Raw genomic sequence first — 568832 nt, 5'->3', positions numbered from 1 at the left:
ACCTGTCTTTGGATAATGTGCCTCTACCCACGGCGTGGCCTTGGACAAGTTACCTACCTCTCTGAGCCAGATGAAGATAACTGTTCCTACCCTAGAGCATTGTTGTGATGAGTCACTGACAAGAGCTGAGAGAGGGCTGGCCACAGAGTCAGGGCCCCACTAGGGTAGCTGTGCCTCTCTGCTAATTGCCAGCTGGATTCCCATCACCTGTTGTCAGGAAGGGTACATCTGGAAGCAATGCATCCCAGGTGCCACTGGGAGAGCAAAACTTACAGGAACTCTGGCGATGTGGGGCCTCCTAGAGGTCTAAGAAGGCCTGGGGCCTTTTCCATTTTTCCATTTCCACTTTCAAAAATGAAGAAGTACTTCAATAGGATTATTAAAACCAGGTCATATTTTAAATACTCATACTGAACTAATTGGTGCTTTTATCACACATGCAAAAGGTCCCATATAAGCTAATTTTACTGTACACAAGCTAATAGTGGGAAGGGGTATTGTGTGAAGAACAGCTTTCAAGCCTGACCACATGTCTCTGTGACAATCTGATTGTCCTTATGTAGAGATGACAGCCAAAATCTAAGTATGAGGCACTCCTGAAGTCCCTGCGGTAGACCCAGGGCAGTGGCCATCCATCTACCGGAAGTGATCCCCAGGGCCTCCCAGAGGGCATCCTGTGTTCCCAGAGCCTGTGTTGTAAAGCACAACTTGCAAACTCCCTTTCTAAATTTGGTGAACACCTGTCCTGTGGTTTTGTGCCTTACATGCATTACTTCTGGAACACAGTCAGTGCATTTAAAGAAAAAAAAAAACTTTTTAGAAAGAATTTATTTATTTACCTTAGAGATAGGGAGTGTAAGGAACAGAGGGAGAGGCACAAGCTGACTCCACTCTGAGCATGGAGCCTGACGCCGGGCTGGGTCCCACGATCGGAGATCATGACCTGAGCCAAAATCAAGAGTGGGACGCTTAACTGACTGAGCCACCCAGGAGCCCCTCAATAAGTGTGTTTTTATTTTTTATTTTTTATTTTTTTTAGTAAGTGCAACTTAAAAAAGATCCTGGATATGATGAAAGTCATACGATGGGGTGAGACTTCTGGGCTAGAAGTCCAGAAACCTTGATTCAGACACTGCAGCCTACTGAGCTCCTGTCTCCTCAGTCAGCCCCTGGGCTCTGCAGGCTGGACTTGGGCCAGATGGCCTTGGCACAGATCTCCCTTCTGTGGGAAACAACTGGTAGGATCCAAAGACGCCCTGTGCAGATGGGTAAGCTGAGACCCAGAGGCACAGGCAGGATCCCATGGCAGGGGCTGGGCCGAGCCCACTTCCCTTTCTCCCAGCCCAGCGTCTGGCTTCTACCTGCTGGGAGGGTCTCTCCTCTTAGGGGTACCTGTCATCCCTAGCCTGGACGGCCCTAGCCCTGTCCCCACCCACCCCACCCCCCCTTAGTGACCGACTTGGAAGCCCCCCGACCCCACTGGGCTTGAAGAAGCCACTCAGAGGTCGGAGGAACCCCACTGGCGACCCTCCGGTGTGATCTTGGCCGGTCCCAGAGCCTCTCAGAACGCCATGTAACAGGGCAGAGTGAGAGAATGAAGGCGAAAGTGGAAGGCGACCTTGGAAGATCTTCTGGGGCCTGGGAGGCTGTGGCCGGACCTTCCTCCCAGCCCCGCTGTCCGAGCCAAATTCCAGGCCCAGCTGCTGTCCTTGGGGTAAGGAATCCCGCCCGACGGGATTCCTGCGCCACTCCCCTCTCGGCGAGAGAGGGTGCTGGGCCCGGGGCAGGTGCAGGGCCCGGAGGGGCGGGGCAGGGCCTGAGCCAGGCCTCCATCGACCGCGGGGCCACCCTGCTCCACGAGCCCCCCAGCCCCGCCGGGACGTGGCCGGAGTCGCACCCCAGCGTTGGGTCCGCTGACGGCTGTCCGCGCTCCCTCCCACCGGCTTGACGAAGCTGCCGGTGCAATTAGAGCAAGAGCAACACGGAACCGCCCGGGCCGGGGCGCCAGCGTGGGACCCGGCAACGGTTCCGGGCCCCGGAGCCAGTTCCCACCCGGGCTGCGACCAAGGCCAAGGGCCCGCGAAGCCTCCGCAAAGCCGCGCGCGCCCCTGGAGCTCCTGCCGTGAGCCCCCCACCCTCTCCGGGCCCCTCCACCTCCTTCAGGGCGCGCACGTGGCAGGTGCTCGGTGACTGTTCCCTGAATGAAGCAACTGAAAGATGCGCGAGCCGCGGGCGCCACGTGGCCTGGGTTCTCACCCCGGTTCCATCCTATTTGCAATCAGGTGATTGTTCTCTTGGCGCCTCTGTTCCTTGCCTGTAAAATGGGGACAGCAAGAGCCCCTGCCTCATATGGTTGTTAGAAGGATTAAATGAGTGAATGGTAAAGAGCTGAGGACAGAACCTGGCACGTGGCCAGGGCGTGAAGCCAGAAAGAACCCTGTGTTCACATCTACCTGCCTGACCCCTGCAACCCTGGCCTCTGTGCACTTGAACCCTCGCCTGCACCCTCTTTTATTTTATTTTATTTTTTAAAGATTTTATTTATTTGACAGAGAGAGCACAAGCAGAGGGAGAGAGGAGAGAGAGGGAGAAGCAGGCTCCCCACGGAGCAGGGAGCCCGATGCTGGACTCCATCCCAAGACCCTGGGATTATGACCTGAGCCGAAGGCAGACGGCCCTCGCCTGCACCATCTTTTAAAACACTTTTTAAAAATTGAAGCGTAGGGGCGTCCGGGTGGCTCAGTCGTTAAGCGTCTGCCTTCGGCTCTGGTCAAGATCCCAGGGTTCTGGGATCGAGCCCTGCATGGGGCTCCCTGCTCCAGAGGAAGCCTGCTTCCCCACTCCCCCTGCTTGTGTTCTCTCTCGCTGTCTCTCTGTGTCAAAAAATTTAAAAATCTTAAAAAAATAAAAATTGAAGTGTAGTTGAAATCCAATGTCATGTGAGTTTCGGGTGTAGGACATAGTGACTCAACAATTCTGTACCTTATGCGATGGTCACCACGGTAAGTGTAGTCACCATCTGTCACCATGCAGTGTTATTATAATATCATTAACTATCTTCCCTATGCTGTCCTTTTCCTCCTCGTGACTTATTTATTTTATAACTGGAAGTCTGTGCCTTCTTTCCTTACACGGATGCCAGCCGCCATGCCCTGCTCTCTCTCATCACCGGAGAGACCCACCCTGAAATTTGCCTTGGAGTATCCCACTCTGGGTCTTCCAGCTTCAGCTCTGCGCTTAGAGCTCTCCACCAGAACCCTCCCTGGCTACAGTTTTCTGACTCCTTTCAGCCCTCCACGCATGGCCCTAGCACGATCTGCCCTCCAGCAAGCCCCAGGGTGGATTCCACCCGTCATGAACACACGCCGCTCTTTGGACAGAGACGCTGAGAGTACTCAGTGTATAGTTCAGTAGTGCTAAGTAAATTCACAGTGGGGGCTCCTGGGTGGCTCAGTCGGTTAAGGGTCTGCCTTCAGCTCAGGTCATGATCCCAGGGTTCTGGAATCAAGTCCCGCATGAGGCTTTCTGCTCAGCAGGGAGCCTGCTTCTCCCTCTCTCTCTCCCGCTCCCCTCCCCCTGCTTGTGCTCTCTCTCTCTCTCTCTGTCAAATAAATAACTAAAATCTTAAAGAAAAAGAAATAAACACCGATACAGAACACAGTATCCTGGTCTCTTCCTCCAGAACCTTTCCCCAAATTTCATCTTAAATGCTGCCAGTGATGAGATATTCCCCCTTTCATTGACCACCTTTTCTCAGCTTGGGGTGGGACCCTCTGAGTCCTTCGCTCACACCTCTCAGGATCAGGAGGTTTGGGGGGCAGTTAGCTTCTGTTCTACTTCCTTGGTCCCTCCCACCTTTGCTTGTTCTGGGGAGCTTAAGCCCCATCCTACCAGGCAGAGATCACCGTGGCCACTGGGGGTTTGCTGAATATCTTCCCAATCTCTCTGAGACTGTGCCTTTAGAATAATTTTGTGTCCTGCCTCTTTTTTTAATTTTTCTTAAAATTATACGTGCACCTGGGTGGCTCAGTCGGTTAAGCGTCTGCCTTCGGCTCAGGTCATGGTCCCAGGGTCCTGGGATTAAGCCCTGCTTTGGGCTCCTTGCTCAGCTGGGAGCCTGCTTCTCCCTCTCCCTCTGCCTGCCAGTCCCCCCTGCTCATGTGCTCTCTCTCTCTCTCTCTCTCTCAAATAAATAAATAGAATCTTAAAAAAATAAAATAAAATTATATTGTTGCCTCAGCAACAGTAGATGGATTAATAGATGGACAGAACGGGCGGATGGTTAGAGATAGGATATGACAGCTGTAGTAGAATATTAGTTATGGCATCTAGGTGAAGAGCATGTAGAATTCACTGACCAAGGCTTTCAAATTTTCTGCAGGTTTGAGATTTTTCATAACGAAGTGTGAACATACACATATCTTAAGAACCAGTAATTGCACTCCTGGATATAGGTCCATACTGATAGAAATGACTGCTTATGTCCAGCAACAGGCATGCATGAGCGATACCGCTCGTAATAGCCCCAAAGAGGAAACAATGCAAATGCCCAACAGGAGTAGAATGTATAAACGGACTGTGGTATATTCCCACAATTGAGTACAACAGTGATGAAGAGCACACGCCACGGGGCACCTGGGTGGCTCAGTCGGTTAAGCCTCTGCCTTCGGCTCAGGTCATGGTCCCAGGGTCCTGGGATCGAGCCCCGCATTGGGCTCCTTGCTCCACAGGGAGTCTGCTTCTCCCTCTGCCCTACACCCTGCTCTTGTGCTCTCTCTCAAATAAATAAATAAGATCTTAAAAAAAAAAAAGTCACACGCCATGCTGTGAAGGACTCTCATGGACATAATGTGGAGCACAAAAAGACAAAAGGGGATACACGTATCCCGTTTATATGAAGTACTAGAACAGCAGACTTTGTCAGTGGAGTTAGAAGTCAGGGTAGTGGTTTCCTCTTAGGCAGTATTGTTTGGGAAGGGGCACTTGGGAGCCTTCCGGGGGCCGGAAATGTCCTATGTCTTGAGCTGGGTGGTAGTTACATGGGTGTGTATCATGTCCAAAATAATTGAGTTGTATGTTAAAACTTGTGGACTGGGACACCTGGGTGGCTCAGTGAATTGAGCGTCTGCCTTCAGCTTAGGACATGATCCCAGGATCCTGCGATTGGGTCCTGCATCGGGCTCCTTGCTCAGTGGGCAGCCTACTTCTGTCCCTACTTGTGCTCACTCTCTCTCTCTGATAAATAAATAGATGGATAAAATCTTAAAAAAACAAAACAAAACAGCAACTTGTGGACTTTGTGTAAATTATTCTTCAACTGAAGCATCTATCAGGAACATTTTCCCGAGTCATTTGAAATGTTCTTTGAAGATTCTGGACCCCTGGGAAGGGGAGGAAACTTGGTTTGGAAAGAAAGAGAAGCTGCCGCACAGCCTGGGCTTCCAGGAACAGGCTGCTCTAGGAGCCACTGTGGCCACCACTGATGCCACCAGGGACAGTGTCACTGTGGGATCCTGCAGCCACGGCCACCAGAAAGAGCTCCCAGGGGCCCCTGGTTCTTTATGGAGGAATGCACAGGCCTGAGCCTCGGGGCTGGGGAGTGAGGGGCAAGGCTTCGGGGGCCCCCACAGTGGGAATTCCACACTGCAGAAGGCACATGCAATGTGGGCCAGTGGTTCCTTCCCAAAGAAAAGTCATATGATGCCAACGAAGTTAGTGTTCACTGAGCGCTCCCTAGGTACCAGGCCCCCGTGCCAAGCTGGTCATTGCAAGGAACGTCACACGGCCAATGGGGCCAGTGGTGAGGAGACAGGCATGGGGAGGTTTGGTGATGGGCCCGGGAGCACGCAGTGCGGGGCAGCATGCTACGCCACACAGGGATGACCAATGCGCCTGGCCTCTTTCCAGCCCCCTTGCCCCAGACTATGGCTGCCCTGAATGCAGCGCCCAGAAGCCCAAGAATCCCCCAGGGTCCTCTGCAGCAAAGTCCAGGATCCAGTCCTGCATGAGGTCTGGGAGGCTGGAGGGAAGCAATGGTGGTGATGTAGGCTTTGCTGTGACATTTGGCCAGAGATTTCTGGGGGGGTCTTCCTGTGGCTCACCCCCTCGTGGCACAGGGTCCTGCAATTCCTGCGTGTCCTGATTTCTGAACACCCTGGGTCCGGGGGATTGCCTGCCCTTGGCTCTCCCAGCTCCTGCAGGGGTAAGCCCCCGGTGCCGGGCTTCCACGGCTCTCTGTGCGCCTGGCTGAGCCTGGCTTGCGACAGGACCTCGTAAGAACGATATTAAAGGAAGTGGTTGGGGTCTCTGGCTTTTGAACAGAAAAACTAGGGTTCTAAGCCAGTTCTGTCCGTTCTGTGGGACACAGGGCTCAGTCCCAGGACCCTGAGATCATGACCTGAGCTGAAGTCAGACGCTTAACCACCCGGGCACCCCGGGTCTGTAGTTTTGAGTTGAGTCTTAGTCTCATCTTCCTCTGGGTCCTTATTTAGAACACAGAGTGGTGAGGTCTACCTCACAGTCCTGAGGGGAGAATTCAAGATAACACGTGGCAAATCCAAGCCCAGTGCCTACACTTAGGGGACAACTGACAATTAATTGTTATAATTATCATCCTCCCCACTTAGCAGATGAGAACAGTGAGCTTGAGGAGGTGGCGTCCTTTGCCATGGATAGCACAGCCAGGAGGTGGCAGGGCGTGGGTCCAAACCCAAGAGTGGGCGGACCCGGCTCCTCGTCTCTTGCTGCGCCGCAGGCCCTAAAGAGAGCCTGGTATGGGCCAGGGTCCCAAGGACGGGGCAGCAGGATGAAGGGGGGCCGCCAGTGTGTCTTCACTCTCCCGAGGCTGCCCATACAACTATGCCTGTCTCACCTGGGGCCCTGCCAGCTTGGCTGCGTTACAGGGCAGGGGCCAAAGCCTACTGTTGACAGAAGCTCAGAGAGGGGCAGTGCCCAAAACCAAGCTCCACGGACACTTCCTCCGGAAAGCCTTCCCTGCTGTGCCGGCCACCCTTCCGGGAGGCCTCCTCCGCGTCCCCTGCTCTGCCCTCCCCAGAGCCCCAATGAAGTGCGTCTCCCTGGCAGACCGTGGGCCACCCCTGGGGGCAGGAAGCGGGGATTCCCCGGTGGCCCGTGTGTGCCCAGTGTAGATCATGGCACAGAGCAGGTGCTCAGCAAACAGCCTTCGGAAGAACGAGTGAGGAGATGAGTGAACGTGTGGAAGACCTGACCGCACTGGGGGGCAGAGGGGGCAGCTTGAGAACTGGGCGGCACTAGGCTCAAGCCTTACCTGGGCAGGTAGGCTGGCAGGTGGGGGTGGGGCTGCCCCCCGGGCCCCTTGTCTCCACCGGGCACCCTGCAACCTCCCTGCTGTCTTGTTCCTTCTCGAGGTGCGCCTCAGTCTCATGCCTCCAGCTTTGGTCCCTGTCGGAACATGCTTTCCCTTCTTGCGCCCAGGGAAAGCGGTCAGTCCCGAGGAGACATGTAGGGCCGTGCTTGCTCTGTGCTGGCCCAGCGCACACCCTGGCTGCACAGATGGGCCCCAGCCTGGGGGCTGCGTGGGAACCCCGGAAGCAGCAGTGTCTGTGCCGGCAGGTGGGCTGGGGGCCCAGCCTGGGGACAGCGCGTTCCTTCCTGGCCGGGCCACCACCCTCGCCGGGCGTGAAGGCCATGACAGCGGCAGCTGCCCGCACCCACGTGTCCCTTAGCCACCAGCCCTCCCCATCCCAAACCTCGGGCCGTGTCCCCGGACCCAACTTGGAGCAAGTGCTCTGCTCCCCACTCCCCCCTTTCTCCATTGGGAATCATGGGGCAGGATGAAGCAGTCCTGGGGCTCAGGTGGGGCACAGCCGTTTTGCCTAGCGTGGCCTCCTGGGCTCCCCACTTCACTGGGGGGGGAGGAGAGGGTGGCCCAGGGGCCCCCGTGGCTGGCGGCAACCTGAGGCTTTGGCTTTTCTGGGTGACCTGAACCAGCGGACAAAGGACGAGAGGCTGGGGCGTGTCGAGGGCTTCTTTCTCCGGGGAGGAAGCCCCTTCCGCATCAGCCTGTGCCATGCCCAGACCTTCCTGGGTTGACACTGTCAGGCCCCAAGGACCCCATGGGGCTAGAGGGATCAGTACTGAGCCGAGAGATCAGGTGGCAGTGGGGTCTCTGAGAGGATTCCGGAGGTGACATCTGCCAGAGGTCCGAGGGCTCAGAAGTTGCTGCTCAGGTGAGGGTGGGACCGAGAGAGGGTCCAGGCAGAGGGAGCAGCAAAGACTTCCTAACCCAGGCGAGCCCCAGGGCTACTCACCAGCCTCACCCCTCCTACGTGAAGCCACAGCCCACCAGGGCCTCCCAGGGGTCCCTAGGAACTAGCCCCGTAGGAAAGAGTCCTGGGGACTCCGTGACATTGGTGACACTCCGAGCCTCGGGCTCCTCCCCCTCCCAGGAACAGCAATGGGGATCCCAGGCTGCCAGCCTTCGGTGTTCCCAAAGATGCAAGAGAGACACTCGGAGCCCTCACCCGCTGCTCTCCAGGGCAAGAACGGACTCCCGTCACTGTCTGGGGGGAGGAAGGGCGGACAGGCTGTGCCCCACCCGCGCTGGCCAGGTTCTCTCTCCCCAGCCCTGCTCCCCGGGGCAGCTCCAGGGGCTGGAGGGAGTTGAACATTAACCTCTTTGGTGAGTGGCTCCAGCTAAACAAACATGTGTTATCACAGGTCAGCAACAGCTTCCTCCCTGGCCCGGCCGCCGGGCTGACTTTTTATGTATGTATGTATGTATTTATTTATTTGGAAATCATAAGCAAGTCAAAGTGACTATCAGTGAACAGAAGCCTCTGTTCAAAGATCCTCCAGCAGAACTGCCCCAGTTTTAAGATGAAACAATGTTGCACTTTAAGATGAACTAACTTGCAGGATCCTCACCAAAGACAAAAATATATATATATATATATATATTGCTTCCATCTGCACTTTTCTTGGACTAAAAGCATATGCAGAAAAACTCTACTTTAAAAATGAACGCTGCAGGGCACAGTAACATGGTCAAGTACCTGCTTTTTGTTTTTTTTTCCTTTAGCCATGACCCTAGAGAAGATGATGTCTTGTGCGTGGACTACATCCAGCCACACCTGAGAACGGAATTAGTAAATGTGTCGGGTCCAGGGCAAAGGACCAAAGGGGACGAGCAGGGCGGGCCTCTCAGGGGCGGTGGCTGTGATCAGTTGGTGATGGACGTTCTAGATCCACTGGACGAATTCCAGGCAGGAGACATGTCATCCGACAGCTTGTACCAGCGCCCCCGCCTCCGGCGTTCCTTGCTTCTGCTCCGGGGCTTCCGTGGATGCGGCAGCTAGCGGCTTATTCGCACCCCTTGCTTTCTTCTCTCTCGCTTCGGCCTGTGCCTTTGCTCGTCCCCCTCCGGTGTGGCTGTCCTGGCGCGGAGGTCGCTAAGAAGAGGCGCCAAGGCCCAGGGCAGCACCTGCCTGTGTTGGAATCCGGGCAGGACACCCGCCACGGCAAGCAAGGGGGCTCAGGCTGTCCCTGCTGCCCTCGGTCCCGTCCCCCTCTCTGTCCCTCTGGCCTCCTGGGATGGCTGGGCCAGAGTTGGGGCTGGGAGGAGGGTTGGGGAGCCCAGATGGGGCTGACTGGGCGAAGCCAGAGAAAGAGCACAGCCTGCGGAATTGGGTTCCAGGAGCTGGAAGTGACCGGTAGCGGCCAGCCAGCCACCGTGGGCCACACCGCTGCCCAGGCTCCCTGTTGCTGTTTCATTTAATCCTCAGTGAGGGGGGCACACACTATGATTTCCATTTCACAGAACAGGGAGCCAAGTCTGCCAAATTAGGAAGTGGTGTGGGCTGGACTTGCCCTGAGGGTACCTGACCAGAGCCCTGGCTCCTAACCCAGTGAGTCCCTGTCTCCCTCCCATCCTCACCCAGCCTCCCCAGGGCTACCTGCCCCCTTCCCCGCCGCCCCTTAAATCTTCTGGATTGGCCACACCGATCTTCTCGGCATCCTTCCAGAGCACATCCTGTCCTTCCTTGTCTCCACGACTCCAGCGGTCCGCTGCCTCTCTGCCCCCTGGGCTTATGAACTCCTATTCGTACCAACTCCCCTGGACCCTTCTTCATCTGCCCGCCACGTTGAACCCTGCCTCGATCCCCCAGGAGCAGTGGCACCTCCTCGGGTTCAGTCCCCTCCAGGCATGTGTCACACTGCCTCCCACTCGTGAGGGGAAGAGCTGGGGGGGAGCTGCGCCCTGAGCCCCGGCGCCTTTTGAGTGCCCTGCACCTATCTGGTGCTCAAGGTTAGAAGGTTGTCAAGGGAGCAGACACGACCAGAAAGACCCCTGTGGAAGGAGGAGAGGAATGGGGATGGAGCAGCGTGCCGGCAGTGGCCAGAGGAAGAAAGAACTGGAATCCTTGTACGTCCTCCGTCCTCCGTGTCCCCGTGGAGACCGGTTCCAGGGGCGCAGCAGTTTGAAGTTGGAATGGAAAAGGCTGTGATTGGAGGCTGTTTGAGCAGGTGTTAACTGGAGAGGGCGAAGGGCAGAGGCCCAGCGGAGGCCCGTGAGCTCACAGACGCCAGCTAGCCCACCCTAACTGCTGACGTGGGGACCATCGGGGCCCTAGGTGGGGGTTCACGGCTCTCTCACTTACTCCTCAGCAACGCCAAAGTCAGTGTTGGCCGTAACCCCTGCTTGACAGGTGAGAAAATGGAGACCAGAGAAGAACAGCGTTCCATCAGAGCCAGGGGAGGGCGGCAAGACCCACAGCCCTCTGCCCAGCCCACCGGGGCTGAGCACTTCCTGGAGCGGCTCTGGTCCATGTCCTTTGCTCTCCCTTCTTACGCCAAGAAAAACGAGGTTTTTACTGGCAAGAGGAGGAAATGAATGTCCTTCAGTTTGGTTTGCAGGAGTGGGACCCGGGCAGGGCCTTCTCCAAACTGCCAGCGGCTGGGGGAGAAGTTAACAGGTGCTTCCCATCAGCGTCTGACTCCCCACCCCACCCAGGGGTGTAAGGAAATCACACGCAACGGGGTGGGGAGTTAGATACACAGGAGTGGACTCACTCCCCAGCCTCGTAACTCTAGCTTCCAAAGTGCATCCCCTGAGAGGACAAGTGTCCCAGGGGCCTCCGTGCTGTCATTGGCGGGGGAGGCAAGAAGTCTCCTGGTCACGGAGGGTTCCTCCTGGGAGGTCACTGTCGAGATGGGGTCAGCGGCTCACGCAGCTGGAAGAAACCTTGGACTTGTTCTCGGCGGTCTCCAGGCCTCCTCTTGCTTGACTCACTCAGATAAAGACAAGTCCACGAGGCACCTTGTACACTTTTCAAGCCCCCTGAGTCCGTCTGACTAATGGGGGTAGGTCACCATGCTTACCTGCAGGATAACCTTTGGACAAAGTTCTCCTGGCCCCACATAACTGCATGGGAAGGAGGATCAACGGCCGTGGCTGCCATTTGTCCATCCACAGAACTCCCCAGAATGAACCTGGTGAAGGTGGGGCCTTGTGACACAGGCTGGCCCCAGTGACCCTCGGCCCTGGGACTCTGGCTGGTGCTCTCCGGGCTCCAAACGCACCCAGGACCTTGGAGCTGGGCCTGGCCCCGCTGCTTGCCGGGACCTGTGTCTGCGTGGCCTTGGAGCTGGGCCTGGCCCCGCTGCTTGCCGGGACCTGTGTCTGCGTGGCCTCAGGCAGCCTGACCCATTCACTGAAACAAAATTTCTGAGCATTTACTCACCTCTCCGGGAGGCTCGGCAAGGCTCCCCCACACCTGAGGAAGGTACCTCCCCGTGTTTATCCCCCACGGGCTGCTTCCGGCAAGTGTTGACGTGGTTCCTGGGACTCCCAGGGAACGCTGTCAGCTGTCATCTTTTTTTTAATAAAGATTTTATTTATTTATTTGACAGAGAGAGACACAGCGAGAGAGGGAACACACGCAGGGGGAGTGGGAGAGGGAGAAGCAGGCCTCCCGCCGAGCAGGGAGCCTGATGCGGGGCTCGATCCCAGGACCCCAGGATCACGACCTGAGCCGAAGGCAGACGCTTAACGACTGAGCCACCCAGGTGCCCCTCTTTTTTTTTTTTTTTTTTTTTAATTTTATTTATTTGACAGAGACACAGCGAGAGAGGGAACACAAGCAGGGGGAGCGGCAGAGGGAGAAGCAGGCTTCTCGCCGAGCAGGGATCCCGATGCGGGGCTCGGTCCCAGGACCCCGGGACCATGACCTGAGCCGAAGGCAGACGCTTAACGACCGAGCCACCCAGGCGCCCCTGTCAGTTGTCATCTTGAGTGACCTCAGTTCTGCCCAACGTCTTGGTCTCCCAGAACAAGGACACTCTCGACCAGGCCCCATCAGGGACCTTGCCATCATTTAAATGCAGCCCTTCCGAAGTTCTCGAGGCCGCTCTGACCTCAACCTCTTGTCTACCCACGTGCTTGTCTAAGGCTGGACTGTTCTCTGACCACAGGAGCACCTCCTGGCCTCGGGTGTCTGTACTGTCCCTGGCCAGGGGCCCACTGAGGCCATGGACTCATTCTCTTCCCTAACCTGCACACTCTCCGGGGCTCTCCATTCGAGCCCTCTCCTGCCCCCCCGAGCCCTCCATCCTGCCGTCTTCTGCAGCCCCCCAACCTGGCTGAGAGCCTCACACCTGGGCTGAGAAGTGCCGCCCCCCCCCACCCCCTTGGCTCCAGGCGTGTCTAGAACACCGTCTGGTACCTGGAAGTTGGCTGGTAAAGATTTCTGCAATGCATTATGCCGGTTTCTAGAGTCGGCTTGCTTTTCCTCTCTTGATTTTAAATCTTAGTGCTCCCGAAGCTCTGGGGGCTCTTACGTCCTCCTCGCTCTCAGGTGACTTCTCCTCCTGTTTATAGACAATATAGAAACCCTCATGCTGGAACTGGCCCCCCACAGGCCCACCTCTTTTCCTCTTGTAACCAAGGAAGACGGACCCAGACTAAGACCAGCCCTCCGCCCGCAGACTCTGAATAACTTCCCCACCTTCCCTTTTGGGAACTCATCCCCTGTGGGAGCTCCTCGTCTCACCGCACCGTCTCACCGTACTTGTCCTTCATTAACAACGAATCCCCTCCTTAACCGCACCTCCCCTTCCAGCTGTGATCCTTCTCTCCCTCCCAGCCAGACTTCTCCCCCCCCAACCCCCAGCCCCAGTCTGGCTCCTCCTGGAAGTGCCGCCCCACTGCCCTCTCCCAGGTCTCCCCAGGTCGGGGGTGGGGGGGAGGGCCCAGAGGCTGTCTGTCCTCCTCCCCCAGGTCACTCACCTGCTCCCAGGGCTTTACTCACACCCACACCGAGGCCTCTCACCTCTTGCCTGCCCCCCCCCCCCCGTCCCCACACTAATACAGAACAGGGGTTCAACATATATTAAAGAAATACAACCTCACTCCTGTCACTCAGGATAGTGCTGTTCGGGATCTCAGACTGGCCACCCATCTGCAAATTCCCCGCCGGCCTCCGCCATGGCAGAGCGGACTCAACTGTGGGGGGTACCCCCAAAAGAGGGAAGTCACAATCTACTGAACTTAGCAGAAAAACTCACACATCTGACAAGAAGAAAATAGGATCTGGTAACAGACAGACTTTTCTCTTAAAGAACATCACCCAAGTCATCACAGGAGGCTGCAGGCCGTCTTCGGGCCTCCAGATTGAAAGCTTTCCGGCAGTTTCCATGAACACAGACAATGCCCTGGGAGGAACGAGCGAGCGAGTGGCAGAGGTGCAGTAGGAGGGGGTGGGGACAGCCCTGGCGGGAGGCCTTCTTCCCAATCCTGCCCATCCACACTCCCTGCCCCTTCCCGAGGAATCAAATCCCGCTTTTTCTCTGGGCCTCGTCACTAGCGAATGCAAGCAATGCCCACGCTCTTGACCTCAGGGAGGGAGAAGCTGGAGGCCGCGTCACCCTCGCAGGCACGGGCCGCGCTTGCAGGGGACCCCCGGGGCTACCAGAGTGCCACTGGGCCCTGCGGCAAGCAGGGTGGGCTGCACGCCAGCGACAGAGCCGGCACTCCACTCGAGGGACAGAATCACACCAGGGCTCCGGGCAGCATGCTGCAAGCTAGCTGCACCGGGTGGCGGATGGGAGTAACTCGTTTCAGAGAGAAAACCTGAGACCGGACGCCAGCTGTGTGGCCTTTCCCCACGCTGGGACATCAGCGCTCTCCAGTCTAGCCTGCACCGCCCCGCTGCCTGCCTCGCCGGACGTCCACGGGGACTTCGGGGCGCCGCCGAGAGGCCATCGGGGGCCGCCAGCTCGCCCGGGGCCACTCGGATGCTGCAGGGCTGGGCAAACTCCGGCTCCCTGGCTCCTAAGCCAGGCCCACTTCTCCCCTCAACTAGGTTTTGCTGCAGTAACTGGGAGGACAGAGGACCCACGCCAGCCCCAGAGAGGCCAGTTTCGCCCCATTCAGCGAGGGCAGAAACCCAGTGCTCGGGAGTTGCATACTGTGGGGTTGGAGGGCCGTGTGGTTTGAGAGGAGCCTCTCCGTGAGACAAGGACGGCTTTCCCGTTGTCTTTTCGACAAAAGGAGCGGCCCTGGAAGCCACTGGAGGCCGGGGCGCGGGCCACGCCACCCGCAGATGCTGGAAAGCCTCCGAACCTTCGACTTTACAAATTCTACTTGAAATGAAAGCCTTGTGGAGAAAGGCACCACTTCGATCTCTTCTTCTCAGATACAGCGAACACCGGCCAAATTGTTTTAATTTCCGAATTTATTAAAATGATTAACCTCAATACTCCAAGTGCATGTACAAAATATTTGTAAAAAATGTTTTTAATGAAACGTTAAAGAACTTACCTCAAATGCTGAAAAAGTCCTTTTTTTTTTTCATTCTTTCAGTACAAGGAATACATTGTATCTCAAAGGTATTACAACTCAGCAAAACAATTTAAAACAGTAATTTGAAAAATGATTGAAAATTGAATACTTTACATGTATTTTTATGATCATTTCCTAATTCTTACAATGCCAGAATCTTTACGAATCATTGCATAAGCTCAAGCTCAAAGTTGTATGGAACGCAACCTCTTCCAAGTGGTCACCCGCGTGTGGCTCTCGCCATTCCACACGGTGAAGTTCTACGGTGGAGCCCGAGCAGCTCCGAGGCCCCTACCTGGAAAAACGGAAATCAGGTTTCCCTGGAAGGCGGCAGCCGCGGCTGCCCAGCGCTTGTGCACCCCGACTCCCAAGGCGGGGACGCCCCCGGGCCCCGCTGCTAGGGCCCACGGGGAAGGTCAGTCTCGAAAAGCCGAGGCCGCAATCAAGTTAACACAAACATAAATAAGTTACTAAAATTAAGCTTAAAAATGGAGAAACGTGGGAAATGTGGGATTTTGTGACTTTTTCCTTAAGATGGAGATTCCTGAAATGGCTGTTGTTGGCATTCCGGGAGACGGTTCGAGATTGAGGCTCTGAACCTCTTCGACACGCCCCACGCTAGGCCGGGAGTGAAAAGAGGTGGCCCACCGCTCTCTGCTACTTTCCAGACACCGAGTCTATGCTCGACCTTCCTTAATGGCACGAGTCTCACACTCCTCCGAGGGACAACGTGAGGACTGGACGTGGTCCGCAATGCGCTCCGAGGGCCTCGGGACAGAGCCCGGGGGGGCCGTCCTGCTTCGCGAGGGGGAGAACCACCTGCGGAGCGGGGGGAGGGGGGCCGCCACACCACTACCCGAGGGGCTGACCTGCACGGGACAGACGGGAATGAGGCGACATTAAGACCACACAAGTAACTCCTTGAAGAACGTGAGGAGAAACAAGAACTCTACGTTGCCAACACTTTTATGAATATTCTTAATTTCTACGTGGAACCCCTACTGGCAATCGTTTCATGGGACTCAATTTAAAGGGTGTCCCCAGAACCTGGAAACCGGCAGGAATCACCTGGGAACAACAGTAAGCATCGAGGTTTTCTCCACTGGACTTTTCGTCACGGGCAGATTCCTTTCACTATCTTAAGACATGGGCTACTTTTCGATAGACACTACACGAATCCCCTAAATCGATTTTACTCAGGAACGCTGTGTATCTGAAAGTACATGTACACATTTCCCAGAAAGAGAGACCCACTGGCGTCAAACACCTGCTACAGCTTTATATTCCCAAATTCTTTGTCCAATGATTTGTAAAATAATCCAGAGAAATGAAAGGTTGGTATTGAACATAAAGTAGTAATCAAAAATTTGCTCATTAAGTTACTTAAAATTAATTTCTCTTCTCAAAGTGCTTAAAAAAAAAAACAAATTAAATCTGACTCCTCTTTTCGCTTAACTGATAATATAGTCAAAAAATCTTTGATATTTTCATACATAAACTAACATAAGCCAAGAACTCCCACTGATGCAGTGCTTAAATCTATATATTTTATAATTTCCTATTTTATTGGCATGAATATTTCTAAACTTAAAAACCTTCCTGGTAAGTTCTTTTAATTTCTTATGACAAAAATTTCTCACAACACACAAATATTTACAACATATACATTGTTTTCAGTTCTTTACATTGAATTTCAAAGACAAACATTTTTATAGGTTACCACAGAACAAAAGCTGTGACTCATGTTTTTATTTCATAAACTATTATAAGTTAAAGTGAATAGAGTTTTTAATATTCCTTGTAGCATTTTACAAGTGCAACAGAAACCTTGAAGACCCAAATTAAGAGAGCTGTAGTTCATTAGATAAACGTTGCTTGTTGTCATCACATTGTTCACAGCAAAGTTTTGAAAAAATAAGCACCAATCATTCTTGCAAAGAACAATTTTATCTAAAAGGATTGAAAAGTGTTAAATACAAGGTCTTTAATTTACATGACAAGCAATAAATACGCTGAATTGGAACTCATCCTGCACACTGCTACCCTCGTACATATAATGTACTGGAAAGTTAGCGGTCACGCGTGTAATTGTACTTTTTTTTTTTTTTTTTAAAGAAACCAATTCGACTCCCAACCGATGGTTTGCTCTTTTAAGCAAGGCCACACACAGTACACCTGGGCCAGCAAACAGTGTGAAACCGACAGGACTCCGAGGGGGAGACATCTAGCAAAGGAATCAAAAAGCCAAAGATCATTGCTGGTGATGTTAGCATATACTAGAAAACCTTAATATGCTGCTACTATGATTTGTTTTAAATTATTTTTTAGTCATATATTAAAGAGCCAGTTGATGCTCTTGGTTTAAAAAAAAGAAAGAAAGAGAGAAAGAAAGAAAAAGGAAAAGAAAATTGCGTAGCCACATTATTGTTTTCAACGTCCCGTGTGGAGAGTTGCGATCACTGTACAATTTTGCTTGAGCCTTTATTTTACAACGGGGCTTTCCCTCTAACTCAGAATTGCACGTTAAGAAGGCTATTTAAAAAGTACAATAAAAATGTGCACAAATCAGACTTGGGGAGAGTGCGCTGTACACTTTCTACAGCATGACGCTGCTAAGTGGAGAGAGAAGGGAGGTGCGGCCGCTAGAACGTCTCGGGTGGGGCATAACTGACTGGAATTTGTTTTTACTTCTTTGAAGGAGGTTTCCCAGGCCGGACGGAGCCCGAGAGCTCACGCGTTGAGCCTCAAGGACTGGTCTTCTCTTCTCCGGGAGGAAATGTCAATGTCTATGGAGTCCTTCCCGACGATCAGCCGCAGGCGCTTGGCTGGAGGAAGAGGAATGAAGTCGTCCTCGAAGTCCTCCTCGTAGTCCTCGTCCTCCCCGGCGCCCTCCGAGGACGAGGCCTCGTCCGTGCTCTCCTCCTCGTACTGGCTGTAGTCGTCCACTTCCACGCGCGACTCCAGCAGCGAGAGGGGGTCGCTGCAGCACAGCCCGTTCTCGCGGAGCCCCTCGGCGCACGGCCCCCGGCCCTCCTCGTCCCGCTTCAGCTGGATCTTCAGCTTCGTGGAGCTGCTGCCCGGCCCTGAGTTAAAGCCATTATTGAGCTTTGCTACATACAGATTGTTGTCGTTTTCGTGGTCTTTACTTAACTTGATGCTTATTTTTGAAGCGCTCGTGCCATCGCTCCCCTGGTCGTTTGCCTTGCTGCTGCTGTCGTGGCGCCTACGAAGAGTCAGTTTGGGAATCCCGGAGTTATTCTCCAGGATCAGCTGCGCATCATACCTCGTGATCCGCCGCTTCTTTTTACTTTTCGCAGTTCGGAAGCCGCCCTTCGGCCGGAAGCCCTCGGACGCGCCCGCCGAGCCGCCGGGCGCAGGAGCCCAGTCCGCGTGGCCGCCGGGCGCCGGCTCGGGCTCGGGCTCGGGCTCGGGCTCGGGGGCGCGGCGCTCGGCCGGCTCGCAGCGGGCCGCCAGCACCTCGGGCGCCACGCCGGCCTGTCCCGGGCAGTGGCGCCCGGCGGCGGGCTCCTCGGCCCTCGCCAACGGGTTCGCCGGCTTCCCTTGCCGCGACTTCTTCCTCGACGCGCTGCTGTCGCGCCCCTGACACTTGGCTTCCCGCTTCTGTGCCGCCGCGGGCGCCGGCCGCTCGCCGCTGGCCGGGCAGGCGCCCGTCGAGCCGCTCGCAGGGCCGTCGGACGCGCCGGGCTCCCGCGGGCTGCCACACGGCCCCCGCGGAGCCAGCCTCGCCCGCGCCGACCGCCGGGTGGCGTGGGTGCAGGGCGCGCCGCCCGCCGGCGCCGGGCCTCGCCCGGAGCCCGCCCGGTGCTCCCGCGCCGCGTGCCTGGTTAAGCACCCGCTGGCTGCCGCGGCTTGAACTGGCCCCTCGGGCTCCTTCTCTTTTTCAATGGGTAAGTTTTTATACAGAACTACTTTGGGCTCTTTGAGTACTAAGCTTCCCATCTCGAGTTTTCTCGAAGCACTCTTTTGCTCCAGCCGTTTGCAATGATTTCTTAACTTTATCTTGGAAAGTAAAGGCTTTGCAGGCTTTTTCAGTTTCTTTGGTACCCTGGAATTATTTATATGAGTTAGCTTAGATGAGGTAGAGTTGGAAGAAGCTGGAAGTCTTGACATAGATTGCCTCGTCAGTGTTCTGCTCTTGCTGTTCTTTTTCACACCAACTGAAGATTTTCGGTTAGGAGCTGCAATTAAGGAGAAAAAAAAAGGGGATGAAAACCAGCCTTGGTAACACAGGAGTGCTCAACACAACGATGCCCAACCCTGTCAGCTATGAGAGGTTCGCATTCTACCCGCACGTGCAAGATGGACCCCGTTGGGTCTCGGCCCGCACACGGGCACCCCACACCACCCTCCTGTAACTTCCCAACTGCTGCCTCCGATTTATGGAGCATCTATGCGTTTCCCACAGCAAGGACCTGGACTCCACTCTGAGCTCGTCCGTAATCTACCGCGATACTTGTCCACAGTATTTCTTGTCCCGAATCTCTTACCACATAGAAGATTTGAAGTAAACTTGAGGAAAAATCAGATTTTTCTTTCACAAATTCTTAACATCATCATTCAAAATAGGTTTCTAAAACCCATTACTCATTAACTCAAAGGAAGTATATTACTCGACCAGTAATACAGAACAGAAATATATTAACGAGCTCTAACAGACACTCTATCACAATGACTTCAAACAAGCCAGAGAGACCCAAAGAACCATATATTGTTACTTCCACCAACGAACCGCACTCCACAAAGTTCTTGCTCCCACTCCGTGAGGACCAGCAGACTTCCAAGGGCGGCAGAACTTACTTGGCCCCGTCCCTCCAGGGACCACCTGCTGCCAACAATCAAACTGAGGCGGGAAGAAGCATGCTGCTGGAGTTACACTCTTGGGACAAAGGGGGACCCAACTTCCTCAGGACGAGCATACAGAAAGCCTATGATGACCCCACAGGGAACGGCCAACCTGAGGACCAACAGGACCGCTGACCAGAGTCTCAAAAGGCTTACAGGTGACTCAAGTTTAAGCTGCTTCCACGGTGAGCATGACCTTACCAGGGGCTTTCTGTTGTCTTTATGTTTTTCTCTCCATTGACATTTGGGACCTGTATGTAGAGTGTTTTACAGGAATCCATCTCTCAATTACTCAGTCTTCCCGGCTCCCACCTGAAAACCTCTTCCCCATCAAACTAGCCCTTTCAGTCATTCACTAGGGAAGCTGAGATGACCAAACTGATACTCCCCACTTCTCTCAGAAAACAGGGAGAGTAAAAAGCGACTATGGGTAAACCGAGCACACTGCCCGACAAAGACTGCTGCCGCCGACATGCCCAAGGGCTGCCAGGGCGACTGTTGTTCCTTCTGCATGGCTAAGCAAGTAAGTTACCATTAGTTAGTTTTTACTGAGAGAAGAGCAAGAATGCATTACAAGCATTCCAAAAATATCAAACCACCAAGAATAGAAGGCTCTATACTCAAAAAGGGTGTCTCATAAATGGCTTTGGGGAACCCAAACCAACACAGTTCCCAGGAGTGAGATCCCCTGATCGGACCAAGAATGTGCTTATCCATGGGGGCTACCACCCCAAGGCAGCCACTTATTTTTAGAATAGTAGGAGCCGTGGTTTGGATACCGTTCAATTGGAGAACAACTGATGTAGCATGAATTGGAATTATACAGAACTAGCTGGAAATTATTTTTTTAAATACAAGGCTGCACAGGGCATTCTTTTGTTAAAGGATTTCTTCATGCTCACAAGGCTTCCTACAAGGTACACTGAATAGATGTGCTTGTTGATGTAAATGCACTTGGCTTTCTCAAATGTGGCTGTGAAGTCCTTTGGCTCAGACCAGGCTCCTTGAGGACCAGTCTATGACCAAAATCAGTGGTTCTCAGCCTTACTTTGCCGTTTGCCATCCTGTTCTCATTCTGTACCTGCAACTGCCCCTTCACAACGAAAACATACACACCACATGCTGGACAGCAATCCCGCTGCAATTTGGATCCGGCTTGTCCCTCTAATGAGACGGCCTTTTTCCAATCTTGGAAGACCTTGTCATGAAATCCAGCAGGCACTCTCTAGCCCTTCTCCCTCTTCCTTTCTCTGCATAATGTGACACTGCTAACCATTTTTCTTCCTGAAAACTCCTGTCCCATTGGCTGCCCACAGGGGCACTCTCTCCTGCCCTCCCATCTGCCCCTTCGACTGCGCTCCTCAGGCCTCTGCTGTCCTAGACCCTTTGGAAACTACACATTCTATGGGTGACAGGCACTCCCCCCGCCCCCCCGCATGGCTCTTACCACTGATGCACTGGCAGCTCCCGAGCCACTTCATCTAGCCTCCCTCCTAGATTACAGATCCGAATCACCAAATGCCCGCTGGCATCTAGATCTTCCCCTGAGGATGGACTCCTCATCACAGTCAACGGGCCCAAACTGAACTCACCATCAAGCTTCACGGCTGTCCTCCTCCTACATTCTCCATCCTGCTCAGTACCACCACCATCCACCCAGCTAGCTGCCCAAGCAGACAGCGGGAGGTCATCCCGGCCTTTCCCTAACTGCCTCACCCAGTCGGCCACATGTCCCGTGGAGCCCACTCCTGCGGCGCCCCTGCGGCCATCTACTTCTCTCGCTTCACAGTCCCCTGCCTGAGTCGTGGCAACAACTCGACTCCCCCCCTTCCTTTCCTCACCCCTCCCATTGCTTCCCCAACATCCCGTTCTCTACCCTGTGGCCGGAGTGAATTTCCTAGTGCCACATGTCACTGCTGGGCTTCAAAACTTCCAATAACCTCGTGCCCTGAGAATAAATCCAAACTTTTAAACAGTGGTCATATCCCTCCTTCCCAGCCCCTACTCTAGCCATGCATGACACACTTTCCTTATTCGAGTCCTACGCTCGTCCCCGTTTCTCCATTCGTGAACTCCCTCTGCTCTGAACATGCTTCACTTGCCCAACCTCTTACCCCCTTTAAGACTCTGCTTAGGAAATGCTTCGCTCAGGGAGCCTTTCATGACTTCCTACAAATGACAGGTCTCCTTCCCTCTGTATTTTCAGAGCACCTGAGATTATCCTTACTCCGGCTCATATTTTAAATCCATCAGGTTGAGTCTCACTTTATGGGGATTCTGAATCCACCCCTGCTTCCAATGGATTCCTTGCTAGCCGACTGCAGTGAACGACTGACAAAGCACTTGTGTTTGTGTTCTAAACTCCACAAAATAGACTGTATTCGATGCTATGTGTTCTTTCAACACAGAGATCTCACTTACATATGTTCATGTATTGGTCAGTCTAGTCTTTTGTTTTAAAAACAGTATCTCAAAAAAAGCCCAGCTAAGAGGTATGCTCAAGTCAAAGGTCAGAAAAGACTGAGACAAACTGGGCAAGAGAAATGTGAGGAATGTGACTAAGATGGGAGCCCCATGGGCGCCAAGGGCTCTACTCTCCCAGACTGGTCTACACTGTCCTCTGGGGTTCAGGAGGATAGTGACGGTAGGCTTAAGGAGGAAGACAGGAGCCACGCTGCAGACTAATGGAAGTCTGTCCAGAGACTGAGGATTCTGACTCAGTGGAGACCAGGACACCTGTGGCCACTCTGGCCTCCAGGCTGCTACACCACGGACAACTCTCCTGCCTGGCGGCGTAAACCTAAGACAGTATTTTTAGGTGGAGATACACATTCTTAGCAATTATTATACACTGGTGCTGTGCAAAATGGCCCAATCAGTATGATCTCAATCCTAACATGCATCCTTTGTAGTGCTACTAAATCCATGTGACAACCAAGCGCGTATGGATAAGCGCGCCTAAGATTGTCCACCGGTAAGGGCAAGAGATGGGGGATTTGGACTGAGTGAGATCCGTGGCTCCAGATCCACTGTACTAAGTATGCCACAGAGTCACAGTGTGGGTCTCTGCCCCCGGGGGTACAGGACCCACACGGCACGGCCCTCACTGCCATCTCATGGTGTCCTCCGAATCGCAAGGCAGCCCTGCGTGGGCCTCGAGAATTACAGCAGGTACAAGAACAGCAAAACAACAGCAAAGCTCCCCGCACACTCAGGCTGGGTTCTGTACTGGAAAAGCCCCAGAAATGCACACTATCAACGTGAACCAAGGGAACATGAGGGCCATCCACGGCCTGGCATCTTCAGAGCGTGAAGATCCAGAAAACCCTGAGTAGGACTTTAGAGTTCAGTTCAAGTTTGGCAGGCACAACAAGCATCTTCCATCTGACGTGACCAGCACAGACCGGCAGTGGCTGCCTGCAACAGGGTGTTGGAAAGGACTCCGGAGTAGCCTATAGGCCCAGCAGCAAGGAGTGTTCAGATCCACAGTGAGGTCTGACACAGCTCCCAGTGACAAGTGGGTGACCCAGTTCACTATCTCTAGGATAGGCGCTCCGGAGTTAAGATAAACTTATTCCACCGGCCTTGTCTTCTGGGTCTCACAACAATCTGTGGCATTGGCATGACTCAGACCCCGTATCACAGCACCGACTATGGGGGGGGGGGGGGGGTGGCCCAGCCACTGAGGCACCAGAGGCCTAAAACACCACAATCTTCTCATAACGGCATTATAATTCAGGCTTGTGGACTGAATTTGTGAAAATGATCTCTTGTCTCCTCTTTCCAGATGCTAAAGCCAACAGTCAACTTGGGGCTCCTGAGACACCTTTCAGAAAAGAAATCTGTGCAGAAGAAATAATTTTTCTCCCAACCAGGCAGAAATGTTTCTTTAGAAGAGAACATACAAGCTGTTCAAAGCAAGCAGTCTCTGCCCCCTGAATTCTAAACGCACGGCAGGGTGAGGATGGCAGCTACGCATGGAGAAAGCACCCCGGATCCAGACGCAACCACGTCGCCCCCTCTGGGAGACGCCCGGACAGCCCTGGCTTTGCTATCAGCTGCGATCTCAAGGAGTCTTTCAAACAGGTAGGTTATGGTCCAGACACAGACACCAAAAGAAATCCCATCTGAAAGAATACCTGTGGGGGCCTGCAAGAGCAGTGCTATGAAGGGGACCTCGTCTAGGGCGGTCTCAGAGAGGACGGGTGAGAAGCCTCTCGCTCCTCCAGAGCACAGAGCCGCATCTGTCAACTCTACACACGGCCCTCAAAGTTAGCTCCATCGACCCTCCAAGTCCTCAAAACCATAATCCTGCAGAAAGGTAATTTGAACAAAGTCAGCCCCCTCCCATCAGCCATCACTGGGAAGTGCTGCATGTCTGCTCAGTGATGCTGAGACCACAGCTCAAAGGGATTACTGGTTCGCTCTGAACCTGAGCAATGGCATTTATAGTCTGCGCTGCGTAACTGTGTACTTGTCGGATCCCGGCACTAAGGCGTAAGCTGCCTGAGGCACGGGCCTGAGTCTCATCCATCTTGTCTCTCTCCAACAACTAGCAGGCTTTAAGTATTTGGTTTACTAAGAAATATTCCCTAGATGGTCACACAGTAGTCAGTACACTCTCACAAACTACCTACACATTATGCTCTTTTAGCCTCCATGGTGTACTGAACTCGGTATGTATACAGTAGGAATGGAGTTAATGCCCCCCGTGTCAGAGCCATCCGGTGTGGGCAGCGTGGTGGCCGTGTCCGTGCTCTGTAGTGTTTCATGCACATATTTCTAAACCGGGCTTCACAAGTCTCCAGTTTCACCAAGGAACCAGACTCCGAAAACAAAACGTTGATTATGTTCCATTTATTATTAGAACCAACAGTCAACAGTGAATGACGGGCTAACTGCGCTCTTTCTGCTCACTTGGGACATGAGAGACTGGACAAGGAACACAGCACTGCTCTTCTACTACGGGGCTGCACCTGGCCTCTGACCGTCCAGCAGCAGGTGGATGCAGGAATTCACGGCAGTGACAGTCACCATCATGGGAGAGGCCTTCCCTTCTCTCCAGGGTTTTCTGCAGGGGAGGGGTGCACCGTGCTGGGCTGCAAATGTCTGAAGGTAGGGAGAGGAGCCTCAAACAACCCAACTTCAGAAGGCTCAGCCAAGTACCTACGGCCACCTGGCGTGCTGAAACGGGCGTCCCTAGGGATCACCGAGTCAAAACTTTGAAACTTTATTCCTGTCAGAAACAAGTCAGACTAAAGAGCCTACAGCTTTAGTGGCAATGAGAGGAAACTGGTGTTACCCAGAAGAAACCGGCAGCCATGAGCATGGTCCCAGGACTTCAAAGCTCCACAAACATGACGCGTTTCCTTTTGCCCGGCTAGGCTTGCTTCGCTTTCTTTCCTCTTTATGCTCCATTCTCTCTGTTTCCAGTTTCCATACGGTCTTGCCCCCACGCACAACTCGTATCTTAATGCTGGCTTCTTCTTTTCACCTCTCTTGCTGCTTTCAGTGGTGGCTAATGCACCACGTCACAGTAGGAGCGACCTTCGAAATGCTCCTCTATCACAACTCTGAGTCTGGTAACTGGTGGTTTGGTGAACGGGCTCAGTTCAGTTTGAAAAGGGCAAGCAAGCGGTAAAAAGGTGGAAGCCTTGAGGCCAGAGCTATGAACTGCCCAGGCTGTCATCACGCGTGCTAACGGACTGGCTCGGCGCAGGGACATGTACGTGCCTCTACGCCTCTACCCAGTCCTTCGTCTTCCTGTAGGACCTACCGCCATCACGACAGCCAAACTAATACCTTGAAAATGTTTCTCTCAAACACAGGACGACCCTGGAACACATGATGAAGAATGTAATATCCAGTTACCAGAATTCAAGAAAAGCAGACAGTTCAGTCTAGAGGACAGGACTGAATCTGGAGGCGGGATACAGACTGCTTTTGTGCTCAGATCGTTTCTAGAACCTTGCAGTGCTGCGGAAGCACATGAGTCCCAGAGCTTCTCTCAATATTTAAAAGATCAAAACTACTGAAGTGAAGCATACTTTAGCAAGATAACTGGGTGAAAATACTTAAAAATGATAATAAAAAAAGAAGAGAGATGCTTATCAATCTCCCTTACTTACTTGCATTGTTTTTTTCCTGAGTGGGATCTGCATCAGTGTTAGAGCTGACAGATTGACTGTCTGAGTTTTTGCTGCTGTCACCTAACTTTTTAAGCCTATTTAAGCGTTTATCTGTCTCTCTGAGTCCGTATTTGCTATTGATAACAGGAGCAGGTGCAGGCAGTCCCACTCTGGATTTAAAAGCACCGGTTCCCCGTCTGAAAGAGAAAACAGCACAGGTTAAACAGACAGTGTACTCACTACAAGGTCAGTTGCTGTGGGCTCACGGCCACCTCAGGGGAACAGAGGAGGCACAGTGATGAGGCCTCAATCATCACTGGAAATCTGCCAAGTCTAGGACTCGCAAGAGAATTAAAACTGCATATAAAATTAATGCAAAAAACCCTCTAGATTTTAAATAACAAATTATTGCGACCATTATCAACTGATTATTAACTGCCCATGAGAAACTCCTAGACCCTGAAGAAGTCCACATGTAGGTGGAAATAACTAATTCTTCAATTTCAAAGCTGGTTAGTCAATAGTTAGGTCTACATTATAGCTTTTTTTTTTTTTTTTAAAGATTTCATTTATTTATTTGAGAGAGAGAATGAGAGAGAGAGAGAGAGCATGAGAGGGGAGAGGGTCAGAGGGACAAGCAGACTCCCCACTGAGCAGGGAGCCCGATGTGGGACTCGATCCCGGGACTCCAGGATCATGACCTGAGCCGAAGGCAGTCGCTCAACCGACTGAGCCACCCAGGCGCCCTGGTCTACATTATAGCTTAAATAACCCACCTGTTAATTATATTCCAGCTCTGTTCTACGCAATTTACCTCTACAATGCTGAATATTAAGAACTAAGGAATTAAAAAAAGAAACCAGAGAATTTCCATAAATTCATTACTTAGAACTCGATGTTAGATACAAAACAAATCTGAACTAAAATTCTGTGTAAGGTGGCTACACTACATCAGTGAAAATCTGACTTCTAGAACAATAAAAACTGTTTAATTTCTTTCAAGTTATTAAGATAAACATGAATGACCATAATTAACACAATGTTACTTAATAAAAGGCATTCAAAGACTTGCTTTTTTCACAGGACAAGAATGGTTTGTAGCCTACTCTAATAATTTACATTTTTATAGAAGTTCTTCTGAAGTGAAAGTGCTCGTGAAGAGGCTCTCATCGACCTTATTGAATCTCACTTTGCAGACATTAACTTTATTCAGTGAGTACTGGTGAGTTTCTACTCAGCCCAATTTGAGAGAGTAAGTTACTGAGGGTTAAAAAAAAAAAAAAGGCGCTACATACTACAATAAAAAAATGAGAAATCTCAGGGCGCCTGGTGGCTCAGCCGTTAAGTGTCTGCCTTCGGCTCGGGTCACGATCCCAGGGTCCTGGGATCGAGCCCCGCATCGGGCTTCCTGCTCAGCCGGGAGCCTGCTTCTCTCTCGCTGTGTCTCTGTCAAGTAAATAAATAAAATCTTTAACAAAAAAAAAAAAAAAAAAAAAAGAAATATCTTTGTCCAAAATTGCCTTCACTGACTTGCCTTTTTGTCCTCAGCTTGTTAAGGAAAAGCCGTATAACAGCAGCTTTTGAACACACAGCAAAACTGTAGGCGCCCTCCAGCCTGGGAGCAGTACTGGCCTCCAGAAGAGCCCATGTGATCCCCTCCTTTCAGGATGTGGATGAAGACAAAGTAACTACTCCCCCCACCCCCACCAGTAATCCGAGTGCTCCACTTTTAGCTAAGGGACACCAAAACTTTCAATCTCTCTTCCTACCATCTTACCTCTTAAAGCGAGGGGCCACACACCTAAACCGATGGCCAAACCTATCTCTGGTAAGTAAGGTGAGCATTCCTGCTTCCTTCACCTTTCCAGAACAGACCTGGAATTCCATTTTTATGAACGTTTCTGCAAAAATCACAACAAACCGGGTGCCTGGGTGGCTCAGTCGGTTAAGTGTCTGCCTTCAGCTCAGGTCATGATCCCAGGTCCTGGGATCGAGCCCCACATCGGGCCCCCTGCTCAGTGGGGAGTCTGCTTCTCCTTCTCCCTCTGCTTGTGCTCGCTCTCAAATAAAGAAAATCTTAAAAAAAGAAAAATCACAACAAACTTATTGTGTGGCTGCCTCAGTTCTGGTCTTGGAAAGTGTGTCAGAAATCATGGTAAAACGTCCAGGTTATTGCGACCCAGACAGGCAGGCAGTTCCACTCCAGTCCACACTGACACATGTGCAAAAAGAAAATGCAGAGATGTCAAAGGTGATTTTTTTCTCATAGGAATTAGAGTAATACGGTATTTTCAGATAGTCCATGCCTTTTCCCCATAACCTATAACATTTCTGGTTCACTTCCAGAAAAATGGGCCATATTTAAATTATGCTTAAATACAGGGGCGCCTGGGTGGCTCAGATGGTTAAGCATCTACCTTCGGCTCAGGTCATGATCCCAGGGTCCTGGGATCGAGCCCTGTCCTGGGCTCCTGGCTCAGTGGGGAGCCTGCTTCTGCCTCTCTCCCTGCTCATGCTCTCTCTCTGTGTCTCAAGTGAATAAATAAAATCTTTCAAAAAAAAAAAAAAGTTATGCTTAAATACAAATGATCATGGTGGAATTATTTTTTTCTGGAATTAGAGGTTTTTGTTTTTTTTTAAAGTAAAACTCTACCACTCAACTGCTTCTCTACTTCTCTGATTTTTTTCTTTCTAACTTATGCAAGTAAGACGTGCTCCAGCTTTGCTGCAACAAGCAAAACAATCCTAGGATCTAAGTCCATAAAGCAAAAGTTGCTGGTCAGCCACCCTGCACCCCCAAAACCCCGAGGTGCCTGCCAGTGTGTCATCCTCCACCCCTCTGCCACGGTCTGCACACTGGTCTATGCAGTTGCTTCTTTTTAAAAAAGCAAACAAAACGAAAAACAAAACCAAAATGTATGGTAATACTCAGCAACCAGCTTTATCATTATGCAATAGACAAATAAATCTAAACTGAACATATGTTTTGAAAACTGTACATTTTACACTGAATAAACATTCCCTGATGCATTCAATCATTCCTCACTGTTGGTTAGTGAAACTTGCAGGGATTTTTATTTTTGTTTTTGTTTGCCACCAGGAACACTGCTGGTAATACTGCTCTTGAAAGCAAATCCTTACTAACGATTGCTCGTATTTCCACAGGGGAGATTCTCCCATATGAGACTGACTGCCGGGTAATAGGGTGCACTTATTTTGAATGATTGCCAGACAATTCATGGCCCGACTAACAACGTATGAGTGCCCATTTCTCCACATCCTCACCAGCACTACAGAGTATAACTCTTATATTTTGCCAATTTGATTAGCGACAACAAATACCTGCTTACTGTTTTAACTGCCTTGTTTATGGCCATGATTTTCTGTGCGGCATCCTCCTTACCTTTCTCTTCTGGAGTCTGTCTTTTCCTTATGAGCTTCTAGGAGCTTTTTGTTATTTGGATTATTAACTCTGCCACATGTGTACTGTTTTCCCTTTGGTTCATCAATTGTCTTTGATTTTACTTTTGACCTTTCAAACATTCTCGTATTCACTGTTTTTTACCTTACTTCTTTCAAAACATCTCTACCACCCCAAGGTTAGACAGATATTCTACTAATATTTTTCTAACAATTTTGCATTGTATTTTAAAATTTCAATCTTTAACCCATCTTGAACTTAGCTTGGTTTTCTTCCAGATGCACAGTGAATGATACTAACATCATTCATTAGACAAATCATCATTTCCCTGTATGTGATATCAGATCTCACACACACTCGCCGCTGCTTCAGGCCTCTGTTCGTGTCCTTTTTTCTGTTTGTCCAATTCTGGGCTAATAGCATCAAATGTTGATCGCAACTGCTTCCTAGTTACTTTTGGTATCTGTTAATGCAAATCTCCTCTAACTATACTTGAGAAATTTTTCCTTGGCTATCATCAGACATATTTCTATATAAACTTAAAAATAATCTAATCCTTCATATTTTTTGGTCCTTCATTAGACTTTATTCCTCACATTTTCTACAGTAAGATCCGCAGCACTTACTTATGAACATACTACATTCATGATAGTGATTGTCAGGACGGTTATAGTCAGAAACGTGCATCAAATGCATCCTGGATGCTTCACCCACGATCTCAGTGCCTTTGTAAACCTTCTGCTCACTGATTTCTTCACGGGGCCACCTCTTCTCATCCTGCAGCCCTGGCAGAGCGCATGTGTGCATGTCCCTGCACTGCTCTCACATCTGGCATTGTGCTAGTCTTGTTTACTCGGCATGTACTAGACCTAACTAAGTCAGTTATTCAATTAATAGCTGATGAATAACTGAATGAGTCCCTTTGACTAGTCTTACCCTCTTAGGTGTTCCTAAGAATTTCAAGAATATTTGCAATCAACCTTTAAATCAAAGTGCTCAAATAGTCTGAAAAGAGCCGTGGCTGCTGTTTGGAGTAAGCCTTTCCATTAAAAATGGATCTACTTGTGTATCTATCCATTCCTCACACTAACCCTGTGGAGGAGACAGGATCACCCCCATCTGACCAGTGAGAAACTGAGGCTCACAGAGAACTAATGTGTCTGAGAAACAGGCTGATATATGCAATTCCAGACTGGTAAAAGAGCTGTTTCAGGCTTGGCCCGGAATCCTGAATATGTGGCTGCATTTCTCAGGACAGCCTCTGAAAGCTTATTTAGCATCCTGTTTGCCCCGTTCGTTTGTTCATGCATTCGTTCAGTGACCAAATACTTAATTAATGAAGAACCTACTAGTGCCAGGCGCTGTTCTGGATGCTGGGGATATAGTAGTAGTAAGTGAAAGGATAAAAAAAATCTCTGCCTTCATGGAGCTTACACTCTAATGGGCAAATAACCAGAAACCACAAAATAACCTGATAGCTAACATCTGAGTATTAGCTGTGCACTGTTCTATGTGCTTCACAGGAAATAATAAATTTAATCCTCATAGTGACCCTGTGAGACCGCTTCTAGTGTTATTTCCACTTTATAGATGGGGTAATTAAGGCACAAAAAGCAGCTAAGTCACCCAAGATCACGTAGGTAATAATGAAGTGCAGTCACAGGATTTCAACTCATGCAAGTTCCAGATCTTAGGCACTTAAGTGCTACACTATATGCTTTCCCTAGAAAATGATTTTTGAAGCATTATTCAAGTATAATTAAACTACTTCATGGATTAAAGGTCTTTTTGTGGGCTGTTCTAAGATTTAACCAACATTCAAACCATTTTTTATGTAGAAAATGATAAACTTTTTACACCACCACCCCCAAAAAGGGAGGGGGACAAATATTCAGCACGACCAGAAAGAGGTTTTCTGCCATTCCTTATGGCAAGGACCCCGATGATGGGAGAGAAGCGGCTGGAGTAGTACCATGACTCCGTGCTTCTGCTCTCTCGTGACATGGGACAATACTGCCAGCTACCTGGAAAGAAGGGGAGTGGGGCCTCTGGGGCATTCACTCCCTCCCCCGAGGCTGGCTGGCTACAGGCTGGGTGTTTTCAGAGGGAGAAGGAGCACTACCGGACAGTCCTGCTCATATTTGCAAAAGTAGTATGAAGTGGGCAGAACGAGGGCGCTGGAGTTCAGCTGCCCCGGGTTCAGACACTTCCGTGTCTGTCCTTGCAATGTGGACTTATCACTGGTACTCTCTCTCACAGGATGGCCGCGGGGACTGAGTGAGTCAGGGTTAGTGAAGCGCCCAGCACAGCACAAGGTAAGGAAAACAGACTCCACAAACCCAGGTTTGCTCTGCTGTATGGCCCTATGCCAACGTGCACTGCTTCGTGACAGAAGCCTTCCCGCAGCGCCAGCGAGACAAGCTTGTGAGGCCGCCCTGGTGAGGCCGCCTCTGGGAGCTCTTCTATGCAGAAACCAGTGCAGCGAGTGAGTGGAAACCAGGAGTCCCGCTAAGTCCGATCTGGGGGATTTCTACAAGGACTCCAGAATCCTGACGGGACACAAGAGGTACCTTATTAAGGAAGAGACAGAACTTAGGAATTACGAAAAGTATGGACATCAAAACAGAAGAATTCCTTGGTGAGCATAGCATAACATACAGAGAGGCCGAATCACTATGTTGTACACCTGAAACTAGCGTATTGTGGTGTGTCCACTACACTCAAATAAAAAAATTAAAACAAACAAAACCCATAAAAATTCCAGAAGCCACAGCTTGTTAATACCCAAGACAACTTCAGGGTTTTTACATGATTATCTGTGGTGGTGAATGTCAGTTGCCATTTTTTGGGCAACCCCACTCTGGCGCTGTGTGTGTGTGTGTGTGTGTGTGTGTGTGTGTTCCCATTCTCTCTTTAGGCACATTGGTATTCTGACCAACTCAGAAAACAATAAGCTGGTAGTAAGACTTTAAAGGCTGAGGTGCCAAGGTCCCTAAAGAGCTCTTCATCTTTGGCTGCTGACTCACGCCGCGCCGGGTGCAAGGCTACGGAACACAGAGGACGACCCCTGCGTGCAAATGAGGAGGAAGTGACCTCAGCTCATGCCACAACCACCTTACTCAATACTCTACCTTTCGCAAGTGTAACACTCGCAGAACTCATTATTTTCTCCAAAAAACCCGTCTCCGTAATAACAAGAAATCTCTTCTCCAGGTTCAATGTCTCTCAGGGCCTTCACACACGCCGTATCTCGACCAGTCGACACAAACTGAAATACAATCGACTTATTAAGAAACTCATACATGAGGCAGAAACAAAACACTTGAAATAAAAAAACGTCTCCACTTACCTTGCAGTTAGGTCTGCAATCTGAAAAATGTCCAAAAGATAAAGTCAATTAACTGTAGATAAGATCTGAAACACGAACAATTACAGAAATCTGAAATAAGCTTTCCACATAATTTTACAACTTTTGATAGAAGTTTAGGTCTCGAGTTCAACTACAGGATTATTTATTTAATAAGTTGGTGGGGAAAGATCAAGAGGTTCCATCTCCAACCTCCTGTTAAGGGAGACGAGGTTTGACGGTCTGACAAGGCCATGCTAAGTCTTAGCAGTCCTGCCCGCCACTCGCGCCCGCCCGAGAAGCACAGCTTACCATGGTTTATAAAGGCGGCGGGGCCAAGCCAGAGCTGAGCACAGTTTTTCCTTGTGGAATACATGACACTGAAGTCGTTTTCTCCGTGTCTAAGTAGCATGTTCTCCTCAATTTCTGAAAGTTCGGCAATACAACCCACCAGTAATTCTATTTTGTCATTTCGTTTCCTATTTAAAATATGTCATGTTAAAAATTACTAGTAATTATAAGTAACAAGGCTTCTTTTAATAAAATAAGCCTGTCCAATCAATACCAGGAATTGAGAAAGCCTAGCTGTGTGTCTATCAGCTGAGCCCCTGGGACCTCCACCGGGCTATGTCCTCGCCCTCCCCGGAAGCCCCACAGCCTCGAGCCACGGCTGCCTGCTTAGCTGCCTCTTCGCTACGAGAGGCCAGAAGCTGCGCTAACCTCTGTCTCTGAATCCCCTGCAGCACGCAGTGTCATGTTTTGCAGGCAGGAAGGATGCAAATACCCGCTGCCCTCAATTCAACTTGCTGACAGTGGATGAAGGAGACAGAGACATAATAAAATTTAAAAAAAAAAATAAATAAAAATAAAATAAATAAATAAATAAATAAATAAAAAGGGAGACAGAGACAAGCAGGAGGAAAAAGTCACAGGGACCCAGGAATGGGATGCCACCCTCTAGAGCAGCACCATCCAAGAGAAATGTAATGGAAGCCAAACACGGAATCCTCAGCGTTCTAGCAGCCACATTAAGAAAGTAAAGGAAAAACCAGGCGAAATTACTTCTAGTCATAGGTTTTAACCCAATATACCCCCAATCCTATTCCAGCAGAAATGTTAATGAGGACTGCAGTTTAGCATAGCATCTGGCACATAAACCACACGGACAACACTTCCCAGTTCACACTGAGCCACGAGCGGCTGGTAACCACCGCACTGGACAGCCCAGCCCTAGAAGACAAGACCCCAAAGCTCTACGTCCGCCGACAACACAGGGAGCCAGGGGAGCTGGGGAGCAGGCTCGATATATTCCCATGTACGCTCACAAGCACACATCTATCCCAGAGGCCTGGGTGTGCTGCTCTTTGGCCATCCCATTTTCAGGTACCCGATTCTAACATTTTTGCTATAAAAAATACTGAGGGTATTGAGGGTAGCTTATGAGAGGGGCAACATGTTCCTTCTTCTGAGAGATAAGGTAGGAACAGGCATCAGAGGAAACATATAATCCAATATTCTCTCTCATGAATGGCTTTCATCCCTCCTACCTGGGCTCCACTTCACTACCCTTATTTAAATGGGCACATCTATGTCTGTGTATATATTCAGGCAGGCAACACAGAAGAAAATTTCCACCTGTGAAATTCCTAGGATCATTAAGGCTTCACAGCCCACCTTCCTCTAGGCCAGCAGGAGACGAACTCTCAAAGCCAGGTTCTCCAGCCCTGGCGCCCACACGCTTCCAGCAGCCTCGTCACCGAGCCGCACTCAGACTCAAAGCACGGTGGCTTAGGGACAGATCTGGTTCAACTCCGATTTCTCATTTCACTGTCCTGACCCAGGTCCCTGGGCCAAGTCCCTGGCCCTGCAATGGCTCCTTTAGGGTGAGCCTGGCTTCACTGCTTCCCACAACTCTCTTAGCACTTCCACAGTTATTTACAAGAGAACTTTAACTAAGATGACATGACGGGTTATACTAGTATAATAGTTACCACTCTTTCGTTGCAACGATTTTGGCTCCATTTTGTTCAGATGAGTATCTATTACAAGGCAGTATTTCAAATCCACTGTCAGTTGCAAACATTCGCAAGTAAATAAATACCTAAAACAGAAAAGAAAAAAAAAAAAAGAATATTAACTTTGAATTGTTTATCCAATTAGACTTGCTCAGAATTATAAAAGCAAACCATCACCAACAACATAAAACATTAAAGATCATTAAGTAACAAACTCTGTTGTTACTTTAAAATTTCACATATTTGAGTACCTAGAAGCTTGGCCAAGTTCCTCTAAAAGTTCACAGTAAATTTCACCTTTAGATGACAAAGTTTTCTCTTTGGAAGGTCATACAAACGATCTTATGTATGATTAGAACTTCACATTGCTCAGCTTTATGTAAAATTGATTTAAAGTTTCAAGTTCACTAAAATTTAAGTTTTAGTTTTCTCCACTCTTATCCAAACAGAAAAACAGTATTAATCTTATCAATAAACCTACATGTTCCTTGAATAATTTCTCCTGCATTTTGTTCTTGTTGAGAAAATAATGCCGCGCCCATTCGCCTGAAGTCAAACATTTGAAGGCTTTCTCCAAGTGTTCATCTTTCTTAAAACGTTCAATGACTTCCTTTAGTTCTTCTTGCCTTCCCTTAATAGGCCGAAATCTGAACAAAATCAAAACATTCACTTTAGTTATCTATCATCCCTGGGCCACTGTTGCGAGTTCCTGAGATAAGAGATTAATAAACTAAAAACAGCCAGACTTAACAAAAGATAATCATCAATAATCCTGAGAATTATGCTCAAGTAATAGCGATCACCAGGAACTAGAACTTCTCTTTCTTCAAACTATACTTTGATATTCTTATTTTACTATTACCTCATTGAACTGATAAATGACCAGATGACTCAAACGAAAGCTGTCTGATTCAGGCTCATACTAGCCATATACTTTGGATGGTACAAAAGATCTAGAACAGAATGTGTCTAATTGAGTGTTAGAATGACAAGATTTTTTTTAAAACATGCAGAATTCAAGCCAGAAGAGTGCAAGGCAATGAGCTTCAGAGGGATAAAGCAAACAAAATCATGCCATAAACAACATTCTGTATGTGCACAGTTAGAAAAATCCCAAACCAACTAGTATCCCAAGAGGTCCCGAAATACACCCTGATGTTCTAACACCCATGTCAAATTAATCTTTGATAACTGCATTCAGAGAGCAAAGAGTTTTGCAAAAAGCACAACTCTAGCGGTGATACTGCTAAATTGGTGATTTCAAAGAAAAAACTGTCGGGGTAGAATTCTGAAAGGCTTCTATAATAAAACCAGCCATGCTTTCAGAATACTGTACAATCGTGGTCCAAAAAAGACTTCTGTTTGTAAAGCCCCTTATTCTAAAGCTGTGTTCTCTCAGTAAAATGTGTAACTTGCACCTTAATTTCAAAATTTCTTCTCATGTCAATTTCCTTTGGTTTATTTTCCCAAATAAAGTTCTTTTGTTTTGTTTTTGGAATGTCCAGCAACAAAAAAGGAGCCAGACTGCTACTGAAATAAACTTTGAAGAAAAAACTATTAGTGGCTGAGGAGAAAATATATTTGAACTCCGCATCTTACTCCAACAATTAAAATTGCACGTCTTGCAAACCCTGAACACACTAACATGGAAGTAAGATCTGGCACAAACTCTAGCAAAGGAAGTATCCAAGCAGAATTTTTTTCCAGGTAAGCTATCATAAAGGTCTCCATCACATTTCAGTGAGATTTTAAGCCACAGTATCTCACCACAGATTCTTTATTAGGCGCTGTGGAGGTGTGGAGGAAAATATGAGCAAAGACACAACCACTGCTCTTGAATGGAAAACCCCTTTGGGACTAAGAGACACATACATGCATCCAATGGTTAAGCAAGGCATCGTTATGCTACTGCAAGTTAACAGGGCACAAACCACATGCCACAGCACTTTCAAGTATGGAAACCAACGGAGGTGTGAGGTCTATTTGAGAAGGGGTTTTGGATTTGACAGTGATGTGGGCAGTGAGGAAAGTGGTGATTTCAGCTTTCTAAAGAAAAAGCAGATTATTACCATAGGCAGGAAAGAATCAAAAGGCAGCAGGCAAAGTGAGGGGAAGTCTAAGCAGAGGATCTTAATGAGGGTGGATTCAAAGAGTTGAACAAGGGCTGAGAGAGTCAGCTTGGCCAGCAACATTGGGGGAAAGTACTAGAACAAGGAAGAGGAAAGACGTGAGCCCCTGAGTGGGGGGAATGCTGTTTACTGGACAGGACCCATATCCACTCTAGAAATGCAAGCTGACTCCGCTAGGAACTAACTAGCCAGAGTGTCAATAAGCTGCTCACAACTAGTAAGCAGAACTATGAGAAAGACTTCAGGCACATCCTAGAGAGATCATATGAATAAACGGACAATGCCCTACATTATTTTCCATTTCAATCAATTAGCATACCAGCCCTCACAGGCAGGTGAGTGCAAGTCCTTTAAACAATTCAGAAGGTCTTTAACTAAGCTGTCAGAATACGGTGTCAGAGAACCACCGTTAAAATGATCTAAAAAAACCACCTGCAGAATTGTAGAAACATCCATACTTCCACACAGATAGAACACTAAACTACTTACTTGTAGCCACCACAAGCGACTTTGTCAAGAGTGGGTTTCTTAGAAAACCTAAACCCTCCGTGCCGCAATGCTACACTATGAAGTTCCCTGCACAGGAAGGACAGACAAGACGCCCCAGCAGCTGTCAGCTAAGGCACACCTCCTCTTCGAGCAAGACAGAATGTGAAATGGTGGGAAACAGATAACCCATGCTTTGTGGAGGAAACAGAAAAGCAACAGTTCACTTATAGAATGAATATGAGGACTCATCTATGATGTTAAGTGGCTACAAAGCACAGAAACAGCCAAGCCATCTTTCCAAGTTTAACGTGGAATCGACCAACGTTGACAATGTGTTTTAAAACAACCACATGGCTTGATGCATTAGAAAGCAAGCCAAAGTCAGGGCTAAATTCACCTAAAGCTCTTGAGAACATGTCAGAAAAATAAGCTGCAGACGTGGAATGGATGCTGCCTATTCCTGACAGGCCTTCTGTGTGCTCTCCACTTCCTGAAACACGTTCCTCCCTCTCTGAAAATGCCTGTCAGCTCTCCTTACTTTTGCTTACTCTTTGTTCATGATGCCAAACAATTTATATGCTAAAACCAACACAAAATAACCAACCTGCGATTTAGTAATAGTCTGCCTTTGTTTCTGCTTTCCTGACTTCTACTGCTTCGAACACAAACAAAACCCCCGAAACTGCCCCTTGCTACTACTCACTGGCAAGAACCCCTATTTCACTTAAGATGTAATTTACTGTCAGAACTTACTGTCTCAGTTGGCTGCTATAGGCGTGAAATGACAGTGAGGCAAAGGAAGAAATGGTTCTGGGTGCAGACAGGAAGGGGATGAGACAGTTGTTTTCGATAATCCTACAGAAGTACATCAAAATCACCTGGCTGACAGCTCAAGTCAAATCCCATTATAACAGATACTGCGGGGAGATAAAATTACTTAATAACATAAGATTGTTACAACTAATAGAGCCAGAGCAAAAAGGCACTGAAGACCCTGGAAAACAGTGAAGTGTTTTTCTACTATTGAGGAGAAAAATACCCTTTGTCCTCTCCTTAACCACAATCATTCTAAACCTACCATGCAAACTGTACAAAGCTATCCTCACACCACGGTTCTTAAAGCTAGAAGAATATTTAGGTTATATGAAACAATGCTCCTGTTCCATAAATGAGGAAAACAAGGCCTAATGTAAGGGCTGTTAACGGAGGGACTATTATTACCCGGCCTTGTGCCCAGTTCTACTCTCTCGTGTACAACTCTGAGGGTCCTCTGGTGCTTCATGATCAGAATAGGATTTGACTGAGCACAGCACAGCACAGAGCCCAGCCAGAGACTGCGAAAGGGGTGGACACAAATATACACTTTTGAATTTGGTATCCGGGAAGTGGCAATTAGCGTGGCAGGGGAGGCAAGAGACAGGAATTTGGCATTTCCAAATCAGTATGTCCCTCCTTCCCTCTCTTAATACAAACTTTACAACTTCAAATAAACCAAACATTGTTCTCTTCCCACACCTCTGATCAATGGCTGGTATAAGAAATACAAAAATATGTCACTTAAGTCATTTATTATTAAAAGGGGCAGAAAGAAACATGAATTCACACTCCCACACACCTGTTCCCCACTCTTTCCAGAGACTGACTTCCCAGGTTTTCTTGCTATTTGGTTTTTCTGTTTCCAAACCCAAGGGACCAGTGTGGCAATGAAGGGAAGTTGCGGATTTGTATTAGGTGTACTACTGTGCCCTTCCATTAGCATGTACACCCAAGAGCTGACTGGAGGGAGCGGGAAAGAAGAGGGGGACAGAAAAAAGGGAGCAGGGGAAGGAGAGAGGAAAAGAGAGAAAATGCTCAAATATTTAAGATATAAAATAAGAAGACGGTGAGGCAACATTGTGAACACATTTCCCCCTTTGAAGAAAGTTCAGCTGCACACGGACAGTTGGTAGATGCTGAGGAATCATGCTAGAACCACAGCTCTTCATTCCTTCTGGACCTGAAAGGAGACAATCCCCAGACACATACCTGGCTGAGTCCTGCAATCAGTGCTCAGCTAATCCCAGGGAGTGACTCCTGATCTTTTGATGAATGCTTTCTCTTAAAATTACCCTGTTATGGAGTACAAGTGCTTTTTTAAATACAGCTATTACTATGATCAAACTATTTTAAAAGGTTTGCAAAATGTTCTAAAAATCGTGTTTATGCTGACACCTCCAATTACTTAACACAAAAGAACATCATAAAGATTGAAACAGGTTAGCTGGTATCTTATTATTGTTTGTAATGCACTCTACCTACCTCACAGGGTTGTTGTGAGGAAAACTGTCAGATTTTGAAAAATGCCTTGAGCTCCTCGAAGGAAAGGCGCTATATAAATGCAAAAACAAACAACAACAATAAAAACTATTTGTATAAGTTGTATTTATAACTTCGAAACAGACTCACAATATTAGTTGTCCCACAAGTCCTTAAAACGCTGTGACACTCAAGAGCTTTGTGAAGCTGTGCGCAGACTCAGCATATAAACAAAGGCCAAGATGCCGAAAATCTCTTTCCCACACGACATCCTTTCCCCCTTGATCGCATTAAGTTAGAAGGCCTAAAAATGTCTTTGTTTTCTAATCAAGCGCTTGATTTTAAAGTGACATTTAAAGTGATTTATAAATTTACACCCCATACTGGATATGAAAAATCAAATACATAAATAAGCAAAATTAAAATTAGATGGTTACAACAGGAGAAGGATGAGACAAGCCGAGTATAATTTGGATTAGAAAAAGAGAGAAAAGTTCCAAAAATCCTGTGAGGATTCTTCCCATTTTTTCATCGTGTTATTTCCTGCTCAGCGTCCCCCACTCCCCAGGAGACGGAAACCTCCAAGTCGTGCCGCCTACAACAAGGGGCATCATGGAAGGCGTCCACCCCTGCTTTACACTATCACCTGTCCACGTGCTTTCTAAAAAATTAGAGACATTAAAAAAAAAATCAGAGGCATAACTAGCAACTCTGTTCTCTGGTTAAAAGGAAGAATTTCATTTTCATAATGGACAGAAGTCAACTAAATCGAAATATTCCCCAATAAATTGAAATTACTACTTTTTTTATACCATTTCTAGATAGTCATGCTACAACTCTAACTTGTTTGTTTGTAAATGTAGGGATTTATCAAGATTAAAACATAAGCATTCATAACAGAGCTGGGGAAATTCTTAAGCTGTGAAGTATCTACTGTATCTGAACATGGTTTCTGACGGCACACCGTGAGAAGTAGAGGGAGGGGAAAAGGCATAAAACAGAGAAACTGAAAAAGGACAATCAAATTACAGATGTACAAACATGGGAACGAGGAGATCACTCTTACAAGTGACAGACAGCTTGGACAGTGAAGATCCAAGCTCCAGTCATGTCTTTCATACCCCAAAGAGAAGTCCATAAGCTTAATAATTTAAGAAACAGTCAAAATTATTCTAATGCAGCACCACTGATTTTCCTCATTTCCTATAAAATGCTATCTTTGAGAATGACGTAAGTCAACATTCTGATAAATTCTTGCTCAAAAGATGAAGAATTAGAAGACAGTTTTATTTTCAAGTTCACGAAGATTAAATGAACACGTACGCCTTTCACTAAGATTAACAAGCTTCATTAATAAAACTTCTGTGTATTCCCAAATGGTAGCTTACAAAAGCCTGTTAAAAGACCTTTGAGGGGCGCCTGGGTGGCTCAGTCAGTTAAGCGGCTGCCTTCGGCTTGGGTCATGATCCCAGGGTCCTGGGATTGAGCCCCGTGTCTGGCTCCCTGCTTGGTGGGGACCCTGCTTTTCCCTCTCCCTCTGCCTGCCACTCTGCTTACTTGTGCTCTCTCTCTCTCTGTGAAATAAATAAATAAAATCTTAAAAAAAAAAAAAAAAAAAGACCTTTGAAATGGGAGCGCCTGGGTGGCTCAGTCAGTTAAGCGTCCGACTCAGGTCATGATCTCAGAGTCGTGGGACCGAGCCCCATGTCAGGTACCATGCTCACTGGGGAGTCTACTTGAGGATTCTCTCTCTTCTCCCCCTCTGCCCCCCCACCCTACATGCACGCACTCTCAAATAAATAAATCTTTTTTTTAAAAAAAAAGGCCTTTGAAATGACACCTCTAGTAAAGATGGACAGTGCTCGGGGACACAGCAGCATTGCCTGCTCAGCCACGCGGCCCAAGGTGCTCTAGAAAGGGCAGAGCACAACCATCTCCACCACCTATGGCTGCTCTAGGAACTCCAGGAGTAGAATTACATGTTGTACTGAAAAATACGAACAGATGTTTTCTTCTGAATGTTTAATGTGGTTTAACCAATTTAGGATCCTGCATTTTAATTTAGGGTTATCTGGATACAGTAGTGTCTTGAATTTTAATAATATTTGTGGAGTAACCCTGAAGTTTACATCTTAGGACTGCATGTTTTATTTTTTAAAAGATTTTATTTAGTTAGAGACAGAGCAAGAGCGTGTATGCGAGAGCATGGAAGGGAGGGGGGAGTGGGAGAGACTCTCAAGCAGATTCCGTGCTGAGTGCCGAGACCAAAGCGGGGCTCGATCCCACGACCCTGAGATCACAACCTGAGCTGAAACCAAGAGTCGGACACTCAACTGACTATGCCATGTGGGTGCCCCAGATTGCACATTTTTAAATGAAGCTAGGAAACTACTGATAAGGAACTTTTTATCCACTCATTATATCATAACAAAGCTCAGTAGGCCAGATGGCCTAGGACCTTGCTATTCTAAGTATAGTTGGCAGCTTGTTAGAAATGGAGCATCTCAGGCCCCAGCCCACAGCTACTGAATCAGAACCTACAACTGAACAAGACTCCCCAAGTGACTCACATGAAAACTAATTATGGGAAGCAGTTGTCAAGGAGGACTTTTATTTAAAAATATGACTTATTTCCTATTGCAGGAGCCACTAACAGGTAACTGCTCATCTTTTGGAACAAAGAATGGCTGGGGGAGAGGGGACCGAATACACAGGAATTCTTTCCTAAACCACTGAAAATTTTATTGTAATTCTGATGCAATGCTTCCTAAGATGGCTTACATGCTTCCATATCTCAGTATACAAGGCATAATGAACATGACCTTTCTCCTCTTGCTTGATGACTCCAGGTCATAATTATGGGCCTTTACAGTAATACCCTGAGTATCTCTAAGACTATTATGTGAAAGTGAGTCACATTTCTTAAATATTATCAGGACCTCCTAGGAGAACAGGTGCTAGCCTCACTGGGGAAAGAAGGGAAATGGACTTAATGCAGACCAGATTTTAATTGGATACTAGGGCATCCAGTCCTGCTGACTTTCCAGACAACAGTCATCCACCTGCCTACTTACAAAATTTAGGTATCTATCCTTCTGATGGCAGGGAGCTATTTAAATAAGTTCTCAAGTCCACATCAACTTGTCACTTCATTTTATAGCAAGAAAAGGTCTATGATGACAGAAAATCACATGAAAATACCAAAGGCTCGGGGTGCCTGGGTGGCTCAGTTGGTTAGACAGCTGCCTTAGGCTCAAGTCATGATCCCGGGGTCCTGGGGTTGAGCCCCACATCAGGCTCCCTGCTCAGCAGGGAGTCTGCCTCTCCCTCTCCCCCCTGCTCATTCCCTCTCTCTCTCATTCAAATAAATAAAATCTTAAAAAAAAAAAAAAAAAAGAAAGAAAATACAAAAGGCTAATTTTTATCTGAATTACTTCTTTCTGGATTTAGAATATAATTGATACAAATGAATCACACTGTCTCTTGTTTTAAATTCTAGCAAGGGACCGAATTAAAAGGGGAAAAAATGGCACAAGATTTCCTCTAGTCACCTTTACTCACCAATTCTTCCCTCCCCCCACTATTGGTGACTGACTAGTCACCTGGTGATCAAGTCCCTCTAGGGCTGTCACCGGCCCTGGAGCTACAAACACCAGTGCAAGTGTGAGGGAGGTAGGAGGGATCAGGGCCCTAGAACTGGCTCGACATTCTCAGTCCCTGCTGTTACGCTCTTCCACCAGCCTTGAAAACCCTTTGCCACTCAAGTTAAGAGGTAAAGAAAAGTTGTGAAGTTCTGACTTAGTGTCCGGTGGCAATTATGAAATTATCTAATGGCCTTTTTTGGGGGAAAGATGATGTTTAAGAGAATGTAACAGATTTCAGAAGCAATGTAATACTATTTTATACAGGTGCCTTCTTAGCCCAATGGGCAGCGCTCAGTCTCATATTTTATACAGATGGCATGTGATACTCAATAAAGCACTTACGCATCTCTTATCTGTGTACTGAACAGAAGCACATCTTTAAAAATACTCACTCTTCCCATGATTAGCTGAATCTCAAAGGTTAAACATGATGGCCAAATTCTCTATATACAGTTGCAATTATTTAAAAGAAGAAAAGTCTACAATAAAATCATGAAAACAACCCTGATGTAACCTACTTTGAGCAGAAAAAAAATCATATACATTTTCAAGGTTTCACAAGATTTTTCTTTCAGCTAAGATAATTATCAGTAACATTTAAAATAAAATATGAGATGCTCCTCCAGCTTTATATTTTAATAGAAACAGCCTAAGATAAAATAAGAGCACAGAATTAAAACTGACAAGACCCTTGGAAGCTTTTGTTGCTTTTCTTGGCTCACATATAGAAAATATTCTACAGCAAAGATCTTTCCTTTAATGTCATTTTAAATTCTGACTAAAAGTAAAATTAGCATCTCTTTTCTTAAATTCAACATCATCATCTGCTCCACTTCAGGATAAAGACTTACAATTACCTAGTATTCATTTTGTGTGTTTGAAAACCTAAATAGGGATCAAGAACCAAACTGGTCGCCAGATCATCATTCTCACAGAGTTCCTTGGCAGACATTCCAGAAGATGGTACATATCGACTCTGTCCTTCAAATCCCGAATTACCATTACCTACGAAAAGAAGAAGAAAGAAAAGTAACTCAAATAGAAAACTACTTATATTCTAGTAATTCAGAATTGAAATTACTTGTTTCAATCTGTTTAATTAAGAGCTGAGTACCTTTTGCATAAACAGAAAGCCAAATACAGTAAGTAATGGAGAGTATTTTGGTTAGTAGATGATATCAGGTTTCCCAAGAACAGGGTCTGACTAGGTGAGAGATCTTGGGCTCAAATGCCTTACTAGACCCTTGGAGGAAGATGAGAAACGGGATGAGTGGATGCTCATTACCATAGCAAGACAGCATCAGGAGGCGTTACAGATAGGGGGAGGGGGGAGGAAACAAGTAGAGCACAAGAAACGCTCTGCAGTTAAGTGCCAGAAGGGTGGACCTCAAGGATCAAAAGGAGCCCTGAGGAGATCACTTCACCTGCCTGCTTTGGGGCAGGTGGATGGGAACCATCCCCACCCGGCAGGCAAAGGGTTCAGAAACTCAACTAGAAGAGTTAGGTGGCAGAAGCGGGGAAAGTAGAGAGAATGACAGGCCGATTTCCAGCCTGTATGAAACAAATTCTGAACGAATGGATAAGAACAGGGGAGTGCCGGAGATACCTAACTGAAGTAATTTGGTTTGGTGGGGAAGAAACACAGCGCAGAGAGAGGACAGGAAGGCCACACTCGTCCGGGTGAAGTTTCATCGGTGCTCAGCCATGTAGGTCAGCGATAGTCTTTTAATTATGCAAACAGTATAATCTTAAACCTCTCACAATTAAGGTGTGGAGGAATGAAAGACACAGTGAGAGGTAACCTTCTTTTCTACATTCTTTCAAAAAACAAATGAACACTAAACATCTAAGTCCCTATCAGAAGGTAAGTATATGTTTTGCAATCAAACCATTTGCACGTAGGTATGTAAAAGCTAACCAGGTTGGTATATTTTCTATTTTCTTTATTGAAATGTAATTCACAAACCATAGAATTCACCCATTTAAAGCGTACAGTTTAATGGTTTTTAACGTATTCACAGAACTGTGTAGCCATCACCACAATCAATTCTGGAACATTTTCATCACCCCCAAAACAAACCCCATACCCATGAGCAGTCACTATCGATTTTCCCTTTCCCCAGCCGTTAGCAACCACTAATCTACTCTCTATTTCTATGGATTTGCCTGATCTGGAAATTTTGTATCAATGAAGTCGACAATATGTGATCTTTTGTGATTGGTTTCTTTCAATTAGCATAATGTTTTCAGGGTTCATCCATGTGGTACCATACAGCAGTACTTTATTCCTTATTATGGCCAAATAATATATTCCATTGTATGGATAGATCACATTTTGTTAGTTCATTCATCAGTTGATGGGACACTGGGCTGTTTCCACTTTGGGGCTATTATGAACAATGTTTCTATGAACATTCATGTAAAAGTTTCTGTGTATACCTATGTCTTCCATTCTCTTAAGCCCATATCTAGGAGTGGAAGTGCTAGGTCATATGGTAACTCTATGTTTAACCTTCTGAGAAACTGCCAGGCTGTTTTCCAAAGTGGCTGCACCATTTTACATTCCCACCAGCAGTGTATGATTGTTTCTAAATTCTCCACATCATCACCAACATCTGCTACTATCTGTCCCTTTAATTTGACACATTCTGGCGGCTGTGAAGTGGTAGCTTGTGGTTTTGATTTGCATTTCCCAGATGACTAATGATTTCAAGCATCTTTTCACGTACTGGCCATTTGTGTATCTTGGAGAAATGTCTATTCAGATTCCTTTGCTCATTTTGAATTGGAGTTTGTCTTTTACTGCTGACTTGTAAGAGTTCTTTGTATATTCTAAATACCAGTCCTTTACCAGATACATGATTTGAAAATGGTTTTTCTTTCCCTTCTGGGAGTTTTTTTTCATGGTCTTGATGTTTCCCTTAAAGCACAAAAGTCTGTACCTTTAATGAATTTCAATTTATCTTTTATTTTTCCTTTTGTTCCTTGTGCTTTTAGTGTCCTAAGAAACCACTGCCTAGTCCAAAGTCATGAAAATGTATGCTTATGTTCCCTAGGAATTTTATACTTAAGGTTTTGATCCATTTGAGTTAATTTCTCACACATACTACGAGGTCGGGTCCAACTTCATCCTTTTGCATGTGGATATCCAGTTTTCCAGCATCATTTATTGAAAGACCATTCTTTCCCCAATTAATTTTCTTGGAATGCTTGTCGAAAATCAACTGATTGCAAACATGAGGGTTCATTTCCAGACTCTCGAATCTATTCCATCGATATATGTCTAGCCACATGCCAAAATAACACTGTGGTTTTGTATTAAGTTTTGAAAATGAGGAGTGCATGTGTGCCATCTTTGTTCTTTTTCAAGACTGTTTTGGCTACTCTGGGTCCCCTGAATTTCCATAAGAATTTTAGGACTGGCTTGCCAATTTCTCTGCAAAGGAGCCAATTGAGATTTTGATAGGGACTGTGTTCAATCTGTAGATCATTTGGGGAGTACTGCCATCGTAATATTAAGTCTTCTAATCAATGAACATGGGATGTCTTTCCATTTATTTAGGTCTTTTTAAATTTCTTTCAACAATGACTTGTAGTTTCCAGAGTGTAAGTTTTATACTTTTATTCTTTGCATATTGATCTATCCTGCTGAACTCATTTATCAGTTCCAAGAGCTTTTAAGTGGATTCCTTTTTATATACACAACCATGTCATCTGCAAACAGATTATTTTACTTCTATTTTACTTCTTCCTTTCCAATCTGGATGCCTTTTAGTTAGTTTTCTTGCCTAACTGCTGTGGTTAGAACCTCTAGCACAAGGCTGAATAGAAGTGGTAAGAACAGATATTATTGTCTTGTTCCCGATCTCAAGGGAAAAGCATTTAATCTTTCACCATTAAATAGGACATCAGCTGTGGGTTTTTGTAGACGTCCTTTATCAGGTTGAAGAATTTCCTTCTATTCCTGGTTTGTCGAGTGTTTTTACCCTGTAAGGGTCTTGTTGAATTCTGTCAAATGCTTTTTCTGCATCTACTGGAATGATCCTAGGGTTTTTGTCCTTCATGTTATTGATGTGGTAGTATTACATTAATTTTCAGATATTAAGACAACTTTGCATTCCTGGGATAAATCCCACTTGCTTATGTTATAGAACCCTTCCCACTTCTTGCTGGATTTGCTTAGTATTTTAGTGAAGATTTTGTGTCCATATTTCTTAGAGATATTGGTCTGTAGTTCTTTGGATATTTTTTGCTTGTGATATCTTTGGTTTTGGTGGCATAATAATAGTGGTCTCATTGAATGAGGAAGTGCTCCCTTACCTTCTATTTTTTGGAACAGTGTGTGAAGAATTGGTGTTAATTCTTCTTTAAATATCTGCCAGTATTCACCAACAAAGCCATCCAGGCCTGAGATTTTCTTAGCAGTGTTTTTAAAAAATTACTGATTCAACCTCTTTACTCGTTACAGGTTTATTCAGATGTTGTATTTCTTCTTGAATCAGTTTTGGTAGTTTGTTCTTTCTACGAATTTGTTCATTTAATCTAAGTTATCTAATGTGTTGGTATCCAGGTGTTCACAATATTGAGTTGTAACCTTTTTTTTTTTTACTTCTGTGAGGCAGTAGTAATGTCCCCTCTTTCATTCTTGAGGCTTCTCTTTTTCTTGGTTAGTCTTGGGTAAAGGTTTGCCAATTTTGTTGATTTTTTTTTTTTTTTCAAAGAGTCAACTTTTAGCTTTGCTGATTTTCTGTTGTCCTTCTACTTCTCTATTTGTAAATTTCCACTCTATTATTTCCTTCTGCTTGCTTTGGGTTTAGTTTTCTCTGCTTTTTCTGGTGTTTTAAGGTAAGAAGTTAGGTTACTGATGAAGAGTGATCTTTCTTCTTTTTTAATACAGTTGTTCACAACTATAAATTTTCCTCTAAGCACTGCTTTAGCTGCATCCTGTAAGTTTTAGTATGTTGTATCCTCATTTTCAATCATCTTGAAGTACTTTCTCATTTCTCTTTGGACTTCCTCAACTCATTGGTTATTTAGGAGTGTGTTGTTTAATTTACACATATTTGTGATTTTCTCAAATTTCTGTTATTCACTTCTAATTTTACTCCATTGTAACCAGAGAACATATACACTGTATGATTCCAATCCTTTAACATTTATTGAGGCTTGTTGCACGGCCTAGCCTATGGTCTACCCTGAAGAATGTTCCATGTGCACCTAAGAAGAATATGCGTTCTGTTGTCATTGGGTGGTCCTTTATACAGATGTCCATCAGGAAGAACTAGTTTAGGGTACTCTTTAAGTCTTTCTTCCCCATTGATCTTTTGCATAGTTGTTCAATTCATTATTGAAAGTGGGAAACTGAAGTCTCCAAATTACTGTTGAGTTGTCTATTTCTCCCTTCAGTTTTGTCCATTTCTGTATCACGTACTTTGAGGCTCTGCTGTTAGGTGAAGTCACTGTAGTTACTGAGGATGGAGCACAACTTTGTTTTGCTTCATCGTCGGCTCTCACTTTGTACCATTCTTGTCTAGTGACATTCAATGTGACGCTGTCCATCTTCACACTCGCTGGATTTTCCCAGCCTGTCCTCAGAATCGGTCTACTCTTGGCAAACTGTAGCACATGTAACGATCATTTTCTACATTATTATGTACCTCCAACAATTAAACTAATTAAGACCTTTTGCTCTATCATGCACAAAAGGAGGCCAACAGCCATTTGAAAAAACAAACAAACAAACAAAAACAACCAAAAAAAAGTTGCCTAATTTACTGACCAGAGCCAATACCACCTGCTACGGTCACTAATTTCTCATTTCCTTCAGGTTCCCATCACATGCTCCGGGGTGAGCAGGTGTCCGTGAGGAGGAGAATCTATTCAGTCTTGGGCTCTCTCTCTAACTCCTATCCCAAGCAGGGCTTTCTGCCTAGTTTTTTACCGAAACAGTGACCTGTGCTGATATGGAAATGTTAAGCGCCCTGGGCCCAATAAACTGCATGAACCTCTAAACAGTAGGAAGATAATCAGTTGGAACTGGTGCAATCTATGTGAAACTGCTGCAAGTCCCAGGAAAATCCAACTCTACTCAGGGCAGGGAAACTGCAACATAAACTAAAACTATTCTGTAGGGGGGCTAAATTAACCTCAGGAGAAGCAAGAACTTAGAAAGCTATCCTCCTCAACATGGCCGTACGCGGTTGGATATCTTCATGTAGCTGCCTACTTAGGTTCACACTTACCCTGGGGCACTTTCCTGCTCTCAAAAAAACTACTTCCTGAACTCTTAACAGTAGCCTCCTTCTCACCAAGAGGTAGCAAGGTAAAAAAGTAACTCATTATCACCAGTGCTCCAGTGTCAGGATACACGACTGTTCACCCCGTAAAAATAGGGCAACAATTTGGGAAGCTGCCCTAAATTCCACTTCTCCTGTAGAGATGACTTGATTATTCATGTTGCTAAGTTTTCAAAGAAAGACATACTTACACTCACATCAGATGTAAAAAATATGATTTGAACTTATAGGAAATCCAGTGGCAGCACTTTAATATTTTTTTATAGAACAGATTAAGCACTCAGGTATACATTCTACAAAATATAACTTAGGTCATGGATATAAGGGCATAATTATAGTTATCGTATTAAGCATTAAACTAGAGGTATGCACATCAGATGAGAATAAGAACTGTTATAACTTTGAAAGGGTAAAAAAAAACCCAGTTAACTGTGAGAACATGAACAAGTGTTCTGAAAACAACAGAGACAGAATATATGTTACAAGCCGCAAGGAATTACCGGCCAGATCACAATGAAAAGGACAGTTGCGCTGTGTACATACATCTGCTTGACCTCCTCTCAACTGCGTGTTTGCCAGCCTTCGTGGCCTCCTTCCCCGCGTGCTGCAATTTTGATGGACTCTGCTGATGGTCATTAGACAACTTGCCTCCACTCCGCCTGCCATTCACCACCATGTTCTTGGATTCTCCCAACCACTTCATGCCCACAGACTGCCTGACCCAGGTGCATTGAGTCGCTCTCTTCAGATAGCTCAGAGAATAATCCCAACGTTCTCTCCTGACAGAAACAAAATATAGAAAACAAAACCGGGAGGTAAATACATAAAAGACCATACTACCCGGGCCCTTGAGAAAGATATAAAGTATTAACTCTTTGGTGCTGGGAGCCGTGGAGGAGCAGCAGGGCCACAAGGAGGGAAGAATGGGAGCAGCCAAGGCCCAGCCGCCGCCGTGGGCACCCCACCAAGCACACCAAGTCCGTGCAGAGCAGATCCAAGGTGTGCCACAGCGCTGCTCAAGGTCTCCAAGGACAAGCGCACCCTCAAGCTCATTGAGGAAAAGGTGGGGCCACACATCTGTGCCACGAGGAAAAGACAGGAGCTGAGCGACTCCCTGGCAGCCATGAGGAAGGTGGCAGCCAAGGACCGAACCCCACCCCTCTGTATGTCATAAAGCCTTTTTTTTGGTGGGGGGGAGGTGATTTAGTAACTAACATTTCCACTCTTTAAAGACCACTTGGTGCCCCAAGCCATCCGGTGTCATGCTGAGGTCTCCGGCACCCCCAGACTCTGAGGGGAGCTCACTCTGCCGTGCACAGTGCTTGTGCTGTGCACAGAGACTGGTAAATAGTAAACGCTCCATAAGTACTGACCTTTCAGTTACCAGTAAGATTCACTCTGCACCTTGTTACGTCGGCATTTAGGTACACCTCAACAATCTGCTCAAATGACATGTTTTGGTAACAGCACTTTAACTGTGAGTAAACTACCAGGAAGTTCTCTCTTCCGTTATGAGGAGAGCTTAAGAAAAAGTATCTAAGTTAAGCTTTGTCCACAACAGCTTTGTTTTTTGTTGTTAATTTAAAGTCAACGGTCAAGGTTCTTCAGAGACTGATACTCAAATATCAAAGTATGGCCCATCACGAAATGTCTGCCTTTACAACAGCAATGAAAACTGAGAAATTACATTTACTAATACAGAGCTATCCTTCACCGTCTGAATTTTAATTCGCTGAATTTGGGAACTGAATGATTTGGATACTGAGGGATGCTTGTAATTTATAAGGACCTTTGCAAGTAAGGGTATAACAGGTTACATTTTGCTGGTAATGGAACGAGAATAGGGATGTCCATGGCATCACCTCATTATGGAATTATGCTTTATTATAAATCAGACTAAAAGAGTTTCAGGATAAAAGTGCAAACACACAGAACTTCAGAGCTAAAGGGGCTTTAAGACCCTAGTACAGCTCCTTCGATTTGCAGATGGAACCACCACCACAGAGGCTGAGAGGTCCCATGGCCCAGGCCACACCATTGGGCTGCGGCAGAATGAGGAGAACCCAGCACTGCTGCCTGAGGCTCTCTCACTACCCCATACAAAGGCCAATTTCCCTTATTTTTTAAAAAACAGGGGCGCCTGGGTGGCTCAGTTGGTTAAGCGACTGCCTTCGGCTCAGGTCATGATCCTGGAGTCCCTGGATCGAGTCCCGCATCGGGCTCCCTGCTCGGCAGGGAGTCTGCTTCTCCCTCTGACCTTCCTCCTTCTCATGCTCTCTGTCTCTCATTCTGTCTGTCTCAAATAAATAAATAAAATCTTTAAAAAAAAACAAAAACAAAAAAAACAAAACACAAATGATACATTACTTTGGAGTACTTCTAGAAATGTACACCTGGTCATAACTCTAATGATACCCAACAAAAATACAAAACATTAATTTTTTAAAAATCCTTATTTATTTTAGAGATGCGTGCACATGTGCAAGTCGGGGGAAGGACAAAGGGAGAGAGAGGTTCCAAAGCAGACTCCCTGCTGAGCGCAGAGCCCAACGCGGGGCTCATTCCCACGATCCTGAGATCATGACCTGAGCCAAAACCAAGAGTAGACGCTTAACCGGCTAAGCCACCCAGGCGCCCCGCAACTACTTTCTGTATTGTTTTAAACTGTAAAATACTAAAGATATAACCTGATCTCTTCAAGTCCTCTTCTTTCTCAAGGTGCCTCTGCTGTTAAAGGCAGTGAGTGAAGCCCCCGCCCGCGCAAAGACATGGCAGGAATCACGGCCACTATGGACAGCAACCCCCCTACCACCTGCCCTTCTGCCTTCTGCTTCACGCCCTAGTTCTGCACCTTCAGAGGAAAAGAACAAGAAGGAGAAGGTAAAGTGCTTTTGGTCCTTTAGGAAGTCCATCTCAAGAATGCCCTCCTAGAACACACAGTTTATGGAGCATGACTGAAGAATGTGTTTTCAGGACTCAGGAGTCCTAATACCCTTCAACGGTGAGACATAAAATAGAACCACATGGAACAGAAAAGAGCAATTAAGAGAGAATTAAGAGAGAAAAGAAATAGCAAGTTATCTCTCCACAGAGAATCCTGAATCCCAACCCCGATTCTCACTCAAGAGATAAAAAGCAGAAAACCCAGGATGAAGCCCAGCAACTTGTCCTTAGTAAAGCCCCCCACATGGTTCTGAAGTAAACTCCAGTGTGAGGACTATTGTTCTCAGTTACTTACTCATTCACTTGATCATTTGTTGGGGCAAAGAACAGATGCCAAAATTTTAATCTGAGGATATTATACCTATTGACCCAGTTTTTTCCCTGAGAATTAGGAAAGTTCACCAATAAATCATGTGAGTAGCACACTTCAGCTCAGTTCATGGAACAGAGACTGAGATCCACTCTAACTTATACATAATTTCAACTAAATTGAAGATTAATGATCGATCCAAACTGGAGCAAACTCATAACCTTTAGTCTCATTTATACTGCAGTCAACTGATACTATTTTGTTTGAACTTAAGTACTAAGGTATCACTCTGTCAATAAGAGAAAGTGAAAGCTGAATTTCACTAGTATGAATACACTGCACATGTCTGGATATATTCTAACGGAGGCTCCAATACTCTCCACTTGTCCAGATAACAACGGTTGTCATCGAGACAAAAAACTTTACTTATGTTCACAAATGAATTATTTTGTAAAACCAGTTCTAGTGAAACCATCAGAAATTTGGGAGCTACTTATGAATTTCTAGCTCAAGGGGCGCCTGGGTGGCTCAGGCGGTTAACGGTCTGCCTTCGGCTCGGGTCATGATCCTGGGGTCTTGGGATGGAGCCCCGCGTCGGGCTCCCTGCTCAGCGGGGAGCCTGCTTCTCCCTCTCTCTCTGCCCCTCCTCCTGCTCGTACTCGCTCTCTCAAACAAATAAAATCTTAAAAAAATAATAAATTTCTAGCTCAAAATGAATATACACTCTACTAATTCTCTGGTCATTGATTGTTCTGCCCTCCTGAGTGTGGAATCTGTTCTTGTTGGCATGGTTTTCCTGTAAGACCACAAGCTGAAAGAGTACTTACATATTAAAGGTGGAGATGGAATTGCAAAGGCTAACACAGCTGATACTGCAGTAGACTGTGGAGAAACAGAAGTTGAGGACACTGGGTGGCTAGCAAAGCCTAAAGGTTTCACAGCTCCCACGGAGGTCCCACTCCCAACAGAAGCAAGGTGCCGTCTCTCTGGACTGGGACACAGATGGCTCACACAGAAACACCACCATGGTCTTGGCTTGGCTGACAGTGTCTGAGCTAACTCGCCACTAACTATATTTAGAAGTAAAAATCACCTGCAATTTATCCCAAAATTGGAAGGAAAAAATTTTAAGAAAGGAGTACTGGCCACTCCTTAAATGGCGTAACAACTACAAATCTTTCTCTGTTAGGATTTCCCAATACAGTTGACCCTTGAACAACACGGGTTTGAACGGTGAGCGTCCACTTCTTTGTAGAAAAAAAAAAAATTTTTTTTTTCTTTAAGATCTTATTTGTTTATTTGACAGAGAGAGAGACAGCGAGAGAGGGAACACAAGCAGGCGGAGTGGGAGAGAGAGAAGCAGGCTTCCGGCCGAGCAGGGAGCCCGATGCGGGGCTCGATCCCAGGACCCCGGGATCATGACCTGAGCCTGAGGCAGATGCTTAACGGCTGAGCCATCCAGGTGCTCCGAAATTTTTTTAATACAGTACAGCACTATAGATGTATTTTCTCTTCCTTATGATTTTCTTAATAACATCTTCTGTAGCTTTACATTATTGTAAGAATACAGTGTATAATACATGTAACATACAAAATTTGTGTTAACCATTTATTTTGTCTCAAAGGCTTCTGGTCAACAGTAGGCTAATAGTTAAGTTTCTAAGGAGTCCAAAGTTGTTTGTAGAATTTTGACTGCACGGGGGGGTTCAAGGGTGTGTAAAAATATCAGGAAAATTATTAGACATCTACTATATTCCTGTTCCAGGCCCTGAGGATACAGCAAAAAACAAAAACAGGTTTCTGCCCTCATATGTGCTTATATTCTAATGAAGAAATCTCTAGGAAATAACAAGTTAACACATCCACGCCAGCACCTTGGAGAAAATAAAGCAGTCTGTAAGTGGCAGGGAGTGCTTCAGGTGGTGCAAGGTTGGGGGGGGGATGCCAGGCAGCAATGGGGAGCATGCACCAGCAAAGGGCAAGCACAAAGCTGGGGGAGAAAAGCAGCGGGTGTGCAGAGGACCAGCATGGTGCCTAGTGTGGCTGTGGTGGGGTGAGTGGGGCAGGGGCAGAAGGGAGGTCAGACGGGCCGCTGGCACATGTAACAGAGGGCCTCCAAGCCACTGCTGAGACTTGGGCATGAACTCTCAGGGAGATGGAAAGCAGGAATGACGTGGTTCAAGTTACCATTTTAAAGGCCCACACTTAGCTGCTTGCTACGTGGAGAAAAGCTCACAAATAAATGCTTTAAAAAAAAGCAAATTTAATGCCACTACAAGTAACTGGGGGACATGAGAGAAAACACCAGTTACGAGGCTACTGCAATGAACCGGAGGATACTGGGTGGGGGGCTGGAGCAGCACAGGTGGTGAGAAGTAGCTGGTTTCGAGATCTCTTCTGAAGGTTCGAGGGTAGACAGGATCTGTGAAAGAAAGAGGACTCTAATATGCCTCCGAACTGAAGGACGCTTTTTACAGAGGTGGCAAAGACCACAGGAAGCTCGGGGTTGGGGCACAGGAGTTTGGTTTCGGTCATGTGTGAGATGCCCAGCAGAGACCAAGCAGAGACGCCGAATGGGCCTCGGGATACAAGGGCCTGGAGTACCGGTCAGGCTGGTCAGAGCACTAATGGGACAGGAAATCACCTGGGGGGTGAGTACAGATGAAAGAAGTCTAAGGACAGAGGGGGCAGCCCTCCAGACGAGGGGCTAGCAGCAAAGGACACTGAAAGGGGCAACTAGGGAGGGAGGGAGGAGAAGCAAGAGCAAACAAGGGATCAGTGCTTCAGGAAGGAGTGACCCACTCGGGCACAGGCTGCAGATGCTCACAAGGCAAAGCTCTCTCTCAGGAACTGAGACTCACGGGCAGGATGGGCCACTGACGATCTGAGAGCCCCTCTCAGAAACGACAGAGAACTTCTAAAATGGACGTGAGTCTTGAAACACGGGCTTGTGGGGAAAGAGTCAGATGGCAGAGGGGAACGTAAGGAATAACGAACAGAAAGAGTCCTAAGTTCTAGGTCATTTGTTTCAAATGAGAGGAGAAAATTGCACATGACTGAAGGACACATGTAAATTAAACTCAGAGAATGGGATGATGGGAAGGGGTTAATTTGAGAATAGCACCCCTTCAGGATTTTTCTTTAAAAAAAAAAATTAAGTTTTTTTCTGGGGGACGGAGTCCCACATCAGGCTCCCTGCTCCGTGGAGAGCCTGCTTCTCCCTCTCCCTCTGCCACTCCCCGTGCTTGGGCCCTCTTGCTTGCTCTCTTTCTCAAATAAAATAAATAAAATCTTAAAAAAAAAGTTTTTTAAAAAACAGGGTAGTTTTCTATTGGAGTGAGAAAGACCATCTGAGTGTAACAGGGCGGAGTTCCTGAGAGCACTGTGCAAGGCTCTGCTCCCTCTATTTTTATGGGTGTTCACAAGAATGATGCAAGCGGGCTCTAAGGAAACACAGTTGTGCCAATGCTCCGGGCCAGGCAGCACCAGGCCCCCGAGGCTCACCTGGTCTGAAGTCAACAGGAAAGGGGGATTCACCTCACGGGGCTTCACTGGGCCAACACGTGGGGAAGGAAGCACCTACTTCAGATTCTACTATCAAACATAAATTTTATTTATTTTTTAAAAGATTTTATTTATTCACTTGAGACACAGAGATACAGACAGAGCGCGCATGAGCAGGAAGAGAGGCAGAGGGAGAGGGAGAAGCAGGCTGCCCACCGAGCAGGGAGCCCGATGCGGGGCTCGATCCCAGGACCCCGGGATCAAGACACGAGCTGAAGGCAGACGCTTAACCATCTGAGCCACCCAGGCGCCCCTTAAACATAAGTTTTGAAAAAGGCAGGCAATTCGTGATAATACAAAATGTATTTGAAAACCGCTAAACTAAGAGTTGCACTTAAAGAGGAAACTTTTTAGGGGCGCCTGGCGGGCTCAATCAGTGGAGCATGTGACTCTTGATCTCGGGGTCGTGAGTTAGAGCCCCACATCGGGTACAGAGATTACTTAAAAATAAAAAATCTTAAAAAATAGATGAGGAAACTTGATACCATAATACCACTACGGTAAGAGGCACACAGGCGCACGCCACCCCCACCCGTCCCAAATCACCAACAACATTCCTCGTCTTGGGGGGAACGGGATTAACATTAAAAAAATTCCTGCCCCAAATGTTTACTATTTATAATTAGAAAAAAACCACCAAACAAAAAACCTTCTGACACTTGAAAAATTTTCAAAGGAAAGCACAGAGTTGTTTGGTTCCTGTCAAGTACCCTGTACCGTTCCCAGCAGTGACAGATCCTGGACAAATGTCAATGACCTTCTCTCCTTCCACTGCCCCTTTGTGGACACACGGGGTTATAAACTGTTTAGTGACTTTAGACTTAACTGCTCATGCCCAATTTGAAAACTCTGGTACAATCCTTTCCTACTTAAAGCTTTTGGACATTTCCTGCTGTATGTCTTAAACACAAACCAGGATTTTAAAAACTGTGTCAGAAAAATGAAAACACTGATTCTAAAAGAATCAAGAATTTTCATATAATTCCTGCAATATTACCAAGAATTCTCTAACCAGTTTACATGTTGAACTTATCTCAGTTTACCATGGAGAAGTTATCCAGTGACAAAGAAACAAGTCCCAAGGGGTTGAGAACGTAACACACATTTTTAAAAAGCAGACTCCAGCTTGCTGGAGGACTTTTGGAAAACTTCACCGAGAAAAAGCAGAGCAAACACTTTTCAAGTGATTCAGCTACAATATGCTGAGAAAACAATTCAAAACACCAAATGGTTAACAGTATTATCTCTGGAGAATGAGATCACGAGCAATTTTTTTTTAAAGATTTTATTTATCTGACAGAGACAGCGAGAGAGGGAACACAAGCAGGGGGGAGTGGGAGAGGGAGAAGCAGGCCTCCCGCAGAGCAGGGAGCCTGATGCGGGCTCGATCCCAGGACCCTGGGATCATGACCCGAGCCGAAGGCAGATGCCCAATGACTGAGCCACCCAGGCGCCCCAATTTTTTTGTTACATGGTATATTTTTCACAAGGTTCAACTTTACAAAATGAGCATGTATTACTTTTATAATAAAAATTTAAACATATAAAAAGGAAAATAAAACAGACATCACAAAAATCCTTCATCATTCTTATGCATGTAAGTTAAAGCCAATTTCTAAAACTTTAAATACAGGAATTCAACATCAGGTAAGTCACATGTCACTGAAATACTTCCACACGTTTCTGATGCCTTTGCTTGTGGACTGACTCTGTGATGTTCAAGTGCCACAATCCCAGACTCCCCGGAGCTTTGTATTTAAAATAAGCACAAGGAAGACAAACACAAATAAAGAGCATAAAAATAAAAGAAAGCACTATCCAAAGAGGAGACAAAAAGCAAACACACACACCCCAAAGGAACAAAAGCGCCCACACTGGACCAGGAGTGACCGCACAGGCTAGGGTCAGTGCCAACAATGTCCGATTTCCATTCTAGGCTCACACGCCGGGCCTACATGCAATAGCAAAAACAAAAGTATTTGGAAATCGTTATGAACCACCATTAACAGAACTTACCTTGCCGGTGCCTATGAAGGTCTTGCATGACGCAGCCCTGCCCCCTCTCCCCTCACTCCAGCTACAACTCCAGACACAGCCCAGTTCTCATCCTGCTAGTTTGCTAGGCGCGTTCCCTACACAGGGCCTTTGTACTTGGGATGCTGTCAAGCTGCCCACCAGCCCCCGCCCCCAACCCCAGCCCTCCATCCCATAGACTGCCTTGTTATACGCTTTCTCTTTCATGGCGCTTAGTACAACTGTACTTACTTCTTATGTAATAACTTGGTAATACTTGGCTTCCCCACTGCAGTGCACGCTAGCTAAGGTACACTTTCATATCACTGGAACCTAGCACAAGGCCCAACAGACCAGAGGTCCATCATATCACATCCCCCCTCTAGTCACAAACCTAACTGCTACATGTGAGCCCAACTGGTGATTAGTTCTTTCTCTTAAATCTGAAGTTACAAAAGGCTCTACAATAATAGATCAAGGAAACAAATTAGTCTTTATCAATGGTTATTCCAAATCCATCTGTAATCAATATATATTCAAGGCTTCATGGAATCCTAGAACAATAATTCATACTCTCAGGCCAATATAAGAAGCCCCATGAAGCTATCAGAAGCACCTGTGGTCAATATTCCACATTATAATACAGTAAGACTGTAATACACTTTGACAAGACCGTTACCTGCCAGTTTGTTAGAAGACAACCGTGAATTCATGATCACACCTGTAACCTTACAACCTGCTCCTATGCTCCTATAAATATTGTCAGAATGACGTGTCATTTGAGAAGTTAGATGACTTAAGTATCGTTGCTGCTTCCTTTTCCAGCTTTGGTAGAGTCAAACTCATCAAGCATTTTGCTTCAGCCAATTTAACAGCCTCCCCAAGCGGCCTCAGGTGGCAAAGCCCCAGCCGACCCAGGCAAGAGATGGCACCTGACTCAGAGCGGTTTCCCACAATGCATAGTAAGATATGGCTAGATCAAGATAAAATCCAAGATAAAAGCATGGCCAGAGCCAGCACTATTTATCATGCTGAACTGGTTGTGCTAACTGCTCCAAAGGGCTGAAAAATGGTCCCCAAAGGTATCAGGTTCTAATGTGGAACCCGTGAATATTAGCTTATAAGGAAAAGGGCCTTCGGAGAGGTGATTCAAATTACGGATTTTGAGATGACACAGGTTATCTGAGCAGGCTCTAAATGCTATCGCAAGAGGCCTTACGAGAGCGGCAGAGGGAGCTGACACCACACACCCAAGAGGAGGAGAGGCGAGGACTACAGTGACCCGGCCACCAGCAGAGGAACGCCACGCAGAAGCTGGCAGAGGCAAGGAACGGATTCTCTCCTACGGCCTCCAGGGGGAGCGCTAACACACCGTGACTTTGGCCCATTGAAACAGATGGTGAGCCTCTGGTGGAAATTTGTCACAGCAGCCACAGGCAACTAATACAGACCATGACAAAATAAACCAAAGTGAAAATGCTTTACAGTTACCAGACCCCAAAACACATAAAATTCACAGGAAAAACTCTTAAAGGCCTTTGAAAAGTTGTTTTAAATATACTTTTAAAAAAGGCCATTGTCCCCCTTCAACTGCAAGTGTGAGTCGCGGCTACAGGGAGAGCTGTATGGATTTTGAAGATAAAGCTAGCATGTCAATTACACATTTAATTGCTTTAACCCCAGACAACCAAGACCCTCCACAGAAGTGTTACAATTGAACATTTTTCTGTTAATGTAAAAATTTTACAATAAAAATGAAAACTAAAATTCTTAGCTAGGATTTTTCATTTAGCAGAACATCTGAAACAGCAAAACATACACTACTGGTAAGTCCACAATTAGATATTACAACAACACTTAAGCCTGCTGACCTGCAACTGGGTATGTAATAAACTCCCCCCCGGGCTCCTGAGTGGCTCAGTCGGTTAAGCGACTGCCTTCGGCTCAGGTCATGATCCTGGAGTCCCGGGATCGAGTCCCACATCGGGCTCCCTGCTCAGCAGGGGGTCTGCTTCTCCCTCTGCCCTCTTCCCTCTCGTGCTCTCTGTCTCTCATTCTCTCTCTCTCAAATAAATAAATAAATAAATCTTTAACAAAAAATAAATAAACTCCCCCCCCAATGCCTCAGGACAAGAAAATATTAATTCATGGTTCCTTATTTACCCAGTAATACCCAATATTCATCCAATACGTATCACAACAAAGGATTTGATATGAGAATGATTTGTGTCTTCAATTGTCTTGGTAGGTATTTCCAAAATAAAGGTTTTAGCTGATGTGGTTGTTGGGAGAAATCCTGCAAAAACAAAACAACTTGCTTCCCCATCTCGCCACATCTGATCCATCTGCTTACCTAGTAGTGCCTATAAATAAAATCAAGGATGCTTCCTTTGTTACTCCTCCCTGAGACCCACACAGCATTTTACTTTTCTATGAACAGATGCCACCTAGTGTCAAAAGTCTGTAAGTACGGCCCACAGTTCCTCAGAAGGGGCGAGGTAAGCAGAACAAAGAACAATCCATTCTTACCGGGGCAAAGACCTGGGTGAGGAAAAACTTGCAAAAGCTGATTCTTGGGCCGGGTTTTAAAGGCCAAGACTAAGTCTGTCACCTGACAGACTTTGCAGGAGGCAGCGCACACAGGGTTCAGAATGGTGCTCTGGATGGAGTCCATGCACCTAAGTTCCACTCTGACCCCATTCATTACTCTCTAGCAGTGCAGCTATGGACAAGTCCTTTAACCTCACAAATGCGTCGTAAGTAAAATGAAAATATGGCCTACCTCCTCGGTTTGGCACACGGATCAAACGAGCAGAAATAGCTCATGAAGATCTCCAACTGTCCCCTCTTTTCAAGTAATGAAGGCAGAAACAGAGGGTCAGATACAATGATGCATTATTCACAAAACTTCCCCTCGATTCCTTATCCTACCATAACTCTCCCAAGAAATCACATCACCATTTCCATTAAAAAGAGCACATTATTTTCAAGAAAATAAAAGGACTGGGGTGCTAATTTATGAGAAAGACCCAAGACCAGCTTTGTTTTTCCTACTGCTCCTTAAGAGAAGGAATGTGGCTTCTGGCAACAATGTAGAATTAAAAATCATACCAAACTACATCTCACACATCAACATCCGGGGGGATTACAGATTTTGTTACAGTGGAAGTTAGCCTGTTGTGTTTCTGGTAAGATTTTTTTTTTCTTACTGTAACTCCACTGTTTTTTGTTCTTTGTTTTTTAAGATTTTAAATAATCTCTACACCCAGCGTGGGGCTTGAACTCACAACCCCCAGATCAAGAGTCTCACACTCCACTGACTGCACCAGCCGGGTGCCCCATTATAACTCCACTTTTTTTTTTTTTAAAGATTTTTTATTTATTTATTTGACAGAGAGAGAGACAGTGAGAGAGGGAACACAAGCAGGGGGAGTGGGAGAGGGAGAAGCAGGCTTCCCGCAGAGCAGGGAGCCTGATGCGGGGCTCGATCCCAGGACCCTGGGATCATGACCTGAGCCGAAGGCAGACGCTTAACGACTGAGCCACCCAGGCGCCCCTGTAACTCCACTTTTAAAACAACAATAAATAATAGCTCCTCCATTCATTTGCCGTTTAATTCTCACATCCTGTAAAGTATGTACTTTTTTTTCCCCTTGGTTATACAGACGGAAGGTGGCAGAATTTGCTCACTTGTACTCTAGAAGGGATCCTACTGGTGAAAAAAGCATGTGGCTGGAGGTAGAGAGAAGCTCAAATGCAACAGTAGCAGCGGACAGGGACGGGGGAAGAGGGAGGAAAGCTCCCGTGTTTCAAATAGAAGGCTGGCAAGACTTAGTAACAAATTAGACACAGGTGTGAGGGACAGAAAGGCATTTAAGATGGGTCAGAATTCTCTAGCTGCGGAGACTGCAAGATTGCCATGAACTGAGCTACAGAAGGAACAGGTTTGCAGGAAAGATGAGAAAGATTAAATGTGCTGAATTTGAGGAGGGGGGTCACAACCCAGGTGAAGTTGTCATAAGACATCAGAACTCAGGAGAGAAGTGGGGGCTGTGAAGAGAGCAACACTAACAAAAAGACTTTACAGTTTACCAAGTGTTTCAACATCATCTCAATTCAAAGAATCACAGAACTGCAGAGCAAAGTCTTAGATTAAAACAAACAGGCTCAGGAATCCCTGCCCGCCCAAAGTAATTCACTCCTGACAAGATAATATGCTACCCATACACGAAACCAAAGGAAAAAAAAAATGTTGAGCTTTCTCACGGGCAGTTAGTGGAAGGAAAAGGGGGGAGGGAAGAGAGAAGGAAATACATTGGGCAAGAGGCACGCACAGGGAGAGAGACGGAGGTCCTGCAGACGGGTAAGCGCTGTGAAGTCCAACCCACAGCTAAGGAAACGTCTGCTCAAGACAGGAATAGAGACCTGGGTGCGGCAGGGGCAACCTGGCAGTCCCGGGCACGACAGAGAGACAGCTGAGTTCTTGGGTCCCAGGCACCATTTTCACAATATCGCTCCTGCCAGCATTCCAGAACTGTGCCAGCGCCCTTACGTGCATCCTGCCATTTACCCCCATCACAGCCCTTTAACCATACACTGTACGTTCAACGTATGTTAACACGGAACAAAACATATTCTCTCACGTGTACTTTATATACAGTCAAAGTAGTCAACGTGTACAGTAACATACACCCCCCTTTTACAAATGGGACGCCTGGGTGGCTCAGTCGGTTAAGCGTCTGCCTTCGGCTCAGGTCATGATCCCAGGGTCCTGGGATCGAGTCCCGCATCGGGCTCCCTGCTCCGCGGGGAGCCTGCTTCTCCCTCTGCCTCTCTCTCTCTCTCTGTCTCTCATGAGTAAATAAATAAAAGCTTTAAAAAAAAAACAAAAACAAATGAGAACAAGCCTTAGAGAATTAGAAACAAATTAAGCCGGGGTTGGGTTGAGGGCCTGTACACTCTGGACACTATGAAGAAAGCAATACAATCCTGACACAAACACAATTTTAAACATACTTTGCTCCATATTTGAAGAGTAAGACCCTAGAACAAAAGTGGCATGGTTCCTAATTTCACGGAGCTCAGAGGATAGCGTGGGAAAAGAAACAACCCAGTTAAGTATGAAACTACAAATTCTGGTAAGAGCTTTAAAGGAAACAAATAGGATGTCAGAGAGAATCATGTGGGAACAGACTTTACACTGGGTGACCAGGGAAAAGAAATAAAAAGCACAAATATAGAAAAAATATCACCCCCACTTTTGGGGGGGACGGGTATCAAAAACACTCCTAGCATCTATTTCCATCAAACAAATATTTTCTGACGCAACTGGCTTTGTCTAAATCCTCTTGGACCCTGAGTGAGGTGTTTTTGTTTCTCTTTTGAAGGAGAGAGAGAAGGTTTCCATATGGCCTCTCTAGCCCTAGACTCCACTGGTTCACTGGCTGAAGGATCAAACCCCCCTTTACTCTTCAGTGGGGGGGGGGGGGGGACTCCATCTTCCTAAGAGTAGGTTGGTTTTGTTGCTAAAAATATATATATCCCTCCACATCATGCAACATAGGCATTTCCTTGAAAATAAAAATACTCCTCAGAGATCATTACACTGTATCAGCTACTGCAACCTTGTTCCACAAATCAGACAGATAAAATGAATCATTCTGCAGACCTAGAATCCAACATTTATCAAGAACCTACTGGGAGCCACCGGGCACTGTTCGTGGTGCTGGAATATTGTTGCGTCCACGGGCCACTAGAGGGCGCATGTGAACGTCGAATTTCAGGAAAATCGGGCATGGCTACTAGAGTGGGAGACCTTGCAAGTCCAAAGGGAAGTCTGTGAAAACTGGCTATCTGAAGAACAGGGCAGAAGGGTGCAGAGTGGAAAGCAGGATACCCTTCACTGAAGGGACTTTCTGCCTGAGACCGGAGAGGCAATCCCAGTACCATCAGAGATCTGCTGGGAAGGAGTTCTGATAAAGATGCTCAAGTTAAAAACACAGGTGTTTGTTTCACCTGACACGCCACTGAGGGTTCACCTGCTTGGCAACCCTATGAGGTCGGTGAGACAGGCATTATCACTACACGTGAGATGGCTAAAGCTCAGAAATAAAACTGCTTCCCTGAAATCAAACTGCTACTCACTGGTAAGGCCGGGTCTAAAACCCTAGTGTTCAAACTGAAGTCTGGGTTTTACTCCAATACTCGAGCCACATGTGCATCACCCATAAATGAAAAGACTTATCACTAGGGGATGCTGCCTAGGTCTATTTACTTTTTCTTTAGTGTATTATTACTGATAAAGAAAAAGAGAGACATCTGGTAGAGATGCAACTGACAAATAGGAGCCATACAGAAGTAGGAGCCATCAAGCTTTTGGGCCATTAATATACGCTAGCCTCTCAATTCTAATACCCAACTGATAGTAAGCTATAGCACCAATTCAGAAAAAGGGAGGGAAAACTACATAGGATACATAGACGAAACACGTATATCAATTAGAGAGATGTCAAAATATTAAAATAGCTCTTAGAAGTGAGAAAACAGGGTGGTAATTAAGTGTAAATGATAAAATATAATTTAGACAGAGATTAAAGTTCAGTTGTAGAAGCTGAGGCTTGGACCCATGTCTTACATAAATAATGACAGAGCAGACTGAAACACAGGTATCGATTCTTACTCCAGTGGTCCTTCATCCAGCTCCAGAATTATACGTAATGTAGTCATAATCACAGACAAGCCTAGAAGGCTGTGTGGTTTGAGTCTGTCTCACATAGACATCAGAGAGCCCCAAATCTGGCTGGGAGAGGTGGGAGCCAGAGGCAGTGAGTGACCAAACTGGTCCCAGGAACCCTTTGGCACGATGGATGCAAAACTGTGAAGCAAAACATAATTTCGAGCATCAATGGCTATGGAAATCAGTGACTTCTTTTCTCCTTTTTTGAGAATATTTTAGAATGCAAATGGTTCCTGGTTCCATCACGAGCTCTATAAAGATAATACATCCACTCTGTCTCCAAGCAATATAGGGGTCAAAAGAAAAGGTGTTTTGTTTTGTTTTTTTAAAGCTAACATTAGGCATTAACATGGCTTTACAAAAATAAGGTTGAGTCTTTCCTGTACAGATTCTAGATTCTCTCCATGACATTCCTTTAAAATAGTAAAATCCTGTAATGCAGATAAATTAAGACATGCATGACTAAAATTTAGGAGTATGTCTGTTAAATCAAAATATGTTTGTAAATGACAAGTGCTTTCTTTTATTTGACTAGGACAAAAAGAAACTCAGATCACATTAATAAATACAGGGTTAGATACTGGTCAGGCATGACCTTTCCTCTCAGCCGACACTTCTATATTCTAGGAAACACCAAATTATGGGGGAGAAAAAGGGACTGCAGTAGTAACTAAAGTAAAAACAGATTTGTAGAGGGTTTTTTTTTTGGGGGGGGGGGGATGATGTAGAGTTGGTAAAAAGAATTTAAAGAAAGCTGTTAAACTTTCCCTCATTAAAAATCCTTTGGACAAAGACCCAGGTACTCATTTCCTACTGTTTGCTAGGACCCCTTCCTTATACAGCATGTTCATAGGAACTCAGCCATTAAAATTTCAGGACTTAACTCGTATTTCAAACTTAAGAGCTCCAAATAGAAAGTAGTTTTATGAGTTCAAACTTGGCAGTCTAGCCAAGAAATTACTTTTCAAATCACTGTGTTCTAATGTTTAGAACACCCTAATGATTACAATTTAAAGTGCATTAGCTAGTTTTAATTTTACCTTCTAATAATTTGAGCTTGTGCTTCTTATAGCAATTAAACCCATTTCCTATACCAAGATATGTCAGTAAAATAACTTTTTGCCCCCCAAATAAAAAGTAACTAAAAATCACACTGAAAAATTCAGTTACAGGGCGCATGGGTGGCTCAGTCGGTTAAGCATCTGCCTTCGGCTCAGATCATCATCCCAGGGTCCTGGGATTGAGTCCCGCATCAGTTCCCTCTCTGACTGCCGCTCCCCCTGCTTGTGCTCTTTCTCTGACAAATAAGTAAATAAAATCTTTAAAAAAATTCAGTTACATCCTATATAGAAAACGTCTTTCTATTGCATACAGCTGTATCTGAACTAGAACCCCATGCTCTCTCCCTGCATTTACTTAGTGTATCTATGTAACCAGCTCCACTGGGTCATGGTGGAGCAAGGACATAGGGTCCCTGCATGGAAAACTCAACAATCACAGTGTTCTAGGGCTAACACATAACAGAGGCCTGCAACTCTTGCTCCATGAAGAAGGATTTTGGTGAGTGGAGAAAAAGTAAAGCTAATATATGGTAGGCAAGAGCATAAAATAATGGAATCCCCATGGTTTATCTGAAAGGATTTGCTCTCATAAGCCATGGGAAGGACATTTCTGTGGACGGGGAGCTGTTCAGATGGCATGCATGTCTTTGCAACACAACTGGGCCACTCACGTCCTACACAGAGAAAAATCAGATTCGATCCCAGATTTATATGACCTAAGGGAAAAATGACACATCAACATCCCCACCCACAAAACTCTATGCTCGAACACACAAACAACCTGTGACCACTTCCTTCACATCATATTCTGCTATACCCCCCAACCCTCCTCCACTTCCCCCCAGTATGCACACTGGTATCTGGTTCAAGTACAGAAAGCAGTTCAGTGTCTGAGAAGACAGATGAACATACCGGCAAGAGGACACTTGGAAATGACTTTGAAAGAGTCTGGCTTCAAAGTTCATGGGTACAAAATTGAGCCCTCCTCTTGAAGACTAAGTATCCATAATATTCCTTTCACTCTCAAACTAAGTTGCTTTGTCTTTTGTTTTGTTTTGTTTTTAAGATTTTATTTGACAGAAAGACACACAGTGAGAGAGGGAACACAAGCAGGGGGAGTGGGAGAGGGAGAAGCAGGCTTCCCGCTGAGCAAGGAGCCAGATGCGGGGCTCGATCCCAGGACCCTGGGATCATGACCTGAGCCGAAGGCAGACGCTTAACGACTGAGCCACCCAGGTGCCCCCAAGTTGCTTTGTTTATAACAACGTTTTAAAGTAACATTAGAATGGACATATTTCAAAAAACTAAATACAAGCTATGAAGCTCCATTAACTTGGGAGATTAACAAATTCACTTTCATCAAATGCCTAGTAAGCACCTACTCTGCACCTGCTCCAGGCAGAGGAAATAAATAATAATCCAACAAATTCACAAGAAAGCTGAAGGGATGGGCAAATAACCAAATAGAAAACCAAGTAACAACTGCTCAGGGAACGCAGAGGAAGTGTGCATCCTCCAGAGTGGGCCAGTCTTTGCAGGTAACTTTCTCACTGGACCTTTCTGAAGGATGGGGGGCCGGGGAGGGGGCAGAGAGTGGCTAGGAATGCTGGGCAGAATGTGACCAAAAGGTGCCAGGCATGGGAAGCTCGTTGCACTAGAGCCCGGGAAAAAGAGAGTAGAATGCAGAATGTTTAGAGATTAAAAACTGGAAAATGGGCCGGGAGTTCCCCCACATGCTGGGATTAAAGCGTTTGTGGACTTTACTCTTGGGATATAGGGAGCCCCGACAGGGACGGGGCCACACCTGTGTTTCAAGTTGCCAAACGTTCGGCTACAAAGTAACCTTGTTTCTACAGCAAGTAACTCTTTAGATACGTTTTTCAGTATATGCAAGTTATCGGCAATTATTTCAGGCAAAATGATTTCCCCCACCCTTTTCGAAATACTTGTTTTTACTACTAGTCGCCAAAAGTTACAGCCGTGTTTTCGATATGAAAAACTACAGGAAAAAGTTCCAGCTGGCAAATGCTTCCTCTGACGATCCTACACAGCAGGCTTCCGACCGCATCTCACTACACTTTCATAAAGTTTAAAGTACCTTAAATCTAAAACGGTCCTGATGAAAAGTCACGACCACTGCCCGTGATCAATTCATCTGCCCACTACTCTACGTAAGACCTCCCCGCGAGGATGAATTTCACTTAGCAGGTTTCTAAAAATCATCTTCAAAGAACACACGTCCACCTCCTTAGTAATCCGAGTTTCCCCACTCAACGGGTCGGAAGTGATAGCCCCTGAACGGGGTCGAACGAGCCCAGAGAGAGAGAGAGAATCCATTTCTCCGGTCCAACGTGCTTCTACACCACTCTCGCAAGTTGCATCCCGCCGTCACCACGAAAACACGGTCCTCCCGACCGCCAGGTGGGAGGGACGCCGATACCCATCCCCTCTGGGTGCGCAGAAGGACAACCGCCACTCCGCGAGGACGGCCGGGGACCGAGGGCGCCCGGGGCGAGGAAGGCGAGCCGCGGCCCACGGCCCGCACCGCTGTCAGGAGAGGGACGGGCAGGGCGGGGGACCGGCCCCGGAGGAGACCTGGAACGAGGCTCCAGCCCAAACAAAAACAAGCCCAAGTGGAGCGCGGCAGAGGTAGCAGATTGGGCGAGCCCGATCACGGCTGCCCATTGGAGAAGAGGGAAAACAGAGTCCCCCAATCGCGAGCGGCGGGGCTGCTCCCCTCGTGCGGCCGCGGGCCGCCCCGGCGCTGCCCGGCCCCGCGCCGCCCGGCGGCCGCTACCGCTCCCTTCCGGCGGCGGCGCCCACTGCAGGGCCCGCGCCCCCGCCCGCCGCCGCCGCCGCCGCCCGCCGCCGCCGCCGCCGCGCCCCTCCCTCGGCCGCGGCCCCCCCCGCGCCCCGGCCCCGGCCCGGCCCGGCGCCCCCGCTCCGGCCGGCCCGCCCCCAGCCCGCCGCCGCCGCCGCCGCCGCCCGGCGCCCCCCACGCCCGCGCCGCGCCCGCCCCCCGCTCACCGCCGGGCGCTGCCCGCTCCTCCTCGCGGCGCGGCGCGGCCCCGCGGCCCGGCCGCTGCGCTGGGGGGTCCGCGCTGCCGGGCGGCACTTCCCCGGCCCCCAAGAAAATTAATCACCAAAAAATAATTCCCGAGAAAAATGGAGAGTAAAATCCAAGATGGCGGCGCCGGCCGCAGCACCGCCCGCTCCATCCGCTGTCGGGAAATAAGTCCCAGCCGCGGCCGCAGCCCCCCGCCCCCACCGCGCCGCGCCCCCGCGCCCCCGCGCCCCCGCGCCCGGCCTCACCTCGCCTCTCGCGCGGCCGCGGCGTCCCAAAGGCCGCCTTCGCCGGGGGTCCGCGTCCCGGGCCCTGGCGCCGCGCGCGCCGCCGCCGCTGTCCGGGCACCCTCACCTCATAGCCCCGGAGCCTCGCCTCCCGCGCCGCAGACGCGTCGCCGCCCCCGGTGAGCCGTCCGGACGCCGCCCGGGAACGGTGGAAGGACACGAAAAGGAGTGCCGTCGGCCGGGCGGAGGGACACCACGCCGTCTCGCGCCACCCCTGCCGCCTCTGTTGCTTTTACGGGACTCGCGGGGGGCGGGGGGCGGGGGGCGGGGAGGCGGGGAAACACGGGAAAGAAACGAGTTCCTCGCTGGGTGCTCCCCGCGGCGGAGGGACAAAAAGCGAATTCGGGGAGAGCCGGGGACCCGTCGCCTCGCGCCGCCGCGGCGGAGGGATCCGCGCTGAGGGCGGCAGGGATCCCTCCGCCCCTCGCTGCCCTTTAAATCGCGCTGGAGGCGGCGTCGCCGCGCGCCCCTCGGGCGCCAGCCCGGCTGGGTCTTGGCTTTCGGCGCTGCTGCGCCCGCGGGGCACGGCTGCCGGACGTGGTCGGGGGGGCAGCGCCGGGGACGGGCGGGCTCCCCGCCCCCTGTGTGTGCCGGTGGCGCCGAGGGGGGTGGCCCAACGGAGACAAGGTTCTTTGTTGTGGGAGTGGGTGTCGTTGGAAGCGGATACACCCTGAGAGAGCGTGTGGGCAGCCCGAGCATTCGGCCGCGTAGGTGTGTGCAGGGGGAGCGTGCGCTCACCGGGCCGCTGGCTCCCGGTGTCAGCCGGCCGTCCCTTGAGCACCTACTGTGTGCCTGCCGGGCTTTCCGAGCAACTGGGCGACTTCCGCTTCCCTCCCTCGTTGGGCAGTGCCAGCGCCAGAGATGCAGCCGCACCCCACCCCCACCCCCGCCCAGGACCTGGGCAGGTGCGGAAGATGCTGAGCGTCTAGCACGCTGCAGGTGCTGAGCTGGGGGAAGAGTGCGAAGGGTGCGAAGCACCGCCCCTTGGGTCCCGCAGTCTGATAATGGCTACAAAGTAACAGTAATGAGAGTAATATGTATACAGTCTTCACGGGATGGGGGGCACCGTTCTCTGGGTTTGGGTGCCGTAGCTCATCGACTCTTGACAACCACCCCCAGGAGGTGGGGACCATTGTGGTTCTTCCTTACACGTAGGGAAACAGAGCGATTAGGCGACCCCTGGGACGGCTAGTCAGGGCTTGAACCAGAGCCCTTATCCAGTATTCCCGTGAAAAAAGAAGACCTCCAGAAGTCAAGTTGCCACAGACGTCAGATGCACAGAGACAGTGCCTGAAGGTGTCCCCTTGGGCAGTGGAGACAGGAAGGGTGGGTTGCAGTATGTGAGGAAAAAGGGGTGGCTAGGAAATGTGGGACCAATAAGTGCAAAGTCCTGGGGGGAGGGGGAGGGGGAGCCGGGAAAAGGCTCTGGCCTCTGGAACTGAGGAAAGCCCAGTGTAGCTCCTACAAAGAGGAGGCTGCCTGGGCAGGTGGATAGATGGATTCCAGAAAGAGCCCCGTTTCTGCCTTGGTTTCCCCTGTATCCCCAGGGCCTGGCACAAAATAGGCACACCATAAAGGATAATTCAGTGGAGATTGTGGATGATCACAAGGACTGTGGTCCAACTAACACCAACACACGTGCTTACCTTATTTGCCCTCCTTGACCTTGGGTAGTAGATATGCTTATTATTCCTTCCACATATAGGAAACTAAGGCACGGTGATTTGCCAAGAGCGTGTGTGTGTAACACGCAGACGGGGGTCTAGATCTTCCAAACCAGAGCTCCTCCTGCTGTAGGCACCTGCTTTCCCCACTTCCCCCTCTGGAAGCCAACTCGGGGGGGGGGGGGGGCAGAGTGTGGGCAGAGCCTCACCACCCCTCAAATAAAGCAGACCCAGGCACATAGCTCGGCTTTTACTGGATCAAAATTCACCTTGCCCTGTTCCTCTTGCAGACACAACTAACAAATGATTGCTTTGGTTTTGTTAGTTTCTGATTTATCACTAAACGTTCTTTCCAAGATTTTTATAGTGCTTGGCTCCAAATACTCAAATTACATCCCAGAAACACTGAGATTGCCTTTGCCACCCCCTCCCCCCTGGATGCCCACAGGAGGCATGCACACAAGGGAAACGAGGGAACCCCCCATCTGCCTGCAATGGGCAGCTGCAGCCCTGCGTGGGTTTTGGTGCCCAGGCTTCAAGGCCAACCATGCCTGCACAGCCCTTCATAGCTCCGAGCACCAGTGTCCTCCCCATTCCAAGCTTTCCAGAGGTCACCCCGACACAGATCCCTGGGACTGATACCCAAACCCCGACTCCTATAAAGCCCCCAGACTCCCAAGATGCTGGCACCTCCACTCATTCATGGCCCAGGGCCAGGCCACGTGTTCTGGGCAGTGACTTGCAAGGGAGCAGGCCAGGCCTACAGCCCAGCAGGGGAGACAGATGAGTAGACCCCAAGCACAGCATCCTCTCAGGCTCCCCAGTTCTGGATCTGCCTCTCCTCCAGCCCCTCCCCCCCGCCCGAATTGCTGGCTGCTCTTGCGGCCTCAGCTGAGAGACTCAGGGTGGGCCAGAGCTCTTGGCACAGCTGAGTTGGGGCTCAGGAACTTGATGGAGCCAGGATTGAGGGTGGCTAGGGCTACGCTGGGCAGAGGGCACTGCCCAGAGCCATCCTCCTGGGGGAGCCTGGAAATTTGACTCCCCACAGTGAGCGTGGCCAGCTGGAGGCCTCCTGCTGCCAGCTGGCAGGAGAGGGGTGGATGGGGGACAGGAAGTCCTGTGGCCAGGCACCTGCCCAGCCCCCATGTGACAGGAGCCACTGGCATTTACACTGCGAAACCTCTGGATGCCCCAAAGTGGAAGTGCTAAGCCACAGAGGCAGTAGGGCCCCCACCAGGCCTGGACAGATGGAAAGATATTAACAACTCTAAAGAAAGACTGAGTTGGCGGAAGGGGCCTGGCCAGCCCCGGAAGCTCTAGGAGTGCCAGCCCAGCCTGGAGCTGACCTGGGAGTGGTGCCCTTGGCAGGGCACTGAGCCTCAGCCCTGGAACTGGAACAGGCTCTGTTTCCGTCCTCCCAGTAGGGCCCAGGGGCACTCCACAGAGACTCAGCTTGGTCCCACCAACCCTGCTTCACTCTCTAATTTCCCTTCTTCAAATGCCAAGTTCACCCAGCGACTGGCTGGCAGGGATTTGCTTGGTGGAATCTTGTGCCCACAGGGAGGGCCTGCAGGTCACGCTGACCCCAGAATTCCAGGCTGGGTGGCAGTGGCTTCTTGTAAATTGATATCTGGACTCGTGGACTCTGCACATGTGTCTCACCGGTCCCCCACCCCTGCCCAGAGGACAGGGCTGTTCCGATGAAAGCAGATGTCCAAGACTAATGGGAGAAGGGCAGGGGGCAAAACCAGGACCATTACGGTGACCTGTCTGAGCAGCTGCTTGAGCACCATGAGGCCCCCTGCACCATCCTTGCCTTCACCTGCCCTCACACTGCTCACCTCTCCTTTGATAGATGAGGACACCCAGCCTCTGAAAGGTCAGGTGACCTGCCCAAGGCCGCATAGTCAATAGCAGCAAGACTTTATGGCTACTTTGAACAGGGGTGCAAGTCTGCCCCGGGTTTGAATCCCAGCTCCACGACTTCCCAGCCATGTGAGCTGGGGCCAATGATGTGGCCTGTCTACATACCATCCCTTCAACTGTGAAATGTCCCAGTCCTTGGGTCTGTCCAGAACTCACTCATTATCTTCAAAATCGTTCATCTAGTTAACACCCAAATTCTGATCTCCAGCCTGGCCCCCAACTCTGAACTTCTGACTCCACCACTTAGGTATTTAACAGGCATTTCATATATAGCATGGCTAAAACTGAACACACACACACACACACACACGCTGTCACACACGCACGCACGCACGTTCACATGCACACACCCACCTCTCAGACCTTCCTGTTGCTCAGGTCCAGTAGCTAGCTTTCATTCTCCGTTATCGGCCTTGGTGGCTTTCTCCCCGTAGCACACATCAGTCTGCATTCTGTACCTTTTACTTATTCATCGCGTCTACTGGTTGTCTGTCCCTTCCAGGCTGTAAGCTCCTTGAGGGCAGGAGCCTTTGTCTGCCTTGTTCACGGCTACATCTCCAGCGTCCAGAGTAGTGCCTCGGGTGCTAACGTAACAGGCTCAATACACGAAGGATGATGTTAACCTTCCAAGGGTGCTACTGGGTTAAAGGAGGTGCAAGGGGTTCTCTACCCGCTCTCCTGGCCCTGAGGGCTCAGGCGTGTTCAGCCACGCCCACAAAGCGCACAGACCCCTCCCTGCCCCCCCCATGGCTCAGGCGTGTTCAGCCACGCCCACAAAGCGCACAGACCCCTCCCTGCCCCCCCCATGGCTCAGGCGTGTTCAGCCACGCCCACAAAGCTCACAGACCCCTCCCTGCCTTTCAAGATCAGGGTGCCCTGGGAGCCCGGGGGCAATCAGACAGGTACGGCCTTATGTCCCTGAGGGATGGCGCCCTTTCAGGTCCCCACTATCACCAAAAAGAAGCCCGACTGTGGTGACCCCTGTCCTCACACACGCTTAGAAGTAAACACAGAAAGGACCAATGGCAGCTGAAAAACGCGTTTCCTCAAGGGCAGAAAAAGCTTAATCTTATTATTTTTTAATAATTTCAAATTTACAGGAAGTTTCCAAGTATAATGCAAGGAATTATTTTACCTGAGCTATCTGCCTATAAGTCGCTATCCAGATACTCCATGACTTCAGAGCACATTAGGGTGTATTTCCTTCCAACTGAGATATCCTCCTACAAAACCAGACCCTGGTGATCAAAGTCAAGAAATCACATCCATAGGTTGTTGTCATTGGATCTTCAGATCCCATTCAGATCTTCCCAATGACAATAATAATGTCCTTTATAGCAAGGGAACCCATCCAGAACCTGAGTTCCCTTGGTTTGTCAAGTCTCTTCAGCTTCTTTCTGGAACATTCCTCCCACTTTCTTTGACTTGCATGCCCTTGGCACTCCTGAAGGTTACGGACCAGTTATTTTGTAGTATGTCCTTCAATCGAGGTTTTTCAGATGGTTCCTTATGGTTCGATTAAGGTCAAGGATCTTTGAGGAGAATGTCGCAGGAGCGAGGCTGTGTTCTCATCGCATCCTCTCAGGTGGTGGAGGATTTCAGTTTGCCCCATAACTAATGATGTTCCCTTGGGTCACCTGATGAAGGAATGTCTGCCAAGCTTCTCCACTGGAGAGTCACTTATTTTCCCTTTGTACTAAGTATTCTGTGGAAAGGTACTTTAAGGGGATGCAAACACCGTATTCCTCATCAAACTTGCAATATATTAATATATCTATGTCAGTATGACATGGATTCCTATTTTTTTCAGTTGGTTATAATCTGTTCCTCTCTCTCCCTTTCCTTCCTCCCCCTTTCTTCAAAGATTTTAGTAGCCCCAAACTGGTCACAACACAAATGCCAATCAACAAAAGAATGGATAGACAAAGTGTGGTCAATCCACACAATGAAATCCTACAGAAATAAGAGCAAATGAGTTACAACAGGACGAATTTCAACAACATTACATTGAGGGAATAGAAGCCAGAAATGGTAGGGTCCAGATTGTTTGATTTCAAATATGTGGTGTCCTAGAACAGAAAAAACAAACCTACGGGGATAGAAATCTGAAGAGTCATTTGCCTCTGGGCAGGCGGGAGAAACTTCGGGTGCAATGTGAACATTCTCTATCAGAGGGTGGTCACCTGGGAATGTGGGCTCGGGGAAAACTCTCAAGCCGGGTGTCAGAGTTCTGTACAAATTGCTGCATGTGAATTATACACTCAAAAAGGGCAGGGGGAACTGGGGGGGAAAAAGAGAACTGAACCGGGGGTCTGCTCTGTGAAAACGTCTCCAGTTTTTCCGTGACTTGTCTCCAGGCTGAGTTCCTTTTGCAAAATAGCTTTTCTTTGGGTGTTTCCCAGACCTTGCTTCTGGGAATGACCCAGGTTCAACAGGAGGCTCAGAGTCCAAAGTGCAGGTGAGGGAGCTGAAGATCCTGGCTCCTTCCTCCCTCCCGGGTGCTGTCAGTGCTGGCTGTTGCTGAGTGATAAGTACAGGGGAGGAAAAACCGCTCCTGCTCCGCATAGACTGGATGGAATCTTCTCCCAGCAGGTGAGCGTCCACCCCAGCAGGCCCTCGGGCCGCCTCCCAGCTGCCTCTCCTGGACTGGAAGCCTCCAGCCAATTTTCAGTTGGCCTTGGTTCCCTCTGGCCAGGAGATCTTGTGGCATCAGGGTTTGCCCTATTTCATTACCCTTAATTCCTTTGTCCTACCTCACAGATACACTCTGGGCTATTGGCCTGTTCCCTCATAAATTCCCAGGGGCGGTGTTTCCTGAGTCAAAAGCAGAGATGATTTTCCTCTAGAGCGTTCTGGGTGGCCAGGCAGAGAAGGTAAATAGGGCCGAGGCTCTGGCATTTGGAGTGGAGACCCTGGCTTCAGAGTTGGGGGGGCCCCTGGAGGTTCAGTTCCGGAAGGCCTTAGGGTCGGGGAGGGAGCTAGCTCACGAAGGCGGAAAGAAGGGGTTTTGACTGTCTGCCTGTGAGATCGTTTTTTTTTTTTTAAGTTTTTTTTCTTTAAGTAATCTCTACACCAAGCACGAGGCTCGAACTCACAACCCTGAGATCAAGAGTTGCATGCTTTTGCTCTTTAATCAAAGAGTCGAAGAAATGTGATAAGCCCCCGCCCCCATGAGCCAACTGAAAGGATAAGCAACAAAGAATCAGAATCTTTCTTTGTCCCCTCAGTCCACAAGCACAAAATCTACTCCCCAGCCCTCAGGCGTTCCCCACTGCGGTGCTCAGGCCTTGGCGGGGACCCTCAGGAGACTGGACCCTCGGCAACTGCCGCCCAGACTAGAGCTCAGTTTGGGGATGCAAGTTGGAGGAACCAGCAAGAACTTGCTGGAGAGAAGGAGGGCTCCGGGGGGAAGGCTGGGCGGACATGCTGAGCCATCGGGCAGGTGGCAGGCGAACAAGTGCCCAGGGTGTGGGAGCAGTGCACGCAGTGGCTGTGCAGCCCGGGCGGGCAAAGCTCCCTCCCACACGCCCAGCACCACAGACGGCCGCAGCCGCGCGCTGGTCCAAGCCCCTGGCATTCTGCATCTGAGGCTCTGGAGGCCAAAAGTCCAAAATCAAGGTGTTGACAGGGTGCTCCCTCCGGAAGCTTAGAGGAGATCCTTCCTGCCTCTGCCAGCTGCTGGGGGCTCTGGGCGCTCCCGGGCTCGCCGCTGCATCCCTCCGGACTCTGCCTCTGTCTTCACATGGCCCCTCCTCTGTGTCAAATCCCCCTTACTTTTCTCTTATGACACCTGTCATTGGATGTAGGGCCCACTAAGAGAATCCAGAATGATCTCGTCTGGAGATCCTTAACTTAAAATTACACCTGCAAAGACCCTTTTTCCAAATTAGGTCACATTTGCAGGCTCTGGTGATGAGGACGTGGACACACCTTTTGGTGGGGGACACACCATTCAACATACTCCAGAACTGTTCATTTTGATGCCCACATTGTCCCGGATTGGGCCAATGGAAACCGATTCTCACTGGCTTCTGTCCCATTTTATATGCCTCTGTGGTTCTTTGGGCCTCAGCCCCAGGATCAGTCATTTCTCCAAGGAGCTCTGGTTCCTGTCAGGGCAGCCAAGCTCTGGGTTCTAGGCATGCCCAGGGCCATGGTGGTGCTGCTTCGCCCTGGCCCTCTCAGTGGACCAAGCCAGAGAATGTGTATGTCCACGAGTCTACGTGCACACACATACATAATATGCATACCTTTGTATATGTATATATATTTATGCACACATTTACTAAACCTCTATATTTTTTAAAGATTTTATTTACTTTAGAGAGAGAGAAAGGGAGAGAGAGAGTCTGTGTGTGTAAGCAGAGAGGGAGGGAGAGAGAGAGAGAATCTTGAGCAGACTCCAGGCTGAGCTCAGAGCCCAACATGGGGCTCCATCTCATGACCCTGAGATCATGACCTGAGCAGAAACCAAGAGTTGCGCGCTTAACCAACGAAGCCACCCAGGAGTCTCTACATCTATATTTCCTTTTTAAAATATATTTTATTTATTTATTTGAAAGAGAGAGAGAGAGAGCATGAGTAGGGGGAGGGGCAGAGGGAGAGGGAGAAGCAGACTCCCCTCTGAGCAGGGAGCGTGTCATGGGGCTCGATCCCAGGACCCTGAGAATGTAACCTGAGCAAAGGCAGACACTTAACCAACTGAGCCACCCAGGGGCCCCATCTACATCTATATTTCTATATCTAAATATATATGGGGCATCTGGGTGATGCCTTCGGTTAAGCATCTGACTCTTGATCTCAGCTCAGCTCTTGATCTCAGGGTTATAAGTTCAAGCCCCGTGTTGGGCTCCACTTAAAAAATAATAATCAAAAAAGTAAATAAGTAAGTAAATAAATAAATACGCATAAACACAGATTTCAGCCTAATTCCAATACAGCATTCCTGGTTCCTTTTCATATTTTCCCTTCACCCATTTTAATAACCCGTGACTACCATCTTTGTCTGGGCTGTTACAATACAATACCACAGACTGTGTGGCTTACACAACAGACATTTCTTTCTCAGGATTCCAGAGTCTGGGAAGCCCAAATCAAGGTGCCCGCAGATTGCGTGTCTGGTGAGGACCTGCTTCCTCAGGTTCACAGACATCCTCTTCTCCTTGTGGCCTCACCCTGCAGAAGGGGTGAGGGAACTCTCTGCCATCTTCCTTTATGAGGACACTGATTCCATTCATGAGGGCTCCTCCCTCATGTCCTAATCGCCTCCCCAAAGCCCTGCCCCCCAATACCATCGCACTGGGGATTAGGTTTCTGTACATGAATTGCCGGGGCGGGGAAGAGGGGGGGACCCAAACATTCGGTCTATAGCACTACCATCACTTACTTTGATTGCCCCGGGTTTGGCCAGTGGAGTCCCCTTCAAGCTGGTGCCTGTCCCCTTGGACATGTTCCTGTCATTCTTAGAATACTTCCTTACTTTGTGAAGTCACAAGAAATCCCAGGATCAACTTGTCCTTTCCCTGCGCCCGTTCTGAACCAGTCATTTCTCTAGGAAGGGTCGCTTCCTGTTAGTGGAGAATGGATTTAGAAAGCAAGGTTCTGGTGCCAGATGAGAGCATTTCCAGTGGGGTGCCATTGTTCCTAGGCCGTCTTAGCAGACACGACAGAGAGTATGTGCAGCCTACACAACACACCTATTTCACTTACGACTATTATTGTTTCTGTGCAGTGCATCAGTCAAAAACAAGAGTTCAGTCCTATGTTCATAACTCTTCCCCAGCAGGCAGAGACCTAACTCCCATTAACCTCAATTGATGGACTCATTTCTCAAGTCTAAAATACACAGAAGTTAGCTTCAAAGTGACCAACCCATTCCATCATAAGAAGCCACTCTATTAACAAGCATTCAATATTTGGTTGCAGTTCCTTTTTTTTTTTTAAGGTAAAATGTACATATATTGAAATTCTCAAATCTTAAGGGTACAGTTATGTCCTGACAAATGGATAGAACCATGTAACCCGCAACCTATCAAGATAGAGCATATTCCCATGATCCCCAGAAAGCTCCCTCATGTCTCCAGTGTCTTCTCCCAGAGGCAGCCACAGTGCTGAGTTTTCTCACCATAGATGAGTTTTCCAGTTCTAGAGCTTCACATAATTGAAGCGTGTTTCTGTGATTCATTCAGGTTGTTGGATGTATCAGGCATTTGTTCTTTTTTTTTTTTTAAGTTTATTTATTTAAGTAAACTCTACACCCGTTGCAGGGCTGGAACTCATGACCCTGAAACCAAGAACCAGCCAGGCGCCCCAGGAGTTTGCTCATTTTTATTGCTGAGAAGTAATTCCGTGATATGCATACAATGGATAGATTCCGTGACTTGTCTGCCTCCTCCCCTGTGGTGGACTTTGGGATTGTTTCCAGTTTGGGGTACTATGAATAAAGCTACCAGGAACATTCGTGTACCAGTCTTTCTATGGGAAAATATTTTCATTTCTCTTGGGAGCCGAATGGCCGGGTCAAAGGGTAGGTGTGTGTTTAATCATAAGAAACTGCCGCCCATTTCCCAAAGTGCTGCACCCTTCCCCACCCCTGCCAACGAGCAGGACGGGCTCTATCTGCTCACATCCTCACCAGCGTTCGATACTGTCAGTCTGTTTAAGTTCGGCCATACTAGGGGGTGGGTAATAATATCTCATCGTGGATGTAATTTGCATTTCTCCGATGACTAAGGATGTTGAGCATTTTTTTTTTTTTTTGACGGGCTCATTGTCCATTGTGTATCTTCCTTTGGCAAAGTGTCTGTTCAAATCTTTGGCCAACTTTTTTTTTTTTTTTAAGATTTTATTTATTTATTTGAGAGAGAGAGAATGAGACACAGAGAGCATGAGAGGGAGGAGGGTCAGAGGGAGAAGCAGACTCCCTGCCGAGCAGGGAGCCTGATGCAGGACTCGATCCCGGGTCTCCAGGATCATGACCTGAGCCGAAGGCAGTCGCTTAACCAACTGAGCCACCCAGGCGCCCTGGCCAACTTTTTTAATTGGATTTTTTTGTCTTGTTATTGGTGAGTTATAAACTTTCTTTATTGGGATACAGGATGATATGTGTTTTGTATATATATATGTGTATATGTACACATATATATATAACTAATACATAACCACTTTATTCTAATAAATTTGACAAGTTAGATAAGATGGGCATATTTCTTGAAAGACAAAAAAAAATACTATGAATAACCAAAGAAGAAATATAAAAATCTGAATAGCCCAATACTTATATCTATCAAAGTAATTGAAATCATTATGAAAAACTTTCTCTCTCTCTCTCTCTCTCTCTCTCTCACACACACACACACAAACACACACACACACAGAATCCAGGCCTACATGTCTTCACTGGTCAAGTCTAGTTTTATTTAAGGAAGAAATAATGTAAATCTTACACAAACTCCTTCAGAAAACAGAAGAGAATGGAATACTTTCCAACTCACTCTATAAAGCTAGCTCAGTCCCAGTGCTATAACTGAAAAAGACATTACAAGAAAATAAAATCGCAGCACGACATCTCTCATGACACACATGCAAATATTCTTTTTTTTTTTAAATTAGAAAATGAATGTATTGAGGGCGCCTGGGTGGCTCAGTTGGTTAAGCGACTGACTGCCTTCAGCTCAGGTCATGATCCCGGAGTCCTGGGATCGAGTCCCACATCGGGCTCCCTGCTCAGCGGGGAGTCTGCTTCTCCCTCTGACCCTCTCCCCTTTCATGCTGTTTCTCTGTCTCTCTCTCTCTCAAATAAATAAATAAATAAAATCTTAAAAAAGAAAATGAATGTATTGAAATACAAGACCAAAGAGTTTGAAGAAGCCATAGACAGGAAAATGTGTAACATACTTGGGGGATGGGGCTTCTTTAGTGGAAATAGACCTGCCACCACTGATTCTTGGAACCAGATGACAGAAATTCCACCACCGTGGTCCCCCTCCCCCAGCCCAGTGATGGTGGGAACGGAGGTGAGGACACAGTGAGTATGAGGGTGGGGGACAGTCCTGGCTTCAAACCTCTCAGCCTCGAGTCACTCTTTTGAGAGGCTTTTATGACGTCAGTGTATCAAGAGTTGGTTTCTTTATGCTGCTAAGTAGTAGTCCAGTGTGCGTCTGTTTGTCTGCTTGCCTATCTGTTCTCCTGTCAAGGACATTTGGGTTGTTTCCAGTTTTTCACTACCACGAATAACGCTGCTATAAACATTCGTGGACCGGTTTTGGTGTGAACGGAGTTTTCTTTCCCCTTGGGTAAGCAACCAGAAGTGGCAATGCTGGGCCAAACAGTGTGTTTTATTTTATAAGAAACTGCCATACCACTTTCCAGATGCTGTGCCATGCTGCATCCCAGCAATGTGTGGGATGTCCAGCTCCCCACCTCCTTGTCCACACTTGGTTTGGTCAGTCTTTTTTATTTTAGCCATTCTAATAGGTCTGGAGTAGGGTGTCATGTGGGATTAATGAGGGTGAGCATTTTTTCAGGCTTATTTGCCATGCTTATATCTTCTTTGATGAAGTGTCTGCTCAAACCTTTCACCCATTTTTAAATTAGGTTATTTGTGAGGCACCTGGCTGGGTCAGTCGTCAGAACACGGGACTCAACCTTGGGATCATGAGTTTGAGCCCCATATTGGGGGTAGAGATCACATACATACATACATATTAAAAAAATTAATTGGATTGTTTGTTTTCTTATTGTTTAATTTTTTTTTTTTAGAGAGAGAGGAGGGGAGGGGCAGAGAAAGAGGGAGAAGGAGAATCTTAATCAGGCTCCATGCCCAGCATGGAGCCTGATCTCACAACCCTGAGTCAAAATCAAGAGTCAGATGTTTAACCAACTGAGCTACCCAGGCACCCCTCTTATTGCTTAATTTTGAGAGTTCTTTATATCCTGAATACAAGTCCTTTTTAGATAGGTGATTTGTAAATGTTTTTCCAGTCTATGTCTTTTTTTTTTAAGATTTATTTATTTATTTCAGTGAGAGAGAGAGAGAACGCAGCGGGGAGGGGCAGAGGAAGAGGGAGAGAGAAATTTAAGCAGACTCCCTGCTGAGCACAGAGCTGAGGTGGCGCTCAGTTTCACCAACCTGAGATCACACCTGAGCTGAAACCAAGAGTCAGAAGCTTAACCGACTGAGCCACCCAGGCACCCCCAGTCTGTCTTATATGTCATTCTCTTGAGATATACATGGGGCTTGAACTGAAGACCCTTGATATCAAGAGTGCAGGTAAGGGAAATGCTCAGGCCAGGGAAAGAAACACCTAAAAGGATCCGAGGGAACAATCACAATAGCTTAAACGGGGCCAGGAGTAGATTTCCTGCTCCCATGAGCCAGAGGGGAAACCTTATAGAGCTTTGGGTAAAGTACAGAAGGCTCCTGCCTGTGTAGTGGGGAAAATTAGCCCTTGACTAAATATTGCTCTGATCTTGCCTCCCAAAGCAAGACCAGAAAGAATCAAACTCTGTCTGAGGAACATAACTGTGTCCCAGAACAAAGTTCAAGAATATTTATGTGAGCACAAAATAACATAAAACAAAGTAAAATTATTTTTAAAACTAGTATAAATGGTGTATGGCATCCAAAAAAAAGTTGCCAGGTATGCAAAGAAGCAAGAAACTATGAGCCATAATGAGAAGAAAATTCAGTCAATTGAACTGAACCAGAAATAACACAGGTGATAGAATAAGTAGAGAAAGACATTAAAGTAGTTATTATAACTGTATCCCATATGCTGGAAACTAAAGGAAAGATTAAAAATGTTCAGTAGAGACATGGAAAATATTTGTTAAAATACCCAAAGTAAACTCGCAGATATTAAAACTACAATGTCTGAGACAGAACATACATTAGATAGGATTCACAGCAGATTAGGCATGGCAAAAGCAAAGATTAAGGAACTAACATGTCAAAGGAAGTCCTTTGTGCAGAAGGAAAATGATACCTGAGGGAAACCAGAATGGAATGAAGAGCTTTAGAAATGCTAACCATGCATAAGACATTTTCTTATTATTTAGATCTCATTATGAGGTAACTGACTGTTTTAGTAGTGGGATTTACATAAAAGCAAACTCTATGATAACAATGGCATAAGACTATGAGGGAAGAAATGGAACTTACTCTTGTAAGTTTCTTACAATATACATGAAGAGGTATATAGCACCCGAAGGTAGACTGTGATAAGTTGAAGATATATACTACAAAGCAACCACTAAAATACAAAGCCAAAAAGTTTTAGCTAATAAGCCAACAGAGGAGATAACATGGAATTCTAAAAAATATACAATTAGTAAAAAAGAAGGCAGAAAAAGTGTAAAAAAGGAAAGAAGAGATGGGACAAATAAAATGCAAATAACAAGATGATAGATTTAAACCTAACCATATCCATAATCACATTAAATTTAAACTGTCTAAACGTCCCAATTAAAAGGCAGAGATAGTTAAACTATATTTTAAAAAATACCCTCCTATATACTACCTCCAAGAAATCAACTTTAAATATAAAGGCACAACTAAAAGGCAAAAAGAGAGAGAGAGATACCATGTTAACACCAGTAAAAAGAAATCTGGGGAGGTTATATTAGCATCAAGGCGGTTTTTGGGTGCACCTTGGTGGATCAGCTGGTTAAGCATCTGACTTTGGCTCAGGTCATGATCTCAGGGTCCTGGGATCGAGCCCCTGTGGGGCTCTGTGCTCAGCGGAGAGTCTGCTTGTCCCTCTCCTGCTCCCCCAATTCATTCTCTCTCTCTCTCCCCCCCCTCAAATAAATAAATAAAATCTTTTTTAAAAAGGAGGTTTTAGGGAAAAGAGTATTACTAAGTATCAATAATTTTATTTCATTGTGAAAAGTAGGTCAATTCATTGAGGGGACACAACAACCCTAAATGTTTATGCATCTAATAAGAGAGCTTCAAAATACGTGAAGCAAGAAGTGAGAGAAATATAAGAAGGAATGCACAAATCCACAATTTTAGCTGGAGATTTAATACCTCATTCTCAGTAGTTGATAGAACATGTAGATGGCGGGGTGCCTGGGTGGCTCAGTCGTTAAGCATCTGCCTTTGGCTCAGGTCGTGACACCAGGGTCCTGGGATAGAGTCCCGCATCGGGCTCCCCGCTTGGCGGGAGGCCTGCTTCTCCCTCTCCCACTCCCCCTGCTTGTGTTCCCTCTCTCGCTGTGTCTCTCTCTGTCAAATAAATAAATAAAAATCTTTAAAAAAAAAAAAAAAAAGAACATGTAGACAGAAAATCAATATATATATATATTTTAAAGATTTTATTTATTTATTTGACAGAGAGAGACACAGCGAGAGAGGGAACACGAGCAGGGGGAGTGGGAGAAGGAGAAGCAGGCTTCCCGCGGAGCAGAGAGCCCGATATGGGACTTGATCCCAGGACCCTGGGACCATGACCCGAGCCGAAGGCAGTTGCTTAACGACTGAGCCACACAGGCGCCCGAAAATCAATATATGTTTTAAAGATTTTATTTATTTATTTGACAGAGAAAGACAGCGAGAGAGGGAACATGAGCAGGGGGAGTGGGAGAGGGGGAAGCAGGCTTTCCGCTGAGCAGGGAGCCCGATGCAGGGCTTGATCCCAGGACCCTGCAATCAGGACCTGAGCCAAAGGCAGACACTTAATGACTGAGCCACCCAGGCACCCCAGAAAATCAATATTATCACACAGCTTGACTCATTTATAGAACACATCATCCAATAACAGCAAAATACATTCTTTTCAAGCTCACACGCTAAACCATCTTCTGAGCCATAAAACAAGTCTCAATAAATTTAAAAAGATTCACTTTATACCAAGTATGCTCTCTGATTACAATGGAATTGAATTAGAAATGAATAACAGAAATAGCTTTGGAAATTCTCCAAGTATTTGGAAACTAAACAACACACTTACATGTAATAAATGGATCAAAAACTCAGAACAGAACTTAGAAACTGTTTTTAACTCAATGAAAATGAAACACAACACATCAAAATGTGTACCTGAAGTAGTATCTAGGAGGAAATAAAAAGCACTAAAAATGTATATTAGAAAAGAAGAAAGGTCTCAAAGACTTCAGCTTCCACTTCAAGAAACCAGTTAAAGAAGGGGCGCCTGGGTGGCTCAGTCGTTAAGCGTCTGCCTTCGGCTCAGGTCATGATCCCAGGGTCCTGGGATTGAGCCCCGCATCGGGCTCCCTGCTCCGTGGGAAGCCTGCTTCTCCCTCTCCCACTCCCCCTGCTTGTGTTCCCTCTCTCGTTGTGTCTCTCTGTCAAATAAATAAATAAAATCTTAAAAAAAACAAACAAACAGTAAAAGAAGATTAAATTAATCCCAAAATAAGGAAAAGAGAGGAAATAATGAAGATAAAATGGAAATCAATGAAATAGAGGCCAGAAACAATAGAGAAAACCAACTAATCCAAAAGTGGTTTTATGATATCAATCAGATTTATGAATCTCTAGCTATATTGATCAAAAATAAAGGAGAGAAGATACAAATTACCAATTTCAGGCATAAAGGAGGCAACTCACTATAGAATTCATATATATTAAAAGAGTAGTAAGTAAGAATTGTGAACAACATGCTAAAAATTCAACAACAACTAGATGAAGTGGACAAATTCCTTGGAAGACAAGTTACTAAAGCTCACTCAAGAAGAAATAGACAACCCAAGTAGCCATATATCTATTAGATAAATTTAATTTGCAGTTAAAATTCTTCCCACAAATTAAACTCTAGGCCCAGATGGCTTCACCAGTGAATTCTAACAAACATTTAGGGAAATAAAAAACACCACTTCTATGCAAAATCTTCCAGAAAATTGAAGACATGAAAATATTTCTTTTTTTTTTTTTAAGATTTTATGTATTTATTTATTAGAGAGCGAGCGAGAGAGAAACAGCATGAGAGAGGAGAGGGTCAGAGGGAGAAGCAGGCTCCCCGCTGAGCAGGGAGCCCGATGTGGGACTCGATCCCAGGACTCTGGGATCATGACCTGAGCCGAAGGCAGTCGCTTAACCAACTGAGCCACCCAGGCGCCCCAATGTGAAAATATTTCTTAACTCATTCTTTGAGGCCAGAATTATTCTGATCCTGAAACAAAGATATCACAGGGAAAAACAAACAAACAAACAAACAAACAAGAAAAACCCTGCAGATCTCTATCTTCATGAACATAGAAGCAAACATTCTTAACACATTTTCAGCAAATTCAATCCAATGAAATACTGAAAGGATAACATACCATGACCAAGTTGTGTTACTGTAGGAATGCAAGATTGGTTTAACAATAAGAACTTCAAGAAAGTTAATGTAATTCACCATATTAACAAACCAAATAAGAAAAACTATATTATCATCTCAATAGATGCATAAAGCATTTTATAAAGTCCAACATCCAGGGGCGCCTGGGTGGTTCAGTTGGTTGAGCATCTGCCTTCGGCTTGGGTCATGATCCCGGGGTCCTGGAATTGAGCCCCGAGTTGGGCTCACTCCTCAGCAGGGAGTCTGCTTCTCCCTCTCCCTCTACCCCTCTTTGTGTGCTCTCTCTCTCTCTCTTTTTAAAAGATTTTATTTATTTGACAGAAATAGACACAGTGAGAGAGGGAGCACAAGCAGGGGGAGTGGGAGAGGGAGAAGCAGACTTCCCACGGAGCAGGGACGTCCATAAATATATGTAAACCTCATTTTGACAAAAGTACAAAAGCAAATCAGTGAGGAAAGTATAGTCTTTTTTTTTTTTAAGGGTAGTCTTTTCAATAAATGCAGTTGGAACAGTTGCACATGTGCATGCCAAGAGCAAACTTCAATCCATACTTCTCAACAGATACAAAAATTAACTCAAAATAGATCATAGACCTAAATGTAAAATATAGAAATTTTAGAAAAAAAACAGGAGAAAATCTTTGCAACTGTGGGTTGGGCAGAACTTTCTTAGATACAACATCAAAAACATGATCCATTAATTTATAAATTTGACTTCACCCGGGCACCTGGGTGGCTCAGTTGGTTGAGCATTCAATTCTTGATTTCGGCTCAGGTCTGGATCTCTGGCTTGTGGGATTGAGCTCCAAGTGGGGCTCTGTGCTCAGCGCAGAGTGTGCTTGAGATTCTCTCTCCCTTTTCCTCTGCCCCTAACCTGTCCACACTCTATCTTTAACTCTCTCTAAAATAAATAAATAAATAAATACATTTGACTTCACCAAAATAAAAAAAAATTGTGCTATTCAAAAGACATCATTAGGAGGATGAAAAGATAAGCTATATACTGGGAGGAAATCTTTGCAAATCATATCTGATAAAGGACTTGCATTGAGAGTTTATATATGAGTATATATATACATATATATATGTACATATATATCTCTCAAAGCTCAGTAATTAGAAAATAAGCCAAATTAAAAATAGTCAAAAGATTTGAATAGATAATTCACCAAAGAAGATACATGCATAACCAACAATCACAGGAAAATATGCTTAAAGCATTAGAATTTAGATAAATGCAAATTAAAACCATAATGAGATACCACTCATACCTATTAGAATGGCTTAAATTAAAAAGACTGACAATATCAAATGTTGGTGAGGATATGGAGCAACTAGAACACTCATACACTAATGGTGGGAATTTAAAAAGGTACAAACACGAGCGCCTGTGTGGATCAGTCAGTTAAGTGTCTGCCTTCGGCTCAGGTCATGATCCCAGGGTCCTGGGATTGAGCCCCACATCGGGCTCCCTCCTCAGTAGGGAGTCTGCTTCTCCCTCTCCTTCTGCCCCTCTCCCCCTGCCTCCACTTGTGCTTGCTCTCTCTCTCTCCCTCTCACTCACTCTCTCAAATAATAAGATCTTAAAAAAAAAAATTTAGACACCAACCATATGATCCAGCCACTCCATTCCTAGTTATTTACCTTAGAGAAACAAAAGCAAATGCCTATAAAAAGACTTGTACACAAATATTGATAGAGTTTAATAGCTCCTACTGGGAATAACACAATGTCCACCAATAGGTGAAGGAACAAAGAAATTGTGGTATATTCATACAATGTAATACTACTCATAAATAAAAAGGAATGAAGTGTTGACACACACAACATACTAGTGAAAAAAGCCACACATACTGTACTGTTCCATTTATATAAAGCTTTAGAAAATGCAAACTAATCAATAATTGCAGAAGATAATCAAATGGAAAGATGGATAACATGCATGAACAGATGGGGAATTCCAGCAGAGGGATGGAAACCAAAAGAAGGCATAAAATGGAAACACAAAATTTTTAAAAAGTCTCAGATACGAAGATTTCCTTCAACAGGTTCATCAGAAGACTTGATATGGCCAAGGAATGAATCAGTAAACATGAATATATTTCAATAGAAATTGCCCAGACTGAAATACAAAGTGGAAAAAGAGTGGGAAAAAATTGAACAGAGGAGCATCAAAGAGCTGTGGGATAATAACAAAAAGTTTTAAATAATGTTATTGGAGTCCCAAAAGAAGAGAGAGAGAATGGAGCAGAAAAAATGTTTAAAGAATGTCTCTAAGAATTTTACAAAAGAATTGAAAGGTAACAAACTGTAGATCCAAGAATCTCAGAGAACCCCAAGCCCAATAAACACACACACACACACACACACACGACACATCATACTAAAACTACTGACACGCCAATAGAAGAGAAAATAACACAGCTCTGGAGGGAAAGTACATTGCTTACATAAGAGCATAGATTATACTTATAGCCAAGTTCTCATCAGAAAATAGGCAAGCTGAAAATAGAGTGACGTCTTTAAAATGCTGAGAGAAAAATCTGTCAATCCAGAATTCTCTGTACAGGGAGAATATCTTTTAAAAATGAGGGTGAAATAAAGACTTCTAAAGAAAAACCTAAAATCTGAGAAAGTTCATTGCTTGCAGACCTATGCTACAAAACTTGTAAAGGACGTTCTTTGGGAAGAAATTGGATATAAGAAGGAATATGGTACCAAACAGAAACTTTGGCCAACGTACAAAAATGAACTCTGGAAATGGTGAAGTTGAAGGTAAATACTAAAAGATGCAAACATTTTTTTTCTAATCTCTCTAAAACATAACTATCTAAAGCAAAAATAGTAACAATGTATAATTTTTTAAATATTTATTTATTTATTTTAGAGAGGGAGAGAAGGAAGAGAAGGGGTACAGGGAGAAGGAGAGGGATAGAATCTCCAACAGACTGCCCACTGAGCGTGGAGCCCAATGCAGGGCTTGATCTCCCGACCCTGAGATCATGACCTGAGCCAAAACCAAGAGTCAGACACTTAACCAACTAAGCCACCCAGGTGCCCCAAAAATGTATAATTTATAGCATCATGTGAAAATAAATTCTGTGACAAAAATTTAGCACAAAGGATGAAATGAAGAAACTAGAAGTTTATTGAAAATTGTGATATCATACCAATATGTCCAATACCCATCCAACACCATAGGTTCCATTCTAGATTTCTCCCTTTTACATTTGTACCTTCCTTCTCCAGCTGTGAGAAACATGTTTCTCTAAATCCTTAATCTCTTTACTTAATCAATTCCTTTCAGTGTAACCAGCTCTCCCACTGATGTACCACAATGCCAATGCCTCCCCTCACCATACTCTGACAACTTACGCCAGGATGCACATAGCCACTTGGAAGCTCTTCTCAACCCGCCTGGGCTTTAGAAATCTGCCCTGGTCTTCCCTCCTTCATGAACACTCTCCTACCTTTCTTGGGGTCCAACTCCCTCCACCTGGCCCCTACTGTGTGGGTGTCCTCTTCACCTAGTTAAGGCTCTGACACTCTGCACCAAGATGCCTCCTATGTGGACATCCTCCTCACTCAGGCTCTGAAACCCCGTGCTTAGCTGTTACCCATGTGGACACCTCATGGTCTCTGGTCAAGTTCTTACACCCCACATTGGGCCATACCCTCACATGAGTGCCTTCTTGAAATTGAAGTGCTGTGCTGAGTCATATTGGAGCTTGAGGCAAAAGAATAATTCAGTAATACTGATCCTTTGTTTAATATTTTTGATATTTTGCTCATTATGGATTTTTTTGCACTTATTTTGCTTTTTTTTTTAAAGATTTTATTTATTTATTTGACAGAGACAGAGATAGCGAGAGCAGGAACACAAGCAGCGGGAGTGGGAGAGGGAGAGCAGGCTTCCCGCCGAGGAGGGAGCCCGATATGGGGCTCGATCCCAGGACCCTGGGATCATGACCTGAGCCGAAGGCAGATGCTTAACGACTGAGCCACCCAGGCGCCCCGCATTTATTTTACTTTTTTAAAGTAATACATTAAAATATGATTTATCTTAATTAATGAATTATTGAACACACTCTTAATGTTCTTAGCCAAGGTGAGTGCCTCACTCTCCTTACCCTAGTCCTGGCCCTGCATCTTCACCTCGACCTACATGAATGCCTTCTATTTTCTGTCCTCCCTAATGGCTTTTGGGTTGAATTGTTCAGAATGGGAAGAGAAAGAAAGGGAAACTGGAAGAGACTTCCAACATCTAAGTATTTAGCACATTTTCAGTGCTCGTATTTGTATTCTTGGACTGGACACTGCAAATGTTTGGGGCAAAAGGAATCAGTGAAAATTCTTAAATCAATAGATGTTTCCTTCTTCCTAAAGAACTCCAGACTCAGCTCAAGTACAAATGTTTATCTCTTCTCTAAAGGAAATGTTTACAATTCTTTAGCCATTTTTTGGGATAATATTTAAATATATTTTCTTTCAAAAAAGTAAAACTTTACCTCCTTACTTTTCCCCAAGCTCTGCAAACAATCCTTGTCCCTTGACTTCTCTTATTTAAGAATTCAATGCATCTTTTCCCAGAACTTTCCCCATTCTTTCACATATATGCATATGTTTGTTTATTTAGAAATAACGCAGAAGCAGAATAGAGGATGGACTGAGGTAGTCTCAATGGTCTCAGCCTCCTGGTATTCATGACTTTGTGTAAGCCCCTCCCCTTGAGTGTGGGAAGGACCTGCAACTTGCTTCTTGTAACCAGTAGAATGCAGCAAAGGTAACAGAATATCTGTGATTATAGGTAAGTAATTATATTACATAGGATGACACACAAAATGGTAGAGTAGGAAGCTCTAGGAGTTGATCCCTCCACTGAAGCAATGACGGAGGAGGAAAGAATGAATGGAACCAACCATTCTGGAACTCTGAAACCTGATTGGATACTTACAACAATCAGAGGAATGTTTAATGAAGGGAGAAGCTGCTATTCTTTGGTAAGAGAGAAGTGTGTAGTAACCATCTACCATTCCCTGTTCCTCAGTCTTGCCACAGCTGTGGGGATAGGGACCCATGTTGCTGGAGTGACTGGCTTGTGCCAGGGTGGGCAGTAGGGTCCTTGTTCTTCACATATTTGGGGTTGTATGTTTTGGTTGGTCTGGCAGTGTTTTGAGGGGCCAGTGCAGATGCTTGCCTTCATTTCAGATCTCTCAGCTGCAGCAGCTGAGGGCCCCTGGCAGGATCTGTGGGGAGATTTAAAGAGACAAAAAGAAACAACAACAAAAATAATAATAATAATAATAATAATTATTATTATTATTATTTTTTTTTTTTTTGAGCCAGACAGTTAAAGAAATCTTTGTCAGGTCACTGGCTGACCACAAATTTAATGGAACAGAAACTTCCCTGACCATTCAATACAAGGAATACACACTTTGCAAGAATAGTTTGGAAAAGTCACAAATGGACAGTTCCAACCTTCAACAAGCAAAAACCAGCAATCCCTGAGGAGTGGGAGCATCAGATTTACAGAGTGACTTCATTATGATATTCATAACATCTGGTTCTCAACTAAAATTACAAAACATACAAATAAAATGGAAGGAATGACCCATTCACAGGAAAAAAAACTTGACAGGATACATCCCTGAGGAAGGCTAGACATTGGCATTGCTGGTCAAGAACATGAAATCAATTCTTAAATATGCTCGATGAGCTAAAGGGAACCATGGACGAAGAACTACAAGAAATCAGGAAAATGATGTTTGAAGAAAATGAGAATATCAACTAAAAGATAGAGACACACAAAAAAGAGCTAAATAAAAATTCTGGAGCTGAAAATTATAACCGAAATGAAAAATTCACTAGAGGGGTTCAACATCTGATTTGAGCAGGCAGAAGAAAGGATCAGTAAACTTCAAGATAAGGTGATTGAAATTATACAATCTGATGGGCAGAAAGAAAAAATAATTAAAAAATGAGCAGAACCTAAGGGACCTGTAGGACACTACCATGCATATTGACAAATGCATTACAGGAGTCTGAGGAGGAGAGAGAGAGGAAGGGGCAGAAAAGTATTTGAAGATATAATGGCTGAAAACTTCCCCAATCTGAAAAAAAAAAAAAAAAACCAAACAAACCATGAATATACATATCTAAGAAGCTCAACAAATCTCAAGCAGGATAAACTCAAAGAGATCCATGCTGAGACACATTAGAGTGAAATTGTCAAAATCCAAAGACAGAGGGAATTTTGAAAGTAGCAAGAGTACAGCAACTTATCACATACAAGGAATTCTCAAAAGATAGCTACCCAATTTCTCCTCAGAAACTACAGAGGCCAGAAGGCAGTGAGACGATACATGTGAGGTCCTGAAAGAAAAAAATTCAACCAAGAATTCTATATCCAGCAAAACTCTCCTTCAAGAGTGAAGGAGAAATTAAGATATTTCCAGATAAACCAAAGCTGACAGAGTTTATTACCAGTGGACCTTCCCTACAAGATATGCTAAAGGGAGTCCTTCAGGTTTAATTGAAAGGACAACAGACTGTAACTTAAAGTCATAAAGAACATTGGTAAATGTAACTACATAGGTAAATATAGAAGCCAGTATTATTGTACTTCTGATTTGTAGCCAATCATTTTTTTGTATATGATTTAAAAGATAAGTGCATAACACAATAATTATAAATCTATGTTAATGGGCAATAAAGATGTAATCTGTGGCAAAAACAACATAAAGGGGAAGGGACAGGGATTTACAGGGGCAGAATGTTGAAACAAAGTTGCTATTACTCAAACTAGGTTGCTATGAGGCTAAGAGGTTAATTGTAATCCCCAAAGTAACCACTAAGAAAATAACTAAAAAGTATACAGAGAAGGGGGGGACGCAACTGGGTGGCTCAGTCCGTTAAGTGTCTGACTCGATTTTGGCTCAGGTCATGATCTCGGGGTTGTGAGATCAAGCCCCATCTTGGGCTCTGCATTGGGCATGGAACCTGCTAGGGATTCTCTCTTTCCCTTTCTTTCTGTTCCTCCTCTCTCCCCTACTTGTGTGCTCTCTCTCAAAAATAAAACTAAAAGAAATATATATATACAGAAAAGTAAAAAAGAAGGGAATCGAAATAGCTTTCTACAAAAAAAAATCAACTATAATCAAATACAAAAAGAGGCAGTAATGGAGGAAACTGAAGATCGGAAAAATACAAAACAGAAAATGAATAGCTAAATGGCACAGTAAATCCTGCCTTATCAGTAATTACTTTAAATGTAAATGGCTTAAATTCTCCAATTAAAAGACAGAGATGGGAAGATTGGGCATAAAAACATGATCTATCTATATGCTATCTATAAGAGACTCACTTCAGATACAAAGACATAGAGAAGTCAAAGTAAAAGGATGGAAAAAGATATTCCACTCAAATAGTAACCAAAAGAGAGCTGACTATATTATTTTTCAGACAAAATAGACTTTAGGCCAAAAAGATTATAAGAGATAATAAGGATATTACATATTGAACATATTAATAAAAGATGCAATCCAGCATCTATGGTTATAAACCTATACCTACCTAACAAAGGAGACCTAAAATATATATGAAGCAAAAACTGACAGAACTGAAAGGAGAAATAGACAGTTCTACCATAACAGTTGATTTCAATACCTTACTTTCAATAAGGGATAGAACAATGAAACAGAAGACCAATAAGAAAATGGGGCACTTGGGGCACCTGGCTGGCTCAGTTGGCAGAATGTGTGACTCTTGATCTCGAGGTTGTGAGTTCTAGCCCCATGTTGGGTGTAGAGATTATTTAAATAAATAAAACTTTAAAAAAAAAGAAAGAAAATAGAGGACTTAAACAGTATTATAAATCGCTTGGACCTAGCAGAGATATACAGAACACTACCTAAAAACAGCTGAATACACGTTCTTCTCAAGTACATATGGAACGTTCTCCAGGACAGCTCACCTGTTAGAACACAAAACAAGTCTTAATAAATCATAAGAGCCTGAAATGATACAAAGTATCTTTTCTGATCACAAGGGAAACTGAATTTCAATAACAGAAGGAAAACTGGAAAATTCACAAATATGTGGAATTCAAACAATACACTCTTTTTTTTCTTTTTCAAATTTTTATTCAAATTCTCTTTAGTGGGGCACCTGGGTGGCTCAGTCGTTAAGCATCTGCCTTCAGCTCAGGTCATGATCCCAGGGTCCTGGGATCGAGCCCCGCATTGGGCTCCCTGCTTGGTGGGAAGCCTGCTTCTGTTCTGCCCTTGCTTGTGTTCCCTCTCTCACTGTGTCTCTCTGTCAAATAAATAAATAAAATCTTAAAAAAAAAAAAAATAAAAATAAATTCTCTTTAGTTAACATATAGTGTAATATTGATTTCTGGAGTAGAATTTAGTGACTCATCACTTACATATAACACCCAGTGCTCATCACAACAGGTGCCCTCCTTAATACCCATCACCCATCTAGCCCATTCCCTACCCACCTCCTTCCATCAACCCTCAGTTTGTTCTCTAACATGAAGAGTCTCTTATGGTTTATTTCCCCCTCTCTCTTTTTTTCCCCCTCCCATATGTTCATCTGTTTTGTTTCTTAAATTCCACATATGAGTGAAATCATATGGTATTTTTCTTTCTCTGGCTGACTTATTTTGCTTAGTGTAATACCCTCTAGCTCCATCCATGTTACTGCAAATGCGATGGCTGAGTAATATTCCACCGTATACATACATCATGTCTTCTTTATCCATTCATCAGTTGATGGACACTTAGGCTCTTTCCATAGTCTGGCTATTGTTGATAATGTCGCTATAAACATGGGGGTACATGTACCCCTTCGAATCTGTATTTTTGTATCCTGTATTTTTGTATCCTTGCACAGTCAGTGCAATTGCTGTGTTATAGGGTAGTTCTATTTTTAACTTTTTGAGGAACCTCCATACTGTTCTTCAGAGTGGCTGCACCAGCTTGCATTCCCACCAACAGTGTAGGAGGGTACCCCTTTCTCCCTCACATCCTGTCAACATCTGTTATTTCCTGAGTTGATAATTTTATCCATTCTGACAGGTGTGAGGTGATATCTCATGGTGGTTTTGATTTGCAATTCCCTGATGATGAGTGATGTTGAGCATCTTTTCATGTGTCTGTTAGCCATCTGGAGGTCTCCTTTGGAAAACTATCTATTCATGTCTTCTGCTCATTTGTTAACTGGATTATTTGTTTTTTGGGTGTTAAGTTTGATAAGTTCTTTATAGATTTTGGATACTAACCATTTATCAGATATGTCATTTGCAAATATCTTCTCCCATTCTGTAGGCTGCCTTTTAATTTTGTTGGTTCTTTCCTTCACTGTGCAGAAGCTTTTTATCTCGATGAGATCCTGATAGTTCATCAAACAACACTTAAATAACCAAGGGAAATCAGACGACACCTTGGGATGGATAAAAATGAAGACAGAGCACACCAAAACTCACGGGATGCAGAGAAAGTAACACTAGAGGTATTCATAGCTGTGAATGCCTGTATTAAAATGGAAGAAAGATCTCAAATCAATAACCTAACCATATACCTTAAAGAACTAGAAAAAGAAGAGTAAACCAAGACCAAATTTAGGAGAAGGAAGGAAAATAGTAAGGATTAGAGTAGAGGCAAACATAATGGAAGAGAAAGAACAAAACCAAAAGTAGGTTCTTTGAAAAGCTCTACAGAATTCACAAATCTTTGACTAGATTAACTAAGGCAAAAAAAAGAAAGAAAGAAAGAAAGAAAGAAAGAAAGAAAGAAAGAAAGGAAGAAAGAAAGAAAGAAAGAAAGAAACACTCAAATGACTAAAATCAGTAATGGAAGGACAAATAGGTTCTGCTTATGATTCTACCATAACTGGAGCAGGCATAGTTCATAGAGACAGAGAGTCAGGTAGAGGTTGCCAGGGGTTGGGGGAGGGGAGGGGAGTGGAAGAGTTGTTGCTTAATGCATACAGAGTTTCTGTTTGGGATGATGAAAAAGTTCTGGAAATAGTGGCGATAGTTACACAACACTGTGAATGTGCTTGATGCCACTGAACTTGTACACTCTTAAATGGATAGAATGGTAAATTTTATGTTATGTAAAAGATTTACATTATGTAAAATAAAAGATTTTATGTCTATCTTGCTTGGAGACCCCCTTGCGGGTTTTTTTTTTTTTTTTTTTAGATTTTTTATTTATTTATTTGAGAGAGAGAGAGAATGAGAGAGAGAGAGCACATGAGAGGGGGGAGGGTCAGAGGGAGAAGCAGGCTCCCCGCCGAGCAGGGAGCCCGATGCGGGACTCGATCCAGGGACTCCAGGATCATGACCTGAGCCGAAGGCAGTCGCTTAACCAACTGAGCCATTCAGGAGCCCCCTTGCGGGTTTTGAAGAAGCAGGCTGCCAAGTGGCTAGCTGCCTACGGAGTAAGCAGGGAGGTGTGGGAGGCCTCCAGCCCCCGGCCAGCAAGGAACCCAGGCCTTCAGTCTGGAGACTGACAAGGAACTGAGTGAGTCCTGCCAACACTATGTGAGCGTGCAAGCAGCTCCTTCCCCGGGTGAGCTTCAGATGAGAACGCAGCTCTGGCTGACTCCTTGATTTAAGCTCTGTGAGACCCAGTGCAGAAGCAGAAGACCCAGTGAAGCCATGCCCAATTCCCCACTCACAAAAACTGTGATAATAAATTTGTGTTGTTGGAAACTCCTAAATTTGTGGTGATGTTTTTAGGGAGAAATAGGTAACTGGAAAATGCAAGCAGCATTGTACTGTACTATCAGTAACTTTTCCCTTTTTTGCTCAAAAATATGTCTTGGGAAACTATGAATTCTGTCACAGATCATTCTAGCTCCTTCTTTTAAACTGCTGTCCACATTTTATGGTGCTACTGAAGACCAGAGCATTTGCAATTTTTGCCTTTACAAATAATGTGATCAACGGTGTTCTAATCCATGCCTCCTCTGTGCTTCTGTAGTGCAGGAACCAAGGCGTGGGATTACATCTGTGTTTTAATGCCCCTGGCCATTGCCCTGCAAAGTGCTTGTACCCAGTTGTGCTCTGAAGCAGAGCCCAGGGGCCTCCATTTCTCCCGTAACTTTTGTTTGTGCCTCACCATCCACCATCCGAATGCCCCACTAGCCCGCAACTCCTTGAGGGCAGGAAGCACATCCTTTGAGTTGTTGTGCCCCAGAGCTCAGCCCAGGGCCTGGCACGTGGCACAGAAACTCCCCAAGATGTGGGCATCCTTTCTTCTCTGCCTGTATTCTTTTCTTAACATCTGGGCTGCACCTACAGCCCTCCGGGGACAGCCTCCTGGCCATGGTGGATAGACTATAGGTGACCCTGGGAGTTGAACAATGCAGCTTAAATGGGCCACTGCTGGTGTGAAGATTACAACCAGAGCCCCTTGGGGAAAGCAGACCCCAAGATTTACAAAGGCAGGGGCTCTGCCCAGAGGAGGATGGAGATATGCAGAGAGAAGAAATGGAGAGGAGCAGACAGCACAGCTCCCAAGAGTCCTGGCTCTTCTTCCATCTTTGTGGTAAATCCCCCTCCCTTTGGGAAGGCCCAAGGTTTCTGTTCCTTGCAATCCAAGGTGGCCTAAGACAAAGAGCTGCTCAGGGCTTATGAGATAAAGTGGACTTGTTCTCTGGGGATCTCAAGATGCTGTGCTGGAGATCTCCCAAAGGTTCAGGAGAAAGGCCATGGGTGGGCGTGGGGTCTTCCTCCTTCATGCCTTTCCATTTCCAGGGCCCCAGGACCTACCCTCCTTGGAGTCCCCTTGTGCTTCCTCTCTACTTACCTGGATTCCTTTCTACCTGCTTCCCTCGAGCAGTGCCCTGAACACTGGGTGAATCCACAGTTGGCAAAGTAGAGCCAAGCCCCGGCCTTGTACCCTGCTCACGGGGCCCAGTGAGCTTTATTCACTGAGAATGCCAAACTGCGGAAACCCGGTGCTCCAGTCAATTCGGCAGTGGGAACGTGTGACTTGGAGCCAGATGGCCTGGACTCAGAGCCTGGCTCAGCCCTTACCTTTGTGGCCTTGGGCAAGTCACCTAACCTCCTGCCCTCAGTTTTCCCAACTGGAAATGTGCACAATAATCGTTCCTCCTGTGTTGGCAGTCAGTGAAGCACTGTTCAGTGCTCTAGGATCTCTGTTCTTGAAAACTCCTCTTGCCCGGGTGGCTGGGTGTCTCAGTTGGCTGGGCGTCTGGCTCTTGATTTCAGTTTGGGTCATGATCTCAGGGTCATGAAATCAAGCCCCGAGCTGGGCTCCGTGCTGGGCCCAGAAATGGACCCCCAACTCTATTGTCAACTAATCTTTGACAAAGCAGGAAAGAATATCTAATGGAAAAAAGACAGTGTCTTCAAAAATGGTGTTGGGAAAATTGGACAGCCATATGCAGATGAATGAAACTGGACCATTTTCTTACACCATACACAAAAATAGACTCAGAATGGATGAAAGATCTAAATGTGAGACAGGAATCCATCAAAATCCTAGAGGAGAACACAGGCAGCAACCTCTTCGACCTTGGCTGCAGCAACTTCTTCCTAGACACATCTCCAAAGGCAAGGGAAACAAAGGCAAAAATGAACTATTGGGATTTCATCAAGACAAAAAGCTTTTGCACAGGGGTGCCTGGATGGCTCAGTCGTTAAGCATCTACCTTCTGCTCAGGTCATGATCCCAGGATCCTGGGATCGAGCCCCGCATCGGGCTCCCTGCTCAGCGGGAAGCCTGCTTCTCCCTCTCCCACTCCCCCTGCTTGTGTTCCTTCTCTCGCTGTGTCTTTCTCTGTCAAATAAATAAGTACAATCTTTTTTTTTTTTTTAAGATTTTATTTATTTGACACAGAGAGAGCGACAGTGAGAGAGGGAACACAAGCAGGGGGAGTGGGAGAGGGAGAAGCAGGCCTCCCGCCAAGCGGGGAGCCCGATGCGGGACTCTATCCCAGGACCCTGGGATCATGACCTGAGCCGAAGGCAGACGCTTAACGACTGAGCCACCCAGGCGCCACAATAAATACAAACTTTTAAAGAAAGAAAAAAACTTTTGCACAGCAAAGGAAACAGTCAACAAAACCAAAAGACAACTGACAGAATGGGAGAAGATATTTGCAAATGACATATCAGATAAAGGGCTAGGATCCAAAATCTATAAAGAACTTATCAAACTCAACAAATAATCCAATCAAGAAATGGGAAGAAGACATGAACAGACATTTCTCCAAAGAAGACATCCAAATGGCCAGCAGACACATGAAAAAGTGCTCAACATCACTCAGCATCAGGGAAATACAAATCAAAACCTCAGTGAGATACCACCTCACACCAGTCAGAATGGCTAAAATTAACAAGTCAGGAAACGACAGATGTTGGCGATGATGTGGAGAAAGGGGAACCCTCCTACACTGTTGGTGGGAATGCAAGCTGGTGCAGCCACTCTGGAAAACAGTATGGAGGTTCCTCAAAAAGTTGAAAATAGAGCTACCCTAAGACCCAGCAATTGCTCTACTAGGGATTTACCCCAAAGCTACAAATGTAGTGATCCAAAGGGGCACCTGCACCCTAATGTTATCAGCAGCAATGTCCACAACTGCCAAACTATGGAAAGAGCCCAGATGTCCCTTGACAGATGAGTGGATAAAGAAGATGTGGTGTATATATATACACTGGAATATTACTCAACCATCAAAAAAAATGAAGTCTTGCCATTTGCAATGACATGGATGGAACTAGAGGGTATTATGCTAAGTGAAATAAGTCAATCAGAGAAAGACCATTCATTGTCATATGATTTCACTCATATGTGGAATTTAAGAAACAAAGCAGAGGCACATAGGGGAAGGGAGGGAAAGATAAAACAAGATGAAATTAGAGAAGGAGACAAACCATAGAGACTCTTAATCATAGGAAACAAACTGAGGGTTGCTGAAGGGAAGGGGGTTGGGGGATGGGGTATTTGGGTGATGGGCATTAAGGAGGGCACATGATGTCATGAGCACTGGGTATTGTATGCAACTGATAAATCACTGAAATCTACTTCTGAAACTAGTAATATATTACATGTTAATCAATAGAATTTAAATAAAAAAATTCTCTTTCTCCCTCTGCCCCTCCCCCCTTGCCCCCTCTCCCCTACCCCCCGTTCATGCGTTCTCTCTCTTAAAAAAAATCCTTCTTGGGGATTAAGAGTACACTTATCATGATGAGCACTGAGTAACAGAGTTATTAAATCACTAGATTGTACACCTGAAACTAACGTAACACTGTACGTTAACTGTACTGAAATTTGAAAATATCCTTCCTGGTCCCCTGTCCACCTCCTCCTGCTGCCCTGTCCCTCCCCCCACCCCCACCCCCGCCCCCACGCCTAGCAAAACCTCTCCAGATTGTTGCCGGAGGTCACTGCCCTCTTGCTCACCTGCCTTCCTTCTTCATCCTCCACATGGATTTCCTGAGGCTGCCTCCCCAAGGCCACTTGCCCAAGCAAGCAGCCACCCCCTTGTCCCTGTCTCACCCAGCCCTCGGCAGCATCTGACATGGTTCCGGATCCTTCCTGAAACAGCGCCTTCTCTCAGAACCCAGGACGCCTCACTCTCCTGGTGGAAGAAGACGTGCCGTCTCTCTCCTCTGCTCAGCCTCTCCTGCCCTCCCCTCTCCCCGCAGACCGCCTGCTCTGGCCTCCTGGCTTCGGACACCGTCTCTACTGATGGCTCTTGATGGCTCCCTCCCGGCCTGTAGACTCGTATCCCACCTAACAGACATCTCAGCCTTAGCACCTCCACGGACTGGATTCCCTGCCCACCTCCCCACAACCCCCCAGCAAGAGGCAGCGGAGCCTAGCGGCAGACGCGTGGAAGCTGGGGTCTTAGGGTGCCCCCCACTGCTGGGTGACGCTGGACGATGCTGGCCTCAGTTTCCCCTCCGTGGGCTGGAGGTGATGATGATAACGATACTTCTGTTCATAGGGTTGTCACAATGAATTAATGTGCAAAGTGCTGAGAATAGGGGTGCCCTGCTCCCCATCTGCTGGAAATGACATCACTACCATCCCCACTTCTCAAGCCCCAGACGGAGAGGCCGTCCTGGCTTCTGGTGTGTTTGGGGGGGCGGTGTGGAAAGAAACAGTGGAAGTCTGGGTGACTCATCTTCCAAAACATGTCCCCCCCTTCATGTGCATCTCTCCGTCCAGGAGCACTCCCCGGTCCAAGCCGCGTCACTGTCTCTGCAGCCTGGGACAACGGAGCAGCCTCCCGACGGGCCCCTGTGTGCCGCCCCCAGCCTGCCCTCCGTGTTGCCACCACGGCCACCATTCACTTGAGAGATTTATTATTTATTTATTTATTAAAGACTTTATTTATTTGACAGAGAGACATGGTGAGAGAGGGAACACAAGCAGGGGGAGGGGAGGGGGAGAAGCAGGCTTCCCGCTGAGCAGGGAGCCCGATGTGGGACTTGATCCCAGGACCCTGGGATCATGAACTGAGCCGAAGGCAGACGCTTAACGACTGAGCCACCCAGGCGTCCCCTTCCTTTCCCTTCTTCTTTTAGCTTTTCATCATGGAAATTTCCAGACATGCATAGGAATAGGTAGCAGACCCTGGTGCATCCCACCAACCGTATTCAATAGCAACGACATGCTGTCTTATGGCATCTTTCCCCCCATCACCTTCCCCTCATGCCGAGGCCTGGCTGGATCAGCATGCGACTCTTAATCTCGAGTCGTGAGTTCAAGCCCCACATTCGTTAGGCCTGGAGCCTACTTAAAAAAAAAAAGTGAATCCCAGACAGCACGCCACTTCATCCGTAAAGACTTCAGTGCAACAAAATAATGTGTAAACCCGAAATCAGATGACATTATTCTTCTGCAGAGCACCCTCCTGGGCCTCCACCTCCTCCCTGCTCCTCGCTGGGCTGGCCGTGTCCTCCTGGCCTGGCCCCACTGTTTCTTCCACTCTCCCCTTGCCCTTCTGTTGTCCACACTCACCAACTTCTCCCCGTCCAGGGGCTTTGCGGTCCTTCCTCCTCTGCCTGGATCTCCCATTTCCCAGATTTTTCATGAATGCTTCCCTCTGGCCATGTGCATCGTTAGTCCACATTTGGATTTTTTTCCTACTGCAGTGAGAAGCCACGGAGGGACCCAGGCAGGGGGGCGGGGGGGAGGTAATCGTGATCTAGGTTGTATTTTTAAACCATCATTCTGGCTGCCTTGGAGGATGAGTTGTGGGTGGGGGTGGGGGAGCAGGAGGACTGTAGTCTGAGATAATTAAATGAGATGATAGCTATAAAGCACTCAAAGGCTGGTACACAGTGTGTCCCACAGGAAGAGAGCCCGGTCTAGGAGTATGCAGGGGCGAGAGTTCTTCAGTGTGGGGTTACCAGGAAGGCTTCCCGGTTCCAGGGGAGCGAGGCTGGAGGGATTCCCCTGGGGAGCAGAGCTGGGGTGCTGGGTGCCACCAGGACCAGCATGCAGGGTGAGGGAGGGAGGCTTGGCCGCCAGGGGGAGCCCTTGGACTTCCCTGGCTTGGGGACACAGGGCTGCCCCCAGGGGAAATGGGCTGGCTCCGTGCCTTGGGTGTCCCAGCTGCCTGTGTCCATAAATCCTGTCTTGCCACTTGTGTGGAGGGTGGTCTTGGGCAAGGCACTTGGCCTTCCCACACCTTGGTCTCTTCACTGGAGGGAAGAGAGACCCTTTGGGGGCCAAGCCTCGAACCTGATTTTCCCTGTGCCTTGGCCTTCCATTCAGACTCTCAAACGGGGACGCTGCTGCTCTGGGCACTGAACCAGCCAAAGCCCCTGCCCCCGGAGTAAAACGCTAGGAAGAGAGACTCTGAACCCCCTTTGCTGGGCAGCCTTCCCTGACCTTCCCAGGAGGGTCAGGTGCCTCCTCTGTGTTCCCACCACTTGCCTTCTTCCTTGTGTTCCTCACATCTCCCCCACCACAGTGTGAGCTCCTGTGGGTAAGGCAGCTGGATTCATCTCTGAATCCCCAATTGGTTGGCAAACAGTGGGTGCTCAATAAATACCTGATGAGCCAATGCTGAATGGGTCTTTCGAGCAGGCCAGGAATGGCTGCCTGCTCACTGCAGTCTCGTGGCCTCCAAGGCAGGGGGATAGCCGGGGACTCAAACCCATGGCCCCCCTAGATTTGGACATCCATGGTCTCCACCTCCTGCGAGTTTTCTAGAGCCTGGCTCTCTCCCTCCTGCTCTGCGTGGCCGGGACCCACTAACAGGGTTTGCCTTGGTCCGGAATCCCAGGCAGAGCAGCTTGGCCTTTCTCTTGGGAAGGAATATTAGCCGGGAAAGGTGTGGTCATGTTTGTGTTTTGAGGGGCCCCTGGCTATAGGGTGGAAGATGGCTGGGTTGGGGCTGGCAGTTGGCGGCGGGGGGGGCCTGCTCCTGAGAATGTGGGGAAGGGGCACCTGTCCGGCTCAGTCAGCGGAGCAGGCGACTCCTCGTCTCGGGGTTGTGAGTTTGAGCCCCACGTTGGATATGGAGATTACTTTAAAATCTTAAAAAAAAAAGAGTGTGTGGGGTGGTTGGTGTGACCCCAGGCTGAAGCCCAGTCTCTAGCTCAGGTAAGCAGCAATGCCTTAGGTTTAGGAAGAACGCTAAGGGCCCAACACACTCGGGCCAGTGCTGAACTTGGTCTTGGACGCCATGAGTTTGAGGCACTTGTGACCCCTCCGCGGAGCCAAAATGACTAGATGGTTGGGAATGTTACCCCCCAAGGAGGGAGGGATGGAGACTGCAACCAGTTCTCGGGGGATGAAAGGACAGGAAGTCCCTGGCTGGGGCAGGGGGACAGGGAGGCCCTGACAGCCAAGCCCCTGTTCCTTGTAAGTAGGGGTGCCGGGCAGAGGTCCCCCGTCGTAAGCTGAGGACGAAAGCCATCCCTGTGGGTTGCCCCTCCTCCTACCTCCCTGGAAGGGAACAAAGCACCCAGTTTGTGGGGAGCGCCTCCAAACTCTGGCTCACGCACGAGACTCAACCAGCCAGGGTGTGAAACCTGCCCTTCGCAGGCAGGTAGGTCCCGGCCCAGGTGCCAGGTGGCGGCCGGCAGAGGAAAGGGCATCCTCCAAAGCCCCGATCCTCTATGCTGACGAGCAGAGCCGCTGTCCGGGGACAGTGGCGCAGGGTGGCCGGCCGCTCTGGCCGGGAGCTGGGACAAGCCCTTCCAGCCACAGTCAGCGCCGATACCCGTGATCGCACGCGCGGATGGGCTCAGGTGTGTGGCGGCGTCCCCCAGGAAGGAGAAACAAGAGACACAGGCTGGTTGAGGCCCAGCTGTCAGAGGACACATGGCGTGGCTCTGAGACAGGTAGAGGCCGCAGAGGGGAAAGGGGGCTGCTGGACCGACCACAGATGGACAGGACAGGACAGGCTGCAGAAACCCGGGCAGAGCTGGAAGGCAGGGGACCACAGGGATGCTCTGATTGCCCTGCTCCCCACTCTATTTCTCCATCCTTGGCTCCTACGGGATTTCTGGGTGATTCTAGGTCTCCCCATTCCACAGATGAAGAAGCAGAGTTCCAGAACACGCCACCCTCGCTCCAAGTACACTTGGTCTGGGAACACAGCTTTCCGCGTTGCCCACCAGCTCTCACTGCCTCGGGCAGGTAGGCAGAGCGAAGGCCTCGCTCCCCCTATACTCCAGAGCACGTCTCCCCCTCCTGTGCCTCAGTGGCCCCACCTTTAAGGTGGGGTCTAGTGCTGCTGTGTTGGGGCCGAGGTGGGGGTTAAGTGGGTTCGTGCATTAAGCACAAGGACAGCGGCTGGCGCAGGACGGGCACTTCGTGTCAGCTCTGAGGGCTGGAACCTGGGAACCCGGGGACGTCATCCTGCTCGGGAGACAGAGCCCTGGGTGCACTTAGGCCTGGGGCTCCCCCGGGTTCCAGGGTGACATGGGGCAAGGGTTAGGGACGGTCCTGCCACACTGGCTGATTGGGTTTCCACGAGGCATGAGCTGTGCGGATTCACTGAGAAGTCAGTCCGAGCAGGTCCAGGCTGACCCGGCCACACCGGGCAGCTCACCTGGTTAACGTGTTGGACTCAGCTCTCTCGTGCCTACATCAGGTTCTAAGCTTGCACCACCACACAATTCAGAAAAGGGACATCTGCAGGAAGGCCCCGTCTCCAGGGGGTGTCAGGGATGCCCAGAGCCTGGGGTGCCCTCCCCCGCACCGAGCACGGGGCACGTTCGGGTGTAACAGTGAGGCCCCAGAAAGTGGGGCGGACACAGAAGACCCCAGAACCTGGTGTTACAGTAAATGCTGACGAACATGAAGCCCACCTCGCGCGTCCCAGGAAGCGGCCCCTGGTGGGATGGTGGACAGGACACGGCCTACACTCATGGGGGGACACGGGTCTGAATGGAAGGCGGTCATTGCTTTAATTTGGGTCGGGATCCACACCGGGGCCCTGCCAGCCCCGCTGTAGTGGGATCACTGCCCACTCCATGGACATGATTGTTTACAAAAATAAATATGAAAAAGCAGCAACTCTTGAGTGATCGAGGAATTAATCTGACAGCAAGTAAATGTGTTGAAGCGTCCGGCACACCTCCTAATTGCACCAAAAGGATCTGGAAGCACTTGGTTTGGTCTCAGAGGCAAAATGGGAGGAGGAGTGGGCTCGGCCTCCTCGGCCCGTCACAGTTCTGAGTCTGCGTACATCCCATTGATGAGATAGTCCACCTGTGTGTACTCTTTCTTCCTGTAACTCTCGTAGGCTTGCAGGGCTAACAGAACCAACACTATGATGAAAAGAGTCACCCCGAGCAAGAGCACTGCCAGGAGGAAACCTCTGTTCACCAGAGACGGGCTGAGGGGCTTGGCAGTGACCACCAGGTACTGGCCTTGGCTGCTGAGCGGGCACAAGGCTGTGGGTGGCATCTTCGAGCCCCCGGGACTCCCAGGCGCTGGGGTAGTGGACGCGGCACCAGGAGAGGTTCCAGGCAGCACCTGCTCGGGGGGCCAGGCTGTGCCGGGCCCCGCGGTCCCCCGGGTCGATGGAGCAGGGCTCGGCCGGGTCGTGGGGGACGTGGCCTCCCCCTTGGGGGTCGGGCTGCTGTGGGGCACAGGCGCTGACACTGTGCTGGTAGTCGGCTCCCGGGCCGGGGCCGTGGTGCCGGTCACCGCTATGGTGGCCGCGGGAGCCGTGGAAGCCACAGGTGGGCGGGTGGGCTCTGAGGTGCTGTTGGAGAGGGTGGGCATGGGCCCACTTGCCGTGCCAGCCGCGGGCTGGGCCGCTGATGCCTGGACGGCGGGGGCTTGCGTGGACACGTTAGGTGCTTGTGGACCCGACGGGGGTGTGGGGCTGGCTGTGGGGTTGCCGGGGGCATGCTGGGAAGGGCTGCGGGCACCCGCTGTGGTCCCAGCGGCAGGCTGAGCGCTGGTGGCCAGTGTCGTCAGGGCGGCTGTGCCCGGCAGCAGGCTGCCGCTCAGCACCTGCACGCGAGGGACGCTGACGGTGGCGGAGGACGGGGTCCGCCCCGCCGCCGCCGAAGCAGGTGGCAGGGGTGCCCTGGAGGCGACTGGGTCAGGGGCACCTTCCGTCCCTGCGTCGTCTGTCCTGAGAGTTCTCCCTGCTGTGACCGAAGGAGAGCTGGCGTTGGCCGCCGGGCTCGCTGTGGCCAATGGGACAGGAGAAGGTGTCACTGTGGTCATTGTTTCAGACGTTCCATGAAGGACTCTCGTAACTGTCATCACAGATGCATCTTTCTCGTCCGGATTATCTGTCTTGTTGAGGACTGAGTGCCCTTGAAGTCAGAAAAGGGAGAAAAAGATACCATCACTTCCTGTGCAGGTAGATGATTGAGAGAGTGTCTTAATTTCTGGCCCATTGGCCTGGCCTGGGTGGCCTTTCCCCGCAGCCCAGTGAGAACAAAGGAGGTGATAGGTGAACACCTTTCCCTCTTATCTTCCCCCTGAGCACACGGAGCCTGCTACCCCTCGGAGGGGCACTTGGCACTTTGATGTAAAAACTCCCTCGTTTTCTGAACCCTGAACCCATTGAAGTCTCAAGAGCTTCACTCTTTGATCCAATTCCCACAACCTCAGACAGAGTGAAAGTCTCACCTTAGAGGTGGGATTCACCATTAACAAAACCCATCAAACATGCACCCGGCTTTAGAAACCAGATAAATCATTGCCCAGGTATTCACACCATAAAACAATTCTTGGCTTTCTGCAAGGGTTTGTGGCAGGAATTCCTGGAGATGAGCAGTGCTTGGCATGGAGCAAGAGTGTAACGAAATATCTGATGTGTGAACAGATGAATTCGCCAGTGAAGATCAGGTTTATAGAAGAAATTTTGCAGGGCCAAGTGAATGACCCTCTCAGGAGTCAGAGGCCCAGTCCCTCGGGGGCTTTCTACCCAAGCTGGCCGTGGAAAAGTCTGGCCTGACAACCATCCCCAGCGCAGCACCCGGGCGGCTCTGGGGCCCCCGACTCGCTGGCCTAGGCCTGCACGCGTCCCTTGGCCTCAGGGTGCTTTGAGATCACTGTCGGCCTGACCAGGAGTCACAGAGCTTTCTCACTTACGTGGATCCTTGATTGGCACCAGGCTCTCAGATAAGGACAAGGAGGAAATCCAAACGAGCACAAGGGCTGTCCACATCTTGTGGGTGAGCCAGGAGCAAGGCTGGGCGGTCCCTGAGGCTCCCAGCTGGCCACTCCTCAGGCTGCTAATGATTCCCTGCTGCTTGGCTGAAGGATCTGTGGTCAAGAAAGGTGTCTGGTCAGTAATGCACAGCCTCACCTGGGACATGGGGCATGGCACGGTGCCTACTGTGGAGGGTTCTGGAAGGTCCAGGGTGCAAATCGAGCTGAGCGCTTTGACCAGAGCCTGGCACCCAGGAACAGTGTGATGCGTCTCAACCACGGTGATCTAGTGATCTGTCCCATGCCTGCATTTGATGGGTTTAAAGGACTCCTTGACCCACTTTCACTATGTGTCTCAACCTTTGTAAGTGCCCACTTTCCTACCCAGAGTTCCTAATGTGAAAGAGCAGTAGAGAAAGGGCCAAGATCTGATCCATGCTCCCAGGGCCAAGGTCTCTTGATAACCAAGATCGGCCAAGGTCACATATCAGGCCCAATGTACTTCTGTACACTCCACAACAGCTGACCACACCTTTCACATGGGAGATATCCTTTAGCTAGCCAGCCAGCTATCTCCCATTCATCTATCCATCCATCATGTGTCATCCATTCACCTATCTATTATCCACCCACCCATCCAACATCCATCCATCCATCCATCCATCCACTACCCATCTATCTATCCATCATCCACCCATCCATCCATCCACCCACCCATCCATCCATCACCAACCCATCCATCCATCCATCATCCATTTGTCATCCACCCATCCATCACCCACCCACCCACCCATCCATCCATCACCCACCCATCCATCCATCCACCCACCCATCCATCCATCACCCACCCATCCATCCATCCACTTACCCATCCATCCATCACCCACCCATCCATCCATCCACCCACCCATCCATCAATCACCCACCCATCCGTCCATCAATCACCCACCTATCCATCCATCCACCCACCCACCCATCCATCCATCACCCATCCATCACCCATCCATCCACCCATCATCCATCCATCCATCTATCACCCATCCATCATCCACCCATCCATCCATCACCCATCCATCCACCCATCATCCACCCATCCATCCATCATCCACCCATCCATCCATCCATCATCCACCCATCCATCCATCCATCAATCACCCACGCATCCATCCATCCACTCACCCATCCATCAATCACCCACCCATCCGTCCATCAATCACCCACCTATCCATCCATCCACCCACCCACCCATCCATCCATCACCCATCCATCCACCCATCATCCATCCATCCATCTATCACCCATCCATCCACCCATCCATCATCCACCCATCCATCCATCACCCATCCAATCACCCATCATCCAACCATCCATCCATCATCCACCCATCCATCCATCCATCACCCACCCATCCATCCATCAATCACCCACGCATCCATCCATCCACCTACCCATCCATCAATCACCCACCCACACATCCATCAATCACCCACCCATCCACCCATCATCCACCCATCCATCCATCCATCCATCCATCCAATATTCCCTGAGTGCCTGCTCATGTGCCGGGCAGTACATGTAGAACAAAAAGATAAAAGCCACACAACTCTTTCCTCCAGGGAGCCTGCCATCCAGTAGGAGACACAGAAAAGAGGTCACTGCAAGCTGTTGCAAGCATGGAGCAGAGGTGTGACTCAGTGCCTGGAAGCAGGCAGGGATGACACATGGGAAGGCCTTGATGTGTAAGTTGGAGGCTGGTCCTCTGTGTGGAGGCCCCAAAGGTGGGTGGGGGAGCACAGGGTGCTGTGGGGCTCAGAGGAGGCACTGAATTCTGGTGGGTCGAGGGGTGTGGCCAGGGAAGGCTTCCTGGGAAAGCAACAGGTGGGCCATGTTCTGAAAGATGGATGAAATCCACCTGGGAAGGGGTGGGGGAGGCGGGTGGGAGGGCACAGCAAATGACAGCAGCAGGGCCAGAGGCTGAGGGTCAGTGTGCTGTGACCTGGGATTAGACCAGAGATTGGCGGGGGAGCTGAGGCAGGAAGGTGCTTGGGCAGCAGGGACAGAGGAGGGGCAGGCATGAGAGGAGCCCAGCAAGGAGGCGGCAGGGGTGGCAATGCAGGCAGGAGGAGACAAGGTCACAGGAGGCCGACGGACTGGACCAGGGGGTGCCACTGTGAGAGACAGAGGTAGTTGTGAGGACCTGGTCACCCAGCTGTCTGCAGAAACTTCCAGAAATGCCACAACAGCTGAGCCTCACCAAGAGGAGGACTGGGCGCAGCCAGAGCTGGCTTCCTGAGTGCACAGGGTTCTCCCCTCCCTCACCCTGGGGCCCTCCAGTGTGCTGGCAGGCTGGGGTCCCTCGCTGCAGGGGTACACTGGGGAGCAGAGGGGCCCACTGGCCTCAAGCATCCCATCCCTTCATGCCCTGCTGGTCCTGGGTGTGCCCTGATCCTGTCCTGAGTCCCGCATGGCTACCTACAGGGCCCAGGTCCTCTCCAGACAACGACACAGTCCCATGCAGTCATGACTGGTCCCATGACTAAACAGCTGATCCGGGCACAGGGCACACAGAACACAGGCCTGCTGGGAGTGGAGGGCAGGCAATGAGCCTGGGGCTCCTAAGGGCACCTCCGAAATCAGTCCTGCCTGAAGACACCCAAGGCCTTTGGTCTTTCCACTGGCCCTTACCATGAAGTTCTTTAGTTGCACAGAACGTCATGGAAGACAGCACTCGAGTCATGCTAAGTGAAAACGTCCTGACCGGCTCCTTACCTGACATGGAAGCTACCCACTACCCTCCCTGGCCCTGCAACTAGGCAGGCTCCTGGTGACTGGGGCAGGCTCACTGTCTTTCCATGAGCCCTGAGTCACAAATCAATCACTTTCACACAACTCCATCCCAGCCCTGATCCACATGTCATTCCACAGCTTCCAGAAAGATCCTTGGAACCCACAAAGGTGACCCAGCCTCCACTGCTCAGACCCCACTATCCCAGGATAACCTCCAAACTCATTAACATGGCCAACATGGCCTTCAAAATCTGGCCCTGCTACCTCTGCCCGATGGGCCCAGCCCCACTGGGCACGTGGAATTCCTGCAGGTTCCAACCCAGTACCAGGCTTAGCCACCAGTCTGCCCCAACAAGCACATCCAGCCCTGCTGGGAGCTCCGCCAAGCAGCCCCTGCACGGCAGAAAGGGACATGTAGAGAGTGGCCACACGGTGGTTTTCCATCTCCTGTGATCAGAGGGGACTGTGGGAAAGTGGCCCCATGACTGGAAAGCCCCACAAACACAAACCCTTCTGGAAGTCTGGTGCATTCCTTGATGCTTCTCACCCCTTTGCAAGAGTCCCTAGCTTTATTTTAGTTTCAAGTTACACCTTCCATCCAAAACTGTCCGTAAGGGCTCCTGGGAGCTTAGAGGTCTAGAGGACTCAGCTCAGAAGCTACCGATCTGCATCTGTTTTCTTTCTTTTCTCTTCTTTTTTTTTTTTTTTTTAAGATTTTATTTATTTATTCGACAGAGAGAGAGAGCCAGAGAGCACAAGCAGGAGGAGGGGCGGAGGAAGAGGGAGAAGCAGGCTCCCCACTGAGCAGGGAGCCCCACATGGGGCCCGATCCTAGGACCCCGGGATCATGACCTGAGCCGAAGGCAGACACCCAACCCACTGAGCCACCCAGGAGCCCCTGCATCTGTTTTCTGGACTGTAAAAGTCATTCTTTGTTCTGACAGAAACAAGTGGGGGCAGGGTGGGGAGAGAAGAAACAAACCAATACCATAAGAAGAAAGAACTGAAACTGGAAGGTTTCAGGAACAAAGAACCCACACACCCCACGAGCTGAGGCAATGCAGTTGGGCTCTCAGTAAATAAATGTATTTAAATGGCTCATTCTTTGGCCAGTCACATCTACAGAATGCATTTAAAATGCTACCACTGCTGAGCCCAACGTGCTCCCTACACGGACCTGGGGTCTGCTGGGTGGGATGACGTGACCAGGGCTTCTTGCATGTACCACAGGCCTTAGGCCTTCTGCTGCCCGCCTCACCACAAATCTCTAGGGCAGGGTCAGCAAACTTCTTCTGTAAAGAGCTAGACAGCAAATGTTTTAGATTTTGTGGGCCACACCATCTCTGTCTCAGCTACTTAAGTCAGCTGCTGCAGTGCAAAAGGTGGGCCATTTGTAAATGACGGGTGTGGCTGTGTCCCAATAAAACTTTATTTACAAAAACAGACAGGAGGTGGGACTTGGCCCATGGGCCCTAGTTTGCCAACCCTGCTCTAGCACTGGAATGAACTTCAGAGCGGATAATTCAGCTAAGGGACGGAGGAACTGATTCACTGTGCCCAGTGGATTTCCTCCTTCTCTTTCAGTTCCTCATGCGGAACAGACACGGACTGGACTGTCTCGTTAGTGGTCTGGGGACAGCCTCTAGTCTGTCTCTTCCTGGGAATGCTGCTGCCAGGCGGCTCCTCCTTCACCCCCAGCATCAGTAGGGGGTAAGCATTGCGATATTTCAACATCAGGCCAAGAGAAAACCTCTTGCGGTACCCAGTGTTTGGGTACCCAGAAGAACAGAAAAGGGCCACAGAGGACCACATGCTCCCAGCCCCTGCTGTCCATCCCTGCTCGTGGCCCCACCCTCCCGGGCTACCTGGGAGGGCAGGACCTCTGACGGTGAAGCGCCACAGAACAGGGCCCTCCTGGTTGCGGCAAAGCTTGGGCCCTCTGGCCCTCGGGGCCCTCTCTGGGCTCACTGTCCTGACGCCAAGCAGGTGGCCCTGCCTGCAGGGCCACGGACACTCACCAGACACAGTTGCTCAGGGCGTGCTCTCGAGCTGGGCCGTTGTCCTTGCTGGAGAGCGGCGGGCTTGGCTCCGTGTGCTTGCTGGCTGAGGTCTGGCTTTGCAGGAGGCGAGAGCAGCTTCGAGGAGCACTTGCTGGCCATGGCATGCTCTGCGGCACACGTGGGACACGGGCAGATGCCCCGCTCTGGCAACAGACGCATCTACGGTTTGAAAAAAGAGTAAATATTCCTTAGGAAAAGCATAGGGGGAAAAGACCCGGGCGGCGCGGGGAGGCACTGAAACAGCAGCCTTGAACAGATCATCGTGCTGGGAAGGAGTATTAGAACTTTCAATGTCAAGACTTACGAGGTAGCACTTTCTACTGCTGGAATTTCTTCAAAGGAAGCAAGTGGATGGATGTTTAAAGATGAAGGTCTAAAAAGGTGTTCATCGCGGCGTTATTTATAACAGCAAAACAAGTGGAACGGTTATAGAAGATACGGTCCCAACCACATATAAATACCACGGCAGCCGTTCAGAAATACACTGGCTGGCTCCGTCAGGTGGACTGTGTGCCTCTTGATCTCGGGTTGTGAGTTCAAGCCCCGCATTGGGTGCAGAGATTGCTTAAAAATAAAATCTTGAAAAAATACAGAGCTTTCTATTTATTGACACGGGCCGCATGCATCATTAGATGGAAAAAAGCAGGTCATACAACAGCATACACACCGTGACTCTCTTTTTATTTAAATAGACATTTGTTAAGGGGTCTGGAGAGATTTACACCAGAGCATTAATGATGGTTATGCCTGGGGAATGAATTTACTGGTGATTTTCTACTTCATATACATACATATACACATATGTGCGTGTATATATATATATACACACACATATCTTTTTTTTTTTTTTTTTTGCACAAGCATGTATCGCTTTTGGAAAACATTTCTGAAAGGCTCATGAAAGAAACCAATGTCCGATTTCCTTCAAGTATTTTGAGCTCCGGGGCAGAAAGGCACAGAGTAACCCCACTGGATAGAGTTTCACGTGTAGATTTTAATAATTTACAGAAACTCCATAATTTACATATCAGGAATTGCATTTTTCTAGGAGCCAACCAAAACTTTAGAGGAACCAGGAGGACAGTTGTAATGCAAAGATAGTAACTGGCACAAATGTGATTCTCTCATTGATGAATATTTAATGTAAACTCGGGAGATCATGAAATAGCTCTCACTCCCCATAGGGCCAGATATTAGGAGGTGGTGATGCGTGACGAGTGCCACGGGCCCACAGGTGCACGCACAGCCAACGACACATGCACACACATGCCCACACGCTGCCACATATGGATACATGCATGTGTGCAACACAAAGGTGAGCGCATAGATGGAGCATTTTTCTAAGACTATGTCAAGAAACTCCCCAAGTTTCTCAGGAAACTTCTACTGGACACCGTCACTGCTTATTCACTCCCAGCCGGTGGGGCCAGTGATCACCCCCAGAGATGGAAAGTGGCCACTGTAGAGCCCAGACCGGGCCCTCCCCTTGCTGGGCCATGACCCCACCTCTCTGGAATGGGCCTGCCTCCACTTCCCAAAAGCATATTCTAAATGTCAAGATCCACGTGTGAGGACCTGCACTAATCTTTGTAAGTTGACTCACAATGGACAAACCCTTAACAAGATTTAAAATACTTTGTCTTGCAAAGGCTTTAGGGAGCCTTAAGCGCGGGGCCGGCCAGTTATTCTCATTATTAGGGTGCAGGGAGACTAGGTAGACTGAGGCCTCAGACTACAATAGGTGGAAAGGAAAGAGCCCCCTGGGGCAAGAAGGGAATAAACAGGAAAGAATTAAGTTATTAAGTGGAAGACCCGCAGATGGAAAGACAGGAGTGAGGCTGGTGCTGGGAGTCCCTCTTTTTCAGGGTCAGCTCCCCACAAGTTCAGCTGGGAAGGGGCAGCACCCCTGGACCCAGGTGACCCTTCATCAGAAAGGCACCCCCAGACTGTGGCCCTAGGTGTCAACTTCCTGATCCTTTTCTGGTTCATGATCTCGTGATGCCTTCTAATACCTCCTGTCTCTGAATTCTTATGTTTCCAACCTTGGCTTGATTTTTTCTTTAAAAGATTTCATTTATTTATTTGAGAGAGAGAGAGAGCACAAGCAGGAGGAGCTGCAGAGGGACATGGAGAAGCAGGCTCTCCACTGAGCAGGGAGCCCGACATGGGGCTCAATCCCAGGACCCTGAGATCACGACCTGAGCTGAAGGCAGACGCTTAACTGACTGAGCCACCCAGTTGTCCCTTGGCTTGATTTTTTTCAAAAACTCTTTTAGGAACCTGTTGGTTATATGCTGAGTCCTGTGTGCAGGTTACATGGAATCAGACTCCAAATTGCTGGATTCCTTTTCCTGGCCTAGACAGGTTCCTAAAATCTAATACAAATAATCCTTAGGCTTGGTGAGGGATTGTAAGTGTTACCCCCACATTCCATCACTCTAGTAAGATTTAAATCAGCAGCAACATGGCCTCGGGCCCTACTCCGAGCTGGAGAAGCTTTATAAACCAAGGAGCAGGAAATGCAGAAACAAATACAGGGTAAACCACAGATACCTAATCCCAACACATCATCTGGCTGAACTTTGGCAGCAGAACCCAAGGAACACAGGTTTGTGGTTTTGCGTATATAGACCTTGCCCTGTGGTCTAAAGGACGTGCCTTCCTGGCAGATGGGAACCTGAAATGGATATCGTTTTAATTACACTGTTTGCTTCCAAGTTTCTGTAAGTTTTGATATCACAGCTAAATGCTGATCAAAGGCTAGTTTTTGCTGGCAATGTGGTGTGTAAATCTGGCATTCCCTTGTCCATGAAGCAAGTCCAGCATATAGGTGGAAAATTCGTATTTTAAATACTTTCCTCGCCGATTTCATTGCAATTTTTAGAGACGCTTCCTCTAGGGGGTAAAAATAACTGCACGTCGGTATAGGCAGATTTCTAAGCATGATGTTTATGTCTTATGGCAAACCATGTGGGTGCTGATTCCTCCCGTCAGCCCGATCGCTGACTGCACACAGTAAGCAGCCACGGGGCTCTCACACCCGGGAGGGAGGCAGGCAGATGGAAAGGCACAACCCCTCCCAGATGGAGGGCCTGGGGGGAAGGCCTGGGTCACCCAAGAGGCCAACTCTTTCTTGGAGGGCAGCACTTCTGGGGCCCAGCCTTGCCCCGGGAAAACCTTTCAGTTCCCCGCGCATATGGGAGTGTCCCGACTCTCCCACCCTCCGCTCCCAAACTCAAACAAGCCGGGCCTCTTCCTCGGTTTGGGATCCCCCGAAGCCCTCCCCCTCCCTCCAGCCTCTCGGTCCCCCATCCGTCCCTCCCTCTCTCCTGTCCTCCTCGTCTTGCACCTGCGTCCCGACTGATCTTTTCTCGGTCCCCCTCCTGCCTCTCATGCCCCCATTCAAGCCTCCTCCTGCCCCCACCTCCCTCTTTCGGTCGCAAGCCGGTTCAGGGAGCCGTGACAACAGCTCCCCGGACGGCGGCGCGGGCCCCTTACCCGCGCGCGGCAGGCCTGCGGCGGCCGGGCGGCCGTCGGACGGCGGGGAAGCGCCCGCGGCCCGGCGTGGAGACGTGGCCGGCAGCGGAGCAGCGCACCCGCACCGAGACTGCTCGAGGCAGCCGCCCCAGCTCAGGCCCCGCCCAGGCCGCCCCGGAACTGACGTCACCAGAGGCGGGCCCGGAGGGCGGGGCAGCTCCGGCCGGAGCACGGAGCAGCCCGGCGGTGCCAGGCGCAGCCGGCAGGGAGCCGGAAGCGGGGGGCGTGGCTGCCCCTCAGGCTCCGCCCAGTACGGGGCGGCTCGGGCTCGGGCTCCGTCGCGCTCGTGGCCGGAAGCGGCCAGAAGCGGCTATTTCGGACGGGTGTCCGGCGGAAGTGGTGCCGCTGCGCCTCGGCTGCTGGGCTCTGGGGCCCGACGGCGCGCAGGGCCCGAGCCCTGGGGGTGGCCCGCACTCCTGCGCTCCTCCCTCACACGGTCCAGCCCCGGGGGTCCAGTTAGTAAGGAATCGTGGGGGTGGGGGCCACGGTGCTTTGAGCGCTTACCACGTGCCGAGCCCCGCGCTGGGTTCCGTGGTTTACCCGCCAAGTTCGTTGATTTAATTCTGCGACAGCGCTCTAGGGGCTCTGTGCCTGTTTTACAGATGCAGAAGCTGAGACTCAATGTTTAGTAATTGCAAGACGCGGGATGACAATGGGGCCAAATAGGGCGTCAAGGAAAGTGTATAGGACTTGACTTAGAAGTAGGCTTTGCAAATGACTGGTTGTGTGACTGAATCCCACTCTGTGTAAAACCCTCTCAGGACCCCCAGGTCCAAAGAAAGCCCGTCTGTGAAGGATGATCTCGTGGGAATAAACAAAAGGCTTTATTTTCGGTCTGTTGTGTAACCTGTCTTGAGGTCCTGGACTAAGAAACTGAACCAGACGGTGTGCAAAGACGAGATCACCTCCCTGCTCTGAGCTCCGGGAGCTCCTGAAATGCAGTTTAGAGCTGCCATCTCCAGTTCAACCTCATAGTTTCAGGTCGTGTAGAACTTAGCCTGCAAAAACAAGTTTGCGGAGACCCAGGCCAGTTGGGAGGGTTTGTGCAGACAAGATCCTCTTGCTTTGTGTTTGCTTTGATTTTCCCAACTCGCTCGGATCTAACATGAGAAGTGCAGTATCTATGTTCAGGAGAAAATACACCCAAATAGCCGGTTGTAGTTCTATGCCTGTCTTCCTCAAAAATCAACGTCTGTGACTGTTTTCCTCTTTGGTAAAATCAGGACAATCTTTACTGCTGGGGCTGAAATTACAAAGATAAAGACACAAGCCTCCTTCTCTAAGAGCTCATAGTCTAGGGCAGGGGTCTGCTGGCCCTCTGTCTGCTTTTGTAAATAAAGTTTTATTGGGGTACGTTTATACCCTTTATATATTGTCTAGGCTTTTGCCCTGCAAGGGCAGAGTTGAATAATTGCAGCAAAAACTGTATGACTCACAACACCTGAAATATTTACTGCCTGGTCCTTTACAGAAAATATTTGTGAGCCCCCAGCCTAAGGTGTTACTAGAAAATGGTTTTCAGATAGCAATGCAACTATGTTTCCAAGATGGTCCAGAATACAGGAAAGCTCATTCTCTTGTAGAGGAACCTTGCACCTTTTCAATGGGTTGGGGTCATCTGGAAGCTAGTGTTGAGCACAGCTTTGGGAACTGCCTGGCTGCTTCTGCAGGGTATCATGAAGAGTGGAGCAGGGCTAGTGTGCTGTTGTAGGTGGCTGCGGATGCAGTAGGTTAAGAGAAAGCTTTTGTCTCAGGGTACAGATCATCTCAGGGCTTTCTATGCAAATACAGCAGAGCCCAGTGCTCTTAGTCATTGAACTACATTATTATTTGAATATGGTCCATACTAGATTTCACATGCAAAGAGCTCTGGAGTAACCCTGCCTGGCTTCAAACCCCAGCTCCACTTTTCGGCTGAGTGAGAGTGAGTGAGAGGCTTAGGCTTTCTGTGCCTCAGTTTTATCTTTACTCATGGTAGTTCTGTTCAGCAAGGTCTCCATGAAGACCGACTTAGTGAATTCTGAACCATCACTCCTAGGGAAAAAAACAAGGGCAGTATTTCCCTTCATGCTCAACCCTTCATTGTCATTATTAATCGAAGGTTCCTTTTTACTCTGTAAACAGAAAATTAAGGACATGAAAATTATGAGACTTCGTAGAATAAAGATGGATAATGATGAGGATAGAAATATAATTCTGTATGCATTATTGGGCTGCTGTTCCTGACCTGTCACTTATAGTGCTCAGAAATATTAAGTTTGGCAATCTCCTAGGTATTTACCCAAAGGAAGTGAAAGCATATGGACCCACAAAGACCTGCATGAAAATGTCTACAGCAACTTTATTCACAATTGCCGAAAACTGGAAACACTCAAATGACGATCAGTGGGTGAGAGGATATAAAATTTCGGTACATCTATACAATGGACTACTACTACTCAGCCATGGAAAGCAGAATCACTGATAACAGTCACCAACACTGAAGAATCTCAAAAGCATTATGCTAAGAGAAACCAGACAGAGGAAACTACAGTTAAGGAAGGTCACTGAGAGGACATGACCTCCGGTTGATCTGTGAGCTGGACACGGGCACTCAGAGGCTACTCAGCCTCTCTCCCGTCCTTGGAATGTGGGTTCTGGTTGGCTTTCCCGCTCCCAGAGGCTGTTCCAAGGATGTAGGCTTGAGATGGTTGACGTGGTGTTGAGAACACCTGTGCGGTGTATGGGACTGAACCTTGTTAAGGCCTCTCTCTCTATAAACTTCCAAGATTCGGCAGCTGGTGCAGGGATTCACTCACACTGATGCCACTCAAGACAAACCTCATATGTAAGTTCCCTTCACTTACTCAAACTGCCACCTACCAACCTGGAGTGGCCTTTCTCTTTCTTTGGTCTCTTCCTGCCCTCTGCATTTTGGGGCCAGTTTCAGATTATACACGGGAAGCTCCCAAAGAGGTTACAAACCGACAACTACATACAGTATGATTCCATTTATATGACATTCATGAAAAGACAAAAGTATAGAAACAGAAATCAGTAGTCCCCAGGGGATGGGAGAGGGAACAGGAATTGGCTTAGATTTGCCAAATAAAGTACAGGTTGCCCAGCTAAATTTGCTAAATCTGGCAACTCTAGATTGACTACAAAGGAGTATAAGGGAATTTTGGGGGGTGATGTGGATATTTTATATCTTGATTGTAGTGATGGTTGAACGACTGTATACATTTGTGACAACTCATGAAAATGTGAATTTTACTGAATTAAACTATGCCTCAATACATTTAACTGAAAAACAAAACAAAACAAATGTTCTGCTGTAAAGAAAGGCAAAAATTAAAGGATTGTGATGTTAGTTACATCATGTGTGTAAGTAGAACTGAACACTTAAAATGTACGCATTTTGTTGCATGTAAATTATACCCCAATAAAGTTGTGGTTTTTTAAAGATTTTATTTATTTATTTGACAGAGACAGAGATAGTGAGAGAGGGAACACAAGCAGGGAGAGTGGGAGAGGGAGAAGCAGGCTTCCCGCCGAGCAGAGAGCCAGATGTGGGGCTCAATCCCAGGACCCTGGGATCATGACCCAAGCCGAAGGCAGATGCCCAATGACTGAGCCACCCAGGTGCCCCAATAAAGTTGGTTTTTAAAAAATTACACGAGGGATAAAGAGTGTCATTTCGTGGGCACCTGGGTGGCTCAGTCAGTTAAGCATCTGCCATCAGCTCAGGTCATGATCTCAGAGTCCTGGGGTCGAGCCCTGCATCGGGCTCCCGGCTCAGTGGGGAGTCTGCTTCTCCTTCTCCCTCTGCCCTTTGACCCCACTTGTGCTCTCTCTCTCAAATAAATAAATAAAATCTTAAAAAAGAAAGAAGAATTTCACTTCAAATTGATAAAAAATCCAACACAGTAGGAAGATGTAACACAGGGTTACCTGGGTAGCTCAGTTGGTTGAGTGTCTAACTCGATTTCAGCTCAGGTCTTGCTCTCAGGGTTATGAATTCTGGCCCCACATTGGTCTCCACACTTTAAAAAAAAAAAAGGAAGATGTAACATTTCTAAATATTCTAAATGGGAATACACCCAATAATAAGACCTCAAAATACACAAAGCAAAATTGGCAGAGGAGAAATAGAAAAAACCCCAATGTATGGAGAGATTTGAGTATGTTCCTTTTAGTAATGTATAGAACAAACAGAGAAAACAACAGCAGCAACAACTATAAAGATCATTCAAGACTTGAATGACACAACTGATAAATCCTGGCCTCATGGACATATAAAGATCACTCCACCAATAACTGAAGAGTCAATAGCATTAGTGGATGTCCTGAGGGAAAGGATTAAGAGTATGATTTATCAGGGCACTTGCGTGGCACAGTTGGTTAAGCATCTGACTTTCAGGTCATGATCTCAGGGTTGTGGGATTGAGCCCCGTGTCGGGCTCTACTCTCAGTGTGGAGTCTGCTTGTCCCTCTCCCTCTGCTACCCCCCAACACCCCGCTTGTGCTCTCTATCTTTAAAATAAATAAAGAAATCCTTTTTAAAAAAAATGCTTATCAAATTTGCAGCTAACACTGGATTTTTAACCAGTTGTGTCTTGGCTCACCCTCAACCCTTGGGTTGGCCCCACAGGGCCACCTTGTCCAGGGCTCTGTAGAGGGTGGCAATGCAGAGAAAGTTCTGCTGGCAAACCCTGGGGGCCCCCAGGCAGCAAATACAGATACTCCCCTCCACTACAAAGTTCTCCAGTCTAAGGAGAGGCCATTACCAGCATCTCTTTCAATGCCGCAGAACCTCCTGCTGCCTTCACGGACAAGGGCTGCATGTTGCTGGGGGCGTTCGTATTCCAGAAACCTAAGGAGCATGGCTCAGAGTCCAAGAAATGAAAAACTAAGGTGCAGAGACTTTGAGGTCAAGCAGGGACTCTCATCAGAAATGGCTGATTTAAAAAAAAATTGGTTTTAAATATTTGTCTCCTACTTATGCAAACAGCATATCTTGAATATCCTGATTTCCAAAATTTTGAAGAGATCGTTGTTGAAAATCTTGATCAAGAATTCTGAGTGGTCATTGCAAGCAAGTGTTCAGTATGTATGGCATGGAGGGAGAGGAAATGGCAGGAATCTCTATTACAATTTAGTAAAAAATGGCTAACATGGTTTGATAAAAATTCTCAGTAAACTAGGGATAAGAGAATCTTTACTCAAAATGATAATGATTATTTCAAACTATTATCCCACATCATACTTATTGATTAAAATAAAATAAAACAAACTGGAGCTAGTCCTAGAAAGATCAGAAACAGGATAACCATTCTCAAGCTCGTGTGAACATTGTTCTAGTCAAAGGAATGAGACAAAAACGACAAGGTTTTCTTTTAAAGACAAGCTTTCATTATTTACATGAGATATTATTAACTACCTAAAATGTCTAAGAGAGTCAAAAGTGAATTAAAAGTTATAAGAACAAGTCAATCATCTGTCTGGATACAAAATAAATACATGTCAGTAGATTTCTTGTATACCAACAGTAACCAGCTAAAAACGTTTTAAAAAATATATTTATTTGTTTGTTTAAAGTAGGCTCCACACCCGACGGTGGGGCTTGAACTCACGACCCCAAGATGAAGAGTCACATGCTCTACCCACTGAGCCAGCCAGGCACCCTTAAAAAATTTTTAATGTCGGTTACTCTGGTAATAAAATTATAAAATACCTAGAGATATGTTAGTAGAAACATTCAGGACTTAAGCAGGCTTTCTAATTTGCTTTATATGGAGAATTTAAAAATAAACTTGAATAAATGAAGAGGTACATCATGTTTCTGGACAGGAAATTGAAATCTCATAAAGATGTCAATTTTCCCAAGTTAATCCATAGGTTTAATGCAATTCTAATAAAAAACTCATTTTGTATTCCTTTGGAACTTGCGAAAATAATTCTAACATTTGGGATGCCTAACTGGCTCATTTGGTAGAACATGACTCTAGATATCCGGGTCATGAGTTCAAGCCCCATGTTGGGCGTAGAGCCTACCCAAAAAGGCCCCATGCCTTGAAAAATGTGCATGGAAGTGCTTCTCTTCCTCTGCATCCGGGAAAATGTGCCTCTACTTCTCCTGGGCACTGCCTTCTACCAACCTCCTCCTCCCACCTCCTCCCCCACCCCTCCTTTGATATCATCAAGGGGGACTCCATGGTTTGTGTGCTCTGACTTTCTCTGTCCCCATCACGGTGACCTTCCTAGCTTCTCCACCTCAGTCGGCCATCCCAAGGCCACAGTCGGGACCCTGTCATCATTCATGGGCAGAGGATCCCCACTCTTGAGCCATCCTTCCAGCTGTCCCACCTCGTTACTCCCACTGCACCTGTCCATGAGCCTCATCCTCACCTGCAGCCCCTTCCCCTTTCTGCTTTCTTGCCCTTTGCCCTGCTGTCCTCCAGCTGGGATTCTGCAATCCAACAAGGAAGTCACTCTTTTGCCAACAACTTCACCTTCCTTGTCCTTCAGCGCACCCATATGGCAACACTACGCCACTGGATGAGTCCAGCTCTCTACCTCTTTCATGCCTACACCTGGGTGCTGAAGAAGATCCGTGGTGTGCGGCCTTGGCAGGGCCCTCTGGGCTGCCAGAAATCCCACACTTTCCTGGGAGGCCCTTTGCTTCCACTTCCTTCCACCCTCTTCAAACCTCCTCACTCACTCTCTCCCCCTACACACAGGCGGGCCTGGTCCACAGCCACTCTTTCCTTCTCCCTTTCTATCAAGTTGGAAGAGGAGTTCTCGCCTGTAAAGGATGATCTCCTCACCTGGTCTCCAGTGTTTCCTGTAGAACCCGAGCCTGCCAGCTAACCACTCCCCTTCTCTCCGGTCCACCTCTCCTTCTCTACTGGCGTCTTCCCGTTAACAATGCAACACTTGAGTTCTCATCTAAATTCCTGAGGTGGATGTTTATTCCGTTAACTTTCCACCTTGTCTTTTTTTCTAAGATATGCGCGTGAGACTAAAAACGTCCTGTATGTGCTGCTTTCACTTTACCTCACAGTTTGGGGATATAGTATTCTCATTATTTTTTAGTTCAAAATATTTCTCAATTCCTATCTGAATTATTCCTTGGATCCATTTTTTACTTGAGCGTGTGTTTCTTAATTTCCAAACAAATGGGGATTTTCCGAATTTTTATTTGTTTTTGATTTCTGGATGAATTGCACTGTGGTCAGAGAGTATGTTCTATAGTATTTTAGTCCCTTGAGATTTGTTGAAACTGCTTTATGAGCCAGTATATGGTCACTTGGCACAAATATTCTGAGTGTGCCTGAAAAAAATGTGTGATCTTCAGTGCTCTATATAAATAAATCATAAATAAATCAAGCCGTTCATTATTTATGTTTTTCAAATCTTCTATATCCTTACTGATTTTTTGTGTACGTGTTCTGCCAGTTAGTGAGAGAGAAGGGTTAAAATATCCCGTGGATTGTAGATTTTCCTTTTCTCCTTGCTGTTCTATCAATTTTTGCTTTACTTACTTAAAGGCTGTGTTACCAGGTGCATATCAATTTATTTATTTTTAAGATTTTTATTTATTTATTTATTTATTTGAGAGAGAGAAAGCACGAGCAGGGAGAGGGGCAGAGGGGGAGGGAGGGAGAATCTAAAGCAGACTCCACACTGAGCAGGAGCCAGGCTTGGGGCTAAATCCCAGGACAGCGAGATCGTGACCCAGGAAAGCAGCCTGCTCTAAGACTTGTGGGAAGCCATATTGAGATCTCTAGTAATAATGCAGGTAGTTAAACAATAGCTTCTGTAACAACCAGCCCAGTATGGCCAGGATTTGATTAATAAGTGCCAATTTCCATCATTTTTGTCCCTGCTTCCCACTTAAGGCCAAGCACAAGTCCGCCTACAACTTCCCAGGCCAACAGCCTCCAATCAGGGCACACCTGGAGCCTCCCCACCACCACCCCGCGTAAAACCTCCCCATCTGCCCTGAGTCTCTGCTAAACATAAGTGATGGCGATTGACTCCCTTACTGTAGCAAGCTTGACCCTGGCTTGTTCCATTTGGGTGATCTTCGTTTATTTTCACACTTGCTGTTCATCTCTTTGACTACAACAGAAGCGACCCTCCTCAGGGGCTGCAGAGCCTTCCTGTCCACCACATGGGCACCCTGGCTTGCAGCTGAGAAAAGACAGTGCCCTGCCCCGACACACCTCCTCAGAGGGCCCAGCTTGCTGAGTGCTTTGCGGCCAGGCCCCTTGAACAAAGGCTCCCTTGTCGTCCACTACGTGTGGGCTTTCTGCTGCCCAAGAGACACATTTGCAATTAGGTTCCCTGGAAGTCAGACTCTGAGATGCCAGGATTTGTGTGCGAGAGGTTTATCATGGAGGTTTTCGGGAATAGACCCCCTGTGGGGAAGTGCACATGCAGAACTGGACAGAAGAAACAGCGGGACTGAGATGCAGACAGAGCACAGCCTCAGCTCATGCTACAGGGATCTCTGCAGCGGGGACTAGGGGCCTGAGCCTTTCCCCACCCCCTCCGCCCCACATCAACCAGTCATTGAATGCAGCTGCCCCAGGAAGGGGCCAAGACCTTGGAACAGGCAGCTTCCATTGTCCAAGAGCAAGTTCAGGAGAGGAACTCCACTGGGAGAAGCCAGCCGCCCGCACTCCAAGAGGCCGGGGAATGAGTGCTTCAGTCCCAGGGGAGGAAGGATGTGAGGGGTCTGTCAGGCTGCACTCAGAACCCCAAAACCTACCCTACCAGAAGCCAAAGGAACCTGCACATTTGTATCGGCCGAGAAAACAATGGCAGTCGGTTTGCGGACTTCAGTACCTCAAGGGAGTGAGGTCAAGCCGAACGAGGTTGCTCCCATGGGGTCAGAGCTCACAGAACAGGCTGAGAGAGAATAATGTGCGCCTCAAAGCGGATGCACGTAGGCCGTGGACAGTTTCCCAAAACCAAAAAGACATCATTTCCAACATAATAAATTCAAAATAGGAAATATATATATATAAAAAAGTAGTCACAGGTGAAAACCTTCTGAAAGATCAGATGGAAAAGCTGAGAACAGAAAGCAAAATTATAGTGAAAATGGAAATTAACACGAAAGAGAGCAGAGATCTGCAAGTCAGATCTGGAAGCCCCCTGCCCTGAAGGATGGAACTTCCAGAAGGGAAAGGGGGGGTAGAGATGGAGTAGGGATGGCAGGAGTAACAGAGCTGGCCCCAGCCTCTGAGAGTCTTCCCTGGCCACGGTCCCCTGCAGCCACATCTGAGGTGTATCCTTGGGGACTAGGCCCTCCCTGGGGGATGTCCAGTTTTGGCAGCTCACGTCCTGCCTGTGCAAGCTTGCGGGCCTATGGGTCACTTTTGTTTCTGGGTTTTTTTTGTTTTGTTTTGTTTTTGTTTATTTATAATTTATTTCTGAGTGAGAGAGAGAGTGAGGGAGAGGGAGAGAATCCCAAGCAGACTCCACACTGAGCACGGGGCTGACCAGGGCTGATCTCACGACCCTGAGATCATGACCCAAGCCGAAACCACAGTCATACGCCCAACGGGCTGAGCCACTCAGGTGCCCCAGGTCGCTTTTGTTTTGATGCTCCAGCTGTATGGGGTTTTATTTTATTTTTATTTTTAAGATTTTATTTATTTATTTGACAGAGAGAGAGCACAACAGGGGGAGCAGCAAAGGGAGAGGGAGAAGCAGGCTTCCCGCTGAGCAGGGAGCCCGATTCGGGGCTCGATCCCAGGACCCTGGGATCATGACCTGAGCCAAAGGCAGACGCTTAATGGACTGAGCCACCCAGGAGCCCCTGTATAGGGTTTTAAAGTCTGGTCTCATGACTTCTTTGGCAAAACAGTTCCCTCTAAGCCTTAGAGGCCGACTTTTTTTTTTTTTTTTTAAGATTTTATTTATTTATTTGAGACAGAGAGAATGAGAGAGAGAGAGCACATGAGACGGGGGAGGGTCAGAGGGAGAAGCAGGCTCCTCGCCGAGCAGGGAGCCCGATGCGGGACTCGATCCAGGGACTCCAGGATCATGACCTGAGCCCAAGGCAGTCGCTCAACCAACTGAGCCACCTAGGCGCCCCTAGAGGCTGACTTTTGACCTGTTTGTTTTCGGGCTGGTTTCCTGCACCAGGAACCACAGCCGCAGCGCTGTCCTCAACACCCTCAGCCAGGCCTGCACTTCCTTGTCCTCTGACCGCCCAAGCTGCCCTCCTCACAGAGCCTGGTCTCTGTCCCCGAGCTGAGCATTTGGGGGTCTTTGCACTTACAACTCCTGGTGGCCTTGTTTCATGCTACGAAGTGTCTGGAAGCAATTGGACTTTCTACACCCACAAGGCTCCAAACTTCCGGACTCTTACTATTTTATTCCTTTTGCTTGAGAAAGGTTCCTTTTGCCTGAGCCTATCACTTCCTTCTAACACTTGGCTATCAGTGACGGAACAGCCAGGGTGCACTGTAAGTGTCCTGGTGCCCGCCCTCCCCCGGGGGCACAGGCTCTGTAGGTATGTGGCTGATCTCCCAAGTCATCACGGGCGACCGTTGAACCTAACGCCCGCCTCCGGGTTACACGGGTCTGTCTGGTACCCATTTCCACCCTGCCCACTGCCTGGCTGCTGAGCCAGCACCATATAATTTAGTTTCTCGCTCCCGTTTATTGTTTTAACAGTAGCACCCCACTTCCAGGACCAGTTTGGTATTAGGATGATACTGTCTGCCGTGAGAGTGGGTTACCCTATTGGACTTTAATGTTACAAAGTTCAGAATGCTAATTCATACGCTTTCCGATTCCACGCCGCACGCAGGTAACCTTTGCGAAACCACCACTTGCTGGTTCCAGTGAAGAAACAGAGAGACCAGCCACAGTTACTTGAAAAGGTTGCCAACACACTCTTCTCTCTCCAGCTCTGTGAACGTGTGAGGCCCTGTTTTCTTCATACACTCAACCCAAACAACATTTTGCAATACATTGAACGCAGAAATAGATACGAGAGGCCAGACATTAAAGAGATCTGTGAGCATTTAAAACAATGTTGGGGGGGCGCCTGGGTGGCTCAGTCGGTTAAGCGTCTGCCTTCGGCTCAGGTCATGTTCCCGGGGTCCTGGGATCGAGCCCCGCGTCGGGCTCTCTGCTCAGCGGGGAGCCTGCTTCTCCCTCTCCCACTGCCCCTCCCCCCCGCTTGTATGGACACACACTCTCTCTCTCAAATGAATAAATAAACTCCTTAAAAATAATAAAATAAAATAAAATAAAATTTAAAAAGGTACATTCTCGAGGTGGCGGGTGGCTCAGTCGTTAGGCCTCTGCCTTCGGCTCAGGTCATGTTCCTGGGGTCCTGGGATCGAGTCCCGCATCAGGCTCCCTGCTCGGCGGGAAGCCTGCTTCTCCCTCTCCCACTCCCCCTGCTTGTGTTCCCTCTCTAGCTGGGTCTCTCTCTGTCAAATAAATAAAATCTTTAAAAAATAAAAAAATAAAAAAATAAAAAGGTATATTCTCAACCCAGGAACTTTGCATTGGCTGTTCCTTCTTTCTGGAATGTTCTTCCTCCAGAGGTCCTCTTGACCCCATCCTCTGCTCCTTCTAGTCTTTGCTTCTTAGTCTACCTTCTTGGTGAGATCTTTCCTGACCACCCTCTGTTCTCCTGATCTCCTAACCCTGCTTCACATTTTCTTTTTTTTTTCATAAATTTTCGAACATATTATAAAATTTATGTATTACTTATTATCTGTCTCTCCCCCCTCTAAAGTGTAAGCTCCATGACAGCAGTGGTCTTTTTTTTTGGAACTGAAAGCTCCTAGAACAGTACCTGGCACACAGTAGGTGCCCAGTAAACATGGGATGAATAAATGCCAGCTTGATATGCAGAAGAAACATTCATCCAAGTCCCATGCGCACAGAGCATACAGGAGCTGTAAAGTTGTCTACTACCCTTCGGCTCTGATTTGAGCCTGATCCCTGCATCTTCCCCAACTTCCAGCCCTATATCATGGCTACGTCCCGAACCTGGAGTCTAAGCGAAGCCTGGTCCGGTGACTCATGCATACTGCCACATGAGGCATAACCACAGAGAGACCGAAAGATGCACACACAGGGATGTCAGCTGCAGTATTAGGTCCAACACTGAAGACACAGAGAAGGCTAGATGCCACGCAGAATGCTTAAGTAAGTTGTAGTATATCCATAGCAAAATTATGGAGCAGCTATTAAAAATGATGCCTGGGGAGAACATCTAAGAATATGGGGAAATGCTCAGGACATAATATCAGGTGGGGGAAAAAAAGCAAGATAAAAATTGCATATAAAATGCAATTACTCTTTTGTATCTCATGAATTTCATGTGAATGCATTGCCGGTTTAAATATGTAAAGAACAAAATAAAAGTTGCAGTTAAAAAAAGAATGAAAAGATATGTATAAATGTAGGGGGGGAAAGTTGTTAAATTATCCTTCCTCTCTCTCTCTGTTTTTTTTTTTTTTTTTAGCTGAAATGATTAAACAGCTAGGAAGCCCGAGATAATCAACATTAAAAAAAAAAAAAGATGCACCTTGACCCTGATCTCGGTTTCTAAATACCATTCTTTTAAAGTAGGCTCCATGCCCAGCATGGAGCCCAACGTGGGGCTTGAACTCACTGACCTTGAGATCAAGACCTGAGCCGAGATCAAGAGTCGGACACTTAACCCACTGAGCCACCCAGGCACCCCTAAATACTCTTCTTTGTAAAAGGAACAAGGCTCCCTGGAGAACTGGTTAAGTGGTTGACTCTAGGGCTGGGCAGGGAATAGACCAGATAATCCTGGAGGACCTTGCAGAGCCAACATGTAGGGAAATGCTAATAGTAATTATAATAATAATTATAATTATAATTATAATTATAATTATAATTATAAAGTACCCCTAATGGAGGGTGTTTGTCAAAGGAACACAGGAGCCAACTGAAGGAGTTCCCAATGACCCAAACTGGAGAAATTGGAGCAAGAAAACAAGTAAAATAGTATTAAACTACACCCTAAGTATAAAATAAATATCCATGAGTGATATAAGTAAATGATTTACTAAGTAAATAGGAGTTGGGGAGACAGTTCAATGTCCCACACAGAGGAATCCTAAATAATTTATACAGATGCCCCACCCTCAGGGAGGTGGAACACCACGCCCTTCCTTCCATTTGGGTTGCAACAAGGGGCTTCCTTCCAAAGAGTACAGTATGGAAACGGGGAGAGAGTAACTTGGCAATGGAGAAATCTCACACACACACTTCGGCCAGATGGCCAAGGTCAGCATGAACAGTGGTAAGGCCGTCGTGTTGACGTTCCCTTCACGTGATGTGATGAGAAGGCGCTTTACCTCTGTGGTCTTCCTCCCCCATGCCCCAAACCCCCGCCTAGTCATGAGGAAAAAATTCCAAAGGAGAGACATTCTGCAGAATCGTGACCAATGTTCCTTGAAACTTGCAAGGTGAGCCCAAGCAAGGAAAGTCTGAGAAACTGCTCCGGCCCAAATGAGCCTACGAAGACAAGAGTAAAAATGTGATGTGACATCTCAGGTGGGATCCTGGAACGGAAAAAGAATGTTAGGTAAGAACTGTGGGAATCTGGGAGCTCTACTAGTTAGGCATGTGACTCTTGGCTCAGGTCTTGATCTCAGGGTAGAGAGTAGGGCCCTGCATTGAGCTCCACACTGGGCATGGAGCCTACTTAAAACACACACACACACACATACACACACAACTATGGAAATCTGAATAAAGCATGGACCTCAGACACTAAGAATGTTATTGGTTCATTAATTGTGTATCATGCTAAAGTAAGAGGTTAGTAACACAGGGACCCGGCCGGTGGACTATATATGATCACTCTGTACTGTCTCTGTAACACCCAATCGGAAACCGTTCCAAAAATTAAACGTGTACTTAAAATGCAGTTTGATAAAATAATGAAATAATATGTAGACATATTGGAAAGGAGGGAGTAAAATTCTCTCTCTCTCTTTTTGGTAGCCGATATGATTATAGAGATAGAAAACCCAAGATAGAAACATTTTAAAATAATTAAAATACCGGGGCGCCTAGGTGGTTCAGCTGACTAAGTGTCCGACTCTTGATTTTGGCTCAGGTCACGATCTCAGGGTCGTGAGATGGAGCACTGAGTTGGGCTCCACACCGGGTGTGGAGCCTGCTTAGGATTTTCTCTCTCCCCCACTCCCTCTGCCCCTCCCCGCCCTCCTGGTGTGCGTGTTCTTTCTCTATAAATAAATAAGTAAATAAATAAAAAATGAAAATGAAAAACAAGATGAAACAGGACAGACTTAGTATCCAGATCTTGGTTTCTAAATACCATTATCCCATCAAAGGAGCCAGGGCTCCTGGGAGAACCGAGGATTCTAGCTCTGGGGCAGGGAAAATCAAAGATGGTCCCGGAGCGTCTTATGGGGCCAGACACTAGGGAAGCAGCGGGGCAGGGGTGGGGGGCACATTACAGGGACCAGAGCCAAGCGCAGAGTTCCCATGACCAGCGCTGCAACAGCTGGCCTCACAAAATAAATAAGGGCAGTATGCGACTATGACCCAAAGAATAAAACCAATATCCGTGGGTGCACACTGGTCCACATAACTGAGAAGAAGGAAGAAGTGCAGAATGCTGCCCTGCGGTTTCTCAGGCGCACGAGGCTTCCTCCCGCACACACAGTGGAGGTTACTGCTACTGCGTTACAGACATCGATTTCGATTTAACCAAATGTTTACCATTTGGGTTGCCTCCCTTTCCCCTGAAGAGCATGTTCAAGCAGCATCTCCGCTGAGGGTGTGTTGGCAAACTCCCTTCCTTCTGTCTATCCGAAAAGGGCTCTCTTTGTCCCCGTGCTTGAAGATGGTGTTGCTGGGTCTGGGATGCGCGGTGCAGGTGCTTCTGTCCGAGGTCCTCCCCCGCTGCCCTGGGCCGGGCTGGTCGGCACTGGCCGGTCGGCATTCCCTCCTTCCCTCTGGCCGCCTTTGGGAGCTCTTTCTTTCTGCTGTCCTGCGGTCTCGCTGTTAGGCCAGCTGGTAACCTGCTGCCTGCTCAGTGGCAGGGGACCTGGAGGGCGCTGGGGACAGTGGGGCGGAGGACCGATGGCTTGTCCTGCTTCTGTGTGTTCCTGCCCTCCCCATCATCGTGGAGGCCACCAGCGGGACACCTGGCCACGACAGGCTTCCCCGGGACGCGAGGGTGGATTTCCAGGGACTGCTGCTGGTACCACACCTCGGTGAACTCTCCGGCATCTTCAGCCCTCTTGGGTGAGGGCTGGATCTCTGCCTGGGGATCATCTTTGCTGGGCCCTCTGTCTCAGCCCTTGTATCTGCTGCTCCTATGTTCTTTGCAGTTCTCGTTACCTCTTACTCCCTGATCCCCATCCCTCCCCTCCCCGTTATTTTATTCTTTAGCATAAACTTTCCTTGTTCAATGACTGTGATTTCTGTCTCTTGACTGGACCTGAATATATCCCTATGTTTCTAGGTGTGGATTTCTTTTTCTTTTTTTCTTTTCTTTAAAAAAAAAAAAAAAATCCTGCTTGCGGAGTGCCTGGATGGCTCAGTCGGTTAAGCATCTGCCTCCAGCTCAGGTCATGATCCCGGGGTCCTGGGATCGAGCCCTGTGTCGGGCTCCCTGCTCAGTGGGGAGCTTGCTTCTCCCTCTCCCTCTGCTTCTCCCCCCACTCATGCTCTCTCTTTCACATAAATAAAATCTTTAAAAATGTGGGAAACAATTTCTTAAAAAATAATAAAATAAACAAAAAATCCTGCTTGGGATTCACTGGGTTTTCTGAGTCTGAGGACTTTGGGTCAGTGACCACTTCTCTAAACTTCTGCAAACTCTCAACCATTAGGACACTGAATATTGCCTCTGCCCCTCTATGGTTTTTCCTTCTGCAGCCTGATATTCTGTTAGATCTTCTTGCCCTACCCCCCACCCCGTGTCTCTTCATCTTTTTGAAAAATCTTTGTTGAGATATAATTCACATACCATACAGGTCACCTATTTCAAGTGAAGAATACAATAGTTTTTCGTATGTTCACAGAGTTATGCAACCATCCCTTCAACTGACGCTAGAACATTTCATCACCCTGAGAAGAAACCCCACGGCCATCCGCGGTCACTCTCCATCCTCCCATCCCCCCAGCCCTTGGCAACCTCTAATCTGCTTTCTGTCTCTATGGATTTGCCTCTCCTGGATGTTTGAAATAAACGGAGTCATACAATATGTGGTCTTTGGTGCCTGGCTTCTTTCATTTAGCATAACAGTTTCAAGGTTCCTCCCCGTTGTAGTGTTTATAAGCACTGCGTTCCTTTTTATTGCCAAATAATATTCCCCTGTATTGATAAATCGCATTCTGGACATCGGGACGGTTGGGTTGTTTCTACTTTGGGGCTATCATGGATAATGCCGCTGCGAAATTTCATGTGCACATTTTCATGTGGATTTTTCCCTTCGCTTCTCTTGAGTAGATGCCTGGGAATGTGGTGGTACTAGGTGTAACCCTTAGAAGAGCTTCCAGAGGGTTTCCAGTAGAAACAGCATAGAACACACACACCATTGTACATTCCCACCGGGAATGTGGAGCTAACTTCCTTTTTACCTGCTTGTCTCTCTGGACTTTGCTCTGGGCAATCGCTTCCATCTGTCTCCAGAGCACTCACCGGCCTTAACCAGGCCATTCGGTTCCCAGGTGCAATGACAGTTTTTCTTTCTGAAATCCTTCTTTAGTCCTCTTCTGCAATTTCCCTGAAAAATGTGATGGTTTCTTGCTTCTTTGTCATACTTTCAATAGCCTGTTGTCTTTCTTTTTTTTTTTTTTTTAAGATTTTATTTATTTATTGAGAGAGAGAGAGCACGCAAGCAGGGGGAGGGGCAGAGGGAGAGAGAGAGAACTTCAAGCAGGTTCCACACTCAGCGCAGAGCCCAACGTGGGGCTCGATCTCACAACCCTGAGATCATGACCTGAGCCGAAATCAAGAGTCGGATGCTTAACCAACTGAGCCACCCGGGCGCCCCCAGTTTTATTTCTTTGAACATTTGAAGAAGGCTTTTTTTTAATGGTTCATAACTGAAGTTTCTCTGGAACTTGAGTGTCTGCAGCTTTTACGGCTCTGAACCACAGTTTGCTTTTTCTGCTGACTCTTGCTCATGGTGGTTCATTTCCTGATGTGTTCTGTGAGTTCCACAACTCGATTAGCGGGAAGCCTTTGAGGGCTGTGTCTGAAGTGCATTCCCTCCTGAGTCGCCTTGGCTTTGCCAGGCTCTGTGGAGCTCTACCAACGGGGACCACTTTGGATTACACCCTCAACTTCAAACTCTATGTGGCTTCTTGCTCCAAGCCCCTGGGAGTAGAGCTCCATGCTGAGACATTCTCAGGGAGACGTCTGTCTTCCTTCTTTTTCTGCTCTACTCAGAGCCGAGGCCAACGTAAGGAAGTCTTCTCCCTCTCACCCCCAGAGCCCCCCAATTCTGTTGCTGTTTACTCACTGAGGATGTCTCTTTTCTGGGGGATCTCAGCGTCATGGGGGTTTCTGATCTGACCTTTGCCCTTGCTCAGGCCCAGAGCTTTGCTCCTGTTTGCAATGTGCTGCCCTCCCAGGGCACCCCAGCTCTGAGGTTCTTGGGGACAGAGACACCCCCAGGGCAAAGCCAGCTGCAGCCCTCCATGATTGTGTTTTCATTTAATGCAGAATTTCAAATATACGTAAATATACAAAGAACAATGTGACGACCCCAGTGAACATTTCAATTAGTTCACTGAAGTAATGACGCAGCCAACTTTTAAGCCCGCTTGCCCTCGGTATGGTTTTTTGTTTTTTTTTTTTAAGATTTTATTTATTTGACAGAGAGAGACATAGCGAGAGAGGGAACACAAGCAGGGGGAGTGGGAGAGGGAGAAGCAGGCTTCTCGCGGAGCAGGGAGCCCGATGTGGGGCTCAATCCCAGGACCCTGGGATCATGACCTGAGCCGAAGGCAGACGTGCTTAACTGACTGAGCCACCCAGGCACCCCCTCGGTATGGCTTTGAAGCAAATTCTAGACATTTTGCTGTTCCATCTGAAACTACTTCGGTATGCATCTCCAAACAATGAGAACTCTTTTTTTTTTTTTTAAAGATTTTATTTATTTATTTGAGACAGAGAATGAGAGACAGAGAGCATGAGAGGGAGGAGGGTCAGAGGGAGAAGCAGACTCCCTGCTGAGCAGGGAGCCCGATGCGGGACTCGATCCCGGGACTCCAGGATCATGACCTGAGCCGAAGGCAGTCGCTTAACCAACTGAGCCACCCAGGCGCCCAAGAACTCTTTTTTTTAAAATAAAGATTTATTTATTTATTTATTTATTTGACAGAGAGAGACCCAGTGAGAGAGGGAACACAAGCAGGAGGAGTGGGAGAGGGAGAAGCAGGCTTCCTGCTGAGCCAGGAGCCCGACGTGGGCCTCGATCCCAGGACCCTGGGATCCTGACCTGAGCCAAAGGCAGACAACTAACGATTGAGCCACCCAGGTGCCCCCAAACAATGAGAACTCTTTAAAAAATATGGCCACAACGTCTGTGTTCACACACCAAAAATTTAAAATAATAATCCCCTAGTATCATCAGTGTTTACGTCTCTGCTATAATCAGTGTTCAACTTGCCAGTTGTCTCAAAAATATGAATATGGCTTTCTTTTTATTTTCGGCCCGGAAGATGTCCTCTACTGTCCTGCCAACTCCACCATGCCTTAAAAAAATTTTTTTTTAATTAATATTGTCTCAGTATGTTTATGCACTCTGTACTAAGAGGTGCTATCTGGATATCTAGCCTGTCATTCTGCCAGAAATAGAAGCTTCTGACCACAATTTTGCTGTAAAAATGTCATCTCAGGAGCACCTGCCTGGCTCAGTCAGTTGAGCCTGCGACTCTTTTTTTTTTTTTTTTAAAGATTTTATTTATTTATCTGAGACAGAGAGAATGAGAGAGACAGAGAGCACATGAGAGGGGGGAGGGTCAGAGGGAGAAGCAGGCTCCCCGCCGAGCAGGGAGCCCGATGCCGGCCTCGATCCCGGGACTCCAGAATCATGACCTGAGCCGAAGGCAGTCGCTTAACCAACTGAGCCACCCAGGCGCCCCAAGCCTGTGACTCTTGTAAGTTGGAGCCCCGTGTTGGGTGTAGAGATCACTTAAAAATAAAATCTTTAAAAAAAAAAAGGTCATCTCCACATATATGCCTAGGAAAAAAAGACTAGAGGAAATAAATAGCAGTGCTAACAGCAGTGAGAGCTCTGTCATGAGATTATATATGATTTTTGTTGTCTTCTTTATCCTTTCCTGTCTGCAGTGAGCATGAATGAATTCTATAATTAGAATACAAAATAACTCCCTTTAACCTAATTGAAACCATAAGCACCGCCTCTGAAACTGAGCTCCTCTCTCTTTGACTTTTAGCCTCACTGACACCAGCCTTACTGTAATGATCATAGGGGCTGCCCCAGGCCACTTGCACGTTCTTCAGTCTATTGGGGCTGGCAAAGGATGGGGTGGGGGTCCTGACTGCATCCCCCCACACACACCTGCCCATTGTCTTGCCTTTGGCTGAGGGTCCTGAGCCAGTGGGGAGGGGCAAGGCAGGCCGACAGTGGAGCTCTGCCTAGAGCTTTTCCCAGGAAATCCAGCAAACCTGCCTGGGGCAGACATGCAGGACAACCGGCAAAGTGTTCATCAGCAGCTCCCACCTTGGTTGAGGGGATTTGGGAGGAAATTAACCTCCCTGACCCCGTAGAGGTCACTTGGACAGCCTTCGGTGCAGGTTTGTGCAGGACTTGGAGGGTGCCACCCCCACCCCCACCAATCCCAGCTCCTGGGCTCCTTGGCTGATGTAGGCAGTGGCTCCAGACCAACCTTTCTGAGCCTGTTTTCTCACCACGAAATGGAGACACCAGAGTCTGCCTGCGGGGGTGACACGGATGTTCAGTGGCTGTTATGGATCTCTAGATGTGTAGGTCCCCAGCGTGGGCCAAGGAACAACGTGCCCTGCTTGTGAAAGTCGTGGGCAGACCAGGGAGACTCAGAGCAGCTATGCCCTGAGGGGCACCTACCAAGGTGTTATGAGGTTCCAGCCTGGACGCCCAGGACCCCTCCTCCAGGCACATGCAGGAAGCCCAGCCCCGTCCTTGCCGCTGAATCCCCACTCGGGGGAACTCTGAACCCTGCTGGTGACATTTTATGTGCACTACCTGGTTATCCTTTTCTTTCTTTCTTTCTTTCTTTCTTCCTTCCTTCCTTCCTTCCTTTTTCTTTCTTTCTTTCTTTCTTTCTTTCTTTCTTTCTTTCTTTCTTTCTTTCTTTCTTTCTTTCTTTCTTCCTTTCTTCCTTCCTTCCTTCCTTTTTCTTTCTTTCTTTCTTTCTTTCTTTCTTTCTTTCTTTCTTTCTTTCTTTCTTTTCTTTCTTCCTTCCTCCCTCCCTCCCTCCCTTCCTTCCTTCCTTTCTTCCTTCCTTCCATCCTTCCTTCCTTCCTTTCTTTCTTCCTTCCATCCTTCCTTTCTTTCTTCCTTCCTTCCATCCTTCCTTCCTTCCTTCCTTCCTTCCTTCCTTCCTTTCTTTCTTCCTTCCATCCTTCCTTCCTTCCTTCCTTGCTTTGGATTGCTTCTACCAAACCCCTTTAGTAACTAACGTGAGCCTTAGGTGTTCCGGCAAGAATTTTCCAGGTCTGGCTACCTGGTTATCTTCATCCCCAACACAGCCAAGCCAGCAGCTACTATTCTCCCCCTTAGCACCGACTAGAAAACTGAGGACCCCGGGGGCCGGGGGGTTCAACAACTTGCCCAAGTGGCCATTCCAACAGCGTCCGCTGATCAGGGAGCCTACGTTCTTTCCTCTTATCTTGACAGCATCTGGCGTGTGGCGGTTTCTCTGGGGAGGTCGTCTTTGCAAGAGCGGTTTCTTTCCCCAGCGCCGGGAAGAGCCAGGCCGGGCAGGATGCTGCTGCCCCCTCCTGGCCGCACGGCTCACTGCAGGCCCGAGAACCCGGAGCGCTGGGGGCGCAGAGATGCCTCAGTCAACCCTCACTGGCCTCAGCGGCTTCTCCCCGGAAAGGACGCAGAGCCCCGCGCAGACGGGAAATAACGGAGTCTGCAGTTCCATCCCTTGCTCACTGAGGAACCTCAGTCAAGTCACCTACCTTGCCCCTGGCCTCAGTTTCCCCCGCTGTAAAATGGGCATAAATGAGACCTTCCTTGAAGGGCTGTTAGGAGGCAAGGGGCTCAGTGGGGCTCCCGCAGAGCTCACCCTGCAGCCTCCGGCACAGGGAGAGCATCCAGAAGGCCTGCGGTCCGCGTCCTCCTTGCAGGGAAAAAACAGTGTGGTACAAGTCTGCAGCACTTTGTTGACTGTGAGGCGGGGGCCGCACATCAAAGGCGCCGGGTGCCCTTGTCCACTGCCCGCTGTGATCTTTGGTCAGAGAATTACGGAAAAGCAGGAAGGACGTGCGATCCTGGCCTGGGAGGGGACACTGGCAGAGGCACGTCCCCCGTGGCCAGGCACCCCCAAGCCTCAGGCTCTCAGCCTCCCCTGCTGCACCTGATAAGGGCTGAGGGCCAAGGCCTGGAGAGGTGCAAGCAAGCCCAGGGTCTCACTCGCCAGCTTTGTGAGGGGTCCGTGTCCTTGCTGCCCTGACGCTCCAGCAAGTGTATCTTTCGGCTTGATGCCAGGCCCGGCTATCCTGCTGACCCTCTGAGGCCACTCCCACCAGAGCCTGGGCACGGGGGACGGAGAAGCCTTCATGGGACTAGTAGGGACACAAGACCCCCTGGGCGTGCCCTCAGCCACAAACTGCCCTGAGACCCGCACCCTCCCCCACCTGGTCCAGGCAAAGCCTCCTGTCCTGGGTGCCTTCCATGACCTTCCTTCCCATCCTGGGTCCCAGGGTGTCCACATCCCAGGATTCCACTGGGAGGGAGTGTGTCCTGCAGGAAGGAAGGGGTTGAGACCCATCCCCTGGCTAGGCTCCTGGAGTGCCCTGAGGGGACAACGCACGGTATTCCAGCAGTGCAGAGCCCTCATTAGGGGGATCCCCTGTCTGGATCCTTGCCCCTACAGCCTGCCTATCTCCAGATCCCCTTCCCCTCCCCCCCCAAAAACCAGCTGCGTCTGGCCCCAGACCTGAGTGTCACCATTCCATGCACACACCCTGTCTCCTACCAGGGGCACTGGCCTCTCCATGGCTGCCCGTCCCAGCTGACCCTCGGTGAGGGCATAGTTCACCAGGTTCACCCTCACTGGTGGCTGGCGGGGGCCTCCTGCACACGGAGTTTCTGCAGCACCTACTCACTCCTCACCGCCCTCTGTCCCCATCTGAGCCCCCTCGGCCTCACCCAGTGACCATCATGCCCGCAAAAGGGCAGCAGCTAGACCCAGAGAGCCAGGCGCTGGGAAGACTGTGACCAGCCTGGAGGATCTGGGCCTGGCCAGCAGGGAGGGGATGCATGCCAGCAGGAGAGGATGCTCCAGACCTGGGACCTGGCAGAAACAGGAGCCAAGGGGCACTGGGGAGCCATAGAGGGTTCATGTGTAGGGAGGGCCACGGTCAGATGGGCATTTCAGGGCCATTGGGCTGGTTATGCTGGCGGCCAGACTGCAGTGGAGAGAGCCTGGGGGCCCGAAGCTAGCCATGGAGATGGAGAAAAGTGGCACAGCGGAGGGCCAGGCCAGCAGCAGGGGATTGTGCGTGCAGGAGGGGCTGGGACTGGGAGAGGGGTGTCGCAGAAGGGGGGTGGGAGGTGACTCAAGGAAGCACCGGAGGGAGGCCTGGGGTGGAGGAAGCTGCAGAATCAAGAAGCAAGATACAGCAGGAACGGCCTTTGGGGTTGGCAGTGGGAAGATCACGGCAGGGGCAGGATTGAATGAGCAGGAGGTGACGACAGTGGGCAGCGCGTGTAGGCGGTGGGCTGGAGAGGCTTGGCAGCTGAGGGGACACAGAGGAAAGAATGAAGGGGAATGGTGAGTTTTGGTTGTGCTTTTTTAAGAAGGCAGACCCTCGCTCCAGGTTGCAAGCTGAGCAGGTGGAGCTGGAGGAGGTGGGGTGTCCGGAGCGGTCCTGGCGGGAGGCGAGTTCCTGGGGAAGGAGAGGTGATTGGTGCAAGGAAGGGGATTAGCCTGGCAGGAGGAGCACCCCGGCAGAGCCAGGAGGCCTGGGTTCAAATTTTAGCCTGGCCATTTTCCAGCTGTGTGACTTCGGGCAGGTGTCCTGCCCGTTCTGAGCGGTGGTGTCTCTCTTGAGGGATGGAGATATTGTGGGACTTTTCACCCCAGTTTTGCCTGATATTGAAGACCTCAAACAAAACAGGAAGCGCCATCCTGCCTGGGGCTCCAAGCTCTAGGGGACCCCCCCCCCCCGCACCCTCTCCAGCCTGCCCATCCCCCATCGTGGGCATGCTCCCTGCCCCTACCCCACCTCTGACCCCGAATCCCTGCTGCAAGGCACAGAGTCCAGGCTGTGTGTGCAGCTCCCCCAGACCTACCCTCCCATCTGCTGCTGTCACCTGGGGCAGAGGTCTGGTGAGCTCACCTGACTCTTGTTGCCAGGCTCCAACACAGAACTCCAACCAATCCAAAAAATTCTACGCGGCACTGCCTTCCTGATGTTAGGAGGGTGGGTTTGTCCAGCGGGAGGACAGAACACTCAGTGTTCCATAGTCTGTGGGCTCATTTATAACTTTTTTTTCATTGACTACCTGTAATTTTATTACCTAGATTCTAAATTTGCTAAGGTTTTGCCACATTGCCAAAAATATAAATATTGAGGACAGTTGTGGACAATATGGTGTTTCTCCACTGAATAGTTTGGAAGAGATCTCCTAGGAAAATTCTCCTACAAACACATAGTCTGTCACATCTAAAAAAAAAATGCTCATGGAGGGCCTGGGTGGCTCAGTCGGTCAAGCATCCCACTCTTGGTTTCGGCTCAGGTCCTGATCCCTGCCCTAGGCTCCCCGCTCAGCAGGGAGACTGCTTCTACCTCTCCCTCTCCCTCTGCCCCTTCCCCTGCTCGTGAACCCTCTCTCTCTCTCAAATAAGTAAATAAAAATTTTTAAAAATGCTCATAATTTTTAATATCAAAATTATTTTTTAAGCAGGATATGATCAGCCAGGATATTTCTTTTGTCTCTTTTTATTCAGGAAAATCCCTCTACTTAAAAAACAAACCCGACATCCATGTGTTCAGGAGGGATTTTTAACTTTTCGGTGCAGGCACAGTGCAGGGCCTGCTTTGTACTTTTGTCCTGGGTCCCCCGTGTGCTTGGGGTCAGGGCCTTGCAGAGGGGAGCTTGGTTCCAGCAGCCCTAGGGCAACCCACTCGTTCCCATATGCCTGGGACCTTCCCAGTTTAAGCTCTGAAAGTCCCGAGTTCTGGGAACCCGTCGGTGCCGGGCAAACCGGCTTGGCTGGGCACCTAATTAGCCCACTGCCCAGTCAGGGCATAGAAGAGGAGAAGGCAGTCAGAAGAGAGAGAGGTTCTGAGGTGGGTCCCTTTCATCTCGAGACCTGACAAAAGGGGTTCCAAGGAACCAGGGGGACATATGTCCCTGGAGCTGGGTCTGTGTCTGCTGCTTGCTCCATGCCTGATAAATTAAAGGCCAAGGCCATTGCTATAGCTGCATGGCCAGCCACAGAACTGGGCCAAGTCATGCGTCCAGGGGTCAGATGGCATCCGAGAAATAGCCAAGGTGCCCACAAAGAGCCCAAGAGGGAAAGAATAGACATTTGGAATCCCCAAACCTACAGGCCCCCAGTCAGGCCACAGGGATGCCTGTCTGGCCCCCCACCCCAGCCCTTTCCTGCCCCCATGTCCCTCCCTCCCCCTGCTCCAGCCTGGAGGAGGAGAGCAGAGGCCAGCTGGCCCTCTCCCCCTGTGGCTCCCCTGCCCCCAGCCCCGTCTAGCTGGAGGAAGGGAGAAGAAGTGATTTTTTTTTTTTTTTAAGATTTTATTTATTTATTTGACAGAGAGAGACCCAGCGAGAGAGGGAACATAAGCAGGGGGAGAGGGAGAGGGAGAAGCAGGCTTCCTGTGGAGCAGGGAGCCCGACGCGGGGATCGATCCCAGGACCCCGGGATCATGACCTGAGCCGAAGGCAGACGCTTAACGACTGAGCCACCCAGGCGCCCCAGAAGTAGTGACTTTGAAAAAACTTTAGTTTTGATCGTTAAGCCGGAACTGGAATTGCAGCTGCTAACCAATGCTGTTTTGGGGAGCCGAAGTGACCTAAGGACCTCACTGCCCCTGAGAGTGACCAGGGAGTTGTGGCAGCTGCCTCAGTTTCCCCCTAGGTGCGTGGGCCCAGGTGCTTTCTGCCCTCACTGGTGGAGTCCTCCGTGTTCAACTACGTGCCCGTAGCGTTCCTGGCCCCAGGAAAAAGCCAGGTGCGTGTGAACCACTGTGCGTTTCAAAATAGCTCCTCAAGGTCACGGATGACCAGCCATCTGCTGGGTCCAGTGGACAAGTCTCCATCCCCAGGCTTCTCGTCTCAGCAGCTGCCACACTTGGCCCTGGCCCTCCACTCACTTTCTCCCCGGCTTCTGGGAGCCCCTCTGTCCTGGTCCCCTCACCTCTGAGCTTGGAGGCCCCAACGTGCCGCCTTGGACCTCTTTCTGCCAGGATGCTTCTCCGGGATCGTGGCCTTAACATTGAAGATTCCCACCTTCCTGTGCCCAGCCCAGCCCAGCCCTCCTCCCTGAACCCCAGACTCTCTCATTCTACTCCTCCGCTGGGAAGTAAATAATTGAGCTCGACAAGTTCAAGGCAGGATGCCATTCCCTGAGCCTGGGGTCTCTTGCCTTTCATTCAGCAACACTTACAATCTCAGGCCAGCCTTCCAGGTGCTCAAGCCAAATGCTTTGACAGCATCCTTGATTCTTGCTCTCCATGTCCTCTCTCCCCTCAGAGAGACCCAGAATCCGACCACTTCTCACTCTCTCCACTGCCGCCATCCAAGTCCCCACTATCTTGAACTTGGACCCCTGCAGTGGCCCCTCCACTGGCCTGCTTGGTTCCTCTCCTGCCCTTGCTGCCTATTACCCGCATAGTAGCTGACAGATTCCATGACATGGAAATCAGATCCTATGCTCCCTCTGCTGCTGGCCCTCTGGGGAGCCCCCTCTCACTCAGAGAGGTGAGGGCCTCCAAGACCCTGCAGAGCTGGCCCACTCCTCTCTGACCTTGGCTCTCCCTGCTCGGCTCCTCTGGCCCCTCACGGTGCCTCTGGGCCTTTGCACTGGCCTTCCCCGCTGGCTGCAAGGCTCCCTCCCTCCCTTCTTCCAGTCAACAGATGTTGCCGACAGATGCTGCCTTCTGTACCCCTCGACTCTCTTACCCTGCTTTATTTTTTCCAGAACAGGCATTACCATATGACTCCCTAGAGCACAGGTGGGAAATGTGTGTAAGGGAGCAGATAGCAAATATTTTACGCTTTGCAGGCATATCATCTCTGTTGCAACTCCTCGACCTTGCCCTTATGGTATGAAGACAGCTGGGGGATGGTACCCTGGACAAATCATTACCTCTCTGACCTCAGTTTTCTTCCCTGTAAAGTGGGTTTGAGAAAATTAGGGTCTGTAGTAATCGCCTGTGGCTGTTGTAACAAACCATAGACTGGAGGTCGTAAAACAGCAGAAGTGTATTCTCTCACAGCCTGGAGGCCAGAAGTCCCAGATGCAGGTGTAGGCAGGGCTGCGCTCCCTTCCAAGGCGCTGGGGGAGGATCCTTCCTGCCTCTTCCGCCTTCTGGGGGCTCCGGGCTTGGTCCTGGGCTCGTGGCTGCGTCTCTCCCACCTTTGCCTCTGTGGTCACACGGGTTTCTCCTGCTCTTTCTCCTCCTCTTCTGTCTCAAATTGCCCTCTGTCTTTCTGGTATAAAGACAACTGTCACTGGATTTAGGGTCCACCCGGATAATCCAGGATGCTCTCTTCATTTTATGATCCTAAACTTAATGATACCTGCAAAGACATTTTGTCCAAGTAAGCTAATATTCCCAGGTTGGGGATTGGGAATGCGGATATGTCTTTTTATTTGGGGGGGGGGCACCATTTAACCCCCTACAGGTGTCTTTAAAGTGCCTTAAAAGGAAAACGAAACCAGAACATCAGCTTCTTAATCTGTAGCGAAAAGAAAACGAGGTGGGCCAGACGCTTGTGTGTCTTGGTCAAGAACATGGTCCCCAAGGACACAGCCCACACAGCTGCTGAGCCATCAGGAGGGCTGGAGTTCAGGGCTGTAGAAGGTCAGGGCTGGTGACAACTATCAGAGGGAGCGGGGGAGGTGGGGAGGTGACACTGAGTGGGCCCCAGCACGTCCATCTTCCTGCCCTGTCTGGGGCCCACGTTAATCATGATTCACATTCAGGCAGGGCTTTAAAGTCTAAAGAGCATTTTTCTGAGTCTCCTCTCATTCGAGGTTCACGTCAGCACCGACAGATAAGAAGTCCATCAGATAGCACCAATCCCATTTTATGAATGAGGACACTGAGGCTCAGAGAGGTAAAGGCCAGCTGATTCCGTAGCCACCGTGCCCGCTACCATCTAAGCCTTCCGCTGCCCACCCCCACGCAGCAGTGGCTGCCTTCCCTCGCTTGCCCCTGGCGCAGGTTGCTGGGAGGCGGCCGTGCAAGGGAGAGGCCGGTGGGGCCCAGTGACATTCCCACTGCGCACCTCTACCGAGGAGCCCTTGGGAGGATGCTTGGGGCTCGGAGAGCCCAGGAACACTGGGAACCCAGTGCACACCTCTGAGCACAGAGGCCGGAGGACTCTCGTGCCCAGAATAACTCTCTCCAGAGTCAGCATGTTCCAGGTTGGGAGGGAAACCAAGAAGGCACTTTCCCCCAAGTGTCACAGGGCTGAGATGTCATCCTCCGATGGGCCCTAAATGGACCCCAATTGAGCCCCTGTCCCCGGAAACGATTAGATCCGACAGGTGCCGAGCCCCGTTACCTCATTGGGATGGAACTTGCAACTGAGGGGTGAGTTGAGAGTGAACGCTTCCAAATGGGAGGCCTAAGAAAAGGTCGGTGGTGTGATGAGCCGTGACAGGCAGTCTTGTGGGGAAGTGGGAGCTTAGCACCCTCTCCGGTTGCTTCTTACATGAGGGAGGAGTCTAAAAATTACTTCCCTCGTGATGCCGGAATCCTGCAGAATCAAATAGGGACCGTTCTCATGTGTTCTCTGCAAACAACTTTTCTAAAGTTCTGATAGGAGTCGGGCAACCTAGGATCTTGTTCTGATGCCTCAAGACCTGGGGCTCAGTCCTCTCTTTCTTGGGTGGGGGGAGTCTCTGGAGGCTCCTGAACCTTTGGCATCTCAAGAGGCAGCATAGGAAAGTACGGGGTATGCCCAGAGCCGCAGCCGGCCCGCCATCCCGTGCCCTGCATGGTGTCTTCTGGGTTGACTGAGTTCTCCCGCTCTGAGAATCAAGCTTTCCATCTCTCTCCTGGAGAGCAAAGAATCTCAATGTCTCTCTTTGTGTCCTTTTATTCTGGTTCATTCCCCTTTTAATCATTTGTATAACTGGCTGTAGGGTCTTCAGCCTCTCTCTATTCCTTCTCAGCTCTAGAACCTTGATTCCAACTTTGGACCAGCTGCTGTTGCAGGTGTCCCCTTAGAGGAGCCCCTGCGACTCTTCCCCAGCGCCTTTAGCGAGTCCCGTTAACTTCCCCTAAAGCATACTGAATCCAGTTCCTTCTCGCCATTTGTGAGCCTCCTGGCCCCCGCATCAGTCCAAGCCACCATCTCTCCCAGCTGCCATGAAACCCATATGCTGACCAGTCTCCTGCATCCCCTCTTCTGTCCTGTCCTGTCCCTACTCAGCAGCCAGAGTGCTCTTTTTATGAACATAAGTCAGAGCTTTTCACTTCATTCTGTCATTCAACAAACATTTTTTGAGCACCCACTGTATCCTGGTCTAGACACAGGGGATACACACGGAACAAAACAAACTGAAAATCTCTGTTCTCTGGAGCTGCCATTCTAGTAAAAGTAAGTTAACAGTATGTCAGATGTTGGTCAGAGCCAAGGAGAAAAGTAAAACAAAGAAATGGAGCAGAAAGTACCTGCCGGGGTGGGTGGTGGAAGGGGTGTGGTTTACTATTTTCAAAGGGGGTCAGGGAAGGCCTGGCTGAGGAGCTGAAGATGTGCGGGAATAAATCAGGTGGATAACTGGGGTAAAAGAGTACCAGCAGAGAGAAGAGCTAGTGCAAAGGCCCTGAGGCAGGAGTGTGCCTGGTGTGTTTGAGGACCAGCAAGGAGACCTCTGTGGCTGGAGCAGGGTGAGGAAGAGGAAGGACAGCGCATTAGGAATCGGAGAGATAAAGGGACAGATGTGGCCGGATCAGGCCCTTAGGTGCCATAAGGCCTTTGGCTTCTCTTCTGAGTTGGGAGTCAGCAGATTCTTGAGCAGATGAGAGAATGTGATCTGTCTTGTTTCAACAGGCTCACTCTGGATGCTGGGAGAGGAGGCTGATGAGGGTCACCGCAGGAAGTGGGAGACTCGTCAGGGTGTGGGAGGTGTTGGTAGTGGAGGGGCTACAAGAATTGCATCTGGCCCCAGGAGAGGCAGCCGGACGGGCTACTGGAGCTGTGCATGGGGCCTGCCTGAGGGACAGCCAGGGTTTTTGCTACTTAAACCCCTGTAATGGCTTCCCGTTGCTCTTGTGATAAATTCTTGACACCTTTTCCAGGTCCGGTATGCACTGGCCCTGGCTAGCTTCTCCTAATTCAGCACTGCCCCCTTCCACCCAACCTGCAGCTTCTGCAGCCTTGGCCTTTGGGCTTCCTGCCACGAGTCTAGCATCCAGGCGGGCCCCTGCCCAGGGCCTTCACCCTTGATGCCGTCTCCACCTGAACTGCTCTTCCTGCAGCGCCCCTGTTTCTGAGTTGTGGTTCGAATATCTGCACTCCCTAAATCACAACGTCCCAAGACTTTGCAGCCCAATACCATCCATTTTTCATGGCAGCCCTTGTGGTCTGTTAATGGTGTTTTTGGTTTTGTGTTTTAAATTTTTCTGTCTCTTGTTTTGTTTTATTTTATCATTTTATTTTATTTGTCTCCGTCTCTAGAACATAAGCCGCAGGAGGACAGAGACTTCTGCCTGACCACTAGCTTTGTAAAGCTGTCCCAAACACATGAAGAATGTGCATATTCTCCAGCATGTGGGTGCTCCTGTGAGTTACAGCTAGCTCTCGCAGCCGCTGCGAGGTAGGCACTGCTATACCTATTTTATAAGGGAGGAAAGACTACCCGGGACGTTATATTTAGACCTGCCCAAGGGCACACCTGGTTCTAGGAAGCAGCAGAGCCAGAGTTTGAACTTGGGCCCACCAGTTCCGGAGCCAGTGCTTTGCCCCCTCCCAGGCCTTCTCGTGCCCTGAGGCTTCAGAGCTGAGCTGCCTGCTCAGTTGGGCAGAGCCGGGAGGATGGGGGGAGCTCGGGGCCATGCTGGCTCTATGAACCAAAGGTGAGGTCTGCCATCCTGGAGCAGCTCTCTGCCTCAGACCGCCTGGAAGCATATTTGGAAGAACAGCGTGTCTACTGCTCAGTGCTCGCGTACTGTAATACAGAGGGCATATATTTAGTTTAAAAAAATAACCTCAAGCTCACCCCACTCTCAGCCCCTGCAGCCCCGCCTCTGTCCATCATCCGCTTCTGTCCCTGCCTGGACCGACTCGCCGTCGCCCTTCTCCGCCCTCCGGGGCGCCCTCACCGGGGAGAACAGGTGTCTTGGGGCCGCCCCGAGCGACCGGACCCTGCCAGGGCGGCTGCGGTCTCGGGAAAGGGAAAGCGCACAGACCTGGCTCCGGGCTCCCGGCTTCCGACGCCGTAAGTGCCCCGCGGGGTGCTCTTCCCGCGCCCCGCCCCCCGTGCCTCAGTTTCCCCGTCGGTAACGGCCGGGTCCTTGCGGCTCTACAGGTGACACACCCGCTTCCGGGACTCGATCGGCCCCGGAGGGCCCCCCCCGCGGACTGTCAAGCCCGCGCCGACCCCGCGCCCCCCCGGGGAGCCCCCGGGGAGGCGGGGGCGCGGGGAGGGCGCGGGCCGGCTCCGGGGGGCGCCCGCGGGAGGGCGCGGCGGCGCGGGGGGCGGGGACGCGGCGCGGCTTCCGCTCCCGCGCCTCCTCCCTCCTCCCCCGCCGTCCTGGTCCGCGGCGCCCGAGGGGGAGGCGGCAGGCGCCGGGAGCCGCGCGAGGAGCCGCCGCCGCCGCCGCGCCATGGAGCCCGAGTGAGCGCGCGCGGGCCCGCCCGGCCCCGGACAACATGGAGGCGGCGCCGCCGCGGCTGCTGCTGCTGGCGCTCTGCTGCAGCCTGGCCCCCGCCGCGGGTAGGTGGGCGCGGGCCGCGGGGACAATGGCCCGGCGGCCAAGTGCGCGGCGCGCGGAAGCGCCTTGGCAAGTTGGCGGCGAGTTGGGGCGCGCGCCGCGGGTGCCCGCCGCCCCCCGCCGCCCGGGGGCCGCGCGCGGGCCCTTTGTCTCGCCCCCCGGGCCCCTCCCGGGAAGGCCGGGCCGCGTCGCGCGTCCCGGGCCGGCGAGGGGGGCGCGCGGGCGGCGCCGACCCCGCCAGGTGCGGCGCGGGCGGGTCCTCACCTGCCGCGGCCCGGGGCGCGCTCCGAAGTGCGGCCGCGTGTAGCCGGCCGGGCGAGGCCGCGCCGGGACCGTGTGGACCCCGGGCGGCGGGCCGGCGCAGAGCGGGGACTTTCGGCCCAGAGGCAGGCCGCGCCGCCCTGCGTCGGGGACTCTTCGGCGAGCCCGTTTCCGATGGCCGCGCGGCAAGCCCGAGAACTGATTTGAGTCGCAGAGAAAGTTCTCAGACCGGGCGCCGGGGGGCCTGGCCTGCTGCGCTGCCCTCTGTCCTCCGCGAGGCTGTCGGTTTCCGAGCGGACCGACACCTGCCAGGTGCCCGGGCGACCCGTCGGGCCGCCGGGCCCCCCCAGCCCCCGCCGTGGCCCCGGGCCGGTGTCCACGCGGGGGGTGGCCTCGGGGGGCCGCCGCGCGGGCTGACGTGGTCGCAGAGCACGGCGTGGTCGGGAGGCGCGCCGGTGTTCTCACTCGTGCGCAGCCTTTGGGAGATCGGGGGCCGGGGACCTTTCTCTGCAACTTTTGGTGTGTCCCAAGGGGTGGAGTTGAGGTCGGGAGGACTCAGGAAACCTAAGCGCGTTGTGAAACGCTACACGTGTTCTTTTAATTTGGAGATTGCCGTGTGGTTTTGAAGCAGATCCTTGCTACCTAAATCATTCTCTTCGGATGGGAGTGTTCTGTTTTTCTGGAGTGTGGCCGGCCAAACTGGACAGGGCCACAGAGCCCTGGGCTCCCCGGGAGGCTGTTCTGCTGCTGGTAGCAGATTTCTGGGGGCTGGTGGTGGTGGTGGGTAGCTCAGGTCCCTTTGTCTGGGCCTCTTTAAGGCGAACAGCTGTCTCCCTGAATATTTCCAGTGTGGGACATTGCAGGGAGGTGTCCTGGCCAGGCGCTGTGGTCTCGTTCCCGTGCTGCGGCCCCTTCCTTGAGGTTTGGGGGGCATAGAGCAGATAGTTTCCCCAGGTCCCTTTGCCTCCCAGGCCAAGCCTCCAAGTGTTGGCGGGTTCACCCCAACTTTATCTCCCTTGGGAGCGTGTTTACATTTCTCAGCTATGTCTGATACCAGCAAAACAAGGTGACAACAAAACGATGACAGTATCTGGGTAGTTCAGGCCAAGGCTGCTGCTTTTCTTTCCGGAAATGCCTGGATCACGGAGGCAAAAGGTTTTTTTTGTTTTTTGGGGGGAAGATGTTTGTTTTAAAGGTGGAGTTTCGCAGCGGGCTATGTTGCTTTTCACTTGGTTGCTGTTTCGGATTTCCTGTACCTTTCGGGGTGACGTTGCCGGAGTCGAATGCCTGTCGTTTTGCGGTTCGAGCCCCTAAGGAGAAGGAATCACATCTGTGGAGTTCAGTCGTGGAGGAGGCAAAAATAGAGTTGATTATTTTAACATTAGGAGGCATGTCAGCGGCACTGGCTAATGTGGCAGCCCAGTCCTAAAATGGAAGGAGGAGGAGGACCCCTTCTGCACAACTGCTTTGACTCTTCCTGATACGTTCTGCGCCTGATTTCTGTGTTAGATTTATGCGTTGGTCCGGAGTGGAGCCAGTAAGTTGGTAGCTAATTATTTTTCCTGATTGCTTCCTGTTGCAATTTGAAGCTGTGAGCCCACGGAAATGCCTTTGTTTTAGCGGTCCCGGTGCTGGGAATGGCCTTCCCCAGCTCCACAGGCCCAGGCCTCTCCCCTCTGGTCCCACAGCACTTGCTACAGGACCACCTGTCCAGGACCCTCCCTTCAGCCCTCTACCCCGCCCCCCACCAAGGGTGGTCCCTGCAGATGCCTGCTGCCTGGCCCACTGGAAGGGCCCAGCAGGTGGGTGGCGGAGTTCAAAACTAAATGCTGGGGCGCTTGGGTGGCTCAGTTGGTTAAGCGACTGCCTTCGGCTCAGGTCATGATCCTGGAGTCCCGGGATCGAGTCCCTCATCGGGCTCTCTGCTCGGCAGGGAGTCTGCTTCTCCCTCTGACCCTCCTCCCTCTCATGCTCTCTCTCATTCTCTCTCTCTCAAATAAATAAATAAAATCTTTAAAAAAAAAACACAAAAAAACCCTAAATGCTGTGTGGAGTCCACTGAGAGAGGTCTCCCCCCTCCCCACCCCCAGTTTTCAAAGCAGGGCCCACGTGCTTTTAACCCTCCCTGTTCAAATCCAAGAATTTACCCCGTCAACCCGTATGATCCCACATTTGCTGTGGCGATCCTGTCGCATTTGGAACCCATTTAATTTCAGCTGCACTGTATCACCACTCAGGCATTTAGCAGAATTTGCAAACTGCTTGGGGGGGGGGGTGCAGTCAGGTGAGGAGGACTCAGCATGGCTGCTTGCCCTGCAGCTTGGGCTGAGAATGGGGGCTCTGAGGTCAGACCCGTCTGGGTTTCCATGCTCAGGAGCTGTTCGACTTTGGGTGACTTACTTAGCTTTTTTGCATCCAGTGTCTTCCCCTGATTCCCCCCTACCCCGGGCAGTTCGGTGACATGAAGTGTTGTGTGTGAAACCCTTTGCACCATCCCCGGCCCGGGTGTGGGACCAGGGGTAACCGAAATACAGTGCCTCTTGTGTAATAGGGTCCTTGATCTTTCTGGCCTAGAGGTCCAAACGCTCTGGATTTTTCTTCTGCGTGCGACCTTGGCTATCTAGTCCACTGTCCTGACTCATTTATTCCTACAACACTGGTGGGGGCTCTTGAGGTGATTAGCAGAGGGACAGCCCGAGTACCAGGGGCTAACGTCAGCCTTGGTGCTTGCTGCATGGAGGAGCTTGAGCATGCAAGCCCACCTCGTGTGCCTCAGTTTTCTCTTCTGTAAAACGGGATAATAATACTTCCTATCACTCAGTGAGTTAACACCTGCCTGGCACTCCGTCAGGTCTTGCCATTGCTGCTGTTACTCTTTGGCCCCTGGTGCTTTGTGAAGTGCGGGGACAGAATGGCAGATGAGGCTGTTAGGCCGTTCTGTGTTGATGGGAAGATAGGCAGACAGAAGCCGTTTGGGCAGCTGTGGGAGAGGTGGGCCCCGGGGTCTCTCCCTCACAGTCCCAGAGTCCTGTCCTTGACCACCAGGTGATCTCCTCCACTGAAAGAGGCCAGATCACCATGCAGAGTCTAGATGTGCTCCAGAAGGCAATGGAAGCTTCTGGAAGAATTTAGTCAGGAGTAGGAAATAAGATAGGAAATGCCGGCTGGAGTTGTCAGTCAGGCCTGTCCTAGGTGAGAGGTGTTGAATTGATTTTTTTTTTTTAATCGAGGTGAAAATCACGTAATATAAAATGAACCTTTTGAAAGGATACAATTCGTTGGCATTTAGTACATTCACTATGCTGAGCTGTCACCACCTCAGTCTAGTTACAGACATTTCTGTCTCCCCAATATAAAACCCCACACCCATTAAACAAGAGCTTCCCATTCCCCTGCCACCAGCCCACTTTCGGTCTCAGTGGGGTTGCCTGTTCTGGATGTTTCTATACGCGGAGTCATATGATACGTAGGCCATTTGTGTCTGGCGGCTTCTGTCACTGAGCCTCAGTGTTTTCTAGGTTTGTCCGCGCTGTAGTGTGTGTCCCTGCCCCTTTCCTTTTCGATGCTGAACAGTATCCATCGTATGGTCCGAGTGCATTTGGCTTATCCACTCACCCGTCGATGGACCGACCTTGGTTGGGGCCCTCTCTGCAGGCCTGAGCTGCGGGCCGTGCCGTCTGAGTGGGGTTTGGAACAGTGGACGCTGTTTGAAGCTGGGCCGGGGGTGAGCAGATTTGTCCTTAGATCCGCGTCTCGGTTCAGAGACGCGAGAGCTGGTGGCCGAGGCTGGGGACAAGCGGAGGGCCGGTGCTGGCCTCCGGGAGGAGGGTGCTGGGAGGTGGGCTGCGTGCCGAAGCCCTGGGAGACACTGGACATTTGTGACAGTCACTTAACACGTGCTCAGCACGGGGAGGCTCTGATGGGAGTGAGGGGCTGCGCCCCGGGCTTGCAGGCACCCTTGTTTGGAAAGCAGCGCTATGTCTGCCGCGAGGCAGGCCCCCTGGGGGGCTGTCCTGGGGACAGCGTGGGTCCCAGGGCTGACCTGTTGAGGCAGCTGCAGGTCTGGTCAAGAGCCGACCCCAGGGTCCTGCCTGCTACTCCGTCCTGGTCTCTGCTTTCTCTGGTGAGTGGTTTGCTAGCTCGTGGCCTCAGGTTCCTTGTCTGCAAAAGTGGGATGTGGCGTCTGGCTTGTGGGGTTCAGTGAGCCAGTGTCCGTGAGGAGGGACCAGGAGGCTCTTCCCTCAAGACAGGCCTCAGTGGGAAGGACACCAAGAGGTCCTGCCCTAGATGTCCAGGTTGCCTTTTCAGTGTGCTGGAGGGCACGATCAGAGGCAAGGTTGAGAACACCTTCCCCAGTGGAGGGCCAGGATGCTGAGACCTGTCGGGAGTCTGGGTTTGGCTCTGGCTTGTCCCTGAGAGGTACCTGGTAGCCCTGAACCTGTCTAGAGCTCCAACCAGGAGCAGACCTGGCTACTGACGCTTCCCTGGTAAGGAAGGGTGTCCCGCTCCCCGAAGCCCCGCGGCGCCCTTGTGCACGTCCGTTCTGCCACTCCCGAGCCCTGAGCAGCCCTGACTCCTGGACGCCTCCCAGGCCCGCCTTTGCCCACCTGGCTGGGGACAGTTAACCCACGGGCCCTGCCCACAGCTCACTTGCCGGGGGAGTGCTCCTCTCAGAGTGGCAGCGTGGCCCCGGAACCTCGGGTCCAGATGGAGTCCATGCCCAGAGGCACACGGAAGGAGCCAGCAAGTGGTCCACACACACTGGGCTCCTGACTGCCTCCCTGTGGGGTCTGGGGTGCACTTCCCTTCCATGAACCTGTTTCCTTCTTTTTTTTTTTTTTTTAAGATTTAATTAATTTATTTGAGAGAGAGAATGAGAGAGAGCACAAGCAGGGGGAGTGGCAGACAGAGGGAGAGGCAGAAGGAGAAGCAGGCTCCTCTCTGAGCAGGAAGCCGGACGCGGGGCTTGATCCCAGGACCCTGGGATCATGTCCTGAGCCGAAGGCAGATGCTTAATGACTGAGTCACCCAGGCGTCCCTATTTCCACAATTTTTTTTTTATTGCCTAAAACAGAAACTATGTCTATAGAGCGGTCACACCCCATTCATCGCTCTCTGCAGCCCCGGCAGACCTCTCTCCTACTTTCCTGTGGCTGCAGATCTGCCTGTTCTACCTGCCTCCTCTTCGTGGAATCATGTGGTGTTTGTCCTCTGGTGGATGGCTTATTTCATTTAGCGTAATGTTCTCGGGTTCATCTGAGCTGTAGTGTGTGGCAGAACTCCATTCCCTCTTATGGCTGAATCACAGCTCACTGTATGGAGATAGCTCACGTTTTGTTTGTCCACGCACCTGTCGAGGGACCCCGGGGCTCTTCACCCCTCTGGCTGCTGCTGAGAACATGGGTGTGCGAGCATCTCTCTGAGTCCCTGCTTTCACTTTGGGGAACGTGCCTGGGTGTGGAACTCCTGGACCATATGGTAAGTCTGTGTTTGATTTTTTTTGATGATCCATCAAACTGTGTTGTTCAGCGGCTGCGCTGTTTAAGTGGCCGGCAGCAGCCTGGGAGTTCCAGTTTCTCCACATCCTGCTCAACACTTGTTTGCTTTGCTTTGCCCCCCTTTTTTTTTTTTTGGTGCTGGATGGTTCTAGTCATCCTAGTAGGTATGAAGCTAGTACTGTGTTGTGGTTTTGATCTGCATTTTCCTGGGCCGATGACATCGAGCATCTTTACGTGTACTTGTTGGCCATTTTCTTTTACAAATATGTATAAATATTTAAATGCAAGATGTACATGAATACATATGCACTGCTTAAATATTTACCATGGTTCTTGTTTCCGTGAGGATGAGCATCTTTGTTTATTGTCTGTTTTATTTCTCTCTTCAGAGATGACCAGACCTCTAACACAGATTATAACAAATGTATTACATTGTTTTGAACCCGGCGCTCAGATTTTTTACATAAACCCAATCACTCTCTACCCGATTCTGTAGCCTTTTTTCCTTGCTGTCTTAAACATTTTCTGTGTCTTTACTTTTCAGATCTTCATTCTTTTTAAAAGCTAAGCCGTATGTCACAGTATGGATCTACCATCCTTCATAGCTTTTATCCATTGGAGGAGCATGCACGTTTTTCCAGGCTTTCTTGTTATTATGAGGCATGCTGCAGTGACTGCCTTGTTCATGCATATCTCCTTGCCCAAGAGAATAGCCACTTGTAAGTTTGTAAAGATACTGACAAATTCCGCCAAAGAGGCCCCGCTGGTTTATATTCTACCAAGCATCTGTGAAAGTTGTGCTTTCCCGTGCCCTCAACAGTGCTAGCAATGACCAGATTCCACTTTTCTTAAATCGGTTTGTTTAAAAATTATAACACCTTTTGATTTGCACATCCCTCATGACTGGCTTCTTGGCCATTTGGCCATTTGTATGTATTTTTCTGTAAATTGCCTACTCCTGTCCTGAGCCCATTTTTTTGTCGAGTTGTTTATCTTTTCTTTATTGATTTGTAGGAGCTGTTTATTTGGCACGGACCATAACTCTTTGTTAAATTTGTTCCACATTTTTCTTCTAAACTGTAGTTAGTCTTTCACCCTTATTTCTGGTGGTTTATTATCATAAAGGCAGTAAAAAGTTTCATGTAATCAAAACTATGTCTGTTCCCTTACGGTTTCTGGGTTTTGTGCTTTATTTCTCTCCCTTGAGATTGTAAACACCTCTTCCTTTATCTTCTTCCAGGGCTGTTACTGTTTTGTGTTCTACATTCAGACATTATTTTATCTGATTTTGGGGAGGTATGCAGTATGAGGTAGGGATCTGAACTGTCCCTGATGTGCCCCCCCACCCCTCCACCGTAAGTGGATAGGGAATTTTCCCAACACCATGACGGAACAGCCCATTCTATCCGCATTCATCTAAAATACCACTCACTGTTTCGTGTGCGGTGTTCACAGATGGCGTGGCTGCATATCCTGGCACCTTCTGCTCTGCTCCGTGGACCTGTGGCTGTTTGTCTGTACCAGTATGCTGTTTTAACTTCTGTAGCATCATAGCGTATTTAGAAACTGAGTGTACCACTCCCCCTTCATTGTTGTCTTCAAAAAATTGTGTCCACTGTTCTTGTACCTTTATTGTTTTTTTTTTTTTAAGATTTTATTTATTTATTTGACAGAGACAGTGAGAGAGGGAACACAAGAAGGGGGAGTGGGAGAGGAAGAAGCAGGCTTTCTGCTGAGCAGGGAGCCCAATGTGGGACTCGATCCCAGGACCCTGCGATCATGACCTGAGCCGAAGGCAGACACTTAACGACTGAGCCACCCAGGCGCCCCATTGTACCTTTATTCTTTTGTGATAAACTTCAGAGTCAGCCTATCAGGTTCCATCCTTTGATCTCTTGATCCAGAGACAGTAAATGGCCACATTCAACAGGTGTCAGAGGGCTGGACTTCAGAAGTGGTCTCCGACAAGCAAGCTGGCCTCTGGCTGTGGAAGTGAATTCATCTTCCACCACGAAGGAGCTGGTCTTCGTATTTCTGCTGCTTCTTGCATATGGAGTGCTTTAGAGGGGACATTTGTGCTGGATTGCCCACCGCGCTCCTGTTCTCGGGCTCACACCAGTGTCTGCTCGGGAGCCGAGCTCTAATGCAACTACTTCCAGTGTTAGCCTGAAGGCAGATATAATTACTGCGTAAATTACTGCTCCCCTCCCCTAGTTCATTCCAGAACAAAATGTGAGTAACTTTAATTTCTTACCTGGCTTGCACCCCTTTATTAGCCCAATGGGGAGGTGGTACTTGCCTAGCAGAAGTCTTAGGGAATTGCTCAGTCGGGCATTAAAAGCCGCCCGAGCGCATGGCCCTGGCCAGAACATGTCAGCCAGGTGGTTGGGTGCCTTTCAGACTGTCCACTCGCGATAGCTACCACCCTGGAGTTGGCCCTGAGAGGAGCAGGCCTTCTCCTCCGTGGGAGCCGAAGTGATGCCCGCACTGCAAGATGTGTTTCAGAGTCACATGTGTTCTCTGGTTGCTTTTTTGGGGGAAGGCCATTTCTTTCTCCAGAACATTCTCAGTTCCAAAAAGAGACCGATGGCAATGTGCACCGTCTTCGCACACCCCGACCCCCCCCCCCCCCCCAGGATTCCTCCCACTGAGGCTGGAGCGCGGGGCCAACCCCAACGCCCGTTCTTCCTCTGCTCTGCTCTGCAGGCCGGGTCTCCATTCCCTCCTGCACATTGGAAAGCCCAGGTGCTCCTCCTTTCCTTCCCCCGCCCCCCACTTCTCCGGCACTGAGGCCTCACCTGTCGGCCCCCACAGTACTCACCCTTGGAGTGGGAGACTACACCAGCTTCCAGCAGGTCTCCCGGAATCGCTCCCTGCCCGTTTACCTGTCACTCTGGCCACATTAAGTTTTCCAAAACTAGTTTAATCATCTCCTTCCCCTTCTCAGAAAATGACACGATTTTCCCAGTGTCTGAAGTTGGAACTTTTTGGCCTGGTATTCCGTGCGGCCCCGGGCTGGCTTTAGCCCTCTCCTGTGCTCCCTGTTATGAGTGCTTATCCACACAGATCTGTCTCCGCGTAGTCCTCCCAGCCAGAGAGGGCCTTGGGGACAGAGGCTGCCTTCATGCTTGTGCTTCCACCTGCTGTCTGGCATGCCGTAGATGCTCCGTAGCTGTCTTGAGAATTCCCAAGGCCTCCTCTGTCCAGGGAGCAAATCTTACCCATCCTTACCCACTCTGGCCCCTAGATCTACAGCGTGGTAAGCTCCCACCCCCATCCTGGTATCCAGTGCTGCGTTCCCTGGATTATAGAACACCTGTCCTACATAACAGAAGGCTTGTGGGGCCAAGTGTGGGACCCACTCCACCAATAGAAACCCACATTCCTGAGGTATGGACTCTGAGAGGGCCTGCTACAGATAAAGCTGTTTTACTTCAAGAAACCCAGTGCATCCTGGACACACTTCACCATGGAGTCCCGGGTCCATGAAATACCTACCTGCTGTGGGGGGTGGTTCGTGCTGGCTGTCACCGTGTCACCTGTGTTTGCACAGAGTTCTCCTTTCCCACGGGCCAGCGCCGTATTGGCTCACGAGGGCCACAAGGCTGGATCCCCAGCCCTGCCCGGGAGCAGCCCCGGCACAGAGAACTTGTGTGGGCACCGCCCGCCTGAGAGGAGTGTGGGCCCGGTCATCTCGGTGCCAGCTGTGGCCCCAGCTTTGCCTCTCCCCGCAGAGCAGGTGAGCACCTGGCCTTGCGTGTGTTGAGCAGGACAGCCCTGAAGCATGTCCCCCTTTGCCGCCCCCCCTGACCTGCTGGGCTGGGTACAGAGTGCCACGTCCCCGGGGAGGACGCGGTGTGGGCCATCTGCAGCCCGGGGAGGTCTCTGCCCCTGTTGCCCCCCGGGTGACCTCAGCAGAGGGAGTGGAATGGCCCACTGAGGCTCTCCTCGTTTTCATGTCATCCCCACCTTCTTCCTGGAGGGGTTTGAGCCGCCAGCCATGGAGCGTGCGGGCGATGGCTCAAAATGAAGGAGCAGAACAAAGAGCAGTTTTCATCCATTGGGCTACCGTTTCTTTTTTTAAAAGATTTTATTTATTTATTTGACAGAGACACAGCAAGAGAGGGAACGGGAGAGGGGGAAGCAGGCTTCCCACGGAGCAGGGAGCCCGATGTGGGGCTCGATCCCAGGGCCCTGGGACCATGACCTGAGCTGAAGGCAGATGCTTAACGACTGAGCCACCCAGGTGCCCTGGGCTACCGTTTCTAGTCTCTAAAACATTTTCCCTTTGTTTGGAAAGATGTACCCTTTCAAGGAAAGGGCCTTTATTAAGTATTAACCTTTTCTGCGTATTGATTCGGCCTGCAGGTGGCCCGGGGCAGCTGGCTCGAGCTCTGTAAGGCCCACCAGCAGCACGGGGGCCCGAAGCAGGCTGGGGTTCCCTTTGCCCTCACAGGGGGGGTCTTCATTCAGCGCCTCCGTGGCCCCTTGGGCCATGGACCTGGGCTGGGAGTAACTGATTTGGAGGGTGAAGTAGAATCATTCCAGGATCCAGGCAGGTGTGGCCACGAGGGGGGCGCTGGGCCCCGGCAGCCCCCTTGCTCTGCTCCATCTGGGAGGATCCAGAAAGACCTGTTCAGAAACCCTCCCCCTGCCCCACCACCCTAAAGCATTCCTCCAGCCAGACTCCTGCAGCCCTGTGTGGCCCAGGTCTTGAGACCTCTCTCCAGAGCAGGGCCTTCCCGGGGCCCCACCCCCGTCAGGATGGAATGTGACCGGAGGTGGGACTCCATCACACAAGCCCAGGGATCCCTTTGGGGTACCGCCTGAACGTGGGCCTGCGAGACGGGGTTCCCAGGGTCTCCAGGCGCGTCGTCACTGATCTCTCACCACGGTAAGGGTGTACGGTCTCTCCTGGAGGGCTGGGATCTGGGCACGGGGGAGGTGCGGGGTTTTCCTGAACTTCAGTAGCTGGGTCAGCAGAAGCAGGAGGGGATGTAGAGTTAGGAACGCACTCCCATCCACGGTCAGTGAGGTCCTCACTGTCAAAAGTGACAGGGGACACGTTTGGTTAGTGTCCCCCTTCCGCTCCTTGTGGGTGTGAAGAAGACAGGTGGGCCCCGTTTCTTCTCGCCCACCTGTAGTACCAAAGGTCAGCTGGGTCACCGGTGATTTCTCGGGAAGTTCACCCCACTGTAGCCCACTAAGCATGGTATGTGTTTGCATCCCGCAGCTGCCCCCACTCCGGTGCTGGCCCCCCCAGCAGAGTCACTGTCTTGGGTACCCCCGGACTGAGGACATGCTGCACCCCAGCCTCCTTCCCTGCCGACTCCCCCAGGTTCACTGTGAACGGCTGAGGGGGCTGCTAGAGGAATCCGAGCCCGGAGCCCAGGGGCCTCCTCCACCTGTTCTGGCCCTGCCCACGTTCCTGGCTCCGCTCGCAGCTCTGCGGCCTTGGGCAAGTGAGTTAACTCCTCTGGGCCTCAGTTTCCTCACGTGTCGGGGTAATCGTTGCCCGAGGAGGCAACGAGGCTGCAGAGTGCTTAGCGCGGGGCTGGCTCCCGGTGAGTGCTCAATAATTATTAGCTATTAGGGTTATTATTACAATCATTAATTGTTATTCTCTGGGGAGAGGGCCCTCAGGGGATTCTGGAGTCAGGTTCAACTCCAGCTCAGTGGTGACTTGGCTGAAACCATCTTAGCTCAGAGTCGTCAGAAGCTGGAGTGCTGAGTTGCGTTAATGGCCATATTGAGCCTGATTTCTCTGTACTGAATTTGCTTCCTTGCCGAGATGAAGCCTGGCAGGGGTGGGCTCTGGAAGCCCCGGGCCTGGGGGGAGCAGGGGCACATGTCCATGGGGGGCGGGGATGCTTCCTGGGCCTTTGCTCTGTCAGAGGTGTGGCCAGGGGTGCTTTGGGCTTCGTTCCTTCATCTGGAGGCCTCCCCCGATCGATGTGTAGGGTGTTATCAACACACCCCTTACCTGTCCCTCCTCAGAGGAAATTGTTAGGGAGCCTGCTTTCTTCTCTCCCTCTTGCCCGTCTTCTGACAGCCCCCCGGGCTGGGGCAGGGCGTCCTCTGCGGCGGATCGGCCGCCTGGCTGGCCAGCAGTCGTCTCTGGTCCTCTTGTGTCTGTTGGCCCTCCTGCCCCATCAGTTTCCCACTGAAGGCAGAGGAGGGAGCCCGGGCACCGAGTCTTCCCCCTCAGGTGAGCTCCCTGCTCCATCCAGCTTTCCTGCCCTGGGATGTGGACGGTCAGGGCCTTTGTCCCAGGTGGCCGACGGGGCCCTGTGCCCAGAGAGGCTGCTTTCCAGCCCGTGTGCCAGACCGGCTCTCCCATTGCCACCTCCGTCTCTTCCACAGCCTGCAGGAGGGGCGCAGACCCTGCAGCCCTGAGCTCCCTGAGCTCCCGGCCCTTCCCCTGCACCTGCCCTCTGGCCACGAGCCCAGGTGGGACCTGCCCATCTCTTCCTCAGTCTAGGCTGGCTTTCCTGACTTCCTGTTGCCTCTAGCCCGAGAGTAATTTGAGCCTCTGGCAGGTGCTCCTGTGTGCCTGGCCCAGAACTAGGCCCCTGGGACAGGATGAACACAGGCAGGCAGCGGCTCTGTCCTCATGGCCAGCCCAGGCCAGGCCGGGAATAGAACGCTCTGACCCTCGGTCAGCGGTGACTGCACTTTAGGTGAGGCCGGGAAGGGAGGGCAGCCCTCCACCCCGTGCCACCTGGACCTCGGCTTCGTCTGGTCTCTCCCCCTGGGGAGAGCATGGCGGCCTCTCTGCTTGGCGGGCCATTCTTCTCCTGCTTCGACCTTCACACCAGCCCTGGAGGCAGGGAGGCTGGCCACATCTCCGTGGTCACCGAAGAGCCTCAGAGTGCTGACCTAGGTTTGGAGAGTGAGCCAGTTGAGTGGCAGGCACTCCCTCCCCCGCCCCCGGCACTCACTGCTCAGTGTGCAACAGGAATGTTAGGCCCTGTCACGAGGGAGACGTGTAGCTCCACGCTTAGCGCCCAGTGGTCCCTATGCGGGGGCCCTCGTGGAGTGTGGATTCACACTCCTGGGTTGCTGTGTGGTTCTAATGCTTGGCATGTCCATACCCCCTTCCTACACATGGGAACGTTGAATCTGAGGAGAACCTGGACGCTGTACAGGGTTGTGCTGGGATGATGGTTGGGGGTGGGGCGGCTGGGGTAGGAGCCGCAGAGATGAGCAGGAGGGGCTGCTGACCCACCTGCCTGACCTGGCTCCCCCTCCAAAGCAGCAGTCTTCTGGGATCTGCTGTCTCGCCTGAGAAGGAGCAGGCTGCAGGTGCCCCTCTCTGTTCCGTTTCTTCTCCCTGGGGATGGAAGGATTGTCCTGGAACACAGGACCCGGATATGTGGTCAGGTGGCGGGAGGCCACTGTCCCTAGGGGGCAGAGGCTGAGGGACGGGGCTTCCTCCTTGGCGTGTGGTAGGTTCACCGCAGTGTCTTGGGGGCTGAATGCTGCTCCTTTGTCTCTCTGACCCTTCTGCAGAGAGATCTTGGAGTCATTCAATTGCCCCATTAGGCAGAATGAATGAATTTCAAGTACTTTGGTAAGAACCTGCACTATTTGTTCTCCTGTGTTGCTGAGTAGTGGAGGGTGACTTTGGGCAGGTTACCCAGCCCCCTCGTGCCTCAGTTCCCTGGTCCGCATACCCGCATACCAAAAGAGCTCCCCTAGGGCTTCTCCAAACCCTAATTCCAAACCCTAAAGAAGCCTGAACCCTAATTTTGGGCTTCTCCACATTCTCATGAACCTCCAGACCCGATGCTTAGCTTGTTCCCGGGATAATCAGAGCTGGTCTTCAGTGCTGAGCGTTATAGGCAGCCCCCAGACCTGCATAAGATATTCGGGACCGAGAAGATCCAGCTCTTGAAGGCATGTTAGCGTTCAGAGAGGCTTCAGTGGGGACCAAGAGGCAAGAGGTTAAAGCAGACCACGGTGAGGATGGTTTCTGTCTGTCCGCTTCTCTCTGCCTGGAACAGAGGTGTCGCGAGCCTGAGGTCTTTTGTTTGGCTCCTGGCCGCAGCCTCGAGGCCTCAGCACCCAGCAGCTGCTTTTTTCAGGAACAGTAGATCATTTGAAAGCAGAGCCTCCCAGTTTTGCCCCATAAAAAGGAGATTTTGCAGAGTGATGGTAAATTTGGCACGCCTTTATTATTATTTTTTTTTTTTGCACCACTTAAAGAAAATAAAAGCTGGTACAAAGGTATGTTTGTTTCTGAAATGCGTTTCCTTTCCCAGATGTTCTTTTCTGCCAATTCCAAAATGCATTCTGAGCTCAGTTCTCATTTCCTCTCTGCCGAGCAGAACAATGAGATCTCTGTGACCACACGGGGGAAAGCGCCGTCTTCCTCGCCAGTGGACCTTGGGGGGAGGGCTGCAGTGGTCCCACCTTCTCCCACTTCAGTGGAAACGACCCGTTGGTGCCAGCCCGGTTAGAGACCCCCGCTGACTGTTGCGGGTTTGGCAGCCCGCGTGCCCGTGGTGGGAACTTGCAGGGTGGGGGCTTAGAGGCACCAGGCGGTCTGCACCTTTGTTCCTGAATCTTGAGTTTGCTGTGTGGCCTTGCACTAAATTCTTGTATGTGCATTGCATTTGTGCACCCTGGGGCGTGGGACTATCTGTGCTCCCTGGAGCTGATCTGGCCCCTTCTTTCTTGGATCCAACACTGGTCCCTGGCCAAAGGGCAGGTATCCAGGACACAGTGCAGATGCCAAGTTGGCCGGAGAGCCAGATAGAACTGGGTGGGCATCACCAGAGTCAGCAGGGCCTCAGGCCTTCCTCAGCTGGCTGGCCTGACCCTTTTTCACTTGAGACGGGTGGTACGTGTGCTCCTTGGGAGCTGTGAACCACACACCTGCCCGTGCTCACACATAATACACACATGCGTGCTCCCACGTGCAGTACCCTTAGAACCTTCTCGGTTGATTTCCAAGGACTGTAAAGAGGCCCATAAAAGCTTGCACTTAGGATGGTTTTGATACTGGTCTCCATTAAGAATGTTTTCTACGGGGTGTGCATTTTTAGTTGGGGTGTGCATTTCATGAAATCCTTACTTTTTGGTCAATGCATCCTGCCTTAGAACACCCACGATACAACTATCTAGACTTAATAAAAATAGCTGGTAGTTACTGCACGTTTATAGTGTATCAGGCAGGTTCTAAGGGATGTTCAGCGACTCATTTCATCCTTGCAGCTGCTCTGGGGACTGGGTGCCCGTTATATAGATAAGCAGACTAAGGTTAGGAGAGCCTGCAAAACTTGCTTGGGGTCACGCAGGGACTAAAATTGACAGGCTGAGGCCCCACTGCCTACCCCTTAATTGCTTTTTGAATTATAAAAGTGTTTTCTTTCATCTATAAAGGAAATAGGCTGCAGAGCCCCCAGTGCATTTAAATAAGTGGCTTTCATTATTGGGGGGGGAGGACACCGAGGCCAGAGGGCTCTCCTGGGTGGCCCCACCTTCTGTACGAACCTGAGCTGCCACCTGGTGCCTATTTGCATGGGGCTTCCAGGACACCGGGTGGAAGCTACTGCCTTCCTCCCCCTTGCTGGAATGGGCCAGCGGCGTCAGCCCCCCAGGGCCCCTGAGTTAGTCTCTGCCATGGCCTTGGGCCACTTCCGGGAGTGGGGAGCTGTTGAACCGAAATGGTATGTAATCAGAATGCTATATTTTGTCGAAAATAAGAATGTTAGTAACGGGCTGGTTTCTGGCAAGTCAAACTGGGACTCTGAAATACATATTTTTCCCTGCTCTGCCCTAAACCTTCTAATTAGTGAAAAACGCACATTTGCAAACATCAATCAAATGTCGTATTTCCGGGGCGCCTGGGTGGCTCAGGCATTAAGCGCCTGCCTTCGGCTCAGGTCATGATCCCAGGGTCCTGGGATCGAGCCCCGCATCGGGCTCCCTGCTCCTCAGGGAAGCCTGCTTCTCCCTCTCCCGCTCCCCCTGCTTGTGTTCCCTCTCTCGCTGTGTCTCTCTCTGTCAAATAAATAAATAAAATCTTAAAAAAAAAAATGTCGTATTTCCTATAAACTTGTCCTAGGTATCACTGAGTTGGTAACATTCCATGAGGGCTAAATTAGGGCTTGCAGAGTGCGTGTGTGCATGTGTGTGCGAGAGAGCACAAGGGAGTGGGAGGGACACACTGGGGTGCCTGTTGGTGAGCCCTGGCGCCCGTTTCCTTCCCTAGCAGGCGCTTGGGCCTCTGCTTCCGGCCCCCTCACCTGTCAGCACCTGCTGGGTCACTGCAGCAAAATGGATATATTCACCCAATTCAAACATAGTTGGTAGCGGAAATGGCTTCAGGGAGAAGCACTTTCCCTCACAGGGAAATCTCTGTGGTGTTTGTAACCAGACCCTGACATCCACCACCAATGGGCTCCGTTAAGGGACTCTGTTTTGGACAGGGCGATTTGTTTCTGGTAACCGGCCCTGGTGTGGGCTGGGTCCTCCCTCACTGGCATTGGGACCGGCTCTGGGCCCCCCCGCCATGCGCTTCTCTGGCCGGGTCCACGGACGTGATCTTGGGGTCGCAGTCAGTTGGGGTCATTTCCGGTTCTGTGCTGTGTTGGCGGGTAGGATGCTTTCTTGCCCGTGTGGACCAGTGTCCTGGAGCTTGTCGGGTCATTTGTATCTGGGGTGATTTGTTGCATATCATTTCCCAGTAACCAGATGGAGAAAGCCTCTTTGTTAGGACTGACATCCTCCTGGTCGGAAGACCATGTGGCCCCAGAGAGCCCCCAGCCTTGGACACCAGTCTTCCTGTCCACGAAAAGGGGAGGAGGTGGCTGGGGGGTGGGAAGTGAGTGTGCCGAGCTGGAGATGGCCGGCATTCCAGGATCTGCCTCTGCCCAGTGTCTGTTGATGTGTCCTGTTCAGTTTTGCTTTTGTGTTTCCCGTTTCACTTCACCTTCAGGCCAGTATTTTTTTTTTTTTAAAGATTTTATTTATTTATTTGACAGAGAGAGACAGCAAGAGAGAGAACACAAGCAGGGGGAGTGGGAGAGGGAGAAGCAGGCTTCCCGCGGAGCAGGGAGCCCGATGTGGGGCTTGATCCCAGGACCCTGGGATCATGACCTGAGCCGAAGGCAGACGCTTAACTACTGAGCCACCCAGGTGCCCCTTCAGGCCAGTATTTTTAAAAATGTGTCCCCTAGGTCAAAACTGCACGGTGCTCTTTCATCAGATATACTTGGGAAATCCTGGGTATAGGACATGAACTAGGTTTCCTCACTGCGGGATTTTTCAGAGCCTTTAAAACGGCAATTACATGCTAGACTATGTCCCCCTCTCCCTAGGCTCACTTTACAGGTTGGGGAAAAAGGGTGGTTACTGGTGTGTGAGTTGGGTTGTGCCCAGAGTGACATGGGACATCCCCGGCACTCTTCTTTCCTGTCACCCTCGCTTTGGTGTGGCTTCTTCACACTTGTCACCCCTGGGAAGTCTCACTCTGCTGACTGTATGGAGTCTAGCTTTGTGTCTGAGTCCAAGGTCAGAGTAAGCTCCTACCCACTCCCGTCAAGAGATTCGGTGAGATTTGTCAAGTTTGACATTCTTTGAGATTGCTTGTTGGTTGCTTTTGGGATTTGTCCCCTCAAATAGACTTGGATGAGGAGTGGCATGGTGGGAGGTAGTGGAGGAAATAGCCAGCTTAAGATCAGGGGCTCCACCCCTTGCCCCCCCCCCCCCCCATTGTATGCTGTGTGGCCTCAGATAGCTGCTGGAGGGATTCGTCATCTTCAAAAAAAAAAAAAAAGAGAGAGAGAGAGAAATAGATAAAATTGCTGCTCCATCAGGCCCGGGGGCCGGGGGGGGGGTGTTTTGAGATTGAGTTGGGTTAAGGTAGAGGGTGGTGAGTGCGCAGTAGGCCCACAGCAGATGCCAGTTCCTTCCTCTGCCCATCCCTCTGCAGGTTGGGCTGGGGGCTGGGCGCTGGGGAGCCGGCGTCCCGGCGTCCATTGAGAAGGGGTTTCTGGGATTTGCAAGGTGTGAGGCTTGCTGACCATCTGACAGTTATCCCTGGAACGTGTCCTGGGTTGGGGGTGAGCCTATGCTGGGTGGGAATTAGGGCCACACAGTCACCCCTGGAAGGGGCCCATGTCACTTGGGCCAGGGTTGGGACCCTTAGACTGGCCCCTGGGGGCATTGGGCTACCCCGACTGCTACTCAGGGGTCCCTCTGGAAGGCCCTCGGTGGGTCTGTGCCAGGTCCTGGGCCTTTGCTTGTCTCCCAGGACTTTGCGGAGTAGCAGAGCCCAGGTACAGCCCCCCTCATGCAGGAGGACAGCGGGGACCCCCCCAGCCCATCTCCCTGTTTAATGAAAATCCTCTTTAAGGGCTTCCTCTAAGCTTCTTTGTGCTCTAAGGTGTCTGAAACTTTATTTTCTTTGTATCTTTTGCAACTGATTTCTTCTTTCCTGCCCCACCCCCCAAACCTGCCCCTGTCGTTTCCTGTCTCCCTGCTTCCCTGACCTTTGAAATGTGGTCCCTGCTCAGGAAACTTGCCTGGGCCTCAGGGTTAATTACCCTGTGTGTGTGTGTGTGTGTGTGTGCGCGCACGGGTTAGGAAACCTAGCATGGCAGCTAGGGAACAGCAGAAATGGGGCGACCAAGCTGGAGGAAGAGGGCTGGCTCTGAGCGGCACCATGAGCCCAGGCTGGAGAGCCTGTTGTTGGAGGAGCAGGTGGGGAGACACCAGGAGCCCAGCAGGTGCAAGGCAAGCCTGAGGGCCTGGCACCAACCCGCGTGGCTGGGCTGGGACAGGGGAGGTAGGATGGGAGGTGGTGGCCTTGCTTCTGCAGCCAGTGATGTGCATAGACCTCAGGAAAGCGGCTTGATGAATGTCCACAGCTGCCGTCATAGTCCAGGTCAAGAGTAGAACTTCTAGTGTTCCAGAAGATTCCTCGAGCTGCTTTCTAGCTTTCCCTTGCCCGCCTTGTCCCAGGAGGCACCACTCAAGTTTTGTCTGTTCTGAACTCCCCACCCTTGTGGTTGTAATAAAGCTCTTTCTTTGTATCACAAGCAGCCTTGGTTTGGAAGTAGATAAGCAGTCCTTCGTAATGGGTTATTGTCTTAAGCCAGCCTTGGCTATATCTGCTCTGGATTGGAAGCAAAATAGATTTATTTATTATTTTTGTGCAAACGTCAGCTTTCGTGCAAATGTCAGCATACCTGATCGATGGCTGGGTCATTATTGGGATAGCGCCTGGAACGGGAACGGCGGAAGGAGGGCCCTCTGCCAGAAGCCCCACGTGCCGGGGCCAGCCTCCAAGGCATGCGTCCCCTTGGGCAGCTGGGCCCTGCTCTGCATGGGCCCATGGGTGGCACCGGCCATCCCTGCCCCGAGGAGGTGGGGCGAGCTGGGTGGTCTCACGGAGGACCCCACTTTCACCTGGGCCGGGTGTGGGACCAGGAAGGGCTCGTGGGGGTGGGAATGGCTAGAGGCATGGTGGGTGGTAGGGAATGGGGTCTCCTTGGTCTACTTTGGGGGGAGTGGGGGCCTGCGGGGAGCCTGGTGGGCTGGGACCAGGTAGGAGGTGGGAGAGGCGTTTGGGCAGATCCCTGGCTGAGTGGGTCCAGAGTGAATAGATGGGTGGGGCAGGCTTTGGGGGCTCTGACAGGGCAGGCTTTGGGGGAGCTGGGGGAGCAGAGTCTTCCTGGGGCTTTGGGAGAGGTTATCGAGGGTTCCGCTTGGGCTCAGCCTGTTCAGGCCGACAAGTTTGAGTTTGCTGAGCTTTCCATAAAAGGCAGAACATCTGTTCAGTTAGAGGAAACCCAACATTTATTATTGTTGTAAATGTCAAGTCTCCCCTTTAGAATCTAGTTCAGGAACTGCAGAATGTGTCACGGAGGGGAACCTATCGTAGTTGGGTGGAAGGCCCCAGATGGCGGGTGAAACTCTGTTTTCTGGGATCGTGGTCACCCCGGCGCGAGGGGTTGCACGTGGGGCCTCTGTGCCCCAGGGACAGGGTGCCTCCCTTGCGCTGGGCGCCAGGGCAGAGGCGTGGGGTGGGAAGGTTCCCGGCTTTGAGGAACTGCCCACATAAAAGGGAGTTCGGGCATTTGATATGACCGTCATCGAGAAGTTGCCATGAGAAGCTGCAGTGGGATTTTGCTGAGATCACCGCCCCTGGTAGAGCCACAGACATTTCCTGCCATTTTAACATCCTTGCATTCCATGCTCCGCAGACAAGTGCAGCCTCCTTGTACTTGGAGGTGAGGGACTGAACTTCTCTGAGCACAGAGCTGGGGAGACTTGTTCACTTGCACTTTGGGGGACCGCACCGATTTCTCCTTGATCGCTGTCATTTTAGCCAGATCAGCGCCTCTCATGCATTTCCCCTAGAACTTTCCTGCCCCGGGGGGGGGGCGGGGGGGGAAGAGGCTTGCACAGCTCCTTAAACATGCCCCCACCCCAGCCCGAGTGCCTTTGAGGTATGCTTTATCTTAACATTGAAGAGAATTCTGCAGTTTCTCTCTGTTCAAGTCATGCTCCTTTTTTTTTTTTAAATGATGGTTTGAACTTTATCTGAGGTACCTAGGATTATATCTAAGTAATAATATATAAGACTGTTGGGAAAAAATAATACGATTTTATAGAAGGACCCTAAACAAGATTTAAATAAACGTTCACGGATAGGAAGACACTATCCTAGAGATGTCACTTTCCCCCACATTGATCTGTGGATTTAGCACAACTCCAGTGCCCTTCCTTCCCCAGGGCACAGATGCTGGCCCCTGGCACGTGAGGAAACGGGGTGGTGACGGAGGTGCTGGTGGTGACATGGCCTGGGCACCCGGCCTCCGAGAAGCGGGGAGGGCTGCGGTGAGTGGTGGTGGGCGGCAGAGGCTGGGAGTGGCGGGGAAGTAGTTATATTGAGCAAATAAGTAAATGGATCGATGGTCACAAACGCCGGGTGTCCACTTCGGAGAAGCTGCTGACCAGCCCAGCAAGGGGAAAGATTAGAAAGCACCCCGGGAAGCGTGTAAAGTTGCGAGGACTGCTGTGCACTGCTGGATTTTTACCACGTGCACGCGCGCGTGAACACACACACACACACAGAAGGAGACACAGAAATAGTTCTAGGTGTACGCATATACACACGACTGTCGACTCTCCTTACCTGTAGTCGTGTGTTCTGGAAAGTTGCCGCAGACATGAATCAGTGGAGGCGGGGAAAGGCAGGGTTGGCTTCCCGGGAGCCTCTGGTCACACAGCTGCTGTCTTGTGTTTCCCACGTGCTTTTGTTGAAAGACACCTTATTTCGCGTGCACTGCTGAGTCGTGAGCCCTGAACGCAAGGCCAGCAGGGCTGTGAGTCGCGCCTGAAGGAAGCTCCTCTGGCGCGTGTTGGTCTGTGAGGCGTGCAGGCCACACGGCACTCCAGCCTGGGGACCGTTTTTAACGGTGACCCCCACCGCCGACAAGCACAGAAATATGAACAACACGGCGCTCACGAGGCCACAGAAAGGACACTGGCTTGCGGTGTGAGAGCGGAGACCCGAAGGCAGAGCGTCGCCTCCATCTCTCCTGGTGGGACATGCAGGTTGGGTGACAGTTCTCTCGCCTCTGCATGCGTGTGTCCGGGGACGGTCACAAACGCTCCACCGGTGACCTGGGGGCTGTAAATGAAACTTAGTGGGCCAACTCAGACATGGGGTGTGTATGGATAATGGGGGTGGCGTACGCTCGTGTTTTCAGGCTCTGTCTCCTGACAGCCCTGGAGACAGTGACGTCCCAGTGGCAGCGAGCCCCGCCGGTGGCCAGGGCCGGGCTGCCGAAGCTCACTCTCCCTGGGGAGGAACCAGAGCTTGTCACAGGAGAGGCCAGTGCGGGGCTGAGGGAGGGACAGGGTCACCAGTGCCTGGAGCGTATTATTGGCCAGAAAGTAAAGAAATCCTCGGGGGGCAGCGGGGAGGTGCCAAGAGGACACCGGAGCCAGCACGAAGGGAATCTCGCTGTCCGAATGTAGGGAGGTATGGACATCAGAGTAAACGGGAATATTGGATCGTAACCCGTTTAATGAGCTAGGAATAGGTGAGTCTACACTGGCTCAGATAAATGAATACGTAGCACATTGCACGTTGCTTTAACGACGGCCCAACATTTAAAAACAGAACCCCGAATGCAGGCTACACCTGTAGTTCCAAGTCCTTCTTCTCAGTAGCTTGTGATACCCTGTGACGTTACTACGCCATCCGTTTTGGTCTGTGCTGATGTGTTAAAATACATATCACATAAAATTTACTGTCTTCACCACGGAGAAGCGTCCAGCCCCGTGGCATGGAGTACATTCACGAAGTTGTGCAAGCATCCCCTCCACCCACCTCCCCTCCCACGGTGACGTCGATATGCTCCCGAAGCCAGGCTTTTGCTCCCAGACAGCAGCGCGATAAGCATCCTTGTTTGTCTTTCTGTCCTGCCGGCTACGCTGTACCTTTTTGCCTTTTCGTTTTGAGAACCCTTTAAGATTCCATAAAACATCCCAGCAGAGACTGTGGAACTCTGGGAGCCGGTTGTAAAGTGTGTAGGGGGGTGTAGAGGGCCCGAGACAGCCAGGACGTGCTGAGGAGGAATCAGGAGGGGCTGGCTGTGCCAGGTGTGGGGGCACGCGGTTCTGGTTTGGGGCCGGACAGGTAGACGAGAGCAGGGGGAAGGCAGAAGTGGACCCAGGCATAGCTGGAGGTCTGGCATGAGCAGGAGAGGCGTGGCGGCTCCCGCCCCCGGGGATGGGGTGTGCCGGAGGGTAGTATCCATACCGGGTTTGAGAAACTGCTAGAAGGCATGCGGAGCTCTTAGATGTTGGGTAAGTTGCTTATAAGCCATCCTGAGTAAAATTACCTTGAGTGCATGGATGGATCTTGGTATTGAGCCTGGGCACGCTCGGCATTCACAAAGTCTTATTCGTCCTTCCAGGCTCTGGTCTCCCTTCCTCCAGGAAGCCTGCCAGGTCCAGCCGAAGGTTCATTCTCCTTCAGGCTCCAGAAACCTCCCATCTGTGGCACTGACTGGCCATTTCTGCTTGTTTAGGTTAACTGTGTGTGTGCAGCGTGTGTCCTGCCCAGCTAAATTTTAGGCTCCTTGAATGTGACCCCACGTAGTCTTCCTTCCCTCGAGGGCTGGTGTGGGGCGAAGGGTCACTCCTGGCTGATAAGCCACAGCTTGTGTCCGGGCCTCACTTGCTCTGGTGAGCACTGTAACGCTTGGTGAGTAACAGTAGGGCATGTACTAGAAGCATTGCCTCTTTGGTGCGGAATCAGAGGATTGGGTTACCTTGAGTTGGGTTGTATTTAGTGTAACCATGTGAACGGTGTAAAATGCGGCCTATTGGAATGGAAAGCCAGACATCTGCTATGAATTCTATATATAAATACTGGATATGCTTACATGGGGTAGAGTGGGATGGCTCGGGCTGGATTTTCAGACTCCTGATCCTACTGCAGTGGGGAAATGGATCACGGGTCCTGGCCCCCAAGGGAGGAGGGAGAAGGAGCTGGCTTTTGTCCGACGCTGATTGGCCGAGGGGGGCTGGGAACATCAGACCGCCTGCAGACAGGTGGGAGGACCTGCTCCCGGGCCCCTAACGGGGAGGTATGGAGAACCCGCAGGACTCTTTGGGGTGTCCTGAGGGTCGTGGCAAGAAGGGGCCGTGGAAATCCAGGGCCACAGAGAGGGTAATCTGTGCCTGGTTAAACCAAGGAAGAATGTCCCAGGGGGATTTAGTCTGCTCGGGGCGCGGGGGTGCCTTTTAAGAGTAGATCTCATTTCCTGCCTCTAAAGTTTTGCCCCAAATCTCACGGCGAGAGGCCAGGTCCCGAGAGGCCAGGTCCCCTGGGTCCGAGTCCGGGCACATTCCTTTGGAGCAGAGCTGGCCCAGGGCTGGATGGAGGAAATAATTACTACCCCACCCCGGCTGCTGTCTACTGAACATTTCAGATGCGCTGCTTCTGGGCCGAGCCCTTGGATGAATTGCCCTGGTCAAGCCTCACAGTCTCCAAAGTGGAGGTAACGGCGATCACCCCCATTTCAGACCAGACGTCGTGGTCCGAGAGGGCTGGGTCTGAGCGGTCGCCCCGAGCTGGCTCCGGGGCTCACACCCTGTCTGTTGGCCCTTCTCATATATGGTCCTGAAAAATATATTGGCACAGATAACTTCGTAGCAACATAAATGGAATTCAGGGCGAAAACGTGACAAGTGTATGTACCCGGAGACCCGACAAGGTCATCTTCCCCAGTGTCCTTTTGAGTCTTCGGCGCGTCAGCATTGACTGTCCAAGTACAAATTGGAGTTTAGTTAGGTTGGTGGGTGTGTTTCGACCCAACATGCTATCGTGCACGTTCTCTGATGTCACTGCAACCGCTTTCTTATTACTTTTGTGGATGTGATTTTACACCGGGAGAGCAGTCTGGTTACCCCTGACTTTGGAGAAGTTTTGTTCGTTTTTTGTTACAAATAAGACTGCAGCAAATACTGCGACCAGGATGTTCCCTAGGATGATTTCCTGCCAGGGAGAGGGTTTACATGTTTTCATGGTCCTTAATACCGGTTGCCACTGTGATTTCCGAAAGGGTTTTCCTGGCACCCGTGGCCACGAGGTGACAGCCTGGTTTTTCATGGTGACCTGTGTGGGTTCCGGAGCTGGGAAGTGGCTGGGCCCAGCGGCTCCCACTCCCACTGAGCCCAGAAGTTCAGGCCGTGAGTCAACAAATCCTCCCTGGGTGGAGTGACCTGGGGCAGGTCAAGGTCCCTTTCCCAGAGCTGCAGTTACCTCAGCTGAGACCCCTGACCCGCGGGGGGCTGCGAGATGAGAGGGGCTTGGGCCTGTGGGCACGCTGCCTGGCAGGGAAGGAGTACATAGGACCAGCGTCTGCTCCGCCCACATGGTTCACCCCAGGACCTTTGCATGGGCTATTCCCTCTGCTGGTGACACCTTCCCTTCCACCCTCCCTCACCCCTTCACGTCTGCCTGATTGTCACTTTCTCAGGGGGACTGTCCTGACCATCTTACCTGAAATGACAGCCCCCACTCCCAGACCCCTTACCCTGCTCTGTTTTTCCAAACCATAGCATTGATGTTTCAAGGTACTAACTTGGCCTATCTATTGTATTTATTGCTTATTGTCCGTCTCCCCGTTGCAATATGGGCACGAAGGTGGGTTCCTCGTGTCCCAGAGGGTGCTACACAGCCGTCTGTCCCCACTCTCCTGGCTGGCTCTGTCCTGCTCTCAGTGCAGAGCACCACCCGTCTGTCCTGCTGTCCTGAGAGCTTCCTCGCCTTTCTGCTCTGCTCTCGTCTCTTCCATCTGGCCCTGCTCCCACCACATCCCCATGGCAGGCTGGCTCCTGTCCGTCCTGTCCCCAGCGTCTTTCCAGCCATGTCTCCCAGTGGGAAGGCCCTGTTGGCCAGGGTTGCCTAGGCCCTGAGCAGGCCACCGGGAGAGTGGGTGCTGCCTGTGTCAGCTGGGGAAGCCCCCCTCGCTGTGAGTTCCCGGGGGACTGGGGTGAGGCTGGTGCCTCTGGGGACTCGGGAGTGGAGCGTGCCATGCTTTCTAAACATCCTGGAAGCAGGAACTGCTCCTCCTGGAAAGAGCCTGCCTGCTGGGGCCATGCCTGCCCGGGCTGCAAGGAAGCTTGCCTGCCACCCACCCACCCACCCATCCCTGGCTCTCCAGGGTGGCTCCCCTCCCCAGGAGTCTCACTTTGGGAAAAGCACAAGAAATTGAAAAACACCTCCCCCCCCCCATCTGTGGCCTTTGAAGGGTGCACCTGAACTGCCCAGAGTGTAAACCTTGGTGAAAATGTGGTCTTTCCAGTTTGGGGAGAAAGTACAGAGCAGAGCTAGGATTTTTTGTGCCTGGGGCAGCTTCCAGGAGCTCCTTCCTCCCCCCCCCCCATCTCCCCAGCCCAGGCACCTCAGCTGTAGGGTTGGGTGTTTTGGGTTTCTGGCTGACACCGGGGCTGGCGACTCCCCCCACCCGCCCCCCCACCCCATACCTCCTCCATAGCGCCTCCCCTCCCGGCTAGAGAGCAGCTGATTGGAGACTGCTTGTCTGTGGGGCCGTTCACCTGATGATGCTCACAGCTGGCACGTCTCCCCTGCAGCCCCTCACCTGTCGTCACCAGCCAACACTTGAATACCTGTGGCCACAGGGAGCTTGCTCCCTCCTGAGACAGATGCTAACTTATAGAACGAGAAGTCAGCAGCTTCCCCCTGCTTGCTTTAGCAAGGGGTCGTCTGGCCAGAGCTGGGTCTTCCTTGGTAGGGGGATGTCATGGGGCCTTGGTGACAGCACCGTGTGTGCACCTGTGTGGGTCTGTGTCTGGGGAGAGGATCAGTTTATCAGAGAGCATTGTGGTCCTCAGAAGGTGAAGAACCATAGTGTGGAATTTCGACTCCACGTGCCCGGGCAGGTCATGCCTTGGCTGGATGAGTGGGGACGAGCCAGGGGACCTGGCCGCAGGGAACCTCAGGCGCCTGGGCACCGTAAACCTCGCGGGCAGGACGGGATTCCTGGTAATCATTGCTCTGGGTGGCCAGGAACAGCACGGTGATGATGAATGGGAATGTGCTCCAGGCTTGCCACGTCACCCGGGTGTGCTGTGGGGTCTTTGTTGGCCATGGCTTTGCCCGCCTCTTCACTCTGTCCTCCAGATCCCACATACAACCCTGTTTGCAGTGAAGGCCCTCCTGCCTCTGGTCCTCGTGGATTCTTCCTCCTCGGAAGGTTCTGGACTCTCCGTCGTCCTGAGCATCGTTCCCTTCCCCCACTGCGCTCTATGGCTGGCCGGCACCTAAGTCTCAGATGGCACCAACTGCTGGCCAGGCCGCTGGTGGTGGATGTCCCTCTTTACCCCCTGGAGCCTCTTACTGGGGGTGGGGACCTACACCCTTCTGGACTGTCCCCGTTTTCCTTCCCACCTCCCACAGGGCAGAGGTAATGCACCTTCTTAAAGTTGGGGTGCCGGAGGCTGGGTGGGGCGGGTGAACCGTATGTGTGTAGAGCAGCTGGGTGCTGGCCCTGGGCAGGGCCAGGAGCGTTCTTAGGCAGGTGGAGCCTCGGCATGTTGGGAGCGATTCCCGTAAGAAGCTGGGAAAACGGGAACAGTTCCATTTCTTAATGGTTAAAAACTTTTTAGTGAAGTAAGTATACACAGAAAAGTAATGCATTTTTACAAACCAAATACACCCCTGCAACCAGCACATGAACAGTGGTCCAAAGCGCAGAGGGCTTTGGAGCTCTGTTGAACTTGGCTGCGCAGGCAAGTCTTGTCTTACCCTTCCATGAGGTGGGCGCGTTGTCCTCCACAGCCCAGGCCCGTGCACGGGGTCCCCAGGACGCTTAGAGGGGAGCCCGCACGGCTCTGCGTACGTGTGTGAGCTGCAGAGAGCAGTCGGCCTGTGACGATGAATGTTCTTTACCGTCTGTCTGCATCTGCTTGGGGCAGGGAGGGGTCAGATCCGGGGACAGACGTCCTTTGTGGCCGTCTCCTCCTTGCGGGAGGTCAGGATGCCCAGCTCAGATGTAGCTGCACCACCCCCGTTTGATCTTTACGGGCGACCCTCTCCGCCTCCTGACGTCGTGATGCCTGTGATGGTGGTCCCGACCTCGTGTCCCCGAGTCCTGCAGGGGCATGGCCAAGGTTGGAGCCTGGCACTCATTGTGGCGGCCTGACCTTGGCCGCCGCGGCACAGGGCGCCGTCAAAGGGGTTTGAGCTGGGGCGCCTGGGTGGCTCAGTTGGTTAAGCGACTGCCTTCGGCTCAGGTCATGATCCTGGAGTCCCGGGATCGAGTCCCGCATCAGGCTCCCTGCTCAGCAGGGGGTCTGCTTCTCCCTCTGACCCTCCCCACCTCATGCTTTCTCTCTCTCTCAAATAAATAAATAAAATCTTTAAAAAAAAAAAAAGGGGGTTTGAGCTGAGGGGATGGCATTCCAGAGTGGGAAGCCGAGGCCACAGTCCCAGGAAGGGGCCTGAGCTGGGACAGCAGGTCTGGGAACTGAGGGAATCCTGAGGCTCTGCTGCACCCGGGCTTTGCGGCCCGGCCGCGACTGGGCCCTCACACCCCCTTCTCTTGCATCAGGCTGATGTGACTTCTCTGCAGCTCCTCGAGTTGCCGTGTGGCGTGGCCGTGGCAGGAAGGGTCACCTGGGCCCCGGGGGCGCTGGACGGCAGCCCGCCGTGACTCCAGTGACAGCGGCCCTGTTGGCTCCTTGGAGAGCTCCGCGAGTGGCGGGCTGGCCCGGGCCTGCCGAGGCACCTGCCTGCCCGCACCCGGGGGAGCCGAGGGAAGGAGCGGAGGGGCCGGGGTGCGGCCGGGTGGGGGCCAGGAGTGCGCGGGGCCCGCAGCCCCCTGTGCCGGGCCCCCTCCTCACCTTTCGCTTCCACCCCCGCAGCCTCGCCGCTCCTGCTGTTCGCCAACCGTCGGGACGTGCGGCTGGTGGACGCCGGCGGAGTCAAGCTGGAGTCCACCATCGTGGTCAGCGGCCTGGAGGACGCGGCCGCGGTGGACTTCCAGTTCTCCAAGGGAGCCGTGTACTGGACGGACGTGAGTGAGGAGGCCATCAAGCAGACCTACCTGAACCAGACGGGGGTCGCCGTGCAGAACGTGGTCATCTCCGGCCTGGTGTCACCCGACGGCCTGGCCTGCGACTGGGTTGGCAAAAAGCTGTACTGGACGGACTCGGAGACCAACCGCATTGAGGTTGCCAACCTCAATGGGACGTCCCGGAAGGTCCTCTTCTGGCAGGACCTCGACCAGCCGCGGGCCATTGCCTTGGACCCCGCGCACGGGTAAACCCAGCTGCCTTCCTCCTTGGCGGGGGGTGGGGGGGTCGTGGTTTCCGTCTTGAATTGAGCCCAAGCAGCTTTGTCAGAGAAAACCTGGCCATCTTAAAAGGAGTTCACCTTTCAGGACCTGTTGTTGAGAATTATTTCCCCGTGATAGACTGTAGTTACGTTTCTTTTTGACACCTGCTGCATCCAGGGCACTGGAGGTGAAACACGAGGTATCTCTGTTGTGTGCGTGACGGTGTCCGAGGAGTGTGGTTGCTCCAGCAGGTTGGATCTGTACCTTTCACACCTTTCTAACCGCATTCGCCGAGAACGGTATAGAAGGTGGTCCTTGTCCGGAAGTAGAACTGGCCAGGGGGATTGTTTGGCCTCTTCCGGAAGCCCTCTGCTCTCCTCTGCTCCCCGGTCTGGCCAAGCTCACTGTGACCCATGAAGGCTCAGGGCCCAGCCCTGAGGCCCAGGTGGGATCGTGCGAGTGGCAGTGAAGCTAAGAACATCCTTGGATTTGAAGGCTGGGAGGGCGGGATCATGGGGAGGTACCTGAGTGTCACAGCCCGGCCTGGCCAGGCCCATTCTAGACTTTTCCCAGTGGGAGCTGTTTGCTCAGTCACCCCCCCGCCCTCGGTCCCCTCCTCCCACAGCCTGGGAGGGACACAGCCTTACCTGGGCAGCAGGTGCCTGCCTATCCGCTGGCGGCAGCCGACCCACGGCTGTGTGCGTCCAGTTCTCTGCTGGTTCGGTGGTCAGAGGTGCATGGCTCCCTGACATCTTGAACAGAAACACAGTGGGACCCCTGGGTTCTGGTCCTGATGCCGCCCACTTGCTCTTGTCCCTGCGGTGCCTTCTCTGCCCGGTCAGCCCGCCCCAGGATGGGTGGAGCAGGGGCCGGGAGGTGGAGGCCTGTCCTGCCGAGGCTGGTGTTTGGGGGAGCAGGCTGGGTGAAGGGGTGCTGTGGTGGCCGAGTAACCCACCTTATGGCGTGCTGACTTAGAAAATGCGCCCTTCTGGCTCTGGTCTCCACCACGTGCACACACGAGGTCAGGGATGATCTGGGATTTACGGCCCTGGCGTCTGACTCTCTGGAGTCAGGCTAGACAAGCCTGGTGCTTCCACCACCGGGGGAGCACCCCGGCCCCAGCATCCTGGGGGGCCAAGCCTGACAGTGACTTCCCACCCTTAGGCCCCTCTTGCCCCCCTTCCAAGCAGGCTGAGCGGCCCCGGGCCAGGCTGACCTTCCAGGATGTTCCCCATTTTACACCTCTCCCATACTGCGGGCCGAGTCTCCCTGGCTAAGAGGGGACATTGTCAGTGATGGGAGAGGCTGAGGGGTGCCGCCTCGAGGCCCTTGTGATGCACCGGAGGGAGAACACCATAGTATGGTGTGTCCAACAGGGATATGTGCCACAGAGGAGATTAACGCCAGGCCCGAGGACAGAGGGGGTGAGGCAAGGTAGGTCAGGAGACTAAGAACATCTGTTGGTGACATTTGAGCAGAGCCCTGGAGTAGATGAGAGGGAGAGCCATGTGGCCATCCAGGGGACAAACATTCCAGGCATTGTAAGTGGCCAGTGCAAAGGCCCTGGGGTAGGAGGAGGCTCGGCCTGTTGGAGGGGCTGTAGTGGAGTGAGGGGGAGAGTGGAGGACACAGAGCAAGGGGAAGGGTAGGTCCTATTTAGAGTGGAGGAGTCGCTGGGTCTGACTCATCAGCAAAGGGGTCCCTCTAGCCGTTGGAGTGAGGGTGGACTTTGGGGTGGGAGCGGGGTGCTCATTAGCGGCTATCACCATGATCTGGTGATAGAAGGTGAAGGCTTGGATCAGGAAGCTAGTGGGCCATGAGTGAGAAGTGGCCAGATTTGGGATCTGTTTTGAAGGCAGAATCACACAGGTTTGCTGGTTCTTTGCACGTGGGTTAGAGAGAAAGGCAAGGAGCAAGGGTTGCATACTGCTGCTCTGTGCCTCAGTGACCCCATCTGTACAGGGTGAGACCGTGTCCCGTGTCCTGCAGAAAACACCAAGAACAGTTAGCAGCTTCAGTAAGTCTTAGTTGTTGTTACCTAAAAATGCCCCTCCCTCACCACCCCAAATAGAGTCTCCATGTCCGTGCACAGTGTTCTCTTTTTTCTTCCTCATGACCTCTCGCTGTCTCGGTTGGGAGGTGCTTGTGCTCAGCTGGGAGGTGCTTGGTGCCTGGTTGGGAGCTTGGTGGGGAGGTGCTCGGCACTTGGTAGGGGGTGCTTGGTGCTTGGTAGTAGATAACTTGGTGGGGAAGTGCTTGGTGCTTGGTGGGGAGCAGTCTTCTCCATGTTCATGTCCAGGCTGCCCTTGCCTGCACCATCACTGGGAGCCGGTCAGTCTCTAGCTCTGGCTTTTCTTATTAAATGTTTGAAATCCTTTCTGATCTTGCCTCTGAATTCTCTCCAACACCCCCACCCCCTGGGGCAAAGTTGACTTTGGTGCTGATGCCTTGGGAAGGACTTCTGAGCTGGCCTTTCCCCCACCCTTGCCCCGTGGTGAAGGTTTGAGATGCCCGTTCTGTCCCCTTAGGCACCATGCTGCCCAGGAGGGGAGGACTCTGGGCCAGTACCCAGATGCCACTCTTGCCGAATACAAGTTGGGGCTGAGTCCTGGGGGCAGGACCGCTGTCCTGAGACTGGGGACAGTGGGTCATGCGCTCTGTCCTGGCCACAAGCACGAGGTTGCAGGAGCAGCAATGCCCCTTCCTGGTCCCGTTGGAGTCTCTGCCACGTCCTTGTGCCCTCCTGTGACACGGTCCCCGTGTTAGAGGAGGGGACCCCCGGACCTCATCAGGAAGGAAGATTCTCAGGCCATCTCAGTGTGCACACGACCGGGAGCCCACAACCAGGAGGGCCCGTGGTCCCGAGGCTGGGCTTGGCATTGTTTCAGCAACACAGGTAGAAAAGTGTCAGCATCCAGACAGGGTGGAGGGACGACACCACCCTCCCCAGGGCCAAGGGCCCACGTGGCGGCAGAGCCAGCTCTGGGGAGGACCCTCTGGCCCTGAGTACCTCAAGCCCAGCACCGAGGGGAGGTCCAGGCCTGCACCAGCCCACGAGGGGCTGCAGTGGCTCCTGGGTCCCAAGCTAAAGCCAGGCTGAAACCCAACCCCTTCCTTAAAATGCAAGATGGTCCTCCCCTAAAATAACACTCAGCCACGACTCACGGCCGCAGGCAGCCTCCGCACAAAGACCAGGCGCTGTGCTCTCCTTCGGACGTTGATTTCCCCCCGTGGAATTTGGCCGGGCCCATGGCAGCGTTCACGATTTTGCAAAAGCACATCCACGCCGGCGGGTCTCTGGTAACGGAGTGGCTCGCAGATTCCCCATTTAAGGAAAGCAGCGGGCCTCTGTTATGAAACCCCGGGGGAAGGAATTTGAATTATGCTCCTCGCGGAGGTCCCGAGCCTTCACATTTTCCGGCCTTTCTCGCTGGCTGCCGGGAGCGTTCAGGGAGGTCAGGAGTGGCTTGCCCTGAGATTGATTCTCCTGATATCTTCTCGGCGGGTGGTGGGAAGGCTGGGCCCTTTCCAGGCTGCTGGGGGTGGGGGTGGGGGGGGAACACTGGGAAAAAAGGCGTCTGCAGCAGGCTGGCGGGAGCCCTTGCTGAGGGGGCCCGTGGCACCTGCGAGCCTCGGGCGGCCAGGAAAAGCGCACCAAGGCCCCGGGCCTGCTGGTACAGAGGAGAGTCACATGACGGCCAGGCTCAGGCCCTACTCAGAGAACCACGAGGTGCTCCCAGAGCCGCTGGTATGTGCCTGGGGCAGGGCAGCCTCTGGAGCCTCAGTTTTCCCATCTGTCCAGTGGGAAGAGTGATCCCCGCTCTCCCTGTGTCGGCTGAGTACTCACTAGATGCAGAGGAGGGAGGGCAAGAGAAGCCCCTGGGAGAGGTGTTCCATGTGAGGGGTGCTTTCTTCTCCTCTCTGTCCCCACTGGGGTTGGAGAGCAGGGGAGCTTGGTGACAGGAACCTTGCTGCCACGCGGGGAGGAGGCTGCCTTTTGCACGGCTCAGTGACCTGTCACAGCTCCTCCAGCCATGGCACCAGCTCAGAAATGACACCCCCCTCGGAAGGCTACACAGCCTCGTAAATGGGGGTGGTCCCTCCGGCACACACACCTCCTGTGGCCGCAGGGGGCCCACTGGACGAGGACCCCCAAAAGCAAGGTGGGGCATGTTCTCCCTATGCCTCCAATGAGTGCGCCGGCCCCCGGTTTGCTGAGGGTTTGCTGAGAGGGGAGGAGATCTTACCTGGGATGGAGTAGAGCCCAGAACCGTGGGGGACTTGCTGGGTCAGAGAGAAGTAGCTCGAAGCTAAGAGAGAGTCTATGGGCCTGGGAACTAGGATCCTGAGAAGGGACGGTGCATGGCCTCTCCCCGCTGGATTTGCACTCCCCGCAGTCCTCCCACGGATTTCACAGGTGGGGCCTGGGAGCTCCCTGCCTTCCCGGGTCAGGGTTCCAGGTGGACTTCCATTGGCCGGCGTGGACGAGCTGCCTGTCTTTAAAGCAGTCTCTGAGGCCGAGGGTAATGGGATTTGCTGATTAGCCATGACCCACCCATGCCCACCCGGGGAGGCAGGGAGAGCTTGAAAGACCACACATGGGAGTGCGGCTTCTCAAGGGGAAATTGGACACCGTCCTCCTTGTCGGCAGAGAGACACTGGGCAGACCATAGGTCTGCCACCCTTGTGTCCCATGGCTCATCCACGTCCGACTAGAACCTGAGGGTCCCGTGTCCTCCAGGCTGGTGTGGTTCCTCTCAGCTGTCACTAAGACCCATGCCTGGCTTCGAGGAGCACGCTGGGTTGTCGCCCCACCTGGACAGCTAGATGCGTTCTCTGGGTGCTGGTGGGGTTTGAACCTGTCACCCCAGACTCCTGGTGTCACTGTGTATCATGTCCACCTACTTGGTGGGCCGTCATGTAAGGAAGCCTTTAAGGAGGTGGGGTGGCTTCTCGTGGATGTGAGGGGCCTGCCCCTTACTGGAAGCTGGAGGATGTGGATAAGCAGACCCAAATCACCCACAAACCCACCCATGCAAAACTGCTATTACTATTTCAGGGCACGCCCCACCCGTGTGGGTTTTTTTTTTAATAGATTTTATTTTTTAAGCAGTTTTAGGTTCACAGCAAAATTGAGGGGAAGGTACAGAGATTGCCCATATGCCCGTGAGCAGTCTATGGTTTTGACAAAGATGTAACGTGCGTCCACCAATGTAGTAACTTAACAGAAGAGCTTCACCGTCCCGGAAATCCTCTGCACTCCATCTGATTGTCCCTCCCCTCCGCAACCCCTGGCAGCCCCTCATCTTTTTATTGTATCTGTAGCTCTGCCTTTTCTAGAATGTCCTGTGGTTGGAATCATGTAGTATGTAACCCTTTCAGATTGGCTGTTTCTCTTTGTAATATACATTTAAGATTCCTCCATGACTTTCCATGGCTTAATGGCTCATTTTTTTATCTGCTGAATAACATTCCATCCTACATATTTTTAATTGGCTTTAGCAGTTCATTTATAGCATTTTTGTAGTAGCAAAAAATCATAAACAACTCGAATGTCTGACGTGGAGTCATGTAAATAATTTACGATACCCTATCACCATTAAGAGAATAAGGAGGATTTCTATTAGTAGAAGGAGGGGGTACCCAGAGTATATCGCTAACTGAGGACAAGTTGGAACAGCATATTTTGATTACCCAAGTTTGTTTAAAAATTAGTATGTTCCTAACTGCTTAGGAGACAAATTGGAAATGAGAATAGCCCAGCCCCTAAGCACTGGTTATCTCTAGCGGGCGAGATTTGAGGACGAATTCACTGTCTCTGTCTTACACGTGTGCATTCATGTAGACAGAAAACAAAGACAGAAAGCTCGTGCTCTGCCTCCTCGTTAGGTACATGTACTGGACAGACTGGGGCGAGACACCTCGAATCGAGCGGGCAGGGATGGACGGCAGTACCCGGAAAATCATTGTGGACTCCGACATTTACTGGCCCAATGGGCTGACCATCGACTTGGAGGAGCAGAAGCTCTACTGGGCCGACGCCAAACTCAGCTTCATCCACCGTGCCAACCTGGACGGCTCGTTCCGGTAAGTGCCCACCTGCTTGTGGGCCCCTACCTCTCCCTCTGTTCCCTGGCCATCGCCAAGGCCTTGGCCAGTCCGCTGGGCATCAGCAGGTGACCCTTCTTAACTCAGACCCCGTGGTCTCGTATCTGAAACCCTGGGGGCTGGAGGAGTTCTGGACTTTTCAGCACTTGAAAAATGATAGAGTACACACGGTACGTCTAACTCCACACCGAGCAAGGTCTGGGGCGGGGCGGGGGGGGGGGGCGTCTGCCATCCACTGGGTGAATATGTTGGCAACAAAACACAGAATGTTCATTCTAAGCAGGGTTGGAAGACTATAAATAGCCCCACATCCACACACAGGTTTTGCCACCAAATGAGTAACAGAACTCTTGCCATTTTCAGAGTTGTTTTGGATTTCAGAATTGCAGATAAGGGCTTGTGGACCTGAAGCCCGGGGGTCCGACAGGGTTCTGAAGAGTTCACTGTACCCCCTTCCTCCTGTCACCAAGTACCCATTGTGAGGGCAGGAGCAGGGTTGGTCTTGGGGTTCACTGCATTACCTGATCTTGCCAGAGGGCCTTCCACCTAGTAGTTGCTCAGCAAAATGAGTTAAATGAGTGAACTGTAAAGTGTTTTTTACTTGTTAGGTAATTGCTTTCAGAGTTTTCTGGTCAGCTTAGCTTGACAGCCCCCTACCTCATTACGCTGTAGATGTAGGAACATCCCTTCAGCACACAGGTGTTTGTTTATTTATTTTTATTTATTGACCAAGACTTCCTGCTAACTCTGTGCCGGGTCTTGGGGGTCCTCCTGGGAGGACAGAGCCTGTTCCTGCACAGGGGGGCTCCTGAACCAGGCGGGGAGTATGTGGGTGCTGGTACCATGGGATGCAGTCACGTGGCATGGGGAAGACTCGGCTGGATCTCTGCACACACAAGCAGATGACAACTCCAACAGATTTGAGGATGTTAGCAAGTTTGCCACATTTTACCCAGGCCTGCGCGTTAGTTACCTATTGCTGTGTAACAAAAGACCCCCCAGACTTGGCCATCTAAATCAGCAAACGGGTTTTTTGGCGGGGAAAAGGTATCAGGAATTAGGACTGGGTTAGCTGGCTTAGCTGAGTGTGCCCTGTGGTTATAGTCAAGCTCCTGGTTGGGGCTACCGTCATCCGAAGGCTTGACGGAGGCTGGAGGATCATGCTGATGGCTGTTGGCAGGAGGCTTCAGTTCCTTCTTGACCTCTGCGGACCATGCCCAGCTGATCTGAAACATTCTATCTCATTGTCTCTGTGGGCACAGACTGGCCTGGGGCCTGGATGGAGACTTGGAAAGTGTGGCAGCCTAGGGAGCTGTGGTCCTTGGGGAGCTGAGTGATCCTGGCCATTGTGAAGGGAGTGTTAGAGGCTGGAAAGGCTGCAGGCTGGGGTGCCTGGTGGAGGGATTGTGACAGGACAGCAAGGATGGTGGTGGCATTTAGGATACAATAATGGTGGTGGTAGTGATAATGGTAATGATGGTGTGGTGGTGATGATGATGGTGATGGTGGTGATGATGGTGATGGTGATGATGGTGGTGATGACAGTGATGACGGTGGTGACAGCGATGATGGTGATGGTGGTGATGGTGGGGCTGGGGTGGAGGGGATACGAAGGGTAACAGCTGAGTGGGCTCGGAGTTCTCCTGAGGAGCAGTGTGTATATTTGGGAAGTAGATGGAGGTAGTGGTTGAATAACATTCTAGATGTGCTGCGTAGCACGGAATTATTAACAGAATGGTTAATTCTGTGTTACGTGTGTGTCACCTTATTAAGTTTATTTAAAAAGTGACATCAGGGCGCCTGGGTGGCTCAGTTGGTTAAGCGACTGCCTTCGGCTCAGGTCATGATCCTGGAGTCCCGGGATCGAGTCCCGCATCGGGCTCCCTGCTCAGCAGGGAGTCTGCTTCTCCCTCTGACCTTCCTCCTTCTCATGCTCTCTGTCTCTCATTCTCTCTCTCTCAAATAAATAAATAAAATCTTTAAAAAAAAAAAAAGTGACATCAAGGGGATGCCTGGGTGGCTCAGTTGGTTAAGTGTCTGCCTTTGGCTCAGGTCATGGTCCTGGAGTCCCGGGATCGGGTCCCGTATTGAGCTCCGTGCTCAGCGGGGAGCCTGCTTCTCCTTCTCCCTCTGCCGCTCCCCCTGCTTGTGCTCTCTCTCTCTCTCTCACAAATAAATACATAAAAATCTTAAAAAGTGACATCAAGAAAGCAAAAAGGCAGCGTTGGGTCAGATCAGGGAAGATCAGGGAATGTGGCTTTCAGTTGTTCAGTGACACCTTGTAAGTGTTTCTGTCTCCAAGGTGCAGTGCCAGGGGGCTGGGGATGTGCTGGGTATCAGCCCCCTGCAGCCCTCCCCCGCTCCCACCATGGAGCCTAGAGGCAGGGGAGGGTCATTAAACCAGATAATCACACACGCTACCAGGTGTAAAATTCTGAATCATTACCAGCATCCATAATCTCATTAAAAACAAGTTCTCGTTGGGACGCCTGGGTGGCTCAGTCGTTAAGCGTCTGCCTTCGGCTCAGGTCATGATCCCAGGGTCCTGGGATGGAGCCCCGCATCGGGCTCCCTGCCCAGTGGGAAGCCTGTTTCTCCCTCTCCCACACCCCCTGCTTGTGTTCCCTCTCTCGCTGTCTCTCTCTCTCTCTCTCTCTCTCTGTCAAATAAATAAATAAATCTTTAAAAAACAAACAAACAAAAGTTCTCGTTTGCTGGGCTTTATAAATACATAGAAGAGAGCTGCTTTTTCTTGCATTGATACCAAATTCAATTTACTCTGATCCTATAAATTATTGGCCTTACAGGAATGAACAGGAGGCTTAGAGGCTGGAAAGGCTGCAGGCTGGGGTGCCTGGTGGAGGGATTGTGACAGGACAGCAAGGATGGTGGTGGTTTGTATTAAGTTGCTGAAACATCAGGGCAGAGCAGGCATGCTGGTCACCAGCTCATAGTCATCGGCTGTGGCCTCCCCCTTGCCATTTTTCTTCCTCCTTTTTTTCCTGTGGGACCCCTTGTCACCAGCCACTTTTCTAGAAGCAGGTTGGGAGGGGAGGCCCGTGTCTCTGTGAGGGATGGCGGGAGGCTGGTTGAGTCTGGGAGGTGCCCTGCACACACTGGGACGGTTCCTGGGATGCCTGCCCCACTGTTGTGATGTGTGTTGTGAATGGGTCCACAGTGGCCTTGGAGGGTTCTCAAAGCTGGGAGCACGCAGGGCTGTGGGCAATCTGCTGATGGCTCCTCGCTCTGCCTCCCACCCCTGCAGGCAGAAGGTGGTGGAGGGCAGCCTCACGCACCCCTTTGCCCTGACGCTCTCTGGGGACACTCTGTACTGGACGGACTGGCAGACCCGCTCCATCCACGCCTGTAACAAGAGGACTGGAGAGAAGAGGAAGGAGATCCTCAGCGCGCTCTATTCGCCCATGGATATTCAAGTGCTCAGCTCAGAGCGGCAGCCTTACTGTAAGTGGGGGGCTGGGTAGGGGGTGGCCGGCGTCTTCCCTCAGCCAAAGCCCCCCGTGTGGGGGCACCGACCTCAGAGCAGTGGAGGAGAGGAGGTGCTGGTAGAGGGGAGGGAGATGTATGCAGAGTGCAGGGCTAGGCTGGGGGGCAACTGAGAGAGCTCTCTGCAGAGCTTGGGGAGGGGGCTGCCTCAGGTGGGGCCCCCCACCCCAGCTGTCCTCTCTTCGGAGGTGGCAAAGGGACTCCCAGGGAAGGTTGCTTTGTTTTCAGGGCCAACAGAAGTTACATAGCTATTGATGAACAATCTGCTGTAAGTTGAGGCTCTCAGCCTGGGGTCCCCATGGGGTGGTGGCTGGGGTCCTTGATGGTGAAGAGCTTGAAACACGTGGGCTCAGGGCTCCTGTGACAGGTGGGTAGCAGGGTCCTTGGGGAGCAGGGTGCTGTAGAAGATCGCAGCTTTGACCTTAACACTGGGGGCCCAACGGGGGCAACCTTGTTGGTGCCAAAGGGAAGGTGGGGCTCTCTGGAATTGTTTTCTGGTGAGAACATCATGGTCCTTAAATGCACCCACACTTGGGGCAGCCTTAGGGAGAGGAGAGGCACCACCCCCTATATCTTCTCCCGTTGACGGGGGGTGGTTCAGACTCTCATTCTGGAGTACTGCACCCCAGCCGGCCCTGGGCAGAGTGGAATGCCGCCAGCGTTCAGTTCAGTTGGTGCTGGTTGTGGGCGGGCTTGGGAGGATGAGAACGGTTGCTGTCAGCACCGAGAGTGTCCAGCCGTGGCCACCAAGCATTTGTGCAGATCCCGTGGGGGCCAAGCACACCACCGGGATTAGACAGGCCTCTGCTCCAGGATCCCCCAGTCCGTCCCGCGCGCGCGGGCAGGTCCTGAGATCCTGGCGGGGAGGGTGGCCTTCACAGAGGAGGTGTCGCCTGAGGGGCCCTGAAGACGGCATCTTGCTGTAGAAGGGTGGGGGGAGGGGCAGGGCAGGGAGGATGCCCCCACCAGGAGCGGTGCCTGGCAGGGGGGCGTGGGGTCGAGGGCCCTGTTCTGGAGCCTTCCCTCAGTCTGCCCCGTCTTCCCCAGTCCACACGCGGTGTGCGGAGGACAACGGCGGCTGCTCCCACCTGTGTCTGCTGTCCCCGAGGGAGCCTTTCTACACGTGCGCCTGCCCCACCGGCGTGCAGCTTCACGACAACGGCAAGACGTGCAAGGCAGGTGAGACGGGGGGGCGCCGGCGGGGGGCCGGCCTGGCGGGGGTGCGGGGGCGGCCACCCGCTCAGCGCCTCGTCCTGTCCGCAGCGCAGCTTTCACACGCTCTGGGCTCCACGTCCAGGGCGCTTGGGCAGCCCGGCAGCTGCGACCGGGCTCCGACCTGGGCTCCGCTGCCCGACGGGCACGGTACCGGGCTCGGGACTCGGGTTCTGGTCCGTCGGGCGAGCTTGCAGGGGGCCGCCGGCATGTCGTGCTTGTAGCCGAGATGCTCGCCGTCGCGAACTGCCACGCGAAAGCCCCGCGGACTGGAAGAACGACGTCAGTGGGGAAGGACCCCGTGAATCGGGAGGCGCCCCGCGATCCGGTGCCCGACACTGTGGCTTCGTCTCCTGCTTTTCTGCTTTTTCCGTGTTGATACAGAATTCATGAGTCGTTTTTATCCTTGCGTCCCATTTCCATGGGGTCTTCATGCCCTCATAACCCGCCCCATGGAAATTCAGGTTGCAGGCACATGCTCAGTGGGAGAAAACTTGGGGCACACGGAGTTCAGTTGCTGTCCCTCCCTGCGTGCGGGTGTTCTTCTTTACGTCAGGTGTTCACCCACCTCTTTGTTCTCCTCCCGAATTCTCCACACTTGCTGCTTTGAGGATTTCTAGTATGATGATATTTTAATGAAGTGTCACCCCCTCGTCCGGGGCACTGTCTGAGGCTCTTCCTTGCTAGGTGTCAGGTACAGAGCGTGCTTTCAGAAATGATGCGCATCTAGGATGCGGCCATCTCTGCGGATGCCCAGGGCCCAGCACGGCTGGCTGGCACTGGAGTGGGCACCAGAGTGGCCGGCGAGGGGCTAGTGAGAGACGTCAGAAGCAGCCACCCCTGGGCCATTCGCACTTGGGGGAAGGAAAGGGAGACCAGGGCTTACTTACCTGGGGACCTGGGAGCAGAGCAGAGGGAGTATTACCAGAACTTGAGCACAGGTTTATTTATTTATTTAATTTATTTATTTATTTATTATTATTTTTTAAAGATTTTATTTATTTATTTGAGAGAGAGAATGAGATAGAGAGAGCATGAGAGGGGGGAGGGTCAGAGGGAGAAGCAGACTCCCCGCCAAGCAGGGAGCCCGATGCGGGACTCGATCCCGGGACTCCAGGATCATGACCTGAGCCGAAGGCAGTCGCTTAACCAACTGAGCCACCCAGGCACCCTATTTTTTTTATTTTTAAGATTTTATTTATTAGAACGAGCACATGCTCACGAGAGAGCACAGGTGGTGGAGAGGGAAAAGCAGGCTGCCCATCGAGCAAGGAGCCCGATGTGGGCTCGTACCCAGGACTTTCCAAGCCGAAGGCAGTCGCCTAACCAACAGAGCCACCCAGGGGCCCCATGAACACTGGTCCAAAACAAAATGTGCAGGGGCCCCTGGGTGGCTCAGTCGGTGGAGCGTCCAGCTCTTGGTTTCGGCTCAGGTCATGATCTCAGGGTTGTGGGATTGAGCCCTGTGTCGGGCTCCACCCTCACCATGAAGTCTGCTTGAGATTCTCTCTCTTCCTCGGCCCTCCCCACTTGCACTCTCCCTCTCGCTCCATCTCTCTCTTAAATAAATAAATCTTTAAAAAAGCCAAAAAAACAAAAAGTTCATCCTGGCAAATCTGAAAAATATGGGGTATACTGAGTTCCACATTTCCACAAGCAATGACCACATGTCTGTTAAATGTGCTGGGTGCAGAGAGTAAAGCAGTAAATGACACTGGCCTATTCCCGCCCCCCCTTCTTAGAGCAAATGTGCTAGTGGGGGTGGGGCTGACAGGAAGCAGGCAGGCAGGCACACAAATGAATAAAACCAATTCAGATTTGGGTCAGAGTAAAGAAGGACACAACAGAGGGACTCAGATGGGTGGGGGGAGGGCTGGGATGAAAGGTCAGAGAAGGTCCTTCCCAGGAGGCACCATTCAGGCTGAGACTGGAGGATTAACAGGGAGGAAGGGCAAGGAACAGTGAGAAGAACAGCGTGTACGGTGGCCCTGAGGCAAGAGCTAGGCGGTGTCAGGACTGACTTCACAGGGGTTTGACCTGTGCAATCACTCAGGGCCCCGAGTTCAGAAGAGCCCTGTGCTTGGATTAAGGCTCTGTTGTTGCTGAATTGAAATGCTTAATAATTTTTGGTTAGGGGGCCCTGCATTTTCATTTTGCAGGGGCCCTGCAAATTATGTAGCCAGTTCTGTTTTGTGTATGAGAGAAACTGAAGGGCATCTGGAGGTCGTCTTCATATTTTGGTGGGTCTTTTTCTGCTGGTTTTCCATGTGTGTCTGTGCATTTTACTTGACATTATCGCAGGAGTATTTGCAATTGCAGGAGGTGTATTTGCTTCTAAAACATGAGTTTTAGTGCCTAAAAAGTATTTATCCAATGAACCATCTTTCCCCTGTTGGGCATTTCTGTTTTATTTGTGTTTTTGCTATTTTCGAGTCGTGCTGCCTTGAGAGAGCCAGCTTGGGGCCTGGCCCCAGGTTAGAGGGATCTGAAGCTGGTGTCTCTTGCTGCCATGGATTGGTGATCCCTGGCCGAGCTGTGGTGCTGGATGGGGAGGTGAGGTTGGCTCTGGGAGGAGCACAGGCATGGCTGAATGCCGGCGTGGTTGCCCCTCTGCCCACTTGGGGTGTCTGGAGCCGGGGTGCACGTGGACATTTGGAGAAGGAGTGAGGGGTGGACACCCCCCCCCATGGTGGATCATGCAATAGTCCTGGCCCTTTTGGGGAACTTGTGCAGGCCGCTTTTGTGAAGGGGCCCTGTGAGGCAGGAGCCCCATGCATCAGGGTTCCGAACTGGGGTGTGGGGCCTCCTAGAATCCCAGAGTCGTGGCTCAGTGCCCTGCACAGCTGGAGAAGCCTGGAGTTCCACCAAGGACTTGCCCAGGCTACCCCGGGGTACAAACGGCTGGTGGTCATCCGGGGTGGACGGCATTTGGGGTCTTGTCGCTCTATGCCTCTCTTCCTCCCTTGTGAGCTGGGGCGGTCACAGGCCACCCCCTGCCCGGGGAGGCTGGGGAAGGACACGGCGTACTGATAGGACTCAGAAGCACTGTGCAGGGCACCCGGTGCGTAGTCAGTGCAGAGTATGTGGTAACCACAGCCAGCGTTCACACTGTTGGCGTCTGTCTTCACGTCGGGCCAGAGGGAGTAGGCCAGGTCCTCAGGAGGCCTAAGTTTGCCTCCATCGTCCAAGGGTCCTCCCACCCCCCGGGGAGGGCTGATTTCTTTGGCAGGCGGAGGAACAGGGACTTTCTGGTTCCCTGCATTCTAATAGCCAGAGCCTCTGCGCTCCGGGCACCCTTGTCTGTGGTCGAGCCTCTGGAGGGCATTCTGTTCTTTCTGCAAACATCCACGGGATGGGGGTGGGGGGCAGGGGGCAGAGTAGAGGAGGTGCCGTGGGGTAAGAGGGCTTCCTGGAGGCGGCTGCACAGGGGGGCGGGGGCTGGAAGCTGTGGTGAAGAGCTGTGGGGTGGACCTGGGGGATTAGCAGCATGGCCTGTCCTGTGGGAAGCTGTCTGGCAGGGAGCTGATCCGCAGCTCCTGGCCTTCTTCAGGCAGGACGGCCAGGTTGCAGAGTCCCCTGGGACCCAGTGGTGCAGGGCCACCTTCCCTGGTCTTGTGAGAGCTGTTTCCGTCTCCCAGCTGTAAAGGGCACATTCACAAATAACTCAGTTGGAGAATGCCAAGTGTGAGGAAGAAAATCATTTTTGTTGTCTTTCGGCGCCGCCGGCTCTGGTGGGTGGGGGAATCCATCTGCACAGAGCAGCTCAGGGGACTCAGGCTGAGGCTGCGTCCTGCTTTTGCTCCAGATCCCCTGTAGGGTATGTCACAGGAGAGGGAAGCTCCCAGAAGACACAGAAGGGATGGGCTGGGGCTCTTGCTCTGCTCGAGAGTGTGACCGTTGGGTTTTGTGTTTTTGTAAGAGTGGTTCCCACTCCACGTGCTTCCCACTCATTGGCTGGTTCTGGGGGCTGCATGGGGCTTCTGTAGCTTCCTTCCCTGGAACCACTCGAAGCTGGGGTGGGAAGGGACAGAGTTTCCTCGAAGTTTTGGTTTGAGTTGAGAAGAAATCCAGGAGCTTCTCACAACATTGCAAGGGTTTGCCACCAAGGTGGCTTTCTGGAAATTTGGGGTGGAAATGTGGGGGCTATCTGTCTGTCCATATTTCTTAATCCAGAGGGATCGGGGCACGAGTGAGGAATGGATTCTCTCTTTGAGGGGCTTTCCTTCTGTTTGGGCGACGGACACAGCGAGTCAGAGACGGGGCCGTGAGCGGGGGCCGAGGGCTTGGGACTTCACAGCACGCGACAACTCCACTGGCCGACTGCGTTTTAGGGTGCAGATCTCCTGCCCTCCAGGTTTTATTCCTGACCTCAGAATATCACGTTAAAGGAAAATGTTTGATGAAGACGCCGTGGGTGTTTTCCTTTCCTCGAGTGGCCTTCTGGGCTACCCCGCGTCCACCGGTGGGTATGGTTTTGCCTGCTGGTGGGTGTAAATTACACGCCAAGTGTGGATTTTGACCGCTGACGTTGTCAGGCGGTTGTGCTCGCCGCCTGGAGATAGTAGCTGGCAACGCGAGGGTAAAACGGAGAAAGCAGACACTGAGTCCTGCTCGTTGCCCCTGCCCAGAGTGGAGCTCGGAGGTCCCAGCGTGCGGGAACCCAGTGCAGGGCCCCTCGCTGGCCGGAACTGAGCAGCCCGCGTGGACGCCGCCGGCGCTCAGGAGAGGCTTGCTGGCGGCTGGCGGGAGGATGGGATGCATGGCCAGCACAGGAGGATCTCCTCCGGGCCATGGAATCGGTGAGGTCCCGTGCCCCCAGGGGTGAATACTGAGGCCGCACACTGAGGGTCAGGAGGTCCTGGTCTAGAGGAAAGGCCTTTGGGAGGGAGAAACTGAGTGTCCCAACTTCTACTCTTCTGAAAGGGTAGGCGTCAGAGGTGACATTCCCAGTATCGATTGTGGCTTTGGTCTGTAGTTGAGAGTCTGCCAGAGACTTTTGGGGTGGTAAGGAAATTCATTGTCAGGGAGACCCAGAATTTAGAGCAGTTTCCCATCACGTGATGGCTTTGTTCTGTGATACCGGCACTCACGTCCCGGCTGTGTGATCTTGGGAAAATAACTCAGCCTCTCTGTGTTTTCAGTCACTTCACCTGTAAAAAGAGATGATAGTAGTACCTGATTCTTGGGAGGAAGGCCTCGCTGCCCAACAAGTAGGAGAGTGCTTAAATTTGAACTTGAACTTGGAGCCAGGCGGGCAGTCTGATGCCAGAAGAGCAATTCTTCCCTGAACGTTTGCAATCAGAAGTAGATGAGGCTGGGTGGTGGCGAGAGGAGGCTTGAGGGGGCGTGGGGTGGGTGGGGGAGCCCTCCTCGACACTGCCGGTGGGAAACGGGCGGAAGAGTGAGGTGTGTGTCCTGAGTGCACTGGGCACGTGGCTTGCTTTCCAGGGATGAAGGCCAGCATGGGGCTGGGCGGGATTGGGGTCCGAGGCAGGGGTCTGGATGTGTCAGAATTACTCAGGCCCTGACGTCACATCCAGGTCGCCCAGCCCTAGCAAATCAGAGTCTCTAGGACAAGGGACAGGCGTGGGAGGCAGAGGGCTGAGTCTGCACTTGACATGCGCCCAAGGCAGGCTGATGTGTTGCAGTGGGGGAACCCTCCGCACTGCTGGAAACATCTCAGGACCCGAAGCCACGGCCTCAGGCATGACTTGCGGATTCCTGGGGCTTTCACTCTGAGCGTCTGACCATTTATGCTGTGGAGTTGAATCGGAAGAAATTTTCACGATATGCATGAGTCTTATTTTTCTCTGCTTTTGAGCAAATGAAAGCCAGCCCTGTGCAGGGAGTTGGTGCCTTCCCCCAAGGAAGGGGCTTAGGTGGCAGTGATGCTCAGACCCCCGTGAATGGGGCTGTGACAGCCCAGGGCCTGCAGACTGCCCCCTGGAAGCAGAGGATGACACGGGGCGGGGTGCGGCCTTCTCACCTGTGAAAGGGGGAGAGCAGGATGACTCCGCTCTGTGCAGCTGGGGGGTCAGATGAGAGGCTGCTTCCCACAGTGCCTGTGTGGGGGCTGCACAAACAGGACAGGAGACTCGGACTCCCTTGCCTTGGATCAATACAGTGTCTTGTGTCCCGTGTGTGGGCAGGGTGACACCCACTCGCTGCAGGGTGCAGTGTCTCAGGTCCCCCAGTCCCTCCCGACGTGGCCCCGGTCAGGGTCCTGTAGGCTCTGAGACTAGGAAGGATGTCAGAGCAGGTGGCCCCCTCCTGTGCCGCAGCTCGGCGGGGGGCCGGCGAGGGGGCTTGGTGAGACCCGGGGGGCCTGAGTGACTCCTGTCTCGCGAGCCAGCGGGGGAGGATGCCTGGGCCAGGCTGTGATCCCACGCACCGTGCGTCCGCCAGCACCAGCCTCCCCCGCCCCTCCCCGGCAGCCTGGCCCAAGGAGGCGCCCAGCTGGCTTTGGTTTTCCCCATGTTTTTCCAATTATGTGGGATGGGCTAAAAACAGCAGTAGCGGGGCCTTATTTGGGAGCTCCCACCACCATCCGAGGAAGCCTGGTGCTCCCCTCACTCCAGCTCTTGCGGTGGCTCCTTGTGGAACACGCCCCTGTTGTGACATTCGTCCCCGCGCATTCCTCACCACCGGGGGCTTCTGGGCAGTGTGTGTCCCTGCTCGGGGCCCGAACGACCCGGGCAGGTGGCTCGCTGAGGCTGTGTCCGGGGCAGTGGGGGCTGGGCTGCCACCCCGTTTTGTGCCCTCCGCCATGGTGGGGCTGGCGGGCGGGCGGGCGGGCAGGCGGCGCGGGCTTCATGGTTTACGGGTCCACCTGCTGCACCTCGCCAAGAAGTAGTGTGAACAGATGTTGGCGGGGACAGGAAACAAAAGGACGAGGGGATATGGTGGGCCGAGGTGGCGGGGGCGGGGGGGGGGGGCGGACAGAGGCGTCACTGTCGGGTGTGACGGCCAGACTGACAACTGGGGCGATGTCTCGAAGCCCCTCACGTCCATCCGTCTCTCTGGGCGGATTAGCCGAGGCTCCGGGCCGAGGAATAAGGGGCGCGTTTGTTTCCAGTCTGACTGTCTTGTCACTTATCAGGGAAGTAGGTCAAAGGGAAAAAAGAAAGGAGGCCCTTGTGGCCGAGGCCTACGCCGCCCAGGCCGTGACTGGCGTTGACTCTGGTACCAGAAGGCAGCTGCTGTTCTCAGCCATGGACCATGAATTTGTAATAGCAAGAAAATCAGATTGCACAGTCCCAGGAAATGGTGTCACCAGTCCAAGCACTGACTTTTTTTGGGGGGGGCGGGAATGAAGGTATAACTTGGAGACAGTAAAACGCACAGAGTCTGAGCGTCCGCTGTGATTAGCTTTGACAGTTGGATACATCTGCCTCGCCATCACCCCCGTCCAGATACAGAACATTTCCAGCACCCGGAAAATTCCCGGGTGCCCCCTGCAGCCCCCCTCCCCACCCCACGGGGCAGCCCTGTCCTGACTTCCAACACCATGGGTTAGTTTTGCCTGTTCTAGAGCATCCCAGAAACGGAACCACACAGCATGTGCTCTTTTGTGTCTGAGCCTGAAGACTAACTTCTAAATCTAATAGAAGAGAAGAGGGGAGTGTGCCATATTCTTAGAATGAGAAAACTGTCATCCTGGGGCCGGGCGATGAGATCAGGCGGCACCTCTGGGGTGGCCCAGGTCCGCCAGCGGAGAGCGACGCTGCTGTCACTCCCCGCGCTGGCCCCGTCCCCCACCCCCAGCCTGTCTAGTGTCCCCCTTGCTGGTGGCATGCGAGTCCAGCTCCAGCCCGGCCCCAGAGCTCAGGCGACTTCCTTCGTCTGTGGAGTCAGGTTCTGGGCTTGAGGTCCGGGCCCTGGTGAGGCCCCCAGGCTGCTGGAGAAAGGCCTCACCTGCCCCAGTCCTGCCCTCTGCGTGCCCCTCGTGCCGGCTTGTCTTTAGGGATGGCTGCAGGTCCTCTGTCTTGTTTCCGTGGACTGTGCCCCGGTGTGTCTATCCTCCCCAATTCCCAGGGCGCTGGGGTGAGCTGATTGCCCACGTGTGCTGGGCTTACGCCGGGGCCTCTGACTTGTCCTCAGACCGAGGCCAGGAGGCTCTTTTTCACCCTTGGCCTCCTATTCCAACTAAAATGGATGGTTTGCTCCTTTCCCACCCACCTTTCTGCCTTTGCCTGGAGCGCCCTTCCCTGTGGCTTCTTGCTTCACGTTCCCGCAGGCCTCCATTCAGACAGCCCCGGCCCCTCTGGGAGATGTGTTATGATGTGCTCCCACGTCCACTGCACGGGAGGGATCCTGGCTTCCCGCGGGACCAGCATCAGGCCCAGGAAGAATGCTGGGAAAGTTGATTAAGCACCTTCAAGAGTCTTTGCCCTGGCAAGCGCTGAGGTTTTTTGGTCATCCTGGGGCCTGACTGCACCCTTGTCCCCTCCCTGCCACCCCTGGTTAGGGGGAGAATCAGGGCATTTGAGTTTGGCCTTAGCCCTGCACTATGTGGTTGTGACCTGATGAAATGCAGGATCTTCATGTCTCATTGACCTGGGAGTGAGTATCAAACAAGCTAACGTTTCCTAAAGCGCCTTATGAACTGTAAGGTGCTGGGGCGCCTGGCTGGCTCTGTCGGTTAAACGCCTGACTCTTGACCTCAGTTCAGATCTTGATCTCAGGGTTGTGAGCTCAAGCCCCACGTTGGGTCCCATGCTGGGCGTGGAGCCTACTTTAAAAAAAACAAAACAAAAAAGCCTGTAAGGTGCAGTGCACTTGAGTTAGGTTAAACCACATGGCCCCTCCCCACCAACCTCCTTCCTTGGTTCTGGCCTCGATGCCAGGGTGGGGTGGCCAGTAGTAGTAATAATCCTGCCCTGGGCTGCGGGCAGGCACGCTTCTGAGCGCTGTATCACTGGGGCCTCGTGGGAGCTGGTCAGAGGGGCTGGGGCCAGCCTGCTTTGGAGGTTTGGGCAGTCAGAGCTTGCTCAAGGCCCCAGAGGAAGGGATAGAGGTGGGATTTGGACCCAAGCAGCCTTTCCCGTGTTGCCGGGGCCCCGGGGAGCTTTTACGTGCCGTGGCGTTGGGGGGGAGGGTGGCGTGGCCACCACCACCTCCAGGAGCCATAGGACAGGATGTTATTGGGAGGAAGGATTGCTGTATATGGAACACCTGCAGTATGCCTGGGCTTGGGAAGGCACTGTGTGTGCTTTTTTTGTGTTTTTGTTTTTTTAAAGATTTTATTTATTTATTTGAGAGAGAACGTGAGAGAGCGAGCATGAGCAAGGGTGAGGGGGAGAATCAGACTCCCTGCTGAGCGGGGAGCCCAATGCGGGGCTCGATCCCAGAACCCTGGGATCATGACCTGAGCTGAGGCAGATGCTTGCTTAACCGACTGAGCCACCCCGGTGCCCTCTGTGTGTGTGTGTGTTTAAAGATTTTATTTATTTATTTGACAGAGACACAGAGAGAGAGAGGGAACACAAGCAGGGGGAGTGGGAGAGGGGGAAGCAGGCTTCCTGCTGAGCAGAGAGCCGGATGTTGGGCTCGATCCCAGGACCCTGGGCTGAAGGCAGACGCTTAACGACTGAGCCACTCAGGTGCCCCTGTGTGGTTTTTTTTAAAGAGCTGAGCCACGTGCCCAGAGAGGTGGGACCGGGCCTTTTCCATTATGTGAGTCCCCGACTGTATTATATCGTCCAACCCCATGTTCCTGTGTTTCAGGCAGCCGGGTCGCCCACCTTTTAATTGGTCCAACCAACTGCACTTTGTTCACAAGTCTCTATCTCTCAAGACCCTCTGGCCTGAGTCGTGAGCCTCCAGGCCGTGTCTCTGCTGCTCGTTCAAAGAGAACGTGGCCTGAGGCAGGTCCCCGGGGCATGCTCGGTGCCACCGGGAGGGGGACATGTGCTGGGGCCGTGGCCTTGGGCTCAGAGGCTCACTGACTTTGTCACGGGACCACCCAGCGTTGCTGGGGAGCCTCAGCCCCTCCTGCCTCTTACCTGTGAGGAGACAGAGGTCAAGGTGCTCACCCCCGGCCACTCAGTGAGGAAATGTGGCTGGGGGCCGCGGTTGGGTGTGGCCTTTGGGCTGTACGGCCTGTGTGGTGAGCAGCCCCTGAGGGGCAGAGGGCAGGGCAGGTGGCAGAGGACCACGTGAGGGGCTGACTCCTGGCGATAGGAGAGCAAGGGAATCGCGAGGCAGGCGCCAACCTTGCTGCCCTGGCCGCCCCAGGCCTCAAGGCAGAGGAGTGACTCCCCCATTTTACTGCTGTGCGGATGGAGGCCCGGACCCCGGGGCCAAGGTGACAGCCTCCCACACGCTTGTATGAGGGCCCGGGGTGGGTCGTGCAGACAGACAGCTGCTCGGGCCTCAGGTTTCCAGTGGAGCCAGTGGCTGGCCCGGCCACTTCTGCGGTGGTCCCTGGGCACGGTCTCCTGGGCCAGGGCGCCGGGCTGTGGTCTCAGCGCCTGTCCAACAGCTTACCCCAGGGGGCCGTGGAGAAACTTAATCAATTGCTAAAAAACAAAAGTAAGTTGGCTGCCTACCAGCTGTGAAGCTGTTTATGGCCTTAGAGATGGTAGTGTGGAGGGCGGCCTGCGCTGGGACCCAGCTCTGCCCGCACGAAGCCAGGGGTGGGGGCAGCGAGAGGGGTCGGGCCGAAGGGAGGCCAGAGGCTCTGCTTGATGAAAAGAAGCCGTACAAGGAGCCGCCCTGGGGGCGTGGTGTGAGCCTCTGGGTGGGGATCCGTCCTTTCTTGGAGATGCCTTTGGTTCAGTGGGGACAGTTGTGATGTCCACTCTGCCTGCTGGGAAGGCCAGGCCCTGATGCTGGGTGATGGGGTTGGGGGGGTGCAGGGCTTGGGGCGCTGCCTCTTTCATCTGTGTTGATTTGGTCAGTCCACATCCTGGGATGTTTGGTTTTGCTCATTGTGAAAAATCCTTTCCCGTGTTGGGGTGCAGAGGGGATTAACCATAAGGATCTTCCAGGTCTCCACGCTGGACCACCGGGCAGGGGGCTCTCCTCCTCCTGGGCTGTCTGGAGGCTGTGGATCCTTCTGCCCCATCCCTCCTGTGGTTCTTCCCTCCCACTCGGCTCAGAACCTGGAGGCCAAATAGGTCAACCCCGCATGGCTGCTCTGTTCCCACTGGTGGGACAAGTGAGAAAGCCCGGTCCCCGGAACCTAGGCCCTTCCCCCCACTGCCGGAACCACAAGGCCTCTCCGCATAAGCCGGGGCAAAGTCTTGATGTTTTCTTGTTGAAAAGTAACATTTGTGATCACCCTCGAAAGGAACACATCACCCAAAATAACAGAAAATAAAAGCCACCTGTAACGTTGCCTCTCAGAGGGGACCGCTGCTAACCTTTGGCTGTTTCTTGCTCCTCTGTCCCCTCTGCTTGCGTTCAGCTCTGGGTTTGCACGATGTCTTCATAGCGCGGCTCCGTCGCGCCCTGACCTCCTCCACTGCTCGGCGGGCATTTCCTCCCCCAGCCCTGCTCCAGAGCCCGGCGCTTTCGCGGGCCCTTCGTTTATTTGATGTTCTCGTGTTGTGGGATATTGACGTTGCCTGCAGGCCCTGTCCTGCGGGTTTGGGTTTTGCAGTGATCGCGAGGCCATGGTGATCCTGGGCAGCCAAGAACCCGCATGCATGTCTAGCAGCTGCTTCGGGCTGGGCTCGCCGAGGGGAAATTGCCGGGTCAGAGGGTCCGAGAGCCACACTGCCGTCCAGGAAGCGCATGCTGGGCACCGTCCTCTGGGAGGTGGGGGCCTGCTGCAGCCACGCTGAGCGGCCGGCACTTTCCACCTCCAGCACCTTCCTCACGTTACTCATCTCTCCTGTTTGTTGCTGGGGTCTGGGTGGTTTCCTTCTTGACTTCGATGCCGTCCAGTGAACTTAAAAAACGAACAGACTTTATCTTGTACGGCAGTTTTAGGTTTACAGGAAAATCGAGCAGAGGGTCCTGAGAGTTCTTGGGTATCCGCCCTCCCTCCTGACTCGGTTTCTGCTGTGACTAGGATGGGCCGTCTCATGTTGTGAAAGGCACACACGTGCGTGTCAGCCGAGGGGCCGCAAACCTCGCTCGGCCCCTGGGCCACAAGGCTCGAGGCCTGTTTCTGTGGCCTTGCTGCTCAGAATGGTAGGGATGTTTTTGCACGGTTGAAAAAAGAGACTCACAAGAAGAATGTTTTGTGACGTGGGAAAAGGAGAGGAAATGCGAATTTCGGTGTCCCTGCGTGACGTCTGGCTCGCATCCCCCTGCTTCTGCGCCATCTGCTGCAGCTTTCACACTGGGACGCCGAGCTGGCCGCCAGCGACAGCCGGGGTCGTGGCCCGCAGCGCCTGGCGTGCTGACGGCTGGTCCTTTACAGAAGACGTGTGCAGACCCCCGCTGGAGACCAGAAGGAAGACCGAGAATGGTCCCAAGATAGCCGCTGTGGACGTTTGCGTGTGTTTCCTGCCAGGAAAGGAAGCTTTGGTTCATCTGTGGGAGCAGATTTTGTTCCAGGGAGGCTTTTGTTTGTCTTGTGGCTGGGCTCCTGCTGCATTCACAGCATGCTGTTTGCACGAGGCTTCCTTGTAGGCGGCGGTGGGCTCAGCGCTGTCCCAGTGTCCAGAGTGCGTGGTGTCCGTGGGCCAGCTCCATTCCCGTCCATCCCGGTGGCAGCGATGGCCCGGCGTGCTCTGGAGCCCCCCCACCCCTTGGACCTGCCTCCCCTCCCACGGAACGTCTCCTCTCACCTCTGCTCCCCACCTCTTGTGGGTTGCATCGTGTCCCCCAAAAAGACATGTTGAGTCCCCGGAATGTGAATGTGACCTAACGCGGGAACAGGGTGTTTGCAAGGTGTAACCAAGTTAAGATGAGGTCAGACTGGAGTAGGGTGGGCCCTGAATCCAATGACTAGTGACCTTTATAAGAGAGAGATTGAGACACAGAGATGCAGGGGAGGAGGCTGTATGAAGACAGAGGCAGAGGTTGGAGCGGTGAAACCACAAGCCAAGGAATATCCAGGGATTGCTGGTAACCACCAGAAGCTGAGGGAGGCACGGACGTCTCCCCCAGAGCCTTCAGAGGGAGCTTGGGCCTGCCAGCCCCTGGCGTTTTTCCTTCTGGCCTCCAGAACCGTGAAGGAGTCTGTTTCCGCTGTTATGAGCCTCCCCGTTTGTGCTGATGTGTTACGGCAGCCTTTTCCTGCATCTGGCCGGGTCCGTGTGACCCACAGGACGGCACCCTGGGATGGAAGGCAGCTTGGTCCGGAGGGATGTTGGCAGGGAGGGATGGTGTTGAACTTGACATGCCCGTGACATTGGGCCATCCCTCAGGTCGGCTTTTTTGTTTGGAGAACGCCGGCTGCCAGGAAGGCTGTGCCCTGGCCTGTGGTCGGTGCCCTGCACTTGGCCCCGGGACAGGGGCGCTGCCCTTCTTTCCTGCGCGTGTGCGTGCAGCGAGGAAGGGGGAGGTCAGGAGTCCGCCCGAAGGAGGCTCCGGGGACAGCTGCCCGGCCAGCCAGGGGAAGGTTTCACTTTCCTTGGCAGCACTGTGGGGCAGGCTATTTGTTTAAACAACCCCAAAGAAAACCATTTGGCCAAACTGTTAGTTTCTAAACAATTTACTTCCCTAGTGTTTAAACAAACTCCTACCCAGGATCTGTGTCTGGTCCCAGGGAGGGGGGTGGCCTCTCCTCCTCCTGGCCCCCGCACAGTGCCCTACACCCACCCAGGTGGCCGGAGGCCAGGGCTGCCACTCAGACATTGCTGCTGACAGCCTTGGAGGTCACCTGTGAGTAGCGGCCTCTGGGAGCGAGCAGCTGGGGGTTCTGTCTCCGCAGCTGCACCCCCCTCCCCGCCACCCCCGCCGCCGGCTGGGTCCTGGACAGAGTGCTCCACCCCCTCTGTGCTTCAGGCAACAGGCTGGGCTGTGACTCTCGCCCGCATGTCCCCGTATTCTAGCAAAGCTCAAATAAAAACGTCAAAGGCTCTGCAGCCCAAGGGGTGTCAGACACTCCCCCTTGGACTCCATTATCACCTACAGATTTATCCTGGCGTTTAATTACTGCCTCAGCCACAGAGACTTAATTCTAAGGGATGCTGATGATGGGGTTCCCTGGTGGTGGGCTGTGCTGGAGGCTTTGTATTGACCTGGTTAATGGAAGGCTGGGGCCGGGCCCACTTCGCCCCTGATGGCTCTGTGCCCCTTGGGGACACTCTGCTGGTATCTGGGACATGGTCATAGCCACATGATTCTGAGGTTCTTGGAGCGGGAGGCCAGACTCCCCAGTCTCAGCTGGCCCCCTTAGCAGGCCCACCTGTAACCCCAGCTCTCCTTCCTAGTACCCATTCACTGATGGTCTTCCTCCCTAAAGGGCTCTGCCCTGTGACCCCAGGAGCACCGGGGGTGGGGGATCCTGTGTCTGTTTTGCCCACCCCCACCCCCACCCCCAGTTCCTGGCCCAGGGCCTGGTCTAAAGTAGCTGCCTGCAGAGATAACTGGTGGGGTGACCAATCCAGCTGGGCAGCCCGTCAACATTGGGCTTCCTGTGTGTACCATCTTCCGAGATCCAAGTGTTTGTGGGACCTTGTTTTTCCACTTGCTCCTGTGTGCCCTGGATCGGGGAGCTTAACCTCTCTGTGCGTCAGGTTCCTCATCAGTAAAATGGGGCATAATCATACCTCTGGGATTGGTGTGAGGATCACACTATTTTAGGTGATTGTGTCTGGAGGACCATAGCAACAGGGATGGGTGAAACAGGCTCTAAATATGTTCTGTGGGCACCTGGGTGGCTCAGTCGGTTAGGCGTCCGACTCTTGATTTTGGCTCAGGTCATGATCTCAGAGTCGTGGGATTGAGCCCCGAGTCAGGCTCCGCGCTCAGCAGTGACTCTGCTTGGAATTCTCATTCCCTCTCCCACTGCCCCTCCTCCCGCTCATGCTCTCTCTCCCTCTCTCAAATAAATAAATAAAAAGCTTGAAAAAAAATGTGTTTTGGGACAGAGCGTTGGTTTCCCTGGGGACCAGTGTTTTCTCTGGGGAGGAGGTGCTGATTGAAGTCAAGTGCGGTTTGACACACACCTTTCCGCCTTGCACAGTGAGCAGCCCCAGCCTCCGCTTGGGAGCCCGGCAGCCTCTTTGGACAGTTCTGTAGACGCCCTCTTAGACAGGGCTCTTCCTGGCCGTGCCCTGGGGGGCTTCCCACATCCCTCCATGGTGGCAGATGAAGCCAGAGCCCTTCATGGAGTCTGGTTTATGGTTCCCTTGATGTCAGAGCTAGACAGAAATTCAGACATCATCAGGTTGGGCTGATTCTTCACTATAAATGGGAAGACCAAAGCCCAGAGAGGGTTAGGGACCTGTCCAAAGTCACACGGGGAATCTGCCCTGTGTTCTCCCTGCTTGTCTTAGGATGTCGGCACCTGCTCTGGGTGTGGCTCTGGGGTCTGCAGAGAGCCAAGGCGGCATGTGCCGGAATCCCAATGAACCATTAAGTGTGGAGCCCCTGCAGAGGGGCAGAGTGTGTGTGTGTGTGTGTGTGTGGTCAGCCCATCCACTGGGGTAAGGGTGGCAGGAAAGCTTCCTAGAGGAGGAGGAGGAGGTGTGTGACCTGGGCCTTGAAGGACAGGTCAGATGTCAACAGAACATTTTGGGAATGGAACCCAGAGGAAGACAATTTGTTAAAATTCAGAATTCCCCTCCCCTCCTTCCAAGACACCAAATCAGGACCAAATCTGAATTTGGGTGTCGGAGGTTTCCAAAGTAGTCAGGCACTTGGGGTACCTTGTGAGCGCTGCCTGCCTCGGTTTCCCGGCCCTGGGCTCATAAAGCCATCGCTGGTGTGTGTGCGCCCTCTAGGGGAGGAATTGGATTATGAGCTCTGGGCCTTGGAGCAGGACTGTGAGGATCCGGGTCCCCACCCTTACTCGAAATGCTGGGCAGGGGACCCCAGGTGGACTCTGCAAGGCACTGGGCTCTGAGGGCTCTGCCATGGTGGCAAGAAGTTGGCACCGGGTGCAGGAGAGAGTCTGCTGTTTGAGAGCTGTAGCTTGACCAGGCAGCTGGCTGCAGAGGCTGGGCCTGGGGGCCTGAGTTTGATGGATGTGCCCAGCTGGTTCTGTCCCTGTCCCTGTCCTGCGTTGCTGCATAACTTGAGATGAGTCCTTCCCCATTCTGGGCCTTTCCAGTCAGACCAGGCAATTGGCCCCAAAGTTCCAGAAGCAGTCTCTGGACCTAATCTTGGTTCTGTGGGTCCTTGAGACCAGAAGGGGCCAGAATGAATGAGTGGACAAGGACCCAGCTCTGGGGGAGGGATCACATCCTGGCCCCGGCAGCCTCGAGGCGTCCAGGCCAGGGTTGGGGAGCACATGAGGCTCCATGTGCTATTTGCCTGGAAGTTCTGACAAATCGCAGCAGGGAGGGTCCAGGACAGAGTCAAGGTATTAATACTGCTGGGGTGGCAGAGGAAGACTGGGACACTTGCCCCCTAGGTGCTCACCCTTGTCAGTAAGAAAGCCAGGTGGGAAGGAGTCAGACCATGCAATGATGTGTGCGGCTAGGTGACATGAAGCTGCCTTGGGGGGTGAGCGGGGCAGAGGTAGGGCCTCAGGGAAGAAGTGGCATCTGAGCTGAGCCATGAAGGGTGAGCAAGTAGAAGTGGGGTCCAGTGGGGTTTTGAGAAGTATGTCTTTGACAATGGCAGTCTGGAGCCCAGTGCCTATGTGGGACTTGCATTTGGAACTGGTTTGTGGCTGGGAGAGGGGCTTGCAGGGGGCAAGGGGGACTGAGTGTGAAGCAGCTCTTCCACAGTGGTGGAAGTCAGGTGGCTCTGTGGCTTTCAGCTGGTTGCTTGACCTCTCTGTGCCTATGTGATCTCATCTATAAGATGATGATCCAACTAGTGCTGGCCTCAAAGAGCCCTCACCAGGGTGAGCCAGTGACTGCGTAGGAGGGTCTCAGCCAGTGTTACCTAAAGTCACCGGTTGTCTCGAGGAAGCTCTGACCCCGGGGGCTGGCCGAGCGCCTCCCTGCCATGCCCAGCACAGGCCGGGTCTGCTGTCCTGCTGCAGGCCTCTGACCCCACCGCGTGTACATCCACAGGGGCCGAGGAGGTGCTGCTGCTGGCCCGGCGGACGGACCTGCGGAGGATCTCGCTGGACACGCCGGACTTCACCGACATCGTGCTGCAAGTTGACAACATCCGTCACGCCATCGCCATCGACTACGACCCGCTGGAGGGCTACGTCTACTGGACGGACGACGAGGTGCGGGCCATCCGCAGGGCGTACCTGGACGGGTCAGGGGCACAGACGCTGGTCAACACCGAGATCAATGACCCCGACGGCATTGCGGTCGACTGGGTGGCCCGTAACCTCTATTGGACGGACACGGGCACCGACCGCATCGAGGTGACCCGTCTCAATGGTACCTCCCGCAAGATCCTGGTGTCCGAGGACCTGGACGAGCCCCGGGCCATCGTGCTGCACCCTGTGATGGGGTAAGGCTGGGGGTGGGCGGACCTCCCACCTGGTGGGGGCTGCAAGCCAGACCACCCGGAGGTGAGAGAGACTAGTGGTTCTGGAACTTTCTCCAGCATCAGAATCCCCCAGAGGAGGGCTTGTTAAAACGCGGGTGGCTGGGCCCTCTTCCCAGAGTTTCGATTCAGGAGGTCTGGGTGGGGCCTGAGAACCTGAATTTCTCACAAGCTTCCTGGTGATGCTGCTGCTGGTCCAGGGACCAGACTTTGAGAAGCTCTGACACAGGCTGTCACGTACACGTATACAGGGCCTGGAGAGCTCGGGTGAGTCATTTCTTTCCATGGGCCTCACCCTTCTCACCTGCAAAATGGAATGGTCCACCAGGGTGATTTCTAGACTGATCACGGTACATACTTACTACGTACAGGCCGGGCCTCTTCTAAACGTTACACACGGTGAATCTTTGCCTCCTCCTCTCTCCCCGGGAGGTGGGTGCAGTTGTACAGTAGAGGAAGCTGAAGCCCAGAGAGGTTAAGGGACTTGCCTAAGGTCACACAGCCAGGAGATTGGGATTGGACCCAGCAGTGTGGCTCCCAACTTTCCATTTTAGGATTCTGTGAAAACAGCTTGTCAGTCGACGTAGGAGCCTTTCTGAGAGCCTCCACAGCTCAGCGGAGGGTAGGAGCGCCCTCCCTGGGGGCTCACGACCAACAGCGGGAAACTGGGAGGAGGAAGGAGGAACAGTTGGAGCTCTTGGCAGGTGGAGCCGGGGCTGCAGGGGAAGCCTCCGGCCCTCCATGCAGGGTGTGGGCGGTGTCCTGGAGACAGCCTGGATGGGGAGCTGGGAGGACAGGAGGGAGACCTGGGAGCTGTGCCTCGTGGGGACCAGCAGAGATGCGGCAACAGTGACCGTGGTCACTGCAGGGGCTGCCATCCACGGTGCACCCCTGGGGTGTTAGGTGCTTGTCTCATTTCCCCGCGGCTGAGGCTCGGAACCTGCGGTGACCCATTCGTGGTGCCTGCTGGGAGAGCTGGGCCTCTTGGCCTGTCTGCCCGTGGAGCCTGCGCTTTGCACACGGGAGCCCTTCGGCTGCTTGGAGAAGGTTCCCCTCCACCTCGGCCTCCTCCCTGGCGCTCGGCCCCTCCAGCCCACGGGCCTCTCAGCGGGGCATCTGCCGTCTGCCCACCTGCAGGATGGGAGGGGAGGCCCACCAGCCCCCTTCAAGTCCCAGGACCCCATGTCGTGACGCCCGCACTGTGGGCACCCCCATTTCCCGTGGAGCCCCTGGTCCTGCGTGGGGGGCTTGGTGCTCACCTGTGCAGTGAGCTGGCGATGCCTGAGCACCTCCCGCTGGATGGGGAGGGCGTGGTCCTCAGCCCTGGGGGGTGCAGCAGGGACGAGACAGACAGCGTCAAGGACATGTGCTTCTTCTCCAGCCTCATGTACTGGACAGACTGGGGGGAAAACCCCAAAATCGAGTGCGCCAACCTGGATGGGCAGGAGCGGCACATCCTGGTGAACACGTCCCTCGGTTGGCCCAACGGCTTGGCCCTGGACCTGCAGGAGGGAAAGCTGTACTGGGGAGACGCCAAGACGGACAAAATTGAGGTGAGTCATCCCCACCGGTGGGCGTTGGTTCCTGGAGCTGTTTAATACAGGTTGTGCTGCCTGCCACAGTCCGGCAGGCCTGGAGCCCTGAGTTTTAGGCAGAAGCCGGGCCTGGTCGCCCTGGAGCCCATCACGTGTACCAGGCAGGCATCGGACGGATGCCTATGCTCTGTGTTTTGTTTTTTTTTTAAAGATTTTATTTATTTTTTTAGAGAGAGAACACGTGTGCGGTGCATGTGCGAGCAGGGTGGTGGCAGGAGAGTCAGAGGGAGAGGGAGAGAGAGAATCCCAAGCAGGCTCCACACTGAGCACAGAGCCCGACCTGGGGCTCGATCTCACGATGCTGAGATCATGACCTGAGCCAAAATCAAGTCAGACGCTTAAGCGACTGAGCCACCCAGGCGCCCTTGTGCTATGCTATTTGGACAAAGAGGATCCTTGAAAAAATAGTTTATTATGATACATTTCTGGGCCCTTAAGGAGATGTGTGGCCGAGTAAATGCCGTCATAGGATATATCGTGGTTGTGTAAGATGCTGTCATGGGGAAGCTGGGCGAAGGGCACACGGGAGCTCCTTGAGTGACTTCTTGTGTGTCTTAAACTATTTCAAAATACAAAATCTTTGTTTTTAAATTTATTTGAGAGAGAGGGGAAGAGAGAGCATGCGCAGGGGTGGGGGATGGGGTGGAGGGAGGGGGAGGGGAGAGAGAGAATCCCAAGCAGACTTCCTGCTGAGCACAGAGGCTGATGCGGGGCTTGATCTCATGACCCTGAGATCATGACCTGAGCCAAAATCAAGAGTCGGCCGCTTAATCAACCGAGCCACCCAGGCGTCCCTCAGAATACAAAATCTTAATGAAAAATCCCATGCTAAAGGGAGTTTCTCTGGAGCCTCTGAGCCTGAAGCCAAGACCCTTGTTTCCAGCGGGGTCTGCTGAGGAGGCTTCGTCTCCATGGACCCCACCCACCCCTGGGAGCGGGCTGGGGAGCTGGGGATGTGTGTGTCTAGCTGACACTGCTGGACACGGAACGGGCATGGCTCCAGGTACTCCCACAGCAGGGTGCTGGGGTCGTCGACTGTGGTAAAACACACATGATCTACAATGGCCATTTTTACAATTAAAGTGTGCCTTTCAGCGGCCCCTCATACATTCACAGTGCTGAACCACAGCAACCATCACCACTACCTAGTTCCAGAATATTTTCATCACCCAGGACCCCCTGCCCATTAAGCAGCCAGTCCCGGTCTCCCCTCCCAGCTCCCGGCACCTGCGGATCTCCTGTCTGTCCCTGTGGGGTTGGCTGTTCCGGGACATTCCACGTGACTGCAGTCATGTGGTACGCGGCCTTTCATGCCTGGCTGCTTCGCTCAGCATGATGTTTTCGGGATTCATCCACACGGTGGCACCTGTCTGTTTCATTTTTATGGCAGAGTAACATTGGTTGTATGGATGGACCACACATCATCCACCCGTCTGTTGATGGACATTCGGGTTGTTTCCCCCTTTTGGCTGCTGAGCAACTCTGTGAAGGGCACCGTGTGCAAGTTTGTTTGGGCGCCTGTTGTTCATTCTCTTGGGTACATACCAAGGAGCGGAATTGCTGGGTCATGTAGGAATTTTATGTGTGATTTACTGAGGAACCGTCAGACTGGTCCACGGCCTGCGCTGTTCCGCACGCTCTCGCAAGAGCGTACGTGTGTTCTGCTCTCAGCACAGCCTCAGCCACTGTAGCGTTCTGTGTCCTTTATCATGATTGTAGCCATCCTGGTGGGTGTGCTGTGGTGTCTCCTGGGTTTGATTTGCATTTTCCTGATGATGGGTGATGCTAAGCACCTTTCGTGTGTTTGTCCCACAAGAGTATTTGGAGGTATGTGGCATGGTCCCCATGTGTGGATGAGAAACTGAGGTCCAGGGGGACGGTACCTTGCTCAAGGTCGTGTGGCAAGTGGGTGGTTTTTTGGTTTTCCACCTTTAGAATCAATTCACAGACAAAGCCCTAAGACAGTGTCAGGCTTCCCGACAGAATCTAAATGTTATCCTCTGTGGTAATCGCTAAGTAGAAGGGACAGAAGTTAGGAGGTGGGAGGCTGGGGAGAGGTAGGAGCACAGTTTTAAGGGTAACCAATGGAGGGACTGAAGACAGTCTGTCACGGTAGTGTGAGGGTGAGGGAGGGCCCGGAGTAAGGGAACGCGCACCACAAACCAGGAATGTGCACCGCAAGCATGTAACCTGTTTGGAGCTAATCACCAGAAAGTGTGAAGAGAGGGGCTACAGAATTAGAAGGATTTGGGAATCTTTGATCAAGCAGACTTGGGAAATGTAGGCACGTAGGTGTTCTCCAACTTCATGATCGAGGGTCCCTTTCTTTCTCCACCATGGCTCTGGTGGCACACACTTTGGGAATGCCGACTCCCATCAGAGACTGTCGCAGCCGCCTCCCACACATCGGGGGCTGACTCTGGCTGTGGGTTTTGTGCCGGACACCCCCTCCGCCCCTGCTCCGGGGTGGGGGCTGCTGACGTGCATAGGTGTGGAGACCATCCTCCGTATAAACTCAGCATGTCTTCTCCCCCCGGTGGGAGACGCCCCAGGCGAGTCATAGGTGCCTTCGAGTCGTGCTGGTGTCTCAGGCTCTCGCATTCTTTTCAGTGGGGAATACCCCAGACACAGGGGTGAACATCTTGGAGGTGGTCCGAGTGTGCTAGGGGCCTTGCCTCCACGTTCCTGCTGTGGCCTCTTGACCCTCGCTCGGGGGTCCCGGGTTTGCCGCCAAGCACCTGGTGAGGGCCGGCTATGTTCCAGGTGCCCGGGGCCACCTTGGTACATCTGCCCAACAGCTGTTCCTCTGGTACACCCCTCAGGACCAAGCTTTGGATTGGGCCACCAGCTTAGTGCAGAAGCCCCTGCTGGAGGTCACAGAGGATTCTGAGGGCTTCTGGGGGAACTGCTGAGGGCCAGGGGCTGTGTTTACTTTCCGGTTTCCAGGTGGGAGGGATGGTCAGGGGAGGTATAAACCAGGCTAGGGAAGCAACAGGACATGCTTCTAGCAGTGGTAATGTTTCCCAGAAATTATGCCCGGTGACAACGGAACGGCCAGGCCAGATGCTAAGGAGCCCGAGCGCTGGCCTCGGGCCTGCCTCACGCAGTTGCCTTTGACGGGGAGAACGGATTCCGTGCGGCCTGGTTGTGCGCATGGCCTGGCTCTGAACGCAGAGGGAAGGCGCTGGAAGAAAGGAACTTTAGACGGTGATAAACTGGCTGCCCCTTTGAAGAGGTAATCGGGCTCCTGTGTTCCACCCACCAGGCCCCTGAGAAGGACTTTATAGGGCAGCTGCGGCTAATCCCTTGATGAACTGGGAGGAGAACAAAGGTCTGGAAAGGCTGGACTGATGAAACAGGGATTCATCTGGATGGCATTAGCGACACGTAGATGCGACTTACGGACCAGACTGAGTCGCGGGCAAGTCTGGGCTGCCCTACAGGTGGGCCTCCTGCTGGCCTTGTCTGTGACAGCTGTCCTGGACATCAGGCTCGGACCAGCCCCTGGGGCAGCCCCTCAGCTGGCCAGCTAGCTGCTGTCGTGACAGCTGGGGGTCGCGGGGTGGCTCGCGGTGGGGGTGGGCTCAGGCTGGTCCTTCCAGGCTCACTCTGGGAGGCGCCCCCGACTGCCCCAACACCCGCAGGCTAGAGCCCCGTGGGATGGGTGGGGGCTGAAGTCCATGGACACAGCCCCCAGTTCCCCTCTGTGTCCCCATAGCTGCCTCTGCTGCATTTTCTACCCTCCTGGGCAAGGAATTGCCTGGGACGCCTCCTTACCTGTCTTCCTGGGTCTAGAGCCCTTGGGTTGGAGGCTCCTGCCCCATCAGTACCCTTAGTTCTTGTATCCAGCCCTTCCCATGACCCCAGCTGCGCCCTCAGGACCAGGCCTCCAGCATTCCTACGGCCCACCATTTGCTTGTGCATTTTTCTCCCTCCCTCTCCCTCCCTGCCCTGCTGGGCTCCCCACCCTGAGAGCACCTCCCCTCCTCCTCTGACCTGCTGCGGGTCTTAGGTCTCATGTCACAAGGGTCAGCCAGATTCATAAAAGCAACTAGGACTCCCTTCTCCCTCAGCTGTCTCTAACCAGTGGCTGCCGGGGCCCTGCACTTCTCTCTCTGCTCTGGGCAGACGCCAGGCCCTTTCTGCCTCTGTCCCTGCTGCTTGGCAGACACCAGGCTCGTGACAGCCCAGCATGGGCACCCCCCCCCCCCCCCGGCAGCTCCTTCCGTCCCGAGTACCCTCCAAGCCCACGTGCCCAGCTGCCCCCGGCTCCCCCCTCGGAAGCCCAGAGTTACCTCCTGCCACATGCCATGGTCTCATGCATGCGGACGACTCGCCTTTTGCAAAGTGCTGACATCCCCTTTCCCACCTGATGTCGCCTCTCCCGCTGGAAGCCGCAACCCCTTCGAAACCAGTCGGTGCTCGTGCTCTGGCTCAGCTGCCGGGTCATCGGCGTCATTATCGTCCCCACCTCACTTGTTTGTGCGTGGGCCTTGTCTCCCCAAGCAGACGGGAGCTCTTTCCGGTCCGGCTTGCGTCGGGGTCTCCGTGCTGACGGTGGGTGGGGACTCAGGACACACCGGGTCTGTATTGAGGTGTCCGCTCCCACGCCCCTCCACTGTTCCCTCCCACACTCCCTCTGTGGCTCTCACTTGGCCCTTTCCCACAGTTGCTCAGCGGGTCCCTGAACAGAGCCCTCACGTCCCCCCAGCCCCCTCCATACCCCTCGGTGAGCACCTGTTCATTCCACGGCATCCATGGACACTGCCTCGTGCTGGAAGAGCAGCGAGGGGCAGACCGTGCCCTGATGGGGCGGGTGTTCTAGAGGGGAGATAGACATGGGGGGTAACAGGATAGGTGCAGCGCGTCGGAGGTGGTCGGTGCTCTAGAGGGCCACTGAGGAGAGGGGATGGGGCGCGGGGGTGGGGTGACATCCTGGCTCCCCGGACGGCGCATCGGCTGCTTTTCTAACCGTGTCTGTTCAGAAGCCCCTGCCTTCGCTGACTTATTTGTGCAGCTTCTGTTGCTTTCTGTTCTGGTGCCCTTAGCAGCGCTGACGGGCAAAGCACTTAAATAGTCGGGCACACGCTCCGGACGCGTGTCCGTGGAGGGTGGCTTTAGCCATTACTGAATCGAAGCAGGGACTGGTCTTGCCCCTTTGGAGGCTTGAGTTGCCTTTGTGAAGCTTCGTCCTTGGCTGTTTCCCTCAGCTGCTTGGACTTGAGGATGGAACAAACAGAGGTCTTGCAGGCCAACCCAGGCGCTTCAGCCCGTCTCTGCCACAGGAGGTGTCACCTGCGTGTGGCTCGCCCTGGACTTGCTGCTTCGGATCATCTGGGCTCTCTGAGGCCCCCTGTTCTCCCATCCCGGCCAGGACGGTGATACCTGCCATCCCGGGTCAGCTCTCCACGCACCCAGTGGGGCAGGCTGGCGGGCAGGCTGAGGATAAGTCCCAGAGGTCACACCTATATCTGTCTCCCTGCTCCTGACACGTACTGGGTCGGTGGAGGGGACTTCCGGTCCAACCAGAATAAATACTCAGCACAAGAGAGCTGGTTGCAAGGCCTGGTGGCCGTGTGTCCCTCGGGGAAGAAGTTAGAGCATGGGGCTTCTGGGCAGCTGAGCCATGAGTATGTGCACGCAAGTGTGTGTTTAAGATCTTTTTTTATTACCTGGAACGAAATAACCAGGGCAGTTTTAATTTGGGGGGTTATGTCTGACTGTGATAATTATTCCATCAGAAAACAGAAGTCTTTTCCCTTGAAACGTGTGCTTTCAAAGGGTTGGTCTTGGGCTCCTATCTCTCGTCATGGTGACTTTCTGGGGCCCACCATTTTGTGGGTCCTCCCCGCAGACCCCCATGGGTGCTGCCCCTCAGAGCGCAGCTGGGATCTGCGCGTGTCTGCTCCGCTTGTCCCCCCTCTCTGCTGCCCCCTCCCCTATCCCAGACCCGGGCACGGAGCGCAGAGTTGGCCCAGCGCAGGAGGACGGAAGCCAAAGGTCAGAGAGAGCAAGGCTGGCCCCAGGCACCTTTGGCATCTGGCATGATCATTTTTGACAACTCCTCGGAGAGACGTCCAGTTTCCTTTCCTGAAAATCAAGGGTGCAGGCGCTCAATTCTAGAGCAGGGGTGAGAATCTACAGCCCGTGGGCCTGATTGCCTGTTTGTACCACTTCCAAACAGAGACTGGTTTTTACACTTTTAAATGATAGCGGAAAAAAAATTGAAAGAAAAATAATATTCCATGACGTGTGAAAATGACACCAAATTCAAATTTCAGCGTCTACAAAGTTATTTTTGTTCCTTGCACAAACGATGTTCTGTAGGCGCACAGCCTCGCTCACTCACTCACGCTCTCTGTGGTTGCTCTTGCATTACCAAGACCATATGGCCGCAAAGCTGGAAATGTTTATGATCCTCTGCAGGAAAAGTTTGCCAGCCCCTGACCTGGAAAATCTGTCTCCCATACTCTCCCCTGACTCCCAACATTCTTGGGTTGCAAATTCGATTCCATTATTCCTGAATCCTGTTTGGACGCATTACCCTCGCAGGAGTCCGGTGGACCCGTGCCCTGTGTCTCGTCTCCTTACCCTCGGCTCCTCTCTAGGAAAGCTGGGATGTTGAAATGTGTGTTGCTCCCTGTAGACAGGCCCCACGGGTGCTCCAGGCCTGGGGAAAGGCCCGGTCCAGTAGTTACTTTTATGGATGGGCTGGATTTGCTCACTGTGTGCAGAAAGCTGCCACAGAAAACCACTTTGGGCTCATGTATTTTTCTCAAGTGTTAGAGTCTTGATGGAGAGCCTGCGAGGTGCTTCTTGGGTTCTCTGATTAGTGTGGGAGGTGATCGGGGTGAGGGAGCGGCTTCTGGAGGGGGATGGGATCCTGCGTTCGAGGTCGGGGCGGGAGGGGGCAGAGGCGGAGAGAGAGAGAGAGAGAGAGGAAGGGCTGCCAGCCTTGTTGGCCCCATGTCCTCCGTGGGCTCGTTTTCATTGTTCTTGAGCCAGGAAAAAGGTACTTCCTTGCCTCAGTTCAATAGAATGTGTATTTATTTATGTCTGGAGTTCAGTTATTAAAGAAAACTGAGAAAATATGGAAATACCTAAGGAAGAGGAAAATCTCTTACAGAGGCGGTATTGACATGTTGGTGCATTGAAGCTGAGTCTTTTTTTCTAGATGTGGATGATTTTCTTTGTAGTTTCAATGTAGTGCGTGTGCGGACCCTGGTGCGGCCCCCGTTATCCCGAGCTGAGGAGGGAGCAAGGGTCCCCAGGGCCTCGCTTGAGCCCTGCCCCTGACGGGATGTGTTCCTGGAGATGCTCTTTCTCCTCTCCCAACCTCACCTCCTGGGCCATGAGCCCAGGATGAGACCCCTCCCAGGGGCAAGTTTTGTGCAGAGCGTTCTCTGAGGGCCGGCGCCCAAACCGTTTGGAAGAGTTAGTCCATTACCTGCCATTTACTGCTAACCAGCGGGGCCAGGAGTGGTGCCCAGGGATGAGGACAGAAATCGGTGCAACCCGAGCTCCTTCCTCCAGGTGAGGTTGGCAGCTCCCCAGCTCTCGGTACAAGGGCACCCCCCAACCCCACGTTCTCACCTGGGCAGCGCGTTGGAACGCCCCACGGGGAGCTGCTTCCAGGATCCATACCTGGGCCGCAGCCTCCCACTTCTGCCTGAATTGCCTCAGATTGGGGGTCCCGGCGTTGTTCTGTCTTTGGTTAAGTTGCCTGGATGACGTCAGCTGCTCCCCTCAGTTACAGGTGGAGAAATAGGTCCACGGGGTGCAGGGGCTCCTCCCGGCGACCTCGCTGTTTTGTCCTGTGCTGTCCGACAGCAGACGACCCAAGTCTCTTCTGTTCCGCCTGAATTCGATCTGTCTTCCGTTCTCACCGCCTGCAAAACAGAGGGTTTGTCGCTTTTCTGCGGAGCTGGAAGTGTCATCTGGCTGCAGGAGGTCTGTTGGGACTTGTCATGTCTCTTTCATCCTGGCCTGAGAGCCGGAGAATCTTGATGTTGTGTTTTATCGAGTCTGCCTTTCGACAGAAGCTGCTACAGGATCATCTGTCATCGGAATCGTGGGCGTTTTTATGTCTGACAGCAATTTTCTCCTTTGTGGCTTTTGTGGTTAATGCTTTTAATCAGCACCGATTCTTCAAGAAAAAGCTAGCTTTTGTATCTCAGAGTAAATGGCCTCGTGGGGGGGCGGGGGCGGAAGATGTCTGAGAGTTACGGGCTCAGACTTAGGGCCAGCAGTGCCCTCAGAGTTCATCGGGGCCCGACCAAGCAAGGCATCAGTCCAGAGACCGGTGCGACGTCTTGCCCAGGGCCCACGGCGTCTTAGTAATCCAGCCTCTGGAAACTCAAGTCTGCGTCAGGCGTGTGAGTTGACGCCTGCTGGTGCTGTGTGCTGGCAGATGTTGCTATCAGAGCCCGCCCCTGGTCTGAGACGCACACCTCGGTGCTGCAGGCAGATCAGCCACAGGAAGGGAGAGGACAGCCGTCCGCCTCGCCTGGCCCTTTCAGCACAGTGTCCGCACCCAGGTACGGGGGGCTGCGGGGAGAGCCCTGAGCCAGCCCCACCACTGAAAAGGTCATTCGTCCAGCTCTGCCAGGGAGCCACGGCACCTGGCTTCGTATCACGGCCTCGCGGGGTGCAGACAGAGCTGAGCATCCCAGGCGTTGACCTTGGCTCATTTCCAGCAGCTCAGGCCCGAGGCCGGTTCATACCTGTGTCTGCCATCCTGCAGGTGATCAACGTCGACGGGACAAAGAGGCGGACGCTCCTGGAGGACAAGCTCCCACACATTTTCGGGTTCACGCTGCTGGGGGACTTCATCTACTGGACCGACTGGCAACGGCGCAGCATCGAGCGCGTGCACAAGGTCAAGGCCAGCCGGGACGTCATCATCGACCAGCTGCCCGACCTGATGGGGCTCAAGGCCGTGAACGTGGCCAAGGTTGTCGGTGAGTCTGTTCAGCCTCCAGCCGCCGGCAGGCCAAGCCTGCTGGCGCCAGGAAGAAGCAGGGGGCTCGTGGCTGCCCTTCAGTCCCCGGGCGCGCACACTGGGGAGGGGCCGGACAGGATATGGTGAGATCTGGTGAAGGACAGGTGGGACACTGTGCTGAAAGGGCCAGGCGAGGCAGACGGCTGTCCTCTCCCTTCCTGTGGCTGATCTGCCTGCAGTACCGAGGTGTGGGTCTCAGACCAGGGGCGGGCTCTGATACCAGGCTCTGGCTAAGCGCCTCAGCACCCAGAGCAACCCCATACACTGATGACCGTATTGCCCCATTTGCACTGGGAGGAAGGAAGGACGCACGGCCGCGTTGCTGATGTGGCTGAGCTTGGGACTCACTCCAGGTCTGCCCCCACCTCCTCACTGGGGTGGGCTGTGATCGTTGTCCAGCGTGGCCGGGCTGGACCTTCAAATACATACTTTTTTTTTTTAAGATTTTATTTATTTGTTTGAGAGAGAGACAGCATGAGGGGAGGGAGGGGCAGAGGACGAGGGAGAAGGACAGGCATATCCCCTGCCGAGCACAGAGCCTGATGTGGGGCTTGATCCCAAGACCCCGAGCTGAAGTCAGATCCTTAACTGACTGAGCCACCCAGGCGCCCCAAGCACACACCTTTTATCTGAAAGCCAGGATCTGCAAAAAGCTCACTTAACATGATTTGTCTCTTTATGAAAAGGATTCCAAATGCGGGTCGTTAGGCTACACGGGAGAGAGTAGCGTCCAGGTGTGGTGGGGGCGGGGCTGTGGGCTCCATGTGGGCTGGGGCTCTGTTCCCAGTGGGGGCCTCTGCACCTACTACAGCACCTCACATCGGAGGTGCTCGACAGAACTTTGCTGGATGAATGAATGAATGGATGAATGGGCAGAGAGGATCCAGTGCTTGCCCTCAGGTAGCTCCCGGTCTCTCCGTCTAGTGGCTGAGACACTCCTCCGCGCTACGCCAGGCAGTGGCTAAACCTGGGGTGATGCTAGGGATGCCTGGCTTTAACACACGCGGGAGGTCACTTGAGCTTGGAATTTAGGGGGCAGGTGGGGGCCAGTTTGGCCAGGCAGAGGGGCAGCTGTGCAAAGGCCTGGAGGTGAGGCCATGGGGCGGGGGGGCCTGAGAGCAACTGGGCCTTCTGTGTCCCCGGGATGGGTCTTACCGCCCAGCCACCTGGGTTCCTGACGAAGAGGGATGGGACCGATAAGCTTCGTTTCCCAGTCGCCTTTTAGAACACGCTGAATGTCTACTGTGGATGGTGAGGCCCGTCTGTGAGTGATGGTTTAAGAAAACAAAAAACCCAACAGTTCCTAAAAAAGATGTGTCTGTCAGGTGTGCTTTCAGGTTGAGAAATTGGGTTCATCTCTCTCATCTCAGGACTTCCTGAGAGAGCTGGGGAACAGGGTTCTTTTTTTAGCTGAAATACTTAACACTACATTAAAGTCACTTTTAACAGCGCCTCGGGAGGTAAGGGAGATTAACAGGCTGGCCACCAATAAATGAGCACCCTGAGTACTCTGCTTTAATGCAGAAGAGACCCCCTTGGCGGTCCTGGGCGAGTCTGGGTTTGCGAGGCGTTGGATCCTGGGAGGTGCCACCGGGCGGTCGGTCCCGTCAGCAGGCCTGGAGTCCGGGCCCGGGGTGTGTGTGTGAGACTTGTCCCATCACGGCCCATTCATACAGCCGTGCCACTTCCTGCCTTTGTCACCTTCGCCAGCCTCCCTGAGCTTCACTTTCTGCGACTGGCGAACAGCGGTGGGGACGGCTCCCGCCCCCAGGCTGCTGGGCGGACGGACTGAGTTTCTAGGCACTGGGTCACCCCGGGCGCAGAGCCAGCCATGTTGCCGTTGTTGCCGTCCCTTCCTCGCAGCTGGGGAGGACCTCGGTTTCCGTCCTCCCCACCTGGCGTCCCCGTGTGCTGTGTGGCTGGGGCAGAGCCCCGTGGGACGGTGGAGCCACGCCCACCTGCCCCTGCTGGGCTGCCAGGGTTAGAGCTGCCGTGCTTGCTTCCAGGGACCAACCCGTGTGCGGACAGGAATGGGGGGTGCAGCCACCTGTGCTTCTTCACGCCTCACGCGACCAAGTGCGGCTGCCCCATCGGCCTGGAGCTGCTGAGCGACATGAAGACCTGCATCGTCCCCGAGGCCTTCCTGGTGTTCACCAGCAGGGCCGCCATCCACAGGATCTCCCTGGAGACCAACAACAATGACGTGGCCATCCCGCTGACGGGCGTCAAGGAGGCCTCCGCGCTGGACTTCGATGTGTCCAACAATCACATCTACTGGACGGACGTCAGCCTGAAGGTACGGTCTGCGGGGTGTCCCACGCCCGCAGCTTCGCTGTGGACGCCTCGCCTGTCACGGCGCCACCTCGAAGGCTTTTCTAGTCTATTAAGACTTAGAAGAGCTGTAATATTCAGGGGCGCCCAGGGGGCTCAGTCAGTCAGGCGTCCGACTCAGTCTCAGCTCAGCTCATGATCTCAGGGTCATGAGTTCAAGCCCCGCATTGAACTAAAAAAAAAAAAAAGGAGCCGTAATATTTATGGTAACGTGATCTATGACAATAAAGTATGAGTGACTATTTTAATAAATTATCATGAATGATTATAACCAGCACATCCACCAGACACACGGGTGGGCTTTGTGGGTCTGGGAAGCGTTTTGTTGTAAAATTGACACCGTCTTTGGATTCGCTCCCTCAGCAGTGGCCACCTGCTTAGCAAATGCTGCCTTTGCGCACGATGTGAATATGCAGGAGTACGCAGAAGGGCCTTTTCTTCTCGTAAAGCAGGATTTGGCAAACTGGCTCACAGGCTGGCCTCCTGGTTGTGTAAATGAAGTTTTATTGGAACACGGCGATGCCCATTTGTCTCTGGGTTGTCTGCGCCTGCGCTGCTCGATTGTGTAGTGACATCAGATCTGTGTGGCCCTTGGAGCCTAAATATTTACCATCCGCCCCTGTAGGGGAAAGTTTGCTTGCCCCTGGTCTGAAGTACCTGACGACCGAAGTAGCGTACTCATTTATCTTGTATTCTGCTGATGGTGTTACACATCTCTTGGAGATTTTTCTGATTCGAAGTCATGGGAGCTCACTGGCGAAAGAGGGCAGGAGACAGAAAAGTATAAAGAAGAAAATAAAAATAAAATAAAAATGAAAATCACTTCTATCCCCCCCCACCAGCTGACGTTTCAGGGCAGTTCCCCATGCCCCAGTGTTGCTCATGGTCCCTATCACGTGCTGTAGAGGGTTCTGTATCCTGGTTTTTTTACTTGACATTATGAGAGGTAATTGATTATGCTGTTAGGAACTCTTTCACACAGTTCTTTAGGTGAGTCAAGTAGTCCACTGCACAGATACTCCGTATTTTATGTAACCGTTCGCTTCTTTTTTTTTTTTTTTTTAAAGATTTTATTTATTTATTTGAGAGAGAGAGAATGAGATACAGAGAGCATGAGAGGGAGGAGGGTCAGAGGGAGAAGCAGACTCCCGGCCGAGCAGGGAGCCCGATGCGGGACTCGATCCCGGGACTCCGGGATCATGACCTGAGCCGAAGGCAGTCGCTTAACCAACTGAGCCACCCAGGCGCCCCGGTTCGCTTCTTTTAAATGTTCTAGTGGCTTCCCGTTTCCCCGCTGTAAACGATACCGTGGTCGTGAGCGCTTCTGTGTCGTTTCCATAGCTCCTCACCTTTTGCATTTTTATTAGTCCCTAATAAAACTTCATGACAAAGATTACTGAATGAAAGGACCGATCTGTATGTGATATGCATATAGAAATATAAAAACTTAAATATTATCAAATCTTTTTTTTCCCTAAAAACGTATTTTGCTACATTTCAAGCATTTATTGAAAAACCTTTGTACGTGGGCGATTGGGCACCAGATGTGGTCAGTAGTTGCTCCGGGTGGCCAAGCATCTATCTCATGGTTAGAGGTCTGCAGAAAGGCTGGTTCCTAACCGTGGCCCTTGCCTCCTCCCCATTCCCAGACCATCAGCCGAGCCTTCATGAACGGGAGCTCCGTGGAGCACGTGATCGAGTTTGGCCTCGACTACCCGGAAGGCATGGCCGTCGACTGGGTGGGCAAGAACCTCTATTGGGCAGACACTGGTACCAATAGGATCGAAGTGGCCCGGTTGGATGGACAGTTCCGGCAGGTCCTCGTGTGGAGGGACCTGGACAACCCAAGGTCACTGGCCCTGGACCCCACCAAAGGGTAAGAGCCGTTTTTGTTCGTCTCATGTGTCCCCGCCCCCCTCCCACTTCCGTACATCAGCCCGTGTGTGACGACTGTAGGCCGAGGGGGGTGGCTGTCCAGCTGGCCTTCTCATTAGAGCAGTCCTGACCGCCACTAGCTTTGAGGTGGCCGGGGTGGGCAGGACCCTGGAGGTATCTAGTTTATTTCACAGAGGGGAAACTGAGGCCCAGAGCAGAAGGAAGGAAGGGTGGCCGCTCTATTGGATGCTGCACTGGGCACTTTGACCCGAGCTCAGTGCAGCATCCGGGGAGCCTCCATGGGACGAGTGTCTCTGTCCCTGATGTTGCAGATGTGGAAACTGAGCCTCAGAGAAGCTGAGTGACTTACTGAGGGACAGGTAAGCAGGGAGAGCAGAGCTGGGCTCCTTCCCTTGCCCCATGTTGCTGGCTTTTAGGGCCTTGGAGTCCAGCGCGCTCAGAAAGGGCTCCTTGCAGGCTTCCCAGGCAGGGTTCCACCTGCCTCGCAAGGCACCTGCTTTTACCTGTCAGGAGCCTGGGGGCCCTGCCCTGGGCACGGGGGCCAGAGGGACCAGGGTTGAGTCTCCCTCTGCACCAGAGTTTTCTGTGGTGCGGACCCAGTACTTGCCCCCAGTGCATCAGTGATGTGTACGGCGTACCCCGAACGCTGCCTGTCGCACACTGTTAGAGAAGGAAAGATTGCGGGACGGCAGAGCAGAAAGGCCCGGTTTTAGCCGAAGGGCAAGGAAGACGCACACGGTTCTGGCACAGGGGTTCCTTCTGTGGAGCTGCTGAAGAAGAAGGGAGGAGGACCCTTTGGAAGCAGGAAAGCCAAGTTTGGATCCTGGCCCCGTAGTGCCTGCTGGCCTCAGATTCTTGTCTTCTGCCCCTTTTGAGTAAGGGGACCGTGTGTCCTGATTCGCCCACATTCATCCTGACTTCCCCTGTCACCCTGGCGTCCCGTCCAGCTTAATTAGCATTCGTCTCTGACAAAAGTATCCCACCTGGAGTTCTATTACGAGGTCACCCCCTCTGTGCCACCGGTCTGGGTCTGTAAACGGATGTGTTTGCCCTCACCCTGCAGGTGAACTGCTGTGGGAATTCAGGAGGCAGCACGGTGACAGCACCTGGAGGGATGTTAGGGTTGTGGGGGGCTCCCAGGGTGGAACGGGCCACGCCGAGGAGATGGTGGTGGTCGTGTCCCCCTGCCCTGCAGTGAGGGCGGACGCACCTGAGCCCGCTCTGCCCTCCCTGTGTCTTCCAGCTACATCTACTGGACCGAGTGGGGTGGGAAACCCAGGATCGTGCGGGCCTTCATGGACGGGACCAACTGCATGACGCTGGTGGACAAGGTGGGTCGGGCCAACGACCTCACCATTGACTACGCTGACCAGCGTCTCTACTGGACCGACCTGGACACCAACATGATCGAGTCGTCCGACATGCTGGGTGAGGGCCAGGCAGGGTCCTGCTGGGCGGGGGCATCCCTGGGCTGGGGCGCCGGCTACCTCCCGGCCCCTACTGCACCGTTCCCGCTGGCCGGCGAGCCCTTAAGCCCCACAGGAGGTATGGACGCAGCCCTGGCTGCTCATCCAGCTGTGTCTTCTTCTGGGGGTTGTCCCTTTCCACCCCAGTGCATTGCTGTAGGCATGTCGACAGAGGCCCTGGGGACAGTTGTTTGCTGCACAGCTACTAAGAGCCGGGGCTAGGCCCTGTGCCGGGACTCTAACATGGTGTAGATTTTCATTGATGGGGAAACTGAGGCCCAGGGTGGTCACAGGATTTCCCTAAGGTTGCAGAGCGCTGCCCAGATTCCAGGGCTAACACACTTCATCTCCATCTGACCCCAGGCACCTACTGTGTGCTGGGCATTATTCTCGGATCCACTGATAGGCCACACCAACATCCTGGGACTAGGTAAAAAAAAAAAAAGAAAAGAAAAGAAAAGAAAAATACCTCGTTCCAAGTCACCCACCAGTGGGGGCAGGACATGCAAATCTAGACTCTGTACTGCTGGAAGGGAGTGGTTATGTTAGCTCTCAGGGGTAACCGGGTGATAGGCTGCCCCAGGCGATGGAGAGAATTTGATTTTCTGATCACCGCTGTTGTCCCGCTGTGATGGGTGTGGTTGTGCCCATTTTACAGGTAAGAAAACAGAGGCATAGGCCGGCTGAATGGCTTGTCGCAGGTATCGTATGAGCAGAGCCAGGGCTGGAACCCTGGCGTCCTGGTTTCTGCTCAGGGCGGGTTGCACCTGCCCCGCACGCTTCCTGTCCAGGTTTCTGAGGCCAATGGCAAGGTTTGAACGTGTCTTTGAGACAGCCCCGCCAGCCCCACAGTGAATTACGAGAGGCTGGTGCCTGATGAGGAACCCATCCCTGAACAGCGGTGGTTGCCTGAAATCATTAAGCTCACTGACTGCCCTGGAGGGAAGAGGCCCAGGGGCGGAAATCAGCTCGAGCCCCGAAACTTCCACGGCCCTGGAGACCGAGGGTGGCCACGTGCCGTGGGCTTGGCTGTCACTCTGCTCTAGCTTGCTTTCCATTTAATGCCATAAACATTTATGCACCGGGGGCCTCACTGTTGGGGTGCGGTCCTGGCCCGGCCTCTTACCGTGTGACCTCAGCCACGTTCCTTAACCTTCCTGGGCCTCGGTTCCCTGACACCGACGGCGCCTTCCTCAGGCAGCTGCCGTGGGCAGAACTGAGTGAAAGCACTTCTCACCGAGGATGGTTGTTGGGAGCCCGCTCCTGGCGCGGGGCCCTGGGCGTGCAAGCCTCGAGTATGTGTTTGATGGACGCACTTGGGGAACGTCTTTATGTAATGACGGGCTTGTTTCTGATGGTAAACTAATCAACGTAGGACATTTCTAAAAACACAGAAACACAGGAAGAAAAAGTAATTATTCATAATATTCACCACCCCATGTTAATTAATATTGACATGTTGGCGTATTTTTTCCTAGTCTCAAAATTTTTCATTAATTTTTTTTTTTATTTTAAGATTTTTAATAATCTCTACTCCCAGTATGGGGCTCAAACTCACGACCATCAAGAGTTGCATGCTCCATGGACTAAGCCAGCTGGGCCCCCCTTTTAATTGATTTTTAAAAAAAAATTTTAAAAAAGATTTATTTATTTGAGAGAGAATGCACACCCTCGAGCTTGGGGAGGGGCAGAGGGAGAGAGAGAATCTCAGGCGGACTCCCCGCTGAGCGCAGAGCCCAACACGGGGCTCGATCCCAGGACTCCAGGATGGTGACCTGAGCTGAAGGCAGATGCTTCACTGACTGAGAGCCACTCAGGTGCCTCCGTCCACTCTACTACTGGTGGACATCTGGGTTGTTTCCCGGCTGTGGCTCTGTGCACGTTTTAGTCTATGTCATTGGAGTGGACAGCACATGCATCTCCATTGCGGTGTAGGAGGGGACTTGCCTGGTCACAGGGTAGGTGGCCTCCAGCTGCAGTCGGCCCTGCTTGTTTTCCAAAGCGCTGGAACACTTTGACTCTGATGCAGGTTGCCAGGCAGCTTCGAACCAGTCAGCCCTGCGCTGTGGCCCGGCCGTGCATCGCTGACGCCGTGCCCATGTGTGTCCACGCAGGTCAGGAGCGCGTCGTGATTGCTGACGACCTCCCGCACCCCTTTGGCCTGACGCAGTACAGCGATTACATCTACTGGACTGACTGGAACCTGCACAGCATCGAGAGGGCCGACAAGACCAGTGGCCGGAACCGCACCCTCATCCAGGGCCATCTGGACTTTGTGATGGACATCCTGGTGTTCCACTCCTCCCGCCAGGATGGCCTCAACGATTGCATGCACAGCAACGGGCAGTGTGGGCAGCTTTGCCTCGCCATCCCGGGCGGCCACCGCTGTGGCTGTGCTTCCCACTACACCCTGGACCCCAGCAGCCGCAACTGCAGCCGTAAGTGCCCCGCTGTGCCCCCGCCCCTCCCCCATGTCGATCAGGCTGGCTCTGGGGACGGAGGCACAAAGGAGCCTCTTGTCCGGAGGTGCCTCGGTGTTCACGGATGGTTGAGTAGGCTGTACACTGCGTAAGCCGCACGTTACCTGGAGGCTTAGGCCTGGCTCTGTGAGTGAGTGCTCTCCCCTGTGAGTGGATTTTACATCCAAAGATCCTCCTATGGACTGACTCAGCTGAGGGCTTGGCCCATGTATTTGTGTCTTGATGAAGCAGCAGGTCCTCGACCCAGCCTGGGCCTCCCTACTCTTGGGATCTCTTTGGTCCTGTGGTCCCCGTCCCCTGAGGGCCATCACCTTGAAGGGTCAATGCAAAGGTGCAGTCACCCACCGGTGGGGATGCCTGTAACTTGAGTCTCTGCCCCTGTGGCTGGCAGACCTAGGGCCGTGACTTAGTTTCGAATCACCCAACTGTAGCTCTCTAACAGTGGCTCTAACCATCGCCTCCTACACGTTCTGAGCAGTGTGCTTTCTGCACCCAGGCAGTTTGGCTCACTGACGCCCCCGTAAAGTGTCCCCTCCCGTGTCAAGTTCACTTCATACAGTTTCAGCAGTTCACGTGAGCACATGCGGGCATACGGCAAATGATACGGTTATCTGAGCATTAAGTACAGTTATGGTTGGGAGTTTGGTATTTACTACCGTTACCCTCCTTCTGTTTTAAGTCTTGATAATTTAAAAATGCTATCTATTTCAAAATAGTTGACGCACTTACGAAATGTTGAAACAGCAGAGACACACATAACGTGGAAAGTAGAATCCGCCGTAGTCCACCCCCAGGAAGTAGCTGTATGTCCTTCCCGTTTTCCCCAGTGCATCTAGTAGGTACATATGCAGATCTGCCTCTTAGGAGAAAGCAGAATGCCGTCCCTCCCTGCCGACCCCGTCTTCGGCTTCAGACGCTGACGCGCAACCCCCTCGTCTCTTTGCCCATTCTAGCGCCCACCACCTTCTTGCTGTTCAGCCAGAAATGTGCCATCAGCCGCATGATCCCCGATGACCAGCACAGCCCAGACCTCATCCTGCCCCTGCATGGGCTGAGGAACGTCAAGGCCATCGACTATGACCCACTGGACAAGTTCATCTACTGGGTGGATGGGCGCCAGAACATCAAGCGAGCCAAGGACGACGGGACCCAGGCAAGTGTACCTGTTGGGGGACATGGGGGTCGCTTCCGCGAGGAGCTCCGCCAGGCCATTTCCAGGCTGCCATCCCCTTTTGCTTAGCAGAGGGGTGCCAACAGAGCACGGCTTGCGTCAACAACAATCTGGGCTCTAATTATGCCCTCCCAGGGTATAATCCTGAGCAGTGTGAAACCCTTAGATTATGATTATATGTAGAAATGGGATTTTTTTTTTTTTCTTTCTTTCCACAGTGGTTTTGTGCAAGGCTAGTTGGTATTGGTTATTCTGGATTTATTCTTAGTTCATTGGACTCGCAGAGTCCGTTTTGCTGTAATGCAACACATACGTTCCTAAACCTCACTACGCCACGCAGAATCACGCAGCAAAACTACAGGGCTATGGGAGAAGGGGGCGAGGCGCACAGCACTCAAAACTCTTGCCAGGGACAGGTGAAGAAAAGATAGGAACCTCGTAAGTACAGGTGCACCTTTTTGCATATGTTAAAGGATTCAAGACGTAACTCCTAATGACCTTGAAGAGACCCGAAGTTGGCTGAGGACATGGGGGCGGGAGGGCCACAGCTCATGGGTTTGCGTGAGTCGACGGGGCGGGAGGTTACGCGCCCAGCGCGCACGGGCAGTGGAGGGCGCTGCAGGTGTGGGATCGTGTGGGCCGCCCTCGCATTCACCCAGTATTTCTCGCGGATGAGATTGTGCTTTGGCAAATGCAAAATCCGTGTTAGGCTGACACTGGGCCCCAGTGAATCGATGCATCAGAACAAGTATCCCTTTTCAAAATGCTTATTGTAGCAGAACGGCCCGCTTTCACGTTAGGTTTCGGTGGCCCGTTCTGTGAAGGACCATCTCACGGCGGCCTCGGGACCTACTCGGGGTCTCCATGTGGCCAGCATTCCGTTCGTGTGGCATTCACCGCCTTGCCTGGCCCAGCCTGCCAGTTTCCAAAAACTCCTTGTACAGAAGCTACCGAACCCTCCCTTTCTCTCTGGCGTGGTCAGGGTTAGACCTCATGTCCTCATGGTGAAATCTTGGCTCTGTTACAAGACGACGCAGAGAAATGCCGCCGGTGGAGACTTCCAGACGATTTCTGTGTCTGTGAAGTTCCCTTGGCTCTTCTCCACCCTGACCTGGGCCCCAGCGCTGTGTGTCCAGGCTGGGCCTTACTTCTGATAGAGTGCTCCATTGACAGCACAGCGTTGACAAGCCGTCCCCTGTGGTCTGTGTCCTTGGTTGGCATCATCTCTGCTGGTGGGGGTGGGGGGTGGGGTGGGCAGAGCCTGGCAGAATGGTGGGAATGCGTTCCTTCCATCCCTTCCAGGGCAGGTGACAGTCGAGTTGAGTCCTTTGGAGGATGGGAAGTGTGAATTGATGGCCCGTGGCTTCCCTGCTGAGGAAGGTGCTGGGTGCAGATTGCCTTAAAGTCTCATCAGGAGGTGTTCTTTCCTGGTGTCTGGCAAAAGCAGGGAAAGACTTGGAAGGAAAAGTCCTTTAGGGACACCTTCTGGGTTTCTACTTAATTTGGGAAACATCTGTTTCCCTTCCTGTGAGTCTTGCTAAGCTCCACCCTCTGGTGGCTTTGATTCTTTATTAGGGGCACCCCTTACCCCCAAGGATGAAGTTTTGCTGATCCGACAGGAAGGGGCCCCAGACAGGGCTGGAGTCCCGACTTGCAGTCTGGACTCAGAAACTGAGGCCTCTGCCCTCCCATGACGGCCGTAGCCAACGCTCAGATCTCTTCGTTTTTACAGCCCTTCGTTTTGACCTCTCCAAGCCAGAGCCAAAACCCAGATAGGCAGCCCCACGACCTCAGCATCGACGTCTACAGCAGGACGCTGTTCTGGACGTGTGAGGCCACCAATACCATCAACGTCCATCGGCTGAATGGAGACGCCATGGGTGTGGTGCTCCGTGGGGACCGTGACAAGCCCCGGGCTATCGTCGTCAACGCCGAGCGAGGGTGCGAGGCCGAGGGGTGGGCGGGCACTGCAGTGCAGGGTTCTGCACCCTGGCAGGGAGACAGAGAAAGGATAGAAGTTTTCGTTCATAGGTTTTGTACCATCCCCATCAAATCTGAACCCAAAACAAAAATCCCTTCCAGAGCATCCCAGATGATGGCTGGTTATTCACTTGCATACCTTCCATCACAGGGAGCTCACCACTTTTCTGGGCACAGCCTCAACTCCTGGGAGCTTCTTCCTTCCATGAAGATGTAGACAGACTCGGAGGGTCCCAAAGGGAATAACCAGGGTGAGAGGGAGACCAAAACCCACATGACCTAAAGCTCAGAACTAAAGCTAGGCACGGGAAGGTTTGGGGCCTGACGGCAAGCACACGACAGCCACCTTCGGGCACCTGCAGGGCTGCCACCAGGCGGGGCTCAGACTTGTGGAGGCACCGCTTGATGGAGCTCACGCCTGGGCACGGCTCCTGTGCACACGGGTCCTGGGCCGGGCAGACCAAGGTTGAAACCTGACCCCATCACTTGCTGCCCTTGCAACCTCACGTAGGTGATGTAAGCTCAGGGATTTGTTGTCTGCATCCGAGAATCTGAGGATGATGGTGGTCTCAGCCTCTGCAGCACACGAGGGTCAGGGAGCACAAGCCTGTTGTTTTAGGTGGCTCTTTAACAACCTAATAAGTCTCCCTTGAGGCTGACCTCCACGGAGGCGGGGACTTAGCCAGAGTGCGGGCTAGTCCTTGAGCCGGTCACAACAAACGACTACCATCTGGGGGATTAAAAGAACTTTCACAGTTCCAGGGCCCAGATGTCTAAAGCTAAGTGTCAGCAGGGCTGTGCCCCCTCGGGAGGCTCTGCGGGGACCCTTCCTTGTCTCTCTTCCAGCTTCTGGGGGCTCCAGGTGTTGACCAGGTGGCCTCACCTTGATTCTTAACGGCATCTACAAAGACTCAGTTTCCAATTAAGGTTGCATTCTGAGCTCTGGGTAGATATGAATTCTTTGGGGTGGGGGGACACCACTCAACCCCGTACAGCCTTGGGGGCCAGCCCTCTCTGGTGCTTTGCGTGCTCCATCCTGGCCGTGGAGATGGCAGGCCGTGACACTCGTCCTTTACCTGCTCCCCTCCCGCAGCTACCTATACTTCACCAACATGCAGGACCGCGCGGCCAAGATCGAGCGAGCGGCCTTGGATGGCACCGAGCGTGAGGTCCTCTTCACCACGGGCCTCATACGGCCCGTGGCCCTCGTGGTGGACAACAGGCTGGGCAAGCTCTTCTGGGTGGACGCGGACCTGAAGCGCATCGAAAGCTGTGACCTGTCAGGTATGTGCCCTGGGGCTGCCCCGGGCATTGGGTCCCTCAGCAATCCACAGATCTGACCTTCAGGGGGACAGCTGGCCTCCCTCGTCATCCGTAATGGTGGTACCAGCCGCCACGTTTGTCAGGGGTCTGTTTCGGGTGGGCCTTGTGCTGGGGCTTTGTGTCTACCACATACGGTCCCAGCCCAGTGTTCCAGACATAGGTCCTGAATGATCCCCATGTGGTGAGGCAGAAGAGGAGTCTCCGCGAGGGTGGGTGACCTGCCCAGGGTCCCACAGCGCGGGCTGGGACAGGAGTGTGACCCCCTCCGCCTCCAGCACCCACATTTGTAGCCGCCCTACAATGGGCTGCCTCTTAGACTGGGATGCCCCGAGGCCGGAGAGGAGCTCAGAGGGCCTTTTCTTCCATGCGTGGGGTCGGGGGGAGGGGCCAGCCCAGTGGGAGGCAGCCTAGATGGGAGCAGTGCTGTCCGAGGGCTTCTTGCAGATCAGCCTGCTTCCAGGGAAGCCGCTCTAGCTCCTGGCCCTGGCCAGAGTGCGGAATCCCCTGGGGTTCCTGGCAAGCCCTCTGTTTTGAGCTGAGCATGGACTGAGCTCTGGGGGTCAGCCGCTGCCACTCGGGGGGGCATTTGTCCCACTTGCAGGGGCGAACCGCCTGACCCTGGAGGATGCCAACATCGTGCAGCCTATGGGCCTGACCGTGCTGGGCAAGCACCTCTACTGGATTGACCGGCAGCAGCAGATGATCGAGCGTGTGGAGAAGACCACCGGCGACAAGCGGACACGAGTCCAGGGCCGAGTCGCCCACCTGACCGGCATTCACGCCGTGGAGGATATCAGCCTAGAGGAGTTCTGTATGTGGGCGCGGTGGGGGGGGGGGGGTGTTGTGGGCAGGTGCCCGACGGGAGCAGGGGCATCTGTGCAGAGCCCTGAACTGATCCCGCGGAGCAAGTAGGAGGCTGGCCAGGGTGAGGACTGCGGGATTGGCGGTTGGTGGAGGCCACTCTCGGCCCTCACTGCTCCTCCGTCTCAGCAACAGATCCGAGTCTGACCCACCTTTAAATTAGTATCCCTTTTGATTAACTCCAACTTAACTGATGAGTAGCCTCACTGCCAAATGCAAAACGCCTTTGCCGCGTACGGGAACAAAACCATGGGCATGCGGTGGCTCATCGCACCCACTGTGCAGGGGATCAGGCTGGGAAATGGGACTTAGGATGCGCCCAACAGCTGGGAGGGAGGGACCCCTACGCTTGGGGGACCTCTTGTTCCTCCACCCCCTCTGTGTATGGCTAGAGATTGATATAGGAGCATGTGTGTGTCTGTCTGTCTGCCCACTCTGTATTCAGTAAATACACCCCGGCTGCCGGCCGGATGCTTGCTGCCAGGACAGAGCGGTGAGCAGGGCCATCGCTGTCCCTGTCCTGTCCAGCTACCTTCAAGCTGCCCGTCTTCGAGGCCCTGGGGGCTGCCCTACTTGCCCGCCTCACCCGGGCCCCTCACCCTCCTGCTGGCCACGTCTTCCCTCCCCGGAGTCCCTGTCTCTGATCGCCTTTCCTGTCCTGCTCTGAGTGACTCCTACTAATTGCTTGGCTCCCCCTCGGCTCAAGCGGCATGTGCTCAGTGGATAAGCTTCTCTCTTGAGCTGGGGGCGTCACCTCTGATGAATTGAATCGGTCACTTCTGTGTTGACTGCTGGGTGGCTGGTTTCTGGCCTTGTGGGTTCTCGGCCAGGTCCTAGATAAGTGAAGTCGCTGGGTAAGTGGCTTCCAGGTCGCTCAGGCGCCTGACGGATGTGGGTCAGAGTGCCCGAGTTTCCCCGGCCCCTTACACCATTCTCAGCGAAGCCGCGGATTCCTGGGTGTCACAGCCTTGAGAACCGCTGGCCCGTGGTCAGAATGGTGAGCTTTGAACCCACGAACGTCCAGACTTGCTCGTGTTGGCACAAAGCCCGGCACGCCAACTGGCAGCTCCTTCGACCTGAGGGGATGGGAGAGCCAGGAAATGTTTAACTAACAGGGATGAGGTCGGAGACGGGGGCGTCGCTGTGAGTGCTAATGTGCAGTGTCTAGGGTGATGTGGAGAGGCTCCTCGTTTTGGGTGAGGGTGGGGGACCCTTGAGTGAGCTCTCCCGTGTTGGTCTAGGATGTGGGGCACCCAACCTGCTTACTCACGAAACTCTACAGCTCACCTCTAAACCATGGCTAGCGCTCCATGGCCCCTGGGCCCTATTCGGGCATCACCTGATTTTGTAAATAAAGTTTTATTGGCACACAGCCACGCCCATTGGCTTATGTGCCCCACACGGCTGCCTTCCTGTGACAGCTGGAAGACTTGTGACAGATGGTCTGGCCCGTCACGCCAAAACTGTTTACTTTCTTGTTTATAGAGAAAGCGTGGCGACCCTGCTCTAAACCATGACCTCTATCACTTTATGCACTTAATCCCCGAGGTTGAGGCAGGACCCTGGTTTTTCTGTGGGGCGGGGGGCTGTGCTTTCTCTCATTTCCTCTCACCTGAGGGAGGGCAGCCACCCTCCCAGGCTTCTTCCTGTAGGTCTGGTGTTGGTTAATTCGGTTCATTGAATTGAAAACTGCGAGTTCCCTGGGGATTCGCTGTCTTGCTGTTTATCCCCACGTGTATTAGCTTCCTGTGGCTGCCGTAACAAATGGCCACAAACTGGGTGACTCAACGCAATGGAAGTGTATTGTCCTATAGGCTGGAGGCCAGACGTCTGAGATCAAGGGGGCAGTGGGGCTGCACCCCTTTTGGAGGCTATGGGTGGGGACGGTCTTTGCCCCTTCTAGTTTGTGGTGGTGGCAGGTGCTCCTTGTGTCCACAGGGCTCCGGTCCCTGCCTCTGTCATCACACAGACTTCTCCCCTGTGTCTGCGTCTTCACCTCCCCTGGGGTCCCTTACAAGGACACCCATCGTTGGAGTTAGGGCCCACCCAGAAAATCCAGGATGATCTCCTCTCCAGATCCTTAACTTGATTACATCTGTGAAGCCCCTTTTTCCAAATAAAGTCACATTCACGGATTCTAGGCATTAGGACATGGCTATGTGAGGGCCATCCCCCAATGCACTCCACCATGAGAGACAGGCAGTGCAGAGTGCTGGTTGTGGGTGCAGTGGGAGCTGGTGTAGACAGGCCAGCGTGTGATATGAGTGCTCTCAGCCTCCGTTTTCCTATCCGTAAAATGCACGGCAGAGGAAGTAGACCCCGTAGGCTGCCCTGGGAATTAAGTGGGACGATGTGTAGGGGCCTGGCCCACAGGAGCACCCATTCTTGCGAGTTCTTGCCTGGCCCTTGTTTCCAGCACCCTCTAGGCTGCAGTCCTGAGGTGAGAGGCAGAGCCCAACCCCCTCCCTCTTTTTGTCTCCACAGCAGCCCACCCGTGTGCCCGGGACAACGGCGGCTGCTCCCACATCTGCATTGCCAAGGGTGACGGGACACCACGGTGCTCGTGCCCGGTCCACCTCGTGCTGCTGCAGAACCTGCTGACCTGTGGTGGTAGGTGTGACCTCAGCACTTTCTCCTGGGACTCTGGGTTCCCCTCCTGCCAGGTCCCTGCCCAGCATCCTTTTAAAATCACAGTCACTGTGGCATCCAGCCTCCAGGACCAAATGTCTGTCTGCCCTCCTTTTCCAGTGTGTACATTTGGGGCTGTGAATTTCCCTCGAAGTACTGCTTTGGCTGCATCCTACAAATTTTGATAAGTTGTTTTCTTCCCTTTGTTTAAATTGCTTTAAAATTTCTCCTAATTTTAAATCTCTTTGGCTCCTGAGTTATTTAGAAGTGTGTTGATTTGATATCGAAATAATTGGGGATTTCCCAGCTATCTCTTTGTGACTGATTTCTAGTTTAAAGATTTATTTATTTTTATGAGAGAGTGTGAGTAGGTGGAGGGGCAGAAGGAGAGGGAGAATCTCAAGCAGACTCCTTGTTGAGCATGCAGCCTGACGTGGGCCTGGATCCCAGGACCCTGAGATCATGACCTGAGCCAAAATCAAGAGCTGGATGCTTAACCAACTGAGCCACCCAGGAGCCCCTGATTTCTAGTTTAATTCCACTGTGGTCGGAGAACATACTTTATATGATTTCTACCTTTTTAGCTTTGTTCAGGTGTATATTATGACCCAGCATGTGGTCTTTCTTGGTGAGTGTTCCGGGTCAGCTTGAGAAGGTTGTGTCATCTGCTCCTACTGGGGGAAGTGTTCTGTAGATGTCAGTTAGATCCCGTTGGTGGATGGTGTTGTTCAGGCCATCTCTGTCCCTCCTGACTGCCTGTGAGCTCTCAGTTACCGGCGGGGGTGTTGAAGTCTCTAACTCCAATAGTAGGCTTGCTGTTTCTCTTTGTAATTTTGTCTGTTCTCCCTCCTTCCACCCTAGATCCTCTTCTTCCCCTAAAGCTGAGTGGGGAGTGGTCAAGAATGTAAGCTTCGGGGTCAGACAGACCTGGTTCAGATCCCAGCTCTCCCACTCCCCAGCTGAGCAATCCTGGGCTGGTCACTTGCCCTCTCCGAGCCTCCGCTTTCTCTTCTGTGGAGTAGAGAAGTCGAGAGCACCTGCCTCGGAGTTGTTGTGGTATTGCGTAACGAGCACCTTGCATGGTCCCCAACACGTGGCACACAGGAATGCCAGCTACTATTAGGTTGTGGGATGCTGGGCAGTCCTAAAAAAAGGTGACAATTGTCATCATCACTGTGATGAAGCCCAAATGCCAGGGCTTTCTCTCTGCTGCCCCCACTGTCCCCCAGGTGACATTGGATCCTCTCATCTCCCCTTCTCTGTGAGCTCAGAGGCTGGTTTTAATCCTGTCCCGTTTCTGCTTATCCTCGCCCCTTACGGCACGCACACTGTGTCCTACACACAACAGATGCTCAGCACGTGCCTGTCAGTACACGCGTGCCCGTTCTCAGCTCGCCTTGCCCCTGGAGCTCAGGGGGTAGGACCACAGGGCCTGTCCTTCTGGAGCTTTCTCCTGCCCTGCCTTACACTGTGAACCCCAGAGAGCTTTGCCTAGAACAGAGGGGACATTTTGTGGCTGTCCCTGGTGGGGGCCACCTTGACCCTCATGAGCTTCTTTATGGCTTTTTTTCCAAGTTCCAGCCCCAGGGCTCACGTGGTTTTGTGGCCTGAGTGGCCCTGACTCCCACAATGCCCGGGCTGCCCAGAGTGCTCAGCTCTCTCCCTTGGACCCCAGCCCTGGGCCTCTACCTGAACGAGGTGCCCCTTTGGCCCCTCCCCAACCCCCGGGTTCGGCCCTTCAGACTTGTGGATGCCTGGCTACTTCTCTGGGGAGAGCACAGGAAGATAAGAGCTCGGAGGGGTTCTCAGGGGTGACGAGGGGCCTGGTGCCTCACGAGGTGGCAGGCGCCAGACGGCAGAAGGTGCAGCCACGTGCTTCAGCTTTCTCAGTGGCACCGCCACTAAAGCTATTTGAGCCCTTCCCAAGCCAGGCACAGCCACACACAGCCACGCTTACCTTGCCATCCTGTGAGGAGCGTGGGGCGTAGCGTGGCTGCTTCTGTTTTAGGGATGAGGGAATGGAGGCTCTGGGAGGTTGGGGCGTTTGTCTGGTTGTGCAGAGTTGCCGAGGGGAGCGTAGGTTCAAACCCACACCTGTCCAACTCCCACCCGATCCCACCCTGCTCCCCAACTGAGTCCTGGCCGAAACCTGGCCTGCACTCAGGAAGGTGGACATGAGGAGAGGAGCGACTTGCCATGGTCACCTGGGAGGAGGTGGCCCCAGGTCTCCTGTCTCCTGCTCACCCACTTCCCCACCTTTAGGTGACTCCCTCCACCGGGAGCCTTCCTACTCCCCCTTGCACCCTCTCACCATGGCATCCTCGCGCTCCTGCCTCTTCTTAGCCTGCTCCCCAGCAAGATGCCCAGCAGGTCCTCCAGCAGCCCCCTGCTGTATCCGTGGGTGCGCTAGCCACCCGCAGAGTCCCAGCCCCACTGCTCCAGCTGCCCCAGATCTATAACAGATGCAGGTCCTAAGCACCTGCTTTCTGACCCTCCAGCTCCTAAGGGGAGTGTGTGTGTTATGTGTGTGTGTGTGTGTGCAGGCACTGGATGCTCAGGTGTGGCTGGGCGGGCACGCATACAGACTCTACGCTAGATGGGTAGCCCAGCCTGGGACCCCAGGCAGGCAAAGGTGGGGCTCCAGTTGGGGCTCCAGTGGGCATCCCCGGAGACCTGGCCCAATGCCCTGAGGTGCATGTGAGGAGATGGAGACCCATAGGAGGTGGGTCTGCCCTGGCTTCTCAGTGGTCAGGATCGAGTTTCTAGCTAAGAGCGTTTTCTCCTCAACTTGGTGTAGCACCTGCTGCTTAGAGCTCAGGTTTCCATTCAGGACCCTTTCCCCACAGTTAAAAAAAGCAACAAAGAGGATTCCTGTCTCCTTTCAGCAAACATTTATGACCCCCACTTTCATCTTACGATGGGGCTAGAGGCGGGACAGGATAGATCACACTGCCCTAGAGACCGTGTGGGTACAGCACCGTGATGAAGCTGAACCGTCTCCCGCTCGGAAGCCCAGCAGCGCATGGCCCCGCGGGGCGGTGCGTGATGGTGTTTGTGTCCTCCGCAGAGCCTCCCACCTGCTCCCCCGACCAGTTCGCGTGTGCCACCGGGGAGATCGACTGCATCCCCGGGGCCTGGCGCTGCGACGGCTTCCCCGAGTGTGACGACCAGAGCGACGAGGAGGGCTGCCCGGTGTGCTCGGCAGCCCAGTTCCCCTGCGCGCGGGGCCAGTGCGTGGACCTGCGCCTCCGCTGCGACGGGGAGGCCGACTGCCAGGACCGCTCCGACGAGGCCGACTGTGACGGTGAGGCCGGCCCCGCCCCCTGCTGGCCCCGCCCACCCCGCCTGCCCCTGCCCCGCCCCCTCCTCAGCCCCGCCCCTGCCCCTGGCTCTGACCCCGCCCCTCCCTGCCCCTGCCTGCCATAGCCCTCCCACCCCCCCACCCCCGCTTCTGGCCCCGCCCCCACCCCCCTCTGGGCCTGCTCCATCCTGGCTGCCCCCTCCCTGAGTTGCGCCCCCTGCCAGCCGCTTGCCTTGCCCTCCTGAAGCTTGAGCTCAGTCTGGCCACACGAGCAGGTTCACTGTAGAACCTTTGCCAAGGGCGAAAGTGCCAGATCCTCCTCGGTTTAGGAGAGGAAAATGTTACCTTTAGGCCCACTGAGAAAACCTTGCCATCCACCCTGTCCTGCCATGCAGTTTGGCTTGAAAGCAGACTATAGGAGCCTATTTTGCCTTCCTTCATTGGGTCAAGAGTTTCACAAAAACCCAAGGCAAAGCCCAGTAGTCAGCTGGATTTCCGCGGTGCACGCTGATTAATCCCTGTCCCAAAAGGCAGTGCTGTCCTCCACAGAGCAGTCTGTGGAATAACGCTTACTCCTGGGTGGTTTTAGCACCCCACTGAGCCAAAAATGACAAAAGGATTTCCTTAGTCATCCCCAGTCCACTCTGACCAGCAGGATCTTCCTTTAGACCTGACAGCAAAACATCTTATCTGTGTGCATCCTCTGAATTTTCCTTTTATAAAGGACGTGCTTGGTTGTTTCCTGCCGCATATCGTCAGCACCAGGGCCCCATGACTGAGTTTAGTGGGCTGCTCTAACTGCCTCCCCCACAGCCGCTGGATGCTGTTCTTAGATAACTCACGTGCTCGTTGGTCACCATCCACTGTCCCCATTTGTGATGAGCAGCCATCTTGTGGAAGATGAGGGCCTGGGGGTGGGGGCCACTTCCTCAGCCGTTTCTATAAAGCTGTAGTCGTGAAGTCTTTCCCGCTTACGGACCCTTGAGATTTTGAGGGAGGTGGTAGACTGGGGATTGGCAGACTGCAGCCCGAGTGCCAGATCCGGAGCGCCACCAATTTTCATAAAGTTTTATTGGAATACAGCCAGGCTCGTTTGTTTACGTATTGTCCGTGGCTGGTCTTGCCCTAAAACAGCAGAGTTAAGTCCTTACAATAGAGACCTATGGCCCTTGAAGCTTAAATACCTATTACCTGGCCCTTTACAGAAGAGTTTGCAGAGTCCCACCATACACCCTTGCCCTAGGACACGTGTTTTGGCGACAGTCTCAGAGGATGGCGGGAGCCCAGACTAGGAGCCATTCCCCCACCTCTTCGCCTGCAAACGTTTATCCTGGTGCAAAGTACAGCACTGAAAGCAAGCCTTTGAGAAGGGTTTTACCTTCTCTTTCAGAAGCCTCCTCCCCTGCTTCGTTGCCAACAGATTGTCCCGCTCACTGCAAGGACAGGGTCCCCTCGTCTCTGGTTCCCAGGGAGGGACACTCGGGGCAGGGCAGGGCAGGTGGGGAGCTTAAATAGCAAGGTCTGGGGGTGGGCGCTGGCTGAGCCCCCCGGGCAGTGCCTTCCTCGAAGAGCTGTAGCTCCTTCCAGGTCCGCATTCTGGAGCACGGAGGGAGACAGAGACGGCAGGCCGTACCCAGCCTTCTTCTTCCTAGTCCAAGAGGCTGTGAGCTGCCTTTGCCTTCCTGGTTGAGCTCTGCTCCTCCTTCCTGATCCTCCACCCAGGGAGCTCTGCTGAGATAGCACCTGTCCCCTGCCCCACCCATTCTAGGTCATTCCTCTAGTTGGCTCTCACCTCCTGGTAACTCAGGCGAGCCTTGGGGCAGAGGCTGTGTTAGTCCTGGCCCTGCCTGGGCCTGACCTGTGGTAGGAGCCTGATAAATACTTCCCGGGGCTCACCAAGGTCTCTTCCCTGCCATCCCTACCCCAGCATCACGCAGGCCTCGGAACAGGGGTCATCGAGGGGAGGGTGGAGACTGGATTTGCTGTGACCACTCCCTGACCCCATCCTCGAAAGGGTCCCATTTGTCTGCTCTGCATTTGGAACCCAGACCTTCTTGCTGGGTCTTAGTGGTGGGGCACGTAGCGCACCTGGCCGCATCACACCCCGTAGCCCCTCTGAACGCGAGACTCCTCCTTGCAGCCGTCTGCCTGCCCAACCAGTTCCGCTGTGCCAGCGGCCAGTGCGTCCTCATCAAGCAGCAGTGCGATTCCTTCCCCGACTGCATCGACGGCTCCGATGAGCTCCTGTGCGGTGAGCCAGCTCCCCGTCGAGGGTTCACCCCGGGCCAGTGTCGGGACTAGGAGGAGAAATATGCTGGGGGCCGAACGAAGAGGCCAGAAGGTTGGGAGTACTGGGCCTTGGGGGCAGGCAGGCAGGGAAGCGTTCCGGGAAGAAGAGGCAGTGGTGAGGCTGAGCTGAGGGGGACGGGGGCTGTGGGCCCTGGGGTATTTCTGGCTGTGCCAGAGACAGGCCCCCCGCGGACCTGCGGCGGACGGGGCCTGAGAGGGGCGCTTCTGCCCACTAGGACGTCACGCAGCAGCATCTCTCAGGCCGCAAGACCACTCTGATGGAGTCGGGGTGGCCCTTCCCCCGGCCGCCTGTTCTCTGGCTGAGGAGGTGCAGAGTCCACATGCACACACATGCTCCACGCCTCTTGAGTGATGCGGCCTGTATAGTCGGGGATACGGGGGCCACGGGATGTGAGGCCAGGGCAGTCAGGGAGGGCTCCCTGGAGGTGGTGGCTCTCGAAAGGCTGTGACAGGAAGGGAGCTGGAGCCCCAGACAGGAAGTGGGAATGTGCGTGCATGTCTGGGGACACGGGCTCTCCACTTACTGTAGAGGTACCTAGTCTGAGAGCTGATTGCAGGAGAGAGGTGTTGTGAGCGGGGAAGGAGGAGGGGTCCCCAAACACTTTTGTACCTTCACGTGAAGCCAGGTGAGGCACCTCGGTTACCATCTCAAGAAAGTGAGTAACGTGGGGCCAGAGGACAGAGATGGGGGCAACCGGGGATCTGAGCCCCCGCCCACTGGCTGGGCAGGTGTCATTCTGACGGGGTCTCCAGCCTCTGGCGTGACGCTGGTTCCCCTGTCAGGGGTGACGTTCATCCGTAGTCTGGTCCTGTCGCCCGAACCAGCACTTTCCTCCTTCCCTTTGGGTTTTGGCTGGCAGGAGGGACATAGTGGGTTGCCTTTGGAATCCTTGGGCCAGCCTGATGAGCAAGTGAATGTCCCTTTGTCAAAGTTGAGTTTAGAGCCTCCGTGGCCCCCCCGCCCCCTGCTGAGGCTTTGACAGCAGAGCCAGCCCCAGGAGTCCCCCCACCTGGCCGTTGCACTGGCAGGGACCCCAGAAAGACTCCTGGGCACCTTGCAGCCCTGAGTGGGCTCTGGCTTTGCAGCTTTGGCAGAGCCCCCATGCCCAGGCTTTGTCACACTCCGCCCCTCACGCCACCCTCACGTCGGGCCTCTGTGCCGGGCCGGCATGTGGGGCTCAGCGCATGCCTCCAGCTCTGGGTGTGTTGTCGGCCCAGCGTAGCCCCTGTACGTGGGTGATGTCCCCCACTAGACAGGCCTGCAGCCCCCAGGCCCAGCTGCCTGGGCCCGTGACTCATAGGGCCTCCAGCGCACACGCTTTCAGCCTCCACGGAGAGCCCCAGATGACGGATCTGAGGCTGCTGTAGGGGGTTGCTGTTGAGGGATTGTTGGAAAGTAGGTAGAGCTTAGCCAGCCAGGTGGGGAGCGGGACGAGAGAGGAAGGGGGGAGCGAGGAGGAGAGAGGAGGGTGCTCCAGGCAGGCCGGGGGGGGCAGCATGTCGGTGGTACTGAGATGAGCCTGGCGCCCCAGCACCCCAGCGTCTCCCTCCCCCCCCCGCCGCCACCGCTGGGCGCTGTGCTGAACTGGCCCCTCCGGGGCACGCGGGCTCCACCCCTGCAGGAGGGCCCGAGCCTTCACTGTTAATGTCCGCCCTCTCTCCCTGTCCGTTCTCTGACAGAGATCACCAAGCCGCCCTCCGACGACAGCCCGGCCCACAGCAGCGCCATCGGGCCGGTCATCGGCATCATCCTGTCCCTCTTTGTCATGGGCGGGGTCTACTTTGTCTGCCAGCGCGTGGTGTGTCAGCGCTACGCGGGGGCCAACGGGCCTTTCCCGCATGAGTACGTCAGTGGGACCCCCCACGTGCCCCTCAATTTCATAGCCCCGGGCAGCTCACAGCACGGTCCCTTCACAGGTAAGACACTGCCGTGGGCCAGGGCCCTGGGCAGAGGTGGGGTGAGTCGCCGGGGCAGGGTGTGGGGTGAGTGGGTGAGACGCACGCTGGGGGTGGGCAGAGGGGCCGGTGGGGGCAGGGACAGGACAGGACTCGCCCCCCCCCCCCCCCCCCCCCCCCGCCGAGCCTGGGTCTTACGGGCAGCAGGAGCCAAGGAGCGTGTGCTGTGTCTGTGGGTGGCCTGGCCCCTGACCCACCTTGTCCCCCTCCCCCTGGCAGGCATCTCATGTGGCAAGTCCATGATGAGCTCCGTGAGCCTGATGGGGGGCCGGGGCGGAGTGCCCCTCTATGACCGGAACCATGTCACCGGGGCCTCGTCCAGCAGCTCGTCCAGCACCAAGGCCACCCTGTACCCGCCGGTGAGTGGGGGTGGGAGCAGGGGTTCTCCACCATGAGTGGCTGGCCAGGGGACACTTCCTGTGACCTCAGGATTCCTAGAATTATTAGCTGTCCTACCACCACAGAGAAGGGTGGGAGTGTTTGCTTTCTTCCCCGTGTGCATCTTCTCGTTTTTCTCTTGGGACATTTTCTCTGTGTAGAAGGGATACTCCTTATTCGTTGTGGCTAATCTGAAAACCCCATACAGATATCAGGGGCGGAGTCTCCCCCATAATCCCACCTCCTAGGGTTGCTGTTGGACATTTCAGTGCCCTGGTGACCACCTTCGTTCCTCATAGGCCCCACCCTGTCTATGACTGCCTCTTGTAGGGCCGGTCTGGGTAGGGCGATCCACTGGCCTGGGTGCCCTTCTCCTTAGCGTCCCTGCCAAGATCATATTTTCTCTCCCAAGGCCCTGCTAGGTCCCAGGAAATAGCTGGATTGTTTTCCAAAGGACTGTCACTCGCAGGTTTTTGTGGCTGAAACACTCCAAGGAGGCCGTGTGGGCTGAGGGCCTGGTCCTAGCTGAGCCACATGCTACAGAGAAATGACCGTACAGAGGGTGAAACACTGAAGCCCCCAGTGCCCCCCACTTCCACCACATTTCTGCCAGGGGACTTCTCCCAAGGCTGGCTGGAGGGGGGGGACACTTCCAAGAGCACAGCCCCAGGGACCTGGGTGAGCTCGATGCACCAGCGTGAATCTGTGTAGACAAGCATTGGGGTCTGACATTACATGGTTCTATACTTTTTAATCCTTACAAACCTGACTTCCTGCAACACTGTGCTCTTCTAAGCTGAACACTGCCTCCTGTGCTTTCTTTGGGGGTCTCCAGGAAGCCCTACCCGCCAGGGCTGGGTGTTTCTGCCTTTCTGGTGTCTCATGTCCGGGCTCTCCACTCCTTACCACATCTGACACTGGCAGCCCTGGGAGGAAGGGGGCAGCAAGGGACACTATCTGGGCTTTGCCCGCTGGGAACTGCGTCTCCTGGAGGCTGCAGGCCTGGGACATGTCTAGAGGCAGCAGAAACGAGGAGCCGCAAGCCTGGAGTTTAGAATACTCCCCACCATCCCTCTAGTCCTCTCTGTTGCCACCATCCCCTGACTCTCACATGTGCTACGTGACCAGCTAGAAATAGCAGCTCACTCCAGGACTGCCCCTTGAGCCCCCCCATGCAGACACCAGGAGGCTCGGTGCCCTGGCTTCTCTGTCCCCTGGCTCCGCTGGGAGCCGGGAGATTCTTTTTTTTTTTTTTTTTTAAGATTTTTTTTTTAAGATTTTATTTATTTATTTGAGAGAGAGAGAATGAGAGAGAGCACATGAGAGGGGGGAGGGCCAGAGGGAGAAGCAGACTCCCTGCCGAGCAGGGAGCCCGATGCGGGACTCGATCCAGGGACTCCAGGATCATGACCTGAGCCGAAGGCAGTCGCTTAACCAACTGAGCCACCCAGGCGCCCAGCCGGGGGATTCTTTTTTTTTTTTTTTTAAAGATTTTATTTATTTATTCATGAGAGACAGAGAGAAACAGAGGGAGAAGCAGGCTCCCAAGGAGCGGGAAGCCCGATGCGGGACTCGATCCCAGGACTCTGGGATCATGACCTGAGCCGAAGGCAGACGCTTAACCATCTGAGCCACCCAGGCACCCTGGCCCGGGGATTCTTATTAGCAGCAAGAGATGACACTGTTACCAGCCCAGCTATTTTTTTTTTTTTTTTTTTAAGATTTTGTTTATTTATTTGAGAGAGAGCATGCACTTAAAGTGGCGGGGAGGGGCAGAGGGAGAAGCAGACTCCCTGCTGAGCAGGGAGCCTGATGCGGGACTTGATCCCAGGACCCCGGGATCATGACCCGAGCTGAGGGCAGACGCTTAACCGACTGAGCCACCCAGGCGCCCCTTTAAACAGCTTTGTTGAGATACAACTTAGATACCATACAGTTCACCCACTTCAGGGGTAGAATTTGGTGGCGGTTAGTATATTCACAGGTGGGTGCAACTGTTACTACTGTTTTAGAACATTTTTGTGTTGCCAAAAAGAAACCCCGTTGGGGCGCCTGGGTGGCTCAGTTGGTTAAGCGTCTGCCTTTGGCTCAGGTCATGATCTCGGGGTCCTGGGATCGAGTCCCGCATCGGGCTCCCTGCTCGGCGGGGAGTCTCCTTCTCCCTCTGCCCCTCACCCTGCTCGTGCTCTCTCTCTCTCTCTCAAATAAATAAATAAAATCTTTTTTATTTATTTATTTTTTTTAAAGATTTTATTTATCTGACAGAGAGAGAGAGAGACAGCTAGAGAGGGAACATAAGCAGGGGGAGTGGGAGAGGGAGAAGCAGGCTCCTGGCTGAGCAGGGAGCCCGATGTGGGGCTCGATCCCAGGACCCCGGGATCATGACCTGAGCCGAAGGCAGACGCCCAATGACTGAGCCACCCAGGCGCCCTTATATAAAATATTTTAAAAAAATATTTAAAAAGAAGAAACCCCGTGTGAAGCGAGCTGTTTTCAGATTGACTGCATTGTTTCACATCAGTAATATAGGCTCATGGTACAAAATTCAAAAGGTACAGTAGAACGTACAGCAGAAGGAGGGTCGGTCACCCCCTCACTCTGAGCAAGAACCGCCACCTCCCAGAGGCACATCCTGTGGCGAGTTTCTCGTGTGTCCCCACGGGTAATCTGTACACAAGCAAGTATACAAAAGGCTGGACTTTGTTTTCCCAGCCAAGAGAGTAACTTTTTTTACTTTGTATTTTGAGATCATTGTCAATTCACATGTGGTTGTAAGAATACAGAGAGATCTCACGTACCCTTCACCCAGATCCCCCCAAAGGCAGCATCTCGCATGACTAACGTCTTGGTCGTCCTCGGCTGCTCTAACAAAGATAACACAGACTGGGTGGGGCTTAGACAGCTGTTTTTCACAGTTTGGGAGGCTGCCTAGTCCAAGAGCAAGGCACTGACATATTTGGTGTCTTGTGGGGGCCCAGTTCCTGGTTCACGGGTGGCCGCCTCATCCTCCTCACAGGGCAGAACGGGGTCTGTTATCAGGGTACTGACCCGGGTCATGTGGGCTCCACCCTCATGACTGAGTTACCTCCCTGAGGCCCCACCTCCCGATACCATCACATCGGGGGTTAGGATTCGGCATAGGACTTGACGGGGGACACACATGTTCAGTCTAGGGCAATAGCACCATGGAAGGAGTAGGACACTGAGAGGGTATTTTTTGGCCCTATTCAGATTTCACCAGTTTTACAAAGGTGCTTTTTTTGTTAAGACTTTTTTAAGGGCAACTTTCGGTTCACAGCAAAATTGAGAGGAGGGTATTCGGGCCACAGGCGCCGCTGGGGAGGCCACCCATGCCTCCTGCCCCCCACGTGGACAGCTTCCCTTAGTGTCACCTCTGATGTCTTGCACCAGGGACGAACCCACGCGGACACATCATAATCACACAAAGCCCACAGCTGGTAGCACTGTTCACTGTTGGTGAAGTGCACTCTGTGGGCGCACTCTGTGGGCTTGGACCAGCATGCAGTGACACAAATCCACCATTCTAGGATCATACACGGTAGTTTCATACGTACTTTCTGGAACCCACACGATGGCTTCTAAAGGCAATGGAAGCCCCTCGCCCAACTCCGCTTTTTGCTGCTAAAGGAAAAGCCGGCCTTTTTGAGGGCGTCTGACACTCCGCACATGATGTCAGCCCGACCAGAAGGGGGCGCTCTCCTGAGCCCACGTCCTTGAGGGGCTGCCCCCGCCCCAAACTTGGGAAGAGCAGCCAGACCACCGTGCGCTGGGGGAAGGGGCAGTGACCACCCGCAGAGCAAGGGATTTGGGGAGAATCCCAAAGCTCACCTTGGAGGTGGAGGTGAAGGGAAACCAGGTCCAGTCAGATTCATGGGCAGAAGAAGAAACAGGACCCCAGGGGCGTGGGGTGCAGGGGCGGTTCTAGGAGGCCGTTTCTGCTGGGCTTCCCCACCTGGTTCCTGCTCCCCCCTCTGAATGACACCCCCTCAGTATCATGCCCTCCCAACTCTGGGGGCAAATCCTGAGGGATCCCCAGGCTGGCTATTTGGGCCGAAGAGGACCTTCCCCAGAATAAGGACTGGGGGCTCTTGCCACTTCCCAAAGGGCACTTCTTGTAGGCTACTCACCATGTGTCACCAGGGGGCACGCCGCAGCTGGGGAGTGATCAGGACCCATATACACCTGCCTGTCAGGAAAGGCTGGGCCCTTTCTTCTGCCCTCCAGTCCCTCAGGACACACAGTGCCAGCCATGTTCCCATTCAGCTGTGAGAGCTCCGGAAGCAGGGTCCGGCTGTGACCCCACAAAAGCCCCGCATGCCCAGAAGGGCCATGTGATGGTGGGGTGCTGTCGGTGGCAGCTGCCGGGGAAGATGCAGATCTGCGTGCGTCACCGGGGGCCCCAGGTCCCTCTGTCCCTCTGGGGGGCCGGTCCTGGGCTGCCTGGCTCTGGAGGATGCACTGTATTCATTATCACAGTTTTGGGGCAATACATCCCCTGGGAAGGGGGCACCTTCCCCTGATTTGCGTGGAGGGGCTGGGGCCCCTCCCTCAGCGTGGCGCCCCCTGTTCGTGGTCGGGGTTCCCGCCGGAATGCGGAGCCACCTTAGTGTTAGGAATAAGGAGGGTCTTGTAGGAATTAGTCTTCACACCATGTGGGGAGAAATGGAGAAGTCACAGTCCAAAAGGGGAGTTAGACAAGTCCCAGAGCAGCGTCATGAGGCGCCCACTGGCACCGGGGTACACCCCAGGGCCTGCGGGGACATCTGCTGCTGGGTGTTGGGGGGCAGTGCATGGGGCGGGTGCAGGCATCCAGGGACCTCTTTAGAGCCCGGCTGCGCATCGGGGTGTGGGCCTGGGGTCCCTGCTGGGCCGCAGGGCGGGTATTCGGGCCACAGGCCCCGCTGCCTCTTACTGTGACCACCTGCAGGGGTGACAGGACAGCTGTTGGTTCCCCACAGTGTGGGGCCCACGTAGCCGGGTGGGCCCCGTGCAGACCTGTCCGCCTGATCGGGAGGGCGGGGCGCCACCGGAAGCGCATAACCCTTGCTTGGCTCTCCTCAGATCCTGAACCCGCCACCCTCCCCCGCCACGGACCCCTCCTTGTACAACGTGGACGTGTTCTACTCTTCAAACATTCCCACCACCGCGAGACCCTACAGGTACGAAGTCCCTGCCACAGCCCTGCACACCCGGGGCCGTCTGGGCCTCTGGACAAACCTGTGGTAGAGGCGGGGTCTTGTCCCCATTTCCTCGGTGAGAAGACCTGGCAGAGAGGGCCAGGGTGCTGGTGGGCTCTCCTGGGCCCTCAGACCGTGCCCGGCTTGCCTCCCCACGGAGTGAAGCGGGTCTGCCTGTTGAGTCCAGAAACCAACCAAATCCCGTGTTGTGAGCAGGCTCTGGAATCTAGAAGTAGCTCTGGGGACACGCCCAGGCAGTCGTGGCCTGGAATGACGCCACCAGGGGATTCCCACTGTGGCGTGGCCCGGGCCCCCACCGCCCAGGGAGGCCAAGGCACAGGGGGCCAAGGTGTGCCTGTGTTTGGAATCCAGCCGCAGGACCACCGCTTGCTGCCTCCGTCCCGGAAGGCTCAGGTCCAAGTCACATGAGTGCTGGTGTGGCCCCTGCCACCGTGGGGCCTCTCTTCCCACCCACCACAGGGAAACCCGCAGGTCTGCTCCAGTTGGGGTTGCATTCCCTGCCTCCCTGGGTCGGGGCTGGCGGGGGCGCGGACACTTGAGAACGTTGAGAAGAGGGATCTGGGTGTGCTGGCCTGTGTCCAGGGGCCAGGCCGGGGCCTGAGGTGACCTTCGACCCAGGGCTCTCAGCCTACAGGGCCTGCCACACAGGTGCACTGGACCCCTCACCCCACGGGAGCGACCTGAAGGGGCAGGCGGAGGCAGGGGCTTGGGAGTGGAGGCCCCTCGTCCTCATCCTCCCCCTTCCCCCTCCCCCTCCGGTGCAGAGGCACCTCAGAGCGTCGCCTGCCATCTGGTGGCCGTTTCAGGAACTCTGGGGCCTGAAGAGGAGAGGTGCCCCTTGTTACCGAGTCACTGCCCTAGTCAGGGACCTGCCGTGGTCCCCCCGGTGCCTCAGCGCCCCAGTGTGTCCCCAGTGGCCTTGTTGGTGGCTGTCCCCAGGCTGTCACATGCACACTGGCCAGACCCCTCAGTCTCCGGTCCACCCCCGGCTTTACTCCTTATGTCCGATTTTTGTGCCACTTCTTCCCTCCCACACTGTCTGTCGGGGTCCCTTCCTGCCCCCCCCAGGGTCCTGTGGGGCCTGTCCTCCTGCTGCACCTTCTCAGCCCCACGTGCCCCGTGCTGGCTCCCCCTCCTCGCCCTCGATGAGCCCCCTGGGGCTCTGAAACATACCCTGGCCGCACCCCCAGCTCAGGCTGTACGGCAGCCCCACACAGAACCTTAGGGTGCAGGAGACCTCTGGGAGGCATGTCCTGGGTCAGATTGCCTTAACTCAGTAGGGGACCCTTCCAGGCCCACCGGTCTCCCGATATTTATAGGAACGATACCATGGGGAACGGTTGTCAAGCACTTTCCCGTGTCCGGCACTGTTTCTCGCACTTTCCCGTGTCCGGCACTGTTTCTCGCACTTTCCATGCAGAATCGCATCTAACCTTCACGAGCCCCTTTGGAACCAGGTCCTGTTTTATCCTCCTCGTTTTACCAATGAGAAACTGAGGTCTAGAGGGGTTAGGTAGTCAGTCGCCCAAGGCCAGCCAGGCCGGCCCTGGAGGCCGCGTTCTCCCCCCCCGACCCACCCCGAAGGCAGCCGCGGCCCAGGGCTGCCGTCCTTGCGGGGGGCTGGCCTCCCCTGGAGTGCGGGTGCCGGCACGCCCACTTGTGAGGTGGGGACGTGTGGCTCCGAGAGACCGCACGAGTGAGGGGCCCCGAGCCGAGGCCCCACTCGCTGTGTCCCCTCTAGGCCCTACATCGTCCGCGGCATGGCGCCCCCCACGACGCCCTGCAGCACCGATGTTGGCGACAGCGACTACAGTGCCAGCCGCTGGAAGGCCAGCAAGTATTACCTGGACTTGAACTCGGACTCAGACCCCTACCCACCGCCGCCGACGCCCCACAGCCAGTACCTGTCGGCAGAGGACAGCTACCCCCCTTCGCCCGCCACCGAGAGGAGCTACTTCCATCTCTTCCCTCCCCCTCCGTCCCCCTGCACGGACTCGTCCTGACCTCTGCCGGGCCGCCCTGGCCTCTCTGCGCCCTTGTAAATAGTTTTAAATATGAACAAAGAAAAAAATATATTTTATGATTTAAAAAAAATAAATATAGTTGGGATTTTAAAAACGCGAGAAATGTGAACAGTGACGGGGTGGGCAGGGCTGGGAAAACTTTGTACAGTGGAGAAAATATTTATAAACTTAATTTTTTTAAAACGTCACTGCCATTCTTTGGTGCCATGTGTGTTTCTGAATCGAGTGTCCTCACAGAGGGGATCCCGGCCTCCGGCCCTGCCCTGGGCAGCTGTCAGAGTTGTGCACTTGTCCGTCCGGAGCACCGTGTCTCTATCAGGCCCCCACAGGGTAGGCTGAACCCCTGGGCAGAGACGTGCGGGCAGGAGGCCTGACTCGTGCCGTCATGAAGGGCCCCTGCACCTTATTTTGTGCTCTGCTGTTGCCATCCTGATATTCTGAATAGTTTTTAAGAAAGAGGCCCCGCCTTTTCATTTTGCGCTGGGCTCTGCAGATTACGTACTTGGGCTTTGGGCTATTCCTTGGCCAGTGTCTGCTTCCATCTGATCTCTGTGTGTGGCCGCCCCAGGCTTCTGCTGTCCAAGGGGTCCCTCCTGGCCCTGCCATCCATGTGGACCCCAGTGGATGGGGCGGCCAGGCCACGCTCGCCCAGGGTGGGGGCGGGAACCTCCCAGCCCTCCTGCCCTCCCTGGTTGCCGCCCTGTCCTTTCCAGCAGACGGGCCCTGGAGAGCCTGGTCCTCGCAGAGGCAGTCAGTAAACACGGCTCCAGGCCTGCCCTGTTACCCACTGGGGTGGTACTGGAGGACACCAAGAGATAAGGCCTGCTGCCTGCCCCTGGGGGGTCTCCAGCCTGCAGGAGACTTGAGAAGTCAGCAAGTCAGGAGTCATGAGGAAGCCTGGCTGCCCTCCCCCAGCCACCCCGTGCCAGGCGGGAAGGGCCTAACCCCAGTTGGAATGTCGCAGGGAGGTTAGAGAAGAAGCACCACTGGGAGTCCCGGGCACACACTCCACTTAAGAATCAACACAGAGATCTGGAAGAAGGGCTTCCCAGCAGGACTGAAGATCGAAGCTTGGCCAACCCCCCAGGGCCTGGAATGCGGAGGTGACAGCCTCCAGGATGGGGAAACCACAGAACACTCAGATCCCGGGGCCCCAGTGCTGGGCAAGGTGGTGGCCCTCGGGGCTCCCGAGACTGTTCGACCAGGGGACAGAGCTGGGGACGTCAGGTACATAAGCCTGCCAGGCCTGGTTTCTTGAGACTTTCGGGGAGCTGCCTCCCCTGCTCCCTGATTGCCCAGGAGTTCCCTGAGGTCATGGTTAGCCTTGGTGGTGATGCCCTTGGGACCAAGAGCAGACACTGGAGACGAGAGGATGAGGTGACCTGCCATTAGCGCAAGCAACAGGGAGCTCAGGAAGGCCAGGCCTGAGTACCGACCTGGGGTTGCTATGCCACCTGGTGGGGACCTACACTAAAGGACCCGTTGCAGACAGGAGGGATTGGATTTTCCTGGAAGGGAGGCCAGCTTCACCTCTTAACTCACTTCACCCAGCTGGACGCATCTGTTAAGGAAAGGCGCTGTCCCCTGCCCCCTAGGACTGTTCTAGGCTTCCATGAGATAATGCCTATCAAGAGAGAAGCCTTGCCCAGTAAGTGCCTGGCAGGTAGCACTTCCTCGGTAAATGGAAGCTGGGACCTATTAAAGCTCAGAGAGGTGACAGGCTTTTGCCCAAGGTCACACGGCTAAGGACCAGCAGAGCTAGAGGCTGCACCCAGAGCTCTCAGGCCCAAGGTGGGGTCCCCTGCCCCAGGGAGCTGCTTGCAGGGGCTTGGGGCCTCCCAAGCACTCGGGGTTCCTGTTCTTCCAGGTGGGGCCACAAGCCCTGAGGTGCTAATGAAAGCACTAATCTCAACTGGGGCAGATGGGGGGGGGGGGGACTTGGCTGACTCAGAAACAGGAGTCCACTCTCCTGCCCTTCCTCTCACTCATAGGTGGTGGGGGTTCCCTCCGTTCTCCTAGGGCCAGCCAGGGATCAGGCAAGGGGTGAAGAAGGAGCGGGCTGAGCTGCTGACCCCTGGCGACAGGCATGGGCTGAGGGGAGGGTGGAGACACATTCTGCAGCCCTCTACCCCCTCTCCCCAGCATCCCAGGCCTGTCTCCAGAGGCCACTCTCTGGACCCTTTCCTGCCATGAGGTCAGCTAGGAGGAAAGAGGGCCAACCTGCTCTGCCTGCTATCTTCCAAGTGAATCTGTCAGCACCCACTATGTGCAGAGAATTCAGTAAGCACCCACTGTGTGCAGAGCCCTGCACTTCAATCACATGCTGGGGGACCCAGAGATTAGTCAGATGTGGGCGTCTCTCTTGAGGGTACTGCAGACAGTTTCCAAAGCTGAGGGCCAGAGCACCGTGTTGAGATAGCCGGTGGCCCAGAGAGAATATTCTATTCAGAAGGGAGGGCAGGGGGTTGGGGGAGGGCTGTTCCTGGAGAAGGCGATATCTGAGCTGTGTCTTAAATGAGGGGGTGAAGTTAACCAGGCTTGTTTCATTTAAACTTCACAATAGCCCAGCTAGGTAGATGGTGTCCCCAGTTTGTAGTTGAGGAAACCACAGCTTGGGGGAAAATAATAAAGCCAGAATTTTTTCCACTCATTTGTTCAACCATTCCTTTCCACAAGAAATAGTACTGAGAGTTGGGCACTGCTCAAGGGCTTCCACCTTCCCTGCAAACCCCCTCCCCTCTGCAGTGACACCCACTACTCCCCGAGTCTGTCGCCTGTCTTTGAGTCCTGCAGGGTCTCACTCCCCACTGGCCCTATCATTTGCTCCGCTCAGCCCTCCAACCCTCATCCAGAATGGGTGTGGAGCTCCTCCTTGCCCCGGGCCCCACAGCCCCCGTGGGGCTACAGCTGCCCTGGGTGGTTGAACAAAATCCATGTGGCCAGATCTTGGTCACGTCCACTGCCAGGCAGGATGCTGGAGGACAGGGATGTGGTAGGTGTGGAAGGTTCTGTCCCTGAGAAACCTGGGGGCTGCGGGAGTTGGGTAGGACTTGGCTCCTGTAGGGTTCTTTCCTGAGAGCCACTTGGCTGACTCTTCACATCACTGGGCTCCCACCTCTCATTGGACCTCACCCTCAGCTTACAGGTGACCTGGCCCAGCACCTGCCCACCTCTGCCAGGGTGGCCTCACTCTAGCCCTCAGACCAGGTCTGAGTCCCAGGGACATGACAATAGGAAAGATAATGGGGGGGCAGGCAGTTTTCCCAAGTCGAGCTTATTCAATTTAAAGCCTTTTTGTGGGCGCCTGGGTGGCTCAGTTGGTTAAGCGACTGCCTTCGGCTCAGGTCATGATCCTGGAGTCCCTGGATCGAGTCCCGCATCGGGCTCCCTGCTCGGCAGGGTGCCTGCTTCTGCCTCTGACCCTCCCCCCTCTCATGTGCTTTCTCTCTGTCTCAAATAAATAAATAAAATCTTAAAAAAAAAAAAAAAAAAAAAAATCTTAAAGCCTTTTTGTATCTGAGTGTATGTATATGTTAAAATGTCCTTTCTTTTATGAAATGATGGTAATAGTATAAGGTGTTTTTTTGGAAAAAATCATGACTTAAAATTTTTTTTAAAAAATCATTACTTGATAGAATTAAAATTTGGCAGCTCTACGTCTGTTCCCAAAAGTTAAGGGGGTAATAGCTGGGTGATGGGTATGTGGGCATTCATTACACTTTTCTCTCTACTGTTGAATAGATCTGAAAGTATTCATATAATTTTTTTTAAGTCTAGATGGATTGAAAATTTGTTTTATTTTTTAAAAAGACTTTACTTGACAGAGACAGAGCACAAGCAAGGGGAGCAGCAAAAGGAGAGGGAGAAGCAGGCTCCCCACTTATCAGGGAGCCTGACGTGGGACTCGATCCCAGGACCCTGGGATCATGAGCTGAGCCGAAGGCAGATGCTTAACTGACTGAGCCACCCAGGCACCCCTGGATTGAAATTTTATTTTATTTATTTATTTATTTATTTATTTTAGATTTTATTTATTTATTTGACAGAGAGAGAGAGAGAGAGAGAGCACAAGTAGGCAGAGAGGGAGAGGGAGAAGCAGACTCTCCACTGAGCAGGGAGCCCGACGTGGGGCTTGATCCCAGGACTCTGGGATCATGACCCGAGCCGAAGGCAGCCGCCTAAATGACCGAGCCACCCAGGCGCCACTGGATTGAAATTTTAAACATTAAAAATTAAGCCATGAAAGGATTAGAGGGGAAAGGGGAAGATGGTGATCCATGAACTCTAGAAGTTTTAGGATGCTTAGACCAATGCAAAGGTTGAGTCCCTCTCCTGCTTAAAGCCTGTCAATGGCTCTCTAGGGCTCTCAGGGAGATAGACTGAGCTCAAATACCTCCTCTTCCCCCAGGAAGTCCTCCCTGACTTCAGCCCTTCCAGTTGGGTTAGCTCATCATAATTGGAGACTTCTGGGGCCCACTTATATTGGGCGAGGTACTGCATTATTTCATTTAATTATAGTCCACATGTCCCTGTGACCCTCCTCAGAGTCTGGGATGGAAGAGCCTGAAGCATGTACTGGCAAGTTCTCCGATGATGAATGAGTAAAGGGATCTGTGTGTGTGGCTGGGCTCTCCCCAGGCTCCCAGGAGGGCAGGTCCCAAGCCCTTGCCCAGCCTCCCTCTCAGGCACCACGCTGTCCAGGGGTTTCCTGCAGCCTCTCCCCTCCTCCCTGGTCTAGCTCCTGGGACCCGCCCCTCTGCATGTTGTAACACCGCCTTGCTGCCCTTGCTCTAATCTGTCCTTTCCCAAATGTGGCCAGCCCTGAACACGCCCCTGTCTTACTCAGAAGTTTTTCCTGGCCCTCCCTCTCTGAGCATGAACCCTAAGTTCCTTTGCTTATCCTCCAATGCCTCCATGAGTCCCTCTCATTCTCCTCTCCCAGACCTCGTTCACCCCCATTGGATCCTCTGACAACTGTGCATTCTGCACCATCCTTCCGCAGTTCTCTGCCAGGCCGACCTGCTCCCCACCCCCAGGATATCTGTGTATTTGTCCTTCCCTTAACCCTCTGCACCAGCACACCTCCGGAACCCGTTTCAGTCTTGACTGTGTTCCTCACTTGCCGTGTGGCCTTGGGCAAGGCCCCTAGCCGCTCTGAGCAACAGGATCGATGGGAATAGTATCTGCCCTTGGGTGCTACCTCCCTAGAGGTCCAGCACCCTTCAGGGCATGGACATAGGTCAGTAGGTATTATCAGCACTCTACAGATAAAGCCTGGAGAGTCAGAGAGGTTAGCTCACCCAGCCAAGCTTACTCAGCTAATACGGGCCACACCTGGTGTCTGAATGCTGCCTGGGTTTCTGTTAACTAATCTGTAAAATGGGGATGATAATACTGTACTGTCTGGAGCTACCAGCCACAAAGTCTTTCTAGAGAGTCTGTCTCAGTCTCTGCTGAAGGGGTGAGCTGGGCGAGGGGCACATTTGCACCAGAGGCCCAGCTTCCCATGCACTGGGGTTGACTCAGCTCCATTAGGTTTCATTCTCCCTGCTGTTTGGCATGGGGATTCAGAGAGCCTGAGCCAGTGAGATGGAGGGAGCTCGGGCCAGCTGGGATGAGGATGAGCAGGCGCAAAGGATGGGGGTATGGGTGCAGAAAGGTGCTGAACATCTGGAAGGCAAGCCGGTGGCCAACTCCACTGGTCCTGCCCTCCCTACCCCCAGTGGCCAAGCTATGTCACTTTTCTCAGGAAGCAGCTTGGGGAAGCCCCACAGGAACCAGGCCCTGCTTTCCTTGAGCTGGAGTGGCCATCCCTGACCAAGCCAGCACCACCGGAGTGAGCTGCCCTACAGACTACAAGAGACCACCAACCTCCCTGCATGGAGCCCCCATTATGACTCCAGGCCTGGTGCCTAAGTGCAGTCTGGGCATTGAGGATTGTTGGTTTCTCCTGGGCATGGGGGCACTGTCCCCAAGACCCTGCACCATGGCGGCCACCTCTACCACCTCCACTCCCCGCCACGTCCCTCTCTCACCACAACCCAACCACGCCCCTGCCTCCCCAGCGCTCCAAAGCTCGGCCTTGGCGTCTCTGGTCTCTCTACCTGCCACCTGGACCCAGGAGCCCACGGCCCTGTCTTCCCCGTTCGTGGGTTGAAATGCCACCTGCCCAGGAGGGGCCCCCAACCACAGCCGGCAGCGCAAGCCTCCCCGAGCGCACGCACACCGGCGGGTGGGCGATGCTGCGTTCTGCCGAACTCGGGCTGGGTTCCACCCGACCCTCACCTGGCCTGCGCTTCTCAGCCTTGCTGCCAACCTCCGCTCTCCCGTCGATTTACTCAGGACTCGGGGCGGCGCTTCGCATCTACTTAGAAGTGAGCCAGGTTTTTGGAAGGCGCCTGCAATGGGCCAAGGTGGGCTACTCTTCGGTGTCCCGGCCCAGCCCTCCCGGGGAGCATTTCGGAAGAGGCTCCGGTGTAAATCCTTCTGTAAGACAAAAGGAACGCCACCGCCCGCGTATTTCCCTGCGGCGGGGATAGACGCACCACTGGGGGTACCAGCCCCTCGCGGGGACCCCAGTCCTGACACAGACCGATCCTCACCTTGACCCCAACTCCTGGCACAGCCACCACTTACGGGTAAAGGGACCAGGACTGACGATCCCCGCCCCCCCATAAAATTCATCCGTGGAGAATGCGGGCATCGATCCCGCTACCTCTCACATGCTAAGCGAGCGCTCTACCATTTGAGCTAATTCCCCAGCTCGGGGCGTGCTCGGCCGCCCGAACATATTGTGGCTCACGTCATCACGGGTCTCCTCCGGACCCTCCGACCCGCCCGCCCGTCTCGCTACCCCATTGGTTCCCTTTCCGCTCCCAGCTCCACGGCCAGGATTGGTTTGGCTCCCTTTAGTTTTAAAAAGCATTGGCTATCGGATTGGTGGTGCAAAGCGTCCGTCAAACGGGCCCTGCTGTTGCTACGGCGTAGGGGGACCCAGCCAGGTTTCTCCGGGTTTCTGATTTGTTTCTCCAGACTCCGGGGTCCTAGAGGTTCCGGATCCGTCAAGTCCATGGGAAAAGAAGGCTCCCCTCGCGCTTGACCGACGGGGCCAGGGAGCCAATCGGAGTGGGCGCAACCGGGCCGCTGGGCGATCCAATAGGTTGCAGGGGGCGGGAGAGGAAGGCCAATGAGCGCGGGTCCGGGGGCGGAGATAGAGCCGCGATTGGCTGCGAGGCGGCCGGAGGGAGGGTGGGGGGAACTCAAGGCCTGCTTGATACGTCCGCCATTTTGGGCGCTTCGCTGATGGTGTCGGTGAGCGCGTTTCCCGCCTGAGCGCAACTAGCGGCGGGTCGCGGGCACCTCCAGGTAATGGGGGCGGGGGGGCGGCGGAGCGGGCCGCGGCGCGGGGTGCGCGGGGCGCGCGGCGCGCGGACGGCGACGGCGAGGCCCCTCTGCCCGGCCTCGGCGGCGCGGGGAGGGAGCGTCCCGGCCCCCTCCCCTCCCCTCCCCCCCGGAATTCGCCGCTCGGCGGCCGGGAGGCGCGGCGGCCAGGCTCCCCGGCCGGTCCCCGCCCGCGCCTGTCAGCCGCCTGCCCGCCCGCCGCGGGCCGCGGGGGGCTGCGCCGGGCCGGGCGCCGGGCCGGGCTGCGGGCCGGCGGCGAACTTTGCGCCCGGGGTGACGTCCGCGGCCTTCCGCGGCGGCGGCGGGCGGGGCGCGCCCCTAACCCGGACGGGCCCCGTTCCGCTGCGGCCCCGCCGCCCGCCCCGAGCGCCGCCCGCCCGGGAGAACTTCTCTGGGCGCGGGCCCGGGAGCGTGTCAAGTTGAGGCGGCAGCTCGCCGTGGGCTCGCGAAGGCCATTGTTGGGACTCCGCTCTGCGGGAAACAAGTTCTGTGGGTTTCTGCGCTTTCGCCGCAGAGCCGTCGGCCTACGCAGAACCCGGCGCGGAGTATTGAAGTAGCCTTCCGAGCGTTTTTTAAGTCCGGTGTTGTGACTCGGATGTCGACCTGGTCGCGAACGCCTCCCTGCGAAGATGAGCGAGGGGGGTGGTCCTTCGAGAGGCTGGAGGTACCTCCCTCTTAAAGAAGCCCGTTCGCCGTTAAGTTGGAGGGGTTTCCTCCCAGACCCTGCGTGCGCCCATCACCAGGTGGACTTTGGGTTGTAGGTGCGCGGAGCGAGTCCTCGGACGTATCCCCCTGTCCTGACGTTTCAGCCTCAGGCTTTGTGTAGTTTTCCCGGTACTTACCGTTTCCTCCGTGGGTCGGCTAGAGCTTTGTTTATGTTTTGCTTCTGTGGGAGGGACACTCGGTGGTGGTTTTCCTTTCGTCCCCACAGCACTTGTTTATGTGGATATTGTCCCACCTTGTAACAGTGTGACGTTTACTCTGATTTTGCCCTCAAGGTCATGGGGCAGGTAGGCAGCAAGTGGGAAAGGGACTCGGGATTTCCAGCCGCTGGAGTGAGTGTCTCCTAAGTGGTGGTGGTTCCGCTTTCTTTACTGTGAAGTTAGATTGCTGGGTTCAGGTCTTGGCTCCACCACTTTGTAGCTCTGTGACCTTGGACAAGTTACTGCACCTCTCTGCTTTCCCTGTAATGTGACAATAATAATAGTGTCTGCCTCATAAGTGTGTCGGGAGTAAATGGACTAGAAACGGTGCCTGGCATGTGTAGTCAGCTTAGTGCAATTAGTGGCTATTACTACTAATTTAAATTTGATTTGTAAATATTTAGATTACCGTTTGGAAGTCAAATGAGTGTTCAGGTGACTTGGTGACTGTCTTTAGAAAGCTCTGTGTGTTTAACAGTCAGTTCTGAGAAAATGAACTGGAAGTTATTTTAAGTTTTTCAGGAGAGGGGTGGTTGAAGATTCATTAAATCACACATGTTTTGTGGAGCAATAAATTAGTGGTGGTACCTCAGAATGTTTCCTCTAAGAGGTGGTTAAATGAAGAAAAGTCCATCAAGAGCTCTGGTCAGATTCTGCTCTTACTTCCCTTGGGATAAACTAGGTCCTGAGTGTGTTTGGTCCCCGTTATCAATTCCAAGGTTTCTCAGTGTACTCCTGGGTTATTGAGGTTTGAAAGGTTGCTGTGTATTGAGATACACTTCAGTGAACCTAGTTTGGGAGATAACTGTTGTGCATGGATGCTTTAGAAGCTGTCTGGCCTTTCACTGTGTCTGACTGGGGAGTCTAGAGTATCTAACAAAATGCCATCGACTCAGTCATACATATACTCACAATCTTTTAATTCCTGCCCTATGCTCTTTTCCCTGGTACTCTTGAAATCATGCTTGCCTGTCCCTTGGTATTATTGCTTGGGACCTGGCTTGCTTTAATTGCACTGGGGAAATGTTTTTCTGCAGTTTTGAGTAGAGGTGAGCATCCTGCTGGTGTAACTTAAGGAGATGAAGAAGATTGTTTTGGATCAGAAAACTTTAGCTTTTGTGTAAAGTAAAAACAAAAACTTGTAAAACTTGTAAAAACAAAAACTTGCTAGTTTGAATTAGCTGCTTGAGAATATGAGAATCATACCATAGCTGGACAGAAAATGAATGGTAAAATTAAGATTTGACAGGGTGAGGTTCATTTCTTTAAGATAATTTGTGTATCAGGTACAAAGGTATGTGCTTATTACAGGCAAAAATCTCCCCCCACCCCAAGTTTGTATTTAAATTCCACGTAGTTGCCATACAAGAATCTCTCCCTTAAAACAGTATTTGTCAGGATCGGTATTTAGTTTGTTGCTATCATGAACTTGTGTCTTGCAGTTTTATATTTTGGATATTTGAGAGGCAGCATGAGTGTATATTGGTCTAAAATTTTACAGTGTTTTTTTAATACCCCTAAGATGAGTACATGATCGTGACAATGAAGTTCTTCTAATCATCTGCTCACCTAAAACTCAGCATTGAGTTTATTTCATAAAAAGCACAAGAAGCTGTGGTTTGCTCCTCATAAGTCAATATCTGAGTCCCCATGTGGGCTGAGTAGTTTGTTAGCTACTTTTCTTAAGTGCGATGGACTGAAAAAATAGGCCTGGGCTCTTGGCTTTAAGCAGCTTTATTTCTTTTTTTCCCTTAAGAGAACCTCAAGTAATTGGTTTTTTATTTGCTCTAGATAAATGTTTCTCAATTGGGGGGTGATTTGCCCCCAAAGAAACATTTGGCAATGTCTGGAGACATTTTTGCTTGTCATACCTGTAGGGGTGGGCAGTATGCATCCTGGCTTCTAGAGGGTAGAGACCAGGGATGCTGCTAAGCATCCTGTAATGCGCAGGATAGCTCCCTAAATTATCCAGCCCCAAATATTAATAGTGCAGAAATTGAGAAACCCTGTTCTAGATAGATGCTACACTGGCATGCATTAGAATCATTTGGGACATCTTTAAGACCGTGGATGATGGACCCCACCTCTGGAAATTTGTGATGGTTTTGAGAATGTATTTTTAGAAAGCTCCCCAGCCAATACAGAAGTGCAGCAAGGTTTTGGAACTGCTGCTCAAGACCATGTATATTAATGACTACTTGTGGGTCAAGGAATCTTTCAGGTGATCTGTGAGCTCTGTCTCTGTGGTCCCTAGATTCTACCTTAGAGATTACTTAGTAGCGGGGAGAGACGGTATACATACATTATTTTCAGGTGCCTGAAGACTGAACTTTAAAAGAATTAATTTTATATAATTTAGAAACTTTTTTGCCTTTACCTCATGAAAATATATTACCATATTGTGCTGAAACTTAGCAGCACTCTCGGGTGTTTAGGGTTGTTTGCTCTTACTCCTGATAACTTTATACTGTGATTTTTGAGTTTTATATCCTTTGCTCTCATCCTGTGAATCAGCTGTCAGTTCTGGTTTTTGATGCCAGCTTCATCATTATCTTAAAACCCTTTGTAATGAAGACCTGTTTCAAGAGTTAGCCCTGGGTCCGTTTGCCAGTTCTGCCTTTTGAAGGCGAGACAGGCGTACTCCATGCTTCACATTTAACACAGTGACCCTTGCCTGCTAGTAAAAGAGGGGTTCCTCTGGGCCCTGGACTCTGGCCCAAATGGGCGAGTGTTTTTTCCTCCCTGGGGGTGGAGGGGATGAGGTTTAGTGGTAGAAGGGCAGAGGTCCTTTTCTCACACATACTTACAATTTAGATCGTTTGGTTTATTGAATGAAATAATATTAGTTTAAAAACTATACAAATTTTCAGCAACTGAATGTTAGTATCTGGATACATAAAGGAGAAGATCGTGGAGGCACTTTCTAATCTTTCATCCTGAAATTCAGGTTATGGCTGTTGTTGAGAATGACAAGTGACCCCTCCCCCACCAGCTTCTTCTGATCTTCATTTATTTGACCAGCAAATATAGTAATTGAATCCAGGAACTGTATTAGGGATTCACTCATGAACAGGCACTTAAGGACTTGCAGTCTAGAGGGAGAGGTAGCAGTTATAAAAGGGATGCAGTTTTGGCTGGGAGGCCAGGTAACAGAGCTTGTTGGAATTGTACATAGCGGAAGTAAGGAGGCTCCTCAAGGAGGCCCTACAGGCCTGGGAGGAAAGAGTTTAGGTTTGCTCCTTTGCTGGTTGAGTTTGCCAGAAGTCTCCTACCAAGTAATAAAGTAGTTACACCTTTGTGTCTTACATGTATTAAGCGGTTACTTTGACTTGCTTGGTTTGGTGTGTTTTAGAAAGCAATGCCATTGTTCCTGTGCTGGGAAGCTGTTTTGTAATGACAGATAGGATTGGTCTGTATTGTTTTTTGCTCCATAGATGTTGATTGTCAGTCAGACTGGGAACACTGACAGCTTCCATACTGATCAGAGGCTTGATGTAGGTTCACGCCAAATGTCTTGAGCATCCTTGAAATTGATTGTGCCACCAGTGGGGATGGTTTTGTTTTGTTTTGTTTTGTTTTCCTGCTGCAGTTGGACCTAGGCTGACTGGAGATTTGTTTTTATGGCCTTTTGACTTTTGCTTAGATTTAGTTGCCACAGAAACCCTATTTTCTTCCTCTTACTCCCCATTTATTTATTTTTTTACTTGGAGAAGGGAGATAGTTACTAGTCGGATCAATACGCAGTTTATTTCAGGGTTTGAATGATTATTTATGCACTGCCATCTGGATGCCAGGTAGATCAGCTAGTGAAGAAGCAAGTAAAAGGGAAGGGAACCTTGGCAGTAGTTGAAAGGTTTCTCACCTTAACGGGGACATTTTCATGTCACGGACTTGGCAAAGATCTGGGTTTACTCTGAGCAGAGGTGTTTTTCCTCTTGTCACTTAGAGCTGGCTAGTGTTGACCTGTTTTATAAGTAATAATGAAGACTACATCGTCAACTGTGAATTTATACAAATAAAGTTTGATAGGTTCTGAACATCTTTTTACTGATAGAAAGAAGCTCTGATTTTGTACTTCTTGGTGACTCTGGAGAAAGCTAGGGTTGTATTTGTTCCAAAATTTCTTACGGTGGGACTATATATTGACTTGGAATGGGTTGTGTGCCCCAGAGGTTGACTGCCATGAAATCTGATGACCTAAAGGAAAGATGAATTAAAGATTGTTATTTTGGAACATTAGAAGAACAAAAGAGCTGCAGAAATAGGAGTCTGACTGAATGTTGATTTAGATTTGGAGAAAGCTATTTGGATTGCTCGTTGGAGCCTTGAGTTCCTATACCTGGATATAAATCAACAACAGTGCTGAGGTCAGAGACCTACGTTGGCAGAAGAGAAAGGAAAGCTTACGTGAGAAGGCAAGGCACCTTGAGACTCTAATTAGGGCAAGTAAGCATGTGTGTGTCCTTCCCACTAAGGCACGCTCTGTGGTGGCCTGGTATAGTTCATAGACATTGGCTGGACCTTGGTGAGATCTGGTCTTGTGGTCCATAGATGGGAGATGTGGCAGGAAGAACAGTGAAAAGTACTGAGTTGATTGGCTGTTTTGGGGCTTCCTTTCTTGAGAGTCATGGTCTTGGAGCTGAAACAGACCTTAGAGGTCATTGATTCTTAGAGAAAAATATAGGTCATGCTGGAGAAGCTGACAAATCTCAGTTCCTGGATGATTCCTTAGGGTTTTGGTGGCCCCACTAGACCACAATTTCTAGTGTCATTTATTTCGAGAGTGACATCACAACTGGATCTCACGAGAGTTGAGATTAAATGCTTAACTTCTGAGTTGTTTCCTTTTGGTGGTAGTACTCGTCAGGTTTCTGTCATTGTAGTAGGCGAGGGGATAGTGTCTCCAGTTTTCTTTTGTTTACCTGGAGATACACAGGGTTTCTGTTGCCTCTGGACAATGGGCACAACTCATCTGCCTCTGTTGCCTGCAAGCAAGACCCAGCCCCTTCTGATTAAAGAATGCTCTTTCCACTATGGACCTCTCATCCTCGATTTATTACACCCTTACATGGATTCAACAACTATGCATTTGGCACCTATCATAGGCGTAATGTTTTAAACTAAGGGAGTTTTCACAGACTAATACTGTTCTCTTTCCCCATTCAGAGTATATTGTAGAGGTCAAGAGTACATAAGGATCTAAAATAGCTGGCTTTGAATTCTGGTTCCCACAGTCTTCCAGCTGTGTAATCCTAATATTAGATCACATCTTTGTTCCTTAGTTTCCTTATCTGTGATATGAATATTAAATGTAAACTGATTAGCACAATGCCTAGCACAGAGTAGTAGTAGTAGTAATATTATTACTGTTATTAGTCTTCTTCCTAACAGTAGAAATAAGTACAGAAATGACTCTCATATAAGTTGCAGTGAACGTCCTAAAGAAGCGAAATGGAATATTGAGGGATCTTAGAGAACCTTGCGGTCTGACTAGCTGCTCTGGGGAGGTCCTGGGTGATAGTGATATAGGTTAAGAGAGGTTATGGAATTAGTGTTTATATGCAAGTTGTTTTTTTCTTTCCATATTTGGATCATGTTATATATGCTTTACTTAGGTAAATGTGATAATATTTTCTTACTTTGATGAGAGTAGAGATCATAAATTTGAGGTTTTGCATTTTGCTTTCTAAAATAGTCTTTAAAATCTCTCTTTCTGGCACTTATGACATTATTAAGGTAACTCCATTTGTTTTAGAGTCTCCTATGTTACATAGAATCATATTTTTCAGTGTGCTGTGCTCTTGAAGAAAATTAAGTATGCCTTGAGGGATTAATGCATTTTAACAGATGATTGGATCTTTATTTTTTCTTAACAGATTCCACATTATAACTAGACAACACTTTTCTTTTTTGTTTTTTCTTTAAAATATTTTACTTATTTGAGAGAGAGCAAGCACAAATTGGGGGGTGGGGGGAGTGGGAGAGAGAGAAGCAGGCTCCCTGCTCAGGGAGAGCTTGATCCCAGGTCCCTGAAATCATGACCTGAGCCGAAGGCAGACGCTCAACTGACTGAGCCATCCAGGTGCCCCTGGACAACACTTTTCTGTAGAGGGCCATTTAGTAAATATGTTAGGCTTTGCAGGCTGTGTGATCTCTATAACTACCTGTCATTGTGATATGAAAGCAGCCATAGACAACATGTAAACAAATGAAGGTGGCTGTTAGGGCGCCCGGGTAGCTCAGTGGGTTAAGCATCCGACTCTTGCTTTCGACTCAGGTCATGATCTCAGGGTTGTGAGATCAAGCCCTGCCTCAGGCTCTGCACTGTGCCTGGAGCCTACTTAAGATTCTCTCCCTCTGTCCCTCCTCCCGCCCCACCTCTCTCTCTTCCCTCTCAAAAAAAGAAAGGTGGCTGTCTTCCAGTAAAATTTTATTTACAAAAACAGGGCGGAGTATATAAGTACCAAATAACCAAGTTGTACATTTCAAACGAATATGATATTGTTAATTATAAGTCAATGGAAAAATAATAAAACTATTCTGAAGACCAAGACCTCACTCTCTCTCTCTCTCTCACACACACACACACACACACACACACGCACGCACACGGTGGGCTGGATTTGGTTTGTCCTGCTCTAATCTTTATTTTAATTTGTAATGAGATCCTGTATTCAGAGAGTATATAGCGGCAAGTGTAGGTACTATGTGTTAAAACCAGCAGCTGTGTACCCACTAACCAGCTTAAGAAAGAGAATGTTACCACTGCCTTTGGCTCTCTATCCTGCCTTGCCCTCTTCCTCTTCCTCTCTAGAAGGCAAGCACTGCCCTACATGTATCAATGTTTTGCTTTCTGGTGTTGCCATATGTGAATGTATCCTTATATAATGTAACTTAATTTTTTGCAAGTCTTTAAACTATATAAATAGAATCATTTTATTCTGTGACTCCCCCCTCCCCCACATTGTTTTTGAAATTCCTTTATTCAAATGTTCGAGTACTTATTAAGTCTTAGGCACTGCTGCTGGGTATGTTAGCATGAGTAAAGCAGACAAGTCTCTGCCTTCATGGAGCTTACATTTCAGTGGGGAAAGACCGTTAACAGGTAAGTCAAAGATACAGCAGTAATATGGTGGGTGATGTAGCAGGGAGAAAAGTGAAGCAGGGAAGTGGGTGGCTGGAGGCTGTGTGAAGATTGAAAGGTGGTCAGGGTGGACCTCCCTGAGAAGGGGGCCTTCGAACACAAGGAGGTGCGGGAGGGAGCCCTGTGGCTGCGGGTGGGAGCCCTGCTGGCAGTGCTAAGAAGGGTTGTGCCTGCTGTGTTGAAGGGACACTGGAGAGCCCCGTTGGCTGGAGCGGGAGAGCCCAAGGGAGAGTGGCAGGAGGTGATGCCAGAGGGGGTAGCGGTGGTCCTTGGGAGCCAGTCACACAGGCCATTGTTAAGGATTTTATCTTTTTCTCTGAGTGAGATGGGAAGTCATTATAGTGTTTTGAGCAGAAGTGTGACATGAGATCTGATCTCTTGTTTTCGGAAGGACCCCCTGAAGCTGTCAGGATAGCTGTCCCTGTGCTGCCACAGGATTCAGCAGAGCAGTGATGGCAGCTCAGGCTGAGGGGCACAGGGTGGCCGTGAGAAGTGGTTGGGTTCTGGATGCATCTTGAAGGCAGAGCTGACAGGGTTTGGGGACAGATTGAATGTGGGCGTGAGAGCAGAGTGAAGGATGGTACTGGGGGCTTTGCTTGCAGTGGGAGTTGTCATCTGTGAAGAAAGGGAAGACTATGGGAGGTGTGGGTTGTGGACGTCACATCAAGAGTTGGGTTAAGCTTGGACATGGGGAGTTTATGGAGCTTTTAGAGAGCCAGCCAGACACATGCCGGATTAAGGTGTCTGGAGTTGAGGGGAGAGGTCTGGGCTGAAGCTGGAAATGTGTGAGGCTTCAGTGTTAGGATGACCCTTGAGCGCCCTGAGGTGGAATGGGGGCACTGAGGAATGAGGACTGAGTCAGCAGGGACAACAGGGAAGGGCCTCCTCTGAGGTAGAGGAGGACCAGGCTAACAGGTTGTCTGTGAAGCCAAGGAGAGTGTCATAGAGGAGGGAGGGAGAACCTGTGCCCACTGCTACTGCCCTCAGGTCAAGTAAAAAGAGGGCCAAGGCTTGTTGGGCGGCTTTGGCAGCGTAGAAGCTGCTGACAGCCTTGACCAGAGCAGTGCCCACATGGTGGTGCTCGAGAAGCCTGGGGAGGGAGGGTTCACAGAGGATGGAAGGAAGAGGACAGCAGGTAAAGTTCTTTCATGGGCATGTGCCATGACACTGAAGGGAGATTTGGGACCCTTGAGCAGGTTTTGTTGGGATGGGAGAAATTACAGCATTTTGGTAACTGTGGTAGGAGATGATTCCTTACAGAGTGAGCAACCCAGTGAAGCGGGAGGTGGACACGAGCTGGAGCCATGCTCCTGAGAAGGCCTCAGGGAATGGGCCGAGAGCCCGTGGGCTCCTCCTTGCTGAGAGTTGGGAGAGCAGGATCGGGGAGCTGGGGTAGTGGGAGCGTATGGACATTCTCCTCTTTCTTTTTCTCTCCTGGTGAAATAGGGAGAAGTTAGCAGCAGTCAGTGAAAATTAGGGTGAGTGGGGGCTGGTGGGCAAGGGGAGAGAGGGGAAGGTATGGAAGTCTGTGGGAAAGTAAGACTGAATGGGTCAGCACCACAAAGAGGCCGACCTGAGGGGAGTGATCCTGAGTTTAAAGTGAAAACAAACCGCACTTGTTTTACGCTGTGCCACAGTGGTGTTGGGGTTGTGGTTTTCCTGGACCGTAAGTGGCAAAGCAAGAGAAGGTCGGGGAAGTGATTGTAATGGTGGCGGGGACATGGAATTGCAGCTGGGAAGGGAGGGTGTGTAGACGGGGAGGTTTGACCATAGTGGTGCATGTAGCTGTACTTCATTCCTTTTCACTTGTGTTCTGTTTCAGACTGGGTGTATCTCATTTAATCTTTGTTCAGTTATTGGAGGATAGGATTGTTTCCAGTAAAGAAACAGTGCTGCTTTGAACAAATGCAGAAACATTTCTCCAGGGTATAGAGGGAGGAGGGTCAGAGGGAGAAGCAGACTCCCCGCCGAGCAGGGAGCCCGATGCGGGACTCGATCCCGGGACTCGATCCCGGGACTCCAGGATCATGACCTGAGCCGAAGGCAGTCGCTTAACCAACTGAGCCACCCAGGCGCCCCTGTATCAGGGTTTTAATTTCTCCATGTCCTTGCCAACATGTATTATTTTCCTTTAAAAAAATTAATAGTCATCTAGTGGGTGTGGATCGTGGTATCTCATTGTGGCTTTGATTTGCCTTTTCTTAATGACTAGTGCTGTTGGACATCTCTTCCTGTGCTCATTGGCTGTATGTCCTTAGAGGAAAGTCTCTTCAAATTCTTTGCCCATTTTTATTTATTTTTATTTATTTTTGCATAGTTATAATGTTTTCTCTATTTACGAAGTTAAGCATCTTTTTGGTATTTGGATTTCCACTTCTCTGAAATGCCTGCTTGTGTGGCCCCCCTCCCCCCCGGAGTTGTTTGGTTTATCTTATTTGTAGGAATTTGGTTTTTTTCCTCTCTCTCTCTCTTTTTTTTTTTTTTTTTTCCCCAGTTTGTCTGTGTTTTATTGACGCCAGTGCTCAGGCTTTGACCGCGTACTTGTTGCAGCGGGTACAGCCGCTCCTTCTGCTGCTGCTGCTTGGTCTTCAGGTTCTCCTCGTGCTTGTTCAGCCGGCGGCGCGTGGCATGTGTCTTCTTGGGTCGCAGATCCAGGGGCTTGTACTTCTTACCCTTGTAGAATTTCCTGAGGTTCTCTTTCTGCGTCTGGTTGATGACTGTGAGAACACGGGCAATGGATTTGTGAACAACTCGGATCTTGGAGAGCTTGGAAGCCGCGCCGCCTGTCACTTTGGCGACGCGCAGCTGGGACAGCTCCACCCTTCAGGTCTTCCAGCTGTTTAAGCAGCTCCTCTTTCTTCTTGCCGCGAAGGTCTCGAGCCTTAATCTTGGCCATGTCTGCACAATCCGCCGCTGCTGCCGCCGGAAAGGGGCCCCCCCTTTTTTTTTTAAAGTAAACTTTACGCCCAACGTGGGGCTTGAGCTCATGACCTCGAGATCAAGTGTCGCATGCTCCATGGACTGAGCCAGCCAGGTGCGCTTGTAGGAATTCTGGTATATTCTGATTAATAATCTTTTATTAATTATCTGTGCAAAAAATACTTTCCCCAATATATGACTTGTCTATTTACTGTGTTTATGGGACTTTTAAAAAAGTGTTTATTGAAAGCATGGAATAAAAGGGCAAAAGTAGATCTCCATGTCATCTGATCTTGCCTTTCTGGCCAGGTAGAAGAGGAAACTGACTTTTGGTTTATAGGAAGTTGTCTTTTAAAAATTTTTACAGTTTTTCTCCCTACGAGTTTTACACAGCTTTTGTTAGATTTATTCTTTGGGTATTTTATAGTTTTTGTTGCTGTTTGTAATGATTTTTAAGTTTTCTATTTGCTGCTAAATGGCAGTGCACCTTTATATGCAGCTCTTCTTTTTATTTTTAATAATTTTTTCAAAAGATCTTGTAAAAAAAAGATTTTATTTATTTATTTGGCAGAGAGAGACAGCGAGAGAGGGAACACAAGCGGGGAGAGTGGGAGAGGGAGAACAGGGAGCCCGATGCAGGGCTCGATCCCAGGGCCCTGGGATCATGACCTGAGCCAAAGGCAGATGCTTAACGACTGAGCCACCCAGGTGCCACTCTCTTACATTTTAAAATTACTGACTTGGTTGCTTTAATATTTACAGGATCATTAGAGTCTTTATTTTTCTTGAATCACGTTTGGTAATTTACATTTTCCTAAATTTATTTTGTATTCATTTTCAAATGTATTGGCATAAAATTTTAATTTCTTTTAAATCTGTGTAATTTGGAATTAATCACTAATTTTTAACTTATTAAACAGATGCTTAGGTCTTTAACATTTGGCTTTTTCATATACTTATATGTACATACACTTCTAAGTAAAGTAGTAATTTCCATTTAAATAACACTTTGGCTGCATCTCAGAAGTTTCACTATGTAGAATTTTTATCTTTTAGTTCTGAATATATTCAGATTTTCATTGTGATTTCTTCTTCGACTAAAGAGTTTAGAAAGTAATTGAAAAATTTTGGTGTATTTTTGTCTTAATCTTTGTTATTGATTGCTAACATATATTGTGTTAATAAAATGTGGTCCAGTGTGATTTTGATTTTTTTGAATTTTGCTGAGGCTGTTTTTATTGGTGTCTGGTTTGTGGCAAATTTTTATCCGTATTCAGTGTCTCTGTGCCAGTGTGTTTCTGGTTTTAAGGTGAGGTTTTTCCATAGGTATTAGATGAAATGCATTAATTGAATTCACATTCAAACTAGTATCCTTAACTACTTTTGTCTGCTGTTATGTCACTCAGAGGGGTGTTGTTGAAGTCCCTTGTTCTGATGGGAGACCTGTCACATCTCTGTGGTGCTCTCAGGTTTTGCTTTGTGCCTGTAAGTTTAGAATCGTTCTGTCTCTCTGGGAATACTTTTTTTTTTTAAAGGTTTTATTTATTTATTTGACAAGAGCGAGAGAGGGAACACAAGCAGGGAGAGTGGGAGAAGGAGAAGCAGGCTTCCTGTGGAGCAGGGAGCCCGACACGGGGCTCGATCCCAGGACCCTGGGATCATGACCTGAGCCGAAGGCAGACGCTTGACGACTGAGCCACCCAGGCGCCCCTAAGAATACTTTTCTAGTAAAGTATATTTTGTTAGATATTGGTGTCGCTGTACCAAGTGACTTTTGGTTAATGTTTGCCTGATACTGTTTTTCTGCCCTTTCACTAACAAGCTTTTTATGGCTTTAATGTTTTACATGTGCCTTTTGAAAGCAGCACTAGCTAGATGGCAGTTTTTTAAATTTTCTTTTTTTTTTAAGTAGGCTCCGTGCCCAGTGTGGAGCCCAGCCTGGGGCTTGAATTCAGGACTCCAAGATAAAGACCTGAGCTGAGATCAAGAGTTGAATGCCTAATTGGCTGAGCCACCAAGTGCCCCTAGATTGCATTTTTATAATTTGACTTTATTTTTTTAATATGTTCAGTTAGCCAACATATAAGTACATCATTAGTTTTTGATGTAGTGTTTAACGATTCATTTAGTTGCGTGTAACACCCAGGGCTCATCCAACGTGTGCCCTCCTTATAGTTTGATTATAAACTGATGAGTTAGTCCATTTATGTTAATTGTGATTAAAATACTTGGTTTATTTCTACTGTCTTATTTTCTGCTTTTTAACTTGGCTTTTTTGTTGTTCTTTTTCTTTTCCTATTATTTTTTTTTAAAGGTTTTATTTATTTATTTGACAAAGAGACCGCGAGAGAGGGAACACAAACGGGGAGTGGGAGAGGGAGAAGCAGGCTCCCCGCTGAGCAGGGAGCCCGATGCGGGGCTCGATCCCAGGACCCTGAGATCATGACCCGAGCCAAAGGCAGACGCTTAACGACTGAGCCATACAGGCGCCCCTTGCCTTATGTATTGTGGGATTTTTTTTTCTTCTTCACTCCTGTCCACCCCTTGTGCCCATACCCCATAATATGGAGATGAGACACTGCTCTTCTTGGTAATCTTAAGACATTTCATGTTTAACTTACAGCCTATAGTTAATCTCTTTACCCTTATGAGAGCTCCCAAATGTGCTAGTCTGCACCTTTTCCCAATTTATATGTTGCCTTTAATGGTTTTCATTTTGCTGCTTTTTTTTTTTAGTTAGAAATAATTTTATTCAAATGTACATACTTGTAACTACCATCAAACTGTATAAAATATATTCAAAGAATTAACTATAGCAGATACCTTAAAGACAATCATAAAATATCACAAGAGCATGATGGTAGTCATAAGACCATGAGAGAAAATTCAACGTACATATAAGACTTATACAGCTTCAGGTATTTATAACTAACATAATAACAGCAAGCAGCCTCTGGGTATTTCCTGTGTACCACCACGGTAGCAAAAAGCTTCTCCTGAGTTATCTTATTTATCCTCATCAACCCTATAAAGTTAACGTTGTCAGTTCCCTTTTAGCAGGGAAGAAACTGAAACTCAGAGGTGGTAGGTTATTTGTCCAAACTTAAACAGCTAATGAGTGACTGATCTATGTTGAAAGTTTAAACCCACCCAGTTCAACCCCAGAACCCAAGCCCTGTGCCATGCCTCCTCTGGGAACAAAACTTGTTCCTCCTCATCAGGAGTAAGGCAGATTTTTAAGATGCTAATATGAAGTCAAATGACCAAGGAGGAAGAGAAGCAAAAGTCTTTGATAATATTCAAACTGAATAACCTTTGAATCATTGTGACCTCACTTGGGTCCTTTGAGGGTGTCCTCCAACTCTTGGGGATTAATGGGCTACATGATTTGCAGCTGATTTCTCCCAGCTCCCTCTGGGCTCTCCTACCTATCATGGGGGTGTCCACAAGTCTAGACAAGTAGACTTTAAAACTGTGTTCACATCACTACACATTCTACTTGTTTTGTTACTCATGTACATGGCCATTTCAGAAATTCCTAGAATAGTCTGGTACACTAAGTATCAGTCATGATTTTCAGCTCCTAGTAACCCATTGTGTGTGATTCTGGCCTGAAGTAAGAATTTAGACATGTGGTTACTCTTGCTTACATTTTCTCTGGAAACTCAGAGAATATAGAATCAAAGAAAACATTTAAGGTACATAAACTTTTTCTGTTCTCATCAGCCTTCTCTGCTTGTGACTGATGAGAAGGAACTCTCCGACCAGCTACCATGCCAGGGTGTAAGAACAGAAAGAAGTGTAAATCAGTGACATGTAACAGGTATCTTGTAAATACTGCCCGGGGCCTGACCTTTGCTGGCCATATCTAACATTCTTCCACTTTTCAAGCACGGTTCACAAACGAGGCCGAGGGCAGCACAAATGAATTACTGAAAATATAAGCATTCAAGTGACTTTTAATATTAAAATACTTTATGAAATGATCTATAAAATCATTGCATAGGATAAATTTCCTTAGCCTCCGCTTTTAAAAGTTTTCAACAACACATCTGCTGCTAGTCCTGGGGACAGGGCCCCACTGAGAACCTTTTTTTCCAGAACAGGAATCTGTTCCTGGATGGTGGGATGGGTCCTGAAATGTTCTAACACGCTTTCCTGAGTGAGATTCCACATCCAAACTTTCTGCTGCCTCTGCCGCTTGGCCATCAGCTCCCCACTGGCGAGCATGAGGTCCTGGAACCCTCTCATCTTATCCCACATTTCAGTGATGCCCTCTCCGCTTCTGGCGGAGATACGAATTACCTTTGGTCTCCAGACTTCTGAGCGTTTGCGGAGTAACTTCAGTGCACTCACATACTCAGCCTGTATCCTTCGAGCCGGCACAATCATGTCTCCATCAGATTTCGTTATAGCCACCAGGTCTGCCATCTCAATTATACCTCTTTTGATACCCTGCAATTCATCTCCTCCTGCTGGTGGCAGTAGTAAAACAAACATGTCAGCCATATCCGCAACGGCAAACTCCGACTGGCCCACACCTACGGTTTCAGTAAGAATGATGTCATATCCCCCTCCTTCACACAACAGAATAGCTTCATTTGTGGTCCTTGTCACACCTCCTAAAGTACCGCTGGTAGGAGATGGCCTGATGTATGCATTCATATCTCTTGATAACTCAGTCATTCGGGTTTTATCACCTAAGAGTGATCCACCACTAGTACAAGAAGAAGGGTCCACAGCTAGCACAGATAATTTGTGCTCTCTCTCAGTAAGCATTTTTCCAGAATACTCTATAAAGGTTGATTTTTCCAGCACCAGGGGGCCCAGACAATCCCACTCAAAATGCTAGTGGTTTTCCTTTATTTATTTGTTCTTGTTCTCTGTGGTAGACTAATACTTTCTGAAGAAGCACCTGGGCTAACTCTTTTTTCCTCTTGTGTGTTGATTCTATAAGAGTTACGGCCTCTGCTAAGCAGGCCCTGTGCCCTTGGATTAAACCGGTATAAAGTTTATCCACAAATCTTTGTTCTTTATCAGAAAGTTCTTCTGTGTGTTCCTTTAAGGTTGTTTGTACACATAATTTTCTCTTTAAACCATTTGACAACAACATCCATTTTGTACAATGGAGTCCAAGAGAATTAAATGGCCGAGCACAAGGGATTCCTGATCCGAGATGAGTACTTGAGTGAAAGATGAAGTGGTAGCGACGGAAAGGTGTTCTTAAAAGGCCTTTTAGGAAACGCTGGTGAGAATGTTGCAGTAGCATGGGAATATTCATTTTGTTTGTAACTGCAGAAAACACAGGTTGCTTTTTGGCTCAATGTGATTTGTGACTCCCGGACGACATGGAAGTCCATTTTGCTGCTTTTAAAATCCCTTTTTTAAGGGGCGCCTGGGTGGCTCAGTTGGTTAAGCGATTGCCTTCGGCTCAGGTCATGATCCTGGAGTCCCGGGATCGAGTCCCACATCAGGCTCCCTGCTCAGCGGGGGGTCTGCTTCCCTCTCGTGCTCTCTGTCTTTCATTCTCTCTCTCTCTCAAATAAATAAATAAAATCTTAAAATCCCTTTTTTAATATGTTGTTATTCTTGAAAGGCAGTTTTTTGCCTAATACCCAATTCTAGGTTGATGATTATTTTCCCTTAGCATTTTGACAGTATTTTCTGTCTTTTTCCAATTGTTGCTATTGACATTAGTTAGAAGTTAGTGGTCAGTTGTTCCTTATCCAGGAATTTGAGTTGTTCTGTACCTAAAGCACTTGTTATGTTGGTCAGTCCAACAGATATGTTTAGTGTCTTTCATTTTTAGGTTAGCGGCCTTATCTGTTATTTTATATTATTCTTTGTGTCTTATTACCTCTGAATAACTGTGTACCAGATACATGTTTTGCATGTATCAGTCAGTATTCAAAAGACGTGAGAAGTTACAAGTATAGAGGATGTTCGTTTTGTTATGAACTAGCAAATACGAATTTTTTCCTATGTTGGTGTGGAGTGGTCCTGTGTCAGTAAGGAATTTCTTAGAGATTTTCTACTTCTTCACATTAGTTAGCTCATTTTTATATCCAGAAATGGGAAAGATTTCAAAGATAATTGCCTTTTTAAAATGGGATCATTTGGCGTGCCTGGGTGGCCCTGTTGGTTGGGCAGCTGCCTTCGGGTCGGGTCATGATCCCAGGGTCCTGGGATTGGGTCCGCGTTGGGCATCCTGCTCAGCGGGGAGTCTGCTTCTCCTTCCCCCTTGGCTCTTTCCCTGCTTGTGCCCTCAGTGGCTCTCTCTGTCTCTCTCAAATCTTAAAAAAAAAAAAAAAAGGGATCATTTGTTAGAAAACAATTATGTGGACCTCACATGTGACTAGCCAAGTACAGAACACCAAAAACAATCTGGAAAAGGGATGTGGATCAAAATAGATTATGAGCCAAGGGAAAAGGGAGAGAGTGCATTTTAGCATTTATAACACATGGCCTATTCTGAGGGAGAGGAGGCACTGTTCTGTACTTATTTCTTTATATTAAGTCTTTTCTTTTGTTGACTAATAAATGAAAGAGGGACAATCAGAAACAAAAGAGGCATCCAGGGGTCTAAGGGTATGTAGGCTGGGCTAGGGTTGGAACTCACTTTGTGGCCCTGTGGTTTGCAAGGCCTTGTAGATTGTGGTCCTGCTTCTGCCACAGCCCTCCTTGGAGAGGGTTGGGTTTGGTGCCAACACTGCTGATATTGGGAGCAGAGACTTAATAGCTACTTCTAGTCCTATCCCAGTGGTTTTTCAATGAGGACAAAGAGTTTGAAATGCATAGACAGTGTAACTATTGTTTCCATCAAACTTCAAAAAATAAAGCTCGATAATCTTCTGGGGTATTGAGGAAAGAATGAGAAAGAATTATAGGGAGCATGGGGTGGAGAGAGAGTTGGTTTAGCAGAATTGTTGCGAGGATTAAAAATAAACATTACTGGGCATGTTTATGTTTCTCCAGAAAAATGTAGAGGAAGTCCATTCCTGCCATTTACCATATTGTCAGGCCGGTTTTTCAATTCTTGATGTCACTTACTACTGACTAGCCTCCTGATTAGTGTAAACCTTCAGCAGGGGCATTACATGCTTACATGCTTTACCCTGGTAGGTGTAAATTGTGTCTCTTCCTAGCTTGTTTGCCCTGTGCCTGTTATTAACGTTACCACTTGTGTTTGATTCATTACATGCGTTATTTTTAACTTTTTCCCCTCAGGGTGAGTGTGGGATGTTCATCTTTCATATCAAAAAGGAGCCTCGTGGGAGGGAGGGAGGGAGGGAGGCAGTCTGGCCAGAATGGTTTAGAGGAAGGGTGGATTAAGTTCATGAGAACTGGATTGGACCCTTGGTTTGACCAGATTAGCTGTCTGACTGGGCATGTTATTTCACCTTTCTGAGCCCATTTCTTCACATGTAAAATGGAGATGTTAATGTTCTCCTCCCTTTTCCATAGAAAATAACTTTGGGTAATTTGAATTTATGGGTGTTTTTTGCAAGTAGTTTAGTGTAGAAGTCACAAATTTTCACAGAACAAATGGTTCAGGCCAAACTGATGTTCTTTTTTTAAAGATTTTATTTATTTATTTGAGAGAGAGAATGAGATAGAGCATGAGAAGGGGGAAGGTCAGAGGGAGAAGCAGACTCCCTGCTCAGCAGGGAGCCGGATGCGGGACTCAATCCCGGGACTCCAGGATCATGACGCGAGCCGAAGGCAGTCGCTTAACCAACTGAGCCACCCAGGCGCCCCAAACTGATGTTCTTAATGATTAATAGCTTATTTGATGAACTTTTACTGGCTCTGGTTTTAAAATTTTGACTAGAGGTGTAGGATATTGTGAATTTTTCTTTTTTATTCTATTGCTATTTTTCTGTTTGGAATGAAAACTCTTTTTTTTAAATGAAATACGTGATTATATTTGTTTTGGAAAAAAGTAAAGTCATAGGTAATACCAAACTCTCTTCTGATCATCTTCTCCTGATCCTTTTCCACATTCTGCTGTTAATAGTTTTGTGTCTGCCTTCTTGATTTTTTTCTGTGTATTTGTGTACTTATATATGTGCTTATGGAAGCTATACAGAGTTGAGAATATGCACATTTTTACCACTCATCACTTCTCACTGAGTCCCAGCGGCATGGAGAGCTCTCTGCCTCATTCTCTGTGGTCGCTGCATGGTGAAAGTGTCCACTGCAGCCGTTTCCCACATTGGTGGGCTTTAGAGGGTTGGTTTTTTTTTTTTAATTGCCAGTAATTCAGCTTGCTTAGTTTGGTGTAATAAAGTACTTTGTTCTTAGAAGCTTTTAGAAGTACACTGTTTGCTGCAGAAATAGGTAAATGCTAAATTATAAGCTGGATTCTTTTGTTCTTTGTTGTTTGCATGTAAAATACAACTGTTAAGCAGTGGAAAATACCTTTTTTTTCCAGAAAACTTTTCATTTATCTCCTTTTCAAATAATGTATAACATACGACATTTTTTTTTTTTTAAAGATTTTATTTATTTATTTGAGAGAGAGAGTGAGAGAGAGAAAGAGCACAAGAGGGGGGAGCAGGAGAGGGAGAAGCAGACTCCCTGCCGAGCAGGGAGCCCGATGTAGGACTCGATCCCGGGACTCCAGGATCATGACCTGAGCTGAAGGCAGTCGCTTAACCAACTGAGCCACCCAGGCGCCCTAACATACATTTTTAAGCTCCGTTAAAAATGAACAGTTATTTAGCAAATCTTTTTAATTGTAAAATACAAATAAGATTTATTTTTAAACAATTTAAAAAATTCATAAGCTTTATTTCATGGAGCAGTTTAAGGTTCACAGCAAGATTGAGGCCAAAGTAAAAAAGTTCCCATATACTCCCGTCCCCCAGTAATCCCCACCATGGACATCAGCCCCAGAATGGTACATCCGTTACAATCCGTGAACCTACACTGGCACATCATTATCCACTGCAAATCCACAGTTTAGGGTTCACTGTCAGTGTATATTCTGTGGGTTTTGACAAATGTAGAATGACATATATCCACCATTATAAGATCCTACAGAATAGTTTCACTGCCTTTGAAATTCTCCGTATTCTGCCTGTTCTTTCCTGCCTCCCACCTTAACCCCCAACAACCACTAATCTTTTTATTGTCTTTAGGGTCTTGCCTTTTCTAGAATGTCATAGTTGGAATCACACAGTATATACCATTTTTGGACTGTTTTTTTTTTCACTTAGTAATATACATTTAAGGTTCTTTCATGTTTTCATGGCTTGAGAACTCACTTCCTTCTAGTGCTGAATAAATATTCTGTGGTCTGTATGTACCACAGCTTATTTATCCATTCGCTTACTGAATGACATCTTGGTTGCCTCTGAATTTTGGCAGTTATAAAGAGAAAAGTTGCTACAAACATCTGTGTGCAGGTTTTTGTGTGAACATAAGTTTTCACTTCATTTGAATAGATAACAAGCACAGTTACTGGATTGTATGGTAAGGGTATGTTTACCTTTTTGAGAAACTGCCAAACTGTCTTCCAGAGTGGCTGTATCATCTTGCGTTCCCACCAGCAGTGACTGAGAGTTCCTTTTGCTCCACGATCTTGCCAGCATTTGGTGGTGTCAGTGTTTTGGACTTTGGCCATTCTGATAGGTATGTAGTGGTATCTTTATTTATTTACTTATTTAGATTTATTTATGTGTGTGAGAGAGAGACACACACAAAAGCAGGGGGAGGGGCAGAGGGAGAGGGAGAAAGAATCTCAGCACACTCCCCACTCAGCATGGAGCCTGACACAGGGCTCGATCTCACAACCCTGAGATCATGACCTAGGCTGAAACCAAGAGTTGGACGCTCAACTAGCTGAGCCACCCTGGCAACCCCCCCTTTTTTGTATCTCATTGTTTTAAATTGCAATTCCCTAATGACATACGATATTGAGCATCTATTCATATGCTTATTTGCCATCTGTATATCTTTTTTCTTTTTTTTTAGGTAGGCTTCTTGCCCAGGGTAGAGCCCAACGTGGGGCCTGAACTCAGGACCCTGAGATCAAGACTTGAGCTGAGATTAAGAGGCAGACGCTTAATCAGATGAGCCACCTAGGCATACCTGTATATCTTCTTTAGTGAGGTGTCTGTCAGGGTTTTGGTGTTGTATTTAAAAAGTCATTGCCATAGCCCAAGCTTTCTTAATTTGGACTGGTATAACAAAATTCAAAGACTGGGTGGCTTATCAACAACAGAAATTTATTTGGCACAGTTTTGGAGGCTAGAAATCTGAGATCAGGGTGCAAGCATAATCAGGTTCTAGTGAGGACTCTAATTTATTGCAGACAGGCATTTTCTCATCATATCCTTATATGGCCAAAAGAGGGCAAGGGAGCTCTCTGGGGTCCCTTTTATAATGGTACTAATCCTATTTATGAGGGCTCCACCCTCATGACCTAATCATCTTCCAAAGGCTTCACTTCCTAATACTGTCACCTTGTGGGTTAAGATTTCTGCATATGAATTTTGAGGGGACAAAAATACTGAGTTCATTGCACAACATCATCTAGGTTTTATCCTATGTTATCTACCGGGAGGTTTATGGTTTTGCATTTTATATTTAGGTCTATGATCTGTTTGGGGTTAATTTTTGTGAAGAGTACAAGGTCTGTGTCTAGATTAATTTTTGCATGCGATGTTCCAGCACCATTTGTTGAAAAGACTATCTGTTCCATTGTCAAAGATCAGTTGATTGCATTTATGTGCATCTGTTTCTGGGCTGTTTGTCCTGTTCCATTGATCTGTTTGTCTGCTCTTTTATAGCACCACACTGTCTTGATTATTGCAGCTTTATAGTAAGTCTTGAAGTTGAGGAGTGCTAGTCCTCCAACTTTGTTCTTTTCAATATGGAGTTTGCTGTTTGGGGTCTTTTGACTCTCTGTGTAAACTGTGAAATCAGTTTGTCAGTATCCACAATATAACTTGTTGGGATTTTGATTGTATTTGATTGGAATTGTTCCTGATCTCAGTAGGAAAGCTTTGAGTTTCTCACCTTTAAGTATGATGTTTGGTGTAGGTTTTTTGTGGATGTTCTTTATAAGGTTGAGAAGCTCACCACTATTCCTAGTTTGCTGGGAGTTTTTAGTCACAAATGAGTGTTGGATTTTGTCAAATGCTTTTTCTGCATATATGGATATGATCATGTGATTTTTTTTTTTCTTTAGGCTGTTGACATGAATTACGTTAATTGATTTTTGAATGTTAAACCAGTCTTGCATACCTGGGATAAATCGTACTTGGTTTATAATTCTTTTTATATGTTGTTGGATTTGATTTGCGTATCTTTTGTCAAGGATTTTTGCATCTGTGTTTATGAGAGATACTGAACTGTAGTTTTCTTGTAAAGTCTTTGTCTGGTTTGGATACTAGCATAATGCTTGTCTCATAGAATGAGTTAGGAAGTATTCCTTCTGCTTCTGTTTTCTGGAAGGGATTGTAGAGAATTGGTATCATTTCTTCCTTAAATGTTTGGTAGAATTCATGAGTAAACCCATCTGGGCATGGTATGTTCTCTTTTGGCAGGTTATTAATCACTGATACATCTTTTTTAATAGATACAGACCTAGTCAGATTATCTATTCTTGTGTGAGTTGTGACAGATGGTATCTTTCAAGGAATTGGTTCATTTCATCTTGGTTATCACATTAGTGGCCGTAGAATTGTTCATCCTTTGGTTATCCTTTTTTTTCCCCCCTTAAGATTTTATTTTTAAGCAATCTCTACACTCAACGTGGGGCTTGAACTCATAATCCCAAGATCAGGAGTTGCACGCTCCTCTGACTGAGCCAGCCAGATGCCTGTTATCCTTTTATCTGGAATGAGATACCCTTTCATTTCTGATATTAGCAATTTGGGTCTTTTTTCTTTTTTCTTTGTTTTTTTAAGATTTTATTTATTAGAGAGAGAGCACAGGTAGGGAGAGAGGGAGAGGGAGAAGCAGACTCCCTGCTGAGCATGGAGTGGGGCTTGATCTCAGGACCCTGAGATTATGACCTGAGCCAAAGGTAGACGCTTAACGGACTGAGCCACCCATGCTCCCTGGGTCTTTTTTCTTTATCCTAGAGAAAGGCTGATATATTTTACTGATCTCCACCCCCCCCCCCCGAGAACCAGCTTTTGATTTTGTTGATTTTTCTCTTACTGATTTCTGTTTTCAGTTTCATTGAGTTCTCTAATATTATTTGTTTTCTGCTTGCTTTGGAATTAATTTGCTCTTTATCTAGATTCTTAAGGTAAAAGCTTAGTTTATTGGCTTTAAAAAAAAATTTTTTTTTTTAAGATTTTATTTGATAGAGAGACACAGTGAGAGAGGGAACACAAGCAGGGGGAGTGGGAGAGGGAGAAGCAGGCTTCCCGTGGAGCAGGGAGCCCGATGGTGGGCTCGATCCCAGGATCATGACCTGAGCTGAAGGCAGACGGTTAATGACTGAGTCACCCAGGCGCCCCTAAAATCTTTTTTTAATATATCTTTTAGGTGCTATAAATTTCCCTCTAAGTACTGCTTTTGCTGTCCCCCAAATTTTGAAATTTGAAAAAAATTAAAAATTTTTTTAAAGTTCTCTTGAGATTTTTTTTCTTTGATTCATGTCTTCTTTACAGGTGCTGTTTAATTTTCAAGTACTTTGGGGATTTTCCAGATCTCTGTTACTGATTTCTAGTTTAATTGCATTGTGGTCTGAGCAGACACTGTGTGATTGCTCTTCTTTGTTACAGTGTATGAGAGACTATGGACACTGAGAAACAAACTGAGGGTTCTAGAGGGGAGGGCGGTGGGGGATGGGTTAGCCTGGTGATGGGTATTAAAGAGGGCACGTATTGAATGGAGCACTGGATGTTATATGCAAACAATGAATCATGGAACACTACATCAAAAACTAATGATGTATGGTGATTAACAACATAATAAAATAAAATTAAAAAAAATTTGTTATGGTGTGTTTTATGTGTGTTCTGTCTTGGTGAGTGTTCCACGTGAGTTTAAGAAGAATGTGTCATTGCTGTTGTTGGATGTAGTCTGTACATGTGAGCCTGGGCCCCCGATTGAACTCGAGTGCTTCTCAACTTTTTCTCTCCTTAGATGGGACAGGATGGTTAGAAGGGTCTGAAGTTGTGTATTTCCCTTCCTTCAGATGGGGTAGGCTCTGATAAAATAGTTTCTGCTGAGGACAGAAAAGAACAGAAAACTGGCATATTTCAGAATTGTTCTCTTCCCCTCCCCCCGCCGGAAGCAGGAGATTTTTCAACTGTATTCACTCTTAGGACCTGGTAGAACTCCTGGAGGTAAAACTCCCAATCCTCCTGGCTTTTCTAAGTCTGTGAGTTGGTCTACGACCATACCACCCTAAACGCGCCCAATCTCGTCTGTCAGTCTGTGAGTTGTTCTCACTGAGCTGCCAGCAGTTTGTTGGTTTTAGTTCAGGTTTTCCTGCCCTGGTGGTAGGTCCATGGGAGGTTTTGGTTCACAGGTCTCTGCTCTGGTAAGTTGTCATTCTCTGTATTGGCCTTTCTTTCTCCACAATCTTGGGGGCAGCAGTTTGCCTTATGACCGAATTTCTCTGATGACCCTAAAAAGAACTGTTGATTCTTTAGTTGTTCAGCTTTTTACTCTTGGCGAGGACAGAGTGGCAGCTTCGAAGCTCCTTACGTGCTGGACGAGAAACTGGAAGTTCCGTTTATGTGTCCAGTTTGTGTCCAGTTCATCGGCATCAAGTACATTAACATTGTTGTGTAACCTTCACCGCTGTCCATCCTCAGACATGTTTTCATCTTCCCAAACTGAAACTCCATACCCATTAAATAAATTCCTCTCCATTCCCTCCCTGCCGCAGCCTCTGGCAACCAGCATTCTACTTTCTGTCTCTACAGAATTTGACTACTCTGAGTACTTCATAGCAGCGCAGCCAGATGGTATTTGTCCTTTTGTTGAGTGACTTCAAGCATAGTCTTCGAGGTTCAGCTGTGTTGTAGCACGGATCAGAACTTCTGCCTTTCGAAGGCTGAATTCTGTTCCGTTGTGTGTGTGTGTATGTGTACACCACATTGTGTTTAGTCATGTGGGTACTTGCCTCCATCTCTTGACTATTCTGATTTATGTACTACAAATGCGGGTGTGCAAATATCACTTTGACCATTGTGCTTTCAGTTCTTTTGGGGTATGTACCCAGAAGTGGAATTGCTGGATCATAAACTAATTCTGTTTTTACTTTTTTTTTTTTTTTTTGCAAAACTACTGTACTATTTTCCATAAAAGCTACATCATTTTACATTCCCAGCAGCAGTGCACAGAAGCTCCAGTTTTTCCTCTTAAGCACATCTTTTTGAGTACCTATCTGTGAGCTATAGAAAGGTGTTTAAAACACTATTTTTGTTTAAATCTTACTGGCAGCAAAAGCCAGGGAAGAGTTTTCTCTGTAGAATTTACAAGTTCTCTGACACTATATTTTCTTGGTTTTCTTTTTACCATTTATGGCCTCCTTTTTAATTTCCAGGATAGTTTCACATTTTGTTCTTCAGCCTTTATTTTCCACACTATGCCTTGTGCAATCTCTAGTTTCATGGCTAAATTTATCAGGTATGTGCTAATGGTGCTCAGATCCGTCTCTAGCCTTGATTTTCTGTTGGGTTCCAGCTGCCTGCAGAGAGCATTCTCATTCATAATCTTTCCGTCCCCAACTCAGTTATGAACCTAGTAGGGTAAGGATTAAATACTAGGACCTTGAGTCCCGTTACTGCCAAATCCTAGTTGTTTGAGCTCTGAGCTTTGGTTTCCTCTCTTGCACAATAGCAATGATATATGTATGAGGATTAAATGATAGTTCATGTTATTATCCACATTACAGCATACATGAGTTGTAGTTAGTAAGTATAACCATAGTTACTATTATCCTTTGTACAAATAATTTTCTCCCCTTTTTGATAAAATTCTTTTTAATTTTCATGAGATTATCTAATTAAAAGGTACTGTCATTTTTTTATTTTTTAAAAGATTTTATTTATTTATTAGAGCATGCGAGTGAGCATGAGCAGGCGGGGGTAGGGGTGGGGGGAGGAAGGGACAGAGGGAGAAGCAGACTCCTCACTGAGCAGGGAGCCCGATGTGGGGCTCGATTCCAGGACCCTGGAATCATGACCTGGGCCGAAGACAGACGCTTAACCGACTGAGCCACCCAGGTGCCCCATAATCTTGTATGTCATCATATTCTTTAAAAAGCTCGCACCCATTTAGAGTGTATTAGTGATAGAGGAATATCCCTCTTTCCCCATTCTCCCATCAGTTTTAATTAGTTCTAATTATTTTTTGTTTGCTGATTCATGGGATATAAAAGAATACCTCATGGATTTTTTAATTTCAAAAATTAGCCATGGTAAGTGTTTTTCACATGTTAGCTTATGTTTTGATTTTTTTTTTCTTTTTTATGAATGAGTGCTCTGTTCAGATCTTTTGACCATTAGGTTTCGATCTCCTTGGTTCCCCAATAGGCATTGTATAAGCTTAAAAATTATCCCCTGGTGTTTTCAGTTTACTCCCATCCACATTTTGAAAGGACTTCCTGTTCCTTTTTAATTTCTGTGCTTTATAACATTTTTCCTCTCTGGGCTCTGTTTTATGGTCATCACACCTCTGTAGTTGAGAAATAGGCTTATAATAAGCCCCCCAAAACACAGTTATATCAGATAAGTTTACTGCAGTATGATCTTGGTTGGGTTACTTAATTTCTTAGTGTTAGTACTTTCAATTATAAATGGAGTTATGAGAAATAAATGTGATTTATTCACCAAAATTTTGGTGTGTCTGCAAAATACCAGGTAGGAAGATGTTTAAGAACATTTAAGAACATCACATTAGCCCCTCTGTAAATGGTGCAGCTGTTGCAGTAGTTCTGCGTGTAGCATAAGCTTCACTTTCAACAGTCTGGGAGGTGGCGCGATAGGAGGAAGAGCGGGCATTTCCAAGTCCCTGGCCTAGCCACTTGCTTGGTTTGTGACCTCAGTCGCTCACTGTCTTTGCACCTCAGATTGCCTACTTGTTTGTAAGAAATGATAGAACTTATATGAGAATGCATATGAATACACTTGGTAAAGATAGATTCTACTGTTATTTTTATTTTTATTTTAAAGATTTTATTTATTTGACAGACACAGTGAGAGAGGGAACACAAGCAGGGGGAGGGGGAGAGGGAGAAGCAGGCTTCCTGCCGAGCATGGAGCCCCATGTGGGGCTCAATTCCCTGGGATCATGACCTGAGCCGAAGGCAGATGCTTAACAACTGAGCCACCCAGGCGCTCCTCTACCATTTTTTAAAAACTACTTTTTCCTTCACCTTTCTTTCTTTCTTTTTTTAAAGATTTTATTTATTTGACAGAGATACAGGGAGAGGGGGAACGCAAGCAGGGGGACTGTGAGAGGGAGAAGCAGGCCTCCCGCGGAGCAGGGAGCCTGATGCGGGGCTCCATCCCAGGACCCTGGGATCATGACCCAAGATGAAGGCACACGCCCAGTGACTGAGCCAACCAGGCACCCCTCACCTTTCTTTGCAAATACGTATTGTATCTTATAATCGCTTTATTGAGACATAATGCACAAATATAGTTCACACACTTAAGCATACTGTTGATTTTTTTTTTAGTATATTCACAATGTGTGCAGCTATCACTACAATCATGTCTAGATTATTTTCATTATTTGAAGAAGAAACCCCATATTTTTTAGCAGTCACTCCCATTTCTTTCCCATCCCCTTGACCCCTGTAATCACTGATCTACTTTCTGTCTCTATGGGTTTGTCTATTCTGGACATTTCACATAAATGGAATCATAGAATATATGGTCTTTTGTGACTGGCTTCTTTCCCTTAGCAGTGTTTTCAAAGTTCATGTGTGTTATACCATATACCAGTACATTTTTTTTTTTGCTAAATATTTGTCTGTCGTATGGAAATACCACCTTATATTTATTCATCAATCAGTTGATGAATATTTGAGTATTTCTACTTTTTGACTGATGAATAATGTTTCTGTGAACATTCTATGTGTACAAATTTTTCTGTGGACACAGACTTTCATTTCTCTTGGATATATACTTAGGAGCAGACTTGCTGGGGTTATAAGGTCTTAAAGGGTTTAAGAAAAAACTTTGGAAAAACTGCCAAAATAATCTCCAATGTGACTGTATCATTTTACACTCCCAGCACTGTGTGAGAACTTCAGTTTTTCCACATCTATGTCAACTCTTGTTACTGTATGTCGTCTTGCTTGTAGCCATGTTAGTGTGGGTATTTCATGGCATTGCATGGTTCTGGATTGAATTTCCCTGATGGCTGATGACATTATTTTTTTTAGTGTGCCTAATAGCCATTTGTCTATCGTCTTTGCAGATATGTCTATTGAAATTATTTGCCAATTTTTAAATTGGGTTGCTTGACTTTTTATTATTGAGTTGTGTTTCCCACATATTATAAGTCCTTATTAGATGTACAACTTGCAAATACTTTCTCCCATTCTGTAGATTGTCTTTGCATGTTCTTCATAGTGTCATTGAAGCACAAACATTTTTACTTCGATGAAGCCCGATTTATCTGTTTGTTCTTTAATTTCTTATATTTTTGGTATCATCTAAGAAGGCTTTGCCTAATCTAACGTCACAAAGATTTACTCCTGTTTTTTCTAAGAGTTTTGTTTACGTCATTTTAAAGACTATTTTTTTAGGGCTTTTTAAGGTCACAGCAAAATTGAGGGAGAAGGTCAGGGATTTCCCATATACCTACTGTCCCCCACCCCCTTACATACTGCGCACAGCCCCTCCCATTACCAGCATCCCAGAGTGGTGCATTTGTTACAATTGATGAAGCTACATTGACACATCACATTTACTCAGAAGTCCATAGCTTACATTATGGGCTCTTGGTGTTGCACATTCTGTTTGGTTAAATGCATAATGACATGTATCCATCTTTATGGTATCATACAGAGTATTTTCACAGCCCTTAAAATTCTCTATCCTCTGCTTATTCACACCCATCCTGCAACCACTGACTTTTTAAATGTCCATGCTTTTGCCTTTTCCAGAATGTCCTATGGTTGGAATCACAGTTTGTAACCTTTTTAGATTGGCTTCTTTCTCTTAGTAATATACATTTAAGGTCCATGACTTTTCATGGCTTGCTACCTCATTCTTTTTACTACCCAATAATATTCTGTTGTCTGGATGGACCACAGGTTATTTATCCACTCACCTACTGAAGGACATCTTGGTTGCTTCCAAGTTTTGGCAATTACGGATAAGTTTGCTTATAAATATTTGTGTGCATGTTTTTGTATAGACCTAAGTTTTCTGAGGAACACAATTGCTAGATGGTGTGGTATTTTTAGTTTTGTAAGAAACTGCTGAACTATCTTCCAAAGTGGCTGCACCATCTTGCATTCCCACCAGCACTGAGTGAGAGTTCCCGGTGCTCCACAGTGTTGTCAGCATTTGGTGTCTTTTTTTGGATTTTGGCTGTTCTAATAGGTATGTGGTGGTGTCTCACTGTTGTCTTAATTTGTATGTCCCTCATGACAAAATGTGGAGCATCTTTTCAGATGATAATATCATTTTTAATGACTGTATATTTTTTAAGATTTTATTTATTTGAGAGAGAGTGAGCAAGAGAGAGCACAAGCTGAGGGGGGGATGCAGAGGGAGAAACACTCTCTGCTGATCAGGGAACCCGCCGCAGGGTTCAACCCCAGGACCCTGGGATCATGACCTGAGCTGAAGGCAGATGCTTAACCGACTGAGCCACCCAGGGCCCCTAATGACTATATTTCCTTGGATGGATAAAAGAACCTTGGTGCAGATAAAATCATTGTTATTTATTGTTGGATATTTAGGTGCCATTTATTTGTGAATGACCTGGATTATTTGTCTTGTGATAGTCCCCACAGTGTCCTTTGTGTCCTCTATATTTAGACATTTCTCTTTTCTGTTTTAAACTTTTCGGACATTGTTATGTATAAGACTTTTTACTTAGGATAAAGTCATAGAAGTTGAATAATTGGGTCAAAAGATGTGAAGAATTCAACAGCTTTTGATATCTAGGAGCAGAACAGTTATGCAAGCCAGTTTCATATTAAGAAATTTAAACATCTTTTTAAGAAAGATTTTATTCATTTATTTGAGAGAGAGAAAACACGAGCAGGGGGAGGGGCAGAGGGAGAGGGGAGAAGCTGAGCAGGGAGGTTTACAGCAGGAGATCATGACCTGAGCCAAAGGCAGACACTTAACTTACTGAGCCATCCAGGTGCCCCTAAAAATCTTTTTTATTAGGGAAGATTTTAACATGCACAAACATATACAGAATAGTATAATGACCCTTCATTTACGGAGCTCCAAACAACCGTATACCGGAGGACACTGCTGTCTCACTTCCTCCCCCATTCCTCACTCCTGTATTACTAGTTTAAAACTCTATTGAATTATAATAGAAATACAGAAAAGACTCAAATTGTAATAAGTTTCACAAGCTGAAATGCACCTGGGTAATTGGCATCCCAGATGCTCCCATTTGTCTGCTTCCCTTTAATACCCTCCCAGTATCCTGACATCTACCTGAACTGAGTTTGCCCAGTTTTGTTCCTTAAATAAGTGGACTCTTAGAGTATGTTAGCTTGTGTCTGAGTTCTTTCTCTTGGCAATGTGTACAGGATTATCCATTATTGCATGCCGTTGTTGACTATTTGTTCTCGTTGCCATATGAAATTTTGTTGTATGAAAATTACTCTGTTGTTGGTAGACCTCTAGAGAGATGGCAGTTTTGGGCTGTTACAAATAGTGCTGCTCTGAACATTTAAAGTGTGTTTTTTTGGTGGACATACATATATACTGCTGTTGGGAACATATCTGGGAGTAAAATCGCTAGGTCCTAGAGGTATGCGTACATTTGGTTTTGGAAAACTGTGTCTGCACCTCCTGAAGTGGTTGGCCCAAATGAAATTACACTTCTACCAGCGGTGTGTCAGACTTTCACTCACTCCTTATCATCTCCAACAGCTCATATTTTCCATCCTTTTCATTGTAGCTACACTTCAGCTGTGTAGTGATATCTTATGATAGTTTTAATTTGCGCTAGTGAGGTCAAGCACCTTTTTGAGCTTTTTTATTGGTTATTTGGATAACCCCCCCCCTTTTTTTAAGGATTTTATTTATTTATTTATTTATTTATTTATTTATTTATTTATTTATTTATTTGACAGCGAGAGAGGGAACACAAGCAGGGGGAGTGGGAGAGGGAGAAGCAGGCTTCCCGCTGAGCAGGGAGCCTGATGTGGGCTCAATCCCAGGACCCTGGGATCATGACCTGAGCCGAAGGCAGACGCTTAATAACTGAGTCACCCAGGCGCCCCTTGGATACCCTTTTTTTATGAAGAGTGTATTTTAAAGTCTTTTGTTTTTTTTTTTTACTGCGTTATTTGTTTATCTTATCCTATTAGCTCTCTGTTGTTGCATAACAGATTATCCCTAAACTTGTAGTGGCTCATAACAACAAAAAAACCCTTTACAGGGCGCCTGGGTGGCTCAGTTGGTTAGGCGACTGCCTTCGGCTCAGGTCATGATCCTGGAGTCCCGGGATCGAGTCCCACATCGGGCTCCCTGCTCGGCAGGGAGTCTGCTTCTCCCTCTGCCCTCTTCCCTCTCGTGCTCTCTGTCTCTCATTCTCTCTCTCTCAAATAAATAAATACAATCTTTAAAAAAAAAAACCCTTTACTATCTCACCTTCTGTGGGAGAGGAACTTGTGTCCGCCTCTGAAGGCTTGACTGCAGTTGGAAGACCCTTCCCAAGGTGGCTCACTTACACGCATGGCAACTCGGTCCTGGCTGTTGGTGGCAGACCACAGTTCCTCTTCATGTGGGCCTTTGTCGGGGATCCTCCGTGTCCTGTCCTCAGTACATATTTTCAAACATGACGCTTGGTAGGATTTCTTTTATTTTGGATATGAGTTTTTCAGGAGATCTAGGTGTGCTGAATGTCTCCACCTGCTCTTTGGGTTTCCGTTGTGTCATTTGAAGAGAAGTCATTATGAATGCAGTTGAGTTTATTACTTTTCCCTTTATGGTTCTTTCCATATTACTTCGAAGAAAATCCCAAAATAATTATTTTGTTTCTTCTGTATATGTTACTACACAACACACACGCATCACACACACTATCTTTCAAAGATAAACACTTTTTTTGTTTAACCATAATACAACCACAAAACTCTCATCTAAAAAAACAAAAACCCACACAGTAGTTGCTTAGTATTATCCAATACCCAATCAGAGTGAAATTTCCAATTGTCTCAAATATTATAATTTTTTGGTACAGTTTTCTAATTTTGGCAAATCAGGATCCAAATAGGGTCTACCAGTTTTTTTTTTTTTTTTTTTTAAGATTTTGTTTATTTATTTGAGAGAGAGAGAGACAGAGACACAGAGAACAAACAGGGGAGGAGGGGCAGAGGGAGAAGGTCATGGGATCATGACCTGAGCTGAAGGAACTGAGTGAACCACCCAGGCGCTCCGGTCTACTGGATTTTTAAAAAAAAAAAATCGATAAGATTCCCCATTTGTCACTCTTTTTCCCCTCTTGCCCTCTATCTGTGGAAGACCTGGATTGTTTTGTGGTGTCGCACAGTTTTCTATATCCTGTTAGCAGGTAGCTGTAAGTTTCTCTGTTTGAGGGGTAAACTTTGTTGTACTCTCACTGGTGTTGTTGCTTCTTTGGTTGTGATCTGTCTCTGGAGGTTGAATGAGGACCTAAACTGAAATTTTTAAAGGGCTTCCAACCTAAAGCACATTAAAATTCATTCAGGTTAGAGTTGTTCTGTACTTAAAATGTAGTGATCGTTTTCAGAGTGTGCATTCTACTTACTCCATCACTTTCTGTGTTTGTGAGGTCATCTGAGAGTGCATTTTCTGTGTTTTCTGTAGAATGGCAACACACTGACTGTACACCTTGTCATCTTGAGCATATACCACACCCTCTCCAGGGGTTTAATAATGTTGCAGGGCATAACAAAAAACGGGTCCAGCTCTCATTACTTAGACTTTCCATGTTTATCCTCTACTTGCTTTTTTCTCTTTGTACTGTCCACTGACTTTCCTTCTCTTGTGACTGATTTTTTGAGTTGTAATGACCAATGTTTTAAGAGTTGATGAGTCAGAATTTTGTTATTTTTAGGTGAGCTTGAATTTCCAGTCTTCCCCAGTCTCTGTCTTTCTCTTCTGACAGAAATTTTGACCATGAGAAATTAGAAAAATTAATGATGGGGGCGCCTGAGTGGCTCAGTCGTTGAGCGTCTGCCTTCGGCTCAGGTCATGATCCCAGGCTCCTGGGATCGAGCCCTGCATCCGGCTCCGTGCTCTGCGGGAAGCCTGCTTCTCCCTTTCACACTCCCCCTGCTTGTGTTCCCTCTCTTGGTGTGTCTGTCTCTGTCAAATAAATAAAATCTTTTTTTTTTTAAAGATTTTATTTATTTATTTGACAGAGAGACAGCGAGAGAGGGAACACAAGTAGGGGGAGAGGGAGAATCAGGCTTCCCGCCGAGCAGGGAGCCCGATGTGGGGCTCGATCCCAGGACCCTGGGATCATGACCCAAGCCGAAGGCAGACGCTTAACGACTGAGCCACCCAGGCGCCCCAAATAAACAAAATCTTTAAAAAAAAAAAAAAAGAAAGAAAAATTAATGATGACGTGATTAGAATGAACATTAAAGATTATTTAAGACGCATGTGTGTCTACAGTTTAAACATAGAAAATTTTAATACCAGATATATTGTAAAAGTGTCATCCAACTTCAAGTAAACAATTATATTTTTAGTGTTTTGTTTTTAAGTGAGCACACATTGATGATACTGATTCTTGGCCATAATTCGCTCAGCAAATATCTCTGCCTGCCCAATGCCAGGCCCAGCACTTTTCATGCTTTAGTCATACATGGTTAAGAAAGATGGCCAAGGGGGCACCCAGATGGCTCAGTTGGTTAAGCGTCCGACTCTTGAACTCAGCTCAGGTCTTGATCTAAGCGTCATGAGTTCTCAAACCCCACTTTGGGCGTGGAGCCTACTTTAGGGGAAAAAAAAAAAAGATGGCCATGATGGTGTTGGTGCTCTGTGAAATGCTCAGGACAGTATCTCAGTAAGGGATATAATCAGGCTACACACATAATCTTAAATTTTTCTACATGTAATCAATATAAAAATTATTTTTTATTTTTTTATTTTTCTTAAAGATTTTATTTATTTATTTGACAGAGACACAGTGAGAGAAGGAACACAAGTAGGGGGAGTGGGAGAGGGGGAAGCAGGCTTCCCCACTGAGCAGGGAGCCCGATGTGGGGCTTGATCCCAGGACCCTGGGATCATGACCTGAGCCAAAGGCAGACGCTTAACAACTGAGCCACCCAGGCGCCCCCCAAATTACTATTTTTTAAAAAGACTATTTATTAGAGAGAGAAGGCACCTGTGAGTGGGGGGCGGAGGGGGCAGAGGGAGAGAATCCTCAGGCTGACTCCCTGCAGAGCATGGAGCCTGAAGCGGGGCTCGATCCCACCACCCTGAGATCATGACCTGAGCTGGAATCAAGAGTCAGACACACAACTGATGAGCCACTCAGGTGCCCTATAAAAATTATTAATGAGATATTTTCACTTCTGTTTTTTTGTACTAAGCCTTTGAAACCAAGTATGTATTTTCTGCTTATAGCATACCTCAGTTCAAATTACATTTCAAGTGCTCAGAAGCCTTACGTGGCTGCTGTAGTGGACCACCATCGATCAGAATTATTATCATAGCTCATGTGGAGTAGTAGGGGATACTGACTAGGAACCCAAGTAGACAGTGGCTTAGAGAAGCCAGAGGAGACACAGGGAGATGAACTAGGAAGTGGTTTCTGATCTCTGGGTGTTGGCAGAAGAAAATGGAAGAGGGGAGACACTCAGAAGATGGGGAATTGGATGAATTGGATTAGGAGGGAAAAGAAGAGCCAGGGCAGTTTCTAGGCTCTTTCACAACTGGGCTGTGCCTTTTCTGAGACAGGGAACACTTGGGGAGGAAAAGGTTTGGTTGGTGGTCAGTGTTGGTAAATGGTGGACGAAAAAAGGCTTTGTTTTGGAGATACTCAATTTGATGTGCTTGTGACACATCCAGGGGGGAAATGTCTGCTTAGCAGTTGAGTGCATGTGTTTGAAGTGCAAAAACGGTGTTTTGGTTTTATAAATTTGTTATCTCATCTGTGTTTATAGAGGTATTTTTAAAACCCACTGAAATGACTTCATTTGTTCAACAGAAGTTTTGTTTGTTTGTTTTAAGTCTCCTGGGTTTTGTTTCCGTTGCTGGGGCAACAGCATGAATGGAACAAGTGTGAGTTGACACCCCAACCACTGTGGTCAGCTCCAGAGATTGTAATAGGTAGTGTCCACGGTCTGAACCCTGCATCAGCTTCTACCTTAGTAGGGGTGTAGAGGGGAAGAAAGGAGAGGAGGAAACCTTCAGTAGAGGAGACTAAAGTAGCCAGTGAGAAAATAAGGAGCCTATGATACCAAAGAAGCCAAGTGAGGAGAATGTTCTAATAAGGAGGGTCTACTGGTCAGCTGTATTGAAAGCTGCTGAGAGTGAGGGTAAGATGAGGACAGAAAGAGTTTCATTTGGATTTGGTCCCATCTGGAGGTCACTGGTGACTTGAAAGAGCAGTTTCAGTTGAGTGGTACAGATAGACACCAGATTGGAATGAGTTGAAGAGGGAATGCTATCAGACAAAGGGTTCATTTTCTTATTTTGAAATAACCACTACAAATCATTGAGAAGACCAGCCCAATAGAAAAATGCACAAAGGATATAAACAGTTGGCAGAAAAGTGAAGTGTTAAATGGCTCTCAAACATACCAACAGTGCTCAGAAGAGAAAACCAGCAAGGACAAGGGTGTGGGGCTGTGATGTTCCAGAGTTACTGGTGGGAGTCTGGATAGGTATGACCTCCACGGAGAGCCATTTGCCTGCCATTATGTTCTAATTAGAAATGCACACTTGATCCGACAGCTTCTCTCCAAGGAAATCTGGCATTTGTTTGTAATAGTAAAAATTGAAAACTAACTGGTCATCAGTGATAGCCTAGTTAAATCAGCTATAATGCAAGGGAAAGTCTGTATCAGGTAAAACATTTTATTCTGCAAGAAAGTCGAATTTGTTTTTTCCTACCATGCTATTAATCAAACTCTTTGAAAGTGATTTTTTCCCTTTCTAAAGATGGAGAAAAATGTTAGGTCTGGTATGGGCCACAGAAGGTATTTGTAAATGTGTCTTTGAAGAGCTATGTTAAGCTTTTCATTTCTGCCTTGATCTTCTGCCTGTTAACACATTTCACATAAGTTGTTAATCTAAATTCCCTTCTCTAGATACCTGTTAGGATTCTTTTCCAAGGACCCTGTCCTGTTTTATATATGTACCCACAGGAAGGGTGGGTGTGGTGTATCTTAAGCTTAGTGGATGAATTCACACTCCAGTTTACCTTACAGCACCTGAAATTAACCACAGCTCCTATCAAAAGGGTATTAAGTTGTACTTGGTGTGGGTCATTGACAAAGCAAGCAATGTAGCAGTGGGGATTATACTAGTCTGATGTAGGAGGAAGACTTTCTTGGTCCATGGTTTTGTTTGTTTTTTTTAATTTATTTTTTTTCTTGGTCCATGTTTTATGGGGGAAAGAGACAGTACAAACCTTTGTGAGCTCTATCTTCCACTGACCTCTCTGCAGTTTGGCGGCCTTTGGGATAGTGTGTTCACATGTAGACTTAAAGCAAAATGGAAAACCAGGCACACCTGAAGAGACCAAATCAGTTTCCTAGCAGAATACATTGATACTGTACCTGGGACTCTATACTTTAAGATCTTGTTTAAATTTACTTAATTTCTTAAGAGTTTGATCAAGACCGTGGTTATTCATCAATTCCTTTTTCTTCATCTCTTTGAGTATCCTGGTTTCACTTATATTTTATATTTCAAGAAGTTTAAGATTTGAAGCATATTAAATGATAATTTAGTCTAATCCTCTCATTTTACAGATAAGAGAGTAAGTTTAGAGAGATGAATTACTTGCTCAGAGGTTGACTAAAGCGAATCTGTGTTCTCCTTAAGTCTTCCCCAGTAAGTTTTGTGATGTGCGGGGGCAGTATGGTAGCTTGCCTCATCTGGTAGAAGTAACCTGCCGTAATTTTGAGGGAGGTGTGGTTGTAATTACATTGCCTCAGTTCTAATGGAGATAATTTATATGCCGCACTAAATTATTTACAGTCACAGAGACAATCTAGCTGAACTTTTTTTGTTTTACATTTTTTTTTGTTGTTGTTGTTGAGAAAGTTGCCTAGAGATGTGAACTTACTCATCCAAGATTATAGACCATAAACATTTATTCTATACTTAGTTTTTAAGGTGAGTCAGAGCAGTGATGTCTGGTAGAACTTTGTATAATGATACTCTATCCATCCTCAGTGTGGCTATTTAAATTAAAACAAAATTGCAAATTCAGTTTCGTACTCTTACCAGGTCCTTAATAGCTGTGTGTGACTGGTAGCTACTGTATTGGAAAGCACAGTTCTGGGGCACTTACCTTTTTTTTTTTTTTTTTAAACTAGGCTCCATACCCAGCCTGGAGCCCAGTGTGGGACTTGAACTCACGACCCTGAGATCAAGACATGAGCTGAGATTAAGAGTCAAATGCTTAACTGACTGAGCCACCCAGGCGCCCTGCACTTACCCTTTTAAAAACAATTGTTTTGAGAACTGCAGAAGCATCAGTGGTAGAAACCAAGGCTTAGGAGTAAGGATAAGAATTACCAACTAGAAATTAGGCTTGTGTTCAAAGCTAGGAGAAAAACTGTACTCTTGGAGCTTTCGACGGGGCTACAGCTGGTTGTGGCATGGGCCTTTCCTTGGTTCATATTAAGTCCGTTCTTCAGAAAAGTAATCAAGGACCTTTACAAAGATCTTTTCTTTATTATTTCTTTTTCTTTCTATTATCTTGTTTTGCCAGTGAAGATCCCATTCTTGGGTTGAGTTTTCAGTGGACAAATTCTTTTACTTTCATGGTGCTTAGCACATTTTTCAGTCTCTCAACTTCACTTATTATTAATCACTTGGTTACCAGGATGCCCTATAAAAGGTTTGATGTCTTTCTTGCAGTTGTACTCTGGATTATGGAAATTTCAGCTTTTACATCAAATTTATCTTGATTGTTTATCATGGCTGAGCCAGTTAAGTATAGTTGGCAATTGGGATCGTGTAGTCTTCTGTACCATTGCTCTACATCTCTACACACTGTTGTTGTAACAGGCAGAGTTGGTTCTCTGGGCTTTACTTTGGATGCTAATTTACTAATTAATGACTTGGCTTCATTTTAATAGCAACTTAGATTGGGTTGGCTACATGTATGACTGCAGTGATTTCGGTGTCCATTAGGGCGCATAGCCAGACGATGGTGTAATCCAATCAGGTGCCAAAGTTTTTACCTAAAGTACTTTTCATATATGATTTTGCTTTTAAAAGGTGGTAGTATGGATTTACCTTGGGGCTTTATACTTTAATAGTCTTTTTTTTTTTTTCATTCTTGGTATAGTGATTTTTTTTTTTTAAGATTTTTTTATTTATTGTCCGAGAGAGAGACAGAGTGCGTGAGAGAGTGAGCACACACAAGCAGGGGAAGGGAGAGGCAGGCTTCCTGCTGCTCAAGGAACCCAGTGTGGAACTCGATCCCAGGACCCTGGGATCAATGACCTAAGCCGAAGGCAGACACTTAACCAACTGATGCCACCAGGCATCCCGGTATTGTGATTTTTTTATTAATGATTTAGAAGTCTTGGAGTTCTTGCCATGGCTTGTATTAAAAATGATTGGTGGGGCGCCTGGGTGGCTCAGTTGGTTAAGCGACTGCCTTCGGCTCAGGTCATGATCCTAGAGTCCCGGGATTGAGTCCCGCATCGGGCTCCCTGCTGAGCAGGGAGTCTGCTTCTCCCTCTGACCTTCTTCCCTCTCATGCTCTCTATCTCTCATTCTCTCTCTCAAATAAATAAATAAAATCTTAAAAAAAAAAAATGATTGGTGTTTCTGAAGTTAGCTGAGTTATGTATGTGGATATTTGTATTTAAATATAAATATTTATATGCAAATATATGTTTAAATTTTTGTTGAAAGATGCCTCTGAAGTCATCCAAATTATTTATTTATGTTTTTTCTCCCAATTATGAGTTGTTTGTGTGCTCATTTTTGATGATTTTTCTATTCAAAATTTTGTGGACTTTTTAAATTATTATTCAGTGTGCTAGACGTTGAGGATAAAATGGTGAACAAGACCTCAAAGAGATGGATTATTTTCCTATCTCTTTATATTCCATCTCTTTGGACTTGGATGTTTTGGAGAACATGTGTGAGAATACTTGCAGAAATGGGATCAAGATCCATATTAAAATGCTGCTGTGATTGAGCTGGCCTATCTGAGGGCTTCCTGATGTTAGTAAGAAGTAGAGTTACTTGCTTTTATGTGTTCAGGCTTTGGGCTCTATCACCTGTCTGTAATTAAGAAGGTGTTTATTGTTTGTGCTTGATGTATGATACAAGGAGAAAATGCTTTCTTGTGTGTTCTGTAATAGCTATGGCTTCCTCTTGTGAATTTGCATCAGTGAGGAATATCTTGGAATTTACATGACAGCACAGAGATTTTCATTGCCTTTTTTCCTAAGATGAGTTAAAAAAAACAAAACAAAACAAAAACCTAGTTCACATAAGGTTTATATGGAATAAGTTCTTTCTTATTATCCTCAACTATAAAATACCTATGGGGATTGAAAGCTCTTGTATAACTAGCACAACGGATTTGTAAGGGTAGATGTTCATTCTTGCTATTCTCAAATTCTGTGACTAAGCAAGCACATATTTAGATACTGTTGAGTTGAGAATCTGTTTTTTTCACTGTTTTAGGCTAAACCAGTCCTCATTTCTGACTGGTATTTTTTTTTTTTTTAAGATTTTATTTATTTATTTGACAGAGAGAGACACAGCAAGAGAGGGAACACAAACAGGGGGAGTGGGAGAGGGAGAAGCAGGCTTCCCGCAGAGCAGGGAGCCTGATGCGGGGCTCGATCCCAGGACCCTGGGATCATGACCTGAGCTGAAAGCAGGTGCTTAACAACTGAGCCACCCAGGCTCCCCTTGATTTCCTTTTTTGAAGGGGCCCCTCTGGATCCATTTCCTCTGATACCAACTGCTATAGACTGAATGTTTGAGAGATACCAACTGCTATAGACTGAATGTTTGTGTCCCCCCCTCAAGATCTGTATGTTGAAAATAATCTTCACATCTCATCAGTGTGATGGTATTGGGAGGGGGGGACTTTGGGAGGTGATTAGACCATGAGGGTGGAGCCTTTGTGAATGGGATATAAAAGAGACCCTAGACATTTGCTGGCCCCTTTCTGCCATGTGAGTACACAGCAGAAAGACAGCTGTCAATGAACCAGGAAGCAGGTCCTCACCACACACTGAATCTGCAGATGTTGTGATCTTGGACTTTTCCAGTCTCTAGAACTGTGAGAAATAAATTTCTCTTGTTTATAAGCCACCAGTATGGTACTCTGTTACAGTGGCCTGAATAGATTAGAACATCAACATTCTATTATTTACTAGCAAATCCCTACTTTTCCTCCTTTAGCTCTATACACTCTGTTGTTGCTCCCACTTTTTCAATACTCTGCTCTCTGGCCAGGTCCTTTTCTTATGATGTGAAACTTGGGTTTCCTACAAGTTAAATACCTGGGGAGGGTTCCTCCCTTTTTGAGAGGGAAGCACCTTTCATCATCCTCATGGATTCTACCATCATCTCTGTATTTTAACTTTCAAAGCAAACATCTCTTTGGCTTACTTAGCTTTTTTCCCCATGGTCTCATGTCATAGTTTGTCTGGATACTGTCAGTATTAAATTCTTTCCAGGCTGGGATCAGGAACTCTCTGTTTTCATTCCCTAAACAGTGCACGTCTGACTCCTCCCTCACCATCAGCAGCCTCTCAGTACCCTGGGGCTTTAAGCAAATTTTTCCCCCCATTTTACTTGTCTCCAATTATTCTTTCACCTAGTCCTGCTTAATTCTTTCTGTAATTTAATCGACTAATGTCTGTAGCCACTGGCACCATCTTTAAAGCCTAGATTACTTCATTTTTATATTGGGTTCATAAATTATTGAGGCAGGAAGAATGTTTAGAGTTAAGTACTCCAACTCTATTTCATAGATGAAGGAATGGATGGATACTCAGGTTAGAAGCCTCAAGTCCAGAGCTAGTGAGTTGCTGATGTTACAGCTGTCTGGTCTCAACGTTTAATACCTTTTCCCAGTTTAGCGTTCTTCTTAACAATTTATTAAGGAAATTTTTTTTGTCAAAGTGTTACACATCCGCAGTTAAGAGTGAGCTAGTTCTAGGAGGTTGGATGAGATAAACAGCCTTCCTTAGCTTCCCCACTCTCTTTTCCCTTTTCCTGAAGGCCAGTGTAATTCTTTGAACTCCTTTAGCCAATTAAAAAAATATATATATATTACCTCCCTATATCTGAAGAGCATATTTGAGGAGTGCATACTCGCATGCTTGTATGCTGATTTTTTTTTTTAGTTTCAAGTATATCTACTGATTTCCTGTTGTGAAAAGATACAGAAGGTAGGGATTAGCTCTCTCTTCTCCCCTCCCACATTCTAACTTCCCCATCCTTCCAAGATAATTTTACTGCAGTTGTGGTTAAATCAATATTTAGTTTTATCATTATGACCCTGTATGCTATTTATATGTTAAGTGGTGAATTACAAATACTTTTCCTAAACAACTTGGTTTTTCTTGGAAGTGTATCACTTTTTACAAAAATTTTGTTTGTTTGGGTAATCTCTACACCCAACATGGGGCTTGAACTCTGACCCTGAGATCAAGCATCACATGCTCCACCGACTGAGCCAGCCAGGCGCCCCATTACTTTTTAAAAAAAATATTAATCACCACTTTAGCCTCAGACTTTTAGTCAGTTACATGTTTAGGTATTCCATCAGCTTTATCTTTTTGAAGAACTCTTTCCCTGCTCCAGTCTGCCCTGTTTGCCTTCCCTGGTGGGAGCACAGTTGTCTCCCGGGATCCTGGCGATTCTTCCTGCCTTTCTCTGTTGTCTTCTCTGTGGTAGTGGAGCACAGTCTCTCTCCTCAGCGTCTTCTCCCAATAAGTTGTGTAGGAGGTAAATCTTTTGACTTTGTGTTTCTTTCTGCATACTTCTTGATTGATGGTTGGAAATCATTTTCCTTCTGTATTAGTCTATTATTTTCTGTGCCCTTTTAAATATTAGTATTCTGTTGTTTGTTTAGTGGATGTGTTATCTTTCTGAGGATATCAATTATTATTTTTACATGTTCTTTTTTTTTTTGTAATGCTTCCTCCAGCTTGTATTTTTCTATTTGTTTTGCCCTTGACTTTTCATGATAGTGGCTTTCCTGAGATATCTGGTGATCTTTGGTTTTCCTTCAATTTAAAAGTCAGGGATACGTACCCACAGCACACAAAGTTGAATTATATGAAATTACCATCTTTCCCAGCTTTCTCTGCTGTCTGTGAACATCCTTGGCTCTCAGATCTTCATTTCTACATTACATTCTCCACTAAAAGAACCAGGCCTCCTTGGAAAAATGGATGATTTCAGAGCTGGGGCAGATAATGTTCAAGATGAATCTGGAACATGTTGTTATGCCAGAAAATAAGGAAGTGCTCAAAAAGTATGAAAAGCACACAGGAGTCTGCTTGAAGGGACTCTCACTGGCTGAATGTGGGACAGCTTGAGCATCAGAGTGGATAATGGCATTAATAAATAAAAATCTTTGAGTCCATACTGTTAAGGAATTAAAGGATGAGTGGGGAGAAGGGTGCATACCGTACTAAAGTTAGAATGTCATCTAATGGAGGAAGGAACAGTAGACTTAAAAAAAACCCATGACTTCATAACCATCAGAGAACAGTTGATTCAGACAAAAACTGTCAGTGGGTAGTACAACTACTGAGTGAATGTTTTAAGAACATAATCTCAAAATATCTTCCCACAGATTACTTACTCCTTGATTACTTGGTTATTTTACGGTGGAGAAATATAGCACATATCATCTTAACCAGGTGATCGAAATGTGCTCGCCAATAATAGGACAAATGGACGTCCTCTTTATGTGATACTCTAGGAACAGCAAAACTTCATTTATTCCTGCTGGAAGTGCATACGCTGTATCCCTCAAAAATGTTAGTGAAATGAAAGACAAAGAAATGATGCAGAACTGTTTCAGACAGAAGGGAATGAAGGAGATAGGACATAGAATCCTGGATGAAGGTGAGGGAGGATTGCCATGAAGGACATTATAGAACATTTGGCAGAATTGGAATATGAATTATTTAATCCATAGTCAGCAAGTACTGTGTTAAATTCCTGACTTTGACATGTGTACTGTGGTTGTGTGAATTAGTGTCCTTGTTTTTAGGAAATACACAGTTAACTGTTTGGCGGGAAGGTCAGTGATCTGCAGTAACTCTCAAATGTTTGGGGTGTTTGTGGAGAGGGGGATACTCAAGCAAAAGTGACACAGTGATCCGTTGCGAGTCCAGGGGAAGGCTTAGTGGAAGTTTCTTGTACTCCTCTTGGAGCTGTTCAGCAAATTTGTGATGAAAAAAAAAATACTAGTTTTTAAAAGTGGTAGATTGGAGGCTCCCATCATGGGAGGGGCTCATTGGCTATGAACTTCCCAGCACAGTGACTAGCAGTGCTTCTTTGGTTGGGAAGTCCCCAGTGTCAGTATTTTCAGGTTCTTTTTTCTCAAGGTCAGTTAGCTCACTCTGAAGACATTCTTGTTTTCAGCCTGGCTGGGAATGTCAGAGCCCATAGGAGAATCTGGCTGGAGCTGGGGTGGGCAGTGGGGTGTGCCTGTGTCTCAGCATTTTTTCTGCAGTTCACCCAGTCCCTCTGTCGTCGGGGTGGCAGACTTCCCCAGCTGTGCCGGCTGGGCTCTCCCAGTGCAGAGGCCCGCTTTCACGGCTCGCCGTCCTGTCTTCAGTCGGGCCGGCAGGGGTGGGAGAGGGTGAGGATATTTAGGGATCTAAGTGTTCAGTGAATGACTTTTTCAGCCAGTACTCCTTTTGCTCCCTTCCAGCACCTTTCCAATTTTGTTGCCTTCTCCTGGTCCTTGTGGATTGTGTCTGTAAAAACAACGCAAAACAACCCAAATAGTCTTTTTACTGTAGATCTAGAGGCATTTCAGTGTGTATTCAATATACACTCTTTACTCAGTAGTCCCACTACTGCATTCAGACACTGTTCCATTCTGTTTCCCATTGTTTGGTCTTGATTCTCATATTCTCACACTTTAGAATTACCATATTTCTATCTATCTATCTATTCGTTTGTTCATTCATTCATTCATTCATTCATTCATTCATTCATTCATTCATTCGAGACAGAGAGCATGAGAGGGAGGAGGGTCAGAGGGAGAAGCAGGCTCCCAAGGAGCAGGGAGCCCGATGCGGGACTCGATCCCAGGACTCTGGGATCATGACCTGAGCCGAAGGCAGACGCTTAACCATCTGAGCCACCCAGGCGCCCTAGAATTACCATATTTCTTACCATCAGTATTATAGACCCACTCTTTTCCCTTATTAATCTAAGTGAAAAAGAGTATGAGCAATTATACAGAGTCCCTATTCCAGAAAAGTGGATTAAGTCTCAGCATACTTGTTACTATTTAGTAAGTACCCAGGTTCATAAGGCTGTGAGTACATTTAATAACTGTTTTTTCTTTTTGCTTCCCTGGATGGGTGTGTGCGGCATGGTGAGGCAGGCAGTTGGTCCAACTCTGCTGGGAGCCTGTGACCTGCCTACAAGTGGGGGCAGTGGGTGGTCTTGGCAACTAGAAGAAACAATTGCAGATCATCTTTGAGGGTCCTACAACCACTCAAATTTAAATGCTAAATTGTGTGTGTATGTGCACAAGTGTGCATTTTGTGAAACATGTAAATTCATCAGATTCTTAAAAGGATCTGGAACCCTGAGCACACGGAACGGTTGGAATGGGGCTAGAATTACCTGCAGCATTTAGTGATGGGTCTGAGGGCTCTGGCAGCACACGGTGGTGGCACATGGTTTCTTGTCATTTAAAGCAAAAATTTAAATGATCAATTACACTTTTTCAAGTGTATGTTCAGAAAGCATTTGGTAAAGTGTTTAGAATTAAATCATCTTTTCTTTTTTTCTTTTAAAGATTTTATTTATTTATTTGAGACAGAGAGAATGAGGGAGAACACATGAGAGGGGATAGGGTCAGAGGGCAAAGCAGACTCCCTGCCGAGCAGGGAGCCCGATGCGGGACTCGATCCAGGGACTCCAGGATCATGACCTGAGCTGAAGGCAGTCGCTTAACCAACTGAGCCACCCAGGCGCCCTAAATCATCTTTTCTTAACCTGGGTTTGTTACTGTTTTGGTTGATTCATTTTATTCTTTTAACAAGCATTCGGCATTGTTTCTATTTATTACCTTATTTGACGGAAAACACTGACTTCAGTGTAGTGAGTTTTATGGAAGAAATGCATCCAGTGAACAGCATATGTTTTGAGATGCCTTGTAGACTGCATTCTTACAGGATTTCTAATTAGCATATTGTCTATAGTTTGAGACTTTTTTTGCAGTGTTATCAGTGAAGTGCCTTGGAAGATGGTTTATAGTCCTTTAATGTGTAGCGTTTGATTAATTGACTCATTAGAGACAGAATTTGGCTGTGGTTAGTACTTCAGTGACCTCAATATTCTGCTTACATTTCCTGGTGAAAGTTTTGGTATTTAGAGGTATTACATGGGGCTACTTGGCTACTTTTCAAATTTGATTTAGTATTTTAAAGTATGGTGCCATTACAGTCAGCTCTGTGTGGGATAAGAATATCATTGATGTTTTTATAAGATAAAGACAAGAATATGTATGTTTTTCTTATTCACTGATAGTGCTATTATGGTGTCTCTATTTCTGGGTTATTATTTAGTGTAGGATAAAAGCTGAGGTAGAGGATGACCGTGCCTTTCTTTCCTTTTTTCACATGGAAAAAATTTCAGTTAACTAGAACTTTTCAATCTTCTGAGATGCAGTTCTATGTGAATCAGGACCCTCAACCCGTATCTTTAATGGCAGCTGTCATCAGACCAAAACAGAACATGCTGTGAACATATGCTCTTTTTTCTTTATAGGAGAGCTTCTGTTTTGCTTCCACATCCTACTTTACTCCGGCTAATCTGCTAATGCAGTGAATTGGAAGACAACTGTTACCAGGATAACCTGTAATGGGCAAGGAGCCACAGAGAAGAAAACATTTCTTTTAATTTTTAAACTTGGTTGAAAGGTAAGACCATTAAGAGTATCAGGAGTTTCATCAAGGAAAGCAATGTTCTGTTGTGAGACCCTGGAGTCTAGGTCGACCAGGGCTAGACCAGGTACAGTATGGTTCTGGGGCACTGTCGTATTTTTAGGAAGTTAAATAACAGCCTCTGTAGTTTGCTCTGGCATGTTTTGGAATCTGCATCACCCAATCTGTGGGATTCTTCATTTCCTAGGGGGGTTGATCTGGGTCCCAAGGATAGCCAGGCCTAGCAAGCTGAAGGAGCACACAGAGAAAGGCTGCTCATGGAGACTCAGGTGCTGCTTCGAGGTCACCTAAAAGTGCATGTGTGCACAGGCGTGTGAGAGAGAGAGAGCTTGAGATTGTTTTGTTTTTGTTTTACACCAGCCAAAGGCCATCTCTGGCTTTTAGCCAACCATCTGACTCCTTTCGAGTCCTAATTGCTATCATTTTAGAGCTCTTCACTGAAACTTTCTCTTGAAGACCAGAGGTTGACTTTACATATTTGACAGTTGGCACTTCAGAAAGTGGCCCAATCGGGTCTTTGGGGGACAGGACACATTTTTAATCCATCTTCATCTGCTCCATTGTGTGTTGAGGAGAAGGTGGGCATAAACCACTTAATCATCTATGGTTCAGGCTTCATTATCTCAGGAGATACTCTAGTTATGGTGCTGTAGCAGGTCTCTGCTTCTCATCCCAGGGCAATTTTTCCTTCAGCCCCTCATGAATGACTCTCCTCCACCTTCCGACCTCCCTTTGTGCTTATAGAGTGAAGCTTTACCTCCTGGGGCCTTTTTTTTTCTTTTTTGGTCCTGCCATTGTTCCTTCTCTTTCCAGGGCTACATTCTAACCCTGTGGGTAAAGCCTCTTCCATTTCCCACCTGCCTGGCTGTGTGGAGAATTCAGCCCAAGTCGAGGGTTTAGGTTTGAGAAGGTCAGGACCATGTACTTAGAACTGTGGTCTGACCATCAGGCCCACTGATAATAAAGAAGGCAGTTTATGATGCACATGAACTGTTACTTTGCCTTTTTCATCAGTCGGTTTAGAGCTGAGGGTGACAGGACCCACAGAGACCTCCAGCTTTAATTCAGCTGATTATCTTAGAGGTTGGACATCTTTTTTATGTTTATTGGAGTGTTGTCTGTAAATTGTAACCCACTTTTCTATTGTGACACTAGAGTTCAAAGAATGATTTTTAAAGCTGTTTCTATAATGCCACACGTAGCCTATAAAAAATTGAGATATATAAAACATGTGAGTTTCAGGTGCACAACATAGTGATTCTACATTTGTTATATATTTTGAAATGATCACCACAGTAGGTCAAGTCGATACTCATCATCACATAGTTACATTTTTTTCTTGTAGTGGGAACTTTTTTTTTTTTTAAAGAGGAAGTGGGGAGGGGCAAAGGGAGAGGGAGAGAGAGAATCTTAAGCAGGTTCCATGCCCAGTGTAGAGCCTGACATGGGGCTTGATATCATAACCCTGAGATCCTGACCTGAGCCAAAGTCAAGAGTCAGGGGCATCTGGGTGTCTCAGTCAGTTCAGCACCCGCCTCTTGGTTTCACCTTGGATCATGATCTCGGGGTTGTGGGATTGAGCCCTGTATGGGGCTCCACGCTCAGCGGGAGGTCTGCTTGGGATTCTCCTCCTCCTCCTCCCACTCCCTCTGTTGTCGTTGGTTGGGGGCGTTCTCCCCCCCCCCCGCCAGCTCACATGCATGCCTGCACACACACACTCTCTCTCAAATAAATAAATAAAATCTTGTTTTTTTTTTTTTAAAAACAAAATCAAGAGTCAGATGCTTACCCGACTAAGCCACCCAGGCGCCCCTGTAATGGGAACTTTTAAGATCTCTCATAGCAACTTTCAAATATATAATTCAGTATTATTATTAACTATAGTCACAATGCTGTACATTACATTTCCTTTTTTTAAAGATTTTGTTTGTTTATTTGAGAGAGAGAACACAATCAGGGGGAGCAGCAGAGGCAGAAGCAGAAGCAGGCTCCATGCTGAGCAGGGAGCCTGGCATAGGGCTCAATCCCAGGACCCTGAGATCATGACCTGAGCCAAAGGCAGACGCTTAACCAACTGAGCCACCCAAGCACCCCCTACTTTATATCTTTAGTACTTTTTACATAATAGCTATCATTAATTGTTTAGTGGTAGAGCTAAAATCTCAGAGACATTTTTCAGGATAACATTTTTAGGACTTCTCTCTCTCTCTCTCTCTCTTTTTATTTTATTTTGTTTTTCTTTGCTGAAGAAGACTCTTAGCTGTGGCAAAGGAACAGTTCCTTACCATTAGCTGTATTCCTCCTGTTTCTTTTTTGACTTCCTCTGCTCATCAGATGGTGTCTGATGCCGGGTGAACTCTTAAGAAGTTACCCATTAGTCTCCAGGAGTCCTAGAATCAGTGGAGAAGGATTCCTGAAGAGGAGCAGCATTTTAAATATAGGGTCCTTTAGACCAGAGGTTGTCAAGGCCCAGATAGGAAATATTTTAGGTTTTGCAGACCAAGAAGCAAAAAAGAGGATATTATATAGGTATTTATATAACAAGAGAGCAAATATTCACAGATTTTATTGATGAAATTAAAAATATAAAAAATACTTGAATTCAGTATTCTGTAATACAGATCTGCTAATGAGAAGAATGGAATTCTTTTTCTAGGGGGATAACATTTCACCTAAATGGTGTTCATAGCCAGAGTTCCCCCTCTCAAATTCTGTTACAAATGTTCATCTAATCTACTAATGCTGATCTGTAATGAGATTTTACGTATTTCATCTTTGAAAATGTCTTTTTACACAGATAGGTGCTGCCACATTCTAGTATCAGTCTACAAGCATCTGTATTCATCATTGGAAGGCATTTATAGAATTCTTTTAGATTCTTCTCTTGGTGTTTGCCTTTTAGCGGGTCATTACATTGTAGATTAATTACTTCCAGTTGACGGTTAGGAAAATCCTCATTTGTATAGCTGTATGGATTTTGCAATAGGAAAATTTCCTTTACATTTGCATTAAAAATGCTTTTTAACGGTAGTTTGAGCTCAGAAAATGTGCCTACTGCAAATTTGTATGGGAACAGAGATCTCACTTCAATTTTAAGTTCCGATAGCATGGGAAGTGTATGAAGCAGCTTGAATTTATTATCCTAACAAAGTTAGTATTGAAATGACCTTACCACAGCAGAAGGCTTGCGGATCAGTGCTGGTTAGCCTTGCAGTTTTAGGTTGAATTCACTAAGAAACATCAAGACGTCAGCAAGGACCAATTTCCAGAGCCATTCAGCGTTCGGTGGTTGTGGTTGAGGGTTGTTCCTCTCATTCAGAAAAATTTCAGTCTTGGCCCTGGGCTCAAAAAGTTCCCAAAACATTAACCCTTGATAAGCCATTACGTAGCTTGCGTAAGAGAGTAAATAAAGTTCACTGTTGATATTGCTGGTTCAGTAACACATGAGGAATTTAAAAAACCTTTCGAAGGAGCTGCTGATGAAAATAAAAAGAACCATAAGCTTTGAACAGTACATTTTCACAAGTTTTGTAAAGTCCCATTAAGCCGTTTTTTGCTCTACACATAATTTTACCACCATCAGCTGTAACATGTCACACGGACTCTCCTGCACGGCTGTAGTGACTTCATCTTCACTCCGCGTCTCTGAAAACACTCGACCTGTGGCTGTTTGATGCGGGCTATTCATAAAGGCTCGTTTGTCATCATTTCAAATGCCTCGAACACCAGCTGAGCTGCATCGGCCGTGTCTGTGAACTCCTCAAGAATCCAAGGGAAAATTCACTGGCTTCCTCGGCGCTTGGCTAACAAGCTAAGCTACTTGGAGACCAGCTTGGCTTGAAGTTTCATTTTCATCTTTTATTTCTGTGAAGAAGTTCTCCTGTTAGGAGATGATCCAGTGAAAATGTTTAAATGTTTCTGATGCGAGCGTGCCTGTAAGTCGGGAGTACTGTGGCCACTGCGTGGCGTGGAGGTGGGCATGTGTGGTGCGGTCTCCCAGCCCTGGTGCGTGTGCTTGCGTGGGGACACGGCACCTTGCCGTCTCCTTCCGTGACACAAGCGTCCCCACCCCGCTGGGTCTTACAAGCACAACAGTCCAGTTTTTCTTTTCTTGTTTTGACATGTTGGGGATCCATGGATAATAATACAATAAAATGTCGCGGTTCGACACGTGGCCCTCAAGGCACCGTGGAGTTAACGACTGTGTCATTGGGTTCTGGAAGGCGTCCAGCAGAGCAGCAGTGCAGAGTGATGAGTGCGCCACCACATGTGGTTTCTGTCACCCTCAGCTCTGCTTTCGTCGTGTGACAGCCACCAGAGACTGGATGTAAATGTATGGTGTGGCTGTGTTTCAGGAAAACTCTTTGAATTTCAAAGAATTTTCACAAGTCATGGAATATCTTTCTTCTGACCGCCCCCCCCGCCCCCCCCCCCCCCCCCCCGTTAAAAATACGAAGATCATTCTTTGCTCAGGGGCTGTATAAAAATAGGTGGCAGACCAGATTTGACACCTTCATTACTGTAGCCCCAGGTGTCCCAGGGTTCTGGAGTTGGCTCACATGCCTATGGTAGAAAGAATGGGGTGAAAAAAAGGACCTAAATGTGAAGAGGTACCATTGTGGTTTTTGCTGTCGGTTGGTTGATTGGCTTGTTCTCTTTGCTTTTTTGTACACAGATTCTTAAGTGTATGCACCTACTTCCTATCTTTCCATATGACTGGGCAGGTTAGCTAATCTTTCACAATATCTTGATTTCAGACTGAGTCTACGTTTGTAGAGCCCTTATTAAGTGTGTCAGGGATTGAACTAAGTGCTCTTCTATTTTCTTTCCTTTCATAATATCTTACCATACTTGGGTACATAGTTTATGTAGGTGCATAGTTTAAAAAGCCAAACAGTACCACAAGATTTACAGCAAAAAATAACAATCATCTGCTCCATCTTTCCTATCCTTTGTCATCCTCATCCCTTAATTAATTACTAGGGGCCACTACCTTTATCTCTTAGTTTTATATTTACTTCCTTCAGTGTTTGAGTTGTGTGCCTATAGGTAGCTGTTTCTAATCTAGCTGACTTCTAACAATGAAGGTGAAGGTTTAGCTTTTACATATGCGTAGCTTCTTTCCTTCCCCCATCTTCCAACATAGTTAAAGCACAACTTTGGTTAAAATCAGTATAAAAGTATGTATATTTTGGTGAATTATTCCCTAGGTCTCTGACTTAATTAGTAAAATTCTTCACAGCATGGTCACATTCATCTGGCACATAGATCTCCTGTGTGGACACATCCTTTTCAGAGCCCTCTGCCTCATGCATGCCTCATTCCGGGCAGATTCCTCTTGACTTTCTGTGTAGTAGCAGGTGTCCCCCCTTACTTTTCTTCTGAGAGTTGTCTTTGCTTCTCAATGTGTGGGATCCCTAGTTCCATGTATTCCATGCCTTCCTCTCATGGCTTATTGCCATGCTTTTTTTTTTTTTAAGATTTTATTTTTAAGTACTTTCTACTCCCAACTTGGGGCTTAAACCCACAACCCTGAGCTCGAGAGTTGAGTGTTCAACTGACTGAGCCAGCCAGGTGCCCCTGCTGGCTTATTGCAGTACTTTGGTGGAGCCCATTTTCTCGTAGCTTTTTGAGAAAGTGTGAATAAATCTTTCTGACCTTCCATGTCTGAAAATGCTCTTTTCTAGAATTGCTGTTGAGGAAGCTGATATTCTGATTTTCAGTCCTTTCTTGAGTATTTTTTCCTCACTAGAAAAGTTGAGATACTGTCTTTATCTCTGATACTATGGAATTTCACACTGTACCTTAGAGGTCTGTTCCCCAACTCGCTGTGATAGGATGTGTATGTTCTAGAGGGGAGAGTCCTATTCTGTACACTCAGAGGAAAAAAGGTTTTTTTGGTTTTTTTTTTTTTTTTTTGATGAGGCAGGTGGTTGTGGATTCTCATATGTTCTTCTAAAACTTATGTTACTTGGATGTTGGACTTTCTGAATTATTTCTCTATTTTCTGTCTTTTCCTACATTTTTTGGCATTTTTCTTTTTCTCTGTCCTTTATTGCTGTCTTGCTTGAGTTGCCAGAGGAGTAGAGAATTATGTTTACCCAGTAAACATCTGGAAGGTTGTATAATCCTTTCATTTTCCTGTTGAGGCTCCACATCTGCCCAGATGAAGCTATGCCTTTTATATCAAATGGACTTGAGAAGAGATTTATAAAACAGCACAGCGATCATTTTAGTACTGCCTTCCTTTCCTGAAGGATACTCTCAGAGAAGATCAGGCTTTGGCCAAAGTTCTTCCAGCCTCAGGGCTTGCAGTATTCATGGCCATAACCTTTAGCCTGATCTTTAACGAGTTCCTGCTTCTGCTCACACGTAATCTGTATTTTTCACTCACTGGCTCTCCTTTTGTGTTTGGAGCTACACGTGATATTATTAAGAGCTGTAAAATACGCACAGCTAGTTATTTTATCCCCCAAGTGATGAGGCCTTTTGCCTGGTCATCTCTCTAGGTGCCATGTGGTGGGCAGTCTCTTCCTCCTCCCCAGAACAGGGTGTGGTGTTGCCTGGCAAAGGGTGATCTATCCCGGAAGGCTACCGTGGGATTAGATCTTGCATGATCCTAGACAGGATTCATCTGTGACTTTATTCTGAGGTTGCTTTGCTTATTAGTCACATCATAATATGACTTCGTGTTGAGGTCTTTGGACCTGCTTCTTTCTACACTGTAGCAGCTTGTTCTAGCTCAGGCCTCAGTTCTGCCACTGCTCTCCTCGTGGGGCCACCCCCTATAGCTACAGACTTAGAAACTGTTCTGTGCTGTGCCAGGTAACTGCTGCCCCTCTTTGTTTGTTTGTCTTTTTGTAGTTTTATGGTTTTATGAACACAAATACAACGTGCACGTGAGCTGTCTATTCATTTTGTTAACTGCACAGCCTGGCATTGGGATTGGTGACTCTGATGGCCCCTGGGCTGCTTTTGTACAGTGGCTTTGTGGTTCTTGGAGGAGACATTGTGAGCAATCTCTGCACAGTGAGATTTGTGTCACATCAGCAGCACTTCAAGCTCCTTGACGTTGTGGACTAGGAACTTCTGGAAGCCGCTGGGCTGCCTGTGCTTTGTCTTCTTGTTGCTCCTGTAACCAGTGTTGGGCATCAAAAGCTGGTCCTTGACTCTTCTGTACACCCTGCTGTCAGTGCCTCTGGGTTTCTGCCAGTTGCACTTAATTTTGACATCAGTCTGATTGGTGCCGGATGAACTTATTGGTCCTCTTTTTAATGATCTTGGGCTTCCCCAGAGGTCTGAGGGCAGCTGTGGTGCTGCATAGAAGGTGGTGACCTTCACGGGCAGCACTGGGGAAGAGAGCAACCGCCCCTCTTGCTGTCCAGTAATATGTGGCTGCTCTCTAATGTTTGACTCTGATTTGGTGACTCTTCTACCTGGTTTCAGAGATTCGGAGAATCCTGGGGCTTGAGATGGAAAATGCTGTTAGATCCCATAAGAATTCTCTGATGTGACTTTGATACTGTCTCTTACCCTTGCTTGTTTGCATGCGCGTGTGCGCTCTCTCTCTCTCTTTCTCTCTCTCTCTCTCTGTCTCACACACGATGCAGCTGGGTTTTCCTTGCCTTCATTCCTTTGATCTCTAACAAGGCTTCTGGCAAGAACTTGGTTACCATTGTGTCCCCCTCATTACTTGTCTTTTTTCTTCCCAACCCCTCAGTCTCGCTTTGAAAAGACCCACAAAACTTGTTCTTAGTAAAATATTATGCTTTACATATTCTTGGACTGAAGTTTTTGAAATTGTGGAAATTATGCGTAGAAGTTCATGTACATTTGAGTTTTAATAATGACAGTTTGTACAGGAACACAGTACTTGCTTTAAGGCAGACCAGGTGACAGAAGTAAGACTGGATTTTCCTTGGTTGGCAGTTGGCTTTTTTATTGTAAAGGTGAAGTGGGTGATGAGATTGCAGCTGCAGCATGCTCCCTGCCCACGATAGCATCTGGGTGCTGGATTGGGAGTTAGCTCCAGTGTGAGGGTGACGTTTGCTTTCTGAGGGCTGTGTATTTCCCAGGCAGCTCAGAATTCCAAAGGCAAGCCGTAAATTTTTGTCATCTGATACCACACAGTATAGCCAGGATTGAAGAAAAATGAAAATTGGGCTTTGAAGAGACAGAATCATGGTTGATGTTGGAGGAGGAATGGTAGTTTAGTGGGAAATCTCTCAGGGGATACCTTGGTTTTCGGAGATGGGTTGCTCCCTTTTTAGGCTTCTCTCTGTCTGGTACATCCATTGCATTGTGGACAGTCCGTATGTAAAGTACACATCAGACCTTGCTGCTCACTTGCCCTGTCTTCCTGACTCCACAGCTTATGTCTTGGTGTATTGCCAGTTCCTGCTCTGTCCTGCCTTCATGCCTTGTCTTTAGCACCTCCTGCCTGCCCCATATTTCAGTCACCCCCAAACACTTGGCCATGCCCAGAACAGGTTAGACCTCTCCCTCTCTTGGCCTTTGTAGAACTCCAGCCTCTGTTGAAAGTGTACCTGCCACGGCTTAAATGTCATCTCCTCTATGTCGCTTTCCTCTGCTTATGCTCAGGATTGTTTCTTTCCATATGTTATTAAAATATGTTGCTTCCTTTTTACTCTAGATACTTTACAGTATGTTTATCTCAGTTAAAACTCACTGGTTCTGTCTCTCTGCTTCTGCAGCGAGCCCATGCTGCTCTGTACTGTATATTCTTGCAGGGCCCTTTGAGACCAGGTCTTGACGCCTAAGCTTATCCTTGCGCCTTCTGAACAACTCTTCTTGTTATGAGGGCCTTCTCTCTGCTATGAATTTCCTGAAGTTACTGGAAACTTCTGTCTTGTTCTCTGTACTTACAGGCCTATGTCTACTGGCCTGGAATTCTTTTTGCTATAACATCACCTATTGAACCCTACCTGTATTTTGGGCCTTGTGTCTAGGAAATCTTTCTGGTCACGATCCCCTCTGTTGAGCTCCCTTTCTATGGAACAAGCTTGGAGTTGATAACCTTTCATTCTGTTTTCTTTTTTTTCCAGTTTTATTGTATTTTTCATGCGGTAGGGACCATTTATCGTATTATTCCTGTATTAAAGTACCTGCTGATTAATATAACACATACTAAATGGAATTGACTGCTTTATTTATTACTCTCAAAGAAAAGCTGAAATATCAAATAAATTACAAAGTAAAACTGAAAACGATTCTGGAATATTTGGGAGGTAGAAATGTGATTGCCTTTGACATATTCTTTGGAAGAAGCAGTTGCAAAGCAAATACAAAGAAACTGGCTGAGAGTTTGTGTGCCCTTTCCTCTAAAAAAAATACGTATCTCTAATAGGCACGCTGATCTTTAGTCCAGCCTTTGGGTGGGGGCTGGGGAAGGGCACCTGTAGGAAATGGAGAAGCAGCTGCTGGGTGGACCCATTCCAGTCCTTTGTGATCTTTTCCCTTGGTACTGAGTGAGAGCTGCCCTCAGAGTCCAGCTGTTACTCTTTGTGTTCCATGTTTTTGCCTCTTCATGTAAAAGTTAGAACGTTTGCCTAGGCATTCGGCTTTGCTGTGAGGAGGAAGTTTATCGTTAATACAGCACAGAAGTGACCTTCCTTCAGAGTGACACTACATGCTCCTATTTAGAGGTCCTTTGCTCCCTGGCCCCTTCTTGTGGGATGCAGCTTTCAGTGTACTAAATGAGCAACCACCCACCCTTCTTGAGCCCAGCACTTCCGCATTTGGGTCTTGTGAGACGCTGCCCAACCAAGTTCCCCGAATACCTGCATCCAAGCCCAGGGGTGTGCTGGATGCTGACGCCCACTCCAGGTGTCTGGATGCTGGCAGGACAGTATGTGCAGCCTTTCAGCAGCTCCATTTGCCCAGTACATCCTGTTCCCAGGTTGCTTGTAAGCTTGACTAGAGGTATGGAGTAACTATGTCTGCTGCTCCTGGAATAAGTAATAAGTTGTTTTCAATCTAAATGGGGGCCGTGAAGGTTCAGGGTGAAGGATGGGAAAACTTCCCTTTTATTCCTACAAATCTTTCTATATATTAGAAGCTAAAAAACAGTTCTAGTTTTCTTGTGATCTACTTTTTTAAGTTGAAGACTGTACAAGTTACTTTATATAAGAATAAACATGATTTCTTGTGTATGTTTACATTAGAAGAAAGGGAAAACGTGGCCCATAATCTGTCCTCACCAACCCCCACATTGGCCCTGTGTGGAAAAGGTGGTTAACTGTTGACTTTGGCTGTGGAAGGCGATTGGGGGGAGGGTGGTTATTTTAGTACCAAGGGAGAAACTTTGAATCATAATTGTAGTAATATATAATTAGAACTGTCTTGTCCAGTACAGCAACCACTGGCCACATGACTCTGAAGCATAAAATGTGGCTGGCCCAACTTGAGATGTGCTCTAAGTGTAAAATACACCCAGATTTTGAAGACTGTACCAAAAGAATTACATGTTGAAATAATGTTTGGATGTATAAGGTTAAATAAAATATACTATTAACATTAACGTAGCCAGTTTCTTTTACTTTTTTGATGTGGCTGCTGGAAAATTTAAACTTGGGGCACCTGGGTGGCTCAGTCGTTAAGCATCTGCCTTTGGCTCAGGTCATGATCCTGGAGTCCTGGGATTGAGCCCCGCATCGGGCTCCCTGTTCAGCAGAGAGCCTGCTTCTCCCTCTCCCACTCCCCCTGCTTGTATTCCCTCTCTCGCTGTGTCTCTCTCTGTCAAATAAATAAAGTCTTTAAAAAAAAAAAATTTTAAACTTACACGTGTCTCTCATTGTGGCTCGTGTGCTGGTTCTTTTGGGCAGGGCTATGTTAGCCGGTAGGCGGAGCCCGCTCTGTTCCAGCAGTGGGGAGCCAGGGGCCTTCAGAGGAGTGCACCCCCTGAGGTGCACAGGGGTCTGAACTCCCACGGTATGTGCTTGTACACCTTTGTTTGAGATCATGAAAAATCTATTACGAATATTCCCTTCATCACACACGTAAATAGAAAAAATATGAAAAATTAACATTTAGTGTGTAGATTAAGTCTTCTCCTTTGTGTTGTCTTGGACGTCAGCTGCTCCTTCTCCCGTTGTAGCCTGTACTCCGTATATTGAGGGGACTGCAGCTATGAAACTGGAAGAGCTGACGTTAGCAAATCTTCACTTAGGCCATGGGATCTTGGTGATTCCAGTGGGGCCAGTGATGACAGGGTGTGGACAGGCTGTCTTCATGCATGTGGTCTCAGGGCCCCATGCCCAGAAGTGTTTGCTTTCATGCTCAGCTGTTCTTCATAAGCTCAGAAATGCTTAATAATCTTGGAATCTGTTTTTGAATCTTTGAATATTTTGCCCTGGGCCCAGCCAGCCCTGCGTGCAGGTGTTCCACGGTTAACAGTAGTGTGTGGTGGGCCTTTTATGGAGTAGAGCTTCTCCTTCTGGGATAGAACATTGCTAACTTTAGGCACAGTTCTTAGGAATAGGAGAGTTTGAATTAAATTCATTTAACACTCTTCTTTGTTGTTCCCTCAGTTTGCTTCTGTCATTTGTAGGCAGGACAATCAGCAGTTTCTCCCTTCAGAGTGCTACTAGTTTATCTTTCATGGTGTTTGTCCTGTCATTTTGTCTGGGCTCCTATTAGAAAGATGCAGTATGTTACATTCTCTGTTACAGTGAACAAAAACCCTCTAATACCAGCTTGTCCACAGGGAGTTTCTGAAATAAATAACATAGTCACATATTTGCATCATAGGCTTTTCTCTGTTTCTCCTGGTTATGTAATTATTTGGAATATGCTTTATTGCAATTTGTTGCATCTGATCAACAATAGTTTAAACCCAGGGCAGCAGTAGCAGCAGCATCTGGGAACTTGCTAGAGACAGAATTTCCGGCCTGATCCCTGGTTTGCTGCATCTGAATTTGTGACTGTGTTTTAACAAGACCCCTAGGTGTTCCCTATGCCCAGGAACATTTGGGAGCACTGGTTTAAACCTCCCACGCTTGGGGGGGGGGGGGCATGCTTATTGCACAGGCGCTTCCCGTTGTCGCGGTGCCTGTGTGGTCCAGCTCCCGTCCCAGGCCATTCCCAGCGACTCCTCACAACCAGTTTGCGTGGTGAGGATACTGAGATTTAGAGAGGTAAAGTCACTTTCCAACGCTTCGGGGCCGGCCAGTAGTGGAGCCGGCCTGGGAATCCAGGTCTGCTTAGATGCTTAAAGTCCTCACAGGCTGGGGAGGAAATGCTGTTGATTTGATGAAAGCAAGTGGTTGTAGGTGGTTTACTTATACCACAGTTGGGCCCCTATTGAATATACCATGCTGGCGGCACCCTGGAAAATTCTTCGGAGGGTCTGATGTTCTCCTACCTTTTACAGAGAATTTAACCACATGACTGTACTAGTTCCTGTGTCACCAACACGGTGGCACCTTGTCTCCCAGAAACAAAGTGTTGCTACTTAACTGCTTTGAAATAAAGGTACCATGGCCCAGATTTTGCTTCCAAGAAGGAAGGTATCTCAACAATCTTAGAGGAACTTTAATTAAAGTGGTTTATGGATCCTTTGGTCCTGTTTTGTGCATGTAGGATGGTCGTTTTCACCTGTGTGTTGAGTTCTGGGGAGTGCAGAGCACGGCAGAGGCCATCTGTGGCAAGCTGACAGGTCAACTCCCCTGTGACCTGCCTACCTGACCTTCAGCTCTTTTAGAGAAAACCCTGCTTGCAAGCTACATAATCCAACTTATAAAACAACTCTAAGGGGGCACCTAGGTGGCACAGTTGGTTGGGCATCCGACTCTTGGTTTTGGCTCAGGTCATGATCTCAGGGTCGTGAGATCGAGCCCACGTCAGGCTCCGCACTCAGTGCAGAGTCTGCTTAAGGCTCTCTCTCCCTCCCCCTCTGCTCTTCCCCACCAGTGCAGGCGCATGTGTGCGCTCTCTTTCTCTCAAATAAGTAAAAATGTAAAAAAAAAACCCAAAACCAAAACAAAACCCAAAGAAACAAAACAACTCTAGGATTTTGAAGAAAGATAGTTTGGTTTCATTTACCATTTTCCTCTTTGTCTTGTTAATAGAAAAGTCTGTGATTTGGTTTACTGTAAGAAATTGCTTCCCCTTTTATCCCTAAATCCTATTCAGGTATAGCTAGGGTATGAATTTTAAAGTGTATTTATATTAACTAAAAATTAGCTGTTGAAGTGCTGGCTCCTTTAGTTTTTCTGAGTATCTTAGTTGTATTTTTGAAAGGGCTCCATTTTCTCACAGGGCCCTGGTTGAACTTTGTAACTGTTCATACCTGGCTTGTTTCTACTTCAAAGGACACAAATAGAAGCTAGGGTAACTAATTTACTGGTGCCATTCATTTCCAGTCAATTTGCTGTTTGACCAAAAGATAAAATACATAATGTTTGCTTAAGGAGTCTACTGTGGTTTTATTTTATTTTTAAGTTTGTAACGTACCCAGTTTAAAGAAAGTGCACTGTGGAAATATATATTTCAAAGTGTTCTGATGTAAAAAAAATGCTATTCTAATTCAGGATGGTGGAAAATGAAAGGACTTAGGCATTTTTTAAACAGTTGCTAAAAAATTCCTGTTCTTGTGCTTAAATAAGTATAATAAAACAAGAAGTCACAGGCTCCGGGTTTAGAGGAGCTGGCTGGTCAGGTAGGACATACTGCTGGAACACACAGACCAGGTGTGTGATGGCTTATCGTAACACAGCAGGCTCTGAGGTTGGCGGGCAGCTTTCTTCCAGTTGGTGATTTGGGGATATGGAGGCACCTTCCATTTTTTGGCTCTGCCATCCCTGAGAGCCTTTTTTGTCTTGGGCATCCAGTCAGATGTAGAGGAGAGCACATGGAGGTTTTAATAGTTTATGGCACACCTGGGAAGACATTGTCACGTGGCAATACCTACTTGCCCAAGAAGTTGGGAACGTGGTCTTTGTAAACCGCTAGGGAAAGGGGAATGGGTCTCTAGATATCTGGCCCAGCACCGTGTGACCGCACCCTGCTGGGTGGGCTGCGAAGGCCCAGGGTGGACACCCATGTAGTCTCAGAGATAATGGGGGGAAAGATAGAGTTAGTGGGAACCTGATTTCCTCCTGAGCCAGGGATGCTAAACAACTTCTGTAAAGGACCAGGTAGTAAATATTTCAGGCTCTGCGGGCCACATTTGGTCTCTGTCACACATTCTTCTCTTCCCCTAAAACAACCCTTTAAAAATATCTAAACCATTCTTAGTGTGCAGGCTGTGGGCTGGATTTGGTCTGTGGGCTGCAGTTTGCCAACTCCTGCTCTTATGTCATCATGGCTAATTATCAGTCTTCTTATAAATCCAGTATTTAAGGGGTTACTGTTATAAGGTTGAAATTTGGGGCATCAGTTTTTACTTGTACTACATCGATGTGATTATATTCTGATCAATAATTGAGGAGTATGGACTTTATCTAGTTTGTGGACATTTATAGTTTCCACTTGATGGATGTGAGTGTGTATCTTATTTATAACTAGCCAATCCTAAGGTCTTGATAATCAACTTTGCTTTTTTGTAATTGATTTCTTAGTATTTTTCATTATACTTTGCCTTTCTATATGGGATTACAAAAAATAAAGGCATACTACTTTATTTTTTAAAGATTTATTTATTTTAGAGAGAGAGAGAGCATGGGTACAGGGGGAGGGGGCAGGAGGAGGGAAGGAGAGGGACAAGCCGACTGGCACTGAGTGGAGCTAGATTCCCAGCTGGATCTCACAATGCTGAGATCATTGAACCAAGAGACATGTAACCCAACTGCACCATCCAGGCACCCTAAAAAAGCATACTACTTTAAATGAGACCTAATTTTTAAAAAATACTTCAGGCTAAATTATTAACTGTGTCCAGTTTTCTGAATTCAGGTGGAGAGACCGTTCTGTTAGATTATCAGAAATTTGATTTACAGGCCAAAATAAGCCCAGTCTGACCTGATGTCGGTGGAGCATGGGAAATATTTGAATACACCTGGTAGCTTTTCAGTCAGTGACTTTGCCAAAGTATTTAAAATAAGTAATATGGGGACACCTGGGTGGCTCAGTCAGTTAAGCATCTGCCTTCGGCTTGGGTCATGATCCCAGGGTCTTGGAATGGAGTCCCACATCGGGCTCCCTGCTCAGTGGGGAGCCTGCTTCTCCCTCTGCTGCTCCCCTGCTGCTTGTGCTCTCTCTCTCTCTCTCTGACAAATAGAAAAATAAAATATTTTTTAAAACGGGATGGATGAATTTTGATGGAAATCAAAATTTCCTTGATTGACTTTGAAGACAAGGTGTACTGACGTGGATGATGATGTTTTTGGAGTTCAATAAGGTGCTTTCGCTCCTTGAGCTGAACTGGAGCTGCAGTGTCTGTCCTGGGTGCCTGCATCTGCTCCTAAAAACCGTGCAGGTTGATACATGTGTGGAATCCAAATATAGCCTGTGACTTGTGTGTTGTGTCTGTGTGTGAACACAGCTGTTTGCATCCTCGTACACTTCAGTAGCAGGAGGGAGGCAGAGTGGTAGCATGTGCCGTTTTTAGGATTTGCAGTCTTAAACTCCCAGATAAATGAGCCACATTGCTCCAGCAGAAGCACTGGAGACTGTGCTGACAGCGTTACTTAGGAAAGCTCCTTTCTTTCCTCCTTTGGAGTTATCTTTTGCTATCCTTGTGTCTTTTTTTCCCTCCTTGTTTGATGAGGATAAACTGGCATAATAACATCTCTTTTGTTTGTTTGCCATTTTCCACAGTTTGAAAACCAAAAGATCATTTATGGTTTTATTACCACCATCTTTTTCCCTAAAGTTCCATTCTTATTAAGGATATATCACCTTTGCCCTTATTTCCTTAGTAACTGCCTTAGAAGTAGAAGCAGATTGCTCTTGTGTTGGAAGGACGTGTTTCTGTCCTTCACCAGCAAAAGTGTTCCACTCCCAGGGAGCACTCTGCCTGCTCCTGGTCTTGAAGGCCAGAGGCCTAGCATGTGGGTGGTTGCTGACCATGCTGGGAGTTGTGACCCTGCTTTTTTAGCGTGTTCTGGGTCTTGTGTACATAATTCGGGGCCTCATCGTTCAGAGGAGAGAGATGGCTGTGCCTTGTACTCGTGTCCTCCATTGAGCTTTGGGGCGGACAGTTCCACTCACAGTGCCTCCAGAGCGAGGCGTTGCCGGTCCGGTTTAGGTGAACTGTCACAGTAGCTTCGTTCCTAACTGTGTCTTCCTGCTGCCGGTGACTGCATGTGAGTGTATGGCCGGAGGTAGCTTCTGAAACATTGAAAGCTCTTTTGAAGCAGGGACAACTTTTACAACACCATACTTCACAATCTTACCTAAAACTTGTTCTCTTGAGGAGTCCTTCTTTGTTAAGATTCCTTAAAACTTTGCTTGTATTTCAGACTGCGTTGATTACATACGTATAGGGAAGTCAGGTGAAGTGCATATACTTCTACAGGCTCTTGAGTGACCTGCCGTGCACACGTCTTTCTTCTTCTGTTCCTGGATTGATCAGTGTGACTGGCTGTATACGTAACATTTGTCCTCCATGATGTCGGATTAAAAAAATTTTTTTGAACAGATGTTCATGAAAATACTAAATCAGGGTATATTCCTGCCTGATCTAATATGGGTGATTTAGCAAAAATAAATCCTTCTCAAAATGTATGTGTGCTATACATAAGTTACGACCTTTGCAGCTTCCTTCCTTCTACCCAAGCTCTTCCAGCACAGGATTTTACATGAGCCCGTGTGGATTTTCACATGTTTTTTGGTGATAACGGTAACAGGAGCCGCTATACTGGGTGGATGGTAAAGCTGCAGTTGATCTGTAGGTTTGGGGGTTACATGAAGTCAGAAGGTGTCTTACCAAACCCTGTGTCAGGGCTTCTGCAGTGAGCATCTTTGACAGATAGGAGTGACTTGTGACTTGTCCTGTCCCCAATCAGGACTTTCGTTTGATGCTGTCATCTTGTCATGTGTTGCTCAAAAGTGGCTTGAAAAGGTCTTGTCATGGCAGCTGCAGATGACATAGTGACTCCTGTGCTTCCTGTTGCCGGTTGTGACCGGTCAGGACCCTCTTTAACTGTAACTTGAAGAAAACGAACTTCCTGTCCTCACTGGTTGAGGAAGGGTGGGAGGAAGAGAAGGGAAGAATATATATATGTGGCCCTGTTAATGTCCCATTGCTTTTCCTGATAACTGAGGATGTTGGTTTCCCTCATTCGTCAAGAACTAGGTTCCACTTGTTTAGTTTCTTTATTAAGAATGGCACAGATTTTATCATTTTATGACTTTTGGCTGCGAAACTGCTCTCAGTGCTGAAAATGCTAGTGTAATTCTTTAGTATTCTGAAGAATGCTAGATACTTAGGTCACAGTGCTTGTCATTTGTTGCTTGAAGATATAACTTCTGCGTAAGAATGTTCTTCAACTGTAAGAAAGGGTTTTCTTTCTTCCTTTCCCAGCATTAAATTCTTTTTTTTTTTTTTTTTTAAGTATTGGGGCTCAAACTCATGGCCGTGAGATCAAGACCTGAGCCGAGATCAAGAGTCGGACACTTAACCCGACTAAGCCACCCAGGTGCCCCTCCCAGCGTTAAATTCTTAACAAAGTGTGGATGGGTTAATATTGTAGGTTGAAATCAACCCAAGTTTAAGCATTCTTTCAGCATTTTTAAGTCAAAATTTTTTGTTACCAATAAAACTATTTTCTGAGAAGGAAAAATCCTGCCGATTTTACTTACTTAGAAAGTATTTTATAGGTTCAATATGACACTTATTTTACTTATGTGACTCAAGTTGGCATTTTAGATTGTAAAACTCAATTAAAATTTGAAAAATTAATATGTGAAGTTGAAATTTTATTTGAAATACTCTCTGCATTTTGTTTAGACCAGCATGTTTTGGAAATTTGATCTTCATTCATCATCCCACATAGACACACTTCTAGAAAGAGAAGATGTAACACTGAAGGAGTTAATGGATGAGGAAGATGTTTTACAGGAATGTAAAGCTCAGAACCGCAAACTTATAGAGTTTCTGTTAAAAGCAGAATGTCTCGAAGATTTAGTCTCATTCATTATAGAAGAACCACCTCAAGACATGGATGAAAAGATCAGATACAAGTAAGAAAATTCAATCTTCTCTTTAGGGTGGGACTGAAGTGAAGTGGGGGTAGAATATTATTATTGTTGTCCGGCAATTCCCCAGGGCTGTTGTAGACCATTTAGAGTGTCAAGATGGTCAAGGGTGACAGACTCAGTGGAGCATTTAATCCGTTCTAGAACCGAGTCCAGTGAAATCACAGGGTTTTTAAAATGAGCGTTCTAAATTGCAGTCAGGAGTCTTTGTGGAAGGGCAAAGTGCTTTATAAACAGTGAAGAAGTTTCTGAAAATAGACGATTCAAGTAAGTATTTTCTCTTCTTTGCAAATAGGAAGGTAGAAATTATGTGACTGCCCCAGATCACATGGCACATCTAAGCCAGAGCTTGGGTTATGAAGACTGTTACTGGTACAAGAAATTCTGACTTTTGTTAAAATAAGGGAATGGGTCTTGGGGAACATCAGTGGAGCTAAATTGAAGTAGCTAGCCCCTTGGATCACTGTAGCAGGTTTACGTCCTCCCCACTAGTTTGCTCTGCTCAGAGCAGAGAAGTAGTGCCCGGCGGGCCCTTCATGACCATCTCTTCCGACACTTGGACTGCACATGCCTGGAAACCCTTTGTGAGCACTCCACGTGCATGCAAAGTATTGGGGTTTCAGTGAACTCTCTTCCCATATCCAACTCTGTTTGAAGTATTTGACTCTTTCCTTCCTCCCCAGAAAATCGGACAGATTTCAGGAACAAAAAGTCATTGATTATTCATTAAACAAACTTAATGGAATAGGAAGGATTAAGGCTTTTGGTAGATTATTCTTTGCCCTTTCTCCCCCAGTATCTTCCTCTTTTCAGATATCTTTTTATTTCTTTGTGGGGAGAATTTTGCTGCCAAAGAAATAAAACTTATTAATGCTTTCAGGTTCCTGGTGGCTTGGACTGTCAAGGAGGTGAGGTTATGTTCTCTGCTGGCCATTAAGATTGGCAGCTAGCATTAGCCTCCACTCAGTTCAGTGCCCTGAAAAAGAAGAGGAAAGGAATTTGGCAGCAGGAAGACTAGCGTACTCCCAACCCCCAGAAGACAGATACTTTGCTGTTTTGCAGTTCCCTTCCCAGTGAACCAGGACGTGTGGGTGCGACTTCTCGTGGGGCTCATCCTGGTAGGAGCCGATGTGCTGTGGGCTTTGCATCCAGCCCACCTGAAGGGGTGTTGCACTCCCCTCTTAGAGAACTTGAGCCAGAGGGCTTACCCTTCTGGGGTTGGTTTCCTCACCCGCTGATTGAAGCTAATACCTCTTTAACTGGGAAGAATGGGCACACCACACCTTAGGGAAGGTGCTTATGTTACCAAAAAGTAGTCATGGCTTTTGTAGTATTGCCTTGGCCAGCGCTTTCTTTGTGCTGCCTTTGAGGTTGCGAGAGCAGGTGTGCCTCCCTGGACACATGGCCTTTTGGGTGGTGCCATTTTGGGGGAGCATGACTTGCGCTGGGCAGATGAGTTCTCTGCTGAAGTTCGGTGGGGATGGAGCCCCAGCTGTGCGTAAGATACAAGATACACACGGCTGGAACGCAGATGGGTATTGCAGATGGGATCTGAAAGCTTTCTGGAGTTAAGGTTGACCTGTCGTCATCTCAGGAAATTTAAACTAGTGTTTATAGAGTCTGGGTGATAGAGTGCTGTATTTTGTGAATCTCATAACTTTGTATTAGTTACACACATGGCTTGAACTCATCACTGTTCTAAGTCAATGATCCTATACAGGGTATTTAAACATTTTGCGCTAACCTTTTTAATCTTAATGACAGATAGCTCAGTTCTAAATAATTTAGCAGAACTTTGAGAATAGGTCCTTAAGTAGTATAATAAGTCCTAAAGCTAAGATGCTGTTGGTTGGGTCAAGGTTCCTACAGAGGGACTGCAGGGGGGCTGCAGGGAGGAGGAGAACCAGGAGGGGTTGTCACCCTGAAAGCCAAGAGAAGCCAGGCTTCAGGAAGGAGAGCTGGGACAACCAGGTTGGGGGCCGCCCTTGACAGGCCCCGTGACCATGGGTGTTTGCAGCACAGAGCACGTGGCCCCATCAGTGTGGTTCTCTGCAATGGTGGAGGTGAAAGCCTGGCTGGAACGCCTTTGAGGAAGAACCGGGGACGAAGCAGAGACAGCTCTTTCAAGAGTCTCCTGGAAAAGGAGCAGAGAGAGAAAGTGGGTGTTGCAGGCAGATGGGAGTCAGAAGAGGTGTGGTGGTGTTTTTATCCCTGGTGGGAGAAATAGTGGGACGTTTGTATGCTGGTGAGAGCCATGCAGTACGGAGGGAAATGACGAACAGAGGGAGTGGGCCACCCAGGGATGTGCCGTGCCTGAGTAGGTGGGAGACCGTCTGGTAAAAAGGACAGGTGGAGGGCGGCTTTAGGAGTTGGCTCTACGGATAGGGAGGAGGAAGACGCCTAGATGCAGGTTGGGGTGCAATTCTCTTCTGATTGCTTCCGTGTTCTCACGAAGAAATTGAGGTCAGAGCATGCGTGGGGGAGGGGGAAGGCTTGCCACGGGGTGAAATGGAGGGGGTCTTTGGGTGCTTTAGAAGCTTGTTTAATGTTTAGGAGAGAGAGAGGAGCCCCAGCCTGTCCGTAACCAGGACCTTGAGTGTTATGTATAGTGCCCAGGCCCCATATTCATGCTTCTTTATCTAGATTATATGTCTCAGTCACTGTGGAAAAATATGTGGAAAATTCATGAAAAAAATGTTTTAGATGCCCATGCCCCGTTCTAGACCTTGTGTGTCAGAATTTGGAGACTACACCCTATGCATTGGTTTGCCAGTGCTTTATATGCCAGCAGTTTCAAATCGGGACAGTTGAGACAATGCACCCCCTACCCCCCACAGCAGCATTTTGGAAGTTTTATAAAGTAGAAAATAAAGAGGAATAAAAACAGCTAGCTTTCATTTATTCCGGGCCTCCTCCTCAGTATTTTGTGTTATCCTTCCCCATGAGGGAAAGGCTGTTGTCTTAATTTTGCAGACTTGCAAACTGAGGCCCAGGGAGGTTAAGTAACTTGTCCAAGGTCATGCAGCTTGTAAGTGGTAGAGACAGAGTCTGAACCTAGTGGTGTGAGTCCAGAAGCCACACCTGCACCCACTGCATTATCCTGCCCCTGGCATAATGGCGGCTTTACGTTACAGCATCGTTGAGCCCACATGTTCCATAAAGTAAGAAAGAAAGACTTTTAATTTGAGCCACAGAAGACAGCTATTTGATAATATGCTCTTCATGCCCACACACCTGCCAGTTCTGTTGTCTTTCTTTTCCGTTCTCTTCCTCCCTACAAAGGTTCACTTGGGGACATTCTCCCACTGTTCCATCTTCCGACCTCACACCAGACCCTCTCAGGGGCTGTGGCCTCTCAAGCCAGGGGCCTCACAGTAGGCCGCCCTTGCTTGTCGCGGATGCCTCGAGGGGTGTTGTCTGTGTTCCAGACAACAGTCCTCGCCTCTCTCCTGTCCCATAGCAACTGGTGGCTGTTTTGTCACCTCCCTGTCCAGCCGGCCTTTGACTTGCCGCTCCAGATGATGAGTTGGTCCTGGATCCTGGCTGCTTGACAGGGAGGAGTAAAGAGCAGAAAAGTGAACTTGGGGGCGGCGGAGAGTGTCTTGTGGGCCGGCCTGGGAGTCTGCATTTGTTGCTGTAGAAAACAGAAGAGAAATTGTGGTAAAAGGAGTGTGTGGAAAAAATGGATTAGCTGTCTGGTTTTCAGAGAGGGAGTGCTCTGGGGGTCAAAGGCAAGCATGCTTTAGGGGTGCAGCTCTTTCCAGAGCTGTGGGGTCAGTGGTAGAGGTCTGTGTCCCACTGCAGTGAGCCCTGATGGTGGGCTTATCCCTGGAAGACCTGGGCAGGCTGGCGTGGAGAGCTTGGGTTTTGTACACAGCTTTCCTACTTGGGTGACTCGGGCTGATGTCTTGTTCTCCACATAGGGAACTATGTTAGAACATTGGTTCTCTTAAGGCGTAATATAGACTGAACACTTGATAAGCTCCCCCAAAGCAGCTTTTTAGCACCATTTGCAACCCATGTGAAAATAGAGGTGGCCGGTCTTGGAACCTGAATGTGTCTTGAGTACTTAGCCGTGCGTAGTGCAGTTCTCTGGAAACCAGCATCCCCCACGGTCGTCCTCCAAGCTCTGCCGCTTCCTGCTGGAGCTTCCTGCTGGAGCAGGCCTCCGAGGCCTGATGGCTGTGGCCGGAGGTGGCCCACGCCCTGCCCTGCAGTGCCGCCTCCCCAGGCTCCCAAGCCCTAGGTGTGCTCTAGTTTTGTTGGGGAATGTATATCCTGTTAAAGCTGCTTTAGAAGTAAGTTTTTAGGTACAGTAGAAAATTCACTTTAATCTAGAGGTTGGACAGAATGGATTGAAATTGTTTTCTAATTCCCAGAGGTGATTTTGTTATTTTTCACAAAATTTTAGGAAGCCTTTCTGATTTGTGTTTTACTTTCTGTAATGAAACTGTTAACACAGATGATGATACAAGTGTCCTGTTCTTCTAGGTACCCAAATATATCTTGTGAGTTGCTCACTTCTGATGTCTCCCAGATGAACGATAGGCTGGGAGAAGACGAGTCCTTGCTCATGAGGTTATATAGCTTCCTCCTAAACGACTCCCCCTTGAACCCGCTACTTGCCAGTTTCTTCAGCAAGGTGCTCAGTATTCTTATCAGCAGAAAACCAGAACAGGTAAATACCATTTTCCAGAAGGTAAGTATTAGGGCTGATCATCCCCCTGAGATGATCCCCCAGTAATTGTGTTCTGAGTGTACCTTAAGTCCAGGTTCTGGAGAGGAGTGTATTTTAAATATACTGACTTAACACTGCCTTACACGTTCATGACTGTGTTCTAACTTGACATACTCTTCTAAGTGCCTCACAGCTCAGCGTTGTAGTAAGTACTTCGGTTTCCTCTTTTGACAAATAGTTAAAAGCATGAGAACGTGGGTTGTCCATTTGTGAAGGTGGCGAGTGCCGTGGCTCATACTGAGTGGTTGAAGGTGTGAGTGGAGTTGTAGCGACTGGGGAAGTGACAGTTGTTTTTTTTTTCTTTCCCCTAATGATGCGCCCAACACAAATGAGGGTTTGAATCAAGCTTTTCCATAAATGTAATTGATGATGAGTTTATACAGATGGTGATTATTTTCTATTTTGAGTCCACTCGAAAACTTAAGTGTTTAGCTTGAGATGTCTCTGTTTATGCTTTTATTATTATTTTTTAAGGTTTTATTTATTTATTTGAGAGAGAGCGAGCAAGGGAGAGCGCGAGCATGAGCTAGGGGAGGGGCAGAGGGAGAAGCAGACTCCTTGCTGAGCACGGAGCCCAAGTGGGGCTCGATCCTATGACCCTGAGATCATGACCTGAGCCAAAGTCAGACACTTACCCAACTGAGCCACCCAGGCGCCTCCAGACGTCTCTGTTTAGACTGCCGTTCCTGTCCAGTAGTGCTGAGCAGAAAATCCTACTTTACTGTGGAGGGAACTGCTCCCTCCCTCTCCTCTCCTTCCTCTCCCCACCCCTATATCTGTTTTTTTCTTAAACAACTCAGATACCCTTGGGAAATTGATTTTCCAAGGACCTAGTGTATGTGTAGTGGTTCTCAAAGTATGGTTTCTTGACCAGCAGCATGAGTACCACCTGAGAATTTATTAGAAATGCAAGTTTGTAAGCCCCACCTCACGCTTAATGAATCAGACACTCTGAGGGTGGGGCCCAGCGATCTGGGATTTTTAATAAGTCTTCTAGATGATTCTGATGCATACTAAAACTTGAGAGTCACTGCTCTAGTGGATACTGGTGTGCAGAAGGATGTGCTTACCAGGAGATAGGAACCACTTCTGAAAACAGGCACCCAAGGAGCAACGAGAGCTTCCAAGTTACAAATAGACCTGCCAGAGTGCAGCGAGCAAGGGTGTGATGCCAGGGCTGCAGTTGGTCCAACCGTCCGGGCCTGGCCTCCTCCCTGATGGAGAACAGGCTCCGTGACCTGTCCTTGCCATCAGCAGACATGGAGCGATGGGGCTATTTTAGGCCCAGTATGTCTGTCCTTTGCCAAGGCAAAGTGGATGCATGTTTTATTTTATAAAGACAAGATTGTTCTTTCGTGTTCTTAATTAGGCAGGATTATCCTCCTGAAGGTATTGGAATTGAGATTCTTTTTTCTTAGATAATAATCCCCAAATCATGATTACTGTAATACAGGCTGTCTTTCCCTCTTCCACTTTCTGGTGAGAAATAACGGTAACTGCTGACATTCTAGCAAGTGCACACCGTCCCATCAGCCTGAGGTACCGGCCTTTCAGATGGTTGTAGCCGTTACTGACTTAGGCCTTCCACCTCCATCATGCTTTTTCTTTTCACTCCATGCTAGGGGAGCCCAGATTCAGGGGCTCCGGTTCTCACCATACCTTTGATATACGCGGGAATACGTGAAGCTTTCTGGGACGCTGAGTGTTTGTGCTGGCCTTCCGGGTCAGACGTGCCCATGCACGGGGATGGCATCCGCCGATGAAGTGCTGGGAAAGGGGCCTGCTCACTCCGTGGTTCCTTGTGCTTCTTGGCTTGGGACTCTTGGAATGAGAATGGGAGGATTCAGTCACCCTCGCTCTTCTAGCTCTAGGAAAAGGTCAAACCTAACACCTCTCTCTCCGTTGGAGAACTGAGAGTGTAGATGAAGGTTTCCCCTCTCGTGAGACGTGAGTGAGGATGCATGCAGCTGCAGGTAATGAGGAACCTGGAGACTCAGCCTGGCTTACCTCATGCAGTTGTTCATCGCTCACGGCCCAGGCCATCCAGCCCTGGGGTCCCTTCAGTGCCGGGAAGGTTCGCATCTCAGGTGTCGTCCTCCATTGAGGACATCTTGCTGTCTTTGCTGTGCTGTCCACAGCGCTGGCTCTGGTTTGTGCCTTTGGGCTCCTGAGCTGGCGCTTTTGCCGCTGAAGCACAGGGTATGTTGGTCACGTCTGACTTTTTCCTCTTTTCTACTCTGCTGTGCTTTTAAAAACTACTGTGTGACTCAGTTGTGAGTGGAATAGTTGTATCTGACTTCTTGAAGGTTTATATGGTGACGTTTAAGCTCCCTGTTCAGAGGAGCGGCCTGGGATAGTTGCACCTCCATTTGTACTGGATAGCGTGAAGCAGTTTTTGTCCTCTCTGGCTCAGTGGACTTCTTCACGTGGGCTGATGGCAGGATTGGTGGCTTTTGTGGCAAACAGATCTAAGTTTAAACCTCAGGGCAGCCACGGTTTGGCTCTAGCAAGATACCTAACTGGTCTGCGCCTTGGTTTCCTTGTCTAGAACGCTGAGTGGGGCAACCCCACCTCGAGGGCTTCTCGATAGAGTTTGGTGAGACTTAGCTGCTGCCACACTGGCCGCGCTGCTTCTGGGACTTTCGAAGAGGCACTTGGTGCAGACGGACAGAAAGCCCACAAGGGTTTGCAGGACAGAACGCTCTCCCTCTTCTTGCACAGAAGAGAGACCCAGGTGGCAGTTGTAACTTCTCGTGTCCCTTCTGTATAGCTGCCCGTCTCTTCCCCACTCACCCTCCTTGTGTTAATCTGGTCAGGTGAACAGCTGACCTCAAACCCACATGTGATGTTGCTGGAGCAGGTGAGTTAGCCGCTTAGACTGACTTAAAAACACTTGATGTTTTGAATTATTTTTCTTACTTGGTAGGGACTAATGAGGATTTTGAATATTTATTCTGCATTTTAGTGCAGTCTTATGGACTTGCTTTATGTCCATAAACTGTTTAATGGTATATTCTCGTGCTCTTTATAGGGTATTAAATTATTTATCCTTATTCTTTGAAAACTAATAATGAAAGTGAACAGAAATAAAAGATTCTATTATAGTGTATTTATATGAGGAAATGTGTGATAATTTGGGAGTTTTTTTCCCAAGGGGTTTTGCATACTCTCACAATTAGCAGGCTTTCCAAATTTACATCTGATTACTAACTCAGCATTTGCCATTCCTCCACTTAAGATGGTGGTGGGATTTGAGAGGGGGCAGTTTGAGGGGTCAGGGTGGAATACATTCTAAAGTTGATAGTTCCCCAGTTATGTGTCTTTGAGTTTTGGTTTGTTCTCCTCTAGATTGTGGATTTCTTAAAGAAGAAACGTGATTTTGTAGACCTTATAATAAAGCACATAGGAACTTCGGCCATCATGGATTTATTGCTCAGGCTCCTGACGTGCATCGAGCCTCCGCAGCCCAGGCAAGATGTGCTGAATGTGAGTAGAATTAGGACTCCTGCGCCGGGGCGGGGAGTGGCCCAGGAGCCGACAGGGCTGCTGGGTGCTGGGAGGGATTCCAGGGGGTTGGGAGGAGGCGAAGGTTGTCTGAGGAACTGGGGGTGGGGTGGGGAGGAGGGCAGGGTGGGGAAGGAAGGTGGTTCCAAGGTAGGAAGAGATTACAATTTTGCAGGATTCGTTTTCGAGATGTGCACATCCGGAGGTGCCTGGGATGTTTCTTTGTGAGGGGTTCTTTACCCTTTGCCGGTTTGATTTTCAGTGGGAGTGGGGCAGTGGAATGGGTTGAAAATGTGTTTAAAACTGGTCTGGTGGTAAGAGCAGAAGACAGGGAGTTACAAATCTCATCTGAGGATGCCATGAGGCATCGATCTTGAGAGCGTGACTACACCGCAGGGTCATGGCTGCAAGGATGGGTTCGGGTGTTTCCAGGAAATCAGCCTTCAGGGTAACGTTCCTCTTGTGGGTAGTTAGGATCATAGAAGGAGAAGGAGAATGGGGCTTATTTCCAAAAGCACACATATTTTAAAATTTTGGTAGATGGATATTTTAGGATATGTGCGCCTCTTGAAGAGCTGTCTTAAGTGGAATTTGGGCGGGAAGAGGGAGAGTGTGAGTAACTGGAAGATGAGGTTTCTCACGGGCTCTTACCTTTGCCCCTTCTTGTCTTCTGTCTCCTCCTCTCTCATTCTCTTCACTGCCTTCTTCCAGAACCTTCCCCAACCCACTCCATCCTTAATACTCAGCCTCGAACCCTAACACTCATTCCTTTGAAATTAGTTTTATTGGCAATACTGATTTTAATTAAAGACTCAAAGAACCAGAGGAGAGGCAGGAGGGTCTGTCAGGTGGTATTCCAGGAAAGGCATGTTCTGCTGAGGTGAGCAGGCATGCCCAGGCATGTGTTTGTGTAAAGGGGATGGGGTCAGGGCTGGGTCTGTAGAACCAGGCGGAAGTCTCCTGAGAACCATGGTCATTGTGAGGACACCAGCTGAGGATACCTAGTGAATGTCCTGGAGTTGCCTGTGGGAAGGGACCCGAAATTGGGGTGCTGGTTCCTTTTAGGTATGTTTTTGTGGATATCTTTTCTCAGAAGATGTTGAGGATTCCAGGAAAGATTGTTGAGGGCAATGAGAGGGGTCACCTTTATATTTGGATTGCTCTAGGCAGAAATTATTAAGTATAGTTTCTTAGAATTCCTTTGGTCACTTCTGGGTTGAATTTTAGGGCCATTTCTAAAGGAATAGATGCGCTTCTGGAGGGATGTAGTGATAGTAAAGGCTTGGGTTGGGGGAAGGGTAGTTAGAAGCTTTGATTTGGGTGCCCGTCATGGGGGAATAAGTGCTTATTAATGGCTGTGGAGGCAGTAGGAGTGAGGGGCTGATCCTTTCATAGCCCACAAAGTTTCCTTCCTTCTCCCTTGGTGGTCATGATCCCCCTGCCCGTCGCTACTAAAGTGTGGCCCCAAGTGTCACCTGAGGACTCAGGTCTCACCTCTGCCCTACTGAATCAAAATCTGCATTTTGGCAAGATCCCCAGGAGGGTGATTCATGTGCCCATTTTGAAACTGATCTTAAAATGTAAAGTTGGACCTCTAGCTTTGTGCCCTCTAGTAGCTTTGTTTGCATTTTCCTTGGGCACCTTCTCTTTAAGGAGCAGGCAGCTTTGCCCTTAGCAAATTGTGTTTGATTTCTTGCCACCCAGCCCCATGCCTCCGCTGTCCCCCCCCCCCAATTTCCCTTTAACCTTTGGGTTTTGTTTTGAGGTTGTTTTTGTTTTTGTGTCCTTTCTTGGTTATAAGTGCCTTGTTTATTATGTTGCTTCTGTTCCTGCCTAACAGTCTACTAGCTGATACTTATTCTCCCTTATTCTTCTCTTCCTATTTTCATTCACGTCAGTACTTCACATGTAGATGAGAAAGAGTTTGTCCTAGGCAGGATACTAGCTCTTTACTAACTCGTGACAGGGCAGATGAACTCTCCTGCTACGGTGCCCTGCCCCCCGTGTTTCCTGTGGCTGTTTTGGTTTTGGAGTCTAAAACTAAATACTGTTTTTCTCAGTCTTTCTGAAGCTTTTTTTTTTTTTTTTTAAGATTTATTTATTTATTTGAGAGAGAGAGAGCACACACGTGCATGGGAGTGGGGACGGGCAGAGGAAGAGAGAGGATCTCAAGCCAACTTTCCTCTGAGGGCAGAGCCTGACCCTGAGATCCTGACTAGAGCCCTAATCTGGGGGCTTAACCAACTGTGAACCACCCAAGCGCCCCTCTGATGCTGTCTTAGGGTGAATACTGTCTTACAGAAAATATATAAATTACACACTCACATGCGCGTGCACGCCCCAAACAAAATACAGACCCTTTTAGTGCTTAGTGTCTGAGAATTACCCAGTGGCTAAGAAGCTGATGTTAGAATTTTTGTATGTGGGAATTATAATTTGGGGCATAGTTGGTACTGTTGGCTACTGTTTAAATAATAATATTCACTGGCATTTTCCTTGGGGGACTTTTAATTTCCTGTAGTGTTCAAAGTCCAGAGAAACCTGTAACATTCTACTTAAAATGTGATGGATATTTCCAAGTATGTTAATCTTCATTGGGGCTTGAACAAGAGCCACGCATTGCTATGATTACCTCTACAATGTGTTTTACAGTGGTTAAATGAGGAGCAAATTATCCAGAGACTTGTGGAAATAGTTCATCCATCGCAAGAAGAAGATGTAAGTTCTCTTGTGTGACTGTAACCTTGATTTTTTTAAAAAAATGGAACCGAGTTTATTTGGGCATAGAGCATAATTGTATGAGACATGAAGGTAGAGGACAGGTATAATCTGGCATTCTTAAAGTTGACACTTTTCTAAGCACTAAAGGTTTTAAAAAAATACTACATTTTGCTGATGCTCAGAACCTTTTCAGAAATGTGGAAAACAGCAGGCCCTGGTTCTAGCATGATCTTCTGGAGCTTGGGATTTTGTGCTGAATCTGCTTGCCTTTGTTACAGACCTTCTCCGTCCCACTTCTTTTTCCTTGTATACACATCGTTAGCCCAAATGGTGTGGCCACATCTGCACTTGTGTTTTCTGTCCTGGCTACACTGTCCAGGCAGCACATCGGCGTCTTTGCCACCGTTAAACCCCTAAAGTGTTGTTGGGCTCTTGGCCTGGCTTCTGGCACTGACAGGTTTGGCTTTGTCACGGGAGCTGGGGATTGACTTGGCAAAAGGATTGAAGCTGCTCCAGAGTTTGAAGACTGAGCTCTGTGCTGAGGGGATGCCTGTCTGGGTGGGGTCCCCAGGACTGGCCCATTGGCCCCTGTGGAGGAAGCTGTCAGCTCTGCCGCTCCTCTTGTTGCCGCCTTCTGTCGCGGTCTGAGCCCTGTGGAATTGCCCATGTTTAGCCATTTCTGCCTGTGGACACGACAGCTCTGCGGCTCAGCCTACTCTCTCTGAAGGAGGTGATTTCAAGTAGATGGGCAGATATGTCATGGGGAGGTCAGGGGACCTTCTTGTGTGCCTTAGGTTGCCAGTTAGATTGAAGAGTGAGACCATGGAGGAATAGTACAAAGGGAAAAGTGTGTAACCAGAGGATATTCTTGCTCATAAAGCTTGATTTAGCCCCTTCTCCTTGGGTGTATTCAAAAACTTCTGATACCTGGAATTTATCTAAAACAGCCCCCCCCCCCCCCAAAAGTTAATCATTAAAGGTGCTGTTGATTCCCCATCTTCCCCTTGGGACAGTGCATCTGGTGCCCCCCTGCAGTATCGCTCCTGTTAACATTCAGAACACATCCCAGTGTGTGCCCGTATCGGGGGCTGCAGTGGGAGAAGTCCTGCTTAGAGGGAGCCTGCAGTCTGGTTGGGCTAATAACGCCTCCTGTGGCCGGGGGAGTTGGACGGTTCCTGAGCACGTTTCCCGTGTGATGTAAGTGTGGCCACTGGGGGCCTTGGAGAGTGATGACAGGAGCCTGGCCTGTCTCATTCACAGGGAATACATGTCCGTGGACAAGGCTTGCCTATTACTAGGTTTTCCGTTCTCAAACAGAAGAACATGATTGCTCAACAGGAAATTAAACCTGTCTGCAAGGCTCAGGAGAAACTGATACAGGAGAAGCCCAAGTCTGCAGCTCTTCTTCTTCTTCTTTTTTTTTTTAAGGACAAAGCATTTGGAGCATTAGCTTCTTGACTTGACTTGCAAGAAAGTTAATTTTGCCTCTGGACAATCCTTTCGATACTTCTCTTTTGTATTAAGTGATAAATTGTATGCTAAAATCATACTGACCAGGGAAATGTTAGGTTCCTAATTCTAGTCAGTGGGTTTTGATACCCTGCTGTGTGTTGTCATCTGTGCCGTAGTATCACGGTCCACCTGAACCGGCTGTGTAACTGCTCCATCTGCGGGCTGCGCTCAGTGCCACGTGCCGCAGACTATAATGCATTCAGGTGCTGAGATTTTAGACCTTTCCTGTAAGGTAAACACACAGTACATTGGGAGAAGATGAACATTTCTTACCCATTGGTATATTCCAGAAAGCTGTATTTGTCTTTTTTTTTTAAATCAGTGCTGATTTAAAAGCTGATTTATCAGCTTCTATGCTGATAAAAATATATACATTTGACCTTTGAACAACATAGGGGTTAGGGGTACCAACCCCCTATGAAATCGAAAATCCATGTAAAACTTTTGACTCCATAAAACCTAACTGTTGATAGCCCATTAGCCATAAGCCTTACTAATAAGGTAAACCATCAATTAACACATACTTTGTATATGTATTACATACCATATTCTTACAGTAAAGCAAGCTAGAGAAAAGAAAATGTTAAGACAATCATGAGAGAAAATCCATTTAAATAAGTACTATACCATATTGAGAAAATCCACGTGGAAGTGAACTCGTGTGGTTCTAACCCATGTTGTCCAAAGGTCAGCTGTATTTTGGGGGTGTATTTTTTTTCAAGTTCTCAGTTGTAGAAATTTTTCCTTGCCAGAACTTTGATCCCATGTACCTACACGTAGTGATCTGTACTGTGCAGTATTGTTATGTGAAGCTCATTAGCCTGGCACAACCAAATACTCTTGTGTTTACCTATGTTACTTCTACTGAGCTTGACTTTTTACTCACTGCAGCTTCTTATGGCCAGTGTTGATTTGTGTTACTTCTTAAGCAATGTCCTCACTAACGTTTTGTTATAAATTTGACGTTTGATGTGTTTTATGGTTAAAATTGTACTTTTTTCCTTTAGCGGCATTCAAATGCTTCACAGTCACTTTGTGAAATTGTTCGCCTGAGCAGAGACCAGATGTTACAAATTCAGAACAGTACAGAACCAGATCCCCTGCTTGCCACTCTAGAAAAGTATGTTTAAAACTCTGTTCCTGTTCTTTTTTTTTTTTTTTAATTGATGCTATTTGATGTGTTACCAGTATGAGTGGTTGGTAAGTCTTCCATCTGGGGGAATCATGACCCTGCTCAATACCCTTGGGTGGGGGAGAAGGTAGGAGAACCGGCTTATCTGATCTCAGCTATTTTTGATGCCCAGTAGAGACCTGCAGGGTAAAAATGTAAATAAATGACATTTATATGTAGACCTCGACCTCTTCAAATAGCTGTAAACTATAATTCCATAAAGCCGTCCTAAGATGGGGTAGCGCATCATGGCTGTGGTTACTGCTCTCCAGGTCTTTGGTGAAGAATAGTCTGAACCACAAACTAATTTGACCCATTGTAGTCAAGGATTTTTACCAGAAGCTCTTCTTGGGGTTTACTATACCTTTGCAGCTGACTAGGGGTAACCTGACCAGACCTGATTTGAAGGGTTTACAAGTCTTGTATGTTTTTTGTCTTTGTAGTGACTGCTCTGCCCTTATTTTTCATGACCATTCCTTGTGAGCAGCCATCTCATGTTTGGGTGGAAAATAGCTTGAGGATGGTGTGCTGTTTTGAAATTTGTGAATGGCCAACCCGTGGGTACTAGCTTTTCTAGATTCACACATTCTCTGAAAGAATATTTGCCATTGAGCACAGGCATACATTTGACCTGCATCCACACAGTGAGATGAGCTAGGAACAAATTAGAGACATGGTGTCATTTTTAAAGTCTGTCATCTAAGAAGTAGAGTTGTATTTTCCCAGGAAGGGAGTTGACTAATTCTCTGAAGTAGGGAAACTTAAATTACCAGCTTCTAAGTAAAATGTCATTTTCCTTCCCCATTTCCGTTATTCTTGGCATTATGGCATATGTACTCTTTGTACATCTAAGATATTCCACATTTAAATACTAGTAATTATAGTAGTGTTAGGTTGAACCATGTAAAATTGCCATTTGAGTATGTTAAAAATTTTTGAATACCAACAATCTCATGGTTCATGATAGCATTGTCCAATAGAAATAAAAGTCAGATGTCATTTTAAATTATCTAGTAGCCACATTCGAGTAAAAAAATAGGTGAAATTAATTTTAATAATATATTTTATTTAATCTCATTGACACAAAATATTTGAACATATGCCCATTTAAAAAATAATTACTGAGGTATTCTACATTCTTTTCTTTGTCACAGTTTTGGAGATCCAGTGTGTATTTTACACTTAGGACAGGTTAGTTCAAGTACAGTGGCCGTCAGGGACAGCAGGTTCCCCCGGATGCCAGACTGGTCAGCAGTGAGCACTGAGTGTCAGTGCCGCCGGGGCCCTCCCAGATGTGGGGTCTGGCCCCCGGGGCCTGTGTGCTTCGTGCCCTCACAGCTCTTATGGGGAGTTTACTAACACTCGTCCAAGAACTCCAGTTTTTTTAAAATGTGAAAGTAAATCTATTTTCTCTCACATGTAAATAAATGCCTTAATATTTAAGGAATACAAAGGCATTCATTTTATCATGTTTGAATAGCTTAGTCCTTCAGTTCATGATTTCTTCTGTATTGAGTGATACTTGTGTGTTTAGATAAGACTCATAATATGGTTCAGCTACTATACTGTGTTACATCTTGACCACCAGATTTTTGCTGGCTGTCATATCATTTTTGTGCATTAGTAGGATGCTTTCATGGGCGCAGTTGACTGATGAGGCCCTGAGCTAGTGAGGGCCTCCTTGTTAGCCACTCCCTCAGGCTTCAGCATTTATGGAACTGTGATTGCGCTCTCCGGTAAGAACGTGCGCTGGAACGAGAAGGTGGACATCTGCGGTTGGATGCTGTGTCAGGACTCCTCGACGTGGCGTGAGGCTGCTCTTTGGAAAATACACACCTGTTTACTATGAAAAAGCTGGCTGTTTTCCAGAGCCCAGTCCCAAACCTAGTACTTATTTTGTAGACTGCTGTGTGTTGAGTGACTTTCATAGCGCTGTTTTGCGTAAAGGGCTCACCATTTTAGTGCTGGTCTGGCAGTACTTGAAAGCTCCTTCCATCGGGGTGGGGGTGCTCTGAAGTTAGGTTAGATACCAGTTTTATTTGCTTCCCCCAGATAAAAAGAGATTCTCTCCTGCTTGCTGCCCTGGCCTGGTAAGGGGATGTTGGGATGCAGTGAGCACAGCTGTACTTCAGGACAACTGGCGTCTCTGCTGGGTGAGCAACAGGGACAGCCCAGCTGTGTGTCCCGCTGTAAGGGAGATGCCAGTGTTTCATTTACTTGGATTCTGAAAATTACTGAGATCCTAAGAAACCGAGATCTTCCTTGGGAGTGTCCATATAAATTTACCTAATAAGTTACCCTTGTGTTTTACATTCATCCTGGCTTGAGTGTGTAATGTTCATCCTACTGATGGACAAAAACGATACGATAACCAGCAAAAACGAGTGTGCCTATAGAGAATACATTTTGGGCAATAGTTCAGGCAAATCTACTTCATTGCTACCATATTATTTTGATTTACCAAATTTTAATTAGAGGGTAAATGCAACAATTGATCTTTTACGTGTTTTAGATCTTAATTATACATTAATGCCTTTGTGGGAAGACATTTGTGGGTTCTAATTAGGCTTTTTGAAAAATTCCCCTCCTTTTGTGGGATGAAGAGTTCCAAATCTTCTTACCACCCACAGCCACCACCACCAGCACCCGGTCTGAGTGGGAGGTGACTTCCAGTCTTGAAATACTTGTTGGCTCTCAACAAGATTGACGAAGGCAAGCAGGGCCCAGGTGATTCTGCTGAGGGGAGGGAGTAGGGGAATACATGTCGGAGAGTTAGGTTTTATAATAAGCAGGATCACTTGTCTGGTTTAATAAATGTATTAAAAATAAAATATTGTGAAGCGAAACAGATCTGACCAAGTGCGGCTGAGCTCTCGTAGAGTACTTGCCTGACTGCTGCCATGCTCTTCTTCTCTGGCGTTACTGGTAATGGATGTTACAGTTAGCACTTGACTGTTGGTTTGTTTCCCTAGGCAAGAAATTATAGAGCAGCTTCTATCAAATATTTTCCACAAGGAGAAAAATGAATCCGCCATAGTCAGTGCAATCCAGATACTGCTGACTTTACTTGAGACACGGCGGCCCACGTAAGCTTTCCTTTTGTCTTACAAATGCTGAGCCATTTTGTTTTGCTTTGAGATTTTCTAGAAACTAAAAGTTGTTGGTTGATTAGCTACAATCTCATGCCCTTGAATTGCAGGTGCTGAGTCTCCACCATATGTGAACTCTGAGTTAGTTTCGTGTGAGCGTGGGATATAGGGATACAGTTGAAGATAGCGTTTGGTGAGCACTGTTCACCAGCAGTGTTTAGTTATTTGTAGTAGTTATGAGAAGGTAGCTATAACAAGTGGTGTCATAAATAAAACATGCAACACAAGAGAAGCGTATTTCTTGATTATGAAATGAAAATAGGTGTTCCTCCTGGTCAGTGGGCAGCTCTCTCCCCTCCCAAGTGGCAATTCAGGGACGCTTTCTGTCTTGTGATTCTTTTCTACACAGGCTAACTTGAGGCTTCAGATTGGTTCTTTGGGGATTTCACATGTGAGGGCACTGCAGTTTGTGAGGTTTTAAAATGGGTGGGTAGGTGGCTTGCGGCCTTTAAGGAAAAATTGTGCCAAGTGTTTCAGAATCAGAAATATTGTCTGCTTTTCACATGTATGTGCCCTGGGCCAGCCAGATGATGTTTGTCATATTACTCTGTACAGTTTATGTCCAGTGCCAATTCACTTACTAATTGTCAGAATTTTCCAATTGTTCCCTGGAGCATGAGGATTTGAAGAGGTATGTATATGTGCGCCCTCCAGGAATATGTGGTTTAGGGATTGGAATTCGTATTTTCTCACTCACTGTTAGATCTCTCCAGTAAACCAGAGGGCTTGGAGAGGACAGAGGAGGCTGCTGTCAGCATATGAAAATTTCGGCCATCCAAGTTTCTGGATGTACTTTTCATGATGTCATTCTGGTTTCTGGCAAAGTAGTGAACACAATCATTCCACTTCCCAAATTCCTTTATCTCTATTCCCGGTATGTCTAATATTTGGTCTGTGGTAATGAAAGGCAGTTTGGCAACACCGCTTCAAAGATCTTGTAATTTGGGGATTGTCTGCAATTTTGACTGTGTTTGTATCTTCTACTGCAAATTCTATTTTAAAGAATGTAACCAGGGATGAAGGTAGTAATCAGGTGGTGCAGGCCTGTCATCTTGCTCCTCATGCTTCACAACAGTTGCACCATCTCTTCACATGGTTTGAAAGCATCTGAAATGGTGCTGTGCTGTGAGGCTTCTGTCAAATACCCTGACTTGAGAAAGGAATAAATCTGAGAAAAAAGGTACGTCTTTGCAAATGGAAGAAAGAAAACACATAATTGTACAATCTAGAGCAGAGAAGATACAACAATAAGAGAAACAATAGAAGGAAATTTTTGACCAGAAGGAACTTGTCTTCAGATCAGAAAGTGATCAAATGCTATACTCAAGATTAAATTTAAAAGGGAGGGTGGCACTCAGATTTTAGCCTTTTCCTGATGAGATTTATGAATCCCAAGAAGAAAGGACAAATCCTAGAAATACTTGGATAAGAAAAAACGGGTTAACTACAAAGCAGATCAGATTGCCAGGCATCTCATTTGTGAAGCTAAATAAAGACGGAAAGCGGAGGGCAGGACTGTGCCCCTGGCTCACTGCTGCTGACTGCTGGGACGTGTGAGGGCAGAGCAGGCCTTCCCCGGTCTCTGCGACCTCAGCGACCTCAGCGTTCCATCAGGCTTCTGTTCTCGGCGTGAAGTACCTGAAGATGGACTTGACTAAAACCCAACAGAAAATAAGTTAAAGAACTTAAAGTAGTAATATTCATAAAAGTGATGATAAAGGAAATGGATAGGGTTTGTAAATTATTAATATGAATGTGATGGTTAAATGTTCAGAATGAATAAATGAATAGTTGAATAAGTTACATGTTGGAAACAAATAATACATTTTAGATTATTTTAATAAAACTCAAGAAATAAGGAGAAAAGGGGTAAGTTAGTATATATTAGCTCTTACCTTACACCAAGGAACTGGGGTACTTTCATAGTTTCATTTTTCATCTTGGTGAAATTAAGAGTTTAGATACGTTTTGCATAAATGCAGGACCACAGTAGGCTAGGTAACTCCCAAATCTCCCTAGGGGACAAGGAGGGCAAAGAAACCTGAAAGCTGTAGACGCCAGGGGAATATGCACACATCTGTAAGCTCTTCTTGGGGAAATGGTGGTGGCGGGGCAGGGCAAGAGGCCAGAAAAAGCTTCCCTTGAAGAATGGGCCTCAGGAAACAGAGCAGCAGCCTTTGGGGAAAATGCATGAGTCCCCACCGTAATCCTTCCTCTAGCACCTGCTGAACGAAGTCCTTAGGCCATTAAGGAAATCCTTTAGTCATAAAGACACAGGTGAAGACCATTTGCAGTGGGAAGAACGGACCAGAAAAAATCCTCTAGCCCATGGGAGAGGCAGGGACACGTTCTGGGCCCCAACTGTTAAAGAGATCCCCTACCACTGAAGCAGGGTCAGTGAGAGCTAGGGACCCTTCAGCTGCCTAAGACAGCCTAAAGCAGAACAGTGGCCTTTCTCCCCACTGTTCCATTCCACCAGACCTCCAGTAACAGCAGCCAGCTGATAAGAGGAAAGGCTGGTGTAGGGGGAGACTTTTATCAGGCACAGGAGCAAGCTTACAGGGAAGAACTTTAGCTAAGAGTAAGCTAAAGAGTGACGTGGGGAAAAAGTTGACAAACCAGCCCTAAGTATAAATACAGAGTAACTTGAGACACATTTGAAGTCTAACACGCTGAGGGAAATCAGTCCTAGCAAACCTAGTTCAGCTGCTCACCTTAAGATTGATTTGAACCCCACACTAAAGGTGTAGAGAATAAGAGATGTGTTCATTCCAGAAATAATGTTTACATCGGTTTCTACTACTCTACACAACTTGTCCACCTTTTAGCCCAAAATTGCAAGACAAACAAGGTAAAAAGAATCCCAAAAAAGCTCATGAGCACGAGTAGTCAATAGAACGAAATTTAAAAATGCTGGAACTGTCTGACAGAGAATTTAAAATAACTGATTAAATATGTTAAAGGATTGTGGGGAAAATGGACAATATGTGAACCGGTGGGGAATTTTAGCAGAGAGAGGGAAGATCATATGGAAATGCTAGAACTGAACACCACAGCAGAAATGAAGAATGCTTATGGGCTTATTGGTGAACTTGGGCCGACTCAAGGAAATAATCAGTACAGGACATTAGAAATTACCCACACTGAGCCACGAAGAGTTCAACCAAAAAGACTTGCTTTGTGGGCTACAACAGTCTAGAAGTAATGACATGCCACTGGGAACAAGGATGAGTGCCCAGATCTTGGTTTCTCATACCATTCTCCAGGAAAAGGACCCAGGGCTCCTTGGAGAAATGGCCAGTTTTACGACAGGGGCAAGAGCACCATGTAGTACAAAAATAAGGAAGTATTAAAAGACCTACAAAACCCCACCCCTGTGAGGCAGGGGTTCTGTTAGAGAAACACAGGAGCCAGCTGAAAGAGCTTCCATTGGCCAGAGCTGATTGACACAATCAACAACAGCAGCAGCATAATAATTTGTACAATAAAGTAAAGCTGTGTTGTCTTAGAACCCAAAGTACAAAATATTCGTTAGCTCATACTGATACAAATAAATGGAGAAGAGACATCTCCCCTGCAGAAGAATTTCAGATAGTTTGTGTAGATGCTCCCTCCTCAAGGAGGAAGAACAAACTGGCCACTCTGCGGTGTAGACCGTACACCATGACTTCCTTCCAAAGAGTTCTATATGGAAAGATAACAAAAAGAGCATCTTGACAGTGACTCTGACAGACACTTCCTCAGCCAGATAAAGTGACTAGCCAATGATAAGTTGTGTTGACAGTTTGCACTCTTGTCATGGTGTAGTGAAAATGACATCTTACCTGTGTGGTCTTCCTCTCAGAGACCCTGTGATGAGGAAGACCTAAGACAAATTCCAGTTAAGGGACATTCCGCAAAATGTCTAACCAGTGAAGTCTGAGTAACTGTCACAGCCAAGAGGAGGCCGAGGAGACATCACAACTAATATAATGTGATGTGTTAGGTGGGATTCTGAAATGAAGAAAGGACTTTAGGTAAAAACGAAGGAAATCTGAATAAAGTATGGATTTATGTATCAACATTGGTTTATTAATTAACTAGTGTAAGATATTAATAATGGGAAGCTGGGTGTGGGTTATGTGGGAATGCTCTGTACCACCTTTGCAGTTTTTCTGTCAATAGGAGACGGTTCTACTAGAAATCAACATAGCATCTAGAGAGAAACCCAGTGAGAATACAGAAGACCGGAACAGCAGTGGCAGCCTAGCTGACATGAGTGACACTTGCAGAGCCTTCCCCCAGCCACGTCCTGGTGCACAGTCTTTTCAAGTGTACATGGAACTTTTATCAGGATAGACCAGATTCTCAGCCATCAAACAAACCGTAATGAATTAAAATAATATACACGGTATTTATTCAGACTATAATGGGCTTAAACTAGAAATCAATGAAAAAGATTGCTGGAATATCCCCAGATATTTGGGAATGAAAGCAACACACTTTAAATAACCCCGGGGTCGAAGAGGAAATGACAAGAGAAATGAGAAAATGTTTTCAACTGATAATGGAAATAGGGCATGTCAGGTTTTGTGGAATGTAGTGAAAGCAGTAGAGGGAAAGTTCTAGTATTAAATGTTTATATTAATTAAGAAAGGAAGACAAAGTTTTGTGTCCGCGATCTAAACTCCCACCTTAAGAAACTAGTAAAGGAAGAGCAGATGAACCCAAAGTGAGCAGAAGGAAGGAAATAATGAAGATAAGAGCCGAAATCAAAGAGATTAAGAAGGGAAAAATAATACAGAAAATCAGTGAGACCTAAAAGTTGCTTCTTTGAAAAAATCAATAAAATCAGTAAATCTCTAGCCAGATTAAGAAAATGTAGAAAAGATACACATTACACTTTACAGGAACAAAAGAGGGGCCGTAACTGTATTCTTACAGACATTAAAAGAATAATAATAAGAGAATACTGTAAACAACTCAGTAGACGATTTCAGTGGGTTAGAAGAAACGGATAGCTTCTTTATAGGAGTAGTACTGCCAAAGCTCATTCCAGAAAGTAGTAGCTTGCAGAAACCGTCTTAGACCTCTCGACAAAATTTAATTCCTTTTTAAAAGCTTCAAACAAAGAAAACTCTCGGCCCAGATTGGCTTTGTTGGTGAATTCTGCCAAAGAGCTAAGGACTCTACAAGAATATGGAAGAGAGGACATTTTCCAGCTCTTTTTATGAGACCATGATTACTTTGAAACTAGACCAAAATATTACAGGGAAGAAAACTAGCAAGATTCCACAAGAGCTTAGATGCAGAATTCCTCAAGAAAGTATTAGCAAATTAAATCCAGCAATATATTAAAAAGATAATATATCATGACCAACTATAGTTTATCTTGGGAATACAAGGCTCATTCATCCTTCACAAATCAATCGTGAGAATGATCAAAATTCAGAACATTGACAACACCAAATGCAGGTGAAATTGTAGATCAAGAGGAACTCTTAATTTGTGGCTGGTGGGAACACAAAATGGTATGGTCACTGTAGAAGACAGTTTGACAGTTTTTCACAAAACTATTATCCAGCTCCTTGGTATTCACCGAAAGGAGCTGAAAACTGATATTCACACAAAAACCTGCACATGGATGTTTATGGCAGTTTTATCCACACTTGTCAAAACTTGGAAGCAACCAAGATGTCCTTCAGTAGGTGAGTAGATAAATAAACCATGGTATATCCAAACAAATATTACTCAGTGCTAAAAAGAATGAGCTGTCAAGCCTTCAGAAGACATGAAAGAACCTTAAATGTATATTACTAAGTGAAAGAAGCCAATGCAAAGGCTACAACTATATGATTCCAACTATATGACTTTGAGGAAAAGGCAGAACTGTGGAGACCATGAAAAGATCAGGGGTTGGCAGTGGGGAGATGAATAGGCAGAGCACAGAGGACTTTTTGGGAAGTGAAAATAGTATGATACCATAGTGATGGATACGTGTCATTATACCTTTGTGTAAATCCCTGGAATGCACAACACCAAAAAATGAACCATGATGGTTAACTGTAGACTTTGGGTAATGATTATGTCATGTCATTGTTGGTTCAGTGATTGAAACGGATGTGCCACTCTGGGAGTGAGGAGGGGGAGTTGGTAATGGGGGAGACAATCTCTGTACCTTTCCCTCCACTTTGCTATGAACTTAAAACTGCTCTATAAAAATAAAGTCTCAGTAAAAAATCAGTGTAACTCATATTAACAGATTAAAGAAGAAAAATCATCTGGTCATTTCAGTAAATTCCTTTATGATAAAAACCTCTTAGTAAGTTAGTAATGGACGGGATCTTAGAAACTGATAAGGCCCCCTTTACAAAAAAATTCATAGCTGACAGCATTCTTAATGATCAGAGACTGAAATGATATCCCCTAAAATCAAGAAACATGGCAAGGATCTTTGCCATTGCCAGTCCCAGTCAGCCACGTGCAGGAGGTCCCAGCCAGCGCAGTAAGGCAGGAGAGGAAGATAGAAAACTGAATCTGTTTGCAGAGGTCAGGATTGTCTTTGTAGAAAATCCTAAAGAACATACAAAAAACTCCTAGAACTAACAAGTAAATTTAGCAAAATTGCAAGATATAATAAAGTCAGTATTCAAAAATTAGTTGTATTTCTTTAGCAATGTCCACAATAGCCAAACTGTGGAAAGAGCCAAGATGTCCATCGACAGATGAATGGATAAAGAAGATGTGGCATATATATATACAATGGAATATTATGCAGCCATCAAAAGGAATGAGATCTTGCCATTTGCAACGACGTGGATGGAACTGGAGGGTATTATGTTGAGCGAAATAAGTCAAACAGAGAAAGACATGTATCCTATGATCTCACTGATATGAGGAATTCTTAATCGCAGGAAACAAACTGAGGGTTGCTGGAGTGGGGGGTGGGGTGGGAGGGATGGGGTGACTGGTGATAGACACTGGGGAGGGTATGTGTTCTGGTAAGCGCTGTGAATTGTGCAAGACTGTTGAATCTCAGATCTGTACCTCTGAAACAAATAATGCAATATATGTTAAGAAAAAAAAAAAGAAGGTAGCGGGAGGGGAAGAATGAAGCGGGGGAAATTGGAGGGGTAGACGAACCATGAGAGACGATGGACTCTGAAAAACAAACTGAGGGTTCTAGAGGGGAGGCGGGTGGGGGGATGGGTTAGCCTGGTGGTGGGTATTGAGGAGGGCACATTCTGCATGGAGCACTGGGTGTTATGCACAAACAATGAATCATGGAACACTACATCTAAAACTAATGATGTAATGTATGGGGATTAACATAAGAATAAAAAAAATTAGTTGTATTTCTTTAAAATAGCAACCAACAACTGGAATTTGGAGTTTTTATGAAATACCATTTACTATAGCAGAGAAAAGAAAACACTTGGACATATATCTGTTTACAAAATGTGCAGGATTTAATGCCGAAAACCGCTTAATACTGATGAACTCAAAGACTACCTAAATAAATGGAGAGAGCTACTTTGTTCATGGATTAGAAAATTCAGTATTGTTGGGTTGTCAGTTCTCCCCAGAACGATGTGGAGTGTCCATATAATTCCAATCAAAATCAAAGCAGGAGTTTTTGTAGAAATTAACAAGCTAATTCTAAAACTTATGTGGAAATTCAAAGCAAGTACAGTAGCCAAAACAATTTTGAAAGAGAAAAGCAAAATTGGAGTACTGGCACTCTCTGATCTAAAGCTACAGTAGTCAGGACAGTGTGGGATTAGCAAAAGGATAGACACAGAGATCACTGGAACAAAACAAGAGTCCAGAAGCAGGCCCACATGGTATGTGATCAGTTGGTTTTTGACAGAGATGTGGAGGCAGTTCAGTGGAGAAGGGATAGCCTTTTCAACAAATGGTACTAGAACAAAAAAAAGGGTGAGGGGCCTCAATATGTACCTTGCACATTATGCAAAAATTAACTCAAAATGGATCATAGGACTAAATGTAAATCCCAGAACTATAATGTTCTAGAAGAAGATCCGTGGCCTATGTTAGGCAGAGATTTCTTAGATGCATCACCGAAGCCCAATCCATAAAAGAAAAGTTGACAACTCGGATTCCATAAAATGCTCTTTGAAAGACTCTGTTGTGGGGCTCCTGGGTGGCTCAGTCGGTTGAGCATCCGGCTCTTGATTTCAGCTCTGGTTGTGATCTCAGGGTCCTGGGATTAATGCGTGCCTCCAGCTCTGTGCTCAGTGGGGCGTCTGCTTGAGGGTTTCTCTGCCTCTGCCCCTCCTTCTGCTGGAACTCTCGTTCACTCTCACACACACACACACACTCTCTCTAAAATAAATAAATCTTAAAAAAAAAAGGGGGGGGGACTCTTGTGAAAATAAAAAGGCAAGCCACAGACTGTCAGAGAATATTTACAAATCGTGTCTGAGAAAGGACTTATATCCAGATACTGTATAGCACTCAAAACTTTAGTAACAAGAAGATGCAGTTTTTAAGGTCAAAAGATTTGAGCAGACACTTAATGAATAAAATTATTTGTATAGCAAATAAATACATGACAAATGCCCATCATTTGTCATTACTGAAATTCAAATTAAAACCACATTGAAATGCCGCTACACACCTTTTGAATGACTTGTATTTGTTTCCTGTGACTGCTGTAACAAATTCCCGCAAACTGTGGCTTAAAACAGCAGAAATTATTCTCTGACAGTGAATGCTAGAAGTCCAAGATCAGCTACACTGCGTCCCGGGGCACTAGCGGAGATTCATCCTCAGCTTCTTCCAGCTTCTGGTGGCTGTTGGCAATTTTTGGCTTGTGGCCACCTCTCCATCTTTACAGCACCTCTGCTGTGTGTCTGTCTCTCCTCTCTTTTGAGGACATTCGGGATGTCATTGAGGGGCCATCTGGATAATCCAGGATAATCTCATCTCAAGATCCTTCATTAATTACATCTTAATTAAGGTAACATTCACAGGCTCTGGGATTAGTGTGCAGACCTGTCTTTGGTGGGGGAGCGGGCACCGTTGCCAACTCCACAGCTAAGCCAAACAAAATAAGACCGTACTCAGTGCTAGGGACGGTGGGGAGCACCTGGAAGTCTCACACGTTACTGTTGGGAATGCAGAGTCATACAACCACTTTCCAAAGAGGTGTGGCAGTTCTTACAAAGTTAAATAGACATTCATTGTATTATCCAGCAATCTCTTAGATACTGTCACAAGGAAAATATGTCCCACAAAATTGTAAGTGAATGTTTATGTCACCTTTATTCATAATCACACAACCTGTAAACTACCCAGTGTCCTTAAACTGGTAAATGGATAAAGAGGCTGTGGTACATCTATACAGTGGATTGTTCTTCAGCAGTAAAAAAGAATGGACTCTGATACATAAAACATTCATTGTTTCTTGTGCCTTTCCAAATTTAACATAGTCTAAATTTCACATAGTTTTACTTGGAAATATCAACATGGTTTTTGTTTTGGAGTCGTCAAATTCTTACTCGAATTCTTACATGCACTTGGAAGAGTGAAAGTGGGAGACTAGCCAGGAGATGTTGAGCAATACCAACAATTAAATCGCCTCCTGAGTATTACAGTTGCATCATTGTTATAATAAATGTGGCGGTATGATACCAGTGTAAGTCTTACTAAACACTACGGATATTGACTTCAGTACCTAAGTCAAAGCTAGTGCAGAAAATGATGCTCAGTAAGTATTTATTAAATGAAAAAATAAAGATTATATGAATGCTTAAGGAATTTTAGTATATGGTTTTTTTATGCTTTTTCACATAAGGGGGGAAATGTAGATTTTCTATAAATGTTGCTTAGAAATTGACTTACCATTTGAGAAGAAATACCGTATCTATACCTGTTTTGTGTAAAAAATAAATTCCAGATGAATTAAATTAAAATACTAGAAGAAAAGTGTATAAATACTCTTAGAATTATGGGCTTGTAAAGAACGTTTAAGCTTGGCTCCCTGGACAGAAACTGTAATAAAAGAAAGCTGTATTCGGCCACATCATTTATTTACTAAAACCCCTAAACATTAAAAAACACTAGCCAAAGTAAAAGCCCTTTCCTTTCCCCTGTTCTATTCCGTTGAATTTCTGAATGCTTTTACCTGCAGCTCTGAGTTAGAAGTGGTTTACTCATGTGGAATACTTTCAAAAATAGTCCTAATAATTGCTCTCCAGGTGTGAGCTCCATGCCGGGCGGCATGCTCAGCCCTTTGCGTGAGCACTCCCCTCACAGCGGGCCTGGGAGAGACTGTGTAGACGCTCCCAGTGTCCGTAATAGAACCCACAGCTGGTGAGTGAGGATCCAGGGCTGGGGCTCTGCAGCTGCATCATCAATGACTAGTTTACACTGACGACCAACTGACACGCCACTTGCCGGTCTGTCTTTTCACTTGAACTGCACGCCCACATTCTTAGACCACCCCCTCTTCTCCTGAGGTCGTTTCTCCTCCCACTTTAAGAACCCCTTGGCCTATGTGCTCATTAAAGCCCATTGAGATTGAGCGTCTCATTCCACTCGTCATCACTTTCCCGTCAGGAGTAGATGATAATGAGTATAGATTGAGCTTTATGTGGAAGAGTGATTTACGCTTTTTAAGTAGGAAACAATGTTGGTTACCCACGGAAAACCGTATGGAGCAGATACAGGCCTGTTGATTATCAACATCTCAGATGACATATAGTATGGTATGCCCTATAATTCAGGGATCTGATCTCCTTTTGCTTTCCAAATTTCCTGGTAGAGACCTGCTATTAGAATCATAGGTATAAAGAGCTTATAAGGTTTGGGAGAATGGGAAGAAATCACATGTAATTTCTCTCCTGACAGTTTAGGCCTGTGGATTTCAGGTCATGTTGCTGCTCCCCAGCAAGCTTGTATTAACAACACCCCCTTCCTATCTCTCCAGAAATGTTTATATAATCATATTTATATAGCTATTATATATCTACCTACATGCTGATAGGGAGCACCTTGATTTGTTTTGAAATTATAATAAAATTAACTTGCTTTGTTTCAAGATTTGAAGGCCATATAGAGATCTGCCCGCCAGGCATGAGTCATTCGGCTTGTTCGGTCAACAAGAGTGTTTTAGAAGCTATCCGAGGAAGACTTGGATCTTTCCATGAACTCCTGCTTGAGCCACCCAAGGTAGGGCAGCTACTTTAAGCATGGCCGGGTCATGGCTGGCCAGGTCAATAATTTGGTTCAAACAGTTGTTAGAAAGTATATGAACCTTGTGGGTAATAGAACTGGCTACGAACAGCATGTACAAACCAGCCCTTCCAGTTGTTTTTATTGGTTTTGAGCTAGTTTTTATTTGGCTTTTGTCTCTATGTAGTGTCCACATTGATGAATGGGGTAGAATTAAAATTAAGCAAAATATTTATCTATTTAGGAAACTCAGCTTTTTGTTCTTTCTTTCTATAAATTCTGGGTACTTCTATGCCAATAAAGTAAAGTGTGTTTTCACTTTTGAGGTAAAGCTAATATTTCAGGGACTGATCTTTGAGACTGAGTTGCCTTATTCAGAGTTGGAGGGGTGTATCAGTCTGATGGGCAGGTATCTTATTAAAGGACTAGTCGGCTGAGCGTGATTCAGAGTGCTAGTGTTTCCACTGGGAGAGTCCGCGTGCTCATCCACAGTGACTTCAATCAGGGAGTCCGCCGAGCGCATGACAGACAGGCCCTGCGCGAGAGAGCTGTCCACAGGCCCTAAGTGCTGTTCTGCCACTGCTTCCCAGCACCTAAGGGTGGTGCAGAGATTGAGATCAGGGTAAGGAGCCCTTCCTTGTAGAATCTCTGTGGAAGACTCAGGTCTGCGAGAGTTCCCCTGCCAGCACGACTCCTTACACTTCCCTTACACTCCCCCCTGCCCTGTGTCATCGCAAGCTGTGGCCTGTTGTAGTGCGTTCTCTGCGGCATCCACTGTGAAGGGTATCAGGAATTTAAGATTTTAGTTTCTCCCTTCTGCGTTAGATGCTTTTTATGTATTTTAGCGTTTGTGGAGGGGGAACACAGAATCATTTATGTCCATGACGCAGGGAGTTGAGTTTAGCTTCCACATGGTGTCTTCAGACGGCTGATGCTACCAGTTAGCAGGCAGGGGCCCTGTGTGGGTCATGCTGTCTTGTCTGTGTTCAGCCAGTGCTGGGTGCAGGCTGGAGTGTTTGGCGTCCACTCTCAGGGACAGTGGCTCTGCTGGTGTTTAAGGGTTTTTGGTCAGTGGCATCCTTCTTGGCAGCTGTGAGAAGAAGAATGGGAGAGTAAGGAATGAGAAATAAAGGATTTATTTAGGAGAAGTGGAAGTTGGAGATGGGAGAAGGAGATGGGAGAGAAGAGGCTGTGTGAGGAGGTGCTCCAGCCCGTGTCTTTGTTGGCCTGCCTGTCTTCTTTCTAGGTGGACAAAAGGCAGCATCTAGTGTAGATTCTCACACTGTATTCTTGGTCCTGATTCAAAAGCAGGGCAGTTTCTCATTTGGGCTTCCTCTCTTTTACTGCTAGGAGTCCGTGAGTTCAGTTTGTACGTGGTTTTACTACGTGATGTGGTGTATGAGTAGATTCCTGAAGCTTTTTAACATGTCTGTTCATTGGAGCTGCCTTGCATGGAGTATAAGTGTGAGCCTTCCATTCCATTAAGCCTTGAGAGGAGCAGGTGGGGGAGTCAGGAAAGGGCAGCCTCGCTGCTGGGTTAGAATTCACCACACTTTCTTGTCAAACCTGTGAAATTCTCAAGTGTCCTGTGTCTGTCTTCTGTCACCAAAGTATAGAGACTCCCTTTTATGGGCAGTAACAGGTTTGAAGTTGATCCTGTTTCAGGGCTGTGATCCAGAAGCAATCAGAGTTTGCATTTTTCTCACAGATTGAGGACTGTGTTCCCAAACCACTTGTAACTTTTCTTAGTTTCAGGATTTCTGGTCAGGTTTGGAATATTGCACTTCTTCCCCCCCATGAACTTCTACAGCATTCTGCTTTCTTCCTCCGGCAGTTTGGAATGTTGAAGGAGGGGGATATCTGATCTCCTATGGAATTTCTAGTCCAGGGGAGTTACTTGATTTCCTCCCCTCTTGGATATTTTATCATACCTTGAAGATCTCAAAAGCAGCTTTGGATTTTCCTTCAGATGTGGAACTCAGGCCACATGATTTGCAGGGTTAGTTTACCTAGTGTTACGTATTAGTACACACCCCTCCCCCGCTTTTGTTTGTTTATTGAACTGGACGTAATTGGAAAGCTTTTTCTTCCTCAGAAAAGTGTGATGAAGACTACGTGGGGTGTGCTGGACCCTCCGGTGGGCAATACCCGATTGAATGTCATCAGGTTGATATCCAGCCTCCTTCAGACAAACACCAGCAGTATCAATGAGGACCTCATGGAGCTGAATAGCATTGGGGTCATATTGGTAAGGTTTCCCCCAAAAGGTCATTTAATTTGCCCGTGATGTTTTATGGATATACAACTCAAGTTAAAACCTCACAAATTTACAGTATGGGTCAGTGACTCTTCTTGTTCTGAGCATAAATGGTCTTTTATACAGTTCTCGTCTTGAGTTTATTGTCAATTTCTAATGCTTTTAAGTTTTCAGTATGTTACTGCTGTGTGTAAAGACGTACAGTAGAAAATTTCAGAGATGATTAAGACCTAGACTTCTCCCTCAAGAAGCTCAGTCTGGCACAGATGATTGGGTATAGTCTTCTTCCCCAGGGGATTGTGTTAGCAAGAAATGACTGCTGGTTACAGCATTGTTTTCTTGTCCTAATTAGCAAAGGGACAAGTGTTTATCGTCTGTACTGACATAGATCTGTATAGTATATCTGTATGTGATCTTTTGATTTGAGTCCAGATTCTTCCTTGATACACACTGCTATTAGTCTGCTTGTTAGTGGAGACGGAAACAGCTCAGGAATTATCTGGACCTCCCTGATGCTTAAGTTACCCAGTTCCTAGGTTTGTGCTTAGAATCCACAGGCCCAGCTCTGGTACCCATGCTTGCTTTGTCTGTCCTGCCACCCGATAGCGCAGAAGGTGCGAGCGCTAACACTTAGCCAGTGTCATAAGACATCTGGTCAAAGCATACATTTGGGGGAGTTTGGGCTGTTTGCACACTACACGAAAGGCATGGTAATGTGCACTTTATATACATTTCTTGTGTGATGCTGGGTGTAGATGCCTGTGTGAGAGAGGATCTGTTTTGCAGATTGTACCCAGAGCGGGGACATACTCTTTGTGCCCCAAGGGGGGACGTTATTCTGTGACTAATAAGTGGTAGTCCACTTTGGTGGTAGTTGCTTTATCAACCACACCGTTATGCCACCTGGTGTCATTAGATACTTCTAGTTAGATTTCAGCTTTGGGTTAAATGATGGCAGTATAGGGATAGAGAACAGGAACATGCTGGAGCAAGATGAAACATTACAGAACCACAGTCTCTTTGGTGAACTTAACTGTTGCCCTCTGAGGGCATAGTTTTTGCCCTACCATCTGGTGTATTCAAGGCATAGAACTTTCTTTTTTTTTTTTTTAAAGATTTTATTTATTTATTTGAGAGAGAGAGAATGAGAGAGAGCAAGCTCATGAGAGGGGGGAGGGTCAGAGGGAGAAGCAGACTCCCTGCCGAGCAGGGAGCCCGATGCGGGACTCGATCCTGGGACTCCAGGATCATGACCTGAGCTGAAGGCAGTCGCCTAACCAACTGAGCCACCCAGGCGCCCCAAAGCATAGAACTTTCTACTCCTGTCCATGAAGTCATCGATTACTAGCCTCTAATCTTAGTGATAGTAAATATGCAACTATTAATTCATTCCATTGTTAATCTTTAGAACTGCTTTTGAGTGACAGCAAATTTGACAGAACTCCTAAATGGGTCATTTAATCATTTCTTTTTGATTTTGAGTTTAGATAACCAGACTCAAAGAATGTCCTGAATATATATTTGGTGCATTTTGTGCTTTTAGGAATTGTCTTTCCTTTTTGTGATACTGTCAACTTTTTGAGCAATCTGGAAAAACCGTGTACTTTGAAAGGAGGTCCACATGTCACCGCTTCTCAGACCTGTCTTCTTGCTCCATTCACTGTTCCATGAGTTTCAAATGCCTGAGTGGTTATAACTGAGTGCTTATTCACACTCAGGGTGTGTGTACCTTGAGATTGGAGACTGTCTTTCTAACTCTGTGTCCTCCCATATTGCACCAACACCCATGCCCTGCACAAAAGCCATCAGTAAATGTTTGTTGAGTCAAAATAAAACTCTCAAAAATTCCTTCAAAAAGTATTGGAAGTTAACTAAACTTAATACCTATTATTAGTTGCCGGGAAAACATAGTGTTCCCGTGTTCATTGTTCTTTTCTACTAGGTTCCATGCAAATGCTGGCATGTTGAATGAGCAGATAGCGTGTATTTAGTCTGTGTAGTGGCATTTCAAACCCCCTTTAAAGTAAACTTGAGTTCCTTTTGATTAGTCCTCTTGGACTAAGAACATACCATTTTTATTTTGTTAAATCACTGTTCATGAAATGTATTAGAGTAGTGGCTTTAAACATTGAGGTAACTGCATAAAAGAAAGCATTGTAGCATTGTTTTTCTTTTTTGTAGGACATGTTCTTCAAATATACGTGGAATAACTTTTTACATACACAAGTGGAAATTTGTATTGCACTGATCCTTGCAAGTCCTTTTGAAAATACAGAAAATAACACAATTACTGATCAAGACTCCACTGGTGACAATTTGTTACTGAAACACGTAAGCTTACTGGGGTCTCTCTGCCGTTCCTGGTTATAGCATTTTCCCACTTCAGTGTGAAATGAATTGGAATTTAAGGGCGGGAGTTAAATCTCAAGAGTCCAGGTATTTAACTCTTGTGTTCGTCACACTGTTAGCCGGTGATTCTATAAATCATATCCTGGGCAAATAAGCATTAGATGAACTTTTAAGAAAAAAGTCTTAAGTGGCCTCCTTACTTGCTAAAAACAATCAAGTTAAAGACTTAGAAATCTTTTGGAGATCAAAAGAACCATAAAAATTTAAAGACTGCAGAAAGCGTTTGAACAGTTGTTTGGCGTGCCAGTTCTAATTTGTGGGCTAAACGCGGGACAGATGGGTGGCAGAAGTGGGCTCTGTGCCATGTTGAGTGAACCTCTTCTGTGGGTCTGTTTCCTTTTGTTAAATATGAGGTGGCACGAAGTCAGTCTTCACACTTCTTCTTGCCCGGAGGTTCTGTGGTGTATGAAATTTCCTAGCTCACGCTGGCTTCCTGCCAAACCTGGGAGACGGGAGAGGCCAGCCACCTGGAGTAACAAGTAGGCGGGAAAGACCGCTGACGCCGCGCGCATCCCGCCAGCATCATGCGCGGCGCTGGTTTTCAGTCGGAGCGCAGTAACGGCAGCGCGTGCGGCGAGTCCGCTCACGTTTCAGAAGTACAAGTATTGCTGCGGGTTCTCAGATAGGGTTTTGCCAGGGCCTTATCTTCTTGATTCCTTTTAAATTTCGGTCAGGCTCTGTATTTCTGAGCTCACGACTAAAAAAACCTGGCTTTGCTTTAGGTCAACTACTCCCCGGAAGCGGTGCTTGAAATGTTGCTTCCCAGTAGCTACACTGCTGAAGGCGTAGATCCGGTCTCGAATCCCTGTAGTGTTGTGACGGCCTTGAGTAAATTTATTATCACATTGCATAGGATATAGCCAGTAATTCACAGCTAGATTTAACTTGCTGGGTGATACGTAGCACTGTTCTATTTGAATAGAGTTCTGTTTCACTTTAAAATATTGACACTTTGACATTTATATGCATGTTAACTAGAATATTCCTTTTTATGTAGCTTTTTCAAAAATGTCAGCTAATAGAACGGATACTGGATGCCTGGGAAATGAATGAGAAGAAACAGTAAGTAAATTGTTTTCCTATAGAAATTCAGTGTGATTTTTAATTTGAAGAAAAGATCTGCCTTGCCTTAGAGAACAATGAAAATAATTACGTGGTAGCAGGCCACTTTATAGTTATAAATGTTTCTCTCGGGACTTCTGGATCATTTATCGTAGCAGATCTTTTTCTAACAATTTATTTTTAGAGTGCCTGTGTTTCTACCTCTCTTGAGGGGAATCCAGGGGCTGGCTGCCTTTGAAACTTCCTGGTCCTGTTTGAATAGCTGTTTTTCTGGCAGGAATGTGGAGACTAAAAAAAGTCAAGTCCTCCCTGATGATGCTTTAACTTAACAGGTTCGTCCTGCTTACCCCATGGACTCACTGTAGAGAGAGTCCCTTCGTGTATGGGAGGAGGATGGGGGGTGGTTAGCCTGGTATTTTTTAGAAAATTTCTGTTAGCTGATTGGCAAGATTATTTGAAGTATTGACACGTGTGGGTAGCTTTGCCACACACATTTTTTTCCTCTCCCGTGCCCTGGGGGCTTTTATACCATCCCGTAGATTCTGAGGCAGGTGGCATAGGGTGTGTTTGGGAAACACTCTCAGGGCACGCTTCTTCTGTTTGTTGTTTAAGTCCGGTTTATTGAGGTATAATGCTCATAAGGTGAAAGTTCATCCTTTTTTGGTGTACACGTCTAGGAACTCTGATGAATGCGTGCAGTTCATGCACGCACGAGAGCTGTGGTCAGGCACGAGAGCATTTCCTCGGCCCGAAAAGTTACCTCGTGTGTCTTCATAATTGAACCTGTGCCAGGAATTTTCTTGCTCTGTGTATCTGTTCAGATCTCTCTTGTGGCCCCTGGAAGAGCTGGGAACTAAAGAAAGGTGTCAGCCTTATTCTGTAAGGCTTGGTTTTTTTAAAAGTGCCTGCTAGCACTGATAGGGCTCTGACTTGACTCTGGGAAATATGCATTTAGTTTGAGTGTAGCAGGGGCTCATCTCGGTAGACCTCAGGTACATTCTTCCAAATGGAGCTCCTTTGGGGGGTTCTGTGTGTGGCCAGATCAGCATCTCTGGTTTTGTGTTTGACCCCACGTTAGCCACTTTGTGCCCTCCTGACCTCCCTTGCTCTCTGCCTCCTCCTCAGTAGTGCTGAGGTGTCCTGTGCACTCTGTTTCCCCCCTGCTCCATCCTCCGGAGGCTTTACTACTAATAGTCCGCCGATTGGGGCGGGGCGGGGGGGGGGGTCCTGAAAGACTTTTTCTAATGTTTCCTTGTCCCAGAAGCCTAAAGAATGTTGAGGGCCTTGGGGCAAAATACTGGCAGGTGGGCATTTGTTTTCACTTGTGGGAGCACGATACGGCATCTGACTGAGAAGTTGCCTGCGAGGAACCCAGGGGTCTTGGGATCTTCTTGTGAAACCAAAAGAGGCTCTTAGCAACTCAGTTGAGATCAGCTCTGTGCCTCTGACCCTTAGCTGTCCCCAGACCTTCTAAGATTATTAGCAGATACTCTGTTTCTCAGGCAAGCCTTTAAGCATAGTACAGCTTTTTTAGCGGCTCTTGAAATTTCGAGTCTCCCTTTAAACAAAAATCTGTTCAGTTTGTTCCCTCCTATCTGCAAGCAAAGTCTTTTGTGTCATAGAATTTAAAGTTCTGACGCTTTATAAATAGGCAGAGAAATCACAGCAATGTGAAAAGTTTATCTAAATAGGTGGATTTAGGGGGCATTTGGGTGGCGCAGTTGGTTGAACATCCAACTCTTGGTTTCAGCTCAGGTTGTGATCTCAGGGTCGTGGGATTGAGCCCTCTGTCAGGCTCCACGGTTGGTGCAGAGTCTGCTTGGGACTCTCTCGTCTCCCTCTGTCCCCGCCCCCCCCAAAATAAATAACTAAATCTTAAGAAAAATAAATAAATAAATGGGTGGACTTGGGGCACTTGAGTGGCTCAGTCAGTTAAGTGTCTGACTCTTGGTTTCAGCTCAGGTTGTGATCTCAGGGTTGTGAAATCAGGTCTCCATGCTAGGTATGGAAACTGTTTGAGATTCTCTCTCTCCCCCTCTGTCCCCAATGAGTGAGTGAGTGATAGATAGGTAGGTGGGTGGATTTAGTAAAGATGGGTCCTGCTTAGGAGGTCCTGCTTAAGTGGGGGAAAGGGGCATTGCTGGCCGAAGACCAGCTGACTACCCATCGCCTTGGCCAAATCCTCAAAATCAGCCACTATTTTAACTTGAGAAATGCCACTGGTAGGCGATTATGTCTGTTAATTGAACTGAGATTATGAAGATTTGTTGTCTTTTAGCAAAATTCTCACCTTATGTTCCTGTAGTCTTTTTAAAATCTGAAAAAATAGTTTCATAAAAGGATACAGAGGAAAGTCACAGCAACATTAGGTATCAGTGAATGTTTGGGCTTTTTTTTAAGGTAATATGTAATTGAAGATTAATGATTGGTTTGTATGTGGAATAAACCTTGCTGGGGCGCCTGGGTGGCTCAGTCCTTAGGCGTCTGCCTTCGGCTCGTCCTGATCCCAGGGTCCTGGGGGAAAAAAAACCTTGCTGAGCATGGCCACCATGGGATCCTTGAGCAGACCATTTCTGCCACTCCCACCCCTGCCTGACCTGATGACTCCGGCACCTCCTTTTCTGTCCATTCTCATCTTTAGGGCCTCAGTTTTTAGAATGATCGCTCCAGCCCACTGTATTTATTAAGCTGCTTCATCATTCCATGCGATCAGGAGTCTGAGTCTTTGTCCTCTCCCCGTCAGGGCCGAGGGAGGCAGACGGCACGGCTACATGGGACACCTGACAAGGATAGCTAACTGTATTGTGCACAGCACTGATAAGGGCCCCAACAGTGCATTAGTACAGCAGCTTATCAAAGGTAAGTGCTTTTTGAAAGTTTAATTATATTTTTGTTGGATTGGAGAAGGGATTTAAGGGTAAAGTGGAAATAATCATAGCGTTTTTAATAGCAGTCTTTGGAGTTTCTTTATACTTTGCAAATTATCTGGAGATTGGAATGAAGTTCTTGAGAATGTGTTTAAACAATGTAGTTCTTTGCTGTATGTCTCACGTCTGCAGTCCTTTTAGTGAGTATTGGCAGGCTTGGCTGAGGTACCCGCTTTCACTCTCGAGGAGCCTGCTCAGTGCACTGCTCCGGTGTGCACGGGGTCCCCACGGGCTGACTCTTGAGTCACTTGAGCTATGATCAGATGCTTGCTTTTTATTTTCTTCTGAAAGCCCCTACATAGCCTGTGGATTGAGTTCCTTTAGCTGGGATATTAAAACATTGATCCGCATGTTTGCCCTCTCTCTCTTACTGAGATGAGGGGTGGTGGACCCTAAAGGACGCTTTCCATACCAGCATTTGAATGGAATCAGCCTGAGGTTCCTGGGAAGAAACCACGGATGCCTCTCACACTGGTGCCCAGGCTGTGAGTCTGCCTCTAAGCCGAGAGCCCTAAGAGCTCTGTGGACTCTAGGGTTTGGACCAGTCCTGTGACTTACTCTGAATGTGAAAATCTTTATCCCCTGGGGTACCGAACTCGTCCAGGCTCAACTTGCTAAAACTGGACATCGTTTCCAGGTCTATTCTCTTTGTCTTTAAAGTATGTCTGTGTGTTGGAGAGGCTGTCACCTCTCGAGCACGCACTGAAAGAGCTGCTCCAGGTAAGGGGGCAGTTGGGGCTTGCCCCGCTGTAATTTTGCTTCTTGAGAGAGGTACAAGCCAGACCATCACAGCTGATGTTCTTACCAAGGAGAAATGGTCACGTGCATGATCATGTTCCTTAGATCAGCCTTTGTTGTTCCGAAGTTGCTCACCAGGTGGTGTGGGGAGGACACACACGCATGCGTGTTGAAACCGCAGTTGTGGGAAGACAGCTCTTGTAAGGCCTCCAGGATTATAGCCAGAGTTCCTTTTTCTCAGAAGAAGTATTTGTGTATCCTTTTTTTTTTTTTTTAACTTCTCTAGAGGGGCTCCTGGGTGGCTCAGTCCGTTAAGCATCTGCCTTCGGCTCAGGTCATGATCTCAGAGTCTTGGGATCAAGCCCCAAGTCGGGCTCCCTGTTCTCTGCTTTTCCCTCTGCCCCTTCCCTCCGCTTACGCACACTTGCTCTCTCTTACTCTGTCAAATTAATAAAATCTTTAAAAATAAATAAATAAAATTTCTGTAGTAGGTAGAATTTCACTATTGCATATGTATCTCCATGTTGGTCTCTGGGCACAGACGTTTAGAAAACAGCCAGACTGGGTTCCATGGAGCATTCACTGGCCACATGCCAGTCACAGTATCTGACGAGTGTGCAGACGCTTTCGTTGGCAGCATTTCCCAGATTTGAATGGTCATGGAAAAAGACGGCTTTTCCTCTCACCTTTATTAAAGACCTGCTAATTCCTCAGAAGTTTGTTGGAAACACATTTTCCAGGTTCAGTTTTTACCAAAAGATTTTTAAAAGCTTGTTAAATTCACAGAGCTGCTTAACACCCTTGTCATCAAGCATGGGCCATTTTGGGGGTGGTTCTGGTTCCTGAAATTCCTGGGGCTTAGGCTGCAAGGCTTTATAAACTCTGTTTCTTCAAGAGTCAGGTGCTCAGATGATGGGACGTGTTTGCCTTGGATGGACTGAGTGGGTGGCACTCTCTTGTATATCCTGTTTTTTTTGTTTTGTTTTTTTTTTAATGTGTCTGTGTGGAGGTCACTAGAGTGACAATACAATGCCTTTTTCTCTTTCTCCCTCTGCAGACCTTCCAGATGCAGTCAGGGAGCGGTGGGAGGCGTTCTGCACAAGCTCCTTGGGAGAAACTAACAAGAGGAACACGGTAGATCTAGTAGGTTTTACCAGGTCACATTTCTGTGACCCCAGTGCTCTCAGCCTTTGCCTGCTTATTCAGAGATGCAAGATCTTTCGTTTGTCTCGGTGATTTGGGGCCAAGAATAAGTTTATGTTTCTTTACCAGGAAGAGAGGTCAGTGTTCACCATATTCTTGATAACTTGTCTAGTCAGCTCCTAATTCCTGCCTGGGATGACCAGAGGGTACAGAGAGGCCACTGATCTCTACACTCCCCTGCCCCCCCCCCCCCCCCTTTCCTCAGTGCCCTGTTCCCCAAGCACCTCTACTCTGTTGGGTTTGTTGCCTTATGCCTCAGATAAGCCTGGGTGGTTAGAAACCTCAGGATTCCTGTGGGTGTTTTTTAACGTTACTCAGTTACGTTTACCCTCATTTTAGATTGTTCCCAGGGTGGGGGTGAGGGGTGGGATTTTGTAGGTGACTTTGAAACCCCATCTTTAACAGATTAGTACTTTTAGCCAGGGAATAATGGCATTGATAATATTTTTTAAAATTATATTGGACTTTGGAATGTATTCTTTGTTTTTTTAAGGCATTAAGATTTAAGGTAAGTATTGCTTTTGCTTTTGCTTTTAAAGATAGGGAAAGCATTTCCTTTCGTAAGCACATGCCAGCTGATAATTGAGGTGGTGACCTTAACTCTGCATGGAAGTAGATGTGTCAGGCATTTAATTCTGTGAAATGCAGCAGCTGCAGTCTGAATTTCTAATACACACTAATGCCTTGCTTGTTAGGCAGTCAGGTATTTGGCAGCCTTATCAGTTCAGAGCAGAGTTTAGAAACAGAAAGACTCTGGCGGCTACAGAGCGGTCACTAGGTCTTCCTGTGTCACACCCCCAAAGGGCCGTTGCCTACTACTTGGTAGATTGTCTAACACATTGGGTTATCTTTTTCCAGACTCTTCACAGATTGGTTGGGTAATGGCTTGTTAAGGATGGGTGTAATGATAGAATCAGTAGGAGTTGAAAGAATGATGAAGTTAAGAGATGACTATAAGGAGAGCTGTGTGAGGCCATTTAATTAAAATATGTCTGATGGCCCTCGGTGTCTTAGTGCATCATAGCCCAGCAGAGAAACTGGCATCCACTTTGACAGCCCTGAGTCATTAAGGAAGAGTTAAGTAATTTTTGATGAACATACTATCCACAGTGGATTGCTTTTTTCCCCAATCAAATTGATTAAAAATCTGGATAATCAGGGTTTTATTGTAGGGTGAAATTGTTCTCTTATAGTGTTAAATGGAACCGTTTAATTTAGAAGCCCCATACTGATTCTTTGTTAAGGATGCAGGCAATGTGGTCTCCTTTAAGGGATTTTTGTCTTACTTCTTATTTATAGGAATATTACACTTGATCTTAGCCAGAAGGCCGAGAATTCTGATTTTGTTTGGGAAACTCCTTTAAAACTTGTCCTTCAAAGGATTGACTTCAGAGGTAGACTTCAGAAATGTCCAGTTAAACTTGTTGATATCAGGAGTTTTCAAAAATTTACCTTTGGTAATTCAAATTCATTTCCCTTGTGAGCAGTTCTGTGTAAAGAAAGACCTCATTGCAATTCAGGTAACACTCAGCTAGTTTGCATGATGCTATCAGTAATCTGGTCTGTGACTGTGTAAATGTTATGTATGTCTACATAATGGAACGTGAACATGCGGTGCGCAGTTAACATGCAGCAGACACATCTAACATCTAGACTTTTATACCTATGTGGAAGGGAAAATTATCCTGGGCCCACCTATCACTAGTGGCAGCTTAGTTCTCTTTTGCTAGTAGTAGTCAGACTTCTAGAGCTCTGGTGATACTGCTCATATCCCATGTTGAGTTAGCCCCACTCTGTAATTTTATTGTCCATTGGGACTTTCAGGTTGATGTCTCATGACCTGTTCAGTTCCTTGATCCCACGTGCCCAGTACTTAAATACCATCTCCCTTTAGTTTTAAGGCCTTCCAGGAGGGAATTTTGCTTTGTTTCGTATTTTTAGGGATACACACGTTCCAGGTTTTTGAGGATGCTTAAGCATCCTAAGCCACAACGGAGACGTTCACTGCAGCCTTCAGGCTCTCCCCTTTTGTGCCCAGATTGTTTCAGATTATATCCTAGTGGGGATTAGAGACTGTGTTCCAGTGAGTATTATAAACCCAGCTTGATAAATGCAGTGGGTCTTGCCCTTGCAAAAATGTGCTACAGAATGGGAGCTTCACACTTCATGGAGCATGAAGTCTAAGTAAAAGCCATTCCTAAAATTGGCAGTTGAGTAATAGATTGCTTAGTCCCCGTCCCCTCCCCAAATAGATTAGATTAGATCCCCCCGTCTTGATGCCTTGACTTATTAGTTGGTTTTATGATGGCTCTGATACCTCTCTGAGAGTCCTTTCCAGTATATTTATAGGACTTGAGTCACCTGTAGTTCAGCACCAGATGTTTGGGTTATACCTTGTTACATGGCCCTGGCCTATTCTTACGTTCTAGCCACAACAAGGATTCGTTCATTAATGCACCAGACACTTACTGTGCTACCGGCTGTGGGCCTGAGGTCTGCTCACTGATGCAGGAAAACCTGTGTCAGTCCCAAGCTCTTACCACTTCTGGGGCAGCATTTGAGTTACCCTCTCTCTGAGGTCTTTGAAGTCCCTCAATCTGTTGACCTAATCACACCCAAGTATATACACAGTAGACTCATAGATTGTTATGTTTTTATGTTGGGAGTCTTATTATGAATGAAATTTGGTGTATTACTTACATCCAGAGACCTCTTTGCGGGTCTGTTGGTAAAAATGGGTAAACATTTAGACCTAGTATATCTAGGTAACATAGATGTATTGGTCCTGACTATGGAAGGCTGAGTTTGCTTCGTTCTCTGCCTTCCTTTCCATGGGGGAGAATGTTTTCTTCTGAAGTATTGGTGCTTCTTTCTCATCACTGATGAGCTTGTCCAGGGCGGCTGTGGAGAATGATACACATGTGCAGTTGTGAATTGCCTACAGATCCAGCAGGTTGGAGTAGAACCTCCCAGAGTTTGTGTTTCTAGCCAGCGTTGGTCATGTAGATGCCAGGGGCCCACAGCAGGACCCTGCTGTAGCCAGGAGGAAGAGTCTGTGACTTCCACATTTCACTTAGATTAACGTTCCAATCATGCTTATGATCTTTGTAGTAAGCCAGTCAGTCAAGATGAAAACACTCACTTGCTTGTCCTGTAACAACAGTTAATAAAACTGAAATTTTATTATGAAAGAAGCTCACTGTCTCGAAAGCTTTTAGTCACTGAAGCATCAAGAGTATACTTAGAACACATGTGGCTTGGTCAGAGCGTTCTTATGTGCTTGTTACTTGTTTGACAGTTAAGACTGTGTTCTTATTCGGTGGTGTGTTGGGATTCACTAATGCCGTAAGTATTTCAGTGACTACTGTGTGCCAGGCGCTGAAGCCATTGTAGTAAACTTGGTTGGTAAAAATCCCTGCCTCGGTGGAAACGGATGAACTCCAGGGAAGGGAGCCGGGGTTTGTTTTGGGTGGAAGTGCAATTTAGGATTAGGCAGTCTAGGAAAACCTCCTTGAGAAGGTCACATTTGTGTAGAGGCTTGAGCGAAGTGAATGGAGAAGAGCTAGTGCAGAAGCTGGTGTGTTGTCCAGAGGGAAAGAATGGGATGTGAGGTCCGAGGGGCTCTGCAGACCAGATCTCATACTGCTTTTACTCCACACAGGCCCCTTGGTTTGTAACCTTAGTGAGATGAAAAGCCATTAGGTATGGAATTGAGAAGGGACATAATCTGATGGACATTTTATTTATTTATTTATTTATTTTTAAAGATTTATTTTTATTTATTTGACAGAGACAGAGATAGCGAGAGAGGGAACACAAGCCGGGGGAGTGGGGGAGGGAGAAGCAGGCTTCCCGCCGAGCAGGGAGCCCGATGTGGGGCTCGATCCCAGGACCCTGGGATCATGACCTGAGCTGAAGGCAGACGCTTAACCGACTGAGCCACCCAGGTGCCCCGTGATGGACATTTTAAAAGATCGTTATGGCTGCTGGATTGGGAATAGACTGTAGTGGGGCAAGAGATCACACCAGGGAGACCGGTTGGCTGCCAGACAAGAGATGGTGGTGGCTTGCACTTGAGAGAGGTGGTAAGGGTGATGCAAAGTGATGAGCTTTTAGGTGATGTTTTGACAGTGGAGTGAATGGGGGTGGGCGGGGACAGAAGAAACCAGAAGGTCAATTTTAGCTGAGGAAGAAGGAGAAAACAAGGGGCATCTGCTGAGATGAAGATGCCTCAGAAGGGGTGTGTTTCTGCCGGGGACTCTGGTGGCTGCATCTGTGTGATGGACTAAGTGGGGTTCCAGTTAGCAAGTCCCCCTCCCCGCTGGGGGTTTGGTGGATTCAGTCATCTTTGTAGCCTGTTTTATTAGTAACGGTTTCAGACCAGGTATGGTGTGGGTAGAATCAGAATCACCACATCTTTCAGTACATAAATGCAGAAGTATGCATGTATTGTGTTACTAATAACTTCCTAAAACTTTCTTTTTGGAGAAAAAAGTATTCTTTTCAAAGATTTTATTTATTTGACAGAGAGAGAGAGAGAGAAGGAACACGAGCAGGGGGAGTGAGAGAGGGAGAAGCAGGCTTCCCGCTGAGCAGGGAGTGCGATGCGGGGCTCGATCCCAGGACCCTGGGATCATGACCTGAGCCAAAGGCAGATGCTTAACGACTGAGCCACCTGGGCGCCCCGAAAAAATTATTTTAAATACCTCTCAGAATTGTTTTGAGGATACAAGTTATGGAGAATATGTGAAAAGAGGTCAGACTGTCTGGCACATAGTAGTTGCTCACCAAAAACTAGTTTCTTACTCACCTTTCATTAATGAACTGATTCATTTTGTAGCAAAGAGTAAAACTATCAATGAGGAAACATGCATCCTGTTTGAACTTGGACAACAAGACGTGCTGGGAGTAGCCAAGTCTTTGTTGTTGTTGATGCTGCTGTTGTTGGTGTTCTCTCTTGTTTAGTTGACCTAGCTTGCTCTTTGAGTTGTCTTGTAATTCTGCACCCTGTCATGGGGTTGCACTCCTAAAACATATACTGGTTAATACAATTCCTGCGCTAACTTGCCCCCCGAGTAGCCGGAGTTCCTCTAAATGTACCGTAGTAGAATGCTTGACCTGCGCTTGGTTGCAGTCCTCCTGCCAGGTGCCAGCTGCCATGACCGAGCAGTTTTCTACCCCCTCCCTTCCACGCTCTGGCCAGGCTTTCCTGGAACGCCCCGCCCCCCGCCCCGCTGCACAGCTTTCCACACTCACTTGCTAAAGCTACGATTGACCCAAGCAGGCTCCCTTCATTGATCTCAAATCCTGCCTTTGACTTTATCAGGCCAGTTTCAGAATCAGAGTGTGAATGCTCTGTCTCTACTTCAGGGAGGATGAAGAAGGAATTAATTAGAAACACTGGGTTAGTCACTTGGTATAGTATCTTTACCAAAGATGGTCAAAGGAAAAAGAGGGTGATTTTATTCAGGGAGTGATGTATTCAGAATTTCGTCAGCCATACCACATGCAGACCTATTTGGATTCTACTCTGGGTTTCTTGAACCAGATGTTGGGACATCACAAAGCAAACCAGGCCAATATCTGGACCTCCAGGCTATTAGGCACAGCTTCAAGGGTTGGCACGTCCCGGCTGCTCATGTCTTCCCCCGATAACTGTGCTCTCTGCCGGTTACACTTTCTGTAAAAAGTAAAGGGTGAAGGACTCGGGAAATGCAGTGTAAGTTACCCTCAGAAGTACAGTTGCTTGTGTTAGAATTTTATAGACTGTTCCTATCTGTCATTTGGTATATAGCACTGGCTGTTACTTGTCCTCTGCCGAGTCATTTGTATGTCTTCGTTTCTAATTATTAATACATTTCCCCAATACTGTGTGTCACTTATGAACTAATAAAAAAGACCATGAATTGGTGAGCAGTTCATGTTTGTGTTCTTGTTTAAGTACTGTGAGTTGGTTGTCGGTCTTGAGGGCAGGGGCTACGTTTTAAGGGGCAGAAGATTTGGGGTCTTCTTAGGAGCAGGGTAGTACTGGCTCGGAGTCACATTTAGTGCTTACGGACAGTGTTTTTCCTAGAGTGGACAGGCATTGCAAGAAGTTAAAGTGAAATGCTGTATTTAAACCTGCCCTTCCCGGTGGCTCATTAGTAACCCCTGAGGATTGCAGTTTTACCCTTCAAGCTGGGCATTTACAAATTATATTTTATCTGAGCCATTCCTTCTACCTTCCCTTCATAAACATTAATAATTGGAGATCATTGTTAAAATGACTTAAATGGAGTAACTAACATCTTACCTGTTTTCTGGTGGTATCAGTAACGAGACAAATAAAAATACAGACGGGCAACAAAGGGACAGGTAACCTGACCTCTGATTGAGTGAAGTGGGCGTTTGAATTATTTGGGTGGATTTTACAACTTAACTGTTAACTTACTTTTGTTCTTGCTGTTGTTACACATTGAGAGTAAAACTAAATGTGATTTTTCCATTTAAATGCTGATAAAAATGTCCAAAACTTTTCTGTTAAATAGTTTTTTACATTTTTATGCATATAGGTTACAACCTGCCATATTCATTCATCCAGTGATGATGAAATTGACTTTAAAGAAACGGGTTTCTCACAGGATTCTTCTTTGCAGCAAGTGAGTCATGCCTAAAGCTTTGCTTTTTGTTTTTATTTTAAATGCTTCGTCTCGTTGCCATCTCTGGGTTCACTTCAGAGGCAGGTTACACACAGGATGTGATTTGGGGCTCCTTACTAGTTAGGCAGAGCGTTCACAATAGGAACTGTTGGGTATATGAGAGGAGCATTTGTACTGATTGTATTTCCAGGAAATGTTTCGTACCTGATAACAACAATGCTGGGTCGGGTAAACTTCCAGATTTGAAAGAACGGAATGGTTTTGCAAGTGTCTCAGACATGCTCGTTATGCAGACCTGTGCAGTAGTTGTTTCCGCTTAAAGATTCCTATAGTTGAGACCTGTGGGTAAGAATAATGGGAATAACACTTTTAATGTCAGTAAAAGTAACTTTCAAAAAAATCTCTGAACTAGATGGCTTACATGTTCCTAATATCTTTAAGGTCTTTTATAGTGACTCCTAAATGAAGTTTCACTTGAAGTAATTCATTGCCACCCTACCCTCCTACCCCACATTCATCTCCATTTATTAGCTGCTTATACTTTTTGTGGGGGAGAAAACGATACAAAAATACATGCACTGATTTATCCATCACTCACTCATTGGTGGTTCTTGGGGAGGCGACCGATGATTTCGCAATCTTGACTGGGTGTTGGATTTGGGCTTCTCGTTCAGTTTACCAGCTCTTCATGTGGAGAAATCATCCTCAGTTGGGACCAGATCTTGGCATGTCAGCTTCTCTGGTGCGGCGGTATGGCTGATGTCCCCTTCCCACCCGGCACTGACTGTTGGCTTGGCTTCTTTTTTCTCAGTCTTTAAGGCTCATCTCTTACCAGGGCCAGGGTGAAGCTTCTGATGACTCTGCTGACCCTGTCTTTTTGGCATCTGGTAAAGGTTGAGCTAAGCAGCTGCTTGGTTTTGATACTAAGTCAGTTTAACATTCATGTTCTCAGGACGGGTCTGCAGTGGTTCTTTCACTTCACTGGCTTCTCCATTGGTTCTTGACGCCGCTGCCCTTCGGGAGCTCAGCTCCCGGGATGAGGGGCGGGGAGCAACGAGCCCAGAGAGGGAGATGTGGAGCAGCATGGCCTTCTTCCTTGCTGCCGTCCTCTTGCCTCGGCTTGCTCTTGGGCAGCACTGGCCGCCCGGGTTGCCCGCCTGGCTCATTGTGGTCCTCGGGCCTACAGGCACTTCTTTCTTGGCCCAGGAAGCACTTCGACCCTAGCCTTTCTGCCCCACTGAAGCACCTGGAGAGTATTGAAATAGTCTGCTGGGCCTGGCATGAACGCCAGCGCTGCACACTGCTCCACCCTGGAGGTGAAGCTCGGGGCTATAAAATGTAAGTTATCAAGGTGATTCTGAACCTGTTGAAATTGCTTTAAGAAAAGAATGCCCTAACACCTGTTTGTAAATAAGCCAATAACTTTGGAACTTTGGGTGGCTGATTTAGTCTAGGAGTGGGAATGTTTAGTTACCTGGAAGGTGGGGTTCCCTTCTCGTGCAGTCTGATTCCATGGCTGTTGTGGGGAGACATTTTTCTGGCGTTTTTTGGGGGTTGACCGACTGCCGACGTGCACGTGTGGCTGTCCCCATCACAGAAGTGTCACACTGGCAGAGCCCTCAGCAGCCTGCTGTCCTGTGGCGGTCATCCGCTTTGTGGAGCCCTCCGAAGTAGGAGAACTCAGTCCTTGCTGCTGGACAGGCCTCTAGTAAAGCTATAAATCAGTCATGGATCATTTTGCAAATAAGAAATACGTTTCCAAACGTGTTCCACTTTTTTTTTTTAATTTGAAAAGACAAGTTTAAGAATTTTATGGTGGTCTCCATTATAATTAGAATATTAGTTTATATATATATCCATTACAGTTTCTCATTCACATTTGAAGTTAGGTCTCATATTGGTAAAGTCCTGAGTGTAGAGACTTAGGACAGGTCATTTAACAAGGTTGCCTGATCATGTCACCATGTTTGACATGGGGCCGTGGGCCGTATTTGGCTCAGGGAATGCCTCACAGCTTTTGTGCCCCTTGACCCGTTTGGTTTTGTCTTCTGTCCCTTCTGGTTTCCTCACCTCTAGTGTTTGACTCTTTCCTTCTGATTCTGTCTGAAAGAGGTGTGGAGGGTGAGGAGGTCTTCCTCTTGCCGGATCTGGAGAATTAGGGCTGACTGCTGCAGACGGGCTCCAGAGGCCTGATTGGCTGCCTCCCACTCCCCCATCCAAGCAGGCTTGTTCACAGGCAGTCACATGAGATGCGGCACCTCCAAAGAGATTTGCTTATAAAGCGGTAGGCTCTCACTTGTCAGTGACTTGAACAGTCCCTGGCTTTGGCCAGGCTGATGGTTCTAGGAAGTGTGGGTTTGGGGGTTTTTTCTTAATAATGAAATTTTTAATATTACACAGCCATATGGTGCTTTCCAGACTTGGATTTCTCCATGTCTAGAGTACTTTTTCTATAGCTTTAAATATAATACAGTAACGGTCTTCACGGATGTGGCTTTTGGAAGCTCTGATAGCTTTATTAGTAAAAATTGTATTTGAAACCTGAAGTTCTTTGCTAGCTTGTATCTTCCTAGAAGCTGTAGTAGACTTAGAACAAATGAGGACTACAGTTTGTTGTTTTTCTTTTTCCTCTGAGTTACTGCATGGAAGTTACTTGGGTCTGTCAGTGGCTTTATCTCCCTAGGTAGATGAATGAATAGAGAGAGAGACAGACAATGTAAGTATGTGTATTCACATGTATACATTTATAATGTATTTATTTATTATTTATTTATTTATTTTTAAATGATTTTTTTTTTTTTAAGATTTTATTTATTTATTTGACAGAGACAGAGACAGCGAGAGCAGGAACACAAGCAGGGGGAGTGGGAGAGGGAGAAGCAGGCCTCCCGCCGAGCAGGGAGCCCGATGTGGGACTCAATCCCAGGACCCTGGGATCATGACCTGAGCCGAAGGCAGTCGCTTAACCAACTAAGCCACCCAGGCACCCTATAATGTATTTAGTGTTTGCATGCTCTTCATGAAGCATTTAAAGAAACACTTTTGGGAACATTTCTTTCCTTTTGTACCCAAAAAGATTCATAATACAAATACCAGTGTCACAAAAAAAGTAAAAGGGAAAAAAAGGATCAAACGAAACAACTGGGGAGGGACATTTTCCCTTGTGTGACCAAGTTTCTAATCTGTAAATAAACTGAGAGCCTGGCTTATGCCGCTTGCTCAGAAGAATGATTTCATGATTCTTAACCATGAAGGTGGTTTTACCATTTTACCTTATAAAAGATAAAGATGCAATTCAGAGGAATTGGCTTCTTTCTTGTTGGTTTTTATGAATATGAGTACTGCATACCATATTTTTCATTCATATATCCAAGACTCAGCCCTGCCTGGCAGAACTTGTCCCTGCCTTTCTCCGTCCACCAGTTCTCCCCTGGCTCGGCCTTGGCGTGCCTTACCAAGTGCGCTCCTGTGAGGCTGGCCCCCCGGCCCCCATGTTCAGACAGTATCCCCTCTGTGGGCAGGAAAGGGGATGGCATGGAAGTGTGCGAGTGAGCAGAGGGGCGGTGGGGCTCTCGAGTTAGAAAAAAGTGAGGTTTTAGGTTCTGAGTAAACTAGATACCACTTTTTTCAGACCTAAGGAAGAGATGCCTTCCAAAGCCAAATATAAGGTTTATTTTTTAATCATCTTCAATTTGGATTATCCATGCCATAATTCCCTGCCACCAGAATGAGTAAACAGGAATTAATGGTAGAGGCATTTTTGCAGCAGATGTCTGCAGGGTGGGATCTGTGGGCTGTGCTCAAAAGGAGAACCAAGGAGGATTCGGTTTCACTCCGTTGTAGCTGCCTCCATCCCAGCAAGTGGCCTCAGGTTGATGTCTTTAGTTCAGCCACCAGCTACTGCTCATGCCCCTGGTATGGGGCTCACCTGGAGGAAAAAGCTTTCTCATCTGTCCAGAGCTCTGTCCACAAGACAGCATGCATATTGTTATTTATTTGCCTCCGTATTTATTGTTTGGGGTAGAATGAGGAGTGGCACTTGCTTATCTTCATTGTCCTTCACTCCTGACTGATAATGTACAGCACATTCGCGCATCTCTCTTGCTCCACTGGGCCTGCTTGTTTTAAATCAGAAGATCAACATTTTTGTGAAGTCCATTTTAACATTCCCCCATTTCTCACCTAAGAAAACCCAAATGAGCCTGATGCTTTCTAGAAATGGCGTAGGAGACAGAACAGGTTCCTCTATGGATCTTACAGTTGTAGGCTTCTCAGAGTGATGTCAGATCAGTGTTAACACTTTGTCCTCTCTCTCTAAGGTAGGTAGGGTAGAAATTACTTTCATACTCTTCCCAGCCTCTGAGACAGAAGTCTTTTTTTTAAGAAAATGAAGTGTTTCTGAACTTTGTGTTGTAGGATTATGATTGTGATTCTTAGTTGTTTGACCTCTGGTGCGATGTTACTGTAGTGGATTGGGGGTGGGACATACAGAGGGAGGTCGGGTGGTCACCACTTACTGGATCTTAGGTTAAGGTTGGTTGTGTCCAGAGGTGATTGATACATCTTATAATTTCAGACTGTCATGTGTCACTTGATCACCTCTTCCAACAAGACTTAACCCAGACCTCTCTCTAAAGATAATTCTCAATAGAGGACAGAGTGGTCACTTAACATTGCTTACAGTGACATGTGCATTAGAATGACTTGTGGGCCAAATTCCAAACATTTCCCTTTTTGGGTAAATTGTGTCTGAAATTATTTGATTTTTTTTTTTTTTTCTTAGAAAAACACACCAACTTTTTAAGCCCTAAGGCTGTAATAAATAAGATGGTTTCTGGAACACAAATGGGCAAATAGTATGTAGAATGTCATTAGAATCATTATATCACTGTCACTGGTCCTGGGGTTGCCAGGCCTTTTCTGATTATCAGATGCAACAAATGACGTCCAATTTTATTGACCAGTTTGGCTTCAACGATGAGAAGTTTGCAGATCAAGATGACATTGGCAAGTGAGTATATTTTCATGTTTCCCTCTCTCATGCACTCCTGCTTCTCGTGAGATATGTGATTCTCCTGGGCTCTGGGCACTCTTCCACATTCGTGTGTTAAGAGGAGCCTGTCCTCCCAGGTGTCCCTATAGCTCTGGCCTGTCGGGCACTGAAGCAGCCAGAGGACAGGAAGGGATGAGAGCATCACTCCCGCACAGAGGGGCTGCCGCTGGGCGTGGCCTCTCACAGAAGCTTGTTCATACTTAGACTGAGCTTCTCCCAGGAACTGGAATCGCTGCTCTGCCCCTTTCCATTGTCGTGCTGGTTAGCGTGACGCAGAGTAGCGAGTCCGTGCTGTAGTTGGTGGTTCCCTCCCATCAGCAGCTGGGATCCTGTTGTGGCAGGAGCAGCTCCCCATGTGGCTTCTCTGGTTGACCCACCGTAAGGGAGGGTTGGGTGTTGGGAAGGCAGTCAGGCCACTCGTTCTGCAGGCGGGGGAAGAGGAGCGGCGAGATGGGGATGATTGGTACTGTACCAAATTAATGAATGAAAAACGTGTGGGTGGTCCACAGCAATGAAAACAAATGGCCTAGCATCTGGCCTCAGGAAAGGAGAGGTATTTATGCATAAAGTATTTACGAGGGGGTATTCTAGCTCACTGAGGACAGACTTGAATATCAGATGGCTTCTCTCACGGGGCAGTGCCCGATGGTGCTCGTCAGCACCCGGTGCGTGTGTGGCTCCTTGCTCACAGTTGAGCGCCAGCCGGCGGTGCTGTCTCCTGTCACCAGGGGCAGTTTCTAGCACGTGAGAAGCCCTGATTGTACTGTGCGACTTGCTGTGTGAGCGCAGTGGATGGAGGCTTCACTGTAAGCAGAGTAAGGGTTAAAGGCTGTTGGCTGCCCTAAGAATCAGCTCGTTTAGATCCAAAAAGAACAAGGACTGTCCGCGTGGTGTTTATGTCTGTGCGCCAGAGGCACTCACACCAGAGCCTGCAGGCTCCCCTATCTCCACGCTCAGTAAATGTTACTAGTTAGGAATCTGTCTCTTTAAAATTTATATTGGGTGCTTGGAATAATGATTGATTAGAACAGATCTTGTAAAAATTATACTTACAAAGTTAGCGTTCATGGGCTAGGAGTTTTTACCCCTCCTTTCTTCCTGATTATGCCATATTACAGGATTTGGGGGAAGTCTATTCTGTGTATAAATTTGGCCATCCCTGGAGAAAGTTCAGTGTCTTGACAGCTCTTGGGTACTTTTTCATGTTTTTGACTTATTTCTTCTTTGCTAATAGCCTATTTCTTGGCCAAGTAAGTATGGCCCAGGGAACCATGGTTGTTACCGTGGATGTTAAAAATCTTTTGTAGGAAGGCTTCAGGGGCGTGTTTATTCTGTCTTAAAGGCCTCCCTGCCTGCCTTTCCACCCTGTATGAGTTCCTTAATACCAAGGAAAGAAGCATCATTTAATGCAAGCAGGTTTTTGCTTTGCTTGTGGAGATTTTAAATGATAGTGTGAATATTTTAAATTTGAAATGTTTTGTGAATAGTTTCTGTTAGTCTATAGGTAATTAACTGTTCCTATACTTATATTTTGTTTACAGTGTTTCTTTTGATCGGGTATCAGACATCAACTTTACTCTGAATACAAATGAAAGTGTAAGTATTAATGCTTCGTCTCATGAGCAACAAGGTATATGAGGGGTGGACCAGGGGGAGCTGGGATCCGTCAGAGTACGCATACAGGTGCCGCATGCGCCGGGACCCTCTCCGAGAGCTCCAGGAAACTTCATCTTAGGCTGGTATTACTTCACCAACTCACATGACCTTCATGCTCCCTGTGGGTGTGAGTTTGCAACCATGGTTTAAGATATGGCAGGGCTGAGAAAACCCGGGTCACTTGTGATTGCAGTGTAGACATGTAGCTTCAAATACTGCAGTTTGGGTCCAGCCAGCCGCCTTTTACTTCAGCTGTATGTCACCAGGAGAGAAACTTGGGCTAGATCAGGGCCAGCTTGTCATCCCCAGGCAGGGCTCAGACACCAGGTCAGCCCCGGTAGCAGGTGATGTGGGATTAGTGTTATTTGAGTGGGCAAGTCTTGATTTTTATGTTAATTAACATGAGAGACCACTGGTTTATTTGCTGATGTGATAAGGTGGAAACTCCTGATTGCACTGTTGACACTCATCACTGTGGAGCCGGACTGGTAAAAGCAGAGGAGATGTAGGTTGCTTTCCTATTAGGGCAGATGTGGGACTGCATCTCAGGTGGTGGGGCAGGGAAGCTCTCGGAAGTAACCCAGTGCTTTACCAGATGAGAGCGAGTCCGTGATGACAGTGTAGACTCCTGTATGGGCCTTTTGAATCCAGTCTTTTGGGGGAGCTTCTTTGAAGTTTTGAATCCATTCTTTTTGGGGGAACTCTGTTACATAAAAGCTGACATTAGATGCTTTTACATCTTATTTTGGTGTATATTAGGCACTGTCTTTAAAAGGAAATGAAGGGGGCATCTGGGTGGCTCAGTCAGTTAAGGATCTGACTTGATTTCAGCTCAGGTCATGATCTTAGGGTTGTGATATCAAGCCCTGCATTGGGCTCCACGCTCTGTGGCGAGTCTGCTTGAGATTCTCTCCCTCTCCCTCTGCCCTTCCCCCCACTTGTGTATGCGCACTCGCTCTCTAAAATAAATCTTCAAAAAAGAAAAAGGAAATGAAAAACACAATTTATATCGGTAACTTTTGGGGGAAATAATTTGATTTTTAAGTTTGTTTTGTTCTTTTTCTCTCACTTGTTTTTATTTAGGGAAATATTGCCTTGTTTGAAGCATGTTGTAAGGAGAGAATACAGCAGTTTGATGATGGTGGCTCTGATGAGGAAGACATCTGGGAGGAAAAGCACATTGCCTTTACACCAGAATCCCAAAGACGATCCAGGTGAGAGAGTGTGTTACAGTAGCAGTAATACCCAGTGCATAAAGTAAATGATGGTTAGGAGACATATACTGTATCCTGTGCAGATGTATATATGTGACCTAGAGACCAGTGCTTCTGTCATGATCAGAAATACCCTTGTTTTGGGGCACCTGGGTAGCGCAGTCAGTTGAGCGCTCAGGTCTTGATCCCGTGGTTGTGAGTTTGAGTCCCACATTGGGCTCTGCACTGGGTGTGGAGCCTACGTAAAGAGAGAGAAAGAAATGCCCTTGTTAGCTGATGTGAGGTGGTACCGTACTCCTGTCTGCAGTGTGACAGGATGTGGATGAGTGAAGGTGATGAACTTGAAAATGCTGGAAGTGTTTAGATAGTTCATAAAGCGGCACGACACAGCCTCTTCTGAATGGGAGGTGTTGCTGAGCAATGTAGTATAAAGTGCTCTGAGTAGATGTTCCCTTACCAGGAACAAATGGCAGCAGCTGAGTTATGTATTGTTTCCTAGGAAAAACTAAAAGTTTCCCCAAGAAAGAGAAAAGTTTTTGTTTTTTTTTTTTAAAGATTATGTTTATTTATTTGACAGAGACACAGCGAGAGAGGGAATACAAGCAGGGGGAGCGGGAGTGGGAGAGGGAGGAGAAGCAGGCTTCCTGCCAAGCAGGGAGCCCGATGCAGGGCTCGATCCCAGGACCCCGGGATCATGACCCAAGCCAAAGGCAGAGGCCTAACGATTGAGCCACCCAGACGCCCAGAGAAAAGTTGTTTCTAAAAGTTAATCTAACTTGGGGAGACAGAGTCCTGTCTCCTTTGGGATCAGTCCAGTTGGTTTTTTAATTTTTTTCCCTCTCTAATTTATTGAAGTTACTGTAGCCCAAGAACCTATATACATTTTTGCTTCAGTACACAGGGAGTTCTTGTTATCTGAGTATCCATTACTAGAACCTTCGTAGTTGAGAGAATAGCAGCTGAACCTTCATTTTTATTTTATTTATTTTTAATAAGTAATGTTTCCACATGGCATACAATTCAGAGAAAACAGAATATACAGTGGAAGTCAAACTCCCTCCCGGCCCCTGTCCCCTGGCCATTTATTCCTCTTGGAGAACAGAGCATGCCGACATCACCTGCCTGTTCTCTGCGTGCCCAGCGGTTATGTCGTGTCTCTTAGGAAGGCTTCTTGCTTTAGGTTACAGAAGACCCAGCTGTGGCTCAAACCAGGGAAAGTGTACTTGTCTCATGATCCACAGCTGTTGAAGGTCATTAAACCTAGCTTTTTTTATGCCCACTTTTCCATCTTCTTTTTTTTTTTTTAAAGATTTTATTTATTTTTTAGAGAGCGAGCGAGAGAGAAACAGCATGAGAGGGGAGAGGGTCAGAGGGAGAAGCAGGCTCCCCGCTGAGCCGGGAGCCCGATGTGGGACTCGATCCCAGGACCCCGGGATCATGACCCGAGCCGAAGGTAGACGCTTAACCATCTGAGCCACCCAGGCGCCCCCCATCTTCTGCACATTGTAATCACAAGGTAGCTGCAGCTCCAGGAGCAGGAAGCAAGAGACAGATACCTTCGTGACGATTTTTTTAAATTTAATTTAATTTTTTTTTTTAAGATAAAGCCCCAGTCAGACTTGTTTGTCACCATTTGCTATGAAATTTTGGTCCTCATGTTGAGTGTATTCACTAAATGGCCATTGCCTACTGCCATCTATGCTCTGGGGGCAGACTGTCCTCACACGTTGTTACAGCATTGCGGTACTGTTTGTAGAGAGTGTAGGGAAGTATGGTGGTGAAGACAGTATCTGAAGGACGTGACAGTTGATCCCCAGAAGGAACACAGGATGATGAGAAAAGGCAACTTTTTATTATTTTTAACAGCTCTGTTGAGGGATAATTGACATATAATAAATTATATAAGTTATACAGTGTGATAAGTTTGGACATATGAATATATCCATGAATACATCCATGAAACCATCATCTCAATCAAGATCATGAACTTACCCATCACCTGCAAAAGTTTCCTCCTGTCCTTTTATATTGCCTTCTCCCATCTGCTTTTTGTTCCTTTAGAATGATTAGTGTTTTCTGAAGTATTATATAAATCAAATTACATATTACCTACTTAATGTTGCTTCTTCCACTTAACATTATTTTTGAGAGTCATTCATGTTGGGTGATGTATCAGTAGTTCATTCTTTTTTTATGGTTGAGTAGTGTTCCGTCGAATGCGTGTACTACTCACCAAGTGGGTGAATTTGTTTATTCATTTGCCTGCTGATGGACATTTGGGTTTCTAGTTTTGGGGTATGATTCACTTGAGAATAGACTCTGTAAGTTATGGATGTATATTGTGGGCCCTAAGGCAACCACTCAGCAACAAAACAAGAAATTATAGTTAATAAGCCAACAAAGGAAATTAAATCATAAAAACTATCTAAAAGAGGGCAAAAAAATAAAAGGCAGCTGGGACACACAGAAAACAGCTAGCAGTATGATAGCATTAAAACTAGGCAGCCCCATCAGGAATCATTGAATACTATTAAATAAGTGATCCCAAAACCCCAGTTAAAGTGAAGAGATTGTCAGATTGGATAAAAAATCAGGTCTCACATATGCTGCCTATGAGAAATAATTGAAATACAAAGACACAAACAGGTTAAAAGAAAAGGTAGAACATCTACCTATTTAATAATAAAGCAGATTTCAGAGGAAAGGGGTAAAGGAAGGGTCATAACAGGGTCAGGTCTTTAGGAAGACATAACACTTTGAAATGCCTATGTACCTAATAACAGAGCTTCAAAATAACGGAGCAAAAGCTGAGAAAACTGCAAAAGAAATAGACAGATCCACAGTTCTGGTCCTGTGCTCCAGCGCTCCTCCTCGGGTGATGGATAACGGGCAGAAATCAGCCAAGACCCAGAACACATGATACTGTCCGCTTTCGTGACGCTGCTGGACATTTGCAAAGCTCCCCACCCAGCAGCAGCAGGGCAGGCACTGTTTCCAAGGGTCACAAGATACTCATGCCAAGAGAGGTCGTATTCGGGCCATAAAGCCAATCTCAGTAAATTCCAGAGGTTTCAAGTCCTACCAAGTATGTTCTCTGACACCAGTGAAATTAAATTAGAACTCAGTAACAGACCCCTAGAAAACCTCCAAATATGTGGAAACTAAGTAACAAGTGAGTTACAGAAGAAATCAAAGGGGGTATTCAAAGGATCATTTTTTTACTGTTTATATTAAGAAAGCAGAAACCTCTCAAACCAGTGACCTTTGCTTCCACCTCAAGAAACCAGAATGAAGGGCAAACAGAACAACAGTGGAGGAAATGGTTGCAGTCAAAAGCTGTTCTTTGAGAAGATCGAGGAAGTTGATGCTCCTCTGGGCAGAATGGTCAGGAGAAAAAGGAATGGCTCGTCCCAGGAATGAGCCAGGTGACATCACTGCTGGTACTAAAAGAATAAAAAGGGAATATTGTAAACAACTCTGTGCCAATAAACCTAACAACTTAGACAGTCTTTGAAAGACACAGGCTACCAAAACTCAAAACAAAAAGAAAAAAACCCCAAATAGTCCTTTACCTACCAAAGAAGTTGAATTTTTAGTTTAAAACTTCCCACATACACACAAAAACTCCAGGCCCAGATGGTTTCTCTGGTGAATTCTACCAAACATTTCAGGAATTAGACCAGCTTTATAAAAGCTTCTAGAAAATGGAAAAGGAGGGAATGGTGCCCATGTCATTCTGTGAGGCCACATCAGTGTGACCTGATAACCAAAGCTGACATGACAAGAAAAATGACTCAGTTATTCTCATAACGTGGATGCAGAAACTCTCATAATGTGGTTTTAGTAAATAAATGCAACAATAATACATCATGACCAAGGAGGGTTTATTTCAGAAATATGAGTTGGTTTAACATTTGAAAATCAATCAATAAGCATGTGGCTGAATCCAGCATCTATACCTGATAAGAATTCTTAGCAAACTGGAGACAGAAGAGAATTTCTTTAACGTGATTAAAGCTTCTACAATAAATCTACAGCTGGCAGCACAGTAAAAACGGAATGATTTCCCCCAAAGATGGGGAACAAGACAAAAGATGTTTGCTCTTACCACAGCTTTTCAGGATTGTTGCTGGGGCTTCTCACCAGTACAATAAGTCAAGAAAAAGAAAAGCCATCTAGATTGGAAAGGAAAGGGTAAAAATTATCTTTCTTCACAGACAGCAGTTCTTGTCCATGTAGAAAATTTGTTGTTGAAATCTACGAAAAGATTATTAGAACAATTAAGTAGGTTTGGCATGATTGCACGGTGCTAGGTCTATATAATTGTAGTTCTATACAATTCCAACAAACAGAATTGAAGTTACTAAATAATCCTATTCATAGTAGCAACAAAATATTAAATACGTAAGGATAAATCTGGCAAGATGTGTTAAGACTTGGACACTGAAAATTACAAGGCAGCTGAGAGAAATAAGAATTGATGAATGTTTATGATTTGGAACTCAATATTGTTAACATGCCCATTCTCCCCAGATCTAGAATCAGTGTAATCTCAAGTAAAATGATAATAGGTTTTTTAGTAACTGTCGACAAGCTAGTACTTAAATTCAAATGAAAATGCAAAGGAGCAAGAAGAGCCAAAACAGCTTTCATAAAGAATGGAATTAGAAGACTCCCGACAGTACCTGATTTCAAAATATAGTAATTGAGATCTAGTGTGATCAGTAAGACAGAATAGTTCTGGGGACTGAAAAGAGTATAAATTAAGTAGGCTTAGAGGCAGCTGACTTCTGATGCAGGTGCAAAAGCAGTTCCGTGGAGAAAGGATAGTCTTTTGAACAGATAGTTCTGGAACAGGTGAACATCTGTATGCAAAATGCTCAGTCCATACCTTTTACCATATATACACATGGATTCCAAATTCCATATATACATGGATTCCAAATGGATCTTAAACCTAAATGTGAAGCATCAGACTATAAAACTTACAGTAGAAAATCCTTGTGACCTTGGGTTAGGGAAAGATTTCTGAAATAGGATGCCAAAAACACTGCATGAAAGGAAATTTTCATAAGCTCAACCTTGTCAAAGTTAAGCACTTCTACTCGGCTAGTGACACTAGTAAGAAGGAAGGGACGGTGCATAGACTTGGGGAGGACATTTGCAATCACGCGCCTGACACAAGGCTTCTCTGGAGGGTGCAGAAAGGACTCCCAGGGCTCTGTAAGAATTAAAGACAGTAACCTGTTTCTTAAACTGTACTACAGATGTGAGAAGACCCTTCAGAAAAGATGTGTGGGTGGGAGATGGGCACATGAGAAGCAGCTCAGCATCTTGGCCATGAGGGAAGTGCATGTGAGCGCCACAATGAGATACCTCTAGGCCCTCTTAGAAGGCGGCTTGTAGATGTGCCCCAAATGTTCGCGCAAAGCCAGGGGCCAGCGGGAACAGCTGAGAGCAGTTAGGCGGCACACTCACGAAGGCGGGAATGAATCGGTTGACGTGCATATGACTTTTTCTTACTGGATGACCTTCAGAATGTTCTGGATTTAGGTGATGACTGACAGGCAGCATTAACTATTTCGGTCTCCTCCCACCCCCCACCCCCCAGCTCGGGGAGTACAGACAGTGAAGAAAGTACAGACTCTGAAGAAGAAGACGGAGCGAAACAAGACTTGTTTGAACCCAGTAGTGCCAGCACAGAGGATAAAATGGAGGTAGACTTGAATGAACGTAAGTCATCTTCTTTTCATCTGTATTAGTCACTGTGTGTTGGAAATGTGTTTTAAAACGAGGCATTCTAGGGGCACCTGGGTGGCTCAGTCGTTAAGCGTCTGCCTTCGGCTCAGGTCATGACCCAGGGTCCTGGGATCGAGTCCCGCATCGGGCTCCCTGCTCCTCGGGAAGCCTCCTCCCTCTCCCACTCCCCCTGCTTGTGTTCCCTCTCTCGCTGTGTCTCTGTCAAATAATAAATAAAATCTTAAAAAAACCAAAACAAAAACGAGGCACTCTGATCTGCAGGATGGGAGTTAGGCTGAAACACAGTCTTCTGAGTCCCCTTGGAGGTGTGTCAGGATGGGGCCTGAAGGAAAGAGCAAGTTGTCCCTCTGATGATGGGGTGTGTCTAACAATGTGGACACCCCCCCCCCCCATGTGGGTCTGGCTAGAGGTGCAGCACGCTGTGGTGGGATGGGGTTGGGGGGTGGTCCTAGGCTCTGGCTGCAGAGCCTGGGTGCCTGGCAGCAGGGGAGAGACCAGAGATGATGGAAGACAAGGAAAGGCTATGTTTGTGGAATCGGGAATGCACTAAACCAGAGGCAACCTCCTCAAGCTGAAACTATTTGAAATGGGTTCTTCAGAGTTGATTGAGGAAGCCTATAACCCTAGAACGTGTGTGGCCTCAGTGCTTGTTTGTGTCCTGCTACTTGCTAAGAAGACTTGCATTCGCTGGCCTTTAAAAAATACCTGTTAACCTCTAAAAATTCAAATACATTTTTCTGTGGGTTGATATTGGGGCTTTCTTCTGGGCCGAGAGTGTGTCATGTTCCCCAGGAAGGCCTTCATATACTCCTGGAGGCTGAAAGCCAGCTCGGGGTGCCGGGTGGGCCTTACCACCCCAGAGCTGGCCGGGACCTTAGCAGTAACCCAGTACAGCCCCACGGGACAGAGCCGGAAAGTGAGAGCCCTGGAGGAAAAGAGGTTTGGCCTCTCTCCTCTCATTGCTTCCCCAGCTCACCATCTTCAGGAGGAAGAAATGGGCTTTTCTCTCCGTAATTCAGTTCTAGTCTACATGGCTTTGTCAAGTTCCGGCTGCGTACCAGGTGTGGGTACACAGACTCTGTATCCAGGGGTCTAGAGTCTCTTGAGGAAACAGAGATTGTGGTAGATTCTGGGGCGCTCTCCTGGGAAGATCATTTCTGTGTAGCCTAGCGTGGTGTGCAGTGAGAGCACATGAACAGAGACCTGAGTTCACCTGAAGAGACACATCTCTGAGGAGGTGACGTTTAAACAGACCTGCAGGTTAGATCCAACCTCGGCTGGCAGCCAGCGCGGTGAGGCTGTTTTAAAGGATAGACGTGAGCAGCCAGATGAAGGGAGAAATAGAGACATGGGCGGGCAGGGTCCCAAGCATAGGATCTTACCTTCTGTTCCCATGGAGCTTGGGATGTACCTGCTGTTCACCAGCCCAGAAGCTCTGAACCCCTGAAGTTTGAGTTTTTTATGGAATCTTCATTAAGTAGACATGTTTGATTAGATCATTGGCCATTTGTGATTTCCTTTACTTTCTGCCCCTCTTCCCTCCTAGGAGGGTGGGCTATGGGGTTGGGCTGAAAGTTTCAGGCCTCTAACCACTGGCTGGTTCCCCTGGCAACCAGCCCCATCCTGAGGCCACCAGTCATTCTTTAGCATACAAAAAGACACTACTTCAGGGATTCCAAGGGTTTGGGGGTGGTAGTGGACCCCAACTATGTATTTCTTATGTCACCAGAAGCCTTCCTGTTTGTGCTAATTACACTGGACTGCAGGGAGGCCATTAAAGTATGAACTGGGGCCATGTCTGGATTGGGAAGCATTTAAAGTTTCCAATTTATTGCAGTTGAATATCCAACATTCTGCTTTTTTTTTTTTTTCCTAAACTATTTTGGAATAACTTTGGATTTACAGAAAAGTTGCAGAGATTGTACAGGGAGTGGCTCTGCACCCCTCCTTCACCCCCCTTCCTCCCCGTGTTAATAGACTCTCGGTACATTTGTCAGAAGTAAGAAATTAGCATATTCTTTTATATGTAGCTTTGCATTCTCTTGTGATATTTCTATTGGAGAAAAAAAATCTTAGAAATGGGAGTTAAGGGATTAAGGGAACCTACAGTTTTTGTAACAGGATAGATGTTATCACATTGTCCTCCAAGTTATTGTGCTGTTTGTGCTCCTACCAGTGGTGTGATAGAGTGCCCTGTCCCCACCACTCTGGCCTTTATCATTGTGAATCTGTTTCTGAAAAATATCTTGAAGTCCACTGAACTTTTGAAGTACTCTCAAAAGGAGATGTCTCTCCTCTTTTTAGCACCCAACTGGTCAGCCAACTTTGATGTCCCCATGGAGACAACCCATGGTGCTCCCTTAGATTCTGTGGGGTCTGATGTCTGGAGCACAGAGGAGCCAATGCCAACTAAGGAGACAGGCTGGGCCTCTTTCTCAGAGTTCACGTCTTCCCTGAGGTGAGTGCACGTGTGCCAGCTCCCTCAGCCTTTCTGTAGGAGAACTGGGGATGGCGTGTCACCTTGATTTACTCCCTTCCTGAAGGTGGTGCCCTACACAAGATCACAAATCAGCATGGGGGAAATAGTGACCCAGCTACGAATTACAAGGAAACCAGTCTCCGTCCTCCTTCCTTTTATCCAGGATGAGCTGGGAAAGGCAGTAGGCTGTGCACAAAGTAGACCGGGACAGTGTGGCCCCAGGAGGTGACGTAGCAGGGTGCCAGCTCCTGGGGCTTCTCTAGCCCCACCGAGCTATCAGAAAACAGGGTTGAGGAGAATAGGAACGAGGTGGAACCAAGAACTCCTGACAGACACCTCTCTGTGGAGCATTACAGAAGATGCAGAATGTATCGTGAATTTAACAGATAATAGGAACTTCTGTTCCCTTGTAGCTAGGCTGGTGCTATAAATTAAGGGGCATGACAGGGATGGCTGTCAGTCTTGTCATTTGTAGTATTCTTGATGACAGCAACCTGGCATTTCATAATTTTCCTGAATCATATTGCCAGCATGTGAGTAGTAATCATGGATTTCGTGTCTTACTAGGCTTAGTTTGATTTGCTAAACATTGTTTTCTTTATCTCCACCACCCCATTTGAAAGACTTTGTTGCTTTCCCTGCTCTGACAAGTAATGTTTTTAACTAATCACTGGTAATAGGCAAGCCAGGAGCACAGACTGTTAGGAGCTCGTGGTTACCGTCTTCAACAAACCAGAGAACTGGCTAAAACCCACGTGGCTTTACGGCAGCTCTAAGGATAGCAGGAAGCTATAGTTCAGGGGCAAAAGTGAGATTTGTGGGAAATGTCTCCAAAGTATTGTGAATTATTTCACGGACTCAATTCCAGCACCGGGTGGTCGAGTTCCCACCTCTTGCTTTCTTCCGTCTTTTGTAACTAGGGCTTACGAGCCCTTGGTTACTGGGACTGTTGTTGAAGCAACTCACTTCCCTTTACCCCTTGTGCACAGCTCACGTTTTCTCGTTAAGTGTCATTGAGGCCCGCAGGCAGTTTGGCTTAGTGTAAGCAGGGATTTTCCTAAGATTGGCACCGCGGTGTGCTGTCAGCCCCTGCTGTCCCAGCCCTGGGCGCCTGGTGACAAGGGCGAGGATGAGAGGCTGGTGCATTTTGAACCTTTCTGCAAACCTCTACGAAACCTGCATGCCCCCGTGCTGCTGACTTAGCGGGCTCTTTGCCTACACATGCTCACCTGCGCTGCAAGCAGCATTCTGCACCTAGATCTGTCTGTCTCTGTCCGTGGGCTCTGTGACCGACTGCCCGTGTCACCCCAGTGGGACCAGAGCTGCCTTTCAGAGGGTTTTTGTGAACCATGTAACTGAGGGCTATTTGCCATTGCTAACATCTGAATTTTCTCTTTTCTAAAAGTACAAAAGATTCTTTAAGGAGTAATTCTCCGGTGGAAATGGAAACCAGCACCGAGCCGATGGGTCCTCTGACTCCCAGTGTTGCCACACTGGCCGCACAGCCGGAAGGTAGGTGTGGGGAGCAGGGCACCGGCTGACACAGCCTGCTGGCCGCTTGGCTGAGGTTGCTCAGGCTTGGGCTGTATGCTTAGTTTTCTAGATCTAAACACTTGTTTCTGTCCACGTAACAGTTTATAAAGCCAGTCTTGACTCACCGGCTCAAGGGCTCAAAGGAGTTAGGGAGTTGAGATGGTGGGTCTGAGGTCCGCAGGACAACCGATGAAAAGAAATTATGTATTCATTCCAGAACCAGGCATGGTGATTCTAGAAGGCATAAGGGATCTGTTATCAGTTGTTCAGTCCTGTCAGTGTACAGAAATGGAAACAGGCCCAGAAAAGAAGAATGTCTTAGTCTACAGTGCCCAGTGTGAATAAAATCAGAATTAGGTGTGTGTGTTTTCAAGCCCGTCTGGTACCCAATTCTTTTGTCACTTGGAGTTTGCTTTACTGGAGCGCACATGGGTGTCTCGGCATGTTTCAGGCTGTAAGGCTGTTTATTTTCTTCTCACCTTTATGAACAGTTGAGATGGTCAGGGGTATCCAGTGGGTTGTCAAGTTCAAACTGCACACGTTGTTCCTTGCAGAGACCCTGAGCTCTTTTCAGCCTAATGAATGGGGCTTGGGAGGTGGGAGGAGAGGGAGGTTGGTGAAGGGGGGTGAGGAATCAGTATGTGGAGGGCAGAAAGAAGTAAGTCCTTAGAAAAAGAAAGGGGGACATGGGGGGAGCACAAGAACCAAGGGTAAGAAAGGTAATAAAACCAGTAACTAATGTTGGTTTTATTTGTCATTCTTCTAAACATTTTATATAGATGACCCCATTTTATCTCTCAGTTCTTAAGTGGGTTTAGTTAACTTCATTTTATAGATAAGAAAAATCTTGCCCCAGAGTGATACAGCTAGTAAGTGGTGAGGCTGGGGTTTGAATTCAGGGAGTGTGACTTGAGAGCCCAAGCTTATAACTAGTATAGCATATGGCTACCTATTACAGAACAAAGAAATAACCCACAAGGAACCATAAGAAAGTAACTTAAAGACCCAAGTGGGACCCAACTGAAAGGAAAAGGACAAATGAGAATAGTAGCCTGAATAAACTGTAACATCAGGGGACGCCTGGGTGGCTCAGTCGGTTAAGCATCTGCCTTTGGCTCAGGTCATGATCCCAGGGTCTTGGGATCGAGTCCCGCATCGGGCTCCCTGCTCAGCGGGGAGCCTGCTTCTCCCTCTGCCTGCCACTCTCCCTGCTTGTGCTCTCTCCCTCTCCCTCTCTCTCTCACAAATAAATAAATAAAATCTTAAAAAAAAACCACACACACAAAAAAACTATAACCTCAATACTTGTGGGGTGAAGCGGGCGGAGGCTAGAATATATCCAGCTGCCTCCTGTGCCCTCGGCTGTGGACTGGAACACCCCCGGAATGGTAAGGCTGGCTGGGAGAAGTTGGGGGTGTGGGTAGACACTGAACTGGGAAGGCTGGAGGGGCCCGCTGGTCCTGTGCTGAAAAAAGCCTATGGAATGGCTTTTTTAAGAAGGCTGCCCATCAAGAAATGGCCTAGGCAACAGCCAGCAAACCATCTTTCTTTTTCAAGCAGTAGATGGAACATCAGGTGGATGGGTCCCCACAGAAGGTTGGGGAGACTTCTTGTTGGTTTTGGTATGCGTGACCATCCACTGTGTGTTCTGTTTCAGCACCAGCCAGTGTAGCCATGGAAGCCAGCTCTGACGGAGAGGAGGATGCAGAAAGTACAGACAAGGTAACTGAGACAGTGATGAATGGCGGCATGAAGGAAACTCTCAGCCTCACTGTAGATGCCAAGACAGAAACCGCAGTCTTCAAAAGGTAACCAGGGCCAGATCCTGCTGACAGCTTCAGGTTGTTGGGGGAGGGTGGGGAGCACCTCAAGTGTTAACATCTTTGATTTGATTCAGATGTGGGTTTAGGCATTAGCCTGACATCATCTTAGCGCCTCTGTTCAGCCCCATGAGTCTGAATGAAGAAGGGAGAGTTTGGGGTCCCTGAGTGCCCTTCCCCTCTCTTTCTAGTACTCAGAAGATTGTAGATTAAGTCTAGTGGGTTAAAATACAGGAGAATAAAAAATGGACACATCTGTAGCCGAGTAGAAACTGGCCCATCAAAACCAAAGGGTCAGTGCCCTGCACACAGTCTTCTCCAGACGTAATGCAGTCAGTAGAAATCAGCAGCAGAATGATAGCTTGAACCGTCTGTTTGGAAATTAACCTCACTTCTAAATTCATGGATCAAAAAAGGAATCCTACAGGAAACTAGGAGCACGACCCTGAAAGAACAGCAACAGGCACTCCTGGCGGAGCTGGGGCTGTGGCAGGGTTGGCGCTCGAGGCTGCATCTCCGTACTCGGCAGAGCCCTGCGGAGCAGAAGGGGTACGTCCCACCTCGTGGTGAGGTCCCTGCAAAACACAGCACAAAAGGGGAGCACGGATTCCCCATGGGGGCGCATATGCACGAGACTCCAAAGTTAAAAGCTAGCAAACCGAGTCCAACAGGGTGTTCTTGAGTTAGGATGGAGGATGTGTCCAGTGCAGGTGAGGATAGGGTGACCAGGTAAAGTGTTCTGGGGTGATTCACAGACCTGTAAGGATAAAAACCATTGGGACCTTAGGTAGATGGAGAGGAATATTTGATGAAAATTAAAGCCATTCATGATTTTTTGGCCGTCGAGAAAAAGTAGCTCCTTGAAACTGCTAAAGGTGTGTTCTGAAAATCTATAGCAGACTTGGTTCTTCACAATGAAGCATGCGAAATATTCCCTCCAAGACACGACCCGGACAGTGAGGCGGGCCTGCAGTCACTCTGCTCTTCAGCACTGGGCTGGCAGTCTTAGCCAGTGCTGCATAAATTAAAAAAAAGGTATAAAGATTTGAAAGACTAAAATGGTTCTTGCTTGTTTGTAGATTATTATTTTCTACACAAAAAAATTACGAACAGATCCATGAACAAGTATTCAAATTACCAGGGAAGTTTAGCCATTGCATCCTTTAAACCGATGTGAAATGTGCTAGATGCGCCCCCTTTTAAATTAAAATGTTAAACCTTGTCTGTAAGATTGAAAGTCATAATAAAGACCTAAATAAGTAGAGAGATATGCCATGTTTGTTAATGAGAAGGTATCTTTGGGATTTTTAACAAATTAACGTAGAAAATGAATGTGTTTCTAATCAAAATCCCATTGGAGCTTTTCATGGAGATTAAGAGGCTGATGGTGATATTCATAAAGCAGACCAAAGAACTGGAAATAACCAGGGTCATTTTGAAGAAGGGAGGGAGGGAAGCATTTTGAAGAAGGGAGGGAGGGAAGCATCACCAGGTCAGAGCTCCTAATGGGCATGCTGTGCAGGTAGACCCCACGCTTACAGGAACTTGGTGCATGCTAGAATGGTGTTAAAGTCGGTGAGGAAAGAATGGACTGAGAAGTAGTGATTACCCATGTCACGGAAAAAATAAAATTAAATCTGCCTCAACATAAATACGAAAGGCAAAACTACAACTTTGAGAAGAAAACATGAGAGCATCTCTTTATAATTTGGGGGTTACAGGGTTTTTTAACCATAAAAAAGCCAAACCGTAAAGGAAAAGGTTGATGAATTTTCTTTATTTAATTTCTGGTATTCTAAATGATAAAACGAAAAGACCCACCATTACCTGCAAAGGAAGATTCAGGAGCAGGATGTAGGGAAAAAACCTAATATCAAGAAGAAAAAGACAAGCTAATAGTAAGATTTAAATGGACAAAGGACACACACAAGCCATTATCTGTGGTGGAAAACGGAGCAAACCAGCTCTAGAGCAGGCCAGCTTTACAAGTAAATAGGATGTGCTGGTTGCAGTAATGATTCGATGCTGTTTCATGCACATTCGTCTGCTCATTCCTACCTCAGTTGTTGCAGAACATAGAAAAAGTGCAAAACCTGCTGGATCTTTTTATGAGGCCATGAAATCTTAACGCCAAACCAGATAGGGATGATTACAGAAAACGATCAGCTCATATCACTTAAAAGCAAACTAAATGCAGAAATCCTATAGAAAATATTTGCTAACCGAGCACAATAGCATATCAAAAATAATTCGTAATGGTAAGTTGGGGTTTTCCCCGGACCATCAGGAAAAGTGTCATTTATGATATGTTAACAGAGGGGGAATTCATTTGAGATTTTTGAAGACTCTTTTGATAAAGTTCCATACCCATATATGATTAAAACTGAGCAAAACAGGGGCACCAGGGTGGCTCCGTCAGTTAAGCGTCCCTCCAATTCTTGGTTTCGACTCAGGTCATTATCTCTCTCAAATAAAAATGAAATCTTAAACACACGCAAAGCTGAGCAAAACAGGAACAGAAATGAATTTCCTTAACTTGGCAGAAGTTAAATACCAAAATACTAAAGCAGAACACACTTACGGAGGAAGTTGCAGATGCTGTCACTTTCAGGTGAGGAACAAATAAGGCTGTCCGTTGTCACTGGCACGGTATAGATGATAGTCCTGGACAGTGTTCTGAGGAAAGAAAAACAGTATAGGTAAAGATCAGACAGGCAGTGATAATAACGATCACCTACCACTGCGTCAGTAGCAAACTTCTGCAACTAACAAGAGTTCAGCGAAGCTGCTGGGTAACAGATCCATTTTAAACATCAGTAGCTTTTCTCTGCATCGGTAATAAGCAACTAGGATGTATAATGAAAGGCAAAATACCACTCATAAAGTATATCAAACTTTAAGGTAATTCCTAAACAATTAAACCCACATATCTAGAGAGAAAACCTGAAAGTGCCAATAAAAGCTCACACGGAGGCCGTCTCGGGGGTGGTGCCGTGCCGCGCTGTGCAGAGGGTCGTTGTGAGGAGCAGGGGGAGTTGGGAGGCTCACCCCGTAGGGCACTGTGCCAGCAACACCCGAAACATGGGTCTTCCAGACTGTGGTGAGTTAGAGACAAATACAATGAGGTGTGCAATTCAGAGCCCTTTCTATGCCTCCAAAATGCAGATATGCAATGACTATACACATTTTCTAAGAATGAAAGTAACATGTAGGAAGCACATCAGGAGAGTTGCTTTTGTGGGGAGGGAGTGGAGAATGGGGATAAAGAGGAGTAAGGAACCAGGTGACTTGGGTTGTCAACAAATCTTTAGACTTTAGTTCAATTTCCTCCTTATAAATTGCCTAGACCCATCTGAAAGCCACCCAAGAAATGATCCTAAAGTTAGGTTTTTCGTAAGCAAATCCAGGACAGGACTCCGCTCTGAGAATGATGGCGCTTCCCAGAGGGAATCTCCAGCTGCCCTTTAGCTGATTCTAGTGCTGCCTTGATTGTGTCAGAATGGGAGGTCCAGACAGGATCGCTAACAGTCTACTTTTACAGCCCACAATCAACAATCAAAAGCATTTGCTACTTGTCTTTCTCCGCCAGGAGCCATCAGAGGGGGAGATAACCCTTCCTATATTTTGCTTGCCCCCTTAGGATCCGCTCTCACCTGTTCTGGCCACCGTTCTTGGCTCTGTCTTCCTTCCCAGTGTCTGTATTTCTCATGCACTGTCAGAGAGCTCCGTCCTGGTGCAGGCCCCTGGCACCCTGCCCCTGGGACAGGAGCAGCAAGTTGACGGGGTCTCTCCTGCTGACTGTTGAATGCTGGGCTGGGCCCTGAGAGCAAAATGCCTTAACTGAAGACTCATTCCTTCAAACAGGTTCATTTGACACCTCCACCGAGTCTGCAGTTCTGCTTATGTGCAGTCGTGGACATAGTACCCCCCACATTCCTCATTTATAGGAGTATTCTGAAACTCTTGTACATTTCTTTTTCTGTTTTGCACACTTGGCTTCAGAGTGTTGAAATCCTATCGGTATGTACAGTAATGCGGGCCATTCTTTATCAGACACCAGCTGCATTACATTGTCCCTCCTTTGGTTCCCTCCCGTGTGTGATCCTTGCCTTTCGTGATTTCCCAGTCACCCTCTGTGGTCCCTGTGGCCCCTCCCCTGAGCATGCTTGGCCCCAGGGCTTTACTCCATGGCCGCCATGACTTCCAGGGTCATTTGCATGTGCCTTCATCCTCTGCCGGTGCCGCCACCTGGGATGTCTAATGCTGCCTGTCCTCCTCTTTACTGCAGTGAGGAAGGAAAACTGTCTACCTCTCAAGATGCTGCTTGTAAGGATGTCGAGGAGAGCCCTGAGACAACAGAGGCAAAGTCTGCGGGCCCCCGGCCCCCCAGCAGTAGCCCAGAGCAGAGGTAACTCCCCACTTCCTCAGATCTGCCCAGGCCCTACTCTGGCTGTGGCTCTTGTCTTCGCAGGAGCTGGGAGGGAAGTTGGCATCCGGGGTGGGATGGAGAGCTCCTTACAGATGTCCTCGGGCATTCAGGGACTTCCTCGGCACAGGAGCATTTTCCCAGGCCACGTCTAGGCAGGATGCCTGAGCCGAGAACTCAGAACAGTTTACCTCCTTACCCCAAAATCCAAAAACTGACTGGCTTTTGGAGATTCAGTAACCTCACTGGCTCTTTAAGAAATTACTCAGAATGGAAGGGAAGGCTCTTCGATGCTGGTGTGCCTCCCCCCTACACACTTTTTTTATTTTTGAGGAGGTGCTAAGTTGAGGCTGATGTTGAGCCCCTCTGGGATTGGGGTCCCTAGGCTGTGGTAGCCAAGTTCCCACGGGCTCCACGAGGTCACCAGCCTCCAGCAACACCTGGCACCCCTTTTCCCATAATCGTGCACGTGTGACACACGGGGAGAGCCTTCCTGGAGACCCTTTTATAAATGTAGTTACATATTCTTAACTGTTGGATGATTCCCTGTATGGTTTTGTGTGTGCAAAATATCTGTCTTGATTAAGTGTGAAAATCCCCACTGCCAGAGCGGAGTGATTTGGAATGTGATGTTTTCTTTCTAGTCACCTATTGCTTAGACTGAGCCAGTGGTCTGAAGGGATAGGCCAAGCCAAAGCCTCAGCCGCCGAGGGCCGCCGCCCCGGCCCGTACGCACGGCCTCGCAGGTAGAGCAAGGGCGGCCTCCGATTGCTGCAGAGCACGCGCCAGAAGATGAGGATTTGCCCTTGGACCACAAGGAACTTTGCTCAGCACTTCCCAGAGTTAACTTTTTTGTTATATATATCTAAGTTTGTACATTCCTTCCATAAGGAATAAAGTAACCTTTAAAGCCATTTCAGAGAAGTTGTACTTTCCCCCTTACCAGACCCCCACCCCCAAAATCTGTCACTTTAGAGGTGACAAAACCAGTGGGAACCAGCAGGGGGCGCTCTCTGTTCACCGGTTGGCAGACCTCTTTAGTGGGGCAAACCCTGCTTTTGTTTCTCTCATGGGAATTATAGCCAGCATGAGGGGTTTGCTTCTATGATTAAAAAAAAAAAAGCCTTCTTGGCGTATAAAACAATTATAAGAACTATTTGAGCATGTTGGCTCTAGGGAAGGCTTTGGGAGGAGGAGGCATGGTGACCCTCCAGCGTTGAGGGATCCGGCCCCAGGTATGCTTCGAAGTGTTCTGGGCAAGTCACCTTTTTTGCCTGGGGTTTTCAGTGGATGTTTTTTCAAAGGTATTTTGTAGGATCTTATTCCTAGTCCGTTATGTCATCTCCCTGATTTCTACCTACAGATTTCCTTTATATTGCGAACTGCTTGAAGGCAGGACAGTCCAGGTCTATTCCAATCTGGAGTTGCTTCGGGACTCTCTTTGTTTCTCAGACATAAATGATACAGGAGGCTCTGGGATCATTTCCTTGGCTCTCTGGAGGGCAGAATTCCTTGCTTTAGGGGAACCCACTTGCTCTTCTACCCGCCTAGAGACGTCTGGTGTGAAGAGCCCTGCCTCTCAATCTGCCAGACTGAGGTGGTGGGGGGGGAACACTGGGGAGGGCCAGTGGACAAAGAGGAGGGCATCCCTTGTGTCCACACATTCATCCATCTGTCCTTCATCCAACACATGGAAGTGTGGCAGCCAGTGGTCTAGGCCGGGGTGGGGGAAGCAGTTGCATAAAAGACCCCCAGATGATAGAGGGACGTGTAGAAAGAGGTGCTGCTGAAGAATCGGGACAGCTGCACGGGAGATCAGGAGTCCCATTTAGATGGGGCGGTGGAGGAAGGCCGCTCAGAAGGTGACATTGAGCTGCTGTGATGGCAGGGAGAAGGTAAGTGGTCCAGCGCGTCCCATCTGTGTCCTAAGGGCGAAGTACGGGAGGTAGGGAGAGCCATTGGGACTTGCCAGATGCCCTCTTCCCCACATGGTTCCTGTCACAACCAGGTTATCATGAGCCCTGGGGTTGACAGATGCACACTACTGCCCTGAACTGCCTGCATGGGCACGGAATTTAACGTTTAGCTACTGTGGATCGAGCACGTGCGATACCTGTGCTGACCAGTGTGCCAGGCACTCGGCACCCGTCACGTACGCACCCACCATCAGTGGGGATTGTTGTCCCCCTTTCACGGGGGAGGAGCTGATCTGGAGAGGGGAGAAAGTGTACTTGAGACCCAGCAGCTTGTGAGTGGTGATAGTGGGATCTGTGCCCGGTGTGTCTGCTGCCAGAACCCCGGTCCCCCTGCCTCTCAGACACTGAATGTTACCAGAGTGCTTGCTCGTGGAGCCCGCTTCCTGGCTCTCTGTCAGAGTTGGCGGGTGTCTGAAGCCTTGGGCTCGTGAGTTGCGAGCTGATCCAGAAGCACCCTGTGTGCTTCCCAGTGCCTCTCTAAGCACCCTTTCCCAAGCCGGCTTTGTAAATTCTGGAAACGCCGCCAAGACTCTACTGTCCTGTGTTGAAGCAGGAAGGTCGAATTTGTGTATCTGCCACCATACTGTTCATCTAGCATTCCCTCTTCTCTTCTCTTTCGAGAGGGAAGGGAGGGCACACGTGGGGGTGGAGGGAGAGGGAGAGAGAATCTTTTTTTTTTTTTTTTTTAAAGATTTTATTTATTTGACAGCGAGAGACACAGCGAGAGAGGAAACACAAGCAGGGGGAGTGGGAGAGGGAGAAGCAGGCTTCCCGCCGAGCAGGGAGCCCGATGCGGGGCTCGATCCCAGGACCTGGGATCATGACCTGAGCCGAAGGCAGACGCTTAACAACTGAGCCACCCAGGCGCCCCGGGAAAGAGAATCTTAAGCTGGCTCCTGCCGGGGCTCGATCTCACGACCCTGAGAGCATAACGTGGCCAAAACCAAGAGTCAGAGGCTTAACCGACTGAGCCCCGCCAGCCGCCCCTAGCATTCTCTCTTCTGTGCTCCCAGCTTCAGCCCTAACACTTGCCTGGCGGGAGCACATTGGTTAAAGTGCACACCCGGTTTCAAGAGTTGGTCTTGTTTACAAGCCTTTTTTTTTTTTTTCCCTCTTTCAGTAGAAGAATCCTGCTTTTCAAGTGAAATTTTATGTGGATTCCAATATATGGAACAAATAAAAAGCTGTTTGAAGGAGGAAATGAGCATGTGGCTCGTGACGGGTCTGGGAGCAACAGTAAAAACCACTGCCCTAGTCTCCGCCTGTGCTTCTAAGAAGCTGAGGTGGGATGGTTTCTCGGAGCTCGGCTCTGCTGCAGCCCTTGCTAAATGCCTGTTGGCCACGGCTAAGGTGAAGCTTAGAACCTGTTGGACTTCCTGGAGTTTTCCATAAACGCGTTTGTGGAGCATTCCCTGAAGTCGCTCCTAAGTGTCGGGCTTCGCGTTAGATGTCGCATAACAGTATTAAAATTAACGTCCCCGCCCTCGGGGGGCTAAACCACCTTTGTTTCTGCTTTAAGTGCCTCAGGTGTGTGTCTCTTCCTCCGCAGGACTGACCAGCCAAGCCTGCCAGGTGACACATCTGTCAACGGCCCCGTATGATGAGTGACCCCTGCTTGCTGCTGACTGAGGACCGCAGGCCGCCACCGCTCGGGGCCTCTGGAGACTTCACCTGGAGCCCGCCAGGCCGTCACTGCTGCACTCACTCTGCAAAGGATCAGGACCAGCAACCTTTATATTCTAGATTCTAAGACATTGTACAGAGAAATCCAGAAGTGTAAAAATATTGCACATTGACAAATACCAAGAATTTTTGCGTATGTTTATATTGTATTGTTCTAAATAATGGGTAGCCTGTGAAATAAGATCGTGCCACCCATGTAATAATAGTAGTAATACTATAGTTAAAATGGCTGTAAGAATAGTTTTATAAAAGTGAATACACAGATCTATTGTATTTGAAACATAACTATTTGACAATTATTAGTGTGACCAAAGTATTAGGCAGTTTTCATACATTTTTCACCTTGTACAAAATTCTGAATTCATTTCTCTTCCAGGCTGGCAAGGAGTTGTAGGGTTGAAATGCCCTCTAAGTGTTAATTTTGGTTGTTCTAACTTACAAACGTGATTTTGAATAAGAAATATTTGGTGTTCTTTTTATAACCAGGTTTTGATTGGTAACTGTTTTCTGTATTGTTTTAAACGGATCAAAAAATGTAAGTCTATTGGTAGAGATTAAGTATTTATTGCTACAACTTAGTTGATAAATTGATGTTACTGTAAAGCCATATGTTCTGTTGAAGTCTCGTTTGCTTGAAATGGTTCCTCCTACAGGTGAGACACTAGACTGTTTGGGGTGTACTTGTGGTTTGAGTTACTTTGTTTCTCGTTTTTGTTTTTTTGTTTTGTTTTGTTTTGGTAGTTCCTCTGCCTTTTAACCCATTCACCCAAATTTACCTTGTTAACAAGCATCACCAGTGACCATTTCTGAGCAGTTTGCATATTTAACAAACCTAAACCGTATCAGGCAGGCCCGTGGAAGAGTGCTCGCGCTGCAGGTGGATCAGAGCGCGTTCGTTTTGCAGGCTAGTGTTTCCAGCTAGAAATCAGAACCTGGCACCTACGCATGGGGATTGTTCTCCTGTACCTTGTGAGGTTTCCACGCATAAATTCTAAGCCAGTGTGTTTTTTTTAGAACTGGTTTGTGTATATATATATAGTGATTATGGATACTAATTCAATGTAATTTATAATTTTCTATGTCAATATAAAAGTACATCACAGCCTTCTCAAACAGCTGAAGCAATATATCGTATATTGCCATATCGTCTGGGGAAAGGGTTAAATTTCTTCACCTTGCACTTTTAGATGCAGATCAGGTTTTCATTTCTGTAATAGAAAACTGTTCACGTATTTTTACATCATTTGTTTGTCCTGACCAGTATTTAAAACCAAAAGGATATTCTGAATAATGGCCAACGATTTTTTTAGAACTAGCATCCCAAGCAGCGTGCCTAAACATTACATTGCATATGGAAATAAAAGAATCAAATGTTTAATGCCTTATTTCTCATTTACTTTTCCATTGTAAATGGTGTCGAAATCCTGTGTGGGGCTTCCCGCGGCAGACCCAGCACTCGAGGCCGGTGGAGTCAGCGGCACGCCCTGGGACGGACGGCAGGTGCCCCACTTGGCCTTTGCGCACCTCCTCAGGAACCTTTGTTGTGAGCTCCTCAGAAGAGACTGTCCTCGTGCGTTGTCCTCTGGAACCCAGCGCCGCCAGAGGACAGGGCTCCTTTCACGTGTCTCAAGGATGTGGACTCCGTGACACAGGGCCTTGGGGACCGCTGACGGCTAGCATGCTCTTATCCCGCCGGGTGGAGAGTCTCGCTGGCCACCGCCGGGGCTTGGGTCCAGGGCTGCCACGCCGCTGCCTCCATGCTGTTTGGATTTGGTTGGCTTCTCCATCCCACCCAAGGTAACACAGCATCTTGTGTCACCCCCCTACTGCTGACATCCGAGCACTTGAGGTTTTTCTTTGGAGTAGTGTTTTGTTTAGCTCATCTTATGTGGCAGGGAAAGGACACGAGGATGGAAAGAAGAAAGTCTGTTGCGGGTGCCAGCCCAAGGGCCAGGAGTAAAAGTACACTCTCATTTAGCCTCTACTTTAGTTTCTGTGTATTGGCCATACTGAATTGCGAGACTAATCGATGTCTACAATACAGTACCTGTATTAAAAATAACTACAACTAAAATAAAGCCTGATTCCTTGTTTCTAGAAATCTTCTCTTGTACCTTGCTTGGGCTTTAATCAGACAAGGTGTGTGGGGGCACCATTGATCCTTTTTCTTTTTTTAACTTTTTAATTTTTTATTTAAACTCAATTTAATTAACATAGTGTATTATTAGTTTCAGAAGTAGAGGTCAGTGACTCATCAGCATACGACACCCAGTGCTCCTTACATCAAGTGCCCTCCTTAATGCCCGTGACCCAGTTACCCCAGCCCCCCACCCACCTCCCCTCCAGCAACCCTGTTTGTTTCCTAGAGTTAAGAGTCTCTTACGGATTGTCTGATTTTGTCTTATTTTTCCTTCTCTTCCCCTTTGTTCCCCTGTTTCCTTTCTTAGATTCCACGTATGAGTGAAATCATCTGATACTGGTCTTTCTCTGACTGACTTGTTTCGCTTCGCATAATCTCCTCTAGTTCTTCCGTGTCGTTGTGTGCGCGCGCGTGTGTGTGTACCCACCACTTCTTTATCCACTCATCTGTCAATGGACATCAGGGCTCTTTCCACAGTTTGGCTGTTGTGGACATTCCTGCTACAGCACATTGATTTCTAGGGGTCAGGGCTTCCTGATACAAGCTCTCAGGCTGTCTACCAGATCCCGAGTTCGGGGTATGCCGTCCCTGGGTCAGGGACTTGCCGTGCCCACAGCTGTCATCTGAGCACCCGGAACCGTCCGTGTCCGACACACAGGTGCTCCTCTCGAGAACTGCCACTAGCTCTTGTCTTCCGATGGTTTATCTGCTCCTCGAGCTTCTCACCTGCTCCGTGGTTGCGCTTCTCCAATCTGCATTTCTTGGCCTCCGGCCCTACCAGTAACTCTCGGGTGGTAGGATTTCTCAGGTGTTCCAGAATGGTGTTTCACATATGGCGCTGCTTCACAGCTGCTCAGTTTTCGTGCTCCTTCCACCTGTTCACATCAACAAGTGTGGTTCCTGCTCCCCAGAGCCCGCCCGTCACCGGGGCCCTCTGTGCTGGTCCAGGCACCTGCCTGCACACCGGGCTCTGCAGCCCTCTCACTGGACGACCGAGAGCAGGGCTCCGGGGCCAGGGGCTCATGGTCACGTCCCACTTCACCCTCTCATGGGGGCTAACTTCTCTTTGTCTCAGCCGTTTTTCCTGCCCCATGGGACTTGATAGGAACAAATGTACAAGCCTAAAAGTAGATAGAATAGTTCTTGCCTGTGGTAAGTGCTTAATAAATGTTAGTGTTAACCCTTCGCTCACTTCTCAGCCCCGTAATGTCACAGGCTAACCTTTCTAATCCTGGCTTTGAGCCTGCTGTTTTACTTAGAACTGCTGCCTCCTGAAAACTCAAGCACCTTCTCTCCGATCAGATGGCCCCAAGGTCCGCTGCGTCCCATGTGCCCGCTGGGCCCACCACGTGGGTTCACAAGCAGCTCTGCCCGTTGTGCATATGCTGGGGTTGGCTGCTTTTGCGCTCCAGTGGCAGACTTGAGTTGCTTTGCTTGACTCCTCGCACACCCCGTGTTCGTTCTTTACCTTGATGCACTTTCCTCTCTGGATCCCTGTCCCATCCATGTTCATCCCTTTTCAGTCATTAATTTTCAGCATTCAGCATAAGTTGGCTTCCTTTGTCCTCACCATCTCGACCAGCTACTCAGTACTTACCCAAAACAGGTGACACAGTGCTGCCCTTGCAGTGATCCCCCCCGATCTGTTGTGCAGGCGTCAAAGGCGAGGACCCCCACGCCCGCAGTGCTGCCTTAGGTGAGGCACTTGGTTTGCTTTGGTTTTGATTTTCCTGTAGGATTCTCTTCTTGCTCACATAAAACGGAGTTCTTGCTCTATGCCGGGCTCTGTTCTCAGTGCTTATGTGCATTCACTTTACTTCACAGCGATTTTATGTGCAAGAAAACTGCTATCGTTTTACACACGCACAAGTGCACAGAAGTGAGCTGGTTTCTTCGAAGGATGCCTAGAGTGACGGAGTTGTAAAGATTAAGTGTGACGCGTTTAAACATATAACAGAATAATGCTTGACTGTACACACGCACTTGATATTAGCTGTTACTATAGTACACTCCTAGTCAAAGCCTTTCAGTACTTTTTCCCTTAGAATTTGACAGTTAAATGTCAGAGTAGCGCATCGAATGGAGACTAGCTGCATGGAATGTTTGGTAGCCAGTCGAACAATAGAAATGTTAGTTGACAAAGACTGCTGAATACTGCTCAAAACCATTCTGAAGCAGATCGGTGCATGTGGGAGAATTAAATTTGTTGAGTCAGCCAACAGGAGTAGAGACCTGTGGGTGACTTCTGGGACTGCCCCCACTTGCTACTGGACCTGACCCCCGATTGGCTGTTCTCATGATCCGCCGGCAGAGCTGAGTTGTTGCAACAGAGACCATGGGCCTGCAAACCCCAGGATACTGACTGTAGGCCCTTTATAGAGAAAAGTTGCCAGCCCCTGAATTAGGTCAAGGAAACAGAATCTGCAAATGAAACCACAAATGCACAGTCCGTTGGCTCTCAGCAGCATTTGCTAAGGCAGCATGAGGAAAGTCTTGGCAGCCTGTAACCAGTGACTGGGTATTTGTATGGGAAGAAATGAACGTTGACTACTGTCCACCTTATACAAAAACTAATCCAAAATAGGTTACAGGTCTAAATATAAGCACTTCAGCTTCTATAAGAAAAGAGAAATATCTAAATCACTTTGGAATGGGCAAAGTTTTCTTGGGACACAAAGCACAAGTCACAGAAGAAAACACAGTGGGCTTTTACCACAATGAAGTTTTTCTGCTCTTCAAAATGAACAGGTAAGCCCTGGACTGCCACAAAGAAAATAATCTCTATGTGCCCTGACAAAGGACTCCTACTCTGAAGATAGAAAAATGCAAATAAAAAATAAGATGGAAAACCCAGTTTAGCAAATGGGCAACAGAGTTGAACAGATCATCACAAAGAAGGTACACAGGTGGCCAAGAAGAACGTGAAAAGTTGTTCAGAGTCACTAGTCATCCAGGAATGCAAATTAAAACCACAAAAAGATACCATTTCCCATCTGATAGAATGGCTAAGATTTAAAAAACCTGACAATACCAAGTATGATGAGAATGTAGAGCAACTAGGACTCATTGCTGTCTAAAATAACGCATCCAATGTGGAAATCGGTTGGGCAAGTTTCCAATTTTTTAAATTGGGGATACTTCTGCCTTAGGACTCAGCAATTCTACTAGATATTCACCCAGGAGAAATATATGTCCACAAAAGATACACAAGCAGGTTTATTGTTGCTTTGTTCGTAATGACAAAAGATTAAGAAAACAGGTCCAACAGCAGGAAAATGGATAAGCAGGTTATGGCATATTAATACAATAGAGTATCACTCAGCAATAAATAGGAATGAACTATGATAAATGCAACGTATTGTTATCAATCTTGAAAATGTCGAGGGAAAGGAGCAAGAACATAGAAGTAAGCGTGCTTTTTATGAAGCTCTAGAACTGGTCAGACTGATTGACAGTGCTAGAAATCAGAACACGGTTTGCTCCTGAAGGGGAAGGGAGGGATTGGCTGAAAGGGGCCCAAGGAAACTTTCTGGATAATGGAAATCAGCACCTTGTGTGATGGAGGTTACATGAGTGTAGACATTTGTCAAAACTCACTGAACTCAACACCTAAAATCTATGCACTTTATTACATGTAATTTATACCTTAAACTTTTTCTAAGATAAGGAAAAGGAGCAAAAAGTAAAGCAAACACTAAACATGGTTAGGGAGGACACATTGCCCATGTCACGTGGTGACCAGGGAATTGCCTTTCCTCCCCAGAACAGGAGAAGAGGCCAGATCTTGGTGGATTTGAGAAGAGGATCTGAGCATGCTTGGGTTAGTGTTTTCTGGAATCCAGCCTGGATTTGTCTGGGATGATACATTCTGGATTGCCCCTTTCCGTGCAATCGCCTTTCTGTCCTTGTGGAGGGGGAGGTTTACATTTGTTCAGTGCTGCCTGTGCCTGGTGGGTGGATGTCTCTAACCCAAGGATCAAATGTTAGGAAACACCCAAACCATGTCCTTCAAAACAGGTTCATTAATAAAACGAATGTTTTGAATCCACGTGTTTGCTGTGTCTTCTCTCTGAAGGGGTACTTTAGAAGGTTAGAGGGGGTAGGCACTATTTATAATCTTCACTAAAACTGTACAACCAACCTTTTGTCGCAGGAAGAAACGTGAGGGAACAGTAGTTTGCAGTGAGGGAGAGGCATGAAGGTGAGGCCAGAACTGTCCCACCTCTGCTTCCCCTCCCTTGAGAGACGCCACACCCACGGCCGACCGTAGCTTCATGGTTAAGTCTAATGGGTTAAAAGGACCAAGGAATGAGTAATACTTGGGTAATTGCTATTTCTCCCGACCTCATATTTCTTTGTGGGATCTTAGTGCTACTCTGACACTCCTGGCCTCTCTTTAATCCCCCTCTTAGGGGAGGGGAGAGAGATTTATTTAATTTGGAAAGGATCTGCATTTTTGGTTCAATGCCTTAAGTGCTTTTTCTCACATTTGCGGCCCTACCGAGGAGTACGTTCTAGTCTTGTCTATGTATAAGCTGTCCCTCTGGACAAGACCTGTGGTTGTCCAGCTCTGCAAGTAGTTAGGCAAGTGATTCTACATCAGGAGTGAAGTATTTACAAGCCCATTTGGCCACACGTCTCAAGCTGGTCTTCCTTTTCTTTTTTCTTAATAAAGATTGTATTCATTTATTTGAGAGAGTGCTTGAGCGAGAGCGCACAGGAGGGGGAGCAACAGAGGGAGAGGGAGAAGCAGACTCCGCACTGAGCAGGGAGCCCAATGCGGGGCTCGATCCCAGGACCCCGAGACCATGACCTGAGCCCAAGGCAGCCGTTTAACTGACTGAGCCACCCAGGCACCCCTCAAGCTGGACTTTCTAACCAGGTGTTCTTCATTAGTCTTCCACGTTATAATTCTCACCTATTTCTGAACTTCCAGGTTCTTCCCAAACAAAAATAAGAAAAGGATATAAGTTGTTACATCAATCTAGATTCTCTTTTTAAAAGACAGATGGTCAGACGGATTGAAAATAAAACCAGCAATATGTTATTTATATGAAAGTCATAAAAGTGACAAAAGCTGAAAATAAAAAGTAGAGGAAAATGCAAACAAAAGACAATTTCAAGCAAAGTGGGATTTAGAGTTAAAACTGCTGGGTAGGGTTAAGGGACTGCATCAAACCGTAAATACAGCAGCTAAGCAATTACTAGAAATGCAAGGAAAGGGACTTCTATTTTCAGCTATTGGAGTGAATTTTATCAGTTTAAACATCCTGCAGACAGCAACAAAACCTCTAAAATCTCGCTGTTTGAAGGCAGTGAGTGGAGAGATAGGCTGCATGTGCTCAAAGGGCCAGGGTCCTGGAAAGAAAGGAAACGCATCCAAGTAAACCTGACATTCCATGCCACTTTCCACCTTGCAGAGTTTGCTGCTTAAGTAGCATGAGGCGCAGCAGAAAGCAGAGGCTCAGAGCTTTCAGCACTTACAGGGCTGGGAATACAAAAATTGGAGTGAAGGGCTATGAAGGAGGCCAAGGTTGAAGGCCCAAGATCTTGGAGAAAAGAAACATAAGTGAGGCTGACATTCACTACTTACCTCTCAAGGCCTTTGATGATTCCTAAGCTATGCAGGGAGAGACGCCAAAAAGCCAAGCAGAAAACGGCAGCTAAGAAACTAAGAGGCTAAGAAGAGTCTAGGCAGCTCAATATTGGGGAGGCAGAAATTGGAGTTTAGGGACTTCAAAGGAGGAGGGACTCAGAAGCATGTTGAAACCACTGAAGAACAACACTCCAGGAGTAAGGGGACAGCAGAGACAGAGCAGTCTTATCTACTGGGAGAAACAAATTCCCTCACAAGGACAACTGAACCATCCAAAAAGCCGCTACCATTTTCCATACACAGTGTTGGCATTGAATAAAAACTTGGATGTGCTGGAAGACAACACATGCCAAGTGATTGAAAATTGGAGAAAGCAGGTGATCCAGATCTTGGAGATTTTAGATTTTAAACTATTAATATATTCAAGACAATAGGTGTGCAGCTGGAGAATTTTACCAAAGAAATTATCTATTACAAAAAAAAATCAAATGGAAATTCTAAAACTGAAAGGTACAGTAATTGGAATTAGGAACCCCATAAATGAATTTAAAAGCAGATTGGACAAAGCAGAAGATAAGATTTAGGAACTTACGATAGGCCTGTAGAAAACATGAAGACAAGTGTGGAGAGGAAAAGGATGGAAAATCCAGAAAAGCACCTAAGAGAAATAGAGGAACAGCAAAAACATAACATACATGTATTTGGAGTCCCAGAAAGCAAAGGGGAAAAGAAAGGGGTGGAAGAAATACCAAGACTTTTCCAAAATTAACCAAAAGACATAAAGCTTTACATTCAATAAACTCTCCGGATGCCAAGGAGGATAAATGCAAAGAGAACCACAACTAGCAACGTCATGGCGACACTACCAAACCCCAGAGAAAAAGACATTGTCTTCACTTTTTATTTGAGAGAGAGAACGAGAGACAGCATGAGAGGGAGGAGGGTCAGAGGGAGAAGCAGACTCCCTGCCGAGCAGGGAGCCCGATGTGGGACTCGATCCTGGGACTCCAGGATCATGACCTGAGCCGAAGGCAGTCACTTAACCAACTGAGCCACCCAGGCACCCAAGACATTGTCTTCAATAGACACGTTACTTTCAATGTAACTGATGAAAGCAAGAAGGTGTGGAGAGTGACATTTTATGCACTGAGAGAAGTGCCAACCTAGAACTCTATGCTTAGCAAATTATCCTCCAAAATGAAAGCAAAATAAAAACATTTTCAGAAAAACAAAAACTTGAGAGATTTCAACACCAACAGAGCTGCATTAAAAGGAGTGTTCCCAGTAGAAGGAAATCCTCCCAGCTGGAGGTGAGAACACCAGGAAGGGAAATAAGTGGTGAAAAGAAATGAATGTGTCTGTGTCGTGGGGGGATGAAATATACTTGGATTAATATAGTGTTGGGACAACTGGATATCTACCTGCAAGAATGAAATTGAACTCTCACCTCACACCATACACAAAAATAAACTCGAAAATAGATAAAAGATTTCAATGTTAAGACCTGCAATCGTTAAAGTCCTAGAAGAAAACACAGGGTTAAAGTTTCATGACATTGGTCTTGGCAATGGTTTCATGGAGAGGACACCAAAAGTACGGGCAACAAGAACAAAAATTACAAATGGGATTACATCAGACTGAAAAGCTTCTGTGCAGCAAAAGGAACAACAAAATGAAAAAGCATCTAGGAATGGGAGGAAGTGTTCACAAACCATATATCTGATAAGGGGTTACTCTCTGAAATGTATAGGAACTCCTCCTACAACTCAGTAGTGGAGAGAGCTAATAACCTGATTAAGAAATAGCCAAAGGACTTGAATACACATTTCTCCAAAGGCAACATGCAAATAGGTATATGAAAAAAATGTTGACCATCACTCATCATCAGGGAAATGCCAATCAAAACCACAACCAAGAGATACCAAGATGGCTCTCATAAAAAAAAGAAAAAAATCAAAGGACAACTGTTGGAGAGGCTGTGGAGAAACTGGAACCCTCACACATTGTTTGTAGGAATGCAAAATGGTGCAGCTACTATGGAAAACCATATGGAGGTTGCTCAAAAACGAAAAACTAGAACTATCATATCATCCAGCAATCTCACATCAGGGTATTTATCCAAAAAAATTGAAATTAGGATCTCAAAGAGATATTAGTGCTCTCATGTTCATGGCAACATTAGTCACAGTAGCCAATATGTGGAAGTAACAGATGTCCATTGACAGGTGAATGGATAAAGAAAATATGGCATATACGTACATTGGAATACTATTCAGCCTGTTAAAACAAGGAAATTCTGCAATCTAGGACAACATGGATGAACCTCAAGGACATTATACGAAATGAAATAAGCTGGTCACAGAAAGATACATATTGTGTGATTCCTCTTAGATAAGGTGGTGAAAATAGTCAGATTTATAGGATCAAACAGTGGGATGGTTGCCAGGGGCGGCAGGAGGTACTTATCAGTGGGCATGTTTCAGTTAAGCAAGATGACTAAGCTCTAGAGATGTGTACAACATTGTACCTTTGATCAACAATAATTATTCTGCACCTAGAAGTGTGTTAGAAGCTTAGGTCTCATATTAAGCGTTCTTACCACAATTCAAAAAATGTTTTCAATCAAGAAATGTCTAATTTCACTAGTAAAGAACTTCACATTTTTAAACAAGAGATAGATGACTACAACACAGAAGGCGGAAGAAGGTACACAGTTTGCCTTTCAAAGTCCTGGCATTATCTATTTAGTGTTGAAAATACTCATTATCCTCTGATAAAGATGCAGGCTGTACTCTCTAGGGTCACCACCAAAAAACAAACAAACAAAACACAAGTGTAACTAGAAGTTATGAGAGGAGGGGCGCTGGGTGGCTCAGTTAGTTAAGCGTCTGCCTTTGGCTCAGGTCATGATCTCTGGGTGCTGGGATTGAGTCCCATGTCGGGCTCTCTGCTCAGTGGGGAGTTGCTTCTCCTCCCTCTGCCCCTCCCCCAGCTTGTGCTCCCCTGCCTCAAATAAATGAATAAAATCTTTTTTTTTTAAAAGTTACTAGAGTAAAATAGAATTACACTTGATTATAGCAGGCATAGAGATGTGCTGCTCCGCTCCCCTTTGAAAGGATTTGATGTTCTTTAAGGAAAGGGACCAGATGACGTCCTGTAGCAAACAGCTCTTTCACGGCCTGCCTCACCTTTCTCTCCTCAGCCCTACTCTACTGACCCTCAGCCCAGGTGGTGGTACCAGGTCCTAGCCTTCTCTGCTGAAGGACCTCTCTAAACAACAATCTTTGTCCCAGGGCTCCAGCTCCCCACTGGCGGAAATAGACCCCATCCAACCTAACTTCATCCTTTTTCCTTTCCTGGTCAGTAGGCCCTTTGTATTCCTAACTCTGTCTCGGTGTCTGCTTCCTGGAGAACCCAACAGTCAACAGCAAGAATGGTCCAGGAAAGAAGGTGGTGAGATGGAGATTAGGGACCGGCTCACCCCTGGCCTGGCTGGGGAGCATGGACCAGTGGGGTCTTGAAAGAACGAGCTGGTGGGGGAAATGCACTCACAGAGTGATGACAGGCACTGGAAATGTGCAGAGCGGTGGGAGTGGGACTCTAAGGATAGTGGAAACAGGTAGGTGTTACGAAGCTGCAATGAGACCCCTCAGCTAGATAATGAGAAGTGGGGACAATTAACAAGCTACATGTGAGAGCCAGGGCTTTTTAGCAGCTTACAGAGCCTTTCATCTCACACAGTGGGAGGTGAGCCAAAGCCGAATTCAGAATGGCTACACTTGAGATGGTTGAATGTTGGTGGAGGCAGATCTTTTGTGCCAATATCAGGAAAATCTACGATCCTGATGCATGAATGAGGACACCTTGGTGGATGCCTATGGAGAATTTGACCCCTCAAACTTTTCTGAGTCTGTAGAAGTGGCCCACCCTTCCCCATATGTAAAGAAAACATAGAGGTATTTCTCCCCAGGGCATTAGGTGCCTCCTGCAGGAGCTACAGCATTTCCTCTCCTGGCTGCCAAGGCTCAGGCCTGGGTTAAGATGCAGCATAACCCACATAGCGCCCCACTGGGCCTGATGATACAGGAGGCTGGCAGGGACTGAGGAGCTATCCACGAGACTGGATTCTGAGGGTCATGTGAGGGAATCAGAACATAAGACTAGATAAAGGAGCATTTATTGACTTGAGGGCACCCTTTTGGGATCCAAATTTTCACACCCTGTCAAGAGCCCCTGCAGAGGGTATAAGCTTTCTTAGAAGCCTATCAAAAGCAAGGACTCATGCTGAGAAATGGACCTGAATTGGAATGCCTGAGTTGCCATGCATATGGCAGAGAAAGGCTTGTGAACATGGGTATGCTGGAATCCACATGGTTCCAGGAAGGCCCAGAGATCACACCATTCAGCACAGCCAGGAAGGTACTGGCTGATGACAAGGTCCTTGGCTCCATGACGGCTATGAGATGTGAGGGCCCCAAAGCAATGGAGGTCAGGTGGTAGCACTTAACCACCAGAAGCCAGGGGATTGCAATTACCACAGCAACTGACAAGGTCAAGGGATGGCCTTGAAAGACAACAGCAAGGGAAATCTTCCCAACGGGATGGCGCTGCTCATTTACTTTGTGCAGAAGAAGTAGCCCGAGGTTAGAATATACATAGACTCATGGTCAATGCCAAATGGCCTGTCTGGCTGGTTTAGGACCTAGAAGGAGGAAAATTGAATGATCCGAGATATGAAGGTATGGAGTAGAGGCATGCTATGGGCTTTTGGGAGTGGACACAAAGTGTGAAGATCTTTGGATCACATAGTACTGCCCAGCATCTTCAGTGGAAAGGGCACTGAACAATCAAGCAGAAAAAATAACTCAACCGGTTGATGTTAGCCATCATTAGCAGCCATACCAGCACCAAGATGATGGGCGCAGGAATGAAGTGGCCATAGCAGCAGAGATGGGGGACATGCATGGACCCAGCGGTGTGGACTCCTACTTTCCAAGGCTGACCTAGCGACTTCTCCATTTGAATGTCCAACCTGCTAACAACAGGAGACCAACCAGCCACTTGGTGGCAAGTTGACAACATTGGGCCAGTTGTGTGCACAAAAATAGACACCTCTTCTGGGTGTGGTTTGACTTTCCAGGCTCCAGAGCCTCAGCCAGAGCCACTCTCCAAGGGCTTACGGAATGGCTGACCTATAGGCATAGATTCTCATGACATAGCTTCTGACCAGGGAACCCACTTTATGGTGAAAGAGAGGGCGCCTGGGTGGCTCAGATGGTTAAGCGTCTGCCTTCGGCTCAGGTCATGATCTCAGGGTCCTGGGATCGAGTCCTGCATTGGGCTCCTTGCTTAGCAGGGAGCCTGCTTCTCCCTCTGCCTGCCACTCCCCCTGCTTGTACTCTCCCTCTCTCTCTGGCAAATAAATAAATAAATAAATAAATAAATAAATAAATAAATAAAATCTTTAAAAAAATATATAGTGAAGGAGATGTGGGAATGCGCCCATGTCCATGAGACCCACCAGTTGCATCTTCTATTCAGAAGCTATCAAACTGGTAGAATGTTGGAATAGCCTCCTGAATGGACAACCAAAGCACAAACTTGGAGGCATAGCCCATCAGGATGGGACACCATCATCCAGGACTTGGCATACACATTGAATCAAAGATCTTAAATATGGCACAGTATCCTCAATAGGAAGAATACATTGTTCTGGGAACCAAGAGGTGGAAGCAGGAGTGGCTCATTTGGCATCACTCCCAGTGACCCACAGGCGATTTTGTGCTTTTCATCTCCACAACTCTTGGCTCTACAGGTTTAGAGGTTCTTGGCCCCAAAGGGGGGTGTTCGCTTGCCAGGGGATAGACTAAGTGTCCCTCTAAATGACAAGCTACTGCTTCTGTCTGGGCACTTTGGGCTGCTTCTGACCAAAGGCCAGCAGACTGTAAAAGAAGTCACCATCTTGAGAAGGATAAATCGCTCTGAATAGCAGGAGGAGGTGGGGCTATTGTTGCCAAGGTGAGCAGGGAAGAATATGTGCGGAATTCCGGTACCCCACGATAACACTCCTCAGCACTCCCTCTTCCCACTCAGACTGCGAACGGCTGTGAGCAGCAAACTAGCCCAAGAAGGGCATCGTTACCAGGGACTCACAATCGTCAGGAAACAGAGTTTGGATCAGGGCACCAGAGAAGCTTGAGGCCAACAGGTTGTAGTTGAGTGCAGGGAATTTAGAATGGATAGTGGAGGAAGGAGATGCTTAGGGACCATGGTGGCCCCAAGACTAGGGCAATGGTCAAGCTATAATTCATCCTACTAACTTCCTCTTCTAAGTTTCCCCACACAGAGAGGCCCTGGAGGGGTTGTTTCCTACACATGTGTGAGAAAGTGGATCCATGCGGCACAAGGAGTGGTCAGTGACAGAAACAGAGCTGAGTCAGCTCCCTCTTCAAGAAAGTATGATCTGGGGGCGCCTGGGTGGCTCAGGTGGTTAAGTGACTGCCTTCAGCTCAGATCATGGTCCTGGAGTCCCGGGATCGAGTCCCACATCGGGCTCCCTGCTCGGCAGGGAGTCTGCTTCTCCCTCTGACCCTCCCCCCTCTCATGTGCTCTCTCTCTCTCTCTCATTCTCTCTCAAATAAATAAAAAAAAGATCTTTAAGAAAGTATGATCTGCTGACCAACAGTGGGAAATGTGGTTGGGTGGCAGGCCTCAGCTTTAGAGTGGGGCCAATGATGGAGCAAGGGTCACATTTGTATTCGTGTGCTCCCCTACCCTCCACTGAGGCCCACGATGAATGAGACAGTGGTGTAGGAGCTCAGCCACTTCAGTCCAACGTGAAACTGTCCTATTGGGCAATGTTAAAAAAATCTTTTTATTGAAGTATGATTGATATGTTATATTGGTTTCAGGTATGCAGCGTAATGATTCAATATTTGTAATACTGGGCAATCTTTGCTCTGAAATGCCTCATTGGGCTGGGGGGCCACTTATCAGATCTGAATCACGGTCTACCAGCCCCCTTCCTTTCGCAGAGTTAGTCCCGACAAACCTCTGTCACTGTCACTTCACTGCAGCCTTCTGCTTCTCATCAAAGTTAATTGATGCATTGAAGAGGGAAAACAAAAACAAAAAACAGAAAAGAACAAGTATATTTATGTACTAAATGATATATGAGATTTACATCAAAATAATGGATGTTGTCAAGAGAAGTGGGTGGAAGGAACAAATGAAATAAAATGAAATACATTGAAAAAAAAAAGAACAAAGGAGATACAGTGGATGGTAGATTTAAATCCAAATATGCCTGATTTAATGTAAATGGACTCAATGCCCCAGTGAAAAAACAGATATTGTTTGATTGAATAAAAAATACTAAATTCAATTGCATGCTACTTATAAGAGACACCCAGGGAACACTGGATGCTATGGCATTTTAGATAGCTTTAAAAAATTATCTGAACGGGGCACCTGGGTGGCTCAATCGTTAAGTGTCTGCCTTCAGCTCAGGTCATGGTTCCAGGGTCCTGGGATTGAGTCCCACATTGGGCTCCCTGCTCTGTGGGAGGCCTGCTTCTCCCTTTTCCACTCCCCCTGCTTGTGTCCCCTCTCTCGCTGTGTCTCTCTCTGTCGAATAAATGAATAAAATCTTTTTTTAAAAAATTATCTGAACATCTAGTCAAATTGACACAGTACGTTTGACACAAGATAAACAGTACCTTAGACAGAGTTGAGACTTTGAAAACAAGACACTGAAAAGGCATTGCTGGACCCAGAAGGAAGGCAAACATCTCTCGAGACCAGAAACAGAGCAGATGGGAATTGGAGAGAAGGGCAGTGGCCCCAGGATTTCCAGAGCTGCTATTGGCAGAGCTCCATGCAGAGGGGAGGCTGACGCCAGGGCTGGAGCGGGCTTACTCACTCATGAAACAGCAGAAGAAGGGACTCCACCCTCTGCTTGGGGCTCCAGCTTTGACAGAGCAGTTGCCACTGGGGACCAGAAGGCACATGTTGGAGACCTGAAAGGAGACCTACCTGCTCCACCTTGGGGATGACATCCAGAATCTTCTAGGGTCGCCTAGACAGGGCAGGCACCAAGCACCATCACAGGAGATGGTTGGAGCCAGGGGAGACAACCATAAAACCATCAGAACAGGGAACACAGAGGGAGAAAAAAAAAAATCATGCCACTTACAAACCAAAATTTCAAAAGACATGCAGAATTCTCATGTTAACACAAAGTTATCCAACTCAACATTTAGAATCCATTTCAGATGAAATTGATTTTGTAGAAAGACAGAAATAAGTATGCTTAGGAGACTCAAGGACAGAAGTGAAGATACTCCGCCCCACCCAAAGAAACTGAATTACAAAGAAAACGAGCAGAAGAGGAGGCAGATAAGGAGCTAATTAGAAAGAAATCTTGGAAATGACAACTATGTTCTTTGACATATTTAAAAACCCTCAATAGGATAAACTGCAGACTCTAGGTAGGTGGAATGCTGATGAATTGGAAGATGGTACCAAGAGATTCCACCCGCGCCTTGTGTGAAGAGAGAAGTGCTATGAGAGCTGCCAGGAGGCTCGGAGGATCGCCCCACATGCTGTAACGTGGTCTCAGGAGAGTTTTAGAAGGTTGTGGAGAAGTGGTACCTGAAGAAATACGAGCAAACGTTAGCTGGCGATTTTCCAGGGTTAGAAAAGACATGATTGTTCAGATTGAACTTGTGTTTTGGATGCTACGCAGGATAAAGGACAATTCCACAGCCTTTGCTCAGCTGACTCAAAGGGATGTCTAGAGGATATCATTGAGGCAAAATGGTATTTTCTAGAAAGTATACAAAATGCAGTCTCATTAAAGGGAATATGAATGACCAAAAGAAAACATGTATGGGATGATTATATGACTGTGTGACCATGGGGGAAGCACAGAAGAATACACCATGTGATACACCACCTTAATAGAACAAAGGATTAAAGTCATATGATCATAGATGCAGAAAAAGCATTTGACAAAATCCAACATTTTTCATGATAAAAAACTCTCAATAGGGGCACCTGGGTGGCTTAGTCGGTTAAGTTCCAATTCTTGATTTTGGCTCAGGTCATGATCTCAGGGTTGTAAAATCAAGCCCTGCATTGGACTCCATGCTGGACGTGGAGCCTGCTTGAGATTCTCTCTCTCCCTCTCCCTCTGTCCCTCCCCTTCCCCCATCTCTGTCTTTCTCTCTCTCAAAAAAAAAAAAAACCAAAAAACAAATACAAAAACCCAAAACTCTCAATAAACTGGGTACATAAAAGGAATGTACCCCAACATAATAAGGGCCACATATGACAAGGTAGTGTTTTCATTTCCTTTGGATAAATACCCAGAAGTGGGATTACTAGATCATATGGTAGTTTTATTTTTAATTTTTTGAGGCACCGCCATGCTGGTTTGTTTTTTTACAGTGGCTGCACCAGTTTGCATTCCCACCAACAATGCCAGAGGGGTCCCCTCTCTCTACATGCTCGCCAACACTTATCCCTTATCTGTTTGGTAATAGCCATCCTAACAGGTGTGAGGTGGCATCTCACTGTGGATTTGGTTTGCATTTCCCTGGTGATGAGTGATGTTGAGCACTTTTTCGTGTCCTTCTTGGCCATTTGCATGTCTTTGGAAAAACGTCTATTCAGGTCCTTTGCCCACTCTCTAAATGGATTTTTCATTTTTTTAATTTTATTTTTGCTATTGAGTTGTATGAGTTCCTTATACATGCTCGAGAGTAACCCCTTGTCAGATACACGGTCTGCAAATACTTTCTCCCATTTGTCGGTTGTCTTTTCATTTTGTTGATTGTTTCTTTGGCTGTGCAGAAGCTTTTTAGTCTGATGTAGTCCTGTTATTTATATTCGCTTTTGTTGTTGATGCTTCTGGTGTCCCATCAAAAAATTCTTGCCAAAATCAACGTCAAGGAGCCTTTTTTTCTGTTTTCTTCTAAGAGTTTTACACTCGGGTCTGACATTTAAGTCTATATTTCTAGACGTGGCAGAAGCATGTAAGACCCTCTGAATATTCAGTGCTCTCTCCTGCATTTCTAGCCCTTTGGCAAGAGTTAAAGCCATGGAACTTGCGTCTAAGTTTTCATGTCCATTTCAAGTTTATTTTTGTGAGCAATGTGAGATAGGGATCCAGCTCCACTGTTTTGGGAGTTGATGCGTAGCATCCAAAACCTGAATATTCAGGTTTTCCAACACCGTTTATTGAAGAGATCTTCCCCATTGCATGTTCTTGGCTCCCTTGTCAAATATTTGTTGACTGTATATGCATGAATTTCCACCATTTATTTCAATCTATTTGTGTCTTTGTGTTTCAAATACATCTTTTGTATGTAGAATACTGTTGCTTTTTAAAAAATCTCATCTGGCAGTATCTACCTTTCGATTAGAGTGTTTAGTCCGGGAGTCGGCTGATTTCCTGTATTGATTAACGTTTTAGGCTTGTTGGGCCAGTCTCTATCATAACTACTTAACGCTGCCACGTGGCATAAAATCAGCCATAGACAATAAATGAATAAACGTGTGTGGCCGTGTTCCAACAACGCTTTATTTATAAACATGGGCAGCGGGCATATTCGGCCTGCCAGCCACCGTTGGCTGAACTTTGGTTTTGTCCACTTATGTCCAATGCAGTTACTGATATGATTAGATTTATTAATGTTACTCATTTTGTTTGTCTCACCTGTTTGTTTGTTTATTGTTGTTGTTCCTCTAGTCTTCCTCCAAAGATTTGAGCAGAGGCTCACCCCCCTGCAGCTCCCTTGTTGGGGAGGTTGATGCCTAATTTCCCGGCCGCTCTGCCAGTCCCATACTCTCTCCCCCCGCACCCCAAGCGGGTAAGGCTTCAGCCCTCTGCCACTCAGGCTGTGCATGTGTTGGGAGAACACACAGAGCCAGAAGAGTGGAAAACCCACACATACCCCCCCAGTGCGGTTATGTCTTCAAGCTCCTTCTCCCATCTGCCTGCTTTTCTACTGAGCGCCCTCAGGCCTCTTGCTATGCGTGTGCAGTACGCATAGCAGGGATTTGGGCAGAGTTTCCACCCAGATTCTGCGCCTCACTCCCTCTGCAGCGGTCCTGTTCATTTCCAGCTCCTCTGCGAGCCCTGGACTCTAGACTCTGCCCGCCCTGAGCCGGGAAGATCGCGGCTTTCCAGCACCACAGCTGTGGGACTGGGGAGCGTCCCGAGTCCGGGGCCAGCCTCTTATGCCTGTATCAGTCTGTTTCCATCCGCTGAGGGCACTTCTCCAGAAAAGGGGGCCGCACCGAGAGGTTAACCACCAGCATTCGCAGCAGCCGGGGCCACCAGCCTGGGCGAGAGGATCCGGGCCTGGCACTGAGGGTAAGCTCCCACAGAGAGACTGCTTTCCACCTCTGCCTGGGAGGGGGGTTGGGGCCGATCTTCCAGGAATTAGATTCCTCCAAAGAACCCTGCTATGCACGCCCCATCACCCTCCTTTCTGCTCATCTCCTGACAAATTCTTCTTAAACCCGGAGGAAACCCATGATTTCTCTCTGGAGACTCAGGTCCGAAGGCTGCAGGGACCACCATGGAAAGCTTTATTTCAGAGGCTCTGGCTTACCAGCCTCATCTGTCCCGGGCACTTTTACCAATGTCCTTTGTCAGGAAGGAAATTAAGTACCAAGCTTTTGTTCCGCAGGACCCAGCCAGACCCTAGCCCTGTCCCCAGACCTTCTCCCTGTGAGGGTGGGGCGAGAAAACACCCCTGAGCGAGGCTTCCCGGAAGGGGATTTTAAGGACTTCCCTTTCATAGAATTTCTGGTGGTACAAAAATATATAATGATTTTGCTTTCTTTAAAACACATATTAGAGAGGTGCCTGGGTGGCTCAGTCGGTTAAGCGTCTGCCTTAGGCTCAGGTCATGATCCCAGGGCCCTGGGATCGAGCCCCTCATCGGGCTCCCTGCTCAGAGGGGAGCCTGCTTCTCCCTCTCCCTCTGCTGCTCCCCCTGCTCGGACTCTCTCTGTCAAATAAATAAAACTTAAAAAAAAAAAAAACGGGGGCGCCTGGGTGGCTCAGTCATTAAGTGTCTGCCTTCGGCTCAGGTCATGATCCCAGGGTGCTGGGATTGAGCCCCACATCTGGCTCCTTGCTTGGCGGGAAGCCTTCTTCTCCCTCTCCCACTCCCCCTGCTTGTGTTCCCTCTCTCACTGTGTCCCTCTCTGTCAAATAAATAAATAAAATCTTAAAAAAAAAACGTATTAGATTTTAGGATCTTTTTCTATCATGTTATTTCTTGGGTAAGTCCTGCCTCTGAGCTCTGAGCATCTGGCTCACCCATGATATCAGAGTATGTCCATATTCATAACTGCCGAATCCTAGAACGTGCTGATGACTCTGGAGCCAACACTCTTTATTTTAAAAACTAGCCAAATGAAGTGTTCGATCCCAACACTCTGTTCTCCACCTTTGAACAGAGAACCTGGCTATTGAATACCGGCAAATAGGGGATCCTTTTGAGAGAAAAGGACAGCCCAGAGTCCAAATCCTAAGCAGACAGAGACTGAAAAGAGCTGTAAAAACCCCCTTCATGGAGAAGATGATGGGCACAGTGACGCTATCAGCCACCGTGACTAATCACGGCTAATGTCTGCTGTCGTCGATTAGCCTTATTAGCACGAGCAGGGGAAGCACAGGGTGGCCTTGCCGTCTTGACCACAAGCCGCTGTGCGTTTGCGGAGGGGGCGGAGTTTCCAAAAAGGTTACGCTATCCGGAAATGAATCCTAACCTACATTGTGAGAAATTTAGCAAAACAGGGCAAAAAACCATAAGCAAGTAGATAAAAACGTAAAGGCGATGAAAGTTCACCATAATTTTTACTGTTATTTTTCTACTATTTTGTTTCCTCCACTAAGTCGGACAAGGACCATTGTATGCTTTTTTCCCCCTGAAATCTGTGAGTGGGAGGCAAGATTACTCACAGTAGAACTCAGCCAAGACATTAAGCCCATTAGGGAGGCAATGCAAAAGAGCCTCCAAAGGCTGAGCTGCATCAGATCTGGGGCTCAGGAGAGGGGCGGGCCAGCCCGAGCTGCCCCAGGGTCCTGGGCTGGCTCTTCCCCGGGGGTCTGCTCCCTGCCTGCACGCTCAGAGGCTCTGGGGCCCGTCCACAGGTCTCCACGGTGTGGAGGGGGGTCCCTGCTGGGGAGCTGGAGGGTAGCGCCATGGGCTCATGCATCCCCTGACCCTCCCCTGGAGCAGAGAGGGCGGAGAGCCGGGTCCCCCCCATGGAGCTCTTAGGGGCCCAGTACCCACTGCTGAACAGCACTGAAGCCCCGGCTCAGAGTGCCTACAGGGCAGGGAAGCAGCACCTGCCCCTCCCTCCTCAGCTTACTCTCCTGCCGCGAAGCCCAATCGTGAATCCTCCGTGCTCACTTGTGCCCCATTTCCCACCTCCCACCAGGGCCCATTATGGGTCATTTCCGGGCCCAAGACGGCAACCCTGCTCCTTGGCCATGTGTCAGCCCTCCGAGGCAGATTCCCTACACCTGGATCCTGCATTTTCTGCAGGCACTTCTCTGGGGAGTGGCCTCGTGCATAAACAGGGGTGGGGACCAGGCCACCTTTAACCTCACACCCAGCCGTAGGCCGGCTGGCCTCTTGCAGCAGGCCAGGCCCTGGGGACCCCATAATCCCTGAGTCCCTGGAGATGACGCTCTGCAGGGGGTGATGGGTCTGAACACTCGGAAGTCAACATCAAAACATGGTGGGCTTTGTCATCCACTTAGAACCACAGACTTAAAAGAAATATTTGCAGCATAAATTAGATACGATGTATTTTGTTAAGAACCCATTCTACACTCTGGTACGCCCATGTGGCCACACCCAGAGCACGTCAGTTTCCCCTCCAGCCCACGCCCTCCTGAGGGTAAACTGACGTGGGGTAGATGGGAAGGGGTGCCCCTTCTCACGGCCCCCTGCTCACTCACCATTCACACGGTTGCATGTGGTCCTCGTTCACGGGTTTTCGGTGCCCTGCATTATTCCTCGAACAAAGGACCACAATTTGCACGGCCTGTGATGGATATTTGTGTCGCAGAAACAAAGAATTGCCTGCTTTCACCCAGACAGCATGTTCATCTGGCTCTAGGATGCTGGGTCTGATGTGAGGGTCCCCTGAGGAAGACCCCCCTAATTTGAGAGCCCCCGCATCACAGCCCACGGCCCCACCCTCACCCCCCACTCAGCAGGTCTCTACGCCTCCCTACTGCTCCCTGTTCGGTCGCACGTCCCAGGCTGGCTGTTTGCGGGGGGGTGGGGGGTGGGAGGGGGGGTGGTGGGTGTGGTGCGAGGCTGCAGGGCACACTGACTTTATCCTGCAAGGTGACATTTTAGGCCCAGACACAATTTTTATCGAGCAAGTGTCATCGTGCTAGACAGGAGTTTTGGGTCTCCTGCCACGTCGCTGCTGGGGACACCGAGTCCCAGAACAGCTTGCTCTGTTCCTTCTGCTGTCTCACGTCGCGGACCATCTTCGGGGAGAGCCTGCTCTGAAAACAAAGCTCAGCGGTGAGTCACCGCCTGGGCAACAGGGAGGGACTTCAGTGGCAGTCGGTGTCTCTGCAGGCGGGGTGGACTCAGCTGGTCTGGGCGCTGTCAGTGGGGACACCGAACCAGAGCTGCCCAGGACTGCAGGAGCCCTGGTCACGGAGGGGCCTCTGCCCACCGACCTGTGCCCTCTGACCTGGCCTGACGTGCGTGTCCCCGAAGGCAGGAGCGAGCAACGCTGCCCCCTCTCCGGGAAGGAGGTCCCAGGCTGGGCCCTGAGGGCAGCGGGTCCCTCATCCCTCCAGGAAGGATGGCGAGACCCCCAGGGCCTGTGGTCTCTGTTGAGGGTGGGGAGCTGTGTGGCAGCCCCTCCTATCTCCAGGGGTTATCAGCAGGTGCGGCGCCCACCACACGTCCCACGTCCCACGTCCCATGTCCCAGCAGGAGACAGGAGAGCCTGTGGTGTGAGCTCCAGTCCCGCTCGCTGCTCTCTGGCTCCACGCCCCCCGCCCTGCTCCCCGCGCACCCCCCACGCCTCTGGGGCTGGGGGCCACCATCACCCCCCACGACGCCTCGGCCGGCTGTGGCCGCGGAGCTGTCTGGCATGGTGACGGCCATCGGCGCACGGACAGCCCGTATAAGGACGCCCAGCCGTGTCTCCCACACAGAGAGGTTCAGGCCCCACGGCCCCCCGGAGCTGAGTCCTGCCAATGGCTTGAGTGAGTGTGAGGCCGTGGCCCTTCACAGCTGAGCCCGGAATTTGATCGGGGTTGGCAAACCGTGGCCCGGGGGCCACAGTTTCATAAAGTTTTATCGGCACACAGCCGCACCCCTACATTCACGCTGCGGCTCAGGCTTGCGAGATTGTGACAGAGATCGGATGGCCCGCAAAGCCTAAAACATTCCCTACCCAGCCCTTGACAGAACGGTTGGCTGGCGCTCGACTTGGATGTGGTCACTGCGCCCCCAAGTGCGCCCCCTTCCGGCCTCCTGGGGGATGGACGCCTGTGTCCCGTCAGTGCCCTGAGCCCGTCCCTGCATAAAATCACATCACAGACCAGCTCTCCTGCTGCCGTCTGCCGCGAGCTGGCCCTCGCTCGGAAGGGTCAATTCTCTAGAATGTTCTCAGCTCAAGTTCTTAATTCTGGCAGATAGTCTTGAAATGTGTTTTTAATAGCTTCAGATGAAACTCAAATCTTGTTAGGTGACGTCAAAGCAAATTCAAATATAAATCTCCATTTGCCTTTAATGTTTTCAAATATTAAAGTTATCAACAGAGAGGCAAGTAAAGGAATAAAAATGCAAATGAATGGGGAGAGACTCACCCCCAGGCGGTGGCCAGGGCCCTTCTCCAGAGTCTGGCCGGGCCTTCTGCCCCCGCCAGCAGCCTGTTCACCGGGTTTCGGGGGGAAGCATCCAGGCTCTCTGCCCGGAAGGAGCTCATATCTAGGCTGTGAACACATTAAAGGAAGAAAAAGCCAAAATATAATAACCACAGAAACAGCTACTCTAAAGAGCTCATCTTTATTCTGTGTTCAGGAAAAGAAGTCATCTGTCCATGAGCGTCAATGGCCCAAACTGCTGATAATTTCAGTATAAATTAGGCCATTATGCTCTGCCACAACTGTCCTTTTCCTTGTTGATGAAAGTGAGGGCTGAGTCTTATTCTCCTCTCCAGGCATGAGGGGTGTGGGCTGGGGGAGGGGGTATCTCTGGCCGGGACCCCCGCGCCTTCTTTACTCACCGGCCACGACCCTGGGCAGCCACCCCTTGCGGGCCTGGGGCGATGGTTCCAGGAGGGCTTCCGGGGACGACAGATCAGCTGGAGAGAGGCTCTGAGCCCCGACAGGATGTATGGAGCCCATGGTGGGGGCCCTGCCCTGTAGGGGCCTCTGGGGGGCGGGCCTCCAACACCCACGTGAGGCATCTGCTTCTGGCTGCGTGGGCTTCTGGAAGCACAACACAGGGTCAGGGAAGGGCTGGGCTTGTAGTGGGGTGCCACGGGCCAAACCTGCGTGTCCCCCAACACATGTTAAGCCTTAACCACGCCCCTTCAACATGACAGTGTTCGGAGGCGGGCCCCTGGGAGGGGGTCAGGGTCAGACGAGGTCACGGGGTTGGGGCTGGGCTGGGATCGGTGCCCTTGGGGGGAGAGACCCCGGAGAGCTTGCTGGCGCTCTCACCCTGAGCACGAGCGGGTCTCGGGAGCACACAGCGAGAGAAGGCTCTGGATGGACCGGTCCCGCCGGCACCTTTCTCTTGGACTTCCAGCCGCGGGGACACGGAGACATGACTGTCTGTTGTTTAAGCTGCCCGCGCTGACTGGGCACCGAGCCTCATGCCAACCACTGGAAGGGCATCTCTGAGAAGGAACAGCATGAGCAAAGGCATGGCAGGACCCGGGAAGGCCAGGTGGGAAGGAGCCCCCACCCCAGGGAGGATGGGGATTGCAGAGACCCTGAAGGCCAGGCTAAGGGGCTCAGCTTTTCTTCTGTGGGCGGTGGGCAGCACAGAGCCATTTTTGGAAGAAACGTGCAGGGATTCGCGGTGATTTAAGCAATGGATTCCAGCGCATCATGGATTCGTTCTCGTCACCTGCCTCTCCCCACGGCTGTTTCCCTCTGGCGTCTGGCATGTCAGGGGCAGGCACACCCCCCGAGCCCCACGGGCCTCACAGGCCTGCCAGGCAGGCTGCTCAGCCGCAGCCCCGTGGACGTGGGGGGTACTTCTGTTTCCCTTTTGACCAAGATCAGCTCATCCTCTCTGCAAAGCCCTGGGAGGTGGGGACCCCGCTTGTCCCCGTCTACAGCTGTGTTGGGTGAATGGGGTGAGGGCAGCTGTTCGCCACACTGGGGAAGAGCCCAGAGCCCGAGGCCCACCTTGGCCACCAGGAGACAGAGGCTAGAGCACAGGGATGCCGAGCAGGCGGCCGCCGCCAAGGACAGTCCCGAAAGCCCACCTGGCCAGGCAAGGGTCCCCAGGTGGCCAGACCAGGCTGGGCCTCCTGTGTGTGCCGTGTGGCCAGAGCCTGCGGCGAGCACCAGCTGTGGGCCACTGCGATGGGGCGCCTGGCCGCGTGGCTGCCCCGTGATTCCTCATCGGATGTCCCTTCCCCTGCATGGACCCCGTTTGGAAAACTGGGGTTCAGGGTGGGCAGCTGGGAGGGAGCTGGGACCTGAGCTGATGGTGAGAGGTTCTCATTAGCCTCTCCCCTCGCTCGCTCGGGTGACTGTCACCAACCAGTGGCCCAGCCCGCCACCGGGGACAAGAAACGCCCCAGACACATCCAGCCTTGAGTCGGGGGTGAGCGGGGGCCACTCCTGCCAGGAAACCTGGCCCTTCGCAGTGCAGCGTGCCTCTAGCCAGAGAGGGTCCTGCCTGCTCTAAATGACCAAGACTGCGACAAGGCCGGGCCTTGGGGGATGGGAGGCCATCTTCTCTGCTGAGGAAGGGGCTTAGCCAGCAAGGACAGAAGGCAGGCAGAAGGATCTCCCCACTTCACAACACTTCTTTGGGATTGGGTTGTTTTTTTAAAGGAAAGTTCATTTACTATATATTATTCAATTAGGAAACCTGCCAGGCACGTTGATGTTTTTTAAAAGGGCAAAAATAACCTAATAAGTCAAATTCGATTGGCAAACTAGAGTCTGTATGATTTCCAGAGTAGCTGAATGCCGACGTGGCTCAGACCAGGAGCGAGGGATGGAAAGGCGGGGAAGGGCGTCGTGAGCGAGGGGCTGGAGCATGCGCGGTGAGGCTGGGGGCGTGAGGGGGGGTGGACAGGACTCCAGGCAAGGCGGGCAGGTGCCCCAGAGCCAGGCCCTCTCCCCTGGGCCCGGCAGGGACCGGAGAGGTGGGCAGTGTGCCACCGGCTGGGGAGAGAAAAGAGCCACTCAAGACACCAGCCCCATCCCTCCCTTGGCAGGTCCCTGCTCCGGGGCTGGAGCTCAGGAGGCAGACAGCCCCGGCCGGGGAGACCTGCTTTCCTTGACATGAGGACAGAAAGGGTCTGTCGCACCCGGAGGAAGCAGAGGGAAGCCCAGGAAGGGGAGGCAACCCTAACCCAGGGGTCAGGTCATCCTCAGAGATGCACACCCAGACAAGTACACACACACACACACACACACACACCCTGCTCGAGTGCTGCATGGGGGCGGGAAGGCTGGGGCGGGCTGGGGTCAGCCTGGCCTCTTCATCGCAGCCCAGCTGTCCTCGTGCTTGATAGCCCTTCTCTGGAGCCCCGTGGACCCGGCTTCGATCCTGGCTCTGCCCCTTCTGGCTGGGGGACTTAGCTTCTCTGAGGCTCCATTTCCCCACTGTTGAAGGAGGTTAATGATTTCAGCTCTGAGTTATACAGAGTTTTTGGTTAATGTAACAAATCAACTTGAGATAACGTAAGCTAAAAAGGAGAATCTATTCAGGGACAAGAGGGCAGCTGGGCCTCAGGTAGCCCTGGTGCGTGGGGCAGAGGACTCACTGCGCTTGCTTGCTCTGTCCCTGGCCTCAGGCCTTCTGCCCTGCGGCTCCATTTCTGCTCTTTCCTCCCAGCCTCCTGAAGGGTAGGAAGTGACATTCCTAGTAGGAAGCTTTCATTCTTCAGACTTGGGCCCTCAAGAGTACTCTTTCTTAGTCCCAAATTCTGAAGGAGGAGGTCTGACTGACCCAATATGAATCAGGTGCCCAAGATGCCCAGACTGGTCCCATAACTCCTGGGTGGGTGGGGACCTCATGGCACAAAAAAGCTGCCAGGCACCAGCCCATGCACATAAGGGGGGAGGATACGGGGTCGCTGTGAGCTGATGGGTGGCTCACACAAATGATAAGATTCAGGACTTGAGCCCAGGTCTCAATAACTCCTGCCCTAGGCTGGGTTCCCTCCAGCAGAGCCTGAGACAGGATTGTTATGTAAGTGGATTATTGAGGGAGTGGCTTCAGGAGAGGCCTTTAAGGAAGTGAGGGAAGCAGGACAGGGCAGGAGAAGAAACCAGGCGAGCGCTAGCCTGGTCCTGCGGGAGCTCTGGGGTGCTAGGGGCCTCACAGGGTTGTCCCATCTTGAGGAAGGAAATCGAACATTTCAGACATTCATTAGGGGCTGTGCAGAGGGAGGGGAGCCTCTCAGGCATCGCGGAGCTGGGCAGGTCCCAGTGTCAGAGGGCAATCCTGCCGCACGGGCGCAGTGGTGAGCCCTGAGTGCTTGGAAGGGCCCGGGGTGCCCAGGGGGCTCTGGGCATCCGCTCTGCTCGCTCTGCTCCCCAATCTGGGGGCTGCGGACAGTGGCTGGTGGACAAGTGCCCGAGGATTGTCAGGGACTCGGTGACAGACAGGCCGGTGCCTGAGCAGAAAGGCGAGAAGAAAGGGATCCCTCCCGTGCTCATGTCCGCCTGCCCCCCAATTCAACATGCTCCCCAAATCCCTAGGGAGAGAGATCCTGGGGAAATGGCTCGTAATCAAGCCCATGAGGGCGAACCACCCCCGGAAAACAAAGACCCACACCCCATGCTGTGGACTGTCCATATTCAGACAGATTTCTGACGGATGAGAGGCACGCAAGGAGCATTCAAATCTAAACTGCAATCTTCATACGAACGCTTCCATCACGATGACCCAGAAATGCGTCTCCCAGAAGTTGGGATAATGCCATCAAAAGGGTCACGCCGCCCTCATGATTCTCTTGACAGGCACAAATTTATATAATAATCAGAAAGCATTTTCGACATTAAGGGGCCCAGCCGAGGACGCACCGGATGGCCACAGCATTAGTCACTCCCCACCGGCCTGTCACCTTGTCAGCTTCCAGCTTCCCCGGGAACACAGCAGGGTCTGGAAGCTAGCTTGTGAACTTTGTAAAGGCGTTTTCCCAAATTACTCCTTCTGGGGGGAAATTTGTAAATAATTACATTACTCTGAGGATAATTATTCCCTCTGGCCTTTTTTCCCACATTTTAAAGACTGTGGTAAAACATACGTAATGTAACATTTACCATTTTCTACATTAAGTGTGCAAGTCATTGGCATTAAATATATTCACAGGGTTGTGCAACCGTCACCACTAGTCATTTCTAGAAGTTTTTCCTCTTCCCAAACGGAAACTCCGTCCCCGTTAAACACTGACTCCCTAACTCGTCCCCCAGCCCCTGGTGGTGTCTGTCTTACCTTTTTGTCTCAGTGGATCTGACTGTTCTAGGGACCTCATTCGAGTGGAATCACACAGTATTTCTTTTTATGACTGGCATCTTTCACTAAGCTCAGTGTCCTCAGGGTTCATCCACGTGGTAGCAAGTGTCAGAACGTCCTTCCTTTTTAAGGCTGGAGTATATTCCATGACAGACAGACCACCTTCGCTCATCCGTTCGTCCACGGATGCACACTTAGGTTGCTTCCACGTTTTGGCTGTTGTGAATATTGCTACTGTGGACACAAGTGCGTACACCCGGTCATTTTGGCGATAGAATGTACTAGAACAAAGTCAGGGAGGCCCCTGTTCCTACAGTGGCCCAGCTCCGTAAGCCTATGTCTCCAGGTGGAGCTCCAGGAAGAGGTTGGCTTCAGGGAGCTTTGCATCACGAGATGAAATGGCGTTAAGAAATGAGTCGCAGATTTCAAGAGTCTTAACAATATTCCGATTGTTTGATCAGTAATTCTGTTAGGAATTTATACAGGGAGAATCAGGATACACCCCGAGAGGTGGCTCGGGGCTTTATCACAAGCAGAGGCAAAATAAAAAGAATTTCTTCTCTGCAAACCAAGCTGGGGGGTGAATTAAATTTGCTCCCCACCGTGTCTGTAATGATATGATTTAGATTTTTTCTAATGTGCCCTCTGTAAATCTGGTAGGAGAAAGGCATCAGCTAAAACCGATGAGCCTGAGGGAGAAGGGGGGAGGGGGAAAGCCATATGGGGAGGAAAGAGCAATCAGATGCGGGAGCCCACACTGTGCTTGTGTCCCTCCCCCTCTCCGCCCTCTCCCCCCGGGGGGGGGGGTGCGCCCCACAGCTGGGGCCACAACCCAACCACCTGCTCTGAACTCTGAGTCAAGACCACCTCCCTAGGGGCATAGCTTCATGGACCCCCACCTCCCAGCACCCCTCTCTCACCTGGAGGAGGCCTGCCCACCCTCTCTCCCCACCTGGAAGCACTCTGTCCACTGAAAAGAAAAATTTCTCCAAAACACTACAAATGCGCAACACATTTTTGCAATGGGATGAAACACTTCCTGCATTTCTTGAAGATCCACATGCACACTTCCCCTGGGACTGGGAAGGCAGCCCTGACCCCGTGAAAGCTCCCAGCAAGACCAGTAGGCTCCAAGCCTCTGAGTCCTGGGGGGGGGGGGGGGCGGGGGGGGGCGCGCCCCGCTCCACTGGGCAGGGTCATCCAGCGGGGCCATGGGTGGGGGGGTTCAGAATCAGAAAGTGAGCCCCAGATGAAAGTCCCTGTAATGGACCCTGTCATGCTCCACGGAGGTGGGGTAAGGGAAATCAAACCAAAAAGTGACCAAAGGAACCAAATTACTGTATTTCAGACACAGAGCCGAGAAGTAGCCTCTAATGGGACTCGGCCAAGCGGGAAGTGGGTCAGCCCTTCCGACTTCAAGCCCGACAGCGGCTTTCATCTGTCTCCTGGCTCAACTGTTCGTCCCGGAAACTGCTGCTTTCCTAATGCGCCCCCTGCAGGCCCCCCCTCCCCCCGCACCTGTCCCCACCTCCAACCCCGCCCCCGCCCCCGCCCCCACCGGCCTCCCTGGATGCGACAAGTCTCACTCTGTGCTCATTGTCACTTGTTCTGCTTTTAAGAACTTTCTTTTCTGGACATTTTATTCTTGGTGAAAGTACGTCTTTATTTCTCTATACGGTTCCTTGGGAAGGGAAAATTTTAAGACAATTTCGAAGTACCTTCTCAGTTAACAGACTGTAAGGCAAACAGTCATTTTCCTGGTGGAACGATTTTCCAAAAGGAGAAGATAAGGCTGTTTTCTCCCCTGTCACAGCGATGAGACTTTGTGACTGTCTTCATTATAAAAAAGAACCACCGTCCTTATGACATGTCCTCTAATTGATCAAAACTGCAATAGCAAAATGAGCATAAATATCCCCAGTCCCATGACTCTCGCCACGTTTGGACCGGACGGGCCTGAAGACACGAGAGAAACCTCTTCTGTGACCGTGTGCGGGCGCTCCGGAGGCTTCCCGGGGCCCCACCACCCCCAGGGGCCCGTCCTCACGGGCTGGACTGCGTGGTCCCTCCGGTTCCACTGTGTTTGGGGACTCGGGGCCTGGGCTGCAGGGAAGGTGCTCTCGCAGAGGGCAGTGGGCGGACTGCCCTGGAAACACTTGCTTCTCTCGCTACCCCCCCAGAGGCCCCCGCACGAGGTAGGCAGCCCCCACTGAGAGCCCATCTGGGATGCAGGCCCCCCGGCCAGGGACTCTCGCCAGCCCTTTCCAAGGGCTCTCCTTCCTCTCACCTGTGATCCTCAGGGGAGGGCCCCATGTGCTGGGGCCCAAGGGCCAGGTCCAGCCAGGAGGAAGGGTCTGTCTCTGGGTCCCCAGCCCCAGGCAGCCCTTCTGTCCCTTCTAGACACGAGGTGGAGGTGGAGGCTCTCCCTGCAGCTGGGTGGTGGGTGGGGGGAGAACAGGCCTGACCAGCCCAGACAGGCCCTCAGACAGGCCTCAGAGGGGCCTCTGCCCCCAGGCTCTGGGCACTGAGCAGGGAGGATCTGCCCGCTGGGGAGGCTCTTGGGCGTGAGGAGCACATGGGGGGGGGGGGGGGACACGAGCTAAAGGACACCAGGGAGAGAGCAGAAACACGGAGTCCCCTCCCCAGACCGGGTGAGGAAGGGCCGAGGGCACAAAGGAATCACGAGGGACTTCCAGACGGAGCACACCTCAGCACCCCTGGTGTGATTCCGACTCCCTGGAGGAAAGAGGAGACACCAGGTTGAGACCCCTACCCAGGCCACGTGGGCACTTCACGACAGGCCCCGGAATGCTAGCTGCTCCTTCGAGTCTGGCTGGGGGCTGGCCAGGCTTCAGTTTCCCTTCATCTTCAGAGAAGCAGCTCATGAGCCCTGCCCTCGGGAAGATACGCCCTGGAGCCAGTCAGGGTCTCAGCCCTTGAGGCCAGAATCAAAGCCCTCTCCGAGCACCTCTGGACACCCAGGCTCCAGGGACGCCCCTGCAGACCCGTGTCCCCTGTGGCTGCACCATGCTCCAGAGCCCCGTATGCTGTACCCCACGGGGCCCCCAGCCTCATCTCTGCCCCACAGGGGCCCTTAGGCTGGACTGAGCACCTGGGATGCCTCTCAGTGGTGTCTGATATTCTGTCCCTCCGAGCAGGAGCACCCTCATGTGGTTTGGTTGGGGTCATGGCCTGGACGACCTAAAGTACATTAGAACCTCAAGAGTTAGTGCTCAGTTGCCCTTGGACAGAGTGATAGCATTAAATACCTGGTCGCATGAGTTGGTGGGGTCACAACCCCCCGGAGGGCAGGCCGCCCTCACACGTGCTGGAGTTCCCTGCAGTCGTGGACAATGTCACGGAGAGGAACAATGAGGAGAAATTAGGCCTTCTAGATGTTTGTGAAATTTACAGAATACTTCATGGTGCATAATGTGGCTATGCTCAAGAAGAGTCCTTGCTGGGGCATCTGGGTGGCTTAGTCGGTTGGGCGTCCAACTCTTGATCTCAGCTCAGGTCTTGATCTCAGGGTCGTGAGTTCAAGCCCCACGTCGGGCTCTGTGCTGGGCATGGAGCGCACTTAAAAAAAAAGTCCTTGCCTTATAGAGACTTACAGCATCTACAGAAGTTATAGGTAATATGACATAATGTCTGAAATTTTCTTCAAAACGTTCTTCAGAATCTCTTGGTGGGGAGGGAGGAGGGGCAGGTTAGCCCAGGGCGAACAGTGATGGAAGTTGGGTGAGGGGGACCTAGGGACTCATTAGACAGTTTTCTCTGCCGTGGCTGGTAGAGTGGCCTCCAAAGATGCTCACGCCCTAATCCCCCAACCCAGGAATGTTCCATGTCGCCTGGCCAGAGGGACTCTGCAGATATGCTGAAGTCATGGACCCTGAGGTGAGAGATGGTCCTGGCGTGTCCAGGTGGGCCTGGTGTCAGCACGAGGGTCCTGTAAGACAGAGGCAAGAAGTGTGGCAATGGAAGCAGAGATGCGAGTGATGGGCAGAAGGCACCGAGAGCCGAGGAGTGTGGTGCCTCTAGGGGCTGGAAAAGGCAAGCGACGGATCCTCCCCTAGGGCCTCCAGAAGGAACGAGCCCTGTGGACCGCTGGACTCCAGAACCCCGGCCTCCGGAGCCGTGGGACCATCCATCCGTGGTAAGCAGCTAAGTCTGCGGGCCGTGGCTGGCAGCCACAGGGAACTCACGCACTGCGTGTTGCAATGTTTGGAAATTTTCCATAATATAAAAATCTAAAAACATATTATCAGCCTCAATAATAAGAGTGCAGTTACTGGTCCATGAGCAGCCAGCCAGCCCATAGTACGGAACTGAGACTCTAGAAGGAAGCCCAGATACACACAGAGAGTTAGTGGGTGAGGCAGGTGGCATCTCAAATCATCGGGATGATCTGACCTTCTAAGAAATAGCGAGGCAACCGTTACTACAAACTATAAACTATAAAAAAAAGAAATCACAAAATGTTTTTAGAAGAAAACACGGAAAGTTTCCGTTTCAACCTTGGGCTGAGAAAGGCCTTTCTAATGGATTCAGAATCCAAAAGCCATGGAAGATTGATAAATTCTACCACATTGAAGAAAAACAAATCTCTGCATGCAAAACAAACAAGGAAGCTTCATCAGCAGAGTCAAAAGATAAACAGTAAACAGGAAAATATTTGTCACTCACAGTACGGGCCAAAGACTTAAGTCCTCCTACAGAAAATTCCCCAAGGGAGGAAAATACCAACATTAAAATAAGAGGGAAACAGACGGGCAAAGGACAGGAACTGAGGCTCTGCTGAGCAAAGTGCAAATGGCCCGCACACGTGAAAAAGATGCCCTTGCTCACTCATAATAAAGAAACGCACAGGGCGTCCAGCTGGCTCAGTTGGTGGAGCGTGAGATTCTTGATCTGGGGTCATGAGTTCGAGCCCCACGTTGGGGGTAGAGATTACTTAAAATTAAATGTTTAAAGGGGCGCCTGGGTGGCACAGTCGGTTAAGCGTCCGACTCTTAGTTTCGGCTCGGGTCATGATCTCAGAGTGGTGGGATCGAGTCCCTCGTGGGCTCCACGTCCAGTGGGGAGGCTGCTTGAGATTCTCTCCCTCTGCCCTCCCCCTGCTTTCTCTCTCTCTCTAAAATAAATAAATAAATCTTTAAATAAAATAAATCTTTTAAGAAAGAAAGAAAAGAAACGCACACCAAGACTATCCTGAGTCCCTGCTTCTCACCTGTCATTGGTTTGACCACACTCCCCTCCAGGGAAACCAGCCTGGAGCATGAGCAAAATGGTGCAGCCTTGAGGAGGGTATTTTGGCAAAATCTATGAAAATGCCAAGTGCACGCACCCCTGGGCCCTGCCACTCCACTTCTGAGGATCTTCTACAAATACCGCAGGGGTGTGTGGTGACCATGGGCCAGCCTCACTCTGACCAGAACCGAGATGAATGCTGTCCACTGGGGACTCGGAAAACGCCCCAGGTCCTCGGGATGTGTGAAAAACGGCAAAGTACAGACCAGTGTAGACAGTGCTTCCTTTCGTTTTTGCTCACAAATACACAGTCTTCCTTCCTTGTGTGCGCATTCGAAGCCCGGGAAGGCAACACGGATCCCTAACGAGTCGTAGCCATGGGGTCTGGGCACAAATAGTGGTGGGTGGGGAGGGAGAGAGGCTTCCTGGGGCTGCCTTTTGTATCAATTTTGAGAAATCAAACCCACAAAAAGTGGGTTTTTTTTAAATTAAAAAAGAAAGAGATTTGTCTCGTTAATACCTGAAATTTTCCTGTTCTATTTTGCTTTCATTTCTGAGAATTAAAAACAAACAAACAAAACTAGAGGGGGAAAACCTGCAAACACCAAAATGTTATCTTCCCAATGCACACAGAATAAGAGGTGGCTGGGAGGGACGGGGGAGAGGCTAGGAAGATATGTTTTTTTTTTTTTTAAGATTTTATTTATTCATTCGAGGCACAGAGATACAGAGAGAGAGAGAGAGAGCATGAGCAGGGGGAGAGGCAGAGGGAGAAGCAGGCTCCCCACTGAGCCAGGAGCCAGACATGGGGCTCAATCCCCGGACCCTGGGACCATGACCCGAGCCGAAGGCAGACGCTTAACCGCCTGAGCCACTCAGGTTCCCCAGGAAGATATTTTTGATCAACCTGAAAACAGAATGTGGTTCTTATGACCCATCACAGCCAACCGTAGGGAGCTGAGCCCAGCAAGAAAGTATCCTGTGTGTATAAAATATTATGTTTCCAGAACAAAGGACAATGTAATCCCTGGAAACAATCTGGCTCAGACGTGTGGACCAAATGTTTGGGGAGGGATGGGAAGGTGGGTACAGGTCAGACACGGGAGAGCCTCAAGTGCCACGATAAAATGTTTGAACCTGACTCCTCGGACAGGAAGGGGCTATCAGGTGCCCCAGCAGGAAAGAGATGTGGTCACATCGAGGCTCCCAGTGGCTGCCACAGAACGGCCTGGGCAGGGAGGGGTGGGCAAGGTGGCGGGCAGTGCGCTGGGACCTGCCACAGACACTCTGACCCTTGGCCCACTGAGAGGCGGGGTGTGTCTCTCCCCACTCTTGCATCTGGGCCGACCCTTTGACTGCTCTGACCCCTAGGACACAGCAGAAGGTCCAGGCCTCTCCTGCCTCTGGGAACTCAGCCGCCACACTGTAAGGGAGCCCAAGTAGCTGTGTGGAGGGGCTCCAGGCTCCAGCTGTGGATGCACCAGCCCTGGGGAAGTCACTAGGCTGCTCGCATCAGAAATGAGCTGTCCCTGCCAAATCCTGCCCGTATGGCCAGGCTGTGACCAGATACATGTTTTAAACCCCAAGGTTTGGAGGCAGTTTGTTACATGGCCACGAATACCTGAAACACTGGACACAGGGAGGCTGGGATGGAGGACTTGGCTGGACTCCACGGATAGACACTTGGTGGGATTTGGCTGGGACCAGGGCAGTGGGCAGGAAAAGCCTGGGGCAGGTTCTACCGCTGTTCCCAAGTGTCATTTCCTGTGCAGATCATAGCCACCCCCTCCCCGCCCTCACCCCCAAGCCAACAGTCCGAGGTCTCCCTGGCAATGCCGCTGGCGGGCTGGGGGGCCAGTTGTCGGGCAGGGCCTGCTGTCTGGGCAGCTTGCAGGACAGCTGTGCTCCCCGGAAAAGGATGGCCCTGGTGATGGTAATTGGCAATGTCCTTCCTTCGGTAAGTCAGCCTGACTCTTCAAATATAATAACAGGGTTTGAGAATTTAATTTTTTCCCCTTGCTCACAATCTGTTCCATTCTCAATGCATTATGGGGGAGGAAAGCTCTTCCCACAAAGGACCTGTCAACCTGATTTTCTCTTAATTACCGTTCATGTCCACTGTCCTACCTGATCTATGTCTTCTTTTTTTTAAAAATATAGAACCCACACAGGCCTTTTCGTTTTTCTCAGAGCCGAACTTGACCCCAAAATAGTTGTCAGTGGAAACGAGGGAGCCGTGAGTTTTGAGCAGCTCATCTTGGTGACTGAGAGTCTCCGTCTGGAGGACTAACCCCAACCACTAAGGGACACCTGGTTAAATTTGAACTTCAGACAACAGCAGCAAGTAACTTTTTAGCATAACATGTCCCAAATATTGCATGGGACATGCTTACACTCAAAATATATGCGTTGTTCATCTAAACTTCAAATTGAACTGTGGGTCCTGCATTTGTATTTGTTGATCACACTTGAGTCAGCAAGGGGGCCAACCACAGAAGCCAGAGGGCTCGGTGTGGCAGGAACCACCCAGGGGGAGGAGTGACGGAAGACACATGGAGTCCTGGCCAGCTACACCAGATTTGCAAAGAGGGAGAGGAAGCAGGTAGCAAAGAAATGGTGGGAATCTGGTGATTCCCAGGACTTCCCAGAAGCCCTTCAGGCTCATGCAAACTGGGATGGTTGTTTGCCCTCAGCAGGAAGGACGGTCTGGACCAAGGAAGCAGGTCTTGCAAAATTATGGAGGTGGGTTTGCCTCCCATAAATGGCCTGACTCTGTCCGCCCTTCCCCACCCCATCTGCCCCCACCCTGCAGGACCAGCGTGGGGACAAGGCGAGTGAGGCACTTGCCGTGGGTACAAAATGGCAGGGAAACCACTAATACAACGGTCGAGATAAATATTTCAATGCAATACTTAAACATCAAAGTAAGCGTAAAAATACCCATGACAAACAAAATACCAAACATTCAAATAAAGTTCCTCAAAGAACTTCAGTATTGAATTACTGTATGACCCAACAATCAATTCCTAAGAGCGGGCCCAAAAGAACCGAAAACAGGTATTCCAGACAAAAACTCGTACACCAATGTTCACAGCAGCCTTGTTTGCAATCGCCAAGTATGTGGGAACAACCCGGTGTCCATCAACTGGCGAGTGGATAAAAACGTGGTCTGGCCATAAGATGAGGTAATACTCAGCCGTGAAAGGCACGTGAAAAGCCGTGAATGACACCTGCTAACCCCATGGGGGAAAACTCATAAAACATTCTGCTCAGTGAAAGAAGACAAACCAGTAAGGTCATGCATCAACAAACGCTGGGATGTGCCCACCCTGCGTATACTGTCCCCCCACCCCGGCCGGCTGAGTTTCCAGAACAAGGAAGTTCATCACATGGCAGGACGCTGGGAACCCAGTGAACGTCCATGACCCGGGGAAGGTCATCGGGGTAGGTGCACCCACGCCGTGGTGGTGCCCGACCACAGAAGGCTAGTCCTCAACCGGAAAGTCACGCGAGACTGACAAGTTTCCACTGACAAGTATTTTGGGGTCAACGCCAGTTGCAGAAAAACAAACATCGCGAAATTCCATTTTGCTTTCTTTTTTTTAATTGCACGTATAACCGAAGTGAAAACAGAGACGCCTAGAAAACACACACGCTTCACTGCTGAGGTTCCTTCTAGGAGGGGGGGAGGCAGGATTTGTGTTTCTTATTTTAAAAACTTTTTTAAGGGGCGCCTGGGTGGCTCAGTTGGTTAAGCGACTGCCTTCGGCTCAGGTCATGATCCTGGAGTCCCGGGATCAAGTCCCGCCTCGGGCTCCCTGCTTGGCAGGGAGTCTTCTTCTCCCTCTGACCCTCCTCCCTCTCATGCTCTCTGTCTCTCATTCTGTCTCAAATAAATAAATAAAATCTTTAAAAAAAAAAAAAACTTTTTAAAAAAGTGGTAAGACGATTATGGGTGACTTTCATATTTTACACTTTTCTGCCCGTTGCAGATATAACATCTTTGACAATAAGCATTTAAAGTAAAGTAACTGCATACTCGGACTCCGACAGAGAACACACTCTGTGTTCTAAAGAGCAGGGCCCCGTCCAGCATCCCCCCTGGGGCTGCAGAACTGCCCAGTCTCGAATCCAGATCCTTCTAGATCATCGGTCCATACCATTCAGGGTCCTGTGCTGGCTGACCCATTTCCGCCGCCACCCCACCGCCTTGTTTACTTTTCACAGAGACCCTGGGACGCCGGAAGTTCACAGGGAGGGCTCGTGAATGTTGAGACGGGGTTTGAACCCGGCCACCACTGGTTCCTTTCCCCACCCTGATGGGTGACTGGAAGTGTCTCCAGCAGCCCAGCCCCAAACCACGTCGGCCAGTGAGCACCCCCAGCAGGGACTCTCCCTCGGGGAGGGAATCATCCATCCCTGAATGAGTGGATGAAGGCGGTGAGGGAGGTGACTCTTCCCAAAGGCCCTCTCTCCCAGGGACATACATCGATAGTGACTCTCAGTGCCCAGTGCCTTTTAAGGGACTGATTGGACTCCTAGCCACCCGTGAGCTGGCCACCGGCTGGACTCGGTCACCCCCTGACCTGCTCAGGGCAGCGGCAGGCTCACGGAGGTGCCTGCAATGTCGCAAAGCACCTGGTTCGGGGTTTGCAGAGACACAAAGCAACACAGGGCAAGTTCCCACAGAGGGACGGGGGGGCGGGGGGGACGGGGGGGCCCTGGGAGGGGTTGGCAGGTAAGGGCAGGAGGGGCGCGGGGCCCAGGGACCTGGGCTGGTCCCACCTCAGCTGGGGGCTGGTGATACTGTGTGTTTGAGCGAACACTCAGCCAGCTCAACGCTCATTTGTGCATCTTTTTGTAGGTGGATTATTCTTCAACTAAAGGTTTTATAAAATGTTTATTGTTTTGAAGTTCCTTAAAGTATTTTGGGTCCAAGGCTGCTTGTCCGCATAGCTCAGGCCCCCAGATGGAAATGCCCCCTTGCTTCCGACGCGGTCCCTCCCTTTTGCCCCCCCAGCTGCCTGCCCTCTCCCTCAGCACCCCCATCCTGTTAGCCAGATGGGCTCCCACATGGCCCTGGGGGTGCTGCCCATGGGCCGAAGGACCAGGAAACAGGTGCAGCTGCCCAGGGCCTGCAGCTGAGTCACCAGCCTCCAGCCCCCCGAGGGCAGAAAACCAGGTCTCCCCTTCCTCCAGGGAGAACCACCAGAAAAACACCCGGTAGGGTGAGTCACTCCGGGGCACAGGTGGATTCTCAGAGCCAAGCCTCTGACCAGCAGCTACGTCCAGGATACCAGAAGCTTCTCAGGATAGGCAGGCTGTGGGGACTGGGGAGGCATGGAGGTGGATGAGGCCGGGCGGGTGCCCCCTACCCGGAGAGGGGGGAGTGGCCAGGGGAGCGGGGGCCCTTGAGCCCAGGGCAGTGGAGGAGCAGGCTGCAGGTGGGGAGGTGAAGGAAAGATGCTGGGGGGTGGGTCTAGGGGAGAGGAAGTCCCCGCATGGGGAGGCAAGGATGGCTCAGGCCAAAAAGCCCAGGACTTCATCGAAGCAGGACCATCCAGAACAACGGCCCCCACTCCGCCCACCCTGGTGTCTCATGGGCGAGTTTGCACGACAGCTGCCTCTGGCGTGGATGAGTGTGGGATGCAGTTGGTGTGTGGTTGTGGACTTAGTGGAGTCCGATGGCCCCCAAGGCCCCCGCGGAAGGTGCGAGCTGATCCTTCAAAGCTGCAGTCTGCATTCTGCCAGCGCCCCCAGGCTTGGCTCAACCCCGTGCCCCTGGGGAGAGGGCAGCTTTCAGAGCTGCAAGTCTGTAGGGCACTCTCGGCCACCGGGCTCGATGCCAGTGGAGGGGGCCCTGTGGGCAGGGGTGTTCCTGGAAGCCATTCCCGCACCAGGACCGCCTGCAGCAGCCCAAGTGCACACTGTAATGTCCTCACCATGAACCCAACAGAGCCACCCCACCGAACCCCAAAGAAATGCATCCCCGATCCAGCTTGCCCTGAGAGAATCCGAAAGTGTTGGCAGCCTCCCCAGCACCACTTTGTGTCAGCACAACCACAGCACAGGGAAGGTGATGTGGAAAGTTCCAGACTAACTGTGCTCTTAGCTCATTTCAAATTTTACAAATATGCTCAATCATGCAAACATCTGTCTTGGACCCGCTCAAGGCAGAGCCTGCTAATCGCTAACCCCTGCCCTCCTCCCCGCAGCCACAGAAGCCTGCTTTCTGTGGGGCACCAGCACCACCCATGACAAGAGACCACGTCACTGCGTCCGTCACAGCTGGACGCGCTGGCCAGCAGGATCTGCCCGGAAGTGGTGAGGTGGTGGTGGGGTCGGTGGGTGGTGTCCCTTAACTCTTTGTCATCTTGTTTTCCAAGCCTGTCCTTTCCAGGAGCCCCTCTCACCGGTGTTCGCTCCCTACCAGCACTGGGGGTGGCACATCCCTTCGTCTGTTTGCATTCATTAATTCACTCATCAAACATCCGTTGACTGCTTCGTGGAAGACATTGAATTTGTTAGGAGTCATTCCAGCTGCCTATAATAGAAAACCCCCAAATAACAGGAGAGAAGTTCCTTTCTTAATAGGAGAGAAATTCACTTCTCCCTGTTGTGAAATGGGCCTGAAGGGTGGTGTCCCTGGGACCTGCGCTCCTCCAGTCTCACTGCCATCCAAAGTCATCACCTCATGGCCCAGAATGGCTGCTCCACTCTCGCCCTCGCATCCACACTCCAGGCAGCAGGAAGGAGCAAGGGAAAAGGACCTGAATGAGGGCCGACCCCTGGGACCTCCTCCACCTGGAATGGGCTGGGCCCCACCTGCCCAATCCTGCTCACCTGTCAGGTCAGCCTCCTTCCTTCTCATGATAACGAGGTGGTCATGTGTATGACTGTTTTGTGTGTGGGTCTCCGCTGGACTGTGATCTCCAGGGGGGCAGGCCGGGCCCCCAGGGCACACAGCTTCCCTTCCTGGGGGTGCGTGCTGAGCTCCGGTGCGGGCCACGGCCTAGGTTTTCCCGGACCCTTACTCTTTTTGCTTCTCAGACTTGGGTTGGTTTTGGGGGGTGGTGGTGAACAGGGCTTCTGGGGGAAGATGAGCCAGCTCACAATGTGGGGGTAAAATTATGCTTTCTGCTTGATTTCCATTACTCTAATGGCGATCCATTTTGCCTGCCACACACTGGGCCGTCTTCAAGATGACAGGTTGACAATGACTCCCATTGGGTCACTGCTGAGCACACGGAGCCCATTACAATGCTGGCTGTGGGTTCCAGCACAGGCTGTTCTGGCAAGCAGGCGCCTGTCCTCCCAGGGGTCTGTCTGAGCGCACCTGCCGGCGGAGCGAGGCCGCAGCGTGAAGACGCTGTGACTTGCAGAGGCCTCCGTCCGCCGGCAGCCTTCCCGGGCGCTCCTAGGTCTCCCGGGCCAGGGTCGCCGGCCCCTTGCCAGGATGCGGGCAGAATCCCCTCGCCCGGGGGTAAGGGAGGAGCAGCGACGGGGGGTGTCCTCCCAAGGGCCGTCTGGTGAAAGTCCTGATAAACTTCGAAGAAGCACATTTGTTCTGAGCTCATGTCTCCAAATTAGCCAACGTTTGTGAAGATTGCTTACGTCCGCTTAGGAGTTTTCCAAGAGATCTGGAAAAAGTGGCCAAAGGACAGATTTTTGTTTGTTTGTTTTTGAATGTTCGTGTTCTCAATCAGTTATAGGGTCAATGCCCCCTTGGGTTGGGGTCCAGCATCCCCACGGCCTACACGGGCTGCCTTCGTGGCCCTGCAGCCCCAGGCTTCTGCCTCCAGGAGGGTCTGGGGGCTGTTATGTGGATAAACAGTCTGACACCCCCCTGGCCCCCACAGCACATCGCTTCACAAGGGTGACGCGACTGTCCCACCTGCCTGCAGGGCTGCCTTCTCCCCACTTTGCGACCTCAGTGCTGGCTCCCTGGCCGGGGCGTTCTGGCCCCCAACCCGCCTGTGGCCACGTTTTCTTTAGGATCTGGGCGGACATACGAGAGTCTCATGCTGCGGAGAGCTGCGTCTCTCTACCTGCTCACTCTATACATTTGCGAGAATGACGCTTTAAAGGCAAAATGTCTTTTTAATAAAGGCCTTCTTATCAGAAAAACTACTGTAAATTTCTTTTAAAGTAAAAAAAAAAAAAAAAAAAAAGGAACAAAGAGTACACCAACCCAATGAGAGCAGTGGGAAGCTGAACAAAACAGGCCTCACTTGCCAGCCATGTGAGGGATGATGGGCTTGGAGTCTATTTCTTAATTAGTCCCAAGGACTTTGGCTTACGATTTCTGCTGCTTCTTCAGACAGACAAAGCAAATTGAGAGCAGAAGGGTCCTCACGCTCTCGTCGATGGAACACGCAGGAAGGCGGGAATTGGCCACGATGTACCATGCGCTGGGATGCGCTCCTTCTCGGGAGCAAAGCGAGCATTACAGAATGAAAGCAGTCTCTCCAGCAGTTGTCAGAAGGTGGTGGCATTTCTCAGGTAGCTGGGGACACCGTGGCCTGGTGCCTGCACATCCCCAAAGCCCTCTACATCTGAGCACACAGGGCACAAGAGGGTGTCACAGAAAGCTGTTCAGCTGTCCCTCTGCCCCCACTGACCAAAGCAGCCAGGGCGACAGCCCCATCCCCCGTCCCCTCCCCTGGTCAGGCCTCCTGCCCCTTATTCTCCTCCCACCCCGCGGTCTGCCAAAATAGGAGTGACAGGAAGTCAAGTGTACCCTTGAGACTCCCCCCCCCACAACCCCCATCACAGCCAGGAGTCTGTCCAACTCAGGTCTCCCAGACAGCACCCCTCCTTGCCCTCCAGTAAACCAGGGCGGGTGCTCAGCACCTCAGGTTAGGGTCCTGCTCCTTCCTTCCCAGCCAACTGGCCTTGACCCCAGTCCTCCAGCGCCCCTGCGTCCTTCCCGGTCCAGCAGAGGCAAACGGCTCTCCCGCTATGTGTAGGAAGGTTCATAAGACTGTAAGTAGGACACCTGCCAGGTGGCATCATCATGATCATCTGTCCTGTGTCTTGTTCACTCCAGGGTCCCCAGTGACGTCAACCGACCTACTGTCCAGCTTGGTGGGTGGCGAGAGGGTTGCAGCCTCCTGGTAAGTAACTGGGGCCTCCAGGCTCCTACAGGCGAGGGCCGCCTGGGTCGGCCACTGCCGAGGACTTCAGTGGTCAGTGATCCAGCCAGGTGGCAGGAGGAGCTCTGGCCGATTTTCAGCCATGGCCTCATCCTTCCTTGGAAGCCTGGAGATGCTGCTCTCGTATGTATGTCCCTTGATGTCTGTGAGCAGGGGAAAGAACAGTCTGGGCCTGGCCCAAACTAAGGAAGGATTCACGGAGTACGCCAAGGAGGTCCTTGCTCCTGCGTGATCTCTGCCACCTGCCACAGGACAGCCTCTTCCTGCTGCCCTGCCCGCCCACCCACCCCTTGGCTGCCTCTAGGAGCTGCGGCTTGTCTCACTCCGGGTTCCCCAGACCCCCAAGGGCTCCACCACTATCTGACCCTGCTCAAAACAGCTCTGTGTCCCCGAGCAGGGAGCCATGGGGAACATCGCCAGGGACCCTTTCCGAGACAGCAGTACCTGTGGGATGTTGGGGGGGACCCACAGCTCCCAGGCTGGAAGTCATTCAGCCCTCCAGAGACAGTCCAACGGCCCTGGCTGGTTTGCCCCTTTTTAGCAAAATCGGACAGGGGTCTGGGCACCCCAAAGGCCACTGAGCACTGGAGGCAGTGAAGCTGGGCCTCCTGCCCTCCCCGCCATGAATGGCTTCCCAGGCTGAACCCACTCTCCAGCCAGGGCGCAGGTGTAAGGGGAGGGGGAACCTGCTCCATACCCCACCCCACCCCACCCCTGCCCCAGGACCACCCCACTGGGCCAGTTTGGACTGAGGGCTCATCCTCCAGGGGGGTGTGGCAGGGGAGGACCCTGTCCCAGCTTCTGCAGCAAGAGAATGCAGTGTGTAGGTGGGGGCCTCTCTCCCCCGCTAGGACCTGGGTTGGGGGTGATGGGCATGGGGCTCACTGACGCAGCAATGACGTGGGCCGTAGGATGTTGAGAGCTCTCCCCCACAGCTTCCGGGGTTTCCCTGTGTGGGCTGATGGGGGCTCCCTATTCAGTGTATGGGGACTCTCCCATGGCGCGATGGAGCCTCTCTGCAGGGTGATGGGGGCGCTATCTGCGGGGGTGATGAAAATTCTCTACAGGGGTGATGGGGGTTCTGTGGGGTGACGGGGGCTTTCTGCGGGGTGGTGGGGGCTCTCTGCAGGGGTGATGAGATCTCTGCAGGGGTGACGGGGGCTCCCCCGCGGAGTTTGGGGTCGCTCCACCGCCCCCGCACCTCCCCCGGTGCGCAGGACCACTGCGCTACGGTCACTCCCGCCCGCCTCGGGGCTCGGGGCTCCGCGGGGGCGGGGAGGCGGGCCCTGAGCCCGGTGACGCGGCGCATAAATAGCGGCGGCAGCTCGGGGCCGCCGACACGTCGAGGGAGCCCAGCCGCCTCGCTTCCTCCCCGTGGTCCTGAGGCCCCGTCAGGTGCGGAGCGCCCCGGCCCGGCCAGACCCGGCCGACACGCCCGGACGCCCGGCCCCGCCGCCACCCGGGACCCCCGCCGCCCCGGCCCCGCCGCCACCCGGGACCCCCGCCGCCCCGGCCCCGCCGCCACCCGGGACCCCCGCCGCCCCGGCCCCGCCGCCACCCCGGGACCCCGCCGCCCCGGCCCCGCCGCCGCTCAAGGTACGGCGCGCCCTGGGGGCCCCAGCGGGAGGCGGGCCCCTTCCTCCCCCTGCTCCGCGCCGCCCGCCGCTGGACGATCCCGGGGCCCCTCGCCCCCAGCCCGGGCTCGGCCGCGGGAGGCGTCGCACGGCCCTCGGTCGGCGACGCGCTGGCCCCTGCCTCCGCGCCAGCCGCGGGCAGCGGCGTCCGAGCCTCCGCCCGACGTGCGCCCGGGACCCGCCGGCCACCCCACGCCCGCTCCGCATCTTCCCTCGCAGATGCCCGGCGGCTGCGCCCTCCTCCTCGCCTGGCTGCTCCTCGCCGCGGCCCTTTCGGCCACCCCGGGGCTCGGGTCGCCGGTGAGTGCGGGCGCGTGTCCCCTGCTCAGGGGGGCACCGCACAGACGCGGGCCGGCGGGGGGCGCGCGCCAACAGTGGTGCGCGGCGGGCGGGCCGCGGGGGGCGCGGGGGGCTGGGGTCCTGCAGCCCCGGGCGGGGGTCGCGCCGAGACGCTGCGGGATCCTCCCGGCCTGGCGCCTCTGCCAGCACACGACTCGCTCCTGGCTATAAACCAGGAGAATCTGGAGGCTCCTGTACTTAGCTCCGTAGATGAGTTCCCGCGGGAGGGAGCCCAGTTACCCGCAGGCGCCCTCAACGACGTGTGTCCTCAACATGGCTTAGCAGCAAGCGGGTGCCCCGTGTGTTTGAGGGTTGTGGCTCTAGAGTGAATTCTTCGGAAAAGCAAGCAGTCCTGTTTCATGTCAAACATAGCTTATTTGGGGGCAAAGCTGGAATTTCTTGCAGCCCAGAAGTGTATGCATTATTCAAATGCCCACGTCATGCCTGGAAAGCCTGGCGAGCTTCCTTTCTTGTCCATCTTGCTTTAAGGGTTTGCATCACTTGGCCTATTATGGGGCAGAGTAAAAAAATAAAGGGCTTTTGTGATGTAAATTATGTGAGTATCAAGTGGGCAGCTGCTTCCCAGACCACCGTAGTGGGCTGTGCAAACAGAAGCTGCCTTCGGGGCTTCTTTGAGCCCCCGAGCCTGTACCCGGCATGACCCTTTTCTCCCATTTAAGGTGAAGGAAAAGAGAGGCTGGACCCTGAACAGTGCTGGCTACCTTCTTGGTCCACGTAAGTGACACATCGGCCCCTCAGAGCCGACCCTGCTCTTGTAAGGCTGACTGGAGCATTTATGTGAATCCTGCTCTTTCTGACATTTGTGTAGCCAGTCCCTATTCTGATACACTGATATTCCAGGTTTAGTCAGATCAAGGGCAATGGGGGGCGCTTGAGGCAGGATGGGTTTCCACGTGGGTTAGGGATCAGTGGATTCAAATACTTGCCACATCGGTAGGTGGTGCCCTTTCCCGTGCCCTGCCCCAAGCCTCCTCCTCCCCCTTTCCCCCTCCCTTGCAGCAAATGGGCAAATTCCTGGGTCCCCTGAGCCCCCCATCTGTCCCTCCTCCTAGCCTTGCTCTTCCTTGCTCAAGCATCTGTGCAGCACAGAGCAGGACTTAGATTATTACCGAATGACCCAAATGCCTAGGGTAGGAAGGGCCTGCAGCACGTGGGCTGGTGGGGTCAGGTGACGAACCTGTGCCGGTCTCACTGGGCATGACTGAGTCTGGGGCCCGGCTGCGGGCAGGGACTTGCATCTGACCCCATGGAGCAGCAGGAGGTGCCCACACCCCTCACCAGGGGCCTTATGCGGACAGGGGTCAGCTGATCCGAGCCCTGGGGTGTTTCCAGAAGGGGCCTGCGGCCTGCAGTCGGCCTCATTACCACTTTCTCGGCTTCAGAAGTTCAAATCTGGGCGGCGTGGAATAGGAGGACACTTTTGCCGACCTGTAGTCGTCCATCAGGGTTCCAGGCCGCCCTGGGCCTTAACTCTGTGCCACGAATCTCCCAGCGGGAACATGTAGCCTGCTGGGGCCGGGGGCGTGTGCGCGTGCGTGCGCGCAGACCCGGAGTGTGTCGTTTCACCGGTAGCCATCAATTCCCAGACCTTGCCAGCCTGGGGGTGGTCTAATCCTCGGTGCCCTGTCCTTGATTTGACACTGTCTGGACACAGTGTGACTTTAGGGCTTTCACGATGCAGAGAACCCAGTGGACCTAGAGATCCCCCGGGCGGGCAGTGGCAGGCAGACCAGCTGCGGAATCCTTAGTAGGGGCAGGAGGCAGCAGGAAGTGGGGAGATGGTGTGCAGACAGGTTACACGTCCAGGTGACCCAGGCCCTGAAGGGGACAGCTCTGGGATCCCGCAGACTGTGTGCGTGGATGCCTACCCCTCGCCGCTCCTTGCCCGCACTCTGCTTCCTGCTCGTCCTCTGTCTGCCCTGGCACTGTCAGATTTTAATTATCCTAAAGGAGGGGACAAGGGGAGACCTTTTACTTTCCCCTCCAATCGCTTACACACTCGTAGCTTTCACATTGGCAGGCGTGGTTGGTTTGTGGACAGCCATCAACCTTAAAACAAAACCTCCCCTATTTATGTACTGCTTTCTGCACCAGGAAAGGAGGCAAACATGTAGGTCATACTCCATTCTCACCAGCGTAACTGGGAGGAACGGTGTTGTTCAGCACAGGGACTAGTTCTCAATCCCACACTTGAGTACAGCCTTTTCTCCCGCGGCAGATGGTGGTCTATCTGATCACCGGGAGGGTGCTTTGAGAAACACAGGCAGAGAGATGACAAAGACCGGCCGGGGCCACAGGCAGGGCCTCTGGGTGCTCTGGTCTCAGGTCATAGCAAGGGCAGGCCCCCACACACTCTGTCACTGGGAGTGGAGTGGTCTCGCCTGTCCCCAGGAGGGACAGATGGGCTCAAAGGGCACACACTTTCCCGAGCCCTTTGTAACCCTGAGCTCTGTCAGAAGGCATCTCATCTCTGTGCTTCTGGCCCAAAAGAAAGAAGGAACCCTTCAGCAAAGATACTTACTCATGTTACTTTGGAATAGTGAAGATATATTCATCACGAAGATAGGAATCTTGAGTCAGAAAACAAGCTCTTTTTTACTATCAGATTTCTGTCTCCGTCAAGCTGGATCCGCAGAGGCTGCACATCTAGACGAGGTTGTCAGCGTGCTTTACCAGGCATCGGTGTCCGTCAGTGCAGGACACGGTCCAGCAGCTGCCGCGGACGGCGGGAGTGTGACCACACTCGAGCCGTGGGGCAAGGTTCTCAGGCCTTCTTGGACTGAGTGCCGGGCCCTGAACTCCGGCTCTGGAGAGAGGAGTCGGTGTTCTTTTGTCTAGCCTTGCAGATGCTAGCCCCCCAGGCGAGCAGCCACAGCCCTGAGCCACCCCGACCCCGTCCTCGTGGCCAACACAGGCATGAGCACACCCGCACACGCAGGTGCACGCACAGTCACTTAACAACCCCCCTGCCCCTCCTCCGCCTGCCTCCCTTCCTCTCCCCCGCCCTCCCGCTGTCTCCGTCTGTCTCTGGCTGGCTGGCTCCAGTCCACCTCCCACAGCTGCCAGAGAGGTCTTTGAAAAATAGGTCCGAACTTCCATTCTTCGGTGGCCCCCTTTTTCAGGGACATAGGACCCCAAGCCCCTGTGGTCTCCCTGCGAGGCACCCAGCTCGGACGCCTGCACTCCCCGGGGCCTGGCCAGCTCTGCCGAGCGCCGTGCTCCCCTTCACTCCCCTCCTGGCTGGGGGTGCTCCTTCCTCTGGCAGAGTCCCAGCACCTGTGGGACTGGCCACTCCTCCGGCCCTGGCACGAGTTCGTGGTTCCGCAGAGAATGTTCCCTACTGTGACTTGATATTTACAGTCCCGGTGTGCGCGCTTTGATGGGCAGCAACCTGTGTGTCCTTCTTTGGGAGTGGGGAGGGTCTAACTCTAGTAACAAGGCCGGTCAGGTGCTTTCCTCTCAATTCATTTGCAAACAGATGCCATTGACAACCACAGATCATTTCAGGAGAAGCCTGGCCTCACGGGCAAGCGGGAACTCCCACCTGAAGACGAAGCAAGGCCAGGTGAGAGCACTGGGTCACTTCACTGCCCATCACCTCCCGGTCACATGTGGCGGTGGGGTATCAGGCCCCTGCCCCGCCCCCCGACCTGAGCCTGGCCCGGGCCCCTCTGCCATCTGCCAGAAGTACAAGCCCAAGACCCAGCGTCGCGGGGCCCAGGGAGGCCACGGAGGCAGAGTCACTCAAGGCCTCAGAAGAGTTTGGCCTTGACGGACCCACCCCCACACCCCGCTGTGCTAAGCAAGGCCCTGGGGAGGGGTCACGGCCAGTCCACTGGCTTCCAGATGCCCAGCCTTCCGCAGATGGAGCTGTGAGATCCAGAGCCATGCGGCGGGTGGCAGACGCCGATTCTGTTTTCTAGGGGGCTTTGCCAGGCCGCTGTCCGAGAAGGCTGCCCTGCGCATGATAATCGAGTTTCTGACTTTTTTGCATCTCAAAGGTACGTGAAGTATTACCAATTTTAAATTCCACCTCTTAGAACCCTGCCCACATGAAAAGCCTGTCAAAGAGGATTCCGTAGAATTCTCCTGGGAAGTAACCAGCCATCCACTCCCATTCCTCAAGTCACCGCTGTTGGGTGGGAGAGCTGCCAAGGGGCCGGGGCTGCTGCTGGCCCCAACACTGGCCCTGGAAAGGGTCATCAGAGCTGCAGGGAGAGGGAGGGCCTCCGTCCCACTGCGTCTGCTAGAGCCACACTTCCTGGCAGGGTAACAAGTGCCGGACATCCCAGGGCTACAGCTCCTTGGAGGCCGTCTTACGCCATGTCTCACAAGCATGGTCAACTAACCCATAGTTCAGATTCCAGTGCTTGCTTATGCAGCCCTCCTGCAGAGCAGGCTGCATGCCCGTCTCAACAGTCTCCATCCTAGAGCTGGTACCTTCCGTGGATACCACAGACGGTGAGGCCTCCCTGTGGGCCTGTTTCTGCCCGGCACCTCTGCCCGGGGCTTGTCATCGGGCAACAGAGAGCGGTCTGGACAGAGGCCACAGTGCCCTGGGAGCCAAGCGCAGGGAGACTGGGATGGGGGGTTGCTGCAGGGAAGGGGGTGCTTGGATTCTCCAGGAGACACATCTGTCAAGTTCTGCACTTTACAATTCTGTTGTGAGTTTGGCGGAGTGGAGACTAATTCTTGGGGTCTGTTTTGATCCGTGCGCTTTGCTGGCTGGAACTGCTGCCTTGGTTGGAGGGCTCAGGAGGGCGTGGGAGGGACGAGGTCGAAGGCCTGTGGCTTCTTCCTTGGAACCATTCATGGGACGGAGACTGTGGAGGAGGACTTAGGAATGTCAAAACCCATAAGCAAGCTCACTCTGTTGGAGCCTCGCCGAGTCTGCAGTGAGCTCTCTGCCGGGGGACATCGTGCCACTTTGCCTGCAAGGAGCAGGTCGACTCCCCCAGGGACTTCTTGGCTTTTAGTTTGCTCTGTTTTGAATGTTGTAAAACGGAACTTCTTTCCCTCGGAGACACCGATTTTTATTACTCAAACAGGAATTCTACTTCTGATAGTTTCACACACATGGTAAGTGGGAGGCTTGAATCATCAAGAGGTGAGACATACAAAGTGTTGCGCTCGATTTCAGGGCCGATCCTGGGAGTGCCCCCGGAGGATGCACCCCGACGCTCTGGCCTGTGTGCTGGGCTGTCACCGTCCCTGGTGCAGGCGTTAGGGCTCCGCTAAGTGCGCTCCTTTGTTGCAGAGGCCGGGGCCCTGGAATACATGCCTGAGCTGCCGGCTGTGGTCTCCGCAGAGGACCAGGAGCAAGCCTGACCACGCTCTCGGGCTTGCTCCTTGGTGCCGTGTCGCCTACGGTCAAACTTGGACCCGACGGAAAATCTTGTGCCAACTTACGTTGACTAGTCCTGTCCCCTCGGCTCTGATGCTGTGTCATTAGGGTTTTGTTGTTAAGATGCTTTCCCCCTTTGGTCATTCTTTTGAGCAGCAAAATAAAAAATAGCAACGGCTTTCGGTTGTTCTTTCCTTCTGTGTGTCTGTCACCACGGCGCACCCCCCCCCCCCAACCGTGCGTGGTAACAGATAAAGATTGATTATAATCGTGTGCAGCAGACGAAAGTTTTAAAGCCACGTCCCACCCTGCAGAGCAGGTCTGAGACGCCGTCTGCGGTCGGTAGCTCAGTCGTCAGTGAGTCAAACGCAGCCAAGCCGGGGAGTCTGTTCCCATTACCGACATAAGCAAAACCGGCCGGACAGAAGCCCCGTCCACAGGGGGCTGGTACTTGAGAGAGATGAAAGCAAAAACCCTCAAGCAGCTCTCAACACAGTCGCCGGGGGAGCTAAGGGAGCTCCGAGGTGCTGGTGAAGGTGAGAAGCGAGGGGGAAGGACCCAGCGGGCGGGCAGGCCCAGGGCCATGTGGGGGTACAACCGTGTGGCCGGGCAGAGAGCGGAGTGTCCCAGAATCTCAGCGATCCTGTAGGGCAGGAGAGCTGTGCTAAGTGGGTGCTGCCCGGGGGGGGGGGGGGGGGACGGCACAGCTGACTCGGCAGAGCAGAAACCAGGAGATCACACCCGAAGATGCAGAGAGCAAACAGGCCAAGAGGCCAAGCCCTCCTGTTGCATCGAATGGAATGGAACTCGGGGCTTTTCAGCCTTTGCTGGAGCAGGTCCGAGGTGGGGGAGGGGTGCCTTCCGGGGGCTGGCCCGCCAGTGGTGGTTCTGACCCCGGCCCACATCAGCACCCCTGGGGGGGGGCCCCGGTGGCCCGCAGACCGCGGCACACAGAGTCTGGAGGCCCACCGTGTCCTTCACGCTGCCCCGGGTGACTGCCCCAGGGTGCCGCCGAGCGGGAGAAGTGCCACGGAAAGACATGTCATCCAAGCCCCGATGGCAGGGACCCGAGCCCTGGCGGCCCTCCCCCCTCTGTGTGAAGCCGGCCATTCCCCAGACGTGAAGCCGCCGCGTCCATGTGGTTCCACGAGCCCATCGGCTCCTCCCTCCCCGCCCGCGCCCTGCTCAGACCCAGGTTACCTCTCCCAGCTCAGGGCTGGAGCACAGCCACCGGGCTCGGCACGACGGGCCACGCCGGACCCCCGGGCCCTCACCAGCCTGCTTTTCCCTCCCTCACGCTGAATCCCCTTTACTTCTCTCCGACGTGGGCGGGCCTCGTCAGAACACGGCTCCGTAGCCCCTCTCCAGGGCGTCCGGTTCGGGAGAGCTGGGTGCCCAGCGCTTGCGCTCCCAACAAGGGCCCGCTGCTGCGGCTGGTCAGGGACCACACCTCGGCCCTTCCCCAGAGAAGGGACGTGAGGGACTGAGAGAGGTCGTGGTACCCTTGGTTGCCCAACATCCTGTGGATGGACTGACGGTCCTCAAGGGGCCTCTAGGGAGGACACTTGCTCCCCGGAGAGAAGGCGGCTGGAACTGGCTACAGCCACGCTGGGCCAATCAGTTGCCGACAAGGGCAGTATTTTCAAGAGAGAAAGTTCGCCAGCCACAAGGGGAAGTGAAGAACGTACAGGCCGTCCTGACAACCACCCAGATGACCAGCTGAGGCGTAGAGGAAGGAGAATGTCGAGGTTATTTCCCTCCTTGAGGAGGCAGCTGTCTTCATGCCATGAATGCGCGGTCACAAAAGCTGACGGACATCAAAACCTTCCTCCTACAATCTCGGGCCGAGGACGGGGAGCCCCCCCCGCCCCGTATCTGCCCAGCGTCTAAGGGGGACAGAGTCTTGCTCTTGAGGCCCCTGGAGAAGGAGGAAGGGAGAGTTGTGGGGGGCTGAGGAAGTCCTAGAGCAGGGGCGGTCTCAGAAAGACGCGAAAGCTCGAAGCTGATTAACGCGCAGCCCACGAACTTTTGTTTTTAATTCACTGCAAAACAAGTGGTTCTGTGCTCCATTTTTCTGGATTTTACCCTATTTTATCCATGAAACAAACAGATGGCTCTAGAAAGTGGAAAGCTTGACCACCTCTGACCCAACTTTTAAAGAAAAGGTTGCTGATTTCTGCTTTCAGGAAGACAGCGGATGCAATTCTCCCTGATCCTCTTGCTAAGTACAAGCCTGGACATTTTGTATAAAGCAAGCGTAAGACTCTGAAAGGTCAAGAAGAGGGCAGACCTCAGGACCCAAGGATGATACAGTGGTGAGTTCTGGGTTTTGTCTTCTCAACAGAGTAAAGAGGCTGACTCTCTCCAACTGTGTATATGGATTAATGCAGTTCTTACTAAGGAAGAGGAAGAAAAGACAAGCTAAGCACTGGGAGAAAATATTTGCAAATCACATGTCCCATCAAGGGATATCCCACCAAGGATATGTTTCTCTGAAGCATATAAAGGACTCTCAAAACGCAACAGTCACTATCCGTCTCTCTCTCAAATAAATAAGTAAAAATTTTTTTAAAAGATTTTATTTATTTATTTGACAGAGAGAGACACAGCGAGAGCAGGAACACAAGCAGGGAGGGTGGGAGAGGGAGAAGCAGGCTCCCCGCCGAGCAGGGAGCCCGATGCGGGGCTCGATCCCAGGACCCTGAGATCACAACCTAAGCCAAAGGCAGACGCTTAATGACTGAGCCACCCAGGCACCCCATAAGTAAAATCTTAAAAAAAACCCAACAAAACTCAACAGTTTTTGAAAACAAATAATCCGATTTTAAAAATGGGCAAAATATAGGAATAGACATTTCACTGAAGATGATGTACAGATGGAAAATAAGCACACAAAACAATGTTCAACATCGTTAGTCATTAGGGGGATAAAAATTAAAACCACAATGAGATTCCACTAAACACCTATCAGAATAGCTAAAATTAAGAAATAGTGGGCACCTGGGTGGCTCAGTCGGTTAGGCGTCTGCCTTCGGCTCGGGTCACGATCTCAGGGTCCTAGGATCGAGCCCCGCGTCGGGCTCCCTGCTCCTCAGGAAGCCTGCTTCTCCCTCTCCCACTCCCCCTGCTTGTGTTCCCTCTCTCGCTGTGTTGTGTCTCTCTCTGTCAAATAAATAAAATCTTAAAAAAAAAGAAATAGTGATACCACCAAATGCTAACAAGAGTGCAGAGAAAGTGGATCACCCATCCACTGCTGGTGTGAAATGGTACAGCCACTCTGGAAAACAGTTTGGCAGTTTCTTTTTCTTTTTCTTTTTCTTTTAAGATTTTATTTATTTATTTGACAGAGACACAGCGAGAGAGGGAACACAAGCAGGGAGAGCGGGAGAGGGAGGAGCAGGCTTCCCGCCGAGCAGGGAGCCCGATGTGGGGCTTGATCCCAGGACCCTGAGATCATGACCTGAGCCGAAGGCAGACGCTTAATGACTGAGCCACCCAGGCGCCCCTGGCAGTTTCTTTAAAAATGAAACATGTAGCTACCATTCAACCCAGCAATTACACTCCTGCACATTTAACCGAGATGCATGAAAACTCACGTTCACACAACAGCCTGCACACAAATGTTCACAGAAGCTTTATTCATAATAGCAAAAAACTGGAGGGCGCCTGGGTGGCTCAGTCGGTTAAGCGACTGCCTTCAGCTCAGGTCATGATCCTGGAGTCCCAGGATCGAGTCCCGCATCGGGCTCCCTGCTCGGCAGGGAGTCTGCTTCTCCCTCTGACCCTCCTCCCTCTCATGCTCTCTGTCTCTCATTCTCTCTCTCTCTCAAATAAATAAATAAAATCTTAAAAAAAAAAATAGCAAAAAACTGGAAACAGCCCAGGTGTCCTTCAATGGGTGAATGGTTAAACTGCCATCCATCCATACCACGCACCTACCACTCGGCAAGAAAAAGTAACAGACTACTGAGACATGCACCAAACCAGATGAATCTCTGGAGAAATCTGAGTGAACAAAATCCTAGACAGTTACATAGTGTATGCTCCCATTATATAGCATTCCTGAAAGGACAAAAGTATAGAAATGGAGAATAGGTCAGTGGCTCCCAAGGGTTAAAAAGGGGTGGGGAAAGGATGACAATGGGTGTGGCTCTAAAGGATGACTTGGGGTTCCTTGAAGTAATAGAAATGTTCTGCATCTTGACCATATCAATGTCAGCATCCTGGTTGTGATACTGTTCTAAAAGTTTTGCAATATGTTACCATTAGGGAAAACTGGATAAAGGGTATACAGCACCTCTCTGTATCATTTATTACAAATACCTGTGAATCTATAATTATCTCAAAATGCAAAGTTTAGTTTTTTAAGCTATTAAAATATATTTTAGGGCCCTGATACGTTCACAAGTGAATTCTACCAAACATTTAAGGAAAAAATTATTCCAATTCTTTATAATCTCTTCCCAAAGATAGAAGCAGAGGGAATATATCCTAACTCATTCTATGAGGCTAGCATTACCCTAATACCAAAACCAGAGACATTACAAGAAAATTACAGACCAATATCTCTCATAAACATAGATGTAAAATCCTCAACAAAATATTAGCAAATCCCCTGATTTGCTAACCAACTGAGCCACCCAGTTGGTTAAACGACTGTCTTCGGCTCAGGTCATGATCCTGGAGTCCCAGGATCGAGTCCCGCATCGGGCTCCCTGCTCAGCGGGGAGTCTGCTTCTCCCTCTGACCCTTCCCCCTCTCGTGCTCTCCCTCTCATTCTCTCTCTCTCAAATAAATAAATAAATAATCTTTTGAAAATATTAGCAAATCAAATCCAATAACATATAAAAAGAATTACACACCACAACCAAGTAGAATTTAACCCAGGTATGCAAGTCTGGTTCAACATTCAAAAATCAATTAATGTAATCATCACATCAACAGGCTAAAGAGGAAAAATCACATGATCATATCAGTAGATACAGAAAAAGCATTTGGCAAAATCTAACACCTATTTATGATAATTTTCAGCAAACTAGGAATAGAGGGGAGCTTCCTCAGCTTGATATAGAACATCTACCAAAAAACCCTACAGCTAACATCATACTTAATAATAAGAAACCAAAAGCTTTCCTGCTAAGACCAGGAACAAAGCAAGGATGTCCCCTCTCATCATTGGGGACATTGTAGTTGAAGTCCTAGCTAATGCAAGAAGACAAGGAACTAAAAAGGCATATAGATTGGGAAGGAAGAAATAAAACTCTTTGTTTGCAGATGACATGACTGTCTATATAGGAAGCCAGAAAATCAACAATAATAACCCCCGGAACTAAAAAGCAATTATAGCAAGGTTGCAGGATACAAGGTGAATATACAAAAATTAATTGGTTTTACAGGTGCCTGGGTGGTTCGGTCCGATGGGTGATCGACTCTTGGTTTCAGTTCAGGTCATGATCTCAAGGTCGTGAGATTGAGCCCCAAGTCAGGCTCCACACTCACTGGGGAGTCTGCTCCTCCCCCCTGCTCTCTCTCTTTCAGATAATAAATCTCTTTTTAAAGAAAGTTAATTGCTTCCTGTATAACACCAATGAACAACTGAAGTTTGAAATTAAAAACATACCATTTATGTTAGCACCCCCAAAAATGAAATACATAGGTACAAATCTAACAAAATATGTACAAGATCTATATGGGGAAAACTACAAACTCTGATGATAGAAATCAAAGAAGAGCTAAGTAATTGGAGAAATATTCCATGTTCATGGATAAGAAGACTCAATACTTTCAAGATGTCCGTTTTCAAGATGTCCAAAATTGATCTATAGAATCAATTCAATTCCAATTAAAATCTCTTAAAGTTATTTTGTGGGCATCCAAAAACAGATTCCAAAGTTTATATGGAGAGGCAAAAGACCTACAATATCCAACACAATATTGAAGAAAAAGAACAAAGTTGAAGGGATGACAACTATCCGATCTTAAGACTTACCGCAAAGCTATAATCAGGACAGTGTGGTATTGGCAAAAGAACAGACAAATAGATCAGTGGAATGGAACAGAGAGCCCAGAAATAGACCCACATAAATACTATTATAACTGATCTTTGACAAAGGAGCAAAGACAACACAATGGAGCAAAAATAGTTTTTTCAAGAAATGCTGCTGGAACAGCTGGACATACATATGCAAAAAAAAAAAAAAAAAAAAGAGGAATCCAGACACAGAGCTTACACACTTCACAAAAATTAACTCAAAGTAGACTATCTACACAAATATAAAATGCAACACTATAAAGCTCCTATAAGATAACATAGAAAATCTAGGTGACTTTGAGCATGGCAGTGACTTTTTAGATAAAACATCAAAGTCATGATCCATAAAAGAACAACTGATGAGCTGGACTTCATTAAAATTTAAGACTTCTGCTCTGCAAAAGCCACTATTGAGAGAATGAGAAGACGAGCTACTGACTGGGAGAAAGTATTTGCAAGATACATATCTGATAAAGGACTGTTATCCAAAATATACAAAGGATTCTTAAAACTCAGCAGTAGGAAAATGAACAACCCAATTAAAAGATGGGCAAAAGACCTGGACAGACACTTCACTAAAAAAGATACACAGAAGGCAAGCAAACACATGAAAAGATGCTCCACATCATAGGTTATCAGGGAAGGGCCAAACTCCAGAACACCGACAGCGCGATGCTGGTGTCCCATTTCACCTCTGCCCACCTGCACCCAGGGGCCTTTGTAGGGAGAGCTCCCTTCCCCTCCAGCGGTTCTTCTTTTCCCCAAAGTGATTCCCTGGGGAACCATCTTTATAAGAAACTTCCATCTTCCATTCCCTAAACCAGGATTCTAACCCAGCTCATACGATAACTTGTCTGTTGTGGTTTTAAGCTGCATCCCCATTGGAATTCGGTAGGACTTCAGGTAATTAGTGTAGGGTTTTGTAAAGGGATGAAGAGCTTCAGAGCCAAGAGAAGGACTACAGACAGGTTTCTGCTGATGTTTTCCAGGCAACAGAAGGTTCTCTCTTCAGGATGTTTCATAGGTTCTCATGTTTTCTGTATTGTGTACAAGCTCATGGTTAACTGAGAAAACTTCATCGTGTGTAACCTAGAAATACGTATTTGGTTTCTGCACTTGTTCCTGACGGAGCTCCTAAAACCCTTGTAATTTCTTGGCTGGAGTGTCTTTTGTTCTAATGAGGTGACTCTCGGTGGGCTCCTGGCTGGGGGCTGGTCACCAGAAAGACCCAGCCACATGATCCAGGGAGCAGAGAGGGGCTGGAGATTGAGTTGATACTTGATTGTGCCTACGACATGACACCTCTATACAAATCCCGACAATACAGGGTTCAGAGTCTCTGGGTTGGTGACCGCCACCTGGCAGGACGGTGGGGCCCCCAGCTTCCCAGGGACAGAGTGCGCTCCCGAACCTTGCCCTGTGCACTTCTTCATCTGGCTGGTCCTATTATCCTTTATAATAAATTGGTAATAATAAGTAAAGTGTTTCCCTAAGTTCTGTGAGCAGTTATAGCAAATTCTCAGACCCGAAGCGGGGTCCTGGGAACCTCCAGTTGCAGCCAAGTCAGACAGAAGTGTGTGGGTTGGCCTGGGGACCCTGAGGTTGGGGGCAGTCTGGTGGGACTGAGCCCTTCACCTGGATAATCCGACACTAACTCCAGGCAGTTAGTGTCAGAATTCAATGGAGTAATAACAGGACACCCAGTTGGTGTCCAGAAAGATGGAGAATTGATTGGTGGAGGGGAAATGCCACATGTGTGGTGTCAAAGTGTTCGGAGGGGAGAAACAGCTTTCTTTCCGCATGTCATTTGCTATGACTTTCTCTCAGATTCTTGAAAAGGCAAGGTTTAGGCTGAGCTGCATTTGGGGAAAAACAAAACCAAACCCGCCCCGAAAACCCAACAGATAGTCTTGCAGTAAAGACATGCCATGTTTATTTTTATATAGTTTAAAAATGGCATTGGCGGAGCGCCTGGGTGGCTCAGTCATTAAGCGTCTGCCTTTGGCTCAGGTCATGATCCCAGGGTCCTGGGATCGAGCCCCACATCAGGCTCCCTGCTCCTCAGGGAAGCCTGCTTCTTCCTCTCCCACTCCCTCTGCTTGTGTTCCCTCTCTCGCTGTGTCTCTGTCAAATAAATAAATAAAATCTTAAAAAAAAAAATGGCATTGGCTCTTTACCAGCAACAAAAGATACAATTCTATATCTTTTTAGTCATCCTATGTAGCTGTCACCTCTAGGCATTACTCTGGCTTGATACATAGCTCTACTTTGCTTTCACTTCTCACACTGAATTTTCTAAAAGCCTAAATTTTCTAAAAGTATGGGCTTACTAAATTCATCCTGGCGAGAAACTCTCCAGGGGTCGTACCCTTTCCCTAATGTTCAGGTTTCAGCTCAGTATCCCTGGCTGCAGCCAGAGTCTCCTGGCCCCACACCGTAGGTCCCTCGCCCCACATGAACCTGGGCTCCGGGCAGCTCCTGGGTCAGGCCGGGTCCCCGACCCCAGGGCGGTTGCTCACCTTCCTCCCTGGCCTGGCCATTCTCCGGGCTCTGCAGGTGGGCCACACTGGTTTCAGGGCCTTTCAGGGCAGCTCTTGGCTCAGAATTGTTCTGGAGAACAGGGTTCCCTTTGCCCCCCTCCACACCTGTGCCCTACAGCTCCTGAGCCCCTGCAACGTGCCTGGTGTGCGTATGTGAGTGTAAAATGCACGCTGGATTCCAAAGATTTGGTACATACAAAAGAATGCGAAATATCTCAATCATTTTTATTTTGATTACACGTTGAAATGACAGTAGATAAAGGATAATTAAAATAAATTTCACCTACTCCTTTCACTTTTTAAAATGTGGCTCCTAGAAAATTTTAAGTTACCTGTGTGGTCTGTGGACCATTGGCAGCACTCAGGAGAGACGCAGAGGGAAGGCCGCCCCCCAGGAGGGGGTCATGAAGCCCTGTTTCAGGCCCCTCCCAGCCCCAAGGGTGACGTGGACGGGGCTCCTCCGGCAGGTGCACATGGGACCGGAAGCGCCCCGGCAACGGGGCACCCAGCCTGGGCAGAGCCCACCACCACCCAGTGCTGATCTCTGCCTCCGGCTTGCCACCACGTATCTCCATCCGAGGGAGCCAAAGGGGGATTGAAATGGTGAAGAAGTAAGTATTTTTCTCCCCCTCCGCGGTTCCCCATCAGACCTTGTTCCAAATGCAGCTCTGAGAAACGCCCGCGGCCCTGGGCTCCGTGCTGACTGCGCTGTGCTAGCCAAGTGAGCTTTCTAAACGGGCTCTACGGGGCCAAGGCTATTCATAAACCCAGAAACATGACGAATATGTTTTCAGTTACTAAGTTAATTACAACAATGGAAGACATTTAAAATTTTTAATCCTCTTTGCTTTTCCAATAGAACCAAAAGAGAGTCAACTTAATAACTAATCTTATCGGCTGGTTTCTGCAAACTAGTTCTTTTAACGATATTTTAACAAACAATAATAATATTAGAACAATAATTAGGGAGAACTTAATTGGACAATAGAGCTTTTCCACATTCATATGAAAACACGTAAGAAACTAGATCATTTTCAGTCATAACCACGAGCTGGCTGCCTGTGTATCCCGGTGGCCCCAGGGGAGACGGAGAATTTGTGTGACTCTGGGAAAATGTCCACACTCGGGAATTCCTCCAGGTATTCGGCACTTCTCTGGAGATTTTAAGTTGTACCCTAGCAGCCCAACTGGAGAATTTCTTTCAAAATCATTTTAGTGAAAAATCATATGGCTTTTTAGGCAGAGAAGACTCCAGAGGAAAATTTCCAAGACAGGGTGAAGTCAGTGGGGATGGACTGTTATTTCTCCAGAGCCCGCTCGCACCCTCCATCACTGTGCGTGTGTGCAGACGGTTCTCCCAGGGTCACAGGGCTCAACGCTCTCTCCCCAGGGCCAGACAGCAATGGTTAGTTGTGCCCCGCACTTCCTTAAAAAGGGGGGTTGTGATCGCCAAGACCCTCACCCGCTCTGAGTAAACAATCCCCAGCACCCTGATGCAGAGGGAAAGCCCGACCTTAGGGACACAGCCGGTGACGCAGACCCGGCCTCGTGTTCCTCAAACAGCCTTTCTAAACTATAGATTTCTTTCCCTCAGAATATTGAAACAAAATCTACATGCATTCTGACTTCACTACACGGTAACTCTACTCAATTTTCAACCCTTTGGATTTAAACTCAATATGGAGAATCTGTGACAGGCACCTCCCGAATTCCTCCAAGATCATCTGCTCCGCCAAGCACTCCGAGCAGTGCTCCTTCTCGGCCTGTTCGCCCTGAGCCAGCAGGCAGGCGCATGTGGCCTCCACCACCTCCCAGGAGATGCACGAGGAAGAGCGCCTGGCAGAAACAGAGCAGTTACAGGCCACCGTCCTTGGCGCCACGTTTTAAATACCTTATAGATTCGAGGGGATGTCCTCGTCAGGGTATTTTGAAGAACGTCCCCAGTAAAATCTACTGTTATCTTCCTAATATTGGAAACCCTGACAAGATGCAGCACTGCTTTTAGAAGCAACCCGTCTGCTTCTGGACCCCCTTCTCACGGCAGATTCTAAAGAGTCTCCAAAGTAGATCCACCGTAACATTCAGAGGCACCAGGGCGACAGCGTCCAGCCCGGGGGCTGGGCAGGGGTAGAGGCAGGGATCTCAGATAAGACGAGGCCCTAGAGATGCGCCATGCAGCCTGCTCCCAGCTCTGCGCAGAATGCGTGTGCTCAGGGAAGCCCCGCGTCCCCCGGGGGCACCTGGAGCTCCAGGATGCCAATGGCTCTGAGGACCCGCCCGCTTGGAGGATCACTGTCGGCACGGCCTCCCCTCCGAATGCCCCTGGAGCCCTGAACGAGCTTTCAAAAGTCAGCAGTACCTTTCATACAAGACTGGCCATGTCCCCACTGAGCTCAAGGGGCAAGCTTCGCTAGACAGCCGCCCACACAGTGCTCAAACTGCAGAAATTTAGGAAAACCTCCTAAAGTACTGACAAGTGCTGGATGGTGAAAACAGACATAGGAGTTGGGATTGGTCACAATCTCTCTATGCAGACAACACACAATGACTTTTGTTGAAGATGAAGGAACAGGGCTGCCCTCAGGTCGAGTCCTGACATTTTGAGGCCAGACTCCAACATACGGAGCCTCCGTCACATTCGGTGGGACATACCATGTCCCGAAACCGGGAGAGGACATCTTTGCTCAGACTTTCACGGACCATGAAGCCGTGTTTGGTCAATTTTTACTGATAAAGACCTCAGCAGCTCACAGTGATGAGTACTTCTGATGTCTCTGACCAAATAAGCATGAACTTGGCTTTTCAAAAGCATATGAATACACGGTATCTGGTACTCCATCATGATATCACCCATGACATTGAATTGAAAGGCATTTTTTTAAAATGGATAAATCTAGTCCAATATAGAGCAAAATCATCACTCAACCTTTGAGATTATAACACGGCCTCAACGTAGTTCAGTGGGATGATATCCACCTAGTGTGAGATCCACCACCCCTTTAGGAAGGAGCGCAGTAGGCAGGCTGTCACCTCACATGGTAAGCAGTGGGTCAGGTACCCACGGTCTAGAGATCATGCCCTCGCTGCCTGTCGGCGATCCCTGCGGGGCCCTCTGCTTGCACAGAACGCGGGTAACTGTGTCCGTGAGGACAGACCGGACAGAGCGGTCTCGGCGGTGGGGGCCGCGCGGAAGCACAGGGTGGGGTCTCGGGCTGGTCCAGCAGGGGAACCGTCACCCCCTCCCCATCCCTCGCACCCCCTCATAGACACACACACTTTCTTTCCAGCGTACGAACTAACTCTCCTCAAATTAACCTGTTCCCCTCTTCGGAGGGCTGGTTCACGTACCTACCTATCTTGTCTGAATTTTGGTAGTCCTGAGAGTTTAGCTGGCGACAAATGATGGTTGCCTTCAAACCCTCCAATTTCCATGTAGTTGGGCAGGTTCATTAGGGTTTTCCGTTCTGGGCTTTCTTCATAATTTTTGCAACCAATGCATTTGCAAATAGAAGAACACATAATTTTGGCCTGGTAACATAAAATGCTTCAGTAAAATTACACTGCCCTATAATTCATCAAAAAACAACACATTCCATTTGGACCTTATATAACTCTTTGCACGTGTGTGTGTGTGTGTGTGTGTGATCTGCAATTTTCACACAAACCCGGGGAGGGGTTTGGAAGGCTGGCGCGTGAGTGTGGGCGTGAGTCCCGAGCAGAGACAGGGGGTTGGAGCGCTGGCTCTGACTAGGACGCGGGTCCTAGAGCCCCAGCCCGCGGCTCTCAGCTCACCCCCCTCACTGCGCTTCGCAGATACTGTGTTTTCGCACATGGGGGGTTTGTGGCCACCCTGCGTCCAACAAGCCCGTCGACACAGGTTTTCCAACGGCCTTTGCTCACTTCGTGTCTCTGTCTCATTTTGGTAATGCTCTCAATATTTCCAACTTCTCATGATTCTCATGTTTGCTCCGGTGAGCTGTGCCCAGTGACTGCGGCTAAGAGCTCAGAGGAAGAGCAGCATTTTTAACGAAGGTGTGTGCGTTGTGTTCTAGACTTCACGCGCTGCACCCCATCATGCGGTAAGAGCATGCCCGCACCGGACCGGCTCGAGCGCGGTATTTGCTTTATTGCGGGGCTCTGGAACTGAGCCCGCAGCCCGGCCAGGCGGGCCTGTGCCCTGCTGCCTCCACTGTTGCGGGGGACGGGCGGCTGGGGGGTCTGAAACCCAAGGGCCGGCCTTGCGTGGCTGTCCTGGGGAGCCCTTGCTGCCTGCTCGTGCGCGGACTCGGCCTCTAGGCACAAGGCAGCCTGCCTGGCAAGCCGGGGCGCACCCCCTTGCTCTCGCCGGCCGCGGGGGGCCGTCTGGAAGCTGGCCCTGCTGACAGCACGGCTCCCTCTTTGTCTCAGCTGCTGGGGGTGTCCCTCTGTTCTCTTCAGCTCAGAGATGCGCATCAAAGGGTATCTATTGTGTTTTACTCTGCCCCTCTGGGTGTTTTGAGCAAGAGGCTTTTCAGGATTTCTAGTCTACTCTAGAGACTACAGAACATCCGCACCTCACATGGGCTGCTGCCTGGGAGGGGCTCAGCCCCTGGAAAGTGGGTGAAGAGCAGGCAGAGATGCTGTGAGAAACGGCTCCGCTGGGGGCGGGGGGAGGCACTCACTGCTCGAATTCCGTATCTCTGCACTAGTTTTGACGGCGTTTTCAAAACCCCAGCTGGGGGATGGCTGGGCCTGCCTACTCAGAGCTTCCAACGGGTGTCCCCGGAATCACAAGGACTCTTCTCAAGCCTGACCATCTGGGACAACCTTTTACAAATAAAATTCACAGGTACCCCCCCAAAGACCGCAAGCAAACCAGAGGAGGGCCTTTCAAGGAAGGGTTTCCCGGCTGCTTCACTGCTGGGGCCTGCGGGCTCTTTGCTCTCTCCCTCCCTTCCTGCAACACCAAGAAAGGAGCGGGAAGGTGAAGGGAGAGAGCGAGCCCCTCCACTCGCTCCGTGAGTCAGTCCGGGAGAAAGAGGCGGACACCGAGGCCCGGGAACCGCTCCGCCCCACGGTGTGCTCTGCCCGGCGGCCAAGGCCCGCGTCCACCTTGGTCTCTGAGCACCAGCCTGGGGACAAGGCTCCGCACCCCTGGGAGCCCCCGGCCTGCTGCCACAGGGCGGGCAGGGCCACGCGGCGGGAGCCTCTGCTGGGCGCTCCCGGCGGGCTCCCGAAGCGAAGGAGCCCGGGCTCAGGGGCGGCTCACCTCATAGCACTCGCAGTAGTTCTTGAGGCAGCCTGAGCGCCGGCAGTTACAGCCTTTGTTATGTCGAGGCCTCACGTCCCCCAACTTCCCTTTCCCGATTTTTGGTTGGAAAGCTTCTGGGTTTCTGTCAAGACATGCCTAAGACAGGAAACACAAAACTCCATCAAAACGTGCTTTATTATGTAAAAATGATGCTCAGTGAATGGTATCTCACTTGCGTGCCGTGTTAATCCATTGCTACTTTAGGAAGAGCCACAGGACACAACGGAATATTACGCAACCATCAAAAAGGGTGACACCTTACCATTTGCAATGACGTGGATGGAACTAAAGGGTCTCATGCTAAGAGAAAAAAGTCAATCAGAGAAAGACAATGATCATATGATCTCACTCATATGTGGAATTTAAGAAACAAAACAGGATCACAGAGGGAGGGAGGGAAAGATAAAACGAAATCAGAGAGGGAGACAAACCATAAAAGACTCTTCACTCTAGGAAACACACTGAGGGCTGCTGGACTGGACGGGGGTGGGGGGCTGGGGTAACTGGGTGACGGGCATCAAGGAGGGCAGGAGATGTGATGAGCACTGGGTGTTACAGGCAAGTGATGAGTCACTGAATTGTACCTCTGAAACCAGCAATAAATTACATGGTAATTAATTGAATTTAAATAATAAAAAAGGAAGAGCCACATGAGGCAGTGTGTCCTTCCATAGTTAAGAAAGTGAGTCACCTTCTTGTTTCATTTTAATTCATTTACACCCTTAAAGGTATTGCTCTTTTTTTCCTGAGTTTCAAAGTCATACATATTTATTGTAAAATAACTGAATGTTAAAGACGCAAAGAAAATGATCGTGTCCACATGGCCCTATTTCCTTTCCAGCATTTCTGTGCGCTTTTTCCTGGGACAGCTGGGGTCGTGGTGCTCTGCTGACAGCTGGCATGTGTCAAACACTGACCGTGCCCCACGCACCTTTCTGTGTGATCTAGGTGCGCTCTCTCCCTCAAGCCTCACAGCAGCCTTGGGGGGTGAATACCATTGTTGTTTCTGTCTCACAGATGGAGAAACCGAGGCCGAGAGGTGAAGTAATAAATGGCCAGTGATGGATACGACCCCCGGTCCCCGTGCTCACGCCCAGCCCAGAGGCTCAAGCACCGGGCCACGTCTTGCTCACACAACACGCTCAGCTTTTTATCCTGGCTTGTTTAACTCTGTTTGCCTATCTTTCCACTATCTATCTAGACAGACAGATGCGTACATATTTTTATTAGCAAAGAGATTCGATGCAATTTGAGCAACATGGAAGCGACAGAAGCACCTGCGCTCTGCTCTCCCGCACAGGGAAACAGCTAGGGTCTGTGCCCAAGGCCACGAGAACTCCCATCGCTGCAGAAGGTCCTTCGGACAGCAGCGGCCTGGAGCGAGCCTGCCCTGTTTGCATGTTCTTATTCTCACGGAGCGTGAGGGACAGGGAAGGCACCACCCATGGGGGGGAGTGTGATGAATGGAGCACGCGTGTGCCCTGGGGGGAATTACACCCCTGTCAGGTTGGAGGGTAGTCCAGCCCCCAGAGGCTCCCCAGGACCCCTCCCCACCAACACGCCCCAGTGGGAACCACCATGCTGGCCTCGACTGCTCCCACTGTTCTGGGCCCCTGCAGCGTGCCGTGTGATGCCCGCTGCCTTCACCAGCACGGCACCCGCGAGACTCAGCTGCGAGGAGTGCTCGGTGGCCGTGCTTTCTTCTTCACTGGTGTGTAGTATTCCACCGTATGACAGAACTCTACCCCTGACAGGCACTGGGTTCTTTCCAGGCTGGGGCCGCTGTGGACGTCTGCAGTGGACACGTACATTCATTTCTGTTGTTTCTGTTTTTAGGAATGAAACTGCTGGGTCACAGCACCTACAAAGGTTCAGCTTTAGAAACTATTGCCAGGGACGCCTGGGTGGCTCAGCTGGTTAAGTGTCTGCCTTCGGCTCGGGTCATGATCTCAGGGTCCTGGGATCGAGTCCCACATCGGGCTCCTTGCTCAGCGAGGAGCCTGCTTCTCCCTCTCCCACTCCCCCTGCTTGTGCTTTCTCTCTCTCTCCCTAATAAATAAATTTAAAAAAAGAAACTATTGCCAAACAATTTCCCCAAGTAGTTATACCAACTTATGTTCCTACCATCAATGCTTGAAAATTCCAACACTTTTAAATGAAAACTTTATATGCTTTAATTGTAGGCAATACCCTTTAACCCTAAAGAAAATCCTACACTACTCATGTTTAGAGGCGTTAAAATTTTCTTCTGTCCCATGGATCTGGCTGTATCAAAATGGGTAAGATATTTTCAAGTGATTTATCTATAATTCAAGAGGGGAATTAAATTACTGTAGAAACAAAACAGACCGACCATGACACAGCCTGACGGTCTCAAGTTTATACACGTGAAGGCCCTTGGTTTCCTTTCGTAAACCGGGGGCACTAAATATGCCCCCAGAGCAGGCTAGCAGCCCCACGCCTACCCATCCTCCCTCCTCTGATGATGTTTCGCGCCTACAGGTAGGGGTGAAAAGTGCGAGCTCCTGCATGTAGCCTTTAGCAGGTGCGGGGCTGCCCGAGCTGCCGTTGGCCCCTTGAGGAAAGTCCAGATGCTCCCCTCACATGTCATGGCTCAGAGCCTCCGCCCCGTTCTCCAGCCAGAGGACTTTCTACACCTCTCAGACGACACTCTGCAAGCTCGGGCTTATCTGCTACACGATAGGACCCAAATCTCTAAACCGCACGTCAAGACAAAGTGGACATTTGTACGTTCTTCAGTGAGAACCTTCCAACAGTGCTGCAGCCCTGCAGCCATCCCACATGGCGGAGAACAAAGATCTTTCCCTGGCTGCCACGCTCCTGACAGCTCTGGTCCACCTTCAGGAATCGAGTCCTACTCATCGTACACTCCTCCACACTCTGCATTTTCCCAATATTGAAATTGGTTGGGAGTCTGCAGAGATGGTTTTGTGAATATCTGAAGTACTTTTTTTTAAAGATTTATTTATTTTTAGAGAGAGAGAGAAATGGGAATGCAAGCTGGTGCAGCCACTCTGGAAAACAGTATAGAGTTTCCTCAAAAAGTTGAAAATAGAGCTACCCTACGACCTAGCAATTGCACTACTGGGTATTTACCCCAAAGATACAAATGTAGGGATCCGAAGGGGCACCTGCACCCCAATGTTTATAGCAGCAATGTCCCCAATAGCCAAACTATGGAAAGAGCCCAGATGTCCATCAACAGATGAATGGATAAAGAAGATGTGGTGTATATATACAATGGAATATTACTCAGCCATCAGAAAGGATGAAATCTTGCCATTTGCAACAATGTGGATGGAACTAGAGGGTATTACACTAAGCGAAATAAGTCAATCAGAGAAAGACATGTATCATACAATCTCACTGATACGTGGAATTTGAGAAACAAGACAGAGGATCATAGGGGAAGGGAGGAAAAAATGAAACAAGACAAAACCAGAGAGGGAGACAAACCATAGAGACTCCTAATCTCAGGAAACAAACGGAGGGTTGCTGGAGTGGAGAGGGGTGGGGGGGGTGGCTGGGTGATGGACACTGGGGAGGGTATATGTTGTGGTGGGTGCTAGGTGTCGTGTAAGACTGATGAATCACAGACCTGTACCCCTGAAACAAATAATTCATTATATGTTAATTTAAAAAAATGGAGGGAAAGCACAAGAGAGAGAGAAAGCGTGAGCAGGGGGAGGGGCAGAGGGAGAGGGAGAACCTCAGGCAGACTCCCCGCTGGGCGCTGGGCGCAGAACCTGACACAGGGCTCGATCTCACGACCCTCGATCTCACGAGATCGTGAACTGAGCTGAAACCAAGAGTCAGATGCGTACCCGACTGAGCCACCCAGGCGGCCCATATCTCAAGCACCTTTAAACACTTTCAGAATGCATGTATTTAGTGAAAAAACTGTTACCTTAATGGCCTTGAACCGTTGGATTTCGTGATGTAGATTGTTACAACAATTATTACAATTGCAGTTGTTGCAAAAGTCCCCACTGGCAAAGCAATCACAGTACCTGTGAAGCATAACACAGCGTGTCAAGGGTGTGGGTGGCACATTGAGCCGACAACAAGAGCACACACGCAGGAAGAGAGCCTGCCAGCACGCTGCAGTTCAGCACAACTTTTATCTAGATGATTCTGACTCCTTTTTTATGAAAAGCAGAACACCTGGGACGATGCTCTCCAGTGACTGACAGAGGAGAACGAGAAACCAGTTAAAATACTGCCCATCGCTCTCCATCACCTCCTGCCCCTCCGTGCCCACTGACACTCCCCCAGGAGCACCCCCAGTTGGCAGGCAGAAGCCATCCGCCATCACCGGTCCCAGTCCACCCACACAACCGAAGCGGAGTCCTCTTCTTGGCCAGACCTTGACTATGAGTGAAAACGGATGGGGCCTGGACGCTGAACTTGGCTTGGGTTTGATCTTACTTCCACCCCCTGTCGACGTGTGGAGGAAGAGACGAATGGTGGAAGAAACACGTACGAAATGACTGCTACCATACTCTCTTATAATAAAAGGGTTGTTTGTGAATTCGGATTCTACAGAACAGCTTTTAGCCAAATCTCTCCCCGAACGTGTCCACTGTGCCCTGGGATTCTGGAGGTCATAAAGGTATTATTACCTGGTGACAGGACGGGTTTTCCTTGAAGAACCGCCAGTGTTCATGGCTGTTAAGACACCTGCTCTGGGGCTGTACGGCAGAGGCATTTAGGGGCCTGTGGCTTACGTGCTTTCAGCATGGGCAGGGGTAAGACACTGTCCTCAGCTCACGTAAAAATTCAGTATTGAGGCAAGGACTCCCAACATCTCCCCTACAACCGGCATGCACCCCAGAGAGGTGTTGGGAGTTCATCAGCCACTCCGCAGCTCCCATTTGGGACTGGAGAAGATGCTGTTCCTTCCTGAGAGCATGAGTCATTGAAGAGAGCTTCAAATCCAGGTTTGTGATATCAGCTCGGCTGCCAGGCCCCCATGCTCTCGGATAGAGGCTATGTGTCAGCCAGCGTCTTGAGCTATGAAAAGGAAGTTGTGGTATCTAACCTACCAGTCTCAAGGGGTCGCCCAGGGGAGCTAGGGACATCACAGGTCTGTGTCTCCCATACAGTGCTGCGTGATGCCAAGAGGGCCCACGTCAGGCAACTGGATGTTTGTAGAAACCTTACTGTTAGAGAATTCCTAAACATGATTCTTTTAATATTTATTGTTTTAATTCTTTTAAATAATATTGTAAAATGCATGTCAAGCCAAGAGGAAAGTAGAAGAGATCATCAGAGGTGAAATAAAGAAGAAACTGTGAACCCAGAGGGGAGAGCTCTGTAGCCGCCACGTGTCGTCCTGGGGCATCTGCTGGTCCCCAGTGACCCCGAGTCTGCTCATGCAGGAGACAGAAGACAAAGTCTGGGCTACCAAAGGTGGGAGTTGCACCAGAGACATCGCCCTTCTGCCCACATAAAGCATGGATCCTTGAAAGGCAACCTTCCCACAAATCTACTCCATAGAAGGAGTGGAGATACATCCCTCTCTGAAGCCCAGGGGAAATATGAGTGTGTCTCCTAAGGCTTCCTGACCACTGGGGTGGACGGAAGCGGGAAGAGATGACAGAGGTTCGGAGGCTGGAAAGCAGAGGAGAGAGAGTTCTGGACAGCAGACTGAAGAACCCTGAACCCTGGGCCAGCAGGAGAGAGCGAGGAAGCGGCTCTGAAGACTTGGACTCAGTGGCCCAGGCTGCTCTGGAGTGGAGGGCAGGAGGGTGGGATGAGAAGAGAATGGGTTGAAATTCTAATTAGGAGGGAGTGAGCCCCCAGGCTCCTCCCCTTTCCAGCACCCTCCTCCTTTCCACCAACCACTGTGGCAAGAGACTGAAATCACTCTCCAGGGCAAAACAATCGAGGGCGGGCGAATCACAATGAACCAAAGGAGGAGAGGTGAATGTTGAGACCCACAGGATTCTTCTATTTGGCCCCTAGAATCCTAGCATCACATTGGAAAAGCCTTCTCTGGAGACGCCGACCAGCTCAAGAGAGAATACAGAGAGAAAGAGTCCCACAGTGAGGTTTCCCAATAGATGGTTTAGTCATTACCACCAAGTCCCCAGGCAGCTTATGCCTCATTCTTAAATGTGAGTGGAGAGACAGCCAGAGATTCGCAGACATTTCAGGAAACCTTCTGACATGAAAGACAGAGGCCTAAAGAAACCGACTGTCCAGGGTAAGGAAACTAGTGGGAGTAGGGGTACCAACAGCCTTGGACAGATTAAGAAACAAGAAAATGATACTTAAAATAACAGAGTATAAAAATGATGTTCTGGAAAATAAAAAAGTAATCACAGAGAGGATTATCTTAACAGAAGATGTGAAAACTAGGACTCCTGTCCCCCCCCAGAAAGGGAAATAAAAACAATAGGGGAAAGAAAAACATAGGATTCATTTCCTAAGTCCAAAATCTACGTAATTAGAGGTCTAGATAGAATTTTGAGAACAAAGGGCAGAAGATAATTTAAGAACATTTCTCGGAACTAACAGGCACTTGTTTGCAGAGTAAAAGGACTGCCAAGAGGTGAGAGTCCCAAAGCAAGACTTCACTGTCCAGTTTCAGAGCCCAGGGAACAAAGAGAGGATCCTATGAGGCTCCAGAAAGAATAAAACAGGTTTCCTACAAGGAGCAAGAGCAAGAATAATGTCAAAATTTCGATAGCAGCACTGGACACTAGAAGAAAATGCAGAAAACCTTCACAATTCTGAAGAAAAATTCAACATTTGAAGTTGAACTGAGATTGGAAATCCAACTATCCAATCCAAAATAATCATCTAGGTGTGAGGACAGACTCTGGCAGGTTTAGACTTGGAGGTTCTGGAAAGAAGATCTCCATGCACCCTCTCTCAGGACGCTCTGGAGGATGTGCCACACCAAGTGATACAGTGAGTCAGACGAAGGAGACAAACGGGATCCAGGAACCAGGGAATCAAACTTGAGAAGCAAGGAAAGGAAGCCCTTGGTGTGGTCGCAGAGGGAAAGTCCAAGGTCAGAGCTGTCCATGGGCCTGGAAGCCACACCGTCCAGAGTGCGGCAGGCGAATGGCCGTGAGAAAGGCTTCCTCCGACCACACAACGGAGTATGTAACAGGTCTGAGCATGATGGGAAGACAGCTATACACCCAGAGGGCAGTTTAGGGTTAAATTATTGTCGTGTACATAGAAAGCTAAGTACCAACTATTAACTCAAGGGAAAAGATGAAGATGTGCAGGAAAGGAAATTAATCAAGGTCCAGCAGTGAGTAGTGTTTTCCTAGTTGTGAAATATAAACACTTACTACTGATCTAACCACATATATCCAATGTCTAGGTGTGGGAAATGTGTGTGTGTGTGTGTGTGTGTGTGTAGAGAGGAAACAGAGCCAAACCCACATCTTCCCTGGTACAAAAACAAGAGATTATGCCCAAACTGAAAAGCCAAAAAGTTAGCAAAGCAGGCATGTTATTTACATATGTGGAGACAAATATTAAAAGCTTCTATTTAAAGAGCTGAAAATTCCTGGAGATCAGAAAATAAGGGACAATTGTCAGGGAACTACCATTCTTTGTCACAGGTCTTATATAATTCCTTGGCTTTTAAAACTGCGTGTGTTGAGGTGCCTGGCTGGCTCAGTTGGTGGTGCATGTGACTCTTGACCTTGGGATTGTAAATTCGAGCCCCATGTTGGGTGTAGAGATTACTTAAAAGTAAAATTAAAAAACTCTGTGTGTTATCTGGATAAGAATAAATTAAAAGTAAGAAAGGGTAAACTGAAAGATAAATTAGATCAAGGCACATCATAAAAAGACAAAGAGATTAAAAACACAGGAAAGAGGTTAAGAGGAACGGTGCAGAGTTAGAGGGGGTAGCACGTGGCAGATCAGCATTACAGGATAGAAGAGAAAAAGGGAAGAGGCTGTGGAATGAGGACACCTGTGAGTGTTCTAGAACTGCTCAAAGTTGTGGATCCTCTGACTTCAGAAATTTAAGCACCCCTCCCCCAAAAAAGATAAATACGAAGAAAAAAGAAAGACAGAAGGAAATCTTAAAAGCCCCAGAGAGAAAAGACAGGTTATCTAGACTGACAGCTTACTTCTTGTTAGAAATGATGGGAAATAGCAAAAATTATTTCTTCAAAGCTCTGCGAGGAAAACTGACAATCTAGAATTTTATACCCAAACTATGCTTATTCACCGAGGTCCAGGCCGGGCACATTTCTTCTCTTGTTCTACATACTTTGCTGATTGGTTTATTGATTAACTCTTGCCCCTCTGCTTTTTTAAATTTTATGTTGAAGATTTTTAAATCTCTGTCACCAAACCTACTCTGTCTCCTACCCTAAAATGCAACTACTCTGTCTCCTACCCTAAAATGCTCATTTGCTTCTTCCACCAACATCATGAAAGGATTATCTACATCTGCTGCTTATCCTTTCTCGTCACCCATCTACCCTCTATCCTACTGCACTCTGACCTTCTTCTCTGACCCACTGGCTCTCAAAGGCAATCAACAACCTCCTTACTGGAGATGCAAGGACCTCTTCACTGCACGTTTGTCTCAGCAGCTGTGACACTCTTATGTTCCAGAACCACATTTCCAACTTCTGGTCAGACATTTCTACCTCCAACTCAGTGTGTCTGGCCTTAACTTGTGATCCTCTCCCACTCCTCTCTGCATCCATGGTGCCCCACCACTAACATAATCCCAAGTCCCTTTTGACAGTTACCTTTCTCTCTTTCCCCACGCCCAAGGAGTTACCAAGGCTACTGATTCTGGCTCAGAAATGTCTTTTTTTTTTTTAAATTTTATCCTTATACAAGTAAATCACATCTGTTGAAGAAAAGTTTTTAGATATAAATGAGCAAAAAGGAAAAAATTACAATCACTCAGAATTCCACTCCCTAGAAATGTTCATTTGGTGAACATATTTCAGATTTTTTCTCTAAAACTATACATACTGAAATAAACATATGTTGTTTGATTACATATTACATACAAACAAAAACAAGATCATATTCTAAACATTGTTTCAGTATGTTTTTATTACTTATCAGTATCAGTAATCACTCTAACAACTTGTTTTTATTATCAACATTACGAGTGTTTCCCACATACATAGATTTATATACCATTTCAGTGACTGCACGGTGTCCCCTTCTAAAGCAGCAACATAATTCAGTTAATAATTCTCTTCACATTGGACATTTAGATTATTTTATATATTTTGGAATTTAAACATTATTTCACCAGTGGCACTGGCCTCCTTTCTGTTCCTAGAACGCTGACCTTCCCTCTCTTGCCACAGGGCCTTTTCATGTGCTGTTTCCTCTGCCTAGAACATTCTTAGCCACCCACTTTCAATCCACCTCCACCTGATTAACTCTCCTCATCCAAACACCCCTCCATAGGGAAGCCTTCCCTGGCTTTCACACTTGGTCAACTCCCCCCTACTACTACTCTTTTGCCACATTTTCCACATTTCCACTCTGCCCTTTATGTATATGATTATTTTATTCATGTCCATCTCCCCCTTAGACTGTGAGTGCCAAGAAGGCAGGGACCATGACTATCTTGTTCATCTCCGTCTTTCTCATTCCTGAGATCAGAGAAATTTAAAAATATTTGTGGAATGAATGAGTAAATGTATATGTCTGAAATATCTCTTAAGTCTCTGTTTTGTTCTTAATTGCCACCATCCCTGCCTTAGTTGAGGTCTTTCTCACCTCTTCTATACTCTTGTGATAGCCTCCTAACTAATATCACTTTCAACTTCCTCCACTTTACCATCGGTGCTAATTTCCTAAAACATGTATCTGGCAAAAAGAAGCAAAGAAAAAAACTATTATCAGAGAACACAAAATAAAGTGGTATTGTGCATTCCTGGTGAGAATGTAAAATGGTATTGCTGTGGTGGAAAACAGTATGGCAGTTCCTCAAAAAGTTAAAACACAGACTTACTATATGATCCAGCAATTCCTCTTCTGGGCATATCTACCCAAAAGAATAGAAAGCAGGGACTCAAAGAGATGCTTGTACACCAGTGTTCATAGCAACATTATTCACAGGAGCCAAAAGGTGGAAACAACCCATATGTCCATTGCCAGATGAAGGGCTAAACAAAATGTGGTCCATACGTACAATGGCATATTACTTGGCCTTAAAAAGGAAGGCAGTTTTGATATATGCTATGGCACAAATAAACCACGGATGCTGCGTGAAAGATGCCGGACACGAAGGGACACATACTGTATGGTTTTACTTATATCAGGTCCCTAGAGCAGGCAGATTCAGCGACAGTAGAACAGAGGTTGCCAGGGATTGGGGAGAGGGGCTAATAGTTACTTACGGGCTACAGAGTTTCTATCTGGGATGATGACAGAGTTCTGGAAATGGGTGGTGGTGATGGGTGCACGGCCTGGTGGATGCAATTAATGTCACTGAATTGTACATTTAAAAATGGTTACAATGGGGGGCGCCTGGGTGGCTCAGTCATTGAGCGTCTGCCTTCGGCTCAGGTCATGATCCCAGGGTCCTGGGATCGAGCCCCACATTGGGCTCCCTGCTCTGAGGGAAGCCTGCTTCTCCCTTTCCCACTCCCCCTGCTTGTGTTCCCTCTCTCACCGTCTCTCTCCCTCTGTCAAATAAATAAATAAAATCTTTTTAAAAAATTGGTTACAATGGTAAGTTTTTTGTTATGTATATTTTACCACCACACACAAAAAAACAAGCTGTACGAAGTATGTATGGAATGCTGCCATTTGACTAGAAAAAAAAGAACTTAAATTTTAAAACCTCAAAAAAATAAGGTGGTACAAATAAGTCCACATATATCAGTAGTGACAAAAATAATGCAAATGGATGAAAGGAGCCTACTAAAAAATGTGGATTATTAGATTTGCTTTTTTTAAATCCAGTTCTAGTCAGATTACAGAGGACACACCTAAAATAAAACCACCGCATAGAACGTGTGTGCAGAAAGGGAAGAGAGGGTGCAGGCCTGCTAACACCAACCAGAGAAAACAGGGGGTCAACATAAACTTAAAAAACATGGGGGCAAGGAAAGAACTTAAGGCAAAAAGGAACAGGATACACAGGTATATTTAACAGTTGATGGAAGCATTCACCAAAAAGATACAACAACCGTGGATTTGAATGCCCTTTACTACAGACCCAATACATATCAACCAAAATGGAATTAGAGGGGGAAAGTAGGCAAATCCACCAAGTGAGAGGTCTTAACATACTTTTATCAAAAACAGATAAATCACACAACATCTAATGAACATTTAGCAGATTTAAGCAACAAAATTAACAAGCCTGACCTAATGCATAGTAAATACATCCAACACACAGAGAATATATGTCTTTAAAGTTAATATATTTTAAAAAATCAATTGAACATTAAGTCATAAAGGAAGTCTTCATTAAAGCATTGATACCATATAGACCACATTATCTAACCACAGTGTAATCAAAGTAAAAAATTAACAATTAAAATGTAGTTTTAAACATATATCTACATACATATCTGGATACTGTGAAGTGCGCACCTGAACAACTCATGAGTGAAGAGAACATTACAAAGGCAATTTTAAAATATTTCAAGTGAATGACAACAAAAGCACCTCCTACCAACTCTTGTAGTTGCATTAAAAGCATTGCAGGGGGCTACTCTAAAGTTTTAAAGGCATTTCCTAAAAAATAAAAAAGAAGCACTAGCAGAAGAAGCTAGCAAGACAGGAGAGTAAAATAAAAGAGGTGTGCAGGAGAAATAGTAAAGAGCAAAACTTAATGTACCTCTGAAATAGGAGCCAGAAATCTAAGCAAGAAAATCCAGAAAATCAAAAGTCGATGCCCTGAAAAGACAGAAAATAGACAAACTTCCCGTGGGAAGGAGCGAGAAAAAGAAAAGGGACAAGCAACAACAGCAGAAACTTAAAAAAATGTACAAGGCTGTAACTACAGAGACAGAGACGATTTTTAAAACAACATAAGAATATATAAACAGGAATATATAAGTAGATTTAAAAACTTAGAGAATTCAACAATTTTCAAGAAAAATGCAAAATATCAACATGGAGTCCAGAATAAATAAAAACTTAGAAAAAGCTATAGCAATGAGAGAAAGTGACTGGGTAGCCTCTCCCCTTCTCCTACTCCAGCCCACAAATACACCCGGCCCTGATGGTTTTATGGGCAGAGGGTGATCACTCTTCAAAGAACAAACAAGGGCCACCCTACACAGACCTTCTCAGAGGCTTCACAGAAGAGGCTGGGGCGGGGGGAGGGAAGCCTGATAGTGCACTGTATTAGGCAATACAAAACACTGGTTTTGATACCACAACCAAATTTTAGACGTGTGAGAAAGGGAAATTGTAGATCTACCCCACTCCAGAAAAGATGCAAAGTCCTAGGCAGAATATCAGAAAACCAGAACCAGATCTTGCAGTGTTTACAACAGGTAAAATCCTGATCAATTTGGGTTCAATCCCTAGCGTACAAGGGTGGATTAACATTAGAAAATTTATTGTAATAGATCATAGTATAAGATTAAAAGAAGAAAACAGTGATCATTTCCATAAGTGCAGGAAACAGACTTTGATAGAATTCACCATCATTTATAATAAGAATAAAACAGAATGCCAGTTTAGGAGCGGAAGGAAATGGAAGCAGAAGCAGCCCTTCGGCAGTAGCCACTTGCCCCGACTCTACAGTAGGAGCAATTCCAGCTGAGCACGTGGGTGGCTCCACTCAGGACGCCGTTCCCCAGCTTCCCCCCTAGCTTGGTCTGAGCACAGGACGAGGTTCTGGCCGGCGGAGCGTGAGTGGAAGTGATTTGGGCAATTTCTGGTTATGCCTCGAAAGGTGAGAAGAGTGCCCGCACCCTCTGTTCTCTTCCTGGATGGCTGGAATGAAGATGAGGGTGGCAGCTGGGGAGGCGCCCCCCCCCGGGTGGCAGAGCTGCTGACGGGGAGGCTGACACACTGAAGCTGAAGCCACCGCACAAGCCCTGGGATGACTGTAGTTCACAGTCTTTGTTCTACAGCATCTAAGCCCAGAATAGCTCTCAAAAGTCTACGGCAAATATCTTATTTAGGGCAGGGCAAGGGAATGTTAGAAGTATTGCTAGGAAACCAGGAGCAAACGAGCTGGTGGCCCACATGGTAGAGGCTGTGGAAGAGACCCTCATAACACGATCAGGCAAGAAAAAGGAAAAGAGGATAAAGATGGGGAAAGATATCAATGGTCCTTATTCGCAGACAGGTTGTTTAAGTACAAAAGTGAAGGAAGTCCACAGACGAATCATTGTAACTGAGAAGTGGGATCCGTGCATGGAGCAGGATCGAGAGCCCAGAACCAGACCCACACACAGACATCGAACCTTGACAGCCGACAGGAAACGCACTGCACATTACTGGGATTATATTTGTGTTTTGCAATAAACGGTGCCAGACAACTAGTTGTACATACGGGAAAAAAAATGAAATTAGATCCCTACCTAATGCTATTCATAAAAACCAATTCCAGGTGCATTAAGGCTGCAAAATTGCTTTCCTCTCCGAAAAGGCCCACACGGCTCTGTTCAAGTTGGCAGCTGCAGGAGAGCTCGCAAAGCACTGTCCTCTGTGGTCTCGGGCTCCCACACTCGACAGACTCGGTGGAGACAGACCTCAGGGTTCCAAGTCTCGAATGGCAGAAAGTCGGACTGCTGACTGGCTGATGAACCAATGTGGATGGTGATCGCTGAGAATACACTCCAAGTCCATGCTTTGTTACCACCACTGTACGCAGTCTATGTGTTCTTGTTCTAGGCATGTGTACTGTCCTCTTCCATTGTCTACTCCTACTGTTGCCTAGGAAACCACAGCCACCACGTGAGGTCTGGTGGCCCTTCTGTTGTCTGTGAAACAGCCCGAAGGAGCGTCACTCTGTTAAAGGTGCTGGCCTCGAGGCAGAGCTTCAGTGCTGGCAACATCTCAACGCTTTTTGGTAATCCTACTCTGCGACTTGACAAGAAGGTGAACATCCTGTCCAAGAATATACTCTGGACACAGACACACTGTATCCTAGAATTTTTAGAGTCTTAATGGGTTTGAAAAGGCTGATGATGACATGTATTCTAAACTTATTCTTAATTCATTGGCCATCCTGACAAATTCTTTAAAACACTTTAAAACATTGGTATTAAATATTTAAGACCTTTTTAGATGCATATTTGGGCCTGTAAAATATTTAAGGAAACCCTTCCAAGGCCAAAAAATAAAAGAGAAACAAAAATTCGAAGGAGTGAGCTGAAGCTGAAGCCCTCAGCCGTCTTCGGGCGTCTGCTGATCCCAACAACCAGAGGCTTTGGTTTTAGCTGTTGCACGGAGGAGGCGGGGGTGGGGGGGCGACATAGGGATGGCAAACACTTTTAAGAACATGTAGAGTAGGCCAGCCATTGCTCTAAGTGCTTTCCATACATCAGCCCAAAGCCTAGGACACGCCCAGGCAGGGGGTCAGCTCCAGGAGCTACGCTTCAGGCTGAACAGTGGAACGTCTATACCCGGTGAATGAGCGCTCTTGGAAAACAGGTCCTGCAGAAGAAAAGGCAAGAAAATGCATCCATCTGGGCACTGGCTTGGGAGGAGGGGGCTCATTTGCGTTTGAGATCTGAACTCATACTGTGTGTCCTAAAAAAATGCCTTAGGAAAACTTTTAAGTTGTCCACATTGGAACTGCCGCCAAGGCCAAGCAGAAGCACACACACTTTCTCTGTAGGAACGCACCCTCAGGTCAACCTCAGAATTCCCACATATAAAGTCCCAGCGATTATAATACAAAATACATGAGGTAACAAACCATAACGAGTGAAAAATCAAGAGAAGAAAACACCAGAATCAGACAAGCAAAGACTTTAAATATTAGAATTATGAGCTATTGAATATGAATTAAGTATTTAATATTTTTAAACATAAAAGAAGGAATCTAAGGTACAAGAAAGAAACAAGAGACTATACAAAATGACCACCCAGATTTGATCTTCTAGCCACAGGGTTCTGGTTAATTAATTATAATTAATTAACCTGTTGAATCAGAGACTAAAGGCCATTTGAAAAACCAATATTAGAGACTGCCCAATCTATGATTAAAATCTTGATTTAGATTTGATTAGGGTAAAAACAATGTGGATAAGATAACTGCTCCCAACAAGTCCCACCCAGTATCTCAGCAAAAACTGAATTGGAATGGATATTTAAAAAACTTTGCTTGGATTTGCTGACAAACATATTTCAGAACGAATTAAAACTGTCCCGGAAAACTTCCACCCTCGTAAAGCTGGTTCTTCCTCGAGGGAGTATGCTCATGACACAGGAAGGGACCTCTCTCCACTCCCTGAGAACACTCCTCCCTCCTCACTCTGCGATGTTACTGCCCTGAGGTCTGGAATACCACACCTTATGTCACGGCCTACATAAAAAAATTGTTACAAAAGTGGCTTTCGCAATCAATGCTTTTATAAACTAATTATGAAGCAAATCATTGCTCACTGTATAAAAAAATGTATAAAAAATGTTAAGACAGTCCTACGTAGCTGCAGTGGAAAGATAGAAGGGAACTACGTGAAAAATCTTAAAAACTTCTTAAATAATAAATTTTCAATAAAAAAATTACAAAACACTTATCTACCTTTTTATTAATCTACATCAATACCATTTTAATTATATAGACTAATATTATCATTTAAAAATAACTCCCAACCTTTGCTGGCTAATGAAACCACAAGAAAAGGCTGAAGTCCACTATCTAAAGTTTCAAGGGTAACTGGGACAGGAACGAGCAAGGGTGGGGGAGCTCTGTCTGGAGGAGGGAGGGAGGCACACGGTTGCAGAGTGAAAACTCTCTCTACCACAGCGACAAGGTGGTAGATAATCCCCCCTGAAAGCCTGAAAACCGAAGTCAATAGAACAGTTGCTTCGGGGGAGGAATCCAGAGAATGGGAAGAGAGGGAGCAAGGTGTTGTGACTTCCCATTGTAATCTGCTATAGTCACTGATTTTTACGCATGTGCATGTATCACTGCGATTTTCAGAAAATACAAGAATGTGTTTTTCTCTTCGTTGATGGCCAATTAATAGTCGTCCCTCTTGACCTTTATCCTATCGATACTCTCAATACAGCAGGACAAATGTGCCCTAAGAAAACTATTACATCGCTTTAAGAGCACGACTTAGTTGTGGGGAGAAAGAGAGTAAAGACTACTGAAGGCTCTCCCTGGGGGTCAGGGCATGTGCTCATGGAGCAAGCGATGGACAGTCCACAACACCCGCTCCCTGCCGAAGCTCCCCAGCACGAGCCCCTGCACCACAGGCAGGGACACCAGCAGTCTGCCACTGAGAGACCCTGCGGCTGGCTCTGCTTGGGTGGGTGACTTTACCCACTCCTTAGCCTTTCCAAAAACAATCTTTCCGGAGATCATTGGTTTCTCAGCGATTGACTGATGTCAACAAACCACGAGAGACTGATCGGGATGCCGCCTGTGAATTTCTGGTGGAGGTCACATCCCCTTCCAGTGCTCACAATGCTCCAGGCCCCGGCTTCCCAGCGCAGAGCTACAGAGGAAGCTAGATCGCTGGCCAGACGGCGACATGAGGAGCGTGGCATCGGAGGTACAGGGTCCCGAAGTATGACATGAGGGCGGGAAGCCTCTTGTACCTGGCACACGACACTTCTCTTGAGCGGTGCCCGTGTCCCTCAGAGACAGTGCCTCCTTTCTCGAGACAGCACAGGACACACTGCACCTCCTTTTCCTTTGTTCCAATGCTGACCGAGCCCACCTGGGCAGCCAGCTCCTTCTCTGGTGCGTCAGTCGCCCATTGATCTGGAAAGCTGTTCTAGGCAGGAAGCTATTTCTTTGGCCTTCCATTGTGGGGTCATCAATAAGTGAAACCCTTCTTGGCGCCCCACCTTACTTCCGAGTCCTTAGGGGTTACTTCCCTCCATCCCAGTGATTGTCTACCCCTCGTTCTAGGCTTCCCGGGTCATTTGGTCTCCGCAGTCCCCAAACAAGGTTGCAGCTTGGCAGCCCCATTGGACAGGACCTGCTCCCCTCCTGGCTCTGTCCACCCTACACACCACCACCTTGTCCTCCACCGCATCGGACGTCTCCATCTGGGCGGGTCACACGGTCCAGGCTTTTCCCTCTGTTCTCCTTCCTCCTCACCCAGAGCCGCGGGCTAGTGGTCTCACGGTGTGTCCAGCGTCCAGAGAGGTGTATGGCTCGCGTTCACAGACTAAACCACTGACAGCTCAAGTGTTTTCACACAGTCAACCCTAGATTTCAGCATTGCTTTTTTAAAAAAATGGATTTGTCTTTTCAGTGAACCAAGTTTCTCGACTTCTGGATTTGGACCCACTCGTGCACCCCTAAGTCCCTGTCCCTTCAGTGGGGCTCTCAGTGATTCAGCAGGAGCTCTGCAACGGAAAAACCACGTGGAGACAGTGTTAGCCATCAGGATGAGGATGTGTGCCCCCTCCAATGTGTCACTTTAAAGCCAGGCAGGCCTTCGGGGCAGACACTGGGCAAAGCCGAGAGCCGGGCAGACGACACGAATAATGGAATAATGTCCACGTGTGGCAGGGCGGAAGGGGACGCCGGGGCCACCTCCCGCGTCAGCCACACTGTGTACCCCCTCCGCCCCCCGACCGAGCCTCCTGCGGGCTGGCATCCCTGGGGGAGAATTTTTCTGAGACAATTCACTGTTGAGTGAACCAGTCCGCCAAACTTGTAAAAACTAGGATGTGGAAATGTCACAGTTAACGCCCCGCAAGGGTGCTGCGCTTAGCACCCGTCCGAGGGGCGGAGATGCAAACCCAAACCCGAGAAAGTCACACCACGTGAGGTGCAGGCGGGGTCCTTTACTAAGCCAGTCGGTCAAGAGGATCCCAAGAGACGCGAGCCAGGCTTGTGCGGAGGGCACGGCGTCTCACTGCTCTGGCTGGCGGGGAGCCCGGACGCGGGGGCAGGTCTCAGCCGCAGCCTGTGTGTGGCGAGCCACTGACGCTCGTCTGGGCTGCGCCACTTACTGACTTCTAAACAACCTTATTTCTATTTAATAATGAAGGATTTGTGATTACTTACAATTTCAGACACTGGGATTTGGTACAGTTACATGGCTTTTTAGACTTTGTGTCCCATGAACTAAGAGTTACTCTATAAAGATTAAAAAAGAAAATATTCAGATCGTTACTCTTTAAAAGGAGAATTAGCTAAGCATCTGGTGTTTCTGAACAAATACTGAAAATCTCAGCACCAGGTAGTTATAGGTATTATTTATCAGTGCCTGATCATGAAAGGGAAGTGGCGTGCAGATTACAATATGATGGAACGAGCCTGGCCAATCCCAACCTGTGTGCCCACAGATCCCGCGGGGGTGCAGAGCAGGACCCGGTGGCTGTCCCCTCCCCAGGAAGCCTTCTGGACGTTCTTCCCTTGATCTGTTTAAACCCCTGTTGTGTGGGGACCCTCACACCAAATAGCTCCTTTATTTCAACTTTTTTGTATTTTCCCAAATCTGAACACTAACGGATAGTATAACTTAAAAAATAGGCAAATCATCATTTTATATCGTTAGAGCCGTCCACGCTGCAGAGCTACCAGCAATAGAAAGCAAGTTTCCAGTGGAGACCTCCCTCCGAACTGCTCTTGGGGATTAGCCCAGAGCCATCGTGAGGGGCATCAGAGGAGAGACAAACGAGTCGTGGATGCTAAACATGAGGGGCAGCTGTGGACTAAAACTCGGGGAAAGTTCCCGAGCACTGCTCTCCAATACTGCTCACGGAGGGAACCCCGAGCCCTCGTTCTGTGAGGCGCTTACTACACTAACGAAAGGAGGGACAGGTGCACAAAGACCGCGACGGTGGCAAGGCTCTGCTGGGTCGCAGGGACGCCGCTTGGTCTGGGGCTTCCTACAGAAACCGCAGGGTTCGTGGCACACAGGTAACGTTTGCCAGCAGGCTCCTGTCGCCACCCCAGAGTGCGGACGCACTCCTGCCACTTGTCCCGTGGTTCTAACGGATACGAATGCCCCGAAGACGGCGTGCTCGGCGAGCCCCTTGCCTGTACTCTGCGCACTCACACACTCAGCTACCTGGAGTCCGGACTGCGGGCATCGTAAGTCCTAGCTCAGCCCTTCATTGTCTGTGCCCTGCCGTGGGTTCCTCCTGCATGGGCAAGCTAGCCTCACCGTCTAGGCTTCTGTTTAGTGACACCCCTCCCCCCCCCCACACTCAGTACCCGACTCACGGATGAGCTGCTAACTCTTAACTTCTAGAGATCCTCCCATTTTTAAGACAATGTCCTCAAACTATGTCACTGAATGCTGTATTAGTTTATGATTCATCTAGTCTACTTTTCACCTTTGTACCTAGCGGAGTGACAGCTTTCTGTCCCCATGGGTGCCCGGAGGTGGCAGATCTGGCCCGTGCACCTTGGAGCAGACATGGGCTTTCAGAGGAGCGCGTGTGGAAACCTGCTTCACTGCTCTTGTTCTCAGACTCTCAGACCTCCCCCCACAACGGGGCACAGGGTGGCCTGGCACTGACTGTCCAGAGGAACCAAAAATCTTTCCTTTAAAAAATGGGGTGGGGGCGCATGGAGACATTCCAGGGGTGACCTGCCATGATTGTGGGAGGACAGGGTACAGTTCAATGAATGTCCTGTATCAGGAAGATACCAGTGGGCATTTCCTGAGAGATCATCAAGTGGTCAGGACTGTGATAAGAGCCTCAGGGGAAAACCAAAAAATATATGTGTAAAAATTTATAGTGCCAGTCCTGGAGGAATCCAGCAATTTGTGACATGAGATAATATATATGATTGAAAAATTGGAGGACAGAAGATACTGTATAATCCTAGCTGTCAAATTATTTGATATTGATTGGCAATGATACAAAATTCAGAAACGGTAGTATAATATAGATGGAAGAAGTTAAACTGCTTTCGAAGGAGCTATAATTCGACACCACCTGTTAGGGCTGTTGGACTTGCTATCCGCCACAACGGGGTTTCAGCTGAGGTAGTGGCAGGAGTGAAAGCGCCGTAGGGGCGGGAACTAAACCCGCGAAAATCCCACAGCTCTGAGGACACCTGTCCACCCTCTTATGCCAATCTGAAAATTAAGGAGTCAGGAGAGATCCGCACAATTCCGCCTCAGAAAAGCATGAGAAATAAACTGCACCACACGAGATATGGCCTCATCTTCATGAAAAAAATTTTCAGAGAAGCAGACTCTTGAATGTTCTTTATTATAACGCTCATTATGTTACCAAAAGTAATAGGATCAACGACATATCAGAATTCACATTAACACCTGACTGATGACAAGATGACGAAAGCCATGCAGAGTGACAGGACATGAATTTTTACTAAAAGGGCATTTTTATTAATATGATAAGCTAGTTAATAAGTTAGCCAGTTCACCACCCAACTGTGAAGAACGATGATGGGGTGAACGCACCCCTGAAGACTGCTGGCCAGGAGGCCCCAGCTGACCTGCTTCTACGTCACACACTAGGTTAGAAACGTTTGAGCCATAATGGGCCAACAGAGCTTCCTTTCTGATGCCTTCGGACCTGATCTGACCTTGTTATCTTGCGGAAGCCAAAAAGAAACCTAATTAAGCATCTAAAGAGGTGAGGAGGTATAGCAAACTAGTCGCAGTTGGGAGCTCATACAGGATGAAGCAACAGCAAACAGGTTTCTGCATGCTCCCTTACCACGAATCATATATTGATAGAGATTCCCGTTTACCATTATCAGTACTGTGGATGTTGAGATAAAAATCATCAGGGCTGATTCAGAGGAGTGACATCAAATCAAGGAACTCTTTGCAGCAAAAAAAACACAAACACAAAGCTCACATTGTTCCTGGCACATCATTTATAAGAGAAAAATATTTTATGACCTGCATAGTTACATCAAAATAAAGGAAAATATGTGACTGAGAAAACCAAGTAGAGTCTGGGGACAAGGTGGAGGGACACAGCCGGGAAGCTCCCTCCTACTGCCCCCCCACCCCGAGAACGTGGATCAGCCATGCCACAGAGAAGCCTCAGGCTGCACCGGGACTAGATCTAGAAGTGGCTTATGCGGCTTCTGTTTTGTCCAGAAGTGGCAAGAGCCACGATGACAGGACTGGGTACACACCCTCCCTGATCCATCCCCAAGAGAGTGAAGCAAGGAGGATGGCTTCACACAACCCGATCCCATTAAATGAACTGAAAGTCATCGCCTGCTGAGGCACCGGGTGACAACCGCCGACAGACGAGTCACAGCAGCAGAGAACCACGCGAGCCACCGACACGCTCCGAAGGCAGCACCAAGGGGAAGGCTTCGATCTCTGCCAAGGGGTTCACTTGGCCTTTCGTGCGGCCCCCAGACAGCCCTCGTCCCGCTCACTAACACCACAACCAGCACTGCAGGGCCCGGAGAGCACCAGAGCCCACAGCGGACAGTTCACAAACTGCCGGACCCGCTGGGGATGTCTGACCACACTGGGCTGTGGCCCGAAACCCACGGAGGCAGAAACGGACTGATCTCCCTAATCAGCTCAAGGGCTCCACGAGCGGAAAGGGCTGCCCCGTCCACTGTTAGCACATGAATGTTAACTCAACGAGGAGTTCCAACCAGCTTGGTTAGTTTAATTAGTTACAATTACAGACGTGACTGTCAAATGGCAAGACAAGGCCCCCGCTAAGTGCAGTCCACGTGCACGTGGGGACCGTGAGCCTCGGCACCCACCTCCGACCACGGGCTGACCCAGCAGGGGCGCTGAGGCAGGCAGAGGCGGCCCAGAAAGGCACACTAAGACCGTCGTCAATGTTGAGTGCCTGCCATACTGTTATTTATGTTGATGACCACGAGAAAGAGATAGAGCATCTCAGTTTATCTCAGTTTAAACTGATGTGAGACCAAGACAGAGCTCTGGATGGCAGTGGGCCCCTGAAACACCAACATGGGACAGCAGACAACGAGGAAGCCTTTCCAGCAACAAACCAGACACACACAGCAACACGGTAGCTGCCACTGCTTAATGTAAAATACAGCTTTTAGAGGTCACGAAGGTCTACAGGTAAAGCTGATTTTATAACTTAAATAAAACCACCAAAGTACCCCCAAAGCCTCTTAAACGCTTCTATTAAAGTAAGTGACAACTGAGTGCTTCCAATCCTTACCCAGCCAAAGTTATTTTTGGTGGTCCTGGAAGAGCGGATCCCGAAGGGAAAGTAGACCCGTTGACTAGGGATGGGAAGGCTCCACTTTCAAGCTGTAGAAAGTCAAAGACAAGCATACTTTGAATTAGAACATGTTTGAAAAGTTCCGTCCAGTCAACCCCTAGGTCCAGACAAAAATGACTGGTTTTCTTCTGGAGGTTTAGGTCACAATGGCTTTACGTCAGGCCCCGCCACCATGACGGTTCTCCTCACCCTGGAGTGGGCTCCAGCCCAGGCTTCTCCGCAGCAGAGGGGGGGGGGGGGTGCCCAGCCCATTGGGTCCCAGACCCTCACAGCCACGCGTGCCGGGGGGAGAAAGCCCTGCCTGTGTGGACTGGGGGCAGGAGGGTAAGGACGCAGGGCCCGGCCAGCCACGTAGCTGTTGGGCGCTGGTCACAGACCCTGGAACGGACAGCCTTTTCATTTTTATTACTATAAATTGTGAGTTAAATTCAGTCACAAACTTCTGTACTCTGAAACTGTTCTTCAATTATGATGACATTCTTGGTATAAGAGCCCTGGACATCTGAAGTCTCGTCAACCATTAGTGTCTCATCTCGTCAAAAAAAAATCTGTAGTCAGTTTCAACAAATCCAAAAGCCATGTCACAACCTCTGCCCCCTCCGTGTCCTTTGCTTTCCTGGCTCTTATCTTTCTTTCTATTACTCGGTACCATGGTTCACAGACGATATTCCCAGGAAAAGGAAAGGGTAGCAAAGTCAGCAATGACCTTATTCTCTCCTTACGGGAAACTTGAGGAAATATAAAGTATTGCATAAATTTAGGTTTCGAGATGATTTGTATATATCACGCTTCAATACCCTATCCATGTCCCTTCCTCCCCTGAACATTTGAAATTTAAAAGTAAGCTTTATATAGAAAGTACAGTCTTGGGGGATGCCTGGCCTGCTCAGCCGGAAGAGCATGTGACTCTTAATCTCAGGGTTGTGAGTTTGAGCCCCACGTTGGGTGTAGAGATTTCTTAAATAAGTAAAACTTTTTTTTAAAAAAAGTACAGTCTTGGAAAAAGAAACATTTTATTCATTCTATTCATTTTCTCTCTTCTGCCTCTTCTTGTGTGTCATCACTGCCTGTGGGGCTTGAAGATCCTAAGAAGTCACCCTGGGTCCACGCCCTTGAGCACAAAGCCCCGTCCCTCCAGGGAGCCTCACCCCAGGAGTCCCTCTCTTCCATCTGGGGCTCTGCCCTTCTCACTCAATTTACAGGAGGGAAGTGTTCACAAGTTCCTGAAACCGTCTCTTTCCTGTCACCCAGACACCTGTCAGGCCCATGTCCCCATTGGTGGTCCAAAGTTTGGCATTCTTTTGGAGAAAGGATTTCATAGTTCTCAGGATTGAGGCAATCCTTCGCATAAACCGGGGTACAATTTCTCCTTTCTCCCTTGCTTATTTAGCCTCAAAGTAAAGCAGAAAAAAAAGAGATGGCTTCAGTACGGCATAGGTAGTTAATCTAGAGCCACTTTATGCTGGAACCCATGACCTTCTTCAGCAAAGGCTGACCACATAGGAGCAAAGACGTAAACTCTCAGGCAGTCTTCTCAGTCACATCACCTGGGATCTTGCTAAAACGCAGACTCTGGATCAGTGAGTCTGGGGCAGGGCCTGAGGTCCTGCATTTCTATCAAGTTCCCAGATGATGCCCAGGCTCCCAGTCCATGCACCACACTGTGAGTAGTAAAGTGCTTAAAAATATATACAGAATTTGGGGGCACCTGGCTGGCTCAGCCCGTGGAGCATGCGACTCTTGATCTCATGGTTGCGAGTTCAAGTCCACGTTGGGTGTAGAGATTACTTAAAATCTCCCCTTTAAAAATACTTATACAGAATTGGGAGTTTGGCAAGGAAGCAGCAAATGCATGGCTGAAGGGATTGCCTCAAGATCCACCCTGGATAAAAAGTCAGGGGCAGCCAACTTGGGGATAAGAATAACACAGCCAAGAAAAGATGAGGAGGAGGCGGAGAGAAAGGAGGTTGTGGTCCAAAGGGGCATTTCTAGTGCACAACCTTAGCAGTGGGAGAGCAAGTCCAAAGTGTGCCTTCCCGGTTGGGGCTGACCCAGTGGGGAAAGGTTGGCCGGAGGAGTGGAGGGTAGCCAGGAGGCCGGAGGCTTGTGTGCAGGATCCATGAGACTCGGCCTCAGGTGCTCCTGGGACCACAGCTCAGGATCTCCTGCACGATCAATACTCTCTCCCCGTCCTGGCTAACAGATCATTTGAGAAATACTTATTTACTCACTCGACCAAACGTCTGTTTATGCCCGCTGCCTCACCCATCTCCTCTGGTCTCAAGGCCTTAAATGCCATCTACACCCTGGTGACTTCGTCCCTCCAGCCCAGACCTTCCTCACACTGACCTCTAGGCCCGCACGTCCCACTCCCGCATACCCTCGTCATTTGGCTGTCTCAGACGAGTAGGGAACTAACTCCTAGTCTCCCTCACAAACTGTGCACCACCCTAGCTCTCTTGATGGAAACACCATCTTTCCATTTGTTCCGGCCGAAAACCTTGGGGCATCCCACATCCAGCCCATCATAAGCCATGTTGTCAGCCAGCAGGGGATCCGGACAAGCCGTTTCTGCCCCCCCTGCCCCCCGACCCCCGCCTGGTCTGAGCCGCCATCTCTCCCCTGGCACTATGGGTAGGTTCCCCTGCGCCCACCTGGCCCCCTCCTTCCCCAGCCCTGTGCTTCCTCATCTTCCATTTCCTTCTGCTACCTTCCTCTTGCTCACTCCGTCCCCTCCCCTCTGGCCTCCTCCTTGCTGTCTTGACAGCAGGCTGACCCTGTGTTCTGCTGTTCTGCTTGCCTGGAATGTTCTTCCATGTGATAGTCACACAGCTCACCGTCTCCTCTCAAGATTTGCCTCAACTGTCACCTTCTCAACGGAGCCAACTGTGACTGGCATCCTGCCTTCCTCCCCACGGAACCTCTGTACCCTACGCCCATCCTCTGCTCTCCTAGCATACAATATAGTTTATTTACTAGATTTGCCTGTATTGTCTGTCTCCCACACTAAAATGTAAGCTGCAGGGGGCAGAGTCCCATGTGTCCTTTTGCTTTTGTTTGGGGGGATCACTGATGTGGTCCAAGTGCTCGGACCAGCGCCGGCCCTACTGAATGAAAGTCACTCTGTGTGACTGTCCTATACATGCCAGGCTTCATTCCAGGTCTCAGTTCACAGAGACAAACTAGACTCACAAGATCTCTACTCCTGTGAACCTGGCGTACCTGTGGGTAGACACAGACAAATGAACAAACCAAAAGACGCAAGACCAGGACAGTGCCGGGCAGAGAATCAGGTGCCGTGACAGTGACTGTCAACCCCAGGGAGTCTTGAAAGGCTCTTCTGGGGCGGTGACATTTTATATCAAGACTTAGAGAAAAGAACACATTTGTCTTATATTTAGGATATGCATATTACGGTGCAATCATAACAGCATTTTAAACTCTAAAAAAGCATTTCCATTCCACCAAGGAAGGTGAGGAATGTTCCACACCAAATGGGTGGTGTGTCCTGGTGGATGGACAGCAGGGCCACAAAGGACAAGTCCAGCAAATGGGGCAGAAGGATAGTCTGGAGGCTGTCGGAGAGGGCAAGCAAGACAGCCCCACAGGGCTCGCCCAGAACCGTGTCTTGAACCCATGCCATTCCCTCCCGACCCCCAATGTCTGACACAGCGCTGGAGGCACTGAATACTTATAAAGCTTTCACTGTTGATTTGAAAAAAAAAAAAAAAAAGAAGATAAATTTTGTTTCCTGAGTAGTTCCAACTTCAACAATTGAAATTTTAAGAGAAAATAGTGCCCAATTGTATTTTTTTTTTTTTATTAAAACAATGACTCACTTGTTGTGTAATGAGATTTAATTTTGCTGGTACTGGCAAAAATCTTCCTACTAAAGTAGTCATTGGTTTAGGGACATCTGTAAGGAAGACAATTAAAATTAATTGATAACATATATTGTTCCTTTTCTACTTGCACATGGACAAAGTACAAAAATGATCATGGATTTATCATGTGCAAAATCATTTAAACTTATCTTGATCCTATTTGTTTTTTTATCCTGTAAAACCTTTTGAGTCAATGTATTATTATTATTTTTAATTATTATACCCTTTCTCTTGGTCCTAAAGCTGCTTAACTTAAGCTTCCAGGGATAGTCTACTATACTGTAAGCAAAACAAAACGAAACAAAACAAAACTGTTGCTAGTGCCCAGGCTCCCAAGCTGTGGCTATGTGCCAAGGTGCCTTCAGGTGCCACAGCAAACCCACCAGGCAGTCCCTGGATATGTCACACTTTCAAGGAAAGCACAGCGACATCTGTTGGACACCACGTGAACTACTTCCGATTTATGTGTATTCTTTTTTTCCAAATGGTTACTAACTTGCTAGGATATAAATACTTATTAGGCTGTTTGGACCAAACTATTTAACTACTGGAACTGATCGGTATTTCTTTGGTCTAAGGGTGCTGTGAAAAACATTCCTGAGACACCACAGGCCTTGCAAACCTCAGTGCTCATAAGTAAAGGCAGAGGGAGAAATGTGTCTTAGGGTCTTGAATCACCTAACAGCTAAACACATTTCCTGCTCCGGGTTTATGCATCTTTGAGTGATGTTACCTTGAGTCTTTGGTAACAGGATGCATTTCTCTTATGCTGGTATTTCACAGGTACATGGTGAGGGGGTTATGAATATATGACAAGGAAGTAGATTTGGAGAACATTATATAAACTCTTTCCTTTCGTGGACCTAAAGGTATTAGGATTTTGTCATGTTCCAGAAGGAAGGGAATTAGGAAAGAAGCTCTCCCTGCTTGTGCAGAGGATCAGATACCGCTCTGACTTACAGGAAATGGAGCCAGATGATCCGTGGTGGGTATGGACAAAGGGCTTCTGGAAGACAAAACTCCAGCCCCGATTCCGAATCACAGAAAAGCAAATGTCTTAAAGGCATTTTATCTGTCCCTAAATAAAGAGACTATCAGGATGGAATAGGAGTTACAATGTCTCTTTTAGCCCTGAACTCTGAAGTACCACTGAAATGACATCTGTATTTAATACTGATCTAAATTATTGGCAAGTACAGCATGGGGAACATAAGTCAATAACATTGTATCAACTTTGTGTAGCAACAGATGGTAACTAGACTTACTATGTCGATCAGTTCCCAATGTATACAAACCTCAAATCACTGTTGTACAAATGAAACGAATATAATGTGGTAGATTAATTATACTTCAACAAAAAAATAAAACAAAAATAAATAAATCATTGGCAAGTTCAGCAAAACATCTGATAATTAAAATATTCTGATTAACTCAAGAGTTAGAATAACATGATTATGTATATAATCCACATAGACATGCCTAGTTTTCAAGAATTAGGGTCTAACTTTTGTAAACACAATCCTAAAACTATGTCATTATTCTATCTTTAATCATTTATAAGTAATTTGAGGATAATTAAGTACTTATAGGTCATTTATTATTACTATGCCAGTTTAAAGATGTTTCTGAGAGAATGGCAGAGAAAAATCAGCATTTGATCTATTTCAAAACTCATGTTGATGGAAGCATAGTCATAGTTCTCCCTGATTACATGAAAATGCTTCCATTAAAATGTATACAGTCTAAACCACACCTGAACTGTCAACCCCCTACCCAACCTGGGAAAGGCTGATGTTTCAACCCGGCCCCCTCTCGGCACACCCACCTGCTGGTACCAGCAATGGCCTGTTAGGATCACAAGCCCTCTGCAGCTAGCCGAAGTGGAGCATAACTCTCCAAAAACACAATGTACGTAAGTTAGTCTATGAAGATTTTTGTTTCTATTCTTAGTTCACTCATAAGGGCTAACAGGTTTGCCAAATTGCCTATTTAATAACCTAACTGCCTATTTTACTTTTACTCTATATACAAAGCCAAACATATTCACTTACCAACTTACATATATGACATAATTTTTTTATTATTGTACTCGGTACCTGACTGTAGATAATTATTTTGGTCTTGATACTGAGGAACCAAATGAAGTGCTTTTAGTTCTCTTGTGCCAGAATTGTCTATACACAGCATTTGTGTACCCCCTTTCAACTGACATATCACCTAAAATGAAAAATAATGATCAGGTTTCATTTTTAAAAGATATCCAGTAATATGAACCTAAATCAACTTAAATCTGAGAAAGTAACTTTAATCCAGAATTTCAGTTTTAATGGAAAATGGCAAGCTAAAGATCTGTTCTTGATTTCTTACGCTACAATCCCTCAGTGTTTTGTGAGATGTGCTCCATGTGTGAGTGCAAGTTCCTGCTCATGCCTTCCTCCCATGGAGGTTTAGGGTAAGGATCAGGTGACTATGCACCGAGCTTCCTTCCCCATCCTTACACTCCACTGTCTGCGTGAATGAAGAGTGTGGTGATCTGCCCAACCCCAGCCCCATTAGATCCAGTTAACTGTAAGAAAGACTTCATCCCCGACTTCATCTCTGGAGCTGATCAGATACTTAGAATAATCTTATATTTTATGAGTTATTCTATCCTGCTACACACACATACTATTATTTTACATGTGGGGTTTTTTTTAAATGTCCATTTATTTTATTTCCTACAAGTACAGTTCAGAAAGGTTAATCCAAGAACTAGAAGATTCTAAGAAGCCATGTCAGTCTTCTTGGGCCTGACTGGCAATCTCAGATCACCTCGTTGGATTCTGACCATAAATGATTCCTCAGTGAGCCAGGTGAGTCCGTCAGTCAAAGACACAAGTCAAGCGAAGCATAGATGGATGGAGCCCCTCACTGGCTGCAGTCCCGTCCAGGACAATGCAGCGTGAATGTGAAGGCAAGAAAAATCATGGTTTCTGCCCACACACAGCTTTTAATTCTGATGGTAAAACCACAGATACCCAGAGAAGCTGTGGTTTCTGACTTTAGGTTGCCTTTGGGTTTCCCAGACAGGAAACCCCAAATAAGCACAAAGGATCGATGTTAGCAGAATAACACCCGCAGAGCCTACGTTAACAAAGTGCTGATCACTGGGTCAAACCTTTACATCACGCTGACATTGGATAAGAGGCCAGTATTCATGTTTGGTTGGAATTTTATTTGTATTCAGAGGACAAAGTTATAGCCCCCCCCCACACACACAGAGGTGCACAAAACGGATAAAGAGTGGGTTCTCCTGGGCTCTGCCGTGCCCCCCAGGACCTCGTGCATGCTACTCAGTAGTCTGGTGTAACTAGAAGAGTTCCTACCCTGCTCACCTGGTCCAGGCATCCTGCACAAGCTCAGCTCTCAGAACCCACGTGCCTGAGCAGGACCAAAGACAGACAGGCAGATACTGGTGTATGCCATAGGTAAGCCAAAGTTCATGATGAGCTCATTTTCCAGTTATTTCCTAGTTAAAGTATGTGCCTTAGAGCTTAGGCCACCTTTCTTGGAATAAAGAGCTGCCAGGGAAAAGGCAATCTCTGGTTCTTTGGACTATTTGCTAGAACAGTTGGGGCCCAATTCTCTGGCTCTCCTCCTTCCCTGTCCTCACCACACTCAGACCTGGAGTCCCAGATGCACCACTTACAAGCAGACCATGTATGACTCTCTCTCTCTCTTTTCTCATGCATGAAATGTAGATAAAAATATGACTAGCCTACAGCAGTCACAGGAGGATTAAATGAAAGTACGAACATGTCAAACAATCACATGAACCACACATGTTATGAACTATGTCATGCGAGTGCCACTTGCTATTATTAGGAATTTGGAAGTATTAGGTATTTGAATTTGGTGTTATTAGGAAGGGAAAGAGCCACAGAAGCAGAGCTCCCTCTACCCGCCCCACCTGCCAAACCACACAGCTCTGCAGGCTGCCCCAGCCCTGGGCCCACCCCAGGTCTGCACTGCCCAAGGAGACTTGCGCTTACCCTCCTTAGCAAGGACAGCAATGTCCTCATCTTTGTTTGGTTTGCTAAGACCCAGGAAATGGTAATCTCAGACGTGAACAGAGCATTAGAGAGGTTCTCACTACGTCCCTCTTTTGATAGATGAGGCAGCCAAAAATGTGGATTCAATAAGTAAGAAGAGTGGGGCGCCTGGGTGGCTCGGTCGTTAAGCGTCTGCCTTCGGCTCAGGTCATGATCCCAGGGTCCTGGGATCGAGTCCCGCATCGGGCTCCCTGCTCCTCGGGAAGCCTGCTTCTCCCTCTCCCACTCTCCCTGCTTGTGTTCCCTCTCTCACTGTGTCTCTCTCTGTCAAATAAAATCTTTAAAAAAAAAGAATGAAAAACAGTGACTGAAATCAACGATTCCTATTGAATTAGCAATGATCAGAATCAAACATTTAAGATAATGTCAGACACATTTCCTTTGGCATCATTACCATTGGGTTAGAGTCTTTTTTGTGAGAGTGGTCAGAGGCGTCCTCTGCTTCTTGTGACGAGGGGAACTTGCAACAGGATTCTGGACCAAGAGGGTTCTGAAAAGTTGCTTCCTCGGGATTGTTACTTATAACTGTACCACCTGCCTCCTTTATTTCCACCTAAAAAAAGCAATTGTTATTTTAGAAACCACACTGTGGACACTGGGTTTCACAGTTGCATTCTATAGAAAATTCTCTGTAGAAGTTATGTTTTAAGTAAAGAGCCCCCTTACCTTTACTTCTCTCCCTCCCTATCATTTTCCCTATGGGGGGCAACAAGGAGGGGTGATAAGTCATCCGATCAGCCTCGCTGGGGAGGAAGGACCCTGAGGACCAAAACCATCTGCCCACAAAGTATGGAGATGTGATTTCAATGTGGTGCTCATACTGTTTCAAACACACGGCATAAGGAACTGAGAAGATGCCCCCACTGGCCCGGTGCCCCTCGAGGGGCTCAACAGCCCCCCCACTCTACAGGGGCTGGCCGCCTTGGGGGTGCCTTCCTTGAAATGGCCTCAGATACTGACCCTTTCTCACCGTTCTTAGAGCATGCTCATTAAGTTGTATGAAATATTCCAGTTGATTTGGTTTTTTCTCAAGAAGCCCCCAATCCTTGCTGACGTATCAGAGGTAATATTGACCATGTATTTACGGCAAAACTCAAATTACACAACAGCACTCTCCTGACTGCGCGGCAGGACGGTAAGTGAGGGCACAGGGAGTGGCCAGCGTCGTCTCTAGGCGATCTTCTGCAACATCTGCCATCTCAGGGACACACAGCAAGATCACCAGAGAGAGGGCGAAATGCCAACGGTACTACTGAAAACCAACGGAATTTAAAAACTAAAAAGACTCAATGGTTAAAATTAAGATTCAAGTGTTCCCAAATCGTGAGGATCCTTTCTAAAATTTGCTTATGTGAGGAGGATTGGGATGGCATCGGCCGCGCCCTCCTGAACATTCACCTGTCCAGAGTGCCCATTGCAGAATACAGGGGAGCCTCCGCAAAGGCCAGGAGGCAGGTCCTAGAGTCTTTCCAAGAAGACGGTGATTCTAGGGTAACGTTCTGAAGACCTCATATAAAATCACAGCACAGATAATGATGATCTTTCTAGGTGTGGCTGTGGATGCAAACTTGGAGATGTCAAACGGTGAAATCAGTGACCCACACGGATAAAAATTCCTGGCAGGTTCCTTAGCACAGCAGACTGGCATGAAGGTATAAATCTTTAAAAAAAGGAAGGTTTAGCTGTATTTCAAGTTATGGCTTTATTTTGATAATTCACATTTGATAGAAAGAAAAAATTTTAAATTTTCTTCTGCTTTCTGCTTTGAGGAACTTGCCAGGCAGGTAGGTGCCATCAGAGTTTAGATTTAATTTACCACCTTGTAATTAACAAGTACTTATACAGTAAATGTATCAACTCCTCAGCCGCATGCAACTATGATCTGAACTACTTATACTCAGTAAAGTCCCATTTTTACTGAAGCGATATAAAGAAAGGTCAATGTGGGAATGAATTTCTAGAAAAAGGAAATTAGCAATTCATCCTCAGTATTTGCTAAAAAAAAATAATCCCATTCTGTTTAAATGAGAAACATGTTCATACTGTATCTTTTTCATTTTACTAGTTAACTAGGAAACAGGAAATAAATTTTTTTTTTAAAAAAGCAAAGAAATATCATCCAAATAGCCTCTCCTTTATTTTGTCAAACCTACATTTTGTTAAAATTGGATTACATTAAAAGGGAATTTATGATTTTGACATGAGCTAGTTCCATTCCTGTTCTGGTGAATTCTCACTGAGTCCACTTTGTACAGGAAGGTAGCCGGACTAGAGGCCTAACAGGCAAAAGGTGCCAGGAACCCAAGTTTGGTCTGGAAGCAAAATGGAGTGGCTGACATTTCAAGCCAACTGAACAAGATTCAAGGAAGACCTCTACCATAGGTGAAGGCTGTTAGGACTTGGGTGAGCTCTAGGGTTCCTCCATGTAAGCTGAGAGGGTGGTGGAAGCCCAGCCTCTCCTCCCATCTTTCCTGAACACTAAGGAGCAGTGACTGCACTGAGGGAAAACCAGAAAGGCAGACATCCAAGCCCCTGCCGCTACGGCTCATGATACAGGCAGTCAGGCTACAGTCGTGCCAACACCAACTCCGGAGAGCTCCCAGACGCTTCCCTTGTAACTTACTACCGTGATTTAAGGGCTGAGTGAGCGAGTTTTTCAAACTAGATCCTCTTAGGGGGCCAGTACCCATTTCTTTGGGATCCTTTGTTTCCTTTGAAAACTGATTTGTTTCGTCTTGGCAAGAACAAAGCAGAAAATCACCAGTGGTGACAGCAAAAGAGGGTAGTTAGCAGAGAATTAGCAGGAATTAGTGTAGACTGATTTATATTACATATGCTTGAGGAACAATGCTGTATTAGCAGAGAGAAGCTCTCACGTCTTGATTTCATGACTACATGAAAACCATCACGCTGCACTTTCTCCCCAGACGCTAGTGCCTCTAACATAAACAGGGCTTCTCTCCTAAAGCCAGTGAGGGACAGCAAGAGGGGCCGCATACTTCCCCGCTCTCGTCCTCTTCTGCTGTTTGCTCTCTGCAGCCTTAGGCCACTTTGAACCAGTGCCCAGGGGCCTTACAGAGGGAGATGCTCGGTTGGAACCAGTGAATCCAACCGGGGATGCTAGTGACCCCGGGAAAACGCTTGTGAGGGAAAACTTGGCCCGGGCCAGTGGTCTCACTTCTCTATTTCCGAGGGGGTGGCGGAGGTCCCGCGCCCGTTGCCCACATGGATCTTACTGGAATCACCCGGACACCGGGGTGGGCGGCTCCTTCCCTGGCCCAGGCGCCCAGGGGCACGACAGCAGGACTCCTGTGCGGGGCCAGCAGGGAGGACAGGAAGTGCACGTTGTAGGCCTGCGGCTGCGGGGCAACAGGCAGCGCGGCGTCCTCCAGGGGGCTGAGCTCGGGGAGACTGGGGTACTCCGGGAGCATCTCCTCATCGTCGTTGTCGTCCACCACGAGCTCCACTTTGACTTGACTCTCACAGTCCACGTGAAGCGGGGGGTTGAACGCGTGCAGGAGGGGCTCCTTGGGGTCCGCGGAGCTCAGATACGCGTCTTTAAACACGTGGAACTCGTCCTCCTCGTGCTTCACCACCACGGGGGTTTTCAGGGTAAGGTTTTCAGGAAAAAACGGACTCTCTGCACTGAAAAGGTCTGTCACGATCTCCTCCTCGGGACTGGACATCCCGCCAAGCAGAGGGGCCTCTTCCATGTCCACTGAGGGGACCTCGGGCTGGGCATCGCCACGCACCCCTCGCTACGCGGATTCCGGCCGGGAGCCGAGCACCTGCAATGACGTGGCCAGGTGAGGCGGGCACGGCTCCGCCCCGCCCGGGCTCCCCAGCGGGTCCTCCGCACCAGAGGGGCCGACCGGGGCGGGGGTCCTCCGTTCCCGAGGGGCCGACCGGGGAGGGGGGGGTCCTTCCGCGCCCGAGGGGCCGACCGGGGCGGGGGTCCTCCGTTCCCAAGGGGCCGACCGGGAAGGGGGGGGGGTCCCTCCGCGCCCGAGGGGCCGACCGGGGAGGTGGGTGGGGGGTCCCTCCGCTTCCGAGGGGCCGACCGGGGCGGGGGTCCTCCGTTCCCGAGGGGCCGACCGGGAAGGGGGGGGTCCCTCCGCGCCCGAGGGGCCGACCGGGGAGGTGGGGGGGGGGTCCCTCCGCGCCCGAAGGGCCGACCGGGGCGGGGGTCCCTCCGCTTCCGAGGGGCCGACCGGGGCGGGGGTCCCTCCGTTCCCGAGGGGCCGACCGGGGCGGGGGTCCTCCGTTCCCGAGGGGCCGACCGGGAAGGGGGGGGGTCCCTCCGCGCCCGAGGGGCCGACCGGGGAGGTGGGGGGGGGGGTCCCTCCGCGCCCGAAGGGCCGACCGGGGCGGGGGTCCCTCCGCTTCCGAGGGGCCGACCGGGGCGGGGGTCCCTCCGTTCCCGAGGGGCCGACCGGGGCGGGGGTCCTCCGTTCCCGAGGGGCCGACCGGGAAGGGGGGGGGTCCCTCCGCGCCCGAGGGGCCGACCGGGGAGGTGGGGGGGGGGGTCCCTCCGCGCCCGAAGGGCCGACCGGGGCGGGGGTCCCTCCGCTTCCGAGGGGCCGACCGGGGCGGGGGTCCCTCCGTTCCCGAGGGGCCGACCGGGGCGGGGGTCCTCCGTTCCCGAGGGGCCGACCGGGAAGGGGGGGGGTCCCTCCGCGCCCGAGGGGCCGACCGGGGAGGTGGGGAGGGGTCCCTCCGTTCCCTAGGGGCCGACCGGGGGGGGGGTCCCTCCGCGCCCGAGGGGCCGACCGGGGAGGTGGGGGGGGGGGTCCCTCCGTTCCCTAGGGGCCGACCGGGGGGGGTCCCTCCGCGCCCGAAGGGCCGACCGGGGCGGGGGTCCCTCCGCGCCCGAGGGGCCGACCGGGAAGGGGGTCCCTCCGTTCCCGAGAGGCCGACGGGGAAGGGGTCCCTCCGCTCCCGAAGGGCCGACCGGGGCGGGGGTCCCTCCGCGCCCGAGGGGCCGACCGGGGGAGGGTCCCTCCGCGCCCGAGGGGATGACCCGGTCTGGGGTCCCGCCGCCCCCGAGGGGCCGACCGGGGGGCCCACTGTCCCCCTCCCGCCTGCAGACCCCTAGGCCCGGCCGAGGGACAGCGGGCAGACCCGACGGCGGCCGGAGGGGCGCGGGGTCAGGCCTCCTCCGGGGGACACACCTGGGGCCGCCGCGGCTGCCGCTGCCGGAGCGCCGAGCGAGGACGCCGGGCTGGGGAGCCGGCCCCTCTCGTGCCGGCGGCCGTTGGCGGTTAGGGGCGGAGCTCACGCGGGCGGCGCGCCGATGGGCGGGGCCCCGACGGGCGGGGCCGACCCGGGGGAGGGGCGTGGGCGGGGCTCGCGGCGAGCAGGGCGGCCCGGGCGGGGGCGCGGGCGGGGGCGGGGGCGGGGGCGGGCTGTTGCGGGAAGGGGGGCCGGAAAGGGCGCTCCCAGGGTCCTCAGCTCCAGGCTCACATGGGGAAACTGAGGCCCCCAGACCAGTCTGACTTCTTCAGAGCAAAATCAGGATAGATTCTTTTCTTTCGCTGCATAATAAACTCTATACTGAAATATTTAAACATTACAGATAGAGCCGAAGTTCCCTTAAGGACCATGCCATCCCCAGGCGTGCTGCCTGCTAAAGGGGACATTTAAGTCAGCTGTGTGTCCTTCCGGCCTTTCCAGGGCCCCACAGACAGCTGCATGCGTAGGTGGCCTTACTCTGGGTTTATGGCTGAAACATAATCACATCACAGTTGAAGTCAGTTGAGTTCAGGGCAGGACTGAGAATGCGGTTGATATAAACTGAAGAGCCCTCATTAAAAAAATAAAATCTGACTAGCTTGAGTAGCCTGAGCAAGCACATCAACCCACAAGACCGTACCATTCACACATTTTTACAGAGCTGCTCCCAAGCATCAGATGTGCACAGCCACCTGGGTGACTCACAAACTGGCCAGACTCGAAGGCCCAGGACCTCTGCAACACTCCTAGATGCTCTTCCAGCCCTGCTGGATCAGCCAAAGCCAGCTGCTCGTGAGTCAGGCCTCCCCTCAAATCGGCCGCCTTTCTCAGCCAGCTACCTCTGCCCACACGTGATCCTCTCATCTGCCTTGGACACTGAGGATCCTTTGAATGGTTGTCTTGATTCTGTCCTCCTCCCACTGGATTTGATCTCCACCACCGCCAAAGCCTGATGCTGTCCCCGCTGTACCGAGCTTAGTACACAGTAGGCGCTCAATAAAGACTATTGAGGGCGCCTGGGTGGCTCAGTTGGTTAAGCGACTGCCTTCGGCTCAGGTCATGATCCTGGAGTCCCTGGATAGAGTCCCACATCGGGCTCCCTGCTCGGCGGGGAGTCTGCTTCTCCCTCTCCCACTCCCCCTGCTTGTGTTCCCTCTCTCACTGTGTCTTTCTCTGTCAAATAAATAAATAAAATCTTTAAAAAAAAAAAAAAGACTATTGAGAAAACTGAATTCATGCGTTTGCTTAACAGATACTTGATTCGTACGTACTATGTGTCAGACACCGTTCCGGGCATGGGAGCAGGGAGAGAATGCATAAACGTAGAGTGGAAACCCACAGCCCAACTCAGCAGCTGCCCTTGTCAGCCAGGTCAGTGAACCTTGTCATGTCCACTCTGCCCAGGCCGGGCCATCTGTGCAAGCCTCCTGCGGTCTCTCTCCTTTGTCTCTAGCGCCTGGGCTTCATCCCTGACTTCTAACCTCTTTATTCATATAACAAAAGAGCCAGAAACAAAGGCTGGGATTAATGTTTTATTAATGATAACATTCATACTACAGTTCCCAGATTTACATCCAAAAGAGCATCTTGTATTTACATGCAATGGACAGCCCAAGATAACAAATTCAAACCACAGCTCTTTTAAGACTATGGCTTATTCCAAATTAAATTAAATACATAATACTCTTCCCTCCTCCTTTCAACATGTACAATAAAAACCCACTCTTCCTTCTTTTAGGAAATATAAAATTGCATTGGTAACTGCACTGGTTAACAATTAATTACATTTGAAATATTTAAACCTGAGAGACGAGCCCAAACGTGTTTGAGTGCTCCACGGCTACATTGGAATTCACATGGGAACGCTAAGGTCAGTGGTCGATAGCAGAGGGTTGGGGTGGCTCTGATAGTGACTGATGCCTGCTCTGACTGGAAGCCACGCCGGGCCAGGGCAGAGTGGGCCATTTCCCCCCACACCTCCTCCACTATGAACCATGGATGAATGGGGGGCGGGGGTTGTTACTGTACTTGTTGGTTTTCACTTTAGTTTTTTGTGTGTTTTCATTTCTTCTTGCTTTTAAGAGAAAAAAAAATCTTTGGCCCGTTTAGGTGGGATTTTTACATTATCACATATACATATATAAAATATGGAGGTGCGCTGCGGCAGGCGCCCGTCTCCTCCAACAGCCCCGCCTGGTAATCGCCGGAGCGCACAGCTCTCACAGAGGCAGGCCCCACCAGAACAGAGTGGTCAGAAGAATAAATACACAGTTTTAAAAATGGACAGCTAAGCTGGTCATTATGGCCCGGAGGCAGTGGGTCTTTCTCGTTCCGTGATCCTTTATTTTTACATTAAATACTGAAGACGATTCAGTGCATAATTGCTTTTTGGTCGGTCAGACGCTTTCAGACAAAGGCACACCCATCTGAAGGGCAGGCTGTGTTAAACCTAGCACCTGTCACCTGCGACATTTTCATCCGTCACCAAGATGACGTGGCCTGCCGTTTCCATCTCCCCCCATCTCCTCTGGAAAGGAGAGTGGTTCTCTCTCGCCAGGTGGGACTCGAAAGCACTCTTGGAGCTGACTGGCGCTGCACTCTCCTGACCATTTTGAGGCTATTCTTCCTGTTTCTCAAGCTTTATTCCTTTGTCAGCGGTAAATGTCATGCCCTCCCTTGCTGTCAGCTTGGGTAAGGGGTGCTCCAGAGCCACGGCTTATCCTTTCTTCTTCAGTGACTGCTCCAGACACCTCACACTTGACCATGACATCCCTTGCTCCCCATCTCTCTCTCTCTCTGTCTCTCTCTCTCTCACACACACACACACACACACACACCCTTTCTTTTGTTGCTTAATGACACAAGGAAAGCAGTCTGATGATGGGGGAATCCAGCCCGGCTGCCCTCAGGAGGGAACTGGCCTTTCTAGGGGCAGGGAAACCATAGGAAACACTTATTTAAGGGTTACCCATTCGCTAAATTGAGAAGGGGAGCAAGACACTCACAAGTCCACCTGAAGACCTGACACAGGAAATCTTTCCCACGGTCTCCCTTTCGCTTAGGGCCTCCCGCTTTTAAGGCACTGGGTTTTGAAGACTTGCACGGTCAGTAAAACTAAAGATGGGGCGGACTACGCACTTCCAACACAGGGAGGCAAATACAGGCTACCAAATCGGCTGATGACACAGTTACCCACAGTGACAAAAACTGTTTCCAGAAGCACAGTATCTCCGTTAGTGCGTTTCACATGCGTCAGCTACGAATGGTTAACCTCTCCAAAACTCGACCACTTTCCTCTCTGCACAAAAGCAGCTCTGCTAAAAGGAAATGCCCCTAAGTACCAGGTCTTGGGTCACTCCGCGAGGAAACGTGCCACTTGCATGTCCAATGTGTGAAGTCACAACCCCACTAATCCCTTCAAGAGCTCAACCATATTCTCGTCCCTCAGTCAACACAGGCAGATGCAAAAACTTTTGGGGAGGGGGAGCACTTTATCAAAACATTCCCAAAGTCAGGACCTGCCAGGAAGTAGTTACACTTCACGTGGTGGAGGCCTGCTGTTCTATAAAAAGAAAAACACCAAACCCTCAATGGAAGGAAAACTTCTGAGTTTTGTAGAGCAAATTTGCATCCTGAACTACAATCAGGATCGACAGCTAATTTTCATTTGGTTTTTCATCGGAAGAGCTCGTTTTCCTTCACGACGGCTCTAGCGGAATTACTTTCTGGAGTTGGCGCTGGACCCAAACAAGCTGATGATGTCAGTCATTGCTTGTTTCAGGTGCTTCCCAAAGCGATGCGAGTCCTTTCGTGTGAAGACAAAAAACGAAAACGCACGTTACAACATGGAAACCCCCACGCTTCAAGCCTTTACACTTGGAACCTGACTCAAAGAACAAAAGTTCCTTTTTTGCCAGTTCTCTGGGCTCTGGCTGAATGGCTTAATCACTAAGTTACACGTTCTGGAGAAACGCTGCGGGTTCAAAGAGATAACAGTTTCTAAGTTCACATGGCTGTCGTCTTGATGCAAGGCTTCCCCTAACATCAACGCATCACATAAAGCACAATAAATAAGTGAATTCCAATCCTCTCTGCTAACGGTGAACTTGGCTGTGCTTTCAGGGGATACACAACGTGGAAAGGCAGAATAGAAACAAGGATTCAGGGTGCCATGCTAGGGAGGAAGTCACGTTTTCCACTCCCACAGAACATTGCAGGCCCTGCGTCATCTTATATGCGTTCTCCTTAGCATGTGCGTGCTGACCTCCATCCACCCTCCGATATCAGAGTCTGAGAATTATACAAGCACTCCCACGTGAAGATTTAAGACCATCGCTATAGGCAAAGACAAACGTTTGCAACCAAATAAGATCATTTCTTTAAAATTAGGTTAAAGAGGGGCGCCTGGGTGGCTCAGTCGGTTAAGCATCTGTCTTCGGCTCAGGTCATGATCTCAGGGTCCTGGGATTGAGTCCCTTGTCGTGCTCCCTCCTCAGAAGGGAGTCTGCTTCTCCCTCTCCCTCTGCCCCTCCCTGCCCCCCGTTCATGCTCGATCTCTCTCTCAAATAATAAAATCTTTAAAAAATAAAATAAAATTAGGTGAAAGAATTTAAAAACTCATTTATTGAAAATGCCCAAACTGAGTAAAAGCATATAGTCGAACTTCTATTTTCTGTCAAATTAAGGAAAAACATGTCTGTCAAATGAAAAAGGAAACAGTAAAAATACTCCATCTTTAGGAAAGGGGGCTTCATTTTGAACTTACGGTCTCAGGGCTGGAGAACTTGGAAGATATATGGAAACTGATGAGGTTCTCTCCCACGAGGATGTATGACACGCCATAACCATCGTCGGCGACCTACAGAACCAGGTAAGATGAAGTTTAACCTCGGGGAACGAGAGGATGTGGAAAGGGGACTCTCTCACATTTTACAGACAAGACAGCGTAAACACCTGCATTAATCATCTGCAGAATTCCTCGGGGTGGGTGGGGGTTCACCAACAAGGAAACGAGGAGCGCTCAGAGTCCACGAAGACCCACAGTGGAGGCGGACGGGCACGTCCAGTCCCCAGATATACAGCTCCATGTATATCTACACTCAGACACTTACTGGCCCGAAGCCCCCTCCGCTGGACACATATTCCGGATTCCTCTCCAAATCAAACAGCTCCACCTGCTGCTGAGGAGTCTGGCTGGTCGATAATCTCCACGGCTCAGATAAAACCTATTGAGTAGAACAAGGAGATTCTCTAATGACACTTTTCCCACTGCTGTCCTCTTCTGTCCCTGCTCAGCCCCGGGGGGAGACAGGGAGAGGCTCGCTGGGTCTCCAGGCTGTCTGGACGCCGGAGGTCTGCGTCCCTGATGGCCTCGCTGGCTCGGGCCAGTACGTGCGCAGAGAGGGCATCTGGCCTGGAGGGGCCAACACCAGCAGAAAAAAGGGGGCAGATACACGAACTAAGATTCAGAAAGGGGGCCGTGCCCTGCTGGAGCTAATCTTGAGGAAATTTTCAAGCTGCTGTTCAACACAGCATTATTTAAAGTTAAATTCCATACCTTAAAATTAAATAAACTGTATTAAAAACAAGAGTGATAAACACTCAAGGGCTCATCACTTCCTAATTACTCGAGTACACCTTACAATGACCCAAGCTTGAGGTCATTTGCGTCGAGGAGGTCAGGAGGATACGTGTGACACACAGCATTCCCGGGGGACTGAAGGGGCACAGCACTAAAAGCACAGCTCAGATTTGATACCATGATGACAGCTGAGCCCGAAGACCCACTGGTGAGGCTGCCCTGACTCACTCTCAGCTTAGCCAAGAAACCTGGGCAAGCGGCCACTCTAGCAGCAGGGACTTACTTCCTTCAGGAAAGGGGAGTCCACGGCCAGGTATTTGGACACCACATAAAGACAGAAGAGATGGCGGTCGATCCCAGAGCCAGTCATTGCGAGTCGGTACAGATGCTGGTGCTTCTCGGATGCGATCTGGAACAACCTGAGCCTCTGCTCAACCTGAGCAACAAAGGGTGGGAGAGTCACGTCCTGCAGGATGGACCACATGAGCCTTCTCTGCAGGGGCCCGATGGCACCATTTAAGCAGGCGACCGGGGGGTCTCCGGGAGAGAGTGCCAGAGTGGAAGCCCCCCCGAGCAGCTGCCCCCTCCCCAGATCAGGCTGCCGACGGGGCAACCCGAGGGAAAACCCGAGCCCCGAGCCTGTGGGGGGAGCTTGGGTGTGGGCAGTGGGCTCCGTTGACCCCGAGTAGAAGGTTCCATGGCACGGTTCCAGGCTCCTCACCCACACACCAACTCCCATGCCTCCCCATGCCATGTGAGATTCTAGTGCAGACTCCTAGGGAGTCCAAGCTGATTCGCAGACATTACAGAACCGACGCAAGCGTTAACCTCTGTGTGTGTGTCCCGATCCCGTTTAGCTCCCTTGAAAAGAGACGGGGAGAGAAGCTGAATTCGGTACCCCCGGAGAAGGTGGGCACGGGACCTCCTCAGCCTGGAGCCAGCTTACCGTCTGGGTGGGGTCCACCATGGCGAGCACAAAGTTGCACGACTCAGCGGTACAGGAACGCACGGTCTCCGTCCTCCCCTCTCGGAAGAGCCGGGTCATGGAGGCCTCGTACGTCAGGCAAAATTTGCCCATGTCCTGGGAGAGGAAAAGTATTTTAATACAAGGCAGGGCCCGCTGATGGACTCTAATGCACAAGAAGGGATGGGTTACGGTCAGCTTTAGCTTTTAGTCCTCATCAGTCTTCACACGGGGTTGTGCAACAGGCAGACGGAGACATCATTAGCTTTGGAAAGGCCCGGGGGTGGGTGGGAGGGGTCAGTTTCTGGGTAGCCCAGGTCCTATTTCCAGATGCAACTGATGCACAATTTCCTGAGCTTCACACACCTACTCGAGTGCAGACACACTTATGGAAGGGATACGTGACAAGATGGGCATGCAACATTTGGAAATTATTCAAAGACACAAGGTGTTGGCAGGAAATATTCCATCATGTTTGGATGACAATGAGGATGACCCAGGAGAGAAGGGACAGGTGAGGAGCAATGTCCCCCCAGCAGGAGGGCAGGTGGCCAGCTGCCCCATCGGACAGGAGCAGAGGGGGGCGGCTGTGGGGAAGCAGGGGGACGGTTAGGAGGTCTCTTTGGAACGCTCTCGTTTTCTCCATGAACCAAGAAGGCTTGGCCTGCTGAGGCTGGGGAAGCAGGGAGGGGCCGGGAGTCAGAGTGAAGGCGTGGGGAACCAGCACAGAGGGGCATAGAGGGGGCTGCCCGGGGGCCCGCCAGAGTCAGCACTCAGTAATTGGAAGTGGAAGAGGCAGCCCTCTTGGGGTTTGTCTCCAGCCACGCCGACCTCTTGGGTGCAGGGCTGAGGAGCCCATGCCCAGTGTGGGGGAAAGGGGAGGGCAAGATGGGCAGAGGCCCCGTGGGGTCCGGGGACTAGAAGCGGGACAGGATGACAGAAGAGGTAGCACCTGAGGCTGAGCCCCTGTAGGTGACAGGAGGACAGCTCAGCAGGGGCTCCAGGGAGAAGCAGCAGGTGGTGCAGGACAGGGTCCGAGGAGCACACAGCGTCCCGCCGCATGCCCTAGGGGAGGAAATCACCTGCCAACTGACCCCGGCCGCGGGCCAACTCCAAGACACCCAGGTTCCCAGTCTGGACGGGAAAGTGGCCCACAGCAGCCTGTGGACCCCAATTCTTCCTGACCGGACAACGCCTCTCGGCGTCTGGGCCCTACTGACCCCAAGGGCACAGAGGACACCCTGTCACCAGCTGATACGGTGAAGCAAAACCCAGTGCCAGAGTCAAGGCTGAAGTTCCCGGTGAGCGGGCCATGCCTGGGAGTGGCCTTCGGGGCTCTGTCCCTCCCCCAGTCCTGCCTGTGAAGTGACGAGGCGAGCAGGCCACGGGGTGAGGAACACAGGCCCGGAGGTCTCTGACGAGCCACCGCTGACTGCCATCCACGCGCGGCACTCCCGACGGAAGCCTTCCACGCTGCCCCCGACGCCCGGCACAAGGAACCACCAACTCACCACTTCTTCCACACACCAGTCATTACTTTTCCCCTGGGTGGACTCCAAGAGGGGCTCTAACTCCTCATTCTATTCTATGCAGAGTGAGAATAAGAATAGAACAGGTAAGCAGGGGGGTCCAGGTGATTCGCCAAATACGCCTTTCAGAGAACTTCCTACCAGCTGTCGCCGGCGGGCAGGTTAAAGGGGCGCATGACAAGGCAATGGGGGGGCAGGAAGAGAAGGAGCTATAAGAGAAAAGTAGAAATCTGGCATTTTAGGCATTCAATAAACGTTAGCTTGGGATACATAAGGCACTGATTTATGCGAGGTCCACTTTCCAACACCAAACTTTAATTGTGTCAGTGGTCAGCACAGTCATGCATCGATACCCATAATTTTGCAAACGATCGTCTAAAAACCTCTTGGCTAATGCACTGCATGTTAGTGTGCTCAGCCCTGCCCCGCCCCCGTGAGAGCCAAGCCGGGTTGCACCTGCAGCCCCACTTCACCTGCCGCAACCAGCCGCCATCGGGAGAACACCTCCAGTTTCTAATGAGCCGGATCAAAAGACATGGTCGGTGGAGATATGGACAGGAAAAGGTGTGAGAATACAAACCAGTCACACCCTGGGATTGCAGCCCCGGGGCTCGGAGCTCAGGGTTCAGGGGGGTGGCATGGGGAATTTTTCACCTCTAGTTTCTAAATGAAAAGTAAACATGGCCCCGAAGCAGGAAGCAAATAGCTGTAGACTAAAATTACGATCCCCGCCAAGTGTCTTCATTCAGTCAGTCACCACTTATTTACAAATGCCTATTCCTCTGTGGCTAGCACGTTCCTGGCACTGGGGACCGATCACGTCCCTGCCCTCAAGGGGCAAATGTTCTAATGGGAGAAATGGGGTTACAGAATATTACACAGTGATAGGTGCACTGAACAGAAACAAGGCAGGGTGACAGAAGAGCGAGGGGGTGGGAGCAATTTTAAATAGGAGACAGGGGCACTTGAGCAGAGACCTGAGCAACCACGCCTCGATCTGGGAAACAGCCACCACCAATGGAGAGCAAGTGCAAAGGCCCTGAGGTAGGTATGAGCCTGACATATTTGAGCACAGCAAAAAGGCCAGTGTGGCAAAAACTGAGTGAATGAGACCGGATGTGTTATGAGAGAAGGCAGACAGGGATCAGACCAACGGTCACTAACCTTCGTAACATGTTAACTTGGAAGGGAAAAATAGATATATTTTAATGTCTACTAACCTCAAACTCAAATACAGCTTTTAGAGGCACAGCCAACAAACCACAGTAACCACCAACAGTGTGGTGACTTTGAAGAGAAATTCATAGCTATCTGCACAACAAATTATGGTTGTTGCAGATGTCCCAAAATACCATCTACGCTTATCATGACTTCAAAATTACAGTAGTCATTAGCTCTGCCACCATAAATTTAGTGCATAATTACACTCACTGTACCACTCATTTACATTTAATATTTTGATGTGCATTTTTACTAACTGATTACCTCTGTAACATCTATGTATTTCCTTTAATGCTTTATAAATGTTATTCTCAGATGGGCTCCCCAAGGCTTTCCCAAACTGCCTATAGGGTCCAGGGCACAGAGAAGGGTCAGAAGCCTGGAACAGACCCCCAGGACATGCAGGACATCTGGATTTATGCAGAGCCAAGGGGAGGTTCTGCAGCTCTGAGTTGAGCAGAGAAGGGTCGAAGCCACAATTCCAGAGCCACGTCCCTAACGCAGTTGGTGCTCAACCGAGCCTGCACGCAAGAACTTCGGAACGGAAAGATCTGCCTCACATTTTTAATAACAGGTCATCTCAATACACTGACCCTTCTTAATAGGTTGAGTGCTCCGTGAAGAACTGACATGGGTGGGGGGAGGAAGCAGGGTGGAGAATAAAATCCTGATTATTTCCAGCCTGAGGGTAAGGAACAGCTATAAGTCCTGAAAACAAGTGATCTGTAACTTCGAAAAAGTAACTTAGGGTTTCTTAAAAAGCAATCGTAATGCACCTTGTGCAAAAAACGTGAACAAAGAACAGTGTAAGAAAATAAAGATCAACCTTCACAGCCCCTTGCTGTATTCTTCATCAACTCCTACTAGATTTTGCACAGGATAAAGCAAGAGCTAGGACACGTGTTCCGTAACATAACAGGCAGGTGGCAAATATCACAGTTTTGAGGGCCAGGTAGGCGGTCTCTGTGGCACCTGGCCAGTCCACTCAAAACACCTGTGAACAGGCCCTCCACACCGAGTGTGACTGAATGCTAACAATACACTGAACTTACACTTGATATTCACACGTCACGAAATAGCATTCTTTTTGTTTGTTTGTTTTTCAATTATTGAAAACACAATACCATTCTAAGCTCAAGGGCCATGTGAAAACAGGTGAAGGGCGGGATGTGGCCCATAGGCGGTTTGCAGATCATCGTAGTAAAAACTCAGAAGTTTCACGTGGTGTCTGATGGCCAAATGTTCTCACAGAACATGCTATAGACACATTTAACCATCACACACAGTCTATTGTGCAAAAATACAATTTAACACGTTTCATGCTGATAACCTTTTCGACTGATTCAAACTTTTACCAAGAGGTATGTTTCAGCTCATCTTTGTGAACCTGTCCATAAAGGATACAATTCTCAAGGAAGAATTTGCCTGGGAAATGGGTATACTTTCAGGACACACATTTCCTGCTGTATGAGCCCAGCGGCCACACGCACACTTCCCTAAGTTCCCCTGTACAAACACGGAATTGAAAGAAGACCTTTGCAAATCACAGAGGCAAAAATGCAGTCTTTCTTACGTTGCACTTATCGGATTCCTAGCAAGATTAAATTTTCCACGTACATTCCCTAACAATTTGTAGTTTTCTGCTCTGGTGAATCACCAACGTCTGCTCTGACTCCATTTTCCTACTGGGCTGTTTATTTGCTTCCCAAAAGGAAGCACTTAGCCAATTTTTCCAACCCCATTCACTAATCGACTCATCCCCTCCCAGTGATGTTAAATCCCGCCTTTATCCCAGAGAACGGCCCAGTGCTGCACCTTGCTCATTACTAGACTCTTCCAATTTCTACATTTTAGGCTTTGGAAGAACAAGCGCCCACCTCGTTACTTTTATTTTTCAGAATGTTACTGGTTATTCTCAAACGCCACCTCTTCCAAATGAACTTGAGGATCAGTCGCTTGAGCTCCCTTCCCAAAATCATCTCCGGACCTCAGACTGTGTCCACACTGGACGTGTGAACTGGGCACACTCGCCTCTGTGGGGTTGCGACTTTCTACCCAAAACCAAAGCCTTGTCTCCCTGTTGGAGACTGTCTCTGCCTCCCTCCCCAAAAGTCCCACCTGCTTTATAAACAGATGCCTGGATCCCAGGCTCCTATCTCTGGTTCCCATTCCACTTGCCCTACTGTACTTTCTACTTGGCCAAGTGCTAGACAAGGGAGATACTGGTCTTTGTAGAATTCTGCTCCGGGCTCCTTCCTGAGCAGCCTCCTTAATTACAAAAGCTTTTCTGCTGTCTCCATCTCCTGAGAAGACATACTGATCCTCCTCCTGCCCAATTATCCCATCAGCTGCAGTCACTGTACTTACAGAAAGGCCTTCGAGAACAGTGGAAAGCAGCCTCATCCTTGCTTTAATGGGGTTACTCACATTTTCACCTTTAAAGCCATATGCTGGCTACTGATACATGATGCTATTTATCATGTTAAGGAAACAGCTCCTATTACTTAGAGGTGTTATCGGGAATGCATGCCAAGTTTTTAATGTCTTTCTAGTATCTGTCGAGACGATTATCCTTTTTCTTCCCTGATCTAATAATATAATTTGATCTGTTACTGGATTTACTAATACCAAACCATCCCCTTGTTGGTGGCACCATAAGCTGCTGCTGGTGATTACACGTTTCCTACACTGCTGGATTCTATTTGCTAGTATTTTATTTAGCTTTTTTGTATGTACATTCATGAACAAAACTGGTCTACGGCTCTTTCGCACCATCCCTCCAATTAAGACACGGATTCTAGAACCAGCCTGCCTGGATCCAAGTTCAGCCATGCCACTGTGAGTTGTGGGTCTCAGGCAAGGGAGCTCACCTCCTCGTGCGTGAGGCAGAGATGAGAAAGGCCCCCTCATTCAACCTCAGAGCTCCTGCAAGGCACTTCGCATCACCTGGGCGGCTCTATGCAGCTCCTTATCATGCCCAAAATGAAGCTGGCTCTGGGCATCAACCAGGCGGCCCCTCACTTTCGGAAGCCTCTGGAACCCTACGCTCATCCAAGCAACGAAGCTGCTTCTAAGCAGATTCATGTTGGCGGGCGGCTCTCCAACTTCTGACTTTCATCATGGGGACTGACCTCCTCCTGGCTTCTTACCTTATCTTGGGTCAGCATTACTAACTTCTGTCGCTGCAGAAAATAATCGTTTCGAGATCTGCAAATGTATTACCACGGAACCTGCTGTTCTTTTACGAAAATCTTCTCTGTATCTGAGATGGCACCTCCTTCTATTGCCCGAACACTGTGTATTTACATGCCAAGTCTGCTCAGCAATTTTTAACCTCAAGCTTAGTAATGCTAAGATCCAATTCCTCCATCTAGTTACTGTATTTATCAGTCCCCTCGCTCCATCGGACAAAGAGCTCCTACGATGGCCGCGCTTCTGTCCAATGGCTCCGCGTGCGTGCACTCCGGTGAGTATGTTACTTGGGAAAAAGAAAGCTTCGTGATTTGATCGTCTTTGTTAAGAACTACCGTAGAGGCACCTGGAAGTACGATTTGGGCCTACCTATCCCAGTTTCTCTGATTTTAACATTCTCTCTTCTGCTGTCCTGCATCTGTGTCTTTTCTTGACTCGCCCCACCCCCGCCGAGAGGGGATCTGCTCAGCACACGTCCCATCCCATCTGTGGTAGAAGCCCTGGACCACGGCAGGACTATGAGCAGGCTGTGTCTCAGCCGCTGGCCCCCGGGACAGGCGTCCAAGCCTTCCCCACCCCCGGGGCAATTGGCTCCAGGCACATGCTCAGGACCCTGAGTGCTTGTGACGAAACCCGGGCTCGTACCTGGTAATGCGCCAGCTGGAGAGCAAGTTGGACGAAGGCATCCGGGCTCGTACGGCACTTCTTGATCAGCCCTTTACCAAAGGTGTGGAATGGGAAAGAGTGGAAATCCACGTCATTTGCCAGAATGTTGGCGCTGTTCAGGGAAGTCTCTATCACCTCTTGACACTGGAGAAAAAAGAAGAAAGAGGTGTTACTTACTGGCCGGTGACACACCCCGAAGAGGCGAGATTTTCGTGCAGCCGACAGGGCTGTTGCTTGGAAACACACACAATCCAGTTTTCTTCCCAGAGCCACAGTCCGGGAGCAACAGGGCCCCCCGCTCGCCCAGGAGTGCCGGGGTGACCTGAGCAGGAGGAAGGCCGGTGGGGCACTGCCGATTCCTGGTCTGAGCGCGACCCCACAGGGCATTCCGCACAGTCCGCTTCGTTTAGTATTGTGAAATCCACTGTGGCGACCCCAGACCAAATTTTAAAAAACAAACGAGCCGTGGTACGACCATGCCATGGAGAGGAGCTCCCAAGCCACGAGAGAACGTGGAGGAACCCTAAACACATGTGACTAAGGGAAAGAAGCCGGTCTGAAGAGGCCCCGTTCAATAGGATTCCAAGAATGGGACATTCTGGACGAGGCAAACTGTGGTGACCGTGACAAGATCCCTGGGCGCCGGGGCGTGGTGGGGCAGGGAGGGACAGGCAGCGCCCAGATCCGGGGCGTTGAAACTGTTCTGTGTGAGGCTGGACGTGGATACGGGTCACCGTACATCCATCCAAACACCAAGAACGCGCACCGCTAACTAACGCTGAACCCCACGTCAGCGATGGGCACGTGTGTGCGCTGGGTCGGGGGAGGCGGGTAGGAGGGATCTCTCTGGACTTTCCGCTCAATTGTGCTGGGAAACTACAACCGCTCGCAGAAGTCAAATCTATAGAAAAATTTTGAATACATGGTGACCAACTTGGTCGGGTACAAGGACCCTCAGCCCACACGCCCTGGCAGCAGCAACACCTCTGAGAAGTGCACACCGGCCCTGGAGATGCAGGACAGAAGGCCCGGCTAACACGGTAGCCCCACGCGTGGCATTTTCTACTTCGAGAATCACTCCTCGGGCCTCAGGAGTGACCGCTTGGATCAGATATGCACGAATGTGGTATTTCCAACCCTAAACTTCTTTCCTCAAAACGCTTCCTTTTATTGAGCGGCCTGTGTATGAAAATCTTTAAGAGAGACAGAAATGGTAAGTTAGTGATCTCAGAGTATTTCCACTCTAAAGGAAGTGACTTTGTTTTTTCACTTTTTCACTGTGACGTCCAGCCAAATCTGAGCTGGAAATCTCGCTGACAATCTTCGCCAAAACTTGAAGCAGAACCATTTCTCAGGGCCCCTGAGACAGCAGGAGCTGTGACAAGCAGCTCCGTGGCCCCTGCGCGGACACAAGTCCGTGTCCGTGGCCTCCAGCTGAGCTGGTACACGCGCAGCAAGTACGCGGGGGCAATCGGGCTGTGACCGTTCACGCTCATCCCCCACGCCAGGTTGTTCGGACTCACTTCCTCCGGGATGTCCCACTGCAGCCGTGTGGGGTACGGAATATTTGGGTTGGGGTCGCCCTTGCAGTGCCCGTCCTCCGCATAGCCCAGGTGAAAGGAGTCCATGGCCAGGACATACTGTCGCAAACAAAAAGACACACGCGTCAGATCAGAGAAGACTATGGTCAACAGTGTTACCTCAAGCATCTTTGAAACGACCTCCAGAGGAGACAACCTTGCTCTTTGAGGAGATGTAATGAAGACTTAGCAGGAGCGACTCCCAGGGCTGGCAGTGTGCTTGTTCGCACCGGACATGCGCTGCACAGCCACCTAACGTGGAAGTTCTTATTTCCATTGTAGAGGGGAGGAAACCGGACACGGGGAGGCTCCGCGACTTGCGGGCTGGCGAGCAGCTCGGCCAGGACTCCAGCACCGACGGAGCCTGTTTCCAGGTCCCGGGTGCCCGCTGGGTGTCACCCCCCCCAAGTCTGGAAGGCAGGCCCCATTATTCCCACTGTGTAAATGAGGAGGCCGAGCCTCCCGGGGGGGGGGAAGCCGTGCCCCCAGTTTTCACACTCCCCGTGAGCCAGGCCCCGGGCACAGCTGTGACATTCTCTTGCGCCCCACGGGGCACCCACACCAACACTCAGCTGTATATACCGAGCAGCTACTAAGGGCCAGCAGCCCTCTGAGCACCAGTGAGAGAACAGTGAACAAAACAGACCAGAATTTCTGCCTTTCCTCAAAACGTTAAACGTGGCCACCTGACCCACCCAGTCCGCTCCAGGGTACACACTCGCGAGAGATGAAAACATGCACTCACGTAAGACCCATGCACGAATGCTTCCCAGGGGCAGTGTTTATGGTCGTCGGAATATGGAACCCATGCACCGGCCAGAACACAGTCAGAGAGACAGAGGGTAGATGTGTGGTTGCTCAGGGGTGGCGGGGTGGGGGCGCGAAATGAAAATGTCCTAAACTTGGATGCTGGTGATGGTGGTATGACCAACCACCTTGTAAACACCCCAAACCCAGCAAATTGCGTACCTTAAGAAGATGAATTTTATGGTATGTCAATTATCAATTATATCTCTGTAAATAATAATCTTTAAAAAAAAAAAAAAGGAATCCCTGCACTCAGGGAGCTTACATCCCAGTGGTGGAGGCCAAAAAAAAAAAAAAAAACCCCACAAAAAACCAAAACGACACCCAAGTCCGGCTGGTGGCCCTGCCGGATGGTGAGGGGTCGGGGGCTCCAGTGTGGGGGCGCATGGAGGCGGCCACGTGTGTCCGTGTGGTCGGCGTCCATGTGATCTAAGCAAGCGAAGGAGCCAGTCTATTTGTGTCTGAGCCGCTCTGCATCAAAGCCCCCACAGAAATGCGTCGGCAGCAAACAGGATCCAGCTCTGACCAGATTTATTCTTGACTGGCTCGCCATGAGCAGACCAGCTCCCGTTTTAATTTGGCTCGGGGCTCCATGACAAGAGAGCGGGGTCAGTCCCATCTCTGTGGGGAGCTCCTGGGGCCCGCGTCCATGGAGCCACAGGCCATTCTGTCAGCTGCCAGGAACAAGAGTGATCGCCTTGGACTCACAACGCAATCCCTTTACCCTTATCTCCTCCAGAGCACTTAAAATAGAAGCACGGCCTTGTCAACGTGCAGAGTTCTCCACCTGGTAAGTTACCCGGTGTTGTCCCGGCTGCCCATGGCTCGGGTTCTGTCTCCTCCACCGAGAAAAGCTGTCACTCAGGACATCCTTGGAACAGGTGCAGCAAGCCTGGACGACTCCGCTGTGTAGACTGACCCCATGTCTAGCTGCTCTGTCCAGGGGCCGAAGGTGGCTGGATCTTCACCGCATCAGCAGATGGGCGGCGGTGAAGACCCTTCTGAGACTTGACCGCTTTTATCGTATGTTCGCGTCTTGGGACCACACCGCTATCTTAAAGACTGTAAGTAATGCTTTGTTTTCCCTGTCTATGCTTTTTCCAACATTGAAGACCTTGCTTGGCTGAAGGAACAGCAGGTTAGGTTTTGCCAAAGGTATAAGACGGTCAAGAGAAGTCTTGGAGTGGGTATCAGGCACTCTTAACCCAGGACTGGGAGAAGGCAGGGGAGGGGCCTGGAGGGAATGCGGTCAAGCTGAGGCCTGACGGGGCCCGTGACCAGGAAAAGAGTGTTCTGGGCAGAGGAGGGGGCATGTGCCAAGGCCCTGCAAGAGACAGCAGGACATGCTTTAGGATTTATGTGGCTCTAGGGCAAAAATGGATAGAATGTTTTAAAAATAAACGTTGAGATTCAAAGCCTTCACAGAAATTAAAAAGAAGAGGAAAACAAAGGACGAGGTCGTGCGTTAAGATGTCTTTATAAGTTCACTACGATTTCATCATTTTAGGTCCTCGACCGAGCTCCACACCCTGTGAAGGACAGTGGGGTCCTCAGCCTGCAGTCCCAGGGATGTGGCTCCCCCAGATGCAACAAATTTAAGTCACGTTACCCACTCCATTTACTAGAGCAGCAGAAGACTGCAAAGTACAGGCTGAGCATTCAGGGTGAATTTCAAAGGGCCTTGTTGCTTTCACAGAAAGTTACCTTGAGTTTCATCAAATCAAAATACAGAAATTTCTGGATCAGGTCCACTGTTGACAATCCCGGAGTTCAGAAATTTCTTCAAACAAGAACCATGGCGGATGAGTTAAGAAAGCAAAACCTTCCTTCAATTGTTCGTGCCAAACACAAAGACAGTTCCAACAGTTCAGGGAGAAATGGATTTTTTAAAATTTAAAGAAGTGGCAGCGTCAGTCCAACACTGCATTTTAACAAGCTGGTAGAGGGACCGGCGGATAGGGGTTTGGCGGTTTTTAAATAACTTGGTAATTCTGAGAATTAAATGATGTGGTTGCATTTTTATCAACCAGGATTTTAATATGCTTGCTTCTAGTGCCGAACACTTGGCACATGGGAAAAATCTCGAAAACACAGCAAAGAAGAAATGGTTTTGCTTTAGCTCTGCCCTGGAGTCCTCGCACGAAAGCCCACTGCCATTCCATTACTTTGGTTCTACCCGGAGATGGCATTAACTGTGTTTCTATTTAAGGAAACTAAGTCGTAGGAAATGAAGACACAAAGGCCTTTTGTTCAGCTAATTAACGTTACATGAAGTGCCGACGTGCGGTAAGAAGCCTTCTATGATCAGACGGGTATCACGCAATGAAACGTGGTCTGGGGTCTGGATCTGCAACAGCAATTCCCACACTCACGTCAAAGCTGCCACCACTCACCTCCCACAGGTGTGCAACAATGGGCGCGTCGGCCCAGGAGTGCTCGGCGTTCATGCCTATCTTCCCGTTTTTGAAGGCAATGAACGTGAAAGACTTATCGAACCACCTACGTGGAAAAGAAACGTTCATGGGACTTAACTTTTTAAAAAGACCAAGTCAATCGAAAACCACGTACTTGTCTTATTCAGGATGGGCTCCTCTGTCCCCACCCCCCAAACAGCGGGGCCGACACTCATAAATCTCCGCAGAGAGTGATAGTAAGAGCACACAGGGAACTTAGATCAGTCACTTCCCTGTTATCAGACACAAAGATAAGCAGAACAGAGTATGTTATTCTAACACGAAGGGACCCACAAGGCAAGCACAGGGAGCCAGGAGGCCATGCGCCCGCACACCCCTACCCTGGACTGAGCCTCACACCCCCCTGCGGGGCAGGCAGGACCGCTCCGCAGACAAGGGGAGGGAGGCTCCAGGTCAGTCACGAGCTCAGGGAGCAAGCCAGAGCCGATACCCAGCTCAGCCCCGTCCACCACCTTCTCCTGCCTGGATTCCAGGCACCGGCTGCCACTCCTCTGACCAGCGCCTCCGATCGGAGATGGTCGGGCACGGAGAGAGAAAAATCTCAAGTCTGCTGCTTGAGGGGTGTGTGTGTGTGTGTGTGTGTGTGCGCACGCGCACAGAAAAGAGAACCAAAGTTGTGTTTTTGTGCGAGCCTTATTCCTTCAAGGTAGAGACACAGCCACGTTACCTGTCAAAACACCTGCCGTGTAGGAGAGACTTGGCGTAGCTGTCCATGGATGCATCCGGGTCTTCCTTCCTGTACCCTTGCTCTGTTTCATCGAGCGTCACGAAGAACGCTGCCTTTTCCACAGCATCAAGGGACTGCTTGTTTTTCCCGCGCCCAAAATAGGCTTGGCGACACTTGGCCCAGGGAACTCTGAAACAAGGGTTAGAGTCAAACCTACAGGAATGTGGGGACACCTTACATGTGATGTTCAAAATGACGACGTTTTTCACGGTTTTGTAGGAATTTAAGGGGAACCGCATATTTAGGACTCTGTCTGCAGCGGGTCAGCACCACCCGTCGGCAGGCGCCCCAGAGCAGAGCACAGGCACGGCGTGCACCTCTGTTCACTCAACGCCAGATGGGCCACAGGAATGCACACTTTGAGCACAGCGACCTGGGGGCGGTGGCCCCGAGACAGGGCTCCCCGCACCCGCGCCAGGGTCCATCCTGAGGATGTTCTGGCAAGTGCATGGGAGCACGTTCCCTCCTGCCCGGCTCTGCTCCAGCCCTTGTGCACGTGCTAGCTCACTGACCAACACTACCACTCCCGCCTTTCAGAGGGAGAAACTGAGGCACAGAGATGTGGTCACGGCTACTCTGTGGCAGGGAGAGCTTCAAACCCAAGCTGTCCTGACCAGGTCCATGCTACTAATGCCTACAGGACATCCGGGGGCTAAGGGGCAGCCCTGGGAAGGGGATTCTTTTCATCCCACCTTTCGTGGGATACAAGAAGCTGACGTGACACCCACTTCCTGAGAGTTGTTCCAGCCGTGGCTCCTTTGATTGCTCCGGGACCCCTCACTCGGGCCCTCCTTTGGTCCTTCGCCCCACCCACCCTTCCAGATCGGGGTCATCTGGCCTGTCTCCTGTCCTCTTCTCTCCCCGAGCACTCTGCCGAGACAGCCTGTGGTGCCAACACCCCCATAAACACCAGGGTCCCCACACACACAGCTAGCCAGGACCTCTGTCTTCACTGTCTGCCAGGGGCCACAGGGACAACAAGGATGGCTACTACGCAGCTCGTGCTGCGTGAGGAGACAGGAAGGTGACAGGCCAGCATATACACTCGGCGTCTATGAGAAGTGCTCAGGGCGGGGGGAGACGCTCATGTATACACTTGGCATCTACAAGAAGTGCTCAGGGCAAGGGGAGACACCCATGTATACACTTGGCGTCTATGAGAACTGCTCAGGGAGGGAGGAGACGCCCATGTATACACTTGGCGTCTACGAGAAGTGCTTGGGGGGATGAGACGCCCATGTATACACTTGGCATCTATGAGAAGGGCTCGGGGGGGGGTGAGATGCCCGTGTATACACTCGGCGTCTATGAGAAGGGCTTGGAGGGTGAGGTGCCCATGTACACACTTGGCGTCTACGAGAAGTGCTTGGGGGGATGAGACGCCCACGTATACACTTGGCGTCTATGAGAAGGGCTGGGGGGGTGAGATGCCCGTGTATACACTCGGCGTCTATGAGAAGGGCTTGGGGGGTGAGGTGCCCATGTACACACTTGGCGTCTATGAGAAGGGCTTGGGGGGTGAGATGCCCATGTATACACTCGGCATCTATGAGAAGGGCTGGGGAGGGTGAGATGCCCATGTACACACTTGGCGTCTATGAGAAGGGCTCGGGGTGGGTGAGATGCCCATGTATACACTCGGCATCTATGAGAAGGGCTGGGGGGGGTGAGATGCCCATGTATACACTCAGCATCTATGAGAAGTGCTCGGGGGGGCGCGGTGAGATGCTCATGTATACCCTTGGCGTCTATGAGAAGGGCTGGGGGGGGTGAGATGCCCATGTATACACTCGGCATCTATGAGAAGGGCTGGGGTGGTGAGATGCCCATGTATACACTCGGCACCTATGAGAAGTGCTCGGGGGGGGGTGTGAGATGCCCATGTATACACTTGGCGTCTATGAGAAGGGCTCAGGGGGGGTGAGATGCCCATGTATACACTCGGCATCTATGAGAAGGGCTAGGGGGGGTGAGATGCCCATGTATACACTCGGCACCTATGAGAAGTGCTCGGGGGGGGTGTGAGATGCCCATGTATACACTTGGCGTCTATGAGAAGGGCTCAGGGGGGGTGAGATGCCCATGTATACACTCGGCATCTATGAGAAGGGCTAGGGGGGGTGAGATGCCCATGTATACACTTGGTGTCTATGAGAAGGGCTCGGGGGGGGTGTGAGACGCCCATGTATACACTTGGCATCTATGAGAAGGGCTCCAGGCGGTGAGACAGGGGAGCATCAGAGCCAGGTGCCCAGAGCCCTGTGGGGCAGGTGGTCCCAGACAAGTCCACTCCTCTCCAGCACTTTGTGCCCACCCACCACTGACGCTCACAAGCACATGGGGAGGGAGCTCGTTCCCCGGGACGCACTGCCCTCCGTGGTTCCTTCCAGCCCCGGTGAAGCCCCGGCGATGGCCCAGTACTCCTGGGCTTCTGGGACCGAGCCTCCCCTCCAGCTCACACTGCCCGCTGAGGAGCCGCCAGAGCAGAATAATCTCGTAAATCTGCTCGGGGCCTTCGGGTCGCCCCTTTAATGCCCGAATCAAGCCCCAGTGTAGTCGGGCCCATGGGACCCTCTCCGCGTTCTGGCGGCCCTGACCCACTCTGCCGTTCCCAGCCCGGAGCGTGCGGTCCGCCCCCCGGATGCCCCTGCCACCCTCTGTGGGCCCTCGCCACCTTGCTCCTAGGCTGCCCTAACAGACGCCACACTGCGGTAACTCGGGCGCCGAACGGGGACGATACTGCCCCCCAGCGACAGTGGGCAACGTCTGAGCAGTTCTGTTGGTCACAACGGGGTGGCTGTCAACGGCGGCCAGGGGTGCTGCTCAGCATCGTCCCGGGCCCGGACGGCACCCTGCCAGAGCAAAGGGTCACGTGGCCCCGTGCACACAGAGCCAAGGTGGAGAAACCAGCTCTGACCTTACAAGCTAACCCCTCAGTGAAACAAAAGCCTCTGAATGATCTCTAAACGTGGCAGGAAATTCATCCCCGACACAGAGGCCTTGGCTTCGACTTGTTCTGTGTCCTAAATTAAATGGGCCCACAGCCCTGCGACAGAGCCTAACTGCCGTCTGCCACGAACTCTGGTACCCAGCAGACCCCGGCGCCTCGCACGCGGCCGAGGTGGGCCACCGGCGGGGGCGGGGCTGAGACCCCAGGCTCCAGCCCTGCCCCCAGCACCCCTCCTCCAGCTGGGTCCCCGGGTAGGGAAGAGAACCGCGAGGCCCCCAGAGCACGACCCCTGTCACCGGGGAGCCGCACACCTTTCTCCCGCGGTGAGGGCCGCCAGCTTGGCCTCCCCTGGCTGAGGCTCCGACGGGTCGTCCAGAATCCTCTGCATCTGCTGCTCAATCTCGCGGGGCGTCAGCAGCCTGCCATCATGGTAGAGCCAGACCTTGAAGTAGCGCCCCTCGTGGAACACGACGATGTGCTTGCTGTCCCGTATGTGCTGGATGGTGTCTGCGGCAGGACAAAGAATCCAGAGGCGGGAGGTGAGCAGAGGCTGGGAACGTCCCCCGGCCCAGCCGTCCAGCGCTCCCGGCCCCTCCACGCAGCTCGTCCGTCCACGTCTCAGGAGTGCAGAGGACTCGGTACAGATCAGAGTTGAGAGGTTTGACTTGTCCCAGCTCCGCTCAGCCACTCACTGGACGTATCCTCTTGGGCCAAGGACTTAGGCCCGCTTGAGGGTTTCTACCAGAAAACTAAGCAAACACGCCCTTCAAGCCTTCACTTCAAAGTCAGAAATAAGAAGATGCGCACTACGACCACTTCCGTTCCACACTACACCAGGTCCTGGCCAGCACAGTACACGAGGAAAGAACCAACACGATACCGGGATCGGAACACGGGCCTCTCACAGCCACCATTAACCCCAGAAAACCCAACCGACCCCACCAACCACCAGCTGTTTTACATTACTGAGAACACAGCTGGGGAGACACTCAGGGTCTACAATCATGTGCATTCCTCTCCCCCTTGAGTTCTGGGCCGAACGGAGCCCCTCCCACTCACATGCTGAGGACCTACCCTCAGATGTGACTGTACTTGGAGGCAGGGCCTTTAAAGAGCTAATTATGTTAACACACGGTGATTAAGATGGACCTTAATGCCACATGACAGGGGTACTTATAGGAAAAGATGAGGACACAGACACACATGGAGGGACGACCCCGTGAGGACCCAGGGAGAGCACGGCCGTCCACACACGAGGACAGAGGCCTCACGGGGACCCCGCCCTGCCCGCGCCTGCATCTCAGGCTTCGGCCTCCAGGACTGGGGACAGTGAGTGTCTGTTTCAGCCATGCAGGCTGTGGTGTTTTGTTACAATGGCCCTAGAAACTAATATAGTCGGTAGCCAACAACTCAAAAATACACTTAAAACAACAAAAACGATAAAGGAGTTAGGAATAACTCTAACAGACGATGCACAAGACCCTGGCAGAGAAAGTATAGCAGCACCCCGATCCCAGGGGGACGTGTTCCGAAACCCCCACGGATGCCCGAGGCCGTGGAGCATATCAAACCCCAGACACACTCATGTTTTGTTTTTTCCAGTCTATGTACCTACTGGAGGGCCGGGGGGTACGTTCTCAGCCTCCCCTAACCTCCCGCCTCTGGATTCTTTGTCCTGCCGCAGACACCATCCAGCACATACGGGACAGTCTGATTTATAAACTAGGTATAGTAGAATAACAATAAAAATTAAATAGAACAATTATAATAACGTATGCTAATAAAGGTTATGTGGATGTGGTCTCTCTCTCTCTCAAAATACCTCATCCTGGCCCTTCTTTTCGTGATGATGTGAGATGAGTCATGTAGGTGTGACACAGAGTTAGGCTGATGTTATGGGGGATCATCAGCTTCCACACCGTGGCTGGTTGTGGGTAACTGAGACCACGGAACGCAAAACCACAGATAAGAGGAACAACTGTATGACACTTGATTAAAATCACTTTTAAAAGCGCTGTCACTGGGGCACCTGGGTGGCTCAACCATTTGAGCATCTGACTCTTGGTTTCGGCTCAGGTCACGATCTCAGGGTTGAGCCCCGGGTCGGGCTCCATGCTCAGTGGGGAGTCTGCTTTAGATTTTCTCTCACCCCCTCTGCTCCTCCCACCCTGCTCGCTCTCAAATAAATAAATAAATAAGTCTTTTACAAAATAAAAAAAAATTTTAAGAATGCTATTACTGTCCCAACACTGCTTTTTGCCAACTCATCCACTTTTCACAAAAATCTGGCCACAGATCACTGGACTCCAGAGTGTGAGAGAGACAAAGGTTGGCTTTCGAGCCAGAAACACCCCACACGGTGAAAGTACTGAGTGCATTGCTGGAGTCTTCAGAAAGCCTCTGGGTCCCGGAACCGAAAAAGGCTGAATCCACTTACGGAAGCCAACCCAGAGGCCAGCTTTTATGTTCGAGGACCCCCATGCCTACCACCACAGGACAAGTTCCTGCCCGGGGCTCGTCGTCTAGAGGTACCTGGCTATAACAACACCCCCCGAAAGCCAGATCAGCTTGGGACTCTGCCAGCTTCGAAAGCAGCAGTGGGTTAAAACAAACAAAGCAGCAGTGGGTTCATTTTAACAGCCCACCGTGAGGTCTCAGATGGGGTCCAGTTTGTCACAAGTGGCCAGTATTTGCTACCCACACGGCCATCCGGAGGCTCGCAGGTGGCCCAGCCTGAGCCCTGGCTGGTCTGGGATAGTCCCAGGTGACGACATGTGATCTCCCTTTCATTCTCGAGGGTGTCCTGGCTCCGATTACGTGGCTGCCCGGCATTCTGCGAGGGTCGGGGATGGGGATCAGCTGTCCCAGGTCAGGCTGCTCCTAGTGAGCTGCTAGATCACAAGCCCAGCCCCCTGAGCACAAGCCAGCATGCATTACACAGGAACCCTGCATGTGAGCCAGAGCAAAACTCCCGAGGGAGCCAGATGAAGAAAAGGAATATTCCTAACCAGACCTGGGAGGAACACCCTGGGAGACAGCCTTCGACCAAAGAGAAACTGAAGTCTAAAGATAAGTCACATGCCCTAAGAAAGACCGAGGAAATTCAACAGAAGGAATGTTCCTGAACCTGAAATCTCACTCTCTCAGGAGGGGTCAGCATAAATCCGTGTGCTGCCCGTCCACCACCTCCGTCCGCGGCACGTAAGGAGCAAAAATGCTTCCCGAAGGAGCCCCACTCACCCGTCTCCTCTCCTGGGATCCGCGAAGTATTAAACATTCGCTCCCACTGAGCAGAGCAGAGCGGAACTGTGGATCCCAACACAAAAATCTGCAACAAAAATACGTTTCAAACAAAAAATTCCTCGGGGGGGTGGGGAAGGGGTAAGGAGCAAATGAAACACTGGATTTGTTTTCTGTGCACACAGTGCTTGACTTTATCTTTTCCAAACTGCGGAGAGCAGCTCTTCCCTGGGCCGCCGACCTTCACGGCAAGACTTGCTGAGCCGGCCCTGGGCTCAGCGCCCCGCACCCTTCCTGCCCAAGTAACGCCTTCTCCTCGATCATTTCTCAACTGACATTTACACCACAGACCGTTTACAAACTGACACTTCAACCAAAGGGATATCTAAGAAAGAAATGTGTTGTTCTTCTTGAATAATTTACCAGCTCAAATGTTTTCCTTCAAAAGTAAACAAGAGCTTCTTCCGGCGGGGATTACGGGATGAAGTACAAGAGATGTAGATCCACTTAGAATACACAGGGAGAATGAAATCTCAAAGTAATTACGCAGAGTGAAAGAAGCTAGACCAGAGAGAGAGAGAGAGAACCTACTGTATGATTGCATTTGCACAAAGCTTTGGAAAGTACAAGTGATCCAGAGGGACAGAAGGCACAAGCGAACTTTTGGGGGTGATGGATGTGTTCACTCCCTGGACTGCAGTGATGGTTTCAGGGGTTCGTTATATAAATATCACAGGACCTATCAAACTGTGCCTCAGGCATGTGCACTAAGTCAACGAAGCCGTTTAAAGAGAACTGTTTACAGAGCAGTGTGTTTGCCTACCGGCTTGATCTCCTCCCGGTCCAGCCTTCGTCTATAGAGCAAGATGGCGTGGATAGCGTTGCCCGCTCTCGCTGCCTGGATCTGAGTCGGTAGGACGTACAGCAAGTCCTGAAAAGGTAAACACATGTCGGCAGAGAGAACGTCCATGGGAGAAGCCACGCTAACTGAAATACACAGGAGGGCATTTCCGCACTGTTAAAATATTTCCATCTGTGTTAAATCACACCTGCTCTAATAGAAAAGAAATTAAGACTGCATTTCCTACACTTGGGCAGCTTTGTGTTTTACAAGAAATAAAAGTGAAGAACAGAAAGAAAATGGACAAAGAACGAGGCTGGCCAGTTATTAAAGCTATTAAATACCAGTTATCAGAACCCAAACGGTGGGGTTTCTAACAAAACGACGGGAAGTGCCCTCCCAGGCCATCGATGCCTCGGAAGACAAGAGCCACCCGGAGTCCTAGGGCAGCGGAGAAGGACGCTGCGCCCCTGCGGCCGCCTGTCGCCAAGCTCTGGGGGTGGCGGGGACACGGGCCCGCATGCCACCGTGCATCACAACACAGTGCCCAGCTGCGACAACAGGGAGAGGGGCCCTGCAGCGAGGGGCCACTCACGGCCTCGAGGGTATTTCTCCGAGCGGCTCGCGGCAAACACGAAAGGACAGCCACGCAGCTTTCAGGCCCGGCAAGCAGGTCCTGGGCCCTGGCAGAATGCCTGGGTGAGCGGGAGCAGGGGCAGGAGCTTCCCGGGATGCCCACTGAGCCCGCCCAGGGCACTCACCATGGCATAGTAGTTGCTGTTCACCATCAGCGGCCCTCGTCCTCGCAGGTAGATGTACTCCTCCCACCAGTCGCTCACCTGCGGGGTGCCAACAGGACAGAGCACTGGCGAGCTCAGCGGGAGCCACACGGGCTGGCGGGGCGTGTGGGAGCCTAAGCGCTAGTGTGAGTTCAACACACCCGTGCGGCCGGCTCCTGATCTAAACACAACGCACCTGCCCGCCCCGCAACCACGCCCACTTCCAGCCCCATCTTCCTGTTCCGTCTGGTCACACTGAATACCTCCTCTGTCACACCCCGCCTCGTATCACCCAAGTGGCTCCTCTCGCCCACCACACATGGGGAGGCCCGGCTGGTTGGTGGCACGGACTAGTATGTGCACCTGAATGCATTTCCGCCAAGACAGATGGCGAGTATCTATACTTACGTAGTTAGTAGCCCACCAGGATTTTAACTTCAGATACCACTGCAATTTGGGTCCAAGGCTGACCGCAAAGTCTTCTGCCAGAACCGCCATCCGTTTAAAGTCAGATTCCTTCATTAGAGGCTTCACCGATTCTAGATACTAGGGTTAACACAAAGCACACACGCCAAGTTAAAACACACAGGCCCCTTATTTGCGCCTTAGAAAAAATATAAACCTATTTAAAAGATTTAAAAATCTTCCCCAAGTAGGGATGCCTGGCCGGCTCAGTCCGAGGAGCGTGCAACTCTTGATCTTGAGGTCAAGAGTTCAAGCCCCACATTGGGCAAGGAGATTACTTAAAAATAAAATCTTTTTTTTTTTTAAAGGTTATTTATTTTAGTGAGAGAGGGCGAACAAGGGGGGGGGGCGGCGAGGGAGAGAGAGAATCCCAAGCAGCCTCTACACTCAGCAGAGAGCATGATGCCAGGGGCTCGATCTCACAACCCTGAGCCGAAACCAAGAGCCGGTTGCTTAACTCACTGAGCCACCCAGGCTCCCCTTAAAAATAAAATCTTGGGCGCCTGGGTGGCTCAGTTGGTTAAGCGACTGCCTTCGGCTCAGGTCATGATCCCAGGGTCCTGGGATCGAGTCCCACATCGGGCTCCCGGCTCAGCGGGGAGCCTGCTTCTCCCTCTGACCCTCTCCTCTCTCATGCTGTTTCTCTCTCTCGCTCGCTCTCTAATAAATAAATAAATCTAAAAAAAACAAACAAAAAGCAAATAAAAATAAAATCTTAAAAAAAACGAACTCCCCAAGTTGGTTTTGCGGGTCCTCACACGAGTTAGCCAGATGGCTTTACGTCAGCGACGTAACTGGCCTTTTACTGGCCCTTTACTGGCCTTCTAGTTCTCCAACCAAGCATCACTACAAGATCACCAGAGCGACTTCCGGAGCGACAAGATCATGGTTCGGCCGACAAGGACATCTCACTAGTCTTTGTCCATCATTCAGCCCTTAATGAAAGCCTTATTCCCACCCACTCGACAGTGACTCAGGACAGTGCAGGGAGCATGCCGGGGATGAGCCCAGGACACTGGGAAGCAGGAAGGAGGAGCCAGAACGATGGGACGGGGAAGGCCAAGCTCGGGGTCAAGGCCAGGTCTCCAGGTACAGGGTTGTGGGGCCCCCTGACTTTGAGCAGCCCCACCCTGGAGTGAGAGCACCCAGGTGGCAGGTCACAGATGTGATGGGGTTTCGAGACCATCATCAACAGCTGTTGCCATATACATGAGCAAACTTCTAGAAAGTAAGGCCCTCGGTTTATCAGGAAACGTGTCCATCCGCCAAGTTCTGTCTGCCGTGAAAACAGCTTTGGGGCCCCAGGGAGATCTCTAGGACCCCTCCTTGAATGTTTACAGGGAGGGTGCCACTCCAGAAACCGAGCAGCTGTTCAAGTTTTCAAGTTTACTCAAAGTGAGACACGCGTGAGTGGAACGTTACCACTCTGAAGCAGCTCGAGTCGGGCACCCCACTCACGGACCCAGAGCTGCAGGTGGCTTGGCCGCCCTCCCGCAGGGCGGGGCCCCTGTCTGCCGCGCCGCAGGTGAGGGAGGGCTCGAGACAGCAGAGATGAGAGGGAACTTGAAAAGGCCAAGAGGGACGAACTAACTAGGCTGGGATTCAAAAGCCAAGGTTCTAGAATGGGTCCACGGGACAGGCAGAAACCGCAGCCCTCGTTGGCTTCGGTGGGAATGCCTGTGGGATCCAGCCCAGCCGTTCCTCCACAGGTGAAGCAGAGGGCGGCCCCACCAGGCCCCAGGGCCCCGGATCCAGGCTTACAGCCAGCAGACGGGTGTGGGGTTTGGGTGATGGGAAGTTCTGGAGCTAGACCGTGGTGGAGGCCGCTCAATGAGACCATACTCAGTGCCACACAACTGCATGGCTTAAAGTGGTTAAAGCGGTCATTTTCATGTTATATACGTATACACCACAACTTAAAACAACTAGTCATGTAACGTACCGAAGACCGTTGAATTGGATGCTTCGGGGGAACCGTACGGTATGTGAATTAAATCACAACAAAGCTGTTTAAAAAAAAATTGCAAAGCTGTCTATCAAACGTGATGCTTTGAAAAACACACCTCATACATGCTGATGTTAGAAAGGAAGAGGCCTCTGACAACAGCCGGACGAGCACACGGCTGAGACCTAATCCGGCCAACCGACAGCCTTCACCCCCGGACGCCCAGCAGCTCGGAGGGGGTGTCCCAGGGAGCTCGAGGCCACACCTACCCTGTTCACGGTGTCCCTGACGGCCGGGACCGGCAGGCGTGGCAGCGACGTCTGGAAGCTGTACAACATGGGTTTTCGGCCTGAAAAGATCTTGACCGCACTCTTTAAAAAAAAAAAAAAAAAAAAAGGTGCAGTTTAAAACGTGAGACCATGTTAAAGATATGAAGCCAGTTCTCGACCTGCCGACTCTTTACTGATTTTCTGGGCTTCGCATCGTCTCTAGTCTGTTTTCCGCCCCGATACCTCACAGGCCTTTGCCAACAAACGGGTGACCCCAACCAAAAACCAGCCCAAGTCTGACGGATGCTTCGAGATGCCCCGGCCAAGCTGGGCACCTGAGGTTGCCGGCTGCCTGCACATCTGCACGGGGCCAAGATCCAGTCGGCTACCTCTGCAAGGCTCTGGGCTTTGGGACGGGTTCCAAGCCCTGGCAAGGGGGAGGGCAGGGGCCGAACTGAGAAGCCTGGACCTGGAGCCAACCCCAGGACGTGGCAGCACCGTGGCCCCTCACGCCTAGCGGAGAGCACACATTTGCCTCCTCTCAGCCCTTGCTTTCATGGAAGGATCAAAGTTGGTGTTAACAGTGGGCCATCTCATGCTGACCAGACCTCCGAGGAGTTCCTCGGGCTCACGTAGGGCAGCTGGGACTCAGCCGGACGGGAGCCAGGAATATGCCATCCTAGGGAACACCGTTTAGCTTATTCCGTACAGGGCAGGCGCCCCCTCGGACTCTCTGCTGGGGGCCAGATTCTGCTTCTGTGGAAATCAGCCATCTTACAGCCAGGTGAGCGCAGGAAGTCGGTCTGGGGGGAGTGAGGCCCGTGGGCGTGGGGGTGCCTCTCACGAGCAGCCCCCGGGAGGTGGTGGTCAGCTCGTAGGTGGAGCAGTCAGGGGGGACACTGGGACAAGCATCCACACACGTGGCAACCAAGGGACACTCAGGCTGCAGCCGAGGAGAGCTAGCAGAACGGCCTGAAGCACGGGGCGAACTGGGGAGACCTGGTCGGACCAGTCGGCGAGGGAAACCACCGAGCGCCCGCCTTCGAGTTAGTCAGAAAAGCTACAAAGTGGACGGGCGTCAGTTTTCCTTGAAGGAGGACCTGGATGGCAAACCCAGCAGACTCTAATATACCATGTTCAGAACTCTCCAACATCATTAAAGGAAAATACTCTTCAGCCCACACTTAGGAGTCACGGTGAATCAACCCCCTGCAGTTCCCAGGTCAACCAACCACGTGTGGAATGGGAAAGGTCCCCGAGGATCCCCCCTTCAAAGTAAGAGTCACTCACGTGAGACCCTGTGAAAGTGAGATGAGCCAGACACGGAAGGATGAATACTGTGGCAAGGGAGGTGGCGGCTGCCCAGGGCATGGGCCCCCCGACAGCGCCACCCCTGCGCACCTAAGCCTTTGCTAAGAGGGCCGATCTTACGTGCTCTTACCACAAAGGAAAAGCTGGGTGGGACATGAGGACGCTCTGGGGGGCGGGGAGCTAAGCTGGTGGCACCGATAATGACCATGGTTTCACAGGTGCATCCTTACCTCCACATGCACACCGCTAAACAGCCAGGAGGCCTGCTGCATGTCAAGCGTACCCCAAAATAAAGCGGTTAGAAAAAAATCCACACCATTTCGGCACCAAGAGTGACGTGGGGGTCATTACCATCCAGATCTTGGTGGCGCGGCTCATCTTGCCGTGCTGGGCGAACATCCAGCCGTGGTAGGATAGCAGCACCTTGAGGGAGTAGCGCATGGTGACGATGAGGGCCACCCACAGGCCCGTGCCGAAGAGGATGCCGCTGACCACGTTCTTCGTCTGGCTGGACATGCAGCTGCTAGGGAGAGGACACAAGCCGAGCACACGTTAGCGGGCACGCCACGCACTGCCAGCCAGAGCGGCCATCCCTCGACACAAGACCGTGGGCCCCGAATCCAAGAAGGGACGCCAGGTTCCCTTAGCGCCAGCCCAACTCTCAAAGGCTCAGGCATCACTCTCCCATCCTCAGGACAAACCAAGCCTCCTGTGTCCTCGGGGAAAATGCGCAACTTCCTCCAGGGTCTAGGGATGGGGACAGGGGACGTGTGAGGTGGTGGCCTGCCGGCGATGAAACCCACGCCCTGGGTCCACTCGCACCTCCTCAGCTGGGCGCTCACAGCAAATCTGAGCCGTTCCCTTCCTGTACCTTCTTGTTCCTCAAACATCACTTTGGATTTCGCCATTACTCATGAGACGCTCAGATCATTTGGGAAAACTATTATAGCTGTTTATATCAAAGGAGCTTGGGGACGCCTGAGTGGCTCAGTCGGTTAAGCATCTGCTTTCGGCTCGGGTCATGATCCCAGGGTCCTGGGATTGAGTCCCACATCGGGATCCTTGCTCAGCAGGGAGCCTGCTTCTCCCTCTGCCTGCCTCTGTCTCTCTCTCTCTCTCTGATAAATAAATAAAATCTTAAAATATATATATATATATATATATATATATATATATCAAAGGAGCTTGTTTTTGATCTAGGCAGGAATACTTGTGGAGAAACTGGTGTTATAAAATGATCTTTTTTTTTTTAAAGATTTTGATTTATTTAGAGAGAGAGCGTGAGCAGGGGTCGGGGAAGGGAGAAAGAATCTCAAGCAGACTCCCCGCTGAATGCAGAGCCCCCCATGGAGCTCGATCCCAGGACCCTGAGATCATGACCTGAGCCGAAATCAAGAGTTGGACATGCAACCGACTGAGCTACCCGAGCGCCCCATAAAATGGTCATTTAAATAATAAAGAGAGAAAATGTTTTCATTTGCTAAGGAAAGAGATACATCGTATGGTAAAGATGGGGCTGTAAAAAATCTTGGTGGTTTTTAGTTCCAGTTGTTTCAGAAACCACAAGCTAGTTATAAAATAAAAAGGGTTTAAATAACAAACGTTGGCAAAGACACAGAAAATAGGGAACCTTCGGGCACTGTTGGTGCAGCCGCTGTGGAGAACAGGATGGAGCTTCCTCAAAAAAACTAAAAATAGAACTACCCTATGATCCAGCAATTCCACTTCTGAGTATTTATCGGAAGGACGTGAAATCCCTCTCTTGAAGAGATATCAGCACCCCCACGTCCATTTCGGCATCATCCACAACAGCCGGGACATGAAAACCACCTACGTGCCCACTGACAGGTGAATGGACGAAGGTGTGCTACGTAAATATCATAGGATGTTATTCAGCCACAAAAAAGAAGGAAATCCTGCCATTTGTGACAACCATGGATCTTGAGGGCATTATGCCAAGCGAAATAAGTCCAGACAGAGAAAGGCAGCTACTACTGTAGGATCTCACTTATACGTGGAATCTGAAACAAAAATCTAAATTCCTAGATACAGAGTGGACTGGTGGTTGCCCGAGGCAGGGGATGGGCAAAAGGAGGGACGGTGGTCCAAAAGTACAAACTTCCAGGGTCGCTTGGTGGGCTCAGTTGGTAGGGTGTGTGACTCTTGATCTCAGGGTTGTGAGTTCCAGCCCCACGCTGGGTGTGGGATTTTACTTAAAAATAAAATCTTAAAAAAAAAAAAAGGGTATACACTTCCAGTTATAAGACAAAAAAGCCTTAGGGATCATGGTAACTGTCGTTAACAATACCATATTGTATATTTAAAAATTGCTAGGAGAGTAGATCTTAAAAGTTCTCATCACAAGAAAAAAAATTCTGTACCTATATGTGGAGATGAAAGTTAACTAGACTTGTAATCAGTTTGAGCTACATACATCTACCAAATCATTGTTATACACCTAAAACTAATAAAACGTTACGTCAATTATGTCTCTTTTTTTTTTTTAAAGATTTTATTTATTTATTTGAGAGAGAGAGAATGAGAGACAGAGAGCACGAGAGGGAGGAGGGTCAGAGGGAGAAGCAGACTCCCCGCCAAGCAGGGAGCCCGATGCGGGACTCGATCCAGGGACTCCAGGATCATGACCTGAGCCGAAGGCAGCCGCTTAACCAACAGAGCCACCCAGGCACCCCTCAAATAAATAAAAATTTTTAAGATTTATTTATTTGAGAGAGAGTGCAGAGTGAGAGAGAGATCACAAGCAGGGGGGTGGGAGGCAGAGGGAAAGGGAGAAGCAGGCTTCCCGCTGAGCAGGGAGCCCAATGCGGGGCTCGATCCCAGGACCCTGAGATCATGACCTGAGCCGAAGGCAGATGCTTAACGACTGAGCCACCCAGGCGCCCCTGTGTGCTACAGATTATTAAAATAAACAATGTATACATAACCTAAAGATACCTCCAGTATTTAAAACCCACCAAGTTAACACCTTCTGATACTTTTAAGTAACACTGAAACAAATTATCTTCAAGATAAAATACTTTTGCTCCAAAACTTGTGTCCATATAACTTGTCAAATCTTGTGTTGTGATTTTTTTCTATAATAGACACATGGGCACTTCAATGAAAAGCATTAGCAAAAAAAAAAAAAAAGCTTTCTTTTAAAGAGCACGGTCCTTCCGAGGTGGCAGGAGCTGGATGGACGCAGAGCAAACCCAGCCTAGTACGTCTGCGTTTGTGAAAACAGCCACCTCGGACAGTCGGGGGTGCTCTCCGGAAAGACAGTTCCAGAACGACCTTCGAGCCTGGGAGACGCTGACCCTTAACCTGGTCTTTCTAAATTTGGGCCAAGGATGGCCCAGTTCACCGCAATTGGTTTAGAGGGACAAAGAAACAAATCGTATAAAGACCCAGATTATAAAGGGCTTTAAATAGCCAACACTTCTAAATATAATCCAGCATTAAGAGCCCACAGTGGAAAGTACATTAAAACTCCACGTTAAACCCACAAGAGTCTGAAAAGTACGCAGAAACAGCACGACCCAGTGTGCAGAGGACCAGCTGTCTGCAGGGGTCGCAAGGACAGGAGGAGCAAGGTTTCCCCGGAGTGTGGGGGGTGTCGGGGTCCCTGCCTCGGCGTCCCCGGCCGCCAGGCAGAGCAGGGAATCTGGCAGGGGTCCAGCCCAGGCACACTTGCTCTGAAATGATGGAATTTTTATTCGAGGTCTCGCAGACGCTTATAAAGGCACAAGCCAGCATTCTTGAGGCAGCTTGGAGGCCATGAGCGACTCGGCTGGACTCTGGGCTTTGAACAAGAAGGAACAAGGAGGAAGGGGCACCCACTCCAGGAGATACAAGTTCACACCTTTAAGCGAAAACAGCTGACTTACTTCTTTAGAGTAATCAGAGTCGAATTCACTCATGAGCTGGGGGTTTCCACCTGAAGTCCTACCCTGCCAGTTTAGTCCTTTCTGAAGGGACGATGTGAAAGCCATGCAACCAGCAGGGCCCGCAGTTCACCTGCTTAGCTTAGGCCAGCGGCTGACACCACAGACACGACCCGGGGAAGTCAGGGGGCCCCAGCCTCCCCACGCAACCCCTGGACCAAAACCAAAGCCCACCTATGGGCTGAGGACTTGGGGACCATGATTTCTGTAGTAAGAGACAAGGGTAAACAACGAACTGAGAAACAGGATCAAAGGTCTGGCACAGAACCACCATGGTGGTTTTGGAGGTACTGGGATCCTTTCCAATCAGAAAATAAAAGCAAGTATTCTAGAGCAAGGGCCAGACACAAACGGAGTAACCGGAGACCCTCGTGAGCGAGGTCACCGCCAGGGGACCCTGCATGGGCGTTAGGGCCATCCCTGGGACTGGAGGGAAGAAAGGACTTCAGAGGGGTTCCATAAATGCGCTCGAGGGCATGCCCACGTTCCACGTGGGACCCCAGGCACCACGTACACCTTTCCAGGAAAATACCAGCCCAGAGGCTCCTCTAGGCCAAAAATCATGGTAGAAAGAAAGCCTATTTTCCAGCTCCCAGAAAAGCCGGAAACTCTCAAGAGTGCTGAGGTTCCCACCGGGGTTCTGAGCCACTCGGACAAGGAGCTAAGGGGCTGAGGTCCCCCCAGAGCAGTCAGTTCTCAGGGTCACAGACCCCAGTGCAAAGAGCTGACCGTGTCCAGGACCAGCTCCTGGAGCAGAAATTCCTTTTGAGGACCCTGCAGCCAGGCTAAGCACAGTGACCACAACCTTGGGCCCTGACATGAAGTCCCAGTGCAACCCAGGACCAAGGCTGTCTTCAGAGAAAGGGCCACGAGGGACTCCAAACCCCCTGTGGACCTTAACACAGAAGAAAGCCTACAGCAGGAGAATAGCCAAGCTTCAAATGGAATCAGAACGGTGATGGCCATTATATTCGAAGAGACATAAAAATATCAGCAACAAAAGTCGCTAACTTCCTAGACAATTTGAGATTTGAAAAAGAGTACTTACGTCGTGTCCAGGGTCCGATTGATTTTCGCAATGATCCCCAGCGAGGGGTCGATCTTGGCATACATGGTTGACATCACACCCACCACCACAATGAGCCAACTGGAGGGGCTCGCCGGGTACACACCAGTGATGATGCCATTCTAGAAAGAGAACATGCACCATGAGTACTGGCCCGCCCACAAAGTCCACGGCTCCTGGTGATGGGGCAGTGGAATGACAGCAGGGGGAAGGAGGCCTTTGTAGTTCACGGTGGCTAAGTGACCACTATAGAACGTCTTCCCCAGAGACTCCAGCCCCTTCTCTTCCTCTATTTCTGAGCCAAATCCCTCCCAGAAGGAGATACCCCGAGAGTGACCCCAGGACATCTGAATCACCCAAGGCATGAGTTTAACACTGATTCCCGAGCTCCACCCAGACTGACTCTCGACACCCTCGAGTTAAGGACGTCACTGAGCCAACCATGATGTCCTCTCCCCAATCTGCTACGCCTGGGATGCCCCAAGACCCCCAGCTCCAAAACCACCCCTCCTGCCGCTCCTGAATCAAGAGGCTGCTCAATCCCCAAGTATTTTCAGGAGACCTGACTGCATGTTGAGAATTTGCTGTACGATCCCTCAGCCAAACCCCTCTACTTCCCCACCCTAAAACCCACAAAAAAGTAGCAGGAGCGGAAGACGGATATGAAACAAAATTCTGGAACCCAGGTGAGCCTTGCGGCTCCTTATTCTTTTTATTTCTGTGTTTGTTTCAACACTTCTAATTAAAAAATATATATATATCTTACTAAAGCCGTCTTTAACAAGAGATTGATTTGGCCAAGACAATGGATTTAAAAACTCTCAAAGCTTATCTGAATTCTTTTAGGAGCTCCTTGCATCCCTACATGCCATTCCCACTGGGTTTTCGATTGTCTAGAAGTGTAAGAGAAAGAGATTTTAAACAAAGTGGGGGTTCTCCTGGTGTTCTCGGATAGATACGTACATGTACTACATTACATGACATTACAACGGGGTCAGGAAGGGCCCAGATTAAAAGGTCTCCCGCTCACCCCAGCCTCCCCCTGCAGCCCGTCCAGCTGCCAGCCACGCAGTCAGGCGAGGCTGTGAACTGTCTATCCTCTCTCTTCCTACCTACTGGTTTTGCCTCCTCAGCTGTACTACAACCTCTTGAAAACCAGAGAACATTTCCACTGGCTTGCAGTGACGGACGGCCCCAGCTCTGCACCCAAGTCTCTCTTCCTGATCAGAGGGGGGAAAAGGAGCTGCTCCCGGCAAGGTCAGGTGACAACGCGCGCTTCCCCCTGTAGGTGGCGCCTCCTCCCCAGAGCCACCGGCCCCGCCCGCAGCGCCTGTCCTGCCCGGCAGGTTCCCAGGGGCCCGGCCCCCTCCTCTGACTCACTGCTTTCACCCTACCCTGGCTCCTGGGCCTTCTCAACAGCCCTTCTCTGAGCGACACCCTCAGAAAAGGAAACGGGAAAACAAATACAGGTAGGAGTTTTCCTCATTCCCCGGGCAGGTAACTCGATGAAAGGTCATCCCGTTTGAATTCTTCCCAAACACGCATCTTATCCCTTCTGTGATTTTTGAAATAAATTAAATTATGGGTAAGTTAAAAGAACAACACTCGCGCTTGATTAAAACCAGTGAATACATTTCCAGTCTTTCAGGTAAACCGAACTGAGAACATAGGAAGTTAACTCTGCTTGAATTTACACATGTATTTCAACATCGGACTATTTTACCAGCGAGGCATCTGTTAGATAAACTCACGGCCGTTGGCACAGCTCGGAAACAATCCTTCTTCTACAAGATGTAAAGAGTGCTGGACTCAGAGACATGGGTTCTAGTCTTTCCTCTACTTCTCTGAGCAGGTCACTCACCCTCTGTGAGCCCCCACGCCCCTGCCTAGAGGGTGCCGCCGCCCCTGCCCGCCTTACAGAATTCGGTGAGCCGGTGTACTCGGAAGCGTTTCCTAAGTACCCAGGGGGTATCAGTCATGCCGATCAGCACTCAAACACGCCCACTGCACCAGCACCTACACGTGTTCTCGGATGCTGAAGTGAGCACCATACAGATTTAAACAAGGACTGGCCAACCTTGAATCTGATGAACTTCTTTTTCCAGGAATGCAGTCCAGACAGATAGATTTGCTTGAGGGCTTCGTGGCTCAGCCGCAGGTCGATCCCGTCCGGGGTGACCGTGAACTGGAAGGCCACGGCTTGGTGAGCTTCTGCCATCTTCGGCAATCTCCTAGCAGGAGGGGGAGGAGGGCAGAGTGTGACGCAGCCAGCATGTCACCGGACATTAGAAAACCCCTCACCCAGACCTGGGATTCGTTCTGCATGAAGTCTTTCCCAGCCGTTTCACAAACTTAATATTCCATTCACAGACCCCCGCGCAGCGCCCCCTCCCCCACCTGCCCAGCACCGCACAGCCCACTGTCGCCTCTGCTGGGAGGCCCGGGGTGGCCAGCGGAGTCCAGGAGTGGCACCTCCCACCACCACCTCCATCCCCGAGCCTCCAGTGTCCAGACCCACGGAAACCCCTACCCCCGACCCCCGGCCCCCGGCCCCGGCCATCCCACTGAACCATCCCTCCAGGCCAGCAGCCCGGGCCACACCCAGCTGACCCAGGAAGCTGGTGGCCGTTTAACCACCTGCCAATCTCATCCCCACCCACCAGCTGCCTGGAGGCTGGCACAGAAGAAACCCAGAGGGTCCACAGATGAGTCCGTGATGGCCCTGAACCCCTTATTTCTGGACTCTGGGGCGCAATGTGGCTGTTGGCTTGAGAGACCATCTCAGGCAGCAAAAAAGACTCCATGAGAAGGAGACGCACAGAATCCTCAGGAGTGGGTGTTTAGGCATGTCTACGGACGGAGCCAGGTCTCCTTCCTCCTCCTCCTCCTCCTCCTCCCCCTCCTCGGAGGCTATGACTGACTTGGGTCAACAACCCAAGGGGTGGAACATTAACTAGGGGGGGCATTTACCCTCCTGCAAGCAGGCTGGCTCTGGGCTACCTGCCCTGCCCCAACGAATAAAAGCACGTCTCCTTTCAACGGCTTCAGAGCCGGGTCTCTTCTGGCTCCCTTCCCCCCTGGCTCCTGTCTTCTTCCTTGGCGACTCTGGAGCACCTCCCGGCCTCCCTCCGGTGGAGCCGGCCCCTCTGCCACCTTCTGGAGCCGTGGGACCGAGCCATCTCTTCCTAAACTCTGCTGGAGCGCCCCGTGATCGAAAGGAAGCTAACGGCGGGGGGGGGGAAGCTACCAAGAACCGTAACAAAAATCCAAAATCGTGTGTGTGTTTTCTTATCACCAACTATTTCTCCTGTTTTTACCTGCTGAAGCCCACCGAGTGCGGGTGGAGGACCAACTGAAATCAACAGGTATCGTGCTTTCAAAGATGCCCAGTTACAAAAGCCAAACTAGCTTAGTTTTCAGCTAATTGGAACAAACGCCCCATTAGAGGCCCCGAGAGGCACGCAGCTTGCATTCATTGGCTCCTTCGGCAAGCGTGTGTTGATTGCCTCCCCCATGCCAGCCACACAGAGGACTGAGACATTGGCAGAGAAGTCCTCCTGCCCCCCACCAGCTCAGACAGGGAGGCCAGAAGACGAGGGGGTGTCAGAGAGGGGACCTCCTGGGTGACACGGAAGCCCAGGAGGATTGGCTGGAGGGCAAGCCTTTCAGGCCCAAAGGTAAAACAGGACTCTAGGTAGAGGTCAAGGGCAGGTCAAGGACAGGATGGTTGGGGTCAAGGGCAGGCCGCTAACTTTGGAGAGGAAGGCCCAGAGGCAGTCAGGGGAGGCAGCTGGGTTTTATGTGAAGGGTTAAGGAAAACCATCCAAGGGCCTTAAGTTACTGTTTCTGTTCTCAAGAAGACCACTCTGGGGGCGCCCGGGTGGCTCAGTCGGTGAAGCGTCCAACTCTTGATTTCGGCTCAGGTCGTGATCTCGGGGTCGTGAGATCAAGCTCCATGTGGGACTCCACGCTCAGCTGGGAGTCTGCTTGAGATTCTCTCTCTCCCTTTCCCTCTGCCCCTCCTGCTCATGCTCGCTCTCTCTCTCTCTCAAATAAATCAATCTTTTAAAGAAGAAGGCAGAGGAGGAAGGGAGGAGAAGTGGTGGGTGGACCCACTACATTTGACGTCGTTGGGGGCAGAGGGAGAGGCTGGGGTGGGCACCCCCTGGGAAGTGTCAGCACATGAACCTACGACTCTGCTTTGATTATGAAGGAAAAGAGCAAGTTGGCAAGACTGCAATTCCCTGGGAATAACCTTAGCTTAAAGTGATCTACAAAGTGTTCACGATGATCTACGTGTTATCTAGCAGGCATGGAGCCAACCTCCCTAGCCTGGCCAATTTTGAAGGAAAAGATGCCACGTGTGAAAACAGCAAGATCTCCAAGCAACTGCCTCCTGCAGATAATTCAGGATGTGGAAGAGGGTGTCCTTTTCTCAAAAAGCTATCCAAGCGGCTTGAGCATTCTGCCGGCGCCTCAAGGTTAACTCTTAACCCCTCTTCACGAAGGCTTCAGACCCCTCCATGCGGCGGGAGGTGGGCGTCACAGAGAGAATTCTGCAGAGCCAGAAGCACGGCAAACAAAGTTACAGACTGGCCACCCTTTCCATGATTTGTAAGATCTTTCAAGGGCTTTATAAGGACATGAGGGATTATTAATGGCAGTAGATGGAACCTAAACATAGCGTTTGTAGCCGATTCTATCCGAAGGTATAGGTCCAGTGTTCACCCGGGGATCTAACTTCTGCCGGGCAGAGAGAGGGAGGCGAGACAGAGGATCTGCAGTCTCCCTGCCAGGAGTCAATGGCCTTGTCAGAACCCTGACTTTAACTAAGGATTTGCTCGTTTGGATTGGTTCAAACTAAAAACCAAAGATAGGAGTCCTAAATGAGCAATCTTTTTCTAGTTTTGCAGTAGGCAAGGTGCTGCCCTGGGCCGACCTCCCACTTCCAGCCATCGCGGTAATTAGTGAACCGGCAGACAAAGGTTCGAAACACGCCCTGTGCAAATCTAGTAAAGGGACAATCCCACCCTCTATCCTGGCATCCACAGCCTCACGTTTAAAAATACTGACGATTACAGGGGCGCCTGGGTGGCTCAGTCGGTTAAGCGTCCGACTCTTGATCTCAGCCCAGGTCTTGATCTCAGGGTCGTGAGTTCAAGCCCCACGCCAGGCTCCACGCTGGGCATGGAGCCTCCTTCAAAAAAAAAGAAGAAACAATTTACACTCAGAAGGCCACCTCCTGTGGCTGTGGGGAAATGCAGATCAAAACCGAGGCCAAATGCCACGGCCCACCCCCCAGGACGGCTAGAACCTGCAAGATCGAGGTAACAACACTGCCAAGGCATGAGCGAGGCCACAGAGGATCCAGAACCCCTACGCGCTGCGAGTGGGGATGCGCTATGGGGCGGCCACGCTGGGGATCAGTCTGGCGGTTTCTCAAAAGGTTAAATATGGCCTTGGCACACGGCCCCGAGCTACCACTCCCGGCTGCCTGCCCAAGAGGACTGAACACGAGTCCACTCAAAATCCTGCACGCACAGGTTCCTAAAACGCCATTACGCACAATAACCAAAAAACAGAAGCAGCACCAATGTCCTTCCCCTGATGAGCAGGTAGATAAAATGGGGTCTAGCCATCCAACAGAGTGTTCTTTGGCTGTTAAAAAGGAACGGAGCACTGTCACACGGATGAACCTCAAGAACCTCCCTAGTACAGGAAAGCAGCAGACACAAAAGGCCACACACTGCACGCTTCCATGTACACAAAGTGTCCAGAATGGGGGGGTACACGGCGGGGGGACGGAGAGGGGTAGATGGCTGAGGGGAGGGATGGTTTCTTTCTGGGGTGAGGAAAGCGTTCGAAATCTGGACCGTGGTGCTGGGTGCACCTGTCTGCGAAGGGACTCGCAACCACAGAAGCGTGCACTTTGGATGGGCGTAGGGGACAGTGCGCTAAGTCATACCTCAATAAAGCGGTTACTATAAAAAAGCCGCCTCGTGAAACTGAAGTGTCGTCTATTCCACATTAATGCACCTAAACCTTCTCTCCTCAAATCTGTAACGTAGGTGGGCGGGCCCACCAGTGTCCCACTCACTCCTCCAAGCAAGGGTCAGCTCACTGCATCGAGGAATTAACCATTAAATATTTTTAGGGGGCGTAGGATACTGCGGTTATTTTTTAAAAGAGCTGCCTTTTGGGGTGCCTGGGTGGCTCACTCGGTTGGGAGTCTGCCTTCGGCTCAGGTCATGATCCTGGGGTCCTGGGATCAAGCCCTGCATTGGGCTCACTGCTCAGCGGAGAGTCTGCTTCTCCCTCTCCCTCTGCTCCTCCCCTGCCCATGCTCGCTCTCACTCGCTCGCTCACTCTCTCAAAATAATAAAATCTTTAAAAATAAAAGAGCTGCTGTCTTTTAGCAATGCATACTGAAATATATATCAATGCAATTTTGTCCTTTGTCAAGTGCAGGGTCTGCTTCAAAATCACTGGGGGTGGAGGTATGAACTGGCCACGCGTGGGACCTGGTGAAGTCGGGCAGTGGCCATATGGCGGGGTCTGTTATGCTGGTCTCTTTTCTTCTGTAGGTTTGTGATCCTCTCTTAATCATTTCTTAAAATACGTTTAACGAAATAAAACACCTGTCCGGACGCTGGAGCTCGGTGCTACATCGGACAATCAGACACTAACTTTCAAAGCTCCCGGCCTCTTCCAGTGCTTGTCAGTGGCCGCCCTTCCGGACACATCTCCCCGGCGAGCCCCACGAGCCACAAGCCAGCCCCCGCAGAGCAAGGTGAGGCCCCACACCCCGTGCACCGAGACCGAGTCAAATCAGAAGGGGTTCCGTTGCCAGGGCTGCTGCCCGCCCACAGCAAGCCTGCCCTTGCAGTCCTGGGCATTCACAACATGGGATTATCTACCCGACCCACCCCACCCGCCGACACCTAGAATAACAACAAAGGCTCTCTGTCGGATCACAGCACCCCTGACCTACCGCTCCCTAGCAGGAACTGCTATCTCGGTACCCGACGCGGGGCCCACCCTCACCTTTCACCCAGGTGGGTGCGGGTGAACCTGCCTGCCTGCCCCGCCTCCCCCACCTCCGAGTCTCCCCCAAAGGACCGCCGGAGTAGCTGATGAAGACACACAGCGACCATCGCCACTGCCCAAAGGCTGACCACACGGGAGGCTGGGGGAGGGGAGAGGCAACCTACGGGGGGGGGGGGGGGAGGGCGAGGCAAGCCATTCATTCATTCACGGACAACCAGGAATGAGGAGGGCCTCAGAAGAGCCCCAGGGGATTTTACTGTACTACACGGCAGGACTGTTCGGTGTCCTACAAGTTTTAAATCCTAAGACGTCATGCACACAGGTAACTACAGAATACCTATGAACCGGCCATATCGACTCGATATTGCCTGGTCTCCAACTCTCCGTTCCTGGGTCAGCCTCTGTGGAGTCCCTGGCCAGGCACGGCTGTCCTGTCACTCTGTCAGTGCAGCTGGGAACCCCAACACCCTGAGGAGGAAGAGGAAGGGCCCTGGGCCAGTTGGCAGGCCGGGCCTGCGTCTGGACGCAGGACACTTACTCAGGGCAGCCTCTTCTCTGTATCCCTACAACCTTCCAGGGCCGCAGCAAAGGCCACAGCACAGCAGGGCCCCGGGGGACCTGGTGAGCAGGAAGCAGCCCCTCCCTGCCTCCTGGGGCTGCCGGGGGCTCTGCCACGGCCCACCTGCGGTCCACAACTAAACCCTTCGCCTCTGTTAGCCTCTGGGCGCTGGCCTCCTTCAATGTCCTCTTCCTCCTGGATAAGGCGACCAGGCACACAGACTCTCAGAGTTGCTCGGCTCCGGCCGCTTGCCCCTCTCAGGGATTCTCAGGATTCTGAGCTGGGGGTCAGTGGTTCTTCTTCCAGCCACTCTGCACCCCAGGAGTCAGCCCCCCACGGGACCCTGCCTGGGGCTTTAACTTGCACCTGCACACACGACTGCGTCTCACGCACGCCTCCACTGGACACTAAAGCCAGTCAAGTGCAAAAGAATCCCTCATCCTTCATATACCCTCGCACAGTTTCTCCTACTGTAACCGCGCCACTGGCTGCCAGGCCCAGACACCCGCAGGCTGGAGCATCCTCTCTTTGTGCCTCCCCCCTGTGCTGGGTGCAAGCAGCAGAGCCTGATCATCTGGAAAGGGACCCTGTCCCTGCACCATACCGTCCCCGCTGAACACCCACTACCTGGGTGCAAAGGGGTGGCTTCTCCGGGGACAAAGTGTACATGGCATGACCGCTGGGATCCACCTGCTCGGCAGGATGCACACCTGTGCCCCGAGTTCTCATGAGAATGTGGGCGAGAGAAGCAGAGAGGACCGGAGGGGGGGGCCGGGGGGGGCGGGTGTTGCAAAGAAAACACGGATGCATGAAAAGAGAGCTGAACTCCCCTTTCGGTCACTCATTTGTTCCCTGGAATCACCACCAAGCAACTCCCGGAGGCCTTCGGACCAGAAATCTGAGCAGGACGTAACAGAGTGATCACAGAAGCACCTTCCGGGAGCACAAGCTGGCTGCTGCCCCTCCCCCAGTTCTGGCTGGGCCCCCAGGGAAGGCCCCTTGGGGACTATTCTTGATGTAAGGCCACCTCTCCCTCTGCACCTGCCAGACCTGCTCAGGGGTAAACTGGAAGTGGCCACGTGAGGCAGCAGCCCCCAGCTGCGTGGAGACATGAAGAAATTTATCCGACGTGCGGAAGACAGAAAGCCCTCTCCATCTTTGTGGTCTGGCAGGCTGCGGGGCTGTGGACCTGTTTGTTTTCCCGGGCACTGCAGACAACCCCTCGGGCCGCGTCAGGTGCAGAGCCCACCTGGGAGCCCCATTCGATGTGAGCTTGCGCGAACCTCCTTGCCTGGAACATACCTGGGGGCCCCACCCCCAGGCTGAGCATGGCCACCATGTGATGGTGCGACGTTAGAAATCATGAAGGCCACTACAGGAGAGAGATCCTCCAAGGTCTGCACCAGAGCGCTTAAGCATCTTACCCTAATCCGCTCTTGGAAAGACACCAAGATCCAGAGTAAGGCACTCTGGTTGACAGCAACGACCTATTTACCACAATTTTTATAAATTCACATCGCTGGTCTATTATGTGGCTGTTCCTACGGCTTCCCAAGCCCATTGCCCCGGTCCCCCACCTGGGCCAGGCCCCCCTGACCATGACCAGGGGGCCTGCTAACTCCAACTCACAGCTGGGGTGCCTTCTGCTCCTTTTCCATTCCCATGTCCTGGCTTCACACCTAGCTTCAAACTCCCCTCCTATAGGGCGGCCTTTGAGCTCACATGCCCGGAGAACAGATTTCTACCAGTTTCATCTGGTGATTCTCCTGACATTGGCTGGCTGGTGACTCTTCATCTACTCAATCCCAACGAAAGTGGGGGGCGTCTCCAGGACACGAGTCCTTGTTCAACCCTGACTCCACTGAGGACCACAGCTCTCCAACACTGAATGCCAAGTGAACGATCTGGGAGGGGGGATGTTACCCCACCTTGTTCAATTTCAGTCAGATTACTTTAATTTTGATAACTCTGACCAATGCCACTCCCTAAATCTCTGGCCAATAAATTGGTCTGTTTTTCAGATGTGCCTACTTTGTCCTTCCATCCTCCTCCTCCTCAATCAACTAATTCTTTTTCACCACAACTCTTTGACTACAAGGTCAGCGGCCCGCCAATCATAACACCAGCCATCCCTGAGCCAGGTCCCCTTCCCCTCCAGGAGAAGACTGGCCCAGCGCCATCCCCACCCCTCGGATTCTAGGACAGGCAGCGGGCTAAGGAAAGGAGGTGAAAGGTCAGCACAATGCAAAGTGCTTAGCCAGCTTCTAAAACAGGCCCGGGGAAAATTCAGATGTGGAAATCACCTCCGTAATAAACAAACAATAAAACCTGTTGTGTGATATCCAACCAAAATATGTAATTATGTGCTGCCCTGAGGTCTTTCAACCAACAGATAAGGAGAGAGGAAGGTAGCTAGGCAGATAGACAGATAACGGCATACAGATTGGTCTCTGTGCTTTTAACAATGAAGGTACAAAATATTCCTTCTACCAAACTGTTTGGCACAGGCTGGACAAGATGATACGCATCTCACCCGCGTGACCCATTTCATTCCCGCTAGAGATGGGCACTCATTTTCCAAGGAGCAGACCAACGTGAGGGTGTCAAGACACCTGCCCAAGGTCACAGCCAGCAACCCCCAGGGCTGGGGATCAGACTCACATCCAGCTCCAAACCCCACATGCTCATCTGCCAAGTTAAGTGGTAGGTACTCCGTTAAAAGTTCCACGCAAGAGTCCTAAAGCTACACAAATATAAAATTAGGTCACTCTGTTGTAACCGAAACGATGTGATTGCAGTCGGCAATAAAACTACAGTAACTACAAACACGATGGGTGCCAGCGCTAAAACTATTCGCAGGCACCAGTCACTCCACGAGAATTGCACAATTTGCTTGCACGCAGGAGCAGTGGGCCCTGCCTACTACGAAAATCCGGCGAAGAGCGGCGCCTTTCCTCTAGCGGTCAGCAGCTGCTGCACTGGGATTCCTCGGAGGAAAGGTTACCCACAGGAAGCAACGGCTGAGTGCAGCAGCAACACCCGGCAAGGTCTCCGGGAGCACAGCCTGGACCCCTCACCAGGGAGGAAGCTGGGCGGCTGGATGACACTCGGGCCACCCCCCCGGAAAAACTGTCGAGAGGAGACACCGCGGGCAGAGCCTGCAGCCTGGGCTTTCCTGGAGGACAGAGCAGTGGTCATCGACGGCCTGTTCTTCCAAGGTCCAGCGACCAGGGCCTGGGAGGGTTCTGCTTGGCTACGCAAAGCTGGTTCTGCCTCCAGGATGGCTCATGTTCCTGCCAAGTAGGGCTACCAAGGTGGCACCCAGGCCAGCCTCAGTGTTGTTCCCCGCGGCACTTCAAGGAAAATACCCAGAAGGTTCCGGAAGGCTATCACGGAGCCCAGGGGTTTCCCCAGACCTGCATGTGGAGCAGGGCTCACGACTTTGCTCAGGTTCCTTCTTGCTCCTTCGGTATTTAGTATTCCTGCTATCAAGCTCACATTAAGGGTGAGAAGTTAGGGCAGGCAAAAATTAGCAGTAAAGGGAAGATCAACAGAAAGGGCCCCTCTCCACCTGTGTGTAGGCATAATACGCTCTCTGAGCCGTGTCCAGACAGGATTCTCCATAACTGCGTCGTGTTTTCTCAGTAAGTGTTATACAAATACAGATCATTTCCCTAACCTGACAGAGGCATCTTAGAAGCAAGAATGGGAGACTCAAAACTCACCTGACATCTCTGGGAGGGCTTCATGTACAAGAAAGGTGCAGGAACTGTCATTAATGAAATGTTGTCTCTTGAATTCATAACAGGGCATTCAATATTTGCATTAATTAACTGGCCATACAATTAATGTATCGCGGTGAAGTATATGATAATACACCATTCATATTTATGGGGTAAATATGCAGAGTCAAGGCAGATTATAGAAAGAATTCTGAATCATTATACTTTGTTTTACGGCTCCAGAAAAACACGGGTTCTGCCCACTGAGTTACCGTTAAAATAAAGCAAATTCAAATTTATACCTGATACTGCCCTACTTCAGTAAGTAATAACTAATCAGATAAATATAGAGAAATATGATCTGAGCAAGAGCAAAGAATTCAGGAAACGTCACTGGGGGTCACATTTTTTTTTAAAGACTTTATTTATTTGAGAGAGAGAGAAAACACAAGCAGGGGGAGGGGCAGAGGAAGAGGAAGAGGAAGAAGCAGACTCCCCACTGAGCCTTGAGATGAGGCTGAACCTAGGACCCTGAGATCAGGATCCGAGATAAAGGCAGATGCTCAACGGACTGAGCCACCCAGGAGCCCCACCAAAGGTACATTTTTATAAAGAAAATAACAGAATGTCTAGGCAGGCCCCAATTACCTGCTCTATCCATTCAGGTATTTTTCTCCAGATGCATACCGGTAAGCACCTGCCTCCAGCCACGCCAACAGCGGTCCTGCTGCTGGAAGAGACCCCTGAACCTCTCCTCATACCAGGACATTGTTCCCACAAATGTTCCTAAAACCAGGGGCAGGGTGGATCTCCCACGCATGTTCTTCACCTTTACACCCAGAAGCGCAACTGAACTCGTCAAGCCCCAGTTCCAGTCCAGGGACTGGAGCGCTCAGTCGTATCCATAAAACCTGCCTGCGGTCATGATATTATCTGCTAGAACCCGTGCCCATTTCGCACCCTTGAAACTATGTTCACATCTGGCCTCTTACTGGATCCCCTTCTATGAGACAGAAGGACAGATGTCAGAGGCACCACTCGACAGATGAGGAACTGGAAACCCAGAAACACACACGGCTGATTCAGTGTCACATCCAGCGGGCACGGGGGGTGGGGGGGGATTCTAACACCCAGGCCCTCGGCCTGCACAGGGGTCTGGAAAGCAGCCTGTTACAGGGACGGAGCACAAGCTTTGGAGAACACAGATCTGGACTCGAATTCCAGCTCTGCCACTTACTCAGCCTGTGTGTGTGCATGAGAGAGAGAGAAAGAGAGACAGAGAGACAGAGACCTTGAGCAAATGTCATCGCCTTATCGTAAGATTGTTTCCTGGCACATAAAGCATGCAGAATATCCACTCCCCACATCAAGTGATGGACCCAACACCACATTAGGCCTTTAATGCAGGAACACAGTGTACCTTCCCAACCGTCCCATGCTCCAGGAACGTGGGTTTCCATGTGGATCTGCCTCCTCCTTCTTAACGCCAGACCCCTCCCCGCTCACTCTCCCCGCCCCCCCCCCCCCCACGCCCTGCCGCATCTGATACCTCCCAGACCACTTAACTTTGGCCTTCAGCTTGCAGCAGTGCTCCTGGTTCATTTCTAGGATACCTTCTTGTACCTCCCGTTGTGCAATAGGGCGTGTTTGAAAAAATAGAAACCAAAACTCTTCACGTTAAGTCTTTTTAAGGGCAGCAGAGGAGCTGACATTTAGGAAAATTAGTGACAGATGCATTATCTCATAAATGAGAAAGGCTTTCATGAGAAGTAAAGTTTGAGTTCTAGCCTAAGACAATTTCTTAAGGGCAAAGTTATTTTATGTTTGCTTTTAATATAAACATGTATTACTTTTTAGTGGGGCAGTGGGAGGAGGTGGGAGGGGCTTCTAAATTGAAGGAATTAACCCCTAGCTTGACTCCTCAGAAACTTGACATCCCCGGTCCTCATGGAGCCGATTTCCCACCGGGGCATCATAACGAACAGAGGTGTGCGCCCTGGGAATCAAGAGCCCCGGGACCTCGGAGGAAGCCAGTATACTGTGGGAGGAGAGGGTCACTAGTCCCTTGATGTGGGAAGTAACGAGCTTGCAGGTCTCCCACCCAGAAATCCCTGACCATGGTAACAAGGCAAAGCAAGGGCACCCTGGTGTGCGCCCTGGGAATCAAGAGCCCCGGGACCTCGGAGGAAGCCAGTATACTGTGGGAGGAGAGGGTCACTAGTCCCTTGATGTGGGAAGTAACGAGCTTGCAGGTCTCCCACCCAGAAATCCCTGACCATGGTAACAAGGCAAAGCAAGGGCACCAAGTGGAGGAACCCAACCGCTTCCCTCGCATGGACTTCCCTGCCCCAGAAGACCCCACCGCATCAGAAGGCTGCAGCAATCAAGCGGAGAAAGGGTCTCAAGCATTCTTCCAGCCCATAAATGTCTGAATTCCCACTCTGGCTCACAGGAATGAGGAGGAAGGCGAGTTTAAGAGCCATATGGGAAGCAAAGGTAGCAGGTGGGACTTAGGGACACTCAGGTTCCTGGGATGGGTGGGTCAACCACCACCCTCGAGGTATGGCGTCCTCTCTTTTTTACCTAAATAACCTGGTGTCCAACAAGCAGTGGATAATCTTTCCCAAGGACAGCAGCGGCCACCGTATGTCCCAACCCTTCACGGTGGCAAGTATCACACTGTACGTACACCCAGAGACGCAAGCCTATCGCAGCCGCAGTAGTTCTTTCAATTATTAACTTCCAAAAACATTCCTAAGCAGAAAAACAACCCACAGAACATTAAAGGCGGACATTCCGGAGAACTGAGGGTCCGAAGCACCTCAACCCAAAAAGGTCAGCTGGCTTCAGCCCAGGGTCTGCTGGGAAGCCAAGGTCCATCCAGTATTTGCATGGGGTAAAAGGTGAAGTTCCCGAGAGGCAACAGAATGTCAGAAATCAACGAGCAGAACATACTCCTTAGTTGCGTTCATTAACAGACTTAAAAAACAAAAAAAAACCGCGACCTGTACAGACTAGACTATTTCTACAGGCATCAAAAAGACTGTTAGGGCGGCTGTCTCTGGAGCGGGGACCCGGGTGCGGAGGCCAACGCTGCGCTTTGTTCCCATATGCACCGCCTTCATTTTGGACCGTGTGCTCGTATTGCTTATCTTTACAACAGCAAAGTCCCCGCGGGGGGACTCAGGAGTGGCTCACGCCATTGGGGAAAAAGGGCCCCGTTAGAGGAAGGGACGGGGAATCTCTGAAACACTCTAAACACGCCGATTTTATTTTAAACCCAAAAAGCACCAGTTCTTCCGGAAGTGAAGCTGAGGCTTCCAGCAGCGGCAGAACCCCGGCCCGCCAGCCCTAACCACGCAGAGTGACTAAACCTCTTCCCCAACAAAGGAGAAACCGCTCCGAATCCAAGCGCAGAGCCAGCCCGGGCCGAGCGGGCGCGCGTTTCCGCCTCCCACCTTCCCACCGCCCTCGGAGCTCAGGCTGCGTCTTTAACTGCTCGCCTGGAACGCGTCCTCGAGGGCACCGCCCGCAGCTGCGGCTGGCGCGCCCCGCCCCGCCCCCACCGCGGGCGTCACGTGACGGCGGAGAAAAGTGGGGGAAAGGTCAACGCGAGCCCCGCCCCCGGCCTGGCGCGTCCCGGGCGCTCAGATCCTGTTCCGCCCGCCCGGCTCGAGAGACCTTCCGGAGCGAGCTGGCGCGCGTCGCCGGCGCTGCCGTCCTCCTCCCCGGCGACACGCAGCGCCTCTCCCTGGGAAGGACGAGCGCTGCGCGGCCAACGCTGGGGACAGTTACGGGCTTAGTGCGCCCGATGCCATCCCCCAGCGGCACGGCGCCCCGGCGCGCCCGAGGCGCGTCCGGAAGGGACTCGCTGCGGAGCCCAAGGGAAAATGAACAGTGTTTCTATGAATGGGCACGAGGGGCCAGGGTTGCGTAAGCGCGGGCCCTCCCCGGGGACTCCCCGGAGGCCCAGGCTTGACCGCTGGGTTACCACTGGTCCAGGGTCGGGCCAAGGACGGCAGCAGCAGGGACACCAGGTTTATTCCCTTGGCCTCTGGGTTAGGCCCCTTGTTTTCAGTGCAAACTCGAAAGGTTATTTTGGCCTGTGCATGATGCCAGTTTCTGCCACTCTGATACGAAGCATGTGCACTCCCAAAGATGGCCCTTTTCTCTGATTCATTCCAGCAGATGGGAGTTCAGCGTGCGAGGTCAGGTCTAGCAGTGCCTCACCGGAAGGAAACCGGTCCTCTGTAGGCGAAAGGAGCTCCCCCCACCTCCCCCCCACCCCCACCCCCACCCCGGCGCACAGAAGCAGAACCACCCAAAACCCGCGCTCTGAGGGCTGCATCCAGTTCGTATCAGACACGATGGCCCAGAGGACTCACAACCAGACACCGCCTCGCCTCAACGATCAGCACGCTCATCGGCATTAACGTCCTCCTCTGTCCGCCACACTTATCTCGAGTCACCTTAAATACTTTGGGAAGGCGGGGGGGGGGGGGGTGATGATGTTTGCTGGCACAAATAAAAGACCAGTGAGTTCGGCCATGTTTTAATCACTTGGTTTGAGGTTCGGAAGAAAATAAACACGCTTGAATATCTGGAATGACCAGAAACCGGACGCCGGTGCAAGAAGATGGTGTAACAAAATACGTTTCAAAAAGGTTAAACAGATTTTCATTTTATTCGGTAACTTACAAAGTTACCAGTTTCCCACAACAATCTGCCCTTAAAATAGTTTAACAACACAGGGAGCACGAGAGGAACCGAAAGCCTTGTCCTGAGTAGGGAGTACTGAGTCTGTTCTGTATTGAACCTGCTTAATTACTCGGGATTTTTAACCCTAAAAAAAGCAAGGTCGGGCCTCACCTTCGTTCCCTTCAGCTGGAACGAAAACCAACCGCCAATTTACATTGCAAAGACTCTGACCCACGGCCTTTCCGAACAAAACGAAAGGAACCGATCTGGCGGCAGGCTCGCCGAGGGAGCTGAAGTCAGGGGATGCGTCCGTCGGGGCCCGGGTCGCTCCGCCGCCCTGACCGCGCCGTCCGGGCTCCCGGACCAAGGGAGCCTAGGCCTGGTCACGTGACGCCCCTCCCCCATCCCCGCGCGGCGCCTCGGGGACCCGGCGCGACCTTGGGCAGACTCTCCGCGCCCACCTGCCCTGCGCCCAGCGCCGCACCAGGGGGTGGGGGGCGCTTGCAAGCGGGGACCCCGGCCGGGCGCCCCTATCTCGATCCCGGCGGGCTCTCGGACCGCGCCGGGAGCCCCGCGTCAAGGGCGTGTCCCGACGGCTGCAATGCGGGGGCAGCCGCGGGGAAGAGGGTGGACGGCGCACCGGGGAGTCCTGAGGCCCCAGAGTCCCTCCAGCTCCCGCTTGGGACCAGCCCGCGACCCCAGGACGGCCCCCCAGACCCAATCCACCCCCGGAGGGGGAAGGGATGCGGCGGGATCGAAAGGCGGTTGGTGGCGCCCCGCCAAGTCCAGAAGGCCGAGCATCCCTCCTGCAGCCTCAGCGACCCTCGGACGGACCCCCAGACCCAATCCATTCCTAAGAGAGGGGTGGGATGAGACGAAAAGGGAGCGGGCGTCCCTCGTGGCCCCAGGCCCGAGGCATCCTGCCAAATCCAGAGACCCAAGCATCCCTCCAGCTCCTGCACTGTACCGGCGGGCCGACCGACCCCTCGGGCGTACCCCCAGACCCAATCCACTCCTGGTAAATGGGAAGTCCCGAGCTTGGCGCATCCTGCCAAGTCCGGAGGGTTGAGCATCCCTCCCGCTGCCGCACCAAACCCGCACGGGAGGCCCCCGCGCAGATCGGCCCCCGGGCGGGCGCCCCCGACCCAACCCACGGCGGGCGGTGGGGAGTCCCCGCCGCGCTCCCATTTTGGGCTCCTGACGAACCCCGCCGTTCGGGGGGGGATGCTGGGGGTTCCCCTCCGCGCCGCTGTCCCCGCCCCCGCCCGGGTCCGGGCCCTGGCAGTCCCCGCGCGCCCTACCCTGGAAGCCGCCGCAGCCCGCAGGCCCGCGCCCGCTCGCCCGCCCGCCGTCCCCGCGCGCGCAGCCTCGGCCCAGCCTTACCGAGTCAGCGAACGGAGGCGCGGCGGCGGCGGCGGCGGCGGCGGCGGCGGCGGCGGCAGGGGAGGCAGCGCACTGAGCGCGCAGGGAGCGAGAGCCGGAGGCCGGAGGGCCACGGGCGAGGCGGAGTGCACCCGACGCCGGCCGCCGCCGATTGGCTGAAGCGTGCGGGGCTGCGGTGCAGGCGGGGCTGAGGCTCCCCGCGCGGGGCGGGGGGCGGGACCTGGACGGGGCGGGGCCTCGGCGGCTCCTAGGGGAGCCCGTCAGGTGAGGAAACTGAGGCTGCTGGGGGGCACGCCGCCTCCGCCTCTGCCAGCATGGGGCCCAGGGCGAGATTCCTCACCCTGGAGACTGTTTTCTCATCTGAAAAATGGGCCAACTCATTTGGGCCAAGCCCATAAAGGCGCTTAGCATGGTGCCTGGCTCAGGCTAGCCCTTTACAGCCATTGCCGCCTATAATCCTAAAAGCACCCCCTATAAATAGCTGATCCCAGCCGGGGCTGCGGAAGGATCACCAACTTAAGCACGATCACACAGCTAAGAAAATGGATCCGACGTTGGGGCCAGGTCTGAGTCCACAGCCCAAGCCCCAAATCGGACCTTATCCCTGGAGTGACAGCTGAGGCGATCCGGAGGCAGCGTGGCTCGCGGAGCCAACGCGCGCTACTGAGGATTCCGGCGACCGTTCTGAGCCTCCTCCTCATCTAACTGGGAGAAAAATACCTCCCTCGGGGGCTTTGATAAGATTTGGTAAATTAATGATTCAGGCGCCTAAACACTGTAGGTGCCAGGAAAGACATGCCTGGAGGTGGGGACAGAGTGACCGAGAGACCCTTGTGTGGGTCACTGAACTCAGGAGAGGGGCCAGGAGTGGCCACTGCTCACTGGCAGATCCCAGCAGTCTAGGCCCAAGGGGTGGGGGCGGGGAACAGGGCGCTCAGGAAAGACGGGGCAGTGTTTCCCCCCACCCCCACCCCCGCACCCTTCCCTCTCTTCATCTGCAGTGCTCCCAGGCCCTAGCTGGTGGCCCTGCATACAGCAGGTGCTCCATAAATGCACCAGTTTTATGAACAGAGACCTGGCTCTCCTAAAGGTCAATGACTTCTTCTGGCTATTAAAAATCCATGCTTGCGGCCATCTTTCGGTCTGTATTATTTGGTGATTACCACTGCAAAGTTCAGAAGAGAAAATGAAAGTTCCCTCTTGTTCCCGCCCCCCTCACTACCACTGCTGCGGTTAACTCTTGGTACACACTCTCTGGGCTGTTCTAAATGAAGTCATAGGACAGGTGCTGTTTGTAACACTCTTGTTTTCCCTTGGCTTATGTCGTGGACAGAGTTCCCTGTGGAGACGGAGATGACCTCCTCTTTCGCAGTGTTTAACGCGCCCCATGGACACTTAGACCCCCCTTTCACCATTGCAGGTATAAAAAAAACCTGCACTGGCTTGTTGGCGTGCCTCTTTGAGCTCTGATTTCTCTTTGCAGGAGCAACCAAGTCAGAGAGCAGGCGCCTGTGACATTTTGGTGACATATTGGTGTCACTTGCTGAGCCACCCGCAAAAAAGCTTACTAACATCTATTCCCACCGAGGCGTGGGAACTGAGCCGTCTCCAGGAGCTCATCAGCGCTGTCGGTCACTATCCGTTCTTTTCATCTTTGCCAATCTTAAAGGAGAGGGTGTAGATAACGCTCCTTATTTTAATTTGCATTTCTTTGAAGTTAGAAATTGGAGATTTCCTGCCGCTGCTGGCTCCTGTCTGGCCCCGAGGGGTCCCAGGCTGCGACGCCCTCCCCTTCCCTCCCCTCAAGATTTCAGGGCCCAAGAAAGCAGGTGGGCTGGGCCCAAGAAAGCACAGAGCGTGCGACTGCCCTGCACCTGCGTCCTCTGCTCCACAATCATAGCACACAGGCCTTCCTGGCTTGTGCCTTGGACTCTCACCCTCACCTCAAATGCCCTTCCCTCCTTTCCCTGGAACCCCGTGTGCAGGTCCCGGCCCAAGGTCACTTTCTTCTTCACTCGAGTCCTGCCGTGCACACCGCCCCCCCGGGATGAGTCCTGCACCCCGGATGTTCCCAGGGCTCTGCGGCCTTGGCTGGGCACCCCTCCCAGTGCGCCACCTCAGTGCCACCTGCAGGCCAGGCGAAGCAGGGGCAAGGGCAGGACCGCGGTCCGCGGGGCCACTGGGTCACCGCAATCCCCTGTGCCCCGGTGACTGGGCTCTCGGGCTGCCCTAAGCAAGCCCACGCCCGCCAGCATGCAATCCCAGCCAGAGCGTAGAGACTTCATCCCCCTCCCCGGGCTCTGCTCCCCGGGACTGCAGCTCCCCAGGGCGGCTTGGCAGCCGCTATTAACAAAAAGCCCAGGAACGAGGCCCCTGGGGAGCTCCAGGCCTGTCTGATCCTCTGGGCCAAAATATCTGAGTTGGCCTCAGAAACTGGAGTAATCTTTCTCAAGCTCTGGGTTTTTTTGTTTTGTTTTTTCAATTTTTTCCCTAGTTTGAATGGAACATACTGTAGCCGCTGCCTATTGTGACAGTAAGGAAACCTTTTTCTTTTTTTAATGCACCTACTCTACTGTCTTTATTATCACTAAGAAATCCCCCCCTTTTTTTACTCTAAAAATATCTTTTTATGGAAAAATTCAAGCATATAAAAATTAACGAGATCAGTATCATGAAGTCCTGGATAACCAAACAAAACAGGTTCAACAATTATTACTATTTTTTTTTTATTTTTATTTTTTTAAAGATTTTATTTATTTATTTGACAGGGAGAGACACAGTGAGAGAGGGAACACAAGCAGGGGGAATGGGAGAGGGAGAAGCAGGCTTCCCGCTGAGCAGGGAGCCCGATGCGGGACTCGATCCCAGGACCCTGGGATCATGACCTGAGCTGAAGGCAGTCACTTAGCCAACTGAGCCACCCAGGCGCCCTATTATTTTTTTTTTTTAGATATTATTTATTTATTTATTTGACAGACAGCACAAGCAGGCAGAGTGGCAGGCAGAGGGAGAGGGAGAAGCGGGCTCTCCGCTGAGCAGGGAGCCCGATGTGGGGCTCGATCCCAGGACCCTGGGATCATGACCCGAGCTGAAGGCAGCCGCTTAACCAACTGAGCCACCCAGGTGCCCCACAGGTTCAACAATTATTAAGCGAGGGCCAAACTTGTTTGTCTCTACCCCAGCCCTGCCTCTGGATTTCTTTAAAGCAAATCCAGAAATCCTACTGTTCTGTCCACACGTTCTTGAGTTACAGATCTCTAAAACATAAAGGTTCTTTTTTTTAAAAAATCCCCCCACACACACACACAAATTTTTCCCTCGATACCACTGTCCAACCTAAGATAGCAGAACAATTCTAATACAAAACCCGTAAGGCCCTCTTGGGCTGCCAGGAGTACAGCTGAGTTCCACTCTCCTGCCAGCCCGGTTACTTGCTGGCAGCTCCCAGGAGAGAGATTCTGATCCCAAAGCATGTGAGACTTTTTGGAACTCAGCTCTCGCTTCCCATAGGAAACAATTTTGTAATCCCAGAGTTCTGTGCTTCTCGCTCCTCTCCAGAGCTCTGAACCCCTTTGAACTTGAACCTTGAGCCGCTGTAGGTAGTGGGCAAACAGCAGGAGTCCCACGTCAGGTGGCGATAATATTGGCTCAGCCAGCATCACTGGGGTTTGGTGAGGACAAAATGAGGTAATGCAGATGCAAGCAAACTGGACCGACGCAGCTCGACCATGTGCCAGTGACAGGAACTCCTAGCAACAACCAAAGGTATTCTTAATTAAATAGGCTTGCTCTATGACCCAGTAATCCTGCTCCTGTGCATCCACCGGGAAGACAGGAGAGCACATGTCCGCGCAAAGACTCCTGGTATAGGAATGTTTACAGAAGATTCACTTAAAGGGACAAAAATCCAGGAACAACCCAAATGGCCATCAACATAAAATGGATAAATACATTGCAGTTTTCCATAGAGTGGAATAATAAGTAGCAAGAAAAAAGAAGAAACTGTTAACACCCGCACACAAGTGGACGAATCCTGCAGATCTTACGTTGCGTGAAAGAAAGCCAAACACACATAATATTTCTGTGCTGTATGATTTCTACAAGTGGTGCATATTAACTGCAGTGATGGGTACTGACTGAGAAACACAGGAAGGAGCCCACGGGGGCGCTCAGTGGGGTAATGTGAAAATTCAAGGCTCTGTATGTCTAAGATGATGCACTTGCTTCTTGCTACCTGCGTGTTAGGCCTCAATTTTAAAAATTAAAAATTAAGGGGCTCCTGGGTGGCTCAGTTACTTAAGCGTCTGCCTTCAGCTCAGGTCATGATCCCAGGGTCCTGGGATCGAGTCCCGCATGGGGCTCCCTGCTCAGTGGGAAGCCTGCTTCTCCCTCTCCCTCTGCCCCTCCCGACCCACCACCCACCCCCGCTCCTGCTCTCTCTCTCTCTCTCAAATAAATAAAATCTTAAAAAAAATTAAAAATTACAAAGTTGGATCACCTGGGGAGACAGCAGTGTTAGAGGGGAGAGGAGGAGAGGCCGCTCTTGCTGGTGCAGGAAGAGCAGCAGGGACAGTGTCCAGAACCTGGGAGGTGGCGAAGCTGCGGGCAGGAGTGGCAAAGTGCACACCCCATCCCCTCGCCTTCCTCCCCACTCCTCCTCCCTGTCCTGCTGCACACGCCTCCCCTCCAAGTAGCCAGCGCCCCGATGGGCCCGTTGTAGGCACAAGGAAGGGCGGCCGAAGTTCGCCTTCCTGGGGAGGCATCACAATAAAGAAGAGCCATGGCCAGGGAGTGGGTGCGCCTGGCCACCAGCCGGGGTCCACCGCTGGCCGGCTGCGTGGGCATCTCAGTCCCCTGTCTGGGCCTCAGTTCCCTCACTTACACAGATGAGGACGTGGCCCTCGCTCAGCACTAAGCACAACCTTCTCACCACTGCTGCTTCTATCCAGAAGCAGTAATTCTAGTGGCTTTGGGTTGTGAAGTCCAGAACCAGACGGCCTGGGTTAAAACCCTGACGCTCCCACTCGCCCCACTGAGTGATCTAAGCTCTCTGGGTCCTCATCTGTAAAATGGGGAGAGTAATGGAAGCGGTCTTGGAGAGTCTGAATGAAAATGACATGAGGGGGATGCCTGGGTGGCTCAGATGGTTAAGCATCTGCCTTCGGCTCAGGTCATGATCCCAGGGTCCTGGGATCGAGCCCCGCATCGGGCTCTGTGCTCAGCAGGGAGCCTGCTTCTCCCTCTCCCTCTGCCTGCCTGTCTGACTACTTGTGATCTCTCTCTCTCTCTAATAAATAAATAAAATCTTAAAAAAAAAAAAAAAGCTTAAAAAAAAAAAAAGAAAATGACATGAGGAACTGATGGGATGCGCTTAAACGTCCCCAGGACACAGTAGGTGCCATGTAAGCGTTAGCTATGAATAGTAGTTTCCCTCCATGGAGCCTCTATTTTAAAAGTTTTTGTTTGTAAACAGTAAAATGTGATCCATGAATAACTCATTTCCTGGTTTATTAATCAGAAACACAGATACGATCACAAGCCAAAGCTCACAATCAACGTGAGGTCCAGTCACACTTTCAACAGATGTTTATACCAAAGTCCAGATTGCCAAGATCTGATGCATTGCCAGGCATGGACCAAAAAAAAAAAAAAAGTTGGACCTTTTGAACCACACAGTTTCATTTCAAATAAATGTGGACCCTCTTTAAGCGTTTTTATAAAGGTCAGAAGAATTCAAGGGCCACCATTGTGACTTCGGCTCCCAGTCATCTCCCAGGTCCCTGCTAGCCCAGCCTGCCTGGAGAGTGTGCACTGGGGCCGAACCTGAGCTTCTTGGGTGTGACCAGAGCAGCGTGCTGGCCACAAAGCTGGTGACAGCTCAGTGGGCGCTCCTGGAAGTCGGCAGCTCAACTGGCCCCCAGCTGGAGCCGGACAGCCTGGACCCTGGGACCTCAAAGATGGGGAAGAGGTGACCCTCCTGTAGCACCTGTTAGCAGGTGCCTGAATATCCAATTGGGGGCATTGGCAGAAGACTTCTGTGTCAAGAAGCAAATTTCCCCCTTTGGAGGGAGAAGGAGATGGGCAGCTAGCACCTTGGGTCAATAGCTTTTATGCTCTGTGGGGAGGGTCACCAATGAACATCTGCTCACAGCTACAACCCTTTCCCTAGAAGAATGCACGCACACCAACAGTGGGAAATAATTTCAGTCTTGGACCTTCCCAAGCCCATCGACAAACTCCCAGCTCAGACAGGTGAAGAAAAATCATCTGGACCTCAGAAATAAAGCAAAAGGATATTTGACTTCTTTCACAGCTCATCGTCTAACAGGCCCATCCAAGGATTTGCTTCCTCTCTTGGAAGCGTATCTTGACCAGGCCCCAGACTATACCAAGTTACGTGTTAACTGGTAGATTTTCGTCCAACAGAAATGCAAGGGATTTCTGTTGGTAGGGAAAAAAAAAATTATTCCCCAAAGTTATGGTTTCATCGCCCTATAGGATGTTAAGCAGTTTTGGACCTATTTAGGAAAAACTCGGATTTTTGTCCACCTGCCTGTGTAGGGAAAGTGCAGTTCTTCCTGCTGGGTGTCTCTTCTCTGTGCATCTCCTTGATTCCCAAACAGAGCTCTTTGCTTCTGACACTTCCGGGCACCAGACCACTGCTGCCCAGAGAGCATCAGATCCCACAGGCTAAGGGCTCGATCCCACAAGATGCCCCCCTGTCCCCACCACTTCAGATGACAAGGTGACATGTCACCCGTGTTCTGACCAAACCATTATGGAGGTTCCAAATACCCTTCCTCGGGCCTGATTAATGTGCTAGAGCGGCTTACAGAGCTCAGGGAAACACTTACTTAGCTTTACCGATGTCTTAGAGGGCATGACAAAGATGCTGATGAACAGCCTGATGAGGAGGCACATAGGGCAAGTTCTGGAGCTTCTGTCTCCTTGGCGTTGGATGCGTCACCCTCCAAGTGTGGATGTGTTCACCAGCCCGTGCTATTGGGATTTTGTGGAGGCTTCCTCCACTTCTAGCCCCTCTGTGTTCTCTGAAGGATGGGGCTGGGGGGTGGGCAGGCGAAAATTCCAAGCTTCTCATAATGGCTTGGTCTTTCTGCTGACCTGCCAGCCCCCATCCAGGGGCCCGCCCAGAGTTGCCTCACAGATAGTCCTAGTCCTCTTACCACTTAGGAGTTTGCAAGGATTTCAGGAGATCTGCAGGGATGGGGTGGGGGTGGGGCAGAAACCAATATACGTACTTTCTGCTATCTCACAGAACCGAACTGGTTTCCTAGCCGTCATGTTCCAGCTTTCTCCTCTGTTGGAGCTTCTGGACTCAGCCTCTAGAATCCTCCACCTTTGAGAGTTGCGTTTTTGACTTACTGAAAATCCTATCTGACACACATTACTGTGCATGAGAGCCGGATGCCTTTCTGAGAGCTGACACTTGGTGCCGAGCATCTCAGGGAATGAATGGGGGGGGGCCTCAAATGTTCCTGGGACTCTGGGGTCTCTGCTAGTAAATGGGCTCACTTCTCAGGCCACCTGAGATCAAACCTCTCCAAGGTCGGAGACACTGAGACAGCTGCTGGGGGCGGGGGGCGCTCTTTTTGCCCATAGCATCCTCCTGCAACAGTGCAACCCTAGGGGAGACCTTGCTGGGAAAGAGTTGGGGGCACCCATATCTATGAGCCCCCCTGGACCAGCAGAGGCCACCTGGCAAACCGCGGGACCGTGTGTACAAGACCCACACTTTGTACAGCGCCATTCCACTCACACGTGCTGCTATCCTCACGTTTCCAATGTATTTTCCTTAAAAAAGCCCAAGGATGACTGGAAATATCAGGGTCTGAGGAAAGCGCTGGTTCTACCCTGCCTGGCGACACCTTTCTTTGGTCCTCATCTCAAGCAGGAGAAACTTCCAGATTCTGGGTTCAAGACAGAGCATATATATCTGCTTCCCGTGCTCCACAGACCAACTGGTCTCCAACTACTGGCCTGCCCCGATTTCTGCCCCGGGCTAGTCCCTTCCTGTTCTGAGCAGGCCCTCCTTGTTTAAAAAAGCAGAGTCAAATAAACGAACTCATCAGTGGAGCTTTCTCCCAGGGGTGGGAGAACTTTTAAGCATCTATTGAGCACCTGCTGCATGCCAGGCAACAAGCTAACAAGGGACTGACAGTAGACTGTGAGATCCTCGGAGACCCCTTCCACCTTGCTCCATCTTACCCAGCACGAGTCCTCCTGAAGCTCACCAGTGACCACAGTGACCCACAAGCCCCCTGGACCAGCAGAGGCCACTTGGCAAACCACATTTGCCTCCTTCCCTAGATCTCATCCTGTTGGAACCCTGTGCTGCATTTCACTGTTGCCTCATCTTCCCCTCCAGGGAGCCTTCTCCTCCTGTAACCTGTGAGTCACCCCTGCCCCACGTTCTCTCCTTCCCCTGAGACGTGTTCTCAGATGCCTTCACTGGCTCACCTCCCTCTGCCCTTCCCAACCTAGATGTGGCCTCTTGTTTTGGCTCTGCCTCAGTCACCAGCCTTGCTCCCCTGTGAGCTCCCACCCAACCACACTAGTACCCCCCTCCTGATCCTCCCAAATCCTCACCAGGGGACTCTCGCCAGGCGAAATGATGGACCTACTTCAAGGCTTCCTGGGGCTGAGTTACCCACCAGGAGGAGAAGGCTAGCTTCAGGTGCCAGTGAAGCAGGGCCACGGAGAAAAGTGTGTGTGAGTGTGTGTGTGTTATATTTTCTATGTCACAGAAAGCAGCAAATAGTCATCAAGGGGAAAATTAGAACTTCAATGAATTTTCTTATACTTATTTTAGTTTAGTATGTATCTTTTAAATTACATATGAGGAAGTCACCCTAATTCTTTTAGCAAATAGGGCTCTCAAAAGATCTGAATCTAGGGGCACCTGGATGGCTCAGTCAGTCAAGTGGCTGAATCTTGGTTTTGGCTTGGGTGATGATCTCAGGGTCCTGGGAACAAATCCTGCATCAGGTTCTGTGTTGGGCGTGGAGTCTGCTTAAGATTCTCTCTCTCCCTCTCCCTCTGCCTTTCATCCTCCCTCCCCAACTTGTACATGTGTTCGCTCTCTTTCTCTTAAAAAAAAAAAAATCTGAATCCAGCCCTGGTCTGACCCATATTCATTCATTTGGTCATTCATAGGCAAATATGTACTGAGCACCTCCAAAGTGCCAGGATTGTTCTAGGTACTAGAACTCAGCAGTGATAGAGCCTTTGGACCAAGCCCTGTCCTCAAGAGCCCACATTCTGGTGGGAGAGGCAGGCAAGCAGCAAATACTCTTTCATGTGAAAAGAAAGGGCAAAGGAGAAAAAACAAAACAGGGAGTGGGACCGAGGCTGTGTGGCCTAGAACGGGGTAGGTGAGGCCAGCTTATATTTTCCATAGACCATAATTTCCTAAGGGTGGAAACCCTTGTAACCCCACCTCTTCCATCATAGTGTCTCAGAAATGTTAGCTGAATGATTAATTGATGGGTGAGTTGATGGGTAGGTGGATGGATGGGTAAATAGATGGGTGGATAGGTGGATGGATGGGTGGGTGGATGGATGGATGGATGGATGGATGGATGGATGGATGGATGGATGAGTGGATGGATGCATGGATGAGTGGATGGATGGATGGATGGATGGATGAGTGGATGGATGGATGGATGGATGGATGGATGGGTGAGTGGATGGATGGATGGATGGATGGATGAGTGGATGGATGCATGGATGAGTGGGTGGGTGAATAGATGGATGGGTGAGTGGATGGATGGATGGATGGATGGATGAGTGAATGGATGGATGGATGGATGGATGGATGGATGGATGGATGAGTGCATGTAAGGATGGATGGATGAGTGGGTGGATGGATGGATGGGTGAGTGGATGGATGAGTGGATGGATGTATGGATGAGTGGGTGGATGGATGGATGGATGGATGGATGAGTGGATGGATGGATGGATGAGTGGATGGATGGATGGTTGGATGAGTGGGTGTGTCTAGACTACATTTTGGTGGACGCCCACAGCATCCATACATCAGCTCCAAATGCCTGGAGGCTGCAGGTGTCCAGCTTCCACTCTGACCTTGACCCTGAAATACAACTTTTTGTCTTCTTTCCTCTATGGAAAATTTCCACTTCGCCTTCAAAGTCCAACTCCAATACCACCCACTCCAAGATTTCCCTCCCCAGATTTCCCCCAAAGAGACTGAGAATCCCTTCTTCTGGGTTCTCCAACAGGGCCCGGTTGCAGCACGCTGTACCTTCTCTAAGATAGGAGGCGCCTCCCCGCGCCACTCCAGATTCGGGTCTGCAGCCACGTCCCCTGCTGAGGCCCGGCTTGGCCAACCCGCCAAAACTTGCGTGGAGTGGAAAAGAGGGAAATTGGTTGGACGCTAATTGGCCGCCAGATAAGCTATTTCCTTGAGCTCACTCGCGTTTGATGGGAGGAGAGAGGAGCCGGGAAATTCGGGGGTGGGACGGGGTGGGGACACGGAAATGACCGGCGTGGAGGGAGACGGGGCGGGAGCAGCAGACCGGAGGTCGCCGGCAGTTGCAGGAGGCAGTCTCAGTTACAAACGCCCCGTTGCGCTGCTCCCCGGCATTTGTGCTTTTCGTGCAGGAAGCTCGGGAGACTCCGGGACCGGCCTGGATGCCCCGGGAGCGGCGGGGGCCGAGGGCGCGGTCAAGGTCTCTGGCAGCCCGCGTGACCGGGGGTCCTGGAGGCCGGGGAGGGGCGCCCACCCTCCCTGCCGGCCCGCCGAGGCTCCCCTGGGGCCCACGCACAGCCCCATCTGCGCGCCAGGGTCCCGCTGGGCCGCTCCTTTGCGCTCCGGGTGGGGGTGCGTGGGAGGGAGAGGCGGCGGCGGGGGAAGGGGACGGCGCAGGCCTGGAGTGGGGAGGTGCGCCCCCCGCGCTGGGACCGTCCTCGGCCGGCGGGGACCGGAGCGCTGGGACCCCACGCGCAGAGCGGCTGGCAGCGCCGCGTCCGGCTGGGGCGCCCGGGTCCAGCGCTCAGCGCCCCCCGGGGCGGTCGGCCAGGTGGCTGCTCAGGTCCGTCTTCGTGAGGCTTTCAAATTACACAGTTCACGTGTGTTCCTTGTGGAAGCGCAGGAAACACTGACGGGTCAAATAAAACGCTTTACGACGATGCTTGGAATCTCACTGCGTAGCACTGGGTGGCATTTCCTTTCTCTGTGTGTGTGTTTGGTTTTTAAGATTTATTATTTATTTGAGAGCGAGCGAGCGAGCGCGCATGAGTGCGAGGGGCAGAGGGAGAGGGAATCCCAAGCCCACTCCCGGTGAGCCCAGAGGGGAGGCAGGGCTGGATCCCGGGACCCTGAGATGGTGAACCGAGAGGAAACCAAGAGCCCGATGCTTGACTTGCTTAACGCACCGAGCCACCAGGCACCGCTCCTTTCTTTCGCGCTGCTTTCTGTGGATCTTTTCACCGTCCTTTCCAGCTTGTTGACAAAATGAAAGTTGTAGGGCATATAAGTGCTTCTGTCCTGTTTTTCTTGATTTAACGTTATTCATTCTCCCAATAGTTGGATTCTCTTGGGGACAAATGACAGCTGCCCCAAAGCCCCCTTGTCACCTCCCTTCCCACCCCCATCCAACTCCCCTCTCTGGAAGTAACCAAAATTGTTAGTGGGCTGTATCTTCCTCCAGACCTTTTGCACTTCTTACATCACAACTTATATATATCTAGAAATACACAGTTTTCTTTTAGGGAGATCAGATTGGGTTGTGTATATAGTTCTGGAACTTGCTTCCCGCCCGCCCCCCCTTAACAGTATGTTTTGGAAATCGGTCTGGACCTCCCTCCTGCTTCACTGCTTTAGGATAGTCCACAGTTTGAATGCACCTTTATTTATTTCAAGCATTCTCTGTTGTTTCTTGTTTTTAGTTTGTTTCCAGTCTCACTCTATTCAATCATTCATCCCAAACATGTTTCTTAAGCACCTGCTGTGTGCTGTACCTTTCCCAGGCTGGGGAAGTACAATAGTGAACAAAATAGATGCCACTCTCTTGGGGTTCACTCTTAGAAGCGCAAGGAACAAGTACACTGCATGTGGGTGAGGAGGTGATATTTTATTTTTTGAACAGGGAATATGCTCGAATCACTAATACGGTTCGAATATCAAATCAATATTTTAAAAAATATCTAGGGAAAATCTTACTCCCCACCCCTGCCCCATCTAACACACAGGTAACCACTCTTATTATCCTTCCAGTATGTCCTTATAAAAATATAAGGGGAGAAAAAAAAAAACAAGCAAAAACGAATATGTACGTTACTTATCACCAGGGTAATGCAAATCAAAACTACAATGAGATATCACCTCACACCTGTCAGAATGGCTAAAATCAACAGCACAAGAAACAACAGGTGTTGGCAAAGATATGGAGGAAAGGGACCCCTCCTGCAATGTCGGTGGGAATGCAAACTGGTGCAGCCACTCTGGAGAACAGTATGGAGTTTCCTCAAAAAGTTAAAAATAGAACAACCCTGGGCGCCTGCGTGGCTCAGTTGGTTAAGCGACTGGCTTCCGCTCAGGTCATGATCCTGGAGTCCCTGGATCGAGTCCCACATCGGGCTCCTTGCTCGGCGGGGAGCCTGCTTCTGCCTCTGACCCTCCCCCCTCTCATGTGCTCTCTCATTCTCTCTCTCTCAAATAAATAAATAAAATCTTAAAAAAAAAAAAATAGAACAACCCTACAATCCAGCAATCACACTACTGGGTATTGACCCAAAGGATACAAAAATACAGATTTGAAGGGGTACATGCACCCCAGTGTTTATAGCAGCATTATCAATAGTAGCCAAATTAGGGCAACTGTCCAAGTGTCCATTGACTGATGAATGGATAAAGAAGACGTGATCTATATATCATCATATATACCATCAGAAAGAGTGAAATCTTGCCATTTGCAACCTCATTGATGGAGCTAGAGAGTATAACGCTATGCAAAGTAAGTCAGAGAATGACAAATACCGTATCATTTCACTCATATGTGGAATTTAAGAAACAAAACAAACGAGCAAAGGGAAAAAGAGAGCGAGAGAGAGGCAAACCAAGAAACAGACTCTGAGCTACAGAGAACACACTGATGGTGACCAGAGGGGAGGTGGGTGGGGGGATGGGGAAAATAGGTGATGGGAATGAAGGAGTGCACTTGTTGTGATGAGCACCAGGTGATGTATGGACGTGCTGAATCACTATATTGTCCACCTGAAACTAATATTACACTGTATGTTAACTACCTGGAATTTAAAAACTTTTAAAAATCATGAACAATAACAACAACAAAAAAAGAGAATGTACATGTATTTCCCTCTTTCTCTCTTTTTTAAAAGATTTTATTTATTTATTTGACACACAGAGAGAGAGCACAAGCAGGGGGAGCGGCAGGCAGAGGGAGAGGGAGAAGCAGGCTCCCCACTGAGCAGGGAGCCCGATGCTGGGCTCGATCCCAGGACCCCGTGATCATGACCCGAGCTGAAGGCAGATGCTTAACCGACTGAGCTACCCAGGTGCCTCTTCCTTCTTTCTCGTGTAAAAGGAAGCTTGCTGTAGCCCCCTTCTGTTTGCCTTTTTAAAAAATGTCTTAGTGTTATTTTCCTGTAATTGCATAGAGAGCTTCCTTTAAGTTTATATATTGTTTGAAGGTACACAGTGTTCCATCGTATAGTTTATTTTACTATGAGTTATTTGTGCCCTGGGACGTTTAGTGTGTCCTGACTTTTGCTTTATAAACCTTGCTGCAATGAATAACTGCACAAAGGTCTTCCACCGATCCTCAGAATTGTGATAGTTGGATCAAGGCCTTGTGCGTGCACACTGCTGATGTATATCACTGAATTGCCCTCTGTGTTAGTTAGGGTTCTCTGGAGACAATAGGATATCATACATACACCTTAATATAATATAGAGATCTATGGTGAGAAATTTGCTCATTCAGTTAGGGAGACTGACAAGTACTAAACTGTGCAGGAAGGCACAGCACAGACACCCAAGAGAGCTGAAGGTATTGTTCCAGAGCAGGAAGGCCGGCTGGCTCAAGACCTAAGAAGAGCCAATGTGTCTATTTGAGTCTGAAGACAGGGGGAAAAAAAAATCAATGTCCCAGTTCCAAGGCAGCTAGTTCTCTCCTAGGCAGTTAGGAATTCCCTCTTATTCAGGGGAAATTCACCCTTTCAAGCCTTAACTGATTGGATGAGGCCCACCCACATTAGGGAAGGCAATCTGCTTTACTTAACCCACTCATTCAAATTTAATCTAGAAGCATCCTCACAGACACATCCAGAATCATCGTTGACCAAATATCTGCCCCCCCCACCTCCATTGCCTAGTCAAGTTGACAAATAAAATTAACCCTTCACACCCTCTTTGGAGTTGTCCTGGTTTGCCCTCCCCTCTGCTCGGGATGAGAGCAGTGTTGCTCCAGGTATCCCCAAAAGTGTCTGTCAAAATGTTGGGTGTTCCTCAGTCTGAGAAGTGAAAAATGGTGTCTTCGTGCAGTTTCAATTTGCATTTTTTATTTTCATTATGAGTAAGGCTGAGTATCTTTTCACAAACTTGGGGGAATATTTGTATTTCTTTTCACTGTACTTCTCATATAATTTGCCTATTTTTTCTGCTAGGTTGTTGACCTTTTTGTAGATTGAGCTGAAAAAAAAAACTTATTAACCAGCATGTCTTTTTATAATGAGCATTATCAAAGTAAAATTCTATATGATACAATTCATCCATCTAAAGTATATATTTCCCCCCAAAAGTGTACATCTCAATGGTTTTTAGTATATTTACAGAATTGTGCAACAATCGCCACAGTCAATTTCAGAAATATTTCATTACCCCAAAAGTCATTTGTCACTTCCCTCCAATATTCACAGGCTTAAGCAACCACTAACATCTGTCCTTTTGGTCTGTGTGGATTTGCTTGTCCTAGGCATTTCATACAAATGGGATCATCCACTATGTGGCCTTTTACGTCTGCCTTCTTCCACTTAACATGTTTTAGAAGTTCATTCATGCTGTAATATTCCTTTTTTATGACTGAATAATGTCCCGTTATATGAACAGACCACATTTGGTTTATCCATTCATCTATTGAGAAACATTAGCTTCTTTCCTCTTTTTGGCTAAGCCCCATTTTACGTTCCCAACAGCGGTGCACGGGAGTTCCCCTTTCTCCACATCCTCACAAACACTTGTTATGACCTATAGCTTTGATTATAGCCATTGTTAAAAAAGACGTGACAAGGCTCCATGGGACCCTTGGGTGGCACAGTCCGTTGAGTGTCCGACTCTTGGTTTTGGCTCAGGTCATAGTCTCAGCTTGGGGCTACAAGCTCAGCGAGGAGTCTGCTAAAGTTCTCTCTCATTCTCCCTCTGCCCCTTCCTGCTCTCGTGCGCTCTCTCCCTCTAAAGTGAATAAATACATTAAAAAAAAAGAAGTGATAGTTCCCAAAATAGAGTCACCTGTGCCCCACATCAGCAAACCAAAACCTTAACCCCTAACTGCAGTTTCAGCACCTCCCAGAAGGAGAATTTTAAACGAATCATTCTAGAATTTCCTGATCAATACTAGAGAAGTCACCAGCTTGATAGGCCCTGCCTTCCCCCAAAGGAAGGTAACCTTGCCTGAGTCAATCCACTCTTTGCTAGAAGCTTCTTTTTTTCCACTCCCTTCTGCGTGTAAAAGCCTTCCATTTTGTACAGCTTCCCGGATCTCCTTTCTATTTGCTAGATGGGATGCTGCCCAATTTAAAACTTGGGTCCATTTGGATCTTATTCTGGTAAATGATGTGAAATACACATCAACTTCTTTCTTTTTTCCAGAAGCCTGCTGTGTCCTGGCACCCCGGTGGGAAGGCATTTTGAGCATGAGAGGACATCTGCATGAAGACCTGAATAGGATGAGGGAAGGGGCCGCCCTCAATTGCATGCTGGAGTCGCAGATGAAGAGCGTTGCAAACACAGAGGTCTGAAGGTAGAAGAAACTTGGTAGTTTCTAAGAATAGCAAGACCAGGGTGGCTGCAGGTGGTGAGAGGCCAGGTCACGGAGCGCCTTGTAGGTAACTGTGAAGTGAGATTTTGTTTGGGGTATAATGGCACTGGACTGCTGCGAGTAAGATCGTTCCAGCTATTTACTTGCTAAGATAACGCCAAGAAAGGAAACTTCCTAGGTTAAGGCATTTCACATTTTTCAGCAAATCACCAAATTGTTCTCCAAAAAGCCTGTATAAAATTATTCACCCTCCCCCTTCATTTTGTTATTTCAATACCATGTGCCGTTTAATTAAATATTTTTGGAACATGGTTTAATGAATGCATGGTTCTTTTAAAAAACATCTTTATTGGGGTGAAACTGACATACAATAAGCCGCACATACTTAGAGTGTACAGTTCAATAAGTTTTGACACACGTATGCCCCTGGGAAACCATCCCCACAATCAGCAGTGAACATATCCATCACCTCCAAAAGTCCACCCTTGGTGGTCCCGGCCCGAGACAAAGCAGGAGCTACACGTGGGTCTCTTTACCCTGACTGCAAAACCCCTGGCTGGCTCCATAAGGAGAAGAAAAAGCTCAGGCTCTATGCCTCTTGCATGGCTGATCTTGCAGAAATTCGAGGGTGGGGGATGTGAACTGAGATGGGGATGTGAACTGAGATGCGGATGCTCACCACAAAGCCTGGCAGAGACCAGACCAAACTAGTCTGCGCCAAGATGGACCCCAGTGCTGCCCTTTCACCGACTTTTCCTCTCGTTATAATACTAAACATCACACTCAGGGAGTGGAGATTTAACGTGCTGATTAGACACGCCACATGACAGAAGCATGACCTTTAAGTTCGCAGGTGCTAATAAGTCCACACCCCTACATCCTTCCAGGGGACCCTTTTCTCTCCTGGGTTTCTTTGAAAAACTCTCCCTGGGGAGTCTGCCTGAGGATTGTTTCCTTTGTGCACCTCCCCTGTGCTGGAGCATAAGCCCCAGTAAAGCCTTGCCTGAAACCCATTTGGCCTCTTTTCAATTTCTATCCCTCGGAGAGCCCAAGGACCAGGTTGGGTATCTCCCCATCCACCCCCAGGCAAAGATCAGTCTGCTTTTTTTTTTTTTTTTTTTTTTAAGATTTCATTTATTTGAAAGAGAGAGACAGTGAGAGAGGGAACACAACAGGGGGAATGGGAGAGGGAGAAGCAGGCTTCCCGTGGGGCAGGGAGCCCAATGCGGGACTCGATCCCAGGACCCTGGGATCATGACCTGAGCCCAAATAGACGCTTAATGACTGAGCCACCCAGGCGCCCCTCAGTCTGCTTTTTGATTACTGCACAGGGTCTACCATATGGCTGTCATGTAATTCCTTGAGCATCCCTTTATTGCTGGATGTCCACATTTATCCCATTTTTGCTATTCATTAATCCAGCTATGGTGCACATCCTTGTACATACATACATTTGCACATATCTGATTATCTTCTTTCTAAAAAAGATTTTATTTTATTATTTATTTTTGAGAGAGAGAGAGTGCACGAGCAGGGGAGGAGGGGCAGAGGGAGAAGCAGACTCCCCGCTGAGCAGGGAGCCCAACGTAGGACTTGATACCATGACCCTGGTATCATGACCTGAGCCGAAGGTAGACACTTAACTGACTGAGCCACCCACGCGCCCCTCTTAAGACAAATTCCTAGAACTGACAGAACCAAAGTTTGTGAATGCTAATACTTCTGAAGCAATTTGCCAAATCCTCTTCATACGGCTTACAAAGTATGACATTCACTTTGCATTTGATTTTCTTTCCAAAAAGTTGAATCTTTAACACACACACACACACACACACACACAGAGAGCTACCTCTCCAAGTGTGGTTCAGCTGTTTCTGCTTGGAGGGAGGACTGGCTGTTTTTTGGAGAGGTACTTTTGTGGCTGAGAAACAAACATTAACATCTGATGGGATTGTCTTTTTGCTGGGCCCCTAAGGCACCCTGTGCTTTGGTGGGGTCCAGCCCAGAGGGGGCTGCAGCTGCCCCAACAGCCCTCCCTCGGCCACACGCCACCCTACACAATCCTGGACTAGCTACATCAAGGATGGTGAGAGCAACACCTTGAGTCAACTTCTGTAGGCACAGGGTCCTCGGAGCAGGGTCCTGGGAGCATTTCCCAGGCAGCCGGAGGTGGGGGGAAGAAGCAGGGTTGAGGCCCCAGCATAAGCCACCCCAAAATAGGCCTCTTTGGCCTTTGGGTTATTTTGAGTCGGTTTAGCTCAAAATAGCCATTGAAAACCAGCGGATTCAGGAAAAGCTCTAAAAACAGGGCACAAGGGGGTTTTTTGTAAAGGAAATTTACATTTATAAAGGTAATTTCCATTTGTAAAGTCTCCTGCTCTCACACAGGAAGTGGAGGGCTCTCCACGCAAATCAGTGGGGAAGGCTGGGACTCCAATCTGCTCAACGAACCTCAAACCTCCATTACCATTCTTTTCCCTGCCACTTTCCTGCACCAGGTCCTCCACCCTGCAGCCCAAATCCCCTTCCCCTTAGTTTTAATCTAGGTGGTTTTTACGGTTATTATAAGGTGGTATATTTAAACCCAAATTCTAACCACCACACTGGTTGCTCGTCCCATATGTCCACATGTAATGTGCGTGTTAATAAACAACTGTTTGATTTTCTCTCCTTCGTCTGTCTTTGCCTGTCCCATTCACAGGGCCCCAACTGCACAACCTACGATGGGTGGAGGAAGATTTTTTTCCTCCCCTACAGGCATTGTTAAAAAAAAAAAAATGTGGGGCACCTGGGTGGCTCAGTCGGTTAAGTGTTCTGTTCGACTCTTGATTTCAGCTCAAGTTATGATTCAAGGGTTGTGAGATCAAGCCCTGCGTTGAGCTGGGTTTGGAGCCTGCTTAAGAGTCTCTCTTGCCCTCTGCCCTGCCCTGCACCCCCTGCTCATGCTCTCTCTCTCTCTTTAAAATAAAAATAAAATCTTTTTTTAAAAATGCATACTACATTATATAACACTTAATAGAGATAAATGGGTTGAAATAAGTCCGAAAGATTTTGCCATCAACTGTTACTTCTTGAGAAGGATGTAGCATTTGGGTAAGGGGAATAAAAGGGATTTTTTTCTTAAAAAAAAAAAAAAGAGGGGCACCTGGGTGGCTCAGTCGGTCAAGTGTCTGCCTTCGGCTCCGGTCGTGATCTCGGGGTCCTGGGATCAAGCCCCACATTGGGGAGTCTGCTTCTCCCTCTGCTCCCCGCCCATGCTCTCTCTCTCTCAAATAAATAAATAAAATCTTATTTAAAAAGAAAAAAACAAAACAACAGACCCAAAAGGAGTCACTTTCACTCACTGTCACTACGCCCTGCCAAGACTTCATACCTAACCTAACTGTAGTTGCCGCCTCTCTCGCAGGCCTAGAGAGGTCATCTGCTTGATAGACCCTCCCCTCCCCCAACCCCCAAAGGGAGGTGACCTGGCCTAAAACAATCCTTTCTTTTCTTTGGCTAATAACCTCCTTGTCCTGTCCCATTCTGCCTATAAAATCAATCCGTCCATTTTGTACAGATCCTCGGAGTCCCCTCTACCCACTACGTGGGCTGCTGCCTGATTCATGAATCACTGAATAAAGCCGATCAGCTCGTTACATTGGCTCGGTTGCATTTTTGTTACCTCCTCAGGTAGGCCTCAAATCCAGGTGCTTCCACTCTGGGCAGTGTGCGTGCGTGTAAGTTCTCTAAGCTCCAGGCCTTTCACCTGTGAGGCAGGGCTCCTGAAACCTACCTTGCGGGATGATTGTGGGAAATTCATGGGTGTGATGGTTGATTTTGTTACAGAACCTGGACTGGATCACCCGATGGAAGAACCAAGCGGCACCCAGACATTTTGGAGGTTAGGAGGTTTTTTTTAACGCCGGCGGGCTTAGAGGAGAGTGGTCTCCAAAGGTCTGAGCCCCAAGCACAAACAAAGGGGGCAATTTTTTTTTTAAAGATTTTATTTATTTATTCATGAGAGACAGAGAGAGAGAGAGAGAGAGGCAGAGGGAGAAGCAGGCTCCCCATGGAGCAGGGAGCCCGATGCGGGACTCGATCCCGGGACTCCAGGATCATGACCTGAGCCGAAGGCAGTCGCTTAACCAACTGAGCCACCCAGGCGTCCCCAAAGGGGGCAATTTATACACTTCTACTTCCACATACTTGGCACTTTGGGCGCATGCGCGAAGTGGGGCAGGGAGAAGAACCCGGAAGAGCCCCAGGCAAGGACTGGGACTCTCTCGCTGGTTCAGTCGGCCATCTTAGGATGCAGATTTTCCTTATCATTCCCCCCTTTGATGCCCCTTTAAACAGCTAGTTTAGAGGGCATCCTTCTGTTTGACTCTGAGGGTTGACTGCAAGGCTTGGGGCGAACACGGACTTAGCCATAAACTTAACAGCACACCAGGTAGCAGAAGACCAGGACTGACTGGGGCCAGGAAAACCATGGTGAAACGCGCTCAGGAGTAGACAGCAAAGGGCCAGTAAAAGTGGGATCTATGACCTTAGGTAGAAGCCTCTGGGGGGAAGTCCAGTCAGGAGGGGCAGCAGTGTAGAGTCCGACTCCCAGGATGAGGAAATCACACCGATGAGAGCCAGGGACCATGGTGAGCAGGTGTCCATCAGTCAGTGGGGTCTCGTCAAAGGTGAAGCCAGAGTGGGTTCGTGAAGTCTGGCTGGACTCTCCACTGGTGCAGCCCCTCGTCCGAATGATGAGCTTTCTTCTTTCTTCCAGTCTTTGACCCAAACTGAGTCCCCTGTCTGGAAGGAGTATACCTGAGACCCTAAGGAGATTGGGGCCCTCTCAAAGGTGTACTTTTGTAATTTATTTAGGGTGCCCCCCAGGGCCTGAAGCTGCTGCTTTATCCCCTTATCTCCAACCTGATGCAAGTTTCCTGCAAGGCTCCCCAGGCATGGGGGAGGCCGTCCATATATTAATTCGAATGGGGAGAAACCTGATGTCCCGGGCATGCAGCGAGCACACAGGAGAGCTAGGGGTAGCAGATCCGGCCGTGGAAGTTAGCCTCCTGACAAACTTTGTTAAGGTTCCCTTGAGGGTGTGGTTCATTTGCTCTCCTGTTCAGAGATCCTGTCTCCTCTTGCCTTGGGTTCAATCGGAGGCTAGTGTGTGGAGAGTATGTCTTGGCCCAGGAGAGGGATGGGGCAGTCAGGCAGATAAAGGAATTCATGTCGGACCTTGTGGCCCCCAAGTTCACACTGGTGAGCCTGGCAAAAGGGCTGCTGTATTGCCCGTGTCCCGGGATGGCCCCGAGGATGGTCGCAGTCCTTTTGCTGAAAGGGGCCACTGGGGAGGTGACAACAGAGTGCTTGGCCCCAATATCAACCATAAAAGTCCCTGGTTGGCCCCCACCTTCATTCTGACCGTGAGCTCATGGGGGCCAAGGAGGAAATAGCCTGGTCCCCCTCAGTCTGAATCCATTCCTGCAAGGCCTATGAGGTCCTTCTCTCGGGGTTCTTCCTTGTAGCAGCTGGGCATTCGTTTGTCCAATGCCCTTTCTCTTTACAGTAGGCACATTGATCCCTTGCCAAGGGGGTTCTGGGCTTCCCCCCTTCCGGTGGTTGGGGTCTCCCTGCCTTTGTGTTGTTCTTTTCTTTCAGGGCGGTGATGAGAAGGATGACTTTCTTTTTCGTCTTTTTGTTGGCTTCCCGTTCGGCTGCGACCTCCCTGTTCATGTAGACCTTATTGGCAATCTCTATTAGTTGGATGATGTTCATCCTGGCAAAACCCTCTAGTTTCTGATGTCTGGGGCAGCCTGAGCCACGAAGGAGGTATTTACCATCTGTTGGCTTTCCTGTGCCTCAGGGTCAAATGGAGTGTATATCCTGTAGGCTTCACATAGTCTTTCGTAGTGGTCCCCGGGGGAACTCCCCTGGTTGTTGGGTGACCAAGGATACCTTAGTCATGTTCATGGGTTTCTTAGCTCCTGCCCGGATTCCCCGGAGGAGGGCCTCCCGGTCCCGGCGGGTGTGGGCCTGTCCCTCGGTTGCGGTGAAGTCCCATGCTGGGCGCTCCTCAGGTGCAGCCGTATTAGCCCAGGCAGCAGGGTTGATGACTCCCGCTGGTGCGTGCTCTTCCAGGTACTGCCGTGTACCTTTCATTATTCTCCTCCTTTCCTCTGTGTTGAACAGGGTGCGGAGTAACTGTTGGCAGTCTTCCCAGGTTGGCCGATGAGTCTGGAAAAGGGGTTCTATGAAGTCTACCATGGCCTGTGGTTTCCCAGAGTCGTCCTCGGGATATCCGGCTAGGATTTGTGGAGACTGGGGTTTTTGCGGATTTTCTTTAGGTCGCTTGGATGAGGCGATTAAGACCCTGGCCTGTCCCTGCCTATTGCAAGGGAATCGCACCCAGGGGGTAAGGGTCTGAGCAATTCCTAGCCAGGAGTCAATGTACGGAAACTGGTTAGGGTGTCCTAGTTCTCTTGTTATGACTCGCCATACTCGATGAATCGTTGGGACATCCAATGTCCCTTCTGAAGGCCGCCTGACATTAAAAGTGGGCCATTCCAATTCACATAGGGTTCTCAACTTGCCGGGGTTCATCCTGACTCCATAGTCTCCCAAAAACCCCTTCTTGAAATTTTTGATCATGGTCTCTAGAACTGTAGGTTTACTCTGCCCTGACCCCATGGTGATGTCCCCGTGTGCAGTGGCGCAGAGACAGACAAGGGGGGGTGCCTCCTGGGTTGAGGAGACCAATCAGATGCCCATCTGGCCGTGTCTCGAAGGAGCTTAGGTGAGGCTTAGCCGTAGCAGTCTCAGCATTGTGACTTACGATCAGAATCTCTTCCGATGCCGCCATAGACCGTATGCCGTTCACCACGGAACCGCAGACGGGCCCACTCAGACTCCGCAGGCTTCTGGGGACCTTAAGGGTGCCCGCCCGTGGAGTCACAGAATCAGTCCGCTTGGGCAAGCCAGGTCGGACTGCACATTCACTCACACATTCACACTCCAGAAGCTATTACATTCCCTCCCTGGGAATCCCTACCTGGGAGACCTCTAAGAGGTCTCTGGGAGGTGATCAGGCTCCCCTTCCACCCCAATGGGGGTGGGCCTGTCTGGGTCCTGGGCCCCAGGCCCTACCAGAATCCGACATCGGGACAGGGTCCTCACCTGCCAAGTCTCCTTGAGTCCAGCGGGCACAGCGGAGCGGGGTTGGCCCGAGGCGACCGGGGCGGGAGACTGCCGAAAATTAGGCAGGGCGCGCCTTCTCCCTTACGATCCCTCATTCTGTCACGGCCCTGCTGTTGCCCCCAAACCGGTGGCAACAATGGGCCAGTGCGGGTGGGTTTCCCGGTCAGGGAACCAAATGTTACGGAACCTGGACTGGATCGCCCGATGGAAGAACCAAGCGGCACCCGGAGATCTTGGAGGATCGGAGGTTTATTTAACGCCAGCGGGCTCAGAGGAGAGTGGTCTCCAAGGTTTGAGCCCCGAGCACAAAGGGGGCAATTTACACACTTCTACTTCCACATACTTGGCACTTTGGGCGCATGCGCGAAGCGGGGCAGGGAGAAGAACCCGGATTGGTGCGCGCGGGAAGCAGAGCAGGAAGAAGAACCCGGAAGTGGCAAGGACGGGGACTCTCTCGCTGGCTCGGTCGGCCATCTTAGGACACAGAGTTTCCTTATCAATTTTACATCAGCCTGACCCGGGCTGAGGGCATCCGGATAGCTGGGAAAACATAATTTCTGGGCGTGTCTTCGAGGACATTTCCAGAAAAGATTAATTAGCCTTTGACGGGAGGGGTAAGGGAAAAGCGACATGGGCCGGTCCCATCCCATCCTTGGGGGCCTGGATGGAGCAAACCGGCCTAGGGAGGGTGAGTTTGCCCTCTCTGCTTGGGCTGGGGCTTCCATTATCTGCCCTGGACTTGGCCTTGCGCCTCAGGCTTGCCCGGAATCACACTTTCCTGGGTCTTCAGCTCGCACGTGGTAGATGGTGGGACATCTCAGCTTCTGTAACTGTGTGAGCCAATCTTTGACAGTAAGTCTCTTTCCGTGTATCTCTGTATATCCCGTTGGTGCTGTTCCTCTGGAGAACCCTGACTCATATGGTGTGATCGTTTGGGGATAGGCGGTAACTCACGGAAGGGACTGCAGTAAGTTCTGGATGCAAGGTGGTCATTGCTCTTGATTCTTCCCCGCACGTGCATAGAACCTCCTCGAGCCTCTGCACAGAGACCCTGCGAATTCTAAGTCGTGAAGTTGGAGTTTTATGATGTAAATGAGTTTCTGAATGAGTGTAATGTATTCTTTCATACAGGTAATATTTGCCCGTGGCCAAAATTCCGAAGGTGCAAAAGGCCATACATGAAGAGCGTGTCTCCCTGTCCTCTGGTCTCCCAGCTCCCCACTCTGAAGAGACACACTCATGCCAGTTTCGGGTGTAAGCTTCCAGAGATATCCCATGTTTCGACAAACATATACTTTTCTGCAATTTTTGCCCAAGTGAAATGGTATCTTAAGATAGCCCTTTCGTTGTAACAAATAGTTACTGACAAGTAGACGAGGCATGGGGCAGACTGGATTGGGAGCCCCTCAAGGAACCTGTCCTGTTGAGATATGAAGTCCTTAATCTCTGAGCGAAGCTGCAGACATGGGCTTCTTCCCCTAAGGAATCAAGTCAGTGCGTGTTTGAACCCATCGTAGATGCGGTCTTTGGTGATGAGAGATCAAGATGGACCCTCTCCTCAAGCTTGGCTTCGGTTCCCAAATATCCCACGTCTCTCGGGGGCAATAAAAACAACGAGCACGAGGGGCCCCTGGAGGGCTTAGTCGGTTAAGCGTCCGACTCTTGA

The 568832-nt window shown here is 49.6% G+C and overlaps 8 protein-coding genes and 1 pseudogene across 35 annotated transcripts; 3 read left to right on the top strand and 6 right to left on the bottom strand.

Moving 5' to 3' along the window:
- Positions 1-14696: 14696 nt before the first annotated feature.
- KMT5B (lysine methyltransferase 5B) lies at positions 14697-69814 on the bottom strand. Of its 9 annotated transcripts, none has more exons than XM_064576073.1 (12): positions 69493-69814; positions 50096-50226; positions 44009-44156; positions 39511-39579; positions 37966-38067; positions 35076-35241; positions 34571-34680; positions 32892-33058; positions 32583-32602; positions 32365-32501; positions 25813-26009; positions 14697-19020 (listed from the first exon to the last, which is right to left on the bottom strand). In XM_064576073.1, exons 1-12 carry the CDS (start codon positions 69495-69497, stop codon positions 17552-17554), a joined length of 2721 nt encoding a protein of 906 aa, XP_064432143.1. In that variant the 5' UTR covers positions 69498-69814; the 3' UTR covers positions 14697-17551. The 9 variants fall into 9 exon arrangements, with proteins under 9 accessions (XP_064432143.1, XP_045749083.2, XP_045749084.1 ...); XM_045893127.3 differs by having other exon boundaries at positions 49991-50226; positions 69493-69806; XM_045893128.3 differs by having other exon boundaries at positions 49991-50226; positions 69387-69805.
- Positions 69815-103852: 34038 nt separating this feature from the next.
- On the bottom strand, positions 103853-116463 carry CUNH11orf24 (chromosome unknown C11orf24 homolog). Its single transcript, XM_045893123.3, has 4 exons — positions 116303-116463; positions 112763-112963; positions 107898-108071; positions 103853-107113 (listed from the first exon to the last, which is right to left on the bottom strand). The coding sequence occupies exons 3-4, from the start codon at positions 107971-107973 to the stop codon at positions 106005-106007; spliced, it is 1185 nt and encodes a 394-aa protein (XP_045749079.1). The 5' UTR covers positions 107974-108071; positions 112763-112963; positions 116303-116463; the 3' UTR covers positions 103853-106004.
- A 31050-nt stretch (positions 116464-147513) lies between these two features.
- LRP5 (LDL receptor related protein 5) lies at positions 147514-246747 on the top strand. Of its 3 annotated transcripts, XM_064576069.1 has the most exons (23): positions 147514-147700; positions 175880-176276; positions 182182-182379; positions 185666-185862; positions 186952-187083; positions 204207-204603; positions 206021-206192; positions 214978-215194; positions 217242-217531; positions 219216-219442; positions 220706-220890; positions 223043-223366; positions 224362-224561; positions 226312-226520; positions 227653-227843; positions 228484-228693; positions 231228-231353; positions 234439-234675; positions 236813-236923; positions 238663-238899; positions 239158-239297; positions 244399-244496; positions 246277-246747. In XM_064576069.1, the coding sequence occupies exons 1-23, from the start codon at positions 147637-147639 to the stop codon at positions 246536-246538; spliced, it is 4821 nt and encodes a 1606-aa protein (XP_064432139.1). In that variant the 5' UTR covers positions 147514-147636; the 3' UTR covers positions 246539-246747. The 3 variants fall into 3 exon arrangements, with proteins under 3 accessions (XP_064432139.1, XP_064432140.1, XP_064432141.1); XM_064576070.1 differs by lacking the exon at positions 236813-236923; XM_064576071.1 differs by lacking the exon at positions 175880-176276 and having other exon boundaries at positions 147581-147700.
- A 7024-nt stretch (positions 246748-253771) lies between these two features.
- Positions 253772-392787, top strand: PPP6R3 (protein phosphatase 6 regulatory subunit 3). Of its 17 annotated transcripts, XR_010406761.1 has the most exons (26): positions 253800-253924; positions 274471-274582; positions 300268-300419; positions 318355-318587; positions 323094-323280; positions 326689-326826; positions 329497-329562; positions 332085-332197; positions 335221-335334; positions 346443-346572; positions 348671-348823; positions 351014-351163; positions 352239-352303; positions 355047-355162; positions 357026-357111; positions 363723-363809; positions 368723-368820; positions 370404-370458; positions 371602-371732; positions 377344-377465; positions 379797-379950; positions 381377-381483; positions 383162-383312; positions 387613-387732; positions 388395-391009; positions 391276-392787. XR_010406761.1 is itself a non-coding variant. In XM_064576064.1 (24 exons), exons 3-24 carry the CDS (start codon positions 318361-318363, stop codon positions 391325-391327), a joined length of 2571 nt encoding a protein of 856 aa, XP_064432134.1. In that variant the 5' UTR covers positions 253772-253924; positions 300268-300419; positions 318355-318360; the 3' UTR covers positions 391328-392787. The 17 variants fall into 17 exon arrangements, 7 of the variants coding, with proteins under 7 accessions (XP_064432134.1, XP_064432133.1, XP_064432132.1 ...); XR_010406765.1 differs by lacking the exon at positions 274471-274582 and having other exon boundaries at positions 253772-253924; positions 368774-368820; XR_010406764.1 differs by lacking the exon at positions 274471-274582 and having other exon boundaries at positions 253772-253924; positions 368741-368820.
- Positions 264371-264960, bottom strand: LOC123857930 (large ribosomal subunit protein uL29-like; annotated as a pseudogene).
- Positions 268895-270285, bottom strand: LOC123857929 (methylmalonic aciduria type A protein, mitochondrial-like). Its single transcript, XM_054512347.2, is given in 2 exon segments — positions 268895-269755; positions 269757-270285. Coding segments are annotated over 2 exon segments (1263 nt in total). The 5' UTR covers positions 270228-270285; the 3' UTR covers positions 268895-268963.
- A 42967-nt stretch (positions 392788-435754) lies between the features above and the next one.
- Positions 435755-441531, top strand: GAL (galanin and GMAP prepropeptide). Its single transcript, XM_064575874.1, has 6 exons — positions 435755-435869; positions 436127-436207; positions 436927-436981; positions 439746-439832; positions 440191-440268; positions 441408-441531. Exons 2-6 carry the CDS (start codon positions 436127-436129, stop codon positions 441503-441505), a joined length of 399 nt encoding a protein of 132 aa, XP_064431944.1. The 5' UTR covers positions 435755-435869; the 3' UTR covers positions 441506-441531.
- Positions 441532-477403: 35872 nt separating this feature from the next.
- Positions 477404-491021, bottom strand: TESMIN (testis expressed metallothionein like protein). The gene is made up of 6 exons (XM_045892537.2): positions 490930-491021; positions 488995-489546; positions 486153-486311; positions 483764-483884; positions 481623-481699; positions 477404-477812 (listed from the first exon to the last, which is right to left on the bottom strand). Exons 2-6 carry the CDS (start codon positions 489469-489471, stop codon positions 477717-477719), a joined length of 930 nt encoding a protein of 309 aa, XP_045748493.2. The 5' UTR covers positions 489472-489546; positions 490930-491021; the 3' UTR covers positions 477404-477716.
- Positions 491022-492509: 1488 nt separating this feature from the next.
- Positions 492510-544110, bottom strand: CPT1A (carnitine palmitoyltransferase 1A). 2 transcript variants are annotated; one of them, XM_045893104.2, is made up of 19 exons: positions 543951-544110; positions 528619-528772; positions 526524-526663; positions 521883-522054; positions 520221-520322; positions 517950-518087; positions 517524-517601; positions 516745-516852; positions 515922-516009; positions 512993-513188; positions 509672-509860; positions 508924-509029; positions 505667-505783; positions 504123-504287; positions 497518-497652; positions 496855-497007; positions 496102-496215; positions 495756-495848; positions 492510-494795 (listed from the first exon to the last, which is right to left on the bottom strand). In XM_045893104.2, exons 2-19 carry the CDS (start codon positions 528757-528759, stop codon positions 494709-494711), a joined length of 2322 nt encoding a protein of 773 aa, XP_045749060.1. In that variant the 5' UTR covers positions 528760-528772; positions 543951-544110; the 3' UTR covers positions 492510-494708. The 2 variants fall into 2 exon arrangements, with proteins under 2 accessions (XP_045749060.1, XP_064432131.1); XM_064576061.1 differs by having other exon boundaries at positions 521883-522051.
- Between the last annotated feature and the right edge of the window lie 24722 nt (positions 544111-568832).

The sequence above is a fragment of the Mirounga angustirostris genome, unplaced genomic scaffold (genome assembly GCF_029215605.1).
Source record: "Mirounga angustirostris isolate CCGP_5_RB_7025 unplaced genomic scaffold, mMirAng1.0.hap1 SCAF_13, whole genome shotgun sequence".
Taxonomy (NCBI): domain Eukaryota; kingdom Metazoa; phylum Chordata; class Mammalia; order Carnivora; family Phocidae; genus Mirounga; species Mirounga angustirostris.
This window is presented reverse-complemented; position numbering and strand designations above follow the sequence as displayed.

Coding starts and splice junctions, on each gene's coding strand:
- GAL (XM_064575874.1), top strand. CDS start 436,127: ATGCCCGGCGGCTGCGCCCTCCTCCTCGCCTGGCTGCTCCTCGCCGCG. Junction 436,982..439,745: donor TGGCTACCTTCTTGGTCCAC/GTAAGTGACACA, acceptor ATTTGCAAACAG/ATGCCATTGACAACCACAGA. Junction 440,269..441,407: donor GACTTTTTTGCATCTCAAAG/GTACGTGAAGTA, acceptor GCTCGATTTCAG/GGCCGATCCTGGGAGTGCCC.
- PPP6R3 (XM_064576062.1), top strand. CDS start 318,361: ATGTTTTGGAAATTTGATCTTCATTCATCATCCCACATAGACACACTT. Junction 326,827..329,496: donor CCAGGCAAGATGTGCTGAAT/GTGAGTAGAATT, acceptor TGTGTTTTACAG/TGGTTAAATGAGGAGCAAAT. Junction 387,733..391,275: donor AGCAGTAGCCCAGAGCAGAG/GTAACTCCCCAC, acceptor CTTCCTCCGCAG/GACTGACCAGCCAAGCCTGC.
- LRP5 (XM_064576069.1), top strand. CDS start 147,637: ATGGAGGCGGCGCCGCCGCGGCTGCTGCTGCTGGCGCTCTGCTGCAGC. Junction 147,701..175,879: donor CAGCCTGGCCCCCGCCGCGG/GTAGGTGGGCGC, acceptor CCACCCCCGCAG/CCTCGCCGCTCCTGCTGTTC. Junction 228,694..231,227: donor TATCAGCCTAGAGGAGTTCT/GTATGTGGGCGC, acceptor TTGTCTCCACAG/CAGCCCACCCGTGTGCCCGG.
- CUNH11orf24 (XM_045893123.3), bottom strand. CDS start 107,973: ATGTGGACAGCCCTTGTGCTCGTTTGGATTTCCTCCTTGTCCTTATCT. Junction 107,114..107,897: donor GGTGCCAATCAAGGATCCAC/GTAAGTGAGAAA, acceptor TCTGACTTCAAG/GGCACTCAGTCCTCAACAAG.
- CPT1A (XM_045893104.2), bottom strand. CDS start 528,759: ATGGCAGAAGCTCACCAAGCCGTGGCCTTCCAGTTCACGGTCACCCCG. Junction 526,664..528,618: donor AGAAGTTCATCAGATTCAAG/GTTGGCCAGTCC, acceptor TTCTCTTTCTAG/AATGGCATCATCACTGGTGT. Junction 504,288..505,666: donor AGTGGGACATCCCGGAGGAA/GTGAGTCCGAAC, acceptor TTTTTTCTCCAG/TGTCAAGAGGTGATAGAGAC.
- TESMIN (XM_045892537.2), bottom strand. CDS start 489,471: ATGGAAGAGGCCCCTCTGCTTGGCGGGATGTCCAGTCCCGAGGAGGAG. Junction 486,312..488,994: donor CCGGTGTCCGGGTGATTCCA/GTAAGATCCATG, acceptor TGCTTTTTTTAG/GTGGAAATAAAGGAGGCAGG. Junction 477,813..481,622: donor TAAATCTCATTACACAACAA/GTGAGTCATTGT, acceptor GACTTTCTACAG/CTTGAAAGTGGAGCCTTCCC.
- KMT5B (XM_045893127.3), bottom strand. Junction 34,681..35,075: donor AGAAATTATTCAAGGAACAT/GTAGGTTTATTG, acceptor TTTCTGTTTTAG/GTATTTATTTACTTGCGAAT. Junction 32,502..32,582: donor ATTGCAGACCTAACTGCAAG/GTAAGTGGAGAC, acceptor ATTGTATTTCAG/TTTGTGTCGACTGGTCGAGA.